General features: G+C 50.7%; 3 protein-coding genes across 7 annotated transcripts; all 3 read left to right on the top strand.

The window, feature by feature from the left end:
- Nucleotides 1-39,219: 39,219 nt before the first annotated feature.
- GRK3 (G protein-coupled receptor kinase 3) lies at nucleotides 39,220-116,853 on the top strand. 3 transcript variants are annotated; one of them, XM_087828529.1, is made up of 21 exons: nucleotides 39,220-39,349; nucleotides 52,293-52,369; nucleotides 67,874-67,947; nucleotides 75,514-75,615; nucleotides 77,149-77,223; nucleotides 81,700-81,761; nucleotides 84,931-84,982; nucleotides 86,989-87,080; nucleotides 88,249-88,348; nucleotides 93,819-93,897; nucleotides 96,010-96,140; nucleotides 97,532-97,626; nucleotides 100,185-100,292; nucleotides 106,807-106,873; nucleotides 107,351-107,451; nucleotides 109,332-109,398; nucleotides 110,369-110,464; nucleotides 112,073-112,235; nucleotides 112,841-112,977; nucleotides 115,154-115,267; nucleotides 116,135-116,853. In XM_087828529.1, exons 1-21 carry the CDS (start codon nucleotides 39,237-39,239, stop codon nucleotides 116,294-116,296), a joined length of 2,067 nt encoding a protein of 688 aa, XP_087684655.1. In that variant the 5' UTR covers nucleotides 39,220-39,236; the 3' UTR covers nucleotides 116,297-116,853. The 3 variants fall into 3 exon arrangements, with proteins under 3 accessions (XP_087684655.1, XP_087684656.1, XP_016064215.2); XM_087828530.1 differs by lacking the exon at nucleotides 100,185-100,292; XM_016208729.2 differs by lacking the exons at nucleotides 39,220-39,349; nucleotides 67,874-67,947 and having other exon boundaries at nucleotides 52,291-52,369.
- A 12,677-nt stretch (nucleotides 116,854-129,530) lies between these two features.
- MYO18B (myosin XVIIIB) lies at nucleotides 129,531-291,631 on the top strand. The gene is made up of 45 exons (XM_087828665.1): nucleotides 129,531-129,573; nucleotides 131,210-131,388; nucleotides 136,178-136,987; nucleotides 137,069-137,281; nucleotides 137,423-137,668; nucleotides 138,215-138,281; nucleotides 139,117-139,229; nucleotides 140,570-140,746; nucleotides 143,626-143,824; nucleotides 145,663-145,805; nucleotides 146,550-146,650; nucleotides 148,294-148,357; nucleotides 152,179-152,323; nucleotides 163,237-163,410; nucleotides 166,656-166,746; nucleotides 168,507-168,699; nucleotides 168,848-168,928; nucleotides 170,540-170,687; nucleotides 174,039-174,198; nucleotides 177,053-177,236; nucleotides 178,216-178,438; nucleotides 181,364-181,473; nucleotides 189,315-189,380; nucleotides 192,494-192,622; nucleotides 194,339-194,482; nucleotides 195,815-195,904; nucleotides 201,672-201,791; nucleotides 202,148-202,256; nucleotides 204,552-204,676; nucleotides 208,452-208,606; nucleotides 212,194-212,317; nucleotides 213,032-213,232; nucleotides 216,908-217,018; nucleotides 221,035-221,139; nucleotides 226,111-226,263; nucleotides 240,406-240,519; nucleotides 241,488-241,604; nucleotides 243,802-243,885; nucleotides 245,002-245,139; nucleotides 247,490-247,675; nucleotides 270,369-270,499; nucleotides 275,345-275,389; nucleotides 276,702-276,839; nucleotides 288,191-289,436; nucleotides 291,589-291,631. Exons 1-44 carry the CDS (start codon nucleotides 129,531-129,533, stop codon nucleotides 289,422-289,424), a joined length of 7,683 nt encoding a protein of 2,560 aa, XP_087684791.1. The 3' UTR covers nucleotides 289,425-289,436; nucleotides 291,589-291,631.
- A 64,329-nt stretch (nucleotides 291,632-355,960) lies between these two features.
- SEZ6L (seizure related 6 homolog like) lies at nucleotides 355,961-474,756 on the top strand. Of its 3 annotated transcripts, none has more exons than XM_087828813.1 (17): nucleotides 355,961-356,088; nucleotides 431,852-432,610; nucleotides 433,430-433,563; nucleotides 434,620-434,812; nucleotides 435,361-435,546; nucleotides 438,029-438,194; nucleotides 441,638-441,804; nucleotides 442,654-442,848; nucleotides 444,019-444,157; nucleotides 455,701-455,897; nucleotides 460,127-460,321; nucleotides 460,843-461,034; nucleotides 467,463-467,657; nucleotides 468,613-468,645; nucleotides 469,029-469,137; nucleotides 470,924-471,026; nucleotides 471,617-474,756. In XM_087828813.1, exons 1-17 carry the CDS (start codon nucleotides 355,995-355,997, stop codon nucleotides 471,644-471,646), a joined length of 3,087 nt encoding a protein of 1,028 aa, XP_087684939.1. In that variant the 5' UTR covers nucleotides 355,961-355,994; the 3' UTR covers nucleotides 471,647-474,756. The 3 variants fall into 3 exon arrangements, with proteins under 3 accessions (XP_087684939.1, XP_087684938.1, XP_087684937.1); XM_087828812.1 differs by having other exon boundaries at nucleotides 469,026-469,137; XM_087828811.1 differs by having other exon boundaries at nucleotides 469,023-469,137.
- Nucleotides 474,757-479,937: the final 5,181 nt, after the last annotated feature.

Genomic DNA, 479,937 nt, shown 5'->3' with positions numbered 1-479,937 from the left:
AACATGAACAGAAAGGAGGCAGGGCTCGCTCCTCAGGGCCCCGGGGTGCCAAGGGGGGTTCTGAGCGAGGGCGGGACGTGGTCGGTCCGATGGGCACTGGATGACACTCCCTCTGGGTACCGTGTGGAACGGGGGGAAGGGGAGAAGCCTGAGCTGTTTGCATTGAGTGACTGTTGGGGTGCGGGTATGCTAAGGCATGGGGTGGGGCTTCTCCGGTGCACCCACTCTTCGTAAGGGACGCTTGAGAGCCTTGTAGTCTGCTTAGGGTGCTCAATGTGATTCTGTTTTTTTATACTTTTTGTCAACGAAGGACATTCACACCGGTAGCAGGTTTTTATGAGCCTGTGTCAAACTGAGGACATATGGGGGGGGGGCAAGCTCTCAAACGCTCCGTTGAGAATGGCAGTTTTGCCGCTGATTTTATACATTAGAGTCAAAGAGAAGACGCCAGGAGGGTGCAGGAAAGCCACTGCTGGTGGGCGAAGGAGGCGGGAGAGAGCAAAGCGGGGAGACCCGTGGCCTGGGTGAAAAGCAACATGGGGAAGCATACTTCTTTCACATTGGTGGGTACAGGGTCGTTCAGAAGGAACATTTACAGCGTGTAGAGATGGTGTGGCGGGTACAAGGCAACACTGAGGGGTCTGTGGTCTTGTGCTCTGGTGCCTGCGGTTGTGCCCTGAGGGGCCTAGAAAAGAAAATTACTCTGACGTTGCAAAGGGATGTTCCCCTAGATGCCTACGAGCCACGGGCAGGGCGCACTTATGGTAGAGACGGGCTCTGCGAAGGAAGCTCTGGGCCTGGGCCGTGACGACCGGCCCAGCTAGGAATTTGTGATCGGACCATCCGGTGTGGCTACTTTGGGTCACTGAGCTTGTCAGGCCTGCCATGCGTCTCCCATGAGCTTGTCAGGTTTATTACACAGCCTTCTTTTCATTCACATTTTCAAAGCACACTTGTTCTGTCGCAAAACCTAATTAAGCCCAGTAAATCTGAAGATCTTATTGGCTTTAAAAGTGATTCATAAAAATAAAATAAAAAAGCAATTCATGAACCTGGCAGCATCCCATGCAGCAACTAGAAGGACGCTCCCCTGAGGGCTGTACAAAGTGTAAGTTTTTATAGGGCGAAGGGTGGAGCAAGGGAGCTATTAACAGAAGAGAAGATTATTTGGGGGCTGGGACATTTTTTGGGGGAGGGAAGAGAAGGGGAAGGGTTTATATCATGGAGATGACCTCTTCTTTCTAGGGTGGAGGTGGGGGAGGGATGGAGAGGGCCCACATGACAGATGACCTCATTGGTGTTGACCAGAAAATTCCAGACTGGGTGATTAAGATTCTGTTCCTGGGAGAGGCAGAAACTGCAATTAGATCAGGTATTAAATCTAGGTTTGGTACTGTGGGCTTTTGGCGCGAGTAATGCCGTTTGGGGCCTGTGATTTTCCCTTTAACAGTTTGTTTCTGGCTTCAGGCCTTTCTTTTAGAGGAAATAAACTGTTACAGATACGGTGCTGTGAACCCCGACCCCCAGCCCCCAAACCCTTCCCTTTCCTTCCCCTGCCGTGTATCTTTTATCTTTTTACTTTTACGACATTTGTGAATATCGGTAAATGTTACCTAGCCTTGTTTCTACACTTTGCCTAGATGCGATTACCCTAGGTAGTGACTGTTCTTTCCTCTCAACGTTATGTTTCCAAGACTTATTCATGTGGTAACGTGTGGTAGGTTTAGATCATCCGTCTCCGTAGGCGCGGAGTGGTTCATGGTGTGGACACAACGTGAGATTAACCCAGGCCCGCGCTCACGGGCCTGTGCCCCGGGCTGTCTCCAACCTCTCTGAGCGCTGACAGCGAGGGGACTGGCTTCCAGTCTCAGCTGCCCTGTCCCTTATGGGCTGGGAAACAAGCAAGTTCCCTGAGGAGCCCTAGTCTTCTCGTTCATAAAAGTGGGGCTAATAGCAGCACTTACCTTACAGGGTGGTGGCGGGATTCGCGTGCTCCTGTGGGTGAGTCGCTTAGGGTAGAGCCGTGCATCGCAAGCGCTTGGTGTAAGTGTAATGCTGCAAGGAACAGCCTCGGAGAGGGCGAATGGAGTGTGTGACGGCCGCCTCTCCCAGGCGGTGACTGTGGACTAGTCACTGCACTTCCGTGGGTGTCGCCTTCCTCACGGCGTTGGAAAGGTGACCGCGGGTGCCGTTTAGCAGATACTCAGGGAAGAGGCGTTTTTCTCGCCTCACTTCCGTTTTCTCACTGCTGCGAGGTTGTTCGGACACATGTTATAGAATCTTCTTGGACAGGTAAGGAGCCTGAGGCTCAGAGAGGTGGGGAAACCTTCTGCAGAGCACACAGCATGTTGTGATGTTGTGTGAATGGGCTTTCTCCAGGCAACGTCCCTGGGTTGGGTCCCTGTGGCCACTGTTGTAGATCCCCAGTGCCAGCCCCCTTCCTCCTGTAGACAGACCCCCCCCCCCCCCAGGCCTGGCCCCGAAGCCCGGCCACCCGCTGCGTTCTTGTGGTGAAGTGGAAATGATACAAACAGTCTCCCCATGCCTCTCAGGAACAGCCACCAAATGCTCCTGTAGCGTGGCAACCGCAGAATCCAAACAAGCTCTTAATAAAAGATCAAAAGGGACAGGGAGGGAGGAAGCCCACCCCCCGGCCAGACGCCCCTCCAGTGAGCCCTGCTGCTGAGCTTTCGGTTTATGGAAGCGATTTGGTTGGCGATGTATCGTCGCATTTGAAGGAATTTCTCCCCCCAAGTTGTTTTCCTCTAGCTGCCCGCGGCTGGGAGCCAAGCAGAGGGTTTAAAATATACAAAAGGAAACAGAGCATGGCGAGGTCTGGAGGAGCAGGCCCATTAGGGAGCGGGTGTTGGGGGGTGGCAGAGCGGAGCGGGCGCTGTGCCATGTCTGGAGCCGGAGAGTGGCTTCGCCTTGGCCCTTGAAGTCACTAGGGGTCTGAATGGCAGCACTGTGACCTCTCGTGCCCACTGCTCAGCCCTGAGTCAGCTCTTTGCGGTGAAATCCCAAAACATAAAGCCGGGAAGGCCCGGAGACCATCTGATCCATGGTCTCCAATATTTTTTTGAGGCCAAGAAATTGTTTTCTGGATAATCTAGCCTAAGGAACCCTGATACGTGAAGCAGATAAGAGAGTGTCAGGGTGGAAGTGGGGGGCCTGGAGTCCTGCCCAGGGGGTTCTCTACCTTATCTACCCACCCATGGGAGACATTAGCATCTACTTCCAGACTGTTGGTGCCCTATGGGACTGCAGGACAAATCCAGTCCCTTCAGTCACAGGTAGAGGAACAATTATTATAAATAGTAAGTTAGCTGACCACTATTATTATAGTTTAAACATGCCAGGTGTAGAGATATGACTTTCCATGGCTGATAGGACCGAACCCCCCAGATTACCTGATAAGTGGTCTAATGATCCCCACTTTGCAAATGAGGAAACAGAAGCACAGAGAGGTATAATCACTTCCAAAAGTCACCCAGCTGGTAGATGGTGAAGCCAGAATTATGAGCCCAATGTGGTTGATTCTAGAACCTGTGCCATTAACCACTAAGTAGCCAAGGTTCTTTAAAGTCAACCTGGGAAGCGCACAGACGTGCAGGGCTGGAGCTCTTGGTCCCACATATGCACTTGTCCTGGCTCTTTGGTAAAAGAGAGAGGGTGAGTGGCCAGTGAGCATGAGAGGAGGAGGAAAGAAGCCCTGAGATCACACTGGGGAACTTGGGACTAGGGAGCTACAGTGGATGCTTGAGCTAGAGAGTCAAATCCTACCCTTGGCTGCATATCAGTGTCAGAACAATAAGCTCAGGGCATTTTGTCAGTAATAATCACCACAGCGCCAGACGCTGCTCTAAGCACTTTATAGGCATGATCTTATCACAAAAATTCCAGGAGAGAGGTGCTATGATCATCCCATTTTACAGATAAGGTCCCTCAGGATCAGAAAAGTGAAGTGATTTGCCCAGGGCACACACCTAGGGAGTGATACATCTGATATTTGGACTCAGGACTGGCTGATTCCTAAGCCTACATACGTGTATCAGTTAGGTATGGCCACCATCACGCTGCGTAACAAACAATCAGAAAATCTCCATGCCATAGAACAAGTGTTTAGCTAACTCCCCCTCTACTGTGTGTTGCCTGAGGCAGGCTGGCCTCAGCGGGGCCGCTCTGTTCTGCTTCATGTGTCTCACATCCTCTCCTGGGGTCAGGAGGCTGCCTTGGACATGGTCCTCTCCCGGAGATGTCGGTGCAAGAAGGCAAACAGAGACACGCAAAGCCTCTTGGGGCATAGGTGCAGAACCAGCACAGGGTCATTCCTGCCTCATTCTGTCCACTCAAGCAAGTCACAGGACCAAGCCCACATCCAGTGGTGGGGAGCTATACTCCATCCCTTTAACAGGAGAAACTGCAAGGTCACTCGGTAAGAGTGGGAATACAGGGAGGAGAGGGTAATTGGGGCAAATATTGGGTTCTACAGTAGTGCCTATGACTTATAAAATTATATCCATACGTCCTTTGGTACTCCTTTCAAAGGATGGAGCCCTTGAGCATGGGCTGGGCTTCTTGACTCCCTTCTAATGAACAGAACAAGACAGAAGTGATGGTGTGTAACTTCCAAGGCTAGGCCACTGGGACTCCTTCCTTGCCCTCTTGCGGATCATTTTTCTGGGGACCCCAGCCGCCATGTTATCAGGACACTCAAGTAGCCTCGTGGAGAGACCCAAGTGGTGAGGACCCAAGGACTCAGGCCAGCCACTGCACGAAGGACCCTTTTTGGAAGCAGGTCCCCCACCCTCAGTCAGACCTTCAGATGACTGCAGCCTGCTGACATCTGGGTGGCAACCTCATGAGAGACCCTGAGTTAGAACCACCCAGCTAAGGTGCTTCTGAATCCCTGACCCACAGAAGCCGTGAAACAACAAACGTTTCTTGTTCAAGCTGCCAAGTTCTGGGACAAGCCGATATGCACTTATAGCTAACTAATTACGATGCCAACTCACTGGGACCACTCTAAGACTTGAAGACATTTTATCTGCTCCTTGGAGAACCAACAGAATCCCAACAATTTACTGAGATTAGGGGACCAAAAATACTCATGAAAAACTGGTCGTTAAGAAACATCTGTTCCTGAGCTGCCCAAATTGGGCAGTTCTCAAAGGGGATAAAAATGCATCAGAGGATGGGGACAGCTGTGTGGGGACTGATGCCAACCCCCCGGGCAGACTCAGCTTGTCACTCAGGTCCCTCGTTGCAGCTGGGGTGGGGACAAGAATCTGATAAAGGTTCTGATGGGGTTTGCTAAAAGGAACTGCTTAACGTAAGGCACTAAGGGCTCCGTCTAGGGTCAGGGGGGTTACTCTACACTTACCACACCGCTACCATGTGCCAGGTACCAGGCAGGCACTTAGAACCCTGCATATGAGGACCAAGGGTTGGGGTGGTGGGAGACTTGGGCTTGGCGAAGACTAGCAGGTGGGAGGCAGTGTGGAGTAGTAGTTAAGAGCCCATGGACAGAGCTGGGTCTGAATACTGGCGATGCTCCTGCTCACTCTGAGGCTTAAAAGTGGCCAGTCACTTGTACATCTGAGCCAGTTTTCTCGTCTGTAAAGTGGGCACAGTAGCAGTGCCTGCTTGACCTGTCATTGTGGCCTGCCCAACTTTGCTTTTTGCCCCAAAATGCAGACTTTGGAGTCAGGAGACTGGGATATGAGCCCCAGATCCTGACCCTCTGAGCCTTAGTTTCCTCCTCTGTGATAATAGTAGTACCTACCTCCTCGGGCAACAAGAGGATTAAATAAGATGATGGTTGCCGGACGTGCGAGTCCTGGCCTGGCCGGAAGAAGTGCCCCTTCGCCAGCGCTGGGTAGCCCCGATCCTCAAGGATCCCAGCCTGTGGCTCCCTCCCCTGCCTGACCCAGTTTTTCATCCAAATTTGGCCACTGGCCCAGGCACTGGCCTATTTTAGGTATACCTCTTTTTGTTGCAGGAAAAAGAGACCCATGCACAGTACCTTAAAACAGGGGGTTTATTGTGAGGACGAATGGGGACAGGACTGGACAGGGGGTGGAGACAGGAAAACCCCTGGGACTGGAGCTGTTGTGATGTGGTCTCTCTCTTCTTTGCTCCTTAAAAAGGAATCACTCCGCTTGTCTTTGTGGGAAGGACCCCTTCCCGAGCCTGGATATTCTCCAGCCCGGGAAGGTTTGGGCACCATCGTTGTCGAAAGCTAAGACTTGCGGGGAAGAAATGCATTTTTTTTGGCTGCTAAGAATCTGAATGCAGGTTTTCACAGTTCTCAGGATGGTCAGGGCTACTGTGAGAAAGGAAGTGGGCAGGGATTTGGGGATGGAGGGATGCATCCATGACGCTAATTTCTCATCCAAACCAAGGACTCGTTGAGACTGAAAGGGGCCCCCTGAATAATTACACAGGGGCAAGAGGCACACACGAAGACTGTGCGGGCAAGCCAGGGCCCTGTGGTCACCCTGGGAGCGCAGGGGAGTCTGGGAGGGGAGGGGTGAGGCAAGCAGGGGCCCCAGTCAGCACAGCCCATCTCCCTGACCACTGCGTGGTCTAGTCACGGGCCAGCCAGAGTTTGTTGCATGGCCTGAGGTCCTGAGGAGAGCCTGGGCCTCTTTCCTGATGCTCCTGGAGGGATGAAGAACCGAGTGCAGAGCTGCCATTTTTGATGAAAGATCTACACGTGGGGCCAACCCCAAGGACATACAGCTGAGACGTGCGGGGACAGAAACTGGATGCTGGTGACATCATCAGAGCCCCTAGATCAAGCCACACCTGAAGGTCTACCTCTGGGCTATTCAAACACAGGAGCCAATAAATGCTCTTTTCCCTGCTACCTGCAGTTGCCAGAGCTCTGACTGCAGGTTGGACCCTGGGGCCCAGAGGATGCTCTAACCAGTGGGAAAGTGTAGATGAATTACACAGTTGCTCATACAAGCTCTGAGCCTGCCCTCGTGTCGTGAGAATTTTCCAGCTCCGCTCAAAGCTACTATTCTGTCCTTCTGTCCACTGACTGTGCTCCTGGCAATCGCTCAAGGTTGTTTCCGAAGCCCCCAATGTTCCACCTGCCCTCCCTCTGTGTGTCTCACACAGCCTGTGTGCGGACCCCCCGGAACTCAGTGGTCCCCCATCTCCCTCTGCTCAAGGTCTCCACTCCCAGCGTTATCTCCAGGGCCCTGTGCTTTTCCTGCACTGTCCTCCCCTCACCCTGGGATCCAGCCGGGATTCTGGCAGCCCCCCAGCGTGTGGACGTTTCCCACGTCGGGAGCTGTGCAGATCCCAATTCCCCTGCCTGGAAGTCCCTCTTCTGTCCCTTTACCTGGCCATCCTTTCGTCATCCGTTGAGCCTCAGCTGAAATGTCACTTTCCCAGGGAGTCCGCGGCCTTTAATCTAGGTCAAGCCGGCCGTTTCACATTCCCATGGCACCCTGTGCTTTTCCTCTGGTAACTGGAACTCCAGGCCAACTTACTCCCCAGGGCCTATGGTGAAACCTAGTACACGGTCAGTTCTCAAAAACATCTGGGTGAGTGAATGCACCGGGTGCCGAGCCCATCAGCAAAGGGGCGCAGAGGGCCAGAGAGAGGCAGAACTTGCTCAGGGCCACACAGCAAGCCTGTGGCAGTGTGGACACTTGAAGCATGACTGTTGTCAGATGCTCTTAAGGGGCCCCGGTGGTGGCCGTCCTTCCCTTTGTCTGCTGGTGACGTCTGTGTTTATGTCCTCAAAGACCTTTGTAGAGACTGTGGCTGCCAGCCGAGCGCTGATGTCCATGCAGAGGCCAGGCTGGTGGCTGGTGGCTCCCTGGGAGGCAGGATATGAGCCCTGCAGGAGATGTGGCTGTCATGGGGCCTGGCGGAGGCAAGCTGGGTTAATGTTTATCTCATTCCCAGGGACTTGTCATCAGACCAAGGTCAGGCGCAAAGAGGGTGACTGTGTGGGAGACCCCATGTGCGTGGGCCCTGACAAGGCTACAGGGCTCAGGACAGATGGAGGCAGAAGGCCCTGGGTGCAATGATTTTTCCTCCTGATGCTCTGCCATGACCCATGGGCACATCCGAGGCCCAATCTGAGCTCTGTTACCTGCCAGCCGTGACCTTGGGCAAGTCACCTCACCGTTAGTCTCCACTGGCCATTCTGTGAAACGGAAGTATTAACAGGAACAAGCTCATAAAGTAGTAATGGGAATTAAATTATAAAATAATCACGTGCTTATAACAATGCCTGACCCAGAGAGGTGCCCAGATTGCATCCACTGGGCAGCGGCAAAATGTGCTCACCCAGAAAGCAATCCTAATGTTTATTGCTTTGTTTACTTTGTTATTGTCTGAATCCCCCTCTGGACTGTGAGCTCCACGAGGGAAGATTCTTAATGGATCTTGTTCACCAATGAATTCTTGGTGTGGTGCCGAGCACATAGAGGGCACTCTGATGGATGGATGGATGGATGGATGGATGGATGGATGGATGGATGGATGGATGGATGGATGGGATGGTGGGTGGATGGGATGGTGGGTGGGTGGGTGGATGGATGGATGGGATGGTGGGTGGATGGATGGATGGGATGGTGGGTGGATGGATGGATGGGATGGTGGGTGGATGGATGGATGGGATGGTGGATGGATGGATGGATGGATGGATGGATGGATGGATGGATGGATGGATGGGATGGTGGGTGGATGGATGGATGGATGGATGGATGGATGGATGGATGGATGGATGGATGGATGGGATGGTGAGTGGATGGATGGATGGATGGATGGATGGATGGATGGATGGATGGATGGATGGATGGGATGGTGGGTGGGTGGGTGGATGGATGGATGGATGGATGGGATGGTGGGTGGATGGATGGATGGATGGATGGATGGGATGGTGAGTGGATGGATGGATGGATGGATGGATGGATGGATGGATGGGATGGTAGGTGGATGGATGGATGGATGGATGGATGGATGGATGGATGGATGGATGGGATGGTGGGTGGATGGATGGGTGGATGGATGGATGGATGGATGGATGGATGGATGGATGGATGGATGGATGGATGGGATGGTAGGTGGATGGATGGATGGATGGATGGATGGATGGATGGATGGATGGATGGATGGATGGGATGGTGGGTGGATGGATGGGTGGATGGATGGATGGATGGGTGGATGGATGGGTGGATGGATGGATAGATGGATGGATGGATGGATAAATGAGTGGATGAGTAAATGGTGGATGGGTAGAGGAGTGGATAGAAGGATGGGTAGGTGGATGAGTGGGTGGGTGGGGAGGTATAGATGGGTGGGTTCATAGGAGGAATGTAAGCTTTGGTTTCTGAAGACCTATGACCCTTCTACTCATGTCCGGTGTCCTCTCCCTCATCTCGGCGTCCATGGCACAGGTCTCTCTGAGTGTTAGGAACAATAGGATAAGCATATAGCACTCTCCCTCCCTATGGGTATTATTTTTAGTTTCCATGCTGCAGAGATCAGAATATCAAACAACGAAGAGAAATCTTTTCTCTCTCAAGGAAAGAATCGGTCACATCTGCATGGGCGGCGGTAGAAGTGGGTGTTTGTTTGGTTTAACAGCTATTTGACTCAGACCTCCTGCCAGCAGGAGTGGGTGACCTTTCCTCCGAGCTCCAGGCCCCGAGCCAAGCCAGGGAGGGCCGTTCCCTTTGCTCACAAGCTCTGTCAATGCAGCTATGTCCTGCTGAGATTCAATTCCCGCTGACCTCCCTGCTGCTGCCAAATGTGTGCTGAGGAGATCTCTGCAGAAATGAGAGTTACATGGGGCTGGGACAAGAACAGGCGTGGGGAGATGAAAAATGCCAGCCACACTCATTGTGTTAGGTTAACTCCTTGGGGTAACCAGTGCGCTAATGATCCTCGTAAAGGTCCCGTTGCTCTGGGGCCACACTCCTTTGCAAATGTGCTTTTGTCGCTCTTCCAAACAACATGTGGCGTCTACTTCTTCACCCTCTGGAATCAGTGACTTGCTTTGTGGCACAAGCCTCAGTGCCTTTGAGGCTAAGTCTTACGAAGCACTGACATTGCTCTCGCCCTCTGGGAGCTCTGGGACCACTAGGCTGTGCAGAGGCCCAGTCTCGCCTACTCGTGGATGAGAGGCCACATGGATTACACGCATGCCTGCAAGAGCCAATGTGTATATTGTGCCACCACCGTGAATCACTCCATGTAACTCCCTCAGCCCACCATCCCTATGCTTCCTCCAAATTGTAGAGCCTGCAGGCATCACCCCAACTTGCCCAATCCAAGGAATTTCCCCAAGTCGACCATGACCCCTTAGACCGAGTAACCACAGACTACACAGCTCAGAATGAGACCCCCCAGAGGTCAGCAGAGTTAGATTTGTGTAGCTCACAGGAGATGCTGATTTAATTCTTCTAATGTCTGTGAGACACACAAAAAAATCCCAGCGTCTACTCATCTCCAGACCTTGCCTGTGCCGTTCCTTCAACCCAAAATAATCCTCCCCCAGCTTTCTGCATGACTAGGCTTCTTTCTTAGCCTTCAGATTCCAGGTTCAACATCATCTCTTCAAGAAATAAAAACACGTCCACACAAAAACTCTACAGGGATGTTCTCAGCAGCATTGTTCATAATAGCCAGAAAGTAGCAGCAATCAAATGTCCATCCACTGACGAATGGACAGACGAAATGTGCTGTATCCATTCCACACAATGGAATATTATTTGGCGATGAAAAGTAGTGACGTACTGATACCTGCTACAGTGTGACTGGGCCCTGGAAACATTATGCTGAGGGAAAGAAGCCATTCACAGGTCACATATTGTATGATCCCATTCATAATAAATGTCCAGACTAGACAAATCCGAAGAGACAGAGCAGGTTAGTGGTTGCCAGTGGGGAAGGGGAGGGAAAAGGGGAAGAAGGAATAGGAAGTGGTTTCTTTTTGGGGTGAAGAAATGTTCCAAAATTGGATTGTGATGGTGATTGCACAACTTTGCAAATATATTAAAAACCCCTGGCTTGTATACTTTAAAAAAGGTGAATGCTATGGTATGTGAACTATATCTCTATAAACCTGTTTAACAAAAAGACACCTCCTCAAAGAGGTCCTCCGTGATGCCTCTCTCTGAAGGTGGTGCCCCTGATGTTTTTTGAAACTCCTCCCCCCGCCTGACTCAGCCCCTCACCCCGTAGACCACCACCTGTGACTATTTTGGTCTGTTTGTGTGTACATGGCGTGTGTGTGAGCCTGTGCATGTATGGTTCTCCCTCTCTGGGAGCATGCTCCGTGAGAACAGGGGCCGTGCCTGCCCCATCAGAGCTGTGTCCCTAGCACTTAGCACAGGCCTGGTTGTTGATTGAATATTGGTTGGTTGGTTGAAGGAATCTTGGCGCATCTGAGCCGGAAAGGAACTGAGTGCTCATGGAGTCCTCCTGTTTACAGATGTGGAGGTAAACACTGGGCGGGGGGCTCACTCACCGCCCCAGCTTTGCATGACTGTGTTTAACGCCCCCCTCTCAGCTGTTTTCCAAAGACTTGGAAGTCCAGCAAACCACAGCCCTGGCGGAATAGACAGACTTTCTCGACAAAGACGAATGACATCGGGGGTCCCGGTTGAACTAACAGACACGCAGCCCCTTTTATAAAAGGCAATAGGTGGTAGGTGTCCTTGTTGTCTATAAATGCCACCCGTGTCACTGCAAGGGTCCTGCTGCCGCCAAGCTGCTGTCAGATGCTGCCACAGGGAACGGGGGCTTCGGCCGTGGAGCTGGGTGACAGGGTACAGTAGCCAGGCCATGCCCCATCGTGGCAAATTGCCCCTCGGTGAGCCAGCTGGCTCCCGGCCTGCGGAGCAGTAGGGTCCTTTGTGCCTTGAAGCAATTAATTATGCCACATGGCAAGGAAACACAACCAGATTTATAGCAGAGTCAGCGACAGATGGCCCTGAGAGAAAAACAGAGATCTATCCGCGCGGAGATGTCGAAACGCCGGCACCCAGACGGCGAGAGATGGTGCGCGGTGCGCGTCGGGGGAACCAGGAGGGAAAGAGCCCTTGGCTGGGGGCAGAGGTCCTGCCGCTTTTTAAAGACGGTCCGTCAGAAAGCAGATACTGTTTTCCCCCCTGTGGAATTTTGTTATTTGCCCCCTCCCAGTGCAGGGGAAGGCTTGGGCTCCCACTTTCAGGACGCCTGTGTGGGAGCAGGGAGAAGTGCCAAGGGAGAGATGCACAAGAGGGTGGGGAAACCCTGGAGAGGATGGGATAGTTTTTCCACGGCCCCCGAGGCTCCTGCGTTTTGATCTGATGAGCGATCCACCCCCAGCAGGCTCCCCATCAGCATGGGAAGCTCAGCAGAGCTCTTCCTCCCTCCCTCACCCGCTCTGACTCTGGCGCCTCCTCCGCCCAGCATCCCAAGTCCTCCTAGAATGCAAACCTGGCCGGGTCATCATCTGCCCTGGCTTCATGCGCTCCCAGCCTCATCCCAGGGCCTGCAGGAAAAGCTGCACATCTCTGCAGGGCACCCGAGTCCCTCTGCAACCCCTGGCTCCTAGGTTCATCTCTCACCACCCCTGGCTCCCACCTGCACCCCACCTGCTGTGCCCTGAACTCGATACGCCAGCTCAAGCCTCCATGCCTTTGCAGCTGCTGTTCCCTCGCCTCGGAATGCCTTTCCTCACCTTGCTTGCCTGAGAAAGGCCCTCATCCATCCCGGCGCACGTGCCTCTTCTTCTGTGGCCCCTTCTGGGGGGACTTGAACGGAGTTGCCAGTGTCTGCTCTGGGCTGCCACCAAGTCAGAGCGCTGCTCATTCATGGTGCTTCTCGTTGGCGTTGACGTGTGTGACTGTCCCGCTGGACTCGAGGGAGGCGTCTCTGCTTATATTTCCTTGTCGCCGAGCATAATGCATGTCTGGCGCACAGTAGGCACCCTCAGACGTCTCAGTTGTGGGTCTTGCATAATAAATATTTGCACGTGAGAAAGAGAAAAGAGTGGAGAATGCTCTGAGGCTGGGGCCAGGGTTGGCAGTCGAAGGAAGAACCTAACGGACTGTCTCCCGTGATGTCGGCTATGGGCTGACTCTGTCCCCTGTCCCCTCTGTTCTGCTGGTCGGGGACCCACTGGGCTTTTTATTTCAGTTATATTTTTTTAGGTCTACCATTTGCACCTGTCCCCTTTTCGAGCATCTCTGTCTTCGGTGAGATGTCCTGTTTCTTTGCCGAGCCTCCTATTTTTCCGCTGGGTTCGAGCACGTTCGCAATTGCTCATTGAAGCGTCTTTATCGTGGTCTCTGAAATCGCTGTGAGGTCATTTTAACGTCTCTGCAATCTCGGTGTTGACATCTATTAATTGTCTTTTTTCATTCGGTTTGAGATCTTTCTGGCTCTTGCTATGTATGACAAGTGATTTTTTTGCTGAGACCTGGCCATTTTTTGCATTCTGAGACTGAATGTTACTTACACCTTTGGTTTTAGCTCGCTTTCTCCGTGACAGGGCGAGTGGTGGGAATGTCACCTGGTCGCTGTCAGGAGATAGAAGCCCGGGGCTTCCTCCATCGATACCCAAAGGGGTGCCGCTCTTATTGCCGCTGGCTGGGCAGTTCCTGCTCCCCGCACGGTCCCCGCTGACCCTGAGGTGGGGTGGCCTCATCAGCCCTGGGCAATGGTGACATTTCTGACTCTTCATGGGCTTCCTCTAGCATCTCACCAGTGGGGAGCGGGAGGGACGCCGCATTACCAGCCAACTGGCGGCCAAAGTCCAGGGGGGCTCCTTCCTGCTTGGTGGGGATGGAAGTCCTGGCTCCTTGCTTGGACCTCCCTGACACCATCCCGACAGGGGTACCGAGTCACCGAGTCACCGAGTCACAGCTTCAGGAAGGCAGGAGTCTAGGCTCCCTCCTCTGTCTTGCCCGGTGTAGGGGTGTGTGTGGGGGGCTATGAATTGTCCTATGTTTGGATGCAATGGACTGTTTATTACCTGAAAGCCTTCTGTCCTAGTAGCTGCCTCTTTCCTGGTTCTTTGCCTAGAAAGAGCAGGTTTTTGTTGTTGTGATTGCAGTTTTTTTCCTTTTTGCTGCACCTGTTGTTGTTTCTGGGTCACCAGCCTCACAGTTCCAACTCTAGGTCACAGGAGGCCACGGGAAATGGCAGACGGCTCCCTCATGTGTCCTTCCCAAGTCCTGAGGTCCTGACCTGTGTCCCTCCTTCTCTCTGCCTTTCAGAGTCTTCGTGTGTGTGTGTGTGTGTGTGTGTGTGTGTGTGTGTGTGTGTTCCAGGGCTTCTGTCTGTACTTGGTGGAAGGAACAGGCAAAAGTACATCCATTTCACCTTCCCAGGATGGGAATCTCCGTTTCCATGCCTCTCTTCACTTCGCCCAGTGCCTGGACCGCCTACCCATCCCGGCTGCCTGTCTCCTGGCCCCGTCCTCCGGGGAGGTCCAGCTGGAGTCTGAGGAGTGAAACCCCCCTGAAGAAAGTCTCACTGGCTTGCAGGAGGCGAGGCCGCAGGAGGGTGAATAGACTTGGTCGGCGGGCATCCCGCGAGTTTAACACGAGGAAGTGAGTGTAACAAGAACCGAAGTCTAAACAACAGTAGAGGCCAGGGCCGGGCTTCATCATCTCTGCATGGGCGAGTGAGAAAGAAAACAACCATGAGGGCTGGGGCCATGGAAGGTGAGTAGACATTCGCCAGTGGACAGAGTGAGAGTGGTTTCTCCAGGCAGGAGGAACGGCATGTGCAAAGGCACAGAGGCATGAAGCACCATCTCCTGGGTCCGTGTACGGGCCCACGAAATCATAAAGTTTTCAAGGGGCATTTCAGAGACCATCCAGTCTAATCATTCCGTTTTATAGATGCAGAAACGGAGGCTCAGAGGAGAGAAGTCAGTTATCCAAGGATGCACAGGACACTTTCTCGTAGAGATGCCCTGCTCCCCCACCTCCTTGTGCAAGAACCACCTGGAAGCTTATTATAAACCCCTAAGGTCTAGGCTGAGGCCCAGTGGTGCTGATAGTATTAACTCATCAGGATGAGACTCCAAGGTGAGAACCATTATCATGTTCATTTCATATATGAGGAAACTGAAGCACAGAAAGGCTATGTAATTTCCCCTAGGCTGCACAGCAAGTGAGTGGTAGAGCTGGATTCAAACCCAGCCAGAAGCTCCACAAGCCACGTTCTCAACCTCTGCACTGCGCTCCCATCTTACCAACTCATCGAACTTTCAAGGCATGTTGTCTTCATTGTGCAGTAAGGTTGCAGAAGCACAGAGAAGTTAAGTAACGCCCTTATAATGCACAGCAAATGTGGGATCCCAACCTAGGCTGACTACTTTGACAAACAAAAGATGCACCAAAACACGAAAGGACAGAGAGCATGGCCATTACTGGGGGGAGGAGGCAGAGGGGAGAAGAAGCCCTTCCAATTCCTCCCATAGTAGCCAGGAAACCCCTCCCCCGGTCCTGGTGTGGCCCCAGGTTCTGGCTGCCCTTTCCCACTCTCCTCCCTATCACCTCACTAATCACCATTTCAGTTGTGCTCTCCTTGAAAGCAACAGGTCATCTTGGCAACCAGAACCGCTGCCAGCTGGACTGCGTTCAAGTTCACTTGCGTCCCTCTGACCGGGCAGAGCCCATCCATCCGTGATGAAATACTCCACCGATAACAGCCGAGGGGCTGCGGCCGGCACGGGAAAATAGATTGCTAACAGATTGGCTGCTCGGCCTCCAGCTTGGATAATATATGAGCAGTGACGTAAAACAAATGGAATCTTGGCCGGGTCATTTCACATCCTCCCGGGGGCCTTGCCCCTTCCACCAAGGGTCCTTGAGGCTGTTCCTGCACAACCTGCAGGCCAAAAAGACAAAACAACACACAACAGAAACCACACCATTGGGATATTCACAAATTTCTAGAAATATTGCCCAGTTGTCTTGAAAATATGAATGTCCTGTGTCATGTCAACATAATTTTCATGATTGAGGTGTTGGATGAAGGTTCTCTACCTCTTTATTTATATAGAAGCCAACCCAGCCTAATATTTGGAATTTTTCATGTTTCTGGCAAAACATGGACCGAGCTGTTTATGTTTATTTCAGAGGCACAGATAAATTTCCTTCCACTGGAGCGATAGATGGGCAAGGTATATGGTTCAAGAGGAGGAAAATCTTATGAAATATCTCCGGACTTCAATAATTCCTCTTCCTCTTCTCATTTCTTTCTTTGCTTTGCCTTTTTTCTTGTATCTTGTGATCATTTGAAGAGTTTAAAGATTTGAAAATGGGTCCTAAGACCATCATTCAGACTCTGCTTTTCATAGAGATTTAGATTGTTAGCGCTGGAAGGGTTTTAGAGATCACCTAGTCCAGAGGTTGAAAATCGGCCATGCGTTCCCAGGTCTTACCCATGGAGGATTTTGTTTTTCGCTCATCAGCTGTGTGACTCTGGGCAAGTTACTGAACATCTCTGTGCTTCAGTGTTCTTCATTTGTAAAGTAGAGCTAGAATCCACGTCATAGGAGCTTTATGAGAAACGCATGAGTTAATATCTGTACAGTGTTTAAGATAGGGCCTGGGATACATGCTCGATCGTGTTAACTGGTATCACTATTATTCGCATCATCATTGATAGTGTCGCCAGTTTTCTTTTAGGTGGGACGTGTGCTCTCCGGCTTCCTTACATTCTTAGGCCTGTGCTCTGAATTCATTTGCTTTACCTGCCTCGCCTCTGAGGTCACTCGATTCTCCCACCCTGGCTACGCCCCTCCCGCATATCTCACAGAAATGGGAGGTGACTCTCGTCCCGGATCAGGATGAGAGTGACTTGGCTGGATCCCCACAGCCCATCACGGACAGAACTCATTTCGATTCCTGGTATTTCCTTCCTAAGTGTAGGGTGCACACGGCTCTTCTCGGCCACGAGCCACCCGTCTCTCAGGCTCAGATCCGCCCCGTGTGTTTCCACGCCGGTTACCAAGGAGCCGGAGACGACTTCTCTCTAAGACACTGGGAGCCAAAGGCTGAAGGCTGCAAACGAGGCTCCAGCCACGGTGCGGGGGAGGCCCAGGCGCTGTGCATTTCTACCCCCATGCACTTAACCGGGCTCGCTGAGCTTAATGGAATAGATCTGAGGTGTGGAAAGTAGGACTGCAAGGAAAATTCATGCTGCTCAGTTGTGTGAGCAGTGGAGGGTCCAGAGAGATCCTCTGGGAGCGAGCCTGGCTTAGTACTGAACTATTTCCACCAGAAAGTCACTGAACGTCTGCCATCGATTAAAAGTCCATCATGGCCCTGGCTGGTGTGGCTCAGTTGGCGGAGTATCGTCCAGTACACCAAAGGGCTGTGAGTTTGATCCCTGGTCCGGGCACATACCTGGGTTGTGGGTTCGGGTGTGTAGGAGAGACAAATCGATGTCTCTCTGTCTCTCTGTCTCAGTCTCTGTCTCTCTCTGTCTCTCTCTCTCTCCCCCTTCCTCTCAGTTGTGTGTGGTGTGAGAAGGGCATCCTTGTGGTCCCAGGAAAACCAATAAGCTCAGCTTGGTTCCGTTTTGAGGCAGGAGTTGTCTTAACATTATAAGGACCATTAAAAAAATAAATCACTTTTCTGGGCACTCAGTTTATCTCAATGAGGGCATGTGGCTTTTATTCGAAATGGACCTTACCGTTTGTTTCGGGGGGTTGCTTCTACAAACCCGGTTGAGAGCTATTGCCTCTTAGGGAGAAGGAGAGAGAAGGAAGGTGTCTGGAGAGAGAAGCCATTAATGAGCCGAGGAGGCGGTGTGCTTGCAGTGAATTGCGTACGCGGCCCGAGTTAGCTCCATCAACAGCAGTGTCCACACTGGAGCCACGGGGCCTAACCAGCGTCAAGCAGCGAGAAGGCCCTCCGACTGGCTCCTGCCCCGTGCGTCCAGCAGCTCAGCACAGTAGGGAAGTCATGACACTGACCTTGCACACCCGAAGCAACCCCGTAAATTGATATTTGGCAAAGGCGCCAATAATGGGGTTGTAAGTTCATGCCATGCGGAGCGACCAGGAGAGAGGCCACCGCAGTATGAGCTGGGTTCGCTGGCGCTTGCAGTGAAAGCATGTTTTAACACAGCAAAGCGACAGTGAAAAATGCAGGTGCTTAAAGGCTCTGAAGTGCCCTGGGTACAGAGCTGGGGAATTAGAGCTCATGGGGGAGTTTTCAAAACGGGGGTGGATGATTAGGTTCTTATATAGTTAAGATATATACGAATGTAGTAAATAGAAACAGCTCAGTCGGTGTTTTTACCAGCCCCGGAATGGAGGCTGGATGACGTAAGGCAATAGTGAAAACGGGGACAGCCTGGCCGGTGTGGCTCAGTGGTTGAGTGTCAACCTATGAACCAGGAGATGGCGGTTCGATTCCCGGTCAGGGCAGATGCCTGGATTGTGGGCTCGACCCCCAGTGGGGGGCGTGCAGGAGGCAGCTGGCCAATGACTCTCATCATTGATGTTTCTATCTCTCTCTTTCCCTCTCCCTCCTCTCTCTGAAATCAATAAAAAGACATATTTTTAAAAAACAACAAACAAACAGGGACAGTGACAGAGTGAGAGTTGTTACAATTGTCCAGGTGCGAAGTGGTGACAGCTAAGACAGGATAGGAATTTTGAGGGGACATAACCATTCAGTCCATAACCCACACCCTGTCGTGTACCCCCCAAAATAAATATATAGAGTGTGTGCTGTGTGTGCCTTCAAGTGTCACGGTCCAAACCCTGAGCTTCCAGGCCGGCCCCGAACGATCTAAACCATCCCCGCTTCAGTCATCCAAGAAGCCAGTGCAAATGTGGCCTCCCAGGCCCCATCCCAGGGTCTCCGGGATTGGGCCTAAAAATCGGCATTGTAAACGAGTTTGTCTCACCTCCGCCTGCCTGCCCAGAGGATTCCAGCAGCTTCCACATCTTGAGCATCGCTGCTCTAAGCTTGTGCATCATCTGGAGACTGTGGGGACCCGATTTCTCTCCCAAAGCTGATGTTTCTGTAATGACAGGAGCACTGGAGCTGTGGGATCTAACAAAGGCTGAGCGGAGTGTGGGACGTGCCATCTTTTTTGTTTCTTTTCAGCTTTATTGAGGTATAATTGACAATAAAATTGCAAGATATTTAAAGTGTACATCATGATGATTTGACATATGTATACATTGTGAAAGATTCCTCCCACCAGGTAAATGAGCACATCCATCACCTCGCTTATATATAGATATATAGAGAGATAGAGATATATTTGGTGAGAACATTTAAGTTCTCTTAGCAAATGTCAATTACACAATACAGTGTTATTGACGACAGTCACTATGTTTTCCATCAGATCCTCAGACCTGATTCATCCCACAGCTGAAAATTGCTACCCTTTCACCAGCCTCGCCCTGGTTCCCCCACCATCCCACAACCTTGGCATATCTGGGTGACCCTCTAACAAACTGAGCTACCCAGCCAGGCCCGGAAATGTAATTTTTAAAGTTACTGACTCTACCCCCAATGCCTGGTAGTCGTGTAATTTAGGGGATAGTGACTCTATTCCCAGTTCCAGAGGTAAGCCCCTCTCCCTAACTGGCCTAAACCAATTCCTAGTCTCTAGAATGATGGTTGCCAGGGAGTGGGGGGGGGGGGGCTGGAAATGGGAGATGAGGGCCAATTGGGACAAACTTTCAGTTATAAGGTGAACAAGTTCTAGGGATCTAAGGGACAGCATGGTGACGATAGTTAACAATACTGTATTTTACACTTGAAATTAAGAGAGCAGAATTTTAATGTTCTCATCATAACAACAACAAAACAGTAATTATGTGAGGTGAAGGGTGTGTTATCTGATTGTGATGAACATTTCACAATATATCCATGTATCAAATCATCATTTTGTATACTTTAAACTTACACAATGTTCTATGTCAGCTATATCTCCATAAAGCCGGGGGGGAAAAGAAAATTCCCTTGCACACAGTTGTTTCAGAGACGGGCACCCAACCCCGTGTTAAATGTGTGAGAACATGGCAGTCCTCTTGGCCACGATGATTGGTTCAGATGTGGGTGTGCGACCCAAGTTGGTTCAATTAGAAACTCAAAATTTGGTTGGGTGGTTGAGATAAAGAAACTCTCTCTTTTCCTCCGGAAGACGTGATGCACGGAACAGTCCCAGCCATTTTGTCACTGTGATAAGAGCGAGTCTGAAAACTGAAGAGCCATGTGGAAAGAGACAGAATCAAGACAATTGCAGAGAAATGGAATCAGCACCCTGATCAAGCTGTCCCTGAAACTGGACGGACCAATTTTCATTCATATGAATCAACATATTCCTCTTATTCGCCACATCATTGAAAGCTGGGGTTCTGTTTCTGGCAATGAAAAGCATTCTAACTAGTACATTGATCATTACACTTACAGTTTAAATGTGAACAGGTCCTAATGGAGACCCCTGTTCTCACTGGGAGCCCACCTTAAAGCCAACCCAGCACTCAGGTTCAGTCAGAAACCAACCAACCAAGGGCTCATGGCACACTGCGTTAACGGGAAATGAGTCCCTTACTGAAATTGTTACGGGAACCCTGGGGAGGGAATTTGCATAGAGTAAGAAAAAGCACACACATAAGGATACGCATCACTCATCCCCCTACGACCTCGGTGCTGACCCGCATCTCGTTTTTCTTCTTCTTCTTCTCCCTGCAGCTTCTAACATTTATTTAGTCATTCCACTCTCATCCTACAGTGTGCTGTTCTGTACTCGGCAAAAAACAAACACAGAAAACAAGAAAAACAAAAAACAGTCACCATCTGTCCCTCCATGTGTTTCCAACCCCAGCCCAAGGAACTCACTGATGTATCTGCCTGATGAAACCAAGGCTCTTCCTAACGGATAATTCGGCTGCTGAGAAACCATACTTCTTCCATGTTGTTATCTGCTGTGTTCTGGAAACACACAAGGAATGCTCGGGTGCTCGCCTCTCATCTTGGCAGCCACCGCCGCAAGAAAGAGGACAAGTCGTTACCTGCTTAAGCGAGCTGTGCTAAGCTCCAACTCCTTCCGTGGGGGAGTTTGGAGGAGAGAAACCAGTGATGTCTGAACATGACACTTACCTTCTGAGGGACGTAAGAATAATGATCCAGTGGTGCTGCCTTCCAGAACTATTTTTCTAAAACCTCAGCCAGTGAAAAGCAGCTCTTTTGCAGGCCAGGACCTGGAATCAGAGCTCCAAAGATGCCCCCTGTGTGTGCAAATCTGCGGACACGAGTATCGCTGTATTTCTGATGAAACCCTGATACATTTGTGATCAGCCTGCTGAGGAAGCTCTGCAGCACTTCTTTTCTCCTAGCAGCTGGAGAGATAAAACATTCTTGACACAATTGGAAATCACAGGATGTGTCAGGGATAAATGTCACAGCAGGGGGAGATGTAGAAACCATGTTGTTTTACACCCAACGACCAGTCTATGTTTCTGGAAAAGAATCGCAAAGAACCACAATTCTCCCTTGGAAAAGGATAATATTCGTTACGTGGTTAAATTGTAACAACGATGATCAGTGTGAATTCTGGGCGATTAATACAGGACTTTTATAGCCACAAGGACAAGCTGAGAAACCATGCTTTCCTTCCTCCCAGCTTCTCTTCCCTGTCCCTTAAAAAGATCTTCCCTGATTGATTTTTTTATAAACATTTTCAACTATCTCAGGATTCAAACTCTTCGGAATTAGACGTGCTCCTCCTGTCCAGACACATCCGTGTTTATTCTTTAAATGGTTCCCGAACAAAGAAGCTTCTATTGATTCTCGCTGTGTGCTAGGCATTGTGACGGGTGGTAAGGGCATAAAGGTGGGTGAGATACAGGCATTCCCATCCTATTGTAAGCGGCTATATAGTTTTCTTTTCTTCTCCTGTCTTTTGTCTGCCTTTGGTCTGGGTAACAATGGCCTCATAGATGAATTAGGAGGTGTTCCCTCCGCTTCTAGTTATTAGAAAAGTTTGGGAAGGATTGGTGTTCATTCTTCCTTAAATATCCGTAGAATTCACCAGGGAAGGCATTGGGTCCCTGACTTTTTGCTGAGAGGTCTTCGATTGCCGATTTAATCTCTTACCTTATAACTAGGTCTATTTGGATATTCTGTTTCTTCTTGCGTCAGTTTTGGCAGCCTGTCTGTTGGTAGGAATTTGGCTGTATTGGAAGGGGAAGACTGGCGGCAGGGGCCTAGGTGTCGGCTGTCATCCATCGTGGAAGACGCTGGCCGAGGAATGGGGCAAGGCGGAAAGGAGGGTGGGGCTGGATCCCTGAGGCCCCGAGCGGTGGGACCAACAGGATAGAGAAGCCACTGGCACTGAGGTGAGAGAGCGGGCGAGTGCTCAACGGTGGAGTCAAGGCTTCACGCAGGGACCGGGCCAGTCCCCAGGACAAAGAGCGGGTTCGCTCCCTGATGCCTCGTGTATTCTGTGTGTCTGTGGAAGGAAGTTACAGACGCGACAGAGTTTATGTTATTGTCATGTTTCTTATGAAAGTGTTAAGGGAGAAAAAAATCCCAAAGAGAAGAAAGATTTTTCTGAAAAGCATTGTTGTCTCAAGGGAGCTGCATGCAAATGGAAAAACCTTGACCTTTCATTGATTTCTGTAATCGCGCTAACATTGTGTTTTCATTCGGGCTGTGCAGTCAGCGGGGCTTTGCAACTGTGGGAAATTGACAGACAGGCCCTTGTTAGGGGAAATAAAAATACTTCCAAGTTGCAGGGTTGAATATTTTTCTTTCTTTTTTTTTTTTTTTTTTAGAAAAAAGAAATATCCCGTCATTTATAATAGTCTGAATGACGCTCAGCATTATTTCTGCCCTTTAGGAGATATAGTCTAAGCTTTTCCAGATAATCAAAAGCAGTCTGAGAAGAGTGGATGACACATTTAAAAATACTGATATCTGAAAATTTCTTGTTTTGTAGACTTGACTTTGGGAATCATGAAAAATTCTATTATAATTATAAAAAGCCAAAATGAAAAGGAAAAGTCATTCTTTAAAATCAAAAGCAAAGCCAAACAAAGGAACCTACCTGTGTGTTGACTTGGTGACTTAGCCACACACAAGTGACTTTAAAACTCAGCAAGTCAGTCCTGGCTGGTGGGGCTCAGTGGCTTGGGCAGCTTCCCGCGTTGGGCACCAAAATGTTGTCACTTTGATTGACCGTCAGGGCACGATCCCCGGGAAGGAGAGTGCAGGAGGCAGCTCGTCCATATTTTGCTCACATCGATGTCTCTGCCTCTTCCTCTCCCTCTCCTTTTCTCTCTCTCTAAAAACCAATAAAATATCTTTAAAAAGAAAACAAATTCTTTAAAAAAAAACTCAGAAAGTTAAAGGGAAATAACCCAAAGACAAAAAAAAAAACTAAAAAACAACCAAGAAAACTTAAACCATTCTCATTAACCATATTATTAGTAATAATACCATTGGTATTGTAATTCCAAAGGTATTTTATGTATATTCTTATACTAATACATTATTATTGCATGAATGCGTGGAGCAAATACATTCTTATGTTCCTGTTAGGAACCAAGATTTTTCAGCCTGAGAGAAAAGATGTAAAAATACAAAACCAGCCACATGGATGCAATGAACAAAATCCAGATTGTGAGGAACTCTATAGAGCTCATGACCCGGTTTTTTCCTGATAAACAAATTGCAAAGAAAATAAGAGAGAAAGAGAGAAAAACATCGATTTGTCTCTCCACTTATTGATGCACTCACGGGTTGCTGCTCGTAGGTGCCCTGACCGGGGATCGAGCCCACAACCTCGGCGCGCTGGGGTGGCCCTGTAACCACCGGAGCTGCCGGGCCTGGAGTGAAACTGATCTTACCAGGGGTGGTAGGGATTATGCTCATGAAGTGTCTGCCCTATTTAACATATAATGCCTACTCCATGACTGGCTACACTTTAGACATGAATAACGCTAAGGAAAAAATGAAATAAGTGAGGAACAGAAGAACTCAAAGAAATGACAGTGACAAAAATTCTCGGGCAGCCCAAGGTGCACATTTTCCAGGTAAGATCAGCTTTCCCGCCCCCCCGGTGGTCTGTCTGTGCAGGGGCCCCGTTTGCTTCTCTGTCGAGTCACCGTAAAAAACGAAAGGAGCCATGTGGACGGCCCCCAGATGTCCCTGTGGTGCTCCCTGGAAGCCAGCTGTTGCTGTGACCGTGGTGCATAGCGACCCCCCCAGTCTCAGGGGTTTATGACAAACCTTCCTTCCCTCTCGCCCGCGGGCCTGGGTATTAGCCAAGGTTCACCGGCTGGGACTCGGGGCAGTTCCACGTGTCTCTCACGCTGGGACCGGGATGAAGGCGCAGTGGCCGCCTGGAGCGAGGCCAAGTCACAGCGCACAAGCGTATTTAAAGCCTCTGCTTGCGTCACATCTGCGCACAGGCCAGCGGCCCGAGCAGATCTCAAGGCCACGCCTCGGTGGAGCCGGGGAGCCCGCTCCGTCTGCGGACAAACCATCCAGCACCCCGACGTAGCACACAGTCACACTTATCTCAAGGGTTATTAAAGCTATTTTGTATTTCCAGCGTGTGCAACCTACTGAGGGCAAAGATTCCCGTATTAATCATTGCTTAGGAAAGCAGAATTTCCCTGATTTGTTTTTCCTACCGAAATTCTTTGCTTCTGGCCAATTTACCATATTAACGTAAAGGATAATTAGCGTGGCTACGAGGGGAAACTGGGTGGTATGTTGGAACTCTCTGTACTAGCCTCACAATTGGTCTGTAAATCTAAATCTGCTCTCGAATAGAAAGTTTATTTTAGAAAGACTGGAACCTAATTCGAAAAGAGATGTGCACCCCTGTGTTCATGGCAGCGGGACTAGTGATAGGCAAGATACGCCAGGATGTGGAAGCAACCCGCATGTCCATCAGCAGATGACTGGGGAAGGAAGATGGAATATTACTCGGCCATAAAAAGCATAAACTCTTGCCGTTTGGATAACACGGCTGGACCTAGAGGGTGTTATGCCACGTGCTACATACACGTGAGTCAAACAGAGGAAGACAGATGCCATGTAATTTTACTTATAGTATGTGGGATTTTAAAAAAAATAATGGAACAGACGAAATAAAATAGAAACAGGCCCATAGGCATAGAGAACAAGCTGACGGGTTGCCAAAGAGAAGGGCGTTGGGGAATGGGAATAAAAAAAAGAAATGAGACAAAAACCAGAAATACCAAAAAAGTTTATTAAAAAAATAATAGAACTAGGGCATCTCTTGAGGATAAAGAAGGAAGTTTAAGCACAGATTTTTGTCACCTTGTTCCACATTTATTGTGGAACCTGTGACCCTGAGGAAGTCACTTAACTTCCCAGCGTGTCTGCTTCATTTATGAAATACGGTTACCATGGTTTCTCTCTCAAGGGCTGGGGGAAAGATGTAAAGATCTCATGCCTAAGCCAGGGGACATGTGGCAAACAATCACAGTGACTGTCATCATTACGTAGTAAGTGATTTATTTCATTACCCACACCCAAAGTATTCTCAATGGATTCCGCACGATCACTCTTATAATCAAGTAAGAAAATGTAACCAGAAAATGCAAAATGATGAATGATATGGAAATAGATGACCTTCAGACACTACGTTTAGCTCTAAAATGTGGAGCACATGAGGCAAGAGTATGAATTCCTAACACTTAAAGTGTTTACAGTAATCTAGACATAGAAATATGTTGATCTTGATAACCAAAGAGTGTGATTATTTGGAGACTTCAGGCAAAAAGATTATGAATGTTCCATGAAAGAAATACAGACCTTCCCATTCATGAGCAAACCCCCTCCATGGCGCCCTGTGGCCCTTAACAGGCTCTACATGACTCTATGACCCGGCCCCTGCTCATTTCTCTGACTTTATCGGCTGTGCTCCCACCCATCACCCTCAGCTCACTGACTGTTAACTTGTTAAAATTCTCAGAGCTTCTTCCTGCCCCAGGGCCTTTGCACTTGCCATTCCCTTTGCCTAGAGGGCTCTTTTCCTGGCTTCTCCTCTTTCTGGCATCTACACAGATCTCCATCCCTCTTCGGAGAGACCTTTCCTGACCACCCAGCTAAAAGGGGGTCTCCCTCTCCGGCGCTCTTCCCACACCGCCCTGTAGCTCCTTCACAGCACTGGTTACAACCTAACAGCGTCTGGGCCATTCATTCTCCTGCTAGAATAAGAGTTCCTCGTGGGCAGGGCCCTTGTCCATTCTGGTGCCCCGGTGTCACCAGCCCTTGGCACCGTGCCTCACACAAGCTGGCAAAAATCATCAGCACCTTAGGAACCAAATGGAGGCAGCGATGCCCTTTGAGGGGGTGGGAAATGGAAGGGACTCTAGATGTTGTCCTGGGGGAGGGGGAATTGGGAGTTTATGGGAGGGAGGGCAACGGGAAAGGGCGCAGGGACAGGCCGCTGCTTGGGAACTGTTACTCTAGGGTATTCATAGGGTACTTATATTTTTATTTCCCTGTGGTTGCACTGCTACTCTCTTTTTAAAATAATTTTTAAATTACAGTTGATGTACAATATTATATTAGTTTTAGGTGTATAACCCACCCAGTGACTAGACATTTATATACCTTACAAATTGATCACCCCAATAAATCTATGCCATGCATAGTTATTACAATATTATTTCTAAAAGGAGTTTAGTGTGTGTGAGAGAGAGAGAGATGAAAGAAGAGAAGCACCCTCACCCAAAAAATAATCGAACTGACACAGACGCTCCGTCGCTCTTGTCACTTACTCTCCGCCTGGTATTCCGGGGTCTGTGCTCTCTCGGAGGCTTCATCCTTCGCAGGAGCTTCTCTCCCAAGTTGCAATCTGAGAGGATCCACTTGGGGGAACAAAGGGACACCAGGGCCATTGCAGTTTAGCATTGCATTTCCCTGTTAGGAGCTGGAAATATAGTTCCCTAATTTCAGAAGAAATGAAAATGACTTTTCTTTGGGCTGTTGGGTAACTCCCCCCCCCGCCCCCACACACACCACCACTGCCACCAGCTCAGATCCACACGCCCCCATTAACCACATAAAAACGTGGTTATTGAATGTAAATCTCAAAGCAGAAATTGAAAAGAATGACACTCATGGCAGTTGTACGTTTTTATTTGATTTTAACCCAAACCGGAATGCACAGTCAAAGCCCAGCCTTCCCTTTCTCATCTCTCTCTTTTCCGGGCAGAGGAGGGATGTGTAGGTGTTTCTATGATGAGGGCTTAATGCTCAGAGAGACTGTCACAGCCGGGCGTGGCCTCGGGAAACTGCTCTGGAGATCGGGCTGCACACAGCCTGTTCTTTGTGAACCGAAGGCAGCGGGAACATGGGCCCTGGCCGGGTAGCTCAGCGGTTGGAGCGTCGCCCTGATACACCAAGGTTGTGGGTTCGATCCCCGGTCAGGGCGCATATAAGAATCAACCAAAGATGCATCAGTAAGTGGAACAAATTGATGTCTCTCTCTCTCTCATCAATAAAATAAAAAGTATGAATGTGGGAACAGAGCTGAAGTGACTGTGGTCAGGTGGCAAGGGAGACCGGAGTTTTCCTTTTTTTTCAATGTTCATTTTTTAAACATTTTTCTGCTGTGGCTGGTGAACCAGCTTCTGTTTGGTCCCTGGTCCTGCCAGGTTGCCGTTGTTTAAAATGTCCCCTCTCGTCTGTCCTCTCAGGGCTGCTCGCCCATCTTTCCTGTTTCCCTCTGTTGACGTGATCCGTGGTGTCGCCGTTTCTGGGAGCTCTTTAGCTCTGGATCGCGGGTGGAAGAAGAGGCGACCGCATGTTTCATTGCAGAGCCATGGCCCAGAAATGGTCAATATTTGCTCCACAAGTGATTGATTACCTCTCAGGCCACGATTAAAGTTTAACTTTCATTGAACAGCTGCTCCATCGGTAGAGATAAAAATAAACACTTGGGGACGTGTGGGACCGTCTTTTCACTGGACTCCCTACTGTCTCTCGGGCTCGCCACTTACCCATTGTCTTCACAGCACTTTGGTCTGAAAATAAAAATCTAGTCATGCCACGTGCATGTGCCTGTGTAACGCATTCAGTGGCTCCCTAGTGCCCTCGGGGCTCAGCCCACGCTCCTTACCCAAGCTCCAGGTCCTGCAGGGTCTGGCTGTTCCAGCTCCATCCGTGAGGCTGGGGGGCCATAGCCTTGAGAGGCCAGTCACAGCAGCAGAGCCATGTGGCTTTGTGGGCTAAGGACCATGCTATACGAATCAGAACACACGTTGGTGCAAGAAGCTGGGGAAGCAAAGGTCCATGCAGGGGAGCTGAAGATGAGGCCAATTCCCTGGCGAGTGCTGGTGAGCCAGAGCCCGCAGGGAAATCTGGAAGCTCGTGCGTGCAGCCAGCGCGGGGGCCTGTGAAAGGGGCTGACGTGGAAGTCTGTAGAAGTTCAAGGCCGCCACCTGCCTGAATTCGCAGCCAAGTGTCCACCTTCCCGGGTGACGGCTGCTGCTTCCCTCGGGGCTCCCTGGGCCCTCACAACTTCACTTTTGGGCAACTCGAACCCACAACCAGGCAGAGGAAGGCGGTCTGGGCAACGTGGTTCCCAGTGTAAGCAAGTTGCCAACAAAATCCAGCAGAGGGGGATGGGGTGAAGAATAGAAAAGACATGGTCCCTGTCCGGGGAGCAGAGGGTCCCGGGAAGGCTTCTGGGCAGTGTTGCTGGGACGTCTGCACTTCCCTCCTCCGTGTCTCCACCAAGTCTTCAGTAAGATTCACACCCTTTTGCCATCTGTTCAAATTGGCTTTGCTTTTTCCCTTCCCCTCCCTCCCTCCCTCCCTCTTTCCCTTCCCTTCTTTCTCATAGATGTTTTGAGTCAGATCTGAAGTTGGCCTAGAAACAGCAAAGGCTGGGGAGGTGTTTCAAACACATGCAGTTTCCATTTTATTAAAAGAGGACATGAATTTCCAACGGTGAGAAATCACAGCGTAGCTTCTCTCTCCCCTTTTGTGTTAACTTTAAATCTCGTTCCAATAAACAGCACCTCCTCGTTGGAAATCAGGCAACACAGAAGCTTAAGGGAGCAAAAACTGCCGGTTATGTCTCCCCCGCTGCCTCCCAGCCCTGCTTACTCCTTGTGTCATCCTCAAAAATGCAGAAGCCCAGGGAGGTTAAGTGCCTCGCCCAAATCACACAGCACTCATTTGGGCCTTAGGAAGGAGCTTCTTAGGAGTGGCCCATCTCTTAAAAGGCCACGCTCTCGAAGCCTGTTCTCTAAAGTGCTGATGGTCCAACCCAGGACGCCTGAGAGGCTCTTCGGCTCAAACAATTTGCATTGGTCCTTGGGGTTGCAATTTCCCATTTTCCTCAAAGTGGGCGCAGTGAGGGTGATGATCAGGCCCGCGGGCTGAGTGGGCTGAGCTTCCTTTCCGGCGGTTGTATCTTGGTGGGAGCAACCACAGGGCAGGGCCTGGCTCTGTTTTAGAGACTCAGTTTTAGAGTTCACTTGGGTGAAGTCAACTTATTAATTTTTCAAATGGACTTTAGAGAGAGAGGAAAGGGGAGGGGAGAGACACTGATTTATTTTCCACTTATTTATGCATTCGTCGGTTGACTCCTGTGTGTGCCACAACCAGGGATCGAATCCGCAACCTTGGGGTATTGGGATGAAGCTCTAACCCACTGAGCTACCTGGCCAGGGCTCAACTTATGAATTTATCTGGGTGGTAACCAGAAGGCTTGTGGATACATTACCTGCTCTCAGGGTCTTTGATCGTGGCCCACAGTAATTAGTACCTTTTATAAAGCAGCACAGTGTGCCCCCCCCCCCCAAGGCAAGCGTTTCACAAAACAAGACTCAAGCTAACCGCCTGGCTCACCACCTGATGATTTTTATTCCTATTTTACTTCATTAGCTTATAACGCTGCTCACATCCATCTCAATGTACTTCGTGACTTACTCCTTGGCCTTGAGTGGCAGCCTCATAAATACCCATCTAGGGGATTTCTTCTTGTAATCAAGGCATCTCAGAAGGTCACGAAACTAATCATAAGAAAAGTCCCTTGTTGCCTTGAATCAGAGCTGAGAGCATCAGGGCATGTGGAGGCCAAGCTCAGCAAGGCTGCCCTGGGCCTGCCTGGGTACCTCCAGCTCCAGCTCCAGCTCCAGCTCCAGCTCCAGCTCCAGCTCCAGCTCCAGCTCCAGCTCCAGTGTGGGGCTCGCTTCTCTAGTGACTGTAACGCTCACCTCTGCCAGGGAGCAGTCATCGCTCCCATTCGCTGAGTGCTCACCGTGTGCCAAATGATGGGGAGTTAAAAAAATAAAGTAAAATAAAAGCAGTAGGAATGATTAGATCGATGGGAGTGAGGGAAAGCAGCCCTCTGCCAAAGGGCCCGCCTAGAGGCAGGAATAATGGAAACTGAGCTGTTTTAACACCTGCTGGCATCAGTGAGACGTGGAAGAGAAAACAGCTGCCGCTGACCTCACTGTGGTCACAGGGTGTGATCCGGTTTGCACACCCTTGGGAGAAAAGCAGCAAAAGAGTTTTTACGAGGAAGGGCGCTCAGGTTCTAAATACCGCTCAGGACACCAAATCTCCCCAGTGTTACTGTCTACAAGCAGCAGACGCCTGGGCCTCAGAGGGTCCCACAGAGGGAAAGAGGGAGCAGAGGAGGAGAGGTTTTGATGGCTTGCATTTGAGAGCTCCAGGCAGGATGTGGGCTGTGAATCTCCATCTGCCTCTGATCAAGTTCAAGTGGATAGTAAGTCACACAGTTGCATACCCATGTCGCTTCACTGGTCAATATTAGTGGGTGGAAGAACTCTTGGGCTGGGAAAAGACAGATGCCCCCCTCTCTCCTGGTGCCCAGGATGGGACAATCAAGACAGCCTGGTGCCCTATAACCAAGAAGGGTTAGGGATTAGAACCTAGGATCAACACGAAATACTTTATTTGTATTTACTTAGATCAAGCAAATAGCAACTATGTCAACATATAAAACATTTCCAGCTCTCTCCTCCCTCTCCCAGTCAATCCCTATCAAAGATAATCGATATTCAGACCACGATCAGCATTGATTAGTTTTGCCTGTTTTCACTCTCATATTAGTGGTCTTATATCATATATGTATTTTTTTGTGTCTGGCTTCTGTAACTCAACAGCATGTTTGTATAATTTGTCCGTGTTGCTGCTCGCCACAGTGGTTTGTGCTTTTTCATTGCTGTGTAGTATTCCATTGATTTGATCAGTCAACTGATCTCATGCCATTGAAGTGCCGGTCATAGACAACCACACCATTTCGAGATGAGAGAAAACTCCCTATGAAGCTGCTTAAATCCTCTGAGTCATGACCAGCAGATGAAGGCTTTCGGAGCCAAGCACCCCATGATGTCTGGGCCGCCATCCCGCCGCAGTCTTGGGAAACCGCTTTTTCTCTTGCACATTTGTTGGGTTCTCAGTGGGATCAGAAGAGTCCCAATGACTCCCCAGTGGGCTGCTGGTTGTAGCAACATTTCTTGAGCAAGGCTTCAGCTGAAAGAGTTTCCTAATCGTGTGCTGGTGTCCCCAAGGATGGTAACTGGATTGATGGGGCAACAAAGATGGGTGCCCATAGGGAAGAGGTCAGATGCTGGCAAATATAGTCCTAGCACCCAGATTCCATGGTGACCCTGCAGAACCTTTGTCGTCAACCCACCAGCCCAACAAACTACTGTTTGCATGTGTCACCCATTTGCATGGTACACAGTGGCCCCTGGCACTCCCCAGGAAGACGAAAAACAGACATTTCTTTTCAAGGCCTCCAGGGTGGAAACACTTTGGCCTAATGCTGGTCCTCATTCCTGTTTGTTTAGGAAAAATCAAGGCCAGGGTGGACAGGGCCACCATTTGTTTGCTTCCTCTCCTTCCTCTTTAAAGCCGTTTATAAGGAAAGTCCTCCAGAAAAATCCAGCCTGTCCCCCAACACTCCCACCTCTGCACATACCTACTTTGGATTAGGTTAAAGGGAAGGGAAGGTCATTATCCAGAGAGCTGCTAGAGCTCTGGTTCACAAGGCCTAACAGATCATGTCACTTCTCTGTTTAATGCAGCCCATGGCTCCCTATTACTCACAGGACAAAACCCCAGCTTTTCAGTGTGGGCTCCACAGCCCTGACATTGGCCCTGTCTCGGGCCTCACCTCACAGCCTGTCTCTTTGTTTTCCATCCATGCTCCTTCTGCTCAGGGCTTCTCCCTAACCCATATCCTCTACCTAGAAGCCAGTTTTCTTCCCCTTTCTGCTCGTCCTTCAGTTCTCAGCTCCAGTGTCACCTCCTCCAAGAGGCTTCCTGGATCCACACCTGATTGGGAGGTCCCGTTATAGGTACTCTCGGACATCTATGCTCTTTTGGCACATAGCACAATTTTAATTAATAATCAATGGACTGCCAAGGAAGTCCCCCGGCTAGGATGTTCTTCTGTGAAGGTAGGGAGTGTCTACATGGCTCCCACTATCATCCCAGTGCCTGGCACACAGTAGGTCCACAATAAATATTTGCTAAATAAATGATTGATGGGATGAGGGAATCTGTGAATAAATGAATGAACAGACAGCTCCCCTCCATCTCGGCACATCTATTTGTCTCTACATGTGATGTGCTGGTCCACCTACTGCAGCCACCTCCATCCAGGCCTCCTGGATTGCTACCCTAGACTGTTCTAGGGTTCTCCCTCATTCACCTACCCTGTATCTCCAGCCAGCAGAGTCTTACAAAAAGGCACATCTGATGTCATAACTCTTGTCTTTGAAATCTGCCACTGGCTTCCCGCTGCCCCAAAGATAGCTTCAATTCCCCCCTGGACCCTGCATGATCGCACCCTGCCGACCTTTCTAACCTGTGCCTTCCTCCTCTGCTTTCTCTAAGGGCTGCCCATTTGGGCTCAGCTGATCTGACCTGTTTCTACTCTCGAATCCTCCCGCGTGCCCACTGCCCGAACAATTTCAAGGCCTGGGCAACCTGGCAGAAGGCTTCTCACACTTTCACATGCCTGGAAATCACCTGGGCACCTTGTCACAGTGCAGATACTGTTTCTGGAGGTTGGGGGTGGGGCCTAAGATCCCACGGTTTCTGTCGAGGCAGCCCCTGGGAGCTGGTGAGAAATGCAGGTCCCAGGCCCTGCGTCACACCTCATCTGAATTTGAATCTGCTCATTGGCAGTTTCAGCACACACTGTGTCTGGGAGTTCTGGTTTAGAGCACCTCTTAGGGGCATGCGACCACCTTCTTGGTGGCTTCTGGGGGTATCCTCTTGGTTCAGGGTTACACCAGGCCTGGCCCAGGCGCCATGATTTTGTTACTGAGTCTGGCCTGTTGGAATCTATACCCATGAGCTCGGAAAGAATGAAACCAGTTTGGGAGCTGTTATCCCCAAGCAGGAGAGACCTGCTCAGGGGACTGGCTGAGACAAGAGATGGGTGCTGAGAGGTGAGGGCTAGATTCACCAAAGACCTGCAGCCACTGGACCACGTGGCATGCCCCCAAATGACTTGTGCTTGTAAGTGTGGCATGGGAGATCTAGAAGATTTTTCTTAGCAGACCGGGGAGGCCTTTCTTGGGTTGGTCTTGATATCATTTCCCGGCTTGCAGACAGAATCTTGGAGGGAAGACCACCAGGTTAAGGGCAATGGCAATGCAGGAAAATTCTGGCTGTTTGTGACTTGTGCCTCCAGAGGTCATCTTCTCACTCCTTGGGAGGGAGACAAGGTGGGCTTCCCAGTCCCATTGGAAAGCCAAGGCCTGCCCGCTCTGGTGTCTCAGGATTCGAGGGAGCCCGCTTTCCCAATGTCATTGCAGGTCCCCATTCCCTGCCTCTGCTGAGTTCTCCATCTCTAGGTCTTAGAGCTGTTCCTTTATCATGGGCATAGGTCCCAGCGTGGGTTCCGGCTCCTCACCTCCCCCGCAACTCTCCATCAGGGCCCCCACAAATATGAGTCAGGAAGTTGCGAGAGTCACCAGGAAGGCATGACATTTGCGTGCAGATCGGCCAACTTACAATGGCTCAGAAGACAGAAGAACAGGCTTCTTATTCCTGAAGGTTCTCTGAGCCACCCCACCCTCCAGGAGTTTTCACTGCCTGCCCATCCCAGTGGCCTTGGGCCATCTCATTGGTCCCTCTTACTTTCTCGTTCAAATTCTCCTCCAAGTCTTCTTTTAGGCAAAGGGATTTCACTCTCTCCATCCCCAGGCCTGAGGCTCCCAGCCCCACCTTTGCATAGCTCAGCGCATCATGGTTCTTAGCTGCTGCAGAGCTTTCTAGGCCATTAGAGGCAGCAGGGACCAGCGGGCACCTGGTGGTTAGGGCCCACCCTTTACCAGGATGCACCCTCTTTAGTGGGCACTTGTGGTTTTCAATGGCATTTTCTTGTCTCTTTAGATGAGCTTCCGATAGAAGGCAAATGACCTACAATCCTTTATGTCATTCATTCATTCATTCATTCATTCATTCATTCACTAATTCATGCAGTACATATTTATTGAGCAAGGTCGGTATGGTGAGTGCAGATGCTGAAGGGACAGAGGCACATGTGCTTGTTTCTAGAAACCTGCTGATGGATCCATCACTTCACCTGAGACTGTGGTGACAGCGAGAATGATTCATACTCTAGGTACCTACCGCCCAACACAGTAAGAACTGAGACTCACAAGCTGCTATCGAGGGGTGTGAACATGCCTCGCCTTGCAAAGGGATTCACTACGGGATTAAATAAAGCCGGAGAATTCTAGCATTTGAAAGGACCCGGGGGACCAGCTCCTCCACAGCTTCATTAGGTAGCAGTGGAAACGGAGATTTAAAAAGCTTAAGACACTTGCTTATGGTTACTCAGCAATGCCAGACCCAGCCAGTCTTATCCAGCTGTGCTTCATTCCCAGGGCTGGTCTCTTCCATCATGCCTTGCATCCTGTAGAGATACTCCACTGACAATATAGATAATAATTATACTAACATTTTTTGGGTGCTTTCTATGTCCCAGACGCTGTCCTAAGTGCTTTGGCGTTACCACATTTTTCTCATAGAAATCCCATTAATGCCACTGAGAGAGTGCTGAGGCACAGAGAGACTAAGCAACCTGCCTAAGGTCACACAGTACAGAAGTACTGGCGCTGGGGTTATAATGGAGGCCATCTGGTTTCTGGGCCCACACTCTGAACCACAATTCTCTAGGGCTTCTCTTTCGAGGGGGAGTCCCTGATCAGGAGCCCCTGTAGAGAAATTTGTTTCCACCCACATATTTAAAGGAAGAAGGTTCTGTATCGAATGTAATTTCAATGCTATGTAAACCGAAGCTGGATTCTTACTGTTAGATGGGCCAGGTACAGAAACCCAGGTACAGAAACCCGGGTACAGAGAGACTCACCCGGCCCAAAAGTCCCCTATGCCTATCAAGGGGCGAAACTGGGAAACAAGAACCTTGCCCCAGGGTAACCTATTCTCCCTCAGCATATGGCCCGTCCTGTGGTTTAGACCCCCCTGAGCATTTCCTCCCTCAAGATAACATCTAGGCCTCAGCTGTATTTCAGCTCCAGGCCCAGAAAATCAATGAAACCAGACCAGTGACCCGGTGACCAACTCAGGACCAGATGCATTAATGACCCCCTCACCTGGATGGCTAGTTAGCCTGCTGGCACACCACTGACTTTAACCTTCCACTTCCTTTCGGCAGATCTTTTACAGTATTGAGTTGCTGTGTATAGAGCCTTCCTAAAGTTTGTAAAGCTTTGCCGTTAAAATAGCATAAAAGCAATTCCTATGGTGTGTGTGACACTAACAGGAATGGGATCAAAAGATGCAGGTGAAGTGGGACAGCAGCCCCAAGGTGTTAGAAATACCCGCAGACTTTACAGAGTGAGAGGTTTGGAAACAAACTCATTCAAACCCCAATTGCGTGCCGTCTTCTTGAGAAGCAACTAGATTTAGGGGACTGCTTATCACAAACATCGAGTGTCTTTCAGCAGGGATTGTATTAAATAGTGTGATATTAATCAGTTAAGGCCAAGCATGTTCACTGGCCACAAATCTTCTAATTGGCGTCTTAGAGTTGACTTTTTTTCACGTATGCTGGATGAATTTCCAGAATAACTCTCCTCTCCCCACCCAGCTTTGCCAGTCCAGGGATTTCTCACCGCGAGTAGGAAGTCCCAGTAAAACCCAGAGTCTACAACAGGTAAGACCGCTTAGACCTCTAGTAAGCTTTTTCCTTTCAAGCTGCGATTAAAATGAACCCTGGAGAATACGAACTTGAATGCAGCCATCTCAGCAACACTCCCCTAATCAAGGGGAGTCCTAGAAAAGGGAAAAAGAGAACCTTAAGAGTTGGGAGTTTTATCTATTACCACAAGCAGCCTGAGCCAAAAGTCATTTAAATCGTTTGGGGGAGGGGGAGGGGGTGAGGAAACTTATTTGCAAGAGAGCATTATTGGCCGGGTACAAATGAGTGGTCATTTATTTCCTCTCTTCGTTGTAAGGGTTGTAATGATTACAGGCCGGTGATGGTGTTTAGCAACGGGATCCAGCAGGTCAGTGATGACAACTTCATCACTGTCATTTGTGCCTTTTGTTTGCAGCCAACACAAAACCGTTCAGCATTAAGAGAGTCCAGGGAAAGACAGAGAAGAGGGGGGTGGAGAAAGTGAGAGAGCAAGAGAGAGAGACAGGGAACTGGGGTTGGCACACTATTAATGTCGAAGAAAGATACCCTTGGGGCATCCAGTCAGCTGACTTCAGTGGTGGAGGGGGGAAATCCAACTTTGGACTCCCTGTTTTTTCTTCTCAAAGAGCAATTGCTTATGTTTATAAAGGCTAATCATGTTTGCCCAATTTGGTTCCTAGAAATGCCCCAGGGAGATGTTATTTTTGGTAAGGGGTCTTCCTGCTCCAAGCGTAATGACTGTGAACAGTTTTAGTATCTGGCATGCTAGGGTAAAATAAAGCAAAATAGACAGAGGAAGTGCAGGAACCTTTGCTGAAGACCTACTGGGTGTCAGGCAAGGTGCATGTTTACATGTTTTCTCTCCTTTGTCTTTTCAACAACCCTAGGGTTAGTGGCCTCATTCCCACTGTAGTATGGAGAACAGTAAAGCCCAGAGATGTAATATGTTGCCCCTAAGGTCACCAAACTAGTCAGAGCAGGGCAGGGATTTAAATTCAGGTGCCTATCTTGTGCCAAACTTACTACACCATGCTGCAAACCCCCAAAGCAAACAAACATCCCCTCCCCAATCAAAACAAAAAAAGAAAAAAACCCCATCACCACCAAGAAAACGCTTAACTGAGTCAAAAAAGGGAAGTTTAAACATACCACTATTTGGAAGACCGTAAAAATGTAGGCAGAAATCTGTATTTATTTGATGATCTGATCATGAGAAATACTGATAAAAAGACATATTAAAAGAAATTGCTTTAATTAAATCATTAAAAGTGTTAGGCTTTTTGGGGAACTTACCCCTCCTCCTGGGGTGACCCTTGACAAGACATGCTGTGTTCCTGTTTTTAGGCAAAGAAAGTGGGTAGGAGTTGAAAGTTTGACATTTGGCTCATGCAAATGGCCAATCTTGGTCTCAGTCCCGTATTTTTGTGCTCCTTGGTCATTTCGAGTTTCTGCTGCCCAGCCAGACTCCTTTGACTCGTGCTCTTACTTCTTACACCCCTGTAGTCCTTTTCCGGACAACTTGGCGAATACCGCGCTGTGGATCTTGAGAAATGTCTGGTAAAACCGGCCAATTGTGACGACAGGCGTAGAGGGAACAGACCCAGGGGGGTTGGTGCGGTGAGACCCGGAGAGAGACAACAGAAGAGGGCAGGGTTCTTGGGATGACCCAAGCAGGCCGCTGCTTCTGTGACATTACATTTAATGTCCCAAATGTAACCACTTCTGGTGAGCCCCGTTAACCCTGCCAGCAACCGACACAGAACATTTACTCAGATCCTAGTAAAATCTAGGCTTATGGTGCAATGGGATCAATGCCGATGCATGTAAGGCACTTAAAAAAAAAATTGGTTAATTCCCAGCTCAGGTCTTCTGGAGGCTTCTGGGTGTCCCTTACCACCGCCCCGCGTGCCACATGGGTTCTGAACGCGTGGACTAGTGTATATACCCCTATGGCAAAGTAAGAAGCAGATGAAACCCCAGGCCCACGTGGGGAGGTGACCAGGCACTGAGAGCGAGGATCAGGAAGCTGGAAATCCCCCTGCCCTGGTGTTTCAGCTTCCAGCTTCCCCACTTCCCTAAATCACCCACGCCGTGGGTCTGCATGCTCGCGGGGTGCTCCCTCGCTGTCTCTTGAACTCACAGCCACAGAGCAGGAACACCAGCTGTCGTTCGGAGACCCCTTTACTCCCCGGACTCGAACCTGCTCCTGGCTGCGCAGGAGCTGGGACCGCCTCGAGCTTAGAAGGCGTCTCCATCAGTGGGACCCCCAAGGGTGGCTGTCACCCCGCTCGGTCCTGCTCGGCACCAAACAAGCAACTTTCTCCAGCTGTTGGGTTTCTTCTCTTTGCTGAGTTTTACAGAGGGGGGCGTTCAGGGTCTGGAGGCGGTTTGGGGGCGCTGTGTCAGGGCGACCCTGCCCGCGCTTCAGCATCGCCAGCGGGGACACGGCGGGGCGGCCCTGACCTGGAGAAAGGCCGAGGGACCGACGCAGCGGGGGACGCGCCGCGTCCAGCCAGGGCGCAGGGACCGCCCCGCTGCCCCGCGGGTGCGGGGCGTCGGGTCCCAATGCAAGTCTGATTTGCAGGGGTCCTGGGGGGAAAAGGGGCGTGAGAGCGAGAAGCTGGGGGCGGGCAGCGCGGGGGGGAGGAGGGGAGGAGGAGAGGAAGTCCCTCGCGGCCACCCCGAGCGCAGGGCGGGACGGTGCCTGCGGGGACTCGGTCCGGAGGCGGGGGTGGGAGGGCCTGGCCGGTCAGCCGGAGCGCGGAGGGGCACTGACCGCGGGGGCGCGCTCCCCTCGCGGAAGGGGCGGGGTCGGGGGGCGCGCGCGGGGCCGCGGGCGGGGCGCGCGGGGGCGGGGCGGGGCGACCCCGGCGGGCGGGCGGGCGCGAGGCGGCGGCGCGCGCCGGGCACCGCGCGGGGCGCGGGGCGGGGGAGGGGGGGCGCGCGCCAGGCGGGAGCGCGCGCGGGGCGGGGGGGCTGCCCCGGGGCGGCCCCCCCCACGTCGGGGCGCAGCGGGCGGCGGCGGCGGGAGCGAGTCCCGTCCCGGTGCCGAGGAGCCGCCGCCGCCGCTCGCCAACATGGCGGACCTGGAGGCCGTGCTGGCCGATGTCAGCTACCTGATGGCGATGGAAAAGAGCAAGGCGACCCCGGCCGCCCGCGCCAGCAAGAGGATCGCCCTGCCCGAGCCCAGGTACCGGCTCCCCGGGCCCGCGCCGCCGTCGCCCGCGGCCGCCAGCGACCCCCTGCGTCCGGGAGGGTCGGGCTCTCGGCTGCTGCCCCCGCTCCCCCCCCCCAGCCGGCGACTTCGGGGACTTCGGGGACTTCGGGGAGTGGGCGCGGAGGGGCCCCGTCTCCGAAACCGGGCGACGGAGGGCTGTTGGGGGCGCTCGCAGGGAGAGCGCGCAGCAGAGCGCCCCGCGCGCAGCGGGCGCCCCGGCCGGGGGCTGGCGGGACGGGGCTGGGACTTGGCTGGGTCTGCTCCGTACTTGTCGCCCCTTCCGTCCGTCCCATCCCTGTCCATCCCTCTAGCCTCATCCCTCTGTTGCGCCCGGTCCCCTGGCTGCGGTTCCCTCCGGCCCCATCCCTGTCCTCTCGCCTCGCCTCTGCCACCCCTTGTGCCCCATCCCTGCCCTCCCCGTCCTGCGGCCCCTTCTGCCCCAGCCGTCCCTGCCATTCCCTCGTGCCCCGTCCCGGCCGTGCCTTTCCAACTCCACGGTCCCCCGGCTCCCTCCGGGCTCCCGAGCGCGGGGGTGCGCGCGGGGCGCGGGCGCGGTGCCCGGCGTCCCAGGTACTTCAACCGCAGTTTCCCTGCTTGCGCCCCTGGAGGTCCGGTGGCCCAGGCAGCTTCCTGCCCTCCTCTGCGCTCCTCTTTGTGTCCCCAGGCAGCAATGAGCGGGTTGTGACCCCCTCAGTTTTCTTCTTGATGCCGAGTGTGTCACCTGAGCTGTTTTCCCTCCGCTCGCAGGTCTCCTGGTGGCACTTTGTTAGAAGATTGAAATAGGATTCACTTAAAAATACACAGGGCAGGGGTGATTCCAGATAGGCATCTGTTTAAATGACTCTCGGAGAAGGGCCCCGTGGAGCTGGCAAGGGGCTTGGTGAGGCCAGACCAAGTTGTAATTTTATCTCAAAAATGGTTTATTATTGAAGAGCCAGGAGAAGCCTTCCCTAGTTTTATATCCTTAGCAGGACCCCAGAAAAGATTCATCAGATTAACAGTGAGTTTCTAATAGTGTCTCAAAGCATTAGGATGGCATTCCCCTCCCCCCAGTTTCTTTCTTGATTAACACCATCATGAGTTGCACAGCGGATGTGGCTTCTTGAGGAGAGAATAGCTCTTGGTGGAATTAATGATAAAAAGCGACGTTTTTATGGTGTATTTGGAGCCATGTAGTTTTGTAAAATACTGGAATCTGCACCGAAGCCATTTGCCGTTGGAAAGCATCAGCCCTTGAACCCAACCAAGATTGCTTCAGTGTTACTGTGACATAAGAAAAGAAAAAAAATCTTTCCTTCGATCACCAGATAATTTTTACAGGTCCATTTGTGAACCCAAGCCCTACCATGGAGCAAATATCAGCCCCTTTGACTTATTTGTTGTGAAAAGCCAAATTGTGTCAATGAACACACGCTTGGTCATTATTTGGGGCTTCCTGGCCCTCAGCGCATGCATCTTGTTGGTTTTGCAGAGGGTGCTCTTGGCTAAGCAAGGCCAAGCAGTGGAAATCAGGAAAGAGTGCAGACCTTTTGGAGTGCTGTGACATTCACACTCCTTCCCATTCCAGACTGGAAGGTACCTGAAGCCCCCTGGAAAAAAATCAGTGCTGTTTAACATTTCCAGCACGTGGGAAACTCAGTAAAACAAGAACCCCCAAATCAAACGTGAACTTCATTACAAAACCCTGCATTTCTATGAATGTGGTATAAAATGCTTAATTCATTTTTCTCTGGCTTTCCCCCAACTCTTCCTAAAGGGCATGGCGCCCTAAATATAGAGAGTTTCTATATATAAATTTAATAAATCTTAATTCATGCAGTTTTTTTTGAGGGGTGTGTGTGTGAGATATGTAATATTACTAAAATTAGGAACTTCTGTTTTTTTTTCTCTCTCAGCGTTTCGAACTGAATGTGACTTCTGCTTTTTAGAGCCCTTAAGAATGACTTATGTGCTCAGGGTATTTGCTTTCTTGTTTAAGTGCCTTTGTTTTAGGTGGTATTGTTTGGTAAGGCTTTTTTCTTTTAAGGCAGAGTTAGTGACTGCGGGCATATTTCTTCATGACATTTTAGAAATGAGAAATATCAACAGGAGAGTAATTTTAGGAAACAGCTCTTCAGTAATTGATATTCTGTTGCTATTTTTAAAATAAACTCTTGAATGAGGCCACTGGAACCTCCTCCCGGGATCCTCATTTGTTTTGTGTTTATCTCAGTGGCTTTGGCTTCAGTTTCCTAAGGCGACCCTTTACCGAGGGTGGCCACCTGTCCTCGGGCTGTGTTAGGATTCTTGGGGTTATCAGGTGGAAACATCTCGCAATTTATTTCTACCGCTGGATGGCAGGTAGTGGCCCACCTGCTGCATTTTGGGGTGGGGATGGAAGGTTGGGGGATTTCTAGATATCGTAAGAAAGTTCATTTCACGCTAAAATGCCTCAGCACGGTGACTCAAAAGGACTAGTGTGACTTCACTCTTTTGGTAAAGGTTACTGGCTAGATGTTTCCTGCTGAGAGCTTCTCCTTCATTTTGGAGAGGTCCGTGTGCTCACCAGTCCTTGGTGTTCTTGGAAAAGAGGTTTAGATTTGTAGTTTTAGTATCTAAATGAGAAACATAAAACTAGCCACTGGCCTGTCACCGGTGACTTCTTATTTCCAGCTAAGTATTTGAAGTCACTGTAGTCTTCCGTGGGCTTCCTGATTTTTGCCTTTTCCACGACCTTAAATGGGACAGCAGGACTGAACAATACCTCGCTGTTTTTACTGGAACCCTGGGGCTGCATCCCCCCTGCTGTTGGGGGCGAATCTCGGAAAACAGAACATTCTGCCCAGGGGAGACGTTACTTCTCGGAGATTGCGTAGGCACATTTATTCAATTAACCAACCAATGAGTGTAAATCCTGTAAAAGCTGACTGTTTGTTCAAATGATGTAGCCGTGTGGTTTACCGTAACACTTGTTGGGCTAATGAAGCTGATAGTGGGATTTGTTCGGAAGGGTAAACTGATCCAAGGCCTCACTGCACAGGCCCAGTTAAAGGCACTGTCATTCAGATACGCCTGCCAGTTGTTGTCTGAGGCCGTGTTGGAAAAGATATTCTTTTATTTGATAGGGTCTGATTCATAAGCCGAGGCCTCCAGAGGGTCAACATCGAAGGTAAGGCCCGGAGTGATCAGGACGGCTTTTACTGTCGGCTCATTACCTTTTCACCCCTTTCCAAACAGAATGAAATTCAGTGGACGTGAACTCCCACGTGGTGGCAAGAGGTTGAGGAACATGAAACTGGGCTTTCCCCTGGAAGGTCATTTCTGCTTATGCGGAAAACTTTGGATCATCAGTTGCAAAGCTTGTCCTTTCGAAGCCTTCATACACTACGATGGGAAGGTCTGAAAACAACATTTTACAGATTCCCTTTCACTCCGTCGAAGCATCTAGACAGTCCTTAAGGAGATTTGGCGTGTTGCTTTTATTACGTTAATTCAGTGCACGGTCGTAGGGCCATTTCTCTGAGCCACGCAGAGGGATGCTCGGAGGACCCTGACCTGGGCCACAGCCCCTTCCTTCAAGGCATTTACAGTCTAGTGGGAAATACACAAAGAGTGGGGGTTAAGAAAGGTGTTTATTCTAAAGCGAAGTTGCTTGAATTTCTGTTTCACGCGTGACAAGAGGACAAGTAGCATTTGGATGGCTTTTATTAGTCTGTATTCAGAAAACAAATTATGGTTGCTAATTATTTTATCATACATTGTTAAGGATTCCCCTTTGAAGGGCTATCTGGCCACGATATACGTAGTAATATAATGCGAGAGTTTGCATCTTGGTGTTTGTAAAACTATCGTGTGGAACTGATCGGGAGACGTAGCTTGGTCTTCTTCTTTCGTGGAAATGGAGCTGCTTCAGCCGTTTCCCAGGCCCCAGTCAGAGAGCGGTGGGTAGAGAACCTGAAATAGTCCTCTCGGTGTCAGGAGTCGGGGTATCGTGTGCCCGCACCCTCTGCGCCCCCGGCCTAGCTTTGAACTGAAAAGTCGATGCTGAAAGAAACAATAGGAGGAAAGGGCCCCTTGCTTATACTTCTGAGTATAAAGCAGCCGCACTGTCCTTATTTCTTTTACACGACTGTACAGATGCAGAATGCCACTGGTTCCCACCGCCCAGTCATTAGTTCATTCTCGGTCAAAGCTCATTTGTGCCGGGGACTTGAAGATGTAAGAGCTGTGCGCAGTGTCGGTTCTTAGAAATAGGTGTTCCAGCGCCATCAGGAGGCGACCTGGGAGCTGCCCGACAGGCAGCGGGCAGTGCTGTGGATCGCCGGCCCATTTGGGTCCCTGAGGGGTCGGGGCAGTCCCCTCTTTACATGCAGCGCCTTAGGGACAGCCTCCGGCAGGCGCCCGCTCAGCACACTGCATTTGGCTTGGCCAAGGATGGGGACTTTTGGATCAGGTCCCAAGCTTGCAGAAGGGGAGACGGGGTCTCCGTCCGTCGCTGGCTGGCCAGCAGTTGGCAATTCAGAGTTTCCGAGGACCCCTGTAGGCTTGATGAGGGAAAGAAACCTTTAACTACCATCAAGGAGCAGTAGAAAAACTACCATCCACTGGGAGCTTCCCTGCCGCCAGGCAGTTTGCAGGTTGGCCCACTCGTTCCCCAGTGTTCTCAGGGAGGCGGGATCAGTCCGTTTTGCTGAAGGCAGCAGGTGCTCAGGGAGGTTAAGGAGCTCGGTTGAGCTTGGTCCAGGATTCCCTGCATCCGGGTTCTTTCCACCTTCAGGAACATAAATGGTGAACACCCACCCCTCTTATTTTGCAGGGAACGGACAGAACAGCGATACTTTTTTTGTTGTTGTTTGGGGGAAAATTCATTTTGCAGCCGTCTCCATCGGCTCCTGGTGCTGCAGCGTTTGCAAAGCCAGGACAGTCCTCAGGCACTGATAGAGGGCAGCTCTCCCCCCACCCCCGGGACCCAGGAAAACAGTAATTATGACTAAGTGGATAAGCAGTTTGTTCCTTATTTCCCATGAGGAGCTTTAGGGTTAAATGCCTGTTCCGTGTAACACAAGGGGAGCGATCTCGCTGCTCTACTGAGAAATTGTATAACACACTGCTTCTCCCTCGGCCTCCCTCCAGCCTCCAAACAATATTTTTACAATTAAGAAAAGAGGGCAGCTCAAGTCTCCCGCGCCCCCCCCCCTTCCCAAAAGCTCCATTTCTGGGAAAAAGGTAAAAGGGCAAAACAATATTTTTTGCTTTATTTGTACCAACAATCACTTTCCATTCAAATAACCTTCCTTTGTTAATAAGACTGTACATGTGAAGGCTGCTGTGGGTGAAAATGTTATTCCGTGGGCATGATGGTCTCGTCTGGCCTTATTCTCTGGGCATTGGCCACGGGGAAGTGGAAGTGATTAAGTTAGCAGCCGTTTACTTTATTATTAAGTCATTTGTATGGTAAGTAATTTGCATGCTAATGAGGCTGGATGTCCCAGACCTGCCTCTGTGTCTCCAAATCCCTTCCTTCTTTCTTCTCTGTTTTTTTATTTTTTTTATTTTTATCATCGATGAGAAGGTAGAACCCCTGGGCCTGTTTCTGATTGCTATAGGGAGTCTAAAATGGAGCAGAAGTAATATCTTGGCTCCTCAATCATATCCTGTAAATGTTTCTTCTAATTTGTGAAGTCTTCTTTTAGGTGAGGTGGAGCGTAAACATATTTTAATACTTTGTATTTTTAGGACCTTATAGGAAAAGCCCATGGGGAATCCAGTGAACATACTTCTGCAGTTCATTCCCTTTGTGACTGGTGGCTTGTAGCAGTCAGCCTTGACCCGGCCTTGGGCCTGTACTCTTGTTTGCTTCCATTTCCTTCTTCCAGGGTCGCAGGAGCAGGAAAAGGTGATTATATGGAAGTCGCCAGGCCAGGCCTTCACCCTCAGTGAACCTGAAGGCCAGCTGTCATCGCTGGCCCTTCATTTCCCTGTGCCCTCCCTAATATACTGTGTCGTGCTACAATAAAAAGAGAAAGTTCTAGATTAGGAGCCAGGAAACATGGACCTGATTCCGGTGGCAACTTGCCACGGGTCCTCTGTAAGTCACTTAAATTCCCTGTAGTCTGTTGTTTTCCATCTGTACAATGTGAGACCCATTCATTCCTGATCCTGAAATGTCTCAGTAAAGATCTCCCGTCTCTTGTGAGCATTTTCTCCCCATGCAATATATTTGTAAACAAGAGAGAACACTTAGGTTCAAACACAGATAACTCAAGAAGAAATGATTGGAAGAAATATTGAAAGACCATTTTCTTTTGATTACACCGTGGGTGGTTTGTTAGGTGGGCCAGGTCTGAAACCAGGTACAGGAACTAGGGTACAGAGAGACTCACCAGGGCACGAAGCCCCGGATGCCTAGCAGGGGGTGAAACTGGGAAACAAGAACCTTGTCCCCAGGGTAACCTTTCCTCCCTCAGCATATTGCTGGTCCTGCTGTTTAGACCCCCTGAGCATTTCCTCCCTCAAGATAACATCTAGACCTCAGCTGTATTTCAGCTCCAGGCCCAGAAAAGCAGCGAAAAAAGCAGACCAGTGACTCTGTGGCCAACTCAGGACCAGATACATTGACTAATGGCCCCCCTACCTGGCACCGACCAATCAGTGGAGACCACAAAGGACCCTGAGAGAGCACACCCGGAAAGCTGATGAATATTCTATTGAGACCCTCCCCTGAGACCTCCCCTAAGATTGCCAAGGACAAAGGACCCAGTGCCACTCCCCACCAGGGGAGCCCCCAGCGCCATCTCCATCCCTCCCAGGGGACCCTACGGGACTTGCAGCCAGGGGAGCAGTGGGCAGGGGCAACTCTTCCTGGATTTACCCCCTGACCCTGTCTCCAAGGCCCCCTTCTTTCTCTCTCTCTGACTCCTCGGGGAGCCAGAGCAGCCCAGCCTAGGTTCTCCAGATGCTTCTTCTAGGCTCTTCTTTGTTTCACTGTCCCAAGTATATTTGGCTGCCATCATGGACCCAATGCCATTGGACTCAGAGCCGTGAAGCCCTTCCCTTTGGATCTCCCCATCCCCTTTTAATAAATTTAAGTTTTCTTTATTCACCTGTCTGAGATGGCTATTTAGCCTGCCTGTGCGCCTCCCAGCGTCAACCTTTCATGGTTGTTGTTGGGGCTATATGAGTACAAGATGTAACCCCTTTGGAAAGCACACACTAGTAGCCGACATAAGGCAGTACGTATTGCATGGAGACCCTTGTGCCACGTGCTCTGAGGGACAGGTTCAGGAGGCAGGACTCCTGGAAAGTTGAATTGTTTACGGGTCAGGGAAGAGCAGATGTTGACCTTAGACCCATAAGTAGGTGAATTTCCTAGATTTCTTCTCAGTTTTCTTCCTCTAGCTCTATTGTGGCTATGTGTCTAGAACCTTCTGCACATGGTGCCTCACTTGGTTCCTATACTTTTTTCCTTCCTCTCTCCATTTCTTTTTCCCTCCCTCTCTCCCTCCCTCGCTGCCTCCATCCATCCATCCATCCATCCATGCATTTTGCCATCCATCCGGATCCGGGCTCTGTTGGCTTCAGTTTGAATTCACAAGCATGCTACTCTTAAATATAGGTAACTAAGCAATTAGGAGAGTTGACTCATCCTTCAGAGGTCTTCGCTTCAGTAAAATGAACCAAAAATCATCATCTAAAAGCAGTAGGCTTCATTCCAAGATGGCAGTGGATTGAGTGGAAGCTACGCGGACACTCTCCCGGGACCAAACTGGAATTACAACTAAAATACAGAAAAACCATCCTGCATAAATCAGGCTTCAGGGTATCGAGCACAAGGTGACTCACTCTAGTCTTCATCATCACAACAGATCACATATTATAACATCGCCGTATCTCATGCTTGAAAAGCTCTTGGAGGACGGCCAATCTAATCACGCATCGGATGGGTGACTTCCCTCCAACATCCAGGGTCATCTTTGAGGAGCCTCTTTGGAAGCTCTGCGGTGTTAGGAAGCTCTCTAGTTGATCATTCTGTGCACCGATCTCTTCTGGTCACTTTGTGATCATGCAAAGCGAGTTTAATTGCTTTATAATTAAAAGTGAAAGATCTTCAGATACTTGAAGGCAGCTGCCCTCGGCCTTTACAGGAAGCTGCGCTCAGCCCCTTTGGTCATTCCCCATGTCGTGCTGAAGTCTGCAAGCCCTGGAACCTCTGCTTGTCATTCCGAATGTTCCCTGGCTGGGTAAGAATGTTAAAATTTATGAAGACTAGAAAGAGATCTGTAAAATTATAATTAATTTAGTGGTAGCAAATCTAGTGACAAATCCTATTTCAGTGGTGTGGTCGAGTCCCTGTCAAGTTCCACCCTAGGGAGGAACATGTTGGTTCCTCAAATGCTTTAAAACTCATTCCAGCAGTTTGATTGGGGGAAATGTTTCCATTAGTCAGAATCTGGAAGCTGGACGTGGGCCGCAAGTGTGCCTGACACCCACTGACATTTGCTGAGTCTAAGTAAGTGCCAGGTATGTATACTTCTTAGGGTAATTATGAGCTAAAATGCTTTAGGAAGAAAGCAAGCTGTAATCGTGCTGAAGTCCTCCCGTGAGGGTTTTAGGGTGTGTGTTTCATATACTCAAAGATGTACAGCTCTGTCCGCAGCAGTTCCTTTATTTTCGGCCACCCCGCTTTCTTGGATAATACGCTCTTGGTTTGTGCTCTGTGTAATTAAGCCAGCGCATTGCTTTCTGTTATCTTATCTAGAAAGATAACTCTGGTTGTATTTTCAGGCTCTTTCTTCTCAATTTTCTGTATCTGCGTTCCTTTCGATAAGGGTTTAAGTTAAAAATGAACCAGAAGGTCCACGGGAAGGCATTTACACAGCTGCGAAACACCGCAGGCTTTCATTTTGCCTTGTGACTGAGGCCGTGATGACATTTCGGATGAATCTTTTAAAATATGTGAGGCTCTCGCTGTTTGGCGGCGGGGGGCGGTTCCCGTTCCGGTTGGAAATGGAGCTGATCCTAATGGTGAGGTCGCGGGCCGTTTACACGCATCGTTAATGGGTCCCACTTTTTTCACCTACGTGTGCTACTTGGCTTTTCTTACACTGTAACTGGGAAAGGGATTATGCAGTAACTCCTGTCATGGCAACGTCAAGGACGGCTTGTCAGGTTTTTGTGTTCTTTGTTTTCCACGTAGGACTCGCTTCCTTCTGTTTTGTTTTCTAGCGGCAGCGGGGGAAAGCTTGTTATTTACGCCAAACATCCCGAGTAGAATTGGCCTAGAAGGGAAGGGTGTTTTTCTACGCAATAGCAGTTTCTAAGTAATGAGTGAGAAGATACTATGTGAACAATCCCCACCCCCAAAAGAGCAGATTTAAGGGAGATAACAATGAAGTGAATGTGCGATCTTGATGAGATCCTCCGTCAGGCCCACCAACCGTATGAAATGAGAGAATCATGGAAATTTGAATAGGAACTGGGTATGAGATCTTCAGGGGCTGTATTATTTCCAGGGTGGGGTTGGGGAGGTAAAGTGGACTGTGTTTATGTCAGGAAGATGCCCATCATTTTTAGAAATGCAGACATGTAGTCTGCGATTTGCTTTAAAATGCTTTAAAAAAGGGCGGGAAAGTTGGGGGGGGCGGATAAAAGGCGCAGACTGAAGTCTTGGTAGCTGTTAGGACGTGTCGAATGATCGTTACGGGGGTTCGCTATCCTCTTTTGCATGTTGGAAAATTTTTATAACAAATTCTAAAGGCAGTAGAGCAGATGGGTAGGTGGGAGCATCACGGTTCTATTCCTGCAGGGCTGGCGAAGACCCGAGTGTCCCAATGCCATGTGTAAGAGCATCGGTGACTTAGGATATACATGCCTATGACAGCTTCACGCACAGATGCAGGGCGCAGTTCAGCTCCAGTGACCTAGACTGAAGGGAGGTGGCGCCTTTTTGGAAACTGCATCCGGCGCATTCGGAGGGCGAGACCGATGGAGCCGACTCGGCTGTCACTCAGCTTCCTCAGTTACCGTAACCCACTGCCAGCTCCGTCGCATCCCTACCTCCTAGCTCCCCCTCGATGACCCTGAAGCATTATCCAGACAGGACGTATCGTTTCATCAGTAGATAATCCTGCACGTTTTCCTAAAAGACAGGAACACTTTTAAAATACCAAAACGTAAGCAGACTACTAGGAGGGGCAATTAAGGCTTCCTTAATACCCTTAAATGTTCAATCTGTATTCACATGTCTCCCTTTTGTACAAGATTTTTTTGGTACTTGAACTGAGTTTTAAATCAGGTCCACACACTATGCCTGATTGTTATTTCTTTTAAGTCTTTTTTGAACTGTAGGTTCCCCATTCGTAATTTTCCCTCTTGAAATTTTTCGTTAAAAGAAACCAGGTCATCTGTTGTGTCGAGTTTCCCTAGGATTTCGCTGATTGCATCCTTGTGATAATTTTTTTTTTTTTAAAAAGCAGCTTTATTGAGGTATAATCACCATAAAATACACTGTACATATTTCAAGTATAAGGTTTGGTAAGTGTTGTTTACACCTGTGAAACCATTACCAGAATTAAGATAGCGAACATACGCACATGTCCCCCTTCCAACGATTTTCAGGTTCTCTGACACCGGCCCCGGTGTTCTGCCGTTCAGTTCAGTTCGCACACTACCAACCCCAAGTTGGCACAGACCCCCTAGGTTAGGGGCTCAGTCCCACAAGAGTGGCCCCCTTCATATAGCAGCTGCAAATGAGGTCCTCAGTTTACCTGAATTTCTGCCTGGCTCACTACAAATTTGGGGTTCCCATGACCTTCCCCTTCGGTTTGATATTTCACTAGAATGGCTCACAGAACTCCAGAAAGTGTTACACTTAGGATTTGTTTTATTGTGAAGGGTACAACCCAGGAACTTCCCAATGGCTGTTATAGAGGGCCAGGTCAGGGGGGAGGGAGCCCAGAACTTTCTAAAGGAAAATCTAAGTTAACTAACCATCTTCGCGACCTTGGGATGTGAAAGATTTCTTAACACAGACTGTCCACCAGAAAAAGAAATCAGCCACCTGGAGCCCATCCACTGGATACGTCTGCTCGTAGAAGGGCTTCGTGGAGACAACCAAGACGCAGCGTGCAGACTTGGAGAAGATAGTATCGTCACCTAATCTGACACAAGACTTGTCTCCGGGCTACATACAGACATTTTACAACCGGGTAGTAAGACAAGCAGCTCAATGAAACGACAGGCAAAAGATTTCACAACACACCTCACCGGGGATGGGGGGGGAAGGCCATGGGAACTTCACCCGTCGTTGGTGGGCGTGTAACAGCGGACGGCCAGTCTGGAAGGTAGCTCAGCACTTTTTAGCAATAGTGTCGAGTATGATGTAGCGTGTGGCCAACCATTTCACGCCTGGATATCTACCCATGAAAAATGAAAACGGGCGCCCAGTAGGAGAAAAGACTGACACACCAATACTTTGAGCAGCTTTACTCGTAACAGCCCCCGACGGGAAACGACCCATGTGTCTGTCGACAGACGGACAGATAAGCAGATGGTGGGATGCAGGGACATGCCACTTGGCGACACGGAAGAATTAGCTGGTTGTGCGCTCAGCAGCATGGAGGAAGCTTGCTCCTGCCCGGCGAGAAGCCAGCCACAGAAGACAGTGCGTCGTAGGACTTTATTTATATAAAGTTCTCGAGCTGGAGTGAGTCACCTGTATTAGCAGAAGGGAGATCAGTAGTGGCCTGGACCCTAGACTATGGGGAGGTTGATTGCAAAGAGGCACCTTTTGGGGTGGTAGAAACACGAGAGATCTTGATTAGGATGGTAGTTATCCGTGGAAACACTCCTCTGGTGCATATACATTTAGTTATATATAAATTATGTCTCAGTTTGTTTTAAAAAGGGGGGTGGAGTGGGAAAGCAGTGCCGAATTCCTGCTGGAGATTTGGGCGATAGAAATTCAATTTTATACTTTCTATTTGGGTAATCTCTTTTGGGGTTCCCTTAGGGAATAGCCCCTCCTGCCCCGATTTTTCTGCCTCGCTACTCCTGTGACACATCAGAGTTCGGGGCGTGTGGTCGGTTTCTGGGCTCTCTGTTCCGTTTCATTGGCCAACTAGTTTACCCAGCCTTAATTCTTTAAGCCTCATCACAAGCCCTGTTACCGTCATTGGATTTCTTCAGAAATGCTTTGGCTGTTCCCGAGCCTGTGTTGTTTTGCAGGCATTTTACAAAGAGCTGCTCTGTTTCTACGCCCCGTGAAAATCCCCGTTGGAACACTGGCCGGGGGCTGTATTGATTTTATAGATAAGTTCGGGTAGACTGAGTTTCTGCAGTTCAGAACTGAATCTTTTCTCTCGTAACTGCGGTGCATCTTATCTTTTCATTTGTTAAGACCTTCGTTAACGTCTCTCAGTCCAATTTGTCATTTTTTTCCCCTGCGAGGTTCCTGCACGTGTTTTGGATTTATCCCAAGGCATTTGATGTTTTTTATTTTATTGTAAGTGAAATCTTTCTCCTGATTATGTTTTCTGGCAGGTTTTTTTGTTGATGTGCAGAAATGTGATTTAAAAAAAAAAATTAATGATATATCCGGGGAATCTGAGCTTTTGCTTTCAGAAGAAGCTCCTTAATCGACGAGCAGAATCTGTCGTGTGTGCACACGTGCGCTTGCACAGACTTTGGACGTGCACTTTCCCCAGGCCCTTAAGTTATTTTTTTTGCAGGCGAGCCTCTGCGTGTGAGGTTGGCCCTGGGTCAGAGGAGGGGGTAATGGCTGGAGCTGTGAGGGCCCCAGCTTTACGTCGAGCAGCAGGGGGGGCGGCCCGTCAAGCCAGCATCCTTGAGTTATAACGTGTTCGCCGTTCTAGCGGCGGTGACGATGGTTACGCGTGGTGCAGGCTGTAACTGTTAAAAACGTGTCATTCTCTTTTAGTATCCGGAGTGTGATGCAGAAGTATCTTGAGGAGAGAAACGAAATAACCTTTGACAAGATTTTCAATCAGAAAATTGGTAAGTCCTGCTTGCTCGCGCAGCACACTGTAACGTCATTAGCGCTGTCGGTGACACGCCGGTCGTGCATGCGTGCAGTGCCCAGCGCTTTGCGCGCTTTACACGCCAGGCTGGGAATGGAGGAAGCCTCACGTCACGCATCAGACACTTAATGGCCACGTACATCCTCAGCGGTGTGTCTTGTGCATAAGCTGGTGGGAAACAGACCAGTTTGATCGGAGGTTTTAAGGACCGTTGTCAGCTTCTCTCAATGCCGTTGTCGTTCCCGTGATCACAGGGAGCTGGCTGTGTCTTCACAGACGTTACCCCACTCCCGTGGTTGGCCGTCTCCTTCCAGAGTGTGGGGCTGGCGGATCCCTCGATCTGGGCGGTTTTCATGGGTTTCCTGCGCCGTTCCCTCTGGTCGGCTCCGCATCAGTTACTTTTATTCCTGTGGCCCTGTTCAGAGCCTGTACCCAGCAGGTCAGCAGGACTCCCCCCTGGGGTGGACGCAGGGGTCCCAGCTCTAGCTAATGCCCGTCCTGGCCCGTGCAGACGTGTGGTTGTGTAGGATGGTTTCCCCGTGATGAGGACACGCTGGCGAATGGTGACAAACCCGCCCTTCCTGCAGCTCTCGCTCCGCTTTCTGAGACGCGTCGAGGATTCTTTCTCCCTCTGTGTTTTCTGCCCCTTCTGTAACCCCTTCCCCGTCTGCCCTCCCCTCCCAACACACATGCAAACCCCCAAACTTGTCCTTTCCACTGTTGGACTAAAACCTTACCTGACCTAGGCTCCTGGAGCCTTTGATCTGAGCGGCTGATGGCTTTACTGTGGCCTTGAACCTTAGCTTCTGCCACACCGACGGGCTGTGAATTTTATCTCAGTTCAGCTGTTAAAAAATTAAAAATCGTTTAAATAAGTCATTCCTTCTTCCCTTCCTTCTGATTTGTGGGCTTGGAGCTGGTCGGCAGGAGCTAAGTTTACACTCGGACGCTTGCGGAGATCGCGACTAGCGGCTGGTCGGGTGGGATGGGGAGAGGGCCCAAGGTGAGGGCTGGACGCAGATCTGTGATTCTGTTTCGACGTAGCTGTGTGTTTAACGTGTCGAGCCCTTGCCTGCCCGGGCCCTCTTTTGCTCTGTGGCATTCTCATTCTCTGGCTGGCATTAGGGAGTGGGGAAAAGTGGAAGGTGGAATCTGTTTCCGCTCGCTCCTTTGTCCCCTTGTCTCTCCCACCTGTTCCACCTGCCCCTGTCCGTGACCAGCTCCACGTGCTGCCTCCTTGATTTCTGTGTTACCCCGACGGCTTTTCTGTGGTCCTCTCGCTTCTCTCTGACCGTCTGTCCCCCTGCCTAGCAACTCCTTTTCTCTCTTCCCGAACCCTCCCAACATCGCCCCTGCCAACGGTTAGCGCAGAATTTGGGGGACACCCTCCCATGCGGGTGGGCTCCAGCCAGTTTGTAAAAGTATTTTGTGAAATGAGAAAAGTAGGCCCCTTTCATTTACTCGGCCTCCGAGGCTGTCCTGAGAGAGCGGGTGGTTGGCAGGCCTCTCGGCTGCACCCTGCCCTGGTGGTTATTTCATTAGTTCTCTTATCTGTAGAAGGAGGGACAGTGAAAGGCAGATGCTCAGTGAATGGAAGCTCTTAAACGAAATTGTTTATAATAAAAAGTTCTTGTCGTGCACGAAAGTGGACCAGGGTAATGGACCCCCAAACATACACATCACCCAGATTCAGTCTTTTTCAACATTTTGCTGTATTTGCTGTGTACATCCCCTCTTTTTTGTGGTTGCCAGATATTTTAAAGCAATTAGAAAACTCCTCGTAGCATCTCGGCCCTGTATGCACCTCTCAAAAATAGGAACGTTTTCTCAGACAACCTCAAAGCCCTCATCCCAGCCAGTGAAAATCTATGGCGGTTGTTAGCAGACTCTAATACCGAGTTTATATTCAAATCGTTTTGATTAAAATGCCGTTTTATTCTTGGTTGGTTTGCAACAGGATCCAAACATTGCTCTTGTATTGCTCTCGTTAATAGCGTCTCCTTTAGTCAACAACAGATACCCCTTCCCCCTCTCCCCACACAGGTAGTTGACTTATTGAAGAACCTGGGCCAGTTGTTCTGCAGAACGTTCCACATTCTGGATTTTTCTGTTTGCCGCTTCATGGCGTCGTTTAAGTCACACTTCTGTTTCCTTTATTTCCTCTAAACCAAGAGTGAGCTCTCACCGCTTGGTTAGATTTGGGTCTGCCCTTTTTTTTTGTCCAGAGTCCTTCACAGGGGGAGCCGTGTACTTGGGAGCAGGAGGGACACTGCACGCAGGTGCCACTCTGCGGTTGTGCTCGGGTGTGGTCGGCTCTCAGGTTCATTCCTTTTTCAGTGGCGATCGTGGCCTAAATCGGTTATTTTATCAGGGACTTCCGAAACGGCGAGCTTTCCCTTTATGCTGTTCCTTCCACATTCACTGCTCGGTCTCATCAACTCAGGCTATTCCATTGCCTTTACGTCTCCTTCACGTAGGAAAGGCCCCAGCGACCTTCGCCTCCTGGCGTCGCTGCTGACAGAGATTTTTGCAGATGCAATTAAGGTTATGATCTGGGGCGGGGGGTGGGGTGCTTAGGGCTTAATCTGCTCACTCCAGCAGGGCATTTCCCGAGCCTGGCAGCAGAGGAGGAAGTCGGAGAGATCGAGAGCACAGGAGAGGCTTCTGCATGGTGCCCCTGGATTTGCAGATAGAGGGGAGCACCAGAAGGAAGGCGGGGGCGACTTCTGGGAGCTGAGAGGGATCCCTCGCCGACAGGCAGCAGGGAGACGGGGACCTCAGTCTTACAATGGTAGGAACTGGATGCTGCTAACAACTCGAATGGGCCTGGGAGCCGATTCTCCCCTGAAGCCTCTGGATAAGAGCTCAGCTTGCCAACCCCCCCCTCCGAGGAGCCCACCTGGACTTGTGCGATAAAACAACGGGCGTTGTTTACAAGTGGTAATTCAATGCACGGCCCTAGAAAGCTGAGACCGTGGGATAGATGCCTAATTCTTAGCTTTTAATGGCCAATTTTGAGAATAAAAGAGCGAGAGCTGCTTCTATATTCATTTTTACATAGAAACTATGTGTCTTCATGTTTATTAATGAAAAGCTGATTCCTAATTTGCTGTCAGTAAAATGTACACATTTAGACAATGTTCTTGCTTTGGCTCATTGAGAAGAATAGTTTTAAAGGGATACTGGCTGTTGAATAGACCATAAAATCGATTTGTCAGTGATGGTCAAGATCATTCTGTTAGTTTTCTTCTATAATACATACTGAAATGATAATCTCCTCCTGTGCACGCGAGGCGCATGGCAGCTGATAGATTCCATCTGCCTGTGGACAATCTACTTAGCTTCTCTGTCTGAGTCCCCTCTGCCCCTTAGAGGAGGATGTTTCTGATTAAGAGGAGATGCCAAAATAGATACTTAATTCCTGAGGTGTGCAAATGCTGCTCTCCTGTGTAAAGGTCATCATGGTTAACGTAGTGGCCTTGGAAGACGCCTGATTTTTTTTTTTTTTTTAATATATCTTAATTGATTTCAGAGAGCAAGGGAGAGAGAAAGAGAAAAACATCAATGATGAGAGTCATTGATCAGCTGCCTCCTGCACGGCCCCTGCTGGGGATCGAGCCGTCAACCTGGGCCTGTGCCCTGACTGGGAATCGAACCCCGATCTCCTGGATCCCAGGTCAATGCTCAGTCGCTGAGCCACGCTGACTGGCCGACACTTCATTTTACAACACCGGCTTCAGAGCTCAATCCAGAGTATAAATAGTCGTCTTTCTGAATTGGTATGAAGCAGTGTTGGCGCCTGAAACGTGATTTTTGGTCAACCCAAAACTTGGCGATTTTTACTTTCTTTAGGAAACAGCTTCATTGACGTGCGGTATTACATGCCATAAAATGCACCACATGCCAATTTTAAAACATTGCCACGCCTTAGAGAGACACCCCTGTGCCCGTTTATAGTCACTCCCTGTCCCCACCCCGGCTCCCATTAATCTGCTTTCCGTCTCCACAGTAATTTGCCTATAAGTGGAATCTTACAGCCTCTAAGGTTGCATCTGGCTTCTTTAACTTTGCGTAAGGTTTTGGAGGTCCGTGCATGTTGTGGGGTGTAACCAGTGCTTCATCCTCATATGCTGCTGGGTAGTATTCCATTACGTGGATAGATCATACGTTTTTATCCATTCGCCAGCTGGTGCGCATCTGGATTGTTCTCACGTTGTGTCTGTTATGAACGATGCCACTGTGAATCTTCGTGTCCAAGTGCGGACATGTGTGTTTTCATTTCTCTTCAGTATATAACTAGGAGTGGCCTTGCTGGGTTGCACGGTGACTTCATGTTGAACTTCTTAGGAGCTTACTAATTGTTTTCCAAAGTGGCCGTACTGTTTTTTGCACTCTCACCGTCGTCAGTGTGTGCAGGTCCCAGGGTTGCCATAGCCTCATCGACACGCGCTGTTGTCTGTCGTCTTGCTTATAGCATTCTTAGCGGGTAAGAAACGGTATTTCATTGTGGTCTTGGTTTGTATTTCCCTAACAGTTAATGACACCGAACCCATTTGTCCCAGTTAGCCACTTGCATATCTCTTTTGGTGGAATGTCCACTCAAATCTTTTGCGCATTTAAAAAAACGATTGTCTGTATTTTTGTTATTTATCACAGGCATGACTTAATGAGTATTTCCTCCCAGTCTGTGGTTTCCTCCTTTTCATTTTTCTCGTGGTGACTTTTGAAGGGCAGAAAGTTAATTTTGGTGAAGTCCCATTTATATGTATATATTGTATGAATCATACTTTGGTGTCAGATATAAGAACTTTTTGCCTCACTGAAATCCACAGAGATTTTCTTCTAGAAGTTTTATGCTTTTTAGTTCTTACCTTCAGGTCTTTCGCTGATTTTTGTGTGTGGTAGGAAGTAACGGCCTAAATCCAGCCTTCTTTGCATGTGGATCTCCAGCTGTCTGAACACCAGTTGTTGAAAAATGTTCCCTTTGGCTGTCAGATTGTCTTTGCACTTCTGTTGAAAATTAATTGACCGTAAGTGTGAGGACTTATTTCTGGATTCTCGGTCTTGTCCCATTAATCTATTTGTCTGCTCTCATCCAGTACGGCAGTGTCTTGATTACTGTAGCTTTGTAGTAAGTTTTGAAATTTGGGAAATAAAAACCCTCCCACTTTGTTGTTGTTGTTGTTGTTGTTCTTCTTCTTCTTCTTTTTTAATCCAAACTGCTTTTTTGCTGTTCTGGGTCCTTTGCATTTCTACATGAATTTTAGCATCGGTTTTTCAATTTCTGCAAAAGAAATTCTGGGATTTTGATAGGGAGTGTGTTGAATCTATAGATCAATTTGGAGAGAATTGCTGTTTTAACAATATTAAGTCTTCCAATCCACAGAAATGAAATGTCTCTGCATTTGCGTAAGTCGTCTGTAATTTGCCTCGGCAGTGCTTTGTAGCGCTTGGTCCCAAATATTTTAATGTTCTGATGCTGTTGTGAATGGGATTGTCTACTTAATTTCACTTTTGGTTGTTCATTGCTGGTCCATGGAGATGGAATAGGTTTTTGTATAGTGATCTTGTGTCCTGCAACCTTTTTGAACTGGTTTATTAGTTCTAGTAAGTGTTGGTGCGTGTGTGTATACTCGTGTGTGTGTGTGTGTGTGTGTGTGTGTGTGTGTGTGTGTGTGTGTGTGTGAGAATTCCTTAGGAGTCTCGTTGTGCAGGGTCCTCTCTCCGAATAAAAACAATGTTACTTCTTTCTTTCCAGTCTGGTGCCTTTTCTTTTTAATTTTCACTTTCACTTTGATTTCTTAAATTTTTTTTTTTATTTTGGCCTCAAGCATATCTAGCAAGATTTCAAAGGAAGTTTACGTAGGAAGAATGCATAAATTATTTTTGGCATTTGGGGTTAAGAAATATACTTTCCAGGGGCTTTGACAACAAAAATGTATGTTTCATTATCAAATAATGCATTGGAAAAACAGAAATTGTACCAAAAGTCCTTTTAAAAAACATTTCTGAGCGGTCCCTATAGAAATAAAGAAATAAAAATGGACATAAACGTCATAGGTGCCTATTAATAAACACTGGTAATTATATAAGACCAAAGAAAGACTACAAAAACACAAAAGACACGGGGTAAAACATGTTAGGGTTACTTTTTGGTCAGTCTCAAAAGAACAAAGTTTCCAATCTATTTTATAATTTATCAAATCACTGCTTGAGCTGTTTTGTTAAAACCTGCAAATATTTATGACCGCAATTTCCAACCCAAAGGCTGGGGTTGAATTATAGTAAATTGAGCACTTTTGCATACGGTTCTAGAGAGAGAAATCTTAACCTGGGAACCAGCTACCGTCTTTGTTCCCCTTTGTTTGGGAGTGTTCGTGTCTGTCCCCTGAAGGGCCTTCCCCTGACAAATGCTGGCCCTGGTTGATAGTCACAGAGCCGGGTTCCCACCCTACCTCTTATCTGTAGAACTTTCTGCAGCCTCGAGCCACCTACCAGTCAGAAGAAGAAAAACCCTGGGGCCCCATTCGGTTCCGCATCAATTATCCACGTCTTTGTGGAGACTTTTAGTTGGGGGAAGGAGTTAAAGATCCATTTAAACTTGCAAATAGCAGAGATAAACCCTCGACTAAGCACAGCTAATTGGATTTTCACCCTCGAGAAATAAGGGGCACAGATTGTGTACACTTGCAACTTGGGTCTCCTAATAAGAGTGCTTCCCATGCCGTCCCAAATGGTACTGGATCCTTCTTCTTTAGGGAGAAAAAGGGACATCTGTAATATTTTAAACAAAAACAAAAACAGAAAAAAGAAAAAAAAGAATGCCGCCCAGAGAGGAGAGATGCCAGAGAAGAGGGAAGAGCCGTGAGGACTTAAAAACCTACTGGCAGGCGGTCTTCCCAGTTGATTTTCTTATCTGCCGGCTTCAGCAAGCCTGGGTATCGGTTCCTCGAGTTGGAGTTGGCCCGATCTGGAAGACGTCACTGGCCCTGTAGTGTGGCCACTGCCACTCTGAAAACTTGGGACGTCCGAGAGATAGGCGGCCACTTTCAGAGAGAATTAAAAAGCTAAACCAGTTCCAGTTTCATGAGAAAATGTAGTTGTCTAAAAAACCAAAACAAAACAGAACAAAAAAACCACACAAACAAACCCTGTTTGTGAGAGCTGGTTCTGCTTTTTAAAGCCTTCATGCAAGTGCTAAGATCAGCTAAGAAAAATCCAGAAAAGCTTCATTTTACTGGAATAACAGAATCTTTTCACCTCAGAACTATAGGGATGCCAGTGTGTGCCTGCTGGACCCCTGATCTGCAGGCTGGCGGCTCTGAGATCTTTTAAATCGTTATTTTCCCTGAGCATTTCTGAGTCCCTGCTGGATAGGAATTGCTATTAGTTTAAGACAGTGATGGCCGCCTGGGCACTAAACACTGAGCGTTTTCTGTGCCAGGTAAGTAACGTGACCATGTTCCCACAGTTCCCTAGGGGCAGAGCCTGGATCGGATGTGTGCTCTCCACAGCTGCTTTTCTCTGCCCATCACCAGAATAGTTAGTGTGGAAATGAGCACGCACATGGACTTCCTTTAAAAACAAACAAACACATCAACTATCCAATTTGTATATAATATATCATGATCCAGAATTGGGGGTGACGCGCAGAGGTCTCCGGAGCAGGTCTACTTCTGTGCTTTGCTGAATGATACATCCACAGTCTAATGTTCTGAGTGCCTCCTTGGAAACATTTCACTAAACAGGAGTGCTCGTGGGGAGACTAAGACAGCACCAGGCCACAGAGGGCCTCCGTCCCCAACTGGCCCGCCCTGCAAAAGACGCGAAACCCACAGACGTCCGGGTCGCCAGTGTCGAGCAGGTGTCCGAGCAGGTGTCCGAGCAGGTGTAAAGTCTGTGTACTCTGCCCAGGAGCTCCTGAGATTCATGGAAGGGGCCACCGGTGATGTTTCTGAGACCTGGGTTTAAATTAACCCAAGGCAAGTGTGGGGAAGCTACTCTCAGCCCAGAGGTCAGCCCTGCTGGGGGCTCCCCGTTGTAGCCCTCTCCCCGCCAGGGTCCACATATTTTAGGGGCAAAAACTGTGTGCTCTAGAGAGGGCCAAGGGCCTAGGAAACATCCCCTTTATTGGAAAAGTTGTCCATCAGCTTCTGAACTGACAGCGGGGGGAATGACTGAGCTGTCTTAGGAGTTGAAGAGCCCCAAATGTGTTAAGAAATTCCAGGTGGCAATGAAATGAGAATATCCCCTGGTTTTAGCTCTTTCGGAAGCACCTTTTCTGAGAGTTGTATTCCTTGTCCTTGATATGTTTAAGCATTTCTGCCTCTAGTCCAAGTCAAAACCGGGCAGTGTGGAAGTATGCTATGGGTGATTATCAGGCTGGCTTTGAATCCTGTTGCTGAGAATGCATTCATTCATTCATTCATTCATTCATTCATTCATTCATTCATTCAGCTTCACTGTGTGCCACGAGTTCTTGCGAGCACAGGAATGCATCAGTGGGCAATACTGAGATCTCTGCCCTTGTGGAGCTGACATTCCACAGGGGGAGACAGACCCACAAATACATACAGGCAGACCTCAGAGATACTTGTGGGTCACTTTCTAGACCACCACGATAAAGCAGACATGGCGATAAAGCGAGTCACATGAATTTGGGGCTTTCCCAGAGCATATATAAGTTAGGTTTACACAGCACTGAAGTCTATTCAACGCGCAATAGCGTTTTGTCTTAAAAAAACCACATGTGTATATATATATATACCTTATTTAAAAATATGCTAAAAAATGCTAACCTTCACCTGAGCCTCCAGTGAGTCATAAATCTTTCTGCTGGCGGAGGGTCTTGCCTCAGTGTTGATGGAAACACAGGATCTGGGACGTACAGTAAAGCGGAGCACCGTGCTGGGCACATGCTTTTGAGAAGGCACCACATGTAAAGGGAGAGCTGAACAGAGGCCCGGAGGAGCTGAGGGAGCGGAGCCCCGGCGTTTGTGCAGGGGCAGAGGGTACAGGCAGGGGCTCAGCGGGCCGGAGACCTTCGATCGGGGCCCGTGGTGGCGGAGCGGCGAGGCGGCCGGGGTGCTGTGGCCGAGCGGCTGCGTGCCCGGGACAGGCGTGGGAGGCAAGAGGCTTTATTGGCCGATGGAGTCCTGACCGTTGTGCTAGGGATCACAGAGACACGAGCGGGCCCTTCCCCTCCCGGAGCCCAGGAATGAATGACTGCTACTTACTTAGACAGGTGCATCCTGTGCCAACACGAGACCAGCTCTCTGTCCCGAAGCCCAGCATCTTGTTTAACGGGGACATGCCAGAGGTGTTTCCGTTTCTGCCAGGGACATGACAAAATGAATCACCCAGGTGGGGCCTGAGACGGGGGGAGCTGGGCCGACGCCTCGCACCGCAGGGTTGGCTGGCGAGCCCCACTGCAGAAAGGCCCGGACGCTTGTGAGCCGGAGACCCCGTAACCCAGAGGAAAAACGGGCAAAGTTCTCGAGAAAGGAAAAACACATGCCACCGGAACATAGAAAAGGACTCTCAGCTTTATTAAAAAATAAGGGAATCGCAAATTACAGTTACTCTGAAAATATCGTACTTTTAAAAATCTTTCAGATTGGCCCCAAACCCAAACATTTAATTACATATTCTGACCATCGCTGGCGGGAGCAGAAACAGGTACCGACCCAGTGGGGCTGATTCAGTCAAGTCTAGTAAAATCTCAATGTGTATAACCTTTGGCCCTGAAGTTTCAGCCCGAGGAGCGTAACCTCTGAACGTGCACGAACCGGTGAGAAATGATGTGTGGAGCGGCTGTTGCGGCAATTTTGTAAAAGCAAAGTATTTGCAGCATTTCAAACGTTCGTCATTAGGGGACGAGTTGTGTAAATTGTGATGTCCCATCGGCGATGGAACAACCGAGCTGGTGCAGGGAGATCTCCCGGGTGTAGTGGTGGAAAAGCGGCCGATGCAGGCGCTGTGGAAGTGCGGAGAAGATACGAGCTGATATTCGTGCCGGCCTTTTTGTTGGGTTAGAAGGGAACACAAAACACCGGTACCAAAGAGACCCAAAATGTCAGAGGTTCTTTGCGTAGGCGTTTCTCTCTCACTCGACGTCAGGGGCAGGCCTCCCGCCCTCCCCGCGCTGGGCTTTTCCCTGGTTGTGGCGCAGGTGTCCCTTAGGCCTCGCAGCCCTCTGCCTCTGCTGGGTGAAAGAGGGAGAGGAAGTCCCACCAATTTCTCAACAACTCTGGCCCAGAAGTGACACACACCACTTCCCCGAAAAGATACCAGGGGCCAATAACTGGGCCCCTTGGGGCCGATGGTGGTGGTGCACTGCTGGGAAGATGAGTGGCAGGGGAACGTCTTTTCAGATGTTTTTAATACTTTGAACCTTTGTATCCATTCACAATAGAAATAGGTAGTGGGAGCGTAGTGGGATAATGCCTGGAAAAGGGTAAGAACCCGGGGCTGGGAGTCTAGAAGGCAGGCGGCTCCACGTAGCCTCGGTGGGGGTCACTCAGAGCTGGCTGCACTCTGTGACGCTCGCTTGAAGTCCTGAAGGTAGAGTGGCTGTTGACCAGGTGACATCTGGAGGGGACAGGTGGTTGTGAGAAAGAGGGTGGAAAGGCGGGTGCAGGAGCAGTGCCAGGTGGTTGGCGAGAAGAGAGTGGGTGCTGAGAAGGGGGAGTTTGCTTCGGTTAGAGAGAGGAGCCCTGTGAAGGGATGGGGGGCTCCCGGGGTGTTGAGCAGTAGGGCAGCTGGTGTGCTTGGGTGCTGGGAGGTTGTGGGGAGAGCGTGGGGAGCACAGCGGTGCAGACGAAGGAGGCTGGGGCTCACCCAACACGCCATGTGGCTCCAATGAGAAGCTCAAGAGCAGGGGACCAGCACGAGCAGATCTGGGCAGCAGGCAGGACGAGTGGCAGAGGGGGCCGGGTGGGTGGCCAGGAGCCCAGTGAGCTCGCTGCGGGTGACCTGAGAAGCGTGGTGCACCTCTCAGTCCCCTGCAAAGGGCATTCGGCGCTAACTAAGGCAACGCAGTTCGGTGTTCTCTTTTACTTCTGTCTGTGGGTGCCCCCGCTTCGGATTGTAACTGCTTTGAGAACGCCTTCATTTTATACTTGTGGTATCGTGCACGAATGCTTATGGGTTCATTCTCGGTTTTATTGAAATGTGCACAGAAAAAAGGGCACCGCCCGAGAGCACGGCCTCACGAATGACCAGAGTGAACACACGTGTGAATTGATTGACTCTAATTCTGTTTCTTTTTCGTTAAAGTTGTGGGTAGATTCAGCATATTCAACCCCCTCCCCATTTTGTCCTGGCCAGTCAGTCATCAATCTTCGAGAAAACTTTGGGAAATATGAATCAGGTGGCTTATCGGAATAATGTTTCTATTTCACTCGAAATTATTTTAAATCTCACTTTATTTTAAACGTCAGTTTGTTTGTTTACGGTTAGATGTGCACAGAACCATGATCAATGAAAATACTGACCACAGTCCGTGAGATAGCCAGAACGTTTTTCTTTTCTATCATTTCCTAATAAAATATTTTTAAGAGGCTGAAAGCAATCCAACTATCAGAAGAGTTAAGATAAAATGTCCTTGCCCCACAGTATTTTCACAGTTTCCTCCCAGTTCCAGTTTTCCTTTTTGTTCCCCTTTGAGTTAAGAGCCAATTGCTTGGAACATTCCATGAATTTTTCTTTGGTTACATTCATTATCATGTCCTTTTGTCTAATGGATTTTTATTATTCAGGGTCCCACATCTCTCCATTATCTAAGTGAATGATCCCATTAATTAATATAACAATATTTTATTGGGCATGTATGTGCTGAATTTAAATTGGGGGATGGCATGGATAACTTGGATCTTAGGAGACCTGACTATAATATTCCTAAGTGATATTTCATTTATAATTTTCTCTTTCTGTAAAGTCTTAAGTCAAGAAATGAAAGTTCTAGCTTGTTAAGTAGAGTCAAATGAAAATAAATATATTTAAGTTTTATATGAAATAGATAAGCATAATTAGCTAAATATTCATTTTCACTTATGTTCATTCATTCCTATTGGAACTAGGAAGAATTGAAAGGGTGTGTTACTCATTGGGAATTTAGGTAAGCAATATCCAGCCACTTATATTTAACACTTGGGGTTCTCATTAAATATTTTATAAAAAGCAATACAATTCTTTCTACTAATTTTTGCAAAATACTGTGGTGGGAAATTGGGGTAGTTTGCCTTTCCTGGATGTTCTGTCCACTCAGAAGTGAACCAGCATTCGTGCAGTTTGCCACGGTGGTTCAAGCAGGAGGCGAGCGCAAACACATGCGCGGTTATCTAGTAAGCAGGTGTTGGTCACTGCTTCTCATTCTCTAAAGCCTGGCGACATCGCCCTGATGAAAGGATCCCGTTAGGCAAATTATTTCCCAATTTTTGTCCTTGAGCTTTTGTTCCAATCCGAGAAGTGCTTTATTTGTTTTTTAAATGTAATTTCAGCCCCACGAAGGGAAATTGCTTTCAGCTTGGAACACAATGATCTAGAATTAATCCAAAAGGTGAAGGAAGTGGGGGTAGCAAGTTAGAAACCCCGAGAACAGGTCCAGTTTGGTGTTGGAGCCGCTAGAACACAGACACTTGGCCTAAGTGACGTGGGCGTGGGAGAGAATGCTGTAAGGTGGGGCTGGAGAGGGTGGAGGGACTAGATTCCAGAGTCCCTGATGGGTCATGGTGATCAGTTTGTTTCATTCCAACTGTGGTCAAAAGCCAGCGGCCCATGTGTGGTATAGTCATTCATGTTGTCATTTAGAACATTTTAAAGAACATCTTTAATATGATCAAGATATATAAGTTCAAATTCTCATCTTTAGTTTTCTTGTCCAAAAATGAAAGAGATGTATGAAGCAAAAACTGACAGAATGGTAAAAAGATGTCAAATCTACAATTACAAATGTAGATTTCAACAGTCCTCTGTCAACAACAGAAGAAGTAGACAGACATTCAGTAGGGATTTGGTGGGTGGATTTGGACAACTCTACCAACCAACTTGGTTTAATTGCCTTTTTATTTTGTTTAAGGAAACTCTCCACCCTATACACTTTTCTTTTCCCAAGTGCCCATGAAACATTCACCTAGATGGACCAAATTTAGGGCCAAAACCTAGTTTCAATAAAGTTAAAAGCGTTGAAATCATACTGAATATGTTCTCTGACAACAACAGGATTCAACAGAAATCAATATCAGAGAAATACTTGAAAACCCCCCACAAAATATCTGGAAATTAAACTAAACATTTCTGAATGACTCATGGGTCAAAGGAGAAATGGCAAGGGAAATTCGAAATTACTTTGAAATGAATGAGAACAAGAAGATAACCATTGCTTTTATTTAAAATAAAAATATTAGTATGCAAATGTTACCTTCATAACCAGCTGGCTAATATTAATAATAAGAGAGGAGCAAAGGGAAGGCCAGACATTATCAGCATGGCCATCTGGGCAGCTTCGCCAGGAAGCTGCAATTTCACGCTCCCCAGGGAATCACTGGCCCATTCCCTGCAAATCACTGGGGGAAGGGGTCCAACAAAGGGGAAGATGGCCACATGCACAGTGAAGTCGGGGTAACATAAGGAAGATGCTCGACTGTCAGTCTAACCTGGAAACAAAGATAAGTGACTGGTTGGGGGGGCAGAGCCACTACAAGCACGTGAAATACTGAAGACTTAATTGGTTATGCTCCTAGTTAAAAACCCCCAAGACAGAGGAATTCTCTTTCTTGCCATTTGCGCTCCTATATCTCACTTGTTCCGTGACCTGCACTCGTCTGCCATGTGGTCCTAGAAGCTGCATGGCCCAGGCCATACGGACCCCACAGGCAATGGACTGCAGACAGGAACACAAGCTATAACCTAGCCAGATGCTCAAATGGACTCTGCAAATGTGGGGCGGAAACTCTGGACAATGGCCCTGATCCTAGCTCTGCTGAAGACAGAATGGGACTTTTCCCATGGCGGGACGGAGGGAGATGGGATGTTGGAAACCTAGGGGTTTCATTGCACAGAAATAAAACTTTTCACGATACCTCATCCTTCTGTGAGGGCCTCAGGACATTCTTGTTCCCGCTGCATCCCAGGAAGCCTACTTCCACCGGCAACAGGTGGGGACACAGAGAGCACCTCGCCGATAATGCAGATCGGTAGAGATTCCCATCTTCAACTCTTGCTGCTTGCCAGTGTCTTGAATTTCCCGCGTCCTGCACATGTCAGCCCCACCTCAGTTCCTGGATAAGATGAATGTGGCCGTATCCCTGCTGCCGGTCTGCATTCAGCCCTAGAGGGTCTGGCCTTGCCTACTTAACTAAGCAGTTCTAATACTTCTAGTTCCAATGAATGATCATTTACCATTTTGAAAGGTCATGTTCCTGGAACTATGGAGGGGAATTTATGGAGCAGGAACAGGCAAGTTCAGGTTACATGATTCTTAGGATCATCAATTAAAATCTTGTCAAAGCTGCTTCCTTTGTCTCAGTTCTACCAGGGGAATTCTGGTCTCCTGTGTTCCTACATTTTAGACGTGTGTGAGTCCTTGAGTTCCCTTCTGTGACTTCTGTTTCTTCTAGCAATTCTTTAATTATTTTGATTTTTTAATTGTTTTTGACTGATACCAGCTTGTCCTACTCAATTTCGTTCATTCTTGACAGTGTATTCGGCATTAAGCTAGGCACTAAGTCTGCCAGTGGGGTGGGAGATTTATAAATCATAATTAATTAGAGTATGCTAAGTACTTTGACAGAGGCATGTTGGAAGGGTTATGGAAATAAACATTCATTCGACGAATATTTGTTGACCTCCTACTGTGTACTGGGCACTGTGCCATAGAAGTAGTACTCTGGGCATACTGTGCTGATTGTTCAAATGTGAGGCATGGAGTTGTGAAGGAGGGAAGAATGATTTTGGGGGTGGGTTATCTGCTCTAGCCTGATGTTTTTAGTGGGGATTCTGAGGTAGCAAGTGGTGATAGAAAAGGCTAGAAAGGTTGTGAAAGTCCTTCTGTCCTTTAAGGGAGTTTCATCCCATTTCTGTGGACATAGTATTTATCAGGTCCATGATGACCCTTACCAGCACTTGCAATACCACACGCATCTCTTGTTTCTTTGCTTACTTTTCTGCTCGCTATAGTGACCAGTGACTCTACGTGGTGTCCAGTGACCGCTAGCCCTGCTGATCTTGCATTTTTAAGAAGTGGGAGGGGGGTTGCCCGTAGAGATGGAATCCCAAAGCAAGGAGCCAGGTATGCAGTACTCTGACTTTACCTGGAGTGTTTCCCTCTCGGGTATGATGAGCCTCTTGAAATCTTTATTTTCCCTTTTTTAAAGGCAGGGGAGCAAGAGGTTGAAGTACAAACGTGTTACTTTGAAAATGCCCTGTGGGGTAAAATTTCAATTTATTGCCCACCCTGAAATTTTTTATTCTTTCCCTTTAGGTTTCTTGCTATTTAAAGATTTTTGTTTGAATGAAATTAATGAAGCTGTACCTCAGGTGAAGTTTTATGAAGAGGTAAGAAGTAACTGTTTTACTGATGCTTTTATTTCAAAAGCATATTTAAAGCGTGTTTTGGGAAATAATTAAGACTACTAAGTATCTTAGAGATAATTTAGAAATTCACTGAAAGTAATCAGTAGTGCAAGATATAATATGCAGTTTATTAGAGATGCTGACGACATCTGTATGCATCCTGTCTCTAAAGGCTCTGGAGAGCTCCAGAGGCAATGAGGAGGAGTTGGACTAAAATTCCAGGGGAGGGAGGATCATTCTGAGGTGCATTGAAGTGTGCCAGCCATTTTATTTTCTGCAGAAGCTTGCTGATTCTGGAGACATAAACCAAGGCAGAGGGCCACTACTGGGTGAAAGAGAAACTAGCACAGTTTTCCGGTCACACATCACTGGAGTGACAAATTGGAAACTTGGTGGAAGAGGGAGGAGGGGAGCTGAAGAGATGGGGTACAAGCTTCTGGAAGACATGTGGGAATCTCCCACAGCCTTACAGTACTTTATTGAAATATAGACCTACAGGAATCTGAAAACAGATCAGGCAGGAGATGAAAACCCAACTGATAGCTACTGATCACCTGGGTCAGCTGTTGATTCTGGGTGTAACAGAGTCCAGGCATATTAGAGTCCAGGTTTGGCCCTTGGCAGAAGGCTGTTTCTGGGAGACAAAAAGCCAGAAGAGGTTTCTGGGGCCAAAGTAAAAAACGAAGGGGACTGGAGGAGCCCCAAACATGTGACTCGCCTCCCTCTCAGGATAGATGCCAAGTTTTGAAGGTGAGTGGGGTAGGAAGAAAAGAGCTATTCTGCAAACCTCTAAGGTCAGAAGTGATTCCAGTGCCAAGGAGACGAAGATTTTTCGTTGAACTCCGTGGAGCGCCGAGCCTTAGGAACAGGGACAAGCAGGAGGCAGACTGAGTCCTACACAAATGGCAACTCAGACCCAACCCAGCTCAGTCTCTTATTGGGTGATGAGCCCCTCACCACCTGTGTGACAGAATACAAGGGGAGCCCTCGTTTTTTGTTTTTTTTTTTTTTAGGTAGGAAATAACCAGAGAACCTACAGTGTTCCACATACAGTAAAAAACTATTAGACACCTAAGAGTCAGGATCATGTGACTCATAAACAAGGCAGTAGGAGACCAGTAGATGAATCAGATGCTGGACATAGCAGACAAGTGCTTAGAATAACTATAAAGTCCATGTTTAAGACAACGGATAGAGGAAAAGATGGACAAAACTGATAGAAGGATAGAGAATGTCAGCATAATTTGGTTTTTATTATGAAAAGCCAAGTGGACGTTTAGAACATTAAATACAGTATTTGAAATTAGAATTAACGGCTAGAACCAATAGCAGGCTGGTTACAACGCAAGACAGAATTAATCAGTAGGCAAACCCGTAGATAATCGCAAACTGAAACACAGAGAAAACAGAAATAGGTAAAGGCATTAAGGACATGTGGAACAAGGTTAAAAGGTCTAACATATGTAGAATTGGGGCCCAGAACAAGAAGAGAGAGAACAGTGCATAAGCAATATTTGAAGAGATAATACTAAGAATTTTTTAAAAAGGCGAAAGGCAGCAGCTCACAGAGTCAAGAAACTTAGAAAACCCTACGCAAAATGACTGTGAAGGAAACATATCTTTGCCCATCAATGTAAGACTCGAGAAATGTACGACCAAGATAAAAATTTTAAAAGCAACCCGAGGGTGGAAAAAGACACCTTACTTTTAAAGGAGCAATATTCTGAGTGACGTGACTGACTTTTCAAAAGAAACGATGTTTTTTAAAAATCAGACAGACAGTGAAATGCCAACTTTCAAGGGCTGAAAGAAAAAAACCTGCCATCCTAGAATTCTGTTCCCAGCAAAAATGTCCTTCAGAAATGAAGGTGAAATAAAGATATTTCCAGACAAAAACTGAGGGGATTTGTCAGTAGTAGACCTGCCTTTCAGTAAATACCAAAGGGGGAGCTACCTTAAACAGAAGAAAATTATCCCAGGTGGAAAGGCAAGAAGGAATGAAGGACATCATAAAGGATAAGCATGTAAAATATAAACAGATGTTGACCATGCAAAACAATAACAGAATGTGTTTAGAGTTTAATGTATGTAAAACTAAATGTATGTAAAACTAAGACCGATGACAGTAGCCCAAAAAGCAGAAGAGGGGTTAATGTGTTTTCAGAGTCTAGAATCATTGGGGGAATCATAGTAATAACTTGCACTGGGGTGTCATCAGTCAAGGATGCATCTAAGGTAACTTTTAAAAGAATAAAATTTATATATTTAAGAAGTAAAAAGAGGGGGGGAAATGCAATAAAACAACATTCTATTAATCTAAAAACAGGAATGAAAAACAGGAATGAAAGGGAGACATAAAATATTAGGTGGTTAAATTGAAAACAAAGAGCAAGGTGGTAGCTATAAATCCATCTGTAAGTAATTATATTGAATATAAATGGGCTAAATAAATACTACAAGTAAAAGACTAAGTTTGTCAGACTCGATAAATAACCCAAAACCCTATTAAATGCTGCTTACAAGTGTCATACTTTAAACAGAAGGATAGGAGAGGACTTGCGGTACAAACACTAACCTAAACAAAGCAGGCACAGCACGCTAATGTCGGAGTGCGCTAATGCTCAAATGCTGCTTTGAGATTGAGAGATTATTTCATAATGATAAAGGGGCCAGCGTCACGACCTTCAATCTGTATGTTACAAATAACATAACTTCAAAATTTATAAAGCAAAAATTGACCGTTAAAACAAAAGAAATCTGTCATCCCAGCGGGAGACACGCACATACGCTTCGAGAGCTTATAGAACCAACAGACAAATTGGTAAGGATGTAGGAGATCTTAATAAAACAATAAATGAACTTGACCTGACATATATAATATAGTATGCTGCACCCAGCAAAATTAGAATTTTCATTGTTTAAAAGTACATACGGAATATTTATCAAAATCATAGGCTGAGCCCTAAAGAAAGCTCCTACCAATTGCAAGATTGAAATTGTCCCGATTTTCCTCAGTATCCTCAGTATGAAGTAACTTCCTTATTTCATTCTGAGTCACAATCAGGCTTTCTCTCTGGGCACCACAGCTGGATATGCCAAAAAAAGTTTCTTTCGGCCCTGTGCTGTTAAAAGCGTCGCCTTTCCGGTTTCAGCAGGTCCTGAGTCGCCTTGTCAATAGGGAGAAGTCCCCTCCAACGGAGCACCGTTGTGAGGCCGAAAGAGCTGGGCGGTCCACTTGCGGTCATTTCTCAGGCACCTGCTGCCAGCTGCCGCCGCGTTTCCGTCTGGCCTTTAGACGCCGGGCTTCCCTCCCCTTGGCGCGCTCCCGGCTCTTCTCGCCTGCTCTTGGCTTGGCACGTGATGGACCTGGCTTATCAGAGTGTCCCCTTGGGGGGTTCTGCTCCAAAGCTCCCCAGCCACTTGGGCTGTGTCCTTTTACTGAGGGTAACCGTCCAGCCGTGGGGCTTCAGACACAGTTCCCTGGGTCAGTGCGTCTTTAAGCACGGACGTCCCCAGTAACTGTTCTCTGCCCCCTTGGCCTCACCGGTCTGGTTATTTCTGGTTGTGCTTTATGACCCCCAAGCCCTGGGAAACCCTTCTGTCAGGTATCTTGAAGGGTCTCTGTTTTGTGCACTGTGTTTCAGTTTTTAGTGCCACCCGTTTCCGCGGGTTTAAGTCCTCATAGCTCGCCCTGACATTCCCATAGCTCCGGATTAGTGATCACCGGCCTGTCTCGGTTGTTCACGGCCTTCTGATTTAGAACTCGCACCGGCCAATGTCTCCAAACTCAATGTTACCTCCCTGCTCGTGTCCTTTCCCCAGCCTGGGGTGCCGCTTCCCCTCCTCAGCCTGTGGAAAGCCCCGGCCCAGCTCAGTCTCAGGTCCGGGTCAGCTTCCGTGCGCTCTGCCAAGTCCGTCTGTACGGCTGCCCCCGTCTTCGGGGAGCTTGCTCCCTGCTTCTCTCACCACTGACTGTAAGGCTCGTGTGCAATACTTAGTGTGCTTCAGTGTCCTGCTACTCGACAGGCTAATGGTGAGACTCAAATAGGATGCGGGGTGCACAGTTGCTTTCTGAACCCTAGTGTCTGTAATATGCTGTTTAGATATAGGGGAGGCTGTAACAGAGTGGGTGAGAGTTCCAGCTCCGAACTCACTAAGTGAATACTTACTGCATGTGTGTGTGTGTGTGTGTGTGTGTGTGTGTGTAATCAGTGTGTTCATCTTGACCACTATTTGACTCATAGACAGAAGGCCTAGCCAGGATCTGGGTGCCACTGTGTCTCTCCCCAGCTGTAGGACATGGGGCCAGTCACCGAGCAAACTCTCAAGCACCTGTCTCGTTTCTGACCTGGAGCTTAAAAATGCGAACAGCACACTGTCCCTGTCCTTGCGGGGCTCACGGAATCGGGGCGTAATATTGAGCTTCGGTTCCCCCATCTGTGGAATGAGGTTAGTGATCGCTCCTGCTGCTCGGCAGGCTAACGGTGACGCTCAGGTCGGATGCTGGGCGGCCAGTTGCTGTCTAAGCCCTGGTTTCTGTAATGTGCTGTTCAGATATAGGGGAGGCTGGAACATCGTGGGTGGGACTTCCAGCTCTGAACTCAGACTGCCTGGGTTTGGATTTGGACCCCACTACCGAGCTGCTGGCTGCAGAAACTGGGGCGAGCAGTGTGGCTTCTCTGCCGGGGTTTCCACAGCTAAGAATTAGTGTGATAGTGTGATTAGTGTGAATTAGTGTGACTGTCCCTCGGGGTTGTCGCGTGTAAATGCAACAGACCAGAGCAGTGCCTGACACGTAGTTACTGCTCAGTGTGTTGTTTGTTCCAGTTAGACTTGGAGGCAGCTTATAAAAATATGTATATGATACCTAGGTTTAAAAATAAACCATAGAAAACAGAAAATAAACATAAGATCGGAGGTGACGTGACCATCTAGAGTTTCCTTTCACTCATTCCACCCGTATTTGTCCAGCTCCAGTGCCGGGAGGCGTTGTTTGACGAACAGGGTAGGCAAAGCCCTTGCTGTCTTTTGGCTTCTATTTTTGTGGAGACAATCAAAGGGTAATAAATAAACCGGAAATAGATCAGGAAGTAATAACTGCTATGCAATGACTCAAAACAGATTCCAAACATAGGAAACGTATCAGGAAGTAATAACTGTGACGCAGTGACTCAAAACTGATGTGCTGTGACCGGGTGGCCACTCGAGAGTGATGGGTCAAGGACTGGCTCTCGGAGGAGGTGGCCTTTAAAGCCGAGACGCGAATGGCAAGGAAGCGAGTCTTTTGACGGCAGGGACATGGTGGGGGTGGGGGGACCCTTTTAGTCTAAAGTCAGGGCTGAGACACAGCCCCGAACGAGGTGGGAAGGAACTCGGCGTGTCCGAGGAACTGAAAGATCGGTGTGGTGTGTTTGTAACGGGCGAGGGGTGGCGTAGTGTGCGATCGGTTCAGAGATGCCGTTTGGGGGCCAGAGTAACAAATCCAGATTTTATTCTAAAGCCCGTGGACCTTGAACTCAGGCCTCTGCCTGCTCCGGTTACCAGGACAGAATTAGAGGTGGCGTTGCCTATGATGTGCCACAATAGGGACATCCTGTGTAGAGCTCACTGACGGTTGACCGCACTTTATTTAATTCGTGGTCTCACTGGCAATAGTCAGCGTTGAGTTACAGCCACGGATACACGAGGCTCTCACCTTGCCTACCAAGAGTTACCTTTTCTGTTGTTCAAGCGGAAGTGTGTGGAGCCCGAGGCTCGTGATAAAGGCAGTGCTGTGGTTCACAGTATCATTTGCCCAGGGAACTAGAATTTTCGGCGTAGCCGGATTATCCCGGTTCATGAAAAGCTTCCATAGAATCAGCGTTTGTTTAGCCAGCTGCCACCCTGCTTCATAGAGCCCCTGGCACACAGACTTAGGTCTCATTACATTACATTACACTTGTTCTCAAGAATAATAATTCCCCGGAGGCTCATTAATTCCTTGAATTTGTTCAGATGTTTAGGCAGAAACGTTGGCTTCGGGTTCACGAGCAGTCTACCCGTTCAATCATCGCGTTCTGGCATTCGCCCACCCCAAACAAAACAGCAAAAGAAACCAACCAAACCAGAACCCCGAGTTTATTTTCTGACTCTGCTTCTGATTGCGGGTGTCTGGTTTCTGTTGCCTCGCACCTGCCCGAGCTGCGTCTGGCCTGATCTTTGAACTCTTTAGACTTGTCCTGCGTTAGTTTGGGGTGGCTAAGCCCAGGTCCTTTGGTTACCGCTGGACTGCATCTTCATTAAAATAGCATTTTCCTCTTGGACGGGGTGTGGACCTATCCCGGTCTGCCTGCCTTTACATCAGATTTTTATCCTCTGGTCCAAGAAGAGTCCATTCTGCGCGCATCAGTTACAGGCTCGTGAGTCACAGCCTTCCCAGTGTCACGCCGGTGGTGGTGCAGGCCGGTTAGGAGGATCCCAGTCATTTCTCAGTGTGCGTCAGGTGGCACCTCGGTGGCTCACACGCCCCTCCTCTCTGCCCTTTCTTTATCAGAAATTCTTGTGGGGTTTACTGGTTTTGATTTCAGAACTGTCAAACCCAGACTATAAAGGAAAAAGGTAACTTTCATTTCCATTTATACTCTGCCATGGGAGCTGTGAGCCCCGCATTTTCGCATTCGAGAGAAAGAGCACCCAGGTACCGTGTGAGTCAGCAGAACACCCCCGGCTGCCTGTGGGAAACATTTTAGCCCCCCTCGTGAGTCGTAGACAGTAACTAAGTCATTACATTGGAAGTCTCAGCTGGTCGTCCTAGCTCCATATTTCATCTGTGGTTTCAGTCCTTTGGATTAACAGTATTTCTGTAAATAAATAAGAACGCTTCTCTGAACCAGGAGCTTCTGTCACCAGGTTAGGATGAGCGGGGCTATCTCGACATAAGGCAGCTATTTCTAAAGCACGTTTTACTATCGGGCCCCTCTTAACACCGATCAGGTTACCTTCCCTGAGTTAGCAAAACACGGTGTTTGAAGTAAGCTTTCTGTTAGTGCAGGTGAGGTTCCAATGCTTTCATCTATGGCTAATGCCGTTCCAGAAGATTCAGTTGACAAAAATAAATAAATCTCTTTGCAGGAGCCCTGACAAGATATGTATATTTTCTCCTTGTGAGTTTTGCAATACCTCAGTTGAGCAAGAACTGCATCATAACTCTCAGGGCTGAATTACAGCCAAATTGAACTTACTTTGTGCTTTGGAAAAGAGAATTGGCAAGCACGAGTGGCCTGTGGCTGGGAGACCGTAAGATAATTGTTACCATGGCAGCATTTGTTTCCCAATATTGTGTTTCTAAATTTAAGTGACGAGCTTCATCCTAGGAAAAATTCCATTTGTAGGTCTCCCATTGCCTTTAAATCATCCCAACTTCAGAGGCAGTCGTTTCCTGGGGGAAGAGCCGTTTCCCTGACTCGCGAGATCTCGCGTGGACGTGGTTTCTTTTAATACAGTGGTATTTTTTAATAAAGCGGGTTTGTAGGAAGACGTACCTAACGGCGATGACTTTTCACAATCTAGATAAAAGAATACGAAAAGCTTGACAACGAGGAAGATCGCCTTTGTAGGAGTCGACAGATTTACGACACCTATATCATGAAGGAGCTGCTGTCCTGCTCGCACGTAAGTATTTCTTTTTCGTTATATTACGTCGCTGAGGGTATACATGAGACCGCCCTCAGTGTTTCCAGAACGAAAGTCAGGTAGGAGGAAGGCGTTTAAAAATTAAATGAGCCCGACCGGGCGTGGCCCAGCGGTTGAGCGTCGACCTAGGATCCAGGCGATCGGGGTTCGATTCCCGGTCAGGGCACATGCCCGGGTTGCGGGCTCTCATCATTGATGTTTCTAGCTCTCTCTCTCCCTCTCCTTTCCTCTCTCTGAAATCAATAAAGATATATTTAAAAAAAAATTAAATGATACTCATCCAGGATGGAACCCATTTTTTCTGTTTTGTCATTTATTTCCTGATAACACTGATACCATGTATCTGTTCCTCCATATACTCTTTTTTTTTTTTTAAAGATTTAAAAAAAATTGATTTTTACGGAGAGATGAAGGGGGAGAGAGAGAAAGAGAGGGAGAGAAACATTGATGCGAGAATGAACATTGATCGGCTGCCTCCTGCACGCCCTCTGCTGGGGATGGAGCCCGCAACCCGGGCATGCGCCCTGACCGGGAATCGAACCGGCAACCTTTCGGTGCGTGGGAGTGATACTCGACCAACTGAGCCACACTGGCCGGGGCTGTTCCAAATATTCTTGATATATGTATATTTCCAAAAAGCAGATACTTTCACTGCAAAAATTGATTAAGTAAAAGAACGAATTCAGAGCAGTGAAAGAAAAGGCTAGTCTCAATCCTAGACTTTCTCAAAGAAATGAAGCTTTATTATTTTTAACATAGTTATGCCGTCACAATTAGACTAACCGGATATTGGTAAGTACAAGCCTTAAGTGGTTTCTTTGAGTGAATAGGGGAGATTATTATATTAATTGTGTTCATTAATTGTTAAGTGATGGTTTCTTCTTATTGGGCATTACTGAAGGAGACATAATTGGAAATTTGGGGGAAGGATAGAGTTTTTCATTCTGGTCAGTGTAATAAGCTTCATTCGTTTAGAGCCAGTTCCCCTCTGCCGTGGCTGCAGCAGGACTTCCCTTAACCTAGAGCCTCTTAACCACCCTGGCTTAGTTTTGTAATCCTGGCATTTAATTCTTAGGCATGCTTGCATGCATTTATTTTGTATAGAAATTTTAATTTCGTAGAAATTTTACATTTTTAGGACCCCATTATCAGCTAATCGAGGGATATTTTCAGTTAATCAGGTGATGATAAGATTCTTTATACGTCTTTCAATCACGCTGATCTTGAATTCTTGCGGGATTAGCTGTCAGCCAGCTACCCCCGAGCTCACCGTGCTTCTGCGCGTGGTGTCTAACAACCCCGGGAGCTCAGAGGAACAGATTTGTTCAGATTGCCCACAAATACCCAGCGGATCTCTTTCAATGGAGCGCATGTTAATGTAATGCACTTATTTGTGTTTCTAGGTTATTGTTTAATCCTCATGTTGAATTTATGTTGTGATATTGTATAACATAGAGGTTTGTTACATTTTATAATCGTTGAAAGAAATACTGTTTTTGATTTTTTCAAAAGCCATTCTCAAAACAAGCTGTAGACCATGTACAGAATCATCTGTCCAAGAAACAAGTGACGTCAACTCTCTTCCAGGTAAGAGAAAAGCACTTCCGAGTAAATGTGTCTCATTTGCTTAACGCTCGGACTTGGTGATTCTTCCTTCCTTTCCATGTGTGTGGGTGCTAGAGGACCTGGTTATAAGGCTGTTTTTATCTGGAGGCTTATCTGGAAGAGTTGAAGTTTCACATTGCTTGTCTCCTTATTGAAATGTACTCTCATGCCAACATCCTTCGTGAAGGCTTTCCTGAAAGAGATCGCCGGAGCTTTCTAGTAACATTATTTTCAATGAATCAGCGAGGCTATGGGAAGAAAAAGCCTTTTCCCACTTGCCCCCCAGGCACCCGTGTCGAGCAGGGACTGGACAAGATTTGTTTAGCGGTGGCCGGGGTGCTGATCCTCGCCGTGATCGTCTCCCAGATGGCGTAGGTTCATTTTTAAGAAGAGTGAATGTTTGCACCACCTGGGCTCCTCATGTCTGGAACCCGGCAAACACAGTGCTGTAGCTTTTAATGACGAGGTGGGGAAAACTCAGTCCGCGACTACTGAGCCTACGTATTTTCTGCTCCTTAGATGTAGCGGGTCCCCCTCTTTCCATCTGGCGTGTTTTCTATAGAGGGGGCTGCTTTTAAGGACACGGCCAGAATTTCAAATGGATGATGTACTTTTTTAGATTCCTCTGAATTATAAGAAATAAGGAGGGACTCCATTAAGCCATGCAATGATTTTCATAAATGAAAAGTATGCATGTACCCTTCTGGGGGCTGTTCGGCCACATCCACAGAGGGAGAAGCTGAGCTTTGCGCTGGAGCCTTACGATAGGATTGGTTTATGCAAAACGAATGTGATTGTTCTACAGAGAACGTTCTGCCTTGGCTCCTGGGACATTTGGGTACAGGAACAAACTGAGCATTAACCTTTCTGCCAAAATCATCAGACGCCCTGTTCTTAAGCCGTCGGATCTCCCTGGGCAGCCTGGTTGACGTAAGCCTGGGCCCTGAAATCATCCGCCTGGGCTGAGAGAGCGCGGCAGGCTGCACCTGTCCTGACTTCTGCTTTCGCGGCCGTGCAGTGGGGTGACAGTGTGAAGTGGGGGTGACGGTGGGCTCTCTCTTGGGCGTCTTGAGGATCCAGTGAGACAGGTGCCCCTGAGTTGCTTTGCGCCGGGCCTGCCCCGTAAGTGTTAGCTGTTATTAGATTCTTTACATTCACAAAGTGCAATGTCAGGGTCTGCTTTTCATTGTCTCTGTGATATTTTAGTGTCAGAATTTCAATTTCCAATTGACGTTGACATGGTTCACAGACGGGCTCATAGTCAATTACGTTTAACGTCGCCAAATTATACCTCGCAACACGTGGATTTTATAGCTCTGGTTTTAGCTTTGCTCGTAGGACAATTAACATTTAAAGGCAGTGCCAGGTGAGATGCGGGGACCACCAAAATTCTCTTCATGCCTTCAAGGAACGTCCATTTAGAAGCTCCTTCTTCGGAATATCTTTTAAAAACACTACTGATTTGTTCATTAAAAAAAAAAAATGAAAACAATGTTCTGTTAGAATAGGTGTAGAATGGGTTCTTATTCGAAAGGTGAAGGAAACCGTCATTATTAAGTCGATTGAAATAAGGAGCGCACACTAATTCAGCGTAACATGTGTCCCATCAGAACACATTAAAGTACAAATAGAAGTCAGACATTTGGAGGTCCTCTTAACAGAGGACCGTTTAACCATAAAGTGGGTTGACATTCTTTGAGTTGAAATTTGTCTTCCCGGCAACTTTATTGAGGTATAATTGACAAATAAAAATTGTGAATAGTTTAAGTTGTACACTGTGATGTTTCGATGTACGTATAATGGCGAAATGATTACCACAGTCAGACTAATTCCCATACCCATCCCTTCACATAGTTACGTTTGTGTGTGTGGTGAAAACACTTGCGATCAACTCTCTGCCTCACACAGTCCCCACGCTGTACATTAGATTCTTCGTAACTAAGACTTTAGACCCTGACCAGCGTCTCCTCGTGTCTCCCCCCACCAGCCAGTCTCCCCTCTGCTTGTATGAATTCGACGGTGTTTGTCTTTCTGTGTCTGGCTTGTTTCACACAGCACAGTGCCCTCCAGCTTCATCTGCGTTGTCACAAATGGGAGGCTTTCCTTCTCTTTAAAGATTGGATAATAAATCCATTGTGTGTATCCCATCCCGTCTGTCCTTCTTGCATTCACCCGTCCACGGACACTTGTGTTGGGCCTGTGTCTTGACTGCTGTGAATGGTTCTGTGGACATTGGAGTGCAGATAACGTCTTCAGGAGGCTGATGTCGCTGCCTTCGGATAAATACATACCCAGACGCGGGATTGCGGGGTGATAACGGTAGTTCTATGTTTAATTTTTTTGAGGAACCCCTCCACTGTTTTTCATAGTGGCTGTACCAGCCTGCATTCCCCCAGACGGTGCACAGGGTTCCCTTCTCGCCACATCCTCAGCAGCACTTAACGTCTTGTCTTTCTGAGAACTGCCACCCGATAGGTACGCGGTGAGATCTCACTGTGGCTTTGGCGTGCATCCCCTTGATGATTAATGTCGGACACCTTTTCATTTGCCTGTTGGTCACCTGCATGCCTTCTTTTGAAACGTGTCTATTTAGGTCCATAGCTCGTTTTATAACGAGGTTTGGTTTTGTTTTGTTTCGTTTCGCTGTTGAGTTCCTTATGTATTTTGGATATTAACCCTTTATCAGATATAAGGTTTGGAAATATTTTCTCCCATTCCCTAGGTTGCCTTTTCAGTTTGTTCACTGATTCTTTTGCTGTGCAGAAGCTTTGTAGTTTGAGGCAGTCCAGTCCCACTTTGTCTCCTTTTGCTTTTGTTGCCTGGGCTTTTAGTGTCCTGTTTGAAAAAAATTGTTCTCAAACCAATGTCAACAAGTGTTCCCCCCTATACTTTCTTCTAGTAGTTGTACGGTTTCAGGTCTTAAGTCTTTCAGTCACCTTTGAGTTGACTTTTGTATATGGTGTGAGGCAGGGGTCCAGTTTCATTCTGCTTGTGGATGCCCAGTTTCAGTAACACTGCTTACTGAAGTGACACACTTATCTGGTAATAAGTAAACTTAATGTCCTCTTGTGGCCTCAGCCTTTTGCCTCTGGAGGACTTCGCTGAGATCAATATTATACGTGATTGTAGAACCGTAAGATTTCAGAGCTGGGAAGAGCTTCAAAGAGATAGTTCAGGTTGCCTGTTTGCCAGGAGGGAACAAAGCCCATTTGGTTTTAGTTGCCAGTCCCAGTACCCTGCCCAGGACAGTCATAGCCCTTCGAGGGGGCAGAGCCTGGCTTAGCCCCGAGCCTCTTTTCTGCTGCAGGAAGTGAGACTCCCAGAAGAACTGTGGTCGTCTCACTGCCTGTGTTTGGTTCCTGTGGCTTCTGCGAACTTCCTGGTCTTATCACTTGTCTTGGGTGGTTTCTGATCCGGCCCTTTTATTTCTTTTTTTTTTTTTTTTTTTTTGCAAATTTTCAGAACAATCTGTGAAGACACAGAAAACGCTAAATTTGCCTCATTCGGCATGTGTAGGGTTTCAAGATATTTGCCAGAACTATCTAGTTGACTGTGCTGAGCTGGGAGATGTTGGCATTTGACTTAAAGTTCATCACATGGAAAAGAAGGGCTGTTTATTTGGTATCATGTAAAGCGGCATGAGATTGAATGAGATAGTTTTCCATTGGTACCGAGCCAGGAGCCCTCCCCGTAATCCCCGCTTAGCCATGAACTTGCTCACAGGCCTTAGGAATGCGTCTGCCCACAGCCTCTGTGCAAAATGAGGATTCAGACGAACCCCCCCCCCCCCCCCCCCCGTTCCTCCCTCACCCCCTGTGGTTACCTTTAGCTCTCTGATTCCCAGAGGTAGAAAATCAATCAGAAACACGGCTAATTAAAAAAAATTTTACTCCATAGTTTCCTTAGCTTATATAGTCTTTAAAACTCAATAATAATGCTGACAGTTTAGAATAGTCATAATTAATAGTACATAATTATACAATTAATAGTATTTTACAGGATGCGCCGCATAACTTTCAGGGCCCAGTACAAAATAAAAAGGGACCCCTTGTTCAGAAATTGGTAAGAACTTTATGATGGCGACAGCAAGGCACAGAACCAAGCACCGTGTTCCTCCGAGCGTGGACCCTGGGGTGCTGCAGGCCGCACACCCACGAAGCCAGTTCTGGTCATTTAGGAAGTGAGCTGTGTGTGCAGGGCAGTGGGGATAGAGTGGCAAACAGGACAGACCTGTCCTTGCCTTCAGGGAATGTGCCATCCATAGATAGCTATTAAATAGGTAATCACAATGATGGATCCCTTAGTGAGAATTGGACAGGTGCCGAGAAGGGCAAGGACCGGGCGCTGTGGGAGGAGTGCATACCTCGGAACCTCACCTTGTCGGAGTCCCACCCCTTGTTTTTAACTTGAATATGTTTCTATTTATGCAGCGTGGGATTTCTTTTCTTTCCCTTCCAGCCATACATAGAAGAAATTTGTGAAAGTCTTCGAGGCAACATTTTTCAAAAATTTATGGAAAGGTAAGAATCTCTCTCTCTCTCTCTCTCTCTCTCTCTCTCTCTCATGATGTTAGAATATTGATATTTATAAAATCTTGTACTGTGTAGGTGCACCTCATTTAACCCAATGAATGTTGTCCTTGAAAGGTATGCTAATTTATTCATTCACCAAGTATTTGTTGACCACATACTATGTCCCAGGCTTTGTGTTAGCCTGTTTCCTTGATATCTCACATTATAATTTTGATTTGCGTAGCTTAATGTCCCTTTGACTTTTAGTTCTTTAGCTTCAATATGGTCCAAAATTTAAATAGGCTGGAGAACCTCACTACTGAAAGTATCTTATTGGGCACCTTTACCAGTGCAAGCACAGCTCTGTCATTTACCTAATTCATTGGTTTGGACTTTGAAATCATGAACCCCAAAGTAAGACAAGCCCACGCTTGAGTCTAGTAGAATTTGAAGGGTGTAGGTGAATTATGCCTGTGATCATATTTATCATTAATATACTGAATAAACATGTCCCTTTGGGTTACTTGAGCTGTAGAATAGCACGTTTGTCATAGAAAATTCTGAACCATTTCAGTGCCGTTTTTAAAATGTCCAGCTCCTGACAGTCAGTCCTTCCGTATTCGGGGTGTTTGTCTGTGATCACGCACCGCTGGAGTCGGACTTTCCAAACCCGCATCTCCACGCACCCTGCCTGCGCTTTTTTCCCGCAGACCCAGCTGGGTCCTAGACGGTGAACGTGACGATGCGTCTCGTTGCCGGGCCGCCTGCAGCTTTTCCATAATTGCCCTTTAAGAACAAATGCTGCTTCATTACAGCTTTTCTCTCTCCACATGTTCGAGTGATTTAGAAAAAAACACACTCGTGTTGTGGTTCTACTAGAGTTCAAGTGATAATTTTATCCTGGAGCCGAGTCAGTACTTTGGGAGACTAAATCGCATACAAATGATGAAAGTCGGCCAAGCAGCAGCCCCAGACCGAGGGGACGGCTGCCGGCTCAGGCTGACTCTGCTGCTGTCCCTTCTCAGATCTGACCTTTCCCAGCCCTGGCCCGGCCCAGCTTCTCTGGGATCCTTGCGGGGCAGGGGAGGGATGGGGGTGATCATTTAAATTGGGGAAGATGTTTGACCTGCACGGTCGTTTTCTCCCACCCAGTGAGCCAGCCACTCTGACTGTTTGCATTTTAGGCACGCATTTGGAAATTCTGGATTTCCTGGAACATTTGCTATTTTACATAAATGGATTATTTTCAAAGTCACTTTGTTCATTGGTATACCTTTTTGTGTTAATGCATTCTCAGATTAGTTAAAAAAAAAAATCCTTCATCAGACCAAGCGTTTGGAGCTTGGGTTTGGAAAAGCCCGGGCACTCCCTAAAGAGAACCTTGCAGCGTCCGTCATCCTCAGGACCCGCCACACTCTGCGGGCCCCGGGGTTCAGGCCATTTCTCGGGGGCCACACTGCACTGCATAGCAAGGGGGAGTCTTCAGCAGCACAGGGACTCTTCACCCGAGGCCCAGCAGGGACACAGGGCGAAGTTCCAGGCGGGCCGAGTCCAGGAGGGAGGCTTTCCCTTTTCCAGATGAGGCCTGTGAGCCAGGTTCAGACAGTGAACTTCAAACCACTTGGCAATCGAAAGCCTGAGCCAGGGGCTGGAGTAAAAAGCCCTTGCTTTTCCCACCCTTTTGCCAGCAGGGCACGCCTCTCCCTGGCTGCCCACCCTCCCCTGCTAGTTTGCTAGTTTGTAAAATGTGCTAACCCACAGCCCCCCTGGTGCCAGCTCTGAACTGCCAGTGTGAGAAGAGCCCGAGTTGGCCCCACACACCACGTGGGCTTCACAGTAACGGTCATCGATTTATAAACGCAGAGCACACCCAGTGCGGTTTTGCCTTTCGCTCTCCCCGTGCTTAAAATAAAAGCTGTTTGAAATCTCAAAATACAATGTTATTTTACCAACGCCATAGAGATGTTAGTAGGATCAACGAGACACTCACTAAACGTCATTTTGGATTCATTGTGAAAAGATGCTCCTTGATTACTAAGAGTTTTCGATTTTCAGTTTGGTGGTTAGCCTCAAATATTTTTAAGAGATCCTTAGAAGGCAGATTAGATGAAACCGCCTTAAGGCATTTTATTGTTATGCTGATAATACCTATAACTTGTAAGTCATAAGAACTCCCTCTCTTCCTTTCACTTCTTTCCTTCATTCCTTTGTTAATTCAAAGAACCCTGAATATTCTGCTCGTGTGTAAGAAATCATAGCTGGGGCTGGATGGGACCCAGCAGTCAGCAGGAATGTTCTTTGCTTTAGATACGTTGCTCATTAACAAGACAGGAATCAAAATGATGTTATTTATTAAATAAATATTTTTCTTACTTTGATTCCAGTCCCAGGGGTCCTCTCCTACATTGTTTGTGTCTTTGAGAGCCAGAGCCAGTCTGGGTTCAAATCCTACTTCATCCATTCTCTCACCGTGTGACCCTGGGCAAGCCTTAGTCCCGGCTGTTAAATGGATATCAACTTAGTACCTGACCAGAGAGTTGTTGGGTTGAGTCAACGAGCCTCTAGAGCCTGGCACATCGGAGCGTTTGCCGCCCTTATAATTATTTGCAAACATTAATTTTTGTGTCACTTAGCGCTGTACTCTCCAGGACGGTAGCTGCTAGCCACAGCCAGCTGCTGAGCCCTGGGAACGTGACATGTCTGAGTTACGCGGGTTCTAAGTGCAAAATGCACACCGGGTCTCAAAGGCTTCATAGAAACCTAAGAGCTTCTCATTAATACTTTTATACCGATTACATGTGGAAACGATAATTTCTGATATGTTGGGGTTAAATCAAATATATTATTAAATTTCAATTGCATACATGGTTAAATCAGATGTATTATTAAAAATTTAATTGCCTGCATGGCTTGGGTTAACCCTCTGTCGAATGATGCTGATTCAGATCAAGATGTCCCTGTGGCCTGAAGATGGTTGAAGGAGAACCAAGATGCCTTTCACAGAGTCGTGAAATAGAGCCCAAGTGAATGAACGCACTGGGGAAAGGCGTTTCAGAAAACTCACTCTGTTTGAGAAGGAAACCAAGTAGTGCCAGTCTAGCTTGTCTCATAACATAGTTCTGTAAATCCAGTTAATTTGATATTTAACGTTCCAGTAACTATTTATATTCTTTTTTAGTGACAAGTTCACTAGATTTTGCCAGTGGAAAAACGTAGAATTAAATATCCATGTGAGTATCATCTTTCTTTTTTTTCTTCTTTCTTCTTTCTATTTTTTTTTTCTTTTTTAAAATAAAAACTCACTCTGGCTTCACTGCGTGAGAAAATACTTGCTTCTGGAGCCTGCTCCCCAGGGTGACACCCTGCCTGAGCAGATGTCCCCGCAGCTTTACGGATGACAAAGCTGCCCTCCCGCCCCCAGCTGTAAACAAGCTGACTCGTAACTCTCTTTTTGCATATTCCTATAAGAAAGTGTTAGTTTATTTAAGAAGGGATATTTTAAGCAGTCATTGGCCCTTTAACAGAAACGGTAGTGAACATAGAAGTCTAGGTAACGTGATTCCCGGGCGCCCTTGTCTTTTGCCATCCCGGGAAGGTTGCTTTCCTTTTCTTTATTATTAAGTGTAATCCTGTAATAAAAATGGTCACATCTTTTTTTAGACCAAAGCCTCATGTTGTTTTTTTTTAAATTATTTTGAGCCCGGCTGGTGTGGCTCAGCGGTTGAGCATCGACCTAGGATCCAGGAGATCGCGGTTCGATTCCCGGTCAGGGCACAGGCCCGGGTTGCAGGCTCGATCCCCAGCAGGGGGCAGCCGATCAGTGACTCTCATCATTGATGTTTCTCTCTCTCTCCCTCTCCCTTCCTCTCTCTGAAATCAATAAAGATATACTTAAAAAAAAAAAAATTATTTTGAGAATGCTAAGAGCAGCCCTGAAACACTGGCTCCTTCCCAGCGTGCATTTCCCTGGCGTCACGTCTGCCTGTGGCGCTCAGCGCCCGCAGTTCCAGGGCACGGGCTTCGCTTCACTGGTCGAACGCACCTTTTTTTATCCAGCCTCTCTTACCTTCTCCTTCCCCTTCACGGAGGCTTGCAGTTGGGAAAAAGAAATGATCAACTGGTGTTTTTTTAATTTTTATTTTTTTATTTTTTGGAGTTTTTCACTCGAATGGTCCTGTTGGAAGAGGAGTCGGTTTTTTGTTTATTTTTTTTTTAACCTCCCCTTGCCATCGCATTCCCTGGCAGAATTTAGAAGCAAGAGGCAATAACACGTTTTTTTAAAAAATTCCCTTATTTCTGCCGTGGATCCTCCTTACTCTTGTGCTCCTTCAGCTGGCCTGGTGTCTGCACGTCCCATGTCCCGTGTCCCGTGTCCCGTGCCCTGTGTCTCAGCATCAGACGTGAAGCCTGTGCCCAGCTGCCTCTTACCCGGCCACAGACGTGATGTTTTAAAGGGGTGTTTAGGGGAACTTTTAAGCATCTGACCCTTTACTTTGCCGGGATGTGTAAACTGGCAGGCATTTGCTTTTATCCGACGGCCTCCTACCAGGACCGGAGGGTCGTCCCCTCTGTCTGATGCTGTTAAAACTCCGTAGGAAGCAGGGCATGGCCGAGATGATTGTTCACGAGAGGAAAGTGCTTCTGAATAAAGCCTCTTTATATACTGTGCTCACACGTAGTCCCGTTTCATGCTCACGTGCCCAGCACGGGTCCCCTCCGTGCACCGATGGCATCGATGAAAAATTCCCGTGGCCGGCGTCTGTCGGGCTTTCTCATCAATCGCGTGGCTCACTCTCAGGGAAACGCCGATGCCCCGCCGAGGAAATGGACTTATTTTCCCGCCGTGACAGTTCTGGAATTGCTGAGCCGTTCCCAAACTTTAGGCTTCAGAGGAGCTGAAGTTGCTTTTCATTTTGACCAGAAATCTCCCAACCACTTGTCTTCAAGGGGGGGTGTCTTGTAACCTAAGATTGAAGAGCTCGGAAGAGCAATCTTGCAACTGCTCCCGTTTCGTTGCCTGTTTCGTGCATTTAACGGGAAGAGCAGGAAGGGGTTCTAGAAAGTCTTGCCACCCTGTGCAGCTCCTGTCTCAGTTTAAGGAATCGGGCACGGAGATGGCAGGTCCCTGCCACCAGAACTGCCATCTGAATAACTTGTGTATGTTTTGCGCGGGCAGATCCTTGCCACTGAATTTTTATGCGATCGTATGTTTCCGTTTCGTGCTTTGAATCCGCAGCTGACCATGAATGATTTCAGCGTGCACAGGATCATCGGGCGAGGCGGCTTTGGAGAAGTGTACGGTTGCAGGAAAGCAGACACCGGAAAAATGTAAGTTTTTGATGTTTGGACGTTTTGGATGCTCGAATCCAAAGAAAGTCCCCGCATAGATTTTTGGAAGCCCGTGGTCAAGTTTGATTAAGGGACTGGCCCACCGGAACAGTGGGCGAGGTGGAACAGTGTGTGAGATTGGTGTGTAAAATCACTGAGTCAGCGGGGAAGGAGTGATTGAGGCCCCCTGACTCAGTGCCCGCTGCCCCAGCCTCACCCGTAGGGTTGTCACTCAGCCTCTGCCCGAGTCTCTCCTGGTCCTACAGCCGGCATGTTTTTTTCCTAACGTGGCTGCTGTGGGACCCTGTGCAGGGTGCACCCAGTGCCTGGCACCCAGGTGTCTGAATCTGGCTTTGGGCTGAGACAGGACAACGTAGGGATCCGGAGTGTGGGTCCCTGGTGTCACACGGCCAGGTCAGATTCACCGCCCCACTTGCTTTCTGGCCCCGGGCGAAGTTTGCGCCCCCCTGAGCCTTCGCATTCTAGTTTGTAAAGTAGGGATAACAATCACACTTCGCGAAATTTATTAGTTTTACTTCATCGCTGCAGCTTGTTGAGCTCTTTGGGCTATCTAGCCTGTCGCATGATGTCGAAGTAAATAAATAACATCAATTTATCTCTTCAAACACGTTTGTTATTTTAGCCGACGCTCAGAAACCGACACGGAGTAGAATGTCTTTCGACTTAGGTTTGTCTGATGCTTTTCCCACAGTTAGGCTGGGGTTATGGGCTTTCGGGAGGAAGACCCCAGAGGTGTAAGAAAAAAAAAAGGCCATTCTCATCACATCATATCAAGGCTACCTGTTATTAAAGTGGCTGATCCCTGTTGACGTGGACCTTGGCCCCTTGACCGAGGTCGTGTTTGTCAGACGTCTCCACTGTGAGAAGCCACCCCCCCCTTGTCCACGCTGTGCTCTTCGGAGGGAAGTCACTCTGCACAGCCCACACCTAGGAGTGGGGGTCATACCCCCCCCCATCCTGGAGAGGGGAGTTGATTTCTCATGTAATAAAATTTTTTTTTTTTTTTTTGCATGGCACTTGGGTGCCAGTTTGCTTCCTTTAAATACTGCCCGAAGCTTTAGAAACCTTCCCCGGTGTGGGGTGCGTGGTTGAAGTCCGTCTGGGTGTATGCTGGGTGCTGACTTTGCGACGATATTTGCGTTTCTAGGTATGCAATGAAGTGCCTGGATAAGAAGCGGATCAAGATGAAACAAGGAGAGACCTTAGCCTTAAATGAAAGGATTATGCTGTCGCTTGTTAGTACGGGAGTAAGTCTTGTATTCAAATTTATTTTCCTTTTTTTTTCGGTGCCTTGACCGGGAATCGAACAGGCAACTTTTTGATCCATGGGCCGATGCTCAACCAGCTGAGCCACACTGGCCAGGGCAGTGTTCAGTTTCGAGCATTGCTTGTGTGTGTGTGTGTGTGTTTAATATCAGGGCAGTTCATTTAAAATGCAGGCATTTTTTCTGGTGGGTGATGGGCCAGAGGTGACAGCAGGGAGCAGGGGCACCGAGCTGACGTAGTTGACCGTCCAGGCGTTACCTCTGTGTAATGCGGGAGTTGGGACAGTGCTGGCAGCCGTCACCGCGAACACCCGTGGCTGCTCCCGTTAGTGCTCCTTCCTGATGAACTTCTTTGCGGGATGTGGTGGAGAGAAGGCAGGGAATAATCACCACCACAACCACCACAACGGCAGAGTGACCTGAGTGTGGTTAAGAATGAACTGCACAGCTGAGAGGGACCAATCCGGAGGGGAAAGTGAGGGACCCCCGCTGCCGTCCTTCGCAGACAGAGAGGTCGCCGCTGGGTCCGTCGGTTCTGAATTGTCCCTGTGGGGTCGCCCCCAGCCAGTGTGTCCTTGGAGGGTGACTTGATCTCCTCAGCACTTGCCGCTCTGTACCCGCTGTGGACTTTGGTCGTCACGTCTGCTTCCAGGACTCTGTGCCCACCTAGTTGGGCGTTTTGTGTGTCAGGCCAGCCTGGTTGGCTCAGCACGTATGAAAACAAACCTTGACCCCTGTCTTCACTTGCAAAACGGCGTCCCGGGCTGATTTCTTGTTCTGTTGATGGTGTCGCCCAGGATCAAAGCCTTGGCTTTCGTTTATTTGGACAGATGTCTATATAAAGACACATCCGGAAAGACCCAGGTGTGCCCGTGTGTGCGCCTGTAGGCCTGTCGTCCAGTGTTCGAGGAGGGCAGGGAGTTGGGGGCTAGAAGAGAAGGAATGTAATGAGCATGAATGGCCAGACCCATGCCAAGTAGCTCACACATGTGATTTTAACCTTAAACACCAAGCCACGCCCTGGCCGCTGTGGCTCAGCCAGCAGGGCGGCGTCCCATGCACCAAAAGGTCACGGGTTCGATTCCCAGTCAGGGCACCTACCCAGATTGCAGGCTTGAGCCCCATGCGGAGTCAGCCGATCAATGTTTCTCTCTCACATCTGTTTCTCTCTCTCCTCTCTCTCTAAAACCAACGAAAACATATTTTAAAAAGAATTAAAAACAAAAACATAACCCAGGAAGGTTTGTACGCAGTGAGACAGGCCAAATTTTAATGATGAATCAGCAAGGAACCGGAGAACCCCAGAGGTTAATTTTCTCACGCACAGTCTCTGGCCTCCCTGAATCACTGCCAGGGCTCCCTTCTCACCATCACGTTACATGGGGGCCCCGTGTTTTTTGGTTTATGGCCCGTGTTTATTGCATTGTGGTTAATATTATCCTAGCATGAGTTTTCATGGTGCTAGAAGGGCTGCCTGCTGTTGAAGCAAAAGAAATCATAACTGAGCTCGCCCCTTCCAAATGAAAATGCCATCGCTATAATTAATTATGCGCCTCTAGCTCCTGGCATATGGACCCGGAGCATCTTAAATAAGAGTTACTGCCCTGTGTGCACGACCAGGCCTTCAGCTGCTTGGAATGGAAACTGAGCAGCCTGCTCCCTGTCGTGGGATCAGCCCGAGTGGCACTGGTTTCTAATTTCTCTTGGAAATGCCTTTGTCTTAAATTTCACACATGGACGTGCGCTTGCTGCAGAGTTTCAGCGGTTATTAAAGCATTAATTTTTAATGCGTTATCTCAAAGCCTTGGATATTTATTCTCCAGAAAGCTGTGGAAAACAATTGTTGGTGTTGGAAAGATTACCCGTACAATTTTTATGTAGTGATTTTATATTTATTTTCTTCCGCTGAGGGGGAAATGCGGTTAATTAGTTGTAGAGTTAGTTCCTCACCAGTCTACCCCTAAGGGAATTAATAAAAAATTGGGGTTTTATTGGGCTTCTGCATTGAACTAATTTAAAAGAATTGTTTATATTTTTTATTCGCATATCGAACTGTCTAGTTTTTGGTTTTTTTTAACTTATAAATATAAAATTTAACCAAAAGAGTTGTAGTAAAATTATCTGGCGTTGTTTTTGCTGATCAGAGGCCATTGTTGATAGGTTTTTAGTAATCTGTTTAAAGTTGCCTCATGAGGGTAAACTTCAAATCAGATCTTAAGTGTCCTTTAACCTTTGGATGTCTTCTGAGCACTGTGGTTAGAGGGATCATGCACCATCGTGTTCAGAAATACCCCGGGCAGGGCCGGCTTGTCCCCTTCGTCAGGTGAGTGCGGGTGCTGCCGGCTTTTCTAGGCTCTGGGTCCCCCCGCTTCTCCGCTCGGCAGGCGAATGCTCCTCAGATCAGGGACCAGAGCACATGGGGAGCCCCGTTTAGGAGGGGGCAGAATGAGCCATCTCCAGCCGGCTGTTGGAAAGGCCTGGTGAGACGTGAGTGGGTTCCAAGTGGGACGGTGCTCCCCCCCGAGCCCCGAAGGTCACGTGGCTTTTAACAGAAAAGTGATGGCATCTTTATTTTACCGATTGGAAGCCAAACAGGTCTTGAAACCAGGAGACACTAGCACCATCTCGACAGAACTCTGAGGTAGACTAGGTAACCACCAAATGAATTCTGTGATTCACTCTGAAGTAATTTCCTCCAGGAGATTTGTGTGGAGATCGGGTTCAGGGTCACGAATCTTTAGCATATAGGATTGTGTGGACTCGAATTTAACTGGATGCCCTTAATACAGAGGCTTGGGCAATGTGAATTCTGTTTTCAGATTATTCTGTTGAAACTTCAATATAGTAATTCCTTTTGTTTTCTGTTAAAAAAAAAAAAAGTGGACATAGATATTTTATGCCATTTTTTTATTCAAATCAAGCGAGTGGCAGGTATTCAGTGTATATAACGAACCTAAATAGGCCTGGTTATAGATCTAGTGTAGCACCAATGAAATTTCACAAGGGAGCCCATGTGTGTGTCCAGCACCCAGATCTCAAGATAGAAAATTACCAGCGTTGCCCTGGCCGGTGTGGGTCAGTAGTTAGTGCGTCAGCCTGTGGACCGAAGGGCCTCAGGTTCAAGTCCCAGTCAAGGGCTCGTACCTGGGTTGCAGGTTCAGTCCCCGGCCCTGGTCAGGGTGCGTGCAGGAGGCAGCCAATCGATGTTTCTCTCTCTCCCCTCACTCCCACTCTTTCTAAAGAAAAAAATCAATGGAAAAAGTATCCTTGGTGAGAATTTGCCAAAAAACAAAACAAAAGGAAGTTACCGGTGTTCCAGAGGCCTCCTGTGCCCCCTCAGCCACTTACCCCACGCCCAACTAACTACCGCCCAGATTCTAACACCATAATTTAGCCCTGCCTGTGTTTGAACTTTATATAAATGTTCTCTTTTGTGTCCGGCTCCTCTCGCTCAGCGTCACTTGTGACAGTCATCTGTGTCACTGCGCCTGGCCATAGTGCATTCCGTAGCTAAACACAGGGGTCAGCACGCTATGTATAGCCTCTGGGCCAGATCTGGCTCGCGGCCTTTTTTTGTATAGCTCATGTACTAAGAATGGTTTTGATGTTTTTTAAAGGATGTGTTTTAAAGAAAATAAGCAGAGACTGTACGAAAGAGGCTCTGTGGGGCCTGCAAAGCCTAAAGTATTTACTGTCTAGCCCTTTGCAGAAAAAACTCGCCCTTTTCTCTGGTATTCCATTGCATCAATAGACCACAGGGTAGGGGTCCGTTCTCATGTGGGAGACTCGCTGGGTAGGGCTGTTTTGACTAGTGTTGTGAGGAACGTATTCGTGCAGTGCTCTGGGTGCACCAAGTGCAGATTCCCGGGGTGGGAATGCTGGGTCATGGGGTTTGCAGGTGGTGCCCAGCTTTAGCAGATGCCATCCCACAGCTTATGCGAGTGGTCCCACCGTTGTAAACTCCTTGCAGCCACACATGGAGGCTTCACTTACTCCAACCCCTCCAACACTTGGTATTGTCGGCCTTTTTCATTTTAGCCAATTCTTGGGAGTTCAGGGGATGGCATGTTGTGATTTTAATTTGTGTTTCCTCGGGGACAACTGAGGTTCAGCATCTGTTCCCAGGCGTGCAGGCCAGTTGATAGCCTCTTCCGTGAAGTGCCCGTTTCATCATTAATATTGCTATTATTATTATTCCTGCCCACTTTTCTTTTGTGTTGATCGCTTTTTTCTTTGTTGATATACAAGAGTTCTTTATATATTCTAAATAAGAATCCTTATTGCGTTTAAGGATTACAAATATTTTCTCCCGTCCTGTGACTTCCCTTTTCACTCTCTTAACGGTGTTTTCGGAAGAACCGAAGTTCGTTCTTTGATTTTGGTCCAGTTTATCGGTGTTTTATTGCTAGTGCTTTTTGTGTCGTGTTGAAGAAATCTTTCCTCGCCCTAAGTTCACGAAGGTACTGTCTTTTGTTTTCTTCTGGAAGCTTTATTGTTTTACCTTTAGATCTGTATCTGCTTAGAGTGGACTTCCGTGTGGCGTGAGGTAGGGGTGATGGTCACATTCCATTGACAGAAATCCGGCGGCCGCAGCACCATTGACTGGACGGGTCACCTTTCCCTCTCCTCCGCTGCGTCACTTTATCACAAATCAGTCGACCGTTTATGTTGTGCATCTGTGTCAGGATCCTCTCCTCTGTTCCACTGGCCTGTTGCCTGTCCGTGGGTTAATACCACACTGTCTGAATTACCGTTGCCTTATCAGTCTTGATCTCTGGCACTACGAGTTTTCTTTAAAAAGTATATAAACTTTTCTTGGCTGTCTGCGTTACCGTATACATTTTAGAATCAGCTTGTCAATTTCCGTTCTTAATTAAGATCGCGTGGAATTTTTAGATTAATTTGGGGAAAATTGACACCGTTACAACTGAGTTATCCAGTCCTCGCCCCAGGTTTATTTGTTCACTTTCAGAGCTAATTGAATTTCCCTTTCATTCTCAGTGTTTCGAGGCAATAATAGAGATAACATTTTCCCCCCTGTGCTGTGGTTGTGCCAGCTTCAGAATCGGAGATGGAAATGGATAGTTGACCTACCAGAACCAAAATGTAGACCAACAAGAAGGCTAGCAAGGCAGCAATACTCTCCTGCAGAATCCAAGTCTTTTGAGGAATATGTAGATGGAAGAGTGACGATTGAGTCTGAGTGAGAGGGGACCCTGGAGCTAGTTCATCTGCTCCGTTCGGTAACGCCGTGCCTCTGTGCAGTTTGTCCCCTAACCAGGTCCCGTTTCCTGTGACTGTCCAAGTTACCGCGCCGGTGTCTGCGCTCAGCGCGAGGGCCAGTGGCGTGGATGCAGAGATCTGTAGGTGATGTTCGGTAGCAGGTGTGCTTTTCGGGGAAGCTTTTGCTTTTCTGACATATTTCTGTGTTGTTTTTTTTTTTGCACTTTAGGATTGTCCTTTCATTGTCTGCATGACCTACGCCTTCCACACGCCAGATAAACTCTGCTTCATCTTGGACCTGATGAATGGTAAGCGAAGCCTGCGACGCCCGAACACGCGGAGGGACTTGGCCACGACGCCCAGTCTTAGCGAGCAGGGATCTAGGCAGACGGCGGTTCGGGCCTTTCAGATCTTTAGTTTGCCCCTCAAGATGAAGGAAGCCTTTTACTTTTCAATTCTTAGTTACAATTCATTTAAAAATGTTGACCGCGGTTTCCCCCTGGCCCTCCCAGTCTTTCCCCAGGAAGCTGCGTTTTCTAGACCAGATTTTTCATCACATACTTCCAGTGAAACTTGATTGTCTGGAATGCAGCTGGCCTGGATCTTTAATTAGCTTCTTTCCCGACCCTCAGCTGTGAGGAATGAACCGTCTCATAAGAATATAGGTTAAACGTATTTAAAAACCAACTCTGAAGGATTTTAGTTCAATTTTCTGTACTTTTAGCCCAGACCAGCAGCACATCGATCTTTTAAACTACGAATGAGCGATGACCCTTAGAATGCTGAACAAATTTTAGCTAGAAAAATAAGTTTTAATCCCAGAAAGCGACATGGTATAGATTGAAAATATTTTTAGTAACGGGCCGAAATAAAAAGGCATTCGGTTCAACAAGTGAAGTACGTTTTTTGAAGTTTATGTGAAGTTTTATGATGTTTTGAGTGTTTGATTGAAGACTGGATCTGTCCAACAACATGAAGGAATTTCACAGACGTAATAATGAACCAAAGGAGCCAGACCCAGCAGCGTGTATGCTGTACAATTCTATCTATGTGACTGTCAGGACAGGCAGAACCAGGCAATGGCTAGAGAGGCAGATGGAGCTCCCTTTGCCTGGCCTGGGGCTGGGGGCTGCGGTGCCAACTGGGAAGGGCGTGTGGGAGCCTTTTAGGACGCTGGAGCTCTCTCACATCTTGATCCGGTACTGGTCGTAACGGAATACGTGTGTGCAAAGGAGAAGATCCTGGTAAGAGCCAGGGCAGTGCACTTCAACACACAGTAATTTTTATAGATCAATAGAAGCTTTTCCCTTTCAGTTTATAAAAACATTGTCTTACCCTGTTGGTGGCATTTTCTGACTCTGTAACTTTAGGCCACATGATTGTTTGCTTTTTTTGCAACATTTTATTATGAAAAATTTTAAACGTGTAGCAAAGGTGAAAGACCTTTTCTGGGGACACCCAAACACCCCAACCTGCATTTAACCAGTTAAAACTTTACTGTATTTATTTAGAATAGTTAAGACATGGAAGCAACCTAAGCGTCCATCGATAGACGAACAGATAAAAAGGATATGGTACATGTATACAGTGGAATATTACTCAGCCATGAAAAAGAGTGAGATCTTGCCGTTCGTGACAGTATCGATGGGCCCACAGGGTATTATGCTAACTTGAGGCGGGAAGAGAAAGGCAAGTGCCATGTGATTTCACTTTAGATGGTGAATCTAAAAAACCAAACCGAACAAACAGAAACTCTGGTCGCCAGATGGGAGTTGGGGGGATGGGTGGAAAGGTGAAAGGATCAAGAAGCACAAATTGCGAGTTATAAAAATAGTCCGGGGATGTAAAGTACAGCCTGGGGAGTATAATTAATAATATCGTAATAACTACGTGTGGTGTCAGATGGGTGCTGGGTTTGTCGGGGTGATCCCTTTGTAAGTTCTATAAATGTCGAACCACTGTGTTGTATACCTGGAACTGATATAATGTTGTATGTCAGCTGTAATTGGAAACTAAATTTAAAAAGTTTTACTGTGTTTGCTTCATGAAATCTGTCGGTATGACCAGTTTACGGATTTGTTGTCCAGAGAGCCAGTTGCTAAGCCTGCTACTGGATCACTGCGTACTGGTCGATTGAGTTTTTAGGTAGGATTCCAGTAGTCAGGGCAGAATAGCTAACCCCCCCCCCGGGGTGTGCCCGGGAGCTGTGCTGCCATCTGGGGACTTTGTTTTGTATCGTCCCAGCCGTTGCCACACTTACGTCTTCTCCGTGTTCACGTTTTCCCTCTAATTTTTGAAGTGTTTTGTCAAACTGCAGAAATCAAAGGCAGGCATATAGACAAAGAGGAACGTTCCTACTGCGTCCCAACTCTTTGGGATGACGGCGGTTTTTAAATGAAATTCTGTCTGTCCGACCCCAGGGGGCGATTTGCACTATCACCTGTCACAGCACGGGGTGTTTTCTGAGAAGGAGATGCGTTTCTACGCCACCGAGATCATCCTGGGGCTGGAGCACATGCACAACCGGTTCGTCGTGTACAGAGACCTGAAGGTAGGCTGGGCCGCGGGCTCCCTGTTCACTGGGCATCGGGCCCTCCGCCCGCCTTTTCGTGCGCTGGACGGTGTCCATCCAACCGAGCCACGCCGGCTGGGGCAAACATGGTTAGCGTCGCTTTTTATGGTTATCTTTTAAGAATCTAGAATATTTTATTTTTGAGCATTAAAAAGAAAATGTTTTGATTTTTTTAGAGAGAGTGGAGAGGAGAGGGGGAGAGAGAGAGAGACGTCAACGTGAGAGAAACATCCATCAGCCGCCTCCTGCATGCGCCCTTCTGGGGACCGAGCATCAGTCAAACAGGCGACCTTTTGGGGCATGAGCCACACTGTCCAGGGCGAGCATGTTCTTTTCATTGTCACAAAATACTTTGTGACTTTTAAAGCTTTCTTTCAAAGTGAAGGAATCGTTGTCTTCGTTTCCACACGAGCATCGGGAAGGAAAAATGTATTTTCATCGAATTAGAAATAATTAGATACCGGTTGGCAGATGACATTTTATTTCCTCATGTGACTTTTGCAGAGGAATAAAATACGTGCTGAGGACCCATAAAGTCCTACTGTAATACATTTTAATTTGAATCTGTAACCGGTTTCTAATCGTCTCCACGCTGCGGTTTTGTTTCCCGAGCTGTTTCGTAGGCAGCGATATTATTTAATTTCTATCCCAACTCAATTCTAGTGGCTCATGATTATTCATGCTCCAGTTTTATAATAGCGTGCCGTTCTTTTTATTCCAAGCAAAACAATCGTGAGTTGATATCCAGCAGAAAACCATTAAGATGACTGTAATTCAGTGTGTGCTAGGGAGAGGAGCTTCGTTTTCCATGCCTCCGCGGCTGACCAGATCTGATCTCAGTGGCTCCATCTCCTCAGGGTCGTGGTCGTTTGGTAGGTCGTGCACCAGTCAACAGAGATGACATCAGCTGGGACTGGTGGGCACCCTGGGATATTTCGGTTTCCCAGGTCAGCGCCGGTTCCTCCTCGCAAGGTGCCTCTCTGTCCCGTGCTCGTGGTCTCCTTTGTTACGGCTCACAGAGGCCACGAAGCCGGTGGACTCCTGCCTGTGTCCAGAGGCTCCCTGTGAAAAGAACAAGCTTTTTAACTCCCGGGGGCTGGGCTGCCCTCGTACCTGGTGCCCAGTGTTTCCTTTTCTGAGCAGCAGAATCCTTCGCTCCCCTCAGGACCACGTCTCTGCTGAAGTGGACACGACACATGTCATCCCCAGCGTCACGCCCTGCGTGGCTGTGGCCATATAAAGCCAGAATTTGCGCGTTTAGGAAGAAACTGTGATAAAACAGGGCGATGCCCGGTGCCTGTGGTTTCAGAAGTTCTCAGAGCCTCTGGCGCCTGGGGAACTCTCCAAGACCATCTCCTGTTTCTCTCTAGCCCGCAAACATCCTCTTGGATGAGTACGGACATGTCAGGATATCAGACCTCGGCCTTGCCTGTGATTTCTCCAAAAAGAAGCCGCACGCGAGCGTGTGAGTAGTGCTTTGACTCTGTTCGCTGTCATTTCTCTACAGTGACCCACTTATTCCCTCGGTCCTCGACCTGGTCGTGTGGCCCCCCCACCCAATTTTTTCCTGCCAGCAGCGATTTTCAATATATAGTAATGCCGAGTCAGGGAAGAGCCCACGTCCCGTGATGTGGGAGTGGAAGTAAGAGCCGTGTGGTTTCACTGTCTCCTGAGTGTCCCCAGTGTAACTGCGCAGGGACGGGGTGGTCTGTGGGAAAGAGGGGCCTCCGCGGCAGACCTGGATCCATGCTGGCTGTGTGACCCTATGTCAGTCCCTTTACCTCTTGGACCCTCGGTATCTCCTTCTATAAAGCAGAGGTAATAATAAATCCCTGGAAGCTGAGATAGGAGAACTGGAGCTGCGGAGGCAGCTGAATAGAATTCTCCTGGGAAGGCCAGAGGTTGGGTTTCTCGCCACCTCCTAATTCCTTCTTTTTCAAAGTAGCTATTTTTTTTTTCCCTGTAGAGAAATTAGGAATATTTTTTAAATTAAAAAAAAATCCCATCTACTTGCAGTTCAAGCTTTTTAACTTGGGTCCTGATAGATTTGAGCATTTTATCAGTCCTCTAAATGGCCATGGAGGGGACCCTCCGCTGCACCTGACCCCCTCCTCGGACCCTGAGCTGCACTGGGCGGCGACCGTGCTTGATCGGTGCGTGGTGACGCCGGCCCGAGGACTTCTCTGAACCAGGAACTGCTGATGTGACAGCAGGGATGTCCCAGGGCCCTGCGGACGCAGAATGGAACCCGTGCGGGTTTCCATTCCTGTTTCTTTGTCATCAGTTTACCTGGGTGGGAAGCGTGGACAGGTGTGTAGTTTGTGGAAAAGCAGACGACCTTCGCTTTATTTTTTTTCTTTTTAAGTGTATCATTCTCTTAAAATTACGTTTTATCGTACCCCTTGAGCTAACACTCATCTCCGTGTGCAGTGATCACGAAGAAACTCCCAGGAGGCTGGTTTCACGCACCCTCCAGGAGACAGACCTCAGGCCCCTCGGTTCGGGGCCCTGAGTCGCAGCACTCTCTGCCTAGGCCAGGATTGCCTGAAGCTGGCATCACCCGCTAACAGTGAACGTGCTGTTCTCTCTGCAGAATCTGGGATACGGCGATAAAGCCTTAGCGTTGGGGACAGCACTTCACAGTGATCAGGGCCAGCACCCGGGGGTGTGCGAGCTCCGCCCAGGGAGCTCGTCAGACAGTTTTGAGAGTCCCTGGAATTTTTCATGCCCCAGCCATTTGGGGTGCTCGTTTCTTCCCTTCCCTGAAGTCGCAACTCCTAAGAGTTACTCTTCCGACGGAATTAACTTTCAGATGCGGGTTGTTTATTCCCTCATCGGGCCTTCCCCACTCTTGCTGAGATCCACGCGGCAGCCCAGAGAGGCGGGCTGTGGTGTGTTAGAGGAGCATTTGCGAAGGGGTCGGATTGGGAGGGCTGGTTTCCATGTTTAAATAACGACGGCGAGGCTGCCACTTAAAACTTCTGAACACGCAAGGAGATGCTGTGTTTTTAGTAAAGGAGGCCTCCCGTGGCTGAGAACAGAGGCTCCGAGCCAGCAGATCTGGGTTCGAATCTTCCCGGTTGCGCCAGCCTCACTCCCGCCTTTGTAAAGAGGCGCGAGCAGGGATGTTCACATGACAGTTGCGAGGGTTAAGTCATCGAATTAACGCGACACGTATTTATTTACCACGGGCTGCGCGCTAGGTGCTGGCAGTGCAGCGGTGACCGAGATGGGGGATCCCTGACCTCCTGGAACTGGCGGCCCAGGGGCCTGTCCTGGAGGGGACCGGTGTGTGGGGGGGGAGCCTGCAGCCACACCACCCCTGGTGCCGTTAGTTGAGCACCTTCTGTCCCAGGCACGCACGGCTGGCTGCTGTGAATAGGTGGTTAGCTTCACCGGAACCCTGGAGCTCGTGGATGCCGTGATCCACTTTTTATGGTATGGAAACTGAGGTTCAGGAAAATTAAGTGACTTGAACAAGGTCACATATCTGGCACAGCGTGGGGCCAGAATGACAGTCCGATTCTGTGCAGGTGGCAGGAGGCAGCCCCACCTCAGCATGTGCAAGTGCAGGCCCACAGGAGTGGGCGTCCCCACCCCTTCGAGGTCCACGGCACTACGGTGTGGTCACCTGTTCACGGCCCCCCTCCTCTCCCCTGCTTCCCCCGGCCCCACGGGGCTCCTCACAACGGCTCCCGATCGGCAAGGGACCTCTAGCTCTTCATAGCTGCCATGGGGAAGGGACTAGCCAGATTCAGATTTCGCCTCCTAGACCGTGGACTAGTCTTCGCATTTGATTGCGTATGGTAATTTATTTGTACCAATCCCTGTACTGATTAGGACAGAAAAGGTCGCTTCCCCGTTGAGTGCTGGGTAAATCATGTTTGTGTGGAAGCTCCATCGGCCCCGGTCCCTTGTGTATAGTTGGTGCCGCGTAATGAACGATGCCGGGACCTCTTGATAAGCTGTGAATATCGCGCAAGGTGGACATGTCCTGGTAACACGTGTGCCCTTTCTTCCCAGGGGCACCCATGGGTACATGGCCCCGGAGGTGCTGCAGAAGGGGACTGCGTACGATAGCAGTGCCGACTGGTTCTCCCTGGGCTGCATGCTGTTCAAGCTCCTGCGAGGGTGAGTGAGGCGCGTCCTTCCAGGTGCCGTCACCAGGCAGGCGCCGGGGCCGAGGTCAAGGCCACTGAGACTTCATCAGGCCCTCCTGTTATTTCGGATCACACAGTGACCTGTAAGCCGCGGGCCAATCTAAACGATGACCGTGGCTCGCCCGCTCCCTCTCTGTCCTATAAAAGCGAGAGCTTTGTTCTCATAAGGTTATAGACAAAAGCGTACGGTTTGGTGTTCTTGTTCTATACCGTGTAGGGATTACAACATACTTAAATCTAAAGTAGGACTGCTTTGAAAAAGTTTTTTAAAAATTAACAAATAATAAAATAAGACCGCTTAGAAATATTTCCGTCGATATGTCCCATTTGAGAATAAGTGTTATTTTAAAATGCGGGTAATTGAAGAAAGGATGATTTTTTTTTTTTCTCCCACTAGAAATTAATTACTCATGATTGTCTTGGGAGCTTAGGGCATTCTGAGGGTTACAAAAGTGGACCAAGGCCCGAGACAAAGCCATGTTCAAGTGTTAAAATCATGCTGAAAATAATTTTTTTTTGAAAATGCCAAAATGAAATTGTGTAATTTTGTGTTTTTAATTAATTTGTGTTATACTTGACCCTTAGTCCTAAACTCCCCAAAATGGTGAAATAGAGTGGAAAGATGTTGCAATGGAAGCAACTCTCGAAACATGTTCTCATGTCGAACATTTAACGGTTGTTAACATTTCCATTGATGTTAAGAACTTTTAGCCAACTTGAATAGAGAGCTTAAGTTTTCAGAATATAGTTCTGATTTTTTCTTCATTCACAAAGAGACAAAAAGTGCTTTACGTTAAAACAATGAAGATAAATTAAAGAAAAAAAATTCCCGGTCAAGATTTTCCCTCTGATCTTTCTCTGATGAACACGCGAGGCTGGTACTGGCTGAACTTCTCACTCTTCCGTCGGAAAGCCTCCCTGAGCACCGGCGCATCCTCTTATGGTCTTCGGCACATTCTGGAAGGAGGTTGGGTTCCACGTCTGAGCCCCAGCTCAGCTCCGGGCTCCCTCGCAGCTTCCCCAGGACTCCGATAATCCAGTGCTCCGCTCACCCGGTTCGCTTGGGAACGAAAATTGTATTATTGCTCAGAGAGTCGGGTCTTGCGGGTCCTGGATTCAATTATTGTATTTGTGGAGCCTGGATGGCCTTAATTCATGTCATCAGACTAGCTGACCTAATTAGAGAGCTTCTGCAAGGCTGACCAGAGAAAGCCGCTTCCACACGAGACATCCTTCCAGCCCCGGGGAGTCACGCAGGCCGGTGAGCGCGGCAGGCTCGCCGGGCCCTTTGCTTGGGCCTCCGTTGGAGGTGGGGTTAGAGATACAGAAACGACACTCACAAGAAGCTCAAGCTGATAAAAAACTGCAAAGCAGCTCAGCTGTTGACCACATTAACTTGACATTCAAAAGCTACAGTGCAATTGTGCAGGGAAGCCTGCGGGAGCCTTGCCTTTAAGGCTTTGTGCTCTTATTTATTTTGTTTAATATTGTTACTCCGTTTAGCGTAACGTCCATACGTATATGTTGGGGACGATCTGGCATAACAGTACTTTATTTTTAGACGATCCGAGGGTTTTGTTTAATAACTCTGTGTGATCTAGCGTTCCCGTTTGTGGCTGACAGTGTGAAGTCAGTCTTATTTGGCCGTAATTCAGATTTGGGGTGCTGAATTGGAGGGTGGTTGTGCCTTTGTGAAGTCCTTGACCAGGCTCGGTTGAAACATCATCTTCAGTGTGGCTCCTATGGAGAGTCTTGGCCGACAGGATACATCCAGGGTTTGGCCATGAGGATGGGATGGGATGGGACGGGATGGATGAGAAGAGAAGAGGGAGAGCCAGCTAGAAGTTCTGGCTCATGCGGGAAGGTCGAAGGAGCTGGGCATAGTATTTCCGGGAGCCCCCCTTACTGATAGTCATGCTGCGTAGCTCCGGAGGGAAGGCATAGTAAGGCTGGGAAAGGATGTCAGGTTGACACAAGGACGACCTTTCAAGCACGAGCTGTCCAGTGAGGCCGTGTCCCGCCTCCCGGATAGCCCCTTCCCTGTCACCGTCACACTCCCGGTTGACCACCTATTGAGCCTGAACTGGAAAGAACCTTCCAGTGAACAGTGGATCGGACTCGGTGGGTCTTCCTCACTGGGATTTATGGCCTGATGCCATTCTGTCGTTCCACAGCCATTGACAGGAAAGGACGTGGCACTAAAACCAAAGAGCGGGGAAATATTTTGTTACTTAATTGATTTAGAAGTCTTATAAGCCTTTATCGAGTACCTACCATATGCAGCACTGTGCCTGATGCAGAGGGGAGAGGACGGAGGGGAAAGAGAGGAGGGGAGGGAGGAAGGAAGTTTCTGGGGGAACTTGCAGGACGGTGGGCCGGATGGGCCGTGCTGACTCGCCCAGCAGCCACGTGCTGGGAGCTGCACCGAGGCGGGATTGCCGGTTCTAGGCTCTCGCAAAGACGGTGGCCGTAGGGAGACGGGTGGGAGGGGACATGTGTTCCATGGGGAGGGGACGGCATGGAGCAGGTTGTCTCTCCCGTCAGTGACCTGTGGGTGACCGGTCCACTCTTTGTCAGGAGGGGAGGCTGTGCTGAGAGAGAAGCCCGAGAGGGCTGGGGCGGGCCTGGGGCGAGCCTGGAATTCGTGCTGTGGAGTCGGGGCTTTGTTCCTGAGGCCCAGACACTGCAGGCGTTGAAGCAAAGCAGGGACATGGTGGGGTGGTCGGGTTGTCATTCAGAAGAGGGTCTGGCGGCAGCAGGAGCGCTGGCAGGATGGGGGCAGGAGGCGGGGGTCAGAACCCAGGCAAGGACCCCCTGCTGGGACCAGAAAGGAGGCGAACCCCTAAGGATATTGTGGTTAGGGCCTGCAGTGTGACGGTGATTTTGGTATAGAGCATCCTGTGCAGCTTTCATGCACCGGAGAAAGGGACCTGAGCACGAGGGAGCTGAGAAACTGAAACAGAGCAGGAGGGTGAGGGGGGCGAGCCCCGGGGCCCTGGCTCTGGGAGCGGCGGGCCCCTCTGCGTCCCGGCGCTCGCACGGGGCAGCCGCAGGGTCAGTCCTCGGGGATGAACCGGAGGCCCTGCCAGCCACTAACCCCCCGGGGGGTGCTTGGCAACTCCTGAAGACATTCGTGGTTGTCACAACTTGGGGAGGGGCTACTTCTGGCACCTCGCGGGCAGAGGCCAGGGATGCTGCCCCCACAGAGATCACCAGCCCCAAGGGTCAGCAGCATGAGGGTGAGAAACTGCTCCGGAGCAGCCCTTTCCCTCTCCCCACATCTCCGGTCAGGTTGAACCCGGGTCCGCAAGGGTCTTGTGCGCTTCTGTTTTCCGTGACTGACTCCTTCCCGCACCGACCGGTGTGCCCCCTGCCTCGGCTGCAACACACCCCAGAATCCTAGTGTTGTCCTGACCCTGGAAAAGTACCTCAGGGCAGGAGGGAAAGGAACCTGGGCGTGAGAAAGTCATCCAGGCCGAGCACGTGTTTGCACCCCGGACGCACGGCCGTGGACGGAGCCGTTCCAGGGCCACACGTCTGGGTGCTGGTCACCGCGTCCCCTTGAGTTGCTTTGTCAGATACTACGAGCATCCGTGCCTGAAGCTGTGTCCACGCGGCGGCTACGTGGAGTTGCCGCCCTGATCCGCAGTCTGGGTTTCGGATGTCTCTTAGGGAAGAGAATCGATGTCACAGTCACCTGATCTTATGCTTGTCACCACTGACTGTTCATCCCCAAAGGTGTCAGATGCAGGGGGAGAGCCCAGGTGGGGGGTCCGTAGAGAGCTGAGCTCCGCCCGAGGTTGTTGAGTTTGTTCCACGTAGAGAAGAAAGGAATGCTTATAAATATTTTGGCAGCTATAGGCTCAGGTTCAAAATGCATACGGCACGCAGTCTTTCCGGTATTCTAAAATTAAGATTTGATGTGAGAGTTTTTAATGACTTGTCATGATAAAGGTATTGTTTTGAACTCGCTGTTTCACTTTGAATAGCGTGTGTGTGTGTTCCCATCGTTTATCATATTTTGAATGATTCACCAACTCGGTCGGCGAGACTTTGCAGCTGTCCCACCGCCCATGTGAGCTGTGCTCCCGGAACCCGCCCCGGTGCGGCCGGAGTGTTGCGTGTGCCGCTGGGAGAGCTCGGCTCCCCCTGGAAGCTGTGGACAGGCCCGCGGCTGCCTCAGGGAGCAGCCGCGATCACACGGGATCCGTGAGCACCGCGCGCCTCGCTCCGAAGGGAGAGAGATCACTGCTCTCGGAGGTTTTCTTTAACATTCTGCAAAATAGACACCAAGTCTCCGGTTTCGTTCACAAAGAATAATCAGGGATATACATTGGAAACAGATGCGCGTCGGGCTGACCGCTTGCCAGACCGGCTTTCCACGCGGCCCCGCAGCACAGGCCGAGAGGCCGCAGTGCTCTCCCGGCCGGGAGGAGCTGTGTCTGTAACGTGGGATTTGTGGCGATAGGGCCCATGCGCTGGGAATGTTTTTGGCACCGGCCAGCTCTGACTCCAGCTCCCTTGCGAGCCTCCCTCTGGTCTCGTGAAAGACTTTTTAAATTTAGCACAGAGCGTCTCTGTGAGGACACAGCGGCCCTTCCCTGCAAGTGTCCAGGCGCGGCCTTTCCTTCCGGCGGGAGGCGCGGCAGGCCCAGGGTCAAGGGCAGGGTGGGCTCCCTGGCACTGTGCTCGGGGGCCCGGGGGGGGTCTCGCAGAAGCGTCTAGGTCGTCACAAAATCCCTTTCGCAAGTTCAGGAACTCTGTGGGCCCCGCCGCGTCAGCAGAAAGACCAGGGTCTTAGTAAGATCTAATGATAGACGTTTGAGCCACGCACGCGTTAGCACCTCTCCGTGTTTTGCCCAGAAGAACGATGCTGGTGTTTTTTAACATTATAGTTTCTGATAAATAACAAATCAGTATTGTTTGCTGTTATGGCCTGTTTGCTTTCCAAAGGCAGTCATTTTACATTTTTGTCCCGGGGAACGGTTAGGGTAAAAATAATATTTCCAATCAGAATCGGTTTCGAAGATGAGCGTGTGTTTGCCTCATACCAATTCTACTTGTTTAGGTTTTTTTTTTCCCCCTCCGAATTAGTGCTTTCAAGAGATGGAAATTACTTTGTATTTCATTGCATGACAAGGAAGGAAAAGCGTGAGAGTGCCCTCTCTTGTACAAAGTGAAAATGAAAACATTTAAGATGATAAATGCTCCGAAGTGCAATGAACTTGTCAAGAGCTGATTCAGGGCATAACTGAACTAATTGAGCAGGACGGCTGATCAGTCCCGGTAAGCGGCGGTGCAAAGATAAGCGGAATTTTAGGGGTTTTTCGGCCCCTAAATCCCACTGATTTGTGTGTTCAACATTCTAATCCCTTTTCTAGAGTTAACCTGAAAATATTTGATCTCACCTCAGGTTATGTTACAAATGCCTTATGCATACATCTATAGGATTAGTTAATTTTATAGGCGTGTCTTACTATAAGGAAATTTAATCATATACGTTGCCCCGTCTTTAGTTTTCGAATAAGTAAATAAGGCCATGGTTTTCTAATTTGCATGTTTAACTAGGCTTTCTAAATGCCAAGACGGCCTTTCAGAAGCCGGCTTCTCCAGAGTTTTATAAACATGGTCAAGAGTACGAATAATTTGTTTTATCAAGCAGACACCCAAATTTATAAAGTAAGACTTTACAAATTTCCCAAGTGGTTTCTATATTAGATACCTACCATTGCCCTGACCCCTGGCTTTGACATTATTTCAGTCGTCCCCTTTTGGGGGTCTCTGTGACGTGGTGACCTTGTGCCAGTTTAGAGAGGAAGAAAGTGATGCGGAAGGTTTATGCGGCCGGCTCACAGCCAGGTCACAGCGTGAGCCCAGGCCGCCTGGCTGTGAAGTCCGGGCTCTCTAGAAGTCTCAAAAATGAGTAGTCAGCCTCGGACCCCGAGCTTAGCCCTGTTATCCTCAAAGGAATGTATTGCTCACAGCCCCTGGTTTCTCCGGGGGAAGCGCAGGTTCATCTGGGTCATGTTTTGGTTTGACGACAGTTCCTTGGGTGGTTTAAGGGACTAATAACCCTTTTTCTTAAAAAAAAAAAAATGTATGAAAATTATTATCTCGAACACTAATGGGACAACTGTTGTGTAGAGATGACTTTCATTTTCATGACTTACCTGTTGGCTAATAAGTTTTTAATGCTGTTTTAAAACAGGGGCGGTCTATTAGCTGAGGTGTATGTTAGCGCTGCGACTTCATGGACGGGAGGGTCCGGCGGTTCAAAGAAGCGTAAGCCTTGCTCTTTCTGGACCCGGCGTATCTGATCACCAGTTTTCCTCTGGAAACGATAGATGTTGATTTGATGGCTTTTTGTATTCCTACGATTTTGAATGAACGGTGACAGAACACAGCGCTTTCCCCCAGTATTAGTCAGTGATAGGTGCTAAGTTGGCTGGTGCCGTATTATAACAGAATGTCCTTTATTTCTGCAGTCACAGCCCTTTCAGACAACATAAAACCAAAGATAAGCATGAAATAGACCGGATGACACTGACCGTGGTAAGGAGATAAAAACTCTATTTTTATTCAATTTCATGTTCCCATTACAACCAGTGTGAAATTTTGCTGTCTCAAAAATAAATACGTGAAAATGCAAGCCCTAGAAGAATCTCGGAATAGAAGAAATAATGGGAATAGATGGTAAGGCAGAAATCAAGATTTGCTGACAATCAGTAAGAGAAAGATATAGAAAATTAAGAACAGAACGAAAGAAATGAAATAAAAAGGGGAAATGACTGAGATGCAGAGAAGTGAGGAGACCTTCTGGTTCTTTTTTTCTCGCCTGCGGATTGACCTGGAAAATGATTAGTAACTGCTTTATGTTTCTTTAGATGAAAAAAATATTAGTCTGTGATGAATCTGTAATTTTTAACACTGTCCTTACCCAAGGAACGGTCTTTAAATCTGGCCGGGTGGGAAAGCGCCATTTCCGTGAATGCACTTTTGAAATTGAAACTGTGTCTCGTTTACCCCCAGAACGTGGAGCTTCCAGACACCTTCTCCCCGGAGCTGAAGTCCCTCCTGGAGGGTTTGCTCCAGCGCGAAGTTAGCAAGCGGCTCGGCTGTCGCGGAGGCGGGTAGGCTGCTGTTTCTGCCCGTCAGGATCGTCACCCGCAGGGGAAAACAGTCATTTCCAATAAGTCCAAAGTCATTCCTAGTATTTAAAAATCTTCCACTTTGATTCCAGCGGGGGGGAGAAAATCCCATGGGAAGTATGTGTGTTGTGCCATGTGTTCCGTAATTAACAACCTGAAGGAGTCGCCAACTTTTTTTTTTTTTTAAGATTTTTAAATGGATTTTTAGAGAGAGAGGAAGGGAGAGGGGGAGAGAGAGAAAAACATCGACGGGCTGCCTCCTGCCGGGGATCGACCCTGCAAACCGGACATGTGCCCTGACTGGGAATCGACCTGACGACCTTTCAGTGCACAGGATGACACCCCACCAACTGAGCCGCACCGGCCAGGTCGGAGTCGCCAAGTTTTTAACTTTAGAAGTCGATCGTGTGGGTGGTGGAAATGAATTCTGATATTTCATCGTTTCATTTGGTGAAGTTTCAGTAATGATTAGTACTGATTTAGTAATGGTTGTATTTGTAAATTTTAATATTCTGATCAGGTTCTCACATATTTTCTCTAATGTATGACTGCCCCCGCAACTCCCCGCGGCGGTGGGGGGCCTGGGCCAGGTTCCAGGCCTTGTGTCAGGCCAGTGAGGTGCAGGATCCTGTTGTAAATGCCACGGGAAGGTTTTGGAGAGTTTCGAGCAGGAGAGAGGTGACATCATTTGAAAGGCGATTCCGGTGCTATACGTAGTGGGGCGGTGACCGCAGTGGCGGGAGGGGAGGGGGGGAGGCAGGAGGCAGCTGGAGCAGTGCCCGTGTGAGCTGGCAGGGGCCTGGCGGCGCCCCGGTGTTCTCAGGAGCGTCGGCATCCTCTCCGGGGTCCAAGACACCACACCCCTACTGAGCGTGACATCGGGGATCGGAGGCTGGAAGAAGCGGTCAGGCCCGGCTGTGGAGGGCCGGCTGTGGAGAGGAGGGAAGAGAGGAATGGGGGGTTATCCTGGCTTGTTGGCCTAAGATGCTGAGATGTGGAAGGGAAAATCCAGAGTCCTGCTCGGACCTTTACCTCATCTAAGTGGAGCTGCGGGTAGGCACCTGCACACGTGGCCTCCCGCAGCTCAGGACACAGGTCAGCACTGGGACCCAGATGTGGGGATTATCTGCAAGTACAGGGCACTTAGAGGCCGGGAAGGGTGACGTCGCCCAGAGAGTGATTGTGGAGGAGGGGGGGCCAGCCCTGAGCAGGAGGAGCGCCCTGGGCCAGGGCTGGGGAAGAGCCATCAGCGCGGGACGCCGGGAGCACGCATGTCCATGACGCAGACTTGACCCAACGGGCACGGCTTTTTCTGTTCTGTACGCGTCGAGCTTTAATAATGATCCTCAGGAAAACTGGTTTCCTTAGTTTATAAAGGGGAGTGGCAGGCACGATTTTATTAGGTTTATAATTTGTTTCCAAGTAAATGTTCGGTGCTTCATATCCTGTCGTTTTAGCCGTCACGGCTTGAAGGCACTGCTGTAAATCTCTCTGATGCGCAGATCCCTGATTTAATTCTTATTTAAATTTGTTCTCATGATTACAGGGGGGAAAAAAAATATATATATATATATATATATATATATATATATAAAGTCTGTGAAAACGCCTTGATTCCCCCCAACCGGAGTAAATGCTCCAAATAAGCGATGGCGTGGGGCCGCGCTCCTAGCCCCCGCACGCAGGATTTCCAAACACCGCGGCGCTTGCTGTGCTGCTTCGGGAGAAGCGCCTTTGACGTGCTTGCTTAAGGAACTGGAAACAGTTGTCCGTCGGTGTTCCTAGTAGGAGACAGTGTTTGCAAAGTAGTTCTTGGATTTCCGCACGCACGCTCACGGCTGTCGTGACTCTCTCCCCTGCAGCGCGCGGGAGGTGAAGGAGCACGGCTTCTTCAAGGGCATCGACTGGCAGCACGTCTACTTGCAGAAGGTACCGCCTGCGGGAGCCTCCCGGGCGCCAGCGTGCGCCCCCCGCCCCCGCCCCCGCTTCCTGGCTCTGTCCCCGGGGTCCCCTGCCCCCCGGCTTCCTTTTTGCCCCGTGCGGCTGGATGGTGACCCCCTCGGGGGCTGCTCGAGGCTTCCCCTTCATTCCCTGGTTTAAACGCTTTGAAAACGCCTTCTGTATGCATTAGTAAATGGCGAAAGGGAGCTGTTATCTAGCTAATTCAAATGTCCCATGTAAAGAAGGCTTTTTTTTTTTTTTTTTTTTTAGCTTTAGCTCATCCCCCTGGTTTCTGATCTCAATAGATGTCTGTATCTTTATGTTTTCCTGAAGTAAAAATGTACAGGAAACGTTTGTCGTAAGCTTACATACACTCTCTAGCCCAGAACCACATCATTTAAGAATTCTCATGATTGCATGTCAGCAACAATGCCCATTCCTTATTTTTTTAAGCTATTTTTCTATTTGCGACGATATAGGAAAACACGCCAAGTTGAAGTGGTGTTGTTTTTTTTTTAATGTTGATTGTCAGCTTTGGACTCGTTTTATGACCTCAAACTGTGGAGGAATAAGTGACCTGTTATCCTGCCTGATTAGAATTAGGGTTCGAGCCCCGCTTCAGCCGGCGTCGGCCTGGGGACCTTAGGGGCGTGGAGCGCTCTGTCGGCCCCGTTTGCTTGAAGGGCCTCGCCAGTGGAACGCGGCCCCCGACCCCCTGAGAAAATGTGCTTCCTTAAGGCTGAGCTGGGCGCATGTGCCATCGTGAGCCTTCGCTGTGTTTGAAAATTATTTAAGACTTGAGACACGAGGCTTTCGTTTGGCCTTAAATCTGCCTGAAATCCAAGGGCCTTCTTTGGGGCACTGACGACTTGCGCTGTGTTCTCCGTGTGGAAGGGCGGGCTGGGACGGGGCCGTAAGGTCGCCGGGTAACTGAACCTCCCTTCTTTGGGTCTTCCAGTACCCGCCACCCTTGATTCCTCCCCGGGGAGAAGTGAACGCCGCCGACGCCTTTGACATCGGCTCCTTCGATGAAGAGGACACCAAGGGCATCAAGGTGCACACGCGATGTTGGCCCTCAGGGTTTTGGGAGGGGGTGTGTGTGTGGGGGGGGGTAGTTAGAAATTACGCTTTGCGGTTGTTTCTGTGTTGACCCGCCTGTGGGATGTCACTGACAAACGGACATCTACACAGCTGAGGACCGTGGGCGTCAGCCACCCAAATGAGTTAGCGACTCTGAAAGCTTTCTCGGGGGCTGATAAGTTTATATTTGAAAAGCTGCAAAAGTGGTCAGATTTTTTTTTTTTTTTTTTTTTTTTTTTACTGATTTGGGTATATTTGGGATTGACATAAAACTCACATGCGTAGGGAAAACAGCCGCGTGGGAGCAAACGTCCTCCTCCTGCCCCAGAGCCAGTCGCGCTGCGTTAGAATCAGAGGTAGTTCTCCCGAGTATTCAGATCCCTGCGTGTCAGGAGGAAAGGAGCAAACAGCATGAATCACGTCGCATTTGTCGATCAAAAGTGAAATCATCACTGGTTTTTAAAAAAATAGAACCCTCTGCATTTTTTAAGCCTTTGTTCAGGTTTGCTATTTCGCCGGCAGACAAGGTACGATTACAGATGGTGAGTCACGAGAGGAAGTCACCCTCTTCGGGGCGCAGAGTCGGGGCGTCTCACTGCATGTCAGGCTCTCGTCTGCCCCACTTCCACCGCCTCCCCCAGGGTCCCGCCTCCCTCCCAGCTGCTCCCGGCTCCTCTCATCCGCCCGCATTTATACCCTTCTCATGTAGCCGCCCGGTGTTTCCTACCAGGCCTCTTCCCCCCCAGAAGGTGGCAGCACTGTTAACACACGCACACACACGCACACACACGCACACACACGCACACACACGCACACACACACGCACCTCTGCCAGGTGTAGGCAAAAGACTGCCCAGTGCAATGCCACCTAAAACCACCTTCACTCGTTTTCCGAGCGCAGCCAGCCTCCCTTTGGAAGGACGAGAAGCTTGCTAAGAGCTTGGGAAAGACGCACATAAAAGAAACACGTCGTGAAGCGTGACCTTTACCGCGGGGGCCCGCAGAGGCCGGGCCGCCTGAGCTCCCCCGGCGTCTTGAGCTTTACGCTCATTCAGCCGATGATACCGTTAAGCGTGGATTCGCCGGAAGGTTCGGGGAATGAGTGGTGACTTCAGCCCCCGCCTGCCTTTCGTTTTTGTCGCTTTTCAGAGGAAGTGAAGGTGGTTAGAAAACTCTCCTGGCTCCTCCCTTTCCGTTGTTTCTAAAACTATAGGAGTCTGTTTTCAATAGAAATAAAATATCCTCGGCACAACTGAAATTTTATTTTGTCGTCAAAAAAATCTTTTAGTACTCCAAAGAAAACGCTACCTATGGGAGCTTTCATCAGCAAAAGTGTGATGAAGGAGGGTAGGGAAATTTGGGGCGAGGCCCCTGACCCGGAGCGAGAGCAAAGTGCCCACCAGCCACAGCCATCTGTGGGCCCTGGTTGCTTGGTTGTCATTGGTAGAGATTTGTCACAGTTACTCACCTGTTCTAAACGGTTATATGCCATCCCAGTGTTGCGTCCCTGCGTGCGGTTGGGACACTGCCGGGTCCGTAAGTACGGCGAGCCATAAACACCTCGATTTCTCACAATCACCAGCTTCTCGATTGCGACCAAGAGCTCTACAAGAACTTCCCGTTGGTCATCTCCGAGCGCTGGCAGCAGGAAGTCGTGGAAACCATTTATGAAACCGTGAACGCGGACACGGATAAAATCGAGGCCAGGAAGAGAGCGAAGCACAAGCAGCTGGGCCACGAAGAAGGTAAGGCAGCCGCCGTCTCCCCGGGCGTCCCGCTCTGCTCTTCCATCCCCGTCATGTGTCGCGGGAGAGCCGCTTCGGGGCCAACCTCTGCCCTCGGAGCAGTAAAGAGCCGTCACGACCTTACCGGGAAAGCGAGAGGCAGCTATTTAACGTCAGCGTGGGGAGAGGGCCGAAGACACCTCTGTTCTTTCAGTCCCCAGACCCCCTGCGTTTAAAGGCCCCAGTAATGAGTTTTACCACAGGCGAACCAACGAGACAAACACGTAAAAACGCGCAGACCCAGACGGCAGCGGGGTGCTCCCCAGGGCGAGGGGCCGGGGGAGGTAGTAAAGGGCGTCCAGTATACGGTGACGGGAGGAGACCCGACTTCGGGTGGTAAATACAGGCGACGTGGTACAGAATTCTGCACTCGAAACCTGCATCATTTTATTCACCAGTGAATTCAGTTCAAACACTTCTAGGAGGAAACGATGGTTTTTCTGGAGCGTTGCGTGTGGCTAGAAACGTGAGTTTTGCAGGAAGCATGTGATTCCTTCTGTCCCGAGGCTGACGCAGACGCCCTGTCTCAGACCCTGCCTAACGCACAGTCATCTCCCTGTCCTCAGATTACGCCATGGGGAAAGACTGCATAATGCATGGCTACATGCTGAAGCTGGGAAACCCGTTCCTCACACAGTGGCAACGTCGGTATTTTTACCTCTTTCCGAACAGACTGGAGTGGAGAGGAGAGGGGGACTCCCGGGTAAGTCTGACGCTCGCTCCCGGGCGCGCGCTGTCCTTCGGTCGAACGTCATGGTCACCTCGCGTTGCCGGCCGTGTCCCCTGAAGGAGCCTCCGAGGCCCCGTGCGTCGAGTTTAACCTGTGTGCATGCGATTTTAACGTTCCAGCTGCAGCTTTCGGGCGTCCGAGCCAAGGAAGGATTTTGTAATAACAGGGAAATAGAACGTGCCGCGCCATTCGGCGAGGTCTGAAGAAAGCTGGAGAACAGTTGGGCGGATCCAAAAAGGGAAAGAAACCTAGGCCTTTGGAGTCATATGGAGACTCTGGGACTCGGAGCGCATTACGCTGACCCTCTGGGCCTCAGTTTCCTCACCTGTAAAATGGGAGAAATAGAAATCATCGCAGCTACTGCAGGGTTTTTTTTTGCCTATTTCTCTTCAACGAGATGCTGTTAAAAAAGAGACTCATTTAATAGGTAGCAACCTTTGGGGGCCCATCTCGTATTTTATGAAGAGGGAACCGGGGCTCAGGGAGGGAAGGCCTGGCGCCCACGACACAGCTAGACGGTCCTGAGGGGTGATTCCAACTGGGTCCGCTCGGCACCGAGACGGAGTTCCCAAACCATGCACCCCGTTGTCTCCACCTTGTTGCAAACTTGTAAGTGGACTTCATACAACGGACGGGAAGGTATATCTGCCCTCTGAGGTCCTTTGCGAGAGCTGATGTTTGTGAACAAGATAAAAAAAGAAAATTTCCATCCACACTGTCTGTTTTAGCAAGCCAGGCAGCATTCAGTCCGCGCCCGCTGTGCGAGGAGACCAGAGCTTGTCGCCATAGGAGATAAGTCTGTGTTCTTGGGGAGGGAATGGCTAGTCCCCGGGGGCCAGGGGAGCAGGTCATTGGTTCCGGATGTGAAAAGCATGATCGCGCTGTTGGACGTATTGGAAAACTGGCCGTCCGCTCTCCAGTGGTCGGCAGTGTGGGAAGAAGGAAGCCCGGGTCTTGTGTACTTGACTTCGGAGTGTGTTTTATAAACCCGTTGGTGGAGTTGCTGTTTAATTATGGGCGATTGCTATTACATGCTAGCCCATTCTTTATAAACACACAAGATCTTTTCGCTATTGCTAATGCCATGGAAGGCATTTTCTAAAAACGAACGCACCTAGGTTCTGAGTTATAATTACTAAGACCCTTTGTGGGGGGTCCTGAATTATAGCTCAGGTGCTGGCATATAATACCGTGTGTAATATCACATAGCGTATATTGTAATATATAGATATATGTGCACACAGCACCTGAGTTGTAATTCATATATAATTTATTATTATTATTTTTATTATATGTAATTCCAGATAAGAAGTGGCCCTGGGTACAGTACACTAGGCCCCGTTGTCCACATTGAAAGGAACCTGTCCCACTTCTCAGGGTATTTGAAAACTAAAGAAAAAAAAAAAAAAAATCTTCCTTTGTTTAACGTCAGACGCAATAAAAAGAGTCCACGTGTAATGTTCCATTTGAGAAGCTACGTGACGTGCACGGGGTGGATTCATTCGTAGGTGCGAATGAGCATTCACGATGGTGTTGTTTCTCGTTTAGGATTCCTGGAGTATTTACCCCAAAAAACATAAAATGGTAAGGTACTCGCGACACTAGAGCCTTCTCCCTGAGCAATAATGCTATAGGCCCAGCACGACAGCCCTTGAGGGATGTCGCCGGCATCTATAACGTCCCTGAGATACTATCAGGACGGCGTGGGCCGACCAGCTTGCGCTGCGGGGCGTCTGCTGAGCTGCGGCGGGAGGACCCAGCCGCACGCCTTCGGCTCCTGTAGATCACGCGTAGCAGCCCTGCCACGTTCCCTCGCTGCCGTCCTGACAGTTAGGATGAGCTCGCGGTGCGAGAAGGAACGCGACTCACAGTCGCTCGAGGATCAGCGCCGCGGGGAGGGAGCAGCTTGCTGTTTGGCCGTAGAGACCCCCCCTCTCCTTGCAGATTTCTTTTGAGATGCTGTTAGTCGGCGCTTTCGTCCGTGCTGCTTTGACGCCGGCTCTAGAACAGCAGCAAAGAAAGAAAAACGGCAGCTTTCTTTCTGTTTACTTACGTCTGAGCCGGCCGTTCTCGGGGTGTTACGTATGAATTTAACTCAAGGAGTCACGAACGCTGGGAAGTAATCGATCGTTCTTATTTCTGTGACTAGCAAAATTTGCTGACAATGGAACAGATCCTGTCTGTGGAGGAAACTCAGATCAAGGACAGAAAATGCATTTTGTTGAGGATAAAAGGAGGGAAGCAGTTTGTCTTGCAGTGTGAGGTGAGTTTTTATGGTTTCCCCCCCCCCCCCCCGTAGGTGCAATTTAGAACAATTCTGTCTGTCTGTCTGTCTTCAGAAGAGTTGGCTGCTCGGTTAGAGAGCATTTTCTCGCCCCGTGCTCGGCCACTTACAAGCGTAGAAAGGAAGCCCTAAGGTACAGGGTTTTCAGCAAATTCATTTTCTTTTCCGAGAAGCAGCTATCAGCCCCGGTGAGGGGGAAGCCCGTGAAGAAATTTGGTTGCCCTGTCTATCAGGAAACCCGTCCCGCGTCTCCTCGGGGCCTAGCATTGTATCTGCTACACAATTTCCCAGCTCTTTCGGGCATGTTTGAGCTCGGGGTTGGTATATTTAAACAAACGTGAGACAGCGAAGTGACCCCTCAAAGGGAAATGCCGTGTCTCTGCCCCCAGAGCTCTATTGTAGCCCAAATTTAGGTCCTGAATATTTTTCAATGGGGCACTGACGTGTGTGCGTGTGAGAGAGAAGAGAGGAGCTTATTTAGAGAGTTAATGGGTAGACATGTGAGGGTGTGTTCAACTTGTCAGAACCCCTCCTTGGTGTGTTATGGACTTGAGCTGCTTTAAAGATCAGAAATCAGAGGTAATCTGTTAACAGACTGAAGGCCGCGGTCCCCAGTGGGGGGGTGAGGGTCGCCTGCAGGGCTGGCGTGACTTTCCTTGCTCTGCAAGGAGACCCGGGGAAGTCCACGCCAGACCCACCAGCTAGTCCTCCCGCCAGGGGCCAGAAGAACAGGGAGAGCATTCCCTGGGGGGGGTGCAAGGACACGGTCACTGCCAGCGGCGTCCAGGCCTGTCGGCGCCGCCCGCGGGCGCAGCGGTCACATCTTCTCCGTGTGTTTCCGTTTAGAGTGACCCGGAGTTTGTGCAGTGGAAGAAGGAGCTGACGGAGACCTTCACGGAGGCCCAGCGGCTGCTGCGACGCGCCCCCAAGTTCCTCAACAAGTCCCGGGCGGGCGTCCTGGAGCTCGCCAAGCCGCCCCTCTGTCACAGGAACAGCAACGGCCTCTGACAGCCCCGACGGGGCAGGGGGGTCCCGGGGAAGACGGGGCCTCGAGGAAGTCCACGCGGCTGTTCCCAGCCCTTGACACGGAGCCTTCGGGAGAAGGATGAGGGTCAGAGGGTGGATTCCCGCATCTCCGGGGTCTTCCACCGCTGCGGAGACCCGGGCCGCCAGGACGCGCCCGGGAGTCGTCGTGACCAGGCTCAGGCGCGGGGCTGGCCTCCCCTCCCCTCCTGGGCGCGCCCCCCCGCCTTTCCATCTGCCCACACTGGAGGACAGCGTCGTTTCTTTGCCACGCACTCATTTTGGTACACATGAACCCGGAACTTGAGACGCTTGTACTTACCACTTGGATGGGTACATCTGATATCAAACATGTCTTCGACTTGCCAAGGTGGCACCTGCTGTCTGCGGTGTGGGGCGACGGATCGCCCCAGTGTTGCCGTATTTTGTCTATAGACGGCCACTGCTGGTCTTATAGGCCTTTGCTCCACACCCCTGGGGGATGGGAGGCCAGCCGCGTGCTGCTCCTGTGCATTTCAGAAGCGACTTCCCGGTGTCCCGGGGGCGGGACAGCTGGAGATGTTTCCGAGACGGCTGCGCTCGGGCCCTCGCCGCGTGTGCCACCCTGGCCCGGAGCCCTCGGTGCGCCGGGAGCAGGGAGCGCGCCCTCCGGGGACGTGGGAGTCCCTCGGCCCCGCCGGCGCTCAGCAGGAGATCCTTGGAAAAGTTCGCAGCGATTCTGAAGGAGAGGCCATTGGCGTTTAAGTTTCAGGGAAGTACTGATTTTCAGAAGCCTCCAAGTGAATAAGCAGCACTTTCACACGTCTGGAGATGCACGGACGCCGGGGGGCCAGCCTGCTGGGTTTCGACAGCAAGCCGCCGTGCGACGCGTCGTTCTGGATCCTTCGCCCGACCTCAGAGAACGGATCAGCGATGGATGCGCCAAGGACGGAAACTCTGTGTTAACCTTTTAGTATAATTTAAAATGAATTCTATTGAAAAAAGAATGAATGTGTCAATGTGGGTTCATCGTTGTACATTGACTTACGTTGTCATTTCTCTGTCGTTAGTAATGCTTTGCACTGGGTGGGCTGTTCTGTGGCAGTGACATTGGAGCGTAAAGACTGTTTGCCTGGTCCCGGCGGCGTTCCGGCGGTTTCTCCCCCCTGATGAGTTCCGCGCCCCAAATAAATGCTGGTTTATAGGAACCATTGTGTTTCCCCAGCAAAGTCCTCCGTGTCATCAGACTGAAAATAATAACAGTAATTTTAAAAGTCCACTAATTTGTCCTGTTCTTAGTGCAATTTTACTGTACATTTCTAAGTTCACTACTAACAATACACAAAACTCGACATTGTAATTACCCGCATCCTGTCCTTGATATTTTTAGTGGTTCCAAGTCTTTGTCTTGACAGTTGTGTGCTGTGTCCATTGGGAGAGAGAGTGCTTTTTAAATGACATTCTATTTTGAGAGTTGGGAAAATAATTGCTATAAAAGAGGAGTTTACTTCGGAAGAGAAATTTGGAGGGTCGCTGGCCGTCTCCACTCCTGGTTGGAGTTTAAATTCACACACACGTTCTACTTGCCTGCTGCTTCCAGTGTAGGAGGAGGGGAGTGCTAACGTGCATCCTCGAATTTTAAAGGGAAAAATAGTCATTAAGTTCTGTTTTTTTTTAAAAAAAAACACCTACTGAGGCAGAAAAGCAGTTGCTCACAAAGAGCGAGCATCTTCACAGGCATGGCTGCTCACGCCGGCCGCAAACGCGCACGCTCGGCGCGGGGAGCGCAGAGATCCCAGGGCCTCGTGTGCCCGCTGGACAGTGTGCAGAGGGCAGGCGGACCCCTCCGGGGCCTGGGCCTTGCGTCTCGCACCCCGCACCTAGCGCACTACCTCCCCCGTCTTCACCGAGTCTCATCTCTTTGCAAAATAACAATTTTTGCTCCGGAGCGGAAGGTAAGGTTGGTCCCTCTTTTAGAGATTTAGAAATTGCTCCTGAGATCTATGAATTGGATGATAGCCCGAGAACCCTTCTGCCTCAGACTTATTCCAGGTAAACTCTTACATGCCCCCGACTCACGCTTGACTTACAGCGACGTGGCCGAGAAGGGCGCTGCGCAGGTGGAATTTCCTGACGGTCCTCTGTGATCCGGGTCCGGTGTGGCAGCCCTGCGGAGGCCGGCCTCCTGCCTGAACCTGCGCCCACGCCCTCCTCGTGGGGTAAGTGTTCCTGCTGCCAGACGGAAGACGCCCTGGGACCCTCTGTGCCGGCACCCGGTGCCAGCACGGTCAGAGTTGGCATTGTAGAGGTCTTGGTTTCCGTGGCTGCTTGAGAAGGTTTGAGGAGCTTTTTATGTCATTCCCAGGTGATTGACCCTCCCTGTGTTTGAACCAGTAAAAAAGACAAAATTTCAGAAAAGACAAGTTTTCTGATTATTGTGTGTATATATATATATATATATATATATATATATATGGTTGGGGTATTTTCACATTGTCAAAGAAGATCATTGAATTGATATTATTTTTATAAAGTTATGTTATAATACGTCTTGATTTCATAAATCAAAGGAACCGATAAAGCGAAGTCTAAAAATAACAGTTAACTTTAAGCTGCTATACAGTATAGACGGAGTAAATTGAAAACTTTTATGAATCCACGGTTATTTTTTTTTTTTAACCTAAAACATTCTCTTTGGTGCGTGTATCCCCTCCTGTCACTGGGGCTCATGATTTTTTTTCCTTCTGTATCGTGTTTAAGGATGACTTTTCAGCAAAACTTCTAGAAATTAGCTGTTATTTCACTGCGGTCGGCTCCGGGCAGGAGCAGCAGCGTGAGGGAGCCCTTGGCCTGGTGCGTTCCGTCACCGGGGCCACTCCCGAGAGCCCCAGAAACCCAGCCGCTCCTGGGTGCCTGGAAGGAGGGGACTAGCACTGGGGACCGCACTCCCAGCCAGGTCACTGTGGTCCTCAATATTCTCATTCCTAAGTTAAAGGAGTTGAGTGAGATGACCTTGAAGGACCGTCCTAGCCAAACACTCCCCAGGTTTCTCAGGGTAGACGTGAGGGGCTTAGGGTGGACGTACTTGGAGAGCAAAAAGGAAAGGCTCCCCCCCATGTGCCTGGTTCCCCCACGCTGCCTCACGGGTAACGGGATTACTCCCCCTTTTTACCGTGTGCCCCTCCGTGCTGGAGCCCCCTCTGGGTTACCGGGGTAGGAGCCACGTGTTGAACAGAAGGAGAGAAAACTTAAAACTGCACAACTGGCTTTTCTTGGAGACTTTTACCCGTCTGGATACTGGCAATCAAAAAAAAAAAAATGTTTTCAGTCCAAATTTGTCATGCTGATTGTGTCCAGGGATCAGGTCCACCCGATAAAGGCACGAGCCTTCCCTTCGAGCTCCCACACACGGGGAATTTATACAGCGGCTCCTATTAACGGACCTGTAGCAGGTGAAACAGGAGACGGGCCGGTAGTCACAGCAAGGAGACATTTTGCCTAACTTACGGATATCCCCAGACAACTGTTTTTCACATTTTTTCTTTCACTTTGGTATCTGGGTTCAATGCCGTTCTTCAGTTGCCCTTCTGGGTCACAGCGCTGATTTGGTGGCCTGTACATCACATCTGCCTGGAGTCAGCTTGTCTGGGAGCTGAGCCGGGCTCCCACTCACTCCCGGGGTGGGCTTGGGCAAGTTACTGAACCTCTCTGTGCCTGATAAGGGAAGAAAGGAAGTACACCCCGATGTTGCCGGCTGAAATGATTCTTACGACAAACAGTGCCTCACGTTCAAATGGCTGTGGGCGTTAGAGCCAGAAAGACCTGGATTCGAGTCCTGACTCTACCCCTCCCTAGCTGTGTGGACCTGCACAATATGCTTAACCTATTGAGGTCGCTACTTTTCTCCTTCTAGGGCGTGGAGGAAGCAGTTTTTACTACATCTTGTTTGGTGCAGCGTTCAAGACTGTGCCCTCTGGGGCCAGCACTGCCTGGGTTCGAATTCTGACTCTCCACTGCATTGGGCAAGTTGGTTATCCTTTCCATGCCTCAGTTTCCCCATCTGTCGAATGGGCATGGGGAAAGCCTACCTCATAGTAAATGAGTCCCTGAAAGTGCTCAGGTTGGCGCCTGGTGCCTGCCGATTAGGCACATGTGTCCGCACGGATTGTTACTTTGCTTTATTTCCTTCCAGAATCCAGTTGGAATGGAGACCCCGGCTCCCCTCGCCCAATTCCTGTGGCCGCCAGTTGGGGCAGAGTCAGAAGTGTGGGGTGTGTGGCCTGGCTGGGACAGGGATGACGGGGGAGAATGTACTTGCATTGGAAGCTGTCCCCTCCCCTGCTCTGCCACCAAATATGTCCATGCTCTCCGAGGCCCGGTCAGCGGCCACCCGGGGCTGCCGTCCCCTGGCCAGACCTGGAGCTCACTGGCTAATTTTAGAAATGACTTGTCGACTCAGCTGCTGCTATCACATTGGCGCAGAGGGCGGGTGGGGGAGGGACCGGGAGGAGCAGTCCGAGGGGCTGTGTGTGTGAGAGCGTGGGGAGGGGCGCCTGTGACATTTGTCCTTCGGCCCCGCTTTGCCGGCTGGCTGGGGTCTCTGCGCTGCCTCCTGGGGAGACCTTTTTGGGCGAGAGGCGCGGTTCCTGTGACCTGTGGCCTCGTGTGGACAAGGTATTGTCAGCCTGGGTTTTACGATGGGCACCTTGGGCGCTGATGGGCCAGTTTTCATTTTCGAGAATGTGTTTCTGGGGCCTGGGGTGGCAGCCTCTGGTCTTTCGGTCTATTTTAGGCCTTTCTGGTGTGGACAACATCCCAGGCCTTTTCCGTCCACCGCTCTCTTAAAAAACGAGTAATTTTTGGACGGATTTTAGAACCGCACGCCGGGGCATGGACTCTTTTAAGGATTAGCCTTGTTCAGGACCCAGCTGTTCGCTGGTCATTTTTAAAAATATGTTTTGAGCCACGAGATAACCTCTGCTGCGGAATCTCAGCCGGCGCACATCGGGGTTCGTGTTTTCATCAACTTCCAGCAGTTTCTGCTTAGCTGGCTGTGTGTTTATGGTCAGGGAGCCAAGCTCTTCCTTTCACCTTCCCAACCCGTGAGGCTAAGCCTTAACGCTAATGATTTTTTTATTCCAAATGAAGCCATGCGCGTGGTGCGGGAGGGGGGTGGGCGGTGGTTGACCGTCGAAGGTTTGAATTTCATGCGGTGCTGATTTGATCCTCAGTGTTGGAGGGGTTGTTTTCTCTGGCACCCCCGTTCCCAGGCATTCCTTTGAATGGAGACGGTTCACAGGCCTCGGTGGTGGGGTGATGGGACAGAGAGGGGGCCGTGCTTTAACGTGGGGCTCCCTCTCTGGAGTCGCGAAGGCCTCACCAGCTGCAGGCCTCGGAGGGAGCCGCTGCCTCCGGGCAGCTTTCCCACTCAGGTGGCTGGGTGGGAAAAGCCCAGTTAGTCCCAAGCTGCCTGGTCTGGCCTTGACCCAGCAGGGGCCTGGGTTTCCGTCCCACGGGACCTGGAAAACGGGGCGGTGCTTTCACTTTGTGGCCGGCCAAGCAGATGCTTGCTTGGGTCAGAGCACCAGCTCCCGAAGGCTAGGGTCCCACTGGAGGCTGGTGGTTCCCGTGGGGACTCTCTTTGCTATTGACCTGAGTCGTGACCTCCTGTATCTGGTAATATTCCAGGGTGGCCTGGGGGAGGGCCTGTGCGGTTTAGGCGATGGCTGATTTCTAAAAAATAATGACAGAGACAAAGGGGGGTGGGAGGAAAGGAGGTGGAGGACTGGAGTCTCCTGGTCTGCTAACATTTGAGTGTCTGCATGTCATCAATTAATAGATATTTGCTGCCACCTGCACACAGGCCTGGTCACCTTGAGTAGCCTAGTTTGGGCTCTGCTGTGACCTCCCTGTGACCTTGGACAAATCCCTCCCCAGTCTGAGCTTTAGTCTCCCCTCCCAACACCTGAGGGGGTGAGGCCAGACCGTCCCACAGGTGTTTTTCCGGATTCAACACCAGGGCCCTGTTTCCCCAAGTGTGGTTCCGTGATGCCCTCAGCCGGGGCCTTCTGAAATGCAGATTCCCAGTCGCACCTCAAAACTACTAAACGGTCTCGGGGGTAGGAGCCCAGAAACCTGCAGACTTCAAACCTCACAGGCGGTTCTGGTGCCCACCGAGGCTGGAGAACTACCTCTCCTCCGCTGGGAGCCAGCACCCACCTTGTCAGAACTCATCGGGGCAGGACACAAACGGGCTGAGCACGGCGAAATTTCACACGGAGAAAGACTGAGCCCTTCTGGTGGCATTTTGAAATGAGAACAGAAGGCCCCAAAGCTGAAGAGAACCTCCTCTCGTTGCCAAAAGAACAGAAACCCTGGCTGGGTGTCCACAAAGCCACCGTGGGACAGCCCTTGAGTGTCCTGCTTCCCCTGGTAGAGAAAACAACTGTCTGAATGGTCCAGTTGAAGCAGGCGGCTTGTTGCTGTGGTCTGTGGCATATCCTGAATTTTTAAAATTAATAAACTTTATTATCTTTTAGAGCAGTTCTAGGTTCACAGCAAAATGGAGGGGAAGGTATAGAGGTGTCCCATCAATCCCGGTCCTCACAAATGCATAGCTTCCCCTATTGTCAACGTCTCCCATCAGAGTGGCCCTTTTGTTCCCGTTGGGGAACCTGCATCGTGATCACCCCGCGTCCGGAGTTGACACGAGGGTTCACTCCCGGTGCACATGCTGTGGGTTTGGACAGATGCAGAATGACATGGATCCATCACTGTAGCGTCATACAGAATAGTGTCACTGCCCTAAAACCTCTGTGCCCCGCTGTTCACCCTTCCCCATCTCCCCTAAACCCTGGCGACCAACGGCCTTTCTACTGTCTCCACAGCTCTGACTTTTCCAGAGTTTCGCACAGTTGGAACCGTATGGAACGTAGCCTTTTGCAGGTGGGCCCCTTTCACTTCGTCTCAGGCGTTTAAGGCCCCACCGTGTCCTTTCATGGTGCCCTGAGATGCTCAAGCCATATAAATCGAGTTATTTGAAAAACGTAGAAAGTGGGTTTGAGACCAGGCGAAGGGCTCCTGGGTGCTGTCAAATCCAACCCCATCTGGAAACAGCTGGGGCAGAGGAGGCGCAGGGAGGGGACGCGCCTAGCTCAAGGACACACCCCGTCGTCATGACGGCGTTGGGCTTAGGGACAGCTCCCGCCTTCCAGGCTGGCAGAGGGAGAGCCCTGTGGGCTCCCCATTTTAGGAATAATGACCCAATCTCCCCACCCCCCCAACCCCATCACCACTCTCCGAGCCCGAGAGGAAGGGATTAAATAGTTCCTATGAGCACCGGCCCCTGGGATATGACTCACGCATCTCTGTAATTTTCTTTTTCTGCCCCGCTTCTCACTGAGCCTCTCCCTGATTACTTTTTAAAGAACGCTGGTTTCTGGCAATGCAGGGAAGATCCCCGAGAATCGGCCCCAGGGGTTTGCCAAATCCGCCGGCGCTCACACCCAGAAAGGCAGGGATTTCACGGGACCTTCTCCGCTGTGCTGACTGTCCCCTGGGGGCCGAGTTTCCATTTCGGGGAGGGCACTGGGTGAGCTGCGGAGCTGAGAGACAGATGCCCTCCGATCTCTGCGATGGGTGGTCCCCCTTAGCTGAACCCCCCTGGGAGTTAGAAGGTAGACAGGACAAAGGATGCATCTGAAGGCGCAGACAGAAGACACCCGGCTCTGGGATTGGGGTGGTGTCTTCCCCTGCCCCGTCTTAGGGTCCCGGGGGGCCCGGGCAGCCAGCTTGTTACTGTGAGCACCCTGCCGCACACTGGTTCTCACAGTGCCCCCCTCCCGCCTGCCTCCCGGGACCTTGGGAGCCGGCTGGGGGAGTGAACACACTCACGGCCCAGCCGTGGGCGACACAGAATTCTAAATGAAGACTGAAGAGAGGAAGGACCCAACAGCCACCTCGGACATGTGGCCGGCAGAGCGAGGGCCGGGTGGTGGGGTTGATGGGGTGGCGGAGGCAGGAGGCTATGAGGGAGCCCTGGGGGTGGCTTGGGCTGGAGCTCTCAGGGAAGGTGGCCTAACAGGCTTAAGAAAGATGGAGCCTATGAGAAAAGAAGGTAGCTTTTATTAAGTAGATGCCATGGGCCAGACACAGGGACAGGCAATGCTGGGGGGGGGGGGGGGGGCATGAGCACGGCCTCTAAAGTCATGCAACTGAGCCCAGAGGCAGCTCTGCCACTACCTGGCTGGGAGCAAGGCATTTGCCCTCCTCTGCCTGAGCCTCTGAGATCCAGTTACTCGCAGAATCCGCCTTATAATTGGGTGGCTGGGAAGAGCAAACGACATGCCCCGCCAAGTTCTCAGCGCAGAGCAGGGCACCAGGCTCGGGGGCACGATTGCAATAGCCCTGCTTTGTTGCCTCCCTTCCTGGGTAGGAGGGCAGAGGTCTCAGGGTCCAGGAGGAGTAGGGGTTTAGGCGTCCAGGTCATCCCCACTCCCTCCTGTGTGACCTTGAGTGACTTTAAACCCCATCTCTAAACTGTGACACGCCCAGCACCGCGACTAACACCAAACAGATGCTAAGTAAATATCAGTGCACACCCAGCCCTGCTCCTGAATGTACCTACTTGAACCAACTTCCCAGGGATCTACAACGTGCCACCAGGACACAGGGTGACTCCCAGCCCCAAACTGAAGGTCCTAGATTGGCCTTCTCTTGTGGTCGCCTGTGTGGAGCTATGATGGGAGCTGTGCGCATGCAGAGGAAGAGCCAGTCACACCTGTGGGTGGGTCTCAGCTTGACCTTGCTGGGTGACCTTAGGCAAGTACCTCAACTTTTCTGAGTCACTGTCTGCTTATTGGGAGTGATTGCAACCACGTGGTGCTGCCATAGGAATGAAGTGTGACAATGGATTTTAAGAGAATTCCAGGTCCAGTAGGAATTGAAGGGGGCTGGGGGCAATTTAGGTGTAAGGGTCTATCTCAGTGCTTGGCACATAGTAGGTTCCCCCTAAATGTCCAGGAATCATCCTGGGCTGGGGTCTCCAGGCCAGCTTTGGCCATGGAGTCAAACAAAAATGAAAGTAATGATTCAGCAGTTAACTGTGATCAAGCACATGCTTGGTATGTGGGTATCTTCCTCCCATTTGACAGCTGAGAAAACCGAGGCTCAGAAAGCTTCCCAGGGCCCCACAGGGTAATAGTGGTGGCAGGACATGAACTTGGGCCATGATAGCATGTTGTTCCTATATGCGAATGCAGACAGCACAGGGGGACAGCAGAAATCCCTCCCATATACTCGCTGCCAACTGCCTGCTCTGTCCCTTCTCCTGATCCTTAATTCATTTATTCATTCACTCATTCATTCAACAGATATTTATTGAGAGATAAGTATGTGTTCTAGGCTCTGGGGCTACATAAGTGAACAGAACAAATGGAAATGTGCCCCTCAGAGGGGCCATGTTTGGCAGAGGGAATCGGAAACTAAACAAAAAAATTATAGCATGAAGCACAGTGATCTAGTGCTCTGGGGAGTCCTGGGGTAGGCTGGGATGGGGTGGGGGCTATGCTGCAATTTAAATAGGATGGTGAGGGCAGGATCACTGAGATGACTCTGAGGCGAAGGTATGAGCCATGCACAAGGAAAAGCATTTGCAGCAGAGGGAACAGTATGTACAGAGACCTGGAGGTGGAAACCTGTGTGGAAGGTTGTGTCCAGGAGGTCAGTGTCGCTGAACTGCAGGAGCGAAGGGGAGAGGTTTGAGGGCAGGTGGTCGTGAGGGCCCTGGAGGCCGCTAAAGGACTTGGCGATTTGTTCTGTGAGACAAGCGAAGTCACTGGAGGACTGGCCGCTGTGTCAGTGCTGGACATTGTGGGTGATGGGAAAGTCTTGAGGACCCCTTGGAGCCCCTCAGATCCAACAAGTGTGCCTGGAAAACTGTTTCAAGCCATCCCTGGCTCTGGGGCTGCCTTTCCTTTCACCAGCTTCCCTTGCCCTTTCGGGGAGGCTTGAGACTTTATATCACGAATTCTGAGCATCGGGGGCCTCCTCATGGGCTTAAAACAGCTGCCCGTGAGGCGGGTGTGGGTTTCAGGCCTGGAAGGGAACGTGGTGGTAAGAACACTTGCTTAAATGAAGGCTTGACAGTAGGGTTGGCTCCTGGCCCTGGGTCAGTGGGGCTGGCCTGCAGCCTCGGAGGGACAGGACTCAGGGAGCGAAGGACCCACACTGAGCTCCCTCTCATTGTCATCCATGTACTTGTCCTCTGGGCCTGGCCAGCAGTCCCAGCTGACAGCCAGGATTCCCCCTGGAGTCTTGACACTGAGGGCGATTCTTGGGAAGCAGCCACTGACCAGGCCAGGCCTGGGCTGGGTGGGAAGGGGGGCCGTGGCCAGGGCAGCCACTTCACGTCAGGCCTATTCATAACCTGGGCTCCCCAGGCGTGTAGCAGAGTGGATTCTGGCTGTGTGTCACTCAGGGGCATCCCCAGTGTCTCCCAAGGGAATGGGTGGGGAGGGGTCTTTTGGCCCCCTCCTCTCCTGTAGCCCTCTCCCCAAAGATCTGGCCTTCGGAGGACCATCTGCCTTTCCCGTGCCTTTGGGAGCTGGAGAGCCCACACTGCTGGAGTTTTCCCTTAAGCCAAAGACTTGGCTGTTTGCACATGGACATGTTATTTCCAGGGTCTCCTCATGGGCATGTGACCTCATCAGAGTTGCAATGTCCCTTCTTGGATCTTTGGATCTTGAGATTCCCTCCACACCAGGCCCGGTAGGAGTGCTGGGGTCTCAGCTAGTGTCGTCCTGATAAATATTTAACGGCCAGCTCCTAGCATAAAAGCCCCGATCTATAGCATTTGCCGATTTCAGCGGCGCAGAAACCCCCAGGGCTGGTTAATAAGCTACTAACGTGACACCGCCCAGCGCAGAGTTGGAAAGATGCTCAGGGTGAGCTCTCGCGAGATGAGAACTGGCACCAGCGCGGCCACGGGGGGCCCCCCCGGGCCCGTGTCTCACCAGCTTCCAGGCCTGCGGCTGTCCCTGCGCGAGGAGGGAGCACCCTGAACACTGCCCAAGGCACCTCCTTAGGCATAAGTCGCCGAAAGCGGTAATTCACGGGCCAACGAGGCTGCCCAAACTCTTGGATGGTGGTGGCTCTGAGAGCTGGGGATGGGGTGGCATCTTTCAGGAGGGCCCGGGAGGGGTCAGGGAGGGTCCGTGAGGGACAGTGCCCTCCAAGCTAGAAGAGAGACGCGTTCCCAGAGCTCGGTGGGTTTCGTTTTCGGATTTATTTGCCCACGTTGGGTGGTTTGTGTGTGCAATATGGCGCTGTCTTCTCTTCCCTTTACAAGCCTGTTACCACGGCCCCCTCGGGGTTGCTGCAGACACTGCCTGCGAGCCCCCTGCATCCCAGCCTGGAAGGGAAGTTGCGGGGCCACTTTGGAAAACTGCGCTTCCCAACAAGTCAAGCACAGGGCCCAGCAGTGCCCCTCCTCCTAGCAGAGCCCCTCCTGGGAACCTGCCTCCGGAAAATGGAAACACTAACGTGTCCAGGACCGGTCCTAGCACCATTATTCCCAGGGGCCCCAAACTGGAAACAACCCAAATGCCCATCAACCCCTGAATGGCCAACTGGAGACGCGGCCCCTTCAGCCCGTGGGCCGCTATTTAGCGAACAGGACGGCATGAAGCACTGATTTATACACCAAGGTGGATGAACCCCACAAACGTTATGCAAAGTGAAAGAAGCGACATGCACTTTCTGATTCCATTTATATCCAATGTCCAGAAAAGGCAAACTATAGCGGTAGAAAGTAGATGAGTGGTCTCGCCTGGGGCCGAGGGTGGGAACAGCGAGTGACTTCACATGGCCACGAAGGGTCTTTCGGGGGTGATGGGATTGTGAGGATAGTCGCAAAAGTCTGCGGATTTATTTTTTAAACTCTGTAAATGGATCAGAAATTCTCAAATTGTATCCTTACAATGGGCGAATTATATGGCTGGCATAGAAATTATACCTCCATATAGTTGTTTTAAAATGGTCCCTAAATACCCTTTTCGATGAATTTATAATATTGCTTCAAGTCATATGGGCTTTAATTTCCTTGACATTCTCTAGTTATGGGACACTTGGGTGGTGTCTTTTGTGAACGTTGGATAAGGCCCTCAATATGATGCCGAATGAGCTAAATTGTCTCCCCAAAGTGCTGGCCCAATTACTTGCCTTGGTTTCCTGCCCTTTCCTAATTTGCGTGGTCAGACCGTGGAGTCGACTGCTCCCGCACAGAGAGAAAAAGCAGTTTTATGGTATCAGAAGTCAGGGTGGTGGCTGCCCTCGAGGATAGTAACTGAAAGGGGCGTGAGGGAGGGAATGGGGGCTGGTCTGTTTATTTTTTGAATTGAGTTATGATTTACATACAGTTAAATATTCAATCTTAATTGTACAGGTAGGTGAATATTTACATGTGACATACTTGTGTAGCCATCACCCAGATTGAGAGGTAGGACATTCCCATCACCCCAGGAAGTTCCCTTGTGCCCCCTCCCAGCCCAAAGCTAACAGCTCTTCTGACCTTCATCACCATAGGTTAGATTTGCCTGTTCTAAAACGTCTTCTAAAACAGAATAATATTTTAAATTAAAATTTATTTGATTGAAATGTATTTTTAATAATTATTAAAATCACTAATGTGATTTAAATTTTATTTAATTAAACTTTATTTTAATCTCAATTAAAATTATTTTAAATTTATTAGAGTTAAAAATAAAATGTTTTTATTGAAAAATTTTATGTATTTAATTTAATTCACTCAGGGTGCTGGTTATACAGGACTGTTCTTTATATGAGAGCTGCTGAGCTCCCCACTTATGTGCCTTTCTGATTGTGTGTTATATTTCAATAAAAGGTTGCAGTGTGGCGTCAAAGGAAAAGCATTTCAGGGCACTGTCCACCGCACAGCCGGCAGCCTCCACCTGGCCATACTCCTCCCAGGTGGACGTGACGGGTCGTGCCTGGCTGTGTGGTCTTGGTTCTTGGCGTCGGTGGGGGTAGGAGTGGAACAGTGCCTGTGAGCTGACCTGTCTCTCTCTCCTCTCCCCCCGTGTCGCTCTGTCTCAGTCTTGTGACCGTCCGCCTCACGTGCCGTGTGTGTCCGTAGCCTCGCTCCGTGCTGTCTGGCAGCGAGCTCGTCGCATCTCGCCTTATCTCGTCTCATCTCATCAGCTGGCCCCGGCACCGTCTCAGCATGGCCATCTCCTCGCGCCTCGCCCTGTGGGAGCAGAAGGAAAGTAACGCTCGGGCTGGGCTGCAGCTGGAGGACAAGTCACAGCGAGGGTGGCCCAGGCCGCCCCCGCCCACCTCGGGCAGTGTCTGGCCTCCGTCGCCTCCCTGTGGCCCGTCTGGTCCCACCTTCCCTCTTCTCCCAGCCAGCTGGGTTAGCCGTGGCCTGTCCGCCCCAGCTGGTCATTAGTGACCGTGCCCTTGATTCCACCCGTGACTTCCTCTCCTTTCCTGCTTTTCAGTTGGCGGTGGTGGTGGTGGTGGGGGGGGGTTGAGGTAGACCAGCTGTCCCGTCTCCATCCTCACGAGCGTGGGGGTTGGTGTGGGAGGGAGAGTGTGGGCCGTGGGGCAGGGGCAGAGCTGTTGGCCGCCAGGCTCACGCCACGGGGATGGGTGTCTGCGCTCCCTGCCTTTTGTCACCATGGAAAACTGGAAAGGGGCCCTTCTCCCAGTTATCCCTCTTTTGTATTTCACAAGAGCTACCCGGAGGGGCTGCCTCTTTCTTGGATGCCCATCAGGTCCCCCCCGTCCCACCCTCATGCTTGGGACTTGAGGAACTGGAGGCCGAGGGGTGCGTGGGCGAGGCGCTCCTTTCCTGCTGCCTCCTGGCTTCTGCCTCCGCCCTTCCCTGACCCATCTGAGTGTAGCAGTGAGAACAATCCTGAAAGAAGCTGCGTGTGCCTTAGGAATCGCCCTCTCTCACTCATGCACGGGGAGGGAGAGGTGTGGCGTAAATGTGAGCCTGGCCTCACGTGTCCCCGTTTCTCTCTAATTGGGCGCATCGGCCCGCCTTACCCCGTGGCCTCTGCTTTGTCTCCTGGCCTGTGTATCAGCTGGGCTGCAGAGATCACGCCCTTGCCAGCCACACACACAGGACCTCGATAAGGAGCTTATTTTAAACCTGTGTGTAGCTCTTCCGTAGAAAGCGCTGGAGATTTTTTTTCCTCTCTCATGAGCTGTCACCGTAATACTGGTTAAAGATGCAATCAGGGGACCACAGCTATGCCTCAGCCCCTAAGGTCGCTGTGGCTTAGGAGCCAGTCTTAGCTGCACCCCAGTCAGCTCTGCCAGGTTTAGGTTCCAGTGTTGGGGGTCCTGGGTGCCCAGGTCCTTGTTAAAGGACATGGAGAAGCCACAGCACTGGGGCAGTGGAGTGGGCTGTAGTCATAGGGCTGGACCTTAATATAAATCACAGCTGCAGGCCCTTCCCTACTTTGCCACGTTCCTGGTGCACAGTAAGTGGTCACGTGATTAAGTAACTGATTAATCTATTAAGTACAAACTGGGTGGTTCCCTGCGATCCAGCCCCTTCTGGAAACTGGGAAAGCTCCTTTTGGTCAGGTCCTTTTAGACGTGGGTCTGTCCTACACCAGGGAAGGAAGCCAGTGGCCTTGATGGTCCAGATTTGGATTATGCGGAGACTCAGTCCAGGTGGAAATCACACTGGCTGGAGTCGCCTCCACTGCTCATGGGTTTCATTCTCACTCGCGGTCTCCAGGCCTCCCAGAGCCCCGCCGAGCCTCGCCTGCTTTGCCAGGGCCTCGCATACATGGGCATGTTCATGTATGACCCCCTCGGCCCCCTCCCAGGCTTCTTTGCACACTTTTTAAAGGGTGACTTGCCCTTGTTGGTTCACTCACTGAGCTCTTTCTTCTGCAAAACAGATCCGGGAAGAGGAGAAGAGCCCCCCGCCCTCCTCGCCCCCTCCTCTTTTTTCTGTCATCCCAGGCGGCTTCATTAAGCAGCTGGTCCGGGAGACTGAGAAAGAGTCCAAGGCAGCAAGATGGAAGAAACAGACAGTGCTCGCCTCTCCAGAGCCAGAGGTAAGTGCCCGCAGGAAGGGGGCCGAGGCCTGTCCATCCCCACCTTCCTGTCCTGTGAACCTCCTCTGAGTCACTGCCATCTTGCCTTTGTCCCTGCTATCCGCACTTTTTCCTGTTTTTAGCTTGAGCTGTTGAACTCCTTTGCACCCTTCAAAACCCAGCTTAAATAGTACATCTATGGGAAGCTCTCCCATTGCCTTCCTTCCTCTGATTCCCACTGCACCCTCTATGCCCGTCTTAATTGTGGTCGGCATAGTAATTACTTGATCATATGACTTATTGGACTAGGAATTCCTTAAGAGCAACAACTCTCTCTCTCGTTCAACTTTGGATCCTGGCAGCTCTCATAGCACTCCACCCATAGTGAGTGTTCAACACATGTTTAATGAATGAATAAATGGTATTAGTTGATGATGATTGTGGGTATCATTTTATCTCGATTTTGCAGAAAAAGAAACCTAGATATTAGCTAAGGATGTATGGTTAGCTCAATTTAATTTAGGCAGGAAGGTTATTTATTTGCTACTCACTGATTATCACTCTAATGGTTGTTAAAATATTGAAACCCTTTCATAGCAGGTGATAAACAGCCATAGACCCAAGCCCCCCAAGTACCCTCCAGCTGTTATGCTTACCCACGCCTCTTTCCTTAGTCCCTAGGAATGGCCGCAATCCAATAATTAAAGGGTTAATGCTTGGCACAGGAAGGGACTTCAGTATCCTGTTCTACCTGGCTTCCCTTCTGATTGGTTGGTGTCTACTAAAAATCCTAATTATTCTGAATTGCATAGCTGGATTGAAGCAATAGTTGGTCAAGATGCACTCACTACCTGTGCTTTAGAGTCTTGCAAATTTATTCCTGACGGTGGCCAGTGCTGTCTCCTTCCTTTCCCCCAGCTCCTAACCAGGGAACCTGGCTAGGATGATGGGGCTAGACACCAAGGAGGTAAGCTAAGAGCACAGTGCACTTAGAGGAATGTTCTTTTTTCTAGCTTGAGCTATTGAACTTCTATGCATCCTTCAAAACCCAGCTCAAATAGTATATCTTTGGAAATAGTCTATCTGTGTGAGGCAAAAAGGCCATCTCCTCATGGGCCCCAGTGCCCCCTTGAAGTGGGGTGAATGCAGCAATGTTTAGGATGAGCGATCTGGTAGCCTCAGGACCTAGTGTTGGCTTGAGCCCTGGGGCCATCCTGGCTCTGCCTCCCACTCCCCTTCAGCTGTTGTTTGCTCGGCCAGCCCTGATGTGCCTGCACCTGTCCAATGACAATGACTTGGCTACATCAGAGAAGTCCTCCGGCAGCTGAGCAGCAGCAGCTGCCGAACACTCCTGCTAAGTCTTTGTGGGGGAGGATGACAGGCAGAACAGGCTCTGTCCCCACCCCTGCCTGACCCAGGCATGAGTGGGAGCCAAACTTGACCCCTGTAGGCTGTTGTTAGGTCATGATGGAAAGTTACTATGTGCTGTTTATGACTAGGCAATGCTCACTTTGCTGCTCATGGGCTTGTTTGAAATCCTATACAGTATTGGGGTAGATGGGATTATACCCACTTATCAGAGGTGGAGACTGAGGCTCAGGAGGTCAAGAGACTTGCTCTAGATCATGAGGCCAGATAGAGGCAGAGCCAGGGTGAGAGTTGGTGTGTTCTCTGCTCCGGTGAGCTGTCTGGGGGAAGGGCCAGCTTGGGAAGTGAGGTGGTTAGTGTGGGTCACAGAGGCCTGGGGAGGAAACGGTTCCACGGGGCTGCAGGCCATGCTGGCGTCACTGTGCACAAGTGAAGAAGCAGAGCTGAGCAGAGGCTGGGGACAAACTGTCACCACTGGGCCTGGATGGAGACTCAGAGCCAAGATGCAGGATGGACAGGCCTTAGACCATAACAGGTGGCTGGATCATGGGCCAAGCTGCTCCTGGGCCTGGAGCAGGGCAGCCTCAGGACATGCTTCTGTGAGGCAGCAGGCCGTGGCTGGTTCCTGCCAATTCAATTTTCTTGTCCTAATTAGTAGATAAGTCTGGACACTCTCCTCATCCCACAACACCCGTTACATTTGGTCCTCATATCATCTTTGCAAGGAGCCATTAGAATCCATCACCATTTTGCAGGGATGGGAAATGAGGCTCAGGGAGGTGACTTGCTTTCCCTAGGGCCACCCAGACAGTGAAGGACAGGGAAAGGTGGGAACAACACTGGGGTAGAGAACGACCCATATTGAATGCCAGGAGAACTGGTTTCCAGCTCTGGCCTCACCATGCTATGTGGTCGAGGCCAAACCTATTCCCCTTTCTTGGCCTCAGTTTGCTCATCTGTAAAATGGATGTGCTATGAGTTTCCTCTTGGCCCCAGTGATTGTAGACGTCTTGCTTCTCCCATATACTAAGAAAGCTGTAGAGGGCTGAGGGCTTTGGTGTTTATGAAAAAAACATAACCATCCAAGCTTTCCTCCGCCTGCCCCATGAACTCTCTTCCTTTGGGGTGTGTTGGGGGAAGGGAAGATGGGATTGGTTATCTTATTGGCCCCTCCCCGTGTTAGTCTTCCCTGTGGTGGTTTGGTTAAAAATACGGCACTGACTCACTTTTCAAACTGGTGTGGACAGTGGTGAGATTTGCCAAGCACAGCCAATCCACTTTCCAAGGCAGTGTTCTGCCTGGCTTCAGAAGGTCAGACTGAGCCACTCAGCCCTGGGCATGAGAGTGGGGGTTCTGAGTCCTGGTTACACATTGGGAATCACCTGGGGGCCACAACCCAGACCAACTACATCAGATTCTCTGGGAGTGGGGCCAAAGCATAAGTATTTTTTAAATCTCTCAGAAAAGTCCACTGACCCCTAGAAAGACAAGGAAGGCCATTAATATGCAGAAGTTACCAGCACTGGCTTTAGACTCAGAGAAGCCTGCATGGCTTTACAATCTGGACTTGTCTCTTGGCCACCTAACATCTTTGTGTTTGCTTCCTCATATGTAGAATGGGGAGAAGTTCAGAACTTCCTTCATTGTGTTCTTGTGTGAGGGTTAAGTAGGACATTGAATAATGGCCATGTAGGGCTCATTGCAAGGAATCTATATATGACAACTATTATCATCGTCGTTTTTACGAAGATGAAGGTAGAGACTTCTCTGGAGGCACCTAAAACAGGAGAGAGACACAAATTAAAGCTAGAGTGGGATGCACAATGTGGTCGTTGCTGCAGGTGGTGAGTTAGCACGGGGCTCTGGGACTTCTTGGATCTACGAGACAATTTCTGATTGAGGTCTCCGGGCAAAGATTTGCAGAGGCGGTGACATTTGAGCTGGGTATAGAAAGATGAGAAGAACAGAGGTGAGTGAGGAGGGGAAAGGGCATTCCAGGCAGCAAGCTCAACATGAACAAAAGCGTGGAAGCAGGGAAGTGTCTGGTGTGGTAGGAGATGCCTGGTGTGGCTGAAGCCTGGGGTTAAACAGGGACAAAAGAGCCAGAATGAAGAGAGGTTGGGGCTCCTGATTAAGGACTTTAAATGCAAGATGGTAGTGCTGAGTGATTTTCCGGTAGGCTGTGGGCAGCTGCCAAAATATTTTGATTGGGTTTGAAAGGGCTGGCAGCAAATTGAAGGCACACCAGTTCAGAGGCTTTAGAAATAGACCTGGATTTGGGACAGGAGACAGAGCTGCGGAGCTTTGCAGGGTGGAATCAGCCCGATCCTGGGTCTGGTTCAGTTGCAGGAGGAGGGTGAGAACCCTAGATTCCCAGGCTCAGTTGTGTGGGAGGCTGGCGTTGACATGGTCCAAGATGGAAGAACCCAGACTCGGGCAGGTGGTGAGGCCAGACGTCGGGGTGGAGCTGCCCATGAGAGGCAAGGCTGGCTCTGTGAGCCATTTAGGTCACAGCCAGCCCGGTTTGAGGATGGAGGGCTGGGTAGGGCTGACATCACAAGGCGGTGAAAGGGCCCCATGGATGTGACGTAGCCCAAAGGTCCACATCAGGTGAGAGTGGAGGACCTCGGGGCCAGAAACCAGGGCCTTCACCTGGTAGGGGGGTGGGGTGCGGGGCCCAGGGCAGCAGCAGCGGCAGCTCAGCTTGTGCAGTTCTCGGCAATGTCCAAAGTGCTTTTCCACGTCGCATCCTGCAAACAATCTGAGTGGGCAGGTGGCTTCTTCCTGCCCTGAGGGAAAACCGGAGCTCAGAGAGGACGGATGGTCGTGTTCATGGTCACCAGCTGGGAAGTGTGTGAGCCACGACTAGAGCAGGTCCTCTGGTGTCAGGCCCCAGTCCTTCCCCTGACCCCTTCCTGGCCCAGCAGGAAGCAAGGCAAAATAATAACAGTAATAATAATAATAATAATAACTACAACAGTGACAACAATAATAACAATGGCAGCTGCTGTCGCCCAGCACTTACTCTGTGCTAGGCTCAGTTTCTGTATATTATCATGAATCCTCCTGCCCATTCGCAACGTAGGCCATTGTGGTCTTAATTAGGAAATAGGCTCAGAGAGGGGAAGTCATTTATCTAAGGCCACACAGCTAGTGAGTGGCAGAGTTAGGAGCTGAATTTGGAGTCGAGTCTGTTGAGCTCCAAAGTCCACTCTCCTTTCATTCCGTCACTTGGCCCTGAGATGCTGGGCCAACGTCCAGGGTGCGGGGGTTTGGCTCATTGCTCGGCACAGTGCCCATCAGATCTCGTAGGTGCTTGAGGGTCTTTGGATGAATGAATGGCTGGGTGAGCAAATCGATGAATGAATGCGTGAGTGAATGAGTGAATGACAAAGCTATCAGGTAAGCAAGCAGCTAAAGATGGTTGTGGTCTCTCTCCTAGACTCCAGAAATTTCCACTAACCAATCCAACAGCAAGTCCAACAGTGGCACCACATCTGGAAGCCAAAATATTTCCCAGGACAACCAGGCGAGCTCTCCCCAGAACTCAAACATTCCAGGCAAGGAGAGCCAGGGGGCCGGCACCACGGAGCCGGTGCAGATGACCACCATCAATGGAGAGAAGCCCCAGGAGTCGGGCCCCAGTGGGGCTCCAGCCAAAAAACCTCTGCCCCTCAAGAGGGGTGTGAGGAGGGGTGATGTGTTGCTGATGGTGGCCAAGCTGGACCCGGACTCAGCCAAGCCGGAGCAGAGGACCCAGCCCCATGACACCCCCGCCTGCAAGACTCCATCTCCAGCCGCAGACCCTGGAGGGGGGAAAAAGGGGAAGACCCCACCGACTCCTTGTGGTCCCCAGGCCAGCACCAAGGATGCAGCCTCGAAGGCTGAGAAGACCCAGACTGGGGGTCTTGGGGACCCAGGAACTGTGCTACTGACAAAAGGCGAGAAAGAGGAAGGCACAGCGGGGAAAGGGGGTGAGGCCCCCCAGACCAAAGGGCTGAAAGGGCATGAGCCCCAGGGCAAAGAGGGGCCAGGTGAAGGGGGGAAACCAGGGACAGGGGAGAAGGGGGGAGGGGACCCTGCAAACAAGACGGCAAAGGGGAATATCTCTAAGGATGCACGGGGCGAAGGGAAGTTGGCTGGGGCCCAAATCCAGGTGAAAAAGTGGGGAGGTTCCCTGGGCAGAAGGAGCGGGTGGGATGGTCCCCAGAGGAAAGACAAAGAAGGTGCGCTCCTGAGTAAGGCGGAGAAGGTTGACAAAGTGCAGGGGAAGGTGGGGGAGGCTCCCAGAGGGGTGGAGAAAGCACGTGGGCCTCACAGGGAGTCTGGGGAGGCAGGGGAGACTGAGGCTAAGCCAGAGAAGGGCTGCGAAGCCCCCAAGGAGGTGGGGGCAGCTGGGAAGGAGAGTCGCAAAGTGAAGGGGCCAGTCGGGAAGGTGGGGGAGGCTCCCAGAGGGATGGAGAAGGCACGTGGGCCTCCCAGGGAGGCTGGGGAGGCAGGTGAGGCTGGGGCTAAGCCAGAGAAGGGCTGCGAAGCCCCCAAGGAGGTGGGGGCAGCTGGGAAGGAGAGTCACAAAGTGAAGGGGCAGGTTGGGAAGGTGGGGGAGGCTCCCAGAGGGATGGAGAAGGCACGTGGGCCTCCCAGGGAGGCTGGGGAGGCAGGGGAGGCTGGGGCAAAGCCAGAGGAGGGCAGTGAAGCCCCCAAGGAGGTGGGGGCAGCTGGGAAGGAGAGCCTGCCAGACAGCAGAGGGCAGACGGCAGAGGAGCCCTGCAGAAGCGTGGATGACAGGGCCGAGGCCCGGGAGCCGGAGCTGCAAGGACCCAGACCCCCTGCTCTGGGGAGCCCTGCAGGAGGGCCTCAGATGCAGGAGAGCCAGGAGGGGCCAGCCCTGCAGGAGGGGAGCGAAGGAAGCCAGAGTGGAGACTTGGACCAGGTGAGGGGCTGCAGCGGGAGTGGGGAGTGGTAGGTGGGACCTTCCAGAGAAGGAGGGATGGGGAAGACTTGCCCCTGGAGGTGATCAGGTGGGGACAGGAGATGGGCAGGGCATTGGAGAGGGGTGGCCAGCTCAAAGGAAGGGACAAGCACTCCTTCCTTGACAAGGGAGGGTCTTGAGGCCCCCACTGCACCTGCCCTGCGGTGAGATTCTCCGCAGCGAGAGGGAGGCCCCAAGTAGGTGAGATGCCCCCTGGTGCGTGAGCTTACAACGGATGCCACGGGGTCGTTCTCAAATGTGGGGCTGCATAAATAGCAGGTTGTGGAAAATGCCGAGTCCCAGGGCCCCACTTTGGAGCTTTCGTTCAGAAGGCCAGGGGTGGAGCCCCTGCACCTGCATTTACCTAAGCACTGCCCCCGCCCCTTCGATTCCGAATTTGGTGGTCCCAGGCCACCCTGTGCGGACCTCTCCCCTAAGGGGATCGCCCTCGCGTTGGCGGGAGAGGGCCAGGCACCCTGGTTTAATTTATGTGATCTTTGTTCTCAGGCTCCGGAGGACAGATGGTTCAAGGCAGAGAAGGTCTGGCTGGTCCAGAAGGATGGGTTTACTCTTGGTAATTAGGGGTTTTAGCACATCAGGGGTGGGGGTGGTGGGGGGGATGGTGGTCTAAGCCTGCTCCTCTTGCGCCCCCTACTGCTGCTAGCCGGTATTTGCAGGTCCTGGCCACCGTCTGGGGAGACCGTGAGCAGTAAGGAGCGGCTGAGACGGGGAAGGGGAGAGTCGCTCTTTGGGGCGGGAATGGTTGAATGGCCTTTCGCTCTTGGCGGCTGGTCTGCCGGGCACTGTTCTCAAAGGTATTGGAGGCTTGGCGGTTAATTATCTAGCCCATTCATTAATGCCACAAGCCTGGTTTGGTTCCTGCCACGTTCCTCAAGGAACTTGGAGTCTAGCGCAGGCGGGCAGATCGCTTTCATCTCACGAGCCCACTTTTGTCGCTTAGCTGTGACCGCGCTCGACTGAGAAGCGATTCCGAGTCCCAGTCGGAACGCAGCTGGGAGGAGTGATGGATTAGGGGTGTCTGTCCTGGGTCCTGGAAGGGGCATGGCAGCCTGGAGGCCGTTGCCTGCCACCCCAGGTGTAGGAACCATCTGGGTTCCTACTCTGCGCCTGGCACTGTGCCAGCCGATAAAAGCTCAGGGTGAGTCGGACCCAGCCTCTGTCCTTAAAGGGCTTGGGGTCACAATTCAGGGCTTGGGGTGACCTATCCCATGCTGACTCTTCAGCTCCCTGGCTTGGCTCAGCAGCTCAGAGCCTGTCTCCCCTGCCCTGCCCTGCCCTGCCCTCCCCTGCCCTCCCCTGCCCTCCCCTGCCCTCCCCTGCCCTCCCCTGCCCTCCCCTGCCCTCCTGTCCCCTCTCCCCTCCTCCCTTCTTCTCTCTTTGTCCACCAGCAACGGTGCTTAAGCCAGATGAGGGAACAGCGGACCTGCCGGCAGGAAGGGTGCGACTTTGCATCGATGCTGACAAAACCATCACCGAGGTGGAGGAGGAGCTTGTTCACCGGGTGAGCCCCCGCCCCGCTCCCTGCCTGCTCCACACGTTCCTGCCCCGTCCTGCTAGAGAGTTCCTTGTACCTGACTGCAGATACCACTTCGGCTTGATGCCCTGGAGGGAGTTATAGGGAAGACAGCCATTGAACTCATTGCTCTGCTGGAGGTATATTGTTAGGGGGTCACTGCTCTGTTCCACGATGTCCCCTTTCTGAAGTCACGTTAAGAGGCATGTTTGTTAGGTTTTAGGGCTGAGAGCTCTTCTGCTTGACCCAAGAAAGTGATGGCTTTTTTTTTTTTCATTTTGACATTGCAAATCATGCTTCAGTGCATGTTTCCTTTTTCACCCTGGCTGCCAGGGAACTCAGAGCCAAATGTGCTGCCTGCCATATTTACCATATTAACCAGAGCATAGGGTGTAATGGCGTATATTTTGGGTATTAGTCATTCCTTTGGTTTTGCTTTTTCAGTTGTTTTACATAGTTTTTTCAGTGTACCATCAATCTATTTGAGGGTAAATCAGAGAATAATGATAGAGAAAAGGCCCTGTCCTGATCCTCTTTGATCCTTCAAAGCCCACTAATCAAGAAGGAGTTTTCTCCAGGGACCCCACGTGGGCCTTGACCACCTTCGTTCCCCTTTGCTGTCATCTGCCCACCCCAGGCCCTCCATTCCCAGTGGTGTTGGGAGTTTGCAGAGGGCCAGTGTTCTCAGAAGAAAGACTGACCCATAGAGAGCTCAGGATTGGCCCAAAGCCCAGAGCCTTAGGCCCAGAAAACTCCTTGAAGCTGGAAAGAGTGGCAGGAAGACTTTTAGAATGGATGCCCCGAGGAGAAGCTGCAGCCATCCTTTGCTTCTAGAAGGGCCGGGACATATTTTCAAGGGATCAGTGCATGAGGGACTGTCAGAGAAATGGGGTGGGGTGGCCATTGGCCCCTGTCCCTGAGTGTCACAGGACACATGCAGCGCTCCCTGCAAGGTTCAGGACAGGAGACATCAGGGGACACTGCTTGACTTGGGAATATCCCCCGTGTTTTGCGGTGTTTGAAATACAGAGGACACTGAATCTTGCTCTGCCTCTGTTCTGAGCATCTCCCCTCACGGCACAGTGAGCACGGGAAGGAGGGGCCGGTGTGAACAGAGGGGTGGCTCTCCCGCTGCACCAAGGGCAAAGGAGAAGGGGTGCCCCTGTTTCATTTGTAGGGTTTTGTGACTCTCTCTCCAGAGTCCTTGTGTTCTGTCCGAGTCTTTGGCACACGGCTCTCCAGGGACAGGGTCAGCAGGGCCGTGTGTGTAGGGGTGGGGTGGTGGGGTGGGGGCCCAATAAGCCACAGGACACTGTGATGGTTCACAGGCCAACCCCCCTGAGCTGGACCAGGCCGAGGACCTGGCCTCCCTGGTCAGTGTCAACGAATCGAGTGTCCTGAACACGCTTCTGCACCGCTACCGGGCTCAGCTGCCACACACCTCCACCGGGCCAGACCTGATCGTGCTCCAGCCCCAGGGGCCACCGGCACCCTCTGCAGGCAAGGTGAGGGGGAATCAGACCAAGGGGGTGGGGGACAGGCACAAAGAGGGGTGGGATGGGAGGGTGTCTCTGCATCTCAGGGGGGAACAGAGCAACCAAAGCCCCCTGCAAAGCTGTCTGTGAGCGGCATCTTGCGGGACATGAGCTATGGGCATTGCGGGCCACTGAGGACCACATGGTCCCCCCTCCTTAGAGGGGAAAGACAAATAACTGATAGAAACAACAATAGGAGCATAAAGACAATAATAATGAGAGAAAATATTGAATGACTATCAACTCTGTACCAGGCACTGCTTCAAGAAACTTTCCATATTATCTCAGTTAATTCTCATGCCCCCCGAAACGACTGACACCATTGCTATCCCACTTTACAGATGGGAACTGGCTGGGCCAGCCGCTAAACTCTCACATTCAGCACGGGGGAGCTGGGTAAAAGCCAGGCCCCGGCTCCTCTGTGCTCGGAACCCCATGCTGGTCTGGGGAGTCCCGAACACCCACATAAATCAGGAAGCAGAAGCCTCGGTTCTGCTTTTATTACTTTTCCCCAGGACCTGTAGAAATGACTGGTTTTTGTGGAGACAGAGCAAAGGGACTCTCTCAGCGCCACCTTGCGGAAAGGCCCGCAGCTGCAACAGTAATTAGGGCCCGATCCCTTCTGTTTGTTCGGGGGGCTACTGATTGGGAAGACTGAGGTCTCCCATATGCCCGGCACAGAGGAAAGGGCGGGGAAGGAGACGCCCAGTAAGTCTGGAGCTTCCTTTCTCGCGGGGAAGACAGGCCAGGACTAATATAGAACACTGGTGGGGTGATGAGTGTGGGGAAGGAGAGTGAAGAGGTCCAGAGAAACGGGGACCCGCGGAGGTTATACGTGGTCATAATTTTGCTTTTACTCTGAGCCTGATGGAGATTTTTAGCAGAGCAGTGGCATGGTCTGGCTTCTGTTGTAGGAGGATGCCCTTGGCCACCGGGTGAGGATAGGTGGAAGGGGGCAAAGGTGAAGGCGGGGAGCCCTGTTAGAGGTCAGACGTCTTATCTGGGCTCTGTTTTGAAGACTTGTTGGCCCGGGAAGCTGCAGGCCTCTAGAACTCCTAACACACTGCAGGTGCTTTGGCAAGATCACAGTGACTCTCTGGCCTCAGTTTTCTCATCTGCCAGTTGGGGATGAAAAGCACTCTAGAGTCCCAAGGGACATTCCTAGCCCCCAAACAATGCTAAGTCCATTAAAGAGGGGACAGTGGTCCTGCACCCCATCCTCCCCAAGACTTCTGTTCTCCAGGCCACCCACCCCACCCCTTCAGTCGTTTCTCAGGCCCCCTCCCCAGCCTGGCTGTCCATGGCCAGGGGCCTAGGAGGATGACAGCTCAGCTGTGCACTCTCCCCTCCCTTGCTGTGAGGGCTATGCTTCTGTTACTGCAGCCCAAGGCTGCTGAGCCTCCTGAGAAGCTGAGTGGCTCCTCTGGCTCCTTCAGGGGCCCTGGAAGGGATGTTTTGTACAGACCCCTAAGGCAAGCAGATTCTCATGGGCTGTCCATTGAGGCATCCGTTTCAGAACCTGGGCCAAAGGGCCTAAAAGTGCGGGCGCTGGGTCGTGTCCTGTAAGGAGGAGTTTGAGTCTTGAGATCCCCTATGCCCCTGAGTCTCACAGTCCCCCTGAGCCCTTAACCCAGTGCCCATCCTTCCCTCCAGTCATCAGCCGCCCACACCCAAGCCCAGAGCCACCTTCTGTTCTTTGTCTGAGTCCCATGTGGTTCCTCAAATGGCCACCAGGTGGGAGCACAGACCTGCGGTGAGGCTGGGGCTGGGGCCACCTTGAAGATGGCCTGGGTAAGGGATGGGGCAGTGCTGGGGCCTCTCTCAGCGGGGATCTGCCCCCACCCTCTGGAGGCTGGGAGGGGGTGCAGGTCTTCATGGTACGAGTGTGCGTGTGACCATGTCAGGTGTAGATGGGCCTGCCTCTGCGTGCGGGGCCTCAGCACCTGTTGGGTGCATGTGCTGTGAGCATGCCTATGTGCAAGCATGCAAAGGTACACATGCGTGTGAACATGCATGATCCTGTTTGTACACAGGGGCGTGGACCTGCTGAATTCTCCCTTCTACCATCTAGACCCGATTTGGGTAACACCCAGCCCGTGGGCAACTGTTGCAGGTGGAACTCGAAATTCAATAAATCTAGGAGCTTTTTTCACAGCTAATTTTTAAGTTATGATTTTGTATGGCCCTCACATGATGTTATAAATACCCAAATGGCCCTTGGCAGAAAAAAGCTTCCCCACCCCTGGTCTAGACAGTGGGTGGCAGGGACCCAATAGATGAGATAGCTTGTCCCTTGAACTGTTCCAGAGGGGGTGGCTTCAGGACTCAGACCCCAGGACCCTTTGCTTGCCTCATGACTTAAGGCTGTGCCGGCCAGTGTGGGGGCTTGTCCCACCTTTGCCAGCTGTGGAGTCCTGCTGAGCCCAGGGTAGGGATTCCTTACTATTCCTAGGGGCTTGGAGGCACAAAGGTCAACAGTGGACTGGAGGCATCTTCAGCCCAAGCTGGAGGGCCAGGCCGGGGAGGGCCACCGCATTGGGATTGGTGTCCCCCATTGCACCAAGGCACTGGAGATACAGAATGAGGCCTTGCTGGGGCCACTGGTTGCCACTTAGCAGCCCTGGCTCCCAGTGTCCTCCAGGTGGGCCCATTCCACTGAACTCCCTGCCTCCACTGCCTCATCCCTCTTCCCTGAAGGCTGCACAGAGCAGACTTTTGTGAAGGTCACCAACGAGCTTCATGCTACCAGGCCCATGGGTCTGGACTTGAGGCTGGGGTGGGCACTGTTTTGGAGTGCTCCCTGGGCACCAGCTGGGGTGGGAAGGCTGATGGCTGGGATCTTCCTGCAGGTGCCCAGGGGCCGCCGGGATGGCCTGCCTGCCCACGTCGGCTCCATGGCCCAGCGGGCATACTGGGCACTGCTGAGCCAGCGGCGAGACCAGAGCATCGTGGCCCTGGGCCGAAGTGGCGCTGGGAAGACCACCTGCTGCGAGCAGGTCCTAGAGCACCTGGTGGGGATGGCAGGCAGTGTGGATGGCAGTGTCTCAGGTACAGTGGTCTCCAGGTGACATGTGGCAGGATTATGGGGAGGGGGGGAGAAGGGTTGGAGGGGGAGCTGGACTGCTCCTCCTGACACCCATCCACCTAGCGTGCACTCAGCCGTGTGCAGACCCTGGGCTTGTTACTGGGCAGAGCCGCCCCAGTCCAGTGGACAGCGCTGCGCAAGCCAGGAAAGGTACGCGTTTCACAAGACATGCACGGCCATGTACGAGCAGTCATCCCACACTGACGCTGTTAGAACTGAACACTCAGCCGCCACGCTCTAGGAGACCGTCCCGATAGGTGTACAGACTGACGGTGTGAGCAGACGCAGCTCCCCTGCGACGGTGTCCCCGTGCAGTGCCACCTGCTCGGCTGCACAGAGGACCTGCGGCCGAGGGAGCAGGGCGTGGCTGTGTAGTTGAGGGGCTGACACCCAGAGGGCACCTGAGCTGCTTCTGTGTGCCGAGCGTGGATGCTCCGTGCGGGGGGTGGGCAGAGCTGGTTAGGGGACAAGTGGCAGGAGCACAGGGGAGGGGGGAAGGGGCTCCCGGGGGGGGGGGGGATGTCCGAGCTAGACCTTAAAGAGTGCCAATTAATAATAATGAGAATTACAATATTAGTAATGATCACAGTCAGCAGTGGATTGAAACCTCTTTGTTATTTAGAACAGCCCTATAAGGTAGACATTATTTATTTAAATTTTATAGATCAGGACATTAAGACTCGGAGAAATTAACTAGCTTGCCTAGGGCCACGCTGCTAATACATCCTAGAGCTGGATTCAAACCAGGCATCCTGGCTGCAGAGCTGTAATCCCTGGGCCGGTGTTCTCAATGTTTTGTGTTTTTTTTTTTTCTTTTTCTTTTTACTCCCATAAGGAATCTTTTTAAATATTTTACCCCCTAATCATCTCCCCACCATGAAATTTCAATGCCATAGATATGCCATAATCTGTTTATATCCCCCCTCTTGGGGGCAATATTCTCCCTGCCGAGAACACACGGCCCAGGCAGTATTGCTTTCTTCTTGTAATAAATATAATACTAACAACACCGCATTTGGAGCACGTTCTAAGCACTTGACATTATTTAATCTTTTAGTCCTCATGACAGCTGCATGGGGTAGGTACTGTTATCACTCCAGCTCACAGATGGGGTATCTGAGCCCCAGGGAGGTTAACTAACTTGCCCTGAATCAGGTAACTGGCAAAGGGCAGAGCCCATATTCAAGCTCACTTAGCGTCTGTGCTCTGCTGCTTTTCTACTGGGTTATTCCAGCACTTTATCGAACACCGGCTCTGCACCTGGCCCATGTCAGGAACTGGGGATACAGCAGGGAGAGGCACCCTTCTTTGCTTTTCTAAAATGTAGTTCTGCTATGAGTGTGTTTGAGGGTGGAAGTCAGGCTAGGCTGTATCCAGGTGTCTAGTCCAATGCCTCATGCATAGTAGGTGCTCAGTAAATAGTTACGGGGAGACTGCAGGGCTTTTGAAGCCCACTGTGGTGGGGAATTCCCTGAGAGCAGGTCTGAGAATGTTAATGCCCTGCCTTCCTCCTAGGCTCCATCAGGCCCAGGAGGCCCTAGGGTAGCCCCTGTTACCCGATTGTACCAATCCCTTCTTGATTCAGTCTTGCTCCCCCTGCACCCCTGCTTGCAGCACAAGGCCATTGAAATGTGTATGGTTTACAGTTGAGTTGAGTTGAGTTGAGGTGCCAAGGAGCCTGCCTGGGGCCAGGATGGGGTCTGGCCCTGAGACAGGGGCCAGTGAAGAAGGTGGTCCTGTGAGAGGTGGGAGTGGCAGCACCTGGGCCATGGGTGATATTCTGCTCCATGCCCCCCCACAGTGGAGAAGATTCGAGCCACCTTCACTGTCCTCCGGGCCTTTGGCTCCGTGTCCACTGGCCACAGCCGCAGTGCAACCCGGTTCACCATGGTGATGTCACTGGACTTCAATGCCACAGGCCGAGTCACAGCTGCTCAGCTCCAGGTGAGGCCTCTGGGTGGAAAGGAGAGGGGCGTCCTTGGGGCTGCAGGGTCCCGACCATCCCCACTTAATAAAGCCCGCGCCTCCTGGGACCCTGGAGTGTGTCACAGTTCCCCCAGCCTTTGCCAGCTCCTCCTTACCTCCTGCAGTGGCCCAGAAAGTCCCCTCCTAGATCAAGCAGACCCTGAATATTTGTACCTCTGAATATCACGGGGATGGAATATTCATGAATAAATATATAATTCAGCCGCTCATTAGCTGGGTCTTAGAAACATAAGCTGAAATGAAACAGGCGCTCGCTGGCCTCCCTTGGCCGCCAGTGTGAGACAAACACACGCCTGCTTGTTCCTATCTCCCAAATCACCTGCACCCCTCCCCAGCCCCCTCAATGCTCTGTTTGAAAAGAAAATAGTATTAGCTTATTAGAAGAGTTGTTTGTATGTGGAGCTGGGATAATATGCACACCCAAGGAAAACTTATTGATGCCCACTAAGTCCCTTTTCCATGCTGGCCCTGAAATCCCACCATTCATGACCATTTGGGTCACATTACTAAAGGCTTCTGTGAAGTATATTGGAGGGTGACTCCAGTGATACGAAGGTGTCCAGCGGAGCCTGGACCTGAGATGTTGCCTTGAAGGGTAGGCCAGGGTGGGGCATCCTACTGGGGCCTCTGGGCACCTGGGCACCAGGCATGGGGCCAGTGTACCCCAAGTGCTGACCAGGTGTCGGTCTTCTCCTCTTGCAGACCATGCTTTTGGAGAAGAGCCGCGTGGCACGGCAGCCGGAAGGGGAAGGCAACTTCGAGGTTTTCTCCCAGATGCTGGCGGGACTGGACCTGGATCTCAGGTGAGTGACTGGGCCGGGCAGGGACAGCTGAGGGCAGTCATGCAAAGGGCACCCGCTCTCCAGGGCCCAGCCTTAGCTCTGCCCAGAGCTGAGAAGCAGTGGAACCCAGTGGTTAGGACCCTGGCCTCGGATTCCTGCTGCCTGGTACTGCTCACGGCTGGGTGACCTTGGCTAAGTGTCACCCACTCTGAACCTCGGATTTTTCTCCTATGAAGTAGAAACAATGCCTTGGCTGACCTTACAGGGTTAAGTGAGATGGTCCTCACATAGCTCTGTAAAGGCTGGGTGGTGGGAGGGATGGGGGCCTGTCAGTACAGGGCTGTCAGCAGCGTGGGAGGAGGGCAAGAACAGCAGAGCCCAGGTCTTCTAGAAGTTTCTATATTTTGTGGGAGCCTTGAGTGCACATGAGGGTTTGCCTGGATGGGGCACCTCAGAACCGGGGGGCACTGGGAGGAGCAGCTAGCAGGGTAGCCAGGCAAGACTCATCTTGGAGGGTCTCCTGGGGGACACCCCTCTTAGGTCCTGACAGGTGTGCTCCGTAAAGAACCGACTTTAGAGTCAGAGCAATGTGTGTTTAGATCTGGGCTTTGTCCCCTGTGGTCCTCTCTGAACCTCAGTTTCCTTTTCTGTAGAATGGGTACTTAATAGTGCCAGCCTGTGAGCATTTAAACCAGATCACCTGTGAAGGCAGCAGGCCCCGCGTGCGGTGCATAGTAGGGCATTAACTCATTTGTAGATGAGTTAAAGGGAGGTTCAGGGGAGAGAACTGCCTTATCTGCTAAGTGGCAGGGCTGGGATTGGATTCAGAGTCTTTCTGACAAGGGTCCTTCCAGGGTGTGAGACAGAGGCCAGAGGTGTGGGGTCTGCGGAGAACTAGGGAGAAGGTGCTAAAGGACTCAGAACTGGAGAAACTGGCAGGGGACTGGTGGGTGACCTCCGCTTCCCAGGAACATGAGCCCCCATGAAGGGTTGTGGAGGTCCGAGGGGCGCCCCGATGCGTTTGTGAATGGAGTGTGCCTGGAGAGGGGTGGGGGCACGGCCGTGCCTCCCCCTCCCCGTTTGCTTGCGTTCCTCAGGTCTTCGGGGTTGGGCAGTCCATCTTCAGGCCTCCCTCTCAAGGAACCTGCGGTTTCCTGGAAGGGGCCTTAAATATCATATCACTCTCTAGGGCGATGGCAGAGGCGAGGGGAGGGGTTGGGTGGCAGGGTAGCTCTGTGTTTGCTGGCTGTGAGTGCCCGTGTCTTGTCGTCTGTAACATGGGAATGCTATTTGCATCTACTGGGTGGGACTGTCGTGAGTAATCTCAGAACTTAGCATACAGCTCGGGCTCCTTCCAGTCGACTGGTCTAATATTATCCTTCCGCAAGTTCACACATCCAGTTAGTGGGAGACCTGGAGTTGGAACCCGCTTCCCTGATCTAAGTCCATGACTATTTTTTCCAGGGTTTCCTGGCATGTAGGTAGGAAGGGCCGAGTGAGGACAGTGAGTGAGGAATATTTGGGAGGTGGGATCGGGGCCCGGGGAAGATGCCGGGACCTCCTGGGGCATCGTGTGGAGCCCCACACTATAATGACCACCTGCCCTGCCAGGCCACTGGGGCGGGCGGGGCCTCCGTAACTTCTGGCCCCTTCTCTGCTCCTAGGACGGAGCTGTACCTGCACCAGATGGCAGACAGCAGCTCCTTTGGCATGGGCACTTGGTCTAAGGTAAGGAGTGGGTCCTTCTGGGGGGGGAGGTGTGGGTTTCTGTGATCCCCCGTGGCCAGGATGGGAGGGTGATGGAGGGATCTCCTATGTGGCTCGTCTCCTTTGCCACTGGGATTTGTAGCTGGACAGCGTCTGGAGTTCAACCAATTCAGCTTTTACTCTCCTGGCTATTATTTAGTATTATCCTGGACGGCAGCATCGGACCAGCTGGGTGGGGCAAGGCCTCCGTGACCCACGAGGTGCCCCGTCCACATCTCCTGGCGGGCTATGCCATGTTTTATCTCTTACCGGCTCTCTCTTTTTTCTCGTGTAGCTCATATTTTTGATAAAACATTCATTTTTAAAAACTTGAATTAATAATACCTTCTGTGGAAAACTCAGAGGAAACATACAGACAAAACAAAAACCAACACCCACCCACTCATGCAACTAAAAAACAGGCACCGATAACTTTACCGTCCGGAGACATCCATTGATAGCATTTTGCAGATTTCCTCTCGTATTTTTCCTATGAATATTTTATATAGTTTGCAACAAACCGCATGTCATGGAAACTTAACAATATTTTCAACGACCAGACATTTGTGGCGGAGCCCTGAGGCCCCCCCACTGCGCTTTTACCCAGGGGAGATGACTCCAGGTGCCAGCTCTTTGGCCAGAGAGACCTCCAGTAGCCACTTGCTCCATCAGAGAGCAGCTCCCAGCTGCAGACCACGGTGGCCCACTTCCCTTCACTCTGCGGGAGAGGCCTACATGAGCATCCTCAGGGCCCTTGGCACCCAACCCAGCGCACCATGTTCCCCCCACCCCACGCCCCTCTGCTTAGAGACCCTCCCTGCCTTCCCAGCACGCACTTCGCCTCGCTGATTTTGTTTGCCTCACACACCACTTCTTCCAGGAAGCCCCCGACCGTCCCATTCAGCTCCTTGCCCCTCCCCAGAGTCACCTTGCCCCCCACACTACTCTGGGCTATCATTTTGCTTGTTTGTACATCGGTTCCCTCATCGGGCTGGGAGCCACTGGAGGAAGACAAGGCCACGCCTGCTGGGCATGAACTTGGGCAGCAGCGGAGAAAGGTGTCCCTGGAAGGCCAAATAGCTTGAGCTAAGACTTGGCGGGAGAGGCGCCATGGTGCACGGAGACCGGCATTTATTGAGCATCACCGTGTGCCGGGCACTGTGCTGGGCACGTTACACGCATCTTCAACGACTCTAGGAGGAGGGTAGGCTATTATTTACGTTCTACAGAAGAGGAAACTGAGCCTCGGTGCAAAGTCATAGAGCAGAGTTGAAAAAACTTCCAGCCCTGGCCTCTCCGCGATGTTAGAATCTCCTGGGTGCTCTGAACGCAGCCCCGTTTATTGTGGACAGAGCATTTGGGGTTTCACTTTTTTCACTAAATTATCTGCAGTCTTTGGTTGACCTTGAGTCTTCAATTGCATCCGATAAACCCTGGGCACATTGTGAGTTGAATATTTTTTTATTATTTTTTTAGTTGAGTGAGACAGTAAAATGTATTAAGTGAGTTAATTGTAAATGCACATTTTGATGACGATTATATTCTTAAACACACCTGCAACCACACCTCAGATCAAGATCTAGAATATTTCCCATTCTGCTGAAGGCTCCCTCGAGTCCTCTCCCTATGGGGGGTATCCCCCCACCCTGAGTCACCATCCTGACTTCTCTTGTATAGGTTGGTTTGCCCTCGCAGATGGAGTCACACGGTGTGTTGGTCTTTTGTACCTGACAGTCCCGGCTCACAGTGGGTCTGTGGGATTCATACACGCGGTTGCCTGTATCAGTGGCTTGCTCTTTTCCATGGCTGCGTAGTACTCCGTACATGCCCCGGATAGAGCACCCTTTGTTTACCACCCTCCTGTGGACAGACAGCTGAGCTCTGGGTTGACTTCGGCCACTCATTTGACTGATTTCTGTTTTCACGAGTTCGATGCAAGGACTGGCTTTTATCAGGGCACAATGCAGAGATGCTTGGCTCTCTAGAAGTTTAAGGAATGGCAAACATCTTCCTGATCCCTATAGCTTTCGTCCCTCCCCGTCGTCTGTCGCAGCAGAGACTTGGGGTGGGGAGGGAGGGAAAAAAGCAGTAAATTAGCTTTAGCAGAAGTTTTCTCACCTTTCTCTTCCCATGAGCTAAGCGGCAGGTGATGGAGTCCGCCTGTAATTTAAAGTCAAATGCTCGGGGCTGACAGTGGGAGCCATAATAAATGTGTTTTCGCTGTTCTTTGGTGTCCTTTCTCGGCTACTTTGAAATCTCATAAATAACCATGTTGGTGAGACGCCTTCTTTGCCTCCGTCTGCTCCAGTGGAGCAGCTGCGGTTGCTAGGTTGAGCTCCTGGTTGCTAGGGATTTTGTGGTCCTGTGGTGGCCCAGAAATACGATGGATCAGTGGAACATGCTTTTGCTATTAATCGAAATGTTTCCACAGAGGATCTTTCAATGTCACTGCATGCTTTGACGTCATTCCAATCGGTCAGTGATCCTTGCCGGATTCTTTCCCAGTTAGAAGTGGCTTGAATGGATGGGACAAGTGGCCCGGGCTGGGAGTCAGAAAAGCCTGATTCAAGTCCCGTGTCTGGTACTAATTTGCAATGTGACCTTGGGCAAGTGTCATCCCCCCTCTGGACACGGGACTCGACCAGCTTTAACAGCCTACAGTGTACACCCAAGCTCTGTCCAAGTGCAATTCAGTTCCTCATTATGGGCTGGTGGGTTATTAACAAAAGAATTGTCCTCCCAGCTCACTTCCTCTCCACCCAGCAGGCTTCTGGGCTGCGTCTCCTTGGCCAGATGGTATGTGTGCAGGAGTCTCAGGCTAATTTTAATATTCAATCAAATATAATTGGGATCATAAATCTAAGAAAAGAAAAACAACATTCTGTAACCCATAAGCATCTGATCGTGTCATTTTTGCTTTCCTCCCGTTGGAAAATCTTTGGCAGTTTCCCGCCGTTTGCACCGGGGGTGGCCAACAGGTTCCCTCTCCGTTGCTGAGGCCGATCAATCGGTGGCGGCTGCAGGGGGCAAGGTCCTGAGAAGAATCTGGACTCACTGGCTTGCTGTGGGGTCTTGACAGGCCCAAGAATGTAGGGAGGAGTGTGTATTTGCCAATCATGGCTGGAGTGCAGAGCTCACGCCCGTTACTACTGCGCTTGAGGCCTTTATATCTCCTCCCCTCTCTGTCAGCCCGCCTCCAAAAAATACCTGTTCTGTGTCCCCAGGTTGACCACCCCTTGTCTCCAAGGATCCCCTTTGTTCATGTTGCTCCTCCTGCTTATTGGGACCTTTATTCCATCAAGCGGGTCAACTCTGCCTGTTGACCTTTCGAACTTCAGCAACAATTTTGTCTCACCTGCTAAGACATTCTCTTTGACTCCCTTGGGTGGCATTAATGAGTATGTCCCCACCTCCAATATCCCGTAGCTCCCCACTTATACCCACACCCTACCCCTTAGCCCTGTTTCACGCTTAGTTGCCTTTTCATCTCTTTTCGCTTCTACCTCGAGGAGGCCCTCAAAGTGAAGCTCTGGGTCTCGCTCAGCCTGGCATTCCCAGAGCCGGGCACAGGGCAGGGCCCCCCAACATCTGCTCAGCAAGCACACGAGTGAGTAAGAATTGTGTCGCCTCCCAACGCCAGACAGAAGTGATTGGCGACCCTCCTCGGCTTAACTGCGGGTAATTTACTGGGGTCACCGAGGGACCGCACGTCTCCCCCGAGACTGAGCCTGGCTTCACGTCGTGAGTTTGCGTCTTCTCCGCCGTGACGGCCTCTTTCCCTTCCTCTCTCCCTTTGCTCTCAGCCCGAAGACAAGCAGAGGGCGGCGGCCGCCTTTGCCCAGCTCCGGGGTGCCATGGAGACGCTGGGCATTTCGGAGGGCGAGCAGCGAGCCCTTTGGCGGGTGTTGGCGGCCATCTACCACCTCGGCGCGGCGGGGGCCTGCAGAGGTACGTCCTTCCTGCCCAGCTCGCCTGGCGGCCAGCTGTCTCAGTGAAGCGGGACAGGGGCAGCCTGTCGTCTCCCGGGCGCCTGGGGCTGCTTTTCGGGAGGCTGTCGAGCAAGGCAGAGGGCGGGAGAGAGGGCTGGGTTCCTCAGGCAGCCCGAGCGCAGCGCTGCGCCGGCACTTCTGCCGCGACGGAGAGGGTCTGTGTCCGTGCTGGCCGGACAGGAGCCACCGCCTGCGTGTGGCTGCTGAGCTCGCGAAAGGCAGCTGGTGCGACTGAGGAGCTGAATTTTAATTAGCACACGTTTAAATAGCCCCACGGATCAGTGGCTACTGTACTGAGCAGAGGGGCTCTAGGACATGTGAGAAGGTTGGGTCCACGTAATACAGGCCATGCGCTTCTACCTGGATATCTTGGAGAGCTCCCCACCACGTGTGCTAAAGGTACCCAGGTATCCTTTCTCCCCCGAGGCTGCTCTCCCTCCTTAATTGTCTGTTTGCTGACTGTCCCTACTTCAGCTGGGTCTCCCACGTGGCTCTGATCATCCCCACTGCTCACCCCCCCCCCCCCATCGAGTCATTCGCTCGGCCCTGTAGGTACTCTCTGTGATAGCATTTTTGTCCTGGACTCTCTATTTATACTATTATCACTTTACATTAGATATTGGCCATTTTTGCTGTTGTTTTGCTTGGACTGTTGCAGTAATCTGGTCAATGATGCCTTCCCTTTTCCTTCTGTCAGTTCTCATTGTGACCACTGGGCTCCTTTCTAAATCGTAACCCTGTTAGGCCATTCCCCTGCTTAGAATCCTCCCGAGGCTCTCCCTTGCCCGCTAAATCAAGTAAAATTCCTTCGCTTGGCGTTCAAGGCTCTTCAGTCCCCTAACCCAGCCTCTTCTGCTGTTTCTTTTGGCACTGTGAAAGGCCCTGGGGAGACAATAGGGATCGAGCTACTCAGTTCCTGCCTTTATAAAGCTTATGGTGCCTGTATTACAGGCAAAAGCCAGCCTCCTGCCAGTCATTTTACAGCCCACTAACCAAGAATAATTTTTGCATTTCAATTAGGTGGAAAAAAAATATATGTCAGAATAGAATTTGGGGACATGTGAAAATTATATGATATTCAAATTAAACATAGAGTCCCTCCTTGGGAGTTTTTCATGTCATTTGGAGAGATGAGACTTCTAGACCTGAAACCGTCAGCCAGCTTTGCCAGCTGACCGAGAGTGGGGTGTAACTGCGCAGTTCAGACCAGGAAAGCCGTGAAGGCTGAGTTAGGCCTAGACATCTGTAGGCTGGGGAAGAGTGGAAGGAAGTGAACCTATTTTACAGAATGGAAAACTGAAGCTCAGGAGGTTTGGTGCAGTAAACTGCAGGGTGTGGGCTCCTGAGAACTATTTTTACTCACAGATTTGAGTTCAAACCCAGACTTTTCTGTGCGTTAGTGGTCTCCTCTTTCAATAGACTAAGGATGGGGTTGATGTGAGAATGAAATGGGATAAAGAGAAGGAAACTGAATTTCAAGGCTAGGTTTCCCGAAGGAGACCCCGAGACAGAGATTTGGGTGCATGTAGCTTATTTGGGAGGGGATTCCAGGAGGCACGGATAGAGGAGTGGGGGAAGTGAGACAGGGAGGGGAAGGCAGGTGATACTGGGAGCCTCAGTGAGCAGGTTACATCCAGGCAGTTGGGGCCCAGTTCCCCAGGGGACGTCTGGAGCCTGAAGGACATACCCTAGAGGAGAGGAAACTAGAATGTTTTCCCACCACCTCCTGCTTCTGCCTGGTTGAAGGTGGCTCCTGAGGGGCATCACCTCCTGCACCCCCAGCCTGCCCCATGCATGCACTGAGCATGCTTCTACAGCCAGAGAAAGCAGAAGCCCAGACAGATACCTGCAGTGACAGGCCAGTGGCACGTATGGGATGGCCAGTGCGAGGGGTGGTGGACAGGTCATCAACAGCATCTAGCTCAAGGCAATCCCTCAGTAGAAGACAGTTCCACCTTTGTGTTGTTGAGCCTGGGTTAGGTGACTGTCCTGAGGCGGCCCAGCCACTTGCTTCTGGGCTGCACTCAGCTCACACAAGCTTGCCCCCTATGAGCACTCTGCAGGGTCCAGGAAGATAGTGAGTCTTGTAGGTAGATGGCAGCTGCCTTTCTTCTATTTCTATTGTCTCACTTGAACCCTCTCTGCCTCCAGTGCGACTAAACAGAGGCTAGGGGAGCCCCCTCCCCACCCCCCGCCTATTGACCTGTCACCAGAGAAGTTTGATGCCTGAGCTCCTCCTCCTGGGGCAGGTGGGGCATCCCCTCTGATGTGGGCTCAGGGACCTGACTCATACCTGTAGCCGCCCGTAATGATAAAAGAGACAGTCATATTTATAAATATTTTATTAATACATGATTATGGCAATAATTTCTCCAGCCTCCCCCCTTCCCAGCGTATAAATTATTTTAAGAGGAGCTGCCGTCAGTCTGCCTGGGAGGCCTGCTTGATGATTTACTTACTATATATTCTGCTTTGGAAGATTTCATAATAGGGTTGCTCTAAAATCAGCTATTAAGAATTTCAGAGTCATATATAAATGTCTTTGCTTTGTGTCATAACACATCATCTTGAAATACTCCATTAATCAGGGTGTGTGGTGTTTTTTTTTTCCTTTTCATTAAAGGATGTGCTCCTTTTGGTGCGCCTGGCTTCCTTAACTTATTTCCAGAGCCCCAATCTTATTTTTATGCTCTGTGATCTGATGAGATTCATGCAATAATTTGGTGAGGAAGGATAAGACCATGGGCAAGAGGCGGGCTGGGACACAGCCTGATGGGTGTGAATCCTGGGTTGGCCTCTCTCAGCCTCAGTTTCTTCCTCTGCAGAATGGGGTCTAATGATGGGACCCAATAAAATGGGGCTCATGATGCTACCCACTTGGTAGGCCTGTCGCGAGGATCCAACGAGTCAAGGCCCAAATACGTGGAGCACAGGACTTGGCTCATGGTGGGGTGGTCCCAGCATAACTCCTTGGGGGTCATATCCAGTTCCTTCTGAAATCCCATCAGCCCCCCCCCGGACTCCTTACCTGCTGCAGGGTTCTGCCCCCCTGGCCTTCCCCACCCCCTCCTTGGTACCTTCAGCCCCTATGACACGGTGCACTTTATCCCAGGAGGCTTTTTGGCCCCATTCCTCTGGGCAGCTGGCTGGCTGAGGGGGCTCTGGATCCCCCCTGTCATCAGTGGTGTCCTGGGCAGCCTCAAAGTTTGGGGGACGCCTCCCCTCGGATGTGGCAGAGAAAGGACACAGGTGTTTTGGAGTCAGCCAGTCCCGGGTTCAGATCTCAACTTGGCCTTTTACTAGCTGCATGTGACCTTGGCCAAGTTACGGTGCTCACCTGAGCCTCAGCTGTACAAGGGGGAGAGGGCCGTGTGGAGCTGTCTGGGGCTCCCCCGGGTCGCAATGCTAATAACCTCACCCTGGGCCGCCTCCCACGCGCCGGCCAAGTGGCCCCGGCTGCGCGGGTTCTCTCTGAAGGGGCTTGTTTGAAGAGGTCGGGCGCGGCTGGCCTTTGGGTCTTAGGAAACATGTTCTTATGGTGGCAGAGGGGCCGAGCCCCTCCCTCCCTCTGCCCTGTGTCTCCACCGCCTTCCTGGCTCCAGGCTAGCTGGCGGGAACAGGTCCCTGGGGAGGGCAGCGGGAGGGGGCTCTGGGGCTGGCTCCACACGGCAGGCGGAAAACCCTGGGTGGTTTGACGTCGAGGCTGGTTTGCTGTTAACCAAGGCTCATGGCCCGGGCCACCCCTCGGGAGCCACGGGACAATCATTCATCCAACCTCATGTGTTTTTTTTTCCCCCTTTGGCAAGATGTGGCCCCCGGAACAGTTAGCCGGCGCCTGTATGTTTCAAATGGCAGCAAACGGGTGCTCTCTGGGGCTCACGTAAGGAGAGGGTGAGGGCGGAGGGAAACCGGGGCCCTGCAGCCGACGCGGGCGTTGCGTCCCGGCCCCCCGCTTCCCGCGCGAGGGACGTGAGCCCTGGGCCTCGGCTCCCCTGTCTGTAGCACGAGTGTGGCCCACCCACCGCCCACAGTGATGTCCGTAATCCAGAAGGGCAGCAAGGATGAGCAGTGCCGGCCCCGGCGGCCACGTGGCTTTGATTTCGTTTTTCTCGGAAGGCTGCGGGACGTTTAACTTACTTGTCTTCGCTAGATTTCCCAGCCTGCCTGCTGCTGACCCCGCTGCCTAATGTGTGGCACCCCGAGGCCCGCACATAACCCAAGGAGGGGCCGCGTAACGGGCTGATGAGGGGAGGCTGCCAACGGGCCGGCACCGCCCCGCCGGCCGTAACCAAGATGTCAGTCCCCAGACGGACGGGGCTGTAACTCGGGGAGCCCAGGGGGGCCCGCAGGAGGGAGAGCCCAGCCCCCTGCTTTCTGCTGGGGCCCCCCGACGTCCAGCCGCCAGGGCAGCCCATCCAAGGCTGGGAGGAGGAGGCCAGGCGCTCCCCAAGCCGGAGCGAGACCCCGCGTACCAAAGGCCGGCGGGAATAGCAGCTCGATGCCACAGCGCACAGCGATGACCGTACATTCCGATGACGCTCTGTGACGTGTTTTACTGGTTTTATTGCCTTAAAGCGACTGCATATGCAGTAAGTTGTCTCCCTATGAAAAACAGAAGCAATATAGAAGAGTATCGCATAAACAAAAGCCCCTCCTCGCCCCCAGATCCCTCCGAGGGGACCGTCGTTAAGGTTTCAAGGTGACATATTTATCCCGGCTGGTGGGACCCGCTTCGCTTGCTTCTTTAGGCTCTGGGTTAAGACACATCAAGAGTCACTGAGTCAGAAGGAACAGGACAGCCGCTGTCCGGGTGTAGATGGCTCCTCTGTGCAGAGGGCCCCAGATGGCAAGCTCAGCTTCACCTGCCCAGGGGAGACCTCCCCGCACCCTGCACAATGGCAGAAGCCAGGGACGATTTCCCACCTGCCTGGCCCTGGAACCTCCCTGTGGGGCAGGAAGATCCACGTGCTGAGAAGGGGTTGGGACGGGCGGGCCTGAATGAACCCCTCTCTGTACGGGGCAGGGGCCAAGGCCCAGAGAGGGGAAGGGACTTGCTCTGGGTCACACAGCGAGGCTGCAGGAGGGGTAGGACTAGAACCTGAGTCTCTGGACTCCTGGGACATTGCTGTTTAGTCTCCTCAGCCGCCCCCCCCCATCTTCCTCCTTCCCTCCTCCCTCATTTCTTCCCTCCTCTCCTTCCCCCCTCTCTTCCCATCTCCCCTAGTCTCTCTCTCCACTCCCTCCTTCCCTCCTTCCCTCCTTCTTCCCTGTCTCTCTTCTATGCCTGTTGGTTGGCAGGCCCTCAGCTGCCCTGGGACACCAACCTCAGTTTTCAAGACGGAGTTTAGGTCTGATCAGTGGAGGTCGACCCAGCCAAGTGCATGGGTGATCCCAAGAGAAAATTCTAGGCAGGAGACAGCCCCCCGTTCAGAATGGTCAGCCCCACCCAAGGGGTCCTAGGGCCTGGGACCCTTGAGCTGAATCTCCAAAACTGAGAAAAAATGGGAACGGGTGCTCCAGGCAGAGGAACCCTAGTAGGCAAAGGTGCCATGGCTTGAGCAAGGCCTGTGGTGGTTCCCATCTGCCAGGATCAGCGTAAAGACCCCTGCTCTGGTCCCCTGGGATTGAAACGGGGGCTCTGATTAAGAGAAGATTAGCACTCGGCCCTACAACCTGGAGATTTCATTGATCTGTCTGCTCCTGGACCCAGCAACCCCGAGGCCCATCTCCTCCTGGGCCCAGCCCCAGCCTCCTGCCTTCCCGTAGCCACAGGCCCCATACCCTCCACCTTCCCCCAGCTGGTGGCTTGGCTCCCGGCCCGACAGCTGGTGCAGCCAGGCCTATTCTGGGCACAAGCAAGGATTTATTCTGTGTTTCCTAAGCATATTGAACTCATTCATTAAGCTGGAATGGCTGCTCTGGGATGTAAACAATTATATTAAAAAAAAACACGCAAAACCCTGAAGTGGTTGATGCTAGAAGGCGGCACTTCCCGGCAGCCCCGCACCTTGAGAGGGCGGCTGGGACAACTGAAACAAGGGAGGGGGCCAGGTTTCAGACCGGCCAAGCCACTCACCCACTCTCTGGCTGGCCCTACGAAATCCTCTCCCATCTTCTTGGCCTCTGTTTCCCACACATAATAAGAGCAGCTAGCATTTATCCTGTGTTGCCTGCAAGGCACAATCTAAGAGCTTTCACCATCTCAACAACCCCATGGAGCAGGTGCTATTACCCTGCTTTATGGATGCGGAAACTGAGGCTCAGACAGAGGAAAGGACATACCTCCTGGGGGTGGACTAGATGCTCTCCGGGTTCTCTGTCAGCCTTGATCACCAGAGACTCCATTGACCTGTTGTTGGAGGGCAGACAGCGATGGCTTAGTGAAAACTCTAATATGAGTATCTGGGCTCACCATTCAGAGACAGAGCTAATGATGATGGTGATGGTGATGATGGCGATGGTGGTGATGGTGCTGATGGGATTATTAACTGTTACTATTTACTGAACAGCCACTCCCTGCCAGGCATGATTTGTATAGATTATTCCATTTACCCCTCATAGCCCTATATGTAGGTTATACCCATTTTATGGATGGGTCAATAGAGGCTCAGAGAGGTAAAGTAAGTTACCTAAGGTCATGGATTTGGGAAGGGGAGGAGCCCAATTTTGGACTGAAGATTTATGTCTCTAAAGCCTAACCCCGTATCCTTTATGCCATGTTATGTTGCATGTTCCATGGCATCCTTGATAAATGGAATTCGTAACTGTACCGTTTTGTATGGTTGCTGCGGTGATGAGGTTAAGTGCTTAGCACAGTGGTCAGGCCTGTGGTGAGCATTCAGGAAACACCAGCTATAACTGGACTGTCCGGGGCCCCAGGAAATAGCTTCAAAGGGGACAGTTTGATAGGTTGAGTGACCTCTACTCAGCCTTCCTTACTTAGGGACATTTGAGTGTGGAAAGAGCAGTGGGCTGGGAGCCAGCCAGGGCAGGGTTTGGTCTTGACTTCTACCCTGCTAGCTGTGTGGCCTCAGGCGAGTCATTCACAGACTTGCTGCTGGTCCTACCTCCAAGTCGTTGCTCCTGCAGTTCCCCTTGAGTGACAGTGATGATGATCCCTTTCAGCTGAGGTCTCCCTGATGATTCTGCTCCTCTGTTCTGGGGACCCTCCAAGGCAGCTTTACACCCAATGTCTCATTTTATCCTGTAAATGACCCTTTGGGAGAGGAGCCATCTCATTTTACAGATACAGAAACTGAGGCTCAGAGAGGTGAGGTCAAATTAATTCAGGAGACCCCTACCTAGGCTCCCGTCTTCTTGTTTCCAGTGCACATGGGCATACTTAAAGCTCTGAGAAGTCCTGCAGGAAAGCAGCCCATTTTGCTAGGTTTAATCGGATACTGCCCCAACTGATTTGTTCAGCAAGCTGACTTTCCCAGAACACCTGCTCATATTCCCCAGAGCGCTGGGAATGGTCTCTGTGCTGTCTTGCCAGCTGTTAGGTTGTGGGCAGTGATTCCTGTTGGATTATGAGCAAGTCAGCAGCAATTTATAGATGCTTGTTGACCAGGCCTTACAGGGAGCACTGACTGTGCAGATGAGCAAAGGCCCTGGGCAGATGACAATATGCCAGGCAGGTGGAACTATATGCATGGCACCTGGGGGCAGTGGGAACAGGAAGGAGCCATAAGAAGCCGGGAGAGACTTGAAGAAGTTGTGGCCTCTAAGAGGGTTACATTTTCCAATAGAATTTTGCTGAATGTCCCTGGACAGAAATCCAAATGTGATCATAATTATGCGTTGACAGTTAGTGGGCAGGTCCTTTGCTAAGTGATCTGCACCTATAACCTCACTGAGGCCTCACAGGAACTCCCTGGGGGTAGGTTCCCATTTTACAGGAGAGGAAACTGAGGTTCAAAGAGGAGACACGGCCTCCCCAACATCACACAGCTCTAGGCGGAGCAGGTGGGATTTGAACCCCGGCAGCGTGTCCCTGGAGCGCCTCCTTTTCTTGCAGCATCTACAGCTTTCTAGGCTTATCTCTTCCCTGCAGGTGGCCCCCTTCTTCACGGGTCTCTGAACCGTATGCCTTGGCGTGAGGAAATGCGCACCGTCGCGCCGGCATTATAAATAAGTCACATAATGTTCGGTAACTCAGCACCAGTGCAGCTATTGTTGGGCAGAGAAATAACTTGGTTATTAATAAATACAGGAGGCCACAGTAATTGATAGCAATTGAACTCACGGCGCACGGGGGAAAGCAGTCGTGTTGGTTGTTCTTCTTTTTCTTTTTGCGTCAAGCATGACAGGAAAATAAAACCCGCCTTTGCGGGTGGATTGGAGCAGCACAGACCCTGACGTGTCATTGCTTCCTCTCTCGCCTTTCTTTTCCTCGCTCCCATTTCTCCTTTGCTCGCTCTGTCTCTCTGTTCAGGTCCCCGCCTGCCTTTTATTGGCAGAGTGACCTTGGGCAAATGACTCAGGTGAGGCAGTTGGCCCAGGTCACCTGGTTCGTTGAGGGCATTTTCAGCTAAACCAGTATTTTCTCAACTGGCATCTCATGGGACATTAGACCTGCGAGATACCCTATGGGCTCATTCTGGGGCCAAATTAGTTGGGAGGGAACATGCCCTTCTTGGAGGTTTATAAGATAGGCTTTAAAGGCTCAGAGAAGTCCTGCATTTAAGAATCTTGTTTCACCAAGCAATGAAAACCAAAAAAAAAAAAAAAAAGATACGATACAGGATTCATTTCCCCCCAGTATCACTAATGACTAGGAACGACTAGGAGTGACTGCTACGAGGAGCCCCGGTTGTATGGCCACCTGGCTTCACTCCACATCTTTTCTGCCACCTGGAGAGCTGCAGTTGGGTGTGTGCTGCTAGGCTGATGTTAGGTTGTCAAGGTCACATTTGTAGTCCTGTTGGGCATTTCTGATTCTCTTCGGCGGGGGAGAAAGAGAAGGGGTAACGAGCGGGGTGCCAGGGAGCGTTCCTACTGCTGTCCATCACATGCCCTATGTGGTGTGCAGGAGAAGAGGTGGAAGGTCCCTCGAGTGCATGGGTGGAAGCCCACCATGGGGCTGAGCCGGGTGAGCAGAGATCGAGGAGCCCACGGGCTGGATTTAGCGCCCCCCCAGCCTTCGGGCAGCTGGGAGCAGAGATGCATCTTCCTGGTAACGTCCACTGTGCGCCTTCTGGGTTTCACCAGCGGGATTCTGCTCGGCGTATTTGGAAATATCCCCCCTTAAATCAGGCAGGATTTAGGGTCTTGTTGAGTCCATTCCCCGCTCCTCTTTACCGACACAGACATTGTCAGTTCCCTTCGTGACTTCTCTCCAGCTCCACGTGATGACGGAGGTGACTGCAGGTGGAGCGCGGGAGGCTGTGCTAGAGCGTGGCCGTGGAGGGCGAGGGAGCAGGAGAGGGACAGGACATCGCCCACCTCCACAGTTGCCACCTATTTAATTTGCTTTCAGTCCCCGGCACAGGAAGGGGAAAGTCTCATTCAGGGCTAATAGCCATTAATGGCCTCTCTTCCTTTTCAACAAAGAGAGCAGACCTCGGGCTCCCAGGTAACTCCATCTAATTAGATTCTAATGATATTTTTGTGCCCATGTTGTGTCTGTTTCTACTTTCTATCTGTGACAATGATAATGGTGTTGGTTTGCAAACAGGCCCCTGTACATGGAGGACATGGAGGGGGCGATCAAAGAGGCAAACCACCCCCGATTGTGCCTGGTTTAATAAGCAAAGGGACCTGCGTATGAGGCGTGTGTTGGACAGCCTGGAGACAGACAGATCTCCGAACACGCCTCAATGTTTCTGTAGAAGCCTGAGGAGTTCAGTCCCGTATTCAGCCCGGTGGTCTCATCAGCACCTTACTCTCTCAAGGCTGGTTCCTTGGGATAGCTCCTAGTGTGGGAACTGTGGGCAGAAGCTGCCTTCCAGGGTGACTTACACAGCTGACTTCATACCATCCTGTGGCTTTTTCTAGTTTGCTTTTCCCTTAACACTTGACTGTAAGCGTTGTCTGTGTGGAAGGTCTTTGTGGCTGATCTTAAATGTCCTTACCACAGTCCAGAGAGTGGCTCCCCATCGCTTCTTCTTCAGTCTCATTTGGTTACCCCCCTCCCCCCTTTACATCCCAGCCACCCGGCCTCCTTGGCATCTCGCTAACACGCTGTGCTCCTTCCTGCCTCAGGGCCTTTGCACTGCCTCTTCCTTCCGCCTCTGGAGCTCTTCCTGGTTCTTTATGTGGCCGGCTCCTTCTCACCCCTCATAACCCCATTCAAATATCGCAGCCTCAGATAAAGCCCTCTCTGAGGGATCCATAGCAAGTCCCTCGGTTTCTCTTGATCTCACCACCCTATTTTAGTTTAATTAAAGAAAAAATAACTGTAAGCTCCATGAGGACAGGCACCTTGTCTGTCTTGTTCATCATTGATTTCCCAGGGCCTCGCACAGTGCCTGGCACTTAGTAGGAGCTCAGTAAATACGCACTGAATGAATGGATGGGTTGTGGCTGAGTGGCAGCTGAATGGACAGGTAGCTGGGTGGCAGATGGGCAGATGACCGGATGAGTGAATACCTGGGTAGGTAAATCATATTTTTCCTGACTGTTCCCCAATTCCACGTTTAGAATGTTCCCCATGACACTTTTAATTGCTTTCAAAAAGTGAACATGCGTCTTGGGAAGCCTGCTCCCTGCCCCAGGGGCCATCTGCTAGGGGCCCAGGGCCGTTATTCAGGCTTCTGCTAAGGGTTGGTGGCCTGGAGGGTGGGAGGTGGTGAGTCTCCAAGGTTCTCTTGGACGCCCACCCACCCTGCGCCGGGGACCTCACCACCATGCTTCTGCCTGGCCCTCGCTCAGTGGGCCGGAAGCAGTTTATGCGGTTTGAGTGGGCAAGCCACGCAGCTGAGGCCCTGGGCTGTGAGTATGAGGAGCTGAACACGGCCACCTTCAAGCACCACCTGCGACAGATCATCGAGCAGATGACGTCTGGGCCGAGCCGACGGGGCCTCGAGGATGAAGAGACCAGCTCAGGTACGGAAGCGCTGCCCCTCTGGGTGGGCTCGGGCTCCACCGGGCCAGCTCCTGGGGACGTGACCAGCTCCTTTCACTATTCCCCAAGGATTCAGTGAGGGTCTGCTCTGTGCAGACCTTCTAGGGGCGAGGGAAGCCACCGTGGGTGGAAAAAGACACAGACGTGGCTCCTACCCGCACGGTGCTCATGGCCCAATAGTTAGTCCTGCCCAGTGGACATGAAGGCTGCCGGAGCCCAGGGAGGGGGCCTGTGCTGCGGAGAGGGGACACGGAGGGAACAGGAGTAAGGCCAGGATGGCGGGAGCGGCTGCGAGGACAGTGGGAGACGGCGCTGTGGAGCAGGTGGGGTCAGCTCATGTACGAGCCTGTAGGCCAGGGATTTATTCTAAGATGCTGAGAAGCCAGGGCAGGGCCTGAGCGGGGAGCCGCGTGCTTCGACTTAATTCTTAAGCCTGGAGGAAGATTGGGGAGTGAGTGGGAGAAGGGCGAGCGCTTGGGAGCCTGATAAAAGTCGCCTGGTGAGATGATGGCGGTTGGACAAGGGACGTGGTAGTAGAGACGGGACAAGGTGACCGTGTCCAAGGTCAAGCTTGTAATAGAGGTGACGGCATAAGCCCTGGGGGTGAGCGAGGGACCGGGATGGCGTCTAGGGTTTTGGTCTAAGCCGTTGGAGGAATGGGGGTGCTTTGAACTGATGTGGGGGGGAAGAGCGGGAGAGCTTTTATGCACCTGCTAAAGGGGGGTCTGCTGAGTCCCAAGTCTGCAGCCTGCCGGCCAGATGCCTTGGCCGCAGGAGGTGAGGGCAGGTGGGCTTCTGGAGCCCCAGGGGTCTCTGGGAACTCTCTAAGAGCAGCTCTCCTGGACATGGGAGTCTGGGATTAATGGGTCTGGGACTGTGTTGAGTTGTGGTTTTGGGGCTCATTTCTTAGAGGTCCCCTTGGATCCTGAGAGCTGCTTCACTTCTAGGGACTTCAGCTTGATGGCTGATGTCACTTGGATTTCACTCACCTTTCATATTTTCTTCCAGGGGTGAGCTGCTATCTACTTACAGTTACACCTGCTATCTGACACACATCCCACCCCACATGCACATACGTGTGCACATGGGCACAACACATAGCATGCATGTGTGCACAAATACATGCTGCACACATCCACATACATGCACACACCACATGTCCCCAGGCACACACTACCTCTACATGTTCATGCACAGACATACACCACACATGTGTAGACATGCAGACACCACACAAATGTGCATGGCACATGCACAGATATGTGCACATATGTGCACACACAGACACAAATACCACGCACCTGCACACGGATACACACCACCCATGCACAGACGCATATACCGCACTCATTCACAAACATGTTCAAGACACATACCACTTACACGTACACGGACACACACACCACAAAAAGCTGCACAGATACACACACACGCACACAGGCTCAGACATGGGCACACACTGCTTTGTGGGGCTGAGTCAAGCTCTCAGGCTGAGGCCTCCCGGGGAGATGTTAAGCAGGCAGGGCACTGGCAGGTTTAGGAGAGACGCTGGGAGGCTGTGGGTCGCCTAGCAACGGCCCAGGTTGGGGGTGAAGTTAAAAGAGGGATGGGAAGTGCTTTGGGGCTGCAGCAGGCCTGGAATGTACAAGCAGGAGTATTTCTCCAGGCACCGGTGCATGCAGACTGGGAAATTGCGTTTCCAAGTCTGTGGGTGGAACCAGAAATCAAAAGGGCCGGGATTTGAGATCTGACACCCTCCCTTCCCCGCCCCAGCTCCTCACCCCACTTTGTTCAATGCGCTCTAACCAAGGCTGGCTAGTTTAAAGGGACGTGTGTGTGTGTGTGTGTGTGTGTGTGTGTGTGTGTGTTTTAACAAAATTGAGACCACAACTGTCTTAATAGTTTTGTAAGCTGTTTTGTTCCCCCTACTGTTACAGGCAGGCACTTATTCATTTCATTCAATACTCTTCTAAACCCATTTTAAGCATTCCTGTGTATGACTGGACTACAAATTATCTAATCTGCTTGCTATTGTTAGATATTTAAGTTGTTTTGAAAATGTGATTTTTGCCAATCAGGAGAACATTTGTACCCAGAAATCTTTGTTTCTCGGAATATTTCATTAGAATAAGAGCCGCAGAGTGGACATTATTAAGTCCAAGTATACGAACATTTTATGGCTTCTGATATGAAATTGCCAAATGTCCCTCCAGAAAGAGGGAAGGACAAGCACTCACAGAGTCCCTACTATGTGTCAGGCACTGGGGATTTGGGAGCCAGCAAACCCACAGGCGGTCCCCGTGCTCAGGGCACTCCCAGCCCCCAGCCCGGTGGGAGACGCAGGCTGATAAAATAGCCACACCTGTGAGGACGGCTGTGGTCAGTGCTGTAAAAGCGGCGTAGATTTGTCCTTCCATGTCTGGCTTATTTCGCTGAGCACGACGTCCTCGAAATTCCTGCATGTTGTAGCAGATGTCACGCCAGATTAACCTACTACACGATCCCACTTACGTCAGAAATCTGAAAACGTCACAGCCTAGAGGCAGAGAGAGAACGGTGGTCACCAGGGGCCGGAGGGAGAGGACGTGGGAGACGCTGATCAGAGGGACATAGTTTCCCTCATGCAGGACGACAGAATCCCAGAGAGCAGAGGACTGAGTAGAGGGAAGAGATGAGCAGGAAGGCTGCTGTACAGAACCGTACCCATAGTTAACGTGCTGTGTTATGCAATTACATTTTTTATAGGGTAATCTGATGTTAACTGTTGTGATCACACACACACAGGGGGAAGGAGGAAACTCTCAGAGGTGATGGTTATGTTTATGGTGATGTACACCTATTGTATTTATTATATACATCAGGATGTACATAATAAATAGGTAACACAGCTTTTTGTGTGTCAATCATATCTCAATAAAAACTTTAAAGAGAAGCGAGGTGGAGCTAGGAATGGGCCTCTTGGGGTGGTGGTCAAGGCAGGCTTCCCTGAGGAGGTAACATTGGGCTCAGCCCTGAGGGGTGAGCAGGAGAGCGCGTTGGCAAGGAGGGAGGGCCAGGTCACGCAGGATCCTGGAGGTCCTAAGAACTTGGTCCTAAGAACATGGGTATGTAATGTCAGCAGGGTTGGGGGGAGGTGTGTGAGGGAGGGGCTCCCTAAGGCCAGTAGCGATGCCTCTGGAGTGATGTCCCAGGCAAGGTCCTGACCCTTTCCTCTGTCCACCTCCAGGGCTCAAGATGACGGGGGTAGAGTGTGTGGAGGGGATGGCCTCCGGCCTGTACCAAGAGCTTTTTGCAGCTGTGGTCTCACTCATCAACAGGTAACTGCGGCCATCCCTGGGCACAAGGTCAGCCTCTTTGCAGGTCCACAGTGAACCCAAGCATGGGGCAGATAAGCAGAGTAGGGTTTTTTGAGCTGGAGAATGGATTTTCCACTGGCATAGTGCCGGTTTGAAATTCCACCACCTCGGCCACCTGCTGGCTGTGTGATGTTGACAAATCAGTTCACCTCTCTGAGCTCCCCTTCTGCATCTGTAAAATAGCTCTGTCCCCCAGGGTCACTATGAGGATTCAAAAAAATAATGGAATTAAATAACTCTTCCTGATTGTGATCCTAAATGCCACGATAAAAGCGAATGATTTGGGGGGCACCTACTAAGGGCCAGGACCTTCACCCATTGTTTAACTCGCCTGAATCATTTATTATTCACATCAGCCCATTGTACAGATGCAAAAACTAAGACAGAGAGGTGGAGCTGGGATGCAAACACAGTGCTGTACTCCCCCCTTGTACCTTCCGGTTTCCCCAAATAACCCACCGTAATGCTCCCATCCATTTATTTTTCTAAAATTTCCTGCTGGGAAGGGGGGAACCAGCAGGGGAGAATTATTTCGGAGCGGGCCAGGATGCGTCTCTGACTGTGTCTGTGGCACTGCGGGCGTCGGAGCCTCTGCTTTCTGTCACAGGGAGCCAGCTCTGAGCCTGCCCTTGGAAATCTTGCAGCAATTCCAGTGGTGCGGCTCCAGAACCCGGGCGAGCCCCTCCCTCCTCTGGGGAGGCAGGAGGCGTAATTAGGCTTCTGACGTCCTGTGGAGGGGATGAGGCTGGTGCGTAGCAACAGAGCAGCCGGGGGTCTCCACTGTCACCAGGACGCAGCATCCACTGCCTCTCCTGCTCCTGGAATAAGTACCACTGGAGACCACAGTATAGAAACCAAGGGGACCGTGCTCGCTCAGAGCAAGGAGTATGGGAAACCCTGGGCAAGTAACGGGGAAGAGCTAAGGTTCAAATTAAGGGCCCGTGAAAGTGTATGCTGATCCTGCTAATGATAACAGCAGATAGCCTTTACCAAGCACTTACCACGGGGCTCAGTTGTGTGCAGAGCTCTCACCTCCAACCCTCCCAACAGCTCTCTGAGTTCGGCTCCATCATTAACTCTTTCATGGCTCAGAGAGGCTGGGCAGCTTTCCCAAGACACACAGCCCCTCAGTTGCAGAGCGAGGGTTGGATCCCACATGTGACGGTCTCCCAAGTCCCTTAGCTCCCCCTTTTGATATAAATAATCCATCCTCTTGACGAATCCTGAAAGATTCGTCAAGAGCGTCCAAGGAGGTGATGCCTTGAAGGAGGCTCTGAACAGAATTGCTTTTCTATTGCAGTGTGTCACTAAGAAAGAAAAGGAAACTGTAGTCTTAGTTTATAGCTAATTTGCCATGTGACCGGAAGCAAGCCATTTTTTCACTCTGGGCCTGGTGGGGAGAACATTTCCCGGAGGTCTGATGTACCCATGGGGGGGCACTTGCCAAACTTGAATTCCTTTGATTCTTACTGCAGCCCCTGGGCTCGTCCTACCACCATTTAACAGTTGGGGAAATCCATGCTCAGAGAGGGTAATTAACTTACCCCAGGTCACACAGCCTAAGTGGCAAGCCTGATTTTGAAAGTAGAGCTGCTGGATCTCCAAAGCCACCCAGCACGCTGCCTCAGTTTCTCCATTTCTGAGGCGTGGGTGTGGGAGGCTTGGATCGCAGGGGCTCTAAGATGCCATGTCGTCTTGGGGCCTCTCCCCTCTCTCCCCAGATCTTTCTCCTCCCATCACCTCTCCATGGCCTCCATCATGGTGGTGGACTCTCCGGGCTTTCAAAACCCCCGGCACCAGGGCAAGGAGAGGGCGGCCACCTTCGAGGAGCTGTGTCACAATTACACCCACGAGCGTTTGCAGCTGCTCTTCTACCAGCGGACCTTCCTTTCCAAGCTGGAGCGCTACCGGGAGGTATGGCCAGGTGGAGGGGCCTTCTCCAGGGGCCAGCAGACGCTGTGAGGCCGTGAGGGAAGTCCCCACCCCTCTGACCTCTTCTGGAAGTTTTCTATCCCATTTGGCTCACGGATGGAACTGACTTTGAATTTCTATGACCTTCCAGGAAGGCCTTCCCATGCACTTTGACCTCCCGGAGCCATCCCCGGGGACCACGGTGGCTGTTGTGGATCAGAATCCCTCCCAGGTAACATGAAGCCCAGCCAACCAGGGCTCTCTGACACCGAGAGGCCTTTTAATTGAAATACTAGCAGATTTGAGCCTTTAAGCTGCTAGCCGTGCACGCTCTCTGCACCTGAATCACCCAGGGATTGTTAAACACTGACGCGGGGGACATACGCCCGGATTCTGTGATGATCCGGGACACCGCCTGGGCAGTGAATATTTAATTCCCCTTGGGGTGGGAACTACTCTCTGCTTTATGTCTAGAGTGCACTCACACCTGGGAGCCTGTGGTCAGAGCCAGGGGTGGGGTTCAGGACCAGGGACAGTGCCCAGTGGCCTCCAGCCACCTTCTCCCAGGAGGATCAGGTGTTCCGGCAAAGGTGCAGAGACCGAGAGAGTGGGGACCACTGGGGGCAATCTTTGATCCAGGCCCTTGACCACAGTTGGGGACAAACAAACTTTAATTTAGGGACTGCCTGAAGCTTTACCTCACTTTCCCCACCCCGAGAACCCACTTTGCCACCCCAGACCTGCACCTCTGCTCAATCCTTTGCCAGAATGACCCTGGACCATCTCAGTGGGCTTGTCAGACTCAGGTCCAGTCCTGGTGACCTTGAGCGCGTCATTTCACCCCTCAGTTTTCTCATCACCAAAATGGGAACGTCTTATCACCTGGGGTTGTCGTGAATGTCACTGAGTTCAGGCACATAAAGCACCTGGCAGGGTGCTTGGCACATAGTAGGTGTCCTGTAGGTCACCTTTCTCCTGCCGTTTGATAGCACAGGCTGCCCTTGTTCTCGTTGCTGTATCCAGTCCGGCAGGGTGGGCTCCAAGGCTTTCCTGGCTCACAGTGGGCTGCACCCGTCCCTGCAAAGCTCCCCTGTTCCTGAGCCCCGCCAGCCATTCACCTGCTTATGGCACCTCACATTTCCTCCGTCACCACTCAGCACAGTTACTGCTGATGCCAACTCATCACGGGCCCTCAGATAAGCCGCTCAATTCCCCAGGCCTCTCTGTGTCCCGTGTGCAAAATGACAGTGTTGCCTGGATGGTCTCAAACTCGGGGCTAGATTTAAAATTCTGTCTGTGCTATTGAACCAAGTTCACCTTCTCCTCTGAAACATTAGACACTTCCCCGCCCCTCAAGATTGTAGTTTAAAAAAGTCTAAAGACCCCTAAGAGGAACCAACGCGGATGGAATGAATCGTTTTGTGTTGGGCTGTGCACAAACACGCACAGCCACATGTGTATCCAGTACTGTGTTGTTTACACAGTGCTTTCCACGTGAAATCCTCACACAGCCCTGAGAAAGGGACTGCCAGCCTCCACTTTACATTAGAGGAAATGAGGTTCAGAGAGGTGCGGCGAGTTGCCCAAAGTCACACAGGAAGGGGGGATAGAGGTGGGATTTGGACTTCTTAGAACTGAGAGGTTGTTACAGTTCCGTGGTTCTGACACTGAGTGTCGGGTGAGTGGGAATGTGGGGGTCAATGGGAATATGGATCCTGGCTGGTACGTTTGAGCCGTGATGCCTGGGACTCAGATCCCCCGAATCCTAGACGGGGGAGAGAAGCCCAGGACTGGCATCTGTTGGGGATCAGGGCTTCTCAGTGCATTGTGGATCTCCCGCCAGGTCTGCCTACCACCCGGAGGAGGTGCTACGGATGCCAGGGGCCTTTTCTGGGTCCTGGATGAGGAAGCCCGGGTGCAGGGCTCCAGTGACAGCACTGTGCTCGAGCGTCTCTGTGCAGCCTTCGAGAAGAAAGGACCTGGGGCCGAAGGTAAGGGGGAGAAGGGTGCTGGAATCAGCCTGGGAGTTGGAATCTGTAGTTGTCAGCAGCAGAAAAAGCCATGATAAGGCCTGCACAGGGCAGGGTCTGAGTGCAGAATGTCCCTCTGTGTGCTTTCATTCGTTCGTGCGCTCATTCATTTATGTATCTACAAATACGCTGAGCAGCTGCTGTGTGCTGGGCACTGTGCTGTGTAGCGGCGAACCAGCCTCGTGCGGCTCCTAATTCCGGGTGAGGTCACTAAGGGAACAAGGGCTGGCAGAGAGGATGGTCAGGGATTCAGCCCTGGGACATTCCAGTGTCAAGGGGCCAGGGACAAGGTGAGTGATCAGCCAAGGAGATTGAGGGAGTGGCCAGGGAGGCAGGAGGGAAGCCAGGAGATGTGAACCCACTAACTGAATGCAGTTAAGAGGTCAAGTGAGGGCGGCTGAGGCAAAGCCATTGATTTGGCCACGCGGAGGTCACTGGCGACTGAGACAAGAGAGATGTCAGTGAAGCGCTTGGGGTGAGCTTCTGACAGGAGTGTTTGGTGAGAAACTGGGACAAGAGTTGGAGAAAGACCCATGACAGCTGTCAGTGCCGCAGTCCACTGGGCTCAGGCCTGTGGGAGCCTCTGCTCCAAGGGGACCAGTCGAGGCCCCTGTCCAGACATCATGGAGCATTCTCACTCTCACATCAGGACACGATTTTTTAAGCAGCAGCAGCCGCAGCTCTCCTTGGACCAAGCTCAGAGCACTAATGCCCAGATCACGCCCAGAGAGCTTGGCTCCGAGAGCGACTGGCCTGGGGCCGTTTTCCCTGCCAGGCCCAAGAGGACAGCGCCTGGGGCCTGCAGTGCTTTTAGGGCCCATGAAAACTTCATTTCTGTTCAAAGCAGCAGAAGAAAAAGAACTTTTGGGTCAAATACAATGTTTTAATATATATATGCCATGGGCTGAATTGTATCCTTCCCCCAAATTTACGTGCTGATGCCAAGGTTAGCTGAGGTCACGGGAAAGACACAGGGAGAAGTGGCTGTCTGCAAGCCAAGGAGAGAGGCCTCAGAGTGAGAGCAAACCTGCTGACACCTGGATCTTGGACTCGCAGCCTCCAGAAGTGTGAGGAAGTGTAGTTTTTATGTTGTTTAGGCCACCTGGTCACGGTACTTCTTGTGGCAGCCATAGGAAACTAACACAATACACGCATGTGTTATTAATATTAATCTACTTGTCTTTATAGCGACACAGTCATGAAATATAATTATACATATTTATATATAATTACACATAATTATATATACCTATATAATTTATAAAATATATAACTCATATACATAATTATTTTTTTAGATGGAGGAAGGGGCCCGTGAAAACAAGTGTCAAGGGCCCAGGAAAGTCACAATGCAGCCCTGACTGCCCTCACCCTGGAGGGGTCCTGGTGCTTGACTTGACCCTGACAATGATCACCTCTGTTCTCTGAAGTAAATCTGTCCCTTTGCCAGCCAGTGCCCAAGGATGGCAGGGCAGAGGAGATTGCTATTTGTGGAGCCCTTAGTCCAAGCCAGGCCTTGTGGGTTCCTCGCCACCCCACCTGCAGTGGGGTAACCGAGACCTTGGAGAGACCCGATGGCTTACTGGGGCCCTGTGGGTGCTGCACCCTGGAGGCCTCACTCTAAAGGCCAGCCAGACCCGTGACTCCTCTCCAGGCTCTGAGAGTGGCCCCTGTCTCCAGGGAATGACTGACGGCTCAGGCGTGGAGATTTTTGAGGTGTGGGTGGGCGGAAGAGGAAGCCAGGAGGCGAGGCAGAGCTGCTAAAAGCTCCCCCAGGCTTCAGTCCACGGAGACCTGGGTTGGATCCCGCTCATTACTTCACTGTAATGTGTGTGGCTTCTGGGAAGTCACCTCCTGGGGGGCGGTGTGAGGATGGATGAGCTCATGTGTGCCAAGAAGCGGTTATACATCTCCCTCCTCCAGCTCACTGCTCAGAAGGCTCCTCCTCGAAGCCACCCCCCCCCCGACCCCTGTCTGAAGCTGTCCCCTCCGCAGTCATGCTGTCCCATCCCAGCGGGAAGTGAGCACAAAGGACCTGCAACCAGCCAAACGACGGCAGAATCCATGCCCCTTACCCACCAGCTGCCTGCAGACTCTCAGACCGCATTTATTTTGTGCAGAATTCCAAGAATTCTGCAGGTCCTCTGTTTCCCAAATCCCTGCAGTGCTGAGGTAGCGAGTTAGGATTTGGGGGAGGGACTCAAGACCCTTAGTGCACATCAGCACAATGACAATGGCAGGACAGGAAAATGTAGAAAGATCATTCAGTGCAGATACAAGCACTAAAACAATGCTCTCACTCCTGGGAATAATTGGCCTGGGGTCATTACCCACCCTGCCCGCATCACTGCAATTAGAGTGATATGATTAATGACCAGACATTAATTAATTAATTACTAATTCATTCCCTTATTCATTCCACAAGCACACCAGACTCCATTCTTGGGCAAGGCATGATGCTGAGCCCTGGGCATGTGGAGATAAACCTTCTGTGACTCCAGAACACCAGCAAAAGGTTTAACACAGGAAATGACAGTGACGCCCACTCCTGCTCACTGAGCGACCATGTGCCAGACACGCTATTAAAATAGTTTACACACATTGTCTCCTTTGAACCTTATGCCACCCTGGGAGGTATGTATTATTTAATCTATATATCACCGGAGAAGAGACTGAGGCTCAGAGATTTAAGTGGCTCGGCCCCTGTCACACAGTACTAAGTAGTAGAGTCGGGATTTGAACTCAGGTCTTCCCCAACTCCCAGCCCGTTTGTTTCTCCCACTCAGTCCCTTCCAACTAAATGCCTGCCAGCATCTCCCAAGAGTAGGCTGTGCATTTATTTGGTTGATGGTACGCAAGACGATTTTAGGTGGCACACAAATATTTTTAAAATTTTGAATAATTATGTATTTATTTGCATGACTATTAAAAAATAAATATAGCTTGCACACCAAACCTGCAGTGTAATGCTATATAAATGGGTTTATCTGTAAAATTGTGAGTCGAGTTAAGAAGAACATTAATAACAGCCCAGGTGATTCATGGGTATGGTAAAAAAAAACCATGCAGATTGTATGTGCTAATGAGGTTTGGGGAAAACAGATATCCTGGATTCAAGAGCATAAGGAGAGATAAAATTCATGTTGGACATAATGCCGGCGAATGCACAAAGCCAGAGAAGTTTGGGTCCCCAGAACGGCCAGCTTCAGCTATTGAGAAACATTAAAATGGAAAAAGTGTGTTCTTGGTGATGCCAAGTGATTGAGGTGTCCCTGCTGGGCCCCAGCACTCACATGCTGTATCTGCTTTCAGGGACCTCTGTCCTTCGACCCTGTGAGCAACCCCTCCAGTGTGAGATCTCCCACCAGCGGGGACAGGACCCCGTGCGCTATGACCTCACGGGCTGGCTCCACAGGGCCAAGCCCAACCTCTCAGCCCTGGATGCGCCCCAGGTCCTGCAGCAGTCAAAGAGGTGAGTCAGGGCTGGGGACAGGTCAGGGCTGGGGATAGGTCAAGGCTGGGGACAGGTCAGGGCTGGGGACAGGTCAAGGCTGGGGATAGGTCAAGGCTGGGGACAGATCAGGGCTGGGGATAGGTCAGGGCTGGGGACAGGTCAGAGGCCCTGCAGTTGCTTCCCTGCCAGGGCCATGCAGTCACAACAGCCCAGCGAGTGAGGGCTGGTCCAGGAACCGTCCCTAATGACACAAAGAACCATAACTCATGTCGGAGCAGCACAATGTCTCCCTGGGGCCGTAGTGAGTTCAACTGAGGAGAAGAGCTGGCCTTCTGGGAGCTGGAACAAATGCTCCAAAGCTGTGACTTCTGATTTTGGCTCTTTGCCTTTCATTAAGTATCTGAGAGATGATGTGACTGAAACAACTTTTATGGACATCCTAGAACTAGGGGGTCATAAAACCGAAGTGATAATGTTTTGTAGCATTAAAAAGAAGCTCCCTGCATTCCCTGCCTGCTCTTTTCAGAAGGGCTGGCCGAGGGCTGGCAGCAGTCACCGCCTTGGGTTCAGAGAGTTACTGGGAAGTGCGTGTGTGCGTGTGTGTGTGTGTGCACGTGTGTGTGCGTGTGTGCGTGCGCCTGCACACGCAGACATGCTCCGTGGTCCTCCCAAGTTCACTGCTGGCATCCTGTAGGGCCAAAGCTTGGAGACAGGAAGAGATGCTGAGACCACCAGGGAGGTGCTGGGGCTGTGAGAATAGGGAAGGAACATTTACTGACCACTCACTATGTGCCTGGCATCCGGACAAACCCTTTCTAAGTATCTTCTGAATCCTTACAGCAACACTGTATCCTTACCCCCATTTTACAGATGGTAAAACTGAGGCCCCAGGAGGTGAATTGGCCCGCCTTTGGTCACACAGCAAAATAGTGGCAGAGCCGAGATACAGCTTGGCTAAGTGATCCTTGGAGAATTCTCAGGACATATGGCCAGAGTGGACTGAGATCTGTATGCAGCAGGGCTCACAGCCACACAGCTCCAGAAAAGAGGTCAGGTCAGGGTAGGGCCAAAGGAAGGTTAACTAGTATCCAGAGGACTATGCGAGGAAAGCCAGGGGACCTGGGTCAAGTCCTAGTCCTGTGCCTATCACCTAGGTGACTGTGGGCACTTTCCTTCCCCTGTGTGTGTGTATGTGCGTGTGTTTTGCTTTCCCCATCATAAAATAAGGGTTTGTTGAACAAGCCTGCAAGACCTAGTGACTATTGCACAGCTTTGGAGTCTGGCAAATGTTCAAATCCTGCTTTTGCCTTTTTCAAGCTGAATGACCTGGGCCTCAGTTTCATAATCTGAGAAATGTGATGATGCCAGACTGACATGTCTGATGAAAGGAGGGCTTATGAGACGTAACATGGCTGGTGGCTTATTAGGGAGCCTGGCTCCTAGCAGGCCCTGAATCCACATCTCGTGTCCATGTAAATGCCTCCCTGCTCTAGGAGCCTGTGGCTCAGGCTGGAGGAGGGGTATAGGCTTAGGAAAGGGTGAGGCAAACTTTTGTGGACCAGATGGTCCGGTGAGCAAGGAATGTTCTGGAGGAAGGAGAAGCATATGCGAAGTTGCTGCTCGGGGGGGGGGGGAAAGAGCGGGGCAGGTAAATCCCACTAGGAGGTCTTGTATGCTTGAGAGCCAAGCATTCGTGAATTCTGAGAGCAAACAGTGCTTTTCCTCAGCGTGTCATTCTGCAGCCAAGAGAGCCAAACTGTCCAGGACTGCTTGCTTAGCATTCTGATTCCTGGGTGCCACCCAGTCTCTCCGGGTAGGGCCCCGGGGACTCACTTTGCTGACAAGCTGCCCGGGGGGTTCTTGAGCACTCTCAAATTTTGGTCAAACACTTTTGCTTTATGTATCAGAAGCTGAGGCTCAAAGAGGACACGTGACTCGCCCAAAGTCACAGAGTAAACTGAAGACCAGAGGTCAGGTCTCTCAACCCCACAGATCGGACACTCTCTCTATAGGCATCAGGACTAAGGGTACGAACTCCTCTCCCTGTACCAGGGGTGGTGCCCACACCCTCCAGGGCCCTGGCCTGGCCTCTCAGAGCTCCCGCTCCTAGGGGCTTCCCCCCCCCCCCAGATTTTTATTTCAATGCGAGTATCTTCAAGCCATTGTTAGTCTTTGTGCTTGGTCAGGCATTGAACCATTTAAACAGCTTTGGGCATTTGAGATTCATCTCAATAGCTTGCACAGTTGGGTTAGGCACAGAGGGAGATGGGTAACATGGTGCCTGCTATAGGCTGGGGCTGGGGCCACGGCCTGGACCTGCAGGGAGCTATGGGAGATGCCTGCATGCTTCTGCTCAAGGGGTAGGGCACATGGGACCTGAGAGGCATGGGGCCGTCTCTGGGTCCCAGCCTCCTCCCAGGGCACACAGCAGGATCTGCCCAGCCTTCCCAACCCTCTTCTGCCCACAGAAGCAGGCAGGCCAGCTCAGGTTCCTCAGAGCAAAGCCTCTACCCGGGCCCTTGCCCACTAATCTCAGAACCTGTACATCACAGGAGCGCCCAGGGAAGGCCCTCACCACCAGTGGGTGTCAGATTGGACTTTGCATTGACAGGTCCAGAAACTGATCCCTCTTCTAGGGATCCCAGAAATGCTCTTGCCCCCTGAGAAAGTGCAGGCTTAATAGCATTCCCGCAGGCATGTAAGTCACAGGGACGCCCAGAAGAAGGAGAGAGGCTCTAGGGAGGAGAGGGGAACAGAGGAAGGAGCTGGCATGTGTCAGGGGGAGAAGGCTCGTCTGGCAGAAAAAGACAGTAACCAGTATGTATGATTCACGGGGAGGGTTCATCTCTCTCTCCCCCCTCCCATCTGCCAGGGAGGAGCTGAGGAGCCTGTTCCAGGCCCGGGCCAAGCTGTCCCCGGTGTGCCGTGCGGTGGCTGGCCTGGAGGGCACCTCCCAGCAGGCCCTGCAGAGGAGCTGCGCCGTGAGGAGGGCCTTTGCCAGCAGCTTTGCTGCGGTGAAGAGGAGGGCCCCCTGCTCCCAGATCAAGCTACAGATGGTGAGTAGATGCCCTGCCCCCACTGCTACGTGTCCCTCCCCTCCTCCGGGATGGGTCATCTACTTTCAGCATCTCTAACCTCCCGGTGAGCCCGAAGGGGCAGGCATTCCCCGAGCTCCACAGAGGAGGAAGGTGGGACTCAGAGCAGCGAGGAAACTTGGCCACAGTCACACTGTTCGTGACTGATTGGTTCCAGCCTGAGGTCAAAGCCTCAGCTACTTGGTGTTGACTTGAGTGGCTTCAAGAAGTTTGCAGGAAGCACAGTTGTCCTCTTGCCCAAGATGACAGATGTCACAGCCAGACCAGGCCTGCCTGCCGTCCCCCTCTCCCCAGTGCCCACATTTTCGCCACTAGGCTCTCCTTGGGAGCAGGCAGTGAGCTGCAGCACTGGGTGTCACTGCGTTGCCCAGATACGTCCATCCATCAGCAAAGAGAAATTTTGATTGGTCAATGGTCAGGCTGAGCCCAGAGTGTGGGACATGGGAAGGGTGAGTTTTTAAAAAACCCCTCATAATATATTATGAAAAAGCCCACAGACGAGGTCCTGAGTTCTACTCCACCTCTTCTGCTAGTGGCGTGGATGAGCTTGGGCCACTCGCTTGCCCTCTCCATGCCTCAGTTTCCCTATCTGTTACGACAAGGGCTATGATGAAGGCCCCATAGTTTTTATTTATTTTTAAGCGGTTTTTATTTTATTTTATTGATTTTTAGAGAGAAAGGAAGGGAGAGGGGGAGAGAGAGAGAAACATCAGCATGAGAGTGAAACATTAATCCGATGCCTCCTGCACACCCCCTGCTGGGAATCGAGCCTTATTTTTCATAAGTACAAATCAGGCCATAGGCAGGAGGTCCTTGGTGTAGGACACAGGGGCCCCAAGAGATGCCCAGGCCGAGATGAATGTAGGTTGGGGAGTGTCCTGACCCCTTTCTGTCTCACCCTGAGATAGCCAGTGCTGACTCCCTCTCCTCCCGGTCCTAGGACGCATTGTCCAATGTGATCAGAAGATCTCAGCTACACTTCATCCACTGCCTGGTGCCGAGCCTCACAGTGGAAAGCAGAGGTGGGCAGGGGGCTCCGAGTCCACCGCAGCCTGGTGGGGACAAGCCCGGAGCAGGTGGGCCACTGCCCTTGGACATCCCAGCACTGAGGGTCCAGCTTTCAGGGTCCTACATCCTGGAGGCGCTGCGTCTGCACAGGACAGGTAAGAGCCGCGGGGGGGGGAGTACCTTGTCTCTGACTCCTGGGACATGCCCGCCAACCAGGGACACCCAAGGGATAAGAGCACCGACTATGTGTCAGGAGCTTTTCCTTGACTCTTCCCAGCAGCCCCGTGAGGGGGAGGCTATGATCACCCCCATTTTACAGATGAAGAAACAGAAGCTCAGAGAGGTCAAAAGACTTGCTCAAGGTCACCCAGCCGGGACATGGCAGAGCCTGGATTTGGACCTAGGTCTCTTTGAATTCAAAGCCCATCTTAGTTCTGGAATTAGTTGCGTGCTCCTGGAAGGCTAGGCCTGTGTCTCACTCCTCTTACTTTCAAACAACAAACGCGTTAGGAGCTTCCTCTTTGGGATCGGGAGTGGAATTCCCCCAGTGAGTAATGCTTTGGTTGGGATGCTCAGCCTGGTTTGGGAGATCAGTGTGGAAACGCGAGAATAATGCGATGTGACAGGGATACGTGCCACAGGGGGATGCAGGAGGTGCCTGGATGCCTGGAGGAGATCTGTGCCCTCGTTGGGGAGACTGCGAAACCTAGAGGAGGAAACGTCTTAGTTGTTGAGTCTTGAAACAAAACAAGCAGCTCCCTTCTGGGGCCTGCGGGGAGAGGGAACGCTGGGCAGAGGGATCAGCATATCCAAAGGCAGGGAGGCACGGCCCAGCCTGGGTTTCCAGGGAATGGGGTTCAGAGTGAGAGAGGGGCCCATGGGAGATGAGGTGGGTAGATCCGCCGGGAAGGCTCCAAATTTGGTCTTTGGAAGTTTGGTTCTGGCCAGGTCCAGCTGAGGCGATAATGGGGTGGTGGGGGGATAGAGTGGGTTTCACCCAGAGGAAGGAAGTCTTGAAGGCCTGTGTTTTCAAAAGCAAGCATGCACCCGAAGTTTCCACCACTGGCTCGTGAGCCTGATCCGAATCCTTCTGTTTCTTGTCTGCCTCTCAGACTCCAGAGGCCAGCGCGTGGATTCCCCACCCTGCCCGTCAGGAATGCGCAGGCATTCTCTCTGTAGGAGATGGGGTAGCTGGGGCTGGTGGGGCGCCTAGGTGGACCCCCACATTTGTTTAATGTCTCTGTGGTCCCCGACACCCCAGCGTGTGGTCGCTGTCCCCATCTATTCCCACCGTGTTAATAATGGAACCCTGGGCACAAGGTATTTGATGGAGACGCCGGGAGCAGCAGGAAGCGAAGATGAGACCCTCACTCCCCTGAGCATCTCATTGATTTTCCCTCCTGCCTGCACAACCACAGGCGGAGGGAGACAGATAATGTCACAGGGAGAGCCAGAGCGAGATGGTCACAGCCGGCAGCTGATCGATTGGGCCCGGGAGGGAGCGCCGGGCCTTTGTGGGAGCCCTGGGCCGCCTACCAGAGCCCCCGTGTACATGCCGGGGGCGGCTCGCCGCCTTCCTCAGGCCTCGCATCCTCACTGCGGCGACCGTCCCCTGCGTCCTCAGCACGGCCCAGCTCGGTCAGGATGAGTTTTCCAGCGAAGGGAAGGGTTGATGTCTTGCGGTAGAACTTTCATTTCTGCAGTTTATGCATTTGGCTTTCTGTGAAGTGAAGTCTCAAAAGTGGAGTGAGATTTCATCAGACCTTCTCCCATCAGGCCACTTGAGGGTTTTTTTGTGTGTGTGTGTGTGTGGTTTTTTTTTTGAGGCTCTACCATGCCCCTTGTATCAAGACCAAGTCCAAACCTCAAGGTCTGGAATTAGAGTTCAAGTTCCTTTGGGACCCAGTCCCCCAATCATCTTTCACCCATTATTGTCTACTCTCCTCTGGATTAGTTATTGTGGTTGTCTGGGTTTGAATCCCAGCTGGGGGAGTTAACATCTGTGTGACTTTGGACTAGGTGACTTGACCTCTCTGGGCCTCAGTTTCCACATCTATAAAATAGACATAATAATGTCGGGCCCAGAGTGCCTGTGGCACAGGAGAGCTGTTACCCTGGTATCTGGCACACGTATGTGCTCAGTGAACGCTGGCTGTTGCTATGGCTTTGGAACAAACCTTAGATTTCCCCGCTCCACTCCCCCTGCCTAGACATCCCTTCCACGCCGAATCCTGTGACAAACTCGATGGCTCCTTCGAAGGCCAGCTCTCATGTCACCCCCCTGAGAGTTCTCCAGATGCCTCCTCCCAGTGTCCACATGGAAGGGTGGGTGCAGCTGGGTCCATCCTACATTAGATTTACAGGAACTCCTAGATACTATCCAATACAGCATTTCTAGCCCTGGCCTGAGTGACTCAGTGATTAGAGTGTCAGCCTGTTCATCGAAGGGTTTGATTCCCGGTCAAGGGCATGCATCTGGGTTACAGGTTCGACCCGCAGCCAGCCCCCGTCAGGACGCAGGTGGGAGGTGGCCAGTTTATCTCTCTTTTTTGCTCTCTCTCTCTCTCCCTCCATCCCTCTCTTTCTCCCTCCCTCCTTTCTACTCTCTCTCTAAAAATTCAATGGAAAAAATATCCCTGGGTGAAGATGAACAACAACAATAAAAATACAGCGTTTCTTCATGTAGTCTGTAGGTGATAATAAATATTAGACCAAAACAAAACTTTTCCCCCACAGTCAAGCAGGTTTGGGAAAAACTCTGGGTCAAGCAGCACTAATCAGGCATCTTCCCTGCATGGTTCCCAGAGCTCTTGACATCGATGCTGACTCACATCGTGACCTCCCGAGAGGCGGATGAGAGCACAGCCTTTTCAAACTTGCAGTGGAGCATTTTATCTGGTTTGTGTTCTGCACAGACATCCGGGAAATGCGGATGGAACCCAATCTCTGAAGTTAGCAAATGGGGAAACTGAAGCCCCGAGAAATGAGTCGACATAGCCAGTTAGTAGCCAGGCTGGGAGCAGGGCCCTGGGCTGGTCTCCTCACCTGGACCCTGTTCTTCTGCCCACTCCCACCCCCAGGCTACGCTGACCACATGGGGCTCACGCAGTTCCGCCGGCGATTCCAGGTGCTGGACCCCCCGCTCGCTAAGAAGCTCATGCTGGCCACTGAGGGGATAGACGAGAGGAAGGTATGTGGAGATGGGTCCTGCCCTGGGTGCCTCTGTTCCATAGGGGAAGAGAAGGGGCCATCTCTGCCCGCTGGGGTCTGAGAGCCAGGCCTTGGGGGCAAAGATGAGGGTGGTGTGAGGTATGGCCCAGATCCCTGCTCTAGGCTGTACCCCTTGCCGTGTCACTTGGGACACTCCCCGCCCCAGGATGGCCCTTCTGAAACCCTGCGTGAGGACGGGCAGGGAGGGAATTAGAGTAGGTCTCAGATAGAAGGGCCCCCGTCAAGATGAAAAGCCGTCATTTCCTGAGGCAGCGTCACTCAGCACCAGCACCCTGAGCTCGTTTCTGAAAAGGGGGCTTCGCTGTCAAAAAGCTTGGGAAGCGTCTCATGCTAGAGCCCCCATCTTACAGGATTACAGTGAACCATCTGCCTCAGTGCCTGGAACGCTCTTTCCCCCGGTCTTTGCATGGCCAGTGTCCTTATGTGAAATTAGTAGATTCCCCTGTGCGTTTGCTGGATCATAGCAAGTGTTCAGTCAAGTCTCTGTTGAATGAATGAATGAATGAATGAATGAATGAATGAAATGAATACATGCATCTAAAGCTGTATTTCTGCCCCGGTGTATCTCCTTTCTCTGACTCTACTGTAAACTCCTAGGGCTGGGGCCTCGTGTTGACCCCTAGTGCCAAACCCTCAGTAACGTTTCTACTGAGAATGGCCGCCAGCTGATTGATGACCACAGAGATCTTTAGAATTTGCAGAATTCTTTTGCATCCTCATAGCAGCCCTGCAAAACAAGAGCGACTGTGGCCCTTTTGCAAATGAGAAAACAGAGTCTCATAGAGATGGATGGACTCCCCCGGGGCCACACAGCCAGGCATTCATGGGTCTTGTCCTTGAACCCAAGTTTCTTGATCCCTGGGAGGGTAGCGGAGGGAGCATGGGCTCCAGACCTGCAGTTGACTCCCAGCTGGGGCTCCGTGAACATAAGCAAGTTCCTTCATGGTTCTGCCTCAGTTTCCTGATCTGTACAGTGGGAGCGACACTAATGCCTACCTTAGTGGGGTGTTTTGAGGATGATGTGGAATAGTATAGTTGATGTGCTTGACACAGCTTTGTGCATACTAAGGGCTCGATTCGTATGAACTCCTATTATCAGCATTGGAATCAAGGCCAGAGGGATAGCAACCAAGCCACACAGACTGTACTTTTACAACCACGTTGAAACCTCACCTCCAGGTGAATGTGCCCATGTGCCCTCAAGATTGTCAGTATCGGGGTCCTCAATCGATGCGTCGCAGGGCTGAAAGAATATACAGTCACAATCGTTAGGTCCTTTCCTGGCTCTTAGCAGTAAGGATCAGGGCACAGGCCACCTCCTGAAGACAAGGCAGCACCTTCTATGGGGCCCTCCTAACTCGCCGTGGGGAGGGGACCTCAGTCCTAGCTGGTGTGGTGCAGGGCTGTCTTGGCTCTGGGTGGTAGCTGATTTTGGAAGCCACTAACCACTGTGTATCAACCTTTATTTGGGGTTACTTGTCCTTCATTCCTCCGCCCAACTTGATCTCTGTTCAGAGAGTCTGGAATGGAGCCATTGAAAGGGTCTTGGGCTCCTCTGCATTGAAAACAACACCGACGTGGGGTGCGGGGAGTTCTCCGCGGTGGCCGTGGGTGTAGCATATGGAAGCGTTTCTATTCCAAACGACTCAGCAGCTCTCCGGCGCAGCCAGACCGAAACCACCTCCACGCACATGCTGCAGGCCTCGGAAAATGGAAAATTACAAGCGGAATGGACTTGGTGGGAAGTTTTAGCTGCTTCCCATTCTTTTTCTCATTTGCTCGCAAATTTCATTTGCTGCAGCATAGAATTTCGGTAGCAACAAAAAGGAAACAGCATCCTGCCTCTTATGAGAAAGCTGATAAATATTCATTCGCCAGGCACCGTGATAGGCCATGAATTATGCATGAACATGTGCTCGGGCGGGCAAACTGTCAGCCTGTGTGTGTAAAGCAGTGAAGACCTCGGGATCGAAGAGGACAAGTGGGACAGCTGGGAAAGATCAATGTTGTCGTCAGACACTAGAGGGCAGCAGAGGGGACTCACGGCCGGGGTACAGGATGGGCCTCGGTGAGGTCCCCGGGGTGCCTAATGTGGCGCCTCACCATTGGTTTTTCATGCCAAGACTGTTTCCCAGTGAAGTGCTCTCATTTGGTGGGTACCCACCGGATATTTTGCATTCCTGAAACAAACAAACAAATAAGCACATGCCTCATACCGCACCTGAACTGGCTTAAGCAAAATTATGAAGGAATTGAAGTCCGCTCTGCCCATTCTACGGTCCTCTAGGGAACGATGTCCTCGTGCTGACCTCCAGCTCTTCGGGATGCCCCATCCCTTCTAGACACCCTGGCGTACGCTCAGGTCTGCGTAATGGCCTTGTATTTCCTTCTAATAATCGTAGGTCCCTTTCTTCTTTCCCGGGGTATCCCACCTGGTTAGAATGATACCGGAAACTACACTGAAGCCCACCCGGAGCTCAGTGGAGTCCTTTCAGCGCACCTGGGCCCTGTTCCAGGTGCTGGTCCCTCAGGCTCTCTGCTCCAGAGGCAGGAGTTGCCAGGTCTCTCCGATCAATGAGAGGACACCCTTGGACCCTGCCTTCCCCTGAGGGTGTCTACAGTGTTGATTGATTTTAGCCAACGACATCTCTGTCCCCGGACTTGATCAGAAGAACGCCTTAAGGGATGTTCATCCATCTTCTCAGAGGCGGCCAGGCTTATTTCATCTCAAACCCTCGTGGTCACTCCCGATTTCCTCTGGGAAGGGGCCCCATGAGCCCAGGGCTGGGCGGAGAGCTGTCCGCGCCCCGGGTGCTGAACGACTCCTCTGGCTCCCCTGTAATCTAAGCCCTTTCCTGCTCACCTTGCTGTCCTCTATTTTGAGTCTATTGTTTGAATAACGTTGTGTGTATCCCATTCAATGTTAACCGACAAATTGTGCGCGTGTGTGTGTTTATATAGTTTCCGCTTGGTGTGAGGCATTCTATTTACAGTCCTGAGCATAGAGTGTTAAATAACAGAGACGTAGCCCCCACCCTTATGGAATGATTGGATCGCTGTGTAAGTGAGAGGCCCAGTGGTTAAAAGCGTGTGGTTTAGAGTCAGACAGACTTGGGTTCAAATCCTGAAGCATTTCTCAGCCATGGCTCTTGGTTATTCCAGGGGCTTCTCACTGCCTGTGTAGCATGTTCAGCTTCAGGGCAGGTGCTGGACCACATGCTTTTTGGGCGCATCCTTGTTGAACATTGCAGAGAATTCACTTTGCGAAATTCTAGGACACCAAGGGACTCTGTGAGTGGAGGTTTCTCCCAGGTGCAGTCAGGGACTCATCACTGGAGCCTAGAACGGTGGAGGTGAAGGGTGTGTCCTCTCTTCACCAGTTGCTCACATTTATTCGAACTTAACGTGCTCTAGACATGACAATAGGCGCTCCCTGTGCACAATAATAGCTGCTTGGAAGTCTTTGTCAAGTTCAACATCTAAGCCCACAGAGGCCTTCTACTGACTGCTCTTTTTTTGTTTGCTTGAGTGTAGGTCACACTTCCAGTGATTTTTTTTATTTTTATGACTTATAATTTTCTGTTTAAAACTCAACATTTTAGATACTATGTGATAGCAGCTTTAGACTCTGGTCTTTCCGCAACTATTGAGTAACTAACTTATCTGGACTAGATTTATGGAGTTTGTCTCCCCCATGGGATGAGACCGCTGATATCTCTGCTTAGTTTTCAATGATCGTTTTTATTATAAAGTTGTGGGTTCTCAGGGAGGAGTAGAGGCTGTGATCCAATACCTTCGATCTGTGAAGCATCCATCTAATTCTCATGGAGCTGCGTGGGCGTCGGGAAATGCAGTCAACGTTCAGGCGTTTACAGTTGTGTCCCAGCTTCCCCTTTTTGTTTGGATCACGGCTTTATGTTTAAATAGGGTGTGTACATAGCTAGGGCCATCTCTCTCTCCCCTGTGCACATGTGTGGCCTTGATCACGGGTGCAGCCTTCCAGTAAGCTATGTGGGAGCTCCTCGAGGTGCCCCATTCCCTGTATCTCCTTGTTACTTTTCTGCCTGGCCAATGTCCGTTGCTTGCCCCACTCAGAATAACAGTCTTAGGCTGGCTGTGCTGTTGACCTTGACCTTTGTTTGTTTGCTGCCAAGTTCACTGGTGTTTCTGACAGTGATCCCGGGCGAGGGGTTTTCCTGTACTTCACTCCATACAAGTAGCTCCTTCTGCCAACGAAGCTGCTAGATTTCACAGCTTGCCTCAGCTTCGCAGGATGACTGCAGTGAAGAGCTTGGAGGGGACTGAAAGAGCCCCTGTCCAGATTGTCACAAACCCCCATGGTTCCTACCTGAGGTTCAACAGATTCTTCTTGACGGAATGCTTCTCAATGTGTTGTATCCCCTGGCTCAGTTTCCAGAGTATTGAGCTGGTTGTTTTTGAAAACAATATTTATTTTTATCATGGATTTTTTTTTGGGGGGGGAGGATTTATCGAGCTCCTCGCTCCATCATTCTGGAAGTCACACTCCTGCATGCTACTTTGGTGACCTCGGGAAGTCCCCACTGCATCCTTGTAGGACAGGCATGATTACCCCCTATTCTAGAATATAAGGATCAGAGAAGAGGGGTGACTTGCTCAGGGTCACAAGCCTAGTGCATAGGGGGGCTGGCCTGGATCCCACTGTCAGAGGCCAGAGAAAAAGCTCAAGAATTGGATTCCCTGGGGTTGCCTCACCCCCCACCACTTCTTAGCATGCGACGTGACCTTTGACAAATCCTTTCGTCGTCCTTGGATCTCACTTTCTTTCTCTGCAAAATGGGCGTAAAACATATACCTGTTGCAGAGGTTTGGAAATGAAATGAGTTTTGTGTCAGGCACTAGGAGCAGGGTCAGACTCAAAAACACAGGAGAGAACTGTTTCCCTGGAGCGGAATGGCCAGCAGGTTCCTCAGCGCTCCCCGCAGAGAGCACAAGCTGCAGCTCCCCGGGCAGTTCCCAGGGCTCCCACCCCTGATTCCAGAAAGGGGCAGGGCGAGGAAGACCTTTCTTATGCAAGCCTGGATCATTCATTGCCCCGGTTCCAGCCTCCGGCTGGAGTCAAATGATTACCACCAAATGAAATCATTGATATTTCACCCAACGAGTGACAATCTCTAAGAGTGATATTAATGATGATGATAATAATGGCAATTAACTACAAAGTCACTTACAAAGTCATGTTCTCAGGTTCTCAATTTTTCATCCCAACACGGGTCCAAGTCTGGGCAGGGAACATTCTCAGCATTTTGCAAGGGGGGAGGGGGGAGAATGAAGGTCAGAAGTATAGAGTCCAACTCACAGCCACTCGCTCACTCCGCCACCGGCACCTACAGGTTCTGCTCTGTGAAGGGAGGTCAGCGGGACAGAGTGGGTTTGCTGGACCTAGTCTTCTTGGCTACACAGAGATCTCACGGGCTGTGAGAAAGCAAGGAGATAGAGGAGAGTCCTTGGGTATTGCGGGGGTCAGGTGTGTGTTTTGGCAGCCTTGGGGGTGCACCTGAGAAGTGGAAGCTAAGTGCACAGTCTCTGGTACCTCTCCCAGGCTTTGGCCACGACGGAGCTGGTAGGACTGGCTCTGGGACACAGGGACTAGCTCATAGTTCTTGAGCGGAACAACCAGGATCTCAGCCCAGGTGGATCTAACTCCAGATTGTCAGCCCCTCCCCGCACCCCCGACACCTACTCTGAGTATTGACTCTCAAGGTAGACTTAGAAAAATTTCATGGGCTGTCGGTTTCATTTATTTCCCAACCATCCTATTTTGAGCTCACTTTTATTTTGTTTTCCTCTCGTGCAGAGAGAAAAGATGTTGTACTTCAGAGATATTGGTTTTATGCATCCCGCCACCTATAGCTCCCTTGGAACAGTTTTGGCCTAAAATGCAATAAGTGAAACCACTAAATTTTTGGAGGGCGTCATGGAATGTTCCGGCAGGAGGTCAGAGGAGGGAACTTCCTCCCAGGTTTCGGTCTTGGACTAGACTTTTAATAAGCGTTTTTGGGGGGCAGGGTATCTTAGGAAGTCTTCCGTGATGCCGATGACCCGTGGAATTGAAACTCATCTGTTAAATTACTCCTGCCTCATAATACCTTTGGCTTCTCGAGTGTCACATTGCTTTTCTGACAGTTTATTCTGGAAATGGACTTTGTGGTTTTGAGTCGGTGGAAGTCCATGAGGGGTGGCGTGGGGGCGGAGCGGGAGGGGAGCTGGCGGTCACGAAGAAACCGGGCACGACCTGCGTCGGAACGAGGGCACACATCTCTGGCAAGGCTGTTCAGCCTGCAGGACTTTATGCAAAGAGGAAAATTCCATTAAATGGCTAGTGACTTGGTCAATGCTGCATCCAGGAAGCTCTGTGAGTTTGTTTCTCTTGGAAGGGCCTGCTTTTCTCCCCCACCCTCACCCTAAACCTCATTGGTCTCTCTTGCTTGGGTACTCATTCATCCGGTCGTCATATTTACTGACCTCCTACTGTATGCACAGAACAGTACAGGTGCTGTGGAGGAAATAAGAGGCGAATTAAACACAGGCTCTCCCTCCATAATCTAGGTCAGGCACAGAAGGTTAATGGCTGTGTCATTTATTTAGCAAGTATTTTGGGGAGCGAGACAGTCTCTGGTGCATACAATGGAAGAAAGACAGAATGTTGGGGTGACTGTCCCAGGGGACTTTAGTGACACAGTGGGTGAGTTTCCTAGTGGCTTAGAGTCCTCTGGAGCCATCCTGGTCCTGCAAAGCAGTAAGACATAGGTGCTACAACATGGCCAGAGGGGCCCTCGTTCCCATCTGGCTTTGCTCCTGTGTAACCTTGTGATGTTGAAGAGATGCGTTTATTTAGTTTGGGTTGTTTTGTGTGTGTGTGTGTGTGTGTGTGTGTGTGGTAAAATATGCATAACACAAAATTTACCATTTTAATCAATTTTACGTGTGCAGTTCAGTGGCGTTAAGCACATTCACAGTGCTGTGCAACCAGCCGTCACCGTCATCGGTCTCCAGAATTCTTTCATCTTGCAAAACTGAAACTCTGTCCCCACTAAGCACGGGCCGCCCAACCCCCTTCCCTCCAGCCCCTGGTAACCACCATTCTACTTTTTGTCTCTATGAACTTCACTACTCTAGATATTTCGTATAAATGGAACCATGAAGTATTTGTTCTTTTGCAACTAGCTTGTTTCACTCAGCATGATGTCCTCAGGGTTCATCCATATCGTAGCATATGTCAGAATTTCCTTCCTCTTTAAAGCTGGTTAATATCCATTGGACGTACATACCCCATTTTGTTTATTCATCTACCTACCAGTGGACCCTTGGGTTGCCTCTATCTTTTGGGGTACAAATATCTATCCGGGTCTCTTCTTCCACTTCTTTTGGGTATATATCCAGAAGTGGGATTACTGGGTTCACAGGGTAATGCTGTGCTGAATTTTTTTAGGAACCACCATATCATTTTCCACATCCATCATTTAGTTTCGTAGTTTTGGTTTTCTCTTCTATACAAGTGGGCACGGTAGGGTGATGACCCACCTAGGGGTGCTTTGAAGATGAAAGGAGATGGTATCTATGAAGGTCCCGGAAGAGTGGCTGGCACACAGTAGGTGCACAGTCCGTGTTCACCACCGGTGCGAGGTGGGGCTCCCTGAGCCAAAACTCACAGCCGTGTGGGGCCGGCCTCTCTCCCAGCCATCCAGGCAGCCTGACTCTCCACTGCGGGAGTCTCAGGCCTTCTGTCTGTCTTCTCCTCTAACCTTTCTCTCCTTGCAGGCTGTGGAGGAGCTCCTGCAGACCCTGAATCTGCAGAAGAAGGCAGTGGCCATGGGGCACAGCCAGGTGAGTAGAGCTGATTTCTCATGCCCTTCCGCCCATCACATCAGAAACCCAGATGAGACTCATCGCATGCCCTCCCTCAGAGTCCACTCCCTCTGGGGGTCTCCTTCCCGCCAAACTGAAAACGGGGCTAGTCATCTTCTGCCCTGCCTACCTTATGAGGCCGTGAAGGTAAAATGCTATAATGTGGGAGGAAATAACATCGAGAAATACCATTTGTCAGAGGGTACACTCCCAGGGACCCCGGTGGTCTGGAAGAATTCACCTTCTGTTCTGCACATTCTGTGGCATCAAACCCCTGAGTTTCCACGCTCCCCTCTCCCTCCTCCCCACCTTGAAAGAAGTGTAGCTGGGGCTTCAATAGGGCTAGAATCAGAGCCAGTGTCCAGAGTTTCTATTCCATGTTGGGACAGTGTCTAACCCAGCATCAGGCCAGCTTAGCTTGTGTTCCCTGCTGCAGTCCATCGGCCCATTGCATGCGGGGTCTGCAGGGCCGCATGGCTACGGAGGGAACACAGGCAAATGCAAGGAAGCAGGAACGAGAGAGCCCCGTGGGCCAAGAGCCAAGAGCAATAATAGAAAATTCCTTTTTTCAGGGGATTATGTATTCCCAATTTTTTGCAGGGTTGCAGTGGCCACACCCGTTCTGGCCAACCATCTCTGTCCCCAGGTTTGACCGACAGCCAAGTCGCTTCCCTGTGTCACTCCAGCTTCACTGGGCATGCATCTGTTTCCCCTTTGTTGGACCCCTTCCCCCAGTGATCTGCATGGAATGGCCCGTGGGTCCCTGGGGAGCGTAAAATTGCAGTTTCCTGGAGAAGCTTCCCAAATGGCCATGCTTATAATATCAGGCCTCCCTTTCACTCCTTTGCTATGATTAATAACTAGCTAATTACAATGGTATTATTAGAATGTCACACTCTGCTTGGGTCCGATAAGCAGCCGGACCCATGAAAAGCAAATAATTTAGATTTTTCTTTGTGATCTCCAGCCGCTGGTGCCTTATCGAGGCCTGTGCTGAGGGCCATGACATTTATGAAAGAGGTGGGATTCCACAGGCAGTGGCCTTCTGGTCGGCAGTATGCTCTTAAAAGGAAAAAAAAAATCAAAATAAGATCCTGCCGAGGCGATGACTTATTTCTGTTCTCTGTACGGTCGTTTCCAATTATCTTTTTTAATGAAAGCTTCATACTTAATCAATAGTGGTTTTGGCAGAACCCACCGCCTTTTGTAATATATGAACTAGTGCTGTCATCACTTTGATCATTGATTTTTTTTTTTATAGCAGCTTTTGGGACTCACTAGCTTGTGAAATTAATACAGTCATTATTGAGGCAATCTGATAGGTAATGAGTCAGCCGTGCCTTTATTTCAATGAGGCTAATTGTCTTGGTGTCCCTGGCTGATATGAAGTGTTCTGTAAAGCCACAGAGGGTGGCAAAACTGAGTTAGCACCGATCGGGTGTGATCAATTGCATTGTCCCACCGAGAACGGGTTTTCTGTGGGGTTGGCGGAGCGGTCTCCATCGTAGAAAATGCGTTTAGGGGAGTGGAGGCTGTACTGAGACCCTTTGTTCCACCTGGAATTAAACTGAAATTCAACCCCAGACCTCGGGTGCGTGTGTCATGATGCATGAGGAAATGAAGCCTCATGGTGACTCCGAGGATGAGTGCAGGAGATGATGAACTCACGGTTTGGGGCTCCAGCTGATCACTGGTTATGTGAACGTGAATCAATGACATGATCTTCCTGAGCCCATAGATTCCTCAGAGGGGTTTTTTTTGAGCGTAAAACGGGACATAAGAGAAAGAGCTTTGAAAAATGTAGATGCCATGCAAATGTTAATTACATTCCGTGATAATTGCAGTCTTGTCTGGAGTCAGAGAGAAGGAAATGAGTCCCAGTCTTGCCACTCACTAGAGGAGGGTCATGGGGAACTGCCTGTTTTAGCCTCAGTTTCTCCCTCCATGAAATGGGGAGATCATATTAACCACCATATAGTTGTGCATGTCAAGTACTCTACATGCACATTAAGTGGTTCGTTCAGACCCAGAACACAGGAGGGGCTCCGTGAAATGTTAACCAGTAATTGATAATGTCACCGACTACTTGATAATATCACTGATTAAGGTGGAGCTGTCCAGTGCTTCCCGAGACATCAAACCCCTTTGGGTTCTAAGCCATACCCAGCAAAGAAATGCACAATAAAAATAAGCGTAAGGGCATCTGCAAAGTGGCTCCTCCCCCATCTCTGGCTCAGATGTCATTAGAGCATCTCTCCTTCACCTCTGGGGAGGTGAGACCAGCTTTGGCCACCCTACCCCCTTGGCTGGAGCAGGCCTGGCCCCAAATCTGCAGGTTCTCACTTTGTGTATCCTGTAATCTATTCCAAGGGGGCCCTACGGGGTGCTGGGGAGGCATGGATCACGTTGCTGCAGAGGCCTTCATCCATTATTGATGAGCCAAGGCCTGGAGACCTAGCTGTTTTCCACTAGGTACCCGAGCACCTTCCCTGGGTGGCACCAGCCTGGCCCCATGCTCTTCTGACCAAGGGGCCCCGCCCTCACTTCCCTCACATTTTCTCTCCCTCCTTATAAGGCAAAATGTAATATTTCTAGGGTGCCACTGCTCTCAGACGGCCAGTGGCATTTATTTGAAAATATATACATTCCCAGGCTGGACACGAAACCCGCTGATTCAGCCTTTCCTGGGGCAAGGCCTGGGATCTGCATTCGCCACACTGCCCTGGTGACTCTGGTGCACACAGAAGTGTAGGTGGGTCTGGCTCAGCAGGTGGTTCTTCAAAGAATGTGTGCTTGCATCCCATGGGGGTGGCACTAACATGCTGATTCTGATTCAGCAGGTCTGGGCCGGGGCCCAATTTTCTGCATTTTTAACAAGATCCTCAGCAAGGACCACACTCCGAGTCTCCAGGGGCTGGAGGAAGGGAAAGGAGAACCATCAGGAGGCGCGATGCCTTAGACCCTCAGTCAAGGGCAGCTGCTAACAAATATTTCAGGTGGATGCAAGAGACTGGGGTCCAAGCGGCAGCTGCCTTCCACTTCACACCGTCTGGTTCCATGGGGACGTCACCTGCTGCTTTCTCTCCCTCCAGGTCTTCCTTAAGGCAGGCGTGGTCTCCAGGCTTGAGAAACAGCGAGAGAAGCTGGTGTCCCACAGCATTATTTTATTCCAGGCGGCCTGCAAGGGCTTCCTGTCACGCCAGGAGTTCAAGAAGCTGAAGGTATGAGGCACGGCGCCTCGTGAGCCCAGCAGAGGCATGAGGTCCCGGGAGGGACCCTCCGTGCCGGGCTGGGGGCTGTAGTCCCGCACTTGCTCTTGTGCACAAACCCCTGGGGGACGCTGCTAACGTGCAGATTCTGATCCAGTGGGTCTGGGGTCTGCGCACGGGTCCTCCCGTCTCCCACGATGCTGCTGATGCTATTGTCCACGAGTGCACCCTGCGTGCTGAGATGCTGAGCGACCTTTTGCAAGATGTCGTGGTTGTTTCTAGGACATTGACCAATATATCCATGAGGTCACCCAAGCCTCTGAGGGTCGGTTCACAGTTTCAGCGTGTCACATCCTTCCCAGGTCAGCAGACAGGGCATGGATAGCACACAGCCGCTGAGGCTTTGGGGATCAAGAGGCCAGTTTCGAGCCCACAGTCCTGAGCCACCCTCTTCAGAGATCTCCAGAATCTTCTCTCTGTAGTCGGCGCAATGGGGAGAGGGCGATTCGGCTCTGGAGACAAACAAGACCTGTCTATGTTCGAATCTCACCTCCGCCTCTTAGTAGCTGGGGAAAGGAGAAATGAGGTGATGTGCATTTGGTACACTACGTGGCACACAGTAGCTGCTCCTGAATACTGGCTGCTATGACTTTAGTACTGTTACTATTAATTACCCCAAGTAGCATGGAGTCTCATTCCTTGTGCCTGCAGCTTATGGGAATTTGCAGATTCAAGTGTATGCCCTCGGCCAAAGCAGGAAAGGAACAAAACATTATTAATTAAAATATTGTGGGCGGTCCCACTGGCCCACTGCACCCAACTAGCTCAGGCCTCGGGATGATTTGGGATAGGGGTTAATTAAGGTCCTGGGCTCTGCCCGCATCCGGACTGCAGAAGTTCGAATCCTGACTCTGCCACTGAGAAGCTGTGGGACACCGGGCACGGGACTTTTACCGCTCCGTGCCTCAGTTTCCCTATGTGTAAAATGGGCTGCAGTGAGGACTGAGCAGAAGCGTGTTAGGTGCTCACGGTGGTTGGTATCCTCCACGTAGGAAGAGCCGTGCCTGCTGTTGGGATGGGGTTTTCCGGCTCGTGAGTCAGTGCCATTCCCTCCTATGATTAGAATGAATTAGGTCAGTGGTTCTCCAAGTGTGGTCCCCGGACCAGCAGCATCCCCATCAACCGAGGATCTGTTAGCAAGGCAGAGTCTTGGCCCTGCCCGAGGTCACCGAGTCCGAGCCTCTGGGGGGAACCCAGCCACCTGTGTTTTGACAAACCCTCTGGGAGATTCTGATGCACGCTTGGGCCCGCGGAGCACGGAATTTGTGTTAAACACACTTGAATGATATCTATCCCCTAAATATCAACTGGCAACACGGTCATGGCCACAGTTTCTAGTGGCAATGTCGGGGATTTTCAAGGATCATTGTTGCCTTGCGCGGTGGCTTTTGTGCCTAATCGGATTATAAGATGTGACCCATTGTATGCCGTTCTCCACTCCTCATCCTGTTATAATTATTAGGTCACGCGGGATTAAACGGCGGCCTAGTGCCTGATGCCAAGAGCCTGACTCTGTGAAAGCAAACTTTTTAAATGTTAAGAATCTAATTCCTCCCACCAGGATACAAACCCATTTCCTGCCCCTGTGCCACCCCCTGCCCCTCACCTCCCTTCCCCTTCGCCAGGCTGGGAAGGCCCCCTCCATTTCCCGGCCTCCTTTCCCTGCAGATCCGTCGGCTGGCCTCCCGGTGCATCCAGAGGAACGTGGCTGCGTTCCTGGCGGTCAAGGACTGGCCGTGGTGGCAGCTCCTCTGTTCCCTCCGGCCCCAGCTGAGTGCCACCATCGGGGATGAGCAGCTTCGCGCCAAGGAGGTCGGTCCGCGTGCAGGCAGGGCCCCCGGGGAGCTACTCCCTCCTACACCCCATCTTCGTGCTTGCATCCTGACCCGGTACCCCCATGTCTGAAAGTTCTTACGCTAGGAATGCTCCGCCCAACAGCCTCCTTCCAGATACCCCTCTGCTCCCGTCAGCACAGACCACTGTCCACCCCACGCCCAGCTCCTCTCTGGGCTGGTGGGCGCTGCTTAGATGCACCGTTGTTACCCAGGGGCGCACGGACACTTTCCACTCACCCCAGGGAGACTCGCTGGTGGAATCCTTGAGTGCTTGATCTCCTTACCTCTCAGAAAACACTCCCCTTACTGCCCTCCCTCCCTCTCTCTCTTTCTTTCTTTCATTTTCAATCCTCACCCGAGGATATTTTTTCCATTGCTTTTTCAGAGAGAGTAGAAGGGGGGCAGAGAGAAAGAGAGAGAGAAACATCAATTGGTTGCCTCCCGCACATGCCCAACTGGGGCGGGGAGATCCAGCCTGCAACCGAGGTACGTGCCCTTGGCCGGAATCAAACCCGGGACGGACGCTTCAGTCCACGGGCCGGCGCTCTAACCACTGAGCCAAACCAGCCAGGGCTTACTGTTCTTTCTACCTGTTAGCACCCACCTTGGGAGGTAACCACTTTGATCGCTTTTTGGTTTATCGTTTGTGTTCTTTCTTATTGCAAAAATTAGCAAACACACACACACACAGTCCCTTCCTTTCTTATGCAAAAAGTGGAATACTATATATACTCTCCTGCAACCTGAGTTTTTCACTTAAAAATGTTCTTTGAAAACCATGCAGTGTTCATTTACTTATTTATGTTTTAGAGAGAGCGTCCCTTTTCTCCTTCATGGCCACATAGAACCCCTTTGTGTGTTTGTTCCGTAGGTCATTGTACCTGCCTGGTTGGGTGTGTTGAGGTTGCTCCTAGTGGTGGGCTAGTAAGCACAGTGCTGAGCCACCAGCAGAGAAGTGATATTCGGGAGGAGGGAGAGCTGAAGCACGCCATGCACTCAGGCTGCCTGGTTTCGGGTTCAGCAAGGGGCCTGTTCCAAGGATTTGCATTCAGACCCAGGACTGAGTTGGGGTGGGGAAGACTTGCGTGAGCAGAGATGTTGATATTCGGAAATGGTGGAAAGAAGGGAGGGAGGAGGGAGGGAGGGAGGGAAGGGGGGAAGGAAGGAGGGGGAAAGAGTCCCTTGTAGGAGAGCAGCATCGCGCACCATGCAGATGGGCTGCCTGAATCAGCCACTCCATTCCCCAGCCACTCTTAACACTCCTGGAACCTATGCTCTGGTCCAGAATGGCTTCTGTTTGTTTCTGCAGGAGGAGCTTACGGCGCTGAGACAGAAGCTAGAAAAATCGGAGAAGTCCCGGAATGAACTCCGGCAGAACACAGACCTTCTAGAGAGCAAGGTACCCCCATCCCTCCTGTGTGGAGTCTGTGTGCAGGGTGAGGTCTGCTGAGAGGAGATGGTGATGTGCCTGGCTCTGCACCAAGTGCTTTGCAAGCCTCCTCAGAATACCTGTGCGAGGTGCACGCTGTTACTGTCCTCATTTTAGAGACCCCGGGATATTAAATATCTTCCTGAGGCTACACACCCAGCAAGTGTAGAACTGAGATTCAAACCCATGTCCTCTGGCTCCAAAGGGAAGAATTTCTTAAGTCACAAAAAACGCAAATCACAGGGACAAAATGAAAAGTTTGACTATTTTAAAGTAAGAAGTAAATTTTGTTTGTCAAAGTATGAAATGATGACACATTACATACATGGAGATGAAATCTGCAACACATAGTACTGGCAAGGAGTATCCAGAATATGTAAAGAACTTCCTCAAATCATTGGAGAAGGGCAACTCACAGGAAAAAAAAGTGGGGGAACAAAAAAAAAAAAAAAAAGGAATCGGCAGTGCCCAAGAATTTCGAGTTCAAATGTTCAGGAATCCACATGGCCAATAAACTCATGAAAAGATGCTCAACCTAACTAGCAATCAGGAAACGCAAATTAGCACCACGGTAGGTACCCTTTCGCACTTCAGATGGGCAAAATCTAAAGTCTCATGGAGCCAAGTGTTGGCAAGGATGTGTAGCAGCAAGAACTTCTATACGCTGCTGGTGGGAGTGTAAATTGATCTCACATTAGATACCTGAGTGTTGTGATTTCTGCCTACTCCTCCCCAACTCCTCTCCCTCTCCTTCCTCTTTCTTCTTGTATTTAAACGTTATATTAAGGTCCAACAAACACATAAGCGCGCACATCCTAAGGTTACATTTCCATGCATTTTTGCAGAGTGAGCACGCAGACTGAGCTGCAGAGGGCTCCCAGCCCTCCCCAGCCCCTTCCCCCCATCATGCCCCATGTCAGCCACTACCCTCCAAGCCACTAACCACCAAACTGACTTCTAACACGAGAGATTCGTTTTCTTCTGTTTTCGAACTTTACTTAAATGCGAGCAAACATGGGTACTCGTTTGTATCTGGTTTCTTTCACCTGACATTTACGTTTGTGACCATCACTCACGGGGTTGTGGATAACTGCATGTTGTTTATTCTCATTGCCGCGTAGTATTCCATTCTGTGTACAGGCCACTATCTATCCAGCAAGCGTACACCTGAGGTGCCAACCCATGTCATCTGGCTCCAAAGGGGAAACGTTTTTAAACAATTCACAAAAGCACAGATCTCAGGGGGAAATGATACATTTGACTATTTTGAAGTAATACATCAACTAAACGAACACTTGGTTGTTTCTAGTTTTGAACTACGACAAATAAGCCTGCTGTGAACATTCTTGCACATGCCTTTGGATGCACCTATCATACATGTCTGTTAGGAATATACCTAGGAGTAGAATTGCTGGGTTCTAAGCAATTTCTATGTTCAGTTTTAACAGATACTGCCAGACAATTTGCTAAAGTGTTTGTATCAATTTTAATGCCCCCAGCAGTGGGTGGGAGTTCCAGTTGCTCCACATCTTTAGCAGCACTTGGTGTTGTCTTTTTCATTTAGCAACTTGGTGTGTGTGCAGTAGTGCCACATAGTGATTTTAATTTCCAACTTCCCGGCTATCCTCTTTGGCAGTGTGGTCTTTCAAGTCTTTTTTTGTTGTTGTTTTTCTTATTGATTTGTAGCAGTTCTTTATATATTGTGGATGTAAGTTCAGTTGTTGGATAGATGCAGGACAGATCCCGTTTTCTATTCCGTGGCTAGACTTTTTGGTGCCGTAACTTGAACTTGTATTTTCTGAAGCCACTATCTCTTCAAAGTTGCTGAAGGGCAAGGAAGAGATCAAAGGGCTCCCGAACTCCCAAACCTGCATCAATTACAGTAGATGAACTTTTTGGTTTTATTCTACATTTTATCGATTCTCAGAGGCACGTTATTTTCAACCTCTGTACATCTCTGGAATTGAGATGCATGTTAACAGTCAGTGGAATGTTACACCAAAGATTGGCAGCACTTTCTTTTCTGATGTTCTATAACTGTGCATCTTCTAATCAACAGCAGCTCAGATTTGGTGCAATGTAGCATGTGAGGGCCCTAGCACAGATTTTATCTGAAGAAAGGGCTCTGATCCCTTCCCCACCCCTCCCAAAAGCTACTATTGATTTATATTGATGTTGTTTTGCACTTTAAAGAGCATTGGAATCAGTTAACCCTGTAGCTTCTCCGGGCCCATCTTCCAAGATCCAGGAGGGAATCCTGATGGAGGGGTCCTTCACTGCTTCCTTAACAAGCCCGGAGGCATTCCTCATGCAGGAGGCCTGGCTGCATTAGAGCTGTGGTTCTCATATTTGAAATTGTGCCAGAAACCTCTGGAGACATGTTAGAATATAGAAGTCCTGAGTCAGTGGGCTTGGGGAGGCCCTGGAGCTGCAGACTATACTTTAAGAAACACTAGGCTAGGGAACAAATAAAAAGTATCTGTGGCCCTGCTTTCTCTTGGTGGCTTTCTGTTAGCAGCTGGGGAGCGGACACCCCTGAAGGGCCACGCATCGTGAAGGCACCCCAGCCCCCGTCCAAAGCCTCTGCACCCCACCCCCTGGTCTCAGTGGGAGGGGGAAACCGTCAATAGAAATTTCACGAAGACGTGTGGTGCCTCATCAGTGGAAACTGCATTCGACTAGGCTTATTAAAAAAAACAACATTATTGCAAAATGATTTAAGTGCTTCATTTGCAAAGGAGCAGAGAGGAGATGAGGAGCCTCCGAGAGGCTGGCTATAAATATTTGTCAAGCGTGCAAAAGCTAAGCTGGCCTCGATGCAAAGTGGGGTTTGTTATTTTCACAAGAAAGCAGGCCTGTCTTCTTGTAGAAAGCACCCACAAGGCTGCAGGAGCTCGTGAGGATATATGAGGGAGGTGTGTCTTTTTCTCTCTCTGGAATGTAATTTAGACTTTCCCTAACAACTTATTTATGGTCAAAGACTAAGGCCTGTGCGCTCCAGCGTCTGCCCTCATTAGTACGAGCAGTGGCCCTTTTCGGTGAGGAATTGCTCAGCGAACCTCCCGGGACCCAGCAGGGACTGCGGATTGAGCTGGGAAAGTTCATTTGCACAGCACTGGGGAAGTTTGGTGCTGATGGGCCTGAGTGTGGCTGGGAGCGTATCTCTAGGATGGGAAGGGAAGGGCCAGGGGCCTTGTCAAGTAGTTGCTGAGCTTAGATCACCTCCCGGGTCTCCAGGTCTTCTGACTCCTAGTCCCAAGCTGGGCCGCAGCACCGCACCTCTGTGGCCACGGACATGGTGCTCCCCCCCTAACCCCCGGGGAATATGAGTTCGACAGCCAGTTTCCTATCTGACTCAGGATGCCAGGGTCTCTTGGCCTTAACCGCCGGGAGGCTGTGGTTACAGCAGATGGCGCCGCGGAGGCTCGGTGACCCTAATGTGGGCGTGTTCATAGATGACCACAGTGGGGTTAGCGAAGGCCCCACAGAAGAGACCCCAGCTGGGATGTGCCTTCTGCATGCCTCAGTTTCCCCATATAAAAATCGGAGCCATAATCTCTTTTCTACCTACCTCGTAACACAAATGCAGGAGCCGGGAACTGGACAAGGTCAGGAATGGGTACAACGGGTGACCTGAGCCGGCGTGGCTGGTAAAGGAACAAAGGGTCGCTGAGGGTGGTTATTGCTGCGGGATTGTGGGAAAGTTCTTCGGGTCCCTGAGCCTCTGCGTCGTCAGTAAAATGCTGACGGTACTAGTTACGAACTTGTCTCCCTAGGATTGCGGTGAGGAGGTGCATATCAAGTAGTTACTGCTGATTTCAAGCCTTCACGCATCGCCGCTGTCACTAATGTGCATTTGAACCCTCCCCACCCGCCTGCCCCGCAGCAGGCTGAGCTCCTTGAAGATAAGGGTACATCTTAGCTGTTCTTTACCAACATTCAGTGCGAATCGAATGAATGAATGGATAATGCTGAATTAATAAAGTAGCGCCTAATGAGCAAGGCGTCTGTGCCAGGTGCTACGATAAACCCTTTACCATATTATCTAGTTTTACTTTCAAATCAGACTGTGAGGGACGTGTTAGTATCCCCACGTCTGCATGAGGAAAGCGAGGCTCGGAGAGGTAAAGATTTGTCCAGTATCACGCAGCTGTAGAGTGGCAGAGCTGGGATTTGAACCCAGGCCCAGCTGACTCTCAAACAGGCTGTGATCAAGGAAGAGCATCTACCCAGACGGGATAGGGTCAGGGAGGGCTTCTAGGAGGAGGGGTCTTGAAGGATGAACAGGAGATAGCCAGCTGATGAGGTGGGGGAGGCATCCAGGTAGAGGGCACAGCAAGATCAGAGACAGTGTGGGGACCTGGTCTGGCACCTGCATCTGGTGGTTGGAGTGTCCCTTGTGTGTGGGTGGGGGGTCATGGGGTGTGCAGTCAGGCCACGAAGCTGGGCCAGATCACAGAACGCATGAGAGTCATGTTAGAGTTTTAGACTCTATCCTGAAGGTGAGGGATGGACCAAAGGACATTTTCAAGATGGGACATGTGGGTGATAGCATTGAAGGAGTTATTTCCTCTTTGGGGTGGTGGTGCTAGGGAACCTAGAAGGCCTGTTTAAAGCTCATGAATGCCCGTAACTGCTCAGGGTATATTATTTGTTTGTTTACGCAAAATGTACAGCAAATGTATTCATTCCTGTCCCTGCTTTCTGGCATACCGTGGAGTCATTGTCCCGATGTAGAAAGAGGGTTTCTGGTGATTTGGCCAAGTGGTGGATCCAGGAGAGGTTTGAGAATAACTCTTAGTTAATTGGTCCTAGAGTAATCTGCAAGGACCCTTCTGGGTTTGCAAGCCAGGCTCTCCCCCTTGTTAATGGCTTTCTTTTTACATTTGCCCAGTAGTTCTGGGTGTGGAGCCCGCCCCTCACCTCTATGGACAAAGCCCTTGGGCCCTTAAATGTGGGAAGAGGGGGAGAGGTTTGTGGGGACAGGGGATGGTCACGGGCCGCTTGCCTCTGTGAAAAGCACCTGTCATTTCCCCCAGTTTGAAAAGGCTAATTGTCCTTTGGGCTCCAGACTTGGGTTCTGTGCAACACAAAATTAATGCATTAAATTAATTTTGTGCTCCCTTTGCTCAGACCGATTAGTACAAATTAAATTTCACACTAATTGGCTAAGGCGGAGAGAACACAGTCCTGGTGTTTGAGATCAATGCCGATCGCAGGGATGCGGGGAGGAGTGAGGAGCGTGATCTGGGTCATTCCTGGATCGCACTGGCTTATACTCAGTACCCACTGCAAACAATCATTCGTCCAGCTCCAACACATCTGTGTGCCCAGAAGCGAATCTAACCCATCTGAAGCCCAGGGGGAGGCAAGATCAGGAGGAGAGCCTAGCAATTTATACGGCGATAATTCTCAGGCTTTGTTGTACTTAAGAATCACCCTGGAGTGCGTTGAAATTCAGATCCCCAGGTCCCACTGCAGAGAGCATGGTTTTGGGGATGTGAGAATCCTGGAATTTGCATTTTAACAACTGTCCCAGGTCATTGCAATGCAAATGTTTCACCAGAACACCTTAAAGACAACAGGGTGATGATAATAATAATAATACATTGCACTGAAGGGTTGCCTTGCTAGAGAGCCGGTGATTTGCCCCAAGGGTGGTCCCATGGAGCGCATGTTGGGGGAGAAGTGTTGGTGGCCCCACCGAGTGACACCACTTTAACGCTCCTCATCTCAGATTGCTGACTTGACCACAGAGCTTGCGGATGAACGCTTCAAGGGCGATGTGGCCTGCCAGGTGCTGGAGAGCGAGCGGGCAGAGCGGCTGCGGGCCCTCCGCGAGGTTCAGGAGCTGAAGGTGAGTGGTCCTGGCTGGCGGGTGTGTGTGTGTGTGTGAGAGAGAGAGAGAGAGAGAGAGAAAGAGAGACCAGGTCAGCTGGGAGTGCTTAGGGTTGTCCCCCTGGGGTCAGTAAGCCAAAGAAAGATGCACTCCAATGCTCAAGGTCCTGGGGGGCATCTGGGTCTTACTCAGGTTTGGCCTTGGGGGTGCCCTGGGTGAGGGTCTTACAGAGGGTGGACGTCCCTGGCTGTGGAGGTACTGTGGGGAGGACTGTCCAGGGAATGGCCAGTCTGGTGTGGGAGGCACCCTGGGCGAGGTGGCCAGCCCAGGCCTCCACCCAGCTGCAGTGTGGAACCTCCAGGCCTTTCTTCCAGGGCAAGTATGAGCAAGCCCAGAAGAGCTTGGGAGAAGTAGAGAAGCAGCTGGAAGAAGCCCAGCAGAAAATTCAGTTGAATGACTTGGAGAAGAGTCACACTGGAGGAGGTGAGCGAATGGAACCCCTGGGATTAGATGCTAGTGGCAAAAACTGTCCTTTTATTTCATTCACTCATTCATTCATTCATTCATTCATTCATTCATTCATTCACACACACTGAGGACTTACTTTACACTAGATACTGCATTAGGGGTGAGACTTTGACAGAGTAAACAGGCACAGCCCTTGTCCTCTTGGAGCTTACAGTTTAGTGGAGCAGGCAGACGTTAAACAGGTAATCCAACAATATCCTACATAGTATACTATCCATGTGACGGGTGCTGTTTAGTAATAATGCAAAGAATGATAAAAAAAATAGTGGCTCTATGGCAAGGCACCCCCGTATCTATCTATCTATCTATCTATCTATCTATCTATCTATCTATCTATCTATCTATCTATCTATCATCTATCTATCTATCATCTATCTATCTATCTATCTATCTATCTATCTATCTATCTATCTATCTATCATCTATCTATCACCTATCTATATCTATCTATCTATCTATCTATCTATCTATCTATCTATCTATCTATCTATCTATCTATCTATCTATCTATCTATGTATCTATCTATCTATCTGTCTGTCTGTCTGTCTGTCTGTCTGTCTGTCTGTCTATCTATCTATCTATCTATCACCTATCTATATCTATCTATCTATCTATCTATCTATCTATCTATCTATCTATCTATCTATCTATCTATCTATCTATCTATCTATCTATCACCTATCTATATCTATCTATCTATCTATCTATCTATCTATCTATCTATCTATCTATCATCTATCTATCTATCTATCTATCTATCTATCTATCTATCTATCTATCATCTATCTATCATCTATGTACCTGTGTGTGTTTAATTTAAAATTTGAAGAAGGCAGTTCAGTGGTTAAAAGTGACATCTATGAAATTGCATTTCTGGATTTAAATCTAGATCCCATCTCTTATTAGATGAGTGGCTTTGGGCATAGAAATTGTTGTGTCTTGTCTTTTGTCTTTCATTTTTCAAAGGGACATTGTCCTAGATGACTAATGGACAGTGTTGAGCCGTGTGCGTGGCATAGTCCCGGGCGGCTGTTAGTTACGTTATCACTATTACTACTAATGCTCATAGTGGGGTCATCATCCGTGCCCCTACCTGTGGGGCAGAAGCTATTCCTCTCCCCATGTGAGAGCAATGCCAGGCGCTCAGCAGTTACTGACTGATGGGAGACAAGGCGAGAGGAGCCCCGAATTGCCCCAGGACAGCTGTGCTCAGCAGACCCGGGAACTCCTGGTGGTGCCGTCTCACTCAGCTGCCTGGAGACCCGCACGCCAGGGTTTGGTGGGCTTGGAGGCACCTTTGTCAACTCCTCTCTGCAGCTGGAACGAGTTAGGTGACACGGATGCCCAGTGCAGACGTCTCTCAGCCTTTAGAAAACGCTGACATCATTCCGTCAGCGCCCCCCGAGTGTTTATGCCCTAGAAATGTCAGGGACACTCCGGGGAACGGAGGCCTGGGGGCGGTGGAGAGGCAAGGCGCATTTGCTTTCTACCCCATTCCTGTGCGCCTCTCATCCTGGCCGCCCCCGGGGCAGGCAGTTACCGGTGAGGTTAATGCGTGGGAGCCGAGATTCTCTGATACAGGAGACACACCAAGGTCGGAGACACGCAAGGCGTGCGGAAGGTGTTTGCACAGAACCAGCAGTGGGCGCAGCACAATTTTCCTAGAAGCGTGTTGGCTCCAGGTCGATCCCGGCTGTGATTTATGTCTAAATGAGCCTCCCCTGCTTGCTTTCCTATGGAGAGAGATGGGAGCTGAGTGAGGAGGGAGCTGCTTAGCTCATGAGCCCATTAGTCACGATGCTATATGGGCTCACAGCTCTGTGTGCTCATTTCCAGGAAGCCAACCCACAAATATTTTGTTTTTCATTATGAAAGTCATACATACTCATTATAGAAAATTTCTAAGATGTAGGGAAGTTGGAAGAAGCCGTAAAACACTTGAATCGCAACACTGCACTCAAAGCCACCACAATCCACCATGGATCAGGCCGGAGGAGAAATGATTAAAAATATCTGTGTTTTCCTCCGTGTATGGTTGAGTAAGGAGAACTTTTCATGGTATGCATCCAGCATTGAGCTGGACACTTTTAAGTTTGGACTTAAAGCAAGATTTCCTAACCCGAGGTCCAAGGTCAGGCCTCAGGAACTCTGTTCATATTGTGAAATTGTACAAAGAGCTAAGCAAGTGGAAGCGAACCGCCCCCATTCACCCAGCCTTCCCTCCTGGTCTCCCTAACTTTCTGGAACAGCGGACGAGTGGCAAATGCGCTTTGACTGCGCTCAGATGGAGAACCAGTTTCTCAGGAAGCGTCTGCAGCAGTTTGAGGAGAGGCTGGACTCGGAGCTGGCATCCAGAAGGGAGCTGGAGCAGCAGGTAAGAGGTAGCAGGTAGTCTGCACCCCACGGGTGTCAGAGCACGAGCAGGTTCTCACCTCCGCGATTCAAGGTGAGGGGGGCGGAGGAGGACACCGACCCCTCATGCGTCTCCACCCCCACTGCTATTACAAATGCTGGTCACTGCAGGACACGGAAAATATTTTTACTACCTGAGTGTAGAGAACATTAACTCAGGATGTCTGCGACCGAGTTCCATTTCTGCTTTGACCTTGCGGAAATCGCTTCCCATTTTGAGCCTCAGGTTTCTCATCAGTAAAATGATTGTAATGTTCTGTTATAATAGTCGAATTTTATCCATTCCCATTGTCTCTAATCGGCCACCTGCATCTCTCATCTCAACTAGGGCAGTAGCCTCCTAACTGGTCTCCTTGCCTCCGGCCTCTCCCCTCAACCACCTGCCACACTGCGGCCAAAGGATCTTTCAGAGTCTCTTTCAGATGGTTCCCTATCACACGTTATGCTGACTCCTGCTGTGGATGGTTCGCTTGTGCATTTTGTAAATTTTGATTGTGAGCCCACCTTCCACCTGTTCATCTACACCCACCACAGTTACCCCAGGTGGTCTGCATTGTGGAACATTCTGTTTGTTCCTTCTGACTCTCATGGTAAATTTGTGTGTGTGTGTGGCTACTTTTTTATTGTGAGTTGATCTTATTTTTATTTTTTAAAATTTTGATTGATTTTAAGGGGAGTCTTCTTTGAGGCTTGTGCATATGTCCCTTTGGAAGAAGCACTTTTGCACTTTCTTCGGCAGCAGCCCGAGATTATACTAAATTCTCAGTTTCAGAATTTTGCAACATGTGCAAAGTGTCGGTTTGAGCTCTAAACCCACATGAGGCCCAGACCTGCAGTTTTGATTTCTTACGGGAATATTTTCTTCCAGAGCCAGAGTGGCAGCAAGTTTTTTGACCTTCCAGGCCAGCGGGTGGAACTTTCATTGGCCCTTCTCGCTGAGGTGCAGCTCTTTGAGGGTCCTGACTTAATACAAGAGTCTTCATTCCAACTTCCCACTTTGCCCCCAAGGCCTTGTCTTGTGTTTCTGTTCAGGAGACCAACACAGCCTCTGTTCTTAGGGATATTTCTGGATCTATCAACCACTCCTCTTCTCCACCTGGCTGCCATAATGTCAGCATATATTTACCATTATTGCTGTGGTTATGTGTCTCTGCATTTTTCTGATATTCTGAAAGCGCCGTTTGCCATTATGAATATAATGTAATTTATCTAGGGTCTCTTGAGGAAGGTAGTAATAGTTTAGCCTCTTTGCTTGTCTTACATTGTCTCCAACCTCCCCCAGTCTGCATTCTAACCACTCTACACTGTAACTGGTGGTGTGCTGGTATATCAGCTCTCTGAAAATAAACATCGATGTATAGCACTTGTCAACTGCCAATTTCCATGGTGTAAATTCTCACACCATGGCCAATTTCAAGTTAATATAGTGTTGTCTCTGAGTGTAGAATTAGGAAGAGATGTGTGGAATTAGCTCTTTTCGTGGCTCGAGAGCTCATTTCTTCTTAGCACTGAATAATATTTCATTGTCTGGATGTACCACAGTTTATCCATTAATCAACTGAAGGACATCTTGGTCATTTCCACAATTCTGTAATTATGAGTAAAGTTGCAGTACACATCCAAGTGCAAGGTTTTATGTGGACATAGTTAGGTACTCCTTTGGGTAACTATCAAGGACCATGATTGCTGGACTATATGGTAATAGTATGTTTTAGTTTTGTAAGAAACCACCAAACCATCTTCCAAAGTGGGTGTGCCATTTTGCACTCCCACCAGCAGTGAATGAGAGTTCCTATTGCTCCACATCCTTGTCAGCATTTGGTATTGTCAGTGTTCCAGATTTTGATAATTTGTGTAGTGGACTCTCACAGTTGTTTGAATTAAATCACCCTGATGACTTATGATGTAGAGCATCTTTACACATTTGCCATCTGTCTTCTTTGGTGGGGTGTCTTTGAAGGTCTTTGACCCAATTTTTAATTAAGTTCCTTTTCTTAGTGTTGGGTTTTAAGAGTTCTTTATATATTTTGGGCCATGGTTCCTTTGTCAGGTGTGTCTTTCACAAATATTTTCTCTCAGTCTGTGTCTTGTCTTGTCATTCTCTTGATAGTGTCTTTTGAAGAGCAGGGCTTTTTAATTTTAATGAATTCCAGCTTATCAATGCTCTCACGGACCATGCCTTTGGAGTCATATCTAAAAAGTCATTGCCAAGCGCAATGTCATCTAAGTTTTCTTCTATGTTGTCTTCTAGTAGTTTTATAGTTTTGCATTTGACATTTAGACCTGCAATCCATTCTAGTTAAAATTTGTAAAGCGTGTAAGGTCTGTGTCTAGATTCATTTTTTGCATGTGGATGTCCAGTTGTTCCGGCACCAGATTAAAAGACTTCTCTGCATTGTTCTGCCTTTGCTCCTTTGTCAACAATGACCAGTTGACTATATTTAGTGGGTCTGCTTCTGGGCTCTCTATTGTCTTCCACTGCACTGCTGTTTTTTCTCCTTCCAAAAAATATCTTATCCTTTCTTACCTTGGAGCCTTTGCATTTTCTGTTTCTTCTTCCTAGAACACTCTCCCTTACCTCAATATCTCTAATAAGATCTCAGCTTCAATGTCATTCCCTCAAGAAAGTCTTCCCTGGTGCAGATGGGGTTGGATGCCCCTGAATTGTTTCTCCAGATATCAGCCTCATCGCTGCGTATTGTAATAATCCACTTTATTTCTTGGTCTCCCCATTGGAGGTAGCCACCACGAGAGCTGCGGTTGTGGCTGCCTGTCCGTTTATTGTGTACATCTGCTCACTGTGAGAGGAGAGATGGAGGCAGGCCAGGGTGAGGTCCCGGGGAGTTTATAAGCAGTGGAGGCGAGCCTCATCCGCTGTGGTGGTGATGGTTTTACCCGTCACATCCAAGAAGGACATTGTAGTGCCGTCCTCCAGGAGGCATCCTGAGCTGTAGATAAACGCAGAAGGACACTGAGCAGGGAAACAGCCCAGTTCTTTAATAAGGAATTATAAAGTCGGGTCAGTATCCCCAAGGAAAGGGGGTAGTCATGCTACATTAAAAAGTAATAAAACCGCAACCTTTTCCCAAGCAGCCGAATATAAGAAAACATCCCATTTGCCTTCAAATACTGAATTTAGAATTACAGGCTTCATTAACTCAGCGTTTTGCTTATTTAAAGCAATACTTTAATGAGGCCATTTCTTCAGAGCGAGTGTTCTGAGCTGTCTTCTCTCCCAGATCTAAACTAGGACATTTGGGAGGGAGTTTCCTGCAGGCAGATGCAAGAGCCTTTGGCTTCTGTGTGTTTTAGCCGGGTGTGCGCGTTGCTGGGCGAGCCAGCCATCCACAGCACCATTTACTGCTCTAACCTTTGAGCCCGTCTCTGGGGCTTTCCGGTTAGATTTTCTCCGTGTGCCGTTTCTGCTGCTTCCTGGCTCGGTAGCTCCCCAGATCATGCCAGCTGACGGGGTATGAATTATACAGCACTCAAGGGGCTGCCACGTTGAGAAAGGGCATGGAAAAAAAAATCTGTGGGGGCATTGGCAGGAGGATTATTGAGAAAAATTAAAAGCCACCCCAAGGGATGAATGGAATGACCCCATTCTACCTCTGGGCAAACTGAGGCTTAGGTGACCCAGGGAGCATGCGTGGAGACAGGGTCGCTGCCTCCAGCGTCTGTTCTCTCTCCCCACGGCAGCTGCTGGAAACGGGTGATTCACTCTGTTACTCCCACAGCTCGGGGAGCTGCAGAGCGCCTACGAGGGCGCCAAGAGGACGGCTCACCAGCTGAAGAGGAAGTGCCGCCACCTGACCTGTGACCTGGAGGACACCCGCTTCCAGCTAGAGAACCAGCAGAGCCGAAACCACGAGCTCGAAAAGAAGCAAAATAAGTGAGTCACGCTCGTCACCACCACCACCTACGCGCCTGGGGGCTGCTGGGGGCCCCGGCTACTCCTCCTAAGCCCCCTCACTTCTGTCAGGGCTCCTCTTCCTTGGGGCTTAACTGCCTCGTTCCAGCCTAAATTTTTCTCCCCCCGCCCCTCGCACCTCATTGCTGTAAGGTTGTCCCAAGAATCCAGCAAAAAAAAAAAAAAATCATTCTTTTCTGTTACCCAGTCTCAGCTCTATTACCAACTGACCGTGTGACCTTGGGGAACTTTCTGGGCCTCTCTGGGCCTCAACATCCCCATTCATCAAGAGTTCGTTATGGAGGGCCAAGGCAGCTGAGCGAGGGGTCCCACCGCCCCGGTTCCAGTCCCAGCCGCGCCTCTTTCTAAGTGGTGTGACCTTGGACAAGTCACTCAGCCTTTCTGAGCCTGAGAGAAAACCCTCAGGTGGGGGATGGGAGTGCCCCCCGTGGAGAAGACCGAACGATGCAGCTGGTCCATCCAGTTGGACTAAATCCTGGTTCTTATGTAGCCCTGTCGTGGAACACGGGGAAGTGAGACAGGTTGAGGCCACACATCGAGTCACTGCCGTTTTCACTTAGGGTTTAGACCCTCAGGTCAGGCTAACGATTCTGGCAGGGACTGGACCTTGTGCACGCTGGTTCCCGTGGGGATGGTGTCACAGCTGCCAGTGGCGGAGGCTGGACCGAACCAAGTCCACATTCGCGGTCTCCCTTACGCAGAACCCCCGCCCCTGCGAAGCTTCGGTCCCTGGACGCCTTGGCCGTGCGCGAAGGTGTTCAGCTCACTGGGCGAGAGGAAAGGTGTGTAGGGCCCTGTTTTGAGCTGGACGAGCCCTCCTGGAGATTTCCTACGAGGCAGGCAGAGGAAACTCAGCCTCTTGTAGAGGGTCCAGGATAAAAATACAGAGAAACGTTTGTGTGTGTGCCAGGCCGTGGTTTTGCTCTTTGCTAGAGATGGCAAGCTGAGTTATGTTTGCGTGGAGTGGCATAGCTTTTGAACTTGATCTGCAGTAAACACTGTTCTCTTCTTGATCCCTGAGCTTTCCTGAGCTGGCTTCTTCATCTGAAAAAAAGAAAGAAAAGATCTTTTGGGGGGTTGTTAGCTTGCCCTCCCCAAATGAGGGAGGGAGGTTCTCTTCTTACTGATTCCAGGTCCTCGTGGGTGCTCTGGCTGAACCTTGCCCTCACAGTGGGGAAAATGGCTCAGTCCTACCTTGGTTATTTCCTGCGTGGCCTTGTCAGATGACACTTCCTCTCTGGGCTAGAGCGTCATTGATGTTTTAGAGGAGTCCCCGGACTCCACCTGCTACTGAATGGCTTCATCGGGCCCCACCTGTAAGGAGAGAGGCTTGGATTCCATCGTCCCCCAGGATTTGCCAGCTGTGCTGATCTCGGCCCTCGTCTGCAGGCTCCACTCCTGCTCTGAGAGGCCTTGTGGAGGGGTTCAGCTCTGATGGGTAGAGGGTCTGCCCCTGGAATTTACACAGCCAGAAACTTCCATCTCTCTGGTCTTTCCCTCACCCGCTTGGGTAGAATCCCTCATTCCAGGTACGTAAGAATCTCCCCGTGATGTCCACACTCCGAGGTCCCCATTGCTTCACACTTACACTTTCTCCTCTCGGGACTTACACCTTCCCTGTGGTCCCCTCTACTCTGCTACCATCTCTTGGCAGGCGTTCATTTACGTTCTGATGCTAATTGCAAGTAGCAGCCACTATCTTCCCAGGTGGCTCCGTGTTTTCGCAGGAAGCCAGTGAGGGCCGTAGAAGTCTCCGTCGAATGGTGAGGGAGAGATCTAGAGGCTCACAGAGCTTCCTCAGCTCTCTCGAAATTTCAACAACTTTTGGATGCAGCTGCTTCCTTAGTTTGCCGTGCCCAAGATGGAAGGGTGTCTCCACGCTGGTAGAGTTTCCTGTTCTGACAGTGGCTTCTGAGTTCAGAGTGATCCTGAATGGTTCCATCTGGGGGAGGCGGGGGGGCTTCTTATTGCCACGGTTACTGCATGGGTCACAAAGCTCGGTTCCGAGGGCTGATGGAACTCCCAGCTTGCTTGCTCGGGGTAAGGCCTGTGCTGGGCTCACTGCCCCCCACACTCACCTGAGGCTGGACCACACCTGTCCCTAGTGGGATGAAGGGTGTATGCAAATCCTTCTGGCCTCAGGTGGTCGGTCGGTGTGTTCCAGATGTGAAAGTCTGTAGGAGCCGTTCTTTGGCATGAAGTGGCCTGTTGAGTCAAGGACTCTTTTGAAGCATCAGTCACTGTCTGGCCCCCCTGTCTTTCCCCCTCTGTCCCAGGGCCTGGTCAGGTAGGTGGACTACTAGCTAAGACAGCAGAGAACTGGGCCCACTTCCGCCGCTTTGGAAATTTGGCCTAATGAATCGCTCCGCCTTTCTTCTATAGAATGGATGTGATAACATGTTTTTGCCGAATTGTTAGAAGGGCGACATGGACCCCAGCCCAGGCCTGGCACTTTGGGATTGATGGTCATTATCATCACAATGCTTCCATCCAGGGGCAGCCAATAGTGCGTCTTGAGTGATGTCACAGCAGCTGGTCAGAAAGCTCCTGGACAGTTCCACTAGTAGGGCTCCTTTGTGTGACCCATGATTGGCTTTCTCAGAAGCCTGAGGCTCAGAATGACCATCTAGTTATTAAGGGACACTGGATAATCTTGTAACAAGGGAGAACTTTTCACCAAGACCCAAACCCCATGCCGTGTTTGGCCATTGTAGTCACACCAAGTTCCCTGGAGCAGTGGCCCTTTCTATGTGGTCCGAGGGCAAGTGGCCAAAGTCACAGCTCACTGAGGCTCGGCAGAGCCACCTCTGCTGTTTCCTCATCTGAGACAGGGATTGACGGCCGAGACAACCACATGGAATGATGTTCAGTCCAGGAACTACTTCTTCCCCAGTGGTCACCATCCTGGAGGGGCAGGTGGGCCTCAAATGAGCCCTTTCCTCATGCCTGGATGGCCCTCAATAGGACTATTGTAGTCTTTGTGTTATCTGCTGGGGAAACAAATGAACACAAGATCGAATGCACAGATGCCCAGCATTTTACCAGCAATTACCATGCTCTAATGTGGGTTGTAAGTGCATGAGCCTGACATCATGTAAAACATGAAATGCAGGGCATCTCTCGTTTGTGTGGATATCTACAGTCATCTGCTCATCGGTCAGTGGTCATTAGACAGCAAACCTGGGCCTGGTAGAGGTCAAGGTTCTTGGCATATACTGGAAAACCAGGTAGATCAGATTTTTCTATGTATGTTTTTATTTTATTCTCTGTATATAGGTTTATTCTAATTTTTATCTCTCTATATTTTTATCACATTTTAAATAAGCGTTCAGTATTTTTGTGAAAATTCTATGTAAACCCTAAAAAGTGCTTTCTGGTACCCAGATTCTTCCTACCTTATACCTACAACCTTAGGCATCAAGGAAATCCTCCACCATTCCCCCCCTCCCCCTCAGTTCTCGGCAAGCTAGCTGCCTCTCCCCAAACCCTCTCCTGCCCTGCCCCAGGTGCCCCACCTCTGTGCCATGACATGTGTTCTGCTTGAATAGGTTTGACATGCAGCTCGCCCAGGCCCTGGGTGAGTCAGTGTTTGAGAAGGGACTCCGAGAGAAAGTGACCCAGGAGAACACCAGCATCCGGTGGGAGCTGGGCCAGCTCCAGCAACAGTTGAAGGTAAGAGATGGGAGGCAGTGAGCCCCCTTGGCTCTTGTTCTGTGGATCTCAGGAAACCCTACCACATACCTGCTGTGAATGGCAACAGGGAGGGAATTCTGTGTAGGCGTCCTGCCTGCTGGCCATCTGGAGTCCACCCTTGAGGTATGAGGGGCTTAGCACAGAAGGAGTTAACTGTAGCCCCGTCCAGGGGCAGTGCCCTGTCCCATGCAGGCTCCGGTGCAGAGGGGCTTTATTAAAATATGATATAGGCACTTGACTAGGCTGCTCCTCACCCTGCTGTGGCTCCCTGTTACCCTGGGAAAACTTCTAAAACTTGGCCTGGCGTGCAGCTTCTTCATGGTATAGCCCAAAGTTCTTGGACCCTGCAGGTGACTTTCTAACCTGGGAGAGTCATTTCTGGACACTCCGCCTCCCTGATCCATCTTAGCCTCGGCTTCAGCAGGTGCACAGCTTACAAGTGGGGCAAGCACTTCCTTTATGTACCTTGAGGTCTAACTCCAGGGACAATGGCAGTGCTCTCCTGTCCCTGCCTGTCTGTGCCGTTCCAGAGAGCAGCCCTTGGTGTCCCACAGGGGTGCTGTGAGGGGCTGCACGGCTGAGTGGAGAGGGCATGCACTGAAAAGTGGAAAGCACCATCCCGCAGGTGGTAGAGGTGAATCTGGAGGGGGGTGGTCATGTGACTCCTGATCTCCCTTCCCTTTGTCTCTGCAGCAAAAGGAACAGGAAACCTTGAAGCTGAAGCAGGAGGTGGAGATGCTGCAGGCCCAGAAGCGGGAGCTGCTGGCGGTGCCCTCTCTAGGGCAGAACAGCGTCGCTGGCTTAAAGGACAAGCTCTGGAAGCTGGAATCCAATGCCCTCGAGCAACAGCAGATCCAGAACCAGCAGGAAAACACCATCAAGCAGCTGGAGCAGGTAGAAAAGCTGTCCCTTGCCAGCTCCAATGCGAGGGAAGTTATTAAAATACGACGTGGGCACCTCACTCTCTCAGCTGCTCCCCATCCTTCTGTGGCTCCCTATTACCCCAGAGAACCTCTAAACCCCTAGGTCCAACTTTCATATCCTTCACGATCTAGCCCGTTGCTACCTTCCTGCAGGCCTCAGTGTGCCCTCCTCGGAGAAGCCTGCCCTGATCACCTTCTTGAACACAGCCCCACCTCCACACCAAGTTCTCTCTCCATCTTTAGAGGGTTTGTCCTTCACTAGACCTGCTGCCATCACATTCGGAAGTATTTTAAAAATGTGCTCAATGATACTATCTTCCCCCATTAGGACGTAAGTTTCAGGAAGGCAGGGTTTTTGTTGATCCTGCTTATCAGGACATCTGCAGAGCTTAGAATGAGGCCAGGTGCCTAGTCAGTGTTGACCCATATCTGACGTTTACTGAGCACTGTCTGTGTACTAGACTTCCCCCTAAGCTCTCCCCCTATATCATCTCATGAATTTTCACAAGAACTGTATTTGGTGAAATATTAGTATTAATTGCCCCCACTTTACAGATGTGGAAACTGAGGCTCAGAGGTGTGGAGAGGTGGTAGGGATGGGATTTGGGGCCTGTGCCATGTGACTCCACAGTGCCTTGAATACCTACTATGTGCACACTGTCTAGGAAGATTGGAGCACTAGTCTTCAGGAAATGTAAAATAACTGAGGGGAATATGGCAGGAATATCAAGTACTCTAGCAGTAGCACACTCAACGATGTACCAAATTAATATTTTATTTGTCTGCTTGTTTGTTTATATGCCCACCTTGTGCCATAAAGAATTTTAGGCAGCTTGTAATGTGTATGAAAAACAAAATAGAAAAAAATATAAATAGAACAACTTGAACCAGAAAAACACAAATTAAAGTAGACGCTAAGGAAGGGTGGAGACAGTGTATTAATATGCAGATATGCAAAATATGCAATCTTACACACTTAACTTGTTTTAGCTCTAAAATTCCTGGCGGCCACAGAGAGAAAGGAAATGTGAGTTGCATGCCTTTTATTACCCCCAAGATAAAAACACACCAGTGTCTCAAGGGGAAGCAAGGCTTTTCCTGATGCTTAGCGCTAAAGAAATTTCTCATGCAGGATTTCATAAGGGGCGATCATTTTGAAGAGGTTTGAAAGCTGGGAACCCTTTTGCAAGAAAATCTGACCAGGCAGCACAGTTATGTAAATCAGGGAACTCTGAGCAGCTCTGATGAAGTGGGGGTGAGGGGGTGGAGGGTGGGAGTGGAAAGTGGAGGGGGAAGGCTGGGGTGCCAGCCCTTGCTTCTCGCTTACCTCCACTCCATCAGGATGGGTCCTGCTGAGTACTGAGACCCGGCTGTGGAGGGACAGGGCCTGGAGCAGTTCAGGAAACAGCTCTTTAACTCACTCGGTCAACCGGTATTTATTAAGCAGCTACTTGGTGTCACACACAAACCAGGCGCGGTCTCTGCCCTCCTGAGCTTTACAGTCGTGCTGAGTGTTATGGGAAAGTGTAACTTGTAGATCTGGTCTTGGGAGCTCGGTTGGGGAAACAGTCAGGGAAGGCTTCCTGCGGGAAGTGACATCTGCCGAAGCTGAAACCTGAAGGGTGAGGCCGAGCTGGCTGACCAGGAGAATCCCAGGCAGGAGGAACAGACTGCACGAAGGCCCGGAGGCAGGACAGTCAGGTGGCCTTTGAGGAGCTGTGACATCCCATCCAGATGCAGTCCTCACGGCAGCTCACTGTCTCTATGACCTTGGGCAAACTCTGTTTTCTCTCACGTCCGTCTCCTCATCTGTACAATGAAATCGGAGCCTTGTCCATCCCCTGGCTTCCCCCCCGCCAACCCCATGAATCCGTGCAGGTTCGTGCAGGTGGGGGAGCACCTGTGTAGGACATTAAGGGACATGGAAGATGTCGCCACATCGCAGAGCAACCGAGAGTCAAGAGTAAACCAAGCCCTTTGGAAAATTGTGGGACCTCTTTAAGATGCCACCAGCGGGGACCACTCAGTGTTCAGAAGCAGAAACGTCCTACAAGGACCTCAGGGACCCGAAAGTGAACGCAGCTTCCTAGCTGCCCACCCTTATCTCACGCAGGAGGCGAGGCTGACTCAACTCCTTCGTTCATCTGTAGCCTCTCCCATAACTTCTGAGTGCATGGTGCCCTTGTAGACACCGGGGAGATATTTATTGATGACAATATAGCGCTTTTTCCCGGAGATTTTATGTTCGCTCATATAAGCCTGACAGAAATGGTATTGCAGATGTCAGGATTGTCCAGGAGGCTGGAAAGAAAAATGAAAAAGAAATATTTTATTTACTAGCCTCAGCTCCTCATTCTGGATTATCTTGCCATAACCCCTGTCATTTTAAGGAAGGCGAGGAAGGAAGTTGACATTTAAAGTGACCATACTTTATGCCAAGAACTGTAACAGGGACTCCTACACACACTTATCGCTTTACCTCTTTGCCCCAGCCCCGCACAGCAGAGAATATTATCCGCGCTTTCAAAGACCAAGATTGTTTTTCTTTTCAGCGTAATCTCCACGTTAGGGACAGTCACCGTAACCCTCGGAGACCACGGTGCCACGCGAGGTGCCGGGGCAACGTGGTAACTGGTCAGAAAGAGTTTCTACAACGCAACCCACGGTATTGAGTCCCAAGTGCTTCTCCACGGACCCCTAGCATTGAAGAGCGTAGATAACTGACAGCTCAAAAGAATAGGTTCCTGGGCCCTCTGCCCCGGAAATTCCGATTCCATAGGTCTAGGGCGAAGCTCTGGAATTTAAATGTTAAAAAAATGTACCAGGTCGTTCCAATGTGCCAGGAAAACCTGAGAAGCAAGAGCTTGGGTCCGGCTCTCAATGATCCAGATCAGGAAAGTGAAACCTTGAGCTAGAACTGGGACCCATGACTTCTGCCTTGGATTTCAGAACCTTTCATGCGACATGGTTTCGGCGTCCCCCACAGCTCTTGGCCTGCTCTGAGCAAGTCTGGGAGGCGCTCATTTGTGAGGTGACTCCTTCGTGGGAGCACTGCTCCTCTTGGGTCAGGCTCCCAGGAAGCCCTTTCTGTTGGCAAAATAGTGGGGAGAGAGAAAGGGATGTTTATGTGCCGAGCACTGTGCTGAGTGTTTTACACGGACCATCTCATTTAATCCTCATAAGAGCATTCTAAGAAGGTGGTTTTCCACGGGGAAGGGGAACTGATCAGAGACAAAGTTGTCCGAGGTAACGTCTCGGGCCAGTGATCTCCCTCTCCAGGCTTTCTTATCTCCATAAATAAAATTCCATTCCTACTATCCATCCGCTCACCTATCCACCCATCCGGAAACCCAGCACTGATCTCTGCGCCAGGGACAGTGACAGATGTTTCATCTTAAGAGTGTTGAGAAGGATTCTGAGGCTCCATGGAAACTCAGTAGAGAGTATGACAGATTCGTGATGTCTGTTATGACCACGGATAGGGGTAGAAGCAGCATTTGGGCTAATCATTATTTCTGACCACCCTGGGTGCCTCTCAGCCATGCACTCCAAAAAATGAAAGCTGCAGTTGGAATGCTCAGGATGGCACGGAGGGCCAGGGGGGCGGGTGCGGGTCGCCCTCATGTTCTGTCCTTGCTGCCCCCAGCTCCGCCAGCGGTTTGAGCTGCAGATAGAGCGAATGAAGCAGATGCACCAGAAGGACCGCGAGGACCAGGAGGAGGAGCTGGAGGATGTCCGCCAGTCCTGCCAGAAGCGGGTACGTACGCAGCCAGTATAGCTGCGCCCCCGGGAGCGGGCAGGCCCAGGCCTGGTGCCCTCTTCTTTAGAGTGAGGGGGGTGCAGGGCCTGGGGACAGACTCTTTGGGCAGTCACCTGAGACCTTAGCTCCCTAAGTGCTTTCAAGGGTACTGGGGCAGGAGTACCTCTCTTAAAAAGGACCCAGAAACTTCCAGAAGCCCCTGGAACTGCCCAGCATAATTGCCCCAAGATTTCTGCCAAGAGCCCATAATGCCGTGTGGCTGACGCCTTGGGTAAGGACTTGTGTGTTTCAAGGAGCACCTGGCTGTTTCCCTTGAAATAATTTCTTTCATTTCATCTGAGCTCTGCAGGCATTTCAAACAGTGCACAAGAAAGCAATACGTCCTTGAAAGCCTAACACCTAGAAACCATCATTATTACTATTTTTAAATGTTCTTTCATCTCTCTCTCTCACTAGACACACACATACGCGTTTGTAGAGAGCGTTTTACCCGAACGGGGAGAGGTTGCTTTGTGGCCTCCTGTTCCCTCGGCAGTTTGTCCTGGGCTTCCTTCCGTGTCAGTAAACACAGAGCTAACCTGCAGGTTTAATGACCTAAAAGCAGTTGGCTGTAGGCATGTGCCCTGATTTATTAACAAATCTCCTGTGGTTGGATGCTGAGGGGGTTTCTGATTTTTCTGCTCTTAACACCGATGCTGAGATGAATATCCTTATAGATGCACTGTTCTGAATATAAGATGGATCCTGAAAGTGGAGTTGCTGGGAGGCTTTGGGTCGAGCCTCCTTGCGCAGGTGTCACTCCAGGGCTTCTCTGGGTCTCGTGTGCCCTGGGAATCTCCAAGGAGGAGCCGAGTAGCATTTCCCGGAGTCGACTCCTCTTATGAGCTCCCTAAGCAGTCTCTCTGCAGAGAACTCTGGACTGGAGGCCGAGAGCCTGAGTGTTGGGGTTCGTTGATTTGAAGCTTTGCCCTTTGAATGTAACAACTGTGTGATGTTGGGAAAGTCACCTGAAACCCTCAACTTCAGCTAAAATCCATTCCATTCCTTGGCTGCTGGCTCCCTACCCAGCTCTGGTCACTGAGAGCCAGTTCATTTGGAGTCACAGGGGCTTGGTCAAGTCCCAGCTCCATCAACAACGAAATGTAGGACTTTTGAGAAGCCACGTAAGCTCGCAAACAGCCTCACTTTTCTCATCTGACAAATGGGCTCATAATGCTACCGTGCAGGGTGCCTTTGAAGACTCGAGGAGGGCGCAGATGTGGAAACGTTGCAGAGTTTTGTAATGTAACCCTCATTCGTTGGAGATGAAGACTGACACTGATTTCTAGGCCTCCGGGCCTCCAAGAGGAACCAGGGAACAAGCTCAGTGCTGACTTGCTCTTGGGTGTGATTCATCCATCAAGAGAAGGCGGGTGCCAGGACTTGGCACCCTGCAGAGCCCACTGCCTAGTACCTTCCTGGGCAGGGCAGGAGGGGGCCTTGGTGACTGTCAGGACTTCCACGGGAGACAGGAATCCAGCTGAGCATGTCCTGGGACAGGTCAGACTGCCTTGACACCCTGTCATCACTCCAGGGAGTGTTTATAAGAACTGGGCCATTCTGGGCATCTGCTCTTGGTCTTGCTCTGAAGGTCCCCATGGCTCGACTCAAGGGGCCCAGCATGTTCCCTCTAGAACTCCCCAGGGCTGGAAAGAAAAAAGTCACTGATTTGGGCTCAGCCAGACCTGTGTGCCCTTGAGTGAGTCTCGGAACTCCCCAAGACTCTGTTTTTTCATCTATGAAATGAGAGGAATGATAGGACACGTTCTACCTTCCCTACGCTATCTTGAGGATGACATAAAAGAAGGGAAAGTGTCTTGTAAACTGTGAAGTGCTGAACATTATCACCAAAGGACCAGTTTCTGCTTGTTTTCCATTATTACCTATTTGGGAGAAGTGAATGGCATTCTTTGAGCACCCACTGGGCACCATGTGCCAAGCTGGGTTCTTAATGTCTATCAACTTATTGAGTCCTCACAAGGACTCTGTTTCTACAGGTGAAGTGACATGCCCAAGGTTCCCCAGCTGGGAAGGAGCCGAGCTAGGTTTCGAACTTAGGTCTGTCCGACTCCAAAGCCCGGACTCTAACCAAGACACAAGATTTTTTTATTGTTCATTTTGCAAATGTTTGAATTCTGAAAAGCCATTTAGGAAGCACTTGATAGAAGTCAACCTTGGGCAATGCCTCTTCCCTTAGCACTTCCTGCACAAAGCCTCTGATAAGTCCTGCACTGAAGAACCTGTCAACTTGGTGGTTCCCATACTTATTCTAGCATGGATTTCCCTGTGCATGCTACCTGTGAAGAGTGCATGGAAACATTCTACAGAACACACTCCAGAAAACTTTACCTTGCTCGATATATAGTTTTTATTATTTTATATATTTTTTTAAAATTTGTTTTAGCTGTTCCCGCCTTCATTCTGAAAGCAGATGTGAGTGGAGTGCCTTATATATCTCTTAGAAGAAAGTTTTGAAATGAACATGCTTTCTACCTAAGTGACCATCAATCACTATTTTTTTCCTCTCCACCGGTCAGGAGACAGAAGCCCTCAGTCCCTGCCCATGTGCCCTCAGGTGAAGGTTGCGCCTCTCCTGGTGCATCCCAAGGGCGCCTCAAAGCCTGAGGAGGGCCCTGAGCCCGGGCCCCAGTGAGCCTGAGGTGTGACCCCTACCTTGCTAGGCTCTGCCGTGGACAGATCTATAAAGGGAGAGAGCGAGGTGAGGGAAAGAAAGCTGTTTTCCTCCTTATGACCGACACTAACACTGACTTTGTCTAGTGACTGCTCTTCTCAGTCTCCCTCACCATGGCAGGAAATCAATCGCTAGCAACTTGGGCAGGAATGCTGATGGCTGGCTGGAGTGGCAGTGGGCCTGGGGCCAGGAGACCGATACGAACTACTCTTAGCAAAAATTGACTTCAGAGTATGCACTTTGGAACCTCTCTCTGACTCAGTTTGTCCATCTGTGAAATAGGGCCACTGAAGGCACAAGGGACAGAAGGCGGATGAAGGAGTTAGATGTGTATATGAGAGAGGCTGGTGGGGATTCACGCCCACCGGGAATGCCTGGCTTCACTGGGTGAAGGCTGAGAAACCAGAACCGCCTGTAAATTCAATGAGTTCCTTGTAGCCAGATGTCTTAGTCAGTCCAGGCTGCTATAACAGTATCATAGACATCTACTTCTCACAGTTCTGGAGGCTGGGAAGTCCAAGACCAAGGTGTCTGGTGAGGGCTCCCTTCCTGGTTTGCAGACAGCCACCTCCTCGTTTTCGGTTGGGGGAGAGAGAGAGAAGAAACAAGCTCCCTGGTGTGTCTCCTCTTATAAGGGCACTCATCCCATCATGGGGGCTCCACCCTCATGATGTCATCTCAACCTGATTACCACCCAAAGGCCCTACTTCCAAACACCATTGCACTGGGAGGGGGAAGGTTTCAGCAGGAGACTTTTGGAGGGACACAAACATGCTGTCCCCAACACCAAATAATCTCAAATGCAACTGTCTTTTTTTACTGCATCATAGTGTATACACACACACACACACACACACACACACACACATATTTAATAAGGGAGGCGGATGCATTTTAATATGTTGGATATAGTGCTATGCAGAGCCTAAAAAATTCAAGAGTGCCGAGACTAATAAATACTCAAGCCAGGCCATGGCACAGGAAGGAGACATCTGTTGGGGAAAGGATAGGGAACCCGGAGGGTGTGGCTTCACAGTGAATGGTAGGGGCTCCCCAGAATTGACGAGCTCTCCCCATAGTTGTCTGGCTCCCAGGCTTTTAGGCTCCTGAGTCCTCCAACAGAGACGCCTACTTCTAATTGCCAGGGCAGCCTCTGTGGAACTGGGTGAAGGGCCTGGATCTCCACATTGTCCCCTCCTCCTGGGGAGGGTCCCTGCCTTGTGGGATTTGTCCAGAGGGAGCTCGTTTCTCCTGCACGTGAATCTGCCCTCTGTGCCCACAGCTCCGCCAGCTGGAAATGCAGCTGGAGCAGGAATATGAGGAGAAGCAGATGGTCCTCCACGAGAAGCAGGACTTGGAAGGCTTGATCGGCACCCTCTGTGACCAGGTAAGGGGGAGCCACCAGCAGACACTCGGGAGAACACGCTCCCTGCCTTGGTGGACTCAGGCGGAGGCCCCCTGGAGGGGTCTTTAGGGCAGGACAGCCCCGAGCACCCTCTTCTTGACCAATTCTGTCACTGTCTACATTCACTGGCTCTTCAGAGGGGACCTTCCGTGGTCCACACTCAGCAGGGTTCTTAGAAGAACCCAGGAAAATAAAGAGGGTGGGCACAGCCAGAGTGACAGGCGGGGTCGCCCTGCCATCAGCAGCTGGTGGAGTGAGCATGCGGACAGCCGTTGCTTTAACGGGGTGAGTGCGAATGGCCCCTGTGCCCACAGCTGGCTTCTCGTGAGAACAAGGCTCTTGCCAGAGGCAGCCAGGCTCAGAGGGGGGCAAGTGTAGCCTGAAACCGTAGTGGGGCCACTTCTGGCCACACCGCTGCGGGTGAGCTAGTGGGCAGCCTGAGCTCCTGGAGAGCACGTTGTGGGGTGGCTGCCGTCCCTGCGTGTTAGCGTTCTCTCCGCAGCACTGGGGACCTTATGGGTCACATCGTTCTCTGTGGCGGGGGCTGTCCCGTGCATGGCGGGGTGCTGAGCAGCACCCCTGGCCTCCACCCATAGATGCCAGCAGCCCCCGTCCTAGCTGTGACAACTAGAAATGCCTACAGACATTGCCAGGTGTCCACTGAGGACAAAATGAACCCCCACCCCCACCCCCGCCCCCGCCTTTACAGAGAACCACAGCTGTCAACAGGCAGCCGGCAGGGCCCAGAGCCAGCTCCGGACTTGTGTTGGGAGGAATCGCTCCTCCGTCCCCCGAATAGTCCCTTTTCTGCCTGTGCTGCTGCTACATGAAACCCTAACATCGGAGATAAATTCCCGGCACTTTGATGATTTCTGTTCATATATTATAAGGGCTTTTTTTTCTCATGTATTTGCTTAAGATGCACTTTCTTTTAAAAATCTTTATTGTTGAAAGTATTACAGATGTCCCTTTTTTCCCCCATTGACCCTCTCCACCCCAAACCCCGCCCCTAGATTTCACCCCACTGTAGTGTGTGTCCATGGGTTATGCACACATGCATATCAGTTATTTGGTTAATCTCTTCCCACCCCCAGCCCCACAAACACTCGTTGTCTTTTCATTAGTAATGGCCTTTACCATGCTCACCTTCCCCGGTCATTTGTTTGCTCACAAAGGAATGGGGGCCGCGTCCAGTGCTCATCCAGAGCAGCCAGGCCTTGGACAAATAGGTGCTCATGTATTTGAAAACAAAAAAAGGTGCATTAAATGACGGAATCCTGCAAAAGGACCAGGCCACCTGTAGCGGTAGGAGAGTCAGAAGCGGAGAGAACCAGCAGGACAACTGCGTCATCTTCCTTCCCTGGGTCTCCTGTTTCTCCAGCTGAGCAAAACTGGGGCCACCCAAGTTCAGCGCCGCTGAGGCTACTCGCCCTCTGGCACCAGCGCAAAAGAGCGCAGCCCAGCACCCGGCGCTAGAATGGCAGTCGGGGGCCAGTGGGGGAAGGCTAGGGGTTCAATCCCCTGCAGCCCGTTTGAGAAAACAGAGCAGGTCACCCAGTAAAGGGAGGTGTTTACAAATATTGTTAAAATGAAGGAAATTTCACGAGCCAAGGGAAGGGAACTTTAAATTTAAAAAAAAAAAAAAAAAAGCTAATGTTGGGTTAGTCAGCAAGCTGGAGCCTCCCAATACACTACCCCCGTTTGATGGTTTAAGATGTTTTTAATTAAGACACTTGCTGAACACATGGGAAAGTAGAATGACTGAGATAAAGGATGTTTATGCACCAGGCGCCCAGGGGTCACATAAATGAACATTTTGCCCCTGTTTGAGTCAGATTTTTCAAAGGAAACGAAACATTTCACAAACAGTTGGCGGCCCCTTGGTTTCCATTCCTAATCTCCCTCCCCTCTCTCCTTCCCAGAGGAAACCCTTGTCCTGAGGTCGGGCAGTGAATTCCTCTGCGCTGTAAGTCAGTCCAGTTCTGCCGCTAATTTACTGTGCAACCTTCAGCAGCACCCTTTCTCTCCCCAAACCTCAATTTCCCCATCTGTAAAGTGACTCGATTACCCCTAACATCTGTTCCAGATCATATTTTTAAAGCGCTCAGAGAGTTCTGTGACCACAGACATTTGACAACTGCCCCCAAACAGTCTGCCTTTATTATTAATGGCGAAACAATTGAGGTTGGACCACAGTTTCCCACAACAACACTAAACATTATTTAGATTTATTGGTTAATTATTCACCAGTTTTATCTAAATTCGAATCTCTGTGCTGTAAAATGTGAACTTGCAGAATGACATTTATTTTCCATTAACCTAATGAGTCCTTGCCCCAACCCGCCTCTCCTGTAGTCATTCATTATGAAGGGGAGGGTGACTTGGTCTGAGGTTTCGCTGTGGATTTTGTTTGCAGTGGAAAGGAGGTGGTGGCAGCTTTTTCAGGGTCTTTCTGGCAGAGGAGAGAGGGTAGAATCTGAGCCATCCTGACTGCATGGTCAGTGCCAATATCTGCAATGTACCTGATGCCAACTTGCCCCACAGGGGAGAGAATTAAAGGCACATTAGGATGTGTGCTGAGCAAAAGCAGACACTGAACTAAGGGAGATGCCAAGCACGCTGCTTGAATGATCCCGGGATAGGACCTGGGCTCAAGTAAGTTGGGATTCGGGTCCAGCAGGCGCCGTGTGGTACAGGGGTTAGAGACCTGCATTCCAGGAGAACCTTCCAGGTCATCAGACAATACTATAGCCCTTCATGTTTGTGCTGAGCTGCCTGGGTTGAACCCCCTGCACAGCCACAGCGTGACCTTGGGCAGGTCCCCTGCCCTCTCCAAGTCAGTGTCGTCAGCTGTACCTCCGTTTCCTGCCCTCAGGCTAATCACCCAGAACAGAATATCCAAGATTGTTTCCCAGCCCTCCGTCTGTGCTCACACAGTGCCTTCTGCCTGTGGGGCCCTGCCCTGAATCTCACCAAGCTGGGTCCTACTTACATAAGACTCTTCCCGATCCCATCCCAGCCCGGGGCTGGATCATGCCCCTTGGCGCTCCCATGACACTTTTAAAGAGCAAAACATACCCCTCTCCTCATATATTTTACGAAAACGACCTCTTTGCAGTCAGAAAAGTTGGGTCCATATCGTAACTCTGCCACGTATTGGTAGGTCTGTGATCCTGGGCAAACCCCTTCGCCTCCGTAAGCTTTAGTTTCCCCATCTGTGAAGTGGGACTGATGACACTGCACAGCTCAGAGATTCATCACGAGGACTCAGTGGGCTAATAGCCGTATGGTGTTTAGAACAGTGTCTGACACTTAGCCCTGTATTAATGTACGCTCTTACCACTTTCATAAAGGCAATAATAATGTTAATAATAATAATGTCTATTGTTATGGGGTTGTCACAGGAGTTAAATGTAATGACATGTGACAAAGGGCCTGGCACAATGCCCAGCCCTCAGCTCAGCTCCCCAGGTGAGAAAATGAATATATATGTGTAATAGATATTATATATAATATCATATTACATATAATGTCCAGCGTTTATAACTAAAAGTAATACATCTGAGGACAAAGAGGCTATAGTCTAAGAACCCACTCATCTTTTCAAAGGATTCGAAGCTGGGGGTAGAGAAAGTAACGCAGAATCTGAAGGAGGACCCGCCAGGTCATCAGACAATACGATAGCCCTTCATGTTTGTAAAGCCCTCCGACCCGTTATCACGTCGGCTTTCTGTCTTATCTCGACACAGAGGACAGGGATTTTTTTTCATTTTAACCTGTTCTTTTATAGGCAAGGACACTCAGGTTCAGAGAGGTGACCTAACTCGGCCAGAGTTACCACTGCTAGCGGGTGGCGAGCCGGGGTCCAAAGGCTCGGCCACCTCCCTCTAAGTCCCACATTCTTTCTAGACTGTCCCCGGGAATGCTGAGCACTGCAGGGAATGGTGCTTGGCGTAGAGACTCAGACGCCGGGTGTGTAGAGACTGAGCCCCAGGCTTGAGGCCGCTGGGCCCCGGGTTCTGTGGCCCCTTCTGATCCGTGGTGACCTGCTCTTCCCTCTGGCCTCCTGGAGAGAGGGGCGCTGTGGGTTGCTTTCAGCGACGTGAACTCAGTGTCGTCAGCGCTCTGTTTTCAGGGGAGACCGTGGTCTCTCGGGCTTTCATGTCGAGCCCCTGCGTAATCCTGTGTCTCCCTTGGTTTGTCTGTCTGTAGTGTTGTCTATGGGCAGTTGTCGCCCTCCTGGTGCCAAGTTCAGGATATGGCTTTAGGATTCTGGGGGAGGGAATGTACTCACCTCTGGGGAAGGTCCCTCTGTAGGAAGTGACCTCATCAGCCTGTCCTTAAACTGGCAAAGGGGACCAGCTCAGGGGACAGAAAAGCTGGATTTAGACCTTGGAAAGCGGTGCAACAGTTTTTAATACTATTTAATGCCGTGTGACATCTATGCAGAGAATTCACCACATCCCATCCATGCAGCTCAATGAATTTCCATAAATTCATACAACCAACACCCAGATTAATAACATTAAGAACCCCCCCGAAGTCCCCTCCTGCCCTCTCCAGTCACTAACCCTCTAGGGTAACTGCTGCTCTGACTTTCTGCCAGCAGAGGCCCTCACCTGACCTGTAGGCTCTTGCAAGGTGAAGGGAGGCCACAGTGATGACTGGGGCCAGGGATGAGACAGTGACTCCATCCTTACAGGCGGTAATAGCTCATATTTGTGCCTTTACTGTGAGTCAGGCATTAGACTAAGCACATATTTAGTTTTCACAGCAGCCCCGTGTGCCTGATGCCATTCCCATTTTGCAGATGAGGAAACCGAGGCTCGGAGGAAAAGAATCTTGTTCAAGGTCAGAGCAGGATTTGAACCCAGGGAGCCTGGTTCCAGAGCACGTAGACCCTGGCCACTGCTTTGCTGTCTTAGCTGATGAGGGCCTTCCCTTGCCTTTCAGATCGGTCACCGGGACTTTGACGTGGAGAAGCGTCTCCGGAGGGACCTCAGAAGGACGCATGCGCTATTGTCGGATGTGCAGCTCCTTCTGGGGACTATGGAGGACGGCAAGGCGTCGGTCAGCAAGGAGGAGCTGGAGAAAGTGCACAGCCAGGTGGGTGTCTCAGGGTCCCCTCAGAAGTGGGCTGGGGAAGCATTGCAGCCCCTGGGGGAACTGCTCGCCCTCCAGGGTGTGACACGGTGCGGTGCTGAGCTGGGGTGGGGGACAATGCCGGGGCTGGTGGAGGTGGTAGATGAAGAGGAGGGGTTTGGAAATGCCTGGGAAGTCTCGTGCCCTTCTTCAGGGCTGAGCAGGGCGCATCGGGAGGGCTTGGGCAGATCAGGGCCCTGGGGCTGGATAGCTGAGTGCAGCGAATGTGCGCCTTCGCGAGTGCCTGCGTTTGCGCCCACGCGGGAGCGTGCGTGCACTGACTACCAGGGCTGGGTATGAAACTAATACTAGTGCTGATAATGCAAAGCCTGTTTCTACCAACAATAATAACAAATAATAGCCATTTGACTGCTGTTGAAATGCTACTGATACTGATCATGAAATTATGTTGATCACCGCTGCTTATATTACCTACACAGGGTGTCGCACTGAGTCCTCAGGAGAGCTGAGGGAGATAAAGATCATCTTCTCCATTTCACAGGCGAGGTGGCCCACCCATAACCCACAGCTAGAAAGTGGCAGAGCCAGGATTCAAACCCAGGTCTTCAGGCCCCACCGCCCCTGGCTGCCTTAGAGGAGCCCTAGAGAGCTGGGTCTGAAGGCGATTGGGAGGTGAGGCGGGGCTGGCGTGACCTCAGGACAGTGCTGGTGTGGTTTGTGCCAGGTGCAGACAGTGTGGTCCAGGGAGGCAGGTGTTGAGAGGAGTCAGTGGGTCAGATCCCATTCGGCGGTGGGAGCCTTTGGGAGAGAGGTCCCCGAGTGGAATGATGTAATAAAGACTTAGGGCTTGGGAGGCTCAGAGCCCCACTGGGGGTTTGTGCCCTTGCATTTGGTGTTACCCCTAAGTCGCACTCCTCTCTCGGATAAACCATTGCTGCGCCAGGCCTCGAACCTATATTCCCTGACTCCAAACCCAGCCCTCGCCCCTCTTCCTTCTGGAGAAGCTCCTGACTGTCAGCAGATCCCCAGGAAGGCAGCGGGAGGCAGCAGAGCCTAGCTTCAGGCTCTAGAAACAAGATCTAGAGCTCCCGCTGCTCCTGTCTCTGGTGCCGGTTTCCCAACTGTAAAATGAAAGGTTTCAGATAGAGATTATTAGCTGAAGTAGGAAATAATCCCCTTTTTTTTTTTTAAGAACTAAATTCCAGACTTGATTCAGATTTTACCAGTTAGTCCATGAATGTCCGTTTCCTCTGCAGGATCCAGCCCAGGGCACTGCAGGGCATTCCATTGTCATGCTCGCCCAGTCTCCTCTGATCCGGAGCAGTTGCTTAGTCTTATCTAGTTTTTCATGACTCTGGCAGTTTTGAGGAGTCCTGGCCAGGTATCCTGTAGACTGTCCTCCAAGCTGGGTTTGTCTGGTGTTTTTCTCATGATCAGACCAGGTTTATGGGGTTTGGGAAAGAACAATCCAGATGTGCAGTATTGTTAAACCGGAAAACGCGTAAAGGCCCTTCTCCCTTGACCATTCTATGATTCTTAGCAGTTTCCTTAATCAGCTCACTGTCTTCTTGGGGGACCACCCATCTGGCTTGTCCACCCCTTCCTGGTTTTAGTTCTGTGTCCGGGGCCAGCCCTCAGCCTCAGGCAAACCTGGGCAGTTGGTCACTCTGTCCTTCCTGTCTGTCTGGCCAACCAGGTGGGTGGTATACTCTGAGCCTCAGGTGGGCAGAGATGTCCACGGTCTTGGACAGGGGCCAGACATCCAGGGTTCATGCAGCCCCTTTAGCAGGGGGCCCTGTGCTCTGCCTGTCTCTGACCTGGAAATATTCCCTATATCACACCATCCAAGCTCCCCCCCGCCCCATCACTCAGGTGAATGTTCTTGAACAGGAACCATGGTGGTTTTGTTCCCCCCCCCCCCACCCCCTTGTTTTAGTGTTCATGAGAAACCTCCCTCTGCTGGGTTCAAATGTGTGTTTTTGGGAAATAGTGGTATTTAATGAAGGCGCCTTGGGCTGAATCAAAGAGGTTCATTCTTCTGAAAGTCTTTCTCCCCAGCCTCTGCATCCGGCTCCTATCAAAGGGAATCCACAGCCTTGGCTTTCTGTTGCTGTTGTCATGGAAATTGTTACAAGGATGGGATCGCGTGGACCAGAGGTCAGGGTACAGTTGCTTTGTCTCCCAGCACATGTGTCCCGGATGTCAGAGTCGGAGCTAATCAAATAAAGCAGTGGTGACATTGGGCATTGCCGCATCTCCTCTCCGATGAATGGCATTTGTCCTTCACCTGAAGGCTCCGGCGACAGAGGCAGGGAAAGCAGACAGGAGGGGGAAGGGAGAGGAAGCTAAGTTTGCCGCTGGCGGTGTCGTAAGTGCTGGGTGTGGTGCCAAACGATTTCATTCTTCATTCATTCATTCATTCATTCATTCATTCATTCATTCTGCAGCACCCACTGTGGGTCAGGTGAGGTGATAGATCTAGGTACGTAACGGTCAGTAAGTGCCCTCCCTCATGGAAAGAAGACAAGCAAACCATAAGAATAAATAGAAATACCCACGCCGTGATTCAGGTGATAAAGGAAATAAGAGGGGTCCTGGGTTAGGGGTTGCGAGCGGTCTTGTTTAGCTTGGGTGGTCAGCTGAACCGCACTGCTCGAAGGAAAAGCAGGCAGGGGCCGCTACCTGCAGGGCCTGGAAGGCCTGGGTTTATTCCAAGGGTGGTGAGAAGCCCCTGGGAGAATCTGAGCAGAGAGTGACAATCCAATTCACGTTGGAGGGGATAACTGCTCTGTGTGGAGAATGGATTGAGGAGGGGATGAGTCGGTGCCCTGAGGAGGCTAGAGCTCCCTTCCAGGCGGGAGGAAATGGTCACCTGGATTAAGTGCTGATGGAGGTGGCCGGAAGGGACAGACTTGGGGTTGAAGTTGACGGGACTAGCAGATGGACTGGGTGGCAGCAGTAAGTGCATTATAAATAATCTTCCCTGGAGCCCTAGGAGGTCGATATTTCTATTTTGACCCATTTTACAAATCAGGAAACAGGCTGTGAGAGGTTGAGTGATTTCCCCACGAGCGTACAGCAGTGTATGTCTGAAAGCTGCGGATGCCAACGGTTTTGGGCCCGTGCAACCTGGTCTGCGTCATATGGGTCTTATTAACAGTTGTGAAGCACCTACTGTGTACCAGGCTTTTCCAGGTGTCTCAGGATCCCCAAACTTGGCTGCTACCAGATAACTTACACCTTATTTATAAATCACAAATTTCTGGATCCCATCCCCACATATTCTTTTTTTTAAAAAATTCTAGGTTGGGACTCAGGACTTATATTTTTCAACCATCGCATCAGGGGATTCTGACGTTGGTACCTTTGGAAATTGGAGCACACGTGGCAGCCTTTACAGCTGCTGACTGTGGCTTCGGCTGAGCTGGGGAAAGGTTTACTCCATCAGTGCGAGCATGAGGGAATGTGTTTGAACGCACCTATTAGATAATAGCAGGCATTCGGCAAATATCGATTCGGCCTCCACTCCCGGATGAATTCGCGGCTGGACTGCAGGGGTGGGAGGAGACAGCAAGGTCCCTGCCCTCGAGAGGCAGGCCTAGGGGCACACGGCCCCCAAGCAGGGCGATGAGCCATTTATTGGGGTTCAGCGAAAGAGGATGCCCTTCCTTTAGCCGTGGGAAAGGAGCTGGTGGCTTCAGCTGTCTCTTTAAAGATGGAAATGAATTGCTGGTTAGTGAGATGTACACAGCCATTCTAGGAACCAACAGATCGCAAAGGGGTGGAGGCCCGTAGATGCAGAAAGTATATTCCAACTTGCATGAAGTTCCTGGGGGTGAGAGCAGAGAGGGCACTGCCAGTCATTGAGGCTGGAGCTAGCTCGTGAGTGGTTTAGTGAGCCCAGCTAAGGAGTTGGGGCTTTATCCCAAGGGTGATAGGGAGCCATAGCGAGCTACTGAGCAGAGAAGGGCATGGTCAGCGTGCTTGAAAAATAGCAGGATTCCAGGTCTAGCTGCAGCACCGATGGGTGGCAAGCCAGGCTCAACTAGAGGCATGGAAGGGTCCCCGAGACAGAGCATCTTCCGTTCTGCCCATAGGGCCAGATGCCCATGGCCCCACCATCTAGAATCCTGAGAAGATTATTTGGCTCTTTCTGCCCCGTTTCCCTCCATAGGAGCCTTGGCTCTGTCTCAGTTACTACCTGAGGTTTAAGACCCTGAGGATAAAACACGGAGCAGGGTAGAAAAAATACACCTCTTTGGGTTCAAATCCTGCCTCTGTTACCTAATTAGCTGTATGATTTGGGGCAACTCACGCTGCCTTTCAGAGCCCCCTTTTTCTCATCTAGAAAGGGGGTGATGCTCCTATCTTATTAGGCTGATAGAAGGACACTAGACCACGGATTTGGGACAGTTCTCTCAGTTGAAAACTATGAGACAGTATTTGAAGATGCAGAGGTCCCCACTGGTTCCCTTGCCCCGCTTTGGTTTCTGGGCACACGATTTTACAAGACCTCGTGAAACAGGTAGACGCGGCAATGTGTCGGGTTATCTAGTGACACCTGTTCCTTAGGAGCCAATTACTAATTAATTCCCATGGTACGGTTCCACTGGAAACAAACTAATCTGGAGACAGAAGCAATTCCAACAACCAAGACATATAATTGAGATAATCGCTGCGTATAAATAACATCTGTGAGCAGCAGATGCTGGCACCTGGCTCCGAGGAGAAAGTGGAGGGTGGCATGTGCTCCAGGGCAGTGGTTGCTTTTCTTAAAAAAAAAAAACACCAAAAAAAACCTTGATTCATGCCTTCGACCTTTGTCTCCTCCCCAAGGGAAATATGTTATTTGATTTTTGTTAGAGAAGCGTTTGCACTGAATTCTTTTGTTGTTTAATTAATTCAGGCCGGGGGCTGCGTTCACCCCCTTCCTGCTGAGAACAAAGCTGTCACCAAGGCTGAGTCACTGTCCCCCCTAAATAGCTCTTGAATCCGTCCCTTCCTCTCTCTCCCCACTCTTATTACGCACCACCTGTATCTCTCACTGGGCGTTCTCTCAGTCTGCTGGCCTCTGGTCTTGTCCAAGCCATCTTTCTGCCTGATCTTCGGAGACAGAATTTTAAAATGTAAATACAATCTTGGCTGTTTGTGTGGAAGGTCCCCCAGCGGCTTTTGATCGCCCCAGAATACAGCCCTGAGGATATAGACCTTTAAAAATGCACAGTTCGCGCCTATCCTCCTGGGACCCCTGACCGGCAGCTTAGAACAGCTTGGGGTCCCCTACACTTGTTCTCCCCTCTCCACTTTTGCCCAAGCTCTGCCCTCTGCTGGGTTCTCGCTTCTCCCCACTGAAACCTTTTCGCCTCATGAACATTTAGCCTCTGAGCTTGGGTCCGGGCGTTGTCTCTGGGGGCCATCTCTGACCCCCAGGGGCTGGGTGAAGGCCCCACCTCTCCTCTCATGATCTCCGGGGTTTACCCCTAGGAGGGTACGTATCGTTCTATCAAAATAGCCCCCCTTACTTGTCTGTTTCCCTTCTTTACCTTCCAAAGCCTTAACAGCAGGGACTGGGATGAGTACACATATGAAAAGACTTGCCCTAAATCACACCGGGGACTCCAACCCACAGAGTCTGACTTCAGTACCTGGGAGTATTGTCACCACCACCCAGAGCCCCCCAGTGCACTGCCTGTGGCCCCATTGCTGCCTCTGGGCTCTCCCATCCCTTCTGGAAGCCTCGGGGGCTCCTGTAGGCCCTTCTATTGGGGGATCCCGGCTCAGGTGGGCCCGTTCGGCCCGGTGTGTCTGGGAGTTTCTAGACAGTAAACTCCCAGGGGCAGTTAGGCAACAGCCTGAGAGCCCTCCCCCCCATTAATGCATGGAAGACTGATAACCCTTGATTCATCCTTAGTGCCTTTAATCGAGACATCTGTCACCAGGTGTCACCCATGCTTCTGGGAGACATTGGACATAATGAGTGAGCTCTGGAAAAATGACCCTGATGGGAGTGTTTCGTGTGAGCGAGTGCCTTCAAAACACTCCTCCCAGCCAGGGACCACGGGACAAGCAGCCCGGGTGTTTTATTTGAAGAGGCACTTTTTTTTTTTTTTTAAGATTAGGCGGAGTGAATTGATTCAATATTAACATAACCTCCTGTCAGCGCAGATGAAGACCAAATCGTAATTGGTTAACAACGTGGTGATCGCGGGCCCGCGCACCCCACAGATATTGACACTTGCAGTGCTGTGCTGAATGAAGGAGGGGAAGGCGGGGTTCATCACAGACGGGGTGCCAGCCCTGAATCCCCCAGTAGGACCTGTACAGTTGAGCCATGGAGAGCCCGGCCTCCAGAGCAGCGCAGCCATCCCCCAGGGTCCAGAGCGCTTAGATGTCATGGCCTAATTTTATCCCACCAAACGCATCTGAATGCAGGGGGTTCCATGAGTAGGGACCTTTTGGTTTGGAGGCCAGAGTGTAGGCGTGTGTCTGCATCCAGCAGGTGCTCAGTGGATGGGCCGTGACTCTCGGTAGGAAGCAGCTTGTATTGTGTTCATTTTATGCAGGAGGACGCTCAGTGTATAGGAAACTTGCCCAAAGTCACAGAATATTGGGGGGGGGGGGGGGAGGCTGGGATTTTTAAACATAATTTATTTTGAATTTCAAACTTACAAAGAAATTGCATTAGTCAAAGGATTTTTATGCCTCTTTCACTTAGACTCATTCATTTTTAATTTTGTCTCATCTGCATCGTCATTCTCTCTCCGAATCACATTTTCTGAATTATTCGAAAACGTGTTACAGGCACAATGTCCCTTTATTTTCAAAATCAGAAAATTTATCATTGAGAAAATAGACAAGACACTGATTTCTGACCCAGGCGTCAGCTAACTGTGTCCCATAGGCCAAACCCAGCCCCTTGCCTGTTTTTTGTTGATTTTTTAATTTATTTACTTTTTTATTCCAGCTTGTGAGCTAGGAATGCATTTCATATTTTTATTTACTTTTTTATTGATTGATTTGAGAGAAAGAGAGGAAGCAGGGAGAGAGAGAGACAGAGACAGAGAGACAGAGACAGAGAGAGAAACATTGGTTTTTTTGTCCCACTTACTTACACAGTCATCGGTTGCTGCTTGGTTGTGCCCTGACTGGGAATCGAACCCGCAACCTCAGTGTATCGAGGCGATGCTCAAACTGAGCTACCCGGCCAGGGCTGCATTTCACATGTTCAAATGGCTACATTTAAAGGAGTTGAATAAGTACCTACACATACTCTTCGGTTTTACCTCTTGGTCAGCAAAACCTTGACTTGCTGCCAGCTGACCCTTGAGGGAGAAGCTTGCCGACGCCTGGTCTTACCTGCCGACTGTCCATGTTCTGCCCATCGCCCCTTTCACGGTATTTACAGCACTTTTCTCGCTTTTCAGGATCCGCCCCGGGGTGTAAAACTGCTTGCGTTCCGTTTTCACGGTGTCGGTGTCGCAGGTCCTGGGTCTTCCTTTGCATCTTATGACACCGGTTTGGAGCGCTCAGGCCAGATATGTCGTAGGCCATGCCTCTGTTGGGTGAACCGGAGTTTGAACCCCTGCCTTTTTTACTGCAGAGCCTTTCGGACTCGCGCAGGTCTGAGGGTGTTCCCAGGACACAGGCGTTCCAGTTTTACAACCAGAAACGTCCCAGTCGAACTGGAATGAACTGGTCATCCTCAGGCAGTGCCCCCGGCTCTCAGTAACCCAGGGAAGACAAACGCGCCCCCGGCCCTTCAGTAAGGCTGGTTCCCAAGGGTCCCCGCTAGATTTAGAGAGGGCGACGGACCAGGTGCCGGTCTAAGAGCCTTTCCTGGATTATCTGCACATGTTGCATTTTAGATAAATCGTCACCATCTGCATGTCCTGGCCCCGTGTCTTGCCTTTTTTGCCCCATTTCTGCATATGAGAGTTACTTGATATTATTAGATGCCGTAGTTGGCCCCATTCACCATTTATGAGCTGCGTGACCTTGACAAGTTAACTGACCTCTCTGGTCTTCAGTTTCCTCATCTATAAAACAGAGATGAAAATATGTATTTCATAGTCATTACATGTTGCAAATTAACATACACATGGTAAACATTAATAGAGTAGTTAATAATTATTCCGCAACTCATGAGGATTTGATTATGCCGAAGAAGGTAGAGACAGTAAATACTCAGCAAGCATTGTGATGCATCCGTAAATCACGGCTCTCCAGCACGACTTAAGGAAGTTACGGAATGTTTAGCATATGCCCAGAGAGTCTGAGGTCAAGGACACGCGGAGTAACCACCATATGGTCTTAGGAAATTTCCCTTCGGAGGGAACCACTGTCATCAAACCTCTGAGCCAGACAGACCATTGGTGGACCCGGCCTGACATTTTTAATATGTTTGCATTTAGTAAACTTGTTGGATATCGGGGCTGTCTGTAGTCTGAGAGGCTGGCAGTGCCCTTCGGGGAAAGCCTCGCTGCTGAAGGTTAATTCTGATGAGGGCCTGATGGGATGTCAAGGCTGGAATATGCTGAGACTAGCCCTCTACAGACACCGTTTCTTAGAGCGCTTCCCCATGGCATTTGCGCTGCAGAATTTTTAAACCCTCGGAGTTGTTCGATCGGACCCAGAAATCCAGGTTCTAACCACGCTGCCAAAATATCAGTTTTTCCTCTCCCCACCTCCTTCCATATGTCTAGCCAACTCATCTATAGCTTAATAAGTTCAAAGCAAACATTGGACCCAGGTAGTTAACGCTGGCAGATGGCTTCACATGGGAAAGTAACGCTATTCATCGGCGCGCAGTGGGCGCGCGTGTGAGAGGAATCTCAATTGCCCTCCCACCGAATGAAAGGGCGTGGGTGAGGGGAGGGAAAGCCTGACGTGAACTCAGCCATAGAGGGAGACTTGTGTGCAGAGGGGGGCCGCGTGGTGGCCCAGAAATGATCCAGAGTCTCATCGACTTGAATCTGACCTTGAGCCAGCCGCCAGCACTGCCCAGGCTGCAGTTTCCTCATTTGTAAGGTGATGAGGGCTGATTCCTCCCTCGCAGGGCTGTTGTGGGCAATAGTGATAATGAACCTCAGGGGGTCCACACAGCGCCTGATACAGTCAGTGTTGAAGGAACCTGGTTCCCTTCGATTTCCCCCTTTGGACAATTGGCAAGGGGGAGTGTTTACGCCCTGGGGGACGCGATCTGTACACGGAATAGGTAGACGATAAATGATTGGTATTCTCACGGGGTTTGGGGAGAGCTGCTCCGATCCAACTTTTGGCAGAATGGCATCGACAAACACTACCGCCGGCAATTTAGAGTGTTTTTTTCCGTGGCTGTCACTGTGTGTTATGCTCTCCTCTAACTTGCTCAGTCATCCCGTGTCTGGATTCCAGGTGACAGCAACCCAGCTCAAGCGGAAAAGGGGAAGTCAGTGGCTAAAACATCTGAAAAGTTCTGAGGCTAAGCCTGCCTTCAGGCATGGCTGGATCTAGGTGCTCCAACCATATCTCCGAGAATGTGTCTCCTGCCTCAGCAACCTCGATGCCTATATTCTCAGGCAATCTCTTCCTTTTGGTGGGCAGAGGGCCCCCAGGCACTCCAGGCTGACATGCTGCATCAGCAAGAGCTAACCTTGTTTCCACAGTCCCAGCCATACTGTTATCCTACAACCAACCGGTATGGCCAACAGGGGCTGGTGCTCTGACCGGCTAAGGCTGAGTCGGATGCATCACCTTGGGGCTTGAGAGGGAGGGTCCGCCCATGCGAACCATCTGGGGGATGGCCACTTTTGGCAGGGAAGATGGGGTGCTGCTATCAAGAAGGGGGAGTAGCTGCTGTGTGGTCACCTCACCAGTTTCCCCTGCAGAGCATATGGTGGGCACGTCTGTTAGGAAGGAGTGAGGTATATTGGCTCAGAGGGGAGGTTGGTGGCCAGACTGCCTGGATTCATCTGCCGGCTCCGCTTCTTCGTACTTGTGTGACCTTCAGTAAGTCACTTGACCTCTCTGTCCCTCAGTTTCTTCAACTGTAACAGCAGGAATTGTTCCTGACCCCACCTCCACATACTGTTGCGAAGGTTAAGTGAGTCGCTGCATGAAAAGTGTTCAGAGCAGGGCCTGGCACCGAGGCGGAGCTCATCTTCATAACCTGTGTGTGCGGCACCCAACCCCGGGGCTCGTGTGCTGCACAGCTCATCCCACTGTCCTCAGCTGTCACGGGGAATGGGAGCCACGATTTCCACACATTGTGATTTCCCCGAGCTCAGAGAGACCAACGACCCTACTCAGCGTCACGGACTCAGAATCAGTGCATCCAGGGAGACGTGCGGGTGGCTTGGAGCTGAAAGGTGTGAGGTGGGGGGGCTGCCACCTGGGGTCCTCCTTACCACTCTGGCTGCCAGCGCTGGAGAACAGACCCCAGTCACCCTTCCTGAGGAGTTGCTTGTCAGCCAGCTGTCCTCAGTGCCCTCTGCCCTCTGCTGTACCCGGAGCTCCCCCCGGGAAGGATTTTCTAGGCTGTGACAGGCAGGTTCACCCCGCGGCCGCTTCTGATGTCGGCCCCACATAACTTGCCACCCGACTTCATAAAAACGTCAGTCAAACAGCCTCAATATGAAAATAATGTGCAGTGAGTTATCTTACGCCAGGTCATCCATAATGGCAAATCAGCCGGAGATGGCCCTGTATTTCTTCCCGCTCCCTAACGTATAATAAATTGAAAATTTTAAAAGCTCGGCATTTAGGCAACTTGTCAGCAGCAGCCCGGTGGAGGCCCGGGGCTGGGCAATTTTTGGTCGTGCCCCATCCAGATCCTATGACAGTCTGGGCCTGCTTGACTTGTGTGCCCCCACCCCCATTCCAGTTTGCCAGGAGGCCTAAAATTCCTTCTTAAGACTGGGTGCTGAGGTCCGGCCCATCCTGGAGGTGTGACCCTGACGGTGTGGCCTCTCCTCCATCCGCCTCACCTCTGAAACGGTGTTAAAAATCTCTACCGCTCAGGCTGCCCGAGTGGCCTAAGTTAACTGTTTTCTCTGCAATCGAGTTCTGTATTTTAATCCATCCTACCTGTGTGGTCAGACTCTCCTGAGAATGGCAGAGGGGCCCAGCTGTTAAGAGGTTGGGCTCTGGAGTTGGACCACCAGGCTTATCTACTGACGAGCTGGGGGACCGTGGGCAAGTCACTTCCCTGCTATGAGCCTCAGGTTCCTCCTATTCCAATTGGTCCTACCGGTGGCACCTTTCTCCTGGAGGCGTTATGAGGCTGTTATGAAGCACAGGGCACTAGAAATCGGCCCCAAGCAACAGGAGCAGGTGTGGCCATTAATGCCAACTCCATCCTGGCCAAGATAATCCTATCTCTCACCCAGCAGGAGCTAAAAACCTGCCAACAGCCATCTCCACTGACTGCACGCTCACTCTGTGTTCATCTCTGCCTAGGGATACATTGTCCCTCTCCCTGCTTGCTCCAGGGAGACTGGGCAAAGGAAGGAGCATTTCTGGATCCTACACCATATACCATCTGTAAAATGGGGTTCAAAATAGAGCCATCTTTCTCCGGTGGCTCCGAGGACCAGTGGCAACATGCCGTTGAAACCCTCCGCCGAAGGAGGGACTGAGCAGATGGGAACTGCTCTCAGGCTATTCGGCTCTGCCCTGTTCAGTTTCTTACAATGGCCCTCGCTCGCCTCCTGGGCCCGGGCCGAGCAACGTGGCCTGGCGGCGGGGCTCTGCGTGATGCCTCTGTCTTGTCTATTGGTTACCTGACATCATCTCCCACGACGCCCATCTGCCACTGCCTGCCCAGACCTTGTGTTCTTTGGGCTCCCCCACTGTGAGATCCCTCCATCCCTCCTCTGCTTCCACTCTGATCGGAGCACCTGCGCCACCTCCTTCTTGGGGGACCACAGCAGTGTCCTCGCCAGCCACCCTATTTCCAGCCTTGTCCACTAAAGCCATCTTCCCCACAGCAGCCAGAGGGAGACCATGCCAGAAGGAGACCATGCTCCTCCTTAGAAGCCATCATGGTTTCCCTACAGACTGAAAATAAAGCTACTCTTTGCATCCTGGCTCACAAGTGTCCTCTCCTCCTGTCCCTCTCTGCCCAGCTATCCAGCCACACTGGCTATCTTTCTGTCCCTCAGCATCAAGTTTGTTCTTGTTCCTGCCTCAGGGCCTTTGCACTTGCTGTTGCCGCCACCTGGGGCATTCTTACCCCTAAACCTGCGCATGGCTGTCTGTCTCCTTTGCATCTTTTAGGTCTGAGCTTAAATGCCTGTCCTTAGTGAGGCCTCTGGCTTCTGCATGAATTGAGGGCTGGTGTGGCCCCACCTGCCTGTGGAGTCGGGGGGGGGGGAGCCCTTCTTCTCCCTCCCTGCCTTCCCAGAGACCGCCCGCTGGAAGATAAGACTGTGCCTGACTCCTCATGTCCTCTGTCAATTATGCTCTAACAATGCCACTTACCTCCCCTTGTTCCACATCAATTTTCTCAGTGTGTCTCAGTCCCTCCTAATCACTGAAGGAAATGGGCCGCCAAGCCCTCCCTCAACAGGTTCTGCTCTGAGCCCAACCGCAGGAATACATTTGTTCTCTAGGTCTTGAAAACAGGGCTTTTGTGGATTCCGGTGGCTGGCAGTGGGGTGGGGCTGGAGCTGGAGGTGCCAGTGTGAGGAGGCTGTGGGAGGAGGCTAGGGTCTCCATTTCCTCACCTGTCACCCCAGCACATTCAATAAAAAATGTTTAAATGGGGATATTAGCAGCATGTACCTCACAGATCTAAGACAGGGAGCAAAAGAGGAAATGCAAGTGGAGCCTTTACTGGGGTGTTGATGGTCGGTATCTGAATGAGTGGCCGCCTCCCTTCTGCTGACGTTCCATTGTCATCACCCTAACACCTGGGCTGGGTGCAGGGACATCCTGGGGAAGACGCTCTCTGCCCAGTTTGGAAGGAGACTGAACTGATCCCAGATGGCTGTACCCATAGAGCCCCCACCTTGGCCGGTTGTCCTGGCGTGACCTCGTCCTAGTGCCTTCGTATCCCTTTTGTAGGTCAGTGGGGCCCCCTCACTCACTCGGTGGCCTCAGGGCTCAGAGATTATACACCCTTCAGCTCAGGACTCGTGCTTGGTTTTTTCCTTCCGTCTTTGGGCACCAACCTTAGTTTCCTTAACTGTTTGGGAGGGACGATGGGCTGGCAGTTGAGAAAATGCACAGGTCTGGACAATACAAGCGGTGTCTTTGCTCCTTGCCGCTGTGTGACTTTGGGCAGGGCACTGCCCCTCTCTGAGCCACAAGTGCTTTCCTTAGGTGATGTTTAAGGGTGTTTTCTGCTCAGACATTCTAGTGTTTAGATATCAAGGGGAAACTGCCGATCATAGAATGGACTTAGGGTTTGTGCACAGATGTGGTTTTTTCCCAATGGGGACTATCTGCCCTCTAGAGCCATGTAGGTAATGGTATTGTCTTGATGGCCCCACTTTGCTAGGATATAGCAGCCCTACTGTGTGCAAGGATGCGAAAGAAGGGTGAGAAAGAAATTTTGTTTAAGTAGGTGGCTCTTAATCTTCGAGAATCTAATAAAAGTCATGGGCCCAGGAGAACACTCACCTTGGAGTATTCTGCATGTCATTTAAAATGGGGTTCACAACTCTGGTTGAGAACCATCCATAAGCACCTCCTCCAGGAAGCCTTCCCTGATCTCCATCCCTTATTCTTGGCATCCCTATGCCCTCTTCCTTTTACCTGTGCTCCTCAGAGACTGTCATTATCTGTCCCTGCCTGTCTCCCCCACAGAAGGGCAGGGGCCAAGTTGACTGTCCCCTGCATGCCCCATGCCTGACACTCCGGGGTGTCAGCGAATATGTGATGAGGGGAACTGGGGACTAGTTCCTGGCACTGAAGCAGGGGTGGCCTGGCCTTATTTCAGAGGGCAGCACCTGTTCAGTTTTGAGTGGGCTCAGAACCGGGCTGCTTCAAATGCAAACGCCTCTGCTTCCCCAGCGGCGGGCTGATGAATAGTTGTGAAGACACGAAGGTCGCCTGTGAAGGATTCTGCTGCCTGAGGGGCTGGGCTGGCCTGAGGGGAAGGACGTTCAGAGGGCAGCATCATGAGCCTCTTCTCTTTTCTCCTCGCCCTCTTGCCTGGTCCAGCTGGAGCAGAGTGAGGCCAAGTGTGAGGATGCCTTGAAGACCCAAAAGGCGCTGACTGTGGACCTGGAGAACATGCACAGCGAGCTGGAGAGCATGACCCGGAACAAGAGCCTGGTACTGTGCCTTTCTGATGCTCTGGGGACCCAGGCCAGCACAGGCCCCTGAGCTAGCGTGGACCTACTGTGTGCTCGGCACTATAAGAGGGACGGGGCACTTATTGCGGACCTACTGGGTGCCACCTTGGAGGCATAGGCATCCTTTGTAGACCTACTGGGTGTTCAATACTCTGAAAGTACAGGCATCCCGCTATGAACTGAGCATTATAAAGGTAGAAGGGCAAATATGAGGGTCAACTGTGTGTTCACCTCTGCAAAGGTAGGCAAAGAAACCTGTTGTGGACCTAATGTGTGCTCAGTACTGTGGGAGTGCATTCGATATGAGCCTATTGTTTGCCCAATACCCTACATGGGAACACACTTTCTGCTGTGTGCCCAGAGCGTACTCACCACTGTAGGTGGTCCCCAGGAGTCTGTTGTAGTCCTACTGTACCCTCACCAACATAGGAGGGGACTTGGTCAGTATTGTTGGTCTATTGCATGCCCATGACTATAAGTGGAGACAAGGGCAATCCTCATGGCCCCACTTAGCTCACTACTATAGGGACCCAGCCACCTACTATGGACCTACTGTGTGCTCACCGCTGAACAGGAACAAATGAACATATGTTATGGATCTATTATGTTGGTGAAAATTAGGCATGGGTTTCTAAGCCTCCTGCCTGGGTGTACAGAGGTGGCTTAAATTTATACTTTATGTGTAAAATCCTAAAGTTTAGGTGTAGCTAGAGATTTATAGGTAAAAATTTGTCTCGGGATCCCTACTGGCCCTTTGGTCTTAGATTTTATTTGTACTAGATTAAGAGGAGCTCTCCCCTCCCTTCCCTGTCCCCACACAGCTGTCACCTTTACATGTAGATGATCACTCCCCTGACACACCCGTAGGCAAGCCCCGCTCTGCTGTCCCTCAGCCCCCCTCCCACCCACCATTCTGCCCCACCCGACCATTGTCCCGCCCCCTGCCAGGTGGATGAGCAGCTGTACCGACTGCAGTTTGAGAGAGCGGACCTCCTGAAGCGCATTGATGAGGACCAGGATGACCTGAATGACCTCATGCAGAAGCATAAGGACCTCATTGCTCAGGTACCAGCCGTGAGTGGGAGAAGGCTTGGTGGCCTTGGGCTGGGTAGGTGAGGGATATTGAGAAGGTGCTGTGGTTGGGTCACTCCCTGCTCTGCTCTTAAGCCCTCCACAAAGTTATATAGGAATTGTGATTCCTGTATAACAAATGCCACAAAGGTATATAGGAATTGTGACAGTTATGTGACCTTAAGGGAGGAGAGTGTCACCTTCAGATGGTGTGTGCGTCTCTGGACGACATCAAAGATGTCGATTGAGTCATACATCTATTCACCCATCTACCTATTGAAATACTCATCTGTTCACCATCCATCTGCTAATCAATCTACCCATTCACCTACCTACTCTTATATTTACCCACCCACCACCTGTCCATCCATCCATTTATCCATCTGTCCATCCTTCCACTCACCCATCCATCCATTCATCCTTCCACCTGTCAACCTTCTCATTCATTCATTCATTCATTCATTCATTCATTCATTCACTCATTCAGTGTTTGCTGAGTACCCACCATGTGTTAGGCACTGTGTGAGATGACATGGGTACTGCGTTGAGTAAAAGCACATCCGATTCCTGCCTTCACGTAGCTCACTTTAGTGGGCTGGGCAGACCTTATCACATAGTCCCCCAGAGCAGAAGGGGGAGACTCGCAAACTGAGCTCAGAGTCCAGAGAGAAAATGAGCATAGTTCTGCAAATCCTGACCTAGGTTGGAGATCAGGGAAGACTTCCCTGAGGAGGTGGCACTTGAAGATCTGAAGGAGGAGCAGAGTTTGTTAGATTTGAGCAGAATAGTGAGGGAACAGCACGCACAAAGGGCCTGTGACTGTCCGTTGGGAGGCACGAGATGGGCTGGGCGAGGCCAGTAGAGGAGGGCCACCTTGGCTGCGATGGGTTTGGATTTCATGTTATGCGTGATGGGAATCACTGGCAAGCTTTTTAGGGGCAAGAGCAGGAGAGGAGCAGCCAGGATGCCAGCCTAGACTGTCAGCTTGACAATGACAGAATTCTCCTGTCTTGCCCGATGCCATATCCCAGAGCCTAGAAGAGTGCCTGGTGTGGAGTAGGCGCTCAATAGCTAGCTATTGAATAAGTGTAAAGCTGCAGTCCCGGGGAGGGAAAAACAGTGTGGACCGAGGAGCTGAAGCGGAGATGGGGGAATGCAGCTGAGCCCAGAAGACAATCAGGAGGCGTGCTGGCAGGACAGGGAGAACCAGAAGCCTTGGGGGGAGCCCAGGGGTGTGATGCAGACCCGGGCAGATTTCCGATCTGCATAACCGGTCTGGTTTCCATAACTTCACAGTTGCTCCCTCCAAGAGCAGTGAGCATCTCCCCCACATTATACCCCCGGAGGAGATCCAGGGAGAACGCCTGCCAGGCTTCAAGCGCATCCTGCAGAGATTTGATCTGAGGGCATTTCTGCTAAACGAGAGATAATAATAAAAAGAAATCAGTTATATCGTCAATGTGATAATAGCCACCACGAAATAGCCTGTGCCATCTTCTGCATTCGTTAACCACACTTGCTTTTGTTTAAAACACAAGTTTCTTTGTTTGCTCAATTATAAAAGCAGCGTATTTGTACGCCCGTTGTAAATTACTTAAATGATAATGCATCTGGGAAATAGAAATTGAGGGACCCTCCTGCCCTCCCAAATCCCTCACGTTGGAGATCATCGCACTTTTGTTTGGGTCTATGCTTTTTAAGGAACTTTACTCTCCATTGCCTCATTTAATCTCGGAGCAAACCCACTGTAGATGGGCTAAGCAGAGATAAGCAGTCCATTTTACAGATGGGAATGCTGAGGTGCAGAGAGGGTCTGGGGCTTGCCAAGGCTAGCACCCAGGTCTGGAATCCTAGTTACCTGACATTCAGAATCGTTCTCTTTCCTCAGAATCCGGTCCTGGTACTGTGACCGGCCATTTCTGTCTGGGCTCCCAAGGGTGCATTATAAAGTTATAGACAGTTAACCAAAGCTCTGGGCTTGTGTAACGGGAGTGACTTGGCGAACCCTGAGATGAAAGGTGTTGGGGAGGATGTGAGAGGCACCCTTTTGGGACCAGCCCAGCTGCTGTCACAGGGACTCTGAGAAATTTAGACGTCTGTGGGTGGGAGAAGAAGGGGTTGCCAGGGGCAGCTTCCCAGCAAAGCCCGTGCTCTCAAGGTGACATTTTATTTTATTTTTTTATCTCACCAGTCTGCGGCGGACATCGGGCAGATCCAAGAACTGCAGCTGCAGCTGGAGGAAGCCAAGAAGGAGAAACACAAGCTGCAGGAACAAGTAGGTGCTCGGCACTGCCGTGTTGTGCAGGGGGGTGGGGAGGGAAGAGAGGGGTACCCTCTGGGACCTCACACTTTGGGTCCTGGGAACTGTCATGCATTCATTCGTTCATTCATTCATTCTCTCAGCTTCCATCTGCGCCAAATGAATTGAGAGCAATCCTAGCAGAGGGACACACACACACACACACAGCATTCCCATGAAGGCTTTTCTCCCTCTGGGAAATGGGGTGCTCTCTGCAAGGCAGGATCACCAACCTTCGTGAAATCCTTTGAGTCGTGGTTCCTCCAAACATCCCTCAGTTTCCCTCACTAGCTGGTGGGTCGCTGTCATCCATGAAATTCTCAAAGCTCTTCTAGACCTGTTGCACGTGGCTGCTTAGAGTGACTGCCAGAGTGACCGAATGTCAAGCAAATGTCCGCGGGCACTGAGTAACAAGTACAGTGGTACCTCGGTTTTTGAAAGTCTCTGTGGACGAACATTTCGGGTTACCAATGCCGTATACCTGGACTTAAATGCTTCAGTTTTCAAACACGCCTCGGAAGTTGAACATGCCGCATGGCTTCCACTGAGGGCAAGGTCCTGAGGCCGAGCTGTCGGCTGTGGATCCCTCGGTTTTGGAACGTTTCAGAACTCGAACGGTCTTCTGGAATGGATTCCATTCGAAAACCGAGGTACCACTGTACGCCAGAAGAATAGCAGCAGTGGCCATTTGCTGGGTGCTAATGACGTACCAGGCACACGTCTCCTTCCGTCCACACATAAAGAAATGAGAGATAAGGCCCAGGGAAGGGAAGTGACTGGCCCAGGCTCACCCAGCTGGAAAGGGTGGAGGCAGAGCAGGGAAAGGAGGTAAGAGAAGTGCTGATTGAAAGTCCCGTTTCGGAGGCTGAAGGCCCAGGAAATGTCGCTTGCCAGCACCTGAGACCCAGAGGCCGAGTCTGGTATGAGGGTCCTCGCATTGGAACCGGCAGTTCTTGCTTATTTGTTTAACACACAACATTGGAGCCAAGAAGGGAGCAGTGTGAAGGGGCTTGGGGCTGGCGTCTGTGTGTGTCTCTGTTTCGTGACTCAGGGCCAACAGGTGGCCACTGGACCCCTCGCATTTGTCTGCAGCTGCAGGTGGCTCAGTTGCGCATCGAGTACCTGGAGCAGTCCACCGTGGATCGAGCCATTGTCAGCAGGCAGGAGGCGGTCATCTGTGACCTGGAGAACAAGACGGAGTTCCAGAAAGTGCAGATTAAGAGATTTGAGGTACTTGCTGATGCATAAATACGGCTCAGGCCTCGAGAAGTGAGGCCTTCTTGGAAAGCTCTGTCCACCCTTCCACCATCCATCTATCACTCCGATCCCTTTACCCAGATGTATGTTGCTCACCCAGCTCCTGTGTAAGTCCTTCCTTCCTTCCTTCCTTCCTTCCTTCCTTCCTTCCTTCCTTCCTTCCTTCCTTCCTTCCTTCCTTCCTTCCTTCCTTCCTTCCTTCCTTCCTCTGCCCACCCACCTGCACCTCTCTCTCCAACTCCACAGGCCGTCTTGGTCCATCCACCACCCACCCCCGTCTTCATTTTCCTCTCCTCATTTTCTCTGCTTCCTCTATTTTTTTCTTCAGACCTTGACTCTCGGCCCATCGTTTTAGCCATTGACCTAATTCTGCCACCTCCATCTACTCACTCTTCCACTTATGTGCCCAACACTCATTTTGAGCAGAAATTTATTTTGCACCTAGTGGGCGTATAGATGTATGAAACAGATTCTGCTTCCCAGGCCATAGAGCTTGGTAGGATATGAGAGTAAGGTATGGACATAAATATGGAGAGTGGGCTGTGAGGTTTAAAGGACAGAGGCCCTTTCAGGCTGGGGAATCAGGGAGGCTTCCAGGAAGAGGTGGCATTGGTGCTGGACCTTGACTGACAGATAAGACTTGGATGGACTGGACTGGGGTTCAGTGATTTTATTCACATTTAGCTCTCTAGGCCAATGACATGAGACATTTACAGAGGTTATTATCACTGTCAAAACCCTTCCACACCAGCTGTTCCACTGGATATTCACTGCAGCCCCACAGGGCAGGTAGGATAGAATGAGATGACTCCAGAGAGGTCAAGTGCTGTATTCAAGATAAAGCCAGGTAGTGTTGGTGACAGGAGTAGATTGACACTTGACCTTCACTCCATCCTGGTCCCAGGCTTTATTTTCTCTGCAGCCAGCTGGTTTACCCACTGTATTTGCGTCTGGACAATGAGAGGTTGCATTCTCCATTGTGTGACATTTCCCCCCATCCCCTCTTGGGCATTTGGTTTCTAAGAATCTGCTATGGGTGAAGAACAAAGAAAAATCCTTCTTTGTCTTGACCCTCAGTGACTCTCAGAATTTCTCAGGGGATCCCTTGGGGCATTATTGTCTCTGCAGATCACCTCGAAACTTTGATCTGCTATATTTTAAATAATTAAATACATCATGTTGGGCTATATCACGTATCTTTTTTCCCCCCTTGATTCTAGTATAGTCAAGTGATAGCAGAGAAAACTATGGTAGAATAACTTTAAATGGCAGATTCCGTCTCCAAGTTCACTTTCTCCCTCTCCCATCATTATTTGAATTTGGTAGAATCCCAGGTCCTTGAGATGGGGTGCCTCAGGGACACAGTTTGAGAACTACTCTAATTCCTTACAACCCACCCGCTGGCCTTTGAAAATGTTGCCTAACTCCGCTTGAAAGGTGAAGGAGAAACGAATAGTAAAGCTTTTCTTCAGTCTCTGATCTGGAAGGGGCTCCGAGTCCTTCGCGAGGGCCTGAAATATTCATGTGAGCTTCGTTTTATGTCAACACTTGCGTATTTGCCATTCAGAACCATTTGGTTCCAAGCTTGTTGGCCAACTAATGAATTCCGCACAACAGCCCTTGGGTTTGTTTTCAGCAGCACGGGTGATGCCCACAGCTCTTTTCTCTCTATTGTTTCATTGTGCCCTCGTGGAGTTTCTCCCCCCAGGAAAGGAAACGTGCCAGGAAATATTAGAGCTGAGGCTCCTGGGAGGTCACCTACTCAAACCTCCCTGTTTTACAGATTGGGAAACCAAAATCCATGCTGGGCCTGGGCTATTCCCCGACATAGTGTTCTCTCCACTCACCACTCCACCTCCCAAACCTTAAGATGAATGAAGGCTACTATAAATACAAATAATTCCCAACCCTTATGCAAATGTCCGACGTGCCAGGCACTGAGCTCAGCCTTCTGCATGATTTAACAATGTGTTCAGTCCTGACAGTGTCCCTGGGACGTGGGTACTATAATCATGCCCGTCTCTCAGAGAGGTTAAATAATCTACCCAAGGTCTCACAGCCAGGGAGAGGTAGAGCTGGGATTCGAACCCAGGTCATGTTCAGAGGCAGGGCTCTCATCAGTATACTCCATTGCCCCTCAGAATAGCAGTTATTGTTTCCTAGATTTTTAAAAATCTGCATTTTTGTATCAGGAATCAGAATAGTTATCCTGATTATAAAAACACAGAGCGACTCAGCCAAGGATTTCTCTTCCTGGAGCCCCCAATGTCCTGCCTCTGGCCTCTAACTCCAGGGTGGGCGTTTGCTCTCCAACCCCTTTCAGGTCCTGGTGATCCGGCTCCGGGACAGCCTCATCAAGATGGGCGAGGAGCTCTCGCAGGCGGCCATGGCCGAGGCCCAGCAGCGGGAGAGCAGCCAGTATTACCAGCGGCGCCTGGAGGAGCTGAAGGCGGACATGGAGGAGCTGGTCCAGCGGGAGGCAGAGGCCAGCCGGCGGTGCATGGAGCTGGTGAGTACCATTCCCGGCGCTGGGTCTCCTGCGATGGAGGGTTTGAGATTCGGGAGAGGCAAGTCTCTGGGGCCTGTGGGGTGGGCCGAAAGCAGAGAGAAACTGGGAGGGGATGGGCAGAGAGACGATGCTGTCATTGGCTGCAAACTCTGGGGCGGACGACAAAGTGGACCAATGGCATTCCCTCCTGGATGGTCTCCAAGCTCCTTTGTGTCTCAGACTCCGGTTCCTGCCTCACACATTCCACACTCCAAAGGCAGGGCAGGCTCATGTGAAAAGAAAGGAATTTGTGTTTATTAAATGTCTACGTTGCATCGAGTCTTAACATCCATAATATCACGTAATCATCACAACCTTGTGAAGTCAGAATTGTTGTCCCATTTTACAGATGAGGAAACTGAGGCTTCAAAGAGGTGAGATAACTTGTGTAAGATTAAACCTAGTCAATGTCAGGGCTATTTCTGGACTATTAATAACAACAAATATAAAATATAAAAAGGATAAGCAATTGCTATATGCCAGGTTCCAGGTTAAGCACTTGTCATTTAAAATCGCCTTATCAGTATTGTAAGGTAGGCACTAGTTTTATCTGCTACTTTACAGAGAGGGAAACTGAGGCACAGGGGCATCAACATGCCAAACTGAGGCTCCGAATGGTGCATTCACTTGCCCGAGGCTACACGCGAGTAAACTTGAGTTCAGGTCTGTCCAACTGTGCAGTCTCTTCTTTTACTTGCCCAGCCAAGCTTCGCTCCCTGGTGTGGGCCCAGGAACATTTTAAAATCTGTTTCCTGCCCAGTGGGAAGGTTTCTTCATCACTCAGGGCATTTTTCCAAGAACGGTTTCCTGCGGAGATCACAGAGCATCCGAGAGAGCCTGCTCTTCCTTTTTCCCCAAGAGACTAAATAGCCTTAAGACTCCAGGTTTTTGCTTCAGTGACCCAGGAGGCATCTGGCACCCCCTTTGCCCTCCCCCCCCAAGAGCCCTCCCTGAGACAGCCCACACCATGCCGAGGCTTGCCCCAGAGGTCTCCAAGTCACAGTCATTAGCTTCTTCCTGCCCTGTCCACTCTGGTTTTGTGACAGGTCTCACCAAATGGTCCTGCAGCAGGTATATTTCTCTGGCCACTGTCCCCCCCGCCCCCCGTGGTCAATGTCATTCCCATCAGCTTTGCCCTTGACAAGCCAGCAGGCTGGCTGTTGTGTGGGAGGTGATGAGGCTCCGCACAGAGAGATTCCCAGAGTCCGAGCCCCTGCCTGGCAGCTCTTTCGCCCACCGTGGCCCTGGGAGAGAGAGGCTCTTTCTCCAACCGACGGGATAACTTCCTCGTTAACCAGCTGCTTCTCAGGCGGCCGAGCGCCCCTGCTGCTGGCGCTGGCGGGGAGCGAGGGAACATCCCCAGCCTTTCTGCTGTGACGCCTTCTTTAGCAGACACCCAGGCACCCTGGCCAGATCCGGACGGGCTTGCCCCTCTCTCCTTTGCTTCTCTCTCCGCTCGCCTTCCTCCTCCTACCCCTTTCCCGGGGACGCAGTCAGATCTCTCTCTAGGCCCGAAAATACTGAAGAGGTTATAGCGCAACCTCGTAAGTGAATCAAAATAGAAATAACACAGCACTGTAAAACACAAAGCTTGTACGTATGCTGAAATTAGAGCTGCACCCTTCCCTGTTTTCTGACTGCAGGGCTCGGGATACGTTTACCAAGGCTGAACTTTTTATCTTGGAGTGTTTGCGGTTGGGAGGTGTACTTGTTTTCTAGGGCTGCCTTAACAAACCACCAGGAGCTCGGTGGCTTGAAACAATGGAAATCAGTTCTCTCATTGTTCTGAAGGCGAGAAATCGGAAATCAAGGTGCTGGTAGGGCCGTGCTCCCTGGGAGGAAGAGCATGAATTTCCTAACTCCCCAGTCCAAGCATTCATTCATTCATTCATTCATTCATTCATTCATTCATTCATTCATTCATTCATTCCCTGGACAGATACTTCCCGAGCCCCCTGTGCTCCGGCCCTTCGCAGGCGTTGTCTCTCACACTAGGCCAACCCCAGCAGGTGGAGGGCGTGGAGTCCGGGCCCGCGCAGCGCCTTCCCGGGGCCGCGGAGCGGCGGGCGGCAGAGCTGGGAGGGGCGGCCCTGCGTGTCCCACTCTGTAGTTATGCCTGTGCATTCGGTTCTGCCCTCTGAGCCCAACGCTGCTGAAAAATGGCTCTGCCGTGGGAAACCCAAAAAAAGGGCCCTGCGCTGTGGGCCCCGGTGAGAGGCGAGGAGGAGGGTGATGGATCTGCCCTCCACGTTCCTCTCCGCCTGTCCCCAGCCTGCGCCATTCGTCACTGTTGCTGTTGGTGTAAAGGCTGTGGATTGTTGCGCGTGAATGATTTACGCCCCTCGCTGGCGCGCCGGCACGTCCAGATCAGGATCAATTATCCCGCCGATGGAACCTCTCTTCCTGGGAAAAAGAAAAATGAGCTTTTGCCATTAATTTTAGTAAATGTACTATTCCTCGCGACTCCAGGAGCCATTATGGAGAAAAGAATATTCTGGCTCTAAATCATTCAAGTCCCTTTTGTCACTGGGCCGAGGAGACAGCGCATCCATGGATTTATATGCTGTTGTTTTTCAATAGTTACGAAGCCCAGGGGAAACCACCTTGGCCCCAGGGTGTCCAAGGGAGGTCAAGGGCAGCTGGAAGAGCCTCAGGTGACAGGAAAGCCCCCCCCCTCTGTCTGCTTTTGGCAGATGTGCCTGTTTCGGGGGCTGCACCTGGTGGGTTTACCCTTCGTTACCTTGGCCTGACTCTCTCGTCTCAACTTTTTTTCTGAGCCAGGTGTCCTTTTCATAAGCTCCCCAGGTCTTGAAAAACTTCCATGGTGCTTTTCCTGCCACTCTTAGAGGGACCCAAGCTAGAAACTGCAGTGGCCTGTCTCTCTGTGGCTCACACAATAATCAGGCCTGTGGATTTTACCCTATTTAGGTATTTTTCAAGTCCATCCCCTCCTGATCTGTCCCTGAGTCCTGTGTTCTTATTTAAACCACACCCCCTCTGGTCCAGGCCCCTACAGGTACCTTCTAACCTATATCACTACCTGTCCATTCTTACTCCTCCCTGCTGAAGATCTTTCCAGAAGGAACACATCTGACTGTGTTCAGTCCTGCTAAGAGGTCTCCCCTGGCTCTTTATTGCTTTCTCAACAGAGTCCCAGTTCTTGCCCAGAGCCTCTGAAATCTCACCTCGGTCGATTTCTCTGCCTTTGATTGCCTGCCTCTCGTCACCTTGTATGTTCTACTCACGCATGAAAGCAATTGTCCAGGACCCAACGCAGTGTGATTTCTTAATTCATCACCTTTGTTCTCATGCATCCTCTGTCTGCCTTCAGTCTTCAGTCTTCAGTCTTCAAAATTCAGATCAAACACCACCTCCAGGAAGCCCTCACTGCTTTCTCACTGCAGTTTCTCATCGCAGCCTCCCCACCGAATGCCAATTGCAAAATCCCTTCCTCCCCGCCCTCAGCCTGCTGTCTTCTTTCCCTCCCACTTGTCTAGGTTTGAGCTGTTTTGACTCATGTTGGGAGAAAGATGTGCATTAGCTTCTTAAGGCTGCTGTAAAAATTACCTAACACCGGTTGTCTTGAAACAGCATACATTTATTCTTTCACGGTTCCAAAGGGCCACCCTCCCTTTGAAGGCTCTAGGGGAGAATCCTTCCTTTCTCTTCTGATGGCTTCGACTGTGGCAACGTGACTTTAATTCTGCCCCTGTGTCCACATGGCCTCCTCTCCCCTGTATCCTGCCCTCTTCTTATAAGAACACTAGTCACTGAATTTAGGGCCCACCCTAACTCAGTATGAGCTCATCTTAACTGCATCTGCAAAGACCCTTTTTCCAAAAAGATCACACTCTGAGTTTCCAAGTGGCATGAGTTTTAAGGGGAGGCTCTTTAGCTCCCGACAGGGTGGTAGAAAGAGCTGGACCCGAAGTCTGAGACTTTGGGCACCTAAGTTAGCATTGCACAACCTCAGTTTCCCCCTCTGTTCACCCCACTCCCTTAATGGCTGACGACCGCGTTGATTTGTTTGGGCGCTGGGCGAGGCACACTGCGCGAGTCTCTCACTCGGGGCCCGCCCTCTGAGGTGGCTGTCACTGTTTTACTCATAGAGAACTCAAAAGCTGGAGAGCGGGGGCCGCTTCTCCAAAGTCACTCTCCCGGCAAGGGGCAGAGTCGGAATTTGAATCCGGGTCTGGGCAACTCAAACCCATTCTTACTCATACGTCTTAAAGAGCATTATTCATTCGAGTACACTTTTAAAAAGCGAGTCATAGAAATGAATGTTGCTTTAGATTCTGGAACCTAGGGTTTTGAAACCTTGGCATTGTTAACATTTTGCTTTGGGTAACTGTCAGTCGTGGAGGCTGTCCTGCGCCTTTTAAGATATTTAGCAGCATCCCTGGTCTCTGCTAGATGCAAGTAACAGCCCCCTCCCCACCAAGTTATCACAATAAAAAAGTTCTACAGACATTGGCAGATGTTTCTCGGGAGCAAAATCACCCCCATTAAGAATCACTGCTCTGATATCATCCTAACAGTAATCCTATGATACTGCCCATTTCACAGATGATCAAACTGAGGCTCAGAGGGGTGACTTGATAAGTCCAAGGCCACAGAAAAACTGGACAGGGGGCCTCATGAGGAAGGGAGAAATTCAAGGATAAAAGTAGGTGGAAGTTCAAATTCCAAGAGCAGAGAAAAAAGACAGTAGAAGTTTCAGCAAACCTCAATCCCAACCTCCCGGAGACCCACGGGCGGTCCCGCAGCAGAATCTGATTCTGAGTAGAACTGAAGGCCTTGCTGCAGACTGTGTACTTTTAATAATGTTTAAATAAAACATGGCAGCATGGGTGTGATCTCCTCCCGGAGTCTGGCTTGTCAGCTGTCCGGGCAAAGTCATAAATAGTTAATAGACAACCACTTATGGCTCTGCTTCTGTTAAATCCAGCATCCATTATACATGACCTATGAATTATTTATTTGCTGTTACTTTGGGGTACATTCTCTACCTTCCAGGGAAAAACAATGAAAAAAACAACAGTGAGGCCTACAACAGATAAGGGGCTAGCTGGGAAGGCCTTATCTGCCCTCTGTGTTAGTGAATGTCCCTGTAAGGACCAAGCTTCCCCATTGATGTGACTTGAGAGGTGACAGTGAGTTGGGATCTGAGAGCGCTCTGCCAGGCCACCAGGAGAAAAGCACGGGATAGCGGTATGGTAGTAAGTGGTTAACAGCCCGCTCCCCAGGATAGCTGGAGTCCTGGTTCTAGCGTTTGCCCATTTCTGTGGTGTAAATTCTCCCCTTCGGCTGATTTCAAGCTAATAATGCGATGTCAGGGAATTGTGGAATTAGCAAGCTAGGTGCAGTAGCACACTGTTATACAGCCCCGCGCCACTTAACGACGGGAGCGTGTTTGGATTCTGGGATGTGTGTCGTTAGGCAATTTTGCTGTTGTGCGAACATCCTAGAGCGAGTGCATTGACACAAACTTGTATGTAGAGCCTACCACACAGCTGGGCTATATGGGAGAGCCTATCGCTCTGAGGCTACAAGCCTGTGCAGCATGTTACTGTGCAAAACAACACGGGATTAAACGAAGCCCAAGAGAAAATGACACAAGAGACGTAGTAAACATGAGATGAGGCTGCTGATGGCGTAACACGGCGAACTGTTCCACAGCAAAACTGTCTTCAATAAGCAGAAAGAGTACACTCTAAAGTAATGATAAAATATAGAGCAGAGTGGTCATTTATTATCAGGATCAAGGGCGATGCTCTGTGCATAACCAATTGTGCTGTGCTTGTGTACACCGGCGCCGCCCAAGCGCGTGAATAATGCATTGCGCTCCAGCGTTAGGACGCCTGCAACATCAACAGGTGATGGGAACCTTCCTGCTCCGTTGTCATCTCATGGGCCACTGCGGGATATGCGGGCCGTATGCGGCCCCTGACTCTATAGTATTTGACCATACAGATAGGAAAGACACAACTTCAGAAGCGTAGGTAATAGTAAAATGTTAGTAAAATCATTAGGAAGCAGTGTGTTTGTTTTGCATAACACTTTCTTCAATTGTAAGTTTGTATCAGTCAATTTTTTATAATAATTGTGTTCATGTTTGTTTGTTTGTTCTTGCTTTATTTTTAACCCCCTAAAGATCCATGTTTCCAAACCCTAGGCCGGAACCCAGCTCCTTCCCACCTCTCGGCTGGGGCATCCACCAAACCCCGGTGTTAAGGGTTTCGTTTAGAAAAGCTCTCGGTGTTTTCCTCCTGCAAATGGCTCTGAACTTCAGAGCATAAAGATGAATTATTTTGGCCGGGAACTGAGGTATTTAAAAAGGCATTCCAGACGGAGGGCATGTGGGGCCATGAGCGGGGTGTAAATAACACCTTTATGGCTCCCCTGACAGGGAGAGAGTTCTCCTAATTACTGCTCTGTTATCTCGGTGTGATCCAAACGGCCCGACACGTTTATAAATTCCCTGCTCACAGACTCCCTTCACTCCCCACTCCTAATGGCCTGCACATTCTCAGAGAGCTGACAGGGGCAACCGTGGGTGTTGCTATCACTCCCCTGCTTCCAGGCACTATAGTGTCCTGTTTGTCCCCCTACAAAGGTTTCTGTACAAACAAACAATGGATCCTAGAAGGGGCTTAGGACCCAGTGCTGCCAGCCCCAGACACGTTTTCTGAAAGAGAATTCTTCCACGCCGTCTTGATCCCAAAGGGTGAATGTGCCTGTCTCAATTCAAGGGGTATTATCATCGAATGAAATGAGTTTCTTCACGTCTGCCTCCGAGATGAGATATCTCGATCATAAAATCTATTACCGAAAGCCATACCTAGGAATAATTGGGTCTATTACTCCCCAACTTGTGGCTTGGTTTCTGCACCGAAAACAGGCTCTCCAGTAATTAATCAGAATCTCAAGTTGCTAATACCAATTACCAATAATGTACGGCGTCTTGAGATGGCAAACAGGAGAGCAGATACTAATCTTGTCCCCCGAGACTCCATCAATTGAACTTTTGTCACTTTAGGCTCCCTGGAAATGAGGGCAACTTAACTCCTCAGAGTTAATTACTTACAAAAAAGAAGGGGGGGGGGGGTTATTGATTGAATGTTGCAGGTGTACATTAAATTATTCAGATAAATCCAATTCAGATTGTTTAGATGAGATTGTACTTCACTTAATTGCGTGTCAGAATGACTTAGGGAGGTTAATCTCCACAATCGAAAGCACCATCATGTCATAATTGGATGTCTTCAGCAGACAGCGGTCCTGAGGAAATTGAGGGGGCCCCAGATCAGACTCTTAATGATCTGAATTCATTTCCCAACTATAATTTGCTTTGAAGAGTAATTCACCTCTTTTTGGTGCTTTTTTTTTTTTTTTTGGCTGAGAAACGCTAAGTAAGAAGGATACCTTAGACCTAGAGGCTATACCAACAGTGGGAAAGAAAATGGTCTTTACTAGGAGAACTGGCTGGTTTGGAATTGCAAGTGCACATAGTGGGAAAGGATGGTGAATTGGTTTAAGTTATGGATCTTCTGGTTGTGATAGAAACAAAATTCAAATTGGCTCAAGCAAAGAGGAATTTATTGGTTTGTCTAGTAAAAAAAAAAAAAAAAAAGTCTAGTGACCTCTAGTTTCAGGCCCAGGGAATTCAGGGACTCAGATGACATCGACAGGCAGAATCCAGGGTGCCGAGGCCGACCAGGTGGGCAGAGCTAACCATGCACCTCTCTTCCCAACTCCATGTTCAAGGCTGTCATGTTGGTAGATTAACATTATCATTGAGGGAGAATCCATACCATGGAATTGGCAAAAGCTATAAACCGGGGCTTCTTTTCCCACTTCCAGAGCCGATTTTAAATATTTACCAACACACCACTGGATGAGTCTCAGTCTCTCCATCTCCATTCTCAGGTAGGCTGTTAATCCCCTTGGTGGGGCAACACTGTGATTTCCTGGGGAACCCATGCATGCTGCATCCTCCTGGTGAAGCAGGGCCGGTGTCCGATTCAGCTCTCAGGTTATCATGCCCAGTGTCTGATTCCCTGTGCTCCCTTCTCTTACCAATATCTAGTTACCTATGCTAATATCACCACCATCATCATCATCACCATCATCACTATCTTCATCATCACCACCATCACCACCATCACCACCATCACCACCATCACCACCATCACCACCATCACCACCATCATCACCATCACCATCATCACCATCATCACCATCGCCACCATCACCATCACCACCATCGCCATCATCACCATCACCACCATCACCACCATCATCATCATCACCATCATCACTATCTTCATCATCACCACCATCATCACCATCACCACCATCACCACCATCATCATCATCACCATCATCACCATCATCACCATCACCACCATCACCATCACCATCATCACCACCATCACCATCACCATCATCATTATCATCATCACCATCACCACCATCACCATCATCACCATCACCATCATCACCACCACCACCATCATCATCACCATCATCACTATCTTCATCATCACCATCACCACCATCACCACCATCACCACCATCACCACCATCACCATCACCACCATCACCATCATCACCATCACCACCATCATCATCACCATCATCACTATCTTCATCATCACCATCACCACCATCACCACCATCACCATCACCATCACCACCATCACCATCATCACCATCACCACCATCATCATCACCATCATCACTATCTTCATCATCACCATCACCATCATCACCACCATCACCATCATCACCATCACCACCATCATCATCACCATCATCACTATCTTCATCATCACCATCATCACCATCACCACCATCATCATCACCATCATCACTATCATCACCATCACCATCATCACCACCATCACCATCATCGTCATCACCACCATCATCACCATCACTACCACAAGAGAGGAACACAGAGCAGAGGGCATCGCCGAGCCCCTTCAGAGCAGAGGTCCAAGCCTAGGCCAGTGGTTGGATGATTTCCAGTTTGACAATTCTTTCCCTTATGTGCCGCATCCCCCCATGACGTGCGGGTCCACAGATGCCTCCCTGTTGTGCTCAGCGTCCTGGGCTTCAGCTTCACTGGATTGCTCCCCTCTCCCCAGCCTTGCCTTGGCTGCATTCCAGGTAAACGACACGGCGCCCATCCTGCTGAAAGTCACCTCTGCCGCCCACTCAGATAATCAGAATCAACACGTTCGTTTCTCTAAGAGCATTCTCATCTTCTTCCCCCAGAAGTTTTCAAATGAAAAGGAAAGGCAAAAGAGCAGGTTGTGTCTGTCCCTGTTGAGGGAATTTGCAGCTGTCTGCAGACGACATCCACCCAGCGGGGCAGAGAGCTAGGTTTCCTGTTTGCCTTTGGTGGGAGATGACTCTTGATGCTGTTATTAATGTTTGGCAGAGGTTTAGAGACAGGGCGGCCTGCTGGAGAGAGGCTTATAAACAAACGCTCAGGGGGAATCCTTCAGGCTCCTGCCTTTGTGAGCCAATTGCTTGGAGGTGGGGAGGAAAAAGAAGACTGATGCCACTTCTCAGCAGACAAAGGGAAAGGAACTCGGGAAATAAGATGGTTTTCATTTCTTCCTGAGAGCCTGGCAAACCTCCTGAGGTTGAGCCCAGGTAGCAATTGCATGCTCTCTGCCAGGGATCAGCAGATATTTTCTGTAAAGGGCAAGCGAGTGAATATTTTAGGCTTTGTGGGCCTTACCTGCTCTGTCAGTGTAGTGCAAAAGCAGCCATAGATGATACAGGAATGAAAGAACATGTGCATTCCACTAAATCTTTATTTACAAAAATAGACAGTGGGCTGGATTTGGTCCATGGGCTGTAGTTTGGCAACTCCTGCTCTATGCTCTATTGGAAGAAAAAGGGGAGCAGGTAACAGACAGCAGAGCGAGATTTAAATCCTGTGTGTCCTGGGCAAGTCACCTGTGTTCTCTGAGTCTGTTTCCCCATCTGTAAAATGGGTTATGAGGAGATAAAGGAGTGTCTTGAACCATTAAAAGGTTAATAAGTAATAGTACCAACCCCCTCACCCCTGCTGAAAACCACGAGGAAGCAGAACTGATTAGAGAAGGCTGAGTGGGTGCTTCCCTGCTGGCTCCAGCTATGGTTACAGGTTCAGCGATGCAAATCTTTTCGTAGCTCATTTGAGAGTCTAGCAGCTCGGAGTTCCCCAAGGATGGTCCTGCTGTTGTCCATTTCAACCAAGCCCCTCGCACGGCAGATGCCTCCCCTGGGTCAGCCCACCCCACTGTCGTCATTTAGGGCTCCCCTCGGATGGTGTTGCCCAATGTGGCAGCCACCAACCTCATGGGCCTACGTAAATTTACATGAATCAAACTTAAATAAGGTTAGGAGAGTTGCCCGGTTGCGCTGGCCACGCATCGATCACGCACAGTAGCGCGTGGGCAGCAGGTCTCGTTTCAGGCAGGCTTCATCGTTTCAGTATGTTCCAAATCCTTGCCCTTCATTCCCATTTTATTCACGATTCTCTCCCAGACTGCCCCCTAGGGCGGAGTCAGCCAGGCCTTGTGGTTTTTCTTGTCGCATCAGTGCCATCAGGAGGGGGACTGGTTTGGGGAGCAACCAAGCGTAGTAGCTGCTCGGCGCAGCTTCGTGTGGGCCCTCAGATCCTCTAGGTGATACCCTGTTGGCGTCTCAGGCCACCCTCATCGTGAGGTGGCAAGGATACAAATAGTGCCATCTACTCTCTTTCATTATTTTTTTCACAAGGTACCACTGACCTGCATTTTTTTTTTAATGAACCTACCAGCACAACTCTTTTATTGTGCTAATTAACTTCCATGCCTTTCCTTCCTCCAATTCTATAGCACCTCCTAATTATCGATAGGGCTCCTCAACATTTACACCCACAGAATCTTGGAATTCGGAATGTTCGCACCTTAGAGTTCAGACATAGAAGACCTTAGACTCTTCAAGCCAGAAAAATCTTAGGACTTAGAGCATCTGGAATCATCAGATGTACATAATATTAAAATCTTACTAGGTTGAACTATATACATTTGCCATTTGTGTAGTTCAAAAATGATGGGATAGAGTTGATTTCATGTGGTTCAATCTAATAGAAGCGTGGGTATTGACATCCCTACATTCTTAGAATTGTTAGCTCCTAGTGCTACAGAATTTTAGAACCTTAGGATTTTAGAACAGGGGCCAGTAAACAACAACAACAACTACTACTACTACTTCTTTCTTCTTCTATCTTTCTTCTCTGTCTTTTTTTTTTTTTTTGGCTAAGGGACAGATGGTAAATACAGGTGTATTTCAGCTTTGTGGACCAGAGAATCTCTCTGTCTCAACCTCTGAACTCTGAAAGCAGCCATAGACAATAACACATAGATGAATGAGTGTGGTTGTGTCCCAATAAAACTAAATTTACAAGAACAGGTACAGGCCAGATTTGACCTGTTGGCCATGGCTTGCCACCTGCTTTGGAACATAAACGCTGAAAGGATTTCATCAAGTACTTGGATTTGCGCAGGAGACTCACAGGCCTACCTGCAGGGTTTCCTAAGGGCATTCATTCAAACATGGAGCCATTTTAAGGACAGTTTTGCCTGGTTTAGACCACGGTCTCTCCCAGGACAGCATCTGCCTTCCAGAGAGGTAATTAGGGGAAGAAAGAGCCTCTGAGGGGCTGTTGCTAACATGCTCCCTGGCCCTGGGAGAGAGCCAGAGAGCTTGCCCTTGAACCAAGGAAAAACAGAGGCCATCAGAATCAGCACCTGGCTTCCGGAGTGCTGGTCAACCCTCATGAGGCCCCCACCCCCACCCCCCGTGAGCTCAGCCCCTCCATCAGAGGAGGAGATGGTCCTGAGTGCCTGGGAGGTCAGGATGCACAGGCCTGGCAAGCGCCAGCGGGCCCCAGCTGCAAGTAGGATGTGCTGAGGCTCTGCATCTGAGAGGCCCACCGCCCGGCCGTAACCTTGGGACGTGGAGGGGGGAGAGCGAGCACGCCGCTTAGCGCTTGTTTGGCCCTCCTGCTGAGTCAATAAATGAATAAATGGGCCGTGAGTGGCCAAGTGGCTGATATAATTTTAGACTCCATCCAAAGCAAGATCACAAAAGCGTGTGGAGGGAGCTCCCACCTCTTTATGTTCCGCCACTGGGAGCCCAGGCTTACAATGGTGACCGTCTGAATGGCACCTGGAAGGAGGCTGGGGCAGCCTGGGGACCAACATTCATCGCCTGTCTGCTGCACGGCAGGCACTGTGCAGAGAGCTCTCCCTGCACCAGCTGATGGCATCTGCATTTGAGCCTCAGGAGCAAGGTCATTTCTTTAGCTCTGTTTTACACATTTTAATCAAGGTGAAGTGACTTGCCCAAGGCTAGTTTGCTGGGACAGATTGGCAGCAGGGTATGTCGTCAGTCACTTGGACTCCGAAACCTGTGCTCTCAGACACGGTGATGGCGTTTCTGGAACATGGGCTACACACAGACCACCTGGGGAGGTTGTCAAAATTCAGATTCTGAGTGGCAGGTTCAGGATGGGGTCCGAGAGCCTGCATTCCTAACCAGCAACCAGGAGATGCTGCTGGGGCTGGGCCAGGGACCTCAGTGGAGTGAGTACCGGGCACGATACCAACGTTCTCACTCCAGACCCCCTGAAGTCATGGGGAGGGGAGGTTTATGTTTTTAAGATGAAGTCACGAGGCGGGAAGTGGTTCGCATCTATCCAGGGTGAATTATCTGGCCCCCAAATGTCAGTAGCCCTGAAGTTAAGAAGCCCTGGTTTTCAGCTCAGTATCCTTCAGTCCAGAAAATAAAAACCTGCCCGAGCCCCTCTCCAGAGGCCACGCGGTGGCCTTGAATTAGAGGAGCTGAGCGCATTTGAGACCCTCCCACTCCAAAGTGGCATGAATAGATGGGCCCTAACTGCCCCAGGAAAGCCCATTTCCCAATCGATAGGTGGAACTTTCCACTGCTCTGAGAGAGGCCAGGGCGCCCGTGCCTCTGTGACATCCTCCCACTTCAGCAGCTGGAAGCCAGTCAGATCTAGAAACCATCCGTTGTCCTAATCTCCAGTCATTATCACGCCTGGCCACGCTCTGTTTATCGGTGTCTTTCGGTGTTGATGTCACTCGCACTGTTTTCTCTGACAGCAGCTCCGCCTCCGCCCTTTCCCCAGCCAGGCGGCATTGACTCTGGTCCAAGCGTGGGGAAGGCCGGGATCTGGCATCGATTGCCAATACCAATGGCTCCCGGCCGCTTCCTCCCTGATCCATTCTTGGGGAGATACAGCTAGTAACACCAGCCTATTGCTGAGGGTTGATGTACTGGGGAGTGATTGTTTCTCCGTGTTCACGCGAGTTCATTCGTGATGGTTCTTTGGCCTGTTGACAACCCCAGCGGGGGCCTCGGTCATTACAGGGGAACTGGATTTGCCTGGAGAGAGAAGTGGATCTCTGGAGCGGGAAGAAGCCGAGAGATAAATAACGACCTCGTGTACATTCAGCTCTTCACAGTTTACAAAGCACTTGAGTGTGATTTGAGCCTCGTGGTGTTCTGTATGCAAAGCAGGAAGGGGACCGAGGACTGCTGTGGAGCCGGGGGACAGGCTCGGGATGTGGTCATCGGTGCAGAGCAGGGACCCGTTTCTGGGTCTTGAGTCTAACGCAGGTCTCAGTCTCACCCCCGAACTCTCTCTCCCTGGCTGTGCCTACCTGGCATTGCTGCTGGGATGCGATCATTTTAGTCACCGCTGGCCTGAATGACTTTATTCAAAAAGCAGTCTGCCAGCTCCTGTATTTTTAGGTAGTGTTTGCGATCCCCAGCCGGAGCTCTCCTGGGATGCCCTGGACACATAAGGATGCTAACAGGGGTGAGGCCTAACCTGACCCCGGGGGCCTGGCACACTGGCAAGAATGATTTCATCTGATTCATGGGCATGTTTGCATGAATTGTGATGTGGCAGCGAGACAGTGGACAGACTGTGAGCATGTGTTGATGGAGAGGGGACAGGAAGGATTTGGGAGACCATGTTTGGGGCATTACAATTTTGTGGCCAGGGGGTGCAGGGTTGAGTGCAGCAGATACCTGAATGAGTAGTGTGAGAGGACCAGGGGATACAGGGTGAGGATAACAAAGCATCAAAATAGAGGAGACCCTGTGAACTTGCCACATTTCCCAAACTGGCCCCCAGGAGTCCTGAGGACAGGAAAGAGGGCTGGCGTTTATTGAGCACCTTCTACATCTTATGCAATGATCACACACCTTCCACCCATGAATCCTCAACTCGTCCCACAGCGCAGTGTTGCTGTCATCATTCCCACCTTACAGATGAGGAAACTGAGGATCAGGTAGGCGGATGATGATTTGCCTGGGGCCGTGCTGCAAGTGGTGGAGCTGGGTTGCAAGCCTGGGTTTGCGTGGATGAACTGAAGCCCCATGGTAAGACCTGCTGCGTACTGTGCCCATCATGAATTGAGAGCTGTGAGAACGTAAAGCTGAAATGTGGTTTATGTGATGACTTCTAAGTTCCAGGTAGAGCACTAGGCATTTGGGATATAAGGCTGAGCACAAACCTACTCCTAAGGAACTCAATATAGCAGGAAATTAGAAAATAATTACAATCCAATAGGGTATGTGCTTACCTGAATGACTTATACAAATGCTAGAGGCACAGAGATGAAAGCAGCAAATTCTACCCAGGGGAGCCAGAGAGGGCATCAGGAAGGAAGTAACTGTGGAATGGGTTTTGAAGGATGAGTAGGAGTTCATTTGTCAGAGCATGGAAGAGCATTCCAGGTGGAGGAATGGTAGGTGCAAAGCCACAGAGGCAGAAAAGAGCATGCATGTTTGGGAGATGGTGAAGTCTCTAGGAATTACTGATGTGTGGGGTGCAGAGTGTGAGCAGTGAAAGAAGGTCCTCAGAGTGGGCTGGGAGGGAGACTAGGAAGGGCTCAGCTCAGTAGGCTAAACCACACAGGTTGGACTATGGGAAATGAGGAGGCACTGGAGCCTCCTAAGCAGGAGAGGACATGATCAGATGGAAGAGATTCTCCTGTGTCTGCTTTAAGGAATACGGCATGGAGAGGGGGCTGGATCGAACAGAGGAATTTTAAGACTACAGGAACCCTTAGGAGATGATGGTGAAGACTAAATTTATGAGAATGAGTGGAGAGCAGGAGAAAGATGCAAGATATTAGCCCGTTGTATTGATGAGATACTTGAGGCCCAGAGAAGGGACCAGAGGTACATAATGCATTGTTCTCATGCTAACTTCTTTGGATATAAAGCCCAGTGACCACTTGAGAAGTTTCAAAGTCCATTTTCCCTATTTCTGCCATTGTGTGGGCTAGTGTGCTGAGAAGACACATGAGCTTCATTTCCATTTAAATTGAAATGAGAGGTGTCAAAGGTGGCTTGATAATTACTGCCTAGAACAATGGGCCTCTGATGCGGGAAGTGTTGTGTCGGTGTACGTGGTATAGATAATTTTTGCATTTGAGACTTAATTATGTTGATATAATTATTCTTCTGTCAGGAAAACCAGGTGGCACAGATATGTCATATTTGAGTTCGAGCAGAAAAATGAAATGCATTGTTTTCACTTTTTCAGGAAGCAGTTTGGGTGGGTGACTCTGGGCGGTTGTGAGCAGGGTGTTTGGAGTTCACCCCAGGTCAGGATGTCTTTCTTCAGCTGGTGGCTTTGTGAGGGCCCTGCGGGTGTCAACCTTGAGAGGGGTGTACTCCAGTGACAGTCCTTCTGTGTCCCTTTCTGAAGATGCCGCGTTACAAGTCACAGTTTAGGGGTGGGGCTGGGAAAACTATGAGCTCAGAATAGCTAGATCTGTAAGGAACTTTAGGTTTTTATTTTGTTTTATTTGTAAACCTTGTGGCTTAAAGACTCACAGTGGAGTTGCACACTGGTCAAAGCCTGACCCCCTTCCCTCTCCGACCCCATCCACTGGCCCAAGAGACCCTCAACCACATCGCCTTCTGTGCCTGCTGAGGATTCTTTGCTCCACCCAACAGGGGAAACTTGCGACCCCCCAAAATCAAGTACGGAGCCCCCTCCTCTCTATTGGAGCCTCAGTCCATGGCACCATTATTGCTCAAGTCGCTGGAGCCAGTGTCTAAGCAAGAACCAGAGGATGGAGAAGAGTCCTTTCTAATAGAGGACCTGGGGAGGAAGGACTCAAGCTCCAGTTCAGCCCCTGCCACCCAGTGGCCCAGCGACCTTGGCCACGTGGCCTCCCGCCCTGAGCCTCAGCCTGGGCCCCTCATACATGGCGTGTTGTCCACGGATGTTGATGGAATGTCTGAATGCGCACAGCAAGTGCACCCATCTTGGGCTTTCTGCAGGCCAACTTTTTATCACCTAGATTTTAAACAGCCCAAATTGCCTAAAATGTTAGCCTTGCAGAAATCTTGAAAGGCCCTCAGGCAATAGCTGAGGGTGTTTTAAAACCATCATAAAAATGAGAAGGGAAAGGAAAGACTGCAAGCAGCTGCCTGGAGCCCCAAGCTCTGCCGTGCTGCTGATGGGGAATCTTGGCAGGGGCAGGGCAGGGCAGGGCAGGCCGGCGGGCGGGGTGGGGGCCCCGCGGCCCCCTGCCTGTGTGCATGGCCAGCTTCATTCTGCCTTTAATACGAGGCCATTTTACCGGAGCGTGTCTCTGTTATACACACAGGCAGAAATGCACACGGGGGAAATACAGCAACATAGCCATTGAGGCCGGTTTCCCCACGCGATGGACGTAAGGGCAACTTTGGGGGCCACTGTCTTTATTTCCTAACTTCTCTATTGGGCACCCTATTAGAACCAGAAAACAAAAGCACAGTAACGCGTCCCAGAACGATGTTTCGGTCAACCATGGGCAGCGTATGTGACTATGGTCCCCTACGGTTGGAAGGGAGCTGAAAAATGCCTGTCACCTGCCGTTGTCGCCCAGTGACGTCCTTAGCTGTTCTAACGTCATAACGCAACACGTTCCCCACACGCGCGTGGCGATGCTGTTGTAGACACCCCGGCTGCACTGCCGGTCCGGGAAGAGCGGCACGTAACACTCCGAAATGACCGTAAACAGCTATTTGCTGTTTCCTCTGTCGTTATTTTCGCGTACGCCGCCTTTCAGAAAAGGTGCTGTGAAAGGTCCACCGTGTTCGGCCTGCAGCAGCCTCAGGCGTCTCGCGTTTAGGGCCTCTCTCGACTGCATCCTTCCCCCCCCCCGCTCGATTTAATCTCGTGCTGTTCTGTGCACTAACACGCTGCACGGGCTTGTAGCCAGGAGCAGCGGGCTGTGCCACGCAGGCTCCGTGGGTGGCGGGCTGTGCCGTCCAGGTTTGCGGGATGGTCGCGCAGAGACAGGCTCGACTCTCAGACGTGTGTGTTCAGAGGCACGGGGACTGTGACGGCGTTTAAAACAAAAAAGATCGCACGGTGTCCTGGGAGTTGGTTAGGGCCGCGGTCCCGAAGCACCAGGAGCTGGGCGGCGTGGGAAATCGGGGGGGTTATTGTCTCGGCGCTCTGGAGGCCAGAGGCCTGAAAGGAAGGTGTGGGCAGGGCCGCGCCCCTCTGCAGGCTCCGGAGAGGGGCTGGCCCATCACCTCTCCCGGCTCCTGGGGCTTTGCAGGCAACGCCTGGTGTTCCTGGGCTTGCAGACGCGTCGCTCCAATCCCGTGTCTACCCGGGGCGCTCTCCCCGTGTGTCTTCACTCCCTCTCCCCTTCTTGTGTCTGCCTCTGGGCACCTCAACTCTCTCCTTTCCCCAAATGAGGCCGGATACTCCCCACTAAGGCTCACTTGGTTGCTCATATGGCCCTGAAGCTCATTCCTCCCAGGAAAATGACCCTTGGGCAACTGGAATGAAACAATAGCAGTTCCTCATAATCGTTCTTTCTGGAAAGACTCCCCCCACCCCCCCCCCACCATCTTTGGAGACACAAGCATCCTTAAACAACTAGAGGCAAAGGGGGAAAGAGCTGTGGGCTGGGTTCTGGAGACCTGGGTCCAACTCTAGATCATCATGCCTTGGTATCATGTCCCTGAGCAAGAGACTTAGCCTCTGAGACTCAGTCTGCTCATCTGCAAAATGGTAATAACAAGGCTACCTACTGAGGCTGCCTTGGGAGGCAGCGAGCAGGCAGGTGGACCAGGGCGCTGCTCCTTGTGGCGTCAGAGAGAAATAAAGTCTTCTGTTTTGTAGCTTTCTGACAATAAAAGTAATTCATATGCCTCGCAGAATATCTGAAGAATAAAACGGAAGGTGAAAATCACCTGATACCTCACCACGCGGAGATAACAGCTCCGCTCTTACTCTGTTGTAACCTTTTATGTGCTTGTATAGTACTTGATTCTGAGCCTTCTTAAAAAGATTGCCTGGGATAAGGTGTTTTAAATTCAGCTGAGTGCTTGCACATGTGAGAAACAAATAAACATATTCATTTCTTAATTAATTCAAGTCATTTATTAAGTATGTGTCAGACTAGGAATATTTGTGTGTATCTATATACTCAGGCGTGTATACATTCATATATATATATATTTATAATAGCATGTGTGTGATTTTTTTTTTTTTTTTTTTGCACCAGGTGCTATAACATGAAGTTTCTATTTGTCTTTACTGCATCAGAAAAAAAATGACAAGGTCAATTTTCATCGCGTTTTGGGGGTGTTGTGAGATCGTCTGGCCTATGATATAAACTTCTGAAATGAACTTCGCCGGGTTTGGGGGCGTTGCTTCAAGAGGTTAGAGAGGCAACCTCCAGAGGCTCAGAAACTGACATCTGCCGTCCTGTGCATCGGCAGATAGGACAGGGTTCTCTGAAGACTGAGCTGCCCCGGGCAGAGAAAACAAACAACGGTTTTAAATATTAGCCTCTAATTGAACATCACTAGAGGAGACGATTTTAATTGCAGCCACTAATTATCTCGTGAATTGCTCCCCACCTGGGCCGCTCTGTGCGGCGTGCTCCAGGGGGAGTTGCTGGAGGGTTCAACATGGTTAATGATTCTCTTAAGCGGCGCTGGGAAGCCAGCAAGTACACATACGACATACATGCTACTGCACTGATCCCTGCACACATGGTGTATACTGTGCATGCGTTAGTGTGTGTGACACCCTTGCCCCTCCTGCGCTCACCATTTACAGTCCTGCAGTAACACCATTCGGTCAATCCCAAAATGTACATCGAGGGCCTGCTATGTTCTGGACACCAGCAGGACAGATAGACAAGGTCCCTGAAAGAATACAAGCTCCGTGGAAGTTGGATTTTGTCTACCTGTGTCACCTGTGCCTAGATCAGTGCTGGCACATAGTAGGTGCTCAATAAACGTTTATTAAATGAATGAATGAATGAATGAATGAATGAATGCTATAGATGGTCCCCAACGTACGATTCTTTGGCTTACAATTTTTCGACTTAATGGGGGCATGAAAGCGATACGCATTCAATAGAAATTGTATTTTGAATTTCAAATTCTGATCTTTTTCAGGACTAGCAATAGGCAACATGCCGTATGATACGGTCTCGCGGTGCTGGGCAGCTGCAGTGCCCAGCCAGCCGCGCGATCACAGGGTGAACAACGCTGTCGTGTATGTTTTGCCAGTGTTTCTGGGGTACCGTGCTTTGTGGTTTTGCATCACATCATGTCTACGAGACACCACCCTGCCTCCTGCTCCCGGTGAGAAGAGGCGATTACCCTGTGCCTCAGCTCCCGGGGGGGTTGCTGGCGGTGTAAGTGCTCTGAGCGCGTTGACGGCCGGCTGGGCTGTGCTTTCGGTAGGTTAGGCGCGTTAGATGCATTTCCGACTTACAGTATTTTCAACTTATGATGGGTTTATCAGGACATAACCCCCTCTGCAGTTGAGGAGCATCTGTATAGGAATATATAGTATATATTAGTATGTTATATTTCTATAACAGTGTCTATATCACTATATTATAGCTATAGATTAATATGGGCACATGATGTATTTATTGATAGGTTTCTGCTGTATTCATCTTAATATTTAGTCCTATCTTAGTACCCCGCCCCCCACTTCTCTGTGCTCCAAGTCTCCAAGGAGAGAGAATGACTGAGAAGACCCAGCTAACACCTGGCTTTCAAACACGACCCCATTCACATGTAGCCGCCCTGGCCCAATCCTGAGCTTCGTTAATCAGATGTCACGGCAGGTGGAAGGAGCCCGGCTCCCAGGCCTGACAGGGTGCCCCTCTGTGTCTCTCCAGCACCCTCTGGCTGGGGCCTTGTTTTGCCTGCCTCAGGGAAACAACACCTCATCCGTGTCGCCTAATGACCGGGTCCCTGCAATCAGCAGGCTCTGTGTGATTTTCGAGTTGAGCAGGAAAGGGTTGCTGATTGCTGATTATACAGACTCTGAGTTTCCCAAATCCATCTCCTTGGGGTGCTCCCACTGAGACTCATGAGAGTCCCTGGCAGTCAGAGGATGGGACTCAGAGGAAAGGGGGCATCATAGGGGTAGTGCAGGTCCTCTGAGACCCTGAGGCCAGCACCCCCCGCGCCATCCCTCAGTGTGTTATTTCCTCTGACCATCCACGGGCCTCCTGCCCCAGGGCCTCTGCCTCAGCTTCTGTCACCTTGTCAGTGCCAAGGTGGGGACTTCACAGCTGGCGGTTTCAATCAATTACTGTGCACTGCCAGCCCCTTGCACTGCACCCCTGCTCTCTCCATGCCACCCCTTCTCATCAACTCGGCTTGGCTCTTGGGCTTTCTCAGTCCTCTGTCTCTCTCTCTCCAGTTGGAAAAGCACAGGCTTACAACATGGCGAGCGGACAAGCCAATCCCCAAGGAGAACTGAGAGTGTCCCTATAGTGGGGCTCAGCCCTGGTCCTCACTGACCTGCATTGGGGTATAGCCTCAGAAAGCTCAAGAGGCTGAGAGATGGCAGAGCAGGGCTCACGTCCCTTCTCTGCTCCTAACTGCCCTCAGTGACTTTGCTCGCCTCAGCTTCCTCACCTACAAATGAAAGATAAGTGATCCCAGGCTCAGAGAGGGGCTGTGCGCTCTTCAAGGACACACAGCCTGTCAGTTAAACAAGGAGCTGAGAATTATGCATATATCTGACCCGAAATCCTTCTATTTTCACCTCTCCACGCTCTGATTGGTTGGTACATGTGTGTTCCTTAAGACAGCAGTCAAAAAATAAACTTTACATGATTAGAACAGCTTACAAGAAAAATCCTACCCACAAATGCTCTTCACCCCCGCCCATAAATATTCTCAGCTCCCCAAGTGTTCTTCCAAGTGCCTGTTTGTTGTTTGCGTAGATACGGGCATGATACTTCCCTGTTCTGTTCCCTTTGCTTAACACTGTTTCCCAGAAGCTTCCAGGCTGCCACGACCCTTATTTCTAATGTTAGCGTCTGCCCAGTGGCCCCCGGCGGCCGCTGTCATTCCCTAACCACCGAGTTGTTGGGGGACTAGACAGCTGTCCACAGCACGGCCTCACGCATCTGTGGGTGCAGAGCCTGGCTCTGCCTTTTCAGTCCTTCCCTGTAGAACTCATTTCCAGAAGATGAGCTTCCAGGGTTAACTCAGGGTTTCTCCGGCTGGGCACGGGCCACATTCGGGGCGGGTCATTCTCCGGGGTAGGGGACCGTCCTGTGCATTGTAGGATGTTGGGCAGCTTTCCTGGCCTCCAGCCACTATGCCAGGAACAACCCCCAAAGTTGTGACAACCAGATATGTCCCTGCACATGGCCCAGTGTCCCTTGGGGGACATGCTCACCCTCAGTGGACAGTCATTGTGTTAGAGGGCAGGGGTGCGGGACGTGTTGCAAGTAGATGATTTTCTGGGATTTTCTGGGATCCGAGCAGCATCTGACCAGAGGGCGTCAGAAGGCAAAGGCATGAGGAAGAAGGGAGTCAGTTCCAGAGCTGCTGCTCCGCTTTCTCTGCCCTAGGCCTCAGTTTCTCATCTGTGAAATGGGAGCGGCAAGAGTGGCCTGTTCGCCAGGCTTGTGAGGAGTGAGTGAGGTCGGGAGCGTGAAACACTGGACGCAGTGCTGGGCACAGAAGCCTCAGCAAAGGCCAGCGGGCTTGGCCCGCCCTGGTGGGCGCCCTGCCGGGCTCGCCGCCTTTGCTTCCCCTGCCTTGGGGGACGGAAAGTTGGGGGAGTCGAGGCGACAGAGTGGAAAGGGAACCATTCTGGTTTTGCCCTCCCTCCAACCTTCCACTCGGGATCCCACCCTGGGGCACAGGCTCAGCTTCCGGAACGTTCTCCGTGGCAGTAACAGGAGACGTTCACTGGCTCTTGCATTTACTCACCTGTCCGAGGCGCACTGTGCCCACTCCGCCCAGGCAGCGAGGTGGTGCAGGTTCAAAGCAGGGCCCGGGCCGGACAGCCTGGGGTCAGACCCGCAGCACAGGTGAGCGAGCACTGTCCGTGGAGCACGCCCTGCAGGCCCTTCATCATTCACTTTCTCTGTAAAATCCAGAGCATTTACCTGAGGGCATGGTAAGCCCAGCCACAGAGGGAGGCCCTCATGGGTGCCCACCATGTTAGTAGGTGCTCGGTGACCACGAGGCTGAGTCCCGGCTCTGTCTCCTCCCCAGAGCCCTTGTGGGTGGCTGGGTGCCCGTCCAAGGTTGACGTGTGCCCCTGGTCTCTCTCCAGGAGAAGTACGTGGAGGAGCTCGCGACCGTGAGACAGACCCTCCAGACAGACTTGGAGACGTCCATCAGGAGGATTGCCGACCTGCAGGCGGCCTTGGAGGAGGTGGTGTCCAGCGACAGTGACACAGAGAGGTAACCTAGGGGGACGGGCCACAGAGAAGTTCAAGGTCACACAAATTTGCAAATTAGCATTATACCCTGAGCCAGAACCCAGGGCTGCTCAGTTTCCTACCAAGACCTTTGCCTGTCACACTCCTGTTAATAGGGTGAAAGCAGGGGCCAGCACTGACGGGTGGGAGATGTGGGCCTGAGGCCGGCAGTGAGGGAAACAGAGAGCTGCAAGCCAACTGTGGTTTAGCCAGTGGGAAGAACAGAACGTCTGCATGAGAGCGGACCACACCCAGTCAAGAAAAAAGATGGAAGGAAACAGGCCAATACTAATCCCAGGAGAGAAGGCTTTATGGGTATCCTAAATTTTTGTTTTCTTCAAGCAAATTTCTATTTCTATTTTGCAAATTTCTGCAATGAACATGCACACACACACACAGAGCTGTACCTGCAGCCTCTGTAGGAAATTCTGCTCTCGTAAGTGATGTAGTTTATGTGGCCTGTTTTAGACGGGGAACTCATCCCTCCCTCGATGCAGGCCTGGGCGGATCCTGAGCTGCTCGGAGGCATGTAACCTCCGACTTTCCACGGATGTTTGTGCTGAGCTTCATCACATCAGACACCCAGTGGCTCTCAAACCTCACGCTCTTGCCTCTAAAGAGAGGGCTTCATCTAAAAAATCTCCTGTTTCTGCAGAAATGGCTTCCACGCACATTCTGAGTGTTTCCACCGCTCCCTGCTAATTTGTACAGCTGCCAAATTGCTAGTGAAATGGCAGATACTGATGTTGCAGCTGCTCCCAGCTCGTGATTACACGGAGGGGTGTCCCGTCCCCCGGCCCCTCCTCCAGCTTTATTAGTGTCACGACAGAACTAACGTCTGTAATTACAAACCCCCGTTGCTGATGTCGCCATGCGATGCTCGGGCTCGCTCTCCTGTGAATAGAGATGTTAGCGCATTTGCATTCAGTATAAAGGGACTCAACGGCTGTGTACACTCGTGTTCTGGTTTTTGGCCGAGCCAAACTTTTGAACCATTGTCACTTGCACAGAAAGAGATTCCTTTTGGAATAAACAGTAAAAGTTAGAAAGATGACAGAATTTGAAAGAGGAGAAGAGGGGCCATGCTTGGGGGTGTGGGGACAGGCTGGGAGGAAGGTATGACCAGAAGCAAGGAGCGGATTCTCACCTGGGAATGGAGGCCACAGAGACAAGTGCTCTGGAAACAAGTCCTTCATTGCTGTGTTGAGTGTATGTTGTACCTTTTTCCACGTGTATCCTTTTAAATTGGCTAAAATCAGGCTGCAGTGAGACAAGTGGAAATACCTGTGCCTAGTGGAAGATTGCAGCTGCCATTAAGGGCATCATTCTGAGTTAGTTTGTTTACTCGTGGGCCCAGGCCCTGGTCAGACTGTAAGGGTCCCTGCTACATTGTAGGACAGGCCTTGGAGCTGCCCACGTCTTTTTATGGCAGAGGAAGTAAACGAGAGAGAAGCATTTCTCCTCTCTGCTTCTCTCCACCCTCCCTTCCTCTCTTGAAGTGGCCGACGGGAGCCCACCGAATCCCCTGCTCCCTGATGTGCCCCAGAACCCCAGGCAGGATCAACTCCATCATTAGTGGGTCCACTGTGAAATAAAAATAGGGGTCTTCTTGTTCCAAATCCATTCAGAATTTCAAGACAGTGACGTAGAGCGTGACACCAACCACGGGCCCCTCTGGGCAAGGGTGGCGTGTCTGTGAAGCCAGCCCTGATGCCACGTGGTTCTGAGACACATTTCTTAATTCTTAGCAGGCCTTGAGCCTAACTCACTGCCCTTTAACTTGGATCTAAAATGTACAAGGAACATAGATTTCATTAATAGCGTAGGGGTGGGGGAAAGCTGGGGAAACATTGCCCACAAAGAAGTCTCAACACATTTTGGAGAATTAATATTGTACAAACCAAGTTCTCTGGTCACAGTGCAATTAAAATACTTAGCGAAAATAGACCTGCAATAAATGCACCGCTAGGTCGTAGAGGCGCCGACCGGAGCAGAGCTCCCAGCTCCGGCCCCAGTGCCTGCCGTGCTCTTCCCGGTCCTGGCAGCTCCACACTTCACTTCCCTCTTAATTGTCTTGTTACCTGGGATAAGAGGTTTGGATGGGAGCCTGAGGGATTGGTCCGAGGTGCTTCTCCAAACTGAGCTCTCAATTAGGATTCCAACTGGCTCCGGGAGAGAGTGGTGCTTCCGCTGGAGGTGAGGTTCTTTGAGAGACTTGTTCAAATTATAAAAAGTCACATTTCCCCATGTTGGGAATTAGATCCGAGCGTAACAGGCCTTCCAGGCTGGAAGTGTGGCTACGTGCTCAGAAAGCCAGGCGGGCTGGGCGGCAGCATTTCCATGCGCGCCGGCCCGCTCCCGAGCCCTGCGTGGTAACTTGGGCTGTGGCGTCAGCCTCCTTAGATTAATGGAGAAATGCCTTCAGCGGCTGCCCCAGGCCCGGAGCCGCTCATTAATCACGGAGGGAGGGATGCTTCAGCTGACAGGCAGCCCCGTCTATCCTGGCCCACAGTCTGCGGCGGCTCTGTCTGTCTCCCTGGCCGGTGGTCTGAGGTTGCGTGGGCAGAGCGTGGAGAGGTCAGCGGATGACCTCTGACTCCTGGGTCAGCTGAGAGTGTCTCCATTCCAGCTGGCCCAAGCTGAGATGAATGTTCTAGAAAGAGTCCTCCTCTATTGCTGGGTTGAGTTCAGTTGTATATTTTCCAAGATGTACCCTTTTTGCTTGGCTAAAATCAGGCTGCAGTGGGACAAGTAAAAATATCTGGGTGTCACCAAAGATCGCAGCTGCCACTCAGGGCATCATTCTGAGCTCATTTATTTATTCGTGGGCCCAGGCTCTGGCCAGACTGCTAGGTGGTAGGACAGGCCTTGGAGCTGCCCACGTCTCTTTTCCAATTCTCTCACCTTCTAATTTGCTCTCCCCCTTTTGAGGAACTAGTATGTCCTAGAACTGGAGAAAAGCTTTAAGAATTTCTCTATTATTCAGAAAAGGTTGATGCCACATCCCTGATTAAACACAGGACCCTGGCGTAGGACGGCACATGTCTCAGTGATGCCACAGAGATCACCTGGCTTTCTAGGCATCTTTGTGGCTGGGAAGCGTCTTTGTGGCTCAGAAGCGCCTTTGTGGCTGGGAAGCATCTTTGTAGCTTGGAAGCATCTTTGCAGCTCAGAGTTCCTGGCCAGTGGGGCTCGTGGGGCGTGAGAGCTCCACACTACTTGTCTACTCAGGCAGTGCAGGACACAATGATAATTCTACTAATAGGCTCTTTCCTGAGGACTTTGTGCCAGGCTGTGCAACCTACCTGCTTTGCATAGACTGTTCTCATAACTCTCTGAGGTTGGTACCATTATCTCCCCAAGTTTACAATGACGAACTGGAGCTTAGAGAAGTCGAGAGACTGGCCCCAACTCACGCGGCGAGCGACGGGGTTGTGATTTGACTCCTAGGCTGAGTCTGTCACCCACACTTCTAATGATCAAGCTCTTCTCCCCTGTCAAACACGTCCCTTCTCCTCTCTCTCCCTTGTCAAGGTCTCTGTTCTCTGCCAAGTAACTGGCCTGTCATACTGGCAAACTTGTGTCTGTCACTGTGATGTGAGCCCAGTGCATTCGTGTGTTACTTTCCAGGCAGTGTTTGTATTCAGCCTGGAGCTGTCTGGCAAAGGCTTACCCTGAAGGAATTCAACCAAAGACACTTAATTAATTATCTTGCTCATCAGCAGTCCCTTGCCCACATGCCTGGCACTGTTATTCTTTAAAAGCCATGAGCGCCAAGGTGAGAGAAAGGACCACTGGCTACACAGGTCAGGAGATGAGGGTTCCAGTCTCAGCTGCTCTGCCAAGTAGATCAGGACCATGGACGGGTCGCCCATCTTCCGGGCCTCAGCTTCCGCACTCAACAGGTTAAAATCATCATCACCAAACAAAAGAAACTGATGAACAAAATAGATCCAGAGACATAGAAGCATGGAACAGACTGAGGGATCTCAGAGGGAAGGCGGGAGTGGAGGAGGGGATGGGAACGTATATGCTTATATGCATAAGCTATGGACACAGACACCGGTATGGGGAAGGCCTGGGGGTGGGGTGGATGCAGGGTGGAGGGGATCAATGGGGGAGGGGGGAGGGGGGAGGGAGACATCTGTAATACTCTCAACAATAAAGATAAATTAAAAAATAAATAAAATAAAACCATCATCATTATCACCATCATCTTCACCACCACCACCATCATCGCATCATAATCATCCATGGAGCACTTTTTATGTTGAGACATCAAAGATACACTAGGGAGTGGATCTCAAACCCCCTCCTTCAAGTAGAACCCTCTTTGGTACACCAAAGCAAACTCCGACAGAAAATTCTAGCTTAGGATCGACGATAGCCATCCTCTGATTGGTATGAAAGAGGAAGGTTTGGGGCTGAGCCCCACTCCTAGGACCCTCTCCCTGACCCCTTGGTAGTCCCTGTGAGACCTCCCAGAACTCAAGGGCACATTGGACCATGGTGCACAAACTCAAGTACTGGCCACGGCCAACAATCCATGACTTGTAAAAAGCCCACCTGGTGGTGAATTTAAACACTGAGACACCCCCCGTGGGGCTCATACTCGCGGAGTCAGCTGGGTGAGCAGCGGTCATGAATTACCAGCAGCACGTGCCCGCATTAGGTGTATTGTGCTCTGAAGGCCTTCCTGGGCTGGGTTCGATGAGAGCCTGTTGTTCAGGCTAATGACGCATGTGAGGAAGTGCGCCTGGCTGTCCAGCAGACACCTTGCTTCCTGGCAGCGTGAAGATAACAGACTCTTTCTTCTGCCTCCTCCTAGTGTCCAGACGACAGTGGATTGCGGTGGCGGAGGCAGGAAGGAGATGTAAGTTAACCCTGAGTAGAACTGACAGCTGACACTGAAGCCAGCAGCAAACCCCGGGCTCCCTGTGTCCAGTCCGCAGAGGGAACGTACACACCTATTTGGGGAATTATCAGCAATGCCCATGAGAGCTTTGACTCCGTAGTCCTAACATATAGCCCTGGGAAAATAGTATTGAACTGTCCAACTTCTTTTAGACAGAGAGATGCCCAGGACTTATGATGCCACTGTCCTCCTCAAACACCTTCAATGGCTCCCCATTGCTTCAGAATAGACTTTTTAGATTGACATTTGAGCGCTGCACATACTGACCCTTACTTCCTTGTCTGCCTGGGACTCCTATTTTCCATGTTATCCATGCTCTGTCTTTTTGTGACCTCCATACCTATGTGTATGTTGTTCCTTCCACCTAAAATTCCTTTCTCCAGGCCCTGCATGGACAGGCCCTAACCTTCAAATGAGATGTAGCTCAACAGCCACTATTTGATGTCTTCCCTCTGCTTCCAAGAAGCAAATCAAGATTCCTCTTTATTGTCCTCAGAACCTAGCTTCTGTTCTCCTCTATGGCATTGATAATTCTCTCCTTTACTTCATGATTATTTATATAGATGTCTATTCTGCTAAGATGGGTTCTTGAAGACAGAGTCAATGTTGGGTTCATGTTTATAGCTCCTTCCCATGGTGCCAGGCATGGAGTGTCCTGTAAATAAACACATTTATATTTACCAGATATATATATCAAGTGAATATATTGAACAGAAATTAAAATAACGACTGAGTGCCCACATCAATAAGAGGCCCAAGCAAGACTCTCCCTGTGCTGCTTGTAGAATTAGGGGGCATAAAAGTAGAGACTGTCCACACAGATTCTGGGGAAAGTGGGCAAAGAGTTAAGACCGTCATGCTTAGCATATTCCGTGAACATATCATTTGGTATAAAATTCAATGCCAGATTTACTCTAAAATTGGAGCTGCCTTGACATCCATATTAGAGTGCTTATCTTTCCAAGGAAGAGCAGTGATTAGTAGCATGGGTATTGGAACCAGAGGGGCCAGGGTTTGCACTCCAACTTCATCACGAACTAGCTGGGTGACCTTGGCCAGTTCCCAAGTTGGCCTTCCCAAATCCCATTCTCTCATCTATATAATGGGGACATCACCAGCTACCATCCCTCAGGGATGGTGTTGTGAGAATTGATTGAGGCTGTGCAAGTACAGCACTTAGCACAAGGCTTAGCAAACGTTAGGTGTGACTGTCTAGTTATTGCTGTTACTGTGGTTGTCATTGTGACAGTATCCGGCATTGTGCTTCCAGAGATAACGTCTCCGTCCTCAGCTCCCAGCCAGAGGGCAGTCTGCGGTCCTGGTTGAGTTGTACTCTGTCTGTGGCCACAGACACCATGAGGACCCCCTCTCGACAGTCACCCGTCAGCAGCCACATCTTCAGCCCCAGGTAAGAGTATCTCCTTGTTGCTCTGGATGGTCTGTATCTCATAGAACCTCAGACTTTCAAGGTTGTTGTTCGATTCGCACATTTCCTCTGGCCTATGCAAGGACAGTCATGGTCGGGACAGTTTGAGATAGGACCCTGCCACTTCCTGGCTATATAACTTTAGGCAGGTCCGTTACCTTCTCTGAGCCTTCACTTCTTCATCTGAAGAATAGGAAATATAATTGTATTTATTGCCCCAAGTAGTTGAAATGATGAGGATCTACTGCAGCTCTCCATAAGGTGTAGTTTTCCAAATGAGTTTAAACAGCACGGGGTGGACATTTTTTAAGTAGCTGTGTATTTATTATAGTTGCCTTCCAGCTAAGGCAAAGAACTAATGTGATAAGATAGAACAATTGCAGATGGGAGGGGCAAACCCAGACCACCCCTTGCTGACTTGAAACACGTTGCTCTGAAGCAGGGAGCTGTTTGTCTGAAAAGAAGGGTGAGAGTTTCCGCTAACCTTTTGGGCATATTCGGCGAGTGGCAAGCGTCTGGAGCAGGGCTGCTGATCATCTGATCATCCTAGGCCGAACAATATGGTGTCAAAATTATCAAAGAGAGCCCCCGAGAATGGGGTGCATCTGGGGAGTTAATGAAAGCCAGGTCACCTGGTTACTTAATTAAAAACAAGGGCCTGTTTGGAGAAAGAGCCATGTCCTCTGTGAACCCCAAATGATGACGTTTCCTCTCCCGAGAACTAAATACTTTGGTTTCCCCCCGAGAGCCAGTGTATAAGGCAACAGAAGCAGAACTGGAGGGGGCCTCACAGAATGTGAATGTTCGTGAACTTAATCTCGGAGTTTCATAATTAGACTTGTCTTAGGGTCTTCAGCCTAAGGCTGGATGATGGCAGTGGTTTCAGTATGTGGCTGAAGGCAGAGCGTCTGGGTTCCAACCCTTTATTTACTCTTCTGCAGCTGTGAGGTTTGGAGCGCGTTGCTTAACTCCTCTGTTCGTGTTTTCTCCTGAGTAAATCCGGGTTGTTGTCAAGGTTGATGAGATGGTTTGGAAGCTGTTCTCCATGCTGAGCCTGGCATCTCGAAAGGGCTCATGAGAATGAGCTGCTTTGTTAGTGAATAAGCTTAATTGTTAATGCTTATTGGGTGAATACGCTTATTGATGTGACAGAGGGTCAGGAATTTGCTCAATGTCCCGCAGCAGGTAAGTGGAAGAGCTAGGATTTGAACCCTGGTTTGAATCCCTCCAAAGCCTGTTATTTGCATTTGTCACACTCCCCTGGCTCTGACATTTATCTAGGAGGTGGGTTACTTACCTGGCAAAATTTACTTTCAAAGAGCTGGCTTGTTATTAATATTAAAACTGCGTAAGGGTTATTATTCAACATTCAATATCCATTCAAAAGGTATTATTAAGAGCCTTCTGAGTGCCAGATCCCATGGCATTAAGTCCTGAAATATTTGAGCCCTGTCCTTGGACTATGTTTACAGTTTAAAGATTCTAGAACTTCTGAGTTGGAAGGTACCACTGGGACCATCTAGTCTGCATAATTTGCTCATGCAGATGGAGAAAACTGAGGTCTGTGGAGGGAAATAGCCGGATTTATAGTAAGGATTGACCTAGAGTTCAGGTGCCTTGACTTCCAGCTCTTTCTGTTCATAGATTCACAAGTAATCTGCGAGTACATCCCTTTTCCAAGAACTTAAAATGTAACTGAGAATGTTAAAATCCTCTTGGCCACCACCCCAATCTCAGCCCCACCTTCCAAAGGTATTAACCATCTTCAGTTTGGTGTGTATCCTTCCATATCTTTCTCTACATATTTATAAACACACATGTTCTTGTAGTAAATACATAGCATATTTGTGGGCTTTTAAAAAACATAAGTGATATGAGGCTATATTTTGTATATTATGCTAAACCTGAATTCTTACATTGTGCTTCTCGCCCAGCAACCTTTCCTTATCAGTGCGCCCAAGCGCATCACATTCTTCTGAATTCCTGGAAAAGATCTTAAAGTTATGCCATGGTTTATTAACTATAGTCTTCTTGTTTCACTTTTAGTTGCCTCCTGGGTATTTGCTATTAACCTGTAAACCTTCAAAAAAAAACCCCAAAAACCAAAAGCACATCCTTACGAACGTGCGCAAATGGTTCCCTGGGTCAGAGGCATTTGCATTTTAAACTTGACTAGATACTAGCAGATCATCCCAGTGTCCCTTCTGTACAGTAGTGGACTCCTGTATACCCGTCTCCATATCATCTGGCACGTCATGGAGCTAATAAGTGAGTCTCTTGGACATTTCCAATTTGACTGAGAAAGGTCACTCTGCAAACAAGAGAGGGAGAAAGCCATCTTCTGCCAAAAAAAATACAAGCATTCTCTGTATTATTTATAAGGGGCCGTCACCTCCAGAGAAATACGGCTAAAGCTTTATGATTTACAGCCCAGGACTCGTGCAGCCACTGATGATAAATACGGGAGCTTCTGGAGACGTGGCCCCCAGAGCAGGAGTTTATGGGCTTGGCAGTGGCGGCCACACTTGGCTCAGGAGTGTCTCTTAATGTCTGGCTACAGGTGGTGTCAGGGTTGTCCAGGGGCTGGCGTCTCAGCTGGGCCCCTGCTGGGTCCCTGCCTCTCCTTCCTGCCCTCCTGGGCCATTGCCCTGCTAGAGAGCGTTGAAGGGGCTCTTTCCACTCCATCTGAGGCTCAATGCTGGTGTCCTCACCAGACTCTGGGAGATGGATGATCCCCACGCAAACCACAGGAGCACTGGAAGAGGAGGGGTCTCCTCCAAGGACAGCAGGGTGCCTTACCTGGAGCCGGAGAATGAGACTGGGTAGGTTAAAAAAAAAAAAAAGCAAAGTAAATGGTCTCCATAGAGGGGAAGGTTGAATTATGGGAGTAGCAGGATCACACGGACAGAAAATGAAGGGGGGAGAGAGAGAGAGGAGAGGGGAGGGAGGGAAGCAGGAATGTCAAGGGGAGAGGGCGGGGGAGAGAAAACACGTTAGAGTGTTCGCGGCCCCTATTCAGTAGCCTTGGGAAGTCCAAATGAAATGGTGTGTGTCCTGGTCAGAGACGAAGTTTATCCCGAAATTTCAGGGACCGATCTGTCGGTACGTAATTAGTGACGCTGTGACTTGAATTTATCACCGAACGTGGCTCTCTACTGTTGCTGTTGGACGTGGACCATATTGCAGTGTGAGCGTGGAGATTATTGTATAAATTATTCTCACTCACATAATCATCGTGATTTTAATTACTGTGTAATCTTCGCTAATTACTGTTGTATGTATCATTTGCCTTGGTGCCGACGTAACACAACAGCTTTTCCTTTGGCTAAAAAAAAAAAATGGCATTACGACGTTTCCTTTTTCTGGGGGAAAATTGCTTTCTGTAAACATTCGCAGCCCCACACTCTTGGCTGGCGGTTCTTTAGTTTAAAAGAAAAAGATTTAGACACCACCACCGCCCCCTTCTCAGCCCCCTGTTGATTTTTATTTGCAATAAGGCTGGTTTGAATTAATAAAAAGGTCTAAATTACAGGGTATTGTTTTAAAAATAAAGTTGTGTTGCTTTCAAGGGAAGGCAATTACTTCCACGGAAGTGAAAGCCAAGGATGGGTCACGTGAAGCCGGATTCAATGATTAGATAAGACTTCTTTGTAATTAGTTCATTAATTATGTAAATATGAATGGATGGTACTTAGCATTGAAAACAGCTTGTTCTCAAAGTAGGTTAAGCATCCATGCTAATCTCATTTCAATAGTACATTTATTTACAGGTCCCTGCGTTCTTAGAACCAGAGCTCAGGATCATTTAAATTTTTCCTGAAGGTACTTAGCGAAAGGGCCTCTCATGGATATGATTTTATGCCTTCATAAAAGACAAAAGGAGCCTTTTCCCTTTTCTCAGTATTAGGAAGACTAGTGGAAAAGATGTTGAAACTGAGTAAGTGGAAATGTTCAAAGCAAACACATCAACCTTGGACCCAAGGCCTGAGCAAGTGAATATTAGTCGTGTCACAGTTTTGGTTTTAACTTGCAAGTTCCTGATAAATAAACCTTTCATGCACTTATATGTTCATTTAGATATATTCTTTGGTGAAATGTTTGAAGTATTTTGCCCATTATTTTTTTCTTTTGGGGCTATCTCTTTCTTTTTAATTGATTTGTAGAAGTTCTTAATATATTCTAGATACAAGTCCTTTCTTGACTATGTGAATCTACTCCCATTGAGTGGTTTGCCTTTTTAACTCTCCTAATGGTTTATTTTGACAAACAGAAGTTTTCCATTTTAATGTAACCAGATTTAGAATTTGTTTCCTTTATGGTTGGCACTTTTAATATCTTGTTGCAGAATTATTTGCCTACTCCCAAATCACAAAAATATCTCCTATGTTTTCTTGCAAAAGTTGTATTGATTTAACTTTTATATCTAGATATACAATTCATTGGGAAGTGATATTTATTTATGGTGTGAGGTAGGGATTAAGATTCATTTCCATATGACTATCCAGTTGGTTCAGCATAAGTATTTTAAAGTAAATATTTTCCACATTTCATGATAGTAGCTCTAGACTCTATTCCATTTTATTTCTTGTTTATTCAAGAGCTGATTTAACATGGCCTTAATTAATGTAGCTTTATATAGTAAGTCTTGATATTCAGAAGTGTATATTTCTTAGATTAGTTCCTCTTCCCCAAGATTAGCAAATGACTCTAAGTTCTGGCTGCTTTGGTGACTCTCCAATGCCTTTAAATTTAAATTTAGCCTTTCTAGTTTTTCTAAGTGAAGATTTTCTCTGACACAGCTAGTCGGTTATATCTGGAAGCTGAAGGCTAAGCTAGACATTTTTACCCTTTGCCAAGTAGACATTTCTTCCTTAGTTTCTATGCTCTAGAGGACATTAACATTCAGGTGTATTTCCTTCCAGTCATAACTTGGTGAATCAACTTGGTGTAGTTAAGAGTTTAAGCTTCTTAACTACAAGGGTTATTCATTTCTATATCAACAGCATCTGGCATCATGGCATTCAAGAAATGATTCTGGGTGGATGTAAAGAGGGACAGATGACTGGATGGATGGATGGATGGATGGATGGATGGATGGATGGATGGATGGATGAATGGATGGATAATTTTCATTTATTTAAAATTGCATTTTCTTGAGGAACTGGATGCTTCTATGAATAAGTCTGAGATTTTATGTGGCTATAGCTATTATACCACATTCAGCGAGGCAACATCTGTGCATGGAAAATGTAAGAATGTATTGAAAATGTATTTAAAATACACTGAACCCAAGTTGAACACCTTTCCAATTAGAGATTTTAATTACTTGACATGCCCAGTTTGTTCTTTCGAAACATTATGGAAACTATCAGAAGGTAAAAGGCTGACATTTTAGAGCCAGTACTTTCACTCTCTCATCAGAGTGTGAGCTAGGAAGTTCTCCTCCTTTCTCTGTTTCTCCAGGTGTAGAACGAGGGGCTCAGACTAGATGAAGTTCTAGCTCCCTCTCAATTCTGATATTCTAGAAGTTTATAAAATTCTCTAGAAATAAAACCATGCTCTTAGCTTGAGTTTGAGCACAGGAGGAGTTCACTTTAGATTGTGAATTGGAAGTTGGTTTTGAGTCTCTTTTATGCCCAGAGGACGACATTGGCTGGCTTGACACGTAGGGCTTCGGGGTTGAATTAAGTGGCCAGACGAGGCAGATGGAGCCTTTTGTTCATTCTTTCAGCACTTCCACAACCCCTCATCTTTCCATCCCTCCATTCCTTTAGTCTTTCCATTCCATGAGCTTTCTGTGAAGCACTCTTCTAATACTGGGTGTTCATAAAAGAAAAACATAGTCTAGTTCAGAACTAACAGTCCTGTTGGAAGATGCAAATAAGTAGACAAGCAATTTTAATACAGAGAGATGGGGACACACAGGGGAATTATGGGCAGAGGAGGCCCCTGTCCCATCCTGGGAGGTGGCAGAAGACTTTCTAGAGGAGGCTACTGTTGGGCTGAACATTGAAGGTTAAAAGTGTTTGCTTTTTAAGTAATATATAGAGCAAGTGGTTTCTCAGAATCACCTGTAACGTATCACGTCCTTCCCCTTTCCCTCACTCCCTCCTTCCTTCTTTCTTCCTCTTGTTGTTTTTTTTTTTTAAACAAAGGTGTCTGGGCACCAAAGTCTATTAGCATCCGCCTTACTTTGACAATGACGAATGATTTTTCGTATTCACTTCGTTTCTGTCTTTACTGCCTTATCTACTTCTCTATATATCTAGACGCATTTTTATGCTAAACAACGTGAAAGTTGCCGGAAAACATCATGCCAGTTCTCTTTAAATAATCCCTCGTCTTTCTTCCAAGGAGAAGGACTTCCTTAACTACGGCATCACTATCGCACCCGAGGAAATGAACAATCCATAATATTGTCCAAGGTCCCAACATTCATATTACCCCATTTGTCCTAAAGGTGTCTTGTATCATTGTATTTTTTTTTTTAAAGAAGGATCTTATTAAGAATACAACACATTGCATTTGGTTGTTTTGTTTCTTTGACTTCTCTCTTTTATAAAAAAAAATAGACTGTTTTTTGGAGAAGTTTTAGACCTATAGAAAAAATTGCACAGCAAGTACAGAGAGTGTCCACATACCCCTTCTTCCTACACAATTTTCTCTATTCCTAACATCTTGCATTCATCCTAAGTCTCTTGTAAGCTAGAATGTTCCCCTTTCTTCCCCCTCCCCCATTGAAATAGATTTTTTTGGTAGAATTCCAGGTGTGATCCTGATGGGCAGCTGTGTCCTAGTCTAAATCCATGGGTCCTGGTACCTGGTGATCAGTAAGAATATGTGGAGGAGGGCAGAACAGGAGATACACAGGCGGGCATCCACTGAGGGCGGCTCACTGGATTGGTTTCTGAAAACTGCCAAGGTCTCGGCACCCACTTAGGATCAGAGAGAACAGCAAGGAAGGCTTGAGGGTTGTCTTGTCTCCTAAAAATACCGTGTCATCAGGCATAGAGGATATTTAGAGAGTCTGTTTTCTGACTCAAGTCTCTGCACGTTCAGACCCGGAGTGACCAGGCCGAGGGACTGGGTGCCGCTCGTTTCTCCACTTCCTCTGCTTCCTGGGTCATCCCATCCCATGGCTGTTCCTCATGTCAAGTCTTCTCTTTTATCGGGTGGCCTTCCCAAGTCCTGTTTCCCCGCCTCTGAAATCTAGACATCTCCCCTCAGTTCTCAAGGGTTTTGCAGATTGAATAAGCCAGTAACTGGTAGGAAGGATGGTCTCCACCTGTTTAGTGTCTTCTTTCGGCCCAAATCCTACCGTCTTCCAAAAGCCTGGCTCACCCACCGCCTCCAGGAAGGCTGTGCACACAGGCCCCAGCACCTGCTCTCTCCCCGACAGCGTCCTGTGTGCGTGCAGCCCGTGGTTTACTGGAACTCCCTGCCCTGCTGATTTTTCTCCCCGGGTTTGCGCAGCCTCCACAGCTACAGCGTGTCTCCAGGAGGGACAGGCAGCCCGTCTTCCGCCTATGACCGTGTGTAGTTAGCATCGTGTAGAGTTAGACCCAGATGAGAGCCTCGGCTCTGCTGCCCCCTGTCAAGCCCACTTGCCTCTCTGGGCCTCAGTGTTCTCATCTATCAAATGGGTTAGTAAGGGTCAGCGGAGCAGAGTGGTCAGGAGGCATGGATCTCGGAGGTGGACTCCTTGCTTTAAATCCACATTTTCCCGTTTATCACAGGACAAATTACTTCCCTTTCTGAGCCTCATCTGTGAAACGGTGAGATGACCACAGTGTCTGCTTTAGAGGACTGTCGGGAAGATAAAATGAGTGCCGTCCACAAAGCCTAAAAGCACCGTGCACGGCGGCTGCTATCATGCAGGATTTACCTGCCCCTCTCGGGGCTTAGTCGGTGTCTCCTGCCCTCTACCGCACTCTGCACAGTGTTGGGCACCACGTCAAGTTGAATCCCAGGCTATCAATTGTTGTGTTGGACTTGGTTACAAAACCTTCAGTCCATCTTGAAAGGACATCTGGCTTCCCATCCCAGGCCTCGCCGGTATTAAAGAACATCAATACATTTTTAATTTCCTCTTTAATTCCAGGGTGTGGATGAAGAATGGGGGTGACAACACGCCTTTGGGGATGATTCATGGTGTCATTAAAACCTTCCTCGAGTTTCCTGTAGTTGCGCTTGGCCCCGGCTCTGCCCGGACTCTCAGACCTGGAAATTGTGTTTTTTGCTGCGTGATTGGGTCTGATGCCAGTGAATCCAGCATCTCCTTCGCTCGGACCTCTCTCTTTTGGTTCATTATGTATCAGAGGATTTGGGGAGATATACACATAGAGATGTGCATTCAGATGGTTGAGGTTTCTACTCGGCTCTCTACCTGGAAGGCGTGTGATGTCAGGGAAGGAAAAAGCATGAGCTTCAGATCTGGCCCAGCAGGGTGCAAATCCAGGCCTGCCACTTAGCAGTGTGACCTTGAGCTGGGAAGGGACAGAGCCAGGATGTGAACCCAGACCTGTCTGCTTCTGAAGCTCGTGTTCTTAGCCTTGCAGGTCGGAAGGAGTGGAAATTCCAGTGTATCTGGATGCTCATATCTTGATTTACCCAGTAGGCCTTCATCAGCGTAAGCCACCCATACTTTTAGAGCATTTTCATATATATTCTCTTGTTCATCAATTCACTTAATAAGTATTGATTGGATACCTACTATGTGGCAGACACCAGAGCTTCACTCATTCATCCAGCATACACTTATTGAGTACCTACTATGTGCTAGAGGGCTCAAGAGTCACGCACTCATTCAATACCTATTTACTAAAAACATACTATGGTGCTTCACTCATTCATTTAGCACATGTTTGTTGAGTACCTACTATGTGCACAGAGATTGAGATTCAGTCATTTGTCAATACATGTTTATTGAGCACCTACTATGCGCCAGGACACGGTTCTAGGCACCAGCATATAGGCACCCCTGCTCTCCTGGAGTTCAAATATCCACAACATTTCCCCTACCTTACAGCTAAGGAGACTGAGGCTAAGAGAAGTTAGGTGACTATCCTAAGGCTATATGGCTTGTAAGTGGCAGAAGCAGACCAGGCTGCAAGCGACAAATGTTATCTGGGCAAGGAGATCATCTCAACGCTGAATCACATCACAGGGCACAGAGGGAGTTTACAGAGGACAGTGCCACTGGCTGTGGGGTCGGCTAACCTGGGGTTGCAACCTCTCTCTGTCACTGGCACACTGCAGATGCTCAGCCAGGGGGGGCTGTTGTGACCACCATTGACTGCCCCTCCACTCCATTATGAACCGGCCGGCAACATTGTGGCAGGATCTCGGGGATGCCTGAGGGCTCCCGGTTATAGCAGGTACACGAGAAGGCTGTTCCATTGTGGGTAGACTGAAGGGCAGGCAGGAGAAGCCCCCCAGATGTTTCTGGAGCCTCTGCCTAGAGAATCACAATGCCCCACCTAGCATCTGTCCATACCCGTCTCGCAGCGACTCTGAGAGCCTTCTATCCATCATCTGTCCCCCTGGCCAAGGCTCTGCAAGGCAGGCGCGGTGACATCTCGGTTATCTACCAGCCATCCATCACGCGAGGCCGATGGGGGGAGTTCCACCTGAGCCCAGCCGTCCACTGAGGCTCCGCCTGGCCCCTGGCTGAAGGCAGCGGGGTGTGTTTGAAATTTCCAGAGCTGGGACAGAAATAGAGAGGACCAGCCTGTCTCAGACAGCCAAACTGGGACCCTCACCCTGAGAGTATATATCAGGTAGTCATTTAATACCCACAATAACCCCAAGAGGTGGTTGCTGGTATTTATTCCCATTTTACAGGTTGACAAACTGAGAGTCAAAGAGGTTCAGCCCCTCATACCAAATCACCCAGGCAGAGCTGGGATTCGGGAACTCTAGAATCGCCACTTTTATCTGTAATGCTTTTCCTCGGGTCCATATTCCAGGCACCTTCCTGGGTAAACTCAGCCACACTGATGGAGCTGGATCTTTCAAGAGGTTCCCTCCCTTGACCCCCAAAAGGAGATGGGCATTACAATCATATATCAGAAGGGGTGTTGGAACCTCGCTGTTCAGCAAATGAGGGAGACCTCAAGATCACGGTCCCTCAGTGGGCCTGCCACCTGACTCCCAGTTCATTGCTCTCCGCCCAGACACAGGGCTGGCCCGTGACAACCCCTCCAAGGGCACGTTCAAACCTCAGGGCCCTGAGCCTCACACTTCCTGGCCCGGGAATGAAATGCGGGGCCCCTTTCGGCAGGATGGGTGTCAGGAGGAGCAGGAACCTCTCCGCTCCTCCTCCCACTGCTGCTCCTGTATGTCCGCTTCCCGCCCTGTCTGGGCACCCACAGCCCTGTCCTGGAGGCGGGAGCGGGGGCGAGCGGGATGGCAGAGTCCCAGGCGATTCTGCGACAGGAGCCCTCGATGCCGCCACCCCACGCGGCAGGCGATGGATGAGACTGAGCACCCACGACCCATCCATCACACCGGCTCCCTTCAGGGGCCCGGGCAGGACGGAAATGACTTCTGTCAGCCCTGTGCCCCGGCAGCGCCAAGCTGTTTATTAAAAATAGAAAGACTGAGAATGCCATCTTGCCGTGCATTAGGGGAGCGGTTCCAAAGCAGTGATGTTGACAAACATGCTTTCAGGTGATCAGAAAGGAGCCCTTCCGCTCCTTCCCGGCCCGTGTCCAGCTGCGGCGGAGATGGAAGCTGACAGCCCAGAAATGGGAAAGGAGGCCGCTGCTCCGGGCAGACTGTGGGGCTTTTGTTTTAGCACATGGGGGCCAACCCTTCTTAGAAATGATAAGACACAAGGTCACCCGCCCATCGGTTCTCTGTTCATCACAGAGCGTCCCTCCAAGGTGCATAGTGGGGTCATCGACTTTCAGAAGCCCTTCTGACTGTCCTGTGGGCTTGTCCCTGGATAAATAAGTAACCTCCTGCAGGTCTCCCTGCATCTTCAAAAAGCGAATGACTTATTCCAGTCGGCTCTGGGACGTAGGGCCCATCACGGCAGATACGATGCCCCATAAATCTAAGTCATCCATCCCGGCTGCGGTTTTAATCGACGCGAACGTACTTAGCTGGGTTTAATTATAGACAGAAATTGCATTTCAGAGAGCAACGCGAAGTCACTTACACGGCTTGCATCTGCGCATTAAATCACGCCGTTCACTTGAGGATGCGGTGGGGACGGCGTTTCCAAAGACAAATAATGTCAGGGCTTGTGCTTAGCGGCTCTCGCGCCACTTACCCGAACTGTGTGAATTGCACGATGCCTACCGACTGCGTGTTTCTTGTTGGCACAGGACAAACGAGGAGGCGGGCGACGCTGAGAGAACCCAGCAGGTGCCGGCCCTGAGCGGAGCCCGGGACGTCCCTGGCAAGACCACGGGGGACAAGTCCCTTTCTCCCCTTTCCCTCCGCCAGCAGAAGTACTGCCATTTTGGGGGCGGCGAAGAGTGTGACGTCCAGAGAAAGCCCCCAGAGAGATTAGGAGCTCTGTCTCCTTCCCCATCTCCCCGGGGGACAGACACCCCCCCGGGGTCCAGGGAGAAGCTGCCGAGTCCTTCGGCCGCCCTGTCGGAGTTTGTGGGCGGGCTCCGGAGGAAGCGGGCTCAGAGGGGCCAGGGGCCGGCGCTGGGCCTGGAGGACTGGCCCACCCTCCCCATCTACCAGACCACCGGGGCGTCCACGCTGAGGAGGGCCAGGGTGGGCAGCGACGAGGGCCGCCTCGCGCTGAGGTCTGGGGCGAAGTCCCCCCTGGAAACGGAGGACTCGGCCGAGGCATCGGCCGGCCTCCTGCGGTCCACCAGCCTGAAGTGCATCTCCTCCCAGAGCGGGGAGGGCACCCCGCTGCACCCCCAGAAGCTGAAGACCCGGTTCAGTTCCTGCGAGTCCCTCTTAGAATCGGCGCCAGGCTCGGCGAGGAAACTGAGCTCCCCCTCCAGCCCCAGGGACACACTCTTGTCGCCCACGCTGTGTCCCCGGAGGCGCTGCCTGGAGTCATCCCTGGACGACGCGGGCTGTCCAGACCTGGGGAAGGAGCCGCTCGTCTTCCAGAATCGCCAGTTTGCCCACCTCATGGGGGAACCTCTGGGCAGCGACCCCTTCAGCTGGAAAGTCCCAAGCCTCAACTACGAACGCAAGGCCAAGGTGGACTTCGATGACTTCCTCCCGGCCATCCGGAAGCCCGGGACTTCCAGGCCCTCGGCCGGAGCAGCCAAAGACGCGCAAGACAGTCCGCGGCGTTCGAGCGTCCACTTCGAGACAGAAGAGGCCGACCGGACCTTTCTCTCAGGGATCAAGACCATTTTGAAAAAGAGCCCGGAGTCCAAGGAGGACCCCGCTCACCTCTCCGACTCTTCCTCTTCTAGCTCCATCGCGTCCTTCAAAAGCGCCGACAGTGTCAAGAGCCGGCCAAGGATCCCGCGGCTGGAGGGCGACGGTGGCGAGCGGATGTCCCCCGGTGACAGGGAGCCGGACACGGGGAGGAAACAGGAGGACGTGGAGAGCATTATGAAGAAGTATCTGCAGAAGTAGGAACCAGCTCAGGTAAAAGTGCCGTCCGGGTCGTCTCGGGGGGGAAATGGAATGAGACCGTCCACCCGGGCCTGACAGCCGAGAGGAAATTAGTTGCTTCTACTGCTTTTAATGCTGAGGCTGATTTCTCTTAAGGATGAAGGTTTGTGGAGGTTTCAGCTCATCAGAGACCCTCTGCCAGCTGCCACCTGTTTCTTTGCTCTTTAAAATGCAGGCACATTAGGGAGCAAGAAGGACCTGGGGGCAGTGCTAAAGGAGGTGCTGGGCTTTTACGGCCCCCGCCAACCCTGGTCTTGTTTGTTTCCAATGTGCCATTCTCCTGAATGGAGGTGCTGTGGTGTCCTTGTGTCCCACAGTGATGGGGATCGTGGTGGGAGGGTCAGGCCAAGGGTGGAAGAAGCCTTGAGAAGAGTGGAGTCCAAGTCCCGCATTAAACATTCAGAAATAAAGTGAGGCCCAAAGGTCACGGAGCAGCGATGCTTCTGTCTGCCTTCTCTCCTCCTTCCAGTCCTGACCCTGGCGCTTCTCTGGGAAACAGGCAGGGAGAGGACTGACTGTGAATAATCGCTGCCTTTTATCGAGGGTATATAAATATCACGTAGTCATTTAGCACCCACAGTAACCCCAAGAGGTGGCTGCTGGTATTTACTCCCATTTTACAGGTTGACAAACTGAGAATCAAAGAGGTTCAGCCCCTCGTGCCAAATCATGCCGGTAGAGCTGGGATTAAGAAACTCCAGAATCGCCACTTTTATCTGTAATGCTTTTCCTCGGGTCCACATTCCAGGCATCTTCCTGGGTAAACTCAGCCACACTGATGGGGCTGGATCTTTAAAGAGGTTCCCTCCATTGACCCCCAAAAGGAGGCAGATGTTACAATCATAGATCAAAAGGAGTGTTGGAGCCTCACTGTTGAACAAATGAGGAAGACCTCAAGATCTAGGTCCCTCGGTGGGCCTGCCATCAACCCAGCCACCCTGACTCCCAGTTCATTGCTCTCCGCCCAGACACAGGGCTGGCCCTTGACAACCCCTCCAAGGGCACGTTCAAACCTCAGGGCCCTGAGCGTCACACTTCCTGGCCCCTGACCGAAATGCGGAGCCCCTTTCGGCAGGATGGGTGTTGGAGGAGTAGGAACCTCCCTCCAGGTTCAGACACAATACAAACCCACGGACCAGTGGCAGTCCACGGCCACAGTCCTTTCCTCTTATCAAGTCTCAGAGCTCACGGCCGCTGCAGGCTCAGCTGCAGGTGGGCTCAGCCAGGGCCTGGCCTCAGCCCCCAGCCCCCAGCCCCCAGCCCTCCTCCCACAGGCGCCCTGGACAGAAACAAGCCGCGAACCACACGCTCCCCTCCTAGAGACCTGCTACTTTGCGAGGCCCCATCAGCCCATCAAAAAGCCATTGCCCCTTCCGTGGAGATGGTCTCGGATGTTTCTGAGCAAATTAATTTGACTTTACATGGCCTTCTCTCTGCTCTCAATTACCAAGGAGAGATCTGATATTCATTTACATTATTGTGCTCCCGGGGACACGGAACACAGTTTCAAAGGCCACGTAAAGGGCACGCGTCCAGAAGGGGAGCAGCCCTTAGCAGAAGTCGACGCAGAACATCTTGTCCCTGCCATTTCTTCTTACACTCAAGTTCCCTTCCCCCTCCCGGCGCTGCTCCCTGTGACAACAGGGCACCTGCCTGAGAGCGCGCCTCTGCCCCACTGCCCGCTGGAGGCTGGAACAGCCCGTTCCCCGGGATGCTCATGTAGTACGGGATTGGGGACCAAAAAGCTCGGTTCTTTCCATCTCTGGCCACGAGAACTTGGGCAGCCGGTGTGACTTGGCTGAGCATCTGCGCTCTCAGCTGGAAAGTGGAGGTAGTAATACCGGCTAGTGCAGTAACGTCGTGAGTCAGGTGGGAATGCGAGGGATCCCGGGCACAGAGCCCACCCCGCTGGCTGCACTAAATGTCAGGTTACCCTGCCCTGGGAGCCCTGTCCCTGCCTCCCGCCACTTGTTTCCCGTCTGCCACCCACACACCTTCATTCCTCTCGGTCGCATCTCTGCAGGAGTGCCACCTGGGAATATGGGCCTCCCCCAACTTTCCCTGTCCTCACCAGGACACACAGCCTGTGTCCCATTGGTCAGCTCTGACCTCCATTTGTTTCCAGCCTCCTGAGATGCACCGCCCTTGAGGACTTCCCGACTCTGCAGAGAGAGACCGGCCCAGCCTCCCCAGGGGCCCTCAGGCCCCAGACGGCGATACAGCGAGCATGGCCGCCCCCAAGAGGAGAGGGGGCCCCAGCAGAGGCCTCTCCCACGGGGCGCGGGGCTCCCAGCGCGCTTGGTCTGCACAAAATAAAGTGTTGGCTCCTTGGCATCTTCGCCTTCTCTCTGTTCTGTGATTCTGTTCCCTGGGACTCTGGGCGTGGGGTCGGGGATGGGGTGTGATGGGCTGCAGCTGGGGGCAGAAGGGTTCTGAGGAATGGAACCAACCCAGACTCTCTGTAGTTTTGGGTGACATACTGTTACTTCTCTCCCTGTATGTCTACGTGCAATGGTCTTGTGCCTTCTCTTTATTTGGCCAGGTACAGCACAAGCATCACCTCCTCCAGGAAGTCTTCCCTGATTAGCCAAACTGAAACAGCTTCTCCATTCTCCCTCGATTCCCATACTTACCTCTATCATGGTTCCCTGATCTACTTGCTTTCTACCTTGTGTGTACATGTGTGGGCAAGCACCCAAGAAATTTTGATGAAGGAAGGAAGGAACCAATGAACAAATTAATGAGCCCATACACACTGACCTTGAGCAGTTCACCAAACCCCTCTGGACCTGGTTTCTCCTTCAGGAATAAGGGGTGGGAGGGAAGACTCTGATTTTAGAGCCTGGGCCATAGACGCACCAGGACAGAGGCGATGCTGCCTAAGGAGTCCCACCGTATCCACAGTTTCGTTTTGGAGGTTTCAGTTACCCGGGGTCCAAAAATATTCAATGGAAAATTCCAGAAATAAACAGTTCTTAACTGTTTGTTCCTGAGTAGTGTACTAGACATCTCGTGCCCCCCACCCCTGCTCTGTCCTACCCAGGACATGACTCATCCCCTTCTCCAGCTTCTCCCCACTGTGCACCCTCCCCTCTCAGGAGGCACTGAAATGATGGCCCAGTTATCGGCCATCGCAGCATCGCAACCCTTGTGTCCAGGTCACCCTTATAGCAGCCTAATGCTCTGTCACAACGCCTGCGTCATTCACTGCCCCTCACCTTAATCACATAGGCACTGTGTGTCATCTCATGTCTCACATCATCATCCGAAGAAGGGTGAGAAAAGTACAGTAAGAGAATCTACATTGGGTAACTTTCATGACAGTGTATTGTTAGTGTTCTAATTTGTTATTAGTTGTTAATTTCTTGTGCCTGATTTATAAATTGAACTTCATCATAGGTGTGTATGTCTAGGAAAAATCATAGTATGTAGAAGGATCGGTACTATCCACAGTTTCAGGCACCCCCTGGGGACCTTAGACCATATCCCCCATGATAAGGGAGGGCTCCTGTATTTTACAGATGAGGAAACTGAGGCTCAGGAAGACCAGGTGGTGACTGAGTTAGCAATGCAGGACCTGGGATCGGAGTTCAGAGCTCTGGACTCCCAATTCAGTGCTCTTCCTAAGATGGTCACTCTGCCTTCTTCATTGTCATGGCCTGGTCATCTGGCCAGTTTGGGGAGAGGCTAAAAGGCAGGGATACCCTAAACCAGGGCCCAGCCCTAACAGTTGTTCAGCTCCGATCTCAAGCAACCTCCCTCAAAGGAGGGGAGGGATGGGCAGGGTGGGGGGACAGCTCCACGGTTGCCCAGCCAGCTCTACTGACTTCCAAGGAACCCAATTTCATGCCTACTGGGTAGAGCGACTTATACCAAATTGACATGCCACGAGATGCCATCGGATAGATTTAAATATAGATTTAAATGTGTCCTTTCCAACAAAGAGAGATGTGACTGAAATCATTCTTGCCTTTGGTGGCTCATCGGCAGCAGGTGTCAGGCATCTCCCTCGGAGCTGGGCGGGCGCCGTGGCTCACAGTGGTCCCTGGACTGCTGCCCCCCCCCACCTGTGCACGGGGATCCCCAAGACGAGCTTGGAGGGCAGGGGCCGGGCGGAGGGGCAGATGCTGCGGGCAGGGCCGTGTCTTCCTGCCCTTGTCCCTTCGGTTCCCAGCCTCGCCTGTCCCCAGGTGGGAGGCACCAGGAAGCGGTCAGCACCTGCGTCTCTGATGATTAGTGACATTGAGCATCTTCTGGTCCATCCGTCGGCCATCTGTATGTCCTCTTTGGAGAAGTGTCTATTTCGATCCTTTGCCTATTTTTTAATTGGATTGTTGTTTGTCTTCTTAGTGTTGAGTGGTCCAAGTTCTTTATATATTTTTTTGGAAATTAACCCTTTATCGGGTGTATCATGGGCAAATATGTTCTGCCATTCAGTGGGCTCCCTTCCCGTTTCGTTGATGGGTTCTCTTGCTAAGGGGGGTGGGGGACACGGGGGCGGAAAGAGACTTTGCTTGGGGCGATGGATGCCCGATGCAGCGTGCAGATGATGTTTTGTTGAGTTGTACACCTGAAACCAGTATGGTTTTGTGGACCAATGTGGCCCCCAAAATTTCAATTTAAAATATAAATGGAATCGATTTTGCTGTTCCATTGATTTTGACCAATGCCAATCAAATCAGAACATTTAGTCACCCCAGAAAGTCCCCTCATGCCTTCCTGGTCAACTCTCTCCCCTCCTCCAAGCAACCACCACCCTGATCTGTATCACCGTAGGTTAGTTTTGCCTGTCTTTGAATTTAATATAAATGAGATCACACCAAATATACTTCTCTGTGTGTGTGCAGACTTCTTCCACTAAGCAAAGCGCTTTTGAGATCCGTCTGTTATCGGATGACTCCGTAGTTCAAGGTCTGTCTTTTCTGAGTAATACTTCATTGTCCAGAGATACCACAATCTCTCTGGTCTCTTTTCCTGGAGGTGAATATTGAGGCTGTTCCACAAAGAGCTGCCGCGAACATTTGCATTCGAAGCTTTTTAGGGACATTATTTTCCTTTCTCTGGGATAAATACCTGGAAACAGATTGCTGGGCCATGGGGTCAATGTGTGCTTAACTTCTTGAGAAGTTGCCAAGCGGTTTCCCAAAGCGATCGAGCCGGTTTGCCTTCCCACCAGCAGCGTGGGAGGGTCCCAGCGCCCCCCACTCTCCCCCACATTCAGCGCAGTTGCTCATTTAATTATAGCCATTCTGGTGGGCGTGTAGCAGCATCTCATTGTGATTTTAACTGGCATTCTCTGTTGAGGACTTTTTCATGTGCTTATTAGCCATTTGCATATATTCTTATACGAAGTGTCTCTCCCAGTTATCTTTGTTGTCTTGCCTTGTTTTTCTATTATCAAGTACGAATTCTTTACACTGTCCGGACGCAAGCCCTTTGCCAGATGTGTGTTTTGCCAAAATGGTTTCCGGCTTGTGGTTTGCCTATTTATTTTCTTACGGATTATATTTTGATGAGCAGGAGTTTTTATTTTCAGTGAAGCTCAGTTTATTATGGTTTTTCTTTTTTCAATCATGCTTTTTAAGCCCTTCTGAGGAAACCATTGCCCATCCCAAAGGTCGTCAAGATATTCTCCTACCTTTCTCCTAATATCCCAGGAAGGTGTCAAGTGCTCAACGGGGAGTCTCTGATTTAATTCTCCTTTATTTTTTTGAAGTAGGAACAAACAGTATCTCCATTTTCATTTAGGGTTTTTAGTGTGTTTTGCTCACTTGTTCACTAAGACGCACTTTGGGGCCCGGTGGACCTGCCTGGTGTTTGCATTTGACCTGCACGTTGGAGTCTCTCCCTCCCTCTCTCCCTTCCTCTCTCTCTAGAAATCAACAAAAACATATCCTCGGGTGAAGATTTTTTTTTTAAAAAGTGGTTAGTCATCGGGAATGTGTCTCACTCCACCAGGCAACCCATTTCCATTCAATAATGTCTGTGCTCACGACTTCATTAAGTAGCAATTTGTAATGATTAGCGCAATGGCGGCACTTCGGCAGCTGTTTGGGGGACAACTGTCAGGAAGCCTTGGGACGCTTGCTAAGTATCCACGCTCCTCCATCCCCTTACGCACTCAGGCTCAGGAGGCGGGGTGGGCATTGTTGGCCTGGCCCCCCTGAACCTGGGAACTGCCATGAACAGCAGCCTCTAAGGAGAGGAGCCCAGGACTTTTCAGCTTGCCTCTTGCACTGATGCTCAGAATTATTCTGAAATGGGGACCATGATGAAGGGGAAAGGCTCAGAAATATCCTTAGAGGCTTCTCGCAAGCATTTATCACACCTCAAGTCTTCCTTCTGTATTACCTCCTTTATCCAGCCCATCAGAGGGACTTCTGACCCTCCCATCAAAATATCCCTATTAGGTCCCTTCCTCCCCACCTCCACCACGGCCACCCCTGTCACGGCCACCAGCATCTCTTGCCCGGCCGGGTGCTGTGATCACCCCCCCCCCCACCTAGATTCCACATTCCCACTCTTGCCCCAAAAGTCTGTTATTCTCAGCCCAAGAGTCAAAGCGACCCGGTTAAAACTGAAGTCAGATCAAGTCGCTCCTCTGCTCAGCATTGCCCCATGGTCCCTCCTCTCACTCCCAGTAAAAACAGAATCTCCCCGTGGTGTTCTGTTGCTCTATGGCTCTGACACAAACCACCCCAAAGCTTGGTGGCTTAAGAGAACGATATATTACTTCTCTCATTCTGTGGGCTGACTATGCCCTTCTCCTGCTGGGACACAGGACAGCCGAAAGGTCCAAGGTGACCTCATTCACCTGGCGGATAGTTAGAGCTGGCTCCTGGCTGAGAGCTCTCTTGGGGCCACCAGCTGGGTGTCTGGGTCCTTCTCCATGGGATCCTGCCTCATTCAGCTGCCCTGGGGACTCAGTGGGGAAACGCCTGGTAAGTGCCGGCCGGGCACAGTGGCTGGTATACAACAGGTACAAAATAAAGGCAAACCCTCTTTGGCATTGCAAAGCCAAAATCCAGATTAAATACAGATGGTCCTCAATTTAGGATGCGGTTATGTCCTGATAAACCCGTCATATGCTGAATATATCATAAGTCAAAAACGCATTTAATATATCTACCCAGCCTACCTTCGATGCGCTCGGAACACTTACATTATCCAAAAGTTGGGCCAAATTGTCTAACACGAAGCCTGGTTTAAAACAAACAGTTGAACATCTCGCGTAATTTATGACGCGCATCCCTCTCGCACCGTAAAGTCAAAAACCCATAAGTCGAACAATCGTAAGCGGGGGATCGGAGCTTCTAAATTTAAAGCGCAGCTGGGCTTGCAGAGCGATTCTGAGTCAATGCTCAAATTGATTTCCATTCTTACAAGAAACGGCCTCAGAAAAACAACTCTGTTTATCTCGGGTGGGAAATCAGATTATAAAACAAATGAACATGAGTGAACGCCACCCGTCGGGCCGGCCACGGCGCTGGAGATTGATGGGCCGTCGTGAAGCGCACCAGCCTCCCGCACGGCCACTAGATAAATGGGGGCACTTATCTGGGCTGGAGATGGGCTCACAGATGCACCCGTGGGGTCATGTAATGATCCGCCTCCGGGATGCGGGACAGGCCCGAGTCCAGTGGGAGCCCGGCGTCGGGGGGCAGAGTGGCTTCCTTGGAGGTTTTGGTGAATGGAGTGTGGACTGGAGAAGCCATTCAAGGGTTTCTTCTGAAGTTGCTTATGCTGCGTGGACAGACGACAGGAAAGATCTCTAAGAACGGGCGAGGGTTATTAAGTGGTGGCGATGGGATGGAGATCTGCACGTCTAAGTGTGTCTGAATTTCCTAGACAGGGATCAGTGGGAATATGGGAGGCAGAAGAACAGAATTCCGCCGATTTCCTGCTCTTAGCAAGTTTCTTAACCTTACATGCAGTCCCTTGTCTGTACAGGAAGGATGATATTAATTCTTACTTCCCTGGGTGTTTGTATGACTCAGGTGTTAGAACAGAGTTAAGCGCATAGAAAATGCACAATAAATACTAGATGTTATTGTTTTTGCTCATGGGTGGTGATCAGGGGGCCTGAGAGGGTGCAGCTGCTAATGGGCTCCACTGTAGGGCCTGAGATTGGATACGGTTGAGTAGAAAAGTTGCTGGAGAGTTAGAAACTGTCGAGGAATGATTAGATGTGAGCCTGGAGAGCTATGAAGTTCAAGGGCAGGTACAGCTCTGAGAGAGAGGGAAGGAAGGAGGAGAGATCAGGGAACAGGGAGTGTTCTGGACGTGGGTGATTGACAAGGCTTAGACACAGACCAAGGCAGAAAGACTACCGTTTATTGAGCAGTTACTATATTCTGGATGCGTGCCGGGTGTTTTGCGTATATGAATCTCCCTGAATTCTCATGATCAAACAAGGTATAGATCACTGTTCCCACTCTGCAGGGAGAAGACAGAAGTCTGAGAGGTGAGATGCTTTGCAAAGTCGCAGAGCTAAGGAGATGGGCTTTGAATCCAGGTCTATCTCCCAGTGAGTGCAATTTTCTTCCTAAAAACAAAAAGGCCCATTATAAAGTAAGGCCCACCTGTGGAAAAAATAAGTAAAAAACAAAACAGAACACAGTGAAACAGGTCTCCTCCCCACCTCCACCCCTGGTCGGTTTCCCTGGGGGTAAACCACCCCCAACTGTTTATTGTTAACCTTTCCTGAGATATTGCTTATGGACAAGCAGAAACGTAAAACACACAGATTTCAAATGTCAAACACACAATTTTTAAAAGCACAAATGACAGCATGTTAAACGCTTTTGCACTTAATTTTTGTACTTAACGACACATCTAGGAGATATTCCTGCATCGGCACAGAGAGGGCACAGACTGTGCCCCTCGCTGCCTGAGTCGACCGCAGTTTTTCAACCTTAGTGAACATTTAGGTTCTTTCCGTTGGTTTTTTTTAGTGTTGTGATGAATATCCTTGATTATATCTCTGGATATGTGTCTGAGGTCATTTGTAGGATGAATTCATAAAGATGAAATCAAAAGATTGAGCGCAATTTTTTGTGTATTTTAGTAGATCTTGCGAAACTCAAAGCCTGGCGTGGTTTTCCGCTGCGCCAGGCCCCCCCTTCTCCGCTGTTGGCTGTGCTGGGCGCTGGCTTGGTGGGGGTGAAGGGCGTAGATTCGGGAGCTAGAAATCCCTCACGCTTAGGGCTGCAAGCTGCCTTGAGACGGCTTCCATAGCCTCCCTCACGCCTTACCTTCCCGTGGAATAGGAAAGGCCACCTCGATTTACCCCGGTCAGCAAGGAGAGAGGGGGCAATTTCGCCAATTCATTGTCTATATCGTGTTCAGCACCACGATGGTGCAGTTTTCAGCAGAAAAGGGGGGGACTCGTGGGTGTATGCTACCATCCCCCCCCCAGCACCCAGGAAAATGTTGCGGTGGTTTGCTCAGCATGCCCCCCTCCCTCCTTGGGCCCCGAGCATTTATTATGCAGAAAGGAGAAGTCGGTTGGCAGAGAGCCGGGTGGTGGGGTTGGGCGGTTATTCAGGGGGGAGGGGAAAGTGGGCAGGGGAGGAAACAGGGCCCTGGCGGCTTGGGGGCCGGGCTTCTGACGAAGAGCTGAGAACGCGGGAGGTCAGGGAAGCAATCGCTTTGGGGCGACTGCCCACCGGAAGAGTGAGAGAAATGGGGGTCCAATCGGTGCTGCAGTTTATGAATGGGTGTCTCTCAGAGAGGGAGGCAAACACTGGAATCGCTTTCCTCGCACCTTTGATTGCTGGGCTGTGTTCCTTCGAAGGTCCCGCTAGTCGCAAAGGGGACCGTGCGGTGCCCCGGGGTTTACTTGGGCTCTGCTGTCACCGCCGTCACCATCAATTAGCGTCACCACCATCCCTGCTCTCGGTCAAACACGTCTGTGTCCGACACACAGCATTAGATGTCTTACACGACTTTGAAACACCGGTAAGATAGATAATAATTCTACCCGGACTGCGAAGGCGGGGAAACCGCGGGTGAAGATTAAAATAAAGAAGCGCGTGGAGGCCACCAGCGCTGCGGTGCCGCGGGCCACAGAGGAGCGTGGGCAGCCCGGGGGAGCCTCTGGGCTCGGAAGGGGCGAGTCGGGGCGAGAGGGGGGCCCACGGAGCTCCACAGGGACTCGCTCCCAAGGGGCTGACTGTCAGGCTGAGGGAGGTGCTTTCATGATAAAGGCGTGGGACCTGAGTCCAGGGACTTGGTCCCCAAAACTCATCTTTTCTCACGTGTAACATGCAAGGCGGTGACGGTAGCCGCCTCCTCCTGTCTCCTGAGGGTCCAACGATGTAATAACACATAAAGTGCGTTTAAGCAACGCTGGCATCTCAGCGTCCGCTATGTGCCAGGCGCCCCGCTGCCCATCGATTGCTGACGGGGGCAGAGTGACCCCGTCTTCTCGGCGCGTGCAGGCCGGTAGGTCGGAGCCCTTCGCGCCCATCAGCCTTGGAGGCTCCCCGGCGTGCCCAGGCTCGGCCTTGGAGGCTCCCCGGCGTGCCCAGGCTCGGCGCCAGGAGCTCCCGCTTGCAGCCTGGGAGCCCGGGTCGAAGGCTGAGAGGCAGGTGTTGGAGAAGCCCAGCGTCTCTTCTCTTTGGAACACTAAGCTCATCTGGGGAGGGGACAGGCCGGTGCCCCATCCGCCTGCACCGCCCTTAGTTAGAGGCCGCGCCTGCGGCTCAGCGACCCCCCCCCCCCCCCCCCCCCCGCTCCTTGGAGAGAAGCTGCTGTGCACGCTGGGTTTTGTTGTTGTTATCGGCAGTTTTGTGTAGCCCTGTTATCTGGTTGTATTCTGTTTAGCATAGTTGGGGAGAGCCCTGCTCTGGTTTAGGTTGGGGTTTTTATAACCGAGATCATTAAAGAGAGACTTGTCACCTCTAATCCGGCGAGAGTGACGTTGCTAAGGAGACCACGGTCATACCAGCTCCGCAAACACCGAGGTGCCCATGATGCTACTGAGAGGAGGGGCTTTCTCTCCTGAGAAAGGAAAGCCTCTCCCTTTAGATTGAAGGAGAAAAGCCACCCCGAGACCGGTGCTGGCGAAGCGGGTCAAACCACCTGACGACTTTACCTTTCCGTTCGTCATGAGGCTGGAAAAGAGGGAGGAGGGATGGGGGAGCTCTGTAGGTATCTTTTAGCTAATCAAGGAATCTAGGCTCCTGATGGTTACCTCTGGAAACCTTGTGCCTTATACATCAGAGCAAGTGATTTAAAAAAATAAAAAGGCGGGAGGAAATAGAGAAAAGCAAAACCAGAAGAGCCCATTTAGGAGAGAGTGCACCTCTCTGAGGCTGGGCTGGGGAAGCAAGCGGCTGATGAGGTGAGGCCTTGGCTGTGGGCTGGCTGGAGGGTGCAGACAGGAGCCCAGCCCGGAGGAGCCCGTGCTACGCCTGGGATGAGCTCCTTCTGCCGTAGGAAACGCAAAGCGAGAGCATTCACCTATTTCCCGATGGACAGCAGAATTGGATGAATACAAGTGCCCATGAATATTTATCAGAGGAGACTCTAAAGATGCATTGACCAGGCGAGTAAACAGTACTCCAAGGTGCACCCACGCCTGGGGAACACCCACCTGTGCCTGGTCGAGGTTCTGCTATAAGAACTGAGATCGGTCTCTGTGGAGCTAAAACGGAACCCACAGAAGGACTCAGTTTCTCCACCAGCTTTGGTTCATGGAATCATAAATCCGTGGGTTGTCGGTGCTGAACAGAGGTGCAATGAAGGTATCACCCAACAATTCCAGTTTGCAGAAGAAAGGGCTGGCAGCCAGAAAGGTGCCAGTACTCACTCAGGGTCGAACGGGCCATGACCAGAACCCAGGTGTCCCCACTCCCGGCCTCATCTTCCTTCCACGCCAGGAGAGCAGGTGGCTTATTTGACAGTTTCGAGTGTCTTTATTGAATTTACCCACAGCCACGGCATCACTCGATCTCACCTCCGTTTGAGCCACAAGGATGCCGAGCTGATAAATCAATTCCTTCCCCACTTTCCTCCCATCTCTTTCGCTCTCGCAGTCCTCAGCATCTCTTTTCCCAACGATTTCAGCTCCCACCCAGTTCCCCTTTCCTGCAATTCCTGTTCCAGCCCATCCCTGCCGCGCGGGACGGGGTGACAGACGGGCGTGGGGCGAGAAGGTGGACAGTTCCCCAGGAAGGATGTGTGACTGGCTGGCCTTTCGGTGACACGCACACACAAAGAGATCTGGAAAAGAATGGCTTTTTCAAACAGCATAAATAGAAAACCACCGGGCCCGAGTGCTCGCAGCTACATAACCAGCGTGCCTGCCTCTCCCAACAACATTTTAAGTCGGTAATTGGCCCAGCCGGGGACACAAACTGTACATTGAGTCACAGAAGAGTACAGAAAAATCTCAGAATGGTGTCACCTCCCACCAAGAGAGCTGCCTGTGTGCCCAGCCCCATAGAGACCTGTTCCTGGCACTCAGAGGAGTGCAGACGTTTGGAAGAAAGAAAGGGCTTTAGAGGACACTCATCCCCGGGGATCCCGGCCTTTTCCACAACAGAGGGATCTTTGATATGGCCTCGCCACCCTCGATCTCATTTTTAAAGGATGCAGCCAGCAAACTAAACTGCTCTGATCATCTGGGAAAGGAGGTTTTCTCACGGAATAACCATGGATCTATATCGCTAATGACCACTCAACGAATATCAGGCCTCTAAAAGACAAGTGGCACATCCCATCTAAAATAATAATAATGCCAATAATAATGGGACTTATTGGAAGGGATTAAGCAGGAAAAAAACCCAGCCAACCAAACGAACAGAAACAACCTCGTAGACACAAACAGTACGGGGATTACCCGAGGGAAAGGCGGATGGGTAAAGGAGGGATGAATGGAGGAGGAGACTTGACTTTGGGTGGTGAACACACGATACAGCACATAGGTGAGTTACAGACTTGTACCCCTGGAACCTGATGTTCCTTCGGGGCACCGCCTTCTGCCCACTCTCAGGCCGGGGAGTCCGAGGGGCTGGGGCGCCTCCCTCTCTCTCCCTTCCACTGGGGCTCTGAGTGCGGTCGCAGGGCCCAGCCCCTGCCAGTCAGAGCGTTTTATCTTCGTGGCCACAGGGATGGGTTTAGGAGTGAGCAATGGCTGCAGGTGGCCCAACGAGAGTCAGCCCTGGGACTTTGGTCGAACCCTTGGGACGACTCAAGTCTGTCTGTGGTCCCAGTTGCACCCTCTTGAACCTAGGAGGGGAGTCAACACATTGCCCTCGGGAAAGCAGAAGTGAGAAAAAGGAACCCGGTTGGCAAAACAAGCTGACAGTTGGTGTCAGGTTGGTGCGAACGTCTAGCCACAGCTACACGTAAAGCCAGCGCATCTCTGCGTGTTTAAAGCATTTTGAATTGAGTTTCTGTCACTGGCAACCGAAAAAGTCCTGATGAATACGTCTAAGGCAGGTAACGTCTGGCATAGCGCTAAATCCTGACAGGTGATCAATAGTAAGTAAATATTGTTACCTGTGGTCTAGTTGACAACTATCTGAGTGCCTTTCATGTGCCAAGCACAGATTCCGTGCTGGGAACAGCTATGGTGTAGCCCCTTAAATGTGATCCTGGATACGTCACCACTGCCGTCTGAGCCTCAGCCTCCCTCCTCTCTAAGAAGATGGATGTCACAAGTGGGTGGCGGGCTCGATCCAGCCCTTCTTTTGGAGTCTCATTTGGCCTGCACACTATTTTACAATTTTGAAAATTTCATATGACAAGTCGAGTATCCAGCTTCTTTAGAGAAACTGGGAGTCAAACCCCCACGGGGCCCCCATGGTGACACCATATTGATGGGCAGGTTTTAGGAGAGACATACTGGACTCTGAGTCACCCAGACCCTCCCCCTCCCCATCATCTTGGGAAGCAAACTCAACAAGAGCCTGAAGCCTTTGCTAGAAATAGATGCTAAAGATTTAATTCAAGGGTCTTAGAGTTTGCAAACCGGGAACACAGCCAGCTGAAAATCCAGAAGTGTTTCAAAGAAGACAGGAAAGTTAAGAGTTCTTACGGTAAAAAAAAAAAAAAAAAAAAGTGCATTCTTGGGAATGCTCCATCCTGCATCTTTAGCCCTAGGAGTGGTCCAGCCCGGTTATCAGTCAGCTGTCAGGCGATCTGGATGATGGATGCCAGGCGGTCTAGACATGTGAGTCCTTCAGGGGTTAATCACAGGGCATTCTGAGGGCTGACGTGCATCTGGGCCCTGACACAGGACTGCAGAGTTGATGGGTTTAAGTTCCCAGGTTAGTCTGAACAAGAAGAGTCTGTCCCCATCGTGTTAATAGTCTCAGCAGCTTAGTTCAAGTGACTCCCCTTTATACATCCCCAGTCTTCACTCCTTCCTCCCTCTGAGGCTGCCAGCTTCTCCCAGCCCGTGAGCGACCTGCCGGCCACACAAAGCACTGAGTCTGTGTCCTCCAGGCCAAACGTCGTCTCCTTTATTTTCCGAGAAACCAAATAGGAAACACCCACCGACCTGGGAAGCAATCCTTTGTTCTAACTCTCCAGGGTCACTGGGGGGTCCGGGGCCCAGAGAGACAGCAGCAGTCAGGAGGAAGGGACAAACAAGGCGAGGTCCTCTTTCCTTGCTTTTCAGAAAGACCAAAAAAAATTCCCTTTCCATGCGGTCCCCCCAGCAGGCTTTGATGTCCCTCTTCCAAGAGGCACCACTTCAGACAGGAGAGCAGGCAGGGGCAGGAAGCACAGAACAAAGAAGCGGCTCCTGGGCTGCTAACTAGTCTCTGTCTGTAAATAATTATCTGGAAGGAAAAAAACCAACAGTTTAGGGGCTAAAGAGCCACAAAAGCAAAAGGCAGATTAAAGAGGGTAGGGATTTGCTGTGCCCCCCTCCGGGGGGTCATCCTTGGAGGGGAAGCGAGGCCCAGCAAAGCCCTTCTCCCCTCCTGTGCTGTGAGCACGTCTGGCCTTGCAGAGCCCCCACTTCGGGCTGGAAGGGGCCCTGGTCTGGAAGCTGGCCCGTGGGTGCGGAGACGCTGGACGTCTCAGAGGAAGGCACAGGGGGCCACTGGGCTTGACTTTTAACCTGACCCCACTGCGTATCATAAATGGGATTAGGGACAAGTTCCTGTGCGAGGCTTGAGGCTCGAGGCTCGCCCCTTCTGCTTTCAGCCCAGAAGGCGGGGGAGACCTGTGTCAGGGAGGCCGGTAGGACAGCTGAGAGTTTGGGGGAGAGGGAACAGCCAGACTGTGGGGCCAGACAGGCAGGAAGGGGCACAGGAGGCAAACACGCCCAATGTCGAAAGCAGCTTGGGAAGGCCCGGTCACTGTGTCCTGGGGGCAGAGGGGCCTTGGAGTCTCTCCCCGGAGGCGTGGGAAGGGCAGGTGAGGGGGCGTCCAAGCCTCGGGACCTGGCAGGGCAAGCCAGCGGAGTCTGGGCAACCTCTGCCACTATCTGCTCATCTCTGCCTGGCAACGGGGCCTTTTGTCGGCAGGGCATTCAGAGCACCCACGGAGGACATTCAGAGGAAAAAATGAGAAACGGGAAACCCTAACCACCCAGCCGCCCACAAAGGACTCTTTGCAACCAGGGGCGTGTACACCTGGTGGGCAGAGGAAGGAAATCTTGCATTCAGCCGGTTGGACACTCCCAAGCAATGTATCCAAGTAAAAATGACACGTTATCGTCTCATCGGCGACCCCGGGGAAGCAGGATCCCAAAGAACCTTCCGGAATCTCTAATAGGCACCGGAGCCAGGAGCCCCCAGCTTTGCGAGGGGCAGGGGGCTTCCTTCCCTCGGACGGGACCAAAACACAGGACAGTCGATGCACCGGCACCGCGCTGTGGGGGCCGGGAGCCCCGGTGGCGAGGCAGGGCTATGCTCGTTGCATGAGTTGCTCTGGTCTCCACCCACCAAGGGCAGTAAGACAAGGTGACAGGAGGAGTCTCGGGAATTGCGGGCTGAGCACTGAGGGTTATTGATGAAGGTGCAGAATTAGCACAGGCCCTGGATGAGCCGGGAGGTAGATACGGAGCCAGGGCATTTCCTGTGCTGGGTGAGCCAAGTGGAGTTGCAGGGGAGATAGGATTGCTCACCTTAACCCTAACCTTAACCCCTAACCCCTAACATTAACTCTAACCCCTAACCCTAACCCTAACCCCTAACATTAACTCTAACCCCTAACCCTAACCCTAACATTAACCCCAGTTAAATTTGTATTTTAGATGAAAACCGAATATTGTTTAGCGTAAGTATGTCTCATGCCATATTTGGAATATACTTATACTAAAAATTATTCATTGCTTATCTGAAATTCAATTTGACCAGGTATCTTATATTATTTGCTAAGTCTGGCGCCCCTAGCTGGGGGCTTGGTGGGAAGTTAACGTAAGGGCTGAAGACTTGTAGCCTGAAGACTGAAATGTTTGGGTTTGGTCAGCATCGCACTTCAAAAATAAAATTTCACATAAAACCCAGCCTGCCACCTTCTCTTGACGTCTCCTTACACCTCCTCCTTGGCCATTAGTTCACCACCGTCCTTGCTTCTGTTTACCCATCTGGACCTGATCTGCTCTTTCATTGTTGCTTGTCTGGTCCTTACATCGTCTGAGTGTGAGACCCATTGGCTTGCCTCGGGTGCACAGGGACAGGCCCTGGTTCACACACTGCGATGGCGAACCCTCCAGATCACGAGCCTGGGGTCTCGGGTGGAAGGCCCGGCCTCGTCATGGTTCATGCCGTTCTCCCTCTCCTGGGGTTTTCATTTTTTCGTCTGCAGAACGGACATAAGTCCTGGCCTGCCTCGCTCTAGAATGTGATAGAGATGAGAAGAGAGTGTGAGCGTGGAAGCTCCTCTGGGACAACCTCTCCTCTCGTCGTTGCCCATGTGACCCTGGGGGCCCCAGGCTCAGAACCATGACAGCACTTTGGCTGGGTGACCTCTGACCTCTCGCTCCATGGCTCCAAGCACTCATCCTTCATTTGTAAAAGGGAATTAGCAGCCATCCAAGTGATGGAGAGAGAACACAGGCATCCCCTTTGAAACGCCTCAGAGAGTCACCCCACGCTGGTCTGGTCTTGCCCGCCCCACCCCTTGCTCCCTGCCGGAGCCTGCACGCGTCCTGCTGCTCCCGCCGGCTGTTTCCCCCTCTGCAATGTGAGGGGCTGATTTTGAGACTCGGCTGGCATCATAATCAAAGGATGGGCTGTTCTCAGGAGCAGCCTTTTAAAATCCCGCCAGCTCTGATCACAAGAGGCAGATGAAACCCAGCCTCTGCTCACTTAAAAACAGGGCCGTGCGCGTGTTGCACAGAGAGCGAGGTGGAAACACGCTGCAGCCCCCCCAGATGCTGGTCCTGGGGGAGGGCAGGTCGGAGTGGTGAAAAATTCTGTTTAAGGCCTGGGCAGAGGGCGAGGATTTGTAGATCAAGCAGGGAGCACAATCCGCATAAGGAAACAACTGTCGAACTTGCGTCCACTGTTGTCTTCTGGTCTTTCTCCACATTCCCGTCAGTTCTTTCTCCGGGGGAGTCCCCGCCGGGCCAGACCATGCCTGGGGACCGCTGGGGAGTAGTGGGTGGTCCTTCCTGCTGAACGCCCGTGAGCCTCTGGCTGTGGCTGCCCTGGAACATGGGCCCCCTAACTGAGGCGTCTGACCCGCTGTGAGATGCTGTCACAGGGATAAAACGGAAGCTTGTTGGGTCTTGGGTCGTGGGTGGAGAGAAGGTGACGGTGAGTGAGGGGAGGGAGAGGGTAACTGCGCTGGGCTCTCCTCTGGGGCGACATCTCACCGTCACTCCTGGCAAAGTCCCCTGGCCATCAGCACCAGGCAGGGAAACTCCATTCTCCACAGGGCGGCCAGAATGGCTTTTCCAAATCGCCTGACAATAGCCCTCTTATGCTGGGAACGCTTAAGCGGCTTCTCTTTGCCTCGGGACAAAGTCTCAGTATCTCACCGTAGATGTTGCCTTTCTCTTCGGCTCATCGGTTGCCACCAAGTGCCTCCTTGATGCCCCCACCTTACATCCTGCATTCCGGGCAGTGTACAGAGCATTCAGTCCCGTTCCCGCTCACTGGACCTGCATGGACTGTTTCTCCCCATAGAGCCCCCTCTCGCTGTCCGAATAAAGGCTTGGCCAGCTTCCATTACAAGCGGCCGGGTGGTGGCTGGTTAATGTTTGGGCTCAGAAGCCTAAGGGCCTGTGTTCAAACCCAGCTTTATCACTTTTCAGCTGTGTAGCTTTGGGCAAATGACCCCTCTGGCCCTAGCCTTTCTCCTGGTGGAGTAATCGCCTACTTGCTTTTCTGTGCCTCTCCTTTTCTCACTCATCAGCTCTGGGCAGGGAGAAACTCTAGCAGGTGGAAGCTCTAGGCAGGGAGGAACTCTAGCTCGTTGCATCCCCAGCACCTAGGACAGTCCTGGACTCCAAGTAGATGCCCTGGGCCCATCCCGGACAATTTCTGTTACTTCCTTTGGTGCTCGGGTAGGAAGAGCCAGTGTCAGGCACCGAGGACCGGGCTCAGGGAGGGAAAAGCACCTGCCCGAAGTCATACAGCTCGTCAATGGCAAAGGCACGATCGACCCAGTTCTCCTCAGTCTCGTTGGGGACATTCTCAGTTCCTCTGGAGGCCATACAAAGAAAGCCCAGATCCCACTACTGCTGGAGTCTCAAGATTGCCATCCTCTCTCTGATTTTCAAAGGGAGTAAGAGAAGCTTCTCCCGCCCCCACCTCAATTCCCAAAGCAGGCATTTCATTTCCTGAAAGACAATGGGTTGTGTGTCCTTTCCAGTAAAATACCAATGGCCTCGCTAAATCGCTGGTCACTCCTGTGAAGGAAAGTGATCAGCTCCAGGAAACGTGCTAGCCCCGAGTAAAATGACTCCTGTGAGGATGGAGGTAGAATCCTGGAGAGCCGAAGGCTCAGATCTCCCCAAACAAAATGTAGGGCACCCGTGTCTGGTTTCTGCTGTGAATCGTGCCTTTCAAGCGGCCCAGCTCTGGGCTGCGCCATCGGTGCCGATGCCCATGGGACCGTCCTGGCTCCGTCCGAAGCCAGCATTCCTGCTCCCTTAGGTCCCGCCTTCCCCGGGAGCGGCCGCGGGGGGTTCTGAAAGGGTGGCCTCCTTTTAGCACAGAGGTGATCGCGGTGCTCAGAGCAGCAGGGTGGGCTTGGGAATCAACCCTGGGCTCCTCTGCACCTGCAGGGAAGCTAAGGCCAGGGTAACCGGCCTGAGGTCACACAGCAGGTGGGCGGCCGTGCCAGCTGGGACCTGTCACCTCTCCACCGCGCCTGGAGGCACACTGGCTGTTTCTGGCGGAGGAGACGGTCATATGGCAATAGATTCGGAACAGCCACACGAAAATGGCCGAGTGCCACTTAGCAATTGCAGGCGTCCTCGGGAGGCCTCCCTTGGCAGCCCGTGGTAAGAGAATTGGAATACGTAAGATAAATACATCCGCTAAGGTTTGTTGAACATTGACTAAATACCAGAAAGTTCCCCCAGAGCTTTGTACTCATGGCCTCATTTACCATTTCCAGTGTCCCAGTGAGGAGTCGTCATCTTTCCACAGGTGGGCAAACTGGAGATGACAGAGGTTAAGAGACTTGCCCAAGGTCACACTGCTGGGATGTGGCAGAACCAGGACACCACCCTGCCCTTAACTACTAGGCTGGTCTGCTCTTTGTTCCACGAGTATTTAGTGAGGGCCACTCTGGGCAAGGCACCGTGAATGAGTTATGAATAGATAATTACTAAATTATTTGTGGGAACTATACTCTCACGTTTTGATTTACCTTTTCGAAGCGCTTATGTCTATAATTGCACTCGGACTCACACAGCCCAGCAAGGGAGCCAGTGTAGGGATGATCTGCTTTTGACAAATGTGAATGCTGAAGCCCGGAGAAGAGAAAGGACTGGTTCAGGTAACAGACCAAGTGACTGTCATGTCCTAGTTTCCAGCCTCCATCCCAGGTCTCTTCCCCACTAGACAGCCAGGAACATCCAGACAGGCTCCTGGTGGCCAGAATTAGTCCAAAAGCTGAGGATCCGTAAAAGTTGCAGTCGAGGGAAATCACACCATTTATATCGTTCATTTGTGAATCTGCCTTAGTTCCCCAGAAAGGGACATCTAAGGACAAATCTCTGGATTCGGTAGAGGTGTGCTTAAGTTCCCCAGCACACCTCATTGTGGTCCTCGGGCCTTCTCACAACTGGGGCTTCTTTTGTTCTCATTTTGTGGCCTAGACATCCCAACAAATGGGATTTTTGGAGTTGCAATCCTAATGGTCTAACCAGTGAGCTTGCCAGCGTGGTCTGTAGTTTTCACTCCCTTCTCTCTGATCTCCTCCCCAACGCCCCCCCAGACCTGTTTCCTAAATAATGAAAGATACAGTACACTGTGCCGCCTCCATCTCACTGCTGTTTCTTGTGGAAATGAGTTTTTGACCTTAATTAACTGTTCAGGAACTGGGCACATGCTACCCACTGTGGTTAGAGCAAAGAATTAGCCCTGAAGATAAACAGTGAGAGAGCAGGGCTGGGAGGGGTGACTTGCGGAATTATAAAGCGAGTAAGGAAGCCCCGGCCTCCTCCGGAGATGCTGTTTAATCCATTGCAAGGCTGACGGTGGTCGTGCCAGAATGAACGTTGCGGGGGACGTAGCTCCTCTACCTAAGAGCTCGATTCTTCCAGAATTTCAGTTGCTGTCCAAGGTGGTGCCTGGGCTCTTCTGGTGTCCAAATAGTTGACCATTTCTAAGAATGTAACGTTCTCGGTGAGGCATGGGACAATGTCTTGGCCTGGGAGTGAGCGTAAGAGGCCGTGACTGGAAACCCATAAGGAGACTCAGATTGACGTTACAAGCCCATTATTGATTCTGGTGACATTGGCCTCGACCTCTCAGGCCTCTAATCTGTCTATGGAAGAAAATGCTTGTGCTCCCTGCTCCACAGAGATATTTAAAAGGTTAAGTATCATGAAGTCAAAGTCTGGTTTTGTGCCCTGAAAATGTGATGATGGTGATGATGATTATAATAATTGCATTAAACTTTCAGTAACATTGAAGATTAGGTACCTGGCATTGTTCTAGCTACTTTACATGTATGAGTTTATTTAATTGTCATAAAATTACCTTTTATTATTAGATTTTATTATGCTAGTTTTGTAGATGAGGAATCCACAACACAGAGTGTTTAAATTATTTTCCCAGCTCATAAAGCTAATGGGGTAGGAGCTAAACACATGGGAGAGAAGTGTTACTGCGAAGGAAAGATTAAGGGATAAATATGGACTGTGAACTCCCTTGTAGATCCCCAGCACTTCCCAGAATGAGTTCCCTGACTTTCCTTCCCTCAAAAAAGAAGCTTCCTGCCTATCCCCCAAGACCAACCTCCTTATTGAACTCAGGAGATTGTTCCTAAACAGGGGTTCCCTCATATCACCCTCATGCCTAGAAACACCAATGAAGGCCCCCTCAGTTGCCCATAGGACCATCTCCAAACACCTTAGCTTGGCATCCAAGACCACCCACCATCAAGCTTTCCTGCCTCGGACTTGCTATGACTTTCCTCACTCAAGGTCTTGACCGGTGCTGTTCCTCCATTAGAAATGCACTCCCTCATCTAACAAGATAACTCTTATTCAGTCTTCAAAGCCCATCTCAAATGTTTCCTCCTCAGGAAGCTCTCCCTGATTTCACTTTTTTTTGTTATTTCTAGATCCCTTTGTACTTCTCTCTCCTATAAGACCTAAGGTACATTCTATTGTCTGTTGGTGGGAATATCTATCTCCTCTCCCACTACCAGAGCAAGCCCAAGGCCAGGAATGCCTTAGTCAGCTCCCCACCCCCAAAACCTGACTCGGGGCTTGCCATTGGCATTGCGTGTCTGAGAAAGAATGGGGCCTCTCCCAGAAGGAAGAGAAGGGAGACGTCAGAGCTATTTCCCAGAGGGGGGGAAGGCTAAAAATAGCAGCACAGATTCCAATGGAAAATCTGTGCTCAGCAGTTGAAGCCCAAACACAGAAGAGGCAAAGAAACAAAAGAGAGCGAGAGCTTGGGAGCCAGGCGGCTCCAGATTGGATCCCGTCTCTGTACTTGCTGGTCCTGACCTGAGAAAACTTCCTCTCGGAGCCTCAGGTCCCTCGTCTGTAAAACTAAGAGGATCATATTTTTCATGGCGGTGAGGTCTCTACAGAGATTAAATAAAAAACTATGCACAACCCAAAGGTCCAGCAACAGAAGAGTGGATATGACGGGACACTGCGCAGCCGTAAAAATGAATAAACACCAGCTACAGGCAGCCCGTGGACTCTCGGAAAATCCACATCGAGCCTGCGAAATAAACCCCATCAGAATTCATAACGCATGAGACCAGGTATATAAAGTTCAGAAACAAGCCAAAGTAAATACTCTGTCGGGAGGCAGAACAGCGGAGCCTTGAAGATCTCCGGGGCCAACAGAGACCAAGGAGCAGGCGTCCCCTTCTCCTGTGCCTCAGTTTCTTCATCTGCAGACCGTCGGAGGCAGCAAAGGGCCGCTGTGCGGACTGAGAGAATTAATCTGCGCCAAGTGCAGGGATGAGCGCCTGGCGTGGAACAAACACTCTGTAAATATTAGCTCCTATTATTACTTTTGCCTTTGCTGCTGTTATCACCACAGTCATTACTCTCATTATTTATGAACCTTTACCTGATGGCGGGGCTATAAAGAAAAGCGGGGATATGATTAAAACAGGATTCAGAGCCGCGGTTTCTTTTAGGAGCTTCTCAATTATTAATAATGTTCTGTTTTACGAGCCAAGTGGCGGATACACAGATACTCGCGCTCCCGTTATCCTTAACTGTCTAGAGAGATTTTCACCATTTGGGATGTAGGATGTGTTTAACCGTAACAATTTTTAAAGACGAAATGGAATTAATTATTGAAAGGGATCGGCACCTGCCTTCTCCCGCCCCGGTCCCCCAGCTGAAACCCGGCCTTTCTTCGGCTGCGGGGTGATGGATGTTCCCTCGGAAGGGGCCCTGGGCCTTCAGGAGAGGGCCGAGCTGCTCGGCAGCCCCCCTCATCGCCCCCAAGCAGCGTGTCTACACGCCCCCGCAGGCGAAGATGAAGGGCGGCGCGTGCCCTGCTCGGATCGCGGGCGGGGCGCGGAGAGGAAGGCTCCGCACTCCACCCTCCGCTTCCCTCCAGGGGCCTTCCTCGGAGCTGAAGGAGCTCGGCTGCCTCTCAAGTGCCTTCTGGAGACGCGAAATGCCCGCAGAGGAGCAGGAGGTTCCAAAGCCCCAGAAAGGCGACGTCTCCGGGTGAAGACTTTCATCGCCCGCGCCGTCGGATGCTCCAGGGATTTGCCCAGCATGCTTCGGGCCGGTGGGGGCAGGACGGGCTGTGCACAAGAGGTCCCGTGACACGTATGGCACCTTAGCATCCAGAGGAGCTGGAAAACCGCTGGAGAATAATGAGTGCCAGGAGTGGCGTGATTTCCTTTTTTTTAAAGGATCCTTCCGGCTGCTGTGTGGAGATGAAGCGTGGGGACAGGGGTGGAGGCAGGGGGACCACAGGAGGCAACTCCAGTGACTCAGATGAGGCGTCACGCTGCCTTGGGCCAGGATAGTAACGGTGCATGTCTTAAGAAGTCTAGATTATTTGTGAGGTCGGATTTTTTTTTCCGGCTAATCGTCACCCAGGGATATTTTTTCCATTGATTTTTAGAGAGAGTAGAAGGGAGGGAGGGGGGAGAGAGAGAGAAACATTGACATGAGAGAGACGCATCGATTGGTTGCCTCCCGCACATGTCCCGCCCGGGGCTGGAGAGCTCGGCTTGCAGGGAAAGCTCGGGCTGGATGAGACCCTGGGTGGTGGTGGGGGGGGGGGGGGGCAAGGAGCCTTGAGATGCCCCAGGGCGGGCAGTCGGGAGGCTCAAGGGAAGGACAAGGGCCGGGAAGCCAGGAGGGAGGCGGAAAGCCAGGAGCCTGTCCGTCCTGAAAGCCAAGTAAGGGAAGCGTTTCAGGGTGACAGCATCTCAGTAATCAGCTGCGACATCTCTCCCTCTCTCACGCGCACCCACATTAACACCTAGACACTCCAGGGGAAGTGGAGGGCGGGGCCGGCCCTCTCAGGGGTACGCCAGGCCCGTCCGCTCTGCGGCAAGTCCGTAATGCGGGCCTGTGGATCCTACAGTGGCCCTGTATTGGTGTGTCCGGGTTTTTCCCCCTCAAAACCACAGAATAAAAACCAAGAAACGCTGTGAGCGTCAGGAAAGGAGGAAATGGGAACAGCCGCCACGAAGCCAGCAGCGTGCGTCTGAGGCTCTCCTCTCGGTCCCCTCAACCCCGTGTGCCTTTGAAACCAAGTGCCCGGTACTCGGGGCGGGGGTGGGGGTGTCCTGGGAAATTCTCCTTCTTCTCCAGCCCAGGGAAGGCACAGACTGCAAAGGGGGCCCGTTAGGGACAAGCAGACTCTCATCAGCGTCTAATTCATGTACAACAAAAACGCCGGGGACGAGCAGTGAGCAGGGAGCTGATTGAGCTGGGAGGCGGGGCCCGTGGGGCCAGTGCCACGGGTGCAGTGAGAGGGCTCAATCTTCTTGGGAAGGGCTCCTAATTATGTGATTCAACACCCAGATAAAGGAGTTTTTAAGCACAAATAGCTTTTTCTGTAATAGCTGTTCCTTTTCTCAGGTGTCCCTGGGCAGAGAGCCAGAGGACAAAGGAAATGTCTCAGTGGCCCAACCAACACGGAGCCCTGTGTGCTCAGCAGCACAGCAGCCCGGGGTCCTGGGCTCAGGAACAGGGCAGGGCCTGGGGGTGAGGGTGAGGGTGAGGGTGGGCTATGGGCCAAGAGTTGCTGCTCCTGGGCCCAACTGAGCCACACTGGCCAGGGCCCAAAGCCATTGCCTTTCATCTTCACTCTGTCAGTCTCTTAGCACCAACCAGCCTAGGAACCCAGTTTCCAGGGTTCAAGTCCAGGTTCCTTCGAAGACCCACCCTGTGTTCGAGGAAGTCACACCCCACATGGAGCTCAATCTTCACGTGTTGGAAAGAGACAGTCAGTATAGATGCCTGGCTTTCAGACTGTGTTCCTTAGAGCCCCAGGGTCTGCAGAGTCTCCCCCAAGGGTGAGGGAAGCCAAGCTTGGGAGCAGGGGACATTTGGGAAAACCCCGTTCCCTGCCTGAGCATCTCCCATTGGCTCTATTTTTCGTGCCAGGTTTCTAGGTATGGCTCAATTGGAAAAGGAGTCCTGCTACTTGAAGGGAGTTTGGAAACTATCTCCTTAGATGACGGTGGCTGTCATTTCTTGGGCATCTATTGTATACCAAGCCTTTCACATATACTGTTCCCAACCCTCAGGAACAAAACTACAGGGTAGACGTTATTATTCGCATTTTTTAGAAGAGGAAACAGAGGTCCAGAGAGGTTCTGTCTTTGACTCAAGGTCACCTTGGCCACTGTGCCAAAGCAGGGTGACTCCGATTAAGATGGGCCTGATTTGGAAGCCGGTGATTAAACCTTCGGGCGGCTGCATTACATCTCTTATTGGAAGCAGTTTATAATTAGCATTATTTCACTGTTAGGAAAGACACTCCTGGGGAGAAACTGTCCAAATGACGGCGGCGGGGTTAGCCGAGGGATGTTTGGGTTCCATATCAGCCAGTCTCTACAGCCGGCAAGGAGGGTAACCTATTGTAATAAGCGACTTTCTTGTGCTTTGAGAACGATCCAAACACAGTGAGCATCCGTCGCGGGCAGAACTGAGAACAAGATTTCACCGCGTGCCCAAGAAACTTTTTTAGTCTTCGGGAGCATCGCTGGCAAACATAATTTGAAACCCTTTCTCCTGAACACGCCGCCTCCTGTCAAAAACAAACAGGATCCTCATGCATATTTCATCCTGTTTCTTTTTCATTAAAAGCTATTATAGATTTGTTTTCTTCAGCTGCCGTGGAGGGTGGGGATGTAAGCATTTGTTCAATAAACGTTGGTGATGCCCCTTTCTCGTGCCGGCCCGTGATGGGTACTGCGACATGCAAAGGCGATTCAGCCACGGTCCCTCGCCTCAAGGGGGTACAGCCCAGTTCAGGGGGGAGGGGTAGATATGTAAATTAGTAAGTAGAATGAGGGGGACCCAGTGCTGCGGTGGAAACAAATTCCCTGGGGAGAGGGATTTCTATCAGGTAGACTCTCAGTCAAATCCAGCCCATCAACATACTTTGAGGCTGTCATGAATATTAAACTTGTGGCCAATTATGATCGGGAGGTTTCACATAAAAATCTAGATTTAGAGCTCCCCATTCAAAATCAGATATGGCAACACTAGGCCCGCATTTCCATGCACTAACCATCAGCTGGAGCTGGGTAGGGGCTACCCTTCCTAAAAGAGCACAATTCTCCACTTTGCCTCAGTCCCCGCCACTCCCTATTGTCCTACACCTAGCCTGCTAGGATCATTTATGCTGCCTCCCGGGGCTCTGGATGGTTTCCGTTTGTGTCGGTTCAGCTCTGCCTGGTTTCATGGCTCTGTCTTGCTGCTTTTCAGACTCCCCCCTGCGCCACATAGCCTGGTTTCTAACTCCAGCTCTTGGTGACCTGGGGCAGATGGCTTCTCTCTAGACCTCAATTTCCAGTACATGCTATTTCCCCCGAGGCTGATGTGTAGCACCGTTCATTGTACGTGCTTACTGTGTGTGAGGCACCGTGCTTGCTGGGCACTTGAGCTGTGTTTTCTGGTTTCATCTCTACATCCGTTCTTAGAGGTTGTATGACTCTCCCCATTTTTGAGATGGGAAAACTGAGGCTCCTTAAAACCACCACTCTGTCTGAAGACACAGACATGGCCAAGTCAAAACCGAGGGGAACTTGGAGGGGTCTCACATTTTCCTCCAGCATCGTGTGGTTTTCACATGCCCTCCCCCCCTCCCCAAGCAGAACAACACAAGCAGGCTCGCGTTTGCAAAGGTCACGGAATTCAAATAAAGTGCACGGTGCGTCTTTTCCTCCTGCAGAAAGCATCGCTTTGCATTTATCACCAGATTAGTCCCTGGGCTGGGGGGAAGCCTTCGACCTGGGGATGGATGGATGGCAGGGAACTGATGAGCTGTTCCCCTAGGATGGAACCAGAGGAGTCTCTCTTGCCTGAAAGGCAACAGGAAGTGGCGGGCAGAGCCCCTTTCTGGGGACAGTGAGGATGCCCCTTCCTCCCCAGAAATAAACGTATGCTGTGGACACCGACACTTGACACGCGTGGGCCAGGCAGCTCCTCTCCTCTCGGCGTCTCCCAGCGCACTGTCACAGTGAACAGATCTCGGCCATGACTGTTACCTTTCCAAGAATGTCATAAGGGCCCCATTAGGCATTGGTACAATACTGCGAATTAGGTAGACTTCAGAGCAGAAAAAGCAGTGGGTTGGGAGTAGGTAAATGCGGCTTTGAAACCACTGTGTCTCCACCCACTTTGTCACCTGTGGCCACAGGCTGCAAACCCAACTCCAGTCTTTTCTCTGGCCAAGTCCCTGAACCTCCCAGAGGCCCGTAATAAATGAGTCACCTTCTTTATGTTTCATTCTTTTAATCGCCTATCGGAAGCAAGACATTTCTATGTACATTTTCTCTCTGTTCCACAAAACAAGGCAGAAATTATGTTTATCACTTTGTAGATGGGAACGTTGAGGTTCCCTAGACCCAGAGATTGTTAGAAGTCACAAAGGGAGCTACGGACAGGATCCAGCCCCGTCTCTCTGCCTTCAGAGCCCGCACACCTTCCTGGGCCCCAGGATGCTTCCAAGCTCCACCTGTCGAGCTGGGGCACTGATGAAACTCTCCTGCCGGGGCAGGTGAGGACCACCCAGGGCGCACCTGCGGGGTCAGAGGGGCCCTGGATCCCGGCTGAAGGCAATTGAGCTATTTCATCTAGAAGATTCTTGCTCATGAGGCAATTCCATTTCCTGTTGCTGGGGATTCAGAGGCCATGGGGTGTCCAAAGGAATCCACTATTGCCAACTGCTTTGATTTAAGACACAATTATTGAGTTGCTGCCCTCGGGCCTGGGAGGGGGGATGACAGCCTCCTGGCCAGAAAGATTGTTGCTGGTGGAGGTTTTGTCCCAGGGGTCAGTTCCCAGGGCGTGAGGAGGGATGCTTCTGCTGAGAGCAAGCTGTGGAGGGTCCCAACTAGCCATTCATTTCCTTCCAGAATCCATTGCAAGACAGAAAGAGAGGAGGGGCCGCACAGGATGGAGCCGTAGGTCTGATTCACAAACCGTTTCCAAAAGGAACTGCCTAGCACCATGGGCCATTCAGGAGAAGGTGCTGGAGACCAGGCCAGGAGGTTTGCAGGGAGATGACACTCTCAGGGCGCTTCCCTGGCACATTACCTAGTTGCTCAGAGTGGCTTTGCTTTCTGTTTTTATTGCCATTATTATTTTATTATCATTACCATTCTTCTGCCCATTGGCTTTCATGGCCCCTTGTAAGGGGTTTTCCTCGGGAGCAGAACAAGGCATAAATTCTCTGAGCATTTCCCTCCCACAGCCTGAAAACACAGTGATTTCATTTTCTGCCCGGATGGGCTCCTTCCCTGTTGAGAGGAGAATTGAAGTGTTGTCGAGAAAATGCAACAAGTGGGCCTTGACCCTTCCCCGACATAAAGACCAGGCTTTCTCACTTTCGTTTACATTTTTTAAAACGTTTCAAAGCTTGTTCAGAACCATGATCTCATTTAAATGTCACACCCATGCTGGGAGGTAGGAAGGGCAGGAATGAGTCTTCCTATTTTACAGGTGGGAAAACTGAGGCCCAGAGTGGTTGAGTGAGTTTCCCAAGATCACACAGCACATCCCAGCACAGCCAGGTCTGGACTTGGAGCTCCTGACCCCTTATCCGGGCCTGTCTGCTACATCCCTGCCCCCAGGTGGTAGGTGAGTCTGTTCACCTCCCAGGCAGGGGCACAGCCCACAGATACAGATGGGACGCCTAGATGGGGTGTTCCAGCCAGGAGTCAGGGGTTATGGCCTCCACACTGACCGTGGTCACTGGGCTTTCTTACTTGGACAGTGTGGATGGGCAGGGAAGGAGGGCATTGGGACAGACAGGGAGAGCTGGGAGACCCACTGACACCTCTGTCGGGACCGGCCCTGGGTCATTCATAAACCCGCCTCTTTCACCCTGTGTCTCTTTCCCTCTCTCTGTCTCTGTCTCTCTCTCACACACACACACACCCCTTGTCCAACAGCCTTTTTCATTTTCCCCAAGTGATATCAAGGAGATAGAGGCAGCTTTCTCTCTAGGAGACGGAGCCCTTGACCTGGGAGGTGCCACATTTCCCTCTGAATGCTCATTTCCAAGGTGAGCTTCGCGTCTCGGTTTCCTCCAGTTGATGCCATAATTGGGGCAGCTTCGGTTTCCCGATCCCTTAATTCAGCAGCTCGATTTGAGGAATATTAATTTCACGCTCCCTCCAGGCCTCACTTCCCGCCCTTCTCCCCGCCCTTCATTCACCCCGCACCGGGTTCCTGCATCATCCCTCCATCTAGTGCAAATCAAAATCGTTTCTTCCAACCCTTGCTCTTCTCCTTGAGATTCTTCAGGGGGCAAATTGAACGATTCGAAATACCTTCGGATGGTTTCGAAGCTGTTTGTAACAGGACTGTTGCTCCAAGCAGAGTGTCTGCAAACCCCCCCCCCCCCCCCCCCCCCCCCGCCCAGGGACAGAAAAAGAGGTGGATACAACAGGATTACACAGATCCTGTGTTTCACGCCTTTGTTCCTCTGGTTTCCTAGCAAATATTAGCAACTCGCCTCAGGGTGAAAAAGAGGAAATGAAATCTCAGGTGGAAGCTGCGGGAGTCTCCAGGCGGCCTGTTCTCTCAGCTCCTGGATTCAACTCCCCATCCCAGCCCGAGCCACGCATGGGACTAGGTGCTTAGGGCTCGGGCAGAGCTGGGGCAAATCCTGGCCCTGCCACTTAATGGCTCTGTGGCCTTGGACACTAATTGCGTCCCCCTGAGCCTTGGGTCCCTCATCCTTTACCTGCGGGGTGTTGGGAAGTTCCACTAAGATAGTCATAGTATCTGTTACTAGTGAGAGCCTCAGGCATGGATTAGTGATGCTTTCACATGCACCCTCGGGTGGGATTCTCACTTCACCCTATGACCTTTCTAGGAGGGTCAGTGTGATAGTTATATCCATGCTACGGTTGCAGACACTGGGGACCAGAGAGGTAGAGCAAGTTGCTCAGGGTCACACAGCTAAGATACAGCACGCGGGAAGTAATTCTGACAACTGCGTTCTTAATCGCACATGAAAATGTCAGGGCACCGTGCCTAGGACATACTTAAGAGAATTCTGTTCCTGCTCTGCTCCCCAAAAGGACACCACTGAGGCAAGGGATCAGCCCCAGCCTGTGGCGCAATAACTGTGTGTGTGCCCTCTCCAGGGGGCTCTAGAATAAAGGCCACTTTAATTAGTAGGATGGTGCGCTTTGGGGCCAAAGTGAAGAGACAATATAGCAGCTCCCGGCGCCGGCAAGCATGTGGACCTGAGCCAAGCACCTCATCCTGGTACCAGGGAGATTAATGGCCTGTGAGTGGTGCGGCAGCCCGTAGGCCCAGTCTGAGGCTCCTGGAGGGCAGTCAACCCACAGTGGTTTTGGAGTTGCTGATGGGGGGTGTCAGACCTGCCCCCCTACTGTCTGGCCCACTCAGCTGCGGTCACGGGAGCCCCGTCTGGCCAGGATTGGGCCAGAGACCTCACTGCCATCTGCTCCCGGGCACCCGAGTGGAGCTCCTTGTGCGTCCGTGTCTGTCACATGGTAACTGCCCAGGCTCTATTTGGTTTCTCAGTCTTGCTGTGTCAGGGCTGTGCAACACTCGTAGAATTAATTGAAGACTCCAGGAGAACTTTTGTGTATGTGGGTTATAGCAGTAGAAGTTATCACGCTAGAAGTTAAAACGGAAATATTTTAAAGACGTTTATTAGTGGACAGTAACAATGCTAACCACATTCCATGCACAACCAAGTGAAATACTGAGAAGAGTGGCTTTAATGGTGATGGTTATGATGATAATGAAATGATGGTGGTGATGATGGTGGTGATGGTGATGGTGATGATAGTGATGATGGTGATGATGATGGTAATGATGATGATGGTGATGATGATAGTGGAGATGATCATGGTGGTGGTGATGGTGATGGTAGAGATGATGGTGATGATGGTGATGATGATGGTGGTGGTGATGGTGATGATGGTGATGGTGATGATGGTGGTGGTGATGGTGATGATGATAGTGATGATGGTAGAGATGATGGTGGTGATGGCGATGATGGTGATGATGGTGATGGTGATGATGGTGGTGATGATAGTGATGGTGATGGCGGAGATGATCATGGTGGTGGTGATGGTGATGGTAGAGATGATGATGGTGATGGTGATGGTGGTGGTGGTGGTGGTGGTGGTGCTAGTGATGGTGGTGATGATGATGAAGGTGATGATGATGGCCATGATAGATGTGCTCACATTCTAGACTCTGTCTTACCAGCACATTAAATCTTTACAGCAGCTCCATAAGGTGGTTCTATGATTCTTTTCATTTTACTACTGGGGACAGAGAGATTGAATACCTTGCCCAAGGGTAGAGCCTAGATTCAATCCCGGGCAGTGGGGCCCCCAGGCCCTGTGTTCTTGGCCATGACATTGTATATACAGCCCCTTTTATAGAAAAGCAAACTCAGGCAGAGAATGATGTCGGCCAAGGTGGCAAATCTCTGGAGTTGCACTTGGCAACTAAAACTACGGAGTGCATGCTAAATAGGCAAGGCTGGGTTTATTCAGTGTTGTGTTTGTTAAATATTTGATCTGGGAGAATTAAATGGCATCTTCTCTCTAGAGAACCGAAGCTGATGGGCCCAGAAATAAAATTGATGAAAATAGCCCTAATGGTAATTATACTCAAATGTGTACAGTTTACAAAACCCTTCCATAGATGTTAGCTTATTTAATACTCTATTTAAATGATGCTCACCAGTGCCCTCCACACTTTGTTCCTTCAGTTGCGTCATTGGACCAGGTTTGATCACTGCTGGTCTGAACTTTGGCTGGAGCCCCCAAGCTCCTGACCCCTGTCTACACACCTGTTCATGCCACTTGAAGGCTCCTCCAGAGACTTCCTTCCATAACAATGATGATGGCAGTGAATATTCATTAATCACTTGCTATGTGCCAGACACTCTGCTGAATGCGAGGCATTTGTTCTTCCCTGGAACCCTGAGTTGTGTATGTTTATTACCATCTCCCCCATTTGAAAGATGAGGGAAGCAAAGCTTAGAGAAGTCGCATCATTTACCCAAGGATATGCAACTGGGAGACACAGATCTGGGATTTGAACACAGCGGCCTGACTCCCTGGCTTGTTCCCAACCATTGGGCGACCCCGCTCCCATCAGCAAGCCAACCTGACCCATGGCTGCCCTCTGCGCACCTTTGGGCTCCTGATGTCCACACATGTCACAAACATTTCACTATGGCATCCAAGGACTCAATGTATGGATTTAGGGGGGAGGAGGGGACACCATTCAACCCATAACAGTCATCTTATCCAAGGTGACACATCTACTAAACAGCGGAGCCAGGCTCTAAGACCAGTTAGGTTGCCTCCAGCATCTGTGATCTTGCCCACGCCGCCGATAACGGCCATGGGTGGCTGGGGGAAGGATTCTCAGGGAGGAGACATCACTTGCAAGCCCAATTATGGTGCCTTGGAAGCTCCCTGGCTCCCCAAGCCCAGCCCCCATCCTGGTGATGACTCAGAGGCAGCCTGGGAACACCGGGGGTGGCTCCTAGGCACCCCACCCGAGCACAGAACACTCGGCTCGCTAAAGCAATTACACACGTAATCCGTGCCATTAAATGCTCCTCTGTGTCCCTGCCGCACGCGCTCCCCTAATCACAGCTGGCACGCCGGCGCCCCCAGCTCCCTCCCAAGCGGCATCCGAGGGATGACGGGTGTGAGACAGTTTGTGTTAACGTCAGTCTGCGTCTCCGCTAATTATATACACACACGCCCCGTTTGCGGGGAATTCGCCGCGGAGCGAGAGGCTGGCTGACAGCGCGGCCGTCCCAGCCTGTCTGACAGCCACGCGCGGGGGTGCCTGCCAAGGGCAGGGGTGCCGGTCTCGCCACCTGCGTGGGAGCTCACTCAGAGCGGCTCGCTGTGGCGTCAGATGACAGTCCCCGCAGGCTCGGAAGCGGGGGTGTCGGTCTTTGTCAGCCCTCACCCTCGCCGCCTCTCCCGTAGTGCACACACTGTTGACGTGTGAACAATGCAGGGGTTGGGGCGCCCGCCCCCGCACGGTCCAAAATCCACGGGCACTTCTGACACCCCCCCAAACTTAACCGCTAATAGCCTACCGATGACAGGAAGCCTTACCAATAACATGAACAGTCGATTAACACGTCGTTTGTATGTTACATGGATTATATGCTGTAGTCTTACAATAAAGTAAGCCAGAGAAAAGAGATTGGTATTAATAAAATCATAGGTCTAAGTAAAATCATTTACAGTCCTGTAGGTATTTACTGGGGAAAAAGAGCTCTGACATCTGGCAGAGCTGAATTTGAATCCCGGTCCTGCCTCTCCCCAGCTGTGTGACCGTGGGTGAGCCACTTGCCCTCTCTGTTCCTCCGTTTTCTCTGTAACATGAGAATGATCCTAAAGGCATCTACCTCCCAGATTAAAAGAGAGACATTTGAAAAGCACTTAGCACAGCGCCCAACGCATAGTCAGTGCTCAAGAACTGAGCTCTGTTGCTAGTGCCCCGCCCTCCTGGGGCGCAGGGAAGAGAAAACGTTAAGACCCTCGATTTCCTGGTCTCAGAAGCCAAGGTGCAGTAGGGAAGCCAGAGCTCTGTGTCTGCGGGCCTGTGGTTCTTTCTTTCTTTTTCTTTCTTTTTTTTTTTTTTTAATATACCTTTATTGATTTCAGAGAGAGGAAGGGAGAGGGGGAGAGAGAGATAGAAATATCAACCATGGGAGAGTCATTGATCGGCTGCCTCCTGCACTCCCCCGACTGGGGATCGAGCCCGAAACCCAGGCATGTGCCCTGACTGGGAATCGAACCCCGATCGTCTGGATCCTAAGTTGATGCTCAACTGCTGAGCCCCGCCCGGCCGGGCTGTATGCTTTCTTTGGTTCTGCCTGGACCTGGTCCTCGGGGCAGCTGCTTCTTTGGATAAAAGTTTGAATTGTTACCTCCCAGAGCCAATAATACATCTCACCTCTCTGCAGACAAAGGTAAATATAATTAAAAAGTGATTCAAATCGGGGACTACATTCATAAGCTTCGCCAGACCTAATTATACAGCGAGAGCGAGTCTCTGGGCCTCGGCTCCGCCTGGATGGAATTTTCTGCGGCCCTCGGTGCGCAGGGGCGGCTCTGAGCTGCGGGAGACCGGCCCAGGACAAGCCACGTCCAGGCTCCACGTTGCTCTAGCCCTGAGTGTGTTCGCTCGGGAGCATTTATGGAGCATTACCCGTGGGTCAGATCTTGCTCTCGAGTCTTATTAGGGGAGAGGGGCTTGTCGGCACAGGCAGAGTGATCCATTTGTAAAAGAGCGTTGGACATGCAACTAAGCGCGTGAAAAGATGCTCCAGGTCACCAGCTGTGGGGGCAAATGCAAATTAAAACCGCAAGAAGATGCCAGAAATTGGATCAGGCATACATTGCTGGGGGGCAGGAGGGAAGGGAGAAGGGAGAAGGGAAGGAAATGAGGGAAGGAGGCACCGAGGGAGTCAAAAGGGGCACTGGAGGGAGGGGAGGGTGGCTGTGCGAGATGCCAGCCAGGACTCTGGCTGCGGACGAGCGGGAGAGGGAGTCTCTGATGACACCGGGTTTGGGCGCCAGTGTGCTGGCAGGTGCAGGTGCCATTTGTCCTTCCCGAGAAAGGAAAGCGTTTGAGGTGCAGGGAATGGGACAAAGGATGAGTGTATTTCCAATGTGTTCATTCTCTACACCGCCAAGTCCTTCTTGGTTCTCTTGGGCCTACAGAGGAGCCCTCTTGTTGAATCCATATAGAACCAATAACTAGCCAGCTACCAGAAGGGAAATGGTTGAAATTATAAACTCCTTAATAGTGTGTTTTTTTAAATAAACTCCAAGATGTGTTCATCGATTCACTCGTCTTATAAGGCAGGTGGATGTTCTTCCCCGAGTGTGTTTTGCTCTTGGGGTTTCGTGTAACTTTTCTTGCAAAGCCCCCACCGTGTGATGCGTGCGGACTCTGACCCTTAACAGTCCCCTCCCAGACCTGAGTTGATAGCAGGGTTTCCCCCCAGAAATTCTCCTTGCCCTTGCGTCTTTTAATAGCATTCCGTTTCCTATTCATAGGAATATTTTGTCTTCTCACACTAAGTTTAATGTGATCAGTTTACTTAATTAAATCGTATAATTATAATGACAAATACAACCGGCGTAAACAGGTCTGGGAACAGACGGAGCTGACTTGGAGTAAGCGTGCGACTCGGCCGAGGGGTGTCAAGTGCTCGGAAGGATGAGTGATGATGACAGCAGGTGCTGGGCATGGTCACCATGTTTTACAGCAAGAATGAGAGTCTGTAACGCAGCAGGTTGGTTAAGGGGAAGGTGGCAAAGATTCAGTGAATTATTTACTTAAGTGTTTAGTCAAATATTCATTGACCCAATGAATGAAAGCTAGGATCTAGTCTCAATCATCCCTCTGACCTCAATGTCCTTGCCTCGAAAATGGGCCTAAGGTTAGTTAAGTGGCAAAGTTGCCGGGGCCTGAACGTGTATAAACCCGGCACCTGGCTCCTACCCAAAGCTGGAGGTAAAGTAGATCTTTCCAGAGCCTTCGGTGTGCGAAGTCTGCACAGGGACAACTTTTACAAAAGCAGACTGGATCCCCCTTGCTTATCTTCCCGATGCTCATAAGACGTAAAATAGAAGTCTGATTCATGGTGTCCCCAAAAACTAAAAGACAAGGGACAATCAAACCCTCCCTTCTGGACAAACCCTAGGTAGCCCATTAAGCAGAAATGATTCCGACTCTGTGGTCAGGCAGACTGGGTTCGAATCCTGACTCAGCTTCTTATTGGCTGTATCTTCCTGGGCAAGTGACTTAAAGTTCCAGAGCTTCAGTTTCCTCATCTGTAAAACTGGAGTTAGAATTAATGTACATGATGTGTCATATTTATGTGTAGCACATAGTAGGTACCTCATAAGTAGCAGCTGCTATTATTATTATTATTATTATTATTATTACCGTTGTTATTACTGAAAGCTGGGAGAGACCAACAGCCCATTGGACAGTCTCTGGTTAGGCAACAAATGAATTTTGCTTTTATGTCCTAGAGAGGAAAAAGCAATTTGCCATTTCCTCTCCCACTCGAGTTGATTGCGGTTTCCTTCCAACTAATATTTATGAGGCTGGCTTTGCGCCTTTGCAGGGAAAGGGCCCTGTTTGTTGAGCAGAGGTCCACAAATCTATATGGTAATTATCATCCCCTCCATTCCAGCCCCCGCTAAAAGCAGAGATAATTGAAATGAGGTGCCCATGAATTTAATGGGCAGGAGGTATTGGCCGTGGAGAAGCCAGATATACAAAACCTCTGCAAGAAAGGTGCAGGGGGGGAGGGGGGGGATCAGTTTCCCAGATTCCTGCAATGTCAGGGTTGGAGGGTCTTCCGAGGGTGTCTGGGCTGACTTACCTGCCCAGCGTTGATTCCACCTGCTCTGGTCACACCACGATTTTCACCAGGAAGCCATTACATCTCACCTGCAGGGGGCGACCAAGATCTCGGTCTGGGCAATTAGCATAGTCCAGCCCCCTTCCTACACTGATTGGTTTATAATGGGCACATCATTCAAGCTGGTCCAATCAGAATAAATCCTGGGACTAGCACAAAACAAGCGATGCTGAACTGGGAGAGTCTGAGCTTGGAAGGACCAGAGGTGACCAGCTGGAGAGTGGCTGCCCGGGAGGCAAACCAAAATCAGCCTCTGGAAAACGGGTGGAACCAGTTCTTGATGATATCCTCTGAGTGCTGGATGCAGCTGTGCCTGAAGTCCTACTCCCTAAACTTGACAGTCACATGAACCACAAATGAGTATTATTCCCTGAAGCCAGTCGAGTTTGGCTTCTGTCCCTTGCAACCAAGAGAATCCTATGGAAGGTTTGCCTCTTCATTTGACAGATAAGAAAGGACGTGACTTGCCCAAGGTCATGCAGCAAGCTTGTGGGAGAATTCCATGTGGATTGATTTTTGGATTTTAAAACTACGTGTGAGACAAAACTTTCTTAAAAATTTTGCTGGTAGCCAATGTTAGCATGATGTGAGGAAATGGGCACTCCTATGCTAACTACAAAGGGTATGAATTGGTTAACCTCTCTGGGGGGGAGGGGCATTTTGGCAAAAGAATGGTTAGAAATCATGTTGATATGTAACATGCAAATAGATCATACGATACAGGAACTCTGGACACATGAATCTGCCTAAAAATGTGTGTACTGTCTCACTCAGGAATTCCCCTGGAAGAAGTTGTCCTAAGAAAATAATTTAAAAGGCCTTCAAAGGTTTAGGCACAAAGATGTTCATCGCTGCATTGTTTACAATTGTGGAACGTGGGAGGAGGGAAAACCCTTACCAGGAAAAGGATTAAATAAACAGGATTCATTCGTAAAATAGAATACTGTAAAATGTCTAAAAATCATGTTTCTGAAGAATATTTTATTGCACAGGAAAACATCCAAAACTTATTAAGTGAAAATGACAGGTTACAATCTGATTTTTACCATATGATACCACATGACTCAAGTGTAGGAAGAAAGCATCATATTTATGTACATCCGCATATGTGAATGTCACATAGAACGTAGACAGCAGGAAGAAAGGCGAAAATGTTAGCAATGTTTATCTCTGGGTGGTGTTTATTTGCTTCTCTGTACTCTTCTGTGGTTTCCAGATATACTACAATGAACATGTGTTACTTATGTAATCAGAAAAAATTGAAGTGTAATATAAAAAATTTAAATTATGCAGGTTGGTTGGAAATAACTGGGCCAGCCAATGACAGGGACATGGTACAGCCTCTGTCAGCCACTTTGTGGACTCCGCAGAGGCTCTGAAATAATTGTCTTGGCAATAGAGCTGTATCCGTAGCCTGAATTATTACAGTAGCAAACTCGTATTAAACCTGCGCTGAGAGCCAGGCAGTGCCCTAAATGTGCTACATACAGTATATTAATTCTCTCAAAGGCCTCTATGAAAAGGCATCGTTAGCCTCACTTTATAGGTGAAACAGTTGAAGCTCAGAGAGGGTGAGTGTCGTGTTCAAGGTCACACAGCGGGGCAAGGGGCAAGGTTGGAATTCAGACCCCATCTGCTTGATTCAAAATTTAGCTTGTGATGGTTACTATTTTTCTATAGCATTGTGGTTGCCTGGAGTGGCTCCATTTTATAGGGCAGGTAACTGAGGCTCTGCGGGTAAAGTCATTTGCCCAAATCACACAGCTAGGTCCAAAGCCCGGGTGCTATCTCTTGCCCTGGTTGCCTCTGGACCAAATGCTAGCAATGTTTATCTCCGGGTGGTGTTTATCTCCGTCTCAGGCTGCAGTGGAGGGAGGGATGGCCTCTTATGGGTCTGGGCTTTGGAGAGCTGCCATGTTAATTGCCAGAATCAATGTGTGCTCATCCCCAATACCTCCAAGCCCGCTAAGATCTGTTTCTATGGCCTGCAAGCCTCAAATTGACCACAGGTAATGGAAGTCATTTCTAAAGGGGCCTTTATTGTTACCAATAAATGGCTGTGCTCCGAGCCAGCATCTATTTCTCAAACAAGTGATACAGAAAGGGCCTTTGAGAAGCTAGCAGAGAGGAAAACCTCTTCCATCCGACCGTTCCGGAAACGGTGCTCCTGGCCCCTGGTCGGCAAGGCAGCTGCCGAGAGACAAGCTCAAGTTTAAGGTCCGGCCGAGAGTGGAGATGGGGTTATGCTACTCATTCATAATCTCTTGCCCAAATCTGTCCTCCGGGGCTCATGTTTTCATCATTGCTCCAACATTCATGGAGCACCTGCTGCATACCTGGCAGGATGCTGGGTGCTAAGGCTACGGAGATGGAAAAGACACAGTTGCTCCGGTGGCGAGCTCACAGGCTGCAGTGGGAGGCAGGGAGGGAGGCAGAGCTGCCGGTGTCGGAGGGGGACTCGCTTACCCGCTTCTCCACCCAGGAACTGCTGGCAGGTCGCTACTCCGTGCCCTCAGGCTGTGCTGGCCCTGGAGATGGAGGGCGGGTTCTTGGGAAAGCAGACCCTGAGACCAAGTTCACGAGCAGTAAAGAGAGCGTTTTTGCCCGGCTTGCGTGGCTCAGTGGTTGATCGCCCACCTGTGAACCGGGAGGTCACAGTCCAATTCCTGGGCCAGGGCACGTGCCCGGGTTGTGGGCTCGATCGCCAGTAAGGGGCGCGCAGGAGGCAGCCGATCGATGACTCTCATCACTGGTGTTTCTCTCTCTCTCTCAACCTTCCTCTCTCTGAAATCAATAAAAACATTGAAAAAAAGAGAGAGAGAGCCTTTTAGAGGAACCCCTGGAGGAGGGCAGAGGAGGGTGCAGGACCAAGCGGAGAGGAGCCAAGTGCAGACCAACACGGGCCTTGGCCAACCCGTGAGGAACCCCGGAGCCATTTGGCCTTTCAGCATTGTCCCAAATTGGGCCAAGATATCCAAGCCTTTATCTCCCAGTCGCTGGGTGTGGGCCACCCCAGGAAGGCGTATCCTCGGGTGAGGCAGTGCTCAGCAGCCGGAGCATCCCTGAGGGGCTGAGAGCGGGGGCCACCTACCTACAGCGTGTGCAAAGGGACCTGGCCAGTGAATCCCTGAGAGAGCAACAGATGAGAGAAGCACAGTCCTATCCCTGGAAGCATCCCTCTGCCTGACGAAACCTACATCGAGCAGCCAAGAGGTGCCAGTGCGTTTGTTCACTCGGAGCCGCGGGCTTGGCTTTCTGTAGTGTCATTATTCCGGGCTGCATAATATTCCAATGCCTGGGATGATGCAGAATGCATGGGCCCTCGTTTTGTTCGGCCGGTTAGGCTGTTTTCAGTTTTTCACATTTACAAGCATCACGGCAGCTTCTGTCTATAAAGCTTTTATCTCACATTTAGGATTATTTCATGAAGAGAGAGCCTCCGAAGTACAGTTACTACAACAAAAGTCATAAACAATTTAAAGACCCCCGACGTCTGCGCTGCTTCCTCCAGGAGTCCGCATTGATACCCGTGGCCTCCGGCAACAAATGAGTCCAACGGCATGTTTTCCCCCGTTTTATTATTTCGTACAAGTAAAGCACGTTTATCGCAGAACAGCAGCACAGGTTTTTAATAAACCCAAATAGAGATTTCTCCCCTAAGGTCCTGCGATGCATCTCCCTTTCAGACAGTGCCAGTTTAATCGGCTTCGTTCTTACGGGGTCCCGCGTCGGTCACCTGGAAAGGGTTACTACGGCTGCACAGAAAACTTCAGGTCACTGTTAGTTCTCCCGAGCTCAGCCTTGCAAGACTTCGGGAGATGGTCTAACCAGAGCTGGGTTCTAGGATTTTCCCCCAAGAGCCTCTTGCTGGCCGGTCCCACCCAAATGAGCTACTATCCTGCAGAATTGGCTGTTGCAATGGCAATGGACGCACAGAGGTGTCCCAGCCTGCTTTGGTGCCATGAAGCCCTCCCGAGCAGACCCCCAGGCTTTGAGGTCTATAGGCGTATTCATTCTCGAACCCTTGACCTCAGCCCCTGTTCCCTCCCTTGCTTCCAGTTCTGACCTCATGACTTCTTTCCAGTTAATAGCCTTCCCGCCTCGGATCCCAGCCGTCCGAGTCCTGGCCCGCTCCTGGTCTCATGAGCGACGCTCGCCCATCCCCAGCGGCTGGCCCACCTCCCCTCACGCGTGTCCGTGGGGGCTGCCGCCTTACCTTCGCCTGCCCCTGGGCCCTGCGCGCCCACCCGCCGTCCTCTCGCCTGCGCTGGAGTAATAACGTCCTAATTGGCCTCCCTGCCCCTGCTCTTCTCCCCGCAGTCCAGTCGGCAGGAGAGTTATCTTTTTAATGAAGTTGGAGCCAGCTCCTTAAAATAAGCATCCAGTCACGATGAATCTGGTTTATAGCCTCGCAATAATTTCCCATCGGACTTTGACTACAGATAAATACTCGGGTCCCCTCCGCCTCTTCCGCTCCCCTCCTGCCATGAGATCCCTGCCGTCTTTCCATCTGCGCGGCCCGCAGACCTCCCGCCTCCCTCATCGGGCTTCCCCCGAGCTGCTCCCTCTGCCGGGGCGCCCTTCCCCTTTCTTGTCTTCTCGGCTCCTGCTCCCCCCCCCCCCAAAGCCTCGGCTTCCGTGTCATCTCCCCAGGAAAGCCTTCCCAGACCACTCATCAAGCAGGATCTGAAACCCCTGCTGGACTGGGCCATAGCTCCCGCTTTTCCCACGAAGCACTTGTTCAAATGCAAAAACAAGGCTTTGGGTGATTTTTAACACGTGGTAAGACACACATAATATGAAATCGGCAAGTCCTCTCCCTACTCTTCGATCAGGTTTGCTTTCTTTCGCTGTCGAGTTGTAGAAGTTGTTTGTGTGTCCCGGAGATGAGCCCCTCATCAGATATACAAGCAGCAAATATTTTCCCCCGTTCCAGAGGCCGCTGGGTAGCTTTCTGTCGTGTGTTTCCATCCTACAGCTGTAAGAGTCATCAGGGCCGAGAGGGCGGTGGCTCCACTCGTCGGGGTAGAGCAAGGGCCTAGCACAGGGCCTGCGACACAAAGGTGACCGATAAGTAATGAATGAATGGGGGAGGGAGGCAGTGAGTGAGCGAGTGAGTGGATGGGTGAATGAATGAATGAATGGATGAATGAATGAATGAATCTACTGTTTGGAGGCCTCTCAGCCCTGCGCCCTTTTTAGCTTCTGTTCCTGACAAGCCTCCTGGCAGCTGGGCCCCAAGTCGCGTCCTGGAGGCAAGTGGAAAGATGTGAGCACAGGAGTTAAAAGTTTTTGCTTCCGCCCCTCACTGCAGCTTTGAGCTGATGACTAAAGCCCTGTTTTCTGGGAAGCTGAGCCTTTACTTTGCTGGGTGGTTTTTTTCCCCCCCTGCAATGAATACATTTCGGTTCACTGCAAAGCCAGGGCATCTCTAGCAACAGTGCCAGGAACAAAACCTTGAGAGAATAAGAGAGGAAAAAATCAGCTTGGTCAGGCAAAAATAAAGCCGGGATCCCTGGGTCGCTGCCTGGAGCCCCCGTTCCTGCAGGAGAGCGGGCGGGGAGCTGCTGGGAGCCAGCGTGATGTTTGCATCGTGTGCTCGGGGCGGGGGCCGGGGTGAGCCTTGGCCGCAGTGACGAGCATTGCATTAGAGGCGCCGTCCCCTAGGCCAGGCTCGCAGGGCTGGCCAGGGTGCCAAGAGGAGAGCGGTGGGCTGGATATGTGTCGTGACCGTGCTTTCGAAGCGGAAATACCCAGGTATTAGGCTGAAGGCAAGACATCTTAGAGGGGGAAATGTGCCGCGCCTGAGGCTGCTTGGAGTGGGCGACAGGGAGCGGGACAGTGTGGTCCTGACCTTGGTGACAAAGGTTCTGTGATGCTCACGTGTGGCCAAAGAGGCTGCATAGGAGGAATACAGTTGGAGACGGGCTCTGGGTAGCTGGGGGATGCGGCCTAACCCTCATTCCCACCATCAGCCGCTCAGGTGACCCCTGGAGTCAGTCTCATCGCCTGAAATGGTCTCTCTTGTTTGGACCCCTGATCCCCTAAAGCCCCTGTCACAGAGGTGACTCTGCAAGGTGCTCAGAGAGCCAGGGCCACATCTGTCTCATTCACCGCTGGACCCCCAGCACCTAGGACAGGACGGGCACAGAATAAGCTCCCCATAAATATCTGTCGAATAAATAAAGGAGTCATTCTGTCCTGTGTATAGTAGATACTCTGGGGGGCACATAGTGAGTGGCCGATGAGCATTTGTTGAATGAATGGACTTATCTCTGTGGTAGGCTTGGTGTCTCGCACAGAACTAAGGGTAAGAGAAATCTGATGAATGAATGCATGAATGAATGAATGTGTGAGTGAATGAATGTGTCACTCGGGGGCACATAGTGAGTGGCCAGTGAGTATTTGTTGAATGAATGGATATGAATTGCTTATGGTAGCCTCAGTATTTAGTACAGAACCTCAGGGAGGTCGTCAGAAATTTGATGAATGAATGAATGAATCTCTCTCATACTCACTACTGTATCCCAGCGCCCACCCGAGGGCCTGGTCAAGAGCAGGTGCCAGTGAATTCACTATAATGAGGGTACAGAAATGTGTAAGCTACTAGTAGGAAGGGCAGTCCTTGCCATAGAAATATATGTGTATTGCCCGGCTGGGCGTGGCTCAGAGGTTGAGCGTTGGCGTAGGATCCAGGCGAGCGGGGTTCGATTCCCGGTCAGGGTACATGCCCGGGTTGTGGGCTCGATCAATGACTCTCTCATCATTGATGTTTCTGTCTCTCTCTCCCTCTCCTTTCCTCTCTCTGAAATCAATAAAGATATATTTTTAAAAAAAAAAAAGAAAGAAAGAAATGTATGTTTATTATTTGTTAACTTCCTAACGGGCAGTAAAAGGCCATACGTAATTAAATACTAATGCTAAGTATGGAAGCTAAGAGGTGAAAAATGTTTTAACGTATTTTTTGCACTACCACTGGCCCGCCTGTCCTTGAGTCAGTGGCGTCCACCTCCGGAAGGGTTAACTAGCATTGCACGCACGCACACACTCACCCCCCCTCATGCTAGGCTCCGGGACCTAAATTCCACACTGCCGCGATGCTCGCGTGACCTTGTTCTCAGGGTTAATGGGCCTCTGGCTCAGGGCTGAGTTGGTGAAAAGAACAGCATGTCAGGCCCTGGGGAACGAGAGGCTGCGGGGCGCAGGACCGCCTCCCTCCCCTCTCCTACCTGCGTGTCCCAGCTCTTACCGTCCACGGCCCCGGAGCCGGCTGCGGCCTGAGCCCAGCAGAGGCCTGCTCTGTGGGAGTCACTGCCCGCCTCTCCGCACTCACAGGGGCACGCACCCGTGCACACGCAGGTACGTGCTCCCACACGCATACACGCTTCCACATCCTCTCTTACCCACGCACGCGGGCTCACACCCGCGCTCTCACACTGGCTCTGACTCTCACACTCACTCGCAGGCTGGCACTTCCTGGCGCATGCACCGCGGGACGCTCACTCGTATCCTCAGATACTCACACACACCGCGTCACACTCGCTCGCAGAGTCCCATTCAAACTCACTCACGCTCACTCATCCTCACACATTCACATACTCTCGTGCTCTCCCGCTGGCCGCACCTTTGACCTTGGGCAAGTCATTAACTTTGCCATATCGATCTTTCCTTCCATGAATTGGGGGACAATTCGCAGGTTCGGGACGTAGTTACGGAGCACCCGCTACAGGCCCTGTCCTCTACTAGTTCCTGGGGATACGCCAGCCTAAGCCACCAGCCTGCCCTCCCCACCTGTATAACTGCTCTGGGTTGAACTGTGTCCCCTCAATCTATATGCCGAAGTCTTAACCCTCAGGACTTCAGAGTGTGAGCTGATCTGGAAACAAGGTTCTTGCAGATGTCTCTACTTAAGACCCTCGGTTACTAGGGTGAGCCCTAATCCAAGGACTGGTGTCCTCACAGAAGGGGCAGTGTGAACACAGACACGCACACAGGGAGACAGCCATGCAAAGATGAAGGCAGGGATCGGGGTGATGCTTCTACCAGCCAAGGGACCCCAAAGATTGCTGGCCAACCCCCGAAAGCTAGAGGAGAGGCAGGGAACAGATTCCTTTCACGGCTCAGGAGGAACCACCCCTGCTGACACTTTGATCTTGGACTTCCAGCTTTCAGGACTGTGGGACGATCACTTCTGTCGTTCAGTCCACCCAGGCTGAGCTCCTCTGTCGCGGCCGCCCTAGCAGACGGACACAATAACCAGGGAACATTCAATAACAATTTGTTCATTCCCTCACCAAGCATTTCCCAAGACCGCGCCATGTATTTGTGTGTGAGCTCCAGGAGGGGAGAGGCCCCCGCTGGTTTACTCGCCCCCGGTTCCCTAACTCAGGGCGCGGGTGCAAGACACGCCGCCGAGGGGCAAACAAGCCAGAGACTGAGAGGGTGAGTTAGACGTCGGCAGCAGGACTCCAGAAACACAGTCTGGGGGAGTCTTTTCACAGTGTGGTGGGGATGGGGGGGTGGGGGGATGGAAATACCCTTGGGAAGTCGGATCTCAGTCACAGATGAGTGAGCATCCCTGGAAAGAAGTCAGACAAGATGCACAGCTTGTGTTTACATATTTGGAGGGGGGGTGGGAGATAGAATCTTTTTTTGTGTGTGGATCTTCTACCTTATTCCAGATGTACCCCTAGCAGTGGAATATATTGCTGTCCAAAACTATATTTATATTCAAGCCTTTGTGCGGCCTGCCCCTGCCTGCCTCCCTGACAGCAGCGAGGAGGCTGGTCGGACCCTCCTCAGGGACACGAGGCAGAAAAAGAATCGGGAATCAGAGAACCGGCTTTTGAGTTTGCAGGGATGCTTCTGTGAACCTATAACAAAAACCGGGCTATCGAAAGCCATGGATTTCAATGGAAAATGTCAAATGTTTGAGCAGGGGGGGAAAAAAAGCTCTTCTTTTTTTGAAAGTCCAGAAGCTGGATTCAAATACCGAGAACCGGGAGGGTAAGCCAGAGTGCAGAGAGATGTGCGAAGGGAAAACGTCCAGTTTCCCACGGACGTCAGCAGCAGGAGTCCCTGAGGAGGACCCCAGGGTCCTGATCTCGAGGCAGGAAAAGAGGGACCACGGGAACCTCCATGAGTTGAGATGTATCCAGGGCTCCTGGATCCCCACGTAAGCCTGAAGCTCAATGTGGCCCCTGGACCACAGAGTATAAATGGCTGAGGGGTGCCCAGGCCCGAGGCAGCCACTCGGAGCTCCCCAGGGTGCAGTAAAATCGCTATCTGATGAAGTCCCCTCAAGCAGAGAGAACCAGAGTCTAAAAAAACAATATAAACAAACCAAACAAAAACAGACTGATGGGTACAGAGAACCGACTGACGGCTGCCAGAGGGCAGGGCTTTGGGGCTGGGTGAGAAAGGGGAAGGGATTGAGAAATACGGGGTGGCAGTTACAGAACAGTCACGGGGATGGAAAGTAGAGCACAGGGAAGACAGCCAATAATATTGTCATGACTATGAACGGTGCCAGGCGGGTCCTGGAAATATCGGGGGAGAGGACACTTTGTAGAGTGTATGGTTGTCTACCCACTGTGCCGTACACCTAAAACTAATACCAAATAATATTGAATGTCAACTGTAATTGAAAAATAATTTAAAAAGAAAAAAAAAGGAATGGCATGTGGGCCTGATACCTGCAGGCCTGGCATGCTTTGGGGGTCAGCAGAGAGCGGCCAGGGCAAAAGCCTTGTGTGGACTCAGGTGGCACTCAGGGGTGAGGAAAGGGGCGAGTGCAGGGCATCCAGGGCCGATCAGGTAATTTCCCGACAAGACTGAGTTAACAGCTCCCACCTCCAGCAGTGACTCAGCTGCCTCGGCTTAGCCAAGCGAATACCTGCGATGAGCAGAGAGGCTCATGAGATGAGCCGAGTTTACTTCTAAGAGGAACAAAGCCCACAGCACTCTGGGGTAGGTCGTGACTGTATCACCTGTGGCTGACTTTCCCTGAGCCTCAGTTTCTACATCTGCAAAATGGGGACTGTTGGTATTTACCTGGCTGGGTTGTGGTGAAGATTAAATGAGCTGATTTATGGAAAACCCAGCCCCTGACACATATTAGATGCTCACGAATGGCAGTTGGTACCATTCAAGACCCTGCGGGACAATTCTGGTGCCACTAAAATTCTCCCTTCCAGCTGCTGTTTGTTTTTTTGGTTTTTTCTTTGCACGCAGCTCTGCATGCAAAGAGAGCACTGTATTTTGAGCTTTGTTAAGGGGTCACTGGCATCTAAGAGCCAACAGGAAAGCAATGGTATAAAAGGAAGGTCAGTCAGCACGGGAGGGGGCCTGGAATTAAACCCCAGTTGTTGGTTTTCACTCTGAGATGTTCTGCCAGCAGCTTTGCCTCCCCGAGCCTCAGTTTTCCCCTTTGCACAATGGGCGCAAGGATAGGAGCCCCGGGAGCTCAGCGAGGGCAGGGGGGAGGGTGGGCGGCTGGGCGAGCGCCTGCTCCGCTGGGCACTATGAGCTGCGAGCTCACGCAGCAGCTGCCCGAATGCCAGCGGCGCCCTGCCTGGCACACAGCCCGCGGCGGGGCAGGCTCCCGGGACAGGAGGGCCTGAGGCTGGCGTCAGGCTGTTGATAACGCGCCACTGCAGCTGCCCGGGCCCCGCTGCGCTGGGGCTGAGCTGGGGCTGCGCTTAGCTGGGCGCTGCGGGCGGGAGGGAAGCAAGGGCTGTGCCAGGCAGTGGGCGAGGGCGCTGCGGGCAGCGGGGAGCCGGTCCAAGAGGAGAAAGGCAGAGGCGGGATCCAGACGCTGCCCACCCCTCTCCTTTCTGCGCCTCCCCCATGGGGGACGAATACGATACAAAGTGCAAACCGCCCTCCGCTGCCCTCCAGCCTCCAGCCACTGAGGCACCGAGGGGGTGAGCAACCTGCCCGGCGTCTCCCAGCCCAGAGAGGGAGGAGCGGGGCTCAAATCCAGAGCTGTCAGGTCTCCAGGCCCAAGCGGGTCACCAGCTACCCCCCCTCTCGGAGACGCTGGGACGTGCGCCCGGAGCAAAAAGAGAGAAATGAATATCAATTGGGCACATGCAATGGGGTCCCGCAGTGTATTGGCTCTTTAGAGGTTTGTGTGTTTTTTAACTCCTGACACCAGCGGGTTCTCTGATTCTCTAAAACCACCCGGGGGTCCTCCAGCTCTGTTCACTTCTGACATTAACTCCCCCCCAGGTTGAAGGGCTCGGCCTCGTAAGACAGCCCTCACTCCAGGTGCCTGTCACCAGCATTGGGTCCCCAGGTTACGCACGCTTCTGCTCACATGGCTACAAATTTGGGATGCGGCGGTCCTGCAACCCCCATCCCCAAGGTTTGCTCATTTGTTAGAATGGCTCACAGAACTCAGGAAAATGTCTTTGTTACTATGCTGGTTTATGTCTTACCTCTCTGGGTCCCAGGGGCCCCGGGCTGGGAACCAGGCACAAAGACCAAATAGCTTTCTGTGGTATCACAGCCCCTTGTCAGTTAATTGAGGCACTAGTCCCTTGGGGTGTCCTAAAGACCGAATGATTTTATGAAGGTGAAGTACTTAGAACAGTGCTTGGCACAGAGAAAGATCTCCGCGAGTATTTCTTTCTACCATAATCATTGTTGTTGTTTGTTATGATGATGATTGTTATTAACCAAGATCAAATTGCTGCAAAGTGGCAGAGTTACAGTTAAGGCCAGTAGTTACCCCCCCCCCATTCCCCATGTGCTCACTACTAGGCCGGTCGTTCCCAGACATCTGGACATCATTTGTCAATCAAAGAGACTAAAAACATCATCATCATATAATAAAATAAAGATAAACGGATTGATGCAGTGCATTCCATTTTCTATTTTGCCAAATAAGACATTTTATAAAAATGACTACCATCTCTTTCCACCATCATTTCCCCGGGCAAGGGCATTTTGACACCTCTAAGAGAGAAAAAACAGAATCACAGCAGAGCGGAGAACCCTTTAAATTAAAGAAATGGGGCTTTTGAGGGCGTTTTCCACATTCGTCTTCTCATTTTCCCCAGAGACGAGTGGAAACCTCATCAGGAGTCAGGCCGGGTTTTTTCAGGCCAGTATTTTGAAAGTGCTGCCTGCCCTGGCCCCTCGTGAAGGCTTGGAGGGGGCGTTGCAAAGAGGCGTGGGGTGTTAGAGCACGCTTCTAAAATACTGTGTTTTCAGTAAAGAGTCAGCTGATAAATAGCTGGAAGGAAAAAAAAAAAAATATATATATATATATATATATATATATATATATATATATATATATTCTTCCCTAGGTAATAGCGCAAATTCGGCAAACCTACAGGAGAATTTCTTACAACAGTAATATATTAATAGACTCGAATGAGCTTGCCGCACAGTTTATAGGGGCTGCATTAAGCAGAAGCTGGGAAACTCCTGGTGTGACTACCCAGCTGGGAGTAAGCCCTGGGACTCACACACGCCTAAGCAACCACCGGTTTCCTTCTGCATCAGCCTCGCGGAGGCTGCAGGCTTGGGAGTGGGTCTGTCTCCACAGCCAGGGTGAGGCAGGAAACCTGCAGGCCGAGCCGGCCTCCGGAGGGGCCAGAGAACAGATGAGGGGCCCGAGGTTGGAGGTGGCTCCGTGGTGGCTGGAAAGAAAAGCCAGGGTGGAGCTTCCAGGGAGAAACGGAGGCAGCCGCTCTCAGCCCAGGGAGCGGGGGTCTGCGTGACGGGCCACTGGGAATTCGCTGCCGGCTCTTACCTCCGGGCCTTAGTTTCCACATCTATAAAATGGGGTGACGATATCAAGTTGAATCATATGAAATACCATGTGCATGCGCCAAAAAGCAGCTCATCCTCAAAGAGAGAGGTAACAGGAAGCCCTGGGGAGGGTGTAAAGATGTGGGACTCTCAGTCACTGCCGGCAGGGCTGAGAATGGTGCCGCCGCTTTGGAAAACAACCTGGCAACTTCTTAGAAACTTAGCACAGAATCCAGCAATTCAGCTCCCCAGAAACTTAGCACAGAACCCAGCAACTCAACTCCTAAGAATCTAGCCAAGAGAAGTAAAAGCATCACTACACTCAAGGCCTTGTACACAAATATTCATAGCAACATTATTTGTAATTGCCAAAAAATGGAAATAATCCAAATGTCCATCATCAAGGCAAATGGTTAAACACAATGGAATGTTCAATGGGATACTACTCAACAGTAAAAAGGAATGAAGTACTGATCTACATGCAACATGGATGCGGTCAAAAATATTATGCTGAGTGAAAGAATGCAAAAGACCCCATGACTCTATTTATACGAAATGTTCGGGAAGGGCCAAAATCTAGAGTCAGGAAGCAGATTGCTATTGCTTAGGGCCGAGGGTAGGAATGGACCATTGACTGAAAACAGGCAAGAGGGACCTTTTGGGGTTGCTAGAGTGTTTTCAAACTGAATTGTGACGGTGGCTGCCCAAGTTAACAAATTTACTAAAAATCATTGAATTGTACACTTCAAATGCATGAGTTTTACACTCTGCAGATTATACCTCAATAAAGCTGTTTTACAAAGTCAAATATTGGCTCCAAAATATCTGAACTGAAAACTGATAGAATTAAAAGCAGAGAGAGAGAGAGAAAGATCCACAATTATAATCAGAGATTCAACAACCCTATCTTAATAAATGATGGATCAGTAGACATAAAATCAAAAAGGGTATCCATGCCTGAAGAACATAACCAGCCAACTTGATCTAATTGGCATTTATGGAGCACTTGCCCGACAACAGCAGCACACATGCACTTCTCAGTGCATATGAACTAGTTTCCCAATATAGACCATGTTATAGGCCATAAAACAAGTCTCCATAAATATGAAAAGATTCAAATTATACAAAGTGTATTCTCCTAACACAGTGGAATTGAATGAGAAACCAGTGGCAGATATCTGGAAAACTCCCAAATATTTAGAAACTAAGAACACAACTTCTAGATAAACAGTGGAGCAAAAGAGGAGTCAAAATGCATTTTAACTGAATTTTTTTAAAAGTGCAACATATCAAAATTTAGATGCAACTGAAGCAGTACTAAGAGGGAAATTTATAACATCAAATGCTTTTATCAAAAAAAGAGGAGTCAAGGACCACAGTTTCTACCCCAAGAACTAGAAAAAAAAGATCCAGTTAAACCCAAAGTAAGCAGAAGAAAGGAAATAATAAAGATCAGAGCAGAGATCAGTAAAATGTAAAAACCAACAAGCAAAAACAATAGAATCAATGAAAGTAAAACTGGTTCTTTGTTAAAAATCCAAAGAAGTAATAAACTTCTAGACAGAAGGATCAGGAGAAAAAGAGAAAACACAAACCACTAGTATCAGAAATGAGAGAGGGCATTGCTACAGATATTAAAAATACCATAGATATTAAAAAGCCAATTGGGGGAATATTATGAACAATGTTATACTTATAAATTCAACAACTCAGGTACAATAGATATTCCTTGGAAAATGCCAACTGCCAAAGCTTACTCAAGAAAAAATAGATTGCCTGAATAGCCCTGTATCCATTAAAGAACTTGAATTTGTAATTCAAAACTTTCCTACAGAAAAAAACTCCAGGTCCACATGACTTCAAAGGTGAATTCCACTAAACATTTAAAGGAAAAAAAAAGAGTACAGTTAAACGCAAATATTTTTTTAGAAAAATGAGAACTTCCCAGTTCATTCAAGAAGGCCAGCATTATCTTGACATGAGAATCAGACAAAGGCATTAGAGAAAAGAAAACTTCAGATCAATATCTCTCATGAACATAGACACAAAGTTTAACAAAGTTTTAGCAAATCAGATGCAACAATCTACAGAAAGGATCATACATCATGACTAAGTGTGGCGTATGCCAGAAATTCATGCTAGATTTAAAATTTGAAAGTTAACAAGTGGAATTCCCTATATCAACAGGCTAAAGAAGTAAAATGAAAGGATCTTCTCTATAGATGCATAAAAAGCATTTGACAAAATTTAACATCCATTCCTGATAAAAATCCTCATCAAATCAGGAATAGAAAGAAACTTTTTTGATATCATAAAGGGCACGTACAATGATTTTCCTGAGATGAGAAGTGAAACAAGGGTATCCATTCCCATCATGTCCATCCAGTGTTGTACTTGATGTTCTAGTCCGGGAAATGAAGGAAAAAAGAAAAAAAATAATGTTAAAGGCATATAGGTTGGAAAGAAAGAAGTGAAACTAATATTATTTGCAGACGGCATGATTATCTTTGCCGAAAATCCTAAGGATTTTACAAAGAAAGAAGCCTAAGGAATCTATATAGAAGCTACTGCAGTAATGAGTTTTGCAAGGCCAATGTGCGAAAAAATGAATTATATTTCTATAAACTAGTAGCAACCCTTTGGAAGTTGAAGTTAAGACTCCCACTGTAGCATGAAGGACTTACTAAGTGACAAGTCTGACAAAAGATATTCAAGACCTGTTATCCTAAGAACTAAAAGGTATTGTTGAGAGAAATTAAAGAAGGCATAAATAAATATAAAGGTTTATGGGTCCGAACACTTAATATTGTTAAGATGTCAACGCTGCCCACGTTAATTCACAGATCCGATGCAATCCCACTCACAACCTCAGCAGGGCTTTTTGCAAAAATTTACAAGAAGATTATATACTTCATATGGAAAGGCAAAGAACCTAAAAGAGCAAAAATAATTTGGAAAAAAGACAAAGTTGGAGGACCTGTACTGCTTGATTTTAAGATGTATTACAAGGCCATAGTAATCAGGACAGTATCAGTGTGGTATTGGCATAAAGATAGACATATGGAGCAGTGGAATAGAATAGAGTTGAGAAATAGACCCATGTATATATGGCCAATTGATTTTCAATAAAGCTGCCAAGGCCATTCAATGGAGAAAGGACAATCTTTTCATTTAATGATGCTGAGACAATTGGCTGGCTATATGCTAAAAAAAAAAAAAAAAGAACCTTGACTCTTACTTCAAACCACACAAAAAATTACTCAAAGTAAATCATAGACTTAAATGTAAGAGCTAAAATTATAAAAACTTCTAAGAGAAAAAATTTTTGACCTTGGATTTGGCAAAGATTTTTAAAAATATATATGACACTATAAAATAGAATGCGAATTAGCTGTTTGAGATCAATATTTACATATTTTGCCCTTAACCAAGAAAACTTATATGCATATGTGCATAACCCATGGGCACAGACAATGGTGTGGTGAAGGCCTGGGTGGGAAAGGGAGCTGGATGCAGGGGGTCAGTGGGGGAAAAAGGGGGCCTCTGTAATACTTTCAACAATAATGATAATTTTTTTTTAAAGATACGCTTATGAAAATGAAAAGGCAAACCACAAACTGAGATAAAATATTTATAGAACACATAGCCTACAAATGTGTCTCTCTCTATAAAGAAATCTTATGACTCAATAATTAAAAATTACCCCCCCCAAATCAGTAAAAGATTTGAGCACACACTTCATGAAAGAAGATACACAGATGACAGATAAGCCCATAAAAAAAATGCTCTACTTCACTGGTTATTAAGAAAATGAAAATTAAAACCACGATGAAATACCCCTAGACACTCACTAGAATGGCTTACATTAGAAAAACGGATCATACCAAGTGTTGAGAAGGCTGTTAAGTGTCAAGGACTCTACACTCTACAGAACAGAGTGGAAATGGAAATGTCACCACTGTTCTGGTGGTTCCTTAAGTAGTTAAGTACACACCCACCATGTGATAAAACCATGTCACTCCTACGTATTTACCTAAGAGAAATGAAGACATAGCCTCTCACAACGACTTGTACAAAAATCTTTGTAGCCATTTTATTTGTAGTTGCCAAAAAGTGGAAACAATTTGAATGCCAGCCAACAGGTGACGGGGAAGACAGATGTGATATATCCATACAGCGGAGCACCTCTGGTGTCTTGAGCTTACTGATCAGCTAGCGTGCTTCAGCACGTTCCTTTACAGCGCCAGACTATAGGGGAAGTCAGCCTAAAATAGAGTTTAAAATAAAATACTCCGAGGCTATATCCTAATTTCTTTACAGACCCACCCAGGCCTTTGTACCTTCCACACCCGGTGCCCATATCTCCATCCCGATGGAAGGATCGAGTCCCATTTCCATAAAGTTATGTAGTGTCATTGGTTTCAATATATCGCAGTCCCCAAGAATATAAGTAAGCATGATTACATCTTCATAACTTTGCAAAATGAAAAAACAGTGCTCTTTTTCCAACCACACATAGGAATTTGGGCTTGGGAAACATGGTCCCCAAGCTGGCTTTGGATTCCTACTCCACCTTCTCCTTCCCTTGGGGTGTCTTTTCCTTCCTTTCAGGTCCCCTAAGTCATGATGTTGTCTCCTCCTTTTATATCTGCTGGGAAGAGGTAGCATGTTATTATTTTATACAATAATGTGGATTCAAAACCTGGCTCTTCTCTGACTAGCTGTGTGACCTTGGGAAGATTACTTAACCTCTCTGTGCCTCAGTTTTCTCTCTTGGAAAATGGCGATAACCAGAGTGCTGCCTCCTGGCGTTGTTGAGAACATGTAAGGCTCTTAGTGTTGGGCCCATAAGAAGTGGTCAATAAATATTTGTTATTCTTAGTACACAAAACCAGTTTCAGGTCAGGCTCTGAGGGTCTGATTCACTTTGTCACACTGCCTTATAGTGACCAGTCACAGTAGATCACCCCCCAGGTGGAGACTGCCTCTTAACATGGCCTTGTTACAGAAAACAGAGTCTCACTGGGGTTTCAGGCCCGATCAAATTGGGCTGGGTGAAGGGCGCTGGGGGCAGGCCTCACCATCTAGAACCAAGTCGCGTCATCATCACAACGAGATCAGAGCTGCGTGAGAATCAGCATCGCCAAGGGACAGGCCTGGGAAAGTCCTGCGTTTCAACAAACCCTCCAGACACTTCTCATTTCCAGGGAAGTTTTAGCATCCATGCCTCTGGTGTGCATATCAGGATCTAAACTATATTCTCACTACCTCTTGCCATTACATTTTTATATTTTTTTCCTCTTCAATTTTTATTTTTATTTTTCCTTTTTGGAGGGGAAGGGAAGAATGATGCTTTAAAAAAAACCAGCAACTTAATTACGTGCAAATTCTCTTTTCTTCTTCTTGCGTTCTCTTTGGGACTTGCACAGATGCATATTTTAATTTTCATACCTCTGCAGTACTGTATGTGAAGAATTCTGTGTCCCGCATCCAGTCAACAGTGTACATGAGCATTAGTCCATCCCGCTCCATCTCTTTCTCACGCCCCCTCACGTGCGCGCCTGGCTTCTCTGTCCAGGTCATTGCACTAGATAGGCGGGCGCCCGTGTCCACACTCCCACGTCGTGTCTAACTGTATCATATGTTTGCATTGAATTTGGGGAGCTTGCTATAGCGTTGGTTTCTCTGATTGAATGGATTTTATAAGCGTCCTGAATTCTTTTTTTTTTTTTTTCTAAAACCTAATTGAACGAACTAACAAAACTTTAAGGGCGTGGTTAGGCAGCGCCAAGTCTACGCTTCACAGGAGATGTCTGTGGCAGAGAAAGTTGATTTACGTTAATGGGAGTCATATTTACTCTGTTGGCCTCACCTGCGATTATTGGGTGAACTCGGGTCTCCCGAGTTCATCACCACAATTAGTGCCTGTCAATAGCGGGACGTGTGCCCGGAATGCACAAGGACCCGCAGCTCTGGGATCTTGTCTTTCTTGGCGGAGCGCGGGGTCTGATCCTGTGAGTTACTGCGACTTGGGCCTCTCCCTGGGCCTCAGTTGCCCCACCTGTAAAAGACGGCTATTCGGCTAAAGCCATGTTTCTCTCTGTGTGCCCTGTAGACCGCCTGTTTCAGAATCACTTAGAGAGCAGTTAAAATGCAGACCCCCGGGGCCACTGAACCCCACCCACTGCTGGGTGGGGCTCAGGAGTCTGCACGTTTACCAAGTCTCCTAGACGGATCTTGTGGAATGTGAAAGGCTGGAAACCACAGATCTGCGGTTAAACATCCTGTGTAGCTAATTTCCAAATTCCTCTTTGCTCTTTCTCGGGCAGGAAGGAGTTTACCCTGCTAGCCGATGGGGTGGTCCTCACCTGCACCTGCAGGAGCTACCGCAGGCTGCAGGGAAGGGAGCTGCTGACACCTCGCTATTTGCTTAGCTGCTGCACAGCCTCCCACAGGTCACGGACAGAAGCCAGAGTGACCATGGCTGGCCTGCCCCATAATTGCTCAGACCTCAGGAGGCCACTCCAGCACTGGCCGGGCCTCCAATCTACAAAGAGCAGACTGGGATTTGTCCAGTGTTCTCTTGCGATCCCTGTGGGGACCTGTCTTGCTTCCCAAAGCTGAGATTAAAGCTGAAATCCCAAGTACACAGCACCTATCAGAACACAGTGCAAGCTTGATGAATGAATGAATGAATGAATGAATGAATGAATGAATGAATGGAGTTGTGAGTGAGTGTAGTACCCTGGGCGGGTAATACAAGGAGTGTGGAATGGGATCTTATGTGCAAAGCAGTTAGTGGTGGACAGTAAATATTCGTTGGGCAAATGTGTGTCACAATGAAATTCAGATACTTGTGCGTAGTAGGTATTTTAAAGACTATTATGGTAGATGCACTGGTGACCTCCCCTTTCCCATTTTCCTTCAGCTCTTAACATTTCTCTGCACTGGTGCTCAACTATTAGCATGTGCATGCCTGTGCTGGAGGGCTTTCTCCACGGGTCCGAGCAGAGTGGGGCCGATGGAAATCCTGGGAAATTCCTTCATGGCCCCCAGCAGTCCTGGAAACAGGACGGATGGAAGTCAGTGAACAAACACCTCAGCTCCCTCACCCCTGGGAAGATAACTTTAAGACGTAGGCCTCCCTCCTAGGTCCCCAATAAGATAGAACCTCCGTTGCCTGCAGTGGTCAGCTGCTTGATAACCCCCACTTTGGGGGGGTTCCTGTCCCTTTCCTCCTCTCTTCACTCCACTACTGATATTTCCCAGGATCACCTCCCAAATCAACGACTCCCATTCAAATTCTTGCCTCCGTGTCCACTTCTGAGGGACCTCGTGCTACGATGGTTGTTGAATGGACGAAAGACTAAATATTTAGTAAATCCGCGTGAAGTGCTAGAGGACCGTACACTTACAACCTAGTGAGCCTCTGTAGGAGGCTGCTGAGTGAGTAGCTGTCGGTACACGGACACCGTTCAAGGCAGACCCCCTGCACCTCTAGGACTTAAATTCCTGGTACAAAAACGCTTTGGGAAAGAGTGAATGGATGGATGGGTGATCACAGGATGGAATCAAGGGCTAGGAGCCTGTGTCCTGCTGGTACATAGTGTTCAGTAAGTGCTTTTCATGTGGATGGGAGGGGAAAGGAAGGCGGGGAGAACGGATCACGTGGCCAGGCACTGAGCGATCACGAAGGGATCCATGAGATCCCATGTGGTCTGGTCCCTGCTGGGTCATCAGCTTCACCCAGCACCACTCACTCCCTGTCAGCCTCCTGTCAGCTCTGGGCCTCTACAGCTGTTTCCTCAGCCAGGAATCATCTCCTATTAATGTGCTGCCTGCTTAACTCCTGAGATTCTTAATGTCTCAGCCAAGCCTTTGTTTCCCCAGAGAAGCTTCCCAGACTCCATGTTTCGCGTATATATAACTAGAATAGCTCTCATCTCATATCACCTGCTATTTCTCACTTATGTAATTAGTTACTTAATGACTAACTCACCCCAGTGGAGTGGAAACTCTCATCCGCATTCCCAGCGCTCCTCATAGGGCCTGGCACATAGTAAGTGCTCAATAAATATTTAATGAATGACAGAGGCATGGCGCCCGGCCCAGCCTTAACCTTAGAACCAAGGCTTCCTTTGGCAGAGTCAGGGTTCCAGGAACGATCACCCCCCCACCTACGCTGTTCCCACCCCTACAGCACCCCAAACCAGCCAAATGGCAAAATGCACCCAAAATCTGGGAAAAGCCTTCAACAAGTCATCTTAGAATAGTAACAGCTTCTGTCCCAGCCAGCGCTGTCACAGGCAGCTTAATTATGGTAATTAGGACCAACATTAAAACATGATTATAACATAAAATTGGAATTAGCTGTATAACACATCCAGATTTTTCGGTATGCTATTGATTTCCCTTCCCTGTTAATCAGAGGGCTACAGTAAACTCAGATAGATCTGGTATAATTAAAACTGAGCCTGTAAATGCTGGTAAAAATTCTAATTAGCATCTGTCTTTTGTTAAGGATAGCGACCTGGGGGTGTATATTTTTATGGGGAACATAATCAAGCATTCATGTTTCCTTTCTGGACCTTAGGTGGGGCAGAACACTGTGTCTTCGTTCCTTTTAAAGAACTGTTTAGAAAAAAATATGCAAGTCGTGGAGACATCTAAAACATGCCTAAACCAGAAGAGGGGAATTTAAAGGAAAACAGCCAAATTTGTTCAGATGACTCAGATGACTGGAAGGAAAAACTCGGAAACCCAAAACGTCAGGGTCCTTGCACGGCTCATGCACAGCCCCACGGCCCTCTACGTGTATTAGGGTGCCCGGTGGAATTGGTATGTCAAACACCCCGGCATCTCTCAGTTTCCCCTGACCCGAATCCACAACCATCTTTATTTTAGTATCGGCACCATAGTTTTGTTTTGAGAGCCACTCGTTGGCTGTAAGCCTGGGGGACATGTCGACCCAAAGGCTCCACCCTCCTCTGCCAAGAGGTGGGCATGTGCCCGTCCTGGGCAGCGATTCATACCAAGCGCAGCCTCTTGAAAGCACTGGGAAGGGCCTCTGCGTCCTACGTCCCTAGACCTGCTGCAGTGCAGCCCTCAGACCTGCCTCCCCGGCTCTTCTTTGCTCTGTGAGATCTTCCCATCCTTCCAACAGAGCCCTCCCATCTTTCTGGCCGAACTGAGCCAGCCCCAGCTCCTTTTCAGCAGAATTCTAAGATACACGTGGTAATGAATTCCAAGCAATATCGACAAAGTCCTATTCATGTGCTGGACTCTCCTGCCCTATTATTCTAAGTTTAAAATGAATTTTATGGCTGATGGACTAAGGAAACAGCCCAGAGGTTAAGTAAAACGTGGGCTCGTTTATTCATTCAACAAACATACCGTGAGTGCCAGTTATGGGCAAATGCATGTTCAGGGGCTGGGGATACGGGAGTGAGTGAAATGGGTTCAAATCTCCACCCCCAACCCCCACCCCCGCCGACCGGTGATGCTGGTGTTCTAGTTGCATGTCTCCCGCACATTTGCCCGTGGTTAGGGGTCCCAGGGGACACCTTGAGCCCAGTGGCTCTCTGCCCCCGCGGCACACTGGGACCTCCTGGGAAACCTTAAAGGGTGCAGATCCCTGGGCTCGCTCCCAGAGAGAGCCTGATGTAATTCCCTCCGGGTGCAGCCTGGGCATCGGAATTTCCGAAAGCTCACGGGACTCTAAGGTGCGTCCACGCTTGAGAAGCAGTGCTGGGGCCCAGGGCTTTGATGTAACCCCCTCCCCGTTGTTTAGCCCCAAAGAATGAGATGGGCTCAGGCACCCCACCTTTAGGCAGCCTCTCAGACCCTCTGATTTTCCTTTCTAATTTGGTTTGACAAGCATTTATTGAGGGCCTACTGTGCTCCTGACACAATGTGGGACACTGACTAACGCACGGGGGACCGTGGCATGGGCAAATGCCATGCTTCAGGGGGTCGCGGGAGCAAGGAGGAAAGGAAATTCACCCAGATTGGGGGATGGGTGGGAAAGATGGGAAGGCGGCAGGGTCACACTTCAAGTTCAACTTGAAGCGACGAGTAGCAGGGGGCCTGGCAGGGGGGTGGAAGGGAGAAGGGTAGCCCAGGTGGCACGAGAAAATGTGTGAGGCATCAAAGGTGCAAGGGAACGGGGACAGGAGAGGAATCAGATAGCAGAGACCTTGCAGCGGTGCTGAGACCCTTGGCCTTCAAATTACAGGCACTGGGGAGCCATGAGAGGCTATAGGATGAGGGCAGCTTTATCCCGTGCATCAGAATTCAGGGTGAGCTGCAGCTGCCTTGGAGCGCTGGGAGGTGGGGCGTCAGAGAAGGAAAAGCCTTTGCTTGGCAATTTTCCCCCAAGCAATTTTATTCCATTCCCTTCCATCACGTAGGAACCCGGAGTTAACGGAAGAACATCACTGCCATGGTAACAGTAAGAGAAACAAACAAAGCACGCGCTGTATAAAGCCGTCCATAAAGGCTGTTTATTTTTCATACCATTATTTTAATAGGTGGGGGTGGCAGCGATGGGATGGAGAACAGCAGGCTTTAATGGTGCCACTAACGTCGCCTTTTCTCGCAACGACTTGAAATGCTCGCAGACAGTCAGACACTGGCTCTTAGATCATGCCTCCGGCTGGGAACTCCCGCTGCTTTAGAGTCTCGCTGCCGGGAAGCGTCACCTGCTCCCCATCAGCAGGGCGGTGTGGCCCAGTGGTTACGAGCTTCGGCGGGAGGTCAGACCACCCTGGGTTGGAGGCCCTGGGTGTGGGTCAGAGGGGGGCAAGAGCAGAGGCCTGTGAGGCAGCCCTGAGCTTGGGATGTTTGCAGCTGGAGCTGCTTAGAGGGAAGCACCCAGAAGTTCAGAGAGCAAGGAGGGGCCAGATCCGCAGGGCCCCACAGGCTAGCCTAGGAGTTTGGGTTCTAACAGCACAACCAACCTCCACGGGTGGTTGGGAGGACTGAGTGAGACGTCAAACGGCAAACTCGAAGCAGCCGCTTACAAAGATCAGCTTTTATTCTCTGTGGGCTCGCTGTGGAACCTGGCACCTCTGGGGCGTGGAAGCCGATGCCACTCTATATTCCTTTCTCATATGGGTGAATTAAAAATCAGAGAGGGAAAGGAGGCACGCTGACATCACACAGGAGTTAGTGGGAAGGCCTCCAGACTCTCGGGCTTCTACTCACTGTTCCTTGGGCATCTGAAATCAAGCCCATCCCGTGAGGTCTGATGGGAAATTCCTTGGCTACCATTCCCGCTGATACTGGGGGAGGCTTCCCCGTAGGGAACAGTGTGGGGTGATAGACACAGACACGCACACCCCCCGAGTCTCAGGGGGACCGTAGGCATTAGCCGTCCTCCTCGAGCCCTCTGCTGTCCTCCTGGGGACACTGGCTGTGCCACGCCGGGGAGCTGGGAGAAAGGGCAGGGTATCAGTCCGCAGGGGCCCGACACAGCCTGGCCTTTCCAGTTTCCCATTTCGAAGAGACTGATGAGGTTCGAGAGGAGGGCGAAGGGGAGCGGATGTTTCTGCAATTGAACAGGACAGCGCTGCCGCGGTTCATTTCCAGCGAGGCGTCACATGAAAAGCGGGTTGGATTGGCCAAGTCCCTGATGGGCCTGTGAGTTTCCCTTGTTCTGCGTCCTAAACCGCAGCTGGACTTGCTTCTGAGTCTAGACACTTAATAAACCCGACTAGAGAAGAGCTTTTTATGGCATTTGGGCTGTGTTTCTCCCTTACGATCTGTATAATCTGTATAATTGCTCCTGTTTGTTGAGCACCTACTATAGGGTGGACCATGCATCGCCTCTCTTGCCATTCCGAGAACCCTAGGGAGTAGTTACTAATATCCCTCGCCTCGTACGGACAGGGAAACTGAGGGTTAAAGGCGATCCATCCAGGAGGGAGCTCTGGCTCACACCCAGGCGAGTCTGACTCCGCATAAGCCTGCGGATTCCCACGGACACGGGCGCCCGTGGAAGCTCCTCTGCGGGCAAAGGTGGATCTTTGTGGCCTGAAGAACGCGTGCGCCACCGTTTATAATGCCAGCCGAGTATATAAAGATACACAGTATCTTTAATTGATTTTTTTGTCACCTTTGAGACCCAAAAACAGAAACCCAGGAAAACCTCCCAGCTGGGTTTGCAGGAACTTGACCGCGGGGTCCCATCAGATCCAATGTGCCGGTCCCTGTCCTTCAGCCTCCCCCGCGTCCCTGGCAGTGAGCTTTCTCTCCATCCCACCCAGCCCGGCAAGCCTCGGCGGAACGCAAACGCGTCACGCAGGCTCACTTTGTATTCCGGAAACTTTCAGTTTGCAAACAAAGGCATGGCCTCCCTGTCAAATTTCAGCTGTGCAAGGGTACTTCTCAAGAGCCAGGGCGGGTGGTATAGACAGATCGAGAATTTCCAAGGGAATCAAAGAGGATTAATGGCTCCTTTCCAGGTAATATGAACACCCTGGGTGGCCGTGGCTGCGTTGAAGTGGCTCATTCCCCTTGTTAGCATCTGGCCAGAGCGAGCCAGGATGGCCTGGGGCTCCCTGCGCCGACTGCACAGCCCGGCTCCTCTGCAAGTCCTGAAGGTCAGGTTGAAAACACACAATGAGATGCCAGTTACACGCTCCGCCTGCCCTTCAGAACCCAGGGTGGCTTTCTCCTGGGCTCTCCTATGGCTGGGACATTTCTTTAGAACTCTCTCTGTCTCTTTTAAGATGCCTCCTTTTGTATTTTTATTTTTATTCCAAGACAAAAGATTTTTTTCACCCCCAGTGATGTAAACCTTCCAGGCACCAGATGTTCCTGGGAGAGAAATGTGATGCAGGCTTTGGGCGGGGCAGGAGAAGGAATAAATTGGAAACTTTCAGCATTGTACGTTGATGAATGGAGAGAGTAATTACCGAGGACGGACTTCCTGGTTCATTGTGATCTGTGGCGACAGAGAATGGCATCACAGATACAGGATGACAGTGCCTACCATTTATTGCAATGACTCTGTGTCCGTCCCAGAGACTTGCCCCTGCGGGGTCCTCGGCCTAGGATGTGCTCTGCCGCTGTTCTTCACCCGGTTACCTCCGTCTCACCTTTCCCTTCTCTGTTTAAATGTCCCCCAGTCTGAGAGGCCGTCCCTGATCCTTCAAAATGAACTTGCCTTATTTACTCTCAAATTACCCTTTATCTTCCTCATAGAACCTGAAGCTCTCTGAAATTCTTATTTATTAAAAGGTTTACTGTGTATCTCTCACCTGTACAGGGAAGTCCCAGAGAGCGAGGATTTCGTCTTGTTTGTTTCTGTATCCCCAGTGCCCAGAACAGTGCCTGGCACTTTACAGGTGCTCATAAAATATTTGTTGAAAGGATGGATGAATGGATGGATTGATGGATAGATGTTTGGATGGACAGACAAACAGATGGATGGAGAGTTTAGTGTATGCTACAGACACTATCCTAAATGCTTATAATAATTGTCTCGTTTCATCTGAATGACAGGCTTCCATTAGAAGATCTTCAGAGAGGTTAAGTCAGTTGTTCAAGGTCACACAGCTGTTAGGAGAGAAACCATTCAAATTCAAGTCTGTCAGGTTTCAAAGTCCACTTTGGACCACTCTGCTTCTCCTGACGTAGAACATTCATCTCGGAAAGGATTTGGGCGCTCATGTTGCCAGGCTTCACTGGACTAGCAGGTCTAGAGAGCAGGAGATAGGGTCTGCTGCACCCACAGCCCCTAGCACAGAGATTGGCACCTAGTAGACACTTGATAAATAGTAGATGCTCAAATAATATTTGTAGATAGATGGGATTGAAGGATGAGTGGGTAGGTGGGTGGGTGGATGGATGGATGGATGGATGGATGGATGGATGGATGGGTAGGTGGTAGGTGCATTGGGAAACAGACCTAGAGAGGCTGGTCACAGCAAGTCAGCAGAGGAGGGATCAGAACTTAGGACTCCTATCCCAGTGTTCTCTCTCTCACAACACCAAACTTCAGTGTTTTTCCTACAGTCAGAACTGGGCTAAAGGCTTCCGTTCATCAGCTCATGGGATCCTCTCTACAACCCTATGAAATAAGTGCTACTGTGTCCCCTCCTGTCACGGGGACATTATCTATTTGTGTCAGTCACCCCCATGAGAAGTGTTATTTTTGTCCCTACTCCTCCGAAGAGGAAAAGAAAGCTCAGAGAGGTTAAATCACTTACCCTTCTTACCCAGCAGGAAGAGGTGAGGCCAGGATCCATGCTTTGTCTCCCCTGGGCCAATTTTAGCTGCACAGGAGCCGATGGATCAAGTGGCGACATATAAAGTAGAGTTGTGGGGACACGTCATCTCCTCTGCAGAGGAGCTGGGAGTTTCTCCCAGGAAGCTGTGGGTAGCAGAGGGCCACTGGGACACCAGAATCTAGGCCAGAGGCGCCCTGTGGTAGTAGAGAAGCTACAAGCCCAGACAAAAGGTAGACCAAGTCCCTTTGCCTCCCCGAACCTCAGTTTCTCCATCTGTGCAGAATTCCATTCCTACCATGGGATTCCTTCTTTAAACAAGCAGGCAAACAAAAAAAACACACCTCTGCATATTGCCCCTAGAGAATCCCCTTCCATTCCCACCATCACAGGTTCAGACTGCTGGCTCTGTGTCCCTTCCTCTCAGGACTTTTCTCTGTGCCACATGTCAGCGGACAAATGGAATGAAAAAATCCCTGCCCATGTACTCAGTGGGCTAATGGTTTACGGTGTCAGTTCTTCCATATAAGATACCAGCATGCAAGCGATGACCTTCTAGTGGCCCAATGCCTTTACCAAAAGGGGCAACCCTGATGTGGCCTCCTGGTAGCAACGAGGTGTTGACACACCAGGGAACAGCCACCCAATGATGAAATAGGGGCAGCCATTGAATTCTGGGCAGCAGTGTGTGGCAGTGAGTGGGTTCCATCCGGCTCTGGACTCAGGCTTGACATTCAGCCTGCTTTGTCCCGACACTTCCTGGCCAAGTGACCTCAGCTCGGTTGTGACCCTCTCTATGGCTCACCTAGAGACAACGACACCTCATGGTCCAGATGACTGTGAAACTGAGGGAGCGGCCATGCACTATGTGGACACAGTAGATGCACCTGCCTAAGAGTAGCTGCTTATGAACATTCATTTTTCTGCCTGAGTGTGAAGCTGGCCTCTTTGTGTTTCTCTCACTCGCTCGCTCCTTTCCCCTCCCCCTCTGCCTTCCTTGCTATTTACCTTCCCGTTCAACAAGTATCCTTGTGCACCTACTGCACACTCGCCCCTGCGGCCCTGGGTGGTGACGAAGAAGGCAGCCAGGCCACTCGGTACAGAGATCTCGGCTAATACAACAAAGCAAGGGCATGTGGCATCTTCCCCAAAGGACAAGTAAGCCCTGAGGCACCCCTTGCCTCAGGCCCCTCTTTCTAAAACCCAATTGGCTTTACTGCCAGAAATGGAGACTTCTTAGAGCCAAGGACTGGGTTTTATTGGGGCCTCTCTGTCCCCCAGAATCTAATGCAAGTCTGGGCCTGGAGAGAATATCCTGTAAAAGAGCACCCAGTGGTTGAATGAATAAGTGAATGGGGAAGCTTTGGCTGAGGGTGGGGAAATCTGGATTCCTCGGGCCAGAGTGCTTCCTCTCCTCCCCTGTCCCCACCTCCCCCGCCCACTCTTTATAGGGGCTCCCAGCCCTGCTGAAGACATGTTCCTGCTGCTGCTGCTGCTGCTACAACCTTCTCCCCATCTGCTCCCTCGGCCTGCTCAGGCTGAAATGTGTAGACTGTGGCAAGGTGGAGTTGGGGAGGGAGAGGGAGGGAGAGGGAGGGCTCCCGATTGCCGGGAGAGACCTAGGAAGCTGGCTGGGTTTACAAAGGTGGTCCAGGCAGTGTCCAAGCCTGTCCCATCTAGCGCCTGGCTAATGCCTGTCCCCAAGAGTCTGCCTGTCTTCTTCATCTGTTATAAACACCACCACCACTACCCCTTCATTTGTGGAGAAAAGACAAGTTGCTGAACATCAGGGCTGGGCACCAGCCAGGCGGTCCAGGTCCAGGGTGGGCCTTGAACTCCAGCTTGGATGGGGGGAGGGGTGTGACCGAGGAAAAAGACTGCGCTCTGGTGCCCTAGGGCCCGGGGTTGTGAAAGGCGGTGCTCAGGTTAGAACATAGGTACTTGCTAACTAACAGTCTCTGTTGGAGCTTCAGAGGGGTGCGCGGCCCTCAGGCACTGGGCACCCAGTTTTGTGGCTGTTTGTTTTGTTCCAGGGAGGTGGACAGCTCTTAGGAGATTCTTAGATGAGTTGGGGACTTTCTAGGGTTTGGGGGGCTCACTTCGGAAACAAGGGGGAGGGCTGGCAGGGAAGAGGGCTGGTTGGGGCCCGAAGGGGCTTGGGAAGGCTGCACTACATACAGCAGGGAGACCAGGACGTGGGGTGCATCTGGCAGGCTGGGCGATGGGAGGCTCTGGGCTGCGCACACGCTGCAGGGTGCGCCCGGCTGGGCGCTGAGGCCTTGCTGGCACCGTCTGGAAAAGGGTCGGGGCGCTCCCCGGCCTCGCCTGGCGGGCGCGGGGCTGCGGGGAGCGCCCGCGGCGAGGCAGCGCTCGGCCCCCGGGACGCGGGGAGAATTGGCGTTAAACTTTGCGGGGCCGGCGGGCGGGCGGGCGGGCGGCCCGAGGAGGGGGCGGCTCCGGGGCGCCGCGGCCCCCCGCGCTCGCCGCGCCTGCCCCCTCCCCGCCTGCGCTCCCGCGGCTCCGGCTCGGCCCAGACCCCTCCCTCCGCCCGCCGGCTCCGCGCTCGCTCGCGGCTCCTCCTCACTCGCCGCCCGCGCCCGGCTCGGCTCAGCTCGGCCGGAGCGACCGGGGGCTGAGCGCGTCCGCCCCGGGGCCCCGGCGGCTGCCCGGCCCGCGGCCCCCCCTTCGCTCCCGCCTCCCCGCCTCGCTCGCCCCCCCCCTCCTCGCCCGGCTCCCGCGCTGTCCGCTCGCGCCCCGCAGCCCGCGGCTCCGCGCCCCCCGCAGCCGCGATGCCAGCGGCCCGGCCGCCCGCCGCGGGACTCGGCGGGGTCTCGCTGCTCGTCGCCCTGCTTCTGGGGAGCCCCGCGGCCGCTCTGGCGGGAGGTAAGCGCCCGGCGGGGTGGGGCGGGGAGGGGGCAAAGTTGTAGTGAGTGCGGGGCGGCTGGGGGGGTCGTGGCTGGCCCGGGCCGCTCGCGCACCACCCGCTGGCATGGGGAACGGGCGAGGGGGCGACTGTCCAAATTCGGGGCGCGGAAGCGCGTCCCCACGGCCCGGCTGACGGGAGCGCAGAGGCGGGGATGCGTCTGAAGGACTCCGGCGCTTCCCTGCTTAGGTTGCGGGCTCCCTTTCGGTCTTCCAGGCTGGGGGGCTGGCTCCCCTTTGCAGCCCCCCCGAGAATCTCCGTGGAGTGGGTAGCTTCCAAGCCCCAGCTTCCCGGAGCTCTCCGCAGCCGCCCGGGGGGGGGGGGGGGCTGGGTGCCAGATCATTCGCACCCTTCCCGGGAGAGGTGGAGACGGGGGGCGCTGACCCGCCCCGCAGCTGAGGGCCAGACTCCAGCAGCGCGTGGGGGGCGGGGGGCTGGGGGGCGCCCCTCCGGCTCTAGGACCCCTTGCCTCCTTTTGGGTCAGGTCGCCCCAGGGACCCGGTGTTAGGACCGATCTCAACCAAGTGTCTGGAAGCTGGACTTGGGTGTGGCTTTTGCCTGGAGGCCAGTCGAGGGGGCTCGGGGTTCTCAGAACTTGGCTGGGGCGGGGTGGGGTGGGATGGGGGAGAGGTGACAGGTCAGGAACCTGAGCGGACTCCCCACTCCTTCCTCCCCCTGGCAGCCTATCCTTTTTAAACACTATATATATATGAATGGGGGGGGCTAGTTTTACCCAGCACGTGCTTGCCGGTGGGCAAGGGGGACCCACGTTTCGCGGAGGAGGGTGGCTTCTTCCCAGACGTGGAGCCGCCGCACCCTCTTCTCCATCCCAGAAAAAGTTGGGGAGGGGTTGATATGGAGAGAGGAGTGCAGCGCCTGAACTCACCCCCAGCTAACCCCATGAGCTTGGGGGGCTTGGCCCGTCCCTAGGAGGCCCGAGGGCGGAGGGCAGCGCTGGCGGACCACCCAGCCTCTGCTCCGGAGGGGTCCCGCGCCCTTCCCCAGAAGCGCGCTCCTCACGTGGGGAAAGGCAGGCAGCTGGCAGGGTCTGCCCGGCTGGAGACGGTCGCAGAGCGCGCACTCCACCTGGCCCCTGCTGTGAGCCCCGTGGACGCGGAGCTGAGGGGCTCCCCGGGGAGCGCGGGGCCCCTGGCGCGCCGCCCGCTTTCAGCACCAGAGGCCGCGGACAGCTCCCAGCCCCGAGGGCCGCGCTGTGGGTCCCTCGCCCTTGGACTCTTCCCCGAGGCCTGGGGTGCCCCCCACGGCATAAATCAGGCGTGTGAGCCCCCGCCCCCCTTCCCTTTCAACGTGGAGGCCGGAATGCAGAGCGAAGGAAAGAATTCATCACCTTTTGTTTAACAAAGCATCTCATTAACGAACCCCCCACTTAGGAGGCAATAATATTCACAATTTTTACACCCGGTCTGGACAGTTTCTCTGGGAAAGATGGGAAAAGAGGATTGGTTTAAATAAATCGTTTCCACCACAGCATGTCCTTTCTTAATTAGCTGTCTCTTTCCAACAATGGCTTGGTGGCCTTGAGCAGAGTCCAGATCTCTCTCTCTCTCTCTCTCATCCCCACCCCCACCCTTCCTTTTGAATCCCCGTTGTGACTAACACACACACACACAAACGCACGCGCGCACACACAGAGCCTAAAGCTAGCCAGTGGTTTGCTGGCTTTTGTAAAGTGATTCTGCCTCTGAGGACCACACTCTTCAATACACCACCCTCCAGGAAAAAAAAAAAAAAAATGTCTTAGTGGCACATATTGAATTGTTTATCCAAGACCAGGATTTCATATCCTGTTTCCTTCACTGGCTTCAAACACAAAGTGTGTGCGTGCTAATTTTTAAGACATTTTATATTGCTTTTCCCAACTCCACACTATGGCCAGCCAGCATATATTTTTAATTAACTTCAGGCCACCGCCAAATTAAAGTCAACCGATGTACTACTACTTCAGAAGGCTCATTAATAACCATGCTGGTCTGACTTTGAGCCTCTGAGTCATCGGGAAGGAGTGAGGGTAACCGATGAGCATTGCCAGCTCTGATGGTGCATTTGGAAGCAATTGACCTTCCGCAATAAATTCTATTTTTAACGTGGAGCCCAACTTCCACTCGGGTCAGATGGAGAACCAGGCCTCCGCTTCTGATTCTGTGTTGCAAGCTAGTCCTTCTGTCTTCAGGGCAGGGAGGGAATTTGTAAATACTTGAAAGGGACTTGTTGCTACATTCTCATGCAGGGCACGTGACTCTCGGGCCATTTCGCTGTAAGGCATGAGGAAGTATGAAGTGTAACTTGTTTTGGAAGAAGCTTCTTATTGTCTGAGATAAGCACGTGGGGAATAATTGTGAGTACGTGCGAAGACTGCAGAGCCCGGGTGTAATTTCTTTTCTTTTTCTCTTGAATTAATAAAGCAAATTGAACAGTGCTCAGTACGACTCAGATCTGCGGCTTCCTCTAGTCTCTAATGTGCGTTGCTCTTGGGTTCATTTAAAGGCCGTTTTCATTACCGATCTGCATTCTTTCCCGTGGAGTTTTGGCTGCCCCCGCCAGGGGCCACCTCATTCAAGCTTGAGGGGTTTTCCTGTGTGTTCGTGGCTAGGTTAGACGCTAAAAAAAAATAATAGTAATGTTGTATTCCTTTCCTCTCTCTTCCAAGGCAAGAGGGTGTTTCGTGATCAGAGTGGCTTGTGTTCTGGTTTTGCTCACAAGTTCACCCCCGCTCTTCAAAAGGGCTCAATTTTCCTGGTCTCCCTACGGGGCCCACAATTTCTGCAGACGTCCACTAGGGGCACTCAAAGCTGTAGTTGGTGGCGAGGGCAGGGGAGGTGTGTGCAATGCCAGAGGTCAGCGGAAGGGAGCTCTCAGCAGCTTGGAGCCCGATCGGGCCCTGCCATCGCCTCCACCCTCCCTCTTTCTGCTTACCGCGACTGATTCCCGTTTCTCAAAGAGAAATGATTGGTGACACAGCATATGCAGTGCAGAAGAGGAAGGAAAGAGGGCAGGGGGATGCTCCAAGGAAGGCATCATTGGAACACAGGGTCCAACTGCCCTTTTCATACGAGTCTGTGGTTTCTTCATGGAGCCAAGTGACAAAACGCCAGAGAGGCCCTGGCGAGGCTGCTGTGGGGAGTTTGGCTGAGCTGGGCGCTAGAATTAGATTGATAGGGTCCTGGAAAAGAACGGCTGTGGTTTTGTTATTAGAGCGATCGCCATCCAGCGTCGTTATTGATGAGCGTGTGACCCTCAGCAGGGCTGTCTCCTCTGAGCCTTCATTTCGCCATCTGTGGAACGGAGGGCCGGGGAGGGGTGGATGGTCCCAGCCTGGAGGGAAGGTTGTAATGGTTCCGTAACATTTCTGTGTAAGGTGCCTGGCACATAGTAGATGCTCAAGTGATGTTACCCCTCTTCCTCCCCCCGCTTTCCAAAGAGCAAATGGCGCCTCGTCAGAGGTGCCAAGAAAGAAAATCCATGAACCTGGTGCGAACCAGATGTTACCACGAGTATCTGGCTAAGGTGGGCCACAGCAGAAGGGCCGGCGGTGGGGCGAGTGAGTAGCTGCGGCGGCTCTCTGCTGCCTGTAGCAGGTGGGGACTTTTCATTGCCTGGCACAGACTCCTTTCCTTTCCAGGCCTTCGCACTGTATCTCTTTGAACCTCGGCGTTACCATCAGGAAGCAGCATTCAGGGCGCTGGAGCTGTAGGGTGGCAGGTTCATGATTGGAAAGAAGACAGAAGCTGACATAAGACGCCCGCTCATTCATTCATTTCTTTAACATTTACCGAGCACTCCCTGTGCGTGCTGCCAGCCCCGTGTTGGGTGCTGGAGACAGAATATTACGATGAGGCCCCTGTGCCAGTAAAGGGCAGGCTAAGGAGAGAGAGCTGCAGGGGAACCACCAGTGTCCATGCCGCGGGATACAGGCTTGAGAGGGAGATACCAGGGTGCTCTGGGATCCCACAGGTGGGTGTGTTCAGTTCTGGCCCCAGGTTGTCAGCGAAGGTTTCCCTGAGTAGATAGCATTGGCCCTGAAGGGGTGTGACAGGGACCAGCAGCCTGAGAGGAGGTTTCTGCAGTGGGGCAGTGAAGATCCCGAAAGAGAAGACTTCTTTAAGGACACATGACGCACCCGTGGGATTGGAGAGAGGGGAGCAGGGCCGAGTGGGGGGGAAGGTGGGCAGGCGCACAAGCTCACGCGTGAAACGGACCACTCGACCCGCCCGTGTGCTCGCAACCCCTGGGCGCCCTGGGCTGGGAGCTGGAACAAAGGCCTGCGAGCCGCGGTGTTCGCTGCTGTCCACTAGAGGTTGTGTGACACTGAAGGAATCCCCTCTGGAGACCGCCACCGAGTTGCTGAGAACAAACGCGGGGTAAACGCTGCTTTAGTGGATTTGCATATTTGCATAATCCCCTGGTGACTGTAGCTCCTCAGAAGCCGCCCTTTGGTGGTGGCGAAGGTGGGGGTGGGGAAGAGCAGGGCTGCGTTTAGGGGACAGTAAAAGGGTGAGGAGTTCAGAGGAGGTCAGAGGTTTACAGTTGACCCTTGAACAACATGGTCCTTAGGACCCCTGACCTCTCCACCCCCCAGCAGTAAAAAATCCAAGCATAACTTTTTTTTTTCTATCCTCACCCAAGGATATTTTTTCCATTGCTTTTCAGAGAGAGTGGAAGGGAGGGAGGGAGAGAGAGAGAAACACTGATGTGAGGAAGACACATCGATTGGCCGCCTCTTGCACGAGCCCTGGCAGGGACCAGGGATCTAGCCTGCAGCCAAGGCACATGCCCTTGGCCAGAATCAAACCCGGGACCCTTCAGTCTGCGGGCTGACGCTCTAACCACTGAACCAAACCAGCCAGGGCCAAGCATAACTTTTGACTCCCCCAAAACTTAACTACTAAGAGTCAATTGATAATCGATAACAGAAACAATTAACAAGTTTTGTATGTTACATGCGTTATACACTGTGTTCTTACAATAGAGTGCGTAATAGAAAAGAAAATGTTATTAAGGAAATCATAACAAAGAGAAAGTCCATTTATGATACTATACATATTTATTGAAAAAATCCACATATAAGTGGACCGACACAGTTCAAACTTCAGGGAGGTAGATGCTGGCACGGAAGGCTCAGGACCCCAAAACACCGCTCCCTGATATTTTCATTTTATTGAGGAAGGAGACCGAAAGACAGGAAGGGACTGACTTACTCAAGGTCCTATTGCAAGTGAGTGGCAGAGCCAGGACTCGAACCCGACTCCTATCTCTGACTCCCATTCTAGAGTGACTCCCCCTCTTTTAAGAACACCGGAATCCCTGCTTTCCTCAAGTGTATGTTCTGAGACCCAAAGAGATGTGGCAATGGAATCCTTCAGGGCACCCGTCTCCATTAAAGCCACGGCACCCGTTACCCAGATCGGGCAGATCCGTTACGCGGCCATGGCACTGGTGACGTAAAACTTGCCCAGTAGAAGCTGAAGTCAAGCCATAGCTCCCTCCCCTGCCGACTTGGCGCCTGAATCTTTGAGGCGCCAGTGGACCAGCTAGCACCTGGGAAAGGTGCCACCCAAGCAGATGGCTCGAGTCAAGCAAGCAAGAGTCCACCGTGGAGGCTGGGGAGGCTCGGGTGCCAGGCCAGGAGCCCCTCCTGAGCTCCCTTGCTCTCACCGTGGGTTGTGGAGAGTGGCTGATCGAGAAACCCAGCGGGAGGGGGCGGTGAGAGCCAGGGGGGGTTACATGAGGCTTACAAGATGTGCTCAGGGCAGCCTTGGGCAGTAGTAGCTGGACACCAGGAGGGTCCAGGGGCCCGAGGTTAGAGCGCCGTGAGTGGTTACAGTCTAATATACGGGATCTGGAGCTCGGGATAAGCCTTACAGGGATGAGGGGTGGGTCTGAGCCTCTGGGTGACAGTTTCCTTGTCTGGTCTCAGCCCTTCCCAGTTTGGAGTGGACACGTGCCAAAGCTTAGCATCATAAATCGGTGAGTCCGGGATGCCGAAATGGAACACTGGCCCAGGACCAAGAGCCCAACTGGGCAAGGCAGTGCAGCTTAATAAAGAAAGCAGACGCTGGAGTCAGAGAAATATCGGTTCCAACCTAAGCGTGTGATCTTGGACAAGCCACTTACCTCGGAGGTGATGGTGGTGGAGGGTGATGACGATGATGGCGATGATTTGCTATTGCTGTTGTCACTCTGAGCTGATTTTCTGATTCTGAGATCACTGCTGGCTTCCAAGAGAGGAACCATTATTTCTTGTGGTTGGATAGAACAAAGACGCACTCAGGATAGTCCAAGAAAACAGAGGGCTTGCTTGAAGAGCAGCCCAAATATTGGGGCAAGGATGTTCCGGGGACCGGCTCCTCTCTTCATTTCTATTCCATGGCTTCTATTTCTCCGTCAGCAGTTGCTTCTGGCTCCCTCTCCATTGCCTACCTTCTGCTCACTCGCCGTAGATCTCTCTCATCACCTGCATGTGGGCCTCCGCGGCTCCTCCAGCTCAAACTCTGCGTGTGGCATGACTAGCCACTGGTCACATGTGGCTGTTCCATTTTAAAGCTGAACTAATTAAAATTAACTTAGAATTTGAGTGCTTTAGGCCCACTAACCACATTTCAGGTACCCGGTGGCCAGGCGTGGCTAGTGGCTGCCACATGGGACAGCGCAGAGAGAGCATTTCTGTATCGACAGCAAGTCCTACTGGACAGCGCTGCTCTCGGCGTCAGGACGTCGCTCCGAACACGCAGCCTCTCCCTGGTTCGGCTCCCGAAAGGAGCGTGACTTCTCCCACGCAGGTCGTAGGCGGGTGGTTTGTGCTTAATCCAGTCGCCTGTGGCGGGCGAGCTGAGCATGCCATGGGCGTGACACGGGGCCACTCAGGTATAGGCTTTGGGTTGAGTAATCACTGCTAATGACATACTCTGGTGGCCTTGAAGGCCGCTTCCCCACCCCTTTTAATTTGCTAGGATGTGGCTCTGGAACTCTTGCCAGCCCATCCATACTCATCCAGGCGCCTCACTGGTAAACATCCAAGAGAGAGGCAAAGAATCGCAATGCGTAACTGTGGACTTTGTCTCCTTTCCTCCCAGGACAGTGAGACAGTCTTGGGGTCAAGAGTTGACTCTTTTTTAAAAATTGCATTTAGCGAGAGAGGAAAGGAGAGAAAGAGAGAGAGATTTGTTTTTCCACTTACTGATGCCTCATTGGTGGATTGTTGTATGTGCCCTGCCTGGGGATCGAACCCGCAACCTTGGCGTACCGGGATGACATTCTAACCAACTGAGCTACCGGCCAGGGCCAGGGTTGACTTACTTTCTGTCTCTTCTCAGCTTGAGGGAATGAATGAATGAAATGAATTCTTTGGCCACAAATGACTCAAATTTGGGGAGCACAGGACACAAAAGCATTTGCAGAAAATGCACAATCTTTACCTCGTTTGGATAAACTTAGGCAAAAATAACTTCGGGTAGGAGTATCTGAGGGGGGGTCGTCCTAAACTGGTATCTTTAGGCATTAAAAGGTGATCTTTGAAAATCAGGCTGGAGTCAAAAGGCAAGAGGAGCTTCAAGACAGGGTCCCGGGGGCCCTCCCCCTCCTTGTGAAAGTTCCTCGGGAGTGAGTGACGACAGTGCTTTTGGGAGCAACAACGGAGATCAATGGGAAGAGGATGCGCGCCCGCAAACGCGTGGCTGTGGCTTCCGTAACAGGCCCTTGTATGATGTCGCGGTCTCTGCGAAGCTTTCTTAGTCCCGAGCCGGGGGAGGAGTGTTTGAAGGGGGTACTCGGAGTCAGCTTGCCGAGCGTGGTGGACTCAGCGGTGGGTTAGGACTGAGACGGGCCGATCGTGGACCCCAACTCAGCCGTCCCTGTGTCGTGTGATGCTGGAGGGAGTCACCTGACTCCCAAGCCTCAGTTTCCATCTGCAGAACGAGAGTAGAACGCTTCCTCGGCCTCGCTCTGCAGGGTGCATTGTAAGCGTGCGAGGCACGGGGCCGCCTCCCTGCACAACTCCAGGAGGAGCTGTTTATGTGCAGTGAGTGCGAGTGCCCCCCCCCCCCACGTTCAACAGGGCACAGCCTCTGCAGCTGTCTGGCAGCCCGGGACCTGGAGGTGTGCCACTCAACTGCAAAGTGATCAGCAAAGGGAGAGGGAGAAAGAGCTCCTGCAACTTCTCATTCCCTAAATTCTCCTGATCAGGCCCCCCCCTCCACCCCCACCCCCCCTTCTAGTGGGTTTACCACGTTGTAGAGCTAATTTGAGCCAACCACCTCGGAAATGAATGCAAAATATGTAGAATCAGGCCTACTGTTCCTGGGCTTCAGGAAGGAAGATTTGCCTAATTTATGGCATAAATAAAAAATGATGTGCCCAGGCTAATTTGCATACTTTTACTTCAGTTGAGGTTAAAAACAACATTTTGCTGTTGCCACTGCTTTTAGGGAAAACCTCAGACCTCTCTTGTTATCCTAATGTGTAAATTTAGGCAAATTACTTAACCTCTCTAGGCCTCCATTTCCTCAACTGTGAAATGAGAATGCGAGATGGATCACATCACGGGACCGCAGTGACAAGTCGAGTTGACCTGGTAAAATTCATAGAATAGTAGTTGGTGCATAGTAGGAGCTCAATAATTATAGTAATACATATAATATATGATAAAATATGTCATCATCATTCATTAAAAATGTATCTAGTCCTGCAAGGATGTGGTATCACTGTGTGCCCAGCCAGGGCCTAACCCACGCTAGCTCATAGCAGGTGTCCAGTCGTGGGATGCATGAGCCAATGGATTATCATCACCATTAATCACTGGCCCACAGATGCAGATATTTAAAACCCCTTCTAGACTGTGACATCCTCTAAGACAGGGACTGTGTCTCATTCGGCCCTCAATCCCCACCACTTAACAGTACATCTAACAGAAGCTCAATATAAATGCAGATTTGTTGAATGGATGGACGCTGCAATGTAATTATTCTTAATTAGCGTGCAGGAAATGCTTGTGAGTAGCAGCCATGGTTGTCTTCCTCACAGACTAAGAACTCCTCAGGTCTGTGTCACCAACATCCAGCTCAGAGCATGGCACGCGGGGCAGTCAGCAGGTGTTCAGTGGCGTATGGCCACGGCCAAGAGCTCGGGTGTCACCGAGACCCGAGTCTGAGTCCCAGCTTTATCACTTACTAGCTGCATAACCTCGGTCAAGTTGTACGTGCTTTATGAAAACAAGGATGGGCCGGGAAAACGACTGGGCTTTTTTCATCTGGTTGATAGGAGACGCAAATACGGAATTTTCCATCAAGAGCTCAGCACAGTACCTGACACAAATTAGATCCTCAATATAGATACTACTATGAATAAATGAATGGATGACCTTTCCCAAGAGCCTTGATAGAGAAGAGGGACTCGGTGTAGAATAACTGGCCGGGACAGAATTCACAGTTGCGGGAGTCCCACAGATAATACGTTCAGTGGGAGATCGGAGAGGAGCATCGATTTTACGGCAACCACATGGGAAGGCTGCTTCCCAATTTGAGGTAGTTTATTATCTTGGTTCGTAAAGTGGAGGCTAGGCTTCACTGACGGAGTCTCGCTCAATTATTAGCAGAACTACAAAGGCCACTATCATAGCCATTTGATTATAGATAAAGCGGTTGAGGCTCGGATGGCTAAACAGTGGTGGCTTAGGACCCATTCATTCATTCATTCATTCATTCATTCATTCATTCAAGAGTTACTTTCCCTGCCTTTGAGACCTGTCCCAGGCACTTGGTAGGAGCTAGAGATACAACAAAGAATAAAACATGTCCTTGCCCTCAAAGAATTTAACATCCAACTATTCTTCGAACTCAGGTATGACTCAGAAATGCAAGTTCTTTGCTCTCTCCTCTCTCATGTTTCCCTGATGACTTCCAGGCAGGGGGCAGCTCCCTCCAAGGGCCCAGGGTGTGAGCGGTGAATTCCCAGGGCCACTGCCTGTAGTCCTGGTTGATATCTACACAAAGCAAACTGGTTGGGTCTCGTCCACCCTCATTTCTAGAAAAAAAAATTAGGTGACGCTCTTTAATAGGCCAAATAAATGTATCCTTCTAAGGGAACCTTCCATAACCATCCCCGACGTCATAGGGACAGGCGAGAGAACGCCAGCGGGGGCCTGCTGAGAGCAACGTCACTGGCTTCATTTATGGTCACAATATGTTGGCAGAAAATACATCCTGAGCAGAACTGCAGAGGATTATATAGAGGTACCTGGATGTGTGTATATACATAATTAATCTACCCACTAGTCCCATAAAGCATAAACTTGGACAATCAGTTAATGAGGTTTGGCCAAAAACAAATGAATTCTTTCGGGCCGTGGGGTAGTTTTATTCAAGTAGTAATAAAAATAGTCGTTTACTTGTGCGGAGCATGTGACAGAGGATATCCATTACTGTATTAGATTGTTACAAACAACTCTGAGGGGCTGGTGATATGGAAATTAGTCCTATTTTTCAGATGAGGAAACTGAGAGTCAGAGAGGCTCCATGATAAAACAGCTCCTTGGCCTTGATTTTTTTTTTCTGCCGTTGATGTTTTGGAAGAGTACTGGCCCATTATTTTGAAGAATCACCCTCAATTTGGGCATATATACTTTGAGTTCTTACAAAATGGCACCATGCCATCAATACTGGCCTGTAACTTGCTTTTCTCCTTCTTGGGCCTTTTTTTGGTAATTGGAACAAGGTTCTGAATTTTCCCAGCTGGGCTCTCTTCCCCGGCCCCCTCCCTTCCATTTCCTGTACCCTGTACCCCTTCTGGGATCCCCTCCCAGATGCCTCTCCTCCCCTCTGTCCCTCACCATGCTTCCCTGGCCTGAGGCTGGCACCCCTGCTATAGTAATGAGGCTGAGCTATTCTTAGTTTTTGTTTATGCATCTGTCTTTCCCACCAGGCTTGGGAAAGTCACTGATTCAACCACAAACAGCAAATATTTAATGAGTGTCTACTGTGCAGGCTCTGCTCCAGGCACAGGAACAAAACCCAACAGGGCCAGCCCTCAAAGAACTTACACTCAGTGATCTTTCATTCATTCACCCATTCAGCACACTCATTCATTCAACAAATATGCATCAACAGGCCATGTGCTGGGCTGTTCGCCTGCAGCACTCTGATCCCTCAATATTTGTACAATGAGGTACAAAGAGCAGCCCACCCTTGCAATGAGAGAGAAAAGGTTGAGCTTGTTAATCTGAGATTAGTAAATAATTTAAAGAGTTTCCAAAGAATTTCAGATGTTCTCATGGGCACCATGTACTTAAAGGAGTTAAAAAGGGAGCCGGGGACTCTGAGAGCAGCTCTAACCTCAGAGAGCAGGAGCTGAGTGGGGATCCCTCACACTGCCCATGATCCAAGCCCCTCCGTATGACCTCATGTAACTCCTTGGCATGGACTAGCAGAAAGATCATCCGATCGAGAGTCAGAGATCTGCATTCTGGAGCTGACACAGCTGCCAAAGTTGTGCTGTGTGACCTCGGGCCCATCTCTGTCCCTCTCTGGGCCTTAGCTTCTCTATCTTTGCATGTAGTGGCTTGTGCTGAATCAGTAGTTTCCAAAATGGACTGTGAGTTAAAAATCCCATGGGGAGCTTTTAAAAACAGACACTCAAGGTGCACCACGCCTATTGCCTATGAAGCTCCACATACTCCTACCAAGGATTTCTGATGCATCAGTAAACTGTGCCTGGATTATCTGACCCCTAAACCATGACCTTTTATGATTCCTTTGTCCCTGATCATTATGTTTCCCACTTATATGCCGGGCAGATGCTGAGCCCGTTACTCACATTATCTCATTTAAGCCACATACATAATAGCCCAATGGGGTAGAGACGATTATCCCCATTTTACAGCAGTAGCCACTGAGGCTTGGAGAGATCAGTGACTTGTTCCAGGTCACACAGCTCTAGTAAGACCCAGAGCTATGATTTGTGAGTCTGAGCGACCTGAAAAGAATTCACTGCCTCTGTGGCGTGGGTGGGAGTGGAAGTCTACTCATCATGTTCCCAACCTGGGGACAGTCCAGGTTTCCCAGAACCTCTCTTCCTTGAAAGTCTAGTTAACTCTTTTATTTTTTTCAAATGATAGGAGAAAGTTTGTTTAGAAAGTCACAGCGGTAGAAAAAGTGAGCCAGCTGGGCTGCGTGGGTTCAGGAAACAAGTTACAGAGGCAAAAGAAGGGCCCTTGGAGCTTAGGGAAAAAGAAAGGCAGAGAGAATGCACCTGGAGGAAGGAGAGCAGGAAAGACTCGGGCAGGCTCCAGAGAGAGAGCCAAATAAATGTACCCGTATAGCGTGTGATGGATCATGCGCGGCTCCCTGTGAGCCAGGCACAGGTTGGCTGTGCATGGGGACGCCCCCCTGACGTGACTGATTGCTGCCGTCAGCCCTCTATTCTGCTACTATGTTTGCAAGACAGGCTGAGCCAGGGACATGTCAGCACTCAGGTTCCAACTCTGGGCTTGGCCAAGGATAAGTCACCGGAGTTTGGGGCATTTGAAGACCTAACAAAAAGCCGCAACAGCGAAGGAAGTGAGCAAAATGAAGTCACCAGGTGGCTGGCCCCAGATCCCATAGGGCAGGGAGGCTGCCAGAAGATGTTGAGTTTATTCTCAGGTCCTTAGAAGCCACAGTAAGCAGGGAAGTGGCCTGTTCTGGCTTGATAACAATGACTATAACATGGGGGGGGGGGGGGATTATTTAGGAGGCCCTGGGAGACAGGACTTGAAGGAGTTGATCCCATCCCTTCACTGTCCCCATGAGGCAGGCTCACCTGTCTCCTACCTCCCAGCTAAGGTCTGGAACCATCGAATTCCAGCCTGCCCAGGCCACCCCTGCTGACACAATTTCTCCCCAACCACATGGAAGGGAGCTCTGTGCTCTGAGCCTGCACAGAAATCCACAGCTTTCCCATCCCTTGACCCTTCTGCTATATTTAAAACCTCCAGCTCATCCACTGACTTGCCCCCTCCAGCCGGGTCTGGTGCTTTAAAAGGCTTTCTTTGTCTTCCCTGTAGTGGCTAGAACTCGGAGAAAGCGACAGAGAAGGGAGGTGAAGAATATAAATTTGGACAAACGATGATTAAATCCACCCTTCCCCTCCTCCCCAACCCTGGTCAGACTGTACCAAATGGATCTTTTATATATTATTACCAGTGACTCTCAGTTTAATATAGGCCCAACATTGCTGGGTAAATTAAATGACATTTATAATACAGCTTAACTATAAAAATGTGCTTGGGGCAGAAATTAGACATACCCAGCCTTCTCCAGCAAAAGACATTTTTACAAATGCATGAGCACCTGAACCAATTTGGAGGCCCTGTCATTTTGATTTAGAGCCGGGGAAGTGGGGCCAATCCCAGAAGAGGAGAAACAATTGTCTGGGTGAGAGAGATTTTCAAGTTCTGGTTCTTATCGCTAATCTGCCTTGGACTCCAAAGCATCACGTAGAGAAGATGGTTGGCTCATGAGTGAGAGCTAGGACCCTTCCTCACCTGCATAGCCCATAAATCCCATATGACTTCCACACGCTCTCTTCCAGGCAGCCTTCCCTACTCCTCTAAGTTGGGTTAGGAACATCTCATTGAAGCACTTCTATTCACTTTGTTTCAGTTAGCTATTGCTGCATAACAAGCGCCCCCAAAACTTAGCAGTTTAAAATTACAACCATGTATTTGTCATCTTGCATGATTCTCTGGTTTGCCTGGGCTCATCTTAGAGAGTCTTCTGGTCCACGTGGTCTTAAACTGGGCTGCAAGGGCCAAGGGGCTCACCCATATGTCTGATAGCTTGAGCTGCTTCTCACCTGAGCACCTCACTTTTCCCTCCTGTGGCCTGTCCATGTGACTTGCGCTCCTCCCAGAATGGCAGCTGGATTCGAAGAGGAAGTGTTTCAAGAGCCAAGGCAAAAGCTGAAGATCTTTTAAGGGGCAGCTTCAGAAGTTGCACGTCGAGTTCTGTTGATCAAAACTAGTCGCAAGGCCAGCTCAGATGCAAGGGGAGGGGAAATATAGCTCACTCTTGATGGGGGGAGTGGGGGGAGTGGCAGAGACTTGTCCTGATTCATGATCTAGCGTGTATCGTGCTGTTCCCACGTGCTTGGCAGCTGCTATGGTAGCCACTCACCGCTCTATACTCAGTTGTCGATTTGCACCTGTGTCTCCTTGTGCAAAGGGAGCCCTATCTCATTCATTTCAGGGAAAAAGAGGTGCTATTGGTTCAGGTTCAATAAAGACACCACAGCCCTGTGTGGTATTCTTAACCCAGGAAATTATTTTGAAATATTGCGGGAATCTAAGGACCTACATTATATTCTTTTATACTAGCCGCAGTAATAATAACAGCAGCAGTCATAATGATGATTAATAGTGGTAAGTATTAACAGTAGTATAATTCCTGCCGCTCCAGTACTAATAACTGTACTACGCCTTAGACTTAAGCAGCGTTCAGCCACTTAAAAGCATTTTTATTTCTGTTATCTTACTGCTATCCAACGATCTTGTGAAACGCCCCAGGAGGACTTTTATTCTCATCTAAAGTTGATAAATGAGGAAACTAAACCTGAGACGGGATGAAAAACTTATCATAGCTCAATCATAATGGATACCATTTATTGAAGACCTACTATGTGCCTAGCAATGTAACTTACATCAACAATTCCATTCCCTTCTCATGGCAGCGGTGTAAGGTAGATGCTATTGTTGCCACATTATACACATGAGGAGACTGAGGCTCCGACAGGTGAAGCCCTTTACTTGCCAGTTTTCTGGCGGGGATTTGCTTCTGGGTTAGTCGAACTCATGAGGCCATGACTTTTGCCACAATGCTAAGCTGACTTCCTCCCACGTCTTCACTTTCTAATCACTGTGAGCTGAGAAAACTCACATGAAATCGTGTGCAAAGTCAGGACGAGGGATTCTTCTGTGAATATCTTCTGTCAGCTTTAAAGCCCATCCTTTGCAGCATCTTTGACCTTGGGAGCTTTCGTTCTTGACCTGCTCTTAAGTCTTTGTAGCGTCCACGTGGCTGAGGCTCCGAGGAACTAAGCATCCAGATAAGCAAGTGGTTGCATGTATGAAGTTCCATGAGGTCACTGAGATGTGCAGAGAAAGCTAATTCTCCCGGGGATTAAGTCATTTTGAAGTTGTAAGTTAAGCACTTAACGGTAGCAAACATGTATATCGTTCAGCATCTCTGATAAAACCCCATCAGCTGGTAATTTTGCAAATTCTAAAAGGTAAGAGAGTGCAGGTTAAGCACGCTGATTTGGAGGCAGGCCACCTGGTCCAGATCTCACCTTGGCCACATCAGATATATAATCTCGGGCAAGTTATTTACCTCTTTATGCCTCAGTTTCCTCATCTTTACAAGAGATTTATAATAGTGCGTATTTCACAGGGTTGTGGAGAAGACTAAGTAGGCTAATGGATGTGCTGTATAATCAGACTTGATCTGTGAGCTCGTCTTCTGAGTAATTATTGGGGTGGAGTGACATAGGACCTGATTGGCCAGCCCTGTGCTCCCCCAACATATTGCGAGTGAGGGATGGGGGCTTCTCGAAGGAAAACCAGAATGCCGTCAGGGAGAGGACAGCCACGGAGAAACCCGGTACGCTAGGGAACCAAGGACCCCTTTTATCCCCACCATGGCTCCGTTGATACCTGAAGGACTCAGGAAGGGACAGAGTGTGTGCTAAGAATGAAAGGCCACGAACATGGATGAAGCAGGTATGATTCCCCACGGCAGGGTCTACAAGGTAGCTGGAGCCAGGCAAGACCCGGGGCTGGCAAGGCAGAGACCTGCCAGTTCGGCAGTGAGCTGTCACCAGCGGTGAAACGCTTCTCTATAGATACGCAGGGTGTCCGAGAGACAGGCGTGGGCCAGGTGTCTCCGGGGGGGAAACATTTAAGCAGCCACCTCCTGTCGAATGAGAAACAACGAAAATATGCCATCAGCTAAGTCCCTTCCTTTCTCGGACCCTCAGTTTCTTCCTCTGTCAAATGAGCGAGTTGCGCTAGAGGATCTCTGGGGACCCTTTCAGTCCTTGTACTTGAGGAAGTGTGACAAAATTTCAATGGCTTTAATGACAGCTTCAAAGCGAGGAGTCGGGGCACATCCTCTAACTCAGGGAGTGACATCGAGCAAGTAACTTCATCCATCACCCATCCACCCGTCCATCCATCCGTCTGTCCGTCCACTCATGCATCCCTTCCCCCTGTTCATCCACCTGTCCGCCCTCCTGGGTATCCGTCCAGCCTTCCTTTCATTCATTCACCTGCTGATGAGCCCACCCATCCACCCTTACGTCGCTCACCTGTCCATCCCCCCGCCCATTCATAAATTCACCCCGTGCAAGGCCACCGGGGACCTCGGTTTGCCATCAGCCGTCTTGTTTTGGAGCCCCAGACTCGTGTTATGTCATATAAGTTAAATGCATTTTTATTGTAACATGTTACAGGAAATATTGAAGTTATGCTTTTGGAATTATTTTGTTACCACAGCAACGTCCTCAATTTACATTCATCTGCAATGTCTTGAAAAATCATCAAGTACACTCAGGAAGCCTTGTGAAACGAGATTCTAACCCATCGACTCTTTTCGAGCCTAATGAAACTTTTATGAACACTAAATTTAAAAAATACTAAGGTTGACATAAGCATGTGTTACGGAGGCATTTAATTTAAGCCCTTATTAATTTTGCTTGTGCAGTTTTCTTTTACTATTTTGGAGCCAATATATTGTTTTTAGCTCTCAGCCGTTTTCACGGGCTCTTAAAAAACTTGTAGGCCTCGGGCTCTGATGGGTAAAATAAGCCCATCGCCTGGGTCCTTGACTGTCCTTTCTGCCTTTCCCGGCTCCTAGATGAGTGAAGGGAGGGAGGTCACACGAACGAACTATCTGGTCACCCCAAGATTGCGTGATGCGTGAATCATAAGGCATCGCCACAAAGAGATTTCTTCACAGTTAGCCTCCACCCCTTTAGGCATTTCTGTTCTAAATTAGAAACAATAATTCTAGGCTGATGAGAGAGAAAACGAAAGGCAGTTTCAAGCACCCGTCATAAATTATAATGAATACCTGCTCTGGGAAGGAGCATTTTGATTACTCTCTGAAATGGGAAATAGCAGATTTATCTTTTCTGATCACATCGGGAACATTTTTTTTTTTTTTTCCACATAAAAAGAGGTTTCAAGAAATGCGGAAAGGTTTAGGATAATGAATGCAAATTGCTCTTACAACAGCAGGGAGTTGTGAGCAGTTTGTGTGTCTTTGAACGTGGAAAAATGAGAGAATTTCCCAGGGGGAGGAAAAACCCCCTCAATTTGTCATTAGAAAATCCACGTGAGAAAAACACGGCTCGATGCCTGTGGAATGCGTATGAATCAAACCCTTGGGGAGTAGTCTGGTCCTCGCCCTTACTTAACGATGAAACAAGTACCACTCAGAGAGGGGAGGCAACTGACCCAAGGCTGCACAGCAAGTTTCGCGTCAAGGCCAAGAGCTGGCCCTGGCTTCACACTCTTTCTCTATCAAATTGTAACGCGTCTTCCAAAAACGGTGGGAAATACGTGGACGGAAAAGGTTCTCTTTGTACAATTTAATTTGTTTCTTTCTTTGACATTTTTGAACATTTGGGAGATGTGTAGGGAACGTTAAATATCCCATCGCTACCCCGCTGCACGAACAAGACCTATGTTAACAGCCAATGCGAATCTTTTCTTCCCTTTGTTACAGTTTTGAAAAGCAATTTTCTCTTTATGTTTCTATATGCTTCTCGAGTCTCTGTAATGTTTAGGTTTTCCATAGCATTCAGTTTTGCTCAATTCCCTGTAGCTGTTTGGGTCAAATTCTTCCTGGAATAATTACCATGCTGGAGAGCATGGCACTGTGTGTACTGAGCACCCAAGCTGGGTGTCCCTTTGTCAGGAACTGTGCTGGTTGTGGACGGAAAGAGGTTGTCCAGGACAGAAGGACCCCTGCCCCCAAGAGACTCAGAGGCTGATAGGGAGAATGGGTGGAGAAACAGATAATTTTGATAAATCGCAATGTGTCCTGTGATAGGAATGAGCTACAAAAGTCCAAGGATGTACCCATCAGGACTGGGGTTTGAGGAAGGCTTCTTGGAGGAGGTGGTTCCTGAGCTGAGTTCCAAAGGATGAGTAACACTTGGCAAAATGAAGATTGGCTCAGAGGAGATCATGCTCAAAGGTTGGAGGCCAGAACTCTGGGGCTGAAAGCAATCTTATCTGCAACTAGGCCATAGTCCCACAATTTCCTATTTCACAGATGGAAAAAATAAGACCTCTTTTTTAAAAGTATATATGTGAGGGTTTTTTATTTTAGAGAGAAAGGAATGGAGAGAGAGAGAGAGAGAGAGAGAGAGAAACATCGGTGTGAGAAAGAAACATTGATCGGCTGCCTCCCGTGTGCTGGGGATAGAGTATGTGCCCCGACCGGGAATTGAACCAGCGACCTTTCGGTGCACAGGATGACGCTCAGCCAACTGAGCCACACTGGCCAGGGGCCAAGGCCTCTTTGAGGCTGTTACGCAGCCTACCTCACTCTGTTGTCCTCCTTGGCCTTCACAGAAGCCAACGGTATTGTCCAAGATGGTCATCACGCAGACTTTTGTTATAACGCGTGCATCCTGGCGCTAAGGAGATGTGCACTGAGTGTGCAGGTGAATCTCTGTCCCCACCCCTGGATCCAGAAATCCTTACCTTGCCCTTGCTAGTTGGCAGGATTGGACTGCACATCACTGGCTGATCCACAGGAACTTTCACCCAGGCCAAGCTGATGATATTTGGGAATCTGCATATGAATCAACCACTGGGCAATGCATTAGGTTCTTAGAAAAGGGTTGAGGGATGATTATGGGATAGGGGGACCGCCTGGTGGTGTGTAGGAAATAAAACACAATTTTTAAGAGCTTGCACTCTGGGTCTTTACCTCTCATATCGAATCCCAGCTCTACCACTCACAAGCTGTGCAACCTGGAGCCAGTGACGGAATCTCTCTGTCTCTGTGATGGGAAAAAGAATAGTTCCCATCCGGAGAGACCTGTGTGGATACAAACCCACGTAAAGATCTTGATCGCGTGCCCCACACATCCTCGGCGCCCAACAAATGGTAGCTGTTGGCGTTATCTTAATACGAACCGAGTTGCCTCGGGCCTCCCAGAATTGCTGGGGGCCAGCTGCTTCCACTGACATATTTTTTTGACAAAGGTCTGTGCTGGACACGCAGCGATAGGGAGATGCAGGGCTGGGAGCAGCTCCAGTGGCCTGCAGAGCCTCGCAGGCACAATCAGGGATGACTCAGTGCGGGGAGTTATTTTGGTTCAGCCTTTGTCTGCCCTGCTCTGGTTGTTCAGATAACTGGACTTGGCCTGACTTTGCAAGACCAGCCGGACTGATCTCTCCTCAAATATGACCTCCAGCTCTCGAGCTACCTTTGATACGCCTGCTGCCTGTGACTGAAATGTTCCTCATGCAACCAAAGGAGGGAAGGGTGAAAAAATGTCCCCAACTCTCCGAGGTATTAGGAATTATACTGTGATGCAGAAGGCCAGCTTTGGGAGTCAGAATAAGCTCCGTTCTACTTTCGGCCTGGCCGCTGCCTCAGTCTCACCAGATCCTCTCTCTGAACCTCAGTTTACTCATTCTGAAAATGGGGATAGTAATGCCTGCCTCATTGGCTTACCACGAAGACTGAGTGAGACCAGAATAGATTGAGTGTTTGGCATTGTCTTGGGATGTCTTAAGCACTCAGTAATTTCTGGCTATTTTACTCTTATATTTATTCATTCGTTTTGAAAAAGAAATATCTAAACATCATCTATCTATGCCATGTCCCCAGAGAGATGCTGGTGATGTCGTTGCAAGCAAACAGATGTGATCTCTGCCCTCATGGAGCTCAGCCCATCAGAAGAGGAAAACTATAAGCAAGTTAAATACATGCGTGTATGTGTGAAATCACAAATAGGAATAAAAGTGCTGTGAATGCATCAACCAGCGTGCTGGGATCAGGGGGCCAGGTGGTCAGGGAGGGCCTCCCTGAGGAGGTGACCTTTGAACTAAGACCCAATGAGTGAATAGGGGTTCATCGGGCCGAAAACAAGGGAAACGGCATGTGCAAAGGCCCTGAGGAAGGGATCAGCTTGTCCTGTTGGAGTCAGAACCAAGGCCACTGTGGCTGGAGCATGGTCGGTGAGGGCAGGTGTGGTCAGAAATGGAGTGAAAGAAGCAGCCAGGCTCAGAAGACACAAGGCCTTGCAGTGGGTGTTTGGAGGCCATCTAAGCGCAGTGGGAGGGGAGCCGTTGAGTGGCGCTGAGCAGAGGAGTGAGGGCTGGGGTCTGAGTTCCACTTTGGCCACTGGGTAGAGCATGAACTTTAGAGAAAGACCAGTTGGGACGCTCCTGTAGCCATCCAGAGAGGCAACCTGGCTGCTCGCACTTGAGTGGCAGCTGGAGAAGTGGCAGGTTCAAGGCCTGTTTTGAACTGAAAGTCAACAGATTTGCCGATGGATACAATGTGGGGGAGAGGGAGCCAACAGGATGAAGGATGTCCCCCAGGCTCCCCCTTGAGCGGCTGGCTGGCTGGATCAGGTGGTACCATTTGCCGGGATAGGGAAGATTCTGGAGCTTGAGCAGAATCAGCTCGAGGGCTCCTGCAGCACTGACAGTGAATGGAAGGAATCTGTCGTCAGCGCAGTGCGCCCAGCCTCTGGACGCGTCTCACATGCTGACCCGCCTCGCTGCTGACCTAGAGGCACCGCCTCACCCCCATACACCCGGGCTCTTTCTATCACACTCCTTAGTTTATGCCTTCAAAGCGCTTATGACACACAATTATCTTGCTTATTTCTTTCTTTTCATAAGGACCCTCTATCTCCCCAACTAGAATAGAAGGTGGGTGAGAATGGGGCGCTGGACTTTCTTGTTTACCGTTGATCCCCGGGGCCTAAGGCTGGGTCTGACACGTGGTTGTTGCTCCATAAATTCTAGTTGAATAAGTAAGCATCTATATTGACATGGTGATGTGTGCATTTGACTTCTAGCGCTCGCCAGATGTTCTTCTCATGGATCTAAAATAGCCAACTGGATTCTCAGGAGGTTCTCTCCATGGGTTGGGGAAAGCCCGAGGCTGGTCCTACTGGGCAAGCTGCACGCTGCGAGGAGAGAACCGTGATTCTGGTGAGGAGAGAGCCAGGAGGGGACTGAGTGGAGGGACAAATGAATGTCATGAGCTTTCTGTTATGAAAACGGTGTGGTTGGTGGCTTTCCAGGAAGACGCAACAATGTCAATTGACTGCAGGAAGAGTTAATATCTACTTGCAGCCCAACCAACTGGACTCAGTTGCTAAGCAACTGCCTCCCCGGAGTTATATAATATGTAAGGGAAACACTTCTTTTTTTCTTTGCAAATGGAACACAGGCTTTGTAGGTGACAGGGGCTTTTCACCGTGATCTTTCTGATCTCCGGTTGACTAGGGCGAGTTAAGCATGAGAGTGGCCACGCGGTGGCTTTCCAGCCTCCCTGACCAAAGAGATGCCTTCATCCAAGATGGGATGGATTCGGACAGAGGGGAGGAAAGGGCAATCTGTTCGGTTCTTAAAGAACCTGGGGAACCCTGGCATGATCCAGTTTCCAGGGCTTTGGTGGATTGGACCAAACTTACACCTGGATTTGGGCAAAGGAGGAGAAGCTACTGCTCTACCCTGGGTTTCATCCTCTCATGGAATTATCCATCTTACTGGCCTTTGAGACTACAACCAAGTATTGAGTAAATGAGTAAGCGACTCATTCAATGATCACAATGCAGCCAGAGAGGCAGAGGGGTTCAGGGCTGAGTCACAAGCTTCGAAATCAGACAGAACTTAGTTCTAACCTGGGTGCCTGTTGGACAAATTACCTAACCACTCTGAACCTCAGTTTTTTTCATTGGGGGTGAAGAAGATGATGGTGACAATGATGATGATGATGATGATGATGAAGCCAGTCTTAAGTGCTTTGCAGGGCTGTGGCCAAGATCTAGTGAGATAATATATAGGAAAGTGCTCCAGAAAGCTATATAAATATTAATGATCACTAGAGTGATGCTAAGACTAGAACCCAGATTCAGGGGTTCTTGTGGAAGGTCATGGTGTGGACAGTGATGGCGGGAACACATATAGAGAGAGATGATGGTGGGGGGACCAAAGTAAAAACTGGTAGAGATCTCAAGGTAAGGGAAGCTCCTCTTGAAGGTGCGACTGTGACTTTTCAGGATAAGTGTCTGGTTTGTATGGTAGGTGGGTCGGGAATTGATTGACAGGAAGCCCTTCCACTAGGAGTTCTCAGCCAGGTGCCAGGACCCACCCAGATCGATGGAGCCAGAATCTGTGCTAATGGGGTCCTGAGACCCCATTTACTTCCCAGATAATTCCATAGAATATTTATGGAGAGCCTTTCCCCATGCCAGGCACTGTATTAAGGACTTTGCACTCAGTATCTCACAAAGATCTCAGGAGATGAATGCAACTACAGAGGCATAGAGAGACACATAACCCGCCCAAGGCCACACAGCTAGCAGCAGAGCTGCACCTCAGTTCTAGCCTCCAAATCCCTCTCTTAACTATCCCAACATACTGTTTCTCCAGGCACATTGATTGAAAATGTGACTTAAGGCACAATAATTCCATGTACTCACACATTTCCAGAATATTATTGTTGGGCAAAGCGAGACTCCCCTTTGCATGTTGTGTTAGTTATTAGTGATGCTGGGTCAACTACCGTGACAGAGACATCAAAATACAACTGTGGCTTAACCAACATAGACGTCTGTTTCTCCGGCAGTGAGTCCAGAGCTAACAAGGCAGATCTGGAACCATCGGAGACCTCAGCCTCCTTCTAACTCATGGCCCTGACATCAACACACAGCACCCTTCACACCCTCAGAGACAGCGGGCTCAGCTCCTCTCTCACCCAGCTGCCAGCCAGTGGGAGAGGGTACAGAGTGGTGGCACTTCTTTCCCATGGGAGGCAGATCCATCACTTGCCACTGGCCAGAACATAGCCATATGGCGACACCCAACTCTAAGGGAGGCTAAGAATTATAGGATATCCTAGATGGCCATGTCTCCAGCTACAATGGGGATGTTTTATTGCTCAAGGAAAGAGTCTGTTGGGGGCAATTAGTAGTCTCAGCTGTCCAAGTCCTAAGGGAGTTCTTTTCAAGAACCCGGGGAGACAATGGGGTGATCAGAGAGTCACTGAGAAGTCACTGAGACTTGTCATAGCAAGTCTAGACTACTGAAGACAGGATCTGGACAAGTCCTTAAAACAAGGCTCGTCTGATCATTGGGAAATGAGGAAATTGATTCCCAGAGAATGAACGGACTAGCAAACTAGCAATGGAGACAAATCAAACCATTGCCAATCACCAACCAACCTCTTACACCAATCACTGTGTAAGGGCCTGTGATATAAAAATGTAGACAAAGAACCACACACCCTGCTCTCAAATTGCCCAGGGCCTGATGCTGAGGGGGGACTATGACTAGCTCCCAACACCCGGGTGTCCTGATGTAGGCAGCCTGGCATCACCTTCTGGGCTCATCTCAAGCCTGCTTCCTCCAGGATGGACAGCCGGGGAGGGAGGGGATGTCTGGGGACTATTTAATTTGTACCTATTCATCGGAGAGGAAACCCACAATTAGATGACGCCGGATGCTACTTAATACAAAATGATAACAAGGAAGAGGCAAAGCAATCTCTTTAATTACATTGGTTTCATTTGTCTACCTGATGCTTTTGGGGAGAGTTAATTTAGTTGATTCTTTTATATGTGCGGTCCCATTACCTCTGATGTTTCCAACGCATATTTACATAGCAAAACAAGAGAAGAGAGATACAGCCAAGGCCCCAGGCAAGGGTGAATTCCTAACTGTCCGGGCAGCTTTATAGCCGCCTAGTAAATTTCCTTCTGCTAATCTGTACTCTCGGCCAGTGGCATTTATAAGAGCACCTCCACGGCCCAGGAGGTGAGCTGACACCTCTCACATGCGACCTCCTTTAACCCGCGTCTACCCTGAGCCGGGTCCTGGGCCGAGCACTTCCATGGACGGACCCCTTAAAACCTCACAATAGCTCTCTGAACTTGGGACCATTCCCCCCACTTTACAGACCAATAACTGAGTCTCAGTGGTTAAGTTACTTGGCAAAGGTCACACCGGCAGGAAGTGCTGGGCGAGACTGACACGTGGCTGGTTCCTAAGACTCCCTGGACCCTTCTTCCGTCTCCCTGCCTCATATCATCCTCTCCCCCTAGCGTATTCATCTCCTTTCTTCTAGTTTTGAAACTTTGGATGTGTGCGTGTTTGTTTGCATCTAGAGTCTGCCCTCCAGATCCATGGCTTTGCATCCCCAGATCCAACCCAACACAGATCGCAAATCTGCAGGAAAAAAATGTTCCGTGTTGCTGACGTGTGCTGTGTAGCCAGGCCTACGATGGTTGCATCTGTACTGAACACGTGCAGGCATTTTTTTTATCATCCCCCAAACAATACAGCGTAACAACAATTGACATGGCTCTTACGTCGTGTTAGGTAGTTTAAGTCATCTAGAGATGATTATATTATTACTACGACTACTACTATTCATTTCTAAAGAAGACAAAAGCCCAGAAGTCCAATTTCCTATCTTCCCCCACCCCTCTGTCTATTCCACATGTATCCCCATTTTCAAATTACATTTATTGGAGTAACACTGGTTAATAACATGCTATAAATTTCAGGTGTGCGACTTTATAATATGGCGTGTATCCCTTTAAGCAAATGGTTAAATGTCTGATTCCTATAAAAGCAGAATCTATTGATGGATGATTCCAATAAGGAAATGGAAAGGTAGCTCCCCAGCTCCTTAGCCACAGTTTGGTGCAGCTGAACAGGCATAGAGGTCCTCGCGGGTTGCCATAAATTCACGATGGCACCTCCTTTAATAGACAGCGAAGGAGGCGTCGGCTGTCTCGGGTATGTTCCTAACCTTTGCGATTGATGGATTAGGAGGCTGCCCAGCCTCCTCCCCAAAACTCTCCCTCGAGGCCACTGTCAGACACACAATCCTGAGCTAGAGGGACAGGGAGGTGACAGAGGTTAACTCTGATATTTTTCTGCCAGTAAACAATTCATCAATTTTATGTCTTACTTTCTCTGATGAGGTTAGTGGTAGAGGAGAGGGAGCATTTAATGATGATGTGGGCGGAAGGGCCGATCTGCTTACTCAATCACAGCCGCACAAAAATAGAGAAGACCTTTAGATGAGTGATCGGCCCCTGGATGATTTAGAATATTCTCTGCTCACCGTGTTATCGAGCTCGCATGCGATGACTCATTAATCACCGTTAACTAACGTTTAATAGAAATAATTTTTAAAAATTAACACCGGGCTGCAGTGATTTTCCTTAATTGTAATACTTACACGGCACTATTTAATTTTCGAGCTTGTAGTAGAGTTTCTTGTTTGCCCCTTTGCTTTCCCAAACAGCCCAAGACAGATGGTCGCTGCAGCGCCCCCTGGTGGAGCAGTGCCTAGAGTTGACACTGTGGGAAGCAGCTTGGCTGCTAATAGGTGCCTGCAACTTGGCGCCTCCACCCTTGTGATTGATTTATGAACAGTCAAGGCGTTAGCGTCTCGATCATTTCTCTAGGGCCTAGAACACTGTGGGGTACATAAGAATCCCCCAGCAGACATCTGCTGAAGCAATAAATGAAGCTGGCAGTCACAGCTTGCTCTCTGTCACCTCCGTACCATCCACCTTTGCCTGAAACACCCTTACCCATCTCTCACCTTCACTTAAGGGGCCAGTCCTTACATTGCTGTAAACCTTACCCTGGAACCCTCCAGATTCGGTTAAGTGATACCTTGATGCTCCCTTAAATGGATGAGTCAAATCATTCACGTTTGTCCTTCGTTACACCCCTCCCCTTCCTGGAACTACCTTCCCTCTTAAAATAATGATGCAATAACCACAGGAACACTTACTGAGCATGTACTATATGTGCCAGGCAGCATCTTATCATTTAAGCCTCACAGCGACTCTAGGATGCGGACACCTTATCACGCCCATGCTTATTTCAAACCAGTGTGACACGTGCCAACCAGCAGCCAAGTGGACTTGCCAAACATGCCCATGACATGTACCCGAGAGTTTCTGAGCCACCAGACCTGATTCCCTTCCACCCTGCTCTCCCTTTTTGTTTTTTCTTTCCATGGATGCAGTTGGCAAAGCAATCTCAACACTGTTCCACAGCACTAGAGAGCACTCTGTCCATCTAAAGAGAGGCGGAAACCCATTTATTCGGTGGCTTCCCTTGCCTCTCTTTGTTCAAGAATATGTATGGCTGCCTTGGGCACACCCCATCAGCCTGGACAACTACCTACCACCACTGCTTAGCTAGCATTCAAGGCCCCTTCAGGACTGGTTTCTTTTTGCTTTTCAAGGTTATTTTCAATGACTTAACATCCGCCAGGATGGTGGTCTAGTTGCTGATAAATAGGCAGCAACCATTACCTGGGCTGAATGGCCCCCTGAAATGTATTCCACACTCTGCTCTCCCTTTAAGAATCATGACTTTCTCCCTGAATTCCCTCCTGCTTGTCCCGCCGAGCCCTCACTTCAGCTCAGTCCTGCATGGATGGCTTCCTAACCCCACCCTGCCCTCAACCCTCCTTTCCGCTAACCGCTATTTCTCAAAGTAGGGTCCTGTATCACCTTTATGGGAAGCTCCTGGGGGGCCTATTAAAAATGTGGTTTCGGGTTCCCCATCCTAGACTCCCTGCACCAGACTCTCTGGGGGAGGGGGCCCAGAATTGGCATTTTAACAACTCCTCCAAACCAGTCACGCTGACGTTTAAGAACCGCTGCTCTAACCAAATTGCTTTCTTCTCGAATTAATTTTAATTCTCCTGAGAGTCCCTTCAAGATTCAATTTAGCAGAATCTCTTTCTCCTGGAGAAAGTGAAACAAGCCTTCTTTCTTTTCAAGCATTTTTCAGTGACTGGTTAGGACTCTCTGGAATGATGGGAGACTCCACCCTGGCTTCTGGATCCCCCAGCCACTACCCTGCCCAGGCCACCATTCATGTTCATGGGGACCATCCCCCCTGACCTTCCAAGCTCCTTCAAACCTCTAGTTGATGCTTCTAGAATCCATCCTTTGCCCCTCCACTGGAGTGTCTGTCCCAAAAAGAGCCTGAGATGTGTCACCAAATGTCTTAGTGGCCTCTCCTATACAATGAGTTCTGGGTCCATGCATATGACCCTTCACAGCTTTACCATATCATAAGTTCCAGCTTGATTCCCACCATTCCAGCCAATGTTTCACCACACACGTCTTTGAGAATCTGTTACTACTATCTAGAAGAATCTCTTCACCCCACACGGCCCAACCAAAATTGACCCTCCTTTGGCTTAATTTCCAGAACAATCTTCCTTTCCCTCAATTCTTACCCCAGGGTAGAGATAGTAGCTCTTTCCTCTGTGGCCCAAGTTCTGCATAGCATATGATTTTTTTTAACAAAAAAACATTTGAAAAGTGCTTTCTGTAGTCCAACTACTTTATGTCCATTACATATATTATCTTACCTACCCTTCCAAAAATCCTATGCAGTAGGTACTAATATTATCATCTCCATTTTGGAAATGAGGAAACTAAAACCCAGAAAAGATCACTTCTCCCAGGTTACACAGCTAATGAAATAAAGAGTCAAGATTCAAAGCTACAGCCATCTGACTAACACTAAGCTGCCACCAATACCATGTAAAAACTCAAAAACCCAGAAAGGACCAGCTGTCTGTTCTCTGTGTCAAGAGAACAAGATGGTCTAGCCACCCATATTGCATTGTCTCTATAGATGGGAAGAATCTGAGTCTTCTAGGAAATAGGAAACAGCACCCATTTGAGGTGCTGTCACATAACCTAGAGAGGCTAGTTTCAAGCTAAATTATCAGGGAAAGGTGAAAGAACTGGGGGAAACTAAGCCATCTCTTTGTGAATAGAAAATTGAAAATGGTATTGAGGCGTTGAACTTGAAGCTAATCTTCTATGCCTGGTGAAGCCACAGTGATTCATCTTAAAAGCTTCAGGGACAATTTATTCCTAAAAGGGATCTCTGGAATAAACCAGTGGTTTCTGAACCCAGACAACCCTCATTTTATTCTTAATGCATATAAAAAATTTTTAAAGCATATACTTCCATCTTAGCTCCAGGAACTGTTGGCACAGGAGGTCACTTTTGCTGAAGGTAGACATTGGTACAGATATTTCTCTTATGGAGATCATTTCCTGTTGTTGTTTTCAAGTCAACTGCACCCACTCTAATTGTTATGAGATAGTGGGGAAGGGGGTACAAAGCAGTAAGTACTCCATTCTACTTAGTCTGATACCACGAAACTTGGTAATCACCCTACAAGAAGAATGCTGTAGGATTATTATAAGCTTTGCAGTCAGACTGCAAATCTTGCTTCTAGCCCGGCCAGTGTTGCTCAGTGGTTGAGCATCAACCCATGAACAAGGAGGTCACAGTTCGATTCCTGGTCAGGGCACAGGCCTGGGTTTTGGCCTCGACCCCAGCAGAGGGTGTGCAGGAGGCAGCCAATCGATGATTCTCTCTCATCATTAATGTTTCGATCCCTCTTTCCCTCTCCCTTCCTCTCACTGAAATCAATTTAAAAACATATTTAAAAAAAGATTTAAAATCTTGCTTCTATCAATTATTAACTTGATCACCTTAGGCAATAAACTTAACCTCCCTACCCTTAATTTTGTCATCACAATGAAAATGAATATTTATCTTCCAAAGCTGTTATTAAGATAAGATGAAACCTGGCACATAGTAGGTCCTTAGTAATGGTAGCTACCATCATCACATTAACATTTAATATATGTGTTAATATGGGTGGATTTAAATCTTTCATCTTCATACTTTTTAATTTGTTTTTGTCTGTCTGTTTTTCCTCCTGTCCCCCCTTTTCAGCATTCTTTTGAATTATTTGAATTTTTTTATAAATACATTTTAATTTATCTATTGATGTTTTAGCTGTATATCATTGCATTTCTTGGTGATTGTTCTAGGGATTGCAACATGTGTTCTTTAATTTTTGTTAGAGGTAATATTGTACCACTTCATATAAAATTTAGAAACTTTGCAACCATCAAGCCTTGCGTTGATCATGTGTGGTGGGAGGGGGCAAGATGAGTGTTTACCTCCTCAGTTGACCAAATAATTGCCTTGTCTATGAACTGTCCCAGAGGATGCTCCATACGGAGCAGCCACATCTTAGATCCAGGGTTGAGACTCTAAAGTCAGCACATAGGATAAAAATCACATGGTATAGAACCATGGTGGAGACCGACACACTTCCTCTCTATCAGTCCAGTATGGCCAGATTTTCATCCAGTCTTGCAGCAGATGATCATTTCTTCATGCGGTGAAATAGCTGATGTATTAACTAGGCTAAGTCATGCTAAGCTGCTATAATAAACATTCCCCCCAAACCTCAGTGATCAGAGCAGTAGAAGTGTTTATCTCTGGCTCATAAAATGTCTATTGCAGACATTCCAGGTCAACAGGTAACTCTCCTCGGGGACATGCAGGCGTGCAAATTCCTTGTGTCTTGAGGGCCTACCTTCCTTTTGGGTTGGAGTTCCCTGACGAGTCTTCAGCAGAGTGAAAATGGAAGGGCTTTCCATTGGGCCTCGAAGTGGCACAGCCACAGACGGAACTAAATCCCTAACTGCAAGGGAGGCTGGGACGGGTAGTCTAGCTTTATGCTCAGGAGGAAAAGGAAATGGGTTTTAGTGAAAACCCCGAGTCCTCTGCCACGCTTGTTTTACATTGTGAGTTAAATTCAGTCCACGGAGCAGGGCGCTCACACTCTGAGGGGTAGGAGAGGACTGAGACTGACCGAGAGACCAGCACAGGCTCAGGCTCTATTGCTTGGTGAAGACTCATCTCGTGGCCCGACTCGTGTCATCCCATCCACCCAGAGGTCCCCAGTTCGATTCCCGGTCAGGGCACATGCCCGGGTTGCGGGCTCGATCCCCACTAGGGGGGTGCAGGAGGCAGCCGATCCATGTTTCCCTCTCATCCACGTTTCTCTCTCTCTCCCCCTCTCCCTTCCTCTCTCTGAAATCAATAAAGACATATTATATTTTTAAAAAGACTCATCTTGTAGAACGTTCAGCCAAATTGCGCAAATCATTTAACTTTCTTCTCTTATCTGAACTTGTGTAGGTGAATCCTGTCATTTAAAGATGCATCTGATGTGACTCAACTAAGTGCATCTTCTCGTTTCTGCCCAGCACAGAGCCAGGCATGTAAAAGATGCTCAGGAAACGGTCACTGAATGAAGAAATAGATGGACGGGGCGGAAGGGAAGGAGGGAAGGAGGGATCCAGGGAGCTGAGAGGAAGGCCCCTGGGAATGCATGTCCTGTGGAGCTGCAGGGGCCTCGCGCCCACACTAGCAGGAGATGTCATTGATCTGTGACTAAGGTGAGAAAGGGAGAGGACAGCCCAATCCTGCCCCCTGGACAGCCCCTTGGCAAATATAAACCACTGTCTGGCCCCGACCCCGACCCCGACCCCGACCCCGGCCCCGGCCCCGGCCCCGGCCCCGGCCCCGGCCCCGGCCCCGGCCCTGGTACGACACACGCCACGTCCACCCACCCACGATCTATTAGGACAGTTTCCGTTGGAGGAAAGATCAAGCAATAATAAAAGCAAAAAAAAAAGCGAAAAGAGAAAAACAGGAACAACAACCAAAACTGCTTCTCCGTGAACAGGTGGAGAGCCTGACTCAGTTCTGCGATTCCCCCCTGTCCCCGGAGGGAAGATTGGGCGGCTCCCACCCAGGGAGCCCGTTTTTCCCGAGTGGGCTCCACAAAGGGAAGGAACATCAGGTTTCTTCCTTTAAGGGGACACCGTGCTCCGTTTAGAGCTCATCATCGGGACATCTCGGGACACAAACAGCTCGGTGATAATTGGACCGGACTCGCTGTCAGGGACACGCCAGGCTGGTGTTAGTCACCCTCCCCGGGGGCGTTTCTTTTGTGTCCCTCGCCGGAGGGAAGAGTGGGTGCCCTCGAACACTCAGCCACCAGCCCCGGGGCCCTTTCCCTCTTTTCCCACCTCCGTTCTCACAAGGATTTTCTGATTCCAACCCAAAGGACTCCCGGGGAGACAAAAGAAGTTGGAAGATTTTCCAGCGAATCCACATGCCTTTGGAAATATTTGACAACACTTTAAGTTAATTATTCCAACGTTTACAGCGGAAGATTTTTTTTCTTTCTTTCTTTCTTAGGTTTTATTTTTCAATTACAGTTGCTGTTCAATATTATTTTGTTTTCGTTTCAGGGGTACGGCTCAGTGGTTAGACAGCCATATACTTTACTTGGTGCTCCCACCGATACCTCCAGCGCCCACCGGGCAATCGCAGTATCATTGACTGTTCCCCCTGCTCTACTTCCATCCCCGTGACTATTTTGTGACCACCAACCCGGACTTCTCGATCTCTTCACCGTTTTCACTCCCCCACCCTCCCTACCCTCTGGCAGCCGTCAGTCTTCTCCGTGTCCATGCGTCTGTTTCAGATCATGGTATGGGGACTGGTCTTCATCCTAACAAAACACGTAAGGGTTTTATAGCCCCGTGGAGCCAACCAGGAAAAACCTCATTTTTATGTTCTTTCTATGTGCGATTCATACGTTCTCATTAACATAAAGGACCCTGTCGTTAAAAACAGTGGGAAAAGCCATTGCTGCAGCCCACCGCTTATGGAGGTGAGGAAACTGAGGCTCAGAACGGGACAGAACCGGGCACAGCCTGAGAAAATAAAGGGCCTTAAAGCTGAGACAGAGAGAGAGGTGGCAGAGCCAGCGGCTGGGGGTGAGAGAAAGGCCTGGAGAGAAGCGCGCAGACTGCGGTCACACATCAGGGTGGGACCAGAGCTGGACCCCCGCCTGGGGTCAGCACCCCAGTCCTTGGGAGAGGAGCTGACCAGGCATAGATAGGCTGAGGCTGGGACAAAGGCAGAGCCCCCGTGATCAGAACCAAAGCTCCGTGCCAGTCATCTGAGCATCCAGGGGGGCTGGGTCCTAAATCCCAGAGATGGGGGGTGGGTGGGCTGAGGCTCCTTAAATCCCTCCCACCAGTAGCTGGCTGAGACCAGGCTCAGTTTATCCACTTAACCTTCTCTCTGCCCCCTAGTTTGTTTTTAAAAGCAAAACAGCTGTTTCTTCCTGGGGGAATTGTCTCCTGCTTGTCACTGGGTGGTTACAGCTCTGGATGGAAACACCAGACACCTAAGAGGAAGCCGGGGAACGGATTCGGGCCCTGGCTGCAGGCGCCGGCAGGGTGGCCCTGGGCACGTCCCCTTACCACTTTAGGCGTCAGCTTTCCGGTCTGCAGAGTGACAACGACCGTGCTTCCCACTTTATCTTGAACTTCATGGGAGCTGTCAGAACACACACGATCTTCATCTGTTCTGAGGATTGTAACCAACTGAAAGCTGTGGACAGTGTCGCCCCAAAATGCATGCACCCCACACCATTGGTCCTTTAATTTAGTCAGTTCACAGACCGCCCATCCCAACATGAATCCCTGCATCCCAGGCTAAGAATTTGAAAGTCCTGAAGGAGCCAGAACCATACTAAACAGGAATATCACGTGGAATGTTCTTACATGAGAATTTGCTGGCCGGAGCTCAGGCGAAATTTCAGGAAGGAAGCAGCTTGCCCAGAGGAAAGGTGTGAACAGACAGACAGCAACACCTTGATTTTTAACAAGCCTCAACAAAGGAAATTTGGAGCCAGCGGGCCCCGATTTGGAGAGGAGGGAGAAACGAGTGGGCAGCCTGCAGTTAGAAAGAAGTTGAAAGGAGGGAGAAAAGTGGAACATAGAATCATGATTTGAGGAACAGACCCGGTTCGGGGGAATTAGAAATGAATTTTTAACATTGATGAACGAAACCATATGCCCGGAGGTCATGAGGCTGGCTCTTGATCCCGCTTCTCTCTCAATCCTTTGCTGTGCGCCCTTTGGCCAATCATTTCCCTTTCTGGGCCTCAGTTGAAAGAGGAAGGATTAAAACTAGGTCACCTATAAGGTTATTTTGCTAGGTTGTCATGAATCTCACCATCTAGACAGGACTAGTTTCCAGCAATCAAGACAGCATCTAGGCAGGATCTGTCGACCTCCATGCCATAGGGATGGACACAGAGCTGGGCATAACGCCAGGAGTGGCCAAGGGCCTGGGGCTGTACAGCCAGGGGACGCGGGCTCGACGCCTACTCTGTCACTCGCTGGCTATGTGGCTTCACTATCTGAACCTCAGTCTCCCCAAACTGTAAAATATTTCGTCAACTCTAAGATGGCATTGACGGTCAGATATGTAATATTTTATGTCCCACTAATAAAAAAAGTGCTGCCGATGAGGCTGGGACACGATGTTGATTATAAGACGCATTCCAGATTCGGAGAGCAAATGCAAATGCAAATCTATGCGCATCTGAGAATCAGTGAAATACGGTGACGCCCACTTCCTAGGGATGCCTGGGCGGTAAGTGAGATGGTGCATTAAGACGCTTGGCTCAGAGCAAGCGCTCGGTGTGAGTTACCAGGTATTAATTAGGCAGGCGCTAAATAAGTGCTCATTGAACTAAGGGAAGGGTTAGAAGTGATGCGTGCTTTTTAAAGGAGGGGAGCAGAATGGTTGAAGAGAAGTGTTTCTCAGAACCAACTTTGCATCAGTTTCAACATGGGTGGCCTTTGGTGAGACGGGAGAACTGAACCTGCCTACCTGCAAATAGCCTTTTCAATTTTTAACGTATTTTTAAAATTCTGACGTTATATGAGATGGTTGTGCAATTCACTCTTGGCCTAAGATACAGTTCTGCATTCTTGGCGAGGCCCTGGTTTGCCTTTCCCTGCTTGGAGAACTTTCTCGGTGGCCCACCCCTGCCACCTTGGAATGGCCAACCGCAAGGGCACACGACTCTTCTGTTGGCAAAAGAAAGTGGGGTCCTGGTGGGGACGCGGGGAGAGATGAGAGAAAGGCAGAGAGGAAGAGGCTTGATCCACAAGGCAACTGGAGAGCAGAGCTGAGAGAGGCGGGGAGGGAAAGGGAACAAAAAAGAAACCCCACAAAGAAGGAAAGGAATGGATTGGAAGAATCCCTCAGGCCTTCGTTTCTTAGCCTGAAGGTTATGCCCCAGGGGCCCGGATGGGCTTCCAATCGAGTTCTTAGTTCCAGGGCCCCGTCGGGGATCATTTCCAGGGGGTTCACCCGGGAGAGACGGGCCGTTCCCGGCGGAGGGAAGGGGGGCCTTGCCGGGTAGTGGGCCCTTATCTGCAGGGCCCAGGGACCGCCTCATCCATGAGCAGGCTTCGCGAGGCGCTGAACCGTCCCGACTTCTCGCTGACAGCGGCAGAGCTGAGGTCCGGGCCGCTCCTTATCAAGTGACAGGAACACTTGGTGAAGCCACGGAAATTGGATTTGAGTGATTTCCACCCTTTTCTCTCCCTGCCCCCAGCCAGGAGCACTCTGATCGCCCTGCGACTTAAAGGGACAGCGCCTGTGGGAGCGATGCCCAGAGAGCAGGAACCCGGACCAGGGAGGGCAGGGGCCTCGCCAAGGCGACAGGGTCGCCTGGGGAAGGGCCTAGAAACAGAATCCAGTTCTTTAGGCTGCATCAGTCTTCCCACTGAGCTGTCTTAGAAATTTTCCTGAGCAGTCACTCTGACCCTGGGATGCCCAAGGTGGTGGATATTTAGCTTATCGCCTTAAAAAATGATCTGGCAGGTAGAGGCATTATTTTTAATGTGAATAAACCCAATTTGGCAATAATAATAATAATAATAGCTACTGATTTTTATTAAATTCATACAACTCCCCACCATGAAGTAGTTCCCATTAGTGTTCCCAGTTTACATATGGGGAAACTGAGGCCTAGTGAGGAAAAGCCACTTGCTCAAGGACACACAGCTGAGTGTGGTAGATAAGTGGTAGGTTTGGCTTGGACCCCAGGTGCCTGGTGTGAAAACCAGAGACCTTGACCACCGGGCTCTCCTGCCTGCCCGGAGGGCTATGTGGGCAGAACCCTTGAACCCATGACTCCTGACTCTTCGCCGAGTACTCGTTTGACTAATGATGATAACAGTAACTTGTTCATTTTTATCTCATTTATTCCACTCAACAGCGTCAGGAGCTGGTGTGGCAACCCGCACTCACCCAGGGTCACCCTGTTAGTAAGGAGCAGAGCTGGGACTCAGACACTCTCATCTTTCCCTCCCTGGCCGCCACAGTGACATTTCAAAACTCAGCCCGAGCCCGTCGGCCCACTGCTCACAGCCCTCTCGCTCTTAAAACCAAACCTAAACTTCCACTTGGGCCTTACAGGATGTGCTTTACGGTCCAGCCCCCCGTTTCCTTCTCCACCCACGTTTCTAACATCCTCCCGTCGCTCTCTGCTTCGGCCACTCCGGCCTTTTGTGGCTCCTGTCGCCTCAGTCCCCTTGGCTGGTAGAGTAGGATCGGCATCACCCTCCTCACAGTGGTTTTCACGTTTAAATGAAACCAGTCTTGTATTTCTTATTTCTAGTGGGTAGAAGCCAAGGATGCTGCTAAACATCTTCTGTTGCATAGGACAGCCCCCCCCCCCGCTATAAAGTCTTATCTGACCCAAAATATTGATAGTGCTGAGGCTGAGAAACCTTGACCTGCGAGATGTGAAACTCTTCTTTCCTATGTGATGTCCTTGTGGCCCCTGCGCCCCAGGAGGCAGCGTAACTGCCACTTCTGGCAGCTCCCCCCAGACGAGATACTCCTATGACTCTTTGGATGCTCCCGTTTCTAATCCAAATAAGCACATTAGGGAGGTATGAGATGAGAGGGGTGGGAAAAAAGACAGGATGGGGAAAACGTGAGCAAAGAGATCAAGCAATTGCTGAGAAGTTAGCCTTCGCCTCCAGGTCTAACTCCAAAGCTAGAGCTATTTCAAGCGCTGTCTCTTTCCTTACAGATGAAAGCCCCTGAACCGAGATTTCGCAGCAGAAGCCATCAGATTCTTTTGCATCAAACACAGTCTGTTTTTAACTACACTGTAGAGTAAATTGAGTTTCCCAAGTTTAATTTCAAGCGTAACCTATGAGATAGAATATCTGCTCCCCGGCGTCCCCCTCGGTGGGAGGAACACGGCTGAGGGGGTCAAGACTCAACCTTAAGGGTCAGCCTGGGTTCGACTCCTGGCCCTGCTGATTGTTAGCTGTGTGGCCTGGGCAAAATCCCTTCATTTCTCTGGGACTCTATTTCCTCACCTGTAGCATGGGGATAGTAACAGCACCATCTGGAAAGAATTTGAGGGTTTTAACCCAGATAATGCATGGAAGGGGCTTCATACAGTGTGTGGCACATGGAAAACACTCAATAGATGTTAACAATAATACTATTATTGTCATTGTCATTGTAATTAAAGCCTCAGGATAGGGAGAAGGTGGGAAGTTGAAAGTCTGGGGCATACTCGGCGTTTGTAAAGCAAACCTGATACAATCTGCGTCTGACAATTCGCCGCTCACTAAGTCTGACCTGTCATTTCTGCTTTTAATGAAAATGCACTCGATATTGGAATTAATTACTATTTAAGTGGCCTTGTTATTAAGCATCGAGGGATCAATGGCACCCTCAGTGGATTGTCATCTTGGAGTGAAATATCTCAAGGGGGCGGGGAAGCACAGTGAATGCGCCGTCCTGAATCCAATTGGAAAATCCCTAGTAGCACTTGCTGCTGCTGATGACCTAAGGAGGCTGCACATTAGGAGAGAGCTTTGGAGGCAGGAACTACGGTGGGAGGGGAAGTGAGGGAGAACCAACGTATTCGGAGTCTCTTGGGCATGTCCAAGTGGGTGATTCTGTAATCCAGAAGTTAGGCAGATGTGAGACATTAGTTACCCCAGCGAGGGGTCACTCTGTGGAGCAGAAGGAGAACTGGACTGGGAGTCAGGATGGCCCAGGGGTGGTGGCAGAGAGGGAGAGAAATAGGACTTACCAGAGAGACAGGCAGAGACAGATTATCTCGTGTCTGAAGCCATGGCAAAGAGTTTGGGGGTTTTCCTAAGTGTAAGGGTGTAGAGCAGGGCTGAGGTTAATATGATTGTTTAAAACTCACTCGGGCCACTGGCTGGAGAACAGACCGAAGAAGGGTGACTTGGGAGACTAGTAAGAAGCTACTGCCGTCATCTGGATAAAAGTTTACAGAGGCTTGACGTCGGGTTGGAGTAGTGGCAACGGTGATGGAGAGAGCACATAGATACTTGTGCAAGGTTATGTCCTGAAGGTCAAGTTGGCAAGAGGTGCTGATGGATCAGATGTGGAGAGTAAGGGGCAAAGGAGACACCTAAGGATGCCTGCCCTGGATTAGGGCTTAAGTGGCTAGGTGGATGGCAGCGCCTGTATCAGTCAGCAATTGCCAAGGTAATGCTGCGTAACAAGTCACTCCCAACCCAGGGACTTAGAAGTACTGTGGCATGGTCTGCAGTCATCTGCCCATGAGATGGGCTCAAATTAATAAATCTGTTTTAGATATGCCGTCAAGGATTGTACTACATAACATCTTATTATTTTATTTTTAGTATATCTTTGTTACATAACAGCATATTATTTCAACATACCATCGGGGATATTATTACAAAAGCTCTACAATGAGCATGTTTTACTATAGAATCTGGAAAAGGTTAGTAAAAAAAATTAAGCCGCTCTGAATAAATGGACGCCTCCATGGCCTGAAGAATTTGAGGTGGAGTGATTCTAAAACCACTTGGAAAGATTTGTCCCAGCAATCCTACAACTCAGGGCATCGAGAGAGAGGAGTACACTCCAATTTATCCCAGGCTTAAGCAATTTCAGTTTTCTGATTAGCTCTGCGCAGCTAGCAGGGACTCTGCCGGGCCGATAGCTTGTCACGCCAAACGCAGGAGAGGCCTGTCACTGGTCAAGAAGCCCACTCAGTCAGAGAAATTGGCTTGCCTCCCCCTAATCGATGCCATCCATGTAACACTAAGAATCACAACCACTGCCAAGCCTGTGCCCGCTCCGCCTGCTTCTCCATTACCGCTTCCAAGCAGCAGGCTCTCTCAGCTTGTCAACAAGCCATTAGACGCCGGGCCTGGCTGATTCTGAGCAGGGCGGTGGGGGTCTTTTCAAGGACAAGCTGAACACAGAGAAGGGAAAATAGACGGTGGCCTAGACCCAGCAGCCCTGGCTGAGGGATGATGCCAAGAAGGAAGCGAACCAGCAAGTCGATGCTTCGAGCCGTGCTGGGGTAGAGCACCTCGTCTCCCGCGGACAAAGAGCGATTAGGGGTGCGCTCGAGGAAAATTGTCGCCATCCCAGATGGCCATCTGCAACCTGGGCAGGAAGGCAGGAAACGGGGCCCAACAAGGCACGTGAAGCAGCCGCATTTAGAAACAGAGGGCTGACCTTCTAGAAGATGAAGGATTTCGCAAAGGAAGGGTGGCTTCCAACTCCACACAGCAGCAAACCTGAACTCGGCCCGCACTCCCCCAGCCGCGATGGCCCCCATCTCTGGGCCTCCCTCTTGGTGCCTGCTGGCTTGGCGAATGGCGCTTCCATGAGCGTGCTTGAGCAAGACAAAGGTCAGAAGTCATCCGTCACGCCTTCCTCTCCTCCGCCCCCCTTACCCAGCCCATCCCCAAGGCCTAGTCACTGTGCCTCCTCGATATTTTTCAAAGCAGCTCACTTTTTCTCCGTCGCTGCCACCACCTCCCTGGTTATTAGCCACCATCAGCTATCACCTGGTCAACCGCAACAGTCCCCCCTCTGGTCCGGCTTCCAGCTTTGCCCCCGTTCAATCCGTTCTTCACACTGTCACCACAGACATCTTTTCAACACGCAGATCTGCCAACGCCACCCCTTCTCCCCCGATTTAAAACCTTCCCGTGGCTCCCCATTGCTTTCAGAATAAAGACCAAAATTATGCATCCAATCCACTGTTCCCTGCATGGTCTGGGTCCCTGCCCGCCTCTCACTGCTGCACAAGCTGTTCCACGGGCCTGGAATACACTTCCCTCCAACTTTTACCAAGTTTGCCCGGTTGTCCCTCAAATTCCAGCTCAAGCGTCCCTTATGCAAAGTGGTTTTCCTTTGCCCACCGCCTCCAATATTACACTTGAGATCAGAAACTTAAATATATACTCAGAGAATTCTGTTCCTTTCCTTCAGAGCCCTTACCTCAGCTAGTAATTATGTCTTTATTTTTCTGTGATTGTCAGTTAAAATCCATCTCCCTGTGAACTTACGGCTGAAAGTGTGGATGAGTTTACCAAACACCTAACCTGCTCCCACCCTCTCTAGCCTTTCTCTATGATTGTTGAATTTCCAGCCTCCCTTGCAGCTAGGAAGGGTCACATGACACTCTCTGGCCAATAAGTAAGACTTGAGCAGAAGGTGCTGATTGGGACTTCTAGGAAAGATTTTCAAAAGAAGACAGATTTGATTTGGATGCCCTTGGCCTTTCTGCCTCTCCCCTTGGTTCGTCTCTGGAAATGAGACTAGTGCAGCGGACATCCTTCAACCATAAAGTCGAAGTCAGACAAGGATGGCAGAGCAGAAAGAGAAGAAGCTGGGGGCCTTGTTGCCTCTATTGAGTGGCAGGCTCAGCCCTGGTTCACTTACCACCAGCCTCTCATTGCCACCAGGTTAGGGTTTCGTGTAACTAACAGCAGCTGAGCTGACCGTTACGCTTCCATGGGACTCATATCTTATTTCATAAGATTTTAACTGATACAAGCTCCCTAAGATGTGACCTGTGTATGTTTTTGCTCTGCACGCATCCCCCGTATAGCTCCTGGCACATGGTGTATGCTCAGCAAACATCTGTTGAATGAATGGATGGAGAGAGCTCTGCCTTTGGAGTCCAGTGGTTCCTGCTCTATTGCTAACAGCTGTGCACCCACTTAACCTCTCTGAGCCCCGATCTCCTCAAGTGCAAAACCAGGCTAATCACATCATTTTCAGGAGGTTATTCTGATGCTCTAGGAAGTGATGTGTAGAAAATGCCAGACCTTGATTCAATAAATAGTAGCTGTTGATACTATGATTCTGAGAAATTGGCTCTGTCCCCTCCAGCTGCTGCTCTGAGCGCTGACTATGATGTTCAAGGCTCTGTGATAGGCACTTGGGGATGAAGGTCTACAGAGTGGACTCTGGCCTCCGCTGGTGAGAAAGGATTTGCACAAATACATGGAGACCTTTCAGTGCCTCTCAGTAGAAATGTGCTGATGGCCACGGGAGGGGCACAGACCCTCGTGAGAGCAGAAAACAGAGGAAAAATCACTTGCACTGATAAACTTGTCCCTGGGTACAGCACAGGGACAGGGAGCCCGCTCCTCTCCGTTCTCTTAGTTACGAGCCCGCATCGGTGCCCCTAGCATGGGGCTGAGTGCTGGGATAGCACCGGCACCCTCCAACAGAGGCGCGAAATGACTGGACGGACCCTTGCCTGCCCGAACAATGCGCTGACTGCGCAAACGCTCCAACAAATGAACTTCCGAAGAGAAACGAACGAGCTAGAAAATCAACGCCGGTGCTCCCGAGGAAATAACCGTGCTCCGAAAAATGACAGCATCTGAAGATGGGGGGCCGGACTGCAGGCCCGTGACCCTAATCAGAGGGGGGAAATGTGGGCGGGAGAGAAGGCGGGGGAAGGTGGGTGCGGAGTCAGGGGGGACGATCAGTCTTGACAACACCCCGCTCCCATCCCAGTGCCCCGCGTGTGCCGGACAGCACACCGTTGGTCGCTCCACCCACCTCCTTTGGGTGCCAGCGTGGTGCCGGGCAAGGGACACCCCGTGGAGAAGACAAGAGCATCAGCCCTTCGCAGCCCTCACCCTCCCAAGCGTTTCGCCCCTTCCCGGCTCTGTGTTCTCTCGCCCCCATGAGGACGGTGGAGATGCTGGTGGATCTAATGTGAGTGGCAGTTACTCTGATCGGGGCTCTCCAAACACCCCCTCTGATGCTCCCCAAAACACTGTGCTTTGGGACCATCACGATGAAGGTATTGAGGCTCAGAGAAGTGACCCAACTGCCCCACAGGCCCACAGCTAATAAGTAGCGGCACTGGGATAAGAAACCGAGTCTCTCTGAGGCCAGAGGCTGGCTTCATTAATTACTGTGCTTGTGTACTTGCATTTTTCGTCTAAGCCAGTGAAGCGACGGGGAGAGTGGTCACCCACAAGGCCAGCGAGGTGACCCAGCGACCCATTGCCCAGAGGCCAGGCTAGGAGTTCATTCTGTCCCCGGGTCGCTAAAGCCAAGGCGGGGTTTTCTGCTCTGACCGGCAGGCCTTAGCCAGGAGAATTTGCACCGGAGGGCTCGGTTTCTGCTCCCCTCGGGGATGACCCTGAAACTTGACTTGTTGCCCAAATTGATTCTCATACCCCTCGGTGCTGCCTCAAAGCGAATGGCTCGGCGTCAGGGCCCAGGAGCCAAGTCATCCATCACCCGCCCCCCCCTTCCTTTCGCTCTGCTCCTTGGCGGAGACAAGCCATGCTCAGCTCCCTCCCCTGCCCCCTTTCTGGGGCTCGGTAAGTGGCCGCTGGTCAAAATCAGGTCCAACCCTGACTTCAGCCCCTGGCCTTCGCCCGCAGAGGCACAGAGGCCGGGCAGATGGAGGACCCTGGTGAGCCAGTTTGGTGTCCTGTGGCATGTACGGAGAGAAAGGGTATCTGTCCGAGGGTCCCCAAGCAGCACTCCCTGAAGCTGTGGGACAGGCCTGGGTTTGATTCCAGCTCTGCCACCTACTTGCTCCATCACCCTGAGCCATGACTTAGCCTCCCTAAGCCTCAGTATCCTCTTCTGTAAAATGGGGTCAGGGTGCCGTCTTCCTCGTGATGTGAATGAGGAGAGAAACGCGAAGGCTTAGCACTGGGGCTGACACCTAGTAAGCGTTCATTCACTCATTCACTCATTCACTCATTCATTCATTCAGAATTCCCAGTCTCCTTCTGGTTTCCATTGGGCAAGGCCCCAACCAAGCCTCATTTTTGCTGTCCATGGAAAGAAGTGGCCATATGTGCTGACTTCTCAGGTCCCTCCTGCCCTAAAAGTCATTAAATCACATGCATCTGTGTACATGCGTACACACACACACACACATTCCTGCATATGCTAAGAGCTCCAACTCTGGAAACAGGCATGAGTTCAAATCTCGACCTTACCTGCCTGACCATGTAACCTTGTACAAGCTACTTAACCTCCCTGAGCCTCAGTCTACTCATCTGTAAAATGGGAATGCTCATGTTAGCAAGTGGGGCTTCAGAGGAGTCTAGCAGGGCAGTACTTAGCACACGGGTTTTAGAAACACCACCGCAGTCAAGATCACGAACACGCCCATCACCCTAAAAAGTTTTTGTAAAAATTTCTGTCTTATTTCTTCCCACTCCCCCTACCTTCCCCAGGCTACCACCCTTACTATATATTACTTTACATTTTTCTAGAAATTTTTTATAAATGGAATCACATAATATACACTCTTTCTTTGGCCTGGCTTCTTGCACTTGGTGTAATTTTTTGTGTGTTCTTTTTTGAGATTCCCTCATGTTGTTGCTGAGCTGCATTCCACTGTATGAAGGGAACATGTTTCGTCCATCCAGTTACTCATTGACAGACATTTCTAGTTGGGTCTGCTGTGGACGCATGGACACATCTTTATATGGACATATGTTCTCATTTCTCTTAAGTAAACATCGAGGAGTGGATTTGCTGCATCATATGGTAGATGTAGGTTTAACTTTCTAAGAAACTTTCTAATTGTTTTCCAACATGGTGGCACATAGGAATGAGAGACCCAAGTCCATCCCACCCTTGTCAGCACTTGCAACTATCTGCCTTTTTCATTTTAGCCACTCTAATAGGTGTGTCAGGGAATCTCATTGAGGTTTTAATTTGCATGTCCCTCATGACTAATGATGTTGAGCATCTTTTCATATACTTATTTGCCATCCATACATCTTGTGCGGGCAGTGCCTGTTCGAATATGTTGCCTAATTTTTTTAATTTTATTTCTGTTGAGTTTTGAGAAGTATTTATATATTCTGGATACAATTCCTTATCAGATTCAAGATTTTCAAATAGTTTCTCCCCATCTGTGGCTTCTCTTCATGTTCTTAACAGTGTCTTTCAAAAAGCAGAAGCTCTTCATTTTAATGAGGTACAATTTCTCAATTTTTCCTTTTATGGGTATTTTTTTTCCTCCTAGGGTGTTAAGATAATTCAGTGCCTGGCACATGAGTAAGTGCTTGATAAATGGCAGATGTCATCGTTAATACTACAGAGGAGAAAATGCAGCGCTCTTCGTGCCACCCAGTTAAGCTCCCTTCCCTCCCCGGGCCTCAGGTGTGCAGTGGGAGAGTTGAAGGGCTAAGTGATGTTTGAGGCCCTTTGTCCTGGACAGCTCAGAGTGTTAATATTCTCTAAAGGTTGAAAAGGAACTTGGAGGGAAAGGGTTGGGGACTGGGAGCCAGGAATGGGGAAACTCCTTTCCAAGGACCAGAAACCCTGCCTTCCTTTGGAGCTAAGAACTACGCATCCTGTAGGTAGTTTCAGACCCTCTGTGGGCACTTGGGTGATGCTGGAGTGGAGACCTCCAAAGGCTACGTGCTTTCCAGAACTACTCAGAAGTTATGGTTCTACAGGTGGGGAAACTGAGGCTCAGAGAGACAAGGTTACAGACCGGAGTCAGGATTTGAACCCAGGTCTGTATGACCCCAAAGCCCACACTCCCTTGGCTCCAACCAGCCTGGACCCTGGAGGAGGGAAGTGACCAGGCAGGCAGAGAGAGGGGAACTTCAGCCAAAGAAATGTTCCAACTGAAAGTCACAGAGCATTCCCTCCCAAGCAGCTGCGAGAAAAAAATAGAGTGGGTTGGAATTAGCAATTCTTTTTTTCTCTCCTTTTTAATTTATAGCTTGTTAGTTGACGTGCTCATGGGGAGGACGTCTTGCTCTCTGGCTTGGCAGCAAGGTCAATGACAAAGTACTGACAGCCCAGAACAGCCTTCCTCCTCCATGTGAGGTCGTGACTGAGCCTGGGAGTGCTCTGCACCCCTGGGCATCTCAGCAGCAGTGGTCCTTACGCAGGCGTCCCCCAGGCTCCAGAAGGTGGGAAAAGCCCACTGTTGGCTTGATGGCTGCAATAGTCACGCTTTTGATTTTTATCTCCCCAAACATTTCATAAACCACTGGTTATACTTCAGGCACTGGAGAAACAAAGGGAATTAGGACTCTGTCCCTGTCCTCAGACTGGAGGGGAGATAGTCACTTATACAAATAATGTTAGGGTGGTGTGATGGAAATTGTCACAGCAGAGAGAAGAGGCAGACTGAGCCTGGATTGGGGCATCAGAGAAGGCTACATGGAGGAGGCAATATTTAAGCTGGGTCTTGAAGGATGAGTAGGAGTTCAACAGGGTAGAGACATCCCCCCATACTTGATAGTGGGGGGGGGAGGTGATTCAATAGATGTTCCTGTTCTATTCTGTTTTCCAGCAGTTTTTCAGCTGCAGCTCTTGTGTGCCTTGCCAGATTATAAACTTACTGGGGAAATTATGCCTTTGCATTGTAGGATATTTGATAGCATCCCTGACCCCTCTGTGTACTAGATGCTAGTAGCACTCCCTCCCTCCCCCCCCCAAGACATGACAAGCAAAGAAAGGTCTCCAGACATTGCCACGTGTCCCCTGGGGGCAAAATCAAAATTGGCTGAGAATCGTTGTCACAGAATATCCATGTATGCGCTCATTTATTTATGTAATTTTTCACTTATGTCTTCAACAAACATTTACTGACTATTTACCACGGACTGGGCGTGTGGTCTTTGGTAGGCATTAGGGACACAAGGGTGCACACAATATAGCCAGGGCCACTGCCCTCCAGGAGTTGCCAGGCCAGAGAGGAAAAGAGGCCAGCCACTGAGACGCGATGGGAGCATGGTGGTGGGGCAGGGACAGCAAACAGCTGTATGTGTTCCAGGAAGGCTCCCTGGAAGAAGTAACTCCTCTACTGAATATCAAAAATAAACAGACATTAGCCAGGTGAAAAGGAAGGCAGGCATTCTAAATCAAGGAAGGGAGAGGAGACATTCTTAACCAAGAAAATGGGTTAGGCCAAGGCCCAGAGGGTGAGCCAAGAGGGCCCTCTGGGTGGTTACAACAGTCCTATATATCTGGAGCACAGATCTCCAGAGTGGCCAGGGCTGTAGAGTAGAGGGCCACCGGTGTCATTGAAAAGCATCTGTGTTTATCCTGGAGGCCATGTGGGAGCCATGGGAGGATTCAAAGCAGAGACAGAAGAGACAATCCGATTTAGAGGAGAGCCGTCTGGCAGCCAGGTAACAGAGAAGCCCCATAATGATGCCTGAGCAGTTGGGCGTGTGGCCTGAGCCATGCTCTCAACACTTCAGAGGTACCCCCTGGATCCTGCCCTCTGGGTTCCCTTTGCAGAAGAGACCTTTGAGTCACACCTCCTACCCCTCGATGGCTCAGACTCCATCTCATCCTGGCTGCCCTCCCTCCCCAAAGGCCTCCACCGCCCCAGCAGTTTCTCAGCGATGACAATCCCTTCAGGTTGACATGGGAAAGTGTTTTATCTGTCCCTGCCATTAAACTTGTCACTGAGCCCTGATTACACTTGGAGTCTGAAGACAGACTGCAGTTCGGTACACGGCTCCTCTCTGGGAGTCCCCACTGCCAGCCCGGGGCTGAACCCAGAGGGTCTGACCCTCTAATTGCTTGAGAATGTTGTGTTATGGAGACATCCTCAAGAATGACGTACGATCTTCCAGGGCGGCTCAGGCATTGCCGGCTGCTCTCCAAAAACAGACGACTTTTTAATTTTTTATACCATTTATTTATGTATTTGGTTGATCTGGGAAGGGAAATGTATTAAACATTGGGAATGAGAATGGAAATGGGATGCGGCCCAACCTTTAGAGACTGCAGACTTGATTGATTTAAGTTGCGACGTCTATTTCAAAAGGGCCCTTCAAAAAGGTAGTCATAGCCCTGGCCAGTGTGGCGCAGTGGTTAGAGCGCCGGCCCACGCTCTGAAGGGCCCTGGGTTTGATTCCCAGTCAAGGGCATGTGCTGGGAGGCAACCAGTTGACGTGTCTCTCTCACATCAATGTTTCTCTCCGCCCCCCCTTTCCCTTTCTCTAAAAATCAATGGAAAAAATATTTTTGGGTGACAATTAACAACAACAAAAAAGGTAGTTACAGTCGTCCCTCCCCCCTTATCTGCAGATCTGCCTCCTGTGGTTTCAGTTACCCCGATTCTCAGCCGTGTGATGAAATCTCACACGGTCCCGCTCCGTCCCCCCTGCGTGGGAATCATCGCTTTGTCCAGCATGTACCTGCTCCCGGCCCTTAGTCCCTTAGCAGCTGCCTCAGCCACCAGGTCGGCTGGGTCATAGTGCTTGTGTGCAAGTCACCCTCATTTGACTTAATAATGCCACAAGGTGCAAGAGTGGTGATGCCGGCGCTTTGGATCTGCCAAAGAGAAGCCGTAAAGCTCTTCCTTTAAATAAAAAGTATGCTTAGGGAACAGCATAGGATATACAGGGTTCGGCCCGGTCCTCGGTTTTGGCAGCCGCTGGAGGTCCCGGAACATGGCCCACCTGGATGGGGGGCAGCTGTATTGAGCTGCCAGCTCCCAGCCTTCGAAAGGCATGATGGGGGGGCTGATGATGGGGTAAGAGTGTAGAAACCCTAATGGGGACCCTACACTTAGCAAAACTACAGCCGAACCTGCCAGCTGAAAGATCAGGCTTCTCCAGCTTAGAGTCTGTTGGTACTGCCGGCAGGTGACATGCTGACCTTGACCTCTGAGGCGCAGCTTGGCATGGCCACCGCCAGGCTCTCCGACCTCACTGTCCCCACATCCCTTCCAGGTTCCCTACTCTTCCTCCTGGGCAGAAGCCCATGCCCACCAGTCCCCCACTGACACACCAGTCCCCCACTGACACACCAGTCCCCAGTGCACACCGGTCCCCAATGCACACCGGTCCCCCATGCACACCAGTCCCCAATGCACACCAGTCCCCAGTGCACACCAGTCCCCAATGCACACCGGTCCCCCATGCACACCAGTCGCCAATGCACACCAGTCCCCCATGCACACCAGTCCCCAATGCACACCAGTCCCCCATGCACACCAGTCCCCAATGCACACCAGTCCCCCATGCACACCAGTCCCCCATGCACACCAGTCCCCCATGCGTGCCGGTCCCTCCCATATCTAGCTTCCTCACCCCGAGCTCAGCACACTCTCTCTCCTCCCAGAAACTGCCACCCACTACTCAGGCTCTCTCTGACCTGTGCTCCCAGGGCCTCTAGAGGCCCTCTAGGTAGTGCAACCTTGAGTTACGCAGACCTGGGTTCAAATCCCGGCTTGGCCACTTACTTAAGGCAGGAGTTCACCTCCCTGAGCCTTAGCTTCCCCACGTGTCAAACATGGACAACCAAGTTCCTACCTCGTGGGGTTATCATGAGGATCCAATGGAATGATCACTGAAAAGATGTCCGAATGGGCCCCGGAGCCACCGACCAGCTGTGAACCCGGGTACCCAGGCTCCCTGTTGTAAAATGACCAGCATGATAGTACCTACCTTGCAGGGTTGCTGGGAGACTAAAATTAATACGTGTAAAGTGTTGGGCATAGAATAAACACTACTTAAGTGCCACTCTTACTGTTTAATTAATAAAAACAGACAAGGAAATGATTTATCACTTTGCTTTGATGAATGACTATGGCTCCTGAGGCGGCCTCATTGGCCCCCACCCCATCTGCTCCCCAGCCCCCAGCCAGTGGGGGCAGGGAACTGGGAGTTTTCTTTAATCGGCAGAGCACAGGCTGTTTCACAGGCCGGCTGTCTAAGTGCACACCTCGTTCCAGCTGACTGCCTTGGGTGACTGGTAGGGGGGCGGAGTTCCCGTTTGTCCCCGATCAATCTGGAAACTGAGAAGCAGCCAGAATCGTCATTTTCCACCATCCGGCCTGCAGCCTGGGATATAGTTCCTGATGGAGGAGCTGCTGGGCCCAAGGGCCTGGGAGGAGGCAGGAGAGGTGGGTTCTTCCTGATGGACAGACAGGGGCCCCTGTTATCAGTTAGGGGGGCAGGACACCGTTCAGAGGGGCAGGAGGGCTAAGGTGGCTTAAGAGTGGCTCTGGGTCCTGGCCTGTGTGGCTCAGTGGTTAGAGCGTCCGCCTAGGCACCAAAGGGTCGCTGGTTCTACTCCCGGCCAAGGGCACGTACCTGGGTTGCCGGTTAGATCCCCACTCAGGGCGCATGTGGGAGGCAACAGATCGATGTGTCTCTCTCACATCGATGTTTCTCTCTATATATCTATTCCCCTCCCTCCCTTCCACTCTCTCTAAAATGGAAAAAATATCCTCTGGTAAGGATTAACAACAAAAAAAAGCGGCTCTGGGCCCCATGCTGTGGATGTCAAGGTTCTATCCTTGACACCATGTAGCCCAAAGTGACGAGCAGGCACGTCGGCTGGTATTTCATAAGCACCTACTATGAGCTTCCATCAGGCAAAGCAGAAAGAGAGGAAACACAGCAGGGGGTGTGAGAACTAAAAATACAAGTTCCATCTGGGAGAAGCGACAAGTTGGGCAACTGTGTTTATAAAGATGGCCCAGTGACAAGCTGGCATTCATTCAACCGCTCCTTTGTTTACTTCGAAACTGTGGAACTGCACCTACCACGAGCCAGGCATGGTCCTGATGCCTTGCAGATGCCAAAGAAAGCAAGATGCAGGCCATGCTTCCCAATGGTCACAGAGAAGATCGTGGGACCACTGTTTATCGGGCACGGACCGTGAGCCTGGCTTCGCTTAGGTTATTTTGTCTAATTCTCACAATAGCTCAAGGAGAGAGGTCCTATTTTTACCCTGTGTTTGCAGATGGGGAGCCAGAAGCTCTGAGAGGGGTTAGTCACTTGACTGAGACCTGTGTGGTTAGGAGGAGACAAGGCTCAAACCTGACAGTCCGATCCGACCCACACTCCTGCTGCCACCCTGCCTCTCCGAAGAACCAGGCCACAATGTTTGAACAGCTGGGGGGACAAACTACAGAAAGTCCAGTAGGACTTTCTAGAAGCGGGAGTGCCCTCCAGCTGGGGGTGGGTGGGTGAGCCCTTGGCAGCCCAAGGCATCTAATGTCTTGCACATAGTAGGTGGTCAATAAGCACTTGCTGGCTGAGCGACTTCTGACCCTTGTTTCCTTAATGTCATTCACAAAGCATCACTTTATCCACAAGTCCACGAAGAAGGACTTTGGGAATCCTCAGTTTGTAGAGGAGGAAACTGAGGCTAGTGGGAAATGGGTCCGGACTTGAACCCAAGCCCCCAGGACTCTGCAGCCCAAGTTCTTTCCCTCAGCCTTGGAGCCACTCGGGGGACGGACTCAAGATGAGACCCAAACCCCAGGTCCTTCCAGCTCCACAAGCTGCCTCTTCCTCAGACCCAAGAGGCAGTTTATTTATCCCACTTGGGTGCAAAACATTCTCTCTTGACACTTTCCACACTGGGAACCTGCATCCTAAACCTGCAGGCGTGACCTCGAGCTGCTGTCACCCCGCCTGGTTTGGGGGCCACCTGTGGGCTCTGCCTCCAAGAAGCTGGCCCCGATGGTGCTGCAGGCCCGTGGCTTTGCCGCACGCCCTCCAAGGGGACCAGCGCTAGATGGAGGCGAGGGAAGGGGCTGCGTCCCCTCGTTCTGGACCTGACTCCTCCGTCTTGGAAGGCGAGCGTCGGAACATCTGCTCGAACGAGCCCCGGCATATTAAACAGCCGCCGAAAATGCATTGTCGCCTCCCTCAATACATAGCAATTACATGGTGTGTTTTGCTCATTAGCGAGAAATTGACACAGAGGCAATCCTGCTTTTTTAAATTACTGCTAATCTCCCTGCACCTGCATGGGGAGGAAGGCAGGAGAAAAAAATAAAGGTCGGTAACAAGCATTGCATGATATTTTAAAAACAAACGCTTTCAGAACTCCCTTCAAAATAGCTTTTTGGGCTCGCGGGCTTCCCCACTCCCGTCTTGCTTTAAGGGAGCCCCTGAGCCTCATGCCACAGGCTGCCAGCGTCACAGGCTCGAGGCGTGAGCCTGGCTCCCTCGAGTTCTTAAAAGCAAGATGTCGAGGTTGATCGTGTGTTGGGGGACCTGGTATGCAGTAAGGACAACCACTGTACTTAAGAGGCTCATGGAAAACTGACTTCTCTCGGGGTGATCGGGGATGCACAAGCCGCCCCAGGGCTCAGAGAGGGAGAGCCACTTGCCTGAATCACACAGCTCTCCCTGAAGCTGGCATTCAGATTTAACTGAGTGTGGGTTGCCGCTGTGAACTGTGCCGAGGTGGGTGAAGAAGCCCTGGGGTGACGGAGAATCACAACGGCCTTTGAGGCAAATAAATTCGAAACATATTTGCTCCCTGAGCACCTCGCGGTAGTGAGTTCTAGTCACCGGGAAGCCCAGGGGTGAAGAGTGCAGGCTCCCGAAACTCCAAGGCCTGACAGAGAGGAGTTGAGGGACACACGGCGCGCCACAGGGAGCGCGAGCATGGGGAAGCACTCCTCAGTGGGGCATCAGGGAAGGCTTACCGGAGGAGGTGGCAGCTGAGCTGGGCCTTCTAAGGATGGGCAGGAATAGGGCAGAAGGAGTTGCGGCTTGGACCTGCCTGGTCTTGGAGGAGGAACTTGTTGACACTGAGAACGATGCTGACTTTTTAAAAATTTTATTTTTCAATTACAGCTGACATTCAATATTATTTTGTATTAGCTTCAGGTGTACAGCGTCGTGGTTAAACATATGCTCTCCAAAGCGTTCCCCCAGATATTGAATTTCCATCTTTCTCATGGGCGACCAAAGCAGAGAGGCTGCTGGGGGAGAGAAGGTGACATTTCTCACTTTTCACTCCTCCCTCCTTTAGTCTCCTTCCTGGGTGCCCACTGTCAGCCGGGGGTCGTGCTGGGCACCAGGGAGGCCGTGATGGACAGTCTGGTCCCTCTTGGAGCCCACGGACTGGTGGGATGTTAATCCTGCTGTGCGGTGACCTTGTGGAGCTGAGGGGGGGGGACAGTTAAATACCACAGTACAGGGTTTGTTCTGGCTCCTTCCGGCCCTGGGGAGCCGCGGCAGGTTTTAAGCAGGGCAATGACATGATCTGAACCGGATAAGAGAGAATTGCTTGGGCAGCAGGGATAGGATGGATTGAAGGAGGCCGGAGGCAGGGAGGTGAGTGAGCATGAAAGGGGCGGCCAGCAGCTGCACCCCGCCTTTGTCTGGGGCTCTCTGGTCGCCCCTGCTCCCGTGTGGGGGATGGAACGTCAGGGGAGGGAGAACAGGCGGCAGGTCTGGAAAAAGATGAAGGGTTTCCATGGCAACCTTTGCTTGCCCGTCGCCAAGGTAGCTCTGCAAATTCCCCAGGCATCGTTCCCATGGACCTTGAAGCCAGCATCCCTGGCAGCTGAAAGCCTGGCTTTAGAAAGCCTGGGACGCGGCGCATGTGGGAAGGCAGAGGGGGAGAGAGTCGAGGCGGAGCTGTGCTGCTGGGACCAGGGTGCCCTCCCATCCTCCCAGGCAGCCCTCAAAATGCCCCTGAGCCCCTTCTGCAGGCTCCTGCTCCCTACTTGGGGCAGGGACCCTCCCAAGCCCGCCCTCACCCTTTGGCTTGTGTTCTATACCATGGGGCCTCGAGGCATCTGGAAAATGGGCTGCCGCGGCCTCCCTCCGGGGTCCTTGGGATGGCACGACATGCAGTTCTGTTGGCCAAGCTCCCCGCACTATGCCTGCTCCCCACACAAGGCGAGTCCAAACCCCAGTGGCTGTTCTCTTTGGCGCCAGGTATCGGGACAGCAGGCGGTCCTCTCAGGACAGCCGCGGATGGCGCGTGACCTTGAGAAAGTCACTTCCCTTCCTTTTGTTCTTCTCTTTACGCGCCGTAGGGGGACACCGGCCCCTTTCCCAGGCTCCGCGGGTTCTTTAGCCCGATGCCTATTACTGTTAGTGTTTTCGTTGCTGCTGTTACCAGATTGTTGCTATTTTCAGTACTATTATTATAAGCCCTGTCCTGCTGATCTCTGGTGCAAAGGCAAAGATAATGAGTCCAGGAAATATCCCGCTTAGTTGAGAATATGAAATTATCACGCCAGAGCAGACGAGGCAATACCCCGTTCCCTCCCCTCAGACGTGGCTATATGACTGGAGTTCGAATTAAACACTGTATCGTCCCTACACCGCGACAGCCCTGCCCGAGGATGCTGGGAAGGCTTAAGCAAGTTAATCCTCAAATAGTCATCTGTCTTCATCTCAATCATCGACCCAAATGCCCGATCCTTGAGCTCCCACACCAGGCCTGGGGGGGTCTGTCCGTTTGCGCCCCGCATGGCCCTGAATGACTGAGAATCCCGAGCTCATACCCTTATGAGATGCAGCCCCTCCTGCTGCAGAAAAGCGCATTCACGGACCAGGGTTAGCTCAGGGCGGTGTTCCCACCCCTGGCACAACTCTTGGGCACAGGGTGGACACTCACGTTTGTTGAAAAGTAGAAGGGGGGAGGAGGGAGAGGAGGAGGGAGGCAGGAGTGGGGATGGGGCTTTCTGAGTCAAGCACCCTCCAGCCATTCATTTCGAGAGGAGGTAGAAGCAGAACCTCTCACATCTCTCTCGGTGGAAAAGCCTAATTTTTCCCCTCTGGCCCCAGTTTTTCTCTCTTTCCTTTTACTCACTACCACCCAAAGGAAGAAAAAATATATATATTTCTAAGATGCGAGAGCATCCAAGTTTCAAACCTGCCTAGCGCGCCTCTCCCCAGCAGGGTCGGTGACTCCCCCGCTATTTCTCCTGGGTCGTTGTCATTAATTGAATTAAATGAGATAATATTTGTTGGGTACTTAGCGCCGCGCCTGGAAATAGATGTTTATTGCACAGAAAGGAATCTGTAATGGGTAGCGACGATCAGCCTTGTTGTGGCTGCTCGTAATGAGGGAATTAATAACCCCCTCCATTCGCACAGCGCTGTGGAACTTCCCGCCCGGTTCCCAAAGCGTTTCCTCATGACTCCGCCTGGGCGTCAGTTTTTCCATCACGCGGACGGGGGCGTTGATCACGCGAACCACGTGAAGCTGTCGGAAGGCCACGCACCCGCGCTGGGGGTGAGCGTGTATTGCGGACTCTGGGGGGATTTGCCAGCATCGAGGGCGAGGTGTTTGGCGTTGGCTGAGTGGAGAGGTGGAGCTATCTCTGTCTATTTGTAGGACGACCCCAGATTCTCACCCAAGGCCTGACATGACTGCCCGGCTGCGCTCTTTTGGCCTGGACGCACAAAGCCCAAGTAGGTGGGTACATTGGTAGGGGCAGAAAGGTCTCAATTATGCTATTAGTGGAACCGCTAAGAGCACAGACTTGGGCGTCGGAGGGGCTGCTGGGTAGGTTCTCGCCAAGGCGACAAAGTACCTGAACAGAGCCGGTGTCCCCTGCAGAGGGGCCGTCATCTCAGGGACTGCTCAGAGCGGTTTGCGGAGTTGAAAGCCTCACCCCAGAACAGGGAGACTCCAAACACATATTCGGTTTTTTCCTGTTGTTGGAGCAACAGGGCAGGCCCGGGTACAGCGGCTCATGGCCCAGTGCAACTCTGTGGCAAGTGAACGACAGGCTGCTGGCCTTGTCATAATCTGGGCTCTCCCTTCTGCCCACAGACCTCTCACCTGCTTTGTTGCTGCTGCTGATGATGATAATGGTGCTGTCTGTCTGTCTGTCTGTCTGATTTCACTGTCCCCAAACCTCGCTTCAGGCACCCCTGCTCCCTGCCAGTTATAATGCCCTTTCTCAACCACCTCATGTATTTGCATTAAAAATGGCAGAGAAAACCAGAGGCCTGGACTTTTTTGACTTTGAATCCACAGTGACTAGCTCATTGCTCACACATAATAGATGCCCGGAAAATGTTTGTTGAGTTGTTTCTGCATTTAGTTGAATTATTATTTAGTTCAGGGTCATGTGCTCATTGTCACTGAGTGGAACTATTTAGTCGAATGCAGTTTATTGCAAACATTCTCGAAACAGTCAGTATTGCACCCAAGGGGACAAAAAGTGGTTCTTGGGCTCCCATGTATGTATAAAGCACACGGACAGATATATCAGCAGGATTAAATTTTCATGAAAAAGCCTGGCCAGTGTTGCTTAGTGGTTGAGCATTGATCCATGAACCAGGAGATCACAGTTCAATTCCCAGTCAGGGGACATGCCCGAGTTTCGGGCTCAATCCCCAGTAGAGGTTGTGCAGGAGGCAGCCCACCAGTGACTCTCATCATTGATGTTTCTATCTCTCTCTCCCTCTCCCGTCTTCTCTCTGGAAAAAAAAAAAAATTTTTTTTTAATTTTTTCGTGAAAAGATTATTTGGAAAGGTTGCTGGGATGGGCGATAATGAAAAATAAAAGATTCGATAAACAGGTTTATAATATAACTCGTTCAAAGTTATCATTTTAAAAATCTGAACCAGAAAACACAAATAGATAGAGCTCATCATTAAATAATTCCCCCACGTGAACCACCAGTGGGAGTTCATGGAAAACAGTCATCCTTCTTAGAGGTCAAGTCAACGTCCCGACAGTGCCCTTGAGGGACCACATGACACTGACGAAATTAGCTTAAAACATTTAAACCAGCAACACTCGGTGCTGGCAAGGTGACTGCGACATTGGTAAGCTCGGAAAGACCCCTTAGGAAGCAATACAGCCATTCCGTTCAGCCCGGGCTATAAAATTCTTCATGCCCCCTGACCAAAGGATTTCATTCCAGGGAATCTGGGATTGGAAGCGGATTCCGTGGTAGCAAAAGTTGGTTGCACAAGGATGCTCATTAGGTGTAGCTAGCATTGCGGGGGGAGGAGGAAGGGGGGAGGAAAGGGGGGGAGGGGGGAGATACGTCCATTAAAAATAACAGACGTCATGAAGCACCTAGCAGGGTGCGGAGCTCGTGGCCCGCGCCTCAGAGGCCGTGGCATCCCACTCGCCTCCACCCCCACTTAGCACTGAGGTAGGAAGCGCTGTTGGGGGGCTTGGGGAGGGAGGGTCCGTGTCAGGGCTGCACTGCAGGAGGTCGGGAGCAGAGCTCCAGCGAGCTGAGATAGTGGACAGTGGCCAAGTCAGTGGCACCCTCTACGGGGCCCTGTCCAGGCGAGAACCTGAGGGCTGCTCCCTGGGCTCGGAATCCTGCCACCTGATCCCCTCGCTCACTGTGGGGGGGAAGCCTGTGCTCCCCGTTGGTACAGTTCACTTGCCTCGGTTACGAGGCCCCCTGTGGAGCCAGCCTGGGGTGCCCCGTGCAGACCGGTTCTGAAGAGCACTTTGCTGAGAGTTCAGGGAGCACTAGGCTTAGCAGAGTTCTCTCCCACGGCCCTCTCGCCTCTGGCCTAGGGGTGTGAAGGCATCATAGGGCATTATTTTCTAGTATGTTTTCTTGATCTTGAGAGAGAGAGAGGAAGGGAGAGGGAGAGAGACAGAAACGCCCATCGGCTGCCTCCTGCACGCCCCCGACTGGGGATCAAGCCCGAAACCTGTGCCCTGACTGGGAATCGAACCTGCGACCTCTCGGCTCACAGGCCGACGCTCAACCAACTCAGCCACACCGGCCAGGGCTAAATTAAGGACTTCTTCATTTAAGGTGGCTGGAGAAGCCCTTCAGAGAGGGTGATGTTTATGCTAAGGCCTGAAGACTGAGAAGGGGCAGCCACAGCAGAGGGACCAGGCGGTAACCGTCTCTGTCACTCGCGCTGCAAGGACAACCTGGCTTTCCCTGCACCCGACGGTCTGCAGCTCGCTGACCTGGAGGGAGTTGCTGGGACTCAGAGAAGAACAGGCATTTAACCTCCAGGCAGCATTCAGAGTCTTATAAAAACCCCAGGGAGTTTATCACATCTAAGACCCTGATAACATCTGTATTAGAAACAAGAATCCAACCAGACTGCTCATGAAAGATTAGCTTTAGTTCTTTCAGAGGAATAAATGGCTTATACCAACTCAGGCCCCGCTTTATCGGCCTTCACCTGCCAGCCAGCCACCCTCTCTCCCCATCACGATGGCCACTCGGGGCCTCCGGGAATGAGCCTGTCACTCCCAATTCCGTCGAGCTAAAAAGTCCTTCGTGAGGGTTCACTCTGCCCAGGTCTGGGTGGAGAGCTGCGGAAGGGAGCCCAGGAGAGAAGGTGTGGCCTCGACTTTTGAAATACTTTCGGCCCCCTGTATCCACGGGTTCTGCATCCACGGTTCAACCAACTGCGGGACAGGACTGCGATGGCTGCGTCTGTCATTTTTGTTTTCATTCCCTAAACAATACAGTGTGACAGCCATTTGCATAGCATTGTATCAGGTATTCTAAGTAACCCAGGGATGTGTGTAGGTTATGTGAAAATACTTTACCATTTTATATAAGAGACTTGAACGTTTGCAGATACTGGGAACCGAGGGGAGGGGGTCTGGAACCAGTTCCCCATGGATACTGAATGATGACTGTATACACAGATTCTTACACATCCGTTCATGCGACAGGTGCCACCAAGTCTATCACCCTATGCCAGGCAGTGAGAATGGAGAAGGGGAAGACACATCCCCTGACTCACAGGGTGTATGTCAGTGTGAGAAGTGAGCAGGGATCAGGGAGTTGTTAACCCAGCCCAAGAACCCAGGCAGGCTTCCTGGAAGAGGCGCTGCGTGAATTGAGGCTTGAAGTGGAGTAGTTAGCAATTAACCAGATTAAGAAGAGAGGGCAAGAGCACCTTCGTGAGCCAAAGCACAGATAACTCGGCATGTTTAGTGAGAATAAAAAAGGGACTGTGTTAAGACCTTTGTACTAATTATCTCATTTACACTACAACTACTTTCTAAAGTAGACACTGCTTTATATTTTTCGTATTTTAAATGAGGAAACAGGCACAAGGGCATGACATATCACTAGAAAATTGCACAGCTGGTTTTAAACCCCGGCAGTCTGGCTGTTGGACCGATATAACTAACCACTATGCCGCTACATGTATCTAGACATTTCTACATAATTCTGTATAACTGGATTATTGAATTACAAAGGATCTGGGGTAGGGATGCAGGGGGAGTCAAGGCTGTAAATGCAGAATTAAAGGGCCTTATATACAATGGGTAGGAGTCAAACCATAGTTTGAAGGTGAATTCTGAAGGATTTTAAGCAGAGGAGGAATATGGTCGTATTTGAATTTTAGAAAAATCACCATGGAAGGAGAAACTTGTGGGGAAGGCACATATGAAGCAAATAGTTACAGGTAAAATGGACGCTACACATAGGGGCTAAGTAGTGGGGACCAAAAAGGGGGGGTTTTAGGGAAGGTAACCTCACAGGGTGATCTGATCATAAAATCCTAACTGGGCAGGTCATGGTGGATAGCACACCCCAGGCATATAGCGTTCTTCGTGGAAGGTTTATTTTTGCCTTAAGCAAGCCCTGTCCCTTGTTTCTGAGCATCTAGGTTAACACACCTTTGAAATAAGCCATAACCACCCTCAAGAGAGCACATGCTCTTGTTAACTATCCCGTAATCCGGTCCCCGAGGTGCTTCCTCCCACCTCCATTTAATTTTCCTTACAGTCCCTCCTTAATTTCAAATGTATAAAAGCAGCCGCGAAACTGTTATCCTCCGAACCATTTGAGATCTTGCTCCCTGACATATGTCATCAGTTTGGCTCAAATAAACTCATAAACATTCTCTACAGGTTTCGACGTTTCTTCCATTGACACTAGCATGTGCCCACGAAGCACACAGCACAAGGTGCGGCAAGAATACAAAGTTTGCCAAAGCAAGGCGTCTCCTTTCAAGGACTGTAGTCGGGGTGGTGGGGTGGACACAGATAAAACAGGTTCAAATGACCAAAAAGCGTGGCTCAGCCAACATGGGTGCAGGTATTTCAGAGAAGCCTGTTGGAACTGGGGAGGCTGGGGGGGGTCAGAGGAAGAGGCGGAATTGATCAAGGAGAGATAGCAGAGGGAACCGAGGGACTTTCATCATGAGTGTCCCAGGCTGGGGAAGAGCGAGCCTGAATGATTCAGAGACAGAGGGAGATAAAATCGGGGAGCTTTGTTTGGCCCAATCCCAGAGGGTCTTAAAAGCCTAGGGAAAGCATTTGGATTTTCTCTCGTCTCCATGTGGAAGGAGCTGGGTTGTACTAGGATGAAAGAGAAATTCCAGGAATAGTAACCTGGTCACCAAGGATAGAATGGGGGATATGAAAAAAAGGGGGGGAGGGGCTGTTGGTGTGGCTCAGTGGTTGAGCATTAACCTAGGATCCAGGAGATCGCGGTTCGATTCCCGGTCAGGGCACATCCCCGAGTTGTGGGCTCGCTCCCCAGCAGGGGGCGCGAAGGAGGCAGCCGATCAATGACTCATCATTGATGTTTCTCTCTCTCTCTCTCCCTTCCTCTCCCTGAAATCAATAAAAATATTTTTTTAAAAAAAGGAATCCTCAGTCCATCCAGGGAGAGGAGGAACGTGGATGGTGGATATGAGACTCGGCTCAATTTCGGGAGTGGGGCGTGGCCTGGGGAGGAAGGGAAATATATGCAGCTAGGTGTGGCAAGAGAGCCAGGAGGCCCTATGCAAACTCACTCATGCGTTTGTTTGTTCAGGTATTTATTTAGCCTCTGCTATGTGCCTGTCTCAGGGCTGCTGGTACTAGATTTATAAAAATGGATATTATCCTCAAGCTCCGGCTTTTCTCCTAGGGGGAAGGACGAGTGTGGAAGAAGTAATTAGAAGCTCAGGGAGCTCAGGGAGCACGAAATGGGGACTGACCTAGCCTAGAAATCTGCAGAGGTGACGTTTAAGCAAACAGCCCGAGTTCTGAGTGAGAAAGGGTAAGATGGAGACCAGGGGGATCAACACGCCCGGGGTCTGACAGGAGGCTGTGAAGCCCATTACTTACCATGAGAAGGCTCAGTCTCTAGAGAGAGACCAGCACGAGGTCACTAGAATCCAAAAGCAATAAAGACAATGTGGGATTGGTTGGAGCATAACACAGAGAACTTTGGTTCCTTTTCAATCCACAAAATCACTACTCAATCTCATATTTTAGAGCTTTTACGCCCATCTTCTCTTCTTCTTGGCTAGATTGACTACCATTAGGTCTCAGATCTAATGCCTCCTCCTCCGGGAAGCCTCCCAGAACACCCAGCCCTGGTTCCCCTAAATTCTTATGGGAAGGACTCGATACCGATCAATACTTCCCTGTGGTCCATGGCCTACTGGGGCACCAGACACCACAGTAGGCCTTCTCTTGGTCTCATTCTCACAACCACCCATGAGGTGGACATTAGTACCTGGATCCCATAATCCCTGCAGAGCCCGTGGGCCTGGATTCCCAGGCCCACTGCACTGCTCAGTGGGTAACCTAGAGCAGGTACATTCTCCCCCCTGAGCCTCATTGCCCTCGTCTGTAACCCAGGGCTGGTGGCGGTAGCCCCGACCTGCCAGGGGTTGGTGGCGGTAGCCCCGACTGCCAGGTTAAGGGGGACGTGCGTGTCAATCACTTAGTACCCTGCCTGCCCATCCCTGTCTCCACATCACCAGGGGAGGAGCCAAGGCTCAGGTCAGTGAAATAGGGCACCAAGGTCACTTGGTGAGAAAGTGGCAGACCCTGGATTCGAACCCAGAAACGCAGACTATTGGCTTAGCTCTGCACAAACATTATCTCTCTCGTCCTTCCCAATAGCCAACTGAGAGAGCCGCTCTCCCCTTTCTGCAGTGACCTATGAGATAAGTGGTCAGCCTGGTCTTCGCCCCCAAACTAGTCCTGGCTCAGCATTTTCCTGCTTAGCGAAGTCTCCGCTCTCCACCTGGTTGCTCAGTCGGAAACCTGGGCATCACCCTTGACACCTCTCCTCTTGGAGCACATTCCCTCGCCAGGCTCAGTCCAACCCCAAGACCTCTTGACTCTAAGCAAGTCCACCCTAAATTGTATCCGCCTCTCAGCCTCCACTGCCAGCTGAGCCTCATCACCTCTCGCCTGGATTGGCCTTACGGCTTTCACCCCATCCCCTCCCTAAGCTCCAGCCAGAAGGAGTGGTCTTTGCAAGTTCAGTAATGACACCTCTGCCCCCTGTTTAAACCGCCCCCCTCTCACTGTTTTTGAGATAACTCTAAACCCTACAACAGGCACAGCTAAGATGATCTTCGGCCATCTCTCAGATCAAGGATTCCAATCTCAAAATTGACCGCCAGGAGCACAAAGAATAAACTCCAGGTCATTCCAATTCTGGAGTCTTGTTGGACTCTGGGGCTGCATTTGCTAGGGCGAGCACTGGGGGGAGGGGGGGATGTTCGGCTTTGGCGACTGCGAGGGCACAGATGTTGACAATAGAGCGCAGGTGTTGTCAGGGCTCGCTGGGAGGAGCCACCAAGAGCAGAAAGAGCAGTTATCTTGGGGTTGGGTGTCCTGATCTTGTCCCTTTCCAGCTGTGTGACCTTGGGCAAGTCGCTTGACCTCTCTGAGCTTTAGTTCTGTTTACGCTACAAACATGAATGAGGAAGATGAAGGAAACCATCTGTATAATCTTTGGAGTCTAACCCCAAACTGTGGCATTAGAGTGAACCATATGCAATTGCCGGTCTTTTCCTACCTTCCACTACTAAAGTGGCAACGTCATATATTCATCCTTCAACCCAGAAGTTGACAGACTCTTTCTGCGAAGAGCCAGATAGTAAGCAGTTTAGTGTTTGCCGGCCATTCTGTCTCTGAGACAATGGCTCAACTCTGTCCTTGCAGCCATAAGAGAACACACACAGTGTTTCAATAAAACTTTATTTACAATAGCAGACGGTGGGCCGGTTCGGCTCACGGGCTGTAGTTTGCTGACCCTGGCTTTCCACCAGGGGTTTTCCTTCGTCAGTAGTAACTGCCAACGTGAAATTTTCGTGGGATGGCTGTGAGTGCCCAGCAGAGTACCTGGTGAGCAGCAAATGCAGGTTCATTTCCTTACCCCTACCCCCCGCCCCCCAAGAAAGGCAACTTAGAACCCACCTGTGGCTGCCCTGCAGGGCGTGGTGCGCTCAGATTTCGAGAGGTGTGTTTTTAGGGCTGGAGGAATCACACATCACGGACCCGTCCTCCACTTAGCCCCACTCTTAGCGACATCGTGGACAGTGCTCAGGGACACAGTCCTCCCTACAGAAATGCCCCGGGAGGCACTGAAGCTGATGCCGCCTTCAGGGCAAGTTTTCTTAAATTCGTACCCGGTTCGCCTCTCTAGCTGACCCGAGTGGCTTTGGCTTAGGCTTCTCCCCCTTCCCCGTCGCCTGGAAAAGTCCTCCGAGGAGCCTGACACGGATCCAGATCTGCTCGTGCTCGCAAGTTGTGGGCTGGGAAGGAAACGATAGCTTCCACCAAATTAGGCCAAGTAATACCGGTTTTCTCCAGGGGAAATTATTTAAATAGCATCAAAATCAATTTCCGTGCCATTAAATATTCTGGTCTGTGTTTTAATTGAGACGATTACATATTCCCCAAAAAGCAGAGAGCTATTTGAAGAACCGGGCCTTTTCCCTCCCCCTCTCGCTGGCACTGACAGGGACAGCGCCTCGGAGAGCCACCGAGCGCCGGCGAGGCGGCCTCCGTTCCCATTCATCTTCTTTAGCACTAACCTGGTTTATTACTTTTCTTTGAGAAATAAAAATGGAGCTCTGAGAGGCACCCAGGGCGCTGGGAGCTCTGAGTTCTTCAAATAGAATAAACCAGGTCATTCTCTCTTCTCCTTAAGGGGTTGGGTTTATGCTCCGTTCCAGTGGTAGATGTCCCAGTAGCTGGCAGTGTTTGGTCAAAGGGGACAGAGGGATGAGGGTCATCCCCAACCTTTGCTGCTCCCAGGCCTTGTCGTTATTTAGGAAACATTTCAGGTGCATCTTTTTTGTTAATCCCCACCGAGGACATGCTCAGAGAGAGGAGCAGCTGGAGAGAAACATCGATGGGTTGCCTCCTGCACGCCCCCTACTGGGGATCAAACCCACAAGCCAGGTATGTGCCCTGGCTGGGAATTGAACCGGCAACCTTTCGGTGCCCAGGGCGACGCTCAACCAACTGAGCCACTCCGGAGGCCAGGTGCGTCTTCTATGCACCAGGCACTCGCTCTCTCGCTCCCCGAAGGAGTCCCTGTCTGCTGGGGAAGAGGCATCTGCAAACAAGTCATTAAAATGCATCATCCTAAGAGCAAGAATAGAAACCGGGGCCCAGTAAGTGTTCCCATCGGTCTCATCCTGGCTGCGGTTCATTCCTGCGTCATTCTTTATTTCACATCTGTCTTTCCTTCTAGACTTTCAGCTCCAGGGGGGTCAGAGACCAAGTCAGTGCTGTTTCCTCCCTGTCCCCAATGCTTAAAAGAGTGGCAGGCATGGAGTAGGGGCTCAATTAAATTAAATGAAGGGAGGGAGGGAGGCGGGGGGGGGAGGAAGGACAGGAGGATGGGGGAAGGAGCGCTTATGTCTTCCAAAGGAATGTGAAGAAAGCCCCACAGAGAGATGATATTAAGGCCAAGACATTTAGGATGAGTAGAGGTTTACCAGATGACCAAGAAGAGGGCCGGTATTTCCACCAGAGGGAATTGTGTATACAAAGTCACTGCCATGTAATTAAGAGCTAACACATTGAGTGTTTACTATGTTCTAGGCTCTTTACACACATCTGCTCCTTTAATTCTCACAACTACCCTATGAGGTTGTGCTCTTACACCCATTTCACAGGTAAGGAGACTGAGGTCATGGAGGTTCACTCTAAGCTCTAAGGAAATGGCAAAAATATGATTCAGTGGGTTCAGTGACTCCAGGCTTGGTCGTAACAGCTGTATTTTATTGCCTGCCCTTCTGAAAAATGGGATTTGGAAAATGTTGAGGAGTGTGAAATGGCTGTAGGGTGAGTGCTGGAAGATAGAACATGAGGCTGGCTGGTGATGTATTCAAGAAACTTTCCATGGAGAGAGCCTTGAATGACAGACTAAAGGTTTTGGGCTGCTATGTATTGATCAGTGTTTCCCAGCCTGGAATTCTGTGGAAAGGCAATTATACAAGACACAGATAATGAGAGTGGGAGGAGAGTTCACGTGCAAATTATTTGAGAAGCGCCATTTAAACCAAGCTGGACACATTTTCTTTTGGAGCAGGACTTGTCAGAGACTTTACCATGAAGGCAGATATCGTAGTTTGTCCAAGAGGAGAAGAAAGCACCTATTTCCAAACTTACTTTGCTAGCACACCTCTCCCTGGCTCCCAGAACAAGTGAATTCATGGAGGGGTTTTAAGGCAGGGGGTGGATCACAAGAGGATCACTAGGACTGAAAGGAAGGTGACTGAAGAGAGTAGAGAAGTTAGATTTGGAGGATCTGCTGGATTCAGGACCCTCCCAGCCAGGATGCGTGTGAAGGCATCGGAGGGCTGGCCTGCATGTGGCCACTGGCATCAGAGGGAGGCCTCTACTCGCAGTGGGCTCGGGGGGTAAGAAACTGAATTCACACACATGGCGTTATCCAAACAAAGCCACGTTGCTTCCGTATAGAACAATGGGCTGGCTTTTCAGGGGAGTTTAATGGCGGTGGCATATTGCCCAGGCCATCAATTAAATCCCTATCCAATTTCCTTCCAAAGCATTGTCTGCCTTGGGAGTTCCTTTTGAACTCGGAGCAAATCTGGCTGACGAGGCAGGAAGACGGATCAGCCAAATTGCACAATGTCTCTGCCTTTCACGGGGGCCGCCTCTCAGATCTTGTCTCGCCTTCCAAAGGAGGTCACCCAGCATTAGCAGAAAATTAGACAGAATTAGATCACAGAGCAGCATTCAAGCAACAGGCAGAGTCTCATTTAGCCTCATTGCTCCACTCTGTCCTACCTTAGAGGAAACTGAGGCTCGAAGAGGAGGGATGGGATGGCCAAGGTCATGTGGCTATTAAATTAGCTTCCTGAACTGGTTGCCCAGCATTTACTTCGTGTTTATTCCAGTCCACTCTCCCTTCAGCAACTAGAGGGATGCAGAGCCTTACTCTGATTGTAAACTTTTGTGCTAAAAACTCTCTGGAAGCATCCCAGAGAACTTAGGAGAAAATCTGGGGGGCCTGGAGTGGCATGCATAGGCCAGGGTTTCTCTGTGGTGGGGGCTGTCCTGTGCATGTAAGATCCTGAGCAGCATCCCTGGCCTCTACCCACTAGAGGCCAGTAGCACACCCCACCCCAGACATTGCTAAATGTCCCTGGGGGCACAACTACCCCCAGCTGAGAACCACTGGCCTAGGGGAAATCCTAGAGAGCAAGACATGTTTGACAGAAGGGCAGCCAGTCCATGATGACTGCTTTGCTTACCAGCTGTGAGGCCTTTAGCATGGTCCTTTACTACTCTGAGCCTCAGTTTGCTCATCTATAAAATGGGAAACATCATTTCTCTTCCACAGGGTTGTTTGTTCTAGGATCCAATTAAGCAATGGATGTAATTGTGCAGAGTACGTGAAAAAGTGCTAAAAAATATTAGATGATCAATCATCATGCAGTTCAATGCAACTTTACATGGTTATAGGGATATTATGGAATATATTTTCTCTATGCCCAGAAGTTTCAAGGGCAGTGGTTCTCAAACACCAATGGGCGTGCGATTCCTCTGGGGTACTGGGCAAAAGAGCAGATTCCTTAGTCCCATCCCCCAACATTCCATCGGATGAGGTCCGGGATGAGTCCCGAGAATCTGCATTTTAAAAAACCAGCCTGGAAGATTCTGCTGCAATTGGTCCTCTGAAAAGCACTGGTCAGGAGGAAGGCAATGCCCAAGGCTTCCTGGCAGAGGATGGGGAACTGAAGTGGATGATTAAATCTGGAGTGTGAGGAGGTGTCTCGGCACTGTCCCGGCGTCAGCGTTGGAACCCTGGCCACATCCCTGGCAGGTCTGAGCACGCGTTGCATTTTCTGGAAAAACCGAGGTTAACCACAATCTCTGACCCACCAGCCCCCACCATTGACTTTATTTTTTCTCACTTGCTACTTAAACAGCGTTACCGCCTCTCAAACATATTTTGATGCTAAGATCACCCAGTCTCTGATCAAAAATTATGGCCGAGCATTGTCTTGTCATGAGGCTAATAAGGCGTGTTATCCTGCCTGTCACAGAAGCCGCCTTACAGATGCTGTTTGCTGTCCGCCGGGGCCCTGTGTTAATGTCCCTTCCACAGGGCTACGAGGGATAGAGCCTACCTGGGAAGATCAGGGCCGTATTCTCTCCCCACCAGTGGCAACCCAGCTGTGGCCAGTGAGTTGCGATTCCCAGGTTACAAGCCTAGTGCACAAAGGGGGAGGGCCAGGAAAAGGGGAAAGCAGCCATCCTATAAGGAAGAGGAATGCCGCCTGGAAGAGGAATGCCACCTGGAAGAGGAATGCCGCCTGGAAGAGGAATGCCCCCTGGAAGAGGAATGCCGCCTGGAAGAGGAATGCCGCCTGGAAGTGGAATGCCACCTGGAAGAAGAATGCCACCTGGAAGAGGAATGCCACCTGGAAGAGGAATGCCGCCTGGAAGAAGAATGCCACGTGGAAGAGGAATGCCCCCTGGAAGAGGAATGCCCCCTGGAAGAGGAATGCCCCCTGGAAGAGGAACGCCGCCTGGAAGAGGAATGTGTGCTTATCCTTCACCCAGGCTCTATCTGGTCACCTTAATACCAAGTGGAAAACTCAGACGATCCAGGCAGAGGCAAAGGACGAGCCTCGGGACACCCGTTGCTCCTGGACCCACAGCCTCTGACAGGTGTGGGCGCCCTGTGGGGGAAAGCAGGGCCTCTGGAGTTAGCTTGCCTCCCTCTTGGGTGAGTGAGTCTCCCTCTCTGAGTCTCAGTTTTTCCATCTGCAAAATGGGAAAACGAACCATCCTTTCGTGACAGAGGAGCTCTGAGGATTAACTGAGATGGTGCGTGTACAACACTTGGCACATCGCGAGGTTCAAAAGTGGCCGTGGTGATTCTCATTGTGAAAAACGTGTTAGTAGCACCGTGAATGAAGCCACAGTCGTCGTTCATAAGAAAAGGAGAGGGTCATCTTTCCCTCTTCGTCTCTCGCATTGATCTCTCTCTTCCTCTGGGTCACGAGCCCCCCGTGAGCTGAGCCGGCCTTGGCAGAGCTGGCTGCTGGGTGAATGAAAGGACATCCTTCCTCCACCCCAGGGAGACGGCCCGGCGCCAGTGTGTACGGGGCACAGTGCCCGCGAAGGGGGCCAGGTGGGCACCGGGACACTGAGGCTCTCTGTGTCCTCTCTGCGGGTCAGCGCTGACGATGGCCACTCTGAGGACCCTTAAGGACGTCCCCCAAGGCCCACGCCCCCCACCTGCCCACGGCGCAGGCCCGGAGTGAAGGGAGGCTCTGTGCGCCGCCTCGGCCCCAGGCCCGCACACACCCGAGACGTTGTTCCTTTTGGCTGCGAGAGCTCGTTAGGCTCCGGGCAGAGGCTGGCCGGGCTCCAGGAGGGAGACGTCAGGGCCCAGGAGCCAGAGGAAGGAGGAGCCTGGGGCTTGGCAGGAGACGGCGCCCGCCTGCTCCCGGCGCTCACGCAGCTCACCCGCTGGGCGGGAACCGCGACCTGCGGGGGCTGAGGGCAGAGGGGTCTGCTGTGCGTCCTGCATCTCCCAGCACCGAGCATGTGCTCGGTGCGTGGGAACAAGATGGGGTGGCTTGGCATGGACTGGGACAGGAAGAGACAGGATGGGACGGGATGGGATGAGATTGGATCAGAGGGGTGGACTGGGATGGGGCAGAATAGAATGAAATGGCTTCTCCTATTTCTTCCCCCTTGAAGCTGACCTAGAAGGTTACGCGTGGACGAAGGCAGCTGGGGGAGCAGGGGAGAAGTGACCACGAGCAGCACCCACTTCTCCCTCCAAGCCCCAGAGCTCTCAGCCATGGGCCCACAGGAGGAGCTGTCCTTCAGAATCACCAACCCGGCTGGCGCCAGATCAGGAAGGGAGACGAGACCATCCCGCCCAGAGCTTTGCAAGTTATGTTCAAATCCCAACCCCTCCAGCGACTAGTTGTGTTACTATGAGCAAGTGACCTAACTTCTTTGGGTCTCAGTTTCCTCATCTGAAAAATGGAGGTAATAATATTATCTCCCTCCCAGGGGCGTTGAGAGGATTCAATGAAATGATCCACGTAAAAGTACGTACCACAGGACCTGGCATATCGTGGGCACTTGTCACCATCAGCCTCCATCATCATCGTCACCATTATCACCGTCGGTATCTTGGGTAAGGGGAAAGCTTAGGTTTTCAGCTCTCAGACTCCCACTCCAACTCCCGATTCAACCGTGTGGTCCCATTTTTGGCTGATTATGGGGGTTCGGTGGTCCCCAAGATGACCCTCAGGTTTAATAATCTGCTAGAAGGACTCACAGAGCTCAGAAAAGCCATCACACCCAGAGTTCTGGTTTGTTACAGGGAAGGGACACAGACTAAAATCAGCAAAGGGAACAGGCACGTAGAACAGGGTCTGGGAGAGACCAGGCACAAGCTCCCAGGTGCCCTCCCCCAGGGGAGCTGTGCGGATGGTGCTCTGCAGCAGCCACGGAGTTCTGTGAACCAGGAAGGCTCCCATGAGCCTTGGTGTCCAGGGATCTTACTGGTCACACATGCATAGTGACCACCCATGTAGCTGATCTTAGTCCCCAGACTGTCTAGGAGTCCAACATACACCAAGCCCGAGGTGCCCACCGTAAATCGCATTGTGAACACCCACTATCCCCAGGTAAACAAAGACACCGTTATCAGGCAGGACAGGGTATTCCAAGGTTTCTGAGGGTCCTTCCCAGGAACCAGGGACCTTTCTTTGGGACATGCAGCATGTGGACAATCCATACCTGAGGAGTTAACCCTTGACTGTGCAATTATACATTATCAAACCTCTTACAGGTTTATTTGAAGAAATCATTCCCTTATACAGAGGATAACATTGAGTCCCAGTGATGAGAACGGGCTTACCAAAGGCCACAGAGTGAGTTCATGAGGCATCCTGACTGTCCTAATCCAGAGCTCTTGCCTTCAAACCACAGGCCTCGGTTTGCCCGTCTATAAAATGGCAATGCCAGGCCAGTTCCCCCACCTGCCAGGGGCCTTTGGATCTGCCTTTGCAGAAGCTGTTCTTCCACTTTTCTCTGTAGTCCAGTCCTCAGGAGGGGCACCTGGCTCTCTGCCACCGTGGGCACATTCAGTGTTCCCCTTTGTCCCTAGGGACCCCTTAGCTGGAGCAGATCCCCTCTCATTTGTTTGTAGCAGGAAGCACTTGGCATTCACTCTGGGCCAGGGCTCATCGGCCAGCTGGAGGCGAGACACAAAACAAACACGGGCATGGGTTTGGGGGCCAGACAGCCTTGGTTCGAATCCTACCAACCCTTTCTCATCATTGAGATGAAGACAGCATTAGCTACTTTTCAGAAGAAAACAGCGTTTCAATGTCGAAAATAAAGACATTTCAAATAAGAGACGGTCTTATTTGTCCCTAGCAAATAAAGCCACTGCTGTCCGTTAGGCCTGCCCTGATCTCTGCCATGAAACAGGTTGAGCCTCGAGGTTGTCAAGCTGCTCTGAACATCTTAAAACTCAGCCGTACGCACAGCTCCCCCCATTGCCCCGGTTTCTGGGTCTTTGGAAGGTTGACCAGGCAAAGATCACTGTGCTCGGCTGACGAAGCGGGAAACCGAGGCTTTGAGAGACGGAACCGGCCAAGGTCACCCGGCGGTCTGATGACGTGAGCCGTGCTGAGGTCAGGTCGCCTGACTTCCCGGCTTTTCTCCGAGAACCTCGTAAGCATCTGGGATGGATGCTGGTTTGCCTTTTAGTCTTGTCGGGGGAGTTGAGCAAAGGGGTGCCGAGGAACTGCAAGCTCCGGATGCCTTTGAAACTCGCCCGCGAACCTTCTGGATTCCTGCCCAAGTATTGCGTGCGTCTGCGCGAGCAGAGGGGCCACGGAATCTGCGTTTCCCACCGCGGGCTTCCCCTCCCAGCTGTCTTGTGTGTCTGTCTCCCAGCCCTCCCCCGATGACTCGCTGGTTTTCGGGGACACAAATAAATCACGCTGTGTTCCTCTCCCCCCCCCCCCGAGCTGCCGGCAAGAAATCACCGCGTGGCACCCCGAGACCTGAATGGACTGGGGGTGGAGGTGGGAGGGCGAGGAGCGTTTACATGCTAATCAGCTGGCTCCGCGTCAACCACAGTTAATCAGGTTGTTAAAGACACAAAGGAAGGATCACCCCCTTGTGCCAACAGCTATCCGGGCTCATTCATGGGGAAGATGGATGGCCGCCAGGCCGCTGCTCTGATGAGACATAACTGGACATCAAAGAATGTTCGAGGCTTTCTGGACCCAACATGAAGGACAAAGGAGGCCCATTAGTGGGGGAAAAGCCAGCTCACAGAGGACAATTATCGGATAATTACTCTTGTAGCCCAAACACTGAAAGGGTCCTTTCTTGCCTGCACAAGCTTGACATTTTAACACCTGCGAAAGTCCCCTGGGATCCCCTGCGGTTCTGAAGGGGACTGAGGAGGGGTTGGGCTGTCAGCTGGCATGCTCAGTGTGGTGTGTTGTTTTGGGTGATGTGTACCTCGCACCAGAATCTCCCCTCCATCCATGTGACCGAGGCATGTTGGGCAGGGCCAGAAAAACTAAGACGCCAAACAAACTCACCAGCCCCGCTCCTCTTTCCCCTCCTGCTGCTAAAGCAAACCGAGTGACTTCCGGCGACGGGAGGCCTTTATCCCCTCCTGGTACCAGGATGACATTATGTTCGTAATTAGGACAAGTCAGGGTGTAGCTTCACCTAGAGCATCTCTCCACGATGATATTCTAAAACAAGAATGCACATCCAACAACAAGTTTACCAAGATTCACCTTTATATGCTGACGCAATAGATATTTGGGATGGATTTGAAGTGAGGCGGGATACTGATGTGTGGAATACTATACAGCAGTGAAAAATGCATTGGTCAAAACCACACTTATCAACATGGATGAATCCCACAAAGTGTTGAAGAAAGGGAAGGGAAGGGAAGGGAAGGGAAGGGAAGGGAAGGGAAGGGAAGGGAAGGGAAGGGAAGGGAAGGGAAGGGAAGGGAAGGGAAGGGAAGGGAAGGGAAGGGAAGGGAAGGGAAGGGAAGGGAAGGGAAGGGAGTCTCTGTAGGATTCATATGAAATAACAGTGTTTATGTAGTTTTAAAACATTCCACACAATTTTATATATTGTTCAGAGACATTAACATGTGTAATAAATCAATGCAGATAATAAATAATAATAATAGTAAAATAATATTCATGCACATAGTGAATGAGAAGGCTGGAGGTCAAATTCAGGGCGGTAATTACCCCCAGGAGGGGGAGGAGATGAGGAACATGGTCGGAAAGAGCAAACGGGGCTTCAGCCGTGCTGGTTCCACTTGCTTTTCTTAGGCTAGGGGTGTGTGCACATGCGTATTGCTTGCCTTCGCCTTGAACACTTTGAATGACTGAGATATTTCCAAATGCGTTTCGTAGTAAATGACAGAGCAGCGCATACGATGTAGGAATTCTGTGACTGCTCAGATAGACAGGCAGTGACAACGGTGCTCCCGGGGGCTGACAGGCTGCTAGGAGAGCGCCGTGCTTTCCCCTCGAGATTTCATTTTACTCTCTGACAACCCTGAGAGATAAGGCGGGTCCAGGTCCGCCTTCCAGATGAGAATGGTGCCCTGGTGTGGTTTCTCAGGCCTGAAACAGCCTTGTTTTGCTACTAAAGTGCTGTGTGATCCTGAGCAGCCCACTTTCCCTCTCTGGACTTCAAGGCCCCCCTCTGCACAGTTTGAAACCATGAACCCTAGGAGCCTTTGGATCTATAAGATGTGATATTTAATTTTTGGTTTTGGGGCCAAACAAACCAACCGGAGCAGGCTGGGCAAGCCCTTACTGTTGGATCGGGTATTAATCACGATGGTGAGAAGGTAATTAACATTTTAGTAGAACCCTTCACCAAAAATATATCAACTGAGGCCCCCGCCAGTCCCGCCTTTTGAAAGGGCTCCACTGGGAGAGGCATGGTCACCTGGCGCCCAGGAAGCACTTCCAACGGGGCTCGAAGACTCAGAGAGCAAATGAAATACTGCGGCGGTTGCCAACGTGCGTGTCTCCGTCACTCGGTGCTAAAGGCAGCCTTTAACCCCTGCTCTTTTCATACATTTTTTTTTCCACTTAAGAAAGAATTAAATTTTTATTATACGGGTTTTGGAAAAATACCAGAACGAAGTAGGAAGAAAATAGCATCCCAGAGGCAGGTCCCACCACCCAGAGGCAGCCAGCACCACCCTGTTGATGCTGTTATTTCAAGTCAAGACAACTCTCCGCATTGCAATTTGTTTTGCCTGATTGTCTCCGGTCATTTCCATCCACACCATAGAATTTTACACCTTGCTCGTTTCACTGAACATTATAGCAGAAGCAGCCCCCGGCTTCTGTTTCCGCCGCGTCGCGATCGTCACTTTGCGCCTGCTGGGTGACAGGCTCCCGCTTGGAATCCACGCGGGTCCTGGCCACCCTACAGCTGCCCAGAGTTCAGGACACAGGCCTTCAGCTTCAGCGCGTCAGAACTGGCGCTTCTTTTTTTTTTTTTTTTTTACTTTAATGGGGTGCTTCCCAGTCTAATGTCCCATCTCCCCATCGAGGTGCTTCCTCCCCAACTTGGATGGCAGGACATCGCTCGGTCGCCTTCCATTTTGCTCCCTGCTGTCTCGAGAGAGGAGACTTATTGAAAACTCCATCTCTTCTGAGATTACCATTGGGTGGTGTCTGTCTCCTTGAGCGCGGGGACCCCGTCCTAGAGCGATGACGCCGCCCTGCAGAGTGTCAACCGGCAGAGGGAGTGGTACCCAGAGCCTTCGCTCATCGATTGACTGACAGCATGTGGGCCGGGCGCTGAGCGCTCGTAGTCAAGGATCAGCCACATGTGACTGCGGTGATTGGAAATTTTAAGGGCTCTGAGAAAGGGGAGTTCATTTAACTCAGTGGTCATTGGGTCCCCAGGAAAAACCAGCCCATTCGAGCAAGTTATTAAGTTGCTGGGTCTCTGAGGCCCCAGAATCCAATTTTAACTGATCCCCAGCAGGACTTGGTTTTGCCTGGCGCTCCTCTGGCCAGCAGCCCGGCTGAGAACGAAGCCTGCAGGCCTCACAGGCCGTATGCACCTCGGACCACAGGACACCCCCATCTGGCATGAACACAGCCCTCTGTTGGGATCTGGCCAGAGAGATCCCAGCATGTGTGAGCTCTGAGTTAGGAAAGCTGGGGGGGGGGGGGGGGGGCAGGGAGGTAAATTTACCTGGTGATATGCAACTGTCCTTGGTGGTCTGGCTTTCACAGGAAAAGGGCTGAGTCGTCCAGCTGGATCAACTCCCTAAAATGTTTCCTAGCTGCTGTGGTTCTCACCTGTTTCACCCCGAGGACCCCGTGGCAGCGGGAGGAAGCTGGTTGTGGAATCTTTCCCTCGCATTTCCTTCTGCTCTCGTTGGCTGTGTTGGATCTCCAAGGGCTGGAATGGCCAGGGGAGGTCACAGGCCTTGGAAAGAGTCACCACCTGCTGCCCAAACTTGCCACGTGCAGCTCCGGGCACTTAGGAGACAAAAGGAATGAGGGACGCGTAGGAGGTTAGGTGAGATCACAAGTTCAGGAAATGGACTTTCCCGAGAACCATGAAAATAAGAATCCCTGGGGTGCTTTTCCAACTTCAGCTTTCAAGACCCTCCCCTGGAGACTTAGACGTGATGAGTCTGCCGAGGAGGCCAATAATTTTTTTGGTAACAAGGAGCATGGGGGGTGGGGAGTATCATTGGGAGGTTTGGAAAACACACCAGCTCACCCGGCAGAGATGCAAACAGAACAGGGGTTAGAGAGAGAGGAGCTGGGGGGCAGAGGCTGCTTCAAGCTGAGGAGGAATAGGAGGCTGTTGGTGATCACAATGCCCCGTAATTCTTAAGAGGGTCAGTAGCATGGGCTTTGGCATCGGGAAAACCGAGGTCGGAAACCCAGCTTTGCTTGGTGACCTTAGAACATTAACGTCCCCAAGCTTCAGTTTGCTCATCTGTAATATAGGAATAATAATCTCTACCTAATAAGGCCAAGAAAGCATTCAATGAGGTTAAAAGTGGGGAATGAAGAATTAAATGAGAAAACAGAGCATTTAGCGCATGCCTGGCCCATATTCAACATTCGATAAAATAATCGACAATAGATATTCCTATTATTAAGGCAAGGCACACTGCCTTGCTTTATGCCATTTGTAACCCTTCTGTCGCCTTCTTTGACACAACGTGTTTTCCTAAACTCTCTTTCTCCCTCCTTCCCTCCCTCTCCCTCTTCCTCTCTCTCGCCCGCCCCAACTGAGACCAAAGGGACGTTTCTGTGAAGGGACTGGCTGAAACCAATGTAGCCACAGGACTCAACGAAACTCACAGGCCAATGTCAGGATCGGGGCTGTCACTTTGCCCCTTTTTAAACAAGGTTAACAAAAGGCTCTAGGAAAAATAGCCAATTCCCCGATCAGTCCGGAAATTGACAGCGTCAGAGCTGGAAGGGCCCTCGGCCCTCACCTAGCCCGAGGGGCCCATTTGACACAGAGAGAGGAGAGATTTACACAAATGTATGTTAGGAGTAGAGGCCAGAATAGGACCACTGCCCAGGTCCCCCAGCCCCTGGTTGCCTCCCAGCTCTTTGCATCAGGCCTCAAGGGCTAGATTTCCTGACCCTTTAGACTCCACTCTTTCTGTCCGATCACCCTATCCTCACTACACAGTCTGCAAAGACAGTCAACGTCAACCATTTGATAAAAGTCACTGAGAGCATAAAAGCCACGGCTTTGGGGAAGACCCACATCTCACCTACCCCTATGAGGTAGACGGAATGTCTCTGTTTCTCAAAAGAGGCTTCACGGACTTGCCCAGGCGCCTGCGGCTTGTAGCTGTCCAAGGCAGGATTTGAACCCAGGTTCACCTCGGAAGCCTCAGCATTGGACCAGGAAACATGCTTGGCCCTCAGGTCACCCACGCGTCCTTTCCTCCCTGTGCCCGCTCCTGCCCCGGCACCGCTGTCAGCTTGCAGTGCACACCGGCTGGTAATCACTGTAACACAACAGGGACATTTGTTGGTGCCACTTGCAAACTGTTGCAGTCTATATAGATTAAGCCACTGCCGCTGACTTCGGGAAAGTGAATGAGTCTTTCCAACGGCTGTGGAAATAAATTTAAATGACAGGGCCGAAGGGCTGGAGACTCTGGCTGAGTGTCTCCCTGTAGAAAATTGACAAGGACAGCTCTCAGCCCAAGCACCCTGTCCCCAGGATGTAATTCCTCTCTATCTCGAGATCATCACTGGGCACATCCTGATTGTTCCAGCTTCGTGCTGAGGGTCGTGTTCCGATGACAGTAAAAACGGTGACAGCATTTGGCACATCCTGGGCACTCACTGGGGGTGAGGCACCCATATGTACGTATATGTATGTGTGTTCCACGTGCATTAACATATTGATTGAGGACAACCCTGGGAAATAGGGAATTAAAGCCCCATTTTACAGCTGAAGAAACTGAGGCTCAGAGAGGCAAAGTCAACTGTCAGCATGCAATTGGCAGAATGGGTTTCAAATAAGTTCACGAAGCTGACCTCAGGCGTGGTTCTGCTGAACAGCTGCTGAGGCCCTTATTTAAGATTACCGGGTGATTTTACTTTCAAGGCAAAAATAGATCAGAAGGCGTCAGCAGGGTACACGAGGCCACCAGGGCCTGGCCCTGACCTCCCCGCCTCCCCACTTTCTTCGGAATTAGCTGCCGCCTCTGCTCCTGTCCCCTTGCGTTCCCGCTGACCTCAGCCAGGCCTCCAAACCCGCCTCAGGATTCTGAGTCCTCACACCTTCCTGTGTCTCCCACAAGGTCACTTTTGTATTATTTAGTTTTTAAAAAAAACCATGTCCCCTCCGTCGCAGGGCAACAGAGCCCTGAGCCAGGCACAGAGCTTGAAGAAGAGCTGCAGGCTGGTCACAGCGCCACCCAGCCTCCGGGTGGCACGTCCCGGTGCAGAGCACAGCCTGCCCCACCGCGCGTGGGGGGCCTGCTCCGCAGGCCAGGTTAGCGGCCTGTCCTCTCTCCCAGCAGCACCCCAAGCTTTCCTGTGTCTAGGAAATAGCATGTATCACGTCGAGTGTGATTACTTTTCCTCTCCCAGTCCCTCTCGCAGCGCACACACAGCTGGCCTGCGGAACTCCCTGCCCTTGGTCTCTGTGGCCCTAGCACTTGGCACAGGCCTGGCGGGATCAACCCCAATCTCCTCAGCCAGCAAACGGGGGAAGGGAGAGAAAAAATGTCAAGTAGTGGAGAGAAAGGAGGAATGGGGGGGGGGAGAAGCAGCCCCATGCTGTTGACCGGGCGGGCCTGCGTCCCGACAAGCTTGGGAGCCCCCTGAGGGCCCCCTCAGAGTCTAGTTGCAGCTGGAGGCCCTAACCCCCCAGCCCCAAGCTAACTGGTGTCTTCTCTCGTCTTCCTAAGATGCACCCCTGGAGCAAGACGCCAGCCCTTCGGGTACATACCTCCTGCCCCCAGGAGCACTAGGGAGCACCAGCCTGAGCAAAGACAGCCTGGAAGGGAAAGTGACACCCGCCCCTTCGAGTCCAGCGCAGCCCGGGGAAGAGCTTCAGGACCCGGAGCTGGAAGGGACAGTCCCCTCTGTGTATCCAGGCCCCGGGACCCTGTCCACACGGCTTCCCGAGGAGCCCAGCACCAAGCTCACCGTCCTGCCCAGGAAGAAGCTGTCGTCGCTCAAGCAGATGAACTCGTCCAGGAAACAGCCGCGACCCAAGGCCACCTCGGCAGCAGTCCTCCCGAGGGTGGGGTCCCAGCCTGCATCCCCAGGCCTGGGTCTCCTCTCCTCTGCCACAGAGAAGCCCAGCCCACCGGGGGACCCCGATCCCATAGCCTCCGAGAGTGAGGAGACCCTTCGGCTGCCGTCAGAGGAGCCCCTCTGGCTGGACAGGAAGGAAGGTGCGGTCCCCACGACGCCGGCCCCCCTGCAGATCTCTCCCTTCACCTCGCAGCCCTACGTGGCCCACACGCTCCCCCAGAGGCCGGACCCCGGGGAGCCCATGGTGCCCGAGGAGGCCCACGAGGCTCCTCCTGACGACGCCAGTCCCATGACCTTGATGGACAAAGGTGAGAATGAGCTGACCGGTTCAGCCTCAGAGGAGAGCCAGGAGACCACGACGTCCACCATTATCACCACCACGGTCATCACGACGGAGCAGGCCCCAGGTACGAGGCCCCAACTCCGGCCCCTGCAGCACCATCGATGCACCAACATGGGGTGGGCCATGGGGGCCAGGGCAGGGAGATCCAGGCCCCACCATCGATTGCCATCTGCTGAACACTGGCTATGAGCTTGAGCCTGTGGCTCAGAATCAATATCCCCATTTTAAAGATGGGACAACTGAGGCTCTAAGACATCAGGCAACCTGCCCAAGCCCACACAGCTAAACGACGGGATGGATGCAAAACCTTTCCGTCTTGGAACAGAGCCCTTTAGCTTGCCCAGGAGGCCGTAGCCTTTTGGAAGTGCTCACTTTTACCATTACATGCACTTCTCTAGACTTGATAAAATGCTGTTCCATGTTCCGCTCTTTTCCCCTTCTTTTCCGTCTCCAAACAGAGGGACACCCGCTGCCCATCATATGTGGGTTTGGACAAATGCAATGTGGTTACTCGTTAAACAGTGTGAGCCCTGGGTTTGAACCCTGATTGCTGTGTGAGCTTGGCCCAAACGCTGCCCGTCTCTGGTCTTTGGTTTACTTATCTCTACAAGGGGAACAAAATATCAGTCCCTCCACGGGTGAATGGGGTCACCCCCTATCCACTGGTCAGAAGGGCACCTAGTAGTGTAATAAGTAATCAGTCCACGTCGACTATTGCTCTTTCGGTTGTCATGTTGATTCTGGAGCTGAAAGAGAAGTAACAGCAGTGGGAGGGGTGGGGGCAGGGGTCCCCAGGTTTCCCCAGAGGCCTATTCCACCGTAGCCCCTCTGAGGCTTACATCTGGGCCCTTGCCGGTGTCCTAATGAAAGCTCTCCCCTTCAGCTCTCTGCAGCGTGAGCCTCTCAGATCCTGAAGGGTACATCGACTCCAGCGACTACCCGCCGCTGCCCCTCAACAACTTCCTCGAGTGCACGTACAACGTGACAGTCTACACCGGCTACGGGGTGGAGCTCCAGGTAACCGCAGGGAGGCGCCTGAGGGGCTGCCTCTTCCAGCAGGAAGCCCCTGAAGAACTGTCTGAGTCAGGCTTACTCTTATCCTCCTAACTAGTTGGGTTCTCTCTTTGCCTTAACCAGGGCAATTTGAGCTGGGCTTTGGCGAATGAATAGGAGTTCCTAACTCAGTGCACAGCTGAAAGAGCTTGGCACACATGAAGGGAAGGGGACCTGCTGATAAATTGGGAGGCATTATTCCCAAAAGGAAAGTCATCTGATACCCTGCTTATCAAGGACGAACACACACACACACATACACACACACACACACTCAGGGAAGCCCCACCTAGTTCATTTGATTGGTAAACCTTTGCCTGCAAACTCAGATGGAAAATCAGAGTGACATAGTGCTTCAAGACCTGGGTTTGGGGCCTCAGCTCTAGCAGTTAAAGCTGCATGACTTTGGGCAAGGGGCTTTGCCTCTCTGAGCCTCAGTTTCCTCATCAGTAAAATACAAATGATAATGATGCCCTTTACTGAGTTTTAGGGAGGAATCAATATGAAACGCACAGAGTGCATTCAGCCAAAGAGAACACTCGGTGTGCATTACCAATTCTGCTCACCCTGGCTCCAGACCTTCCCCAGCAGACCACCCCATAGAAGTCATTTTAACATGGACTCAAGAGACATGCCTGGGGGTGGTGAACTGAGCAACATGGAGCTTGCATTCTGGGGGATGCCTTCCCCTGTGTCCCTGGAGACTGGGCTTCAAGCACAAGCTAATCAAACCCCTGTCCCCACCCACCAGCTCCAGGAGAACTTAGCTGCCAGGGCCCAGGGCCTCTGTCACAGGACCCAGCTGTGGGGACTCACAGATCCTTGCAAGGCCTCTGCCATTCAGCTTGGCTTCACTCGGTCCCCTCAGCCTTTGAGGACATGAGAGAGACCTAGATGTTTCCAGTGTTGGGGCTTTGGGTCCCTGTCCCGTCGACTAGGGGCTGGTTGAGGGGCACTGCGCCGGCAGCCTGCAGCCTAAGAAGGCTGTGGCTCACACAGGACTTACCCTGACTGTCCCAGGTGAAGAGTGTCAACCTGTCCGAGGGGGAGCTGCTCTCCATCCGCGGGGTGGACGGCCCCACCCTGACCATCCTGGCCAACCAGACGCTCCTGGTAGAGGGCCAGGTGATCCGAAGCCCCACCAACACCATCTCTGTCTACTTCCGGACCTTCCAGGACGACGGCCTGGGGACCTTCCAGCTGCACTACCAGGGTAGGATCGGGCCCAGGCCGGTGGGATGGAGCCGTTTGCCTCAGTTTCCCTCTGACGCCAAGCATTCTCAAACATTTTGTCCCGGGGGTCCCTCTGGCCGTTTGGGAAAAACCTATGGACCCTTTCTAAAAATAATGGTTTTTCAAGAGCATAAAAAACTAAGCATAGATGAGACTGATGAATGTCAGAGGGATGGAGGAGGGCGGGTGGGTGGAGGGGGAGAGAGTAACCAAAGAATTTATGTGCATATATACACAACCCAAGGACATGGACAATGGTGGGGAGAGGGCCTGGGGAGGGGGAAGGAACGGGGTGGAACGGGTCATTGGGAAGAAAAAGGGACATCTGTAATATTTTAAACAATAATAAAATTTTAAAAAAGAAGAAAAAGAAAACTATATCACTTCAAAAGGAAACCAGTGATATTGAATTACAGCTGTCAAAATACTGTTTTAATCTCTGAGATCATAATCTAGGTGCTTCTTTAACTAAATAATAAAGTCTCCGCCCTCAGAGGGATGACTGTCTGCCTCTGCGTTTCTTCGCAGCCTTCATGCTGAGCTGCAACTTTCCCCGCCGGCCGGACTACGGGGAGGTCACGGTGATGGACCTGCACTCGGGCGGGGTGGCCCACTTCCACTGCCACCCAGGCTATGAGCTCCAGGGCGCCAAGACGCTGACCTGCATCAACGCCTCCAAGCCCCACTGGAGCAGCCACGAGCCCGTCTGCTCAGGTAACTGCGGCCTCGGCGGACAGACGCGGAGGGTGCAGGAGGAGGGGAGGGGCCGAGCCCTCTCCCCGAGCCAGGCTGTGGACACTGGCCTTAGGCTAGGCTCTCACCCCGGGCGAGAAACACTGGGCTGTCCCACCCTGTCCCTGCACCAGCGGCAGATCCTGGCCCACGCTCAGCTATCGAAACAGCAAAACCCTGTTAGAGACTCTCAAAAGTCCTGACGGTGACCAGGAGAGTCTAGGCTGCCCTATTAACTGAGTGCCTACTATGTGCCAGGCCCTGAGCCATGTACAAGGAGAATACTTGGGACAATAAACGTGATTCCTGCCCTCCAGGCATCATAACCAGTGGAATCCGAAAGGCCAATGAGCGCTGGTGATAAATTCTGAGATTTAATTGTTGCAGTAGTGTTCCCCCAAGGCCCTTCGGGATTTTTCTTCTTTTAAACAAAGAAGAAAAAAAAACCCAAACCATAGGGCAGTTGGTCTCTGCGCCTCTCTCCCGTTAATTTGTATCTATGTGTGAAATCAAGGAGGAATTAAGCTTCAATTTGTGCTAAGAAAGATGGATGGGGAGCCACGGCTGGCAAATTGAAACCAAACAGAGCTATCAGTCGGCTTAATAAGCCAAGAAAGGGGAACAGAGAGGAGCCAATGAGGGGCAGCTCGGGGAGGAGGGACGGCCGGCGCCCCATCACGGACAGTGTCCTCCATCTCCGGAGCTCCTGAGCCACAGAACAAGGATCCTGGCTATGTTTTGAGCACCTGCTCTGTGCCAGGGACTGTGCCAAGCTCTCTACACGCATCGCTTCGTTGGTTTCTCACCACGGTTACCTAAGGAGGGTGGAATTATTATCACCATTTTGCAGCGAACTCAGGGTTCAGAGAGCTTCGGTAGCTTGTCCCGGGTGCACAGCAGATACGTGGCCGAGGCCGGGTGTGAACCTCCAGAGCAGGGCTTCTTGGCGACGTCTCTGCCATATGTCACCCCAGAGTCCAGAGCAGAGAGTGATCTACCTTTCTCTCCTACTGCAGGCCCTTATTAGTTCCATGGTCCCCCAAAATCATTTCATGAGAACCAAGTATCTCCCGAGAGTAAGAATAGCACCACCTCTGTGCACGTGCATAGCTCTTCACAGTTCACCAATCATCTTTAATATTTAGTAGATTTTTATGATAGAAGTATATGGTTCTGGTAAAAAAAAAAAAATTTAATTTTCACCCGAGGACATGCTTTTTTATGATTTTAGAGAGAGGAGGGGAGAGGAAAAGAGAGAGAAACATCGATGTGAGAAACATCGATCAGCTGCCTCCCGCACTTGCCCAGACCAGGGATCGAACTCGGAACCCGGGCATATTCCCTGACCTGGAATCAGATCTGTGACCTTTCAATGTATGGGACAATGCTCCAACCAAGGGAGCCACACTGGCCAGGGCTAAAAAAAATTTTTTCAAGAAATACTAAAGTATAGACATTAGGAGCAAATCACTTTTATATTTATGGTGTCAATTGACCCTTGCATATAGCTCATTGAAATAGCTATAGCAGACCATTCTCTAACATTTTTTTACTTAAAATATAGTGAGCATTTTCCTATACTCTCATGTATTCGTTGAGGACATGGTCTTTTACAACTGTGTGAATGGAATGTATTTATTTTACCAAGCACCTGTGAGTAGATATTCATGTTGTTTCTCATTTTTGGCTCTTAGGGGGAAAATCTAGGCATGGACACCCTCATTCATAAATTTCTGTGAAAACCTCTCAGTCTTTTCTTAGAAACTGAGGTTCTGGGAATTTATTCTAGGTCAAAGTATTTGAAAACACCTTGTAGATGTTTCAGCTGGTTGCTCTCCTGGAAGGTCATGCAATTTGCCTTCTACCCAGTCCCGAATGGGAGCATCCATTTCCCATCACCTTCATCAGCTCCGGGTTTTTTGTTTGTTTGGGGGTTTTTTTGGTTGTTGGTTTTTTTTTAATATATCTTTATTGATTTCAGAGAGAGGGAGAGAGAGAGAAACATCAATGATGAGAGAGTCACTGATCGGCTGCCTCCTCCACACCCGCGACTGGGCCTCGAGCCCGCCACCCGGGCATGTGCCCTGAGCGGGAATCGAACCCCGATCACCTGGATCCTAGGTCGATGCTCGAACGCTGAGCCACGCCGGCCAGGCTATTCATGTACTTCTTGATTACCGTTTTATAATTAAGAACCAGGGCACAGCCAGCACCATAGAAGCAGCCTTAAGTCAGAGCCATTCCCTACCATGGAGCACAAGTGGTCATGTTTCCAATGGGGTGAGATCGCCTGTAACACAGGATGAACCCCACCCAGGAGGACAGGGCTTTTCCGTGGTCTCTCTTGCCATCCTGTTTCGCCCACAAAAGAGTAGGGGTGAAGATCAGGAGAGAATAAAATTCTCTCTCTCTCTCTCTGTCTCTCTCCCGTCACTGCTCACTCCTCCTTACTCTCTGCCCCCAGCCCCGTGCGGAGGGACTGTGCACAACGCCACCATCGGCCACGTCCTCTCTCCAAGTTACCCTGGAAACGCCAACGGGAGTCAGTTCTGCGTGTGGACGATCGAAGCTCCGGAGGGCCAGAAGCTACATCTCCACTTTGAGAGGCTGTCACTGCATGAGAAGGACAGGTAAGCCTCTGAGGGTCGGTCCCCAGCCAGCTTCATTCGCTCCCAGGGTGTCAGAATGTGACTGGGGATTTGGCACCTTGAAATGGCTGAAATTCCAGCTCGTGGAAATCAGGAAAGGAATAGCTGGAGAGGATGGCAAAGACCTTAGAGATCAACTTTGATCCATTTCTTTTCCAGGTAAGGAAACTGGGGCATGCAGAGGGGAAGGGGCTTGCCCTGGGTCATCAGCAGGATAAGGCAAGAGGCCGAAAGGGAACCCAGACCCCCCACACTGCCCTGCCCTCTCGTTCTGGCTCCTGAAAATCCCTTTTTTGCACTTGAACAAGGAGAGAGTGTTCATCCGGCGCCTGCTCTGTGCCCGGTCACATACTAGGCCTCACAGAAAACAGGAGAACATTAGGGGATCTTGGGTCCTGGTAAAATAAGAAGTTGACATGGAAAAAAAAATGACTTGTGCACATGAAAGAACTAAGGAGACGTCACGAGGCAACATCTATGTGAGAGCATCTCTGTAGACTCTAAATAACATACGTCGAATCCAGAATCTTAAAACTGTAGCATTCTACGGTCTCACGCTAGAATATCCTTGAATGGTCTTGAAAACTGAGACCTTAGCTGCTTAGGCTTAATGTCTTGGGTTTGGTTCCCTTGGAAACAGAGATGTGACAAAGATATGAGAGGAACTAGTTTGGTTGGGAGCTGGTCCTAGAAAATACTGATAGAGGCATGAGAAGGTGAGCCAAGGGGAAAAGAGGGTCCCGACCGTGTGCATTGCTAAGCAGGGGACTGTGTGGGTGACTGGGCTCTGTCCACCGGGCATCGCTGGGAAACTGTGTCGAGCGTGCCTCAGAGCGGTCCCTTTGGAGGGGAAGGGAGCTGGGCTACGTGTCTACCACCCATCATTGGCCGAAGGATGCTCCCGGCCGCACAGGCTCCCCAGCACCGCCTCCCACCCCCCGAGCTGGCTGAGCTGGCCGACTCTCAGAGACTCTGGGGACAAAGCCAGCAGGGAACGTGTGAGCCGCGAGTGCTGAAGGGACGTGGGTCGGGCGCCAACGGCATCTACGACATTTCCAGAATGCCAGCCCCTTAGAATTCTGGAACCGAACAGACTCGGATCTTAGAATTACAGGGCCCAGGCTTCTTCAGAGTTTCAAAGAGACCATTAACCTCATTAGGGAGGAAGGGATTCTTATAGAAAACACCAGACAACTGAGTAACTTATACCCAGCTGTTGAGTCCACTCCCAGCCCAGTAGCCCGGCTCTACCCTGAACCACTTCTTACCAGTACATCCCAGCTTTAAACTGGGAGTGTAGAAATGAAGCTTTGAAACAGGGCTTCTGGGCAGCCTCAGAATGACCCAGGGAGCTCTTTAAAAAAACAGATTCCCAGTCTTTCCTTCTGGAGGCGGATAGAGAAGCCACGCCTGGGGGCCCTTGGTGCAGGACACGTTCTAACACTTAGACCTTGGGTCTGTCCCTTCTGAGTGCCGCTGGAGATAAACCAAGTTTACATTCGTACTAGACCATGAGAATGGGAAGGAAGAAAGTTAATCAGAATAAGTGTTTTCCGAAAGTTACTGAAATCATGATAGGTGAGCCAGACACACTGGCACTATAGTTTCGCTAGTAGTTTCCACGGGGCCCTGGAGAGGTCTACGGAAGGTACAAGTTGACCTACAGAAGGTGTGACTTAACCACCCCCGGGGAAAACCAGTTCTCACGTGTGCCCACAGGGAGACAGGTTTGTAGTAGCTCCTCAAGTTTAAAAGTCAACACACACAAAATACAGACACTCATGCTAAGAAGAAAAGAGCAATTACCTTTAATTCGTTCCACATACTTTCTTGAGGGAAAAAAAAAAACACAGCTAAAATAACACAATATGTAAGGTGCAAGAGCTTAGAGCTACAGAAGAAATAGGACCTTGATCTAAACCTCAGAAAAAGCTGGGAATGTACATTGGGGTCATATATTGGGCTTTGAATGCCAGGCTGCTTCTAAAGAGCCATGGGAGGTTTTTTTAGTAGAGGAGGGATATGAAGAAAGATTTAAGGATGATTTTTCCCCCCAAAATAAAGTCTTTCTCAACTCTCGTTCCATAATATGCAGCATGAAAGGTGGTTCTCTGGTCAAACATGTTTGGAAGACACCAGGCACCCTATCCCTTGTCTTGAAAGGCAGCCAGCAAAAACACTGACAAGTCCTGCAGGGGGGAAATGTTTAATTTGTATTTAACCCAGCATTTCCCAAACCCGTTTGACTACAGACTAGATATGGATTTGAGACAAAACTGATTACTATTTCAGACAGTCAAGAGACCATAACTGGAAAATTGCTATTTTGGGAAGATTAATCAGCTACAGAGATTCTGAGACCTTGAGGTTTTCCTCCAGAGTGGCCTTCTTTGCCAAAAGCTTTATTTCTTCGAAAAAGGATTCCTGGGGCATGGCCTCCAAGATACAACAGCCAGCAGGGATCAGAGGCTGTAAAGAGGTCCCTCCTCACTCCTGGAGCGGCCTCTAAGTCACCATGGAAACACGGCAAAACGAACCAACTGTGGCTCCAACATTTATGCATTTTAGTGACCTTAGAAATTCAGCTGGGTAACAAAATATAAAGCCTTTTATGGGTCACAGTAAACAAAACTCAGAGGATTTCAGATGCCTGTTTATGAATCCATAAAAATAACTTAACAAATCTGTGTATTCTTTTCTCTACTTGTGCATAATTTCCTTTAAAATCTCAAGGCTAGCAAAGAGTCAAGTTATCAGGTGGTTTGAGGAACAGTAAAACTGAATAGCAACATCCTGCCTAACGCATTTTATTTTTCAGGGCGCTTTCTCCCGTCGTATTTTCAAAGCCCACCTGTAAGATAGGTAGGAAAGATGTTCGAATTCCTCCTTTCGCAGTTGTGGAAACTGAGGCCCAAGATGTGTTGAGATTTATGTAAACTTAGTCGGTGGGGCATTGGAAACTGGAAAGCAGGACCCCTGACTCCCCACACAGTGCTCTTAGCAAAGACAGAGCCTGCTAGGGGCCGAATTGTACCCATTTTACAGATGAAGAAACAGAGGCTCAGAGAGGTGAAGTGTCCTTGTCCAAAGTCACAGAAGTTACAGAGCCGGGATTCTGACTGCCGGACTATATAGACCCCTGTTTCAGGAATGACATTAGCTCATTAATCCCAACTTTTCGATTAGTAATAATAATGAATATCAACTCATTAGCGTGGTTTATTCCATCTTACACATCAGTGTCCCTGCAACCTCAGAATCAATCCACGAGTCTAGGACAGGCATTCAACAGAAAACAAAAGCGCTTCCATTAGGTAGGGAAGCATTTCTGGGCAAGAAAGGGGTGAAGTTGTGATTTAAACCTGGGATGAGAGGTGACCCAAGAAGGCCTCTCAGGGGCCCCCCCTCTCCTCTCCCACTGGCAGGATGATGGTCTACAGCGGGCTCACCAACAAGTCCGCTCTTCTCTACGACTCCCTTCAAACCGAGAGCGTGCCCTTCGAGGGCCTGCTGAGCGAGGGCAATAGCATCCGAATCGAGTTCACGTCCGACCAGGCGCGGGCAGCCTCATCTTTCAACATCCGCTTCGAGGGTGAGGGTCCATGGGGGGCCCCCTCTCCTGGGGTGGTGGTTCGGGGTCAGGGGAAGCCTGAGGAGGTGCTGGGGCTGGGTCCTGGGAGGTAGAAATCTAACTGTCCAAGTATGACCCTTGGACTTCCAAGAACAGACTTAGCTGTACTAATGACAACACCTACTATTTACTGAGCACTTACTATGTGCCCAGTGTCTTATGTCCGGTGTGCATTCGATGGTTACCGCACTGCGACGTGAGAGCTGGTGTTATCTTTTAGATGAGTAAACTGAGGTTAGGGGACTTGAGTGACTTGCCCAAGGCCACCAGTTAAGAGAAAGTGGAGATAAGACTTCTGTCCAGCTTGAGTCTGGACCCTTAAGCTCTGCCCTACTCACCGAGACCTCTTAGAGTCCAGCCGCCTCTGCCTCCAACAGTCATTCGCAGGGGCCTCTCCTGCTCAGCCCCGGCCCTTGGGGATGCCCTTGGGGAGCTTTCTGTTCTGTCTTTCCTAAGAAAACGTGGTCTTTCTCTTAGATAAACTTATGGTTTCAAGTGGCAGAAATCAAGGCTCCTAGTTATGAGACATAGAAAGAATCCTTATGGGATAGTCAGAGGAATTTAAACACGGAAACTCTGCAGGGTTGGGAGGGCAGAGATTCTTAGTTCCATTTTAAATATGGGAAAAAAAAATGAGACCCCAAGAAGCCAAATGAATGGCCCAAGGGCCCTCAGCAGGTCAGCAGGAACCAGATCACAGGGTCGGTGAGTGTTTTCCCGGGAGCACCCCCGAACGTCAGGAAGGACGCAGCCCTGTGAGGGGCCCCGGCTCATCTGAGCTCCTGCCCCCCTTTCGCGCCCCCTCCCCAGCCTTTGAGAAAGGCCACTGCTACGAGCCCTACATTCAGAACGGGAACTTCACCACATCCGACCTGACCTACAACATCGGCACCGTCGTGGAGTTCACCTGCGACCCCGGCCACTCTCTGGAGCAGGGCCCGGCCGTCATCGAGTGCGTCAATGTGCGGGACCCCTACTGGAATGACACGGAGCCCCTGTGCAGAGGTGAGCGGCCCTGAGTTCTTACAATCCTTGATCTCAGACCTAGAAGAGACCTTCAGGTCATGCGGCCCAGTGGAAATTCTCAAAGCCAACATCATAAACACAGCTCATTAGCACTAAAGGTAATTGGGAAAATATGGAAAGACAAAAAGTCACGTCCAGTCCCATTACCCATTCCATAAAAATCACTTCCAGTGCTGTGTCCTTTCTTCCGGCCCACGCGCTATGCAAAGGTGACTTGCTTTGTAAACACGTCACCGTAATCACAGTGGATACACAATATCGTAGCATGGAAATCGATCAGTTTTAAAAGGTGCCTCTTTGCCCAGGCGCAGGCCCTATAGGGGACAGCTCAGTGACAAGATCTCCGCATAGATTTTAGCACCCTGCACCCCCTCTCCGCAGGCGCCCCTTGCTTCCCCATAGTCAGGGCTGCTGAGCCACCCGGGCCTGGATCCCCACGAGTGATGGGGAGAAGCCTGGCCCCTGGCAGCCGCCACCTGGACGGCGGTTGGCGTGAAATAACAGCCCCACCGTGGTGAGGGATTGCTCTCTGTATTAAATGTGCTGGTTTAACAGAGCGGAATTTATTGGTGCTCTGGCCTCTGCCACTTTGAGAACTTTCCAGAGCGGTAAACACAGAGCGGAATTTAAAGGGCCAGGCGCCAGGGACGCTCGTATCTCTGCTTCCAGTTCGGGGCCGGGGCCTCTCACAGTTGCGTTAACGAGGAATTTCCGAGCGCTTGCCTTGGGCCAGGCACTGTGCTGCGTGTGACACGCGTGAGTTCAGTTAGGCTTCAGAACAACCCTTTACAGAGAAAGGAAACTGAGGCTCCAAGAAGTTACCTGCCTTGTCACAGGGTGTGCTGGCGGCAGAGGCAAGACTCGAATCCGGGCCCACCGCTCCCCCTGCACAGGAAAGGAACGGGGCTGTTGAGGCTTCGCGCGGAACTTTGGGCTCTGTCCTTGGTCCTGAAGGACTGCAGCCCATCCTCGCCGCCCTCTGCTCAGGGAGGCAGGCGCAGCCCCATTCAGCCGCCCACAGGCAGGCGCGGGCTTCCCGAGGGGAAGGCCACCGCTGTGCGACCTCAGAGCCCACACCCGTAACCGCTATGCCGTATTGGCTTCCTCATAAATAAAGTGTGTCTGTCTGTCTGTCCGTGTCGTTTACAGCCATGTGTGGCGGGGAGCTGTCTGCGGTGGCTGGGGTGGTGCTGTCCCCAAACTGGCCAGAGCCGTATGCGGAAGGTGAAGATTGTATCTGGAAGATCCACGTGGGGGAGGAGAAACGGATCTTCTTAGATATCCAATTGTGAGTGTTTCTTGGCAGGCCCGCCCCCGACCCATTCAGACTGGGGAAGAAACTGGTCCTACTTCATTCTTTCAACCAATATTAAATAAGCATCTACTATGTGCCAGGGGGTGTGCAGAGAACTGGGTGAAGGAAACAATATCATGCACACAGAGAGAAAGTCCCTGTGCTCAGAAAAGCCTGCCTACTGAAGAAGCAGGCACTCCGTGAGGAAATGCACCAGTGGCTGTGTGCTGGAGCTCTGGTCATTGGTGGAAGCATGAGTGTGTGGCTATGAGATTCCGTAACGGGGGTTTGATATAAAGAGGAAGGTCAGAAAAGCCTTCCTTGGGGATCTGATGCTAAAGCTCAGAACTAAAGGATAAGTTGGAGCGAATGCAGCCAAAAGGAACAGAATATGCAAAGGCCCTGTGGCCAGAGCAAGCACAGCACTTTCAAGGGACTGAATGTCTAGGATTGCCCGGAGCGGGACAGTGTAACACATACTCTCTGCAGTAGTTTATTTCCTATCTGCCTCCCTCAGCTACACCAGGAGGTCCTTGCAGTCAGGGCCTGGCCTGATGTAACTCTGTTCCAGGGTCTAAGATAGAGTAAATGCTCAAGAGATGATTTCTCTGGGAAGAAATGCTGTAGTGAATGGACTTACTGGCTGTGTGGCTGTTTCCTGTACTCAGTGGTGGTGCCTATTAGATGTTCCCATTAAAACTCCCCACCACCAACACCCCAGGGACCAGGGCACTCGCAGCGATCAGGGGGGTGCCTACTCTGAACCAAATGCACCAATGAGAGTTCTGAACATATATATATCCTAGGTAATTCTCACCAAAAAAAAATACCCTGCCAGGCAAAGTGATTATCCTATCACCTGGATTAGGACCACCCAGCTAGCAAGTGGCTGAGCTGAAATTTGAATCCAGGCTTTTGTGGCCGCTCCCCGGCGCTCTTTCTGCATCCCTGCTGAGACGGAGTTGAGAAGGGGACTGAGACAGATGGTGGTGTCTGGAGAAGCAGGAGAAAGGGCTTTGTGACAGACCCAGGCACTGTGGCTGGGGACAGGGGAGTGCCAAGTTCTGAAGAGCCTCTCTGGATGCAGCCGCGACCTTGGGGGTCAGATCTGCGCTCTGATGTGCAAACCCTGTTGGCTGGGAGGCAGGACTCGGGGCAGTCTAGCTCTGCAGAGGAGCCGTGCAAGTGAAGAGGGAAGTTATTTGCAAAATTATTAGTGACTATCTTTTGAGGCTGCCCCTTAGAGACAGGGGAAGTGTCCTCTGAGGCTGTCCCTGGACCTCCTGCTCCAGTTGAGTCAAAGATTTACAGACCGTGCACAGATGCCTCTTGGGGACCTGGAGCCAGGCCAGCCTGGGTCAGAATCCCATCTCCCCCACCTCCCAGCCATGTGACTTTGGGCTTTTCTCTGGGTTCCAGTTTTTCTCAGCTGTCAAGAGGGTCTTGGAACATCGATGTTTCCATGGCAGCTGGAGGCAGGTTTTAAGCATCCCACTGCCTCACTCACTCGCTCCTCGGTGAGCATTTCTCCCCTTTCTCCGATTCTTGTCTCTCTGACTCCTAGAGTCTGGAGTAAAGTGTTCATTCATTCAGGACCTACTTTTTTGAGTGTCTTCTATGAACCAAGCACAATTATTTTATGCACTGGAAAGGCTCTGATGGTTGTTCCTTCAGGGGTAGAGTTTATGTTGGTGATGGGAACTGTGATCTAGTGGGGGGAGTTCAGGGATGCTGCTGGACATCCTACAATGCACAAGACAGCCCTACCACAATTATCCAGCCCAAAATGTCCATAGTGCCAAACTAGAGAAGCCCTCGTCTATGCTGAGACCTGAAAGATAGACAGAAGACGGGCAAAGATGGAGGGGAACAGTGTTCCAGCCCAAAGAAATAGCATGTGCTAAGGTCCGGAGGCAGGAAAGCACCATTCTGTTCTCGTTTGTCCACAGTATCGAGCATGTGCTGAGCGCTTAGGGCATCCCAGGCATTCCCATCCCAGGCGCCTTCACAATAGGCAGATGCGGGCTGTTCCGTGAGTAGCTCCATTTTACAGATGAGTAAACTGAGGCTCACACGGAAGAGGGACTATGATCACCCCGCTGGGAAGTGGTGGAGCTAGGATTCAAACCCTGCTGCTGTGTCTCTAGGGTCTGGGATGTTCACCAGCTTGAAAGGAGTTGGAGGATGCCCTGTGTATCCAGAGCTCAGCGATACAGGAGTGGCCTCGCTGAGGGAGGACCGCCAGGCAGCAGGGGAACCAGGCAGGGCCTCGAAGGTTGCACTGGGGAGCCTGGATTCGCCCCAATTGGGTGGCAGAAGAAGGGTGCTGAGCAGTTAATAGGACTAAAGCTTTGCAGAAGGGAGCCCGGTCCCCCAGTCGCCAGCGCGAGGCTTTCTCTGGCAAACTCTGGCACACACTTGGCAGAGTGGCATCTGGACCTGGCACCTCCTCCCTCCCACAGAGGGAGCGAAAATAGCATCTCACCAGCGAGGGTTACGCGAGGCCCCGAGAGCTGCTGGGTTTAATTTATCTCGTTTGGTTTCCGCTGACAGTTTTAGTAAACCAATTTGGGTTTGATAGTAAAAATAATTTTGTCCTCAGGGCCCCTCAGTCCTGCCTAAGTGTCTGCGATTGTTATTTATCACAGTGGCCAGGAAGGGAGCATCTGAGCAGTGGTCTGAGGTGGGTGGGTGGCCCCTAGAAGGCCCTGGGCGGTGTTTGCCGAGTCATGAGGACATAGTGGCGTGTGCCTGGCGTGTGGGGACTCTTTTCTCCCCATCTACTGGGTGGGTGTGTTGGTGCTGTGGGCATTTAAGATGATGATTTTAACGAGGCATCATTTATAAAGGACCTACTATGTGCGGGGCCCCGAGCTGCATAGTTTATATCCACGAGCAAAAATGAACATGTGTATTATTATGTAGCGATAATAATTGCATCATTTAGAACTAATGTGAGCAGAGATAATTACAGAGGGCTGAGGACCCAAATTAGATAATGTATGCAAAGCACACTGCATGGGGGCAGGCGCACAGTTGGTGCTTCATAAATGGAGCTCCGATTACCAAGGATCCTTATAAGGCAGATATTATCACCATTATGTTGTGGGTTGGAAATGACTGCACAGAGAGGTTAACTGGCTTCCTCGGGTCACACAGCTAGGAAAGGACAGAGCCAGGTTTGCGGACACACCGAAGCCTCCATTTTCATTGACTTGAACAGCCTTTGGGGAGACCAGCGATATGTCTGTGATGAAGCAGGGGGGCTCCCAGGCCTCGCTCAAGTTCAAGAAGGGCAGTAGGGCCACGAATAGACCTGGTGAGAAGCAGGCTACGTGCTGTGGATGGCGGGGTGGGGATGGGGAGGTAGCGGGGCGCTGGATTTGTCTCTGCAGGTTGTGAAAATGTCACAGAGAGGGTGACATCCAAGCAGAATCTTGAAGAGTGCCAGGCGGTCACGCTGTAATGGGGGCGGGGCTCTCCAGGAGGGGCCCATGAGAGTAAAAGGCTCAAGCAAGTGGAGACAGTGACTGTCAGGCACCAGATGGATGCCCCGGAGTGCAGCCGTAATTAGGGTTACCCACCTTGCACTGGTGGTGTTGGAGGTGGGAATGGGGGTGCATAACCTTAAAATGAGCCAGGGACCCCCAGGTTAAACCTCCTTCATACCCCAAATACCTGGTCCCTAACCCATCATGAACCTCCTGGCTCCGTCAGGAATCTGCCACTTACTCTGAAACACAACTGAGCGTGAACCTTTTAAATCCTTCAGGATCTGTTCAATCTCACTCGCTCTCAAAATAAAGCATAGGAAGGCAAATAAAACGGCTAAGGAATGATCGGCGAAGGCATCAATGAATGGGAGACCTGGGAGGGCCCAGAGAGGGGAGGTAACTTACGTAGCATCACACAGCCAATCAGACTTAGGACCAGAAAGACGGCCTGGGTGTGGCTGCGGAGCTGAGCGCAGAGGCCACAACCTGCAAAATGCCACGTGGCAGAGGCGCTGCAAGAGCTCCCAGCGTCCAGAAGAGCTGCAGTTCAACCCCAATTCTGCTGCTCACCAGCTCTGTGGCCTCGGGTGGTGTTACCTGCCTCAGTTTATCCCCAGAGCCTGGCCCCCGGGACGTGCTCGATAAATATCCCTTCAATTTTTACAAGAGAGAGATGGTGAGTGTGGAAGTTAATCGAATAACGTGTAAAGGTCTTAGTAAGGTTTCTGACATAAAATAGAAAAATAATCACAGCCTACTCTGTTTTCGCCCCCCTTATATGCCAGATTTTATGCTAAACACCTGGCATGCATTCTTTCATGGGTGATGGTGGCCATCGTTATCATCATCAAAATCAATGTCTGAGGTTTATTGAGCATTTACTATCTGCCAGTTACTAAGGGCTTTATCCGTCTCAAGTCATATACCTCTTACAAAGAAACCTATGTGGTATCGCTATGACTAGCCCCCTTTTTACAAATAAAGAAACTGAGGCTTAGAGAGGTGAAGTCGTTTGCCAAGGTCACACAGATAGGAAGAGGCCAAGTCCAAACTCGAACTCAGGCCTCTGGGGCCCAAACCAGTTATAACCACATGATAAATGGTAGTGAGGTGACCCATGAGAGAGAAAACCCAAACCCCATCTTACAGAAGAAGAAACTGAGGCTCAGAGAGGTGCCCCCCCCCCCCCATGTCCTGGGCACCTCTTGCAAATGTACATGTATCTCTGAAAGAAAAAGTTTCCACCAAGCTCCAGTCTGCCTTCCTGCGCCACTGCAAAGCCCAGCCCTAAATCTCGCCCTGTTTATGGGCCCCAGCACAGTTCTTTAACCAGGAAATAAAAGGACCTAATAACAAAGCTCGATAACTATGTGATTGATGGCTGCAGAATATTTCTCTTCAGCTGCTGCCAATCTGCTCCGTGCTAAGTTAATTCCACGCCCTAAAAATTAAGTGCCATGTCCAGAGGCACTTCGGTCCTTCGGTGATATGGCTGTTTCGGGCTGCGGGGATTCAGTGTGAGAGCCAGGCGAGAAGGACGAGTCAGGAGTCAAGGGCAGCACTGGCCCCAGAAGCGCAGGTTTTCAGACACCAGCAGAAATCGTGGGAGAAACAACCACCACAGACATAAAAACCTTCCAGTCCATCAGCAGAGGGAGATGGGATGTCCCCAGAACCAAAGTTCTAAGGAATCCTGGAAGGAAGAGCTAAGTTCTTAGAGCCCAAATTCCATCGTGTTGCTGATGAAGAAACAGGCCCAGGGCTGGGAAGAGGCTGCCCCCAGACCATCCTGTCAGTCAGCTCTGGCTGCGTAACAAATTACTCCAGATGCAGCGGCGTGGAACAGCAAGCTGGTAGCGTTGCTCACGGGTCTGCAGGTCAGCAGGGTGATTTTTCTGGTCTCGGCTGGTTCACTCGTGTCTACGGGCAGCTACGGGTTGGGTAGGTGGCTGTGTGGACTGTAGCTGACCTTTCTCATGTATTTGGGGAGAGGTGGCTGTCAGGGGGTCTAGGCAGGCCCGGGCGGAGATGGTTCGTCTTGGCTACATGTGTTTCTCCTCCGCCAACAGCTAGCTCAAGCCTCTCCCCGTGGTGTCTGGCCAGGGTTCCAAGACAGCAAGTGGAATCATTAGCGGCCTCCTGAGCCTAGACCAGCGGCATCACGTCTGCCACATCCTACGCAAGGGCCAGCCCAGATCCACGGGGTGGGGAAACAGGCTCCATTTCTTGATGGCAAGTGCTTCAAAGCCTCGCTGCAAAGGGTGTGGACACAGAGAGGGGCAGAGCCTTGAAACCATTTTTGCACTCAAGCTGCCACAGCCAAAGGAGAGCGGAGGTCAGAACTCAGGTCTCCTGGCTCCAGCCCAAAGCTCCAAATGACATGACTGTGTGCAGTGTCCCTGAGTGGCCATGATTATCCCCATTGTACAGATGAGGAAACCGAGGCTCAGAGAGGTAAAGCAATTCGCCTACGATCCCCCAGCTAGGAAGTGAAGGAGAGAGGATTTGTACCTAAGGCTTGGTCCTGGCATTTAGAAGGCTCAGAAAATGTTTCCCTCTCTACACAATGCTTACATCGAATGGGAGGACACCCTGGAAAGATCCTGAATTTTCTCAGAAAGAGGAAAAGGCCTCTACCTGTGGGAAGAGACTTGGGTTCAGATCCCAGCTCTTCCACTCATTGGCCCTGTGACCTTGGATAAGTCATTTCACTACGTTATTTACAGCTCTCAACAATATTATCTCCACTTTACAGGTGAAGATATTGAGGCTCAGAGAGGTTAAGCCACTTACTCAAGGTCACCCAACTAGAAACCAGCACGTCTAGGATCTGAATCCAGAGCCCATTCTTTTAGCACTGTTTCTTGAAATGGAGCGAAAACACCAGGGTGGCTGAGGGCTGATTTCTTAGCAGGCGAAGCAGCCCGGAGGGGTTGGGTTTCCCGGGTCCAGCGCTGGGTGTGGGTCGTTGACCCTGAGGAAGCTCTGTCTGCCTCCTTCTGAGATGGCTCAGTCCGAGGATGTGGAAATGGGAAGCAGCTCAGCCCGTGGGGTGGTCCCAGAGGAAAGGCACGCCCAGCACAGGAGGGGGGTCTCTTTCTCCCCTTTCCTTTGGGGGATAAGAGAATCGATTGAGAAGAGAGAAAAAAGCCTGCAGAAGCGGAGACTGGGCCTCATCCCCACGGGAGCCTCGGAGCAGCCGCTTTCAGCCCTGGCTGCCTCCTGGATCTTTACGCGACGCTGACGCCAGGTCCCCACCCCGGAGGTGCTGAGGGTCTCATTCGTCTGGGGGTGCAGCCTGCACGTCATCTGAGTTTTTCAATCTCCCCAGGGATGCTCCTGCGCAGCCAGGACGGAGAACCACTGGGCGAGGGCTGGGCCCCGGCTCTGCCATCGACGAGCACTCGGTGCAGGGCAAGGGGGGGGACTCAGATAGAAATGAGAAAACTTCATTTTTTATGCTTTCAGGTGTCCTTTTAGGGAGCCAAAAAGATTGGTTTTCTGGGTCCTCCCTGGAATTGGCTTCTTGTGCTGTCTGCCATTTTATCAAATTAAATTGAAACCAAATTAGCACTGGGCCGAAGGGTCCCTCCGCAGTCCCGCGGTGCCGGGCGCGTCTGGTGCTGGCTGTGTGGCACCGTGAAGGAGCAGAGGCCAAGGGACCCGGGCCTGGCTGGGCTCAGTTGACCCCTCTGTCAAATGGGACCACTAACCTTCTCTCTGACCACCTTGCTATGTGATTGACGGGATCTGATCAGAAATGGACCCACAGAAACTCTGAACAGGTGTGTTTTGGGGGTTTTTTATGGCCTTTCAGAAAAACGTGTGTTTTATCAAAGTTTAATGCACCTCCAAATGCATGTATAGATTTTGGTTTTCTTTTTTCCCTTATTTAAATCCCAGGGTGTATTTCATCACCATTTCTGTTGTCCCGTGGAGATCCTGCCTTAATTGCAAGAGGCTATTTTCTTAGGAAAGCCATTTAATAATCCCCTCCAGCCTCAGTTTGCTCATCTGGAAAACGGAGATAAAGTCACCGTAATTCACTGATGTAAACGACATTTCTTTCACCTGTGCTGAGCCCTGCACTGGGTTCAGAGCTATGCGGGCCAGGAGCAGGTGGCCTCGGGGGGCTCGCAGCGCCGTGTGAGAGCTCACCCGGGCGGGGGGGGTCCTGTGGGTTCAGCGCTGAGGCTCTGCCTTCCAAAGTCGGAGGTTTGGGCTCTGGCTCTCCTGGGTGACCAGCTCTTTGAGCTTCAGAGTGTCTCTTCACCCCTGGGTGCCTCGGCTTGCTTATCTGTGGCATGGGCGGCAACGGTAGTGCTTACAGTGTTGTCTGATTAAATGAAATGGGGTGTGTGGGGTGCCTAGAACAGCTCCTGGCCTGTAGGAAGCCTTACCAGGACCTTGGCCAGGTATTAAATCACTGAAAATGTCAGGTGGGGTGGGGAGCAGAGAGGGGCCTTGAGGAATTAATAAAATGCCAAGCAGAGAGGGGAGAAGAAGCATCCCAGGTAGAGGGACCAGCATAGGCCGAGGCGGGTCTCGAGCTAAGGCCTACAGAGGGTCTGGGATGCCAGGGTGTTTGAGGCAGCAAACGGGGGGGGGGGGGGGGCTGCCTGGGGACCTCCCTGCGGCCCTGAAAAGCCGAGAAACCGCACTTTATTCCGGGGGCTAGTTTTTGCTCTTTCCGCAGTCCGCTCTCTATTCCCCGCCCCTTCTTTTCCGTACCCCTCAAACGTCTTATAAACAGCTTTGCCTTTTCACTCGGCTTGCTGAATAGCGTCCATGAAATTAGAAGTTGGATGTGCGAGCCGCCTAGTTATCTATTTTTCTAATTCATATTTAAATAAAGACGTAACCACAAGACATTTTCAGATGTTTGTCGAGCTAAGATGGTCCCGTGAACACCCCTGGGGAAAGCCTTTTAAAGGCCAGGTTTCTAGGCAAAAAGGTCAGACGTTGGTTTAGAAAGAAAGAAAAGCCACGTGGCTTGGTCAGCGTTTCCTTCTGCGCCTTCTGGGGAATAGAAACTCAGCTCCACACTTGCGAAGCTCACCCACCTCCTTCCCAGGCGCATCCGGGCTCCTGATTGGTTGGGGCCAGTCTGGGGGGCACCCCGCGGGGAAAATAGCAGCCTGTGCCACGCTTGGGCGTACACTGCCCTCTACAGGCCAAGACAAGAGTTGTTTCGCCAGGAAAAAGCTTGTTCATCTGTGGGGTTTAAATTTGCATTCCCTCCTGGCCTCTTCCTGCTGTCTAGGCCCTAGCGGGGGAAAAAATAATGAGGGTCCTTCAGGCTGTTTTTATCTGTTTTTGAAGAAATAATACATTCGCATGATTCAAAATCCAAAGGGACAAAGGGTCTGCTGTGAAAGTTGTTTCCCACCTTTCCGCCCTGGGGGCAACCACTGGAACTAGTTTCTTACGGATCCTTCCCAGACTCTTTAAATATTTCGAAAGCCATTAGAGAAATCTCATATCTACCAAAATAAAGCTACCGAGCCTCGGTAACCAGTTTAGCACTGATTTTTTTTTTTTTACATCTTCTCTCATACACGATCGATAAAGGGAACAAAACAAGACAAATTTAATTGTTACCAAGAGATGTGTATTTCGGAGACAAAAATCTTTGTAAAACAGGGAATCTGTAAAGAGGAGAAATGTTACCATCGTGGAGGAAAGCATGTGGGAAATCACGGGTTTAGTCGAATACACTTTAGCGTTGATGTCGTAAGAGCAAAGGACCTACCGGGGGCCAGGGGCAGTCAGATGGGACTCCCCCCTCTTGGAGATGTTATTTGTGATTTTTTTGTTCGCATTTTCTGATACAAGGCTGAACCTGGGCACGCTTATTGGAGATGAGTCCATGGCTCTCAGGAAACATCCTGCAAAATAGGGGTTCGTGTCTCAGGCTTGGGCAGCTGACCGACCTGGGTTTGAATCCTAAGTCTTATTTTTATGTGGCCTTGGGCAAGTGGCTTCTCCCAGTTGAGCCTCAGTTTTTTACCTATAAAATGGGACAATCCTACGTCTCTGTTTGTGACTTTGCCGTTGTTTGAGTGCTTAACGCTCGGGAGGCAGCGTTGCTGTTACTCAAGAGCCAAACGGTAGAATAAAGCCAAGTTGTGCGCTGCCTGGAGCCCACTGTTACCAGGGAGCCGGCTGTGAAGTCGGCTCAAGGGGTAAATACCCTTCATCTGCCGAGTCTCACACCAGCCTGATCCAGCACTTTCAGAAGCGACGGATGTTTTCAAGGTACTTAGAGCTAAGAGGCTCTTTCCCTACCATAGGTGGAGAGCTGGCATCAACCCTACGGTTTCTCCCGCCAGATAGGCTCCCTGGCAGGTTCTTTCTGCCAGAGCATTTATTGAGCACCTATTGTGTGCAAATAGGTGGCAGCTCCGGAATCCAGTACAATAGGCATTAGGGGCTGTAGCCTGAACGGAGACTGGCAGGGGGTAGGAGTCCAGGGGCCCAGTCTCAAGCCACATGGGCAAAGCGAGCAGACAGCTTTGATCGGGAGAGGCTGTTCGTCCGGCGGGGCAGGGGAAGCTGATGGAGGTCACAGTCTCCTGCAATTAGAGGCTCCCTAAGCCACCCCTGGGGACAGCTTTACATGAGGGATGGTGGGAGGTGCTGTGGGAGATGCTGTGGTGAAAAAAGTGCATCCCCTGCCCCCTGGAGAGAAATCTTCAGCTGCGTACGCCGAGTTTCTGCCCAAGCTGGATGAAGCTGTCAGGGTGGAGGGCTACTGCCAGTCTGCCTGAGTTCCAGAAACTTCACCCGGGGCCCCTTCCTAGACCGCCTCTCTCCTCTGCTGTGAATTGCTGAGTCAGGGGGCCCTTAATAAAAACGCTTCACTGTCTCCCACTCCCAGCACGATGACATCCTGACCCCTAAACTTGGCTGTCTAAGCCCCTCAGGGTCTGCCTCGCACAGGTGTCTCCAGGTTCTTGTCTCAGGAACCACGACCTCTCCCCCTTCCTCCCTCTGCCTGGGGCTTTGCTTTCTCCCCACGTCTCTGCTCATCTGCCTCACGGTCCCCAACTCTTTCTTAAGAATCAGAAGCAAGCATCACCTCCTCCAGGGAGGCCTCCATGATGCCCCCAATCTGAGCTAACACCCTCCACTGCACTTACCTTGATCATAACTCCTACCACCATCCCTGGCTTACTCGTGTGCGACTCCTCATGTCTTCTGAGCACAGCACAGTGCCTGGCACGTAGGTGCTCAAAAATATTAGGGAGAGGGACACTAGAAAAGGAGGGATGTTAGAGAGAAAGGGAAGAGAGAGGGGACTAGGAGAGAGGCAGGAAAGAGGCATGTTAGTGTCTACCCATGATTGGTGCAAGTTGGCATCCTCTCTATCAGGGATCAGTTTACCCAGGACGCCTCACACGCGCTTCTGTGGCTCATGGAAGTGCTTTCCGGACTATCATCTGTCCATTGCAGTCCAAATACTTAGCATCGAGGTGCTTTCTTGAGTTCAAGGCCTTGAATGCTATGATTAGTGAGTGACAGCAGGCTTGAGCAGCCCTCCCCCTGCCCCGCCCTCTAAGTATAACGGACTAGCGGGCTGATTGTAAGGAATTTTCCGCATGATATATGGGAGGATCATTTCACTGAACACGAAAATGCGAACGATAATTAGCAAGCGGTCAGCATGTTCCGCATGGCCACTCCCCCAGCAGGTAGCCCCGAGCCCAGCGCTTCGTTTCACCCACAAAACGGTGGTTGATGGGGGTACCGAGGGCAGTTCCACTTACGATGCAGCATTTGACTCCGTGCAGGGAAGACGATCTCACGAATGAGTCTTTAACAGCCCAGTCCAGCCCCCCAGCCTGTGTGCTAGGCTTGCAGGAAGGATCAGCATGTCCTGATCGCATTGGGAGCCCGTCCCCGCCTCAACCTCGGTTCCTAGCCTGGGACCTGGCACCTAATATGTCTCTAAAAAGTGTGTGTTGCCTGAAAAAATAAATCGAAAGCTCATTGAAAGCCCCTAACTTTGCCTCACTAAACCCCCTTCTCTCTGCCCCTAAGCCTGAACCTGAGCAACAGCGACATCCTGACCATCTACGATGGTGACGAGGTCATGCCCCACATCTTGGGACAGTACCTCGGAAGCAGTGGCCCCCAGAAGCTGTACTCGTCCACGCCAGACCTAACCATCCAGTTCCACTCGGACCCTGCCGGCCTCATCTTTGGGAAGGGCCAGGGATTTATCATGAACTACGTAGGTAGGTGTCTCATCCGGTCAAATTTTTAATTTGTATTTACATACAGGTTAAGATGATTTCCTGTCGATATGTATCTTTTTGGGGGTGGTTTGTGCTTCACGGGTCTTTGAATGTGTTATAGCACAGGAAATAGCTGTAGTTTTTAAGACCTTAGTCAGAAGGAGCAGGGTTTGAGCCTTAGTACTGTTATCCACAGCTTTGTGACCTGGGGCAAGTCACTTAACCTCTCTGAGCCTCCTTTTGGTTGTCTGTAAAGTCGGAATAGTGATACCTACTTCACAAGGTTGACACCAGGACTTTGTAGATAAAGCCTCATAACTTGAGGATTCATCACGTTTCATTTGTTGTCAGCTGGGACTTTATTTCGCCAACACTGTCCTATGTTGGCAGCTTCTCAAAGCAATATTGTCATCATCCCTCCTGAACTGAAGCTCGGCTCTCCCCTAAGGACTCTCCTTCCCCTGCAGCCCCATCCAATGGAGACAGCCCGTTCTCTCCCACCTCCCACACTTTAGGACCAATAGGTGCAGGTGGTGTCTTTCTTGACCTTCAGTGTGGCCTCCAAACCATTTATCTCCCCCCATATTTTTTTTTTTTTTAATTGATTTTTGGAGCAAAAGGAAGGGAGAGCGAGAGAGAGAGAAACATTGATGTGAGAGCGTAACATCAATCGGCTGCCTCCTGCACACCACGTACCGGAGATCGAGCCCCAAACCCGGACGTGTGCCCTGACCGGGAATCAAACCGGCAACCTCTGGGGCACAGGATGACACTCAACCAACTGAGCCACCCAGGCCAGGAACTTTTTATTTCCAGCTGGTGGCCATTTCTCATCCCTGCCTTCTCTACAGGCACCTGTCAGAGTGGCAAACACAAGTGTTATCTTCTTTCCTATGTTTCTCAGGGGACTTTTCACCCTGGATTGTGTGCTAAATATGTTGCGTGTTATTGCTGCTCCTTTGCATGGGCTTTCCACTCCTGCCAGGCGAGGTGCCCTCCCGAGTCAGCCGCCTTTGGAGGGAGAGTTTCTGGTGACTCAGCTTCAATCTATCCTTAGACTTTTCCCCTTTCCCGGCCAGGAGATGAGGTCATAGTTTTGCTCCTCTGTCTCCTCTGCTGCCCAAGTCAGTCTCCCTAAACTGCATCCAGCTTGACAGCAGAAATGCAACTCCATCCGAGGCTACCCAAGGTTGACCAGAACGTCTGGCCCGTGTTCACTTGGCAACATCTTGAAGAGACAGGGCTCTTGTTCAATGAAGCTGAAACTTAGATCTGTGTGACAATTTGAAGTTGGCAAGCACTCTTCCATATATTATTTTATTTCATCTTCCAAGGCATTGTCTTCATTTTCCACACAGTTTGCTTCACAAACATCTCGTGACACCTCCTATGTGCCAGACCCCACACTAGGCACCAGGATCTGGGAACGAACCAAATACTCTCCCTGCCCTTGAGCTCCTAGTGGAAAGACGAGAGGGGGTCTGTTAACAGGCAGTGTCAGAATCATGTCTGGATGCGGTGGGAGAAGCCAGCGCGGAGCTCCAGGGACCGCTTCCCAGGGGTACACAGCCTGGCTAACGTGGGGAACACACACAAAAGAAAGCACAGTTCTATTTGTTCTTATTTCTGTTAAAGAAACACCCAGTTAATTTTACAGGGGAGGCAAGCGGGCCTCTGTGTTTAGTTATGATGCCAGTCAATTGCTGGTGGCCACCAATGTTGAAGACCGCATTGAAAAGAATTCAGAGGAGGTGGCTCTGGAAGCCAGTGGGAAAGAATGGCGTGATTGATTAGTGATGTCTGCCACGGCATGGGAGAGGGGTTTGCTGCCGTAGGTCTAGATTTAACCAGACAGGGATGAGATTCCCATTCATTAGAGGAACCAGATGGAAGGGTCAGGGGTTTCTGTGGTCATCCAGAGAATTCTGAAGCTCCCAGACTGATCTCGAGGCCTAACGCCCAGCTCTGGAAGTTGGTCGAGGCTCTTCTGCTACGGCAGCTGTCAGAACCTTCCACAGGCACACTCTGGGCTCACGTGGCTCTGACCCCCCATAATCCTCCTTTGCACAGATAGAAGCAAATACCCATTCCTCTCACTGCTTCTTGTGCTTTGCTGGTGTCTTTGGCCAAGTGCATGGGAGGGAAGGGAATAAAAAAGCAGAGAGGAGTAAGCACTGTTTTTCAAAGAGATATGGGTCACTTGTGCATTTATTCCTCTAACCCTAGGATAATAAATAAGCTCTGTATTGTAGGTCAACTCCAGCCAAATGACAGTGGCTCCCTGGAGTGCTGTGTTGAGAAGGACTGGAGGGTTTCCGCTTGACTCAACGAAAGAGATTGCTGTGATTGATTAGTGATGCCTGCCATGAGCATAAGACTGGTAACTGGCAGCATGTATTCAGTGCATTTGGGTATTTCTTTTGCCCGAAATTTGGACCATAGCACTGACCTTGACCATAAAAACTAGAATCATGACCCCTGTTTTCCTAATGCCTGGCATATGGTAGGTGCTCACAGAATTTTAGTCAAACAATCGGTGACTCCATATAACTCGCCTTAGTGTTACTGCCATACCCTGCATGTTAATTAACATTCACATTGCCCTTAGGGAGAGACAGGGTTGTGATTTGTGTCTCCACTCTGTGGTTGAGGACAATGAAGCTCAGAGATGTTTATTGACATGACCCAAGTCACATAGTTTCTAAAATAAATAAGGAAGACTAAGAGTGAAGCCCTCCAGCTCCTAGGCCAGTTTTCTCATCCTTAGCAAAGTTTAGGGCCCTTAGGGACAGATCATTCCAGAACCTTCACCCAGGGTGTCTGATGAATATGCCGATTCCCGAATCAGGGTCTCTGGGAGTGGAGTCTAGGAATGGAAGAACAGGAAGGCTAAGTCACTTAGCCAAGGCCTTGAATATGTCAACCGAGGCACCAAGATGTAAGTCACGTCTCTGCTACATGGTGGCAACGACTGAGGAATCACAAATGTGATGGGTGCCACAAAGGAGATGAGGGTCCTACAGGAAGGTGTAGCCACGTTGACTCACATTGAAAAGTCAAGCAAGCAAAGCCTTTTGCCCCCATCTCACCCCTTTCGGCTGTAATTCGAGCATTTGCAGCTGTGTCCTGAATCCAGGGCTTGGCTGATTCTTCAAAGACCTAAAAATAGAGGCCCCTGTTCCCCACCAAGCAATTCCAGATGCCATCTCCCTCTCCCTGCTTCTTGCAGACAGCCATGAGATCTCCCTTCCTCAAATAAAACCACGATGAAATCCCAGGAAAAGCCACCGCTCATTTCTCCGAATGACTTTCCCGCAGACAGTGGAAGTGCTTTGCTCTCCCCAGAAGCACCTAAGAACCGCAAATTAATTACACAGCATAATTAGCTCTGTCTCAAAATCTGGGCAGTGGGCATTTGGAAGCAAGAAGAGTAATAATAGGCTCTGGATGACTACCTTAGTAATGAGAGTTTGCTGAAGAAAAACGAAATTATTCCAGAGGAAGGCTCTGTGATAATGAGCTGCATGTAGCATTTTCTAGTGTGAGGTTAACATTTACTCATGATATGCAATGTGATTTTAAGAATGCACCAATAATTCTTTTTATTTTAATAGTGAAGTATTGATTTTTATTTGCATTACAAAAATATATATATATATACTGATTCATCAAACCCATGAGATAACAGACATTCTTAGGATGAGGCAGCGTGTATCAGCTGCCTATTGCTGTGTAACAAATTACCCCCCAATATTAGCAACGAACATTTATTATGTCACAGTTCCTGTGGGTCAGGAATTCAGGAGTTAATGTTGGGCAGTTCTGGCTCAAGATCTGTCATGCGGTTGTAATCAAGATGTTAGCCAGAGCTGCCATCATCTGAAGGCTCGACCGTGGCTGGCAAATCCCATTCCAACGTGGCTCACATCTGTGGCTGACAAGTCAATGCCAATTATTCACATGAGACACAGAGAGAAGTGATCATGTCCAGTCACACTGCTAGTAAGTAGCAGAGTTAAGATTCTATCTGATTTGAAATCTTAAAATAACTTTATCAAACCAAGAGCATGTTTGGTAAGTTCAGTGACCCATGGGAAGAGGTCATTGTAAAATCTCACTGTAGAAGAGTTCTTACTGTTTTAATGGGCTTGAGAAGTGTGTTTTCCCTCTGACATTAGTAAAGCAGAAAGGCCATCTCCCCATCTGAGGATGACGTCTTTGTTTTAAAGAGGTGTCAAGGAATGACTCCTGCTCAGATCTGCCCGAGATCCAGAACGGCTGGAAAACCACGTCACATACGGAGCTTGTGAGGGGAGCCAGAATCACCTACCAGTGTGACCCCGGCTATGACATCGTGGGGAGCGACACCCTCACCTGCCAGTGGGACCTCAGCTGGAGCAGTGACCCCCCATTTTGTGAGAAAAGTAAGCATAGTCCTGTCTTCTTCCTCTCAATCAGTAAATGATGAATCTCTCCCATGGGTTTTTGCTGTGTGTTTTTTGCATGGATGCAGTGGAATTATTTAATGTAGAATCTGGCCTCCCTTCTACTCCACCAGCTCATTGGTGCTGCTCACAAATGTCGTTTTGTAGCCTTAGGGCAGGGATCTCAGACTCAGGTGACTTCAGAAGCCTGGCAGGTAACGTAACTGAGTGAAATAGACTCATATCAGACAATAGGGAGCGGTATGGACTGTGGTGAAGGGGCGTGTACGTAGCTTGTGTAAAAACATCATTCAAATTCAGGTCTTTAAAATTCCTGTAGTAACCAAGTAAAACCAACTAAGCTGGACCCGACATACTCTCCAGCCACCCTTAATGAACCCGAGATGCATTATCTTCCAAAGAAGCAAAGAGCTAAGTCAGGAACCTTCCTAGACCCTTCTGTGATTCATCTGTGGTCATCAAGGGCCCTAAGGTGCACATGGTCTGATCTCATCTCGTAGTCATGTACTGCACGGACCCCGGAGAGGTGGAGCACTCGACCCGCTTGATTTCGGACCCTGTGCTGCTGGTGGGCACCACCATCCAGTACACCTGCGAGCCCGGCTTCGTGCTGGAGGGGAGCTCGCTCCTGACCTGCTACAGCCGGGAGACCGGCACGCCCATCTGGACATCCCGCCTGCCCCACTGTGTCTGTAAGTCTGTCTGCTGACTCCGTGCTTATTAGACGTTGCTTCCTCTTAGTCATGGAAGAAGACTGGGCTGCCGGGGGGAGGCACTCCACCCTTCAGGAGGGTTTTTGATTATTACTATCACTGGACAGTAGCTAATGCATTGAAAGCAGGGATACGGCAACATTTAAGGTGAATGTACCCGGCGCTGCACGAGGTCCTTTAGAAACGCCCTCTCTTCTTCCCCCAGTAGCCTTGTCTCCATTTTTAGGAGGTTCAGAGAGGTGAGCTCATTGCCGCAGGTCACACAGCTCGTTAATAGTGGAGGCCAGAGGCAAACCCAGACGGTCTAGGGCACTAAATGGGATAGATTTTTTTTTTAATGTTTTTATTGATTCTTATTTCAGAGAGAGGAAGGGAGAGGGAGGGAGAGATAGAAACATCAATGATGGGAGAGTCACTGATGGGCTGCCTCCTGCACGCCCCCTGCTGGGGGTCGAGCCCGAAACCCCAGCATGTGCCCTGACGGGGAATCGAACCGTGACCTCCTGGTTCAAAGGTCAATGCTCAACCACTGAGCCACGCCGGCCGGACTAAATGGGGTAGATTTTAAACTCTGTTTGACCTTGTCTATGTGGAGCCACCAAAGCAAATGTTGGGTTAAAAAAAACAAAAGAAAAAAACCTTTACCGTAAAAATGGGAAAAAGGCTTCCAAGGTCACTCTGAGAAGGGAGGGGTTGCTACTCTCACCAGGCAGAGGAGATGGAGAGCAGGGGTCCAAGTGGCTTGACCGTACCTGGGAATCACCTGGGATGTTTTAAAGCATCACCCAGATATAAGTGGTCTGGGGCGCAGCCCAAGCAATGGAGATTTTTATAGCGCCCCGGGGATGCGATGCGCAGCCGGGGATCAGAGTCATTGCTTAAAGAAAGCAGCTGGCCCTGCGGGAGGCGCCACACCGCACACCCTACCTGGAGTTTAGAAACTGTCACCGGTGCTAATACGATACATCAGTGGGTTATAAACAGCTTCATTAAAGGCATGGCCAGCTTGGGCACCAGAAGCTGCAGGTAGGGCCACATCAAAATTTAAAGTTTCTGCCTAGAAAAGGGGGGTTTATTGTTCTTTTTTTCACACATAACGAGGAATCTTAGGCCACACGGCCCTCTGTTCCCGTCTGCCTCTTCTGTCAGAGTTCTAGAATTTCAGAGCTCAGGGGCGTCTGGGAAATAAAATACAACTGAGGAGTGACTTAGCGATAAGACACAACTGCTCTGTTTCTCAGATAATAACCATAGTTGTTACTCATCTATTGTGTGGGGCATTTTGCTAAACACATTATATGTATTTGTGAAAGTGTAAAATACATTGCCAAACAGATTGTATAAATATATAAATATCTATGACTATGTATGTGTGTGTATGCACACATCATTTATATGTTTGTGTGTGTGTGTATAACTCTGTGTGTGTGTGTGTGTGTGTGTGTCTATGTTAAGAAATTGCAACTCGAAAGCAACTATGATTAAGGTCATAGCACTCCTTTGTGGGCAGAAGTAGGATTCACATTTAGGACCCTGGTCTTCACGCTCAGTGCCCTTTCCGCCAGCCTTGCCTCCACCATCCTTTCACCCTGGTGGCAGGGACGTCCCACTGGAATTGGAGCCCGCCGCACTAACCCTGTAACCACAGCCACATCCCCTCCTCAGTCCCAGACCTTTGTGCCACGGTCACCCTGGCCAGCTCCTGTTACAGGTTGGATTGTGCTCCTGGGTATAGATGTTGAAGTCCTAACCCCCCAGGGCCCGTACCTGTGACCTTTGTTGAAAAGAGAGTCTTCGAAGATGTCATCAGGATAAGATGAGGTCCCACTGGGTGAGGTCGGGTGCCAATCCAATGACTGGTGTCCTTATAAAAAGAGGGAAATGTGGACAAAGGAACAGCCCCGATCTGATGGGCACCTTCTCTGGGCTGTGCCCGTGCCCAATATGAACACGTTTAAACCTCACAGAACTGCATGAATGCTACGTGTGTCCAGTTCAAAGCACATAAAGGAGGCCCAGAGAGGGTGAGGAGCTATCCTGAGGTCACACAGCAGGGAAAGGGAGATCCTAGGATTCCCATTCAAGCCTGAAGAACCCCAAGAGCATTATCACCCCCCTGATCCCTGCAGTCCCAGCTTCTGGGTGGGGCTGCGGTGCTTTATTGTTACCAAAGATCTTCCACCAAGAAGCAGATGGTACAGAGAGCTAATTGCGTAAGCTCTGCCCATCCACAGCTTCCGTTCAGGGTCACTGGAAGTCAAAGCTATGTCCTTTCGCTCCCAGTCCATTCACCCCAAGCCACTTCTAGAACAGACAGGTCAGGTATCGGTAGGGAAAAGAGTCTGGAGTTCACAGTCAGACACACTCCCAGCCCTGCTGGGTGACCTTGGGCAAGTAGCTTGGCCTCTCTGGGCCTCAGAGCTCTCATCTGAGGACTGAAAAGGAAATAATACTCCCTACCGGGCAGGATTGTTGGAAGCAACTCATTTGGTCATTCGATCAGCTCCCCCTATAGGCAGGCTCATGCTAGGAGAAAGGTTCCCAAACTTTCTCAGCTCAGGATACCCTTGGTGTCTCAGGAACTTTTTCCTCCATTTCCTAAGCCAAAATGCCTAATAATTCTACTTATAAGGTAGTTTGGTCCAAACACCTTAATAAGTAGCTATATCCAGAGAACTTAGTAGCCATTTGAGAAAGTAATGCACATAAGTTGAAAGAAATGATTCTGTTTTTATTTCATTCTTAAATAACTAGAGTTACTACTACAGGAATACGTGTGCCTGTGGGGCTCCACTGAACTTCTCAAACCTTGGCATCGGGCTGGACTCTGCCACCTTCATTTCTTGTTCCATGTGGATTTGCCACAGTTCCTGCCTTTAGCACAGTGACCACAGAACACCCAGCCTCGCAAAGATCAGGCGTCAGTAAAGGGAATATGGCTCCATCTCACGTTGAATCTGGCACCTCCCTGGAGCTAGTCACTCCCACAGGTCTGAGAGATGTCACTGGTGCCTCCTCAAAGTTTTACAAAATCTCACAGCACCACTGTGAGTTCATGGTGGCACCCCAGGGCACCTTGGTGCACAGTTTGGGAACCGTAGCGGTTGGCCCTGAAAATACAGCAATGCGTAAACAGACACGATCCATGTTCTGACGGAGCCTGGGGTCTATTGGAGATGAGGGGAGGAAAAACAAATCTGTGAAGAAAATAACAAAGGATTACACACCACCTCCTCCAGGAAGGCCTCCCTGACTGCTCAACTAGGTCGTGTCTCTCTCCTCTGAGTTCCCGTGGCACCTACAGTTACAGCTATCACAGCACTTGCCATAGCTTATTGATGCGATCGGTTTATATATTCAGAGAAGCAAATACATACCTCACTTGCTAGGATTGTATCCAATTAATCCTAGTATCCCTCGGGTCCAGCAGGCTCAACAGTATTTGTTACTATTACTGCCGTTGTTGTTGTTAGCGATTCTAATGTGGCCTTTATTACACCCTGTGGCTTTCTTGGAACTCCCCTTCCTCGGCAGTGGCCTGGTAAATGAACCCTTAGGCTTCCATGAAGAATACAGAAACCAAGAGTAGTGAGGATGTGACGAATTCAGTGAGGGTTCTGTGGGTGGCCCCCCAGAGAAGCATTTGGGGATTCCCCAGGAGGCCCTGGCAGAACCCATGTGGCCAGACTGTGACCTCAGTAAAAGCTCCCATTGGTGAGCTGTCCCCAGGGTCCTCACCGTGGCCAGCATGCCAGGCTCTAGCTGGGTGTGCAGACTCATTTAGAAACTCCTGTCTCTGAGAAAGCAGCGGCTCAGAGGAACCCGTGAGAGCTCGGGGGATCTGAGCCCAAGCAGGGCCCTTTGTTTTAGCAAAACCGTTCAATGCACAGGATTCGAAATCTCAACTTTGAGCATTTTGCTCAAATGGGCTCCAAAAATATACTTTTTTTTTCTTATAGTTAAAGAGAGGAGGACGAATGAGAAAATAGAAACGAGGGTAGGTTGTGATCATGTCTACAAGACCATCAGTCTCACTCGCTTGAATTCCTGGGAGACAACGGGATGGGGGGGTAGGGTCACAGGGATTGTTTAAGCCCTGGGCCGGTGTCTCTCAGCCAGGGGTGACGGTTAACACACACACAAAAGTATTTTTTTGTACAGGACTCACTCATCTGTGAGTTTGTGAAAGGAAATTCTGGAAAGGTCGTGGGGAAATTTTTCTGAGTTACCATTGCCACCTGCTGCCACTTTGCTACATTGCAGGCCATGCACACACTCGCCTTAGGGATCCCTCCCCTCCGCCCAGGAACCAGACCAGCGTCTCATCCCAGCCCCAGCCCCCAGCCCCAGCCTGAGCCCCCAGCCTGAGCCCCAGCCCCCAGCCCCCAGCCCCAACCCCCAGTCCCCAGCCCCCAGCCCCAGCCCCCAGCCCCAGCCCCCAACCCCCAGCCCCAGCCCCAGCCCCAGCCCCCAACCCCCCGCCCCCCGCCCCCAGCCCTCGCCCCCCGCCCCCAGCCCTCGCCCCCCGCCCCCCGCCCCAGCCCCAGCCCCAGCCCGAGCCCCCAGCCCCCAGCCCCCAGCCCCAGCCCGAGCCCCCCGCCCCCAGCCCCCAGCCCTCACCCCCAGCCCCCAGCCCTCGCCCCCAGCCCCCAGCCCCCAGCCCCAGCCCGAGCCCCCAGCCCCCAGCCCCCAGCCCCAGCCCGAGCCCCCAGCCCCCAGCCCCCAGCCCTCACCCCCAGCCCCCAGCCCCCAGCCCCCAGGCCCCAGCCCCCGCCCCCCGCCCCCCGCCCCCCGCCCCAGCCCCAGCCCGAGCCCCCCGCCCCCAGCCCCCAGCCCCAGCCCGAGCCCCCCGCCCCCAGCCCCCAGCCCTCACCCCCAGCCCCCAGCCCTCGCCCCCAGCCCCCAGGCCCCAGCCCCCGCCCCCCGCCCCCGCCCCCAGCCCCCGCCCCCCGCCCCCAGCCCCCGCCCCCAGCCCCCGCCCCCAGCCCCCAGCCCCCGCCCCCGCCCCCCGCCCCAGCCCCAGCCCGAGCCCCCAGCCCCCAGCCCCCAGCCCCAGCCCGAGCCCCCCGCCCCCAGCCCCCAGCCCTCACCCCCAGCCCCCAGCCCTCGCCCCCAGCCCCCGCCCCCAGCCCCAGCCCCAGCCTGAGCCCTCACTCTCTCCCAGCGGAGCACTGATTTCCAGGTGTCCTCTGGAAACCTTCCCTGACCTTCCCCAGGCGAGGCGGGTCCTGGGCGCTGCCCCGGTCACAGGTCACAGCGGCTGCTGCACAGGGTGGCCGTCACCTGACAAGCCGCCCCCTCTCCCGCTGGTCTGGGTCCTGGGCAAAGAGAAACCGTGCTTTCCAGCTCGCCACTCTAACCCGTCTCGTGGGACAAGCCTGGCACAGGGGGCAGGGTTACGCCTGCTGTACCCTGCAGCCCCGAAAATGAGTGAATTCCAGACTCTGGGGGCTCAGGAGCCACCAAGCGCGGTGCGTGGGGCCGCCGGTGGTGCTGAGGGGCTGAGACGGTGCCCCGATTAACTCTGTGATGTTTCGTTTGGTTAAGAAGATGAACACTGACGTCGGAAATCTGTGATGATAGAAATGTTTCGGGTGAGGCTAAGTTGTATAGCACTACTTCCGTGGAAAATAGAAATAGTAAGTAAACAGGAGTATACTTCGCACCAAAAGACAGCGAAAATTGTAAAGGCCACACGATAACCAGCGTTGACTGGGAGCTCGCTCTGTGCTGCTCACCTCACGTGCACGGGCCCATTTACCCCTCAGAACAACCCTGTGAGAAAGCCCATTTTACAGGTGCGAAAGTCGAGGCTCAGAGACGTCAATATTTTGCCCACAGAGGTTATTTATGACGCTCCTACTGTGTACACCGGGGTCGTTTATGACGCTCCTACTGTATACCAAGCGCTGAGCTTCAAACAAGACTTAACAGGCTCGTTTCCAGTGAGGGAAACTGATATTAAGTTAATAAATACAATACAGGGTGTGTAGTGCTAGGGTGGAGGCAGAACTGGAAGGACTAGTGACTGAACTCAGGGTAGGGGGCATCAGCGAAGGCTTCCTGGAGGTGGAGAAATGAGGGCTGAGTATTGAGAGACGAGACCGGTCCAGCGTGGGTGCACAGGTAAGGTGTAAGGCGAGATGCAGGAGGAATATCTCATAATTTAACACCGCCACCCATCATTTATAGAGTATCTAGGACGTGCCAAGAGCATTTTACACCATTATCTTATTTAATCTTTCAAGTCCCTATGAGATGGATACTAGTTTTATTCCCATTTTACTGATGAGGAAACTGAGGCTCGGAGCATCTGCGGCCCTTGCTGGAGGTCACACAGGCTCTTGGGCAGGAATCCGCAGAGATCTGCGTCATCTCATCAGAGCTCCTTTTGGTTTGCCTTTCAGCCGAAGAGTCCTTGGCATGTGACAACCCTGGGCTACCCGAAAACGGATACCAAATCCTGTACAAGCGGCTCTACCTGCCGGGAGAGTCCCTCACCTTCATGTGCTACGAGGGCTTCGAGCTCATGGGCGAAGTGACCATTCGATGCATCCTGGGACAGCCCTCGCACTGGAACGGGCCCCTGCCTGTTTGTAAAGGTAAAGAAATCTGCTGGGAACACGGGGACTGCGGGACCCGGAGCTGTCAGGACCGGCTTGCAGGGACTCTGAATCTGCTCCCAAAAGCTGAGCTACCGCATTGCATTAAATCTAAGGTACCACCATGATTTTCTGCACTACTGAGAAAGAAAAAAATTACTGCCAATTAAACTATGACACAATGCCCTCTCCTTGCTTAGCATTTTTATTTTGACTTATAAAGAGCTCTCTCGAGCCTAGATTTTTATCAGAAACGAGGGCCATTCTGCTTTTGATTCCTGTTTCAACAGCGTGGTTTAAATGTTCCCTGTCTCCCTTCTCGCAACCACTTGGTTCCCAAGGATTACAAGGCTTAAAGAAATTAAGCACTTAGATAAACTGAGAAATATAGCAGAAGCTCACCCAAATGCTTTCTCGTATCATGTGATCTGGGAAATGATTTCATATTAAAATGGATTTAAGTTTGGTTTAAGTAAAACAGACACGTCTATAAAGTGAACCAGCGCTGTGTGGATAAGGCCCGAGGCTAGAGAAAGTCAAGCCGTCCAGGTTTCAGTCCTGCCTCTGTCGCTCAGAAGCTGTGTGAGGTTGAGAAGGCCCTTCACTCCTCTGATCCTCTGTTTGCTCATCTGTAAAATGGGGGTGATAATAGTATCTGCCTAATGAGACTGTTGTGAGCGTTAAATGAGCAAATAGATACCTGACCCGTGGCGGGTGCTCAGTAGTTATTCATTATGGCTGCTGTCGCCCTTGTTTCTTTCTCTGTCTTCTCCCCCCTCGGGAACTTGGGAAGGTGCAGCACCCAGGCATTTGACTAAATTCGGTACCCCAAGATAAATAACACAGGACACCAACTTCGGGAAAGCGTGGCGTGGGCCTTGCTCTTCTTTTCGGTTTCATAACACGCACAACGAATCCACTTGACACTGACCGGTGCTCTCTGTTTCTCTTTCAGTTAATCAGGACAGCTTTGAACACGCGTTAGAAGGTGAGGTCCTACTGGAAAAAAATCCAATAAATCAAGCTCAGAGCAAGAAAAAAACAAAAAAAAAAACACCCCCGGGCAGGTCCTAAACTATCCTGGTCCAGGTGCTTACAAAAAATAAACCAAAAAAAAAAAGAGTGTAATTCTCAGCTGCCCCCATGACCACCCCTCCCAATGATGGGCCTGGACTCAGTTGCAAAGAACCAGCACCAACTCCTCCAGCCTCCGCCTCTCCCCCCGGAGGTGGTTCTCCAACGGCTAAGGCTCCCTGACGTCAGTGAGCGGGTGCAGGACTGGGAGAGCGGGTGCTCACTGGGAGCCAGGCGCCCGTGCGGGCTGAGCGCCTGCGGCATGAGGGCCTCACTGGCTTATGTGTTCAGTAGCAGAAGCGGCAGCCGAGACGTCCTTGGAAGGGGGAAGTATGGCCCTGGCTATCTTCATCCCGGTCCTGGTCATCTCCTTACTGCTGGGAGGAGCCTACATCTACATCACCAGGTAGGGAGCTTCGGGGTGAGGGGGGCCTGCTGAGAGGCTGGGCATTGCACCTCTCTGGACCTCAAGGTCTCCCCCTGTAGCTTGGGGACAGTGGCATGTGTGTGATTGAAGCGGTGGTGCGAGTCAGCGCACGTCGGGACAAATATCTATGCTGGAGACCTACCAACCCTCCGTGGTAGGAGGGCTGAGCATGCACCAGCCAATGAGACAGAGACTCTCCCTGACCTCGAGGAGCTGTGGTTGGGTGGGAGAGAGAGACATCTCACATCGCCAGGCACACCAACCCATTCATTCCGTCATTCACTCACTCATTCATTCATTCACTTACTCAACGACTCTATGCATTGGCAATCGAATGGGTACCAGGCATTGTCCCGGGTGTTTGGCGATCGTAGAACTTGCCTTTGGTGAAGAAGGAAGATATTGAACCATGGCTAAGATAGTCACTAATGTATTCAATTTCACAATTACTGAGCACTGACTATGTGCCAGGCAGTGTCCTGGACTCTAGGGACATCATTGTGAAAAAACAGAACAGAACTGAAGGAAATCTTTGCCCTTCTGGTGCCCCGGTTCTAACTGGGGGGAGAGGGGGGAGGAATAGACACTAGTACACAGGAAAGTATGTAGTACATTAGAAGGTGATAAATGCGGGGAGAAAAGAAAATCAGGAAGGGAGAAAAAAGGAGCTGGGATAGGGCAGTGGATCCACCTTAAACGGAGTAGGTAGAGGAGGCCCAGTGGAGAAGAGGCATTTGGGGAAGGGCTGGATACAAAGGAAAGATAAACTATGCAAATATCTGGGATTAGAGGATTCCGGGCAGAGCAGAAGCTTATGCAAAGGCCCTGAGGCAGGTGTTTCCCTAATATAATCTTCCCTGCCCTCTTGGAGCTCACAGTCTAGCAGGCCAGAGGAGAAATACACAAATTATAATGCCCTGTGGTAAACATAATGGAGGAAGGAGTGTGGTAACAGAGGAGGAACCGCTTTAAATAGGTGGTCCGGGCAGGCTGCTCTGAGGCAGCCAGTATCAGTAAGTGCTCAATAAATGCCCTCGGCATTGAAGAAGGACTGGAATCCTTTTCAGGTGAAAACAATCCCGCTCAGAGGCGGTACCGAGGCTTAATTACCACCGCCTGGGTTAGAAGCTGAGAGCAATTATGATCTCGGCTTTCACCCCACCCGGATTCTCTCGCCCGCTGAAAGCTGTTTCCACACAAGCCTCCTCGTCCTTCGAGGAGGTGCCGCGCTCAGAAAGTGGCACTAACTCTTCCCCTCGGGCAGCGACTTTCAACCCGTGCGCTGCAAGAATTTTTAAAACACGCAAGACCTGACTGTTTAGTCAGGGGCACTGACCCCTTTGCCCTTAGATTGTCAAATTTAAAAACTGGCAACAGCCAACACCGCAAGAGCCGTCTGGTGGGCATGCCCCGTCTTGAACCATAAATGCGTAGGTCGTGTAATAGAGCTGCCTCTTATTGGTCACGGGGCATAATAAGATTGCGTCTGATTAATGAATTCTTGGTACCAGAAATCCTTATATACAAGCACAGGCACCTGATTTTTTAAAAAGTCACTTTGGAGCAAAAAGAGTAGGTCATTACTATTATTTTTTTTTTTAATCAATCGAAATTATACCTATTTTTTGGCAGATCTGCAAAACATATATTTGTTGGCGTGCCGCAGAATTTTGGTAATTAGTCTATGTGTGCCATGCGACGAAAGGCGAGGAAGGTGTCCCTAGTCCGAGGAAGTGACTCCTCTCTCCTCCTGTCTCTTGCCCAGGTGTCGCTATTACTCCAGCCTCCGCCTGCCCCTGATGTACTCTCACCCCTACAGCCAGATCACCGTGGAGACCGAGTTCGACAACCCCATCTACGAGACGGGGGTGAGTTGGTCTCTCCTCTCTCCGGGCGCCTCCCTCTTTGCCTGCTCTGAATTCTCTGCCACCCAAACTGAAGGATCTGTCTCCCTTGGCCCGCGGCGGCCCTGGCAGAAAGGCGTGGGCATGGCCAGCGGTCCTGCCTCCCCCCCCCCCCCCCCCCCCCCCCCCCGGCTCGGACCCCGACTGAGCCAGGCGCGGAGAGGGCCCGGCTCTCTTCCCAAGCGGGTGACAACCTGGCACGCTGCTCCTGCTCGGTCGAAGGCTCACAGGAGGAAGGGGCTGCACCAAGTGCCCGTGGAGAGACGGCTGAGACGGGTCGGAGCCCACCGGTGGCCTGGTGGCAACGGGCGACATTGCCACGCACCTGCTCCGCTCGCGGTGATGGCAGACGGGCAGGGCGCGTGCAGAGACACACGTGCACTTTTCCAGCCCCTCTCGTCACCCATTTCCTTAGAGGCCACTGGCCAGAGCGAGTCAGGGTCAGAGGGGCGGGCCCTGCAGTGTCACACGGCCAATGACGCGGACACGGGGGATGTGCTGGAACCGGCAACGCCGCACGAGGCCTAAGGGATCCCCGCTTCTCTCTCTCGCAGGAGACCAGGGAGTATGAAGTGTCCATCTAAAGAGCTGCGCCCGCCGAGGGAAGCCCCAGATACGACCTCAACCACGACCTCCTCGAGCAGCTCATCCAGGGCCCGGGTGGCCTTGGATGGCAGACCCCCAGAGTGCCGGCTGTCTTTTCTTCGGACTCTTTCTTGAAGACTTACTGTTTTCTCCACTGTATTTATTATATTTAAAACCGAAACGGGTGTGGTCGGGTGCGTTGCGCTGCGGGCGGATGCTGGAGGCCTGCGGGATGGAAACGCAGCGGCGGGGCGAGACCAGGCGCAGGGCCCCCCGGGGCGATGCCATTCTGCGGCCGCATCAGATTGCATGCATCTCTCAGACCCGCGCCCACGGTGTCCTTAGTTCAAATCCGAGTCCCCGGGCCAGGTTGGAAACGGTGTTTTTTTTGGATTAACCTGGGCTGCAGTTTCACATGGATCCTTAAACAGGGCCGCCCCCCAGACACACCCCGTGTCCCCTCTTCCGGTTTCCCCGGCTTCTGAGAGGTCTTGCCACGTCCCCTCCCTCCCGTGGCTCTTCCGAAAGCAGCAAAGGTGTTCGCTTAACATCTCCTTCACCACCCTGGCCTCCCTGGATGCTGGCAAAATAACAAAATGTTTTCCTTCTAGGACAGAGAGAAATGACAAGGGAAGTCAGAGAGGATGAGAGATGCGAGAGTTGGGGTGAGGAACTGGGCGAGGGGGGAGCCCTGGTCGCGGGAATCGAGTTAATAAAATGTTCTTCTCTGACACTCCTTCGGCGACGGAGGAGCAGGTCATTTATGCGACAGGCGCCGGAATCGGTGGCCTCGTCCAGGCTGCGGTCGCAGATCCGCCTTTGGGGGCAGGGCCAGCTTCGTCCTTGGGGTTAGAAGGGTTTGTGTCGGAGGGGACGTACCACGGCCTGAAATCCAGGGTGAGCCGTGCTTTTCTCCTGGGCTGCTGGAATGCCTGAGCCCTCAAAACAGGGGAGACTCGAGAGCACTGTTTCTCCAAAAGGTGTCATTTCAGAATATATTTGCCATCACGTATTTCAGGGGAAGGGAGGGTCCTAGGAGAAGCAACTGGTTTTCTACTGTCTGAAGCTCCGCCCAGATGTTGGACAGGCCCCGGGATGCAGAGAGGCAGAAGCAGGGGGTTTAAAACCACAAAGGAATTCACACCATAGGATTCAAACCCCAATGAGGCGAGGGGCAGGGACTTCAGGCCAGAAAGGAATCCATAGGACCTTACTCACTGCACGAGCATCCTTCTGTTTTACCAGCGTCGTTTCATCCCGCCCCAGTGGGACTGGGGAGCGTGTCACTATCAAGGAAGAGTCTCTCCTAAATACAGGTATAAAGAAAAGGCAGGGGTGGCGAATGCGTGGAAGGAACGTGGGACTGTCAGTCACCTCCCAGGGACAGCCGATGGCTCAGAGAGGCGCAGAGGGCCAATGCCTCGGGGGTCGTCTTTGCCCCCACCCACGCTCTCTAGGTGGTTTTAAGTCGACTGTTTGCAAACAAGGAAAGGCATTTCCAGCTGCCGTGTCGTTGGGAGAGTGGCTGGGCGTCTGTATTCTGGTAGCTTGTTCTGGAAACATCTGGAACAGCAGAGGGTTCACACACACATAACCCTCCTCCCGGCAAGGACCCTGAACCTCGCTCAGCCTCGGCGGCCTGAGGCTGGAAGATGCCCTCCCGCCGGGGAAGATGAGGCTCCCCAGGGCACCGTGCATGGCCCAGGGCAAGAGATAACCAGGGGCCGCCTGCCAGCCGCCCAGAGCCCACCCCGCTTTCTGGAAGAACCAGAGGAGAAGCTCCAGACCCTTGGTGAGCGTGGAGAAAGCCCAACAGAAAGAACCCAATCTTTGCTTTTATTTCCAGCATGATGGTTAGTCTAGCCCTAACCCCGGGGTGTCTGCAAAGAGCTCTGTTAACGATTCTTCATTTTAGAACATCCGATGGTTCCGTGACGACAAAGCAGTCGCCTCCCGTAAAGACTGACAAAGTGCAACATCTCTATTCTAACCTTGTCCCCAAAACCGGCCAGGCCGTGGCCCAGGGATTCTTATTGGTTATTGGGGGGGATAGAAAAGGCGTTGATTCCCCCCCCCCCAGGATACCGATGTCTTAGTTCTGTCTTGGTAGTATAGCACCTGTACCATATTTTAAAAGTTTGTTTTAGCCTAAAGATGGATCGTGCGAGCTTGACCATGTACCGTGTGATTGCAAAGATAGGTCGGTGTTTATTTTCCGTTCTGAGTGTGTATCTGTAACATGTAAAGGTAAAGAAATCGTCATTCTAGTGCCAAAAAAAAAAAAAAAATGTGCCAGGCACCTCACTTCAGGTCATCTGTGTCTGTTTTTATAAGATCAATATTGAAACCCGTTGGGATTGAATATTTTTGAACAGGACGCGATCTCGAGAAACTCGAGAACAAACTGAGCCTTCCTACGAGCTACTCTTTGTTTTTAAAACAGTGGGGAAATACGTTTATAGAGAGTTGGAGCTTCAGAGGACGCACTTGGTGGCATGTGCTACGTGCCGGTGCGTACCCGCTGGATCTGTCAGCTGGGCCCCGGGCCTTGGAAACACCCACACTCTCCCCTCTTCGGCTTGGAGCTGATCCTTCTGCTATTTTGGGGAGGGGGTGGGGTGTAGAATTATTTAGCCAACGTAAGCATTCCGGTGGCTCTTCGATGGCCATCCTTACTTAGTTCCCTAGACGTGCTTTAAGTGCGACCCTCTGAAGCCAGCTCCCTGGAGAGCCTACGGGCCGGGCGGGCGGCTTTGGAAACGGCCCGACAGCCCTGCGGGGAACGAAGTGGCCGCACAGTCAGGACGGTTGTGTGATCGGAAGCGACTTGGCAAACACCGGGGTAGATTGAGACTGAGCATGAGCCTTGGGCAAAAATGACCTTTCTTTGGGTGAGTCCGAAGAGCATGACTTTTCTCTGCCCTTGCGTGGTCATGGCGGGGCGTGTGAGTTGTTAAGCACCCCCAAGGGTAGGCGTTCTCCTGGGATGTTTTCATTTTTCATTTTTATCCCCAAACAGAAGAAAAAGCAAAAGCAACTTTCTAAGCTAGGATAATGAAATTACATCACTTTCCACTTTGTATATATTGATGCTAATAAAACAAGTGAAAAAAGAGTCAGATCTATGGGGGTTTTGTTACAAACAGTCGAGGTGGGCGCCCGGGGGAGGGGGTCGGTGGGGGGGGAATGTTCCCAGTTTCTGGGGATTAGGTTGGCGGACACCTACTGAGACGTTGAATGCCAAGACAGGACTGCCAACCTGGGACTAGTTCTGGGGACGTCTGGGGAAATACAAAATAGCATAGCAACAACAACTGGCTCAGTCCTTTTTCTTGGTTTGGGTTTATTTTACATTTTAGACACACTTTTTATTTCAGAATAGTTTTCGATCTCCTGGTTATTTGATGCACTTTAATATCTCATTTACTCCTGTGAGTAAAGTAACTATTACTATTTTCGGCTTACAGACGTGGCAGCTGAGGCTCAGAGAGGCCGTCACTTGCCCAAGTTCACGCAGCTGCGACGGGAGGGAATGGGACCCAGGAGGTCCGGCCCCCGCTGGGCAGGGATTACTGGAGGCCAGCCTGAAGCAGTGCTGCCTCCCCCCAGAGCACCCAGAAACAAGGCGGGCTCTTCTAGCCCGGGGACATCTTCAACACCGGGACTCTGCCTTGTTTGGCGTCTGTCCCGGGAGCTGTTTGGCTGGGTTTGGTGGAGGCTAAGAGCTGGAACCCTGAGTCTGAATCTTGACTCAATCAATGATTCCCAGCTCCTTGGGGTGAGGCGTCCAGGGGTGAGAGAGGGCAACACCTCCCTATATCATTGTGGAGGTCCCCAATACGGGCCTGTACATTCCCACAAGCAACTAAAGGTCCTCAGTGTGATAGAATGCTGGAGCAGACACTAAACAGTGCCTATCCAGTATCTGTTCCCCTTCTCTTCGCTAACAGAACCCCAATTTTGTTCAGAGCAACAACAAACCCATCCTAAACAATGGGTCACGGTTGGGTTCAATTATGACCATCCCGTTACCCATTTTCCCAGCCCCCCTTGCCGCTAGGGTTGATCCTCTGACCCCTTCTGATCAACGGGCCTTCGCAGAAGCTGGCTTGGTGGGGGCGGGGGGGGGGGGACGGGGGTGCTCTAAGAAGAGTTTGCTTTCCTGATAAGAGGGGACACAGCTGGCCCAGCACCCGCCCCCTTTCCTCCTACCTTGAACCCAGCGGTGATGCCTCATGATGTGATCGGCCAACCTTTGCATTAAAATGCAGCATAGGATAGAAAAAGTCGTTTCAACACGAATTTCATGGTTTTAAAGATTTTTAAAGACCTAATTTTTATTTCCTTCCATTTCCAGTATGTTTCTGTTTGCGCTAAATTAAGAAACTGCCATTCTAAAACGATGCTAGTATTGCTACGGTTTGCAATATAGCTGCCTGGCACACAGTAGGCACGCTTAAACATTTGCTGAAGGAATGAACATCGACCAGCAGAGGTCTAGGGCACGGAAAGTGCCCTGAGGGTGCTGGGTCCCTTAAGCCACCAGAGGGCGTCCTCAGCGCGGCCTATTGGAGGCCTTCATACTCCCAGAGAAACAGCCACACTTGGCTTCCCCAGAGAGTTATTTTCATTGAGCAAAGTCATCTGATGAAGTGGGTTGTTTCTGATACAGAGAATTCTGTTTGGAGAATTAGCGGGTGTCCCTCACTCTTGCCGGTTACCTGAAATACAAGGAATGTTCAATTCGTCGGACCTCTTAGTTTCAAGGGACAGAAACCCAGGCCAAACTGGCTTCATCCGAAAGAGCGTTGGTTCATATGATTGTAAAGACAAGAGGAAGAAGGTCTGATTTTCAGGCCAGTGGGGATCCAAGAGCCCCAACAATGTCCCCAGGAATCTGTCTTTTTCCATTTCTGGGCTTTGTTTCTCTTGCTCTTGTTTTCATTTACAGGCAGGCTTGTCCCACGTGGCAGCAATTGCCAGCAGGTGAAGCCTCCAGCAGCCCGAAAACTCCTGCAGAAAGAGTGAGGCAGCTTCCCACTGGCCCGGCCTGGGTTGCAGGGACCCCCTCCCAGCCAGTCGGGGAGCCTCTGGCCAGACTGCGGCCAGGTGCTCCTAAGTGTCAGGAGGAGGGGTCCTCCCGCCAGGCGCAGGGCCTGAGAGCCCCTTTCTCCAAGGTTCTCGAAACCTGGGAATTTGTCACCAAGAGAAGGGAGCCTCGATTTCCGTTACAACCAGCCCGCGTCGTTCCTGACATGACAAAGGGGCCTTTTGGAAGTGTTGGGATCCAGACCAAAATGTACCAGGATCTTCCTAAAGAGACATCCAGCTGCTGGGCCATGATGTCAGAATAAAGGTATGGCCTGTTCGTCGCAGTTTAATGAAATCGCTTTGATTATATAAAGCCCTCAGAGCCTTCTCCAGGAGAAAATAGTTGCAAGTCAGGAGGGATGGGGGAGGGGGTTAATTGGGGAAGCAGTGAGGCTTTAATTATCCTTTGTGAAGAGATCCAGGTAAAAGCAGCATCCTCACGCCCTGGACGCTGTGGCTCAGTTGGTTGGGCGTCCTTGGGTGCACGGAAAGGTTGCTGGTTCGAGTCCTGGTCAGGGCAGCGGGCTGGGCCCCAGTAGGGGGCAAGCAGCTGATGTTTTGCTCTCCCATCGATGTTTCTATGTCTCCCTCTCTCTCCCTCTCCTTTCCTCTCTCTCTAAAAATCAATAATAAAGCAGTCTCCCTTCACCCAGGTCCCTTTCTCTGCCTCTTTCCTTATTGTCTCTCTCCCTGATTCTTTGTGCCTGTTTCCCTCCGTCTGTTTTGCTTTCCGTCTCCATTTCTCTCCGGGTTTTTCTCTTGGTCTCTCTGCTTCCCGCCCCCACCACATCACCCCCGCAGCAGCTCCCTCTCCCCGGACCCGATTGTCAGGCTGCTCACGATGTGGGCTGCCTTAAAACCTGTCACACAGGTACCCTGGCTGGATTTTACCTCTGTCTACCTCTGTTTAAAAAAAAACCTTTGGCCTTTGAGATTCCAACAAAGAGAGCATTGCATGACCTCAGGGAACAGCGGCGTGGGGAACCAAAACCTCGTTCCTATTGCTCTGTGAATTTGAAAGATGCACAGCCCCAGGGTGTGGAGGCCCCTGGAGGCCCCGTGGGAGTTGCTCCACACCCAGTCCTGGCCTGCTTCCCCCCCTTCTCCCCCCCCAAACACACTGTAAACACCAAGGGGAGCCGAGCTGATGACAGTTTTGTTTTCTGGAGTCTCAACATGCAGAATAGATAACCCAGCAGTTGCTTCCTAATCCCGCTGAGCCATTTGCCACAAATCCCTCTTTTGTCACAATTTAGCTGTGAGTCTAAGAGAGTGACAAGAGAGGAGGAGCAGAGTGAGGCTGTGAAGAGATCCCCGGGAGGTGTTAAGAACATAGAGCCAGACATCCTTGGGATCAAGACTGGCTGGACACCCAAGGGCTGTGCCCATAACCTTGGGCAGGGCGACAGCTAACAAGTGTTTAGCATCCCCAGGGCGCCTGGCGTTGTGATAAGCTCTGTAGAGATGCTCTCATTTCATCTTCCCAGCAACCCTGTAAACAACAAGCCAGTATCGATACAGAGGCTGAGGCTCGGAGAGGTTCGGTAACTCGTGCAATGTCACACAGCCACATGGTCGACCTTCAAACAGTCTGGTTCCTGAGCCCAGGGCCTGGAGATCATTGAGGGGTGGTGGTTCCTGGGGCCTCCCTCCCACTGCCCTGACCACGGCACCTTGATTTCAGAAATGTTTCGAATGGAAAGCCCAGCCTAGACCACGTGCCTCTCCCTGGCCAATCGTTGCAACTCTGGTGCCTCAATCAGGTGCCTCGCTGGGCTTAAAAATGCTGCTCCCGGGAGGAAAGGCTGGGGATTCTGGGCCAGCGGGACCCGGGCCTCATCTAGATACGTGTACCGACGATCTCCTAGTAACTGCGCACCACTCCAGTTCGCTATTATCAGAAATGCTAAGCTGAAACTTCTCACCTGAACCTATTCAGGCCTCTAGATAAAACTCTCGGTTGACAGAAAATGCCCCAAAATAAAACAAGCTAAAAGGACACCCCCCGGGAACTGCTCAGAAAAATGCAAAAAGGCTGGCTCTAAGCGGAGGCTGCGCACGTGGTGGTGTTTTTTGGTGCACGGTGGTGCATTGTTGTTGTTTTTAACCTTTTCGGTGTGTGCAAAATTTTTCAAAATAAAAAGAACTTGCGGGAACGAGCAAAGGAAGAGGGACTGAATGAGATACTGCCTTGCACCTCCCAGGATGGACATCGGTTTGAAAACAGAACAGGCTGACTGTTGGCGATGGGACCTCGGTATGACTGCCCTGGGAGCAGCGGGGCGGCTCTTCAAAAAGTTCGCCGTTGAACTGACTTTCAAACGATGCAGCAATTTTCGTGTTTAGGCAAATGGAATGAGAGCGTGGGACTCAAACAAAAAACCTGTACATGGATGTTCATAGCCCCCAAATGGAAACGACCTGAATGTCCATCGGTGAACAGGCGAGTAAATTAATAGTGGTTTAGCCACACAATGGAACAGCATTCAGCCACACAAAAAAAAGTGAAGTACTGACACCTACTGTGGCATGGAGGAAGCTTGGAAACACTACCCTGGGTGAGAGAAGCCAGACATGACGGTCACATACCGTATGATTCCGTTCATACGAAATAGCCGGTGTCGGTAAACCCACAGAGACAGGAGGCAGATGGGTGGTGTGAGGGGGGTAACTGCCTAACAGGTACAGGGTTTGTGGGAGGGGTGAAAATGTTTCCCATTCGAGGTGGAGTTGCACAGCACTGTGAATGTAATAAATGTCATTCCATTGGTGGGAAAATGAAATAAAAATAAATATATCAAAAGCCCACCTGTCCATAGGTGAGTAGGGAAGTGAGGCAGGGAAGGAGAGGCGGCCAATAAAAAAAAAAAAAATGCAGGAAGCAAGTCATGCATCTGCCTGATGGGCTCTGTCCCACGGGGGAGCCCTGGGAACCAGTGTGGACACACGGCTTAGTGTCCCCATTTTGAGCCGCGAGAAAGCAGAGAGAATTGTTTCCCAGCTCCCATCAGTCACAGGATAAGGGCTGCTCTCAGACGGTGGTAATTCCCTGCCACTGCGGCCTGCCACCTGTGCCAACAGACGGGGCTCTCCCGGGAAGCCCTCAGGACAAGGGACACAGGTGCGGAGAAGCAGTCAGGACCAAGAGGATCTGCAGCATCTCCTGCAGCTCCCAAGATGAACGTACGTGATATGACAA

Source organism: Miniopterus natalensis, chromosome 20, assembly GCF_054644295.1.
Source record: "Miniopterus natalensis isolate mMinNat1 chromosome 20, mMinNat1.hap1, whole genome shotgun sequence".
NCBI lineage: Eukaryota > Metazoa > Chordata > Mammalia > Chiroptera > Miniopteridae > Miniopterus > Miniopterus natalensis.
Note: the sequence above shows the minus strand (reverse complement) of the source record. Positions and strands in the feature narration are given on the sequence as shown.

Excerpts from the sequence above, each read along its gene's own strand:
- MYO18B (XM_087828665.1), top strand. The coding sequence starts at position 129,531 with ATGGCCATCTCCTCGCGCCTCGCCCTGTGGGAGCAGAAGGAAA. Across the intron at positions 129,574-131,209 it reads CCTGTGGGAGCAGAAGGAAA|CTCTTTCTTCTGCAAAACAG; the intron begins GTAACGCTCGGG and ends TCACTCACTGAG. Across the intron at positions 131,389-136,177 it reads TCGCCTCTCCAGAGCCAGAG|ACTCCAGAAATTTCCACTAA; the intron begins GTAAGTGCCCGC and ends TCTCTCTCCTAG.
- GRK3 (XM_087828529.1), top strand. The coding sequence starts at position 39,237 with ATGGCGGACCTGGAGGCCGTGCTGGCCGATGTCAGCTACCTGATGGCG. Across the intron at positions 67,948-75,513 it reads AGGTGAAGTTTTATGAAGAG|ATAAAAGAATACGAAAAGCT; the intron begins GTAAGAAGTAAC and ends TTCACAATCTAG. Across the intron at positions 88,349-93,818 it reads TGTCGCTTGTTAGTACGGGA|GATTGTCCTTTCATTGTCTG; the intron begins GTAAGTCTTGTA and ends TTTGCACTTTAG.
- SEZ6L (XM_087828811.1), top strand. The coding sequence starts at position 355,995 with ATGCCAGCGGCCCGGCCGCCCGCCGCGGGACTCGGCGGGGTCTCGCTG. Across the intron at positions 438,195-441,637 it reads TCACTGCATGAGAAGGACAG|GATGATGGTCTACAGCGGGC; the intron begins GTAAGCCTCTGA and ends TCCCACTGGCAG. Across the intron at positions 460,322-460,842 it reads CCCCCCATTTTGTGAGAAAA|TCATGTACTGCACGGACCCC; the intron begins GTAAGCATAGTC and ends CTCATCTCGTAG.